This window comes from Macrosteles quadrilineatus, unplaced genomic scaffold (genome assembly GCF_028750875.1).
Source record: "Macrosteles quadrilineatus isolate MER2022 unplaced genomic scaffold, UCM_ALF_1.0 Scaffold_8__2_contigs__length_117827958, whole genome shotgun sequence".
In the NCBI taxonomy this organism is placed as follows: Eukaryota; Metazoa; Arthropoda; class Insecta; order Hemiptera; family Cicadellidae; genus Macrosteles; species Macrosteles quadrilineatus.
In genome coordinates this window covers 89,987,097-90,506,074 of record NW_026542601.1, presented here as the reverse complement: position 1 = coordinate 90,506,074, position 518,978 = coordinate 89,987,097, and the positions used below count along the sequence as shown (strand labels likewise).

Genomic DNA, 518,978 nt, shown 5'->3' with positions numbered 1-518,978 from the left:
TGTTTGTGAGTTTTGCTACTGAGAAGGATGAGTCATAATCACTCGATCAACCTTCGATTCCTGTGGAATAGTTTAGTATGTATTCTTGTAAGGATTATGGCTTTACTTTAATACTTTTCATTGAAATGGCGACCATAAAGTAGATATTTTAAGGCTGGTGCTGGATCAAAAGAGGATGTTAAAATGTGTTGTGTGCGTTATGCGTACAGTAAGGCCTTTTCATCCCCATTGTTGTTTGCAATGTGGTATTTTAGCTTAAAAAGAAGTACAGGAGGAGAGCATGATAAAAAGTACTGTACCTATATGCCCCCGTGGTAAAAATGCACTTGGGTTGTACCATTGGAGTTCAGTATACAAAAATAATTCAAAATGATGGGTCACAACACCACCTTCATATTTAAAATAATTTATCTCATTTCAAAATGGCGGATCCAAGATGGCGGCCGAAAAATACATCCCTCATAACCAAGTGAAAATAGCTTGACAATGGCTGGTGGTGTATACTTATCTTTATCTAGCACTATTTTGCGATTATGGTCTTAGTTTGTAAATGCACAATGTTAAAATGGGCTAAAAATAAAGTTATAAAAATTTCTCATAACTTTAGAATGGATTGAGATTTTTTAAACGGATTGCAGCATCGTATTCAGCGTAAAAATCTAGTTTGAAACGATGGGTCACAACCCTAACCTTACATTTGAAAAAAAAATTGTATCCAATATGGCGGATCCAAGATGGTGGCCAAAAATTTATACCCAGTCAAAATCAAAATGAAGTACTTACTACTCTACAATGATCTGACGTGGTCCGGAGTTGATATCTTAAGAAATGTAGAAAAAATTAGGGGGAGGTGACTCATTTAAAACTCACCCTGTATAAAATCCAACGTATGTTTGTTTGTCCTTTATGGACTCCGAAACCGCTTGACAGATTGTAATGAAACTTTCAAGCATTATTAAAGGATGATTTGTGTGAAGTTTGGTGCAGATCCGTCAAAAGGACTCCGCCCCAGTGGCTATGGAGTTTCCCATGTTAACCTTATGAGTACTCATATTTAAATGGAATTAGAATCTGGTTCAACACTAAACAATTTGATTCTGTGATGTTCAACAGCATTAAAAAGTTAATAGGTTTACCAACAGGGTGCAACAATATTATTTTTTTAAATTTATGACAACAGCTAATTTGCAACCAAAAGGTGAGTGAGCGTACCGAACGAACTTCAACCAGGACGTGATTGAGCCATGCGAACGAGTTCATCTTGAAAATGAACGAACATTTGACATAAAACCACATTAGGACATGACTACGTCTGTCGGGCCAGCTAGTTAATAATGTAGATAATTACAAACCTGTATTTTTTTATATATAAATTGTATTTATTATATTTTACCATCGACACCATGTTATATAAACTAGACGAGTCCAGGCTAGAGTTATAGCCCTACTATGAATTTATATAACTAAATTAAATTTGTATATTTTATTAAAATACAGTTTTAGAAAATACTGACAAATCAATAACCATAAAAATAATAACAGCTAATTATTAAAAAGAGTAAAATATATTACCATAGATATAATGCTCAGTCTATGATATTACACAACAATAAGGCGATAAAACATATAAAAGAACAAAAAATATGACAGGTATTGCAATAAACATTTTTGGTTCTCGCAGGAAAGATGTGGATTCGCGGCGCCATATATACAGGACCGCCGAGCGCTTCTCATCGGAGGACCGATGCTGCTAGGTGTCGAAAGAGATTCATTTCTCTACCTATCTTGACATTGAGAACCCAATAGGACCCATCAAATGGTGATCTGACTTGGATACTTACACCTCAGTAGCGGAATTTGTTCTCCTTTTGCATTAAACAATTTGTATCACATTAGAAACAGTTTTTTTTTTTAAATTTCTTTCTTTGATCATTATAATTACGTACACTGTACACAGATAGAGTAAGCTGTCTTTGAGGATAACGTAATCGATTGATTAAATGTGTTTACTAATAGCTTTGTTTGTGGTTGTTATTTTACTGCAGTATTAGGATAAATTTGTAAGTTAGCATTGATACACATTTTCCAAAAAGGTGAATACTGTGACAATACACATACATTATTTACTAACCTGGATGTGATTGATTGTTTGAAAATTAAATTCTTGAAGAACCGTGAATTTTATGGACTTTTTTAACACTATTTACGTGAAATGCTGGTCACATAAATACATATTGCTTCATTTTGCTTTAAAATAATGTAGAAAGGATTATCATAGAACAGATTAGATGAACATACAGTAGTTTTAAGCTGAAAAAAATATCTTTTGCTGTTGTCGTTTACCATGTAAAAATTTCACACGGAACGCTCAACAAAATAATGTACTTGACTACTTGTACTTCAAAACTCTTACATTATAATTACTCAGAGTAAGATATGTGATTTTAGAGAAATACTAGCTGATTACCCGTTCTTCGTACGGGTTAAATATAGGGACTACATAATAGGCGATCCGACATACGAACAAAACTTTTAGATATGGAATCCAGCTGATTAAGAAAGAGTGACTGTTTTTGGACAGTATGCTGGACATGATGGATTTGTGTATAGGCCTAGTTTAAATAATTTGCATCCCGATTGTGACTTCAAAGTACATCGTGCAACAACCAATTTATAGGCCTAGCTATGGTAATTGACACACGACGTGCAGTTTACTCTTCACTGATGGTGTTGAGAGTGGTCATTATCAATACTAAATCTTATATATAATAAAACACATTTGCAAAACTTATGACAGCTAGCCTGGCCATACTCCTGGACCGAATTACACGGGGGTTGTACCAAAGGAAAGGTTATCAATCCTAAATGTGCAGGTTTTATTTTTATTTTGAAAATATTTATGTTAATTGGGTCAAAAATGGATATTAAACTTTTCTTATGGAGATTTAACATAAGGTAGGGCTAATTCGTTATATTAATAGACCAGCATGTTTCTTGAAAACCTTTTTTCTCAGCTCCTGTGCATCGCAGAGAGAATCTAGTCATATATTTGTGTTGCATGATGGTCAGTAGCATATTATTACTGATTTGGAAACACAAAAATTAGCAGCATTACTTTAAAGAAGTTTGAAATTATAGGAAAATAAAAAAAATAAAAGGTATCATCAATCTGACACATATAGCAGTACTTTTTCCCATTAGCTTCTCAACAACCCCCTTATGGATTACAAGTAGGGCTTTATTAGTACTTCTTGCAAGTAGTAGTACTTTTGGGTAAGCGTTGGGAGTAACTATATGATATTTTATGGGGGAAATCACAAAAGTTACAAAAACTTAAGAACCTTAATTTTTAAAGCAATAGGGGTCGTACTGTTTTGTTAAGAGCTAAAAGGACTATAATATATTAAATTTTAATCCAATTTTTTTAAATGAGATTTTTCCGGTTATTTTATAGGCTTTTGTGGAAAATCCCCAATAAAACAGCAAAAATTACAAAAACTCCTGGAGGCACTTCAAGTTTAACCACATACCAAATTTCATGAAAGTTGGACCACAGGCGTGGTTTGTACCTTTGTACACATTAACACAAACATACATCACTTTGAAAACCAGGGTTCATGGGACTCAAAAAAAGGATACCCAAAACAGAAAATTTTGACAAAACCAATACTTTCTCCATATAAGGGGAGAAAGTAGTAACTTCAAAATCTGTTTAAGCAAATACTCCATGTAGGGAATAAGCCATTACACTGTAGTAGGTCTCATGGTAAGACCTGGACCCAGGACCGATTTATTCATTTATTTGTTTAGGTCCTCAGAGGCAAAAAACACCAGGGTAGTGGTATTCTACCCCCGAAAATTTACGCCTAATATATTCAATATATTATTCAACATGTAATTGTTTGCTTATAAAGTGACTTGCCATACCACGGAATTTTGCCCCTGGAAATCTACCCACTGAAATGTACCCCCAGTGATCAAATCAGAAATGTCCTGGCTACGCAACGTATCAGTCAAGATTCATTGTTGTAGTTAATTTTATTTAATTGGCATATGTAAATCAACAGCTCTTCTGTTTATTATTAGCTTCTGACTAGGTTAGGTCAGGTTAGCATAAAATCAACTACCTACAACAATGAACCTTGACCGATAGGTAGCTACGCCGACCAGGGGGTGTAGATTTCCGGGTGTAGAATTTTGGTGTCAGACTTGTCTAACTTTACCACGTAGGGTAGCTTTCCGGGGGTAGAATTCCGGGGTCAGACATTTCTGATTTGACCACTGGGGTAGATTTCGGGGGGTAAAATGCAGGTGTGAGGTTTATTGGAATTTTGATTAATTACAATTGTTAAGAAAAACCGTGAAAGGCGAGTTGATTGAAATAAAAAATAATTTTTCTGTCCTAAAAGTTTGCGGCCGGAAATCTACCCCCAGACCAGCGACCTCAAAATGACGTAAACATTTTTTCATCGGGATAAATTTCCTGGGGTAGAATTCCGATGACCCAAAACACCATCCTTAAATTCAATTCATCCTTCGGAGAGGAGACTCTTAGATGCAATACATCTGTTTTTTTTACTATGTTACTAGAGTCACAGTTGGCGGCCATACAACTACATAATAAATTGTGAAGTACTGTAATAATAATATTAAGTTCATTGTCAATAATCACCGGCCAAATGGATCTCTCCAATATCCGCAAATGTTCTGGTAGTGAAAAGACGGACATTGCATAAATATTAACCAACGGGATCCTGTAGCACCTACCAAAACAAACAAGAACGTCATCTCAAAGGTTTAAAGCGTATCGTCTGATCATTAGACGCAATCAGGATAGCGTCCCCCACTGTGCTGTGATCTTTTCCTACAATTCGCCGTAGACAAGTACATGATGATAGAGGTGATTGACTATAATATTTACAATCTATTTAACAGAAGCTGCAGGCTGTCATTATTTACAGGACTCAATTCCTATTCCAGTTATATAGGCTACCATATGTACACTTATAATAAGTTACCTAGTTAATTTAATTTAGTCTATCAAAATATACATTGGAATTGATAAGTTCTTCTGTGTGTTTAGAATTGGTGGTTGGCCAAATAACGTTTGCTGGGTCAGCTTGTACGGTTGTACTAATGTTAAACAAGGAAAATCAAGTAGTTTGCCTAGTTATGATATTCACAAAATTTTCACAACCCATCTCAGATTAGTGGTTGTTATAAGTGTTGAAGAAAACCGTCTTATCTATTACACCATTCGACTATTCCTCAAACTGTAAGCACAATTTCGAGCTAGCACAACTTAATTGGTAGATAACAAACATTTCTTACTAAGATTCCAAATGAATATACAAAGGGCAGCATTGGCAGGTCAAGTAAACATCGTAAAACAATCTAATATTTAATTATTTACAAAGAAAATCCTAACTATTATGAATAGAATTGTTCTTCTAAAATATACACGGCCTAAACACAGCATAAGTTAACAAAGCACTTTCATTGTAATCACTTATATAGTAGGTAAGAGATATTCCTCTTCTGCCTTCTTATTTAAATAGTCGACTCTGAACTCGTCGTCTAATGTGGGAGAGTAGGTAGTTGGGGGAACCAAAGCAGCAGCTACAAAACGCTTCTCTGCATTCAAAAAATTAAAAGTCGTCACAGCCTTTTCTGTCGGAAGCACCTCAATGTTCATCTTATCACCTTTCTTCAAGTTTCCCAATATGTTCCTGACGTTATTTCTCGTCTCCAAGAGCAGTTTTGCGTCTCTTGCATCACTAATACCAATCAATAACACATCCAATTTTGGAAAGAGACGGAGAAACAACGAAAGACTTTTCTCATTGATGTCACGATCATCTTTGATGTCCCAGCTCAAAACCGAGTGTGGGAAGATAGCTACGGGCCCGATAACGAAGCAACCGTTGTTGAGACGGAATCCTAAAATGCTGTATGAGTTTATCATCAATGGGGCATCCTCTTCATTGTTCATAACACTTACAACAGTTTTCCCGTCAGAGTCGTAAGCACTTTTGCATGTAGTGTTGACTGATAGGTTTCTTACGGTAAACGTTGTCTTTAAAGTGCTTGGATTCCTCACAGGTAACTTTAAGAATTGTCGCAACGCTGCCATTTCAGGACTTGTTAGTAAAACAATTTTCTTACTTCTCCAACCGCTTTCTGAATGTCCAAGTTGATGGTAAGCATAAAGCAAGCAGGACTGGAACAGAACATTATTTGTTTAATCAGCATTTGATATAAGACACTGTCAATGTTATGATTAGATATATAGGCCTCCGGGGTGTTTTTTAAGCGCAACCCAAATTACAAGTACTGTAAAGGTGTGTCCACACTTGACGAACAATGTTTGCTGAACAAGCGAACGTTTGGTATTCGTTAAGTGTAGACGCTTCGATAAACGTTGAGCGACCATTTTGAGAGCGAGAGTGGGGGTAGCGTGTCGCAATTTTTGTTCAGCCAAAATGTTTGCTCTAGGAGCAAACATCCAGTTCGGAGAGAGCAGCCCATTGTGTTGCAGCCCCTTGCAGTGTGTCTTTGTGTTAAACGTGTATCCACTATACGATGGCGAGTGCAATATGTGTTTACCGTCAATAGCACCTAGTCAGTGGTCGAATTGCCACTTACTACGATATTCATCGACAACCGTAACCCATTCTTGAGCAGAAGACGTCTTTACATTGCTAGATAATGCACAAACTATTGCCAGAAAAATATTTAATATGCTTTGCCTGGATATTTCAAACAAATACATTAGAGAATGATAAGAATCCCCACTCACCAAAAAACTCAAGGTAGATTAGAAATATCTTTCATACTAGGGTAATTGGTTTACAACAAAACTCATTTTTATTTATGTTACCAGAAATTAAAAATCAGAGTTCGATATCCAAGTGAAGTTGAAGAATAGGCAACCAGCTACCAAGTCCGATCTGAAGTGCTTCCCGCTACTGTACATTCATATTGTCCCCTTAAACTGCCTCTGCCATCACCGACAACGCCGTTGATAGCAGATAATGTAATATACAGCAGAAACAACAGTACAACCAAGAAAAAGCCGACGCCTACGCACAACCATTTCCACTTGAAAAACCTAAAAACAGAGTTTAGAGCAGACACCATATTTTGCCGGTGAAAAGCTTGAATAATATCCAGCGAACGTTCGGCGTACAAACGTACATGATTGTTTCAAACGTTCGCCAAGTGTGGACACACCTTTAGATAATGTTTAATGAGAAATAAGCTCATATGTTGGCATGCCTGTTTTCTTTACTTCATTGCCAATCAACTAATATGCATGGTCGCACAGTTATCTACGAGGGTTATTAACATTGGGAATTTATTGTTAATAAGACCCAACAAGAGGTTTTTGCAAGATAATATTTAAATTAAGTATTGTTGGTCTACAAGTTTTTACTACAGATCCGGTTTTCTTAAATTTTTTTAAAATCAATTTTTAAGGGTAATGAAATCACAATTGGAAACATCAAACCTTTCCTGACATGAAACCAATTTATTACTTTGAATGTATTCTTCTACGATAGCCTACAATACTTGTTGAGCTTGGGAAAACACCTTGTTGGGTCTTATTCACATAATAAAATCCCAATAACACTAAACCTCATAGATAGCTATGCAACAATACATCAGTTGATTAGAAATCGAGTAAAGAACACAGGGATACCGACACATCAGCTTGTTTTTGTATTAAAAAATGTCTTGTAACTGGTACTTGGTACTTGGTACTTGTAACTTGCGCTGCGTAACAAAAATCACACTGTATAATTAGTGACTGAGTGGTTGTGAATAGTGCAAACCTAAACTAAAATGCATTTAAAGTAATTAACATATGTATAATAGTTGTGTACCTTTTTACTTTGTTTCACCCACTAATATCTACAAAACAAATTATATTGGAGAGCCTAAGTATATCCCGAGTAATGACAAAAATTAAATCACACAAAATGAAACTTAGTCTGCACATCTTGTTAATTTTCACCCAAGCCATCTGCACATGTTTTAGGCGAGTCTCCCTCCAAGCTCTAGCATGGACTGGTGAACTCCTAATGATCTTCACGTCAGACCTGATAGATACAGGATTGAACCCAAGATCTAAGATACCCAGGCCAGGGAAACGGGTATTAGACCACTCGGCCATTTATCAGGCCACACTCAGAACAACACTCGTCAACAAATGTTCAAGCATAATATAACTGCTAAGTTTTATTTTTATTTTTTTTACTAAATGTTTTTATCTCTAAACATTTATAAAAGACTCAGGTTGCAGCTTATAGGTACCGTTTATGACTTTTATTGTTTACAGTTTATGACTTTTATTGTTTAATGTTTCTAGCATAAATCATTTCAAAATTCAAATGAATTTTTTTTTTATATATTTCAAAGATCCTTCAATCCTTCTTTGATATGTATACTTTGTTATTGATTCTCACCTTTTATAAATCCGCTCCTCTTCAAACACCTTGTGACTCACGTAGTTATTCAATGTCCACTAAACTTTTCCATAAGATGTGGTCAGTTATGAATTCTTATTTGAACTTCCATTAGACGATGAGAAAAATCTCCACCAAAACCAATACTTGGCCCTGAAAAAGATGTCAATCATTAATCATTGGACTTTTAACTATGGCTATATGGAGGAGGGGAGGTTTGCCTAACTGATCCGGCAACATTGCAATAATAAACTGAAACAAGAATTTTCAAAAGTTAATAAAAACTCCAGGTACAAAAGTTTAATAGGAACATTCATTTTCCATACAAAAGTTATGAGGAAGTTGGGTCATTTTGAAAGAATGAAATGGCCATGCTCATTACAGTTAATTCTGGAGGGTTCTTCATCCAACACAGAAAAAATTAAATTGTTATGACAAATACATTTTGACATTATTAATGGACAAATGCCAAACCACCTAGCAATTACAGGAATGAAGAAAGTATGCTTGACGTAGAACTATTTCTATTTCCCTCCAAGAATGCGGTGTTCTGACTGCCTGCATCATAAAGTCGTCATGACAATAATCCGTGACCAGGACAATGTATTGTCATTCGCCCGCAGTTGCAAAGACATAACCATCCATTTCCGTGATTTCAGTAATATACTGTACATTGACAGTGTCAAGCTGACAGGAAGACATCATAGTCTTCACCTCCTGTAATCGCGGCAATATCTTGACATACCCACTTTCTCCGTGGTCGCTAAGGCATCACCACTACCTCCTGTGATCTCGGCAGTCTTGAAATATCTAGGCGGTTGCAAAGAAAAATCCCTGTGGCACCACTGTCCCCCCTCTAGGCACCCCTGTCGGGAGTAAGTAGTTGATGTGAGCTGCCGGTAATAACTTGATAAATGTATGAATGTATTACTTAACCTGGTTAAGTAATACATGCCTCGTACATTTATCAAGCTATTTCATCGTGTAAAGTTATGATGAAAATCAAATATAGTTATGATGAAACCAGATGAAATAAGAAGTTGCTGAAGGCATTTGAGATAGAATTCAAAACATATTTAATGGAAAAGGCCTATTAGGCTACTCTATGGATGAATTCAGGAAAGATGAAGACATGACCCAGGCCTACCAAACTATCCAATCCAAACTGACGACCACGGATAAAATGCTAAAAGTGGGATATTTTTAAGTAGACCTAAGTAAGTAAATAAGTAAAATGCCTTTTTGTGCAGTGGGGGAGTACTCTTTCAGTGGGAAGTTACAGAGATGACATTCAAGAAAATACAATATTTGTCATAGGCCTAAATTAATGATTTTTTTTGGAGAAGTGCAACCCATCCACAAATACCAGCTACGGTAAGTAACTTTTAATAGGTATATCTTGTAAGAACTACCTACTGAAACTCGTGACCCACTTCCTGAAGTGTGAAATTGTGTAAACAGTGTGTAAAATTAAGTTTTGGAGGCTAATAAAATAGCGGAATTTCAGTCCTAAACAAACCAAATAGGCATATTTAAAACTTAAACCAATATTTATATAACTTAGCGTGAAAACTACAGCCTATACGTAATACATTTAATTTATCAGTCGGGTACAGTTTCTTAACTGGGCTATGCTAACTTAATATCGATTGAAACTATCGATTCAATTAGTAAACCTTCATGCGATGTTTTCACCATTCCAGCAAGTTTGGTTAGTTAGGTTAGATTATGATAGTTTAATTTTATAATAGATATATTTAAAAATATCGGATTACTAATCAATATTTTCAATTCGATAGTTTCAATCGATATTAGCATAACTTAGCCCAGCTAAGAAAATGTACCCTATCAGCCAAACTAATATTTCATCCAATAAAATATCGCAGGTTGTCCGCAGAACTGTACCCGGCTGCACTTTTATCTTTACGTCCTACACTCATTCGAATGAAAATATCGATCGATATATAGATTATTTGATAAGTTACTTATATCATTTGGTTAGTTAGGTGAGGTCAACCTAACCTAACTAACCAAACAATAGGTAGGGGCCTATATCAAATGAAACAATCGAATAATCAATATTTTAATTCAAATTAGTGTAGGACGTAAAGTAAAGTGCAGTCCTAGCCCTGTACCTTAAACTGAATGAATGAAAAGTAACAATTAATTAGGCCATGGTCTCAAAAAAATAACCTATAGGCCTAAACTAAGTTATGCCTTCTTCTATTTTAAAGAACCATGACAGTTTGAAGATAAATTTCACAAAATTGAAGAACAACAATTAACTAAAAACATAATATAGAAAATATATAACAAAATAATGTATTGATAATTATTATGCACAAGCTAATAAATGAGGGTTTATCCTATCTTGGTACCTATGTTAAGTAAATTAAGACCTTGTCATGCTCATGAACTTAGGTAAACCTTGTTCTCTGTTTTTGCAATCCTATTAGACGTACATTGTATTTTAAATAAGGTAAAACTAAATCTGAAAACTATAAATTAGATATAGGCCTACCTCCCCTATAACAACAATGGGCAGCAAAATCAAAATGTGTTAAATGTAAGACAGCGACAGCAGACAGACGATAAACAGACAGACAAACCAGCACAGCAGACGATGGCGAACGCATTTTAGGTTATGTTTGCCACAGGCAAGTTTGAGCTTTAATCATGCAACTCATCGTAAATAAAGTGTCCATTGGGCACCAAAAGCACTAAAAGGGTATAAATGAACTAAACTAACTCTGATAGTAGTTGGCTGGCATTTAGAATGTCATGTATATATGTAAATATTGTATATAGTCAAGATGAATGTAGCTAAGCCTACCTACAATGTAGCCTCAGCTTAAGGAAAAAAAGCATTCTAAGATTTGATAGATCGAACAAGGAATTGGACATCTGTAGTAAAGTAGTATCCAGTAGACCTAATAAACGCCATACCCAGGGGCGTCACCTTGGGGGGGGTAGGGGGGGGAGCCTCCCCCCCCTAGAATCTGAAAAGAGAAAAGTTGGGAATTTCCTTGCCACGAGTTGGGACAGTTGGGAAGTCAGATACAAGAAAAATATATTTTTAAACTAAACAAAATTTAAATATTTGCGAAAATCCATCAAAGATAAAAATTTCTTTGACTTGGACGAATAAACTTGACGCTTCTTTGATTTCATTTAACTTGGATTAAACAAGGCTAAACACGCATTATTTTAAGAAATCAATAATCAATTAGCGGTATAGCTTGTTGGAATTTTGTTTACGAGAAATTTTGTTCCTTATTGGACGTATGTTGGCTACCTTGATCCTGTCATGTGTTGAGGATTCCGAATGATTCGTCTGCGAGACTGCGAGTTTGAATTTTGAAAGTGCAAGCAATGTAGCTCTTCTGTTCAAATATGTTTTTTGTTAGTGTTTACAAGAAATTCAAAAATATTTTTGACGTCAGTCACATGAAATATATTTTATACCTTTTTCGTGGTATTTGGAGCAGGCTAACTGACCAGAGTACTTGCTAATAAGCAGATTAAAATAACATTAAAGATAGGTTTTGTGTATCGGTATTACCTTTAAAACTCTTATTTTTTAATAACCTAAATGGAATATTTATTCTCTGAATAAATTTAAAAATCTACACAAGTTATTTATTATTCCTAGTTAAGGATTTACAAAAATGAATCAACTAATCACTCTTAAACAGATCTACGTGGATAAAACATAACCTAAAATTGATGTTTGACTTTCACTATAAGTTTTATTTTTGTCTAAGTTCTAGTTTGATGAAGATGAAGGTTAACATTTTTATTGTATGTATAAGTTTGTTTATTATCAACCAAGTTGAACGTTTTTATTTTATACGAGTCTTATTTTAGGTTTATTCTTTTCTAGACTAGAATAATATTATTCACAACACTGACATTAAAATTAATATTTCATCATTACAAACTTGTTTAGGCCTTCCCTAGTTGTAAGTTTTATGAAAGTTAAAATGTTGATCTTAACTTCTAAAAGTATTTTAATTTCACTATTTTGTAATAAAATATTTTTTCTATACTAATTTGTACTCTGAGGCTTATTTTATATCCCTACAGTTTTACACTGCTACGTCTGCTACCACAATGGTTTGTAAAGTTTTTTGGATTTGAAACATTACTTGTTCAAGTTTTTTTTTTAGTCATAAAATTTCATTATGAAATGATAGAAGTTTTAGAAATTGAGTAGTTTTGTATATATGGAAAACTAGCTATGTTTTGTTAATGCAAGTTTATAAATACTGAATTGAATGTTACTGCAGTTTAGTGGTATAATAATTTGTAGATTTTTAAAAATAGTACAGAAATTGATTTCTAAAAAAAAAAAAAATAGTTGGGAAATCTATGTTAAGTAGTTGGGAAATTTGAGGCTTCTCCCCCCCCTGGAATTTAACTAAGCAACGCCACTGGCCATACCATGCTAGTTCTTTTACATTAAGTTTACATTTATATTTTATCTCTCTTAATCGGCAAACCCTTAATTCTAAATTACGTATTTATCATCTTAAAGGACACAAATTATTGCTGAGAAAAACATTTAAAAACTAGTAAAATGTTTTTGTTGAAAACAGTACATTTCAAGACATACTACCTGTTGAGAATAATGCTTATTCTTTCACCTCTACAATAAAAAGTCTCAATAAACTTACTTTTACAAAATATTTCGGTATGTCGACCTCTAGTGTTGACTAAAGAGCGTTGGCTCTAAAGAATATGTTACACAAATAACTATTTCTTAATTGTTCGTTTTCTAGCGCTCATTCCAAAAATGGTAGTCTTATATTATTTGCATTTATATTGATTGCAAATATATGCAATAATGCAAGAAAACCCAATTCGTCACAAAATAATAATTTTCAGTTGTGGTTTATAACATAACAAACTAAAACTACACTACCTACATACTTCTTTTGTTCTTTTATGAGGCTCAAAATTGGCAATATTGAATGAATGTCTCTGTCATGAAATACAGTTTTTTAGACTGTACAAATTTGTTAAAATAAAATGGAACGTAACATTTGTAATACAGACATATAGTCCTTGAAGATCTTTTTTTAATCTAATTTCATAACCCTAAAATTACTAATACAACTAGTTTCTAGCTTTTCATAGAATTTCTGGTTCATAAGAGCTAGCTATAGATGAGATATTGGTAATTCTGTCAACCTACAGTCAACGCTGTAAAAAATTATTTTTTTAACTGTTCGTTTTTTACCGCTAATTACAAAAATAACAGTAATTTTTGTGGAAAAGCTGAAAAACCAAAACACAATTCCCCCAAAATCCATGTTGTGGGTACTCAAAATTGTGTGGCTAACCTTATCTAACCAAAACTAACCTAACAAACATGAGTACTACACAACATGACTTTTAGCCAAAAAAGTGTTTTCCGTTTCCGCGTTACAAACTAACGGAACACGGACGGTTTAGGCGGGCTTTTGCGAGGTTACTAAATGTTTGATCGTGACGAATACACCGTTGAATTCGTCGTCAAATTCCGCAAATTTTGAGAATGGTATCAACGACACTTTTCTGCAAAAAACAGTGTTTTCCGGTTTTCCGCAAAAATTACTATTATTTTTTGAAACAGCGCTAAAAAACGAACAGTAAAAGAAAATATTTTTAGAACGTTGACTGGAGGTCGACATAATTACCAATATGTCATCTATACTCCTTTAATCTATGGTAAAAGTATCATTCTTATGAACCAAAATTTTATGAACAATTAGAAACTAGTTGTATTACCGGTTGTACAGTAGTAGGTCATCAAATTAGATTTAAAAAAATCTTCAACGACTATATGTCTGCATTACAAATAATGCTACGGTCCATTTTATTTCAACAAATTTTTACAGTCTAAAAATAGTGTTTTATGACAGAAACATATTCGTTCAATATTACACCTTTGAGCCTTTAAAATAAGTATGTAGTGTAGTTTGTAATGTTCTAAACCACAACTGAAAATGATTATTGTTACTAATTCGTTTTACTTGCAAATATAAAATAATTCTTATACATTTTGGGGCCATTTACAAAAATGGCATTGCAAATTAGTTTTATATGCATACAGTAATAACTTAAATCAAAACTTTGGACATTTTGAAAAAAAATCATTTAAAGCTCAGGTGAGTCACGAACTGACTTTAGTAATGGTTGTACATTTAATAGTTTGCTCTTGCTGCAATGTACTCAGATACACACAATAGCCTAACTCAAATAATCATCATGAACTATGTATTTAGTATTTGTTCAGTTTCAAACAGATAACTTAATTCATATAGCTGCCTTCAAATACCGGTGTGTCGTAAAACACATGACGTATTAAGGAACGCGGCAGCGTTCCGCCCCGCCAAGTCCCCCAGCGGTACACAGCTGCTGCAGTGTATATATACATGACGTGACAAAGTGGCTTTTTTACTCGTCTATAGCTCTGAAGAAACAAAAGCTATTAAAATAATTGTTCATCCACTGGATAGGGGCACTCATTCTTGGCAAAATAAAAAAAAGAATTTAAAAAAAGGTTGTGTTTGAGCCAAGAAAAACTAGTTTGAAAATTCACAAATTTTCCGTGTTCTCCTTCTTCTCCTTAAATGTTGACGGACCTACAGCCCAAACCACTGGCTCAATTTTAATGTTTTTTATGTTGTTTGAAAGCCCTTAGCGTGTAGATGTGCCTTTTGAGGGTCACAAGTCGGTGCGTTGACCCATAAACCCTTGGCAAGCCCTCAAAGTACGATTTTGGCCAATTTAAATAACATGGGATTAAAATCAAAACAAAAGAAGGATCAGCTGCGATTAAATCTCAATTAATTTAAAATGTTACAGAAATTCATAGGATCAGCTGAAAAATTATTTTAAAACTTTTATAAAGTATTTTTTTCAGGTATACCGAATGATTTGAGCTACTTACTATATAAAATTACTTAGAGCAGTGATATTCCCCGATACTTTCCATTGAAAAATGCAGTGTACCGATGGTACACTGGTACAGCAGCTCGTCATTTTTAACAGTTTAATACTACTTATCAAAACATATGAAACCTAGGAACTTGAAACTTAGTACTAGTAGTTTTAACATTGTTTCTTCATAATATTGCCAAAATTTATTTAACTAAATAAGGTTAGTTTTATGTTTTGATACACTAAAACAAATAAAACAATCGGGAAAATCCGTCTACGTATGTTAAACAAGCAAAAAAGTGAATGTAAAAAGTGATATGTAAATTTAGGATAAAAATGAGTTTTTCAATATTTGTTTTGCCTTATGCTATTTCTAACAAACCTAATCTGTTTGATTACATTTTTACTTCTCTAATAAGGGCTCAATTTACACTAGTCTTTAGATATACGGGTTTAATTATCGGAACACTTATGTAACACCAATGCATTTTATGTGTAGTTGTGCCCTGGTCTATATATAAGAGAAAAGAGGATTTTTATTTTAACTGTTAATTTTCTACAAAAATAAATACAATCTAACAAAAAACCACTAAGTGGTAACACTTCCCCCGCCAAGTCAGCAACCCAAAAAAGACAATAAATCACCACTTTTCCGCCAAGTAAAACAATGTAATGTATGTAAGTTTGGCAACTTGGCGGCAGACTTTTGCTTGATCACTTTAAAAAATACCATAAAATTAGTTTCATTGAGCAAGTATCTCTCCCAATAGTACATTGCTAGATGAGAGCTTATTTTACAAAATTTGACCTTATTTGTGTCACATTTCATAAAATCATAATAGTGATGGTTTTATATTTACTGATTACCTCGAAATTATTATACTTAGTTGGACTAATTAATTAGAGAAGTTGATTTGTGAAATTATCCACCAACGTAACTTGAATGAAAAAAACAAGCAAAAGTCTGCCGCCAAGTTGCCAAACTTACATACATTACATTGTTTTACTTGGCGGAAAAGTGGTGATTTATTGTCTTTTTTGGGTTGCTGACTTGGCGAGGGAAGTGTTACCACTTAGTGGTTTTTTGTTAGATCTGTACTATACAAAGTTTACATTGAGTTGAGATACAGACATTCAGATTCAAGTCTTCATCAGTCAGATATTATTAGACTCTCCCGCAAAGGTCAGATTGAGGCCAGCCTCTTGTTGTTTATGCAGTTTAGCTCTTTCCTCCACTTCAATAGACTCATTTTATCGAATTATACTGTAAATTTCATTATAAATAAATACTTTATTGTCTTGACATTACAGTAGTAACACGAACAAACAATAATGCAATTTGTGTTTGATAGTGTTAACCTCTCCCTTATTTGGTGGTGTCCTTTAGACGAAATGTAATCTTTATATGTAGTCCATGATGAACTGACTTTAACTTTAACAAATCCTGGTAGGGATCCCTTTAGTAAATTCATATTTATTGGATGAATTTGAAAGCGGGTTGTTGATTTCACGACTGTTAAATTTTATAAACCCGTTTTTTAATATAAGATAATGTATTTTAACATCCACATTTAAACCGTAATCGTGAAAAGTAAAAATACTTGGCCAGAGGAAAATTATTGAGAACCGACCGTATGCATGCATCTTAAGTATAGAATTCTATACTGTACTATAAAAATTATCTTTAGATACAGGCGTCTCTTATCTGTGACTCAACCAAAGCCGGTAACGGAACTGAACGGAAGAGGAACTATAGGTGATAATTATTTATGGTCAAGGTCAGGGTCAAACGGTCTGGAATGAACATAACTTAGCTCAATACAAAACAATAATTAGCCAAAACAAAACAAATGTAATAGAACCACCCCTTGTTATTACATATTTACACACAAGATTGCCATCCTTAACTACGTTACGTTGTGTAATAATCTGTAAACATGAACGAAACGTCAAAGTGAAAGTTTTACAAACGGAATGTCTACAAGGTGTGTTAAGTTATTTGTAAACAGTTATAGTTACAATACGGAGGTACTTACGCTAACAACACTACAGCTGAGCCTACGATCCGTGGGGACTTAGACTTGACGATTTTCTTTTCTTGAAGAACACTATTGTTGATAACCAACACCATTTTTAGTCTAACCTAATCTTGAACTGCGCAGTAGGAGTCTCACTTCTCACTTATCGTTCTCACTCTCTCTATTGACATTGACATCGCAAGCGCGTGCGCATAGAGGACAAAAAACTCGTGATAATTTCATGCCCACAGAGTAACATTTATAAACAGTAAACACTGTTATCTGCCAAACTTCGATGCAAATTTAGTTGTTTATTTTACTAGTAGCAGTCTGGTCCAAATCAAGCCCTGAGGGCTGTGATGACGTAGGACTGGGGAATTGCTCAAGTGATTTGAGATAATGTTTTGTATTTATAACGATTAGGAAATGTTCTTTTGAAAGAGTTTAATGACAATTCTCTAAGGTTTTAGGTGATATTGTGTTACACAGATCGAATTGTAAAGGTATAAGAATATAAAATGGGTTTTTGCTTGGACGGTATATAATATTTTACAAGTACCGTAACTTAAGTTTGGAGTAGTTTCTTTATAAATTATTAAGCAGTTTCCGAGTTATTTTACACAACTACATGCCACACAACTTCCAAAATAATTATTTTGTACAATAGTTAGGCATAAAGGAAAGTGATAAAAAAAAACTAGTGTAGGTACCTGTTGCTCTAATTCGAGCAATTGATCCGTATTACAGGCGTTATTTTAAAACGAATAACAGTCATAATTTCTGATGACTTTAAAAGATTCGACTCAAAGATTATGGAAATAATCAAGATGTACATAACAGATATCTTATAATTTTTCAAAAGCTGGTCTTGTTTTTTAGTGTTTTCTACAAATAGCTTTACTCATAGCCGCTTTAGGTTGTCCATAATAACGATTATAAATTAAAAAAAAATATATTTCTATTATTTCTTCTCTTTGGTGGTGTTCTATGACTTTCCTATGTTTCCATAGTTTGCAAATCGGCTCTTTCAATGATTACTAAGAAATGCAGCATAGTGTTAATTCAGTTTTCTTTTTAGTATTTAAAATTATCCAGGCTCTCTCGCTTTTTCCATTGTAATATTTACGCCAACCAAGGCCACACTAAAAAACCCAAATTCAAATAGTAAATATTTCTTTTCAACCAAGTCAGTAAATGCTTGTAGCAAACTGTTAAATTAGCAAACTTATTAACTGTTTACAATTATCATGTTCTTCTTCTCACTTTAAATTTCTGACAAAAGCTGGAGTTTCATAACAATTTTTCCCCCATGTTAATCTTATGGAGAAATTCGAAACTTAAAGGGCCCCAGCGCCTCACTCTCTAATAATTTCCCTAAAAAGAAAGTTTCTTGCACAACTTTACTTTACGCTCTTTCCAATGACACCAAAACATGTCAATAGGTTTAGTAGTTTAGGATGAGTAATTGTCACGAAAAACCTGCTTGCGTATTAAATAAGTAAATAGATAGATGTATACGTATCTTTGTAAAAAATACGAATGTAACGGTACGTTCTGAGTGCACGCCGATTCGGATTCAAATTTAGATTTTCGGCGGCAGGAATAGGACATACATTTTAAACGGAAGTGTCCATAGTGGCCGCCGGAAGCCGAGCCCGCGCGCAGGCGCTTGCTTGGGATTTATTCGTAACAGCTGATAATTTCTACTTGAATATTCTCTTGAATTAATAGGCATAATTATTTGTATAGATTGACTGTCTATAGCACCTTATGAAATGGCTAAATGTACTTTTTGATTTGTACAGTACAGACACAATTACAGTAATACTATGCATTCACTTTAAAATTATGTGTCTTTGTACAGACTTTTGTGTGGATTTTCTTATTTATTTTTACGTGGGCGATAATTTCCCTAAACTATACACAAAATATCAGAAAAGGTTTGTCAAATATGTTATACTGTAGTAAAAATTTAATCATGGCTTACACACTATTTGCTGTGACTTAAAGGTGTCAATGAGTTTGAACTAAATGAATTCAAAGAAGATTTTGCATAGAAATATAGGTTTAGTGATTTAATGAAACTTATAATTCTGTGTTCGCTGGTCAAGGGGGTTTCGATAGTATAAAATATCGAATCGGTACTTCCGTAGCATTTGGAAACGGGATATTGGCGGAACGGAATGACCATTTAGCTGAATCAGGTGGATTGTGGGTAAGGGACGGACGTGATATGACAATGGTATGATATAAAGTACTAGAAAAACATTACAATTTGAATTTTAAAATACTCTTAAGTTAACTAGAGTTTAATTTCATTAAATGTTATGCAAAACACGAAGTGTGTTTTCCGCTGAACGTACGTTTGAGTGCGCTGGTTATAAACGTGTCTTTCTTACAATTGTATATTTTACAACATACTTTATTCTCTAAACTTTAATAGCCTACTAGAAGAAAAGCTATATTTTACAAACAGATTAAGGTAAAATAACCTTATAGTTTACTATTGTAAACAATAAAACACTTTCTGTACCAACCAGACAGAAACAAACCCTAAAACTATCTGCAACTGATCCGAAATTATTATAAATCTAACGAAATATTAAACTGGCGACAAATGCACCATAAATCGCCCTGGCGTGTCGGGATAGTCTGGAGCGACAACATTAACACCTCCAACTATAATATTTCTTGGTCACGTGAGCCTCGTAGTTTGTTAACAGCTGCTTGCTTTTTAAACTTTTTCCGGCGGCGAGCGTGGTTGGTGACAACTGGGGGCGGACGAGGGCGGACGGCGGCGGCGAGTCAGTAGTCAGTCGTGGTGCCGCCTCCGGAACAGCACCACCGCCCCCGTCAATACATGAGGAGGTAGGCATCGTAAACTTATTTAGAATATCTCGTTGAAATTTATTTCATTTGTACATGCTGGCATTGTGTCCTTATTATTTATAAATATTGGAGGTATCGCCCACGGTCCTATTTACTTATTTACTACACTACTTACCAGATTTAAAAGTCATAACTTAAGGTCATACAAGTTGAATTTTGTTTCTAAAAGCGTTGGCGGATTTGTAACTATTATATGCAACAGATTAAAATATTAAAATGTTTCTATTTTTTGGCCTCTCCCCGTTGCAAAGCACGGGTGCAACAGCTAGTACCCAACGATATAAACAACACTGTTCTTTACATCGTTGCTAGTACCACTATAAAATTAAAATTAATCTAAAAAAAAATAAAAATAAAACTTTATGAAGGTGTCTACCAATGATGAGTTACAATGGTAAAATAATACCCAACGCATAATTATAAAAAAAACTACGAAGATATCTTTAGTTGTAGATAATCACCTGCTATATGGGCCCCCTATTTAAATTTTGAGTATGTTGTGCCAAAAATCATCATAGAGGCTTGAAATACGTTAGCTTGAATATTACTAAAGTTTACTTTATTAAAATTATTTCATACTTTTTAGAGCGTTTGAAGACGGTTTTTTTACAAAAATAAATTATATTTATTTGTAAACATTGCAGTTCAAAAAGTCTAACATTGGCCCACTTAAACCCTCTGCGGCGGAGCCCTTTTACGGATCTGCACCAAACTTTACACAAACCATCCTTGAATAAGCTTAATAATACCTGAAAGTTTCATTACAATCTGTCGACTGGTTTCGTAGTCCATAACGTACATACATAACTCCACATATTAGGCTATATACCAAAATGTTCGTCTAGGCGTGTATATTTGCAAACTGGCCTTACATTTTTGAAAAATTCCCTTAGGCTCTGCCCCAGTGGCTTTTAAAGTTCCCATGAAAAATTATAATTAAGGGGGGTTATTAATTAAGGGGATTAGAGTTATCCTTATGAAGAACAAGTTTGTTTGCATTATGATCAGCTGGGTAATTAAATTGCTGTTAATATTTTAGTTGCAATTTAAGGAAACATGTGCTACAAAAATGTACTGAAATATTTTACCATGGTGGAAGGAAAAAACATAGGTGTGCTATTCCCGTCATTTGCTGACGTCATCCAGATTGCAAACAAAAAGTCAGCTGATGTATTGCCATATAAGTATATACTTGTTTTCATTTGATTGTTATTGTTTTTATAATTTTTCTAAATGGATTTTACCATTCAGGCTTCAGAACGTAGGCCTACGCCGGTCAGTATTAAAAAAAAATAGCAAACAGGCTAAGCAAACTATAATAATCTCATGAAATAATAATACGGTATATTTTTACAGTAGGCAAACGTCAAAGGTTTTGACTATGAAATAATTTCAATTTTAAACTCAAGCCAACTAAATTTTTGTTCGGTATAACCATTGACTATATAGACAATAATGTTGATATAGTCAATGGTATGACTATGCAAGCAAATTGAAAATTGAACAATGACACCAGAGTTAAATTGTAAATTCCAACAAAATTCCAGGTGTACAAATTCGGCGTTTACATTTTCTTGATTAACTCGACTTAATAAACCCTTTGATGAATTGGATTAAAACACTTCCTTTTGCTCGTGACGAAAGCGTGTTGTCACTGGGAGGGTTGCGTAATATATAGTTGTAACTGGGGTAGAGAGAGCGTGGCAACACATCGACTCAACAAAACTTTAACCATATCCACCCCTCTGGAGTAGAAGTTTGGAGTTAGAATCGCCGGAGATATGAAATTTGTTAAAATCCATACAGTTTAACAGTCATGTGCAGTGGCTATTTATAAGCGCTTAGTGAATGACGGGATATGGATATGAACGCAGGCCTCTACACATAAGTCCAGCATTGAAGTTACTAGACTTGAATATTCACGATACATAAATAAATAAAAATACCTGTAAAGGCCCACAATTTCAACATATTAATTACATACATTTACGCTTACTGTTAGTAATCGTAAGTTAATGTAATGAATTTGTAATTATTTTGTTAATGTTATTGAACTTATTAAGACGTGAGTTCGAACAAAACAACAGACTCTAATTTGTATACTCTATCTGACAGTTACAAAAGTTTCATCAAATCAAATCCCCTAAATGTAAACAATAAAGTGCAGAAGAATTAAGCGGATATTTCGAATAATAGGAATTGTTTGTAAAAACTAATATTAAATAAGCCCATTTGTCCTTCACTGTTTATAGTAAAACTTTAATGCCGGGCAGAAATTGAAATATGACTCAGTGACAAGATAATAGATAGTGACGTGATCTGCTCTGCATGCTAAACTTTGACTCTGTCAACGCTAGTGAAAGCCGACATGCATGAATTGTTGTTATTTGGATTGTTTTTTTTTTTAGCGAATTTCCCTATAGGGAAGTAGCTATTACCGTAGGTGGCACGGTAAGACCTAGACCCGGGACCGATTTACTTTTTCATTTTGATGTCCCCAGAGGCCAAAAAAACCATTCGTTCAAAATTTTATATATGTATATCTAATATATAAAATTCTCGTGTCACAGTGTTTGTCTGCAAACTCCTCCGGAACGACTTCACCGATCGTTATGAAATTTGGTGTGTAAATTCTGTAGGTATGTGAATCGGACGTAAACTATTTCCCGTTTCGAAATTCTTAAAAGGGCTCCGCCCCAGTGGCTCCGGAGTTTCCCATGTTAACCTTATGAGAAATGGAATTAATGAATCTTAACAGCTGTTTCAATTAAACAAGTTGGTTCTGTTCTATGATGTTCAATAGCATTAAAGTTACAAGGATTACCAACAGGGTGCAGCACTATTATTTCTTCATTTATGACAACAGCTAATTTGCAACCAAAAGGTGAGTGAGCGTAGCGAACGAACTTCAACCTGGAGGCGAGTGAGCGTAGCGAACGAGCTAACCTGAAGGCAAGTGAGCGCAGCGAACGAGCTCCAACCTAAAGGGGAGTGAGCGTAGCGAACGAGCTCCAACCCAAAGGTGAGTGAGCGTAGCGAACGAACTTCAACCAGGTCGTGATTGAGCGATGCGAACGAGATCATCTTGAAAATTAAACGTAACGGTACTTTCTTTCCATCGGTCTGTCTTAGGGGAAACCTATAACTTAGGCGATACGAAGTTCGCCGGGTCAGCTAGTATATATATATGTTTTGATATATATACGTCCGTGAACGCGATAACTTGAGTAATTTTTGTCCGATTTTGATGAAATTTGGGTTAAAGGTGTAAAGCGGGATAGACTTGAATTAGTTCGCGAACCAGCATGATCGGACAATGGGAACGGGGCTTTACGGGGGGTTTTATGGGGTAAAAATTGGTTTTTCTCACTTTTGATCCTCAAAACCCAAAATTTCCCAATTTCTCTTTAGACCTTTTTAAAGAGCTTAAAAAAACAATTTAGTATATAAAAGTATTTTTGTTCGGTTATTAGTAACGGAGAAAATTAAAAAAATTGTAAATTTAAAATTTCCATGTTATTCATTTGGAGAATATTGTCAAATGTTGTAGTTTGCTTGTTTATGGATATAATTTGATGAAACTTGGCAAATTTATTTATTTTGTACTAAGCTATCAATATTTTACTAAAAAACACACTGGATTACCCTGTATGCAGCAAACCTAGGTGCTCGTTATACACCTAATGTTTTTTGAATAGATTTAATTGAAAATCAAATCAGGCAAATGGAAATTCGCTTAGTCTGCTGGTTTGCTGTGGCGGGGGTATTATATATTTTTGAATAATTCGTCATTTTCACTGTGGTTTTTTATGAAGAAGACAGTTGATCTGAAAACCCGTTTGTGCTTAGAAATTTTGTTCATTATTTATGCAAAGCTCTTATGAGAAACAAATTTCTTTGTTTTCATACATCAGCATTGGACTAGCAACCTTGTCATTTCATAAAAGGTTTTTTTAATGAAAAATAGAGAAGATTTTGACAACAGTTCATTCTTGTTATATTGTTTTATACCTCATGAACCGCTTACCTCCTGGACTACCAGAACCAATAGCCAATATCCAACGCCTATGCAATAGGAAAATTTATAACCAAACACCTATCCAACCTATTTGGATTAGGTTATAACCAATGCCTATCCAATAGTCAATGATACTATAAAAAAGCGATCAGGATGCTAAAATTCAATATCATTAATTACTATGCGTTCTATTTTAAGAAAAGAAATTGGCTACATCTGGTCAATTCAGGTGGATTGTCTACTATAACATCTAAATGCAATGCTTCTACCATCGTTGTGTTAGTGCTTGGAAATTTTGGGTTAATTCAACAAATCATTGAGTTTCTGAGTTTGATGTTTTAAAATGAAGGGGTATAAATCGTAAATACCCTATGTAGTTAGCACTTTGCTGTTAAATTAACTCAATTTTCATTCGTGCAAATCGCCTCGTTCGAACTCACTAACTACCTTAACACGCCTTTAGAACCTCTACTGCTACGTCGGTTCTAAAGGTTTTAAAAGGAGCCAGAACTCTAATGTTCAACTCAAAAACTCAAAAAGGCCTGTCTGTTATGCTTGGCCCTTCTGACACGCTTCGAAAATGTTGTCCAGGTCTTAACATGCATTAAGTGACAACGATGGATACATCTAAAAATCACGTTATCCCTGCTTCGAGATGGGGACACGACTAAGACGAATTTAAACTCAAGTGGATAGTGACTGATGGATGAGGCAGTTGTAGCCTTAAGTAAATTTTTATCGACTGATCTGCTCTTTATTTAGTCAGTACGCTATAATTCAATTAGAAGCCCAGTGATCAAGGACAGCTGGGTCTGGTTTCAAACTATCAAAAAGCCCATGACTTTTCTCATGATTGTACGGTAAAATGTGATTTAGATTGTCAAGTGAGCACTATAACCGAAATATACAGATTATAAGTTAAGTAAACGTAAAACCATAAACTAACGGTTTAGAAAGAATGATAAATATTTTGTATTATTATTATTATATTCACCCACCAGCTTAGTCTTAGCAAGTTTCTTAGACTAGCTCCAAGAGTTAGGTGAAAGCAGTTTCTCAATTTCGCTTTATCTGATTAAAACTCGCCCTCGCCTCACGCCAACAGTTTTCACTTTAGGAACACTTTTCTTCCTCTTATCTTACACAAAGTTGGTGAAATCTTGATGCTCTGTGTTTTGAAAACTATTGTGATCAGATTTAGACAAGTGTTGGAGATATAAATGGGGTATCGCATACTTAACCATTCATACAACTGTTGTCTGTTATCGACATAAATCACGAATCACTTTTGTGTGCATTGCTGAATATGAAGGGTGGTGTAGAATGACGCTGGTTGATCTGTGTAGCTTTTGTTACTAAGATCAGCTGTTTCTTTTGTTACGATTTAACGTACCATTGATCTGGGACAGTTGTGTTCAATCTTAGTGCCGAAAAAGCATCTGAGTTTTACCTTCAACAATTGATACAGTATCGAATCAACTATATTTTTTCACGGCCAACCATCTCTATCGACTCTGGAACAAAGACAGCCAGTAGAGGACTACTAAGGTGAAGACAGATGTACAAGACATACTGCTACGAGTCACGACACACGGACCGCCGACAGTACAAACCTACAAACCACATGCGCGTGACGTCACATAACCGAGCGATAAATTAGGAGAATTAATCATGGCGGTGCCTGGTTCTGGTACAGTCTTGGCGGACCCCATGATCGATCCCCGCTTGATGGGGCCCCAGCACGACCGCAGCCGCTTCTCTTTGTTTACTGATTTGGAGATCGTAAAGAACAGGAATTGTTGTCTGTCGGTTGAGGACCGTTTTGTCGTATCGACCCCGTCCTGGCTTTTGAACTGGTGTTTGCCGTTTGCAGTTTTATGCTGTGTTTTGTCTGGCTTGATCTGTGGGGCGTGGACACGTTTAGGTAGGAGTGTTTTGTGGAAATTGCTTGAATTTAAAAATGTTTTGCCATAAAGTTTGGTAGAACCTTTGATGATTGAGAGGAGTAGAGATTTTCACACTATTTTTGGTTGTAGACAATTTTGGAGTAAAATTGGACTTAGGCTAGTTGCATTGAGTCACCGACACAGTGAAAGTCTTTTAAACAAAAGATTCTTCCACAGCCAGATGAATACACTTGGTCCAAAACTTCAGTGTCCAACATTAATGGTTTTACTTAGTTTGTGAGGATTTAGCAATTATTGCTCAGCGATTTATTAGAAAGTTAGCAATTATTGCTCAGCGATTTATTAGAAAGTTTAGTAGAACGATAGACGCCGCTGATTTAATCGGTCGTTATAGATTCTCTACTCAAACTGTCGAGCTCAAGATAAGTAAGTTTCTTCAGAAACGTGTAGCCATCAGCTGTGTTGAATGTGAAGTGCAGCATAGATCGGCGTCAATATCACACAAAACACGTAACATAACACACGTATGATTAAAAACATAAATTTACATAAAACCATAACAGGCTGATACAAAAATAATGGAAACGCAGATCACAGGTTATCTCTATCTCCACATACAGTATTTTTAAAGAGGTAACGGTCAGTTTCAGGGTAGGGCATGCCATCCCAGAGAAGCAAGGATGACAGGAAGGACCACAGCAACTCGTCAGAGGCCACAAGGAAGGTTTATTGCGATGAAGCTCTTGGACATCTCAAAGGAGGCAACTACAACAAGGCGCTGGTCGCTTACAATAAGGTGAGTTGTATCTATTTACTAGAGTTCAGAGAATTTATCCCTATGCAATATAAATAAAGGTGAACTGGTGTTACAATTTGTGGCAGAATGTCTATTAAAAAATAGCTTTACATTTATTTTGGAAATTTCTTGGATCTTCAAGTAAAATTTATTTCATGCGTCTTATGGCCAAACCATCCTGTTTGGCCACAGAGCATAAACCTTAGAGGAAATTAAGAGATTAGTTGAATAGTTTCGAAGATTGTAGCGCATTAAAAGTTACAGCTTGTTAGATGTTTCACGCGAAGGAAATTGGTTCTTTTGAGCAATTTTACCAAAGTATGAAAAAAACTATTTGTGGTTAAACAACAATTGCCAAGCCACAGCGTTTTCAGTTTCAAGCATAGACAAGGGAATTTTTAATCAACACCTTTTTGAATTGTCTCCATACCGTTAGGCGTACAAAAACTCTTCAATATACTGTTACTTCTTTCTCTACAAAATGGTTTGGGAATAAATTTAGAAATTTTATGTTTAATACCTCCTCTAAGAGAGGACAACGATTGTTTCAGCGACCTGTCGCCGTCTTCTGATCTTAAAGAATATTAACGTAAGAAAATTCTTGCCAAGGATCAGACGAAGGACATATAGTCGCCGAAACGATCGTTGTACACTCTTTTAGACGAAATGTTAGGAATTACTAGACGAAATTAAGGTAAATTAACCTTATTATATGGTTAATTGATTCGTGCCTACACAAAAATGAAATTTTAAATCTATTTTAATCAAAACTATACAATAATATAGGCCTACACAACTTTTACAGTTGTTAATATTTTTTGAAATGTTGTTATTATTACGAGAAAAAAAAATGTAAACTAAACGTGGCGTACTGTTAGTTCTCTGATTTTATAATCGAAGAGCAAAGTGGATACTGTTAATTTACTCAATAAAAAGATAAAAATATGTATTCGACATCATCACAATCAAACATTACCAGACAAGAGACATTCTGGTGACTTCTCGCTCGAGTATGCTAACTTTGTATCCAAAACTTATTGTAAACTAAACCACTTTACGCCAGAGCCAGAGCCACATCAACGTGAGTCCTGAGTCGGTGGCTCAGGTGGTAGCGTCACGGACTCCGGGTCCAAGGCAGTGATGTCGTGGGTTCGAATCCTGGTCAATGCCACAAACATTTATCAGTACAGTTCATCTTTGTACTGTACCGGCTCACCCCTTGCTTTGCTGGATACGTTCCACACACAGATCTGTAGTCTATGTGGACGGGCAAATGTAAGGTTAAGAGGCCGCCAACCTCTTTTTATACAAAAAAACAAAACAAAAAACGTAAAATATAATTCTAGACTGTAAGCACACACTGTGAATGGCTCATTCAAACAAGTTCTTTGTAAAATATAAAGACTACCACTACAGCAGGTTCATGCGCTACGATACAGCTTCCAAAGTCAACGGTTGCTGCTATGAGTTATGACGTAGGTTTCGGTTTGCATGCGTGTAAGCTGCTTTATCTACTTTATTGATGAACACGCCATGTAATTAGTTAACTGCGAATCTGCTTCACCTCGGCACGCAAATCCGAGGATGGTTCTGGCTAAAAACAGCTGATATTATAGTGCATCATACAAGGCAGCATTGAATTCTAAGCTATTAAGAACAATGAGACTAATTTATCATGGAAGAGTAGGCATTTATTTTAAACCCTAAGATTCTTCGTGGAATACATTTTTTAACCACTCTCATTGCCAAGGAAAGGATTCTGAATGACCCAGAGTTCTAATTCAACACGAGAGGTAAACCCAAAGTGAAATAGCCGCGTTTATAATTTATTTTCAAATAAAAAAGAAAATATAAATATTCTGTCCCCCTCGTGACAGAAGAAGGCCTACGTTTGCTTCCAAGTTTCCTTAATTCAAAATGGTCTTTTTATCAATTGATACTTACACGATTGATGAGGTGTTTCCTAAATTGGCTTTATTTGTTTATTTATTTTAACGAGGGGGCCCTTGTTCAAATTGCGTAGTAATATAAATAATGTAGTGCAATTCCCGGTCACCTTTCAAAGATTGCTTTGTAGCTGAAAAAGATTTAACATTCAAGAACAGCTTTGTCATATCACAATAAAAATAAATTATGAATGTGCGCTTAGCTATTAGATTTACAAAACTACTGATAAAACAATATACATTTCGATTATACAGTAGATGCACATCACACCATTGAGAGTAATTTGCCTGGAACAGCTGGTGTTAGTCAGCAAAAATACTACACTAAGGCATCTCACTTCATTCTACACTGACACTCATTTTTCATTCGTATTTGGAGTAAAATACGCACCTACGTCCTCCGCATAGATCTTTATTATTAATCCTCTCCTCGTCTCAATTATTGGTAATAATTGGCAACAATAAAGTTATGGTTAAGAATCCTGACAATGTTCATTGTACTGTACATTTAACAAAGAGGTTGCTTCCAAAGAAAAACAAAGAGGTTTGAGTAAAATGGGAAGTCTGTCTAAAAATTTTGACAAGGATAAAATCGTAAGACTATTCAGTTTCAGTGGTTATGACCAGTTATCGTAATGGTATTGTATTTTACTGTCAGTAATAGAAAATGTCCGCATCAATCCTTTTACCATAATCTTAACCTTCGCCTTGTGAACTTAAATGCACAACTTCAACAGTTGCAAAACTGAAACGTAAGAACACGGTCATTAGTATAGTCGCAGAGCCGCTTGAATACAGAAGTGAACTAAAGTCAAACACGCAAACGTTTTACTGCAAAATAATGTGCAACAACTGCATACAACTAGGACACGTATTCTTCCTTGGTTGTGACACGGAAATATTGAGGTTAGAAATATTTCTGTAATATCTAAACCACAATGTGTGAGTCAAGGTAACTTAAAGACATGTCAAATTTGAAAACTAATGAATGGTCAGTAAACCATTTTTCTCAATTCCTTATAAGAATATGCCCTACGCCTACGAGGAGCTGAGGGAAGGAGACATGTACACAAATTGCAAACCACAATACCCTTTAACTATCAAAAACTATTTACAAGAAATTTAATTTTTTATGTATATCCAATATCAATACCATAGACTAACTAACACAAATAGACTTTTCAGAGAATGTCAAATCATTGACTATTGGATACTGAAGCAGTATCAATAGTGAAAGGTTTTAGGTTTTATCTATGGCAATACCATCAAGAGTGATTTACCTAATACCTACCTACTTTAATCAAGATACAATTGTTACCAAATGTAAATAGTTGATTTCTGACCTAAAAACGTGATTGACGACAGCCTCTACCTCAGGAAACTTCGTATTTCGGTGCACAACTCATTTGAAAAATTAAAAATTTAACATTGATTGCCAAGTAACTATGTTGGTTGAACAAAATAACATGGAAAAAGTAAACGACTTTAAACATGTGTTTATAACAAGCCATCTACCTACAGTATACTAGCAAAATACAATATACAGTATAGAGGGGAAAGCATCAGTTGTTACTAGTGAGCAAAGATTACACTGATGATTACTCGATATAAGGGAAACTAGTTCCGATCAAACACTGATTATTTTACTTGACTCTCTCCTACCAAAACTTAGTCCCCGAAGTACTGAGGCAATTAAGAAAATTTTGGTTTTACAGTGAAATAAATATTTTAAATAATATTTTTTCCCGTAAATAAGAATTTTAACAAAAATTTTAAATCGCATGTTTTAAATTTAAACAACCCGTCAAAACAATGTTTATGCAAGTACTGTATAGGCTCATAAACGAGTGATTCAATCAGCATCGACTGTAAAATAAATTAATGTGTTATGAATTGCCAGGTTAAAATTGCCATCATAATAAATTGAAATTCCACTGATACTTAAACAATACAAGCCAACATAAGTTATAAATAAAACGTTAGTTTTCTCTTTATTGCTTAAACAATCTAAATAAACGTATCCGAACCATGGCTTTGTCCCCTGTTTCTTTACTAGAAATGTTCTTTTCCTACAGCTACCTAACAATGTACATGTTCTCTCACTGATTAGAGAAAGCAAAGTGACCAATTCGCTCATCAGTGAGACAATGTTAACATTGTCTCACTTCAGATTTGCAACGTGAAGGCACGAAATAGTGAGCTCGTAACCATTATACATCGATGCGCGTAACATGCAGACAAGGTCGTATGCGCACGAAATACGTTGGCAGCACTGGCTGTAAATCAGCTGGCCAGCTGTTGTACTGTTGTATTATTAAATGGCATATTAAAAGTTCACTTCTGTGTAAAAATATGTTTCTTTAGAAATTTATTTGTTTTATGGTAACTGTAGGAAAAATATAATGTGCAACTCGAGTGCAAATTGCCTCACTCGAGAAACCATTCCTCACTCGCCTACGGCTCTTGAGTAAGTAATTCTCTCGAGTGAGTCAATTGCTCACTTTGCCCACTAGTTGCACAAATCTATTATATTACTTATTTAATACGCAAGCACGTTTTTTGTGACAATTACTCCTCCGAAACCACTGAACCGATTGACATGTTTTTGGTGTCATTGGAAAGAGCGTAACGTGAAGTTGTGCAGGAAACTTTCTTTTTAGGGAAATAATTAGAGAGTGAGGCCCTGGGGCCCTTTAAAGTTTCGTATTTCTCCATAAGGATAACATGGGAGATAATTTTTATTTACAGAAACATATGTTTGTTACCGTACTTGAAAATAGTCAAAGTCTACTACATAATAATTGCTGTGTATTATGACTGTTAATGTATACTACATTTCAATCAAGGATTAAGTACCTTAAAGTTTACTCATAATGGATCTTACTACTTTATTTTAATGCTGGGAATAGTAAAATTCAGTTGAGATTATAAGTTACCATTATTTAGAAAACTTTACTATAATAATTTATGTATTTAAAATCACAAATCTTTGACATTCTTTATTCATTAGAAACGAAACAGCTGATCGAGAAATCAAACAAATAATCTACTTCATGTGAATAATGTTTTTACACAAACATCGTTTTTTTTTTACCAATAACTTGATTCTCTTTTACTTGTGGGTGTATTTTGAGTTTGCAGTTTTATGAAAGCACCAAGCCAAGTAACTTTTATCTAATTTTCTTTATAAAATAACAGTATTAATGAAATTACTACATGAACTTGACAAGTTAGGTACCGTAATCAATTGTCAGTATGCCAAGGGGAAGAATAGTGGGCCCTCGAAAACGGTCGAAGGCGGAGACACCCATCTAGAAAATCGAACTGAGTTTTTAAATATAGAGGTCAGTGGATTGCCAAGACACAGATTATACTAATAAAAGGGGGCAGTGGTTTTATTGATATTAATACATCAAAAACGGCCTCATTAATGGCACAAGGCTTCATGTGGTCAGAACGGTTAACAACAATGTAAAGTAGAATTTAAAGTCCTAACTGGAACAAGCGAGTAGGGACATATTTTGATTTCGGGGATACAAAATTGCCCGTCTGAATCAAACTTACCTTTTAAATGGAAAGATGCTAATTTCTGTTATCATTGGCATTTGCAGCATAAGCACTTTAATTAAAGTGCAGCACTGTTCTTAGCCAGACCAATTTCAGCCATGAGCAACTATATATATGTTGTTTTAAGTAAGGCTACATCTTTTAATAGGATACGCATATTCATTACGGAAAATTCTGACCAGGGTAATATTCCTGAAGGTAACTTTAAGACTAAAATCGTATTATTCATGGAAATGCTTTGTGATTAAAATATTGTTTTTTAGTGTTTATTTTTAAAAGTGTTTTCTTCAAAGCAGCATTTTATGACCCTCAAAATATGCTAGCCTACATAGGCCTATTGGTTTGATATGATAAAATGTTTTGTTAAATGTGTTTTTTTATCTTAAAAAAATAACTAGGCCTACTGTACCCTATAACATACTTGAACTTGATTACTTATTAATTTACTAAATATAATATGCATACAGCTAGAACATGGCTGGACTGCTTCCCTTCTAAGGTTTTATTATTACTGTATTTAATTTTCAACGTCGAGTCAATATACAGGGTGTTCATTTGAAAACTTTCCATATCTGTTGTGTGCAAAGGTAAGGCTTTAAACACTTGTTTGTTTTCATTTCCCCCTAATTTGGACATGCCAAATCCAATAAAATTATTTTCAATTTCGAAAAATGCCCCAATAGGGCCCAATTTGGGGGGTAGGGGTGCTTTTTGAGAAATTTTCAAATGTAAACATGGGTTGTGTGATACATCAATTTAAAGGTCTAATCATCCCGACTATTTTGGTTCAATAAAAATGTAATTATCTTTAACCGTATTTACAGGGTGGGTCAAAACGTTTTAAAAAAGGACTTTGAGGTTATGTACCGTATTACCCGAACTACTGAACGTAACAGCGCCAAATTTATTTCCAAGCTTATTCTTGATCTACTCTTTAAGATAACTTGTAATAAGGGCATTTTCCATGTTATTTTCTAATTTAAAAAGAATCTAAAATTTGAAGAATAAAAGAAAGGTGAAAACTCAAAATTCTTAAATATCAAGGTATAACAAATTTCATACCACGTGAAAGGTCCTTTTTTAACAAACAGTTTATGTATTTAAGTTTTCTTTCTATCTCTTACCGTTTAAAAATTGCAGCAGAAAAACTGAATTTTCTATGGTAAAACTATAACTAGTTTTCTAACAAAACACATTGCACTTTGCTCAACGATGTATTATGATTAATTACAAATTGATCAACTACTTTTACTTGTGTCAGTACATCTTGGACCCTTCATCCTGTTCTTTTCTCATTGGTAACTGATCCAGTTTCAGAAATTTCTTAACTAAATCATTTACAGCTTTATGACTTAAGGTCTTACCTGGATTTTTTTGTTAAACACTTTGAAGTTATCCTGAAACAATTTTGTTCTGCCCAATAAGTAAAAATAAAGTCTATTTTTTTAAGTGTACACCATATTCGATTAGATACTACAGAAAATAGTACTTTTTGAAATTAGTACTACCATTGACTAGTCAATGGTACTACAGTACAGAAAGCGGCCCACATGTAGGTTGTCCTCATCAGTTATAAGACAAAGTGTTTTTCACAAATTAAAACGTAATGACTTGTTTGTCAATCAGGTTATCAATAATTATGAATTGTTTCCTTCAGTTAATGCACCATTAAATGTGTCTAGAGACGAATTTTGGCTGTTTTATTAGAAAACTAGTTACGATATTACTATGGAAAATTCAGTTTTTCTACTACAATGTTTAAACGGTAAGAGATAGAAAGAAAACTTAAATACGTAAAATGTTTGTTAAAAAAGGACCTTTCACGTGGTATGAAATTTGTTATACCTTGCTATTTAAGAATTTTGAGTTTTCAGCTTTCTTTTATTCTTAAAATTTAAGATTTTTTAAAAATTAGAAGATAACATGGAAAGTGCCCTTATTACAAGTTATCTTAAAGAGTAGATCAAGAATAAGCTTGGAAATAAATTTGGCGCTGCTCCGTTCAGTAGTTCGGGTAATACGGTACTTAACTTCAAAGTCCTTTTTTAAAACGTTTTGACCCACCCTGTAAATACGGTTAAAGATAATTACATTTTAATTGCACCAAAATAGTCGGGGTGATTAGACCTTTAAATTGATGTATCACACAACCCATGTTTACATTTGAAAATTTCTCAAAAAGCATCCCTACCCCCCAAATTGGGCCCTTTTGGGGCATTTTTCGAAATTGAAAATAATTTTATTGGATTTGGCATGTCCAAATTAGGGGGAAATGAGAACAAACAAGTGTAAAATGCCTCACCTTTACACACAACAGATATGGAAAGTTTTCAAATGAACACCCTGTATAACACGATGAATTTGTTTTCTAAATTCATATGTTTTTGCGGGGCATTGAGCCGCACAGGTTCACTAGTAACTATAGACTACGCTTATTTACATATTTGCTGCGACGTGTTATTTAAGTAATTTAATTATTTATTGTTTAAACGAACTCTACATTCTACTGTGTGTACAAAACATTCAGTTATTTACTCTATCAGTTCAAGGAATAATATATGAGTTAACCTAGCTTGCACGATAATTGAAAACAAAACAAAAAACTGTTCGGTCAATTTCCTCCTATATACATTTAATTGATGGAGATGGTTTTGACATACAAATTATATTGTTTGTATTACGAATTTACCCTAGAAGTCGTATGAATACATAGCTAAAAAGAACCTCAAAATAGGAGAACTGTATAAAATGTCCTTTTATGTTTAGCTTAAGTAGGTTTTAATAAACGTTAAGATGTCTAAAAGTGTGGTATTCACACTTTTAAAGTCTGATAAATGCATTATAGCATTATAGGCTACTTAAATAAGCTTAAATAAACACAGTATAAAAGAAAAATGTTTAAGTATCGTATCGTGATGAGAATGATTGTATTGTCAGATTATCGAATTTGCATGTGTATATTAGGGTCTCCCAACTACAAATTCCATATTCTGGGACAAGTAATATTACACAGTAAAGGAAACCTGAAATTATTTGTTGCGTTAAGACATAAGATGCATTAGTCTAACCAAGATGAGAGTATACTTCAAACATATAAAATAGAAAGTGTTTTGAAGAGTTTATTATACTTTCTCTAGTAGAAAAACACTGATATTTAATATTATTTTGGTATTTATTTTATTGGCTGGAGTTCATTACACTTATTTTGCAGTTTCAAGTAGCAAAAGCTTCCTTTAGCTATAAACCACACCACAGATGTATTAATTTACAAAATTGAATACTTTACTGTGCAGTGCAGGTAATATCGCGGCCGCTTGTGTCGGTAAAGCAGTCTGTAGTTTACTCTAAGTCCGTTAGGTGCGCCACTTGACAGTAGTACATTGTTGCATTTCGTAACAATTAAATAGCATTGTTAACCAACGATATAAACAACTCAAACGTGTATACTGTATTTAAATAAACTATAAACTGTTAAAACTATCCATATCATCAATATTGCTTTTAGATGTAGTCGTTATATTTGCTATCGTACACTGGTACACAAAAACTCGAACAGATGTTACTGTCAAATAGCTTGGTACTTTAGGCCATATTAAAAGTGTTGTTGAATTTTAATCACATTGTCAATCCTATCCTATTCTATAATATAAAACAAGCGCATGTACGGGCAAACTTTTTTTCTGTCCGAGGATTTTTTATTTTGGTTTCTTTAATATGGGGTATTTGGCGACGAGAAATCGATTCAATTGGAGTTGGTCACAAGGCTGGGAAAATCCAGTTTCCGTCCTACAGCCCTTGAAAGTGCCCATGTTATCGTCAATACCTTTTTGTAGCTGAAGTTAACAAAACAGCTGCTACAATTATTTTTACTGTCATCATTTTGATTTGCGTGTAAACAAAAATACGGTAACTGTATTCGTTAGATTGGACTAAACAAAAAGAATAGTTATATTCAGTTTGGCTTATATACATATTACTGTTATATGTTTTCAAGGTTAATTTACAAGAGTAATAATGAAACGCGGAAGACCTACGAAGCGAATACATAATCCGAAAGGGATAGAAGCTACAAACCATCGTCACTCGTCAGGAAATAAATTTCACTTCTTCGTCTACAACCCAGTTCCAACCAGCTTATACATCTCACCAAATGTCTTCGAAATAGGCCAAGACTTACATCAAAGAATAAAAGGAGAGAAATGATTAAAGATCTTAAGGCCGTGCAAAATAATTAATTAACAGCAGGCCGATTATCTTGAGCAGAGTGTCGACGAATCGCTGCTCGACGTTTGGAAGAACGTCAGCGCACTGAAATTCCTCAAACCTCTAAAGTCGCCATGTCAGCGGATTTTGGATATTCACGATTGGAACCGTTTGACGTGTCATGAATACACACGACGTGTGTCCGAACTGATCCGCGGTCAGAGGGTATTTCTTCAACATCAAAACTCCATTATATTCAAAACGTCAAAAAACTATGAGCTATCAGTTTGTTGAGGTGTGCCTAAGTCACGTTGGGTAGGATACTGCAAATAATCTAAATGCTAGGATCTATGAAACGGGTGTAATTAGACACACTGATATTATTTCATCGATTATTTTAATACGTCTCAATAATGTTCATTATCTGTTTTTTTTATCTTTACCAATGTACGATAAACACATATTTCATAGTGTTTATTTATTCTATGATTGTAGCTTTTGCGGGTTTAGCTGCCGAATACGGTGTGAAATTGTAAATGGCGAACGAGTCTTCAGGAATGGTTTAGGCACTGTGTTACAACAGCAGTAGGTTTTCAGCCCTTTGAAACTTCACAACGAATGAACGAACAGAGTTCCTTACTCAATTCCGCCGCTACAAAACGTCTATAGAATATTTATTCTGTCTACATTTAACCACCATGTGTTCAATTGATACAGAAAATGCATCCGCAAACGACACTCAGATTTGGCAGCTAGGAACCCCTGCATTGCCGCCTTTACCGGTAAATTGTAATAACGTTACTTACTCCTGAAAATAGATATTTACCGGACGAGTGTGGTTGTTCCCGTGCGAGACAAAGTCGAGTACGGGATTACCATACAAGTCCAGTAAACACATTTTGGACGAGTGACTACGATATTTTACGCCATACTACTAAATCCGTACAAATCACATCCTTATATATTATCACCGACTAAGGACTAACAATCACTAGTCATATCCTCTAAGAGAGGTTATGTTTTTGTTTATAAACTAACCACTCTCACCCATTGCCAAATACAGTTTTGGGGAACGGCAAGCAAATCAGCAATTATTCAAAGATTTCAGTCAAAGGCGCTGCGAAGAATGTTGATGCTCCGTGGTTTGTCTCGAATCAAACAATCCATGAAGATTTAAAAATACCTACAGTGATTGAAGAAATAACGAGAATTAGCAAGAAATATCAAGAAAAACTCGAAACCCACCAGAACAATTTAGCCGTTAACTTGCTGGACAATAGTGAATTTCCCAACAGACTAAAAATTGTGAAAGTTCTTGAACTCCCGTACCGATTTGCATAGTTTTAGTTACATGATATGACTATTTATTTTTCCAAGATCTTTCACTGGGGAGATTCTTGGTCAAGTCATTTACTTATATTATGCCTTTTACTAATTGTTCACAGTTGTACTGAACAGATTGTAAAATAAAATAAAGTTAAAAAAAAATTGCCAAATACAGTATAATCAGCTGGTTGGTGTCCGGTAAACTCTACAGTACAGTAGTAATGAAACTCCATTTGATTAAGCTGACGGCAAACAGCTGTTTTCTGGACTAAATCATTGTGGGGGAAGTTCGTCAAAAAAGCGTAGTGTGACGTCAAACATTTAACTAAATCTCCCCCTATTTCGCTCGCACCTAGTAAAATCAGCTGATCGATTGTATGTTTCGTGTTCCCTAATCTAGTGTGTACATCGATTTACTTTTCGTTATTTCTTTTGTGTTACGATTTCCAGCGAGTATAAGATGACTATCATATATCGTACATGCTTGGGCCGGCAAAACTTCGGAACCACAACATAGTTGCAAAGTGCAAAACAATACGACTTGTTTATGGTGTTGGTAGTTGCAAGATTGATGTTTTTCATTGGAAATCTTCTTGCAGCTATTACAGAAAAAACACATAAGAAACAAAAATATTGAAGCACAATTTATTTAATTTTAATTATGATTGCAGTTTTAAACTGAATCTGTGGCAAACTTGTGCCAATGGTATTTCCTCCTTTTTACTAAACCATTATCTTATTGTTTGGATAAACAAAATAGGTTAAATCAATACTGGTCTTCCACATTTTATCTCTCTGGGCTATTTTCGTAAGTCAACAACTAAGCCGAGATATCTCTCACCTACCTAGGCATTGATTCCATCGTTGCCTTGACAACGCCACTGCAGGCGTCAACCTATAACTCATATTCTCACCTCCAACCTACAGCCAAACTCTAGTTTTGCGAGTTGAAAATAGTTGTTGTAAGGGTGGAAAGGGAGCATATTCAGTTTTAAAAGTGTATGACAGCTACTAGAGGGTGTGTAAATCAATATTGTTGTAATTAGGGATTTATTTTACTGAAGAAAACGTCAAAGATATTGCAAGGAAAGTTGAGTGCGGAGTGAACTGGATATAAACGGGTAGTGTTCTATTTTAGATGCACACAATTATATAGTGGTTCTGCTGCACTATTAATTAATACATATAATAGCTTAATAATAGATGTGAATTGCAATAAATCTACATTTTGTTTGCCATACTATATAGCACTTTGAAACACAGAAAATCACTAACACTTAAAATTCACTAGTTCGACGATCATAAAGTTGAAATTTATAGCATAAGTTAGTTACAACTACTACTCAATCATCATTATACACCTAGGTACTTGCAATACTATCAAAGTACCTAAAATACTAATACACAAACACATAATCATAAATCTTTTTGGTGTCTTTCTCACAAAAAAATAGAAGAAAAATCAGTTAGAGTTTACACTGTAAACAAGTTTAAAATCAAACAACCATGGGAGATATGTCAGGAGATATCCAAATCTCATCTGGAGGCCACACCTCGGTGGACATCCTCAAGATCTCCGCCAACACCGAGTACCTTCACAGCTTCCTCCGGGTGGACCATGGAGAAGAGACTGGATCAGAGGCCGGTGACGCAAACAAGGGGAAGAAACCACTCAAGAAGAAACCAACCGAGGGAGAAGTCAGGACTGAGAGAAGACGAGAGAGAGATCGACCGAGAAGTCCGAGCACGCCTCCTCCAGCAGGACCCACCAGCTTCCAGCAGATCAAACGTGAGATCATCGCAAAGGCAAAGGCGGAGCGCCAAAAACTCTTGAAGGCAGGGAAGAGGTCAAAGAAAGATAGAGTGAGGATGGAGGAGATATACACCGATAAGGATAGAGCTGCAGCGGTCAACATGGGCAGTCGGGATATCAAACATTCGCTGAAGATGAAGAGACGTCAGGATAGGAGTAAGGCATTGCAGATACCTGAGGAGGCTGAGCCGAGTACACTACTTGCTCTGGGTAGTCATGAGTTGAGGTCTGGAGACGTCGACATCGCCATCGGGTTTGTCAACAAGGTGAGATAAATGTAAAGGTAGGTTAAGGTTTATCCATTAAGGTGAGTTTTAATACTTTGCAAACAAATAGAGGATTGATTTTTTGTTACTGAAGTAAACATCTTGTATTGACCAGCTGTTGAACTGTTTGAATCTGGTTGTATTGACCAGATTCATAGTATCAACAGCAGATTGTTGAAGTCAATTTTAATGATAGGCCTACAGTATTTGTAAAATACAGAAACTGTGTAACTAATCCAAACTAAAAGGAACAACTCTCATTGTTACAGTATGTTTTATGTCGCATCATCTATCATAGCGATAAGAACTGAGGAAGAAAATATAATACCGACAGAGTAAAACGCTCTGACAGCGGCTCATTCAATTACGTACTTTTTCAATAAGAACAACTACCTACAACTCTAAACTACATATGGTCCATGGATAGAAGTTATGTCTACTTGAATATCATGTATTCAGTGATAGAACATAGTTGAATGAGCCACTTGTAGAGCGTGTTACTATCAGTATTATATTTTCTCCCTTAATATTTGATTTGTAGGCTATACTATTCTGGTTCATGTGACATATATAGCAGATGCAATACCTTAATAAATTGTCCTTTCAGTTTGGCTTTGTCAAACAGTTAACAAATTCAGCTAAACTCAGTAATAGACATATCTCTGTTTATGACTCGATTCAACTACATTGATTTTTGATCTGGCTACAACCTTTTAAAACCAATTCAAACCATTTCAAAATTTAAAAATGATTTCAAACAATACCTTTCACAGAAAAATTATTATTCTATTTCCGATTATTTAAATTATAAGTAAAATGTATTTTATTTTAAGCTATGTATATTTTAGTTTTTATTTGTAGTGTTTTTTATCCCTGACAATATCACCTGTTTCACCAGCTAACGCTGGATTTGTGAAATGTTTTGTGATAATAAAGTAATATTTCATTTAATTCCACAACCATATCATGGTAATAATGGGCTGTCTACCTGTGAATCTTCAAAGGTAGTATCAAGCCAATTCTATACAAACCTGAAAAATCTGCTATCCGCCTGTTACTTTTCAGGAATCAATAGTTTATTCCAGGAAGACATTTTTTTACAATGCCAGTGGAGTCAAAGTTGGCTTGCAGAGCAGTTGTTATATCGCTATTGATATGTTTGTTCCATGTTTTGTGTGTATGTTGATATGATTTGTATGTTCTAGGCCCTTGAGCTATGTTCCACTGATAAGAATGCCCTTGTTGCCCGGAGCAAGTGCTATCTTCTCCTGGGAGAACCAAACTTGGCCCTCAAAGATGCGGAGACTGCGCTCGCCAGTGATAAGAGCTTCGTTAAGGGTTTGTAATATTTTATAAAATATTACTGTAATAATGGAAAATGGGATGGCTAATAGACAAAGGCTGTGACTTAACATGTGATAGAGTCACCTCACGTAAGCTTCCGCTTTTGCCTAACCTACCTTAGGAAAATTATTGCTTATACGCATCTCATTCAAAATTCGTTTGACAGGAATTCTTCAAAAGGCTGAAGCCCTCTACCACTTGGGTGACTTTGAGCACGCCCTCATGTACTACCACAGAGGTCTCCGTATCCGACCGGAAATGCAGGAGTTTAGACTCGGAGTGCAGAAGTCACAGGAAGCCATCGAGAACACCATTGGAAGTAAGAGCTGATAATTAGGTAGATAACAGAATGTTCAAATAGTTGTGTCCCTCTGGGAGTGAGCTGGTCTGGTGGTAGAGTGCAGGATCTGGATCAATCACTAATGGATTTTAACTACAGTAAGTAATAATGCTGCAACCCTCGAGGACTAGCCTGAAGTAATGTGCCCAACATTATTGTCTGAGCTTAAATGCATTGTTAGCTTAGTATAGTTATTGGGAATTTATTGTTAAAAAAGACTCAATGCTGTTTTCTCTGAAACACAACCCATATTTAAGATTTATTGCAATTAATTAAAAAAATCTCGTATGTATTGTATTACTCAACTTCAAATTTTTCTACTGACTTAAAAAAATTACTTTTTTATAAGTACTATTCTACAGTAGTCTTCATAATATTTACGTTTACGAAAAGACAATGTTGAGCTTATTTAAAATACATTTTCTTACAAAACTAAATCGGTGCAGACAACAATGAACAATGAATATCAGCTGATCTGAAATGGAGTTTAGGAAGCGGTGCTGCCAGCTTATGAGATTTTTTTGTCCCAAACAATTGGATTTTATAAAAAAAACTCTCTGTTAAAGTGATTCTTTACTGTTACAGATAAGGTAGGGTCTAAGTTGACTTTACCACCTTACCTGGAGCAGTCCCGTCCCAACAGCAAAGTGTCGAGCGCAGGACCAGGCGGTAGACCGAGTGTTGCGAGTTCCGAGCGTGGTAAGAGCGCCATCTGTGTTGACGAGCTTATCAAAAACACTGCCAGCAGCAAGAAAGCGGAAAAAATGCTACTGGGTGAACTCAACGTGGATAAAGAATACTTGGAGGAACTCCTTAAACACCCAGGTACAGAACTTATTTTTTTAGAATTAAATTTTTCCTGAAAATGTACTGTAATTTAAGCATAAGTTTGATGAGAAAAGAAAATACCTCTTGAGCTTACCCTTTCATTGTGAGCCGTGACTACGTTCCACCGTCGAATGTTACAACTCATTTTGTGTTTCAAGTGTTACAAATGAGATTTTGTATAGTACGTGTTTTGCCAGTATCAATGTTCTGACGTCCCTCGTCAACTGTTTGCTACACAGATCTTTTTCCTACCTGTAAATGTGCAATTTCATAGGTTCTACAGCGTCACTCCTGTCAACATCTATATCATTTGGCATCCTTTTTAGTTTTCACTATTAATGCTTTTTATGTGGGTTTTCCGTCGTCTCGTGTGCCCTAATTTTTTTTTCATGGAGTAATTAAATTCCCCGTCAGTGCCTGATGAAATGAAATGAATTTACCACCCTGGCTACTTTTGGATCTGCCTGCGTCTTCAACCACTTGGTTACCTCTTGTAGCTGTGCGTCGTCATCAAAACGCTGCATAACCGGCCACTTCTTCATTGCTGGGAATAAGTGAAAGTCACACGGTGCCAGGTCGGGACTGTACGGGGGATGGGGAAACAACTCGCACCTAAAAGATTCAAGAACTTCGCAAGTGACATTTGCCGTGTGGGGCCGGGCGTTGTCGTGAATCAACAGGATCTTTGAGCTTAAATTTCCCCTGCGCTTGTTTTGTATCGCTCTTCTAAGGTTTTGCAATACCTTTGACAGTTTATTGTAGTGCCTCTTTCCAGGAAGTCCACAAAAATTACATCTACCCTATCCCAAAAAACAGTCGCCATCACTTTCCTAGCCGACGTCGTTTGCATGCATTTCTTGGGTTGGGGGGAATTTCTGTGCCCCCACTGCATTGACTGTAATTTTGTCTCGCAGTTCACATGTTTGACCCATGTTTCGTCACCAGTAACGATGCGATCGAGTAGAGAGTCACCATCTTTATCGTAAGCGTCCAGAAACGGTAGTGCTGCAGTCATACACTGATTTTTGTGACTTTCTTAAACTTTTTCAACAAGTTCAGGAGTCACAATGCTGGGTCTTCCACTTCACTCTTCGTCGTGAACGTTTGTTCAGCCATTTTTAAGTTTTATGACCCACTGATGCACTCCACCTTCAGTAATCAGGGTTTCCCCATAAACTTCACAAAATTGCCCATAGATTTCTAACGGTTTGCAGTTTTTTGCAGTCAAAAACCTTATAACTACATGCACTTCACAGTTCGCAGCATTTTCAATTAACACAAACATTTTAAACTGTACACCAGAAACCTCTCACTAGCACGGATAGATGCCAACTGAGCTGCATAACGAACTGACACCAAGATAGCCGCACTATCCTCACCCTTTGGGGATACAGACAAAAACGTAATCTACTTTCTGGATAGCCCTCGTATTATTGTTGATAATCTATTAATTGTTTTTTTTTTATCATTGCAGCTTGTTCCTCTCAAACGCCGAATTGTTCTTGAACCTTTCCCCCACGGTTTTTCTTGCTGTTAGGTAGAGCTGCGAGCCGCTCCTTGTCCCTGCACATGGGATCACGCTTCCCAGTTCGTTTGCCTGGGTGCAGGTGCGAGGGTGTGGTTCAATTTTGATGTTTTAAATACAAGAAAATATCAATAGTGATTATAAAAAATTGTGGGTGACATTGTCAATTTCTTTTTATACTTTTATTGTTTGCAATCTTAAAAAAGGACAAAAGTAAAATTATGTTTTACATTTTTTTTCAAACATAAAATTACCTATCAGCTCTCCGTTATAGTTGTACTGCACATGTCATTGAGAAAAGAGTATCTAGAGTCAAGGCATCACACTAATTACTTTCATGTTGCCAGATATCAAATGTTTACACAAAGAGATGGCCAACAACCCAATACAGAAGTACGCTGAGGAGGGAGTAGCGTTCATCAAAAACCGCCAAGAGTTTTGGCGGCAACAACGATGCGACAACTCTGGTGGAGCAACCAAGCGAAAACGTCCTTCAAAGAAACAACCAAGCACAAACAAACAATCTTAATTCTGATGTAAACCTTGTATTGTCCATTAGTTCATAGCTAACATAGTAAGTAGCATCAATGATGATTGAATATCATTAAAATAGGAAAAAGTAGTAAGTTAAGTACTGTTCTGAAACCATTTTGGTCAAAATTCGGTTTAAGTTTAAATAATAAGTAGTTATAAAACATGTTTTGCTTGGTGTAATAATTGCTCAATTTTAATTAAAGATTATATTACACAAGTAGACTGATGTGTTTTTTTTTTTTTTAATCAACCTCTAAGAATAAATATACATCAACTATGAAGTGTGACAGTAATACAGCACAACTCTGATTTCTAAAACAGAGCACAACAAAATTTTAACATGTAAGGCCCCGTCATAGCTGGACGGCAAGAGCGACGCGACTGTTGGCCACTGCTGTCGGCGGCAAAATGTGGGTCCACATTTCCAGGATTATGATCAGATGGAGTCGAGGACATCAGCTTTGTCCATTGGTTTTTTGTTTGAATTAAAAAACATATTATCATAACACATTGTTGAATTTGGTTGTGCTTATACTGACGTGAAATTGTATTTGATATTTTACTAGTTAATTATTGTTTAATACCTTAATCAACATTAAGACTAATTTATATGTATAACAAAAATATTTCAGTATTTGGACTTAAATAGTTATTTTTGTAACTAGTGGGAAAGGCAGTTTTCACTCCCGTTACACATTATATTTTTTCCTACAGTTACTATAAAGCATATGAATGATTAGTATTTAAAACACTGTACTATACGTTTTTAGATTAGGCTAAATCCAAACATTGAATGCAACATCGGAAACACTGCACCAGCTGATCGTAGTCGTAGTATCAGTAGGTATAGTAAAGTGTTACTGACCTATTTCCAAGCGTACACGGATTACGTGCATAATAAAAGCACACTGTTTTGTGTTGTTTGGTTGCATTACTGGTGTGCGACAAAGTAAAGTAAAAAGTCCAAAATAAGTAAAAGTATCAATTAGCAGCTTTCTGTACTATATCATTGCAAGAAAGCCCACTTCATCGGGTGACTGTAGGAAAATATAGTTATCGTTGCATTGTCTGAATATGCATAATTCTTTCTTCAAACATCTGGTAAGCCTTATACATTGCTGGTGAGACAAGCAAAGCCTGCACTATCTCAATACTGTTGCAGTCACTAGCTTATCCGTTGACCAAAACGTTGGCTTACTCTCTTTAGAACACCTTGCAGACCAGTATGTATATAGAGACAAGTAACACGACTGGGGCTTTAATAAAATACCCCCGCCGCAGCAAACCTGCAGACTAAGCGAATTTCCATTTGACTGATTGGATTTACACTGAAATGTCTACTTAAAAATATAACATTTATTCTTGATTTAAATAGAATTAGTTTAACAAGTACTTAGGTTTGCTGCATCAGGGAGGGTAAAACTGTTTTTTTTGTAAAATGTGAATAGTTAGTAAGAAATAAAAACATTTTCCAAATTTGATCAAAATATGTTCACAAACAAGCAAACTACAACAGTTTACTTATTCTCCATAAGAATAACATGGGAATTTTAAATTTACAATTTTTTGGAATTTTCTCCGTAACTATTAGGCGCATAATAACGCTTCAATATACTACATTATTTGTTTTTTTAAGCTCTACAAAATGGTTTGTAAAGAAATTGCTAAATTTTATGTTTTTTGGGTCAAAAATGGGAAAAACCTATTTTTACCCCATAAAACCCCCCGTAAACCCCCGTTCCCATGGTCCGATCATGCTGGATCGCGAACTCATTCGAATAAACGTACGTTTACACGTTTGTACCGAATTTCATCAAAATCGGATCATTTTTGCTCGAGTTATCGTGCTGACGGACACACACATATATATATATACTAGCTGACCCGGCGAACTTCGTATCGCCTAAGTTATAGGTTTCCCCTAAGACAGACCGATGGAAAGAAAGTACCGTTACGTTTAATTTTCAAGATGATCTCGTTCGCATCGCTCAATCACGTCCTGGTTGAAGTTCGTTCGCTACGCTCACTCACCTTTGGGTTGGAGCTCGTTCGCTACGCTCACTCACCTTTAGGTTGGAGCTCGTTCGCTGCGCTCACTTGCCTTCAGGTTAGCTCGTTCGCTACGCTAACTCGCCTCCAGGTTGAAGTTCGTTCGCTACGCTCACTCACCTTTGGGTTGGAGCTCGTTCGCTACGCTCACTCACCTTTAAGTTGGAGCTCGTTCGCTGCGCTCACTTGCCTTCAGGTTAGCTCGTTCGCTACGCTAACTCGCCTCCAGGTTGAAGTTTGTTCGCTACGCTCACTCACCTTTTGGTTGCAAATTAGCTGTTGTCATAAATGTAAAAGAAATAATAGTGCTGCACCCTGTTGGCAATCCTTGTAACTTTAATGCTATTGAACATCGTAGAACAGAACCAACTTGTTTAATTGAAACAGCTGTTAAGATTCATTAATTCCATTTCTCATAAGGTTAACATGGGAAACTCCAGAGCCACTGGGGCGGAGCCCTTTTAAGAATTTCGAAACGGGAAATAGTTTACTTTCTATTCGCATACCTACAGAATTTACACACCAAATTTCATAACGATCGGTGAAGTCGTTCCGGAGGAGTTTGCAGACAAACACTGTGACACGAGAATTTTATATATTAGATATATATATATGAATTTGAACGGATGGTGTTTTTGGCCTCTAGGGACCTCAAAACGAAAAAAAAAAATTGGTCCCGCATCCAGGTCTTACCATGAGTACTACGGTAATAGCTTATTCCCTATATGGGAAATTCGCTAAAAAAAGAATACAGCAGTTGAATCATTCCAGATTGCAGCCAATTTGCTATAGGCATATCACTGAGATTTATAAAACAATATAAATAAACTAAGAGCAAACTAAACAGAGAAAAAAGGTAAGTAAAAGGTAAAAGGTAAGTTGATTCCAATTTGATTAAAATATATATTTCTCATGAAATATGACTTAATAGATACTGTATAGTCAATCAATTCACAACGACCTACTGTGCCTAGTGGAAAAATATACATAACATTTTCATTGAAAGAAATACCGTAAACATTATAAAAATGTATTTAATACAAATAAAGTGTTAATTACACAGATGAATTTTTAATTATATTATAAAAACATGATGACGAGTCTTCAGTTCGCACATGCACATATTTACAAATATTACAAACAACAAAAACCTTATTCTTAATTGATAACTGTAACAAAATGATCGTTCTAATAATTTATAAATACTTAATAAATAACATTGATCAAAAAACAATTTATAAAACAACGTCTGGTAAAAATGCCATGCTGAACAGAAACAGTATATTGGTTTCATGATAAAATTGCCATGCATCGATGTAAATTACAAAGTGGTATAAGCGTCTGATAAAAAAATGAACACAATATATTACAAGTTTGTACAAGGGGCAGAAGGAACTAAGTCTAGTATTGAAGGTCAATCGTCATCGGGTCGTGAATACGTTGTCCCGAACTTAGACATGTACTTCTTGATGAAGTCTCTAGCTTTGTGTTTAACATTATCATTACATTCCAACTCGTCTACGCTGCGACAGTGTTTCAGCTCTTTGAGCATCACAAAATGTGTCAGCTGAAACAAAACAAAAACCATGTAGCGCTTGGCTGGACAGTCCAGTGTGTTCAGCAAGAAAATAAAATTCAAGCACAACTACTAGTTTTCCATCAACACTTCCTGTTACAAATATAACTAACTCATGACTTCCATTAACCTTTTCAGACTTCAATGCAAAATAACCCGGTTCAATACCCAGCATCTGCATAGAAGAAGTCCTGGGAGAAAGCTGATCTAGTAGTAGAATGAAAGACTTCGGTCCCCGAGGTCCTGTGTTCAAATCCCACCAATCACCAATGAATTTTATCTAAGTGATAATGCTGTGATTCACTAGTCCTAGCCTGAACGTAAAATAGTTGCAGGCTATAATCTAGCATCCTAGGATTGGCGTTCCTGAGATTGGTAGTAAAAAAGGCTAATAAAGTAGAAAAGAATAATTGTTTTAGGAGTTGGGTGATACTTCCCTGAACATAATAAATATTTTCTAATACTTTATTCAAAGTACAACTGAACTGCAGTAACAGTAAAACTTTAGACCTTTCACTCGGACTAACCTTCCTGGCCAGGTGTTTAAAGTCCTCCGTGTTGGATATTTTACCCATCTTGCAGTCAGGCTTCCTGTATGCATTGAGATAATGCACAATCACTCCGGCCATATTCAGTCTGAATGCATCTTTGATCTTCCTCCCCGGCTCACTGGAAGTGTCCGCTTCACACTTACTAGTTCCACTTCGGTTTTTAGATTTGTTCTTTTGCTTTTGACGTAGTTTCTCTTTGGCTTTTTGACGGCGTAACTTTTCCTTAAGTTCACGGATTTTCTTCTTATCAATTTTGTCGGGGATTTCATCAGCAGTTCTTGGCTGTGAACAGAAAAATATAAATGTGATATTTTGTAAAGATTGACTCTATTTTATTGCAATTGCTGGCAGTCAACATTACTTTTTGGAGGGAAAAGAGGGCCATAGCGATATTGAAAGGAGTAAAGCTACTAGGCTATATATCTTTTTTTTACCTGTAATGAGAGAAAAAACAACTTTTACCCAAGAAAACCCCATTCCCACGGTCTGATCATGCTGGTTCTTGAACTTTTTTGAATAAACGTTAGTTTACATACATGGACCAAATTTCACTGAAATCTGATGATTTTTTAGTTATCCTGCTAACGGACACACACCAACACGCACACATATACAGGGTGACAATTAAGTCTGGAACATCTTTTTCAATTTTTAAACCACAAAAGAAAAAAATACCAAAGTTCAAACGTGCTTACTGGTGATAGCACAAACATCTGCCTAATTACCGACCGCCTGACCCCTTTGAGGGACGGTCCATACAAGGAGTCAGACAAAATTTTTAAATAGCAGCATAGGTTGATTATGGTACGGTATCAAATTAAAGGTCTCCTTTAGTAGAATACAATGACACAAATCCAACTCAAATGGACAACCAAGTAAAAAATGGCAGCCGATCAAATATTTCTTTAATCTGCCCTTTTGAATCTTTGAACGGCTGCCAATCAACGGCTGCTCATCATTTCGAATTAGTTTTTTAAGCCGAACTCAATTCCATGGTCCGTTTTTCATTTTCATATTTTTATTTGGAAATATTGACATTTTTAAAAAAAAAATTGCAATATTTCATAAATGAAACTTGATAACAAAAAATGAATTGCGGCATTGAGTTTAGCTAAAAAAAGTAGTTCGAAATGATGGGTCACAACACCCCCTTCATATTCAAAATAATTTATCACATTTCAAAATGGCGGATCCAAGATGGCCGCCGAAAAATATACATCCATCATAACCAAGTGAAAATAGGTCAACAATGACTGGTAGTGTAATACTTATCTTTATCTAGTACTATTTTGAGATCATGGTCTTAGTTTGTAAATGCACAATGTTAAAATGGGCTAAAAATAAAGTTTTAAAAAGCCCTCATAACTCTAAAATGGATCAAGATTTTTAAAAACGATTTGTGGCATTGTAATCAGGTTAAAAATCTAGTTCGAAATAATGGGTCACAACCCCACCTTTACATAAAAAAAATATATTTTGCATCCAATATGGCGGATCCAAGATGGCGGCCAGAAATGACCACCTTGTCAAAAAGAAGTTTTTACTACCCAACAATGTTTGGAAGTGGTCAGGGATTGATATTTGAAAAACTGTAGAAAAAAGTTGGGGGGGGGGGGACAATTAAATCTCACCCTGTATAGGCTACAGTGTATACACTCATGAATTTGAGCGGATGGTGTTTTTGGCCTTTGGGGACATCAAAATGAAAAAGTACATTTCCAAGCGATTATACTGAAATGTGTTTTTTATGGCCTTCAATAAAATATAAGCCTTTACTTTTCAATTGTTGCCTATAGTGTAGTTGTGTATTTATTAGGACTGGATAGTCTCTTTTCAAATCAGGTAAGACCTTACTCACAAAATAGCAACACAATTACAAGATCGACAAAAATTTGAAACTTACACTGATGATTCTTTCTTGAACTAAAACATCCTTCCGCTTCTTCTTAGGATCCTCCTCGATGTCTTCTAGTAACTCCATGGTCTCAGGTTCATACGGAGAATCGGCCAACTCTTCACAGCCGAGGTCATCGTCGTTCATAACTTCAGTTTGTTCTACCTCCTCCTCCATCTAGAAAAATATTTAAAATGGTAAACTTTACTAGAAGAAATTTTACCTATAAAGTTTAAAAAAAATTATTTTGTGCCAGAGAAGACTCTATTCAAGTGAGAAAAGCCATTTGGCTTTTCAGCATCCTCAGAATCTTTGCCTTGTGCTTATATTACATTCTCAATTCTTGGACTATACAAATGGTTATAAAATTCCTAATAGTGCATAAATGCTTAATATATTTACCCTTTTAACACTTAAAGTCCTTAGCCAATTATTTTATATTTCTCTGTGGATGAATTGTAGAGCAAGGACTGTTGTACACTATCCAGGCTCAAAGTACCAATGGATGTATTCAGAGAAAAGGCTGATAATTAATTGGTAAGAGAACAAAAGAAAATAAGGTTAATTATTAATACATACGAGAATAAAATGGAAAAAGGTAATGTGAAATAGTTCCAAGTACCAGAAAAAAGGACACAGTGAAATTATAAGAATATGTGAAGATAGGCCTAAATAAAACTAACACACTTTTATAATGGTTACCAGAGAACAAACTGTTTATATTTACCTTTTAAAAACAACATATGTTCAAGCAAGAAAAATAATTCAATTTTAACATAAACACATGTTATTAGGAAGAGTTTTAATTTAAAAAAGAGTATAAAATAAAATATTTAAGAAAACTGAACACTCAGAAAATTTTTATTTCGGTTATCTATGCCTGTTTATGTCTTTTATAATGTATTTGTTTTGACACAATAATAATATTTAACTGAAGTAACCCCGCCACAGCAAACCTGCAGACTAAGTAAATTTCTATTTGCCTGAATTGATATACAATTAAATAATTAAATCTATTTGAATAAAATTAGGTTAAACGTGTACCTAGGTTTGCTGCTACAGGAAGGTTAATAAAGTATGTTTTTAGTCAAATATATTTTATTATAAAATAAATAAGTTTGCCAAGTTTGATCAAAATATATCCATAAACAAGCAAACTGCAACATTTTACAATATTCCCCATAAGAATAACATGGGAATTTTAAATTTACAACGTTTTGAATTTTCTCCGTAACCAATAACTGCACAAAAACACTTCAATATGCTAAATTATTTGTCTTTTAAGCTCTTTAAAATTGTCTAGAGAGAAATTGGGAATTTTGTGTGTCTTTAGTTAGTCATATATAAATAAATTTTAAGGAATAGATTTTTGGCCTCTAAGGATATTAAAATGAAAAAAAGTAAATCGGTCCCGGGCTCAAGTCTTACTAAGAATCGGTAATAGCTATTTCCCTACAGGGAAATTCGATAATAAGCTAACTAACCTAAGCCTAAGTTTTAAAGTTTTAATGAACTTGGGCATCTGGTCAGCTATTTTTCTGTAGTTCATTACACTGTCTAGCTTGTATTAACAAGTTAAGATCACATTTTGACAAAAATGTCATAACCTTTTGATTCAAAATTTCATAAGTACCATTTTGAACGGAATGCACAATCCTTGATATTGCACACAACTGAGAATGTTTTTAATAGTTATCTAGTTATCTTCCATCATTAGTATTATTTACCTTATCCTCGTCTTCCTTCTCATCAGCCGACGATGAATCTTCATCTTCGCTGTCCGACGAGTCGCTCTCCGACTCAGACTCTTGAACGACCGTCTGTTGCTGGTAATCCCACAACGGAGGTTCCCACTGAGACACCCTTGTCTTGACATGATAGTAGTATGTGCGACCCTCCGCGTCCTTCGCACTCTTCCACTTAGGAGGCAATTTGACAGGAAGGTACAAAGGAACGGGAGAGGCTGCGGCAGTGGTGACCGGCACAACGGCCGTGGTGGGGAACTGCGCAGGGAGTGACGCCTGGAAAACAGGAACAGGATTAGGAGTAGGAGCTTGAGTAGGAAGAGGCGGTTGGGAGGTGAAAGGCGGGGGCTGGGAAAACTGCGGTTGAGGTACATTCTGGAATTGCTGAGGAGCACTAACCTCGTGTACAGGATAAGTGACTGGTTGGGACGGAGGCGGTTGGTTGGGTAATGGAGGTTGGAAAGGAATATTCATTGGGTGAGGTTGATTCGGAAGCGGAGGCGTCATAATCTGATTTTGTATAAATGGCTGACTCGGCAGAGGAGGATTGTTCAACATCGGTTGATTAGGGATGAGAGGTTGATTAGGGATTAGAGGTTGATTAGGCAAAGGAGGATTACTTAATAAAGATTGATGGTTGGGAGTGGGCAACAGGGGTTGTTTAGGCAGCGGAGGAGGGTGAGCGAACATGTTGTGGAAGGAGTTGTGGTTGGGATCCAAGAACGGAGGATGAGGTCCATTCTGGTTGAAGAAAGGCGGAGGTTGACCAGGGCCAAACATGGGCTGTCCCTCCATATGCTGCTGAGGTAGCATGTTCCCATCTGTACCAATACATTACACATTATAGTAAAACATGAACAAAGCTAACATTTTTAAATAATTTAGTTCTTCTATTTAGCTAAATACAAACTGTTCAGGTAATGAAAGTTTCTGGCACTGCTACCAGGTAAGTTTTTGGAGGGGAATGGCATTTAGTTTAGGACTACAGGAAGAGGGGCTGGACACAACTAACTTACCCAAGAAAAGCATCCCAGGCAAGTAATAGCACACACATACATCTCATCACAATGGATGTTTTCTCGTTTTTGTGGTAGGACCTGGGGCCCTATTTTTGAAATAGTTGACAGTTGAGTCAATCGTCAACACTCAACTCAACCAACAACAGGATTTGGTATTTTTGAAATCCAACAGTTGAGAAGTGAGTTAGGAATCACTAGTTGAGTGACTCGTTTTGGAAATGTAGGGCATACGACCGCACAAAATTCAGATGACGTCATTTTGAACCAATCACAATGCAGAGTTCTTGCGATCTTCAATTTAACCTCTTCTTACTCTAAAATCTGGATCAGCTAATCTCAATCTACCATATTTCGAGACACTGAGGTAAACTGTCAACTCTGTTCTTGAGAGATTGAGGTTATGTCTTGCTTAATCTTAGTGATTGCAAAAGTACCTTTACTTATATAAACTCAAATAAAAAAAAATTTAATATGGATGTTTGTTTTAGGGTGTAGCTAATTATAAGTTTAGGCATATCCTAAATACATTATTATTTGCTTTCTTCGTCTCTATTTCAGAACACATAACCTTATTTTAGTTTCCTTCATAGTTTATGTTATTTTTAATTGTGTTTTTATTTAGGTTAAAGCGGCTATTTGCCATTGCACTGAAAGCATATCGTAACTTAAATTAATTTGATCCCTTTATTAGGTGAATGGTATTAAAACAAACTATGATATTGTTTCTCTCTACCACAATCTTTAATATCTTAAATCATAGGTCTAATAACAATAATTATCTTATAATAAGTTCAATTAGTATGCCTAGTCTATTTCAAACATACCAAAAAGGATAAAACCCTTGATTAAATAGTCTAGTATTGACACAGTAAATAAAATTAAAATGCAATTATTCTACAGAAAACAATCGCATAAAGTATTGGGTGCTAAGACATTGACAACAAATACATAACCTCTAAATCGCAATTAATAAATTAAAGCAATAACAATAAGGTGTCGACTCAAAAAGAGCAATTTTTTACCGAAAGAGGAAGAAGAAAGTGCAGTCAACCGTCCACTCAACAGCTCGATAGGTGGTGAGTAGTTTTGGTTGGATAAGTCCACCGTCAATTGTTTGAAAAATACGAAACGATTGGAAATAGAGTGACTTAACACTCAACTCAACAGTCAACCATTTCAAAAATAGGGCCCCTGGTGAGAGTTTACATGGCTTGTGGTAGGGAAATTTTAGGGCTACAACACTTGAAATTCTAAAACCCCTATTAATAAACTATAATAGTCGAAATGTCCAGCCCAATGACTTAAAGATTATGTTGTGAATATTTTGTGTGCCATCAACTGCCAGGAACTTCATTTGTATAAGTTGTTGTGTATTTCCTTAATCCAAAATGAGTCTTTGCTACAAAATAAGACATCAAGAAAAGCAATGTAGCTTCTAAATAGGCCTACTGTGAAAAATTCATATCTTCTTAAAATAAAATAGTATACTTCATCACTAAGACATAAAAAGATTTTTTTGCCACGGTATGATGGAAAAATAATAAAATAGCTGGTTTACCACTGACTACTTCAAAACTAATGTAACCGCAGAAGCTTTAAAAAACCATAAAATTACTAGACCTTAAGAAATTTGTATTCCAAAAGAAATACTAACCACCAGGTAGAGCACAAAACATATAAAAACTTCAACAGAAATGTTAACCATTGTTTATACATACTGGTTTGATAATTGGTTAGTACACCAGTATGAGTATAGAATACATCAAGTGACATACCAGGTGCGTAAGGCATCCACTGATGCTGAGGAAAGCCTGGAGGAGCAAAGTTGTTAGCTTGTTGAGCTGCCAACTCCTGGGCCGCCAGTTGAACTTGCTCCTGTTGACAGATCAAACTGATGATAAAAGACCCAAGTCTAGTGCAGCAATGTACAACGACTGTAACCTCTAAAAGTAGGACAGTGCTAGAAACATAGTATTCATACAGTAGACTCCCTCTTATCCGGACTCCTCGGGACTGAGGCCAGTCCGGATAAAGGGTTTTCCGGTTAAACCGACGTCCCCAAAAACTCGTTGAAACGGACTGTTTATTGTGATATTCTACTTAAATTTAGGAGAGCATTGTATTTAGACACGTGATCACTGGTCTCAAATCTTTCCCTCGAGAACAGTCATTTCAATACTGCCCACTTCCTGCCGATCTAGTCCGGTTAAACCAGTGTACTGATAAAAATTGTCCGGTTTAAGAGATATCATTTCCGCCGAGTGTAGTCCGGTTAAACGGATGTCCGGTTAAAAGGTGTCCGGATAAGAGGGAGTCTACTGTACTTACTTTAAACTTTGTCAACATTTTGGCCCAATACAAAAAGAACTTTTAGGTTATTCAAAAAATGTTTTATTTCAGGCTAGCTTCGACCAGGGCATGACTGAACATTGTGCTAATTTATTCAGGTGGTAAATGTAGTCTATTTACCCATTCAGTAGCAAGGGATGATCCAATACATAGAAATAGGTTTAGTTCTTATTTGAACAAATTACACTGTCTGGATTTAGTTAAGTGTCAAAACAAATTTGAAAGTGTAACTTATAAATTACTTATTTATAAATTACTTATAAATTACTTATTCAAACTAAGGCAAACGCTCAACTTGCCTGCCACATATTCTCCTGTTGCCGTCTCAGCCTTTCTTCTTCTTCCTGAGCAGCTTTTATGGCAAACAGCTGTCTTCTCTCCAATTTGCTCAGGTGAGATTGTCTGCAATGTTAAGGACAGGCTAAGTTTATATCTATAAAACAACTGCGATAGTCTTGAAAGCTTATTGAAAATTACATTATTTACACTTGATCTAGGAGTCAGTAAATAAATGTTTTTAGACTTAATAGTGATGTTTTAAAGTTCAAGCCAAATCCCAACCCATCTAATCTCAAAACGTATTTAAGATTTATGTTTCAGTATTTTTGTTTTGAGGAGGATTCTAATAACTTACTGGGTATTAATAGTGGGAGACTTTCACTCAAATCGTCGGGCATTGCGCTTCTGCTTGTGCAGCACGACCTCTGGTCACAGTCAAACTACAGTACAGTTTGAATTGTAGCCCAACACAAATTATGTAGTTTCTTAATCAATTTTTGACACAACAAGCTGAATATATGACATGGTCAATTTAAAAAAATTATAATCTGATACGGGTTTAGTCCAATTTGTTTTAAATTAATTATTTATTATCGGATCACTAAATTGCTATGAATTCCAGATGATACATGCAAAAAAGACTGGATCTTGCTTTAGCTACTTGGAGTTTTTGGTTTCATCTTTACACTTCATAAAGTAACTCCTGATCAGGTAGCAATAAAAAAAACTCAAACCTCAATTACCTGTCGTCAGTTTTGGCAGCTTTTCTTGATTTATCAGAGTCGGGGGAATCTCCTCTTCCCCGTTTACGATCTTTGTCCTTCTCTCGCCTGTCATAATCATTTCGGCTCCAATGTCTGTAAAAATATTACGTTTTGGTTTCGGATAGTAATCTGTTAACCCTTAAACAGTTTAATATCATAATCTGTAAACAAACAAATGTACTGAACATTGGGGTCAACACTTAATATGTTCACCAAGTCAGACACTATTATAAAAGTAATTTTCTCCACGTATTTTATATATAAAAAAATTAAAATACAATTAATAGCCTAGTTTGATTTGATGGTTCAAAACAATTCTTTACAACCTAGGAACTCCATGTTGGTATGTAGGAATGTTTATTTTTTTTAAATACAAATAAAGAAAAGTAGATCAGCTTATCCGAGTTATCCAAGGACAACTTTACATATTGAAATAGCTTTCAGCTACAATATCATTAAATCTCTGAGCAAGCTGAATACTGATGTGAGATATCTTTACTCACTGGTATATCATTAATGTCACACCGTCACCCTGACGTCTTACACTTACGGGAATAGGGATGTTAATATGAACTACTGTTAACACTGTAAAACTGCTAACAACCAAACAGGCCATAGTTACTCAGGATTGAAGCTGGCTATAACTGAGGTCTGGAGGTGTCGGTTAACATGGACTCATGGGTTGGGGAAGTAACGTGACCCGATCGACCAATAGTGTTCGTTTATTCAAATATTATATTATTAACTGGTAGTGGGAAATACAAACGGTTACAGTTCAACGTGTACATTTAGAGGTTACCAACATAGCTTTGTAAATTATTATATAATAAACATGTTACATTACATATATAAATATATAACAGAATACCACGGTTACAAGTGGGCCCGGAGCCAGGGGCTTGGGAGTTTTTTGTTTTGATAGGGGCCGCAAGCAACAGACAATACAGTATTTGGAAAATATCAGAATAGAATATAGAATATAATAATAATATAAAAAGATATAAATAAAATAAAAAATAATATTGGAATTAAATTTAAAAAAAAATAAATTAATATTGGAATTAAATAAATAAATTTGCCAAGTTTGATGAAAATATTTTCATAAACAAGTAAACTACAACAATTTACAATATTCTCCATAAGAATAGCAATAACTGTAAATTTAAAATTCCCATATTATTGAATAACCCTCAAAACAAAAAATTTTCCAATTCTCCGTAACCAATAACCGTATAAAAACTCTTTAGTATACTAAATTATTTGTTTTCTTAAGTTGTTTATGATGGTCTAGAGAGAAATTGGGATATTGTGGGTTTTGAGGGTCAAAAATTTAAAAAAAAAACCATTTTTTATTCCATAATTCCCCCCAACCCGTTTCCGCAATCCGATCATGCTGGTTCGCAAACGCATTCAAGTTTATCTCAAATTACACCTTCAAAATTTTTTGTATCAAAATCAGACGAAAATTACTCAAGTTATCACGTTTACGGACACATATAAATCTATATATGTATACCGGCTGTTTAATATGTCATTTTACCAGTAGACTGATGTAAACTGACTTATGAAAAACAATGCTTTCGTAGCTTATGTTGCACAACCTGTTTTTTAGCAATGACAAAATCAGCTGTGAAGGTTATTGTGAGCATTTTTTATGTTTAGATTTGAGGTTAGATTTAGATTTGCATTTCACATTGACAATAACCATGAGCAAACTAACAACTGAGGAGCCCATTTTACATTGTAAAAAGTGGTTGGAAAACAAATAAAAATAGTGAAGAAGTTATTCAGTTATTTATAGAAATATTTTGTCTTGATCATTCATATAAATAAAGTTTTGGCCGAACTAGATGTTATGAAAGTGAGAACAGCCATCGCAAGAGAATCTGAAGCCTTAAACAACAATACAAATCTATTCATAAAGATGGTTACAAATGTAAAAAAGATGTGAAAAATGCATGATAGTGGAAGTAGTCTCTAAAATAAGTAGTTTTCACGGTCATTATAAATCATTTACGCCTAATGATTATGTTTACAGAAAGGTATCTAACCCTAAAAATGAACTGTAACGAAAATAATTAAAGCTGGGTTTTCCTAGACGCGGAGTCGGCCAGCGGAGAGCGGACAACGGAGAGCGGAATTGAAATTAACATGGCATTCCGCTCCGCTGCTAGGAAAACAGTAACATTAAATTGCCTAAGACAAGCTGAGTCCGCTCTCCGTTGTCCGCTCTCCGCTGGCCGACTCCGCGGCTAGGAAAACCCAGCTTAATGAGTTTGCAAAAAAAAATGTAGGAAAAAACCAGTCATTATAAGGTGTTGACTGTTTAGAGATTTTAATTTTTGCAATTACATCTTAAATAAAATAAAACAATTTTTTGAAATTCAAACTTTTTTACAACTAAACCCTTTAACTTCGTTAAAAACCTTGTTTCAGAGTACACAATTTTGTTTTTCTCTATATATATTTTCAAATAGAAATAGTACGCAAATATGATACAAACAAAAGTTTTAGTACGTTTTTCAAGGTTTACAAATATATTATTGGTTAGTCATCTAGGTGAAATGGTGAAGAACTGGGCGCCAGCAAAGAGAGAGTGTGAGCGCTAGTTGAACACCTCTGCGCTGCGTCGTCGCAACTAGCCCAGCCAATAAACGCACAAACTGCCTTTTTTAGTAGCTAAATAGTGGAAAGCTGTATTCGTCATCAGCGAAAGAACCACTTAAGACGTGTATTTTAGAAAAGTCCCCTAATCTCCGCCTTAAATTTTCCCCCCACCCCCTTCAAACCTGGAAATTGCGGACGTTAACTTTATTGAATATAATTAAAATTCTACACATGCTATCGTATTGAAATTTGATTTGTATTTTATAATTAGTTTGTTTTTAAGGTATTCTTCTGAAAAATTTTTTCTAAGAGATATAACATTTTAACTTTGAAAATGTTTAACTGAGATTTACCTACCTCTCATATGATTTGTCTTTACTTTCAACGGAGCTATCTCTGCATACTATTCGATCTGCAACAAAACATTGGTATTTAAATGTCAAAACAATTAAAAACCCTTTTTAAACTAATGAACAAGTTAGAGTAATGTAACTGTCTCTTAAGCCTCATTTACACGAGGCAGGTAACCTGCCTGCCTACTGACCTCTTGCAAATGTGGCTAAATTTGATAACCACACTTAAAACTTTTGTCAAACAGAACAGTTGTTGAGTGAATTACAATCGAGAACTCAAAAATTTAGTTTTGTTCGGCTAAAACTTGGATATTTGTTTCTCTAGGAGACTGTTTTATTAGGTATCAGACACAAACTAAGGAAAATTTGTGTACATTGTTATTTATTAAGGATTATGACTTCTTTTTACAATAGAATTCAAGACTTTTTCTTAACATTGGCGAATTTAAGACTAATTTATATTTGGGATTTTATACATTAAATACAGTTCTAAGAGCCTTCACACTAACTGTAAATGTGTCATAATACCTATTTAATTGTTTATTTCATAATTTATTTAATTTACTTGCGTTTAATAAAACTGTTTTTTTTTCAAACTGTTTTATGCAGGGATAAAAGAGATAAATGCCAAACAAAGGCATCTTCTTCAAATTGTTTTGTAGGAAAAATAATTTCAACTTAATAATTTTAAGAAAAAAGAACTGGCGCTATAATTTTCTTAGTCAAATATTATAGTATTTTTCATGTGTATAACAGTTTGACTCATCTGCAATTAATAGGAGTTGTTTTTAACAGTGCATTATAATTTCCAACAGTATATCCAAAACAAACTAAAAAATATTACTGACACAATTAATTTTAGATCCATTCATGTAGTGGATTATCTTACATTTTGTAAATTTCAATTTAGTTGTATTATATTGCCCTTTGAGAAGACAATAAAAATGCCCCTTCTGGTAGATATGGATATTTTTCTGCAACCATCCACGGCATCAATACATTTTTGACAAGAGGACTAAAAATAATGAGGAAAAGAAGAGTACGATGTCTAAAATGAGCAAAGCTAAACTAGCTCTTTCTTTAACACAAATGAACACGTTTTTAGCCAATTGAGACACACTTAAGATATTATTAAATTGATTTGGTTTTGCTACAGATCAACTAGACTTCTTGAACATTGTATATCAAAGCAAGCCTTTTATTGCTTATGGTAGTGTGCCAAGCAGAAAATCTAATTAAACTGGAGGTTTGTATGGTTAAAATTTGTGTCTAAATTTGTCACTTTTGTGTCTATGAGTGCATTGGTCTTAAATGCCATTGAATAATCATATGTTTAACTTGTTGGGAAGTTGTTACTTGCATCTATTAAAAATTGTACAAGAAGGCTGGTTTTTGCTCGGTATCTTAGGCTAACATACTGACAAGCCCTTTGCTTTTCAATGTTTGACTGTATACTTAATATGTTCTCTTATCAAGACTAGACAAAAATGTGCATCAAATTCAAGAGAATTCTAATAATTGTATTTTGATTAATGAGTAATGATGCATAATTCTTTTATATGGTAAGTACAAAATATTCTAAAACATTTTTAGAGTGCGACAGAAATTAGGATTTATTAAATATAAAAAAAGAGTTAACTATAAAAGCCTATTTCAGTTGTCTAGAAGAATAAATATTACAATTGCACAAGACAACATTGAGAAGAAAATATTGTATGGTACGTAATATTTTTATTTGCAAACGATATTTTAGTTTCAGATATGGTAATTCAGCTGTCCAGCTGTAGTAAGTGATTAAATTATAAACCAAGATTTTACTTCATAATTTCTCATTACCGACTAACTAAGAGACCGCTGTAGACCGTTCTAAGTTAAGATCTCCATACTCTGCCAAATCCGTTACTGTGAATTGCTCGGAATCTTCTGACAGTTTCTTCTTCTAAATTGTAACCGCCAAGACATCCTGATCTAAAGAAACCCCACAGCAAAGTAATTTCACGTGTGATCACAATTAATAAAAAAATCAATTCAATTGTATGAAGTGTTTTTATTGCTTGAGTAATTAAAAAAATAAAATACAACACCTAAAAACGTTAAAACATGTTATAGTTTTTCCTGGAATGTTAACTTTATACCACTAAAATAAGGAATAATTTTGGGCATGGGTGACATACATAGTTGGAGTGATGTGCAATCTGGAAATTTAACTTTTTACAACTTTAACCCAATAGGTGTAAAAAACTTTATTTTGAAAATAACCAGATGAAAATCCATTTTGTAACTCAACGTCTATGATTCACCAGCATAAATAAAAGACTTGTTTCCACAAAAAAATAATTTATTAACGTGTGATGTATAAGGAATATTTCAGAAGTCATTAAAAAAATTTTTTGACTGTTAAAAACTCATTAAATTAATAAACTGGTGGTAAACCCAAACTGTGAATGTTATCTTATCTTTCTGCAACTACAACTCTTTCATCAACCTCATCCAACCACAAAAGACAATTATCAATTATCAATACGACCGAGTATTTAAGATTTGTCTTGCGCAATGTTGTGCGAACCTAGAGCTGAACATTTTAATTTTAACACAAAATGGGTTAAAACTCGTAATTCCAGACTGTGTTTCATTAGAATAACCTAAAGCGCCCATATGTCCAAAAAATTCATAACTACAAATGGCTATATTTTAATTTAAACTAAACTAGTCCATTACATTTGGTTTCAACATATCCTTTGGTTTGACTTATTTAAAAAACGACACAACAAAAATAAAACACCCTATACAAAGTAAAAAGTATGCCTTATCTGATATAAAATCAAAATTAAAAATATCATACATACACTCTCATTAACTAAAAGGAAGACAATCCTCTTTGGTCCCAAGTGTTTAATGTTTTGCTACGTTTCAGCTCAGTTCACAGAAGAGTTAAGGATTCAATTTAATCCGTGTGAGCATTAAAATTGTGCATTTTTAAAAGATCGTTACTAAATAAACAAATGTTACATAAAGTGTTACAAAATAGTTTTAATAGTCTAAAAAATTAATAAAACAAAAGAAATTGTAAGTAATAATTATTGGATGGAAACCCTTATTTTCCTAGTGGCTACCTGCTATTTTCATTCGTGTATTGATTGTATTCGTGTATGGATTTTTTAATCCATAAAACATCTCTAATGTGCATTTTTTTTTCCTATAAATGCAGAAATAAGGAATGTATTATTTTAGCGGTATTAGCCTGTGTTGTCCATATGTGTGTTGTTAAAAGTGCTAAAAGCTGTTCTTTAAGAATACACAGAGTATATACTGGTATATTGTTTATATTTTGAAATATTTGATGATTTTTGATTTTTGTATTGCGGGGAAGTTAAATAAGGAAGAAAAGACTCTAGGTCAGTATTTTTTTATCATTATTTACGTTAATTTTGTAATTAACTACAAACAAAACTTTAATAGTTTTAACTGCATTTTTTTATACAAAAATTAACTAGCTAACTGATGGATTTATAGTTGACGGTTTAAAATTGTAAAGAGAAATCCAACTTCACACTCTGCTAGAAACGACATTTAGATTGCAGATGTTGGTGTTTACTTGTGTCGTACAACATTGTCTAAGCAGACGGTTGACACAAACTGATTGTGCATACAATCAATCTCACATCGTTCACCAACAATCATGCCCGTTCACTTGGCTATTTTACTGTTAGTAATGCAATCAGTAAGTTTCTTTTATTAAGTAGGTAGATTAGGTATTCATTGCAAACTGCAGGCCTATTTTAAACTGGAATTTTGAGATTATTGAGGATAATTTTACGATGAGCCGCATCTTTGATATAGCAATTTTTAATGGCAATACATTGGAGGGTTGGACAAAATTATATTTAGTTTTCTTTCATAAAAAAAATTTAAAACCCTTAGTCTTTAAGAAATTTAACTGGGAACAATTAGTTTTTTACCATATAGATTTAAGATAGTCAATTTTTCCTGTTGATATTGATATTTTAAATTATTTATGACAAAATTTGAGATCCCTAGTTTCTAACGTTTAAAAAGAGCAATGTTGGCAACCATGCCACTTTGGTTAACTTGGTAGAACAAAACTAATAATTTGACAATTAGGATGTCATGTAAAATAATGATTTAAGGTAATAAAAAATATGTGTAAATATTCAGTAGGCCTTTCGTAGATATTTTTTTCAAAATTGATTATTCATTTTGAAATTTGTCCTTGACTTTAACTCCTTTAAGTTCTATATAGGGATGGACGGGTCTTGAAGTTTTGGGAAAGTGTCGGGAAATTTAAATCTTGTTCTACGAGACAAGATTTTATCTTGATCAAGATTTTTTTGAGACGAGATAAAAAAAATTTAAAAACGCCTGCAGAAAGTCAATGCAATGGGTATTGTATTGCAGGTGCAATGCAAGAGTGCGTTATTGCGATTCCTTTGTGAAGGCGTTCTTATTCAATACATTCTTTATATGTAAATATTACTTTAATTGTTTTATCATTTTTTTGTGTTGACATCACAAATGATGAGAAGTTTTGTTAAGTGTAAGCAGCGTGAGACATGTTTTACTACTATAAACATAGCCAAAACAAGTCACTCCAAAATCATTCTAAAAATAATATGAAGCTGAAAAATTGTAATTCGATACTTAACCAGTAAGACTGATGTTTCAGACTGATAAATTTTGTATTTTTCAAAGTTGAGCTATATCATGACTGATATCACAAGGTTTCCTATGCGTAAGAGTTATTTTTAATAAGATAGGCATAATTACAAGAGACCCCTCTTATCCGGACACCGTTTAATCGGACTACACTAGGCAGATATCGGACTACCGGATCCGCCGGATCTGAGCTAGAACTGACGCCCGATCCGATCCACAAAAAATCGGATCTTGGGCTGGATCCGGTTTTAATGGATCTGAGTTTTTTTTTCTTTCTTTTATTACCAGTAACACAATCCTTTATAAAGTACAATTCATATATAAGACATAGTGTTTTGTCAGTGATGTATTTTAAAATAAAATTAATAGTGACTATCTGTGTCCATATACAGGACTATCTGTATCAATGTACAAGACTATCTGTGTCAATGTACAAGACCATCAGAGTCCATGTACAAGACTATCTGTGTCCATATTATACAAAACTATCTGTGTCCATGTACAAGACTATCTGTATCCATATACAAGACAATCTGTGTCCAAAGATAGTCCTCTTCATGGACACAGACAGTCTTGTATATGGACACAGAGAGTCTTGTATATGGACACAGACAGTCTTGTATATGGACACAGACAGTCTTGTATATGGACACAGTAAGTATTTGACATTGCCTAGCCATATGAGTTATTTAAAAAATCCATCCTGAAAACAAACAAAAGAATGTATCTGGATTCGGATCCGAAGATCCGGATCTGATTTCTTCAAGACCTGGATCCGGATCATAACACTAAGGAAAATTTGTCAGATGTAGTCAAATTTACACATAATTATAATACAAGGAATAAATATAATTTCAGATTACCACATCACAAATTGACGACTTTTAGGAACAGCCCTCAATATATGGGACTTAGATTGTACAATGAATTACCCCTGTATCTTAAAAATTTAAATGCTACTCAATTTAAAGATAAAATAAAAGATAAAATAATTGAGAAAGCCTACTATTCACTTGACGAATTTTTGGAGAACCCTATAGTGTAGATAAAAATTCTCTGATATCCTACATGAGTTTATTTTAATTATTTTAACTATTAATTTTACTATAAAATACATCACTATGACGAAACACCTGTTCTTATGTATGAAATGTACTTTGTAAAGAACGTTTTGTGTAAATAAAATATGTCTTATGTCTTATGATCTGGTACCGATATTTTTTATACTGATGTTTATTATTGTTGTTTTTAAATATATTTTTCTTAAATATTCTGGCCTATTACTATTGTTTTTGTATTCAACCAATCAGTCATAAATCAGTAGGTATTTAATGTTACAAAATCAGGTTAAAATTGTGTCGAACGTGCATTTCCCATAAGGTATGAGAAGGAAAATCTTGTCCCGAAATTTGATGAGAAATTAAAAATCCCATCTCGTCTCGTCTCAAACTAAAAATCCAATCTCATCCATCCCTAAGGAACCATAGGGTACTAAAAACTAGACGAGTGAAAGTGTCTTGAATGCTAGCACATGAATGGGCCTGAAGATGGACCTGTGCACCAAAATCACGGATGTAGCTTAAGATGTACTATTTTCACAATTCTTTTACTGTTGCAGATATTTATCAAAACTGCATTAACGATGCCACCACGAGCCCCAATACTACAATATTTCAACAAAACTCCAGCGAGGAGCGATAAAAGCCTATTGGACCGTGAAATACCGGACGATGTCATTTACGATCTGGCTGGTAGAATGAAGCTGATAACTCGCGATGGCGTCACAGACGAATACAAGGTTTACAATGTGAACAGAGATAATCGTGGAGTTCCTATCGTTAAAGACCCCGTCACTGGACATGATTACGTTGTGAAGCACAGCCGAATCACCAAAGGTGTCAAGATATACAGGAAAATATTGGACACGACTGGTGAACCGGTGGTTTATGACTGGGCGAATATGACAATGAACCAAATAAAAATAAATAACCACGGAGAAGTTGAATTGGAACCAATTGAGAGCGAAGACTTAGATTCAAAGTTTGATTATTAACAGAGATACCGTCCCTGTTTAAAGGACAATTTTAAAAACCAAGATTACCAAATTTTTTATGGTAGAGAACATGTTTATTTCGAATCTGAAAAGTTAACCGTACATAAAAAAATATTGAACCATAATATTGAAATATTGTGAATAGGCAATACGTTACATTTCTCACTGACTCTATTCATTGTACTTGTACATCTTATACATAAAAAACAAAGTCGTGTTGCCACACCACTTATAACTCAAAAACGGCTGGACCGATTTTAATAATTTTTTATTTGTTGGATTTGTCTTTGTCTCGATTAACATATAGGCATATTCAGTTTTGAATTTAACCTTAGGGATAAGCCCCACTGGCCTGTAAAGTTTGTATGTTAAGCTTATGGAGCTATTGGAAGAATGTAAATAAACAAAAATATTAATTGAAGCCAGCTGTAAATACTTTAATTTGACAGTTGAAAGAGCAGAGGTTAAGAGGTACAGGTTCTGCTCCCAAGATTCTTAAGTTGATTATGAGAATACTGCTATAGACAAAAAAGAATTAACCCTAGCGCCGGCAAACGCCGGATATACGGCGCCAATACAGGTGTTACGGTATATATAATTTTTTTTTTTTTTAAATGGCCTTAGAGCCGAAACTATAGTCAGTAAATATTTTAATAAATAATTTTTACTTGGGTACTAAGTTTATTAGTATTATATAAGGAGTACGGTTTTGTACATGACCTGGGTTGGATGATTATTTACTAGCGCGGTGGTACGATCAACATAATAATAGGGCTATCAAACAAAATACACAAAATAAGCTATATAAACTATATACCTATTTTTGGAATGAGCACAAAATTTACTACAATTTTTCAATTTACCTCATGATGATAAGTCTTACCTGCACTAAGTTACACGACGGAACATAAAAACATTTTATACAAAAATTTATAATTTAATGGTTTGAAATATTATGTTTAAGATGATTTTTATCCTCAGAGTTATCTGACCTTTCCGCTTAACCAACCTTGCTATTAAGTTCAGAAAGCTATACTGTATTCTAACTACTGATAGGTGATGTAAATCCAAACTAGACAACACAATCTAACAATTTTACAGCAAGGTAGCCATGACAGGCATTGTACAGGGAAACATAGCTCTAACAACAAACTCACCCGCTTCCCTCTCATGCTCCTTCATTTGTTCGATGCGCTCCTTCTTTGGTATCCTAAACACTTCTTTCAAGGACGCCCACTCTTGTAACAAAAAGTTTGCAAGCTCAACAATTTTCTTCCTGTTACTCTCTTTTTGCTCTTCTGTTTCTTCCAATTTGATTTGATTGGAGTCGTCAGAAATCTTTTCCGGTTCACTCCCCTTGGTTGGGTTTTCCGTATCTGCTTTGTCCGATTCATCTTCCGTTGAACTTCTATGAACAAATATATGAAGTTGGTAGTATTTTAAAAATCAACTGATAAGGTAGACTAGTCCAAATCCAACAAATATTTTATGGACATTCCAGGGATTAAAACTTTTCTTCTCCATGGATATCCAACAAGTATGATGAATTGATGATTAACCCAACTTTTCAACACAGTTCATCTTGTTGGAACCTAGTTATCACACATTATTGTTTAAAAAACTCAAAATATCTACAGTTTTATTCAAACTATTCATACAAAAAACAATATAGATTACAATATAGATGTTACAGAAAATAGTAGTATTGCCTTGGATGTAAAAAACATGTTGAAATTAAATGGGATGAGATATTTAGTAAATTTCCCGACAAGAATTACTGATACTTCAGAAAGAGTAATAGATAATGTTTTTACAAACATCGAAAAACAACTCTTTCATGTAACGGGATTAAACACTCTGCTTTCAGATCATTGTGCTCAACTAGTAGTAATATCAGCTGTAAAACATAGCAACAACACCACATATTTGGAATACTGTAGAAAATTTAATAACTACAATGTAAATAATTTTCTTTTGTCATTGGAAAATTAATTGTGGTATGATGTTTATATGGTCCCTATTTAACAAAAATTTGAAATATTCCATAGTATTCTTATGTATAATTTTAATTTACACATTCCAAAGGTCCTTTCAAGAAAACACTATAACAAAAAACATTGGCTTTCTGCCGACCTTAAAGAAACAAAAAAAGATTTTATTGAACTCAGAAATATAGCCAGAAATTCAAAAGATAATATTTAACTGTTAAAGTAGGATGCCCTATTTAAATAAATCCTCGCCAAGTACCTGTCTTTGGCTTCAGTCACAGCCTGTCCGCTGGTCGACCATTTTTCCACCACACTCAGAACCTTACTGTCTTGCAGCATCGTCTTGTTTTGTATGGGTAGTTTGGCCAGAGTTTCCAAAATCTGTATAATAATCAGACAGAATGTTTATCTCATCAAATATTGTCACTAATTTAGGAAAAAAAACAATCAACTTTCTTTTTTACTAGGTATACTAACGATTTATCATTATTGCTTACAGGTAACTAAAACTAAAGACATGATCAGTTTAAATAAACTAAATTGAATAAATAAATGTTAATATATTGATGTCAGAAGTTAATAATTTACATGAGGAGTACCCCCTTTAAAATGCTTTCTGCCGTTTAAACCAAAACCATAAAAAAATTTTAAACAATAAAAAAATAAGGATTTTTCCAATGTGGCACAGGTGGATGGTATGAGTCATTGTTGTGGCAACCAATGTGAAGAGAATGTTCAGAAAACAATTGAAATGCTGTATGAATCTGGTTTGCTTTGACTGAAATAGCCTTAAATATCACCCGAAATGTCCTTATCTGCTATATTTTGGTTTAACTATGGATTAATTTTCATTCTAAAACTGGCAACAAATTAACACGAGAATAAGTCTAACTTACCTCCCACCTTAGTGAAAGATATGCTAATTTACCAACTAACTTAAATAATAACTGAATTGATTAAATTGGAAAGTCAAAGTCACTAACGTCAATCTTGAGTCGAGAGTCGGTGGCCGGATCCATCATCCAGCTCCAGATGAGCCTCAGTCCGTGGTAGTCCAGGAACAGTCTCAGACACGCAGTCTCTCCGAGCCGCAGGATATTGAGCAGCTGAGCGCGCGGTTCGTGGTCCTCGGCTCGGACCATCAGCCGACACAGCAGCAACGTCTGGGCTCGGTTTTTCAGCACCAGCTTCTCTATCTCCTCTTCCAGCTGAGCAACATAACCACATTAGAACATTTCACTTTACAACAATAATATTTGTACTTGTACTTCACTTTTTTAAAGTTTAAGCCTATATACTGATTATTCACATTGTATTACCTACTAATTAATCAACGGTAATCACAATTTAGAATTACTACACACATGCCACAGAGCTGTGTTTGGACACATAAAATAATCACCATACACAAGTACCAGAGATAAACAGAGAATGTCTTTACAAGCAGGGGGCATTTAAATCCAACATCATAGACTCCTCAGATATTAGAGTTTGATTCTAGGAAGAAACAAGAACTTTCCACAGGTAAGGAAGTGTGTGGGGACAAGTATAAGTGGTAACAAACGCTAGTCTAGACCAGTCTGTTGCGCCATATACGTCTCTACATATTTTTTCGGCAGCTTTTCTGTGTTTTCCATGTTCTTTTATGTATTTTTGTGTTATTATTTTATAAAAAAAACAGACGTGTTCTACTAAATTATCTAAAATTGACACCTTATGACCTGATGAAGACTCCAACAATGGAAAGTGCATAGGCAACTTGTTTGTTGATCTGGTTATGATTTTTTTTTTGCTACTTGACTAACTGTGACAGACATGTTTATTTTATGATAAATACTCAAATGCAACAAAATAAATTATTTTGTTGAATTTTGCGCGAACTGAAGCCGTTGTGACAGTTCAACAAAACTGCCTTGCCCAACTTATGCATATCAGGGAGAACCCTTACTACATTTTTTTGTAACTAAAATTTTAGTAGGCCTAACTTACATCAATATCATTTAACATGTCTTTTTCTTTTCTCCTATCCTCTTTCTTCTTCCTCTCCTTTTCTTTCCGTTCTTTGCTTTTCCCGGTGATATCAGACCACTTGTTTTCTTTCTCCGGGTCTTCACCAATCCAGCCTCGACACTGAGCTGTCTGGCAGTGGCAACGTTGCGCTTCTTTACTGTAAAACAAATCAAATATATTAGGTGTTCTATAAATTTGACAAATCAAAGATTGATCTAATCAACAGTATGATGAAAAGACTGATTGTATTGAAGTACGAGGGTAGACCAATGAAGAAAACAAGCATTTTTTAAATTTGATATCTAGCACATAAGGTGTTGCTTGGAATTTGTAGGGATGGACGAGATTGGATTTTTAGTTTGAGACGAGACGAGACGAGATTTGTTATTTCTCATAAAATTTCGAGACGAGATCGAGACAGGATTTCCCTTCTCATATACAACGGGAAATGCACGTTCGGAATTTTTACCTGATTTTGTAACATTGTTAGATGACTTTTTAAATACAAAAATAATGATAATAGGCAAGAATATTTACAATCTTTTATTAAAAAACATCAGCATACAATTTTTTTATTAATCACGCCTAAATTATTAAAAATGCCTACGATTAGGAAACATAGTGATATCAGTTAGGATAGAGTTCAACTTATCCTAAAATAAAATAAATCATAAAATAAAATATTAATTTTTATAAAATAGTTACTTGTTTTGACTTTTTTTATAGTAATAAAACATTCCTCACACTGCTAACATTTAACAAAACTTCTCAAATGTTATTAAAATAATTAAAGTAATATTTACATTTGAAGAATTAATTAAATAAAAACGCCTTCGCAAAGGAAACGCAACTACAACATGCTCCTGTGTTGCGGGTATTGCATTGACTTTCTGCAGGCGTTTTTAATTTTTTTTTTTTTTTTTTTTTTTTTTATTCTCGTCTCGATAAAAATCTCGGCCAAAAAGAAATCTCGTCTCGTGTAACGAGATTTAAAATTTCCCGAAAATTTCCTGAAATTTCGAGACTTGACCATCCCTAGAATTTAGTTAGTTTCCAATCACATCTGAAAATAAAAATTAAAACAAAAAGAGCATGTTTCTTGGCCAAAGAAAATTCTCACTATATTGCAAGACTTTTGACTGAATAGAACTGGACATTCTATTCCCATATAAAGTTGTGACCAGTTTTTAAATAAAACTGAGTGGAGAGGAGTGAAGTTAAACCACCGACAAGAGTGTGCTAATTTAAATAACTGATTTCTATGGAATACATTTTTAAACTTTTTCACCACAACAAAATGAGACAACTTAATGTTAACTTTAGTATCCTATTTTTCACGTAAACTGTCACAGTAACTACAGTACAGTACAGTAAGGGATAAAACTAAAAAGTAAACTAAGGAATAAAATCAGGTTTTAGATTGCAGCATACTCTGTGAGAGACTCATTTAACTACAATCTTTTCTGATAACAATTTGCTATAATTTGTCCCAAGTCTCAGTAGCTGTCCATTAGTAAATGATGATATCGCTTATTTTCATAATACATTTCACATTTTTCTAGCATAGCTGTTGAAACCAAAAATTGTCAATTCTTAAAATTAAAAAATTTGAAACCTCACTTATTTAGGTGAACACATTTAGTATTTCATGTTAACTCGTTTTTTTATTGTTTGTTAAACTTGGCAGTATCATTAATCTTTTTAAAATAAGAAGGTTAACAGTTGTAACTTAAAGCCTTATACAGTGACTTTTCATAAAGGCATGGTCAATGTCTTGAAGACAGCAAATAATATTTTTGACAAGTTGGGGATTGATTTATAAACGTTATTTTTATAATTCCTAATTAATCTTTATGCTACACAAAATAGCAGAATTGTGTATGAGTAAATAGAAAGTAAAACTTCACGTTTCATAAAGCAGTTTACATGATTTCTTTTAATAATTCAATTCTTATAAACTTCTTTTGCATCTTAAAAATGGTCGAGGCATATAAAGATTGAGCCCCATATATCATCAATTATATCATTTGGGAAAAACTTCATAAAAACATTTTAAGCTCAAAATTATACTCCCCGAGGTACAGTGGTTTGCTTTTATTACAAAGTAAAAAAAAAACTTACCCATAGCGCTGCAACTGATAGTCAAACGTGATTTCTTCACCGGCAGAGATTTGCCTTTTACTAAAAAATCCAACTCTCAGTTCCCCATTAACGGTCCACTGCAACAAAGCACTACAATCAACCCTTTTAAAAGTCGGAAATAATAAGCACACTTATTGAATCAAATCTCATAGTAAAGGGATAACAAGTTTAACATTTTAAAATATTCCTTGAATTTTTTAGGCTAAGCAGCTTTTCCGATTCATTTAGAGAATTGTTTCAAAAGGATTCGTGGTAAGTCGAATAAGTTTTAACTTGGATCCAAAACCAGTATACAAAATTGACTTAATATAGGCCTAGGCCTACTTTCATTTGATACTACAAAGACAAGTTTTTTATTTTCACAAAAGTTGGACAATTTAATCAAATTAGGCCTGTAAATAATAATAAATAATTTAATCAAATTAGGACAATATCAATAAATAATAAAATATACATACATGAATAGTTTGTTCTCCATAATTTATTTTGGAGACAATGTTTAGGCCCTTTAAGGAAAATATCATACAAATCCACACACAAATAACTAAAAGGCAAGAAACAGCAGGATTATATGATATCAAATATATCTCTTCGTATCAGTTACTAAACTAAAGTACAGTAATTATGTAATGAATAAGTTTAACGGCAGCTAACATTGAAAAAAAAAGAAGATTAAAATACACAAATCCAATAATCTAAAACAAGCGCATTCAGATGCAAACTTTTTTTCATAATGTCATCATTATGAAAACTTTCGCGGGCATGGGCTGATGGCCGCTGCATACGCATAGTGTAGGCCTACATCTCCCTGCTATCGTTCGTTATGTAGCAGCAGCGCGTATGACATTGACATCTGCAATATGGACATAAGCTAAGAGACGCTGGTGATCATCACTTATCAGATGTTGAGGATATCTTCTTTGATGAGCTCTTGTAGGCCTACACCATACATCCTATATTGAAAGTGTCAGGGCAAGACTTGAAAAATAAGGGAAACCCAAGCTAAGAAGAGAACAAAAATGATATTTAACTCCAACTTAATGTCCAAGTAAAAAACCTAATAAAATCCCTCCGCTAAGGCTTTTGAAAGAAATTAGAGAAGATCATCAATCAGTTTGTCCAAATGTAGATGTAGCGATTATGACTTTCCTGATTGGATACAACAACATCGCATTCCATGTATGCAAAACTGAATCGCGTTTTGCATAAAAATGGGGAAACAAAAACGTATGTAAAAAGAGGGTTCAAAATTTTATTAGGTTTATTGATGCAGCATGCAATTGCCGATTACTTTTCTACAAAACAGCTGGCAGGGCATGTATTGGGGTAATGTTATTGTGGCCGGTGAGCGCACTGACGATGGTGGGGGGACGGGGCGGCTAACTTATTCCCTGCCTAGAGGCGGTAGATAGTTAAATACGTCCCTGTTTACATACATATTACTTTTAAATGTTTTCAAGGTTAATTTACAAGAATAACAATAAAATACGGAAGACCTCCGAAGCGAATATAAATGATCCAAAAAGGAGAAAAGCTACAATCAATCCTCAGGAAACAAAATTCACCTCCTTGTCTACAACCAAGCCAGTTCCAACCAGCTTATACATCTCACCAAATATCTCAAAACCTAGGTACGATATAAACAATTTAGGATCTTATGGCCGTGCAAAATAATTAACAACAGGCCAATCATCTTGAGTGGAGTGTCAACGTATTGCTGCTCGTCGTTTGGAAGAACGTCAGTGCACTGCAATTCCTCAAACCTCTAAAGTCGCCATGTCAGCGGATTTTGGATATTCACGATTGGAACCGTTTGACGTGTCATGAACGCACGCATACAACGTGTGTCGATCTGATCCGTGGTCAGAAGGTAGTTCTTTAACAACCAAACTGATCCAGAAATCTGCCAGGTAGAAAATGGGGTCGCTTGAAACCAGTTTGATCCACGAGGCGTGGGAGATGGCCCCTACTCCCTGTAGCCTACAGGTAGCCTTAAACACACTATTCAGAAAAGAGCTATACCTGACACTTGTCATTGCCCAAACATGCAGATGTATTCGGCAGCCGACTTTGGTGAAAACCCATATTTGTAAGGAATGCCTGCCTTGAAGCGTAATTTTAAACCTAATTTATTCTAACCTTCTGGGTTTCCGCATTTGGATCACAGCTGTGGTTGATGAACCGTGATATGTTCCCCTTCTGAGTAGCATCAATTATGGAGTCTGATTTTAAAGCCATAAAGTAGAAATGTTGATTTTTGTCTTTAGCGTAGTCTTTGGCCCTTCTCCGAAACTCCTTAGGATCCAGTACTTCCCCAACATATTCCAACAAAAAAGTATCTCTGGAATAAAAAGCAATGGTTACTAAACTGGAATAATGATGGAACACAGGGTAAAAAGTCTAGATTTTTAAGGATTTTTGTTGGAATACCAGGGAAGGATTTTTGTTTCTGGATGGGACAAAGATCTGGCACAAGAAATACAAAACAAAAACATTACAAGAAAAGTAGAATACTTCCTCTATAACTTGGTAATTTAACCAAGAAACCAGTGCTACTTAGTGACAACTGATAATGAAATATTCTAGATGTCTCCACTTCTGAACTTAAATTGAAAGATTACAATCTTTTTGCTTTATTTACAGTATTCTCTGTTTGAAACGCTACAATCTAGTAACGTGTTTGAGTAATGTGTTTGTAGTTTCATTTGACACAACTTGTAAGCTATAGAGGGTGTTAATAAAAGAATGCCGGGATTTTAAACGGTTCGGGGACTACAAGATAAATAAATGATTTCAACTCAAATTGAAGGGAAAAGAACACAGATTATTCTCATACTTTGATTAATAAAATTCAGATTTTCATCAATCTTATATGAACGTAAAACTGGCTAAGTCTGTAAGCTTAGGGCAATCGGCAGGTTTATGTGATGTCTTAACTGAATCTTTTTAGGCACAAAGATTCTATCTTTTACAGATAACATCATGAAGTGTTGATTTAAGTAAGTTCAGTATTGATTTAGGTAACTTGAACTCAAGACTTCTGGGGTTCAATCGATTTTTTAGGGGGGGGGGGGGCTTCTGATGCAGAATTGTAGGATTTCTTCGACTATGTCATTGCTTGTTTTTAGCCGGCAAGGTGAATGTCTATTCAAAACACTATGGTGCCACAAAACTCATTAAACCAGCGTCAAAATTTCTTTATCATAAAGTAGTTTTAAATTTAGTTGAATTCAACATATAAACTCTGTGAACCACAGATTGCACTCTGTGCATTCTGTTGCGCCGTAAACATCGTACTAGCAACTGACGTCAGGCTTGTGAGACGCAATAGCGGCCTACAACCCCGCACCTGTTTTACGCATGCCAAGGTTTCCTCCCTTGCTACACGGGAAACAAAACTTAGTTGTTTTAGCTTCAATTGGACGTATAAAACGTTTAGTTACCTTGAATACTATCCAAGCAATTACCATTTAAAATCCTGGCATTCTTTTATAAACACCCTGTACATAACAATCAACCAAACACACATTCTAATAAAATATCCAAAGCACCTACATAGGAATATCCTCTAGAGCTTTCAGCCCAAATCCTTTAAGCTCTGTTTTGAACACTTCACACTTGGCATATTCCAAATTTTGGAACCTCTTGTTGGCACATCGTTCTCCAAGCATGCATCTAGCACCACTGAAACATAAAAATTAAAAATATAGTATAGTAGTAGTGAATAGTAGAAATAATACAGAAATTATGACAGTAATGTCAGTGAGCCGAAAAAAGACCACCGATAAAAGCCATTGCTGCGGTTAAAAATATTCCTAAAACAGTAAAGGCTATTTATTACAAGATATGAGGTAAATTTCTTTGAATATCCAACCTCAGGGCCGCGCATTATCCCGACCACGACCAAAAACGCCCGACCGGTCGTTGTCGTTCACCATGCTACCAGAGCATGACCTGACCAAGGCAACGAATGTTTTACCAACTTCAGTGTCAAGATGGATGTTGAAGAAGTAGCTGCTGTGGTGCATTTGCATTGTAGGTACGTTAAGCGGAAGAAGCAGAGATACTGGGTACATCCAATGTTAACTGTCAGATCTACAATAAGGCAGTTTGCAACATTTTATGAAGAGCTACGTCAATATGAAAGCAGGGTTTTAATTACACAGCCACACAAAAAACAAGTTTTCATCGTTTGATTGATTTAGGAATATTGGGGGTTGAGTGGTGTACTGGTCTGGTCGGAGACAAGTTGGGGGTAGTGCGCGTCGTCCCATTGCATTGTGTGCTATTTTTGGCTGCTACAGCCAGCGAGTCGGGCCCGAACAAACTGCAATGACTTTGGTCGAGCGACCAGGGTTCGACTAGTTGACCGGTGGGTGCTGTTCCATTTACGCCTCTTATAAAACTGGCCGTGTCCGACCAGCCGGAGTCGTGGTCTTGGTCATGGTCAGGATAGTGCGCACTGGCCCTCAGGTGTATATCCTCAAACTCTGCCTAACGTGTGTAAACTCTTAATCAGAGTAAAAAAACCTTACACTCAATACAGGACTATTGAATGTGCAAGAACGGAGTTAAGTGTTTGAAGGTAGAAAATGTACACAAGAAGTGGAGGGTTATTGAAGGTGGTGTTAAACATTTGCATGATATTTTCCATGGTGCAACAAGCCAGCTGTTGTTTAGCAGTCTTATTTGTAGTAGTGATTAAAGTAAAGGAATTCCACATACAGATCGTGGTGTGACTGAACAAGGAAGATAAATGAACTAATAGGAGAGTATTTGTAAGACTATTAAAGGACTACGGTGAGTCCTAACACGCCAATCAGCAAGCAAAAATACCTCAAATTCAATTACTGCTACGATAGAAACTGATGAACACCCGCTACCAGCTTATTGTCCAAATATACAATGGCTTCTACAAACTTCCTAAACCACTAAATTCCCGTTTTTGAATGCTATTACGAGACTACTCGTGCCATTGGGATAAAAACTGGCTAGAATATAAGTTGATGAAGTGAGGAACACTTGACTACTATGGAAGCTTGGCGGAAACCTTAATTTACAGATAACCCTTGTATGCCCCATTCATTTTTTTAGATTTACTAAAGAAGCCTATGTTATTAATTACCAATACATGCAATTTCTCTCACCACTCGATCATTAGCAGTCGGTTGAGGCAGTCTTCGCCACATCCCATGTCTCCTCTTGCTATTTCCTCTTTGGTCAACGTGCAATCACATACCATCCTCTTGGCTTCTTTGCTCTTTAACCTAAAAACATAGTACAAACTTTTGAGAATAAGAATCTGTTGTCATTAGATGTTGAAGTGGTCTAACTTAGTTATACCGGTGGTATTAATGGCTAATACATTGCAGGGTGTCCACAAAAAATTTGTCAAATTTGTCATTTGTTTCTATGACTTTCCATGACTATCCATGACCATTTACCATTGATTTCCATGACTCACGAATTTACTAGAAAATTATATATGACATACACACACGGATAATACTGCCTAGACAAGTAATTTCACAGAAAATACAGAAATTTGTATTACTAGAGTAATCCATTTTGCAAAAATATGGTATTCAACATCAGGAAAGAAAGAAGAAATCCCAGCCTCCTTCGTAGCTGGCCAAGTTCTCTCTAGCCACTTTCTTTTTCCCTTCTGATCTTACTTTATATTATTGCATTTTATTGAGTTTAGAGTTTACTAAATTAAGCTTTTAACTTAGGAAAGACTTAACTTGAGACAACTCCAAACAATATAACAATATCCTATTTGTATTCCAATTTGAGTTGTAATAATAAAGTTGTAATATTTCAATATACACTACTGTTGCAACAATATTCTACAAATATTAAATTCAATTATAAGATTTAGTAGCGACAGATTGTATTGAACTATTACAAACTCAAAACTCATAAACCTATACGACTGTATTAAATTAAATTGTTGTGCATTTGTGAAAAACTGAAAAATCCTGAAAATTGCTACAATAGTCGGGTTACAGCTGACTAGAGCATTGAAAAGTCCCGTCAAATCTATCCGTCATTGGGGATTTCCACGACTTTCCATGACTTTTTGCCTATTTCCATGACTTTCAATGACCAGAATTTTTTTCCATGACTTTCCAGAATGTGGACACCCTGCATTGTCAAATCCATAACAAAATTCAAAAGGAGTGTAGGAGATACAAAACTTAATAATGTTCAAGCTATAAGCGTTTGTTCTGTGATGTGTCTAAGGCCTTTGATTGTTTTGATTACCAAATTTTAATAAGAAAACTAAAATATTAAAATTTATTTGATTTGGTCTTGTCTTGTAAATTTATAGAAAACAGGTACCAGAGGACAATTATAATGAAAGACAATAACATTTAAATCTGAATGGCAAAAATTAAATTGTGGGGTCCCGCAAGGATCGATTTTAGGCCCACTCTAATTCTTGGTTGATATGAATGACATACCGGTACCAAAAAACTCATCATCAAACCTCTTACTATACGCTGATGATACCACGGCTATAATCAAGGCTAAAAACAGTACCTAAAGCATCAGTAAGTGCATAAAACGACAGGCCAACAAATTACTTGATTGAGTATGAAATAAAAATAACTTATAATATTTCTAAAAGTGTAAAGTTATAACATGAATCTTACCTTTCAGTGAGGTATTCGTTGCTATCCAATTGTTGGAATTGAGCAAGGATATCTTCCACATCTTTGTCAGGTGGTGGAGTATCGGGAGGAGTTGTGGGCTGAGAAGGTCTATGAGGAGGTGTAGCGATATTCTCCGGTATGTCTGCTAGACGGAAAACGGAGTTTATCACCTCAGGTTCCTGTTGGCGTCGGTTGCTTGAGCCCATCTCCAACTCACTAGATCTCCTCCAGCGTGACTTCACCTTCACAGGTTTATCTGGCTCATACCCAGGGACTGGAGGAGTGGTAGTGCTCGTTACGACAGGCACTGAAGATACACCAGCAGGCTTTAAATGCTCATGTTTTGAAATACCGATTGAACGAATTCGGCCACTTCTCCTCCGACTCGAACTGGAGTTAGAACCACTTTCCGAACCTGTTGTGTCTGTGCTTCCACTTCGACTGCGGAACGCATTTTGTTTATCATCTTCTTCTCTTGACACAGGTTCTTCTTTGATTGAATCTTGTTTTGAATCTGATCTATCGTTAAGTGTTTGACTTACAAAAAACTCACTGGAAGAACTGGAGACATTTTCTTTTTTAGGAATTGTAGAATCTAAATTGTCCACAGGTGAATTTGCACAAGATACTATTTCAGAAGTCAGGCAATTGCTAGTAACTTTGTGTTCTTGAATGTTGCCAATAAACCTTTTGCTGTTGGCGCTAGATTCCACTTTTACGGATGACATTTCATTTTCTGAATCTAATCTTATAGAATTAGAATTTTGATTTGTACTTGATTTTGCTTTACCCCTTCCTCTTCTTGTTTCTCTAATTCTCTTAGACCTACTACTATCTGGTGGTTGGATGTCCTTACTTTTAGATTTTTTTTCCTTATCAACAGTAACAATTTGTTCATTTTTTACCTCGGAAATTGAAGGGGTGTTGATACTATTAAGGAACTTATCTTTTTCACTGTCGGATAAGGATTCTAATTTAGTCCTATTTACTATTGGGGATAAACTATTTGATAAACTTTCATCTTTGCATTCACTTGATAATTCTAATTGAACACCTTCATTACAATTAACATCATCTATTTCGATTTTGTGAGATGTTTCATCAACTTGCATTTTAGATTCAGCAATTGAATTGTCTTCATCAATTTCATACTTTTGAAAATTGCTAGATCTTTCATCAGGGCTTTTACTGGTATGCTCTTTATCGTGAACACAAGCCAATTCAACATCTGGCCTAGATATTTCTATAACTTTAATTTCTTGATCTTCAGCAAAGCCACTTCCATTATTCAAATGAATAACTTCTGATTCATGTTCTATGATTTGAATATCTTGATTTTCTAAATTTTCTTCATGGTCAGAGTTCTCGTCGTCAGACTGGTACTGTGAAAAGTTTACACAGTGTATTCCATCCACAGTACCTATAACTGCGTTGATATTATGTTCACCGCAACTCTCCTCGGCTCCGTCTACAGACTCCTGACTACTGTCGTAATCACTTTCTCTCACAACAGTAATTATTTCACAAGATCCTTCTTGTAAATCGGCTAAATTGTGGATGCTTACGATTTCCTGGCTTGTTTCGTCGGTCACCTCAAACCCTTCATCATCGGTATTATTGATCACAATTACATACTGATTTTCTTCACCGTCATCGTCATCATTCATCAAAACCAATTCTTCTTCTTCATCTTCTTCTGTGTGAATTTCATATTCTTCTAACCTAGTAGTTTCCACTTCTGCTTCCATTTCGCAAACAAATTCACCTGTATCCTCGGAAAGGTCACCAGCTTCTTCTCTACTTACAATAATTTCATCCCCACGTCCCACATTTTGAAGATCTCCTAAAATCATTTGTTGAATATCTAACGGCATTAAATTATTTTTGCTCTGATCTTTATTGGTGCTGTTTTCATTATTTTTATCTGATAAGATTTGATTATGACTTTCTTGTTTAAGCTTAGAAGAACAAGGAGATACATTGCTATTAATTGCATTTTTCTCCCCGTCTTCTATATTATTAACTTCAACTGGGGAATTCCTGGATTCCGTTTTCGGTTTTGCAGTTCCCGTACTTTTTCGCCTCCGTGCCATTGCTCCTTGTTTAGTGGTTTTGTTTTTCTGTCAATCTGATACCTAGAACAAAATATGTTAGTTAGGCTAGGCCTACAACACGCTACATAGATACAATTATGTGTAATATTATACCAATGACTACCGGTATTGGATACTGAAGTAGACATCCCATCTATGAAACAGCTCAGAATTTTTTTTTTTATTAAAAAAGAATGTGTTGGGGGGCCAGCACTGCATGCCTTTAAATCTTACCTCCTATACCGAAAACAGATAATGGCAGTAAAAGGGGCAAATTCGCAACCATTGCCAGTTAAACAAGGCGTTCCCCAGGGATCTGTGTTGGGCCCTGTGCTATTCTTGTGTAATGGTGAGCGACCTCGGGCAGTTAGGAAACGTCTTGCTTTTTGCAGACGATATGACTATCTTTGCGGATGCAAACACAAGTTCCAGAGGAAACCAGGGTCAAGGCTGAACAAAACTAAGATGTGGTCCAAAGCAAATAAGCTTCGCCTAAATTAAAGCAAAACACAACACGACCTGCAGTCTGGCACCGAATTCAATTCTCAATAACCTGCCTGAAGTAAAGTTTTAGGCCTCATAATCGACCCCAAACTCACCTGGGAAAATCATACAATGAAAATGAGCGAGGGCATTGCATCTCCTCAGTCCTCAGGAGGCTCAAACCTATGCTGACAGTGCAGTTTTTACTTACTGTTTATTTTGATTTGTTCCGCAGCCCCCCCCCCCCCATCTTAGCTATGGGTTGGAGGTTTGGGACCATAGCAGGCTGTAGGGTATACTTTTGTTAGGAATAGGCTATGTTGGCAATTCAGATATACAATCGTCTGACCCTGTATTTTAAATACTTGAGGCCTCAGATTTAGAAAACAAACTGAGAGATTGGCTACTGGCAAGGCCCTTGCACTCCCTAGGCAATTGTTAAAAAATTTGCGTCCAACCTGCTGCCAAAACTTGTAAATATGTAGGTCTATAACCTAAATCTATAGCCTAGTTATTATTATTATTATTTTTTTTATTTTTTTTTTTGCTCAGTCTATCCAGCAAGAGCTGGTTAATGACGTCTAGGGAGTGAGTAAGTAAGTAGGCCTAAGTTGATCCTAAAAGGGATGAGCATCAATAGATCAATCATCAATGTTTACGATAGATGGTAACATCGGTATCAATCATCAATATAGGCCTACATTACTAATACAGTAGAACCTCGCTAATTCGAAGTTCAGAGTAAAGACAATGTATTTTTAACCATGGGAAGTTTGGAATTATAGAGGTCAGAATGAATAAAGTTTGAACTATAGAGGTCCAAGTTTATTTTTTAAAAGCTAAGCAGAATTCTGTCCGGTAATTCAAACCCATATCTCTTGGACAAAATACTGTAAATTACCGTACAGGACATATTGAATTGATACAAAGTGACATAAAATAAAATAACATTGAAGCAAAACAAATTAATTATAAAATTTAACTAGCCTAATACTATGGTTAATGAATACAATGAATACAATGAATTTATTTGGCCAATCAACAACAACATTGTTACAGGCTATGTCAATGTACAAGCATAAAATAAAATAAATATCAAGACTTAAAAATCAAACCAAGCAAAAGATGTGCATGCACTATGCAAAAACAGCAAACAGGCTGTTCAGAGGAAAACTTAACTAAATACAGTTTCAAAAAACTCTTTGAATTTGAAAAAAGGATTTTTAATCAGCCAATCAAGTATTGCGGTTTGGAAGTTCTTTCTTTCCAGATTTCTCACATGACCAGGAAGGTGATTGAACAGTTTTATTCCTGAAACAGGGTATGACCTAGCTCTTTTATCAGTCCTGGACCGAGGAATGACAAGCTTAGAACTAAACCTAGTGTCATGATTGTGCACTGAACTGGTTACATGTAAGTCATTCATGCTGTTCTTAATACTAACAAGGCATTGGAATATATACATATTTACAACTGTCAGAATTCTTTGTCTCTTAAACAAGGGCTTACTGTGTTCTTTATAGTGAGCATGACAGAGAATCCTTACTGCCTTCTTTTGCAGTCGCAGGATCTTTTCGACATTGGGTGAGTGGCCCCACAAAATTAACCCATAGGATATGTGAGGTTGGAAAAATGCAAAGAAGGACATTCTAAGGGTACTCTGTGGCAATTGGTCACTTAGACGTCTTAAAAGATGTACTACTCTACTTAGTTTAGTACAGACTTGGCTTATGTGGTCTTTCCAATTGAGACAGGGGTCAAGGGTTATACCAAGGAGTTTGACAGGCTCTTGGAAAGGAACAATCTGGGAATCACATAGGCTAAATGTTATGTACTGTGTTTTCCCATTATTGAGCACTAATTTATTGTCAACAAACCAATTTGAGGCTGACTCAAAAATCTTCTTAACAGACAGCTCTGCTTGTTCACGGGTCGCTTTACATGATATAAGGGAAGTATCATCAGCATACAACATGCAATTACCTTCAAGTCTGGTATAGAGGTCATTGATTGTTACTAAAAATAACAGAGGTCCCATAATGGAACCTTGCGGAACCCCGTTAAATACAGCATGTGGGATTTAAACCACATCTAAAAACATTGACAACTTGCAATCAATAGAAATAACTTAGGCCTATGCAGTTGTCCATGCTCACCCGATAATCCCAGTGTTTCCATACGCGGGATTTTTATCCCGAAAACGGGATTTTAAGACTATGAGTGGTTAGAAACGAGATGCAGGATTAAACGGAATTTTCAGCTCTGATATCTGTTTGTTTTTTTTTTTTTACAATAGAACCTCTCAATCCGAACTAATTGGGACCGGGGTTAGTTCGGGCTATTGAATAGTTCAGGGGCCTTATTTTTGAAATGGTTGACAGTTGAGTCAATCGTCAACACTCAACTCAACCAACAACAGGATTTGGTATTTTTGAAATCCAACAGTTTGGAAGTGAGTTGGGAATCACTAGTTGAGTGCCTCGTTTGGGAAATGTAGGCGTACGACCGCGCGGAATTCAGATGACGCCATTTTGAACCAATCACAATGCAAAGTTCCTGCGATCTTCGATCTAACCTCTTACTCTAAAATCTGGATAATGAGCTAATCTCAATCTACCATATTTCGAGACACTGAGGTGAACTGTCAACTCCGTTCGTGAGAGATTGAGGTTATGTCTTGCTTATTCTTGGTGATTGCAAAAGTACTATGGATAAAATTTACTATGGATATGGATGCTTGTTTTAGGCTGTAGCTCATTATAGGTATACCCGAAATAAATTGTTTGCCTTTTTTGTCTCTATTTCAGAACACACATTATTATTTTAATTCCCTTCATCGTTTTTGTTTCATGTTATTTTTAATTGTGTTTGTAGGCCTATTTAGGTTAAAGCTTAAATGGATATTTGCCATTGCACTTAACGCATACAGTAACTTAAATTGATTTGATCCCTTTATTAGGCAAATTATGGTATTGAAACAATCTAGGCCTAACTATGATATTGTTTCTTTTTACCATCAATCTTTAAATCATTTAATAAAAATTGTCTTATAATAAGTTCAATTAGTAAGCCTAGTCCTAGTCTATTTCAAAGTATTGCATACATCCCAACAAGGATACAACCCGAACCCGTTATTTAGTAGTAATTAAGTATTGGGTGCTACTATGTCAATGTCAACAAATACCTAACCTCTAATTGCAATTAGTAAGTAGTAAACAAAACAATTACAAAATAGCGTCAACTCAAAAAGAGAAATTTTTGCCGAATGAGGAAGAAGAAACTACAGTCAACCGTCCACTCAACAACTTGATAGGTGGTGAGTAGTTTTGGTTAGATAAGTCAACTGTCAACCGTTTGAAAAATACGAATCGATTGGAAATTGAGTGACTCAACACTCAACTCAACAGCCAACCATTTAAAAAATAGGGCCCCAGATTACAGAACATATTTTGTTTTTACATAATGCTAGAACGTATCTAAGATGGATAGTAATTGTTACGGGAAAGGAACAATTACCGTGCGTATATCAATAAAAACAGTAAAATAAAGAACAACTCATCCCTACAATCTGAACTGAGCTTACAGCGTTTGGGCAAGTGGACGTTGGTATTAACAAGGTTCAGATTAAAGAGGTTGGTAATTATTAGGCCTAACCGTATTTACATTGGGATATGATGTAATTTTGATATGTTTACTTACAGTATTTTTAACGCTGAATCCAAAAATGCAATTAGTTTTGGTCGGAGAGATTCCTAAGTGGCCGTACAGTTAAATCATTAATATTAAGCTTCAGTTTTGTAGATTTATTAACATATTTGTGGTATGGACGAGTCCAAGTTCTAGTGGCGACTAACACTAAAAGGGGTGGAAGGTTTGTGGAGTGGAAACAGCTGTCAGTTCTTTACATTCAATACTAAACAGACAAAACCACACACGACGCCATGAGAGCAAAATCAGAGTTACAATATGCAATAACTAGATTTTTCAAAGAAAATGGACTTTGGTGCTGTTTAAAAAATACAATAAATCAACTACGATACATAAACTATTAATCACATGAACATAAAATATAAAACAAAATATAATTTATTCACGTAAAATATCAGTAATAGAAGCTAGGCCACTGCCGACATGATCATTGTCCTTATTCCAATCTTCAACCATTGGCTAATGCCTCAACGTCTGTTAATGAACGTGCCATAGTGCATAATCCCATAGTACCTACATAATCCCATTGTGTCTAAAAGTGAAAACGTGCCACAGTGCATAATTTAATGTATCAGCAACTAATAAATGATGTTACATAATCTAATCTAATCTAATCTAATCTAACCTAACCCAACCCAACCTTAATATTATGTTTAAATCGCAGTTTATGTCAGAAAAGGCATGTGAGGAAGATAGGTCGGACTTTATGCGGATTTGTGACTGTATTAAGTCCTTTGAAGTGAGGTTAGATTAGGTAAGTTAGGTTAGGTTATAATGAAACCGACTCATTAATTTATGAACCTTCCAGACTGTTTTTGCACAATTGGAATAGTGGGTGAAACACAATGAAATAACGATAGGCTATCAAAAATGCTTGCGCTATTTAATTGTGTAAAAACAGTCTGGAAGTTGCATAAATTAATGAGTCGGTTCATTATAACCTAACCTTTACCTTCCTAATCTAACCTCACTTCAAAACACTTAATACAGTCTTGAATCCGCATAAACCCCGACCTACCTTCCTCACATTCCTAAATAAGAACTGATTACTTGGTTTCAAAAATCAAAACGAATTGATTTGATTTCATTCCGCATTAGGGTGCGTTCACAAAGAAAGCTGGTTACAAGCGCTTGTTGGCAAGCGCTTACAAGCTCGAACCGGCGTGAGAAAAGTTAACATAGTATCAAGCGTGTGTGTTCACAGACAAAGCTTGTGCCGGCTAGCAAGCGCTTGTTACAAGCTCTGACAAGCACGCAAGAACGTTTCGTACTCATTTTCCGGCGCTTATTGAGCGAACCAGTCAGTTACAAACTACAGTGCAGTGTGGATGTCGATGAGTTGATAGCTCAAGTAGTTAGAGCTTTCAATTTCCAAAAAAATATATTACCCACATATTGTGGTTTTTCCCTAGAATGTTCAATAACGTAACCAATAGGACAAATATAACACAGCCTATATGTATTAAGATGATAGACAAACACATTTCATTCAATATTAATTAAGTGTTGTGTTGGATTTTTTATAGATGAAACTTGTATACTTTTACTTTATTTACCTAGAAAATTAAAACAGTTGAACATATCTCACAATATTATTTGCATCATAATTAATCAGCTACATAGGGTGTTTAAAACTCCCTTCAAGTATTTTTTAGGTTTTATTATTGGTCCAAAATTCGTTCTGGTGCATGGATAGGTTGCTTATGCCAATCCCCCCAAAACTTCACTAAAACACTTTCAATTTTCTTGAGGATGTAATTAAACGTGATTATCTTCCGCGGTTAATTGCATGAACACCTTCCTAAATTCTACACCCTTTTAATTCTACATTTTCAATAAAAAATAACTCTTCATCACTTGAGGAAGATATTGTCTCAACCAGAGCTGAGCTGAGACTACACTGAGCTTGAAATGCAAGTGTTTGTTGTGAACACACAACAGCATGGAACAAGCGCTGAAAGTAAGTTACTTGTAACCAGCTTTCTTTGTGAACGCACCCTTAGATCAAGTATAAACAGTTGTTTGCTCTTCTCACTCAGTCCTCCTCACTCCTCACTCAGTACGGACCCATCCAGTCCAGACCACGCCATATTACCATTACCTTCAATACGGCTCAATTATCCTTAGATTCGTAATCCTAACCTTCGTTTTACGGCCACAACGGCAACTTAGGAATCTCTCCGACAAAAACTGATTGCATTTTTGGATTCAACGTTAAAAATACTGTAAGTAGACATATAAAAATAACATCGTATCCCAATGTAAATACAGTAAATATTTGCCAAGAGGTTCTACTGTACTTAATTGAAGAGAAAAACTTACCCCAATCGATTAAATTCCTGTTGCAAATAATAAGATAAGCAATATTTAGAAAACCAGGCCTATAAAAACATGATGTTTACATGAAATAAACAACCGAGATTGAACTTAACCCTCCGAGTGTCCATAGTTTAGGCCTTAATGTCCACCTATTTTTGGCCCCTTTGCAAGGTTTTATTAAAACGGATCTGAGAAGCTTAAAACAATGTTAATTCTAATGTTCTATATACCATTTTGTTTGGAAAATCATGGGCTTCAATATTATATATAAAACATAAGGAACATTTAAAAAAAAAAATTTTTAGGTAAAAAAAAATATAATTTCGAAAATTTTCAAAAAAAAATAAGTTCGCGCTCAATGAAATTGTATAAATTATAGGCCTATAAATATTTGAAAATAGCCACTTTGTTCTAAATTTAATGAGGATTACAAATATATAATCATATAGCGAGGTAAGTTATCAAATAAATAAGTTATGAGCGAAAAACGGATTTCAGTACATAGCGTTTAGCTAAGAATGCATAGCCTAACCATAGCTAGGAATGTGGCTGATAATTTACATCAATATCACTACCTACTTCTTCAGGATCATCAACCAGCACTTCAAAACCACTTAAATCTTCTTATAATGCACCACGTATATCACTACTTTTGATTTTTAACACTAAAACAATGATAAACGTAATAAAACACATCAGTCATCGGTCCGGGGGAACCTAGCTGTTTACAAATACACGCACGTCAGCTGTCTGCTACAATATTTTCGGAACTAAAATGAATAGCGCTTAGAGACAGACCTCTGGAGAAAGCTTAGAATATTACGGAAAGAACGATACCTAACTCGATCCAGTTCAATCCGATTCAGTCAGTCATAGAGCCTTCGCCGTAAACGATGTTTGTGCGTCATAAAAGTGACGCGTGACCCTACACAAAGTGTGTTGTGCGTCATTTTTATGACGCGTGACACTCGGAGGGTTAAAAATCTTACGGGATAGGTGAAACGGGATTCTTCATATTTCAAAATTGGGATGAAACTGGATTTTCTTGACCCGGTAAGTTGGATTTTTTTTCATGTGGAATCACTAAGTTATTCAGGGCAGGGCTTGCCACCTTAGGTCAGGGAAAAATCGGGACATTGGCCCCCTCGCTCCTGGGTTAACATAGCGTTAAAATATGCCACATAAGCTGTAAGGCATATTTACACCTGTTAACGTAGACCTACAAGAGCTAATAAATAAGCTAAAATACCTAATAACTAAGTAGAGATTGGAATTTAGTCTTATTCACCACCTTGAACTTGCTGGAAAACCAATTTCCTTATTGCATGAAAAACTTTCTTCCACACATCCAGGTTACAGGGAAAGGGTAGCTTTTATGGGAACTAACTATTGTACAATAACAATATTTGTGGAAAGGAGACAAATATTTTCAACAATGGAATGCTTATTACTAAGAATAGAATGAAAACCCTTTTTGTGCTAGTAAAGAAAACATTTTCAACAACCTCAAAGAATGCATTGACAAAACATTATTATTAGGCTAACTTCATTAATTTCGGTGAAATAAATATTGTATTCGCTTACCTTGTAACTCATTACAACTAAAATAACGATTAAATTATAAAGTTTGGTTCATTCTCTCTTCATTTTTAGGTAGAATCAAGTGCAGTGTAATTCTGGTAGAAGCAGCCATGTTTTCATTAATCGTTTCGTTTGAAGTAAAGAATAAAGAATTGGATTGGATTGGAGACGAAGATTGAAGGGATTGGAGGAAGATGAAGATGAAGAGAGGGTCAAAGCTGGTCAAAGGCTCAAACAAATAGTGCTGAAAAATCGCATACAAGGCTACAAGGCTCGGGACCGATTTACTTTTTCATTTTGATGTCCCAAACACCATTTGTATACAGTACTAGCTGGCCCGATAGCCTGTCCTACTCCTAATGTGGTTTTATGTCAATATTGTCAATGCTCGTTTATTTTCAAGATGAGCTCGTTTGCATGGCTCAATTACGTCCTGTGGTTGAAGTTCGTTCGCTACGCTCACTCACCTTTTGGGTTGGAGCTCGTTCGCTGCGCTCACTTGCCTTCAGTTAGCTCGTTCCCTACGCTAACTCGCCTCCTGGGGCCCATTTCATAATAAACTACAAGTTACAAGTTACAAGTTACAACTTGTAGCTTGTAATTTCCATTAGATTTGCATTGGCCGATCAGCTGATTTACTAATAATATTAGTTTGTACTTTATTATGAAATGGGCCCCAGGTTGAAGTTCGTTCGCTAAAAGCCCCCACACACTACCAGACCAGACCGTCTGGTCTGGCATCTGGCACTTGTCTTATCGTGTGTGGGGCTGTCTGCAGACCAATTTTCTCGGACCAGACTGTCTGCGTGTCTGATCTGATGGTTGAACCCTCAGACCACAGACGGTCTGAGGTTCCCCTCAGGGCTACAGATATACATGTATATCTCTAGCCCTGGGTTCCCCCACCACTATTTTTGTCTGGTCTGTGAGTGTGTGGCGCTGTCTGTCAGACGGCAGACCGTCATGACAGTCATTATCCATTAGTTGGAGTTCTCACCATGGTGTTTCAATTTCGAATGTTGGAATGTCTGGTCTGGGAGTGTGTAGAGCCGTCCAAAACGGTCTGGTTGCAGCCATACGGTCTGGTCTGGTAGTGTGTGGGTTGTGGGGGGCTTATGCTCACTCACCTTTTAGTTGCAAATTTGCTGTTGTCATATAGATTTAAAAAAATAATAGTGCTGCGCCCTGTTGGTAAACTTATTAACTTTTTAATGCTATTGAACATCACAGAATCTTGTAATCAGCTGCCAAACATAGTCATATAAACAACGAAACTGCATAGCAAACACTCTGAGAACATTGTGGTCTCATGGACAAAAATACCCAGACCACTGCATCAGCGAGAATACGACAAAAAGAGTTAGGGCTGCGTGTTCAGCGTCAGCATGTTTGTTTTGTTTGGTTATGTTGTTTTGTTATTGAAGGTGTGAGTGACTTTACCTAACCTATGTGAATTTTTATTTTTGTTTTGAGTTGACCATTGTACTGTAGCTTAATTTAACCTTTTATATATTTTAAATTGTTTAGTTCCAAAATATTTTGTGAAGTCCTGGATAGTGACTGTCTTGACCCCTGGAATGAATTAATTTAAATTGATAAGTAGTAGGCTGAGTTGATCAAAGTGAAAGTAATTAACTTAGCCTACACAGGATATCGTTAAGATAACGATTAGGCCTTTATCTACCCATACCCAAGAAATCCAATGACTTATTGATCAACCATTTAGACCTATTGTGAATTAATCAGACCTTATAATAATAAATAATTATGAACTTCTTATGCTCAGACAGATGCTGCAAGTGTTGTGTTTGTAGGAACAACTATGGTCCTCACAAAATCAAATCCTTAGAAAAGCATATTTTTGAAAAACATGCCAAACAATATTTATACTGTGCTATATGTAACGTATCAGTGAAATCGCTGACATCCCTTAAAAGACATGAGCTTACGCATATGCCTGACTCACCTAAAGAAGGGTCTAATGTAGATGCAAATGTGAACCTAGGTATCATGCAAACTGGACAGACAAAACCTACCATACTGGTACATCAGAAGAAGCTTGTCTATCCTGATGTCAAGCACAGAATAAAGAGACCAAGGTCCGAGGACAAGTCCAAAGTGTGCAGTATTTGTGGAAAGATTTTTGCCAAACACAGAAATCTGAAACATCATTACCTAATACACACTGAGGAAAGGCCATATCAGTGCCAAATTTGTGATAAGACTTTTAGACATAAAACTAGCCTCCATAAACACAAGAGTGTTCATAGTAATGAAAAACTCTATCGCTGTGATTTGTGTGGAAATAGTTTTAAATCTCTTACATCGATGCGGACTCACATAAGAAAGCATAGTGGAGAGCGCCGTTATAAATGTGATATATGTGACAAAAGGTTTTTAACAAAACCACATCTAAAAGTACACTCTTATGTCCATGCTACAGAACTTCCGTTCAAGTGTACTGACTGTCCTAAACAATTTTATACCAAATTCCAATTCCAGAAGCACTCCGAAAATCACATGAAAAAGAGAAGAGTAGGTAAACTAAATTAGAGTATAACTAGCAAGTATGAAAGTAGTTTTGCTTGGTTTTACCATTTAAGGAAATCTACAGGCTAGACCTACTTTTGTGTAGGCCTAAATAAAAACTATAGGTACCGGTACCCTGTTACAGAAAGCAAAGTTGTCATAACTTGAGAGATAGACCTAAATGTTTTAACAATAAAACCTCTTGGTTTTTTTATAAACCACTAGCTGTTGTACGGCTGCACTTTACTTTAGGTCCTACACAAACAACCGAATGAAAATATCGACTATTCGATTGTTTCATTCGCTATATCGTTTGGTTAGTTAGGTTAAGTTAACCTTACCTAACTAACCAAAACAATATATCGAACAATCGATATATCGATCGATATTTTCGTTCGAATGAGTGTAGGAACTAAAGTTAAGTGCAGCCTGTTGTACCTGTGCTTCGCAACAGAGAGGAAACTGAAGCAAAACAAATTGATCTTGGATTCCGTTGTATAAAACAAGTTAGTTACACATTCCCCTTTGGTTTCAGGAGCATAACTCAACTGAAACTATTTGTTTGAAAAATTTCTTTCTTTAAGGCTAGGCTAACTTATAAGGCTACCTAGTACGAATTATATGAGGAGCTGATGATGCATTTATGGAAATAATGTACCCAAATTACTTAAACATTTATTTACCTAGTTGAACAATGAACCGGTAGGCCTACATATAAAGTGGGCCTACCGGTAAGTAAGGAAAAATACAGGTAATCGCACAACAAATATCTTACTGCATTAAAGTAAAAAAAGTTTATATTGATTTCATATACAGGCCTAGTTGATTTGTTTTACCATAGCCACTGAGCTTTTTTCAAAGTTCAGTCTTTACCTGCAGATCAGTGTGTATATATCACAGTAATAACATAGATAAAACATACTCCCTTAGTAGATTTCTCATCCTTATGGAACAGCTGAAGACAATTTTATTGTTAGTTCTGTACGGTTTATGTAGAGGTCGTGTTTTGTTTACATTTTGTTTCCCGTTATTACAGCCATTTAAAACCTCCTTTAACCAAATAATACGATCTAATCATAAACAATAACTTGTCCCCTAGTTATATAATCAAACAGTAAAGCACAAATCAAGAAATTAACCCTAAAATAATAGAAACAAAGTTTCGTCGACACTGGCGCCCATGTGTCACGTACATGAACTAGACACAAAAAACGTGCTTCAAAATTTACAATGGGATGAGAAGTCTACTTGTGTTGGTTAGTCTATGGTAATAGTAATAAGCAAAAATAAACTAGGTAATGAAAAACTTGTATTACCTTGTGTTATAAAGCCAATTAATATTATTGTTAATCGGAGCATAAATTTAATAAATCAACAACATAATACCATTGACTATATATACTCCTATATACTGTAGGTATATATAGTCAATGATAATACATAACAGTTATTATTTTAAACGCAAAGGATACGCGTCCGGTAACTGAACGTGGATTAGGCGTCCGGCAGTGACGTCACCGGATTGTGTTGGCCCGGAACACCATTAACACACCGATACGGTGGAATGCCGTCGATGTTCGTGGTGTATTGGATAGAGTAGGCTACTCGGCTGATGTTCAAGAGGTACTTATCCATCGGTGTCACTACCTTTTTGTCAAAGATTTTGCTTAGAATGCAATATCTTCTTAACTGTACATCTTTAATAGAATTTGAAGCATTTATAATTTTATTTTATGAACAGAACTTAAACTTCATTCGACTATTTTTATTACAGTAGAACCTCTTTAATCCGAACTAATTGGGACCAGGGGTAGTTCGGACTAGTGAATAGTTCGGATTACAGAACATATTGTTGTTTTTACATAACAATAGCTAAAACATGGCTAAAATTGATCTAAATTATTTTGGGAAAAGTGAATAAAATGTTTAATAAATTAAAATACAGTGTTTATTCAATACAGTAGTAAACATGGTGAATAAACGGTACTGTACATTAAATACAGTATACAATAAAGAACTGCTGTACTGTGTATAGAGTATAGCAATGAGGGGTTCGGATTAGTGGACGTTCGGATTACGGGGATTCGGATTAAAGAGGTTCTACTGTATCAGCAAGTTTGGTTGGTTAGGTTATGTTATATGACAGTAATTGCCGGACGCCTAATCCACGTCTGGTTACCGGACGTGTATCCTCTGCCTATTTTAAATCATTCCATAGTTCAAAACGTATGTATTTGCATTAATTTATATCAATATTTAAAACATTGAATAAAAAAACATTGTTAGGCTATGTTACAGATATTTAATTGATTTTAGAAACAAAAGTGAATTGCGTGCAGCTTAGTTTTGTGATATTTTACATATAGGTAGTCAGATTAAAGCAGTGTTGTAAAAACAAAACTACTAAGGAGATTTCTGTAAATGTAAAAAAAAAAGTGAATGTGAAATAGATGATAAAATATAAGCAGTACGTAGCTATGGACAGAATAAAAGTAGGTACAGTTGAAATTTAGTTTGTAAATTGAATTAAAACACTAATAAAAGTGAAAAAAATTTAGTGAGTTAAATTTTTAGAATTGTACCAGTATCTCTTAGATATAATTTAAAACCTATTAATCCTGATCCAATCATTTGTTTATAGGTTCAAATTTGTAAACAAAAAGCTACCATATATCAAAATTATTCCAACAAATTTATACATTGTAATGATCCTTCTGTTTCCATGAAAATAAGTATACTTTCATAAATATTTTAATCAAACTAATTCACTGTTCTCATAAAAACAAAAATTTAGAATCTTGGGAGCAGAACCTGTACCTCTAAAGCTGGGCTTTCCTAGGCACGGAAGCGGAGCACTGAGTGAGGAACGCGGAGAGCAGACTCCCCTTGTCTTAGGTAATTTAATGTTACTATTTTCCTAGAAGCGGAGTGGAATACCATGTTAATAACTCTCCGCCCTCCGCTCTCCGCGCTCCTCTTCCTTTTTAAAACCTATTTAAAAGAATGTAACTTATTTTTGGAACAACTCTTGTACATTAGTATAGAAGATATAGATAACCATATGTTATACACAGTAAAACCTCACTTTCACCAACTGACAATTTGTGACCAAGAAGTTGATGAGTTATCTAGAACATTTAAATTTGTAATGGGGTTTACTTTAAGTTAATAAAATAATAACGGAAATTCTTTTTTATATAAATGTAATACTATTGACTGTAGAAACACTGTACAGTATAGTGTTTATATAGTAAGCAATACTCATGTAATACTTACATGATTATTTCTACATATTGATTAAACAATCTGAAAAAATTGAATATTTAACAATTAGAACTAAATTTTCTGAAATTTTTTTTTCACACTGATGACTACAGACTGACTGTTGAGTTAGTGCTACAGGTTCACTTTAGGCTTTTGTTATTTTTTCAATTATAATCACAATGGGCTTACTTAGAGTAGCTTCAAATGATTTATCTTTGGCTCCTAAACAGTTATCAATAGTGTGGATAATTTTTTTAAAAATGTATACATATGGTTATTGAATTTTAATAAATGATTTGACTTGTATAACTTGCTTTATTCCTTCTTTTAAAAACCTTTGAAATAGAGTGCCACTGATGTTTGCTGCTAAAAATGTTATAAGTTAGGGGCGTCTGTGAGTGAAAATTTAAAAACGTACGTTTTCAGGAAAAGCACTTTGCAAATTTTTTTCTTCTTTTTTCAAAACTTTTATTATTTTTTTTATTTCATTAACATTTGAAGTTTCATAAAATGTCCATGGCAACGCAATATCTTTGGTAGTTATTTTTTTAAAGAGCATCTTTAGTGGAAAAACACAAAATCCTGTCACGACCATAACGGACGTTTAAATGAATATTAAAAATAGTTAATATTATTTTTATAACTATGTTTTGCTATAAACTAATTTACTTTTATGACCATTATACAATAAAAAGGTCACTAAGCTTTTAGTATATTTGGTCTTTCCAGAAAAAAATAAAAAAACTCAAAACATTGAAAAAAAGCCAATAAAATCTTTTTAAGTTTGTATAACTACGAAAAAACTTACCTGAGACCCGAAAAATCGTTATGTTTCTATAGAGGTGTGCTTCTTTTGTGTATAAAACATTGAAATATGACGATATTTTAATTTTTGAAATTGTTATGATAGAAATCATAAACGTGATGGTCAGGGACAAGCGGTACGGTCGTGAATTGTCTGGAATAATTTAAATCTTTCTAGGCAATCCTTCAATTATACTGTTAGTTATAATAAAAATATATGTTTCAATTGAACTAAACTGTTCAATTCACAATTATATTAAAGTTATTGTCACGACCAAACACACTATAATCCATAAGGCTGGATTGGTCGTGAAAAAACCCGCGATGGTCGTGAAACTTTGGTCGTGAAATTACGTGTTATTTGGCTCTGTTCTGGCGGTAGCCCTGCACCTCATGTTCGAGGATACAAAGTGGACTTCTAGGTTAATCTAGCAATTGAAATATCTTATAAACAAAAATTAACACCATGTCTACTTCATCGAATGACTACGTACGGTCATGGACACACCAAAATTACAAAAAACACAATCTTTCCTTTATTAATCTTGTAATTCCTCCTTTCAACTCGAAACGACCGGCACTACAATCCTGACGTACACCCCGAACTAGTCTCTCAAACCAACTGACTCCATCGACGCCAGGCTTGCCACTGTCGGGCTCCAAAGTTGAAAATTTTTCCCAAATGGTCGTGACGCCAAATCGAGGGACAGACTTATTTTGTCATGGTAGTCAGTTTGCAATGACAATAAAATTATAATATGCTCCTTTTTTGTAAGTTTAATAACCATTGATGACATAAAAATATGGCTTTATATATTTCGGCATGAATAATTAGTCTAAAAACAGCGTGAAAGTTGGAAAATGTACCCTAGGGACACGTCATGGTCGTGAATTTTGAGACTTTAAAAATACGAAAAAAATACCTAGAACCTATTTAAAACCAAATAAATGTGTGTAACATGTTGCCCCCGTCCCAAAAATTATTAAAACACATAATAATAAACTACAAATCCAGTATCTACGAAGTAAAAGGCCAGGGACATGAAAACGTACGTTTTTAAATTTTCACTCCTACACCTTTCCACATTTATTTGAAAAGTTATTAATTGAAGGGGTGAGTGGATGAAGGGGGTAAGTAACATTTTGTTACTTTTGAGATAAATTAACCTAAAGTTTGCAGGTTATAACTTTTTTATATTTTTTCATTCTTAAAACGCTATTAGGAAGGGCAGAGAAGTAAAATTTGTTGCACAATACTTAATAAAAATTTAAATGTTCCTTACTATTAAAATTTTTACTTTTCTATTACAGTAACTCTCAGTTACTCTTTAATCCGAACCCCCGAACGTCCACTAATCCGAACCCCTCATTGCTGTACTCTATACACAGTACAGCAGTTCTTTATAGTATACGGTATTTAATGTACAGTACCGTTTATTCACCATGTTTACTACTGTATTAAATAAACACTGTAGGCTATTTTAATTTATAACACATTTTTTTCACTTTTACCAAAATAATTTAGATCAATTTTAGCCATGTTTTAGCTATTGTTATGTAAAAACAACAATATGTTCTGTAATCCGAACTATTCACTAGTCCGAATTACCCCTGGTCCCAATTAGTTCGGATTAAAGAGGTTCTACTGTACTTACCTCCTTTATCCACTTAAAAAAAATTGTTTCGTAGTGGAAGAAGGGAGGAAAACAGGTCCAGGACGTAGGAAGTGGTGATGGAAGTAGTCAAGGCGAGCTGTCCGGAGTGTGGGAACTGTTTATGACGATTAGAAAAATTAAAATTCATTTTTATAGCCCCAGGATTGCGTAATATGACAAATAATGGTTAAAACATACCTCGTCAGACAATCCTTAACATGTAGGTAGTGTCGAAGTTGCAACCTAGACAAATTAGAAAAATTAGATTAAGGTATTAGCATTCCTAAAATGAAATGAAATGGGAAGGGAGGGAAACAGGTCCGTGACGTATGAAGTAGTCAAGGCGAGCTGTCCGGAGTGTGGGAACTGTTTATGACAATTAGATAAGGGTATTGGCATTCCAAAAATGCTATGGGAAGGGAAGGAAACAGATCCGCGACGTAGGAAGTAGTAAAGGAGAGTTGCCCGGAGTGTGGGATATGTTTATGACGATAAGATTAAGGTATTTGCAATGATAAAATGCTATGGGAAGGGAGGGAAACTTGTCTGTGACTTAGCAAGGAAGGAAGTAGTAAAGGCGAGCTGTCCGGAGTGTGGGAACTGTTTATGACAATTAGGGGCGGTTTGGGAGCTCGGTATTAGCGCTAGTCCGCGACTAAATCCGGATATTTCCGGTATTTTAGGCTGCCACCTCGAAAACGGGTTTGTGAGCTCGGGATCAGTAAGGCGCGCGCCTAACTTGTGCAGGGATAATCTCGCGCCTAAATATTGTTGGTTTGGGAGTCAAGTAGACTTAGGCGCCAGCCTAAGAGATAGTCTCGGTGGGTTTGGGAGACCAATTTCGGGACTAAGAGATATGTTTTCGTCATAAAAATCAGTGAGTTTAGTCCCCAACTTTAGTCCTGCCAGGGGGCAGGTCTAAGTCGACATCATGCCGGTATTAGCTCATTAGCAAGTTAATTGTTTACATATTAACTAAAAGAATGTTATATTGGAATTCGTTATTAAATTCCGAACATTTTCATTACTCTCAAAGTATATTTGATAAAACTTTTTTTTAGTTTTCTGTTGTTCAAAATAAAACAAAAATCTTGCAGAAAGCTAAATTTAACAAAAGATTATTTGGTTTGTGTTTTTACTGTTAACTGTAATACAAATATTGACCATAAATTGAATTTCTTTCAACTGAGAGTTTGGCTATAAGCACCCGTACCTTAATTGTAAATATTTTATTAGTAAGGAAATAATTAGCAGCCACATGCATACCCCCCACTCACCCCCTACGAAAGAGTGAAGAGATAGTAAACAAAACATAAAAAACTGCAAATAGCTCACAGTCATAATCGTTATCTTTTAATTGCGTTGTGATAGAGCTCAGTTCAGTGTCATTGACCAAGTGCTAGTTACATCAAAATGGAGTACCTAGATTATTTGGAGTATAAGAAAATATATACAGTATATCAATAACCCGCCACAGAAAACCTGCAGACTAAGCGAATTTCGAAATAGCTCCAAAGAGATTTCAATTAAATTTATTTAAATAACTTTAGGTTTAACAAGCACGAAACTACCTACGGTGTAGGTATGCTGCTACAGGGAGGGTAATAAAGTGTGTTTTTAACAAAATATTAACAGCTTTATAAAAAATAAATAAATTTGCCAAGTTTCATAAAAATATATCCATAAACAACCACACTAGAACAGTTAACTTATTCTCCATAAGAATCACATGGGAATTTAAAATTTACAATTTTAACAATAGTCTTTGTAGCCAATAACCGTACAAAACATTTTAAGATATTAATTTGTTTTTTATACTCTTTAAAATACTCTTTACTCTTTAAATTACTCTTTAAAATATTTTAAAGACAAAGATTTATGTTATAGGGGTTAAAATTGAGAAAAAAACTATTTTTATCCTATACAACTCCGGGTTCCCTTGGTCTGATCATGCTGGTTCGCGAACTCATTACGAAAATCGCGCCTAACACTTTCATGCAAAATTTTATCAAAATCAGACAAAAATTACTCAAGATATCACGTTTATGGACGTATATATAATACATTTATATATAGGCTATACATATATAAAATTTTGAACGAACAGTGTTTTTGGCCTCTAGGGACATCAAAATGGAAAAGTTTATCGGTCCCGGAACTAAGTGCTACCTACGGTAATAGATACTTCCCTAGGAAAATTAGATTAAAGAGTGTCGGGAAAAAAAAATTTTAATTGACAACAATGTTTTCCTACAGTTACCTAACAATGTACATGTTCTCTCCCTGTTTTGAGAAAGCAAAGTGGCCAATTCGCTCATCAGTGAGACAATGTTAACATTGTCTCACTCTAATTACTTTGTCTCACTCCAGATTTGCAACGTGAAGGCAAGAAATAGTGAGCGCGAAACATGCAGGCAACGTCGTATGCGCGCGAAATACGTTGGCAGCACTGGCTGTAAACCAGCTGGTCAGCTGTTGTACTGTTTTATTTGTCACTTCACATTAAATGTTATATTAAAAGTTCACTTCTGTGTAAAACTAGGTTATGTTTCTTCACCAATTTATTTGTTTTATGGTAACTGTAGGAAAAGTATAATGTGCAACTCGAGTGCAAAGTACAATTGCCTCACTCGAGAAACCATTCCTCACTCGCCTACGGCTCGTGAGTAAGGATTTCTCTCGAGTGAGTCAATTGCTCACATTTCTCACTAGTTGCACAAATAACTATTTCTAAGTACTGTATTAAAAGTTTTTTTTTTACATTTACCTTGGCTTCACACAATCATAACCTCCGCAATTACTTTTTATTATTTTTTTGTCAATACCCCTATATTGTACTGGGAAATTACTGTTTAATTTTGAAGCTTTTTATTGCATGAAACCGAGTTTCCGATGTTAATCCTATGTTGCTCTGTACGTATTTATAAGGTGTAGTACTTAAAAGACAACTAGTAGTACTTAAGGACAACTGATTAAATAATTATAAATCGTAAAGTGAAAATAAAGTTAGATCTTAAAAGAATTTAATATAAACAATTACGGTTCTTCAGTCATTGGGATGTACACAACAAAACTACAAAACTACATTTTTGCAATGGTACAATGCAGAAACATACACTATAGTCTACTAATTAGCCACCATTGATATACCACGATAAAATTGTATCCATCTTCAATAAGTATTCATCTTTTGTTGTTGTCAACGGTAACGGGTTCTGCAATGGCCGTTGCCAACGTCAAAACCTGAATTCCCCGCGATTCCCTGTCCATCTAGCCGCGCTGCAACTTAGGCGCGACTATACTTGATCTACGACCATTTCAACTTAGGCGCGAGCTCCCAAGCCTGGTTTCTGGTCCGGGGACTAAAGTTAGGCGCGTCCAACACTAGGCGCGTACTAGCTGGGCTCGAGCTCCCAAACCGCCCCTTAGATAAGGGTATTGGCAATCCTAAAATGCTATGGGAAGGGAAGGAAACAGATCCGCGACGTAGGAAGTAGTAAAGGAGAGTTGCCCGGAGTGTGGGATATGTTTATGACGATAAGATTAAGGTATTTGCAATGATAAAATGCTATGGGAAGGGAGGGAAACTTGTCCGTGACTTAGCAAGGAAGGAAGTAGTCAAGGCGAGTAGTCCGGAGTGTGGGAACCGTTAATGATGATTATATTAAGGTATTTCCAATCCAAAAATGCTATAGGAAGGGAGGGAAACAGGTCCGCAACGTAGGAAGTGGTGATGGAAGTAGTCAAGGCGAGCTGTCCAGAGTGTGGTAACTGTTTATGACGATTAGAAAAATTAAATTAAGGTATTAGCATTCCTAAAATGCTATGGGAAGGGAGGGAAACAGGTCTGAGACGTAGGAATTGGTGAAGGAAGTAGTAAAGGCAAGCAGTGTGGAGTTTGGGAATGGATTTATGTATCTGCAATACTAAGACTGCTTTCAGAGTAAACTAATGATTTTCCCCGAGCAAAGCTCGGTCCCCAGGTACTAGATCAATAAATAAAGGATTTTTCCTACAGTTACCTAACAATGTACATATTCCCTCACTGATTTGAGAAAGCAAAGTGGCCAATTCGCTCATCAGTGAGACAATGTTAACATTGTCTCACTCTAATTACTTTGTCTCACTCCAGATTTGCAACGTGAAGGCACGAAATAGTGAGCGCGTAACATGCAGGCAACGTCGTATGCGCGCGAAATACGTTGGCAGCACTGGCTGAAAATCAGCTGGTCAGCTGTTGTACTGTTGTAAGTTATTTGTCACTTCACATTAAATGTTATATTAAAAGTTCACTTCTGTGTAAAAATAGGTTATGTTTCTTCATCAATTTATTTGTTTTATGGTAACTGTAGGAAAAGTATAATGTGCAACTCGAGTTCAAAGTACAATTGCCTCACTCGAGAAACCATTCCTCACTCGCCTAAGGCTCACTTTTCTCACTAGTTGCACAAATAACTATTATCTATTCCAATCTTGGCAATCTTTTATTGATCAATAAAGGATCAATAATAGATTGGATTGGAGCGAAGTAAGCAAACGCTAAGCCATTCGCTAAGCAAAGAAGAAGCAGCGCTGACTGAACTTGACTGAAGGAAGAAGGAAACACTGCACTGAAGCAAGAAGCAGGAGAAGGAACACATCCGTTTCAATCGCGAATTACTCCTCTCATAATACGCATGCGCGAGTAAACTGTTCCGTGGAGCTGTGACTTATATCAGATATCATATCTATCTGTTACAACGTTTAACTTGCAATGAATTGAATCATTACTAGTGATTATGGTAAAGCTTGTGGAATAATAAAAAAGGAATGTGAGAAGTTAGGTTCCTTTGTAACACAGAGATGAAGTTGGCCTGACCTATAACAGATGGTTTCAGCCTAGCTGTTAATTTAAGAATATACGTAAGTCTCGCTGCGTCTAAGTTACCTTCTTACGTAACGGATACAAATGGCCGATGGAGTGGAATTGGATTTTTTTCAATTGCCTTACCTGTGTCATCATCTTGTATTAATATGGGTTGGTTAAGTTAAAAGTAGACATAAAAATGTATTGAAATATTACAACTAAGGAAAAGAATACCTTAAATTAATTTCAAATTACAGCAGACTAGTTCAGTTGGTAATAGTTACAACCTGTCCTGTGTGCTACCATGCTACATTCAATTCCTTGTAAACGTAAACGTTGTAACAGATAAATCTGATATATGTCACAGTTCCACAGAACGGTTTACTCGCGCATGCGCATTTGAGAGGAGTAATCCGTGATTGAAACAGATGTGAAGCAACTCAACTCGCTCGATCGAACTCGAAGCAAGGTTGAGGTTTGTTTGAGGTTAGGTCTCTGAACTCAGAAGTTGAAGTTGTTGGTTGCTGAGAGTGGAGAGCACACCTTTTCAGGTCCAGATTGCACCACACTCAAATTTAAGTCATTCATTATTCAAATCAGTGAACGAGCATCATTTTTTTGCTTAGCAGCTTCTTCTATAAGAAATTGACCCGTTTGAAACTGGAGAATTGCATTGTATTGAATCCATTAAAATGGCTACACGCGTTCAGTTTGAAAACAACAATGAAGTCGGAGTCTTTAGCAAATTGACGAATTCTTATTGTTTGGTTGCTATCGGTGGATCTGAGAACTTTTACAGGTAAGTCTATGATTCTCAATTAAAATATTAGATTGTGTTTTGGCCCGTTTTACAATACCAGCAGCTCTGTGAAGAAGTGAACCTAACCTAACGGAAAAGGCTAGGCCTAGTTGTTTGTAGGTTAGAGCATAGATTAAATGCGTAGACACAGATACTCCACGGAATGCAAATAACTGATGTGTTAACACTTTTTGGGGGTAGACTTCCATATCTGTTGGCACAAACTACCGAATGAAAATATCGATTATTTCATTCGATAGGCTATATTTTTTGCTTAGTTAGGTTACGTTAACCTTACCTAACTAACCAAACGATATATCGAGTAATCGATATATGATCGATATTTTCATTCGGTTGTTTGTGCCAACAGATACGGAAGTCTACCCCTTTATGGCCCCAAAATCGACGGCCTAGATCCTAGGCGTTGCTAGTAGCGAAACCGACAGTGCGGTTGCCATGTCGTGCAACTTACTTGGTCAACCAGCCAACTCGGCCAGCTGGGAAATATTCTCTTGCCTCGCACCCGCAATGGGATAAGTATCTAGACCTACAGTGTACTTACGAGCACTTCTGTCCAGTGTTCAGCTTCAATGAAATGAGTTACTGTAACCCTAGCAGTGGCCAACCGTCGTCTAGTGACGGTTTGACGTAGGTGCTTAGAATGGCCACCATCTTATGAATGGCCAGCATCTGGTGACGGTATGGGCCGAAATTATTTTAACGGTAAAAAAAACACTTAAGTTAGCCTTATTATCAACTCAGGTGAGAATAATATATATACCATTTGAAAGATCACATTCTGAACTTTCATTTTATTACATAAACAAACCAGCAGGTATAAAACGACGTCAATTTTAACGGCTCCATAAGCTTAACATCGTACGCTTTGTTGTTGGCTGCAACATTTCTATTTACTTGGCTCCAGACTAGTTCCATAGGATTTAATTCACAATGATAAGGAGGTAGTCTTACAATTTCGATATTATGAGTTTTCGCTATCTCATCGATGGCATAAAGGTCAAACAAATGCTTAATTTTTTGCACTTCAGCAAGCAGTACTTTCTTTAAGCTGTCCTGTGGGAAGGTGACGTTTTTGTCTAGTAACCAATTCTTAATGTCTTCTTTTTTTTTGTTTTCGTGTTGGGTACTTTTACCAATTTACGGCTGTGATAAGACGCGTTATCTATAACAACGACGGTGCAACGTTTCTTTTTACTTGGCTCCAGACTAAAGTTTCTGCATCCATTTCTGCGTGGAAATCGTGGAAACAGGATTTCCTGTAGGAAATCTCCCTTTTTCAACCCAAGACATTAATAAACTACCATTTATTTATCTGCCACAGAATTTATATTTTTAAATCATATTTCTTTGACAGAGGCTTATTATTAAAAGAAAATAGTTGTAGGCTACTTAAATTATTTGTTTGAATTGTTTTTTAATTATTTTAGTAGTATAATTATAGGCCTACCCAATAGGCTAACTTATTAATTTAGTCGGCAACTTGTTCCAATCAATTCACAGCAAATTTTCCTATTTTATAGAGTTCAAAGCTTAATTCCAATTTAAGATACTGACTGTGGTTAAACATTAACACATTCGCTGCTGAAAACCTTTAAACAGGCGCTCGCCAATTGCGGCGAGGCCCGGGCGGAGCCCCGACGCGCTAACTGAATCAGCGATCGCTATTGGTATTGAAATATCTCAGTAAGACGAATCACAAAAGAGCAGTGGTGATTGTTCTGCATTACTCCGAAAGTGGACGTAGTTCACTGAAACACCCAAAGGTAGCAGCACTGCCTGGATCATTAACCAGAGTCTTTGTAATACGGCTCGAACTGAGAAAATCCCCGAAAACGGGACAAAAGCATTGCCAGACGGGATTTAACGGGAAATCTTTGTACCAACCTACACCAGAATAAAGCTCGCATTATAAGCTACAGGCTGGTAAAGATTACAACGTTCCCCCGACAATGGCTGAACCACACTGATCCGGCAAACAATGCAATGCGCGCTCCCCCACCGGTGGACCTCAGCTCCTCAGCTGAGACGCGCGGGGTCCACCGGTGGACCCGCCGCATCGAATGTGTTAAACTTACCAGGCCATTATATTTAGTAAAACATACAGTATAGTTTTTATTAGTCTAAGTCAAATTACCAGTCTATATTGATAAATACCATAAAACACACGGAAATTAGAAAAATGAACTTGAGCGCCTTCACGAGAGTCACGAGGACTGTTGACGCATCCCGCATGACAGAAAACATGAATTTTACAGTAATGGTAGTAGCAAGGCTATCTTCCATAAGACCTGTACTGCACGGTGAACGTGGAATTGAGTATAGCTTTCAAGCAAGTTTACTTTTTAAAATTCCTTCTACAGGTGACAAGTTCTTTTTTCAAATGAATGTTATTTTAACTAAACATCTGTTTCAAAACAAACTATAATATGTCATTGTTTTTACTTTTCGTTGTTTACTTATTTATTCAGCAATTAATGTAGTGAAATTAATTGGCCTAAAGGATAGGTATGGACGACTTGTGGATTACTTGGACTGAAGAAGGTAACTAAACCTCTTGTAATAAAATGTCAAGTAATCCAGGAGGCAATTTAGAAAATTAAGCTGATTGGTTATTAACTCAATTATTGTGTATTTTATTTTTTTAGCGTTTTTGAAGCTGAGTTGAGTGAAACAATTCCTGTGATTCATGCTTCAGTTGCTGGTTGTCGAATCATTGGAAGGCTGTGTGTTGGTGAGTTAAATTTTTCCTGGCAATATGGCCTTTGCTTCAAAGGTCCCGTAAAAACTTTTACATTGGTACCACTAAAATTTAAAATTAATTTATGTAGGTAGAGTACATTCTTTTGCGGCAATAGGTACATAAGGTAATGTAGTTGTACTGTTTTTTAATTGAATAAAAATGTGGACTTAAACTCAAATTTATCTTATTAGACATTTTCTCAGGGAAGAGAAACTAAAAACTCTATTCCCCAACACCTTTGTTATCATCAGCGTCTTAGCTATCCTAGCCTTAAGTTAGAGATTCCTTTTACTCTATGTTGTATTCATAAACGTATGTATACTCAGGCAACAGACATGGTTTACTGGTGCCCAGCTCAACAACGGACACAGAGCTGCAGCACATCCGCAACTCTCTGCCTGACTCGGTCAAGCTACAGAGGGTGGAAGAAAGGTTGTCAGCGCTAGGTAATGTTATCACATGTAATGACTACGTGGCCCTCGTACATCCTGACCTTGACAGGGTGAGTTGATGGGTAGCAATCACGGATACTAGACCAGACCCTGTATGAATCATAAACATAAACAATATTACTGGCCTGAAAGTAAAAATTATTTAACATTGCTTAAATGAAACATCTAAACCATATGTTATAATGCTATTAGTATAGGATTTGGGCCAGCAACGTCATTTGTTTTATGTTTATGATCCATATCGGTTCTGTTAGAGTATTTGCATTAGCATTACTTGAAAACATATATGTAAGTAGCCAGGTAGAACGTGCTTACCTTCAAATATGAAGTTTGCTGGTTCAATGCAGAGCGGTACTGATTCTGGATGCCATTTTTCCTTAGGCTAGCAATCGATGGTACTAATGACAAATCTATGATTTTGCAACGTTATATAGTACAAGACAAGAGTGTAGACTGTTCCCTTATAAAGATAAAATACCAAGACCAGGAGTTATGACATTTCTTTGTGAAAAAAGAAAAACTAGGTGCTATTCGTATAAAAAAACAAAGACACTTACAAAAGTCTGTAGGCCTACTTTTAGCGAATTTCCCAAGCTATTACCGTAATACTCATGGTAAGACCTGGACCCGGGATATATATATATTTATATATATATTTAATTTTTATATATATATATATTTATTTATATATGTGTCCGTTAGCACGATAACTCAAGCAAAAATTTTCCGATTTTTATGAAATTTGGTACAAACGTGTAAACCTACATTTATTCGAACGAGTTCGCGAACCCGTTTTTATTGATTGAGTATCTCAATTTGGTCTGACATGTGGGTCACTGAGCAATGTGACTGTGAGTTCTGGTACTGATCAATTACTGCTCTATTTGTCATTGTCACTAAAGCTAGCTATGACAAACTGCAATCACACCTAGACTTCATTTGTTTTCAATACAAAAATTTCATTTCAAGTGAATGGTCGAGGAACAGGAATATTACTTTGTTCCAAAACATTTTGTAGCATTTGTACTTGGCTTTAGTCTAATCAACATTTGTCTGTAATTATTGTTCAGGAAACAGAAGAGATCCTAGCAGATGTTTTGAAGGTAGAAGTGTTCCGTCAGACTGTGGCCAGCAATGTGTTGGTCGGCTCGTACTGTGCTCTGTCCAACCAGGGGGGCCTCGTACATCCGCAGACCTCGGCACAGGACCAGGACGAACTATCATCTCTGCTGCAAGTACCTCTAGTGGTGAGTTAAAGTCCGTTCCTGCTACTAGTGAGGGAGAGCCACGTCTAGTTGTCATAACTGTAGAGAGTCAATTATCATACTAATATTATAAATGTGAAAGTTTGGGTGTTTGTTTGTTTGAAGTTTAATCACGCATTATCTACTGGTCGGATTGGGCTGAACGATTAACATATAAGCCTATCCTTATCTCAAAAATCCTTTCGGGCTCCACCCCAGTGGCTCTGGAATTTCCTATGTTAACCTTATGAGTATTCATATTTGAAATGAACTAAATAATTTTGACAGCTGTTTCCACTAGACAAGTTGGTTCTATGATTTTCATTAGCATTAAATAGTTATTTGTGTAACTAGTGGGCGAAGTGGAACTTTGCTGCACACGAGAGAAATGTTTATGCACGAGCCGTAGGCGAGTGTCAAAAGTTTCTCGAGTGCAGTAAAGGATGTTTGCACTCGTGTTACACATTATATTTTTCCTACAGTTTCTATAAATCATAAATAATTAGTCTTTTAAACACTTTACAACATGTTTTTAGGTTAAATCCAAACATTGAACGAAATGGGAAATGCTGCACCAGCTGATCGTAGTCGTAATATCTTTAAGTGTTGCCAACCTATTTTCAAGCGTACACGGATTGTGTGCATCATAAAAGCACGCTCTTTTGTGTTGTTTGGTTGGAATACTGGTGTGCGCCAAAGTAAAAACTGTGTGCCAAAAAAGGCCTTATGTATACTACAGTCCACTCTTGGTAATTCAAACACTTGATAATTCAAAACTTTCGATAATTCAAAATGAAAGCTCAGTCCCTAGAGAATCTCTCAATATTTCAATTTTTTACCATGCATTTTGATACACTCGGTATTTCAAAGTCCAAATAGAGGGCAGGTCAATTTGTAACACGCAGTAATTCGAAGTTTCGTCGGAAAAAACACTCTATAATTCGAAGTAACTCAGTAATTCGAAGTTTCGTCGGTTAACACTCTATAATTCGAAGTCATGCTGTAATTCGATGTTTCGTCGAAAAAACACTCTACAAATCAAAGTCACGCAGTAATTCGAAGTTTAGTCGGCAAAACACTCTATAATTCGAAGTGATCTCTTGCTGTTATAACAGGAAACTATACAGTACAGTACATCCTGTTCCCATGGTAGGCTAGTGTTGGACGTTTTGACGTTTGTTTGGTTAGAGCAGTAATCTGAGTTAGTTCGCTGACTTGTTTTTCTAAGTTGGCAATCTGATCTCTAGATTACGCGACATCCTCTGAGCACAAACGTAGTTGTCAACAGCTGATAGTTCAGCTATTGGTGAAATATATAGCGCTAAATAACAGATTTCTTTGCAACTACAGTAACTGAAAAATAAGCCGTTGATTGTTTAAAAGTGTACTAAAATACGGTATTATGTTCTATTGTAACGTGCTGTACATTTGTATGTATTAAACATTGAACTCTCTGTAATTCGAATGGTTTATTTTTCTCCCAATAAATCGAACTCTTGATAATTCAAAACTCTTGATAATTCAAATTTATATGCTTGACCCACCAATTTCGAATTATCAAGAGTCTACTGTATAATTTGCGCAAAGAAGCCCACTTTGTTGGATGACTGTAGAAAAAGTTATAAGGTTTACCAATAGGGTGCAGCATTAATAATTTTTTTCAGACTTGGGAGTAACGATTACAATAACGTAACGTTTAGGCCTACTGTAATCGTTAAATTTTTTAGTAACGTCTGTAACTCACCCGTTGCATCTTAAAAAAGTAACTTGTAATTGGTAATTGTTGCAAAACGTTAGTTACGTTTAATAGTAACGGTAAAAAGTTACTTTCGTTACATTGCTTTGATCTTTGCCTTGCTTTGATCAAAGCTTTGCTTTGATCAAACCATCCCTTTGTTAGACTTCTGTCAGTCACATCAGTCCAAAGTCCATCAACGTACCATTACCCTCCCTGTAGTAGCAAACCTAGGTAATCATTAAATCAAATTTTATTTAAATAGATTTAATTGAAAATCAAATCTTGCAAATGGAAATTCGCTTAGTCTGCAGGTTTGCTGCGGCGGGGGTATTTGTTTGTATTGCATATCAAATATATTCAATTTGATTCATTTTGCTAATGTTACCCTAAAAAATGAATCGGGAAAATGAGGAATTTACTCGGGAAATATGCGGGAATTGGGCTGAGCCCATTTGCCGGACACCCGGTATCGCATCCACAGATTATGCCTATAAATAACCACAATTTGAGACCTCCAAGTAGCTGGATTACAGTACGACACCACGGTCCCAGTCTCTCTCTTCATTATTTTTTTAATACATTGTAACCAACCTGGGACTTTTTGCCATCCTAAAAATTAGAATTAGCCTATTTTAAAATATCTTTTGAGTGAATACACTAGCAACAAAGTGTTTGCAAAAACACCACTCTTCCAAGGATACAGATACACTGGAATTTATTAGTTCAAGCAGATAGATGTTCTAAAATATTGTTGGTTGTGAGTTTGTAGTTTGCATTGCGTAGTCAACGGCACCCTGAACCCTAAAGCTCACTTTGTGCAGTCAGTTCACTATTTATTCCTTTTCTAGGATGCATTTCAGTGTTTTATTTTCTTAACCTGTTTGTTATTCCATTTAAAATTGTTAAGGCTGGAACAGGCTCTACTGCATTTCCTGAAGTAACCCATGTTTTATTTGACAGGCAGGAACAGTGAACAGAGGCTCTGAAGTGATAGCTGCTGGACTGGTGGTCAATGACTGGTGTGCGTTCTGTGGCATGGACACTACCTCTACAGAGATATCTGTTATAGAGAGTGTCTTCAAACTGAATGATGCTCAGCCCTCGGCGATCACAACGAGCATGCGGGCGTCACTCATTGACAGGTGTGTGTCTTAGTCTAGCCATTGATTAAGCAACTTTAACCCTTCTAGACTAGATTTATTAATGTCCAGCAAAAAATGCTCTTGCTACTGTAGTTTTCCCCAAAAATTGTGTCAAACTATCTTCGTTTTGTCCTTTTCCTATTCAGTAGAAGTGTTGGTGCTAGTCATGATTAAATTCTACTGGCTATCAACTGGAATTTTAAGTCCATATTCACAACAAAATTGTTCAAAAGGGTTTATAACATTTCATAGGCTAGTACTGTATCAACCTTTCATACAACGTTGTCGTCAACCAGAAATTCCAGGAAAATCAGGAACTATGGGTGAATTTTTACTGTCGTGAAAACTTGGGAAATGTGTGACTGTGTGTAAAAATCATATTTTCGGTGGTTTCTGTGAATTTTAATACATATCTTTTTTTAATTTTTAGAGGAATTTTATATTTATAACCATTTTGAACCACTGTATCCATAAATCTCTTAGCGAACGAATATTTAATATGGATTCAAGAAAGTTGTACACTTTAAGCACAGAAAACATACTACTATAACCCAGAATGCCAACTGCATGGTAAAAAGCATTAAGTGTTTTGAGGGAGCTTTGCCTGTCAATTCGTAGTCAGCGCCTAATCCTTGTATTTTTCTTCCAACTTCTAGCGGACCCTTAGGAGGTAGAGTATGCCTGTCCGAACAAAAGCCAATACTTGAGTAGGCATTGCAAATTCAAGGACTCTTTGAAAAGCTGTAATTTTTTACTCGGATTTCCATTTGATTCGGGTTTGCAGAATTGTATTTTACTAACAAAGACCTTTAATTTGATGTAGGGTACATATCAACCTATCTTTATATTTAAGATTTCCTCCTAACTCCTTGCAGGAACTCCCCATGATATGACAGAAAACGTATGCCTGTCCAAACAAAAGCCAATACTTGAGTAGGCATTGCAAATTCAATGAATCTTTGAAAAGCTGTAATTTTTTACTCAGATTTCCATTTGATTCGGGTTTGCAGCATTGTATTTTACTAACAAAGACCTTACCTATCTTTATATTTATGATTTCCTCCTGACTCCTTGCAGGAACTCCCCATGATATGACAGAAAACTTATATAGGCTAGTCCCTTAAAAAAATAAGATGTTTAGATGTCATATTGATGTACCAAATCTAATTGATTTATCTGTTATGGTTCGGAACATAGCAAACCCGTGCAGTGCAGGGCTTTACCCTGTATATTTATCAGTGCATAAATAAGAACCCTATGGTAAATTTCAAAGAACAACAAAAAATGATAATCAATAGAACTCTTAATTACCCAGGTCCATTGGGACCAAACCCATCTAGGTAATACAAATATGGATAGTGTGATTTTTCTAAAAAGGAATTGACACATTGTCCATCAATTGATATGACTCTACAAAAGACGTGCCACATAATGGCCACAATTGGCACACACTAAAATAAGCAATGTACTACTGTAAGCGGCAATAAACTTAGCTTTAATGGCTAATTTTATCTCTTTAATTTTCCTTTAGGTGATCCGGATGGTAGGAGTACTACCGTATATGTTAATTTAGCTGTGCTTTTGTTTGTTTTTGTGTATTACAATAATCCCAAAAGATAAACTGCAGATACCCGTCCAACTTAATTAATCTTTACTTTGTTTGTTCCAGCATTGCATAAACGGGGGTGCAAATAACAAGAACTACGTGTATTTTTGCTGTACAGAGCTTGGCACTGCATATTTATAAATCAGGTCAAATTACTACAATTTACTTTGTTATGATAAATGTAAAGTTATTTTTACCTGTTGACTTTTTAGCACCTCAGATATTCCCTTCTAAACTAACTTCAACTAACACTTAGCCAAGACTTAAGTAGCTCTTTTGTCCCTAAGACAGAGCATGATGGATAACATAAATCTTGTTAATAACAAGAAATTTTCTGTTAAAAACACGAGTTATTAACTTTTGTTTAGAGAAATCTTTGGGCGATTCTGTTATGTTAATAACTTTTTGTTAAAAACACGTGTTATTAACTCCGGTGTAAACGCGGCTTTATAATCAGCCGACAAGAATCAGCTTCAATCTACCTCATCTACTTTACACTTAAATAGTTGTCTGCTAATTTTGCCAAGGAAAATAGTCACGTTTTACAAAAATATTTTTGTTTCGTATGGGGTATTTAAATCGTTTCAACTAGGGTAAACTATGAAACATATGATAGTGACAAGTGGATACAGTACCAGTGAGTTGATAAAGTTAACTCCTCAGACAGTGCTCATACGCCTACTATTTCATTAAACAAGTTTATTTTTATTGTAAATTATACAACAATATATTTAGGGTTACCACCACTAATGGTTCTTCAGTAAAAATCCTTTTTTGAAGCCGTGCCTGGCCTTCAAGCTCAAGAGATTGAGCACATAGTCGGAAATCGAGCTCGAGCCGAGCTTTTTTGTGTGATCAAAAAACTTAGGCTTTTGCTGCGTTTCAGATTATGTAGATACGGGAAACGATGGTAATGTATACGCGACGGCAGGAGATGTCCAGGATTTTGCTGCGATCACAGGAGACAATGATTCACGACCATGGAACGCCAATTTATTCCTGCTATTATTGAGGGCTATGATAATGTCTTTAAGTGGTAGAGAGGACTTGCTAGTCCTAACTTCTCTCAAATAAAGACATTTTACATTGGGCATGGAAGTGGGGTTTTGCCACGGTCAGGGATTTTACAAATTTTGCCAGGATAGCAGATGATGATCTCGATAAGGCTGCATTCATGGATTAATGTCGTGACAATATTAAAATACAGTTAAATAGAAAACAGCTGATTTAAGAGATGGCGCAGGGAAAAGAATACGGACTCCAGTCCCGTTGCAGCTTCCTGGTCTCAGGGTCGTTGCATGCCAAATGGTTACAAAGAAGATTCCAAAAAAACTGTAAACTTTAAAAATCCCATGTTATTCTTTTCTTTTTTCTTTTTTAGCATCTTGTAGCAGCAAACCTAAGTACTCATCAAACCTAATTTTATTTAGAAAGGGATTAAATCTACAATGTTTAAGGACATATTTTAGTCAAAACCCTTCATACAAATGGACATTTGCTTAGTTTGCAGGTTTGCTGCAGTGTATGTGTTTTAAATAATACATGCTTAGTGACAAAATAAAGAGTAGAAACAAACTCCCGGGACAGTTAAATATTTCAAAAAGTAATTAAGCTTGAAAACTTGGTACACAGTTACTGGGCATTAAATTCATTTTAACACATTGTTCAGTGATGCGCTACCTCCTCAGGGGGCTGGCTTGCTATGAGTGAGAAGAAAATCTAAGGTACTCAAATTTGAACTCAAACGAACATTTAAATCAAAAATGGCCGTTCAAAGATGTCTAGAATCTTTTATTTTCAATCTTTGAATGGCTGCCATTTTTTATTCAGTTGTTCTTTTGAGCTCAAATTTGTGGCATTGTATTCTATTAATTAAGACCTTTAATTTGATGCTCATCTTAACTTATGCATCCGTTTATGATTTTCTTCCGACTTCTAGCGGACGCCTCCCTGAGGAGGTAACGTATAATAGCATTGCAAATGCAATGGGTCTTTGAATAGAAGTAATTTTTGACTTTGTTGATTGTTTAAGTTGCGGGGTAGCGGCATTGTATTTTACCAACAAAGACCCTTAATTTGATGTGCATATCAACCTATGCTTACATTTAAGATTTTCTTCTAACTCCTTGCTGGACGTCACCATGATATGACAGAAAACGAGAAAACTTGTAGTCCCTTCAAAAAGTAGATGTTTAGGTGTGGTATTGATGTAACAAATCTAATTGATTTATCTGTTATCGTTCAGAATGTTCCCCTTTGGAGTAGCGCATCACTGATAATGTATTAAAATTGTTGAAATGCTCAGTAACTGTGTACTAAGTCTTGAAGCTCTATCTTTATTACTTTTTGAAATATTTCAAAGGGTGGACTTTTTCCAACCTGTAGGTCTATATATTATACACTCATCCAAATTAAAAACTACACATCAAGGTAACTGAGACAAAAAAAAATGTAATCAATCGCTTCTATCAATTCTAAGTAAATGTAATGTATATGTAATTACTAAAAAACATAGCCCTATATTGTTTTTTTTTTTTTTTGTTAAAATTTTACAGTCTGTTGCCACTTTTAACACAGTTTCGGCTATTCATAATAAATTAACTATGATGTCTGTGTAAACGGGAGGAGGGGGGGAATGACAAGATTTTGCCGTGATCACGTGAGACGATAATGTCTTTGAGACTGGGTGCAAGGGTAAGATATTACCAGGATTAAGGGTATTTTAAATATACAACAGCTAAATTTCAATTCATCAAAATTATAAACTATACTATACATCAAGGCAGCTGAGATTGAAGAAAAATGAAATAATTCAAAGTAAATTTACATGTGATTACATAGGAACGTCCAATTGTTGCATTCACAAACATGTAGAGTCTAAATTAATTAAGACAGCTGAGATTGAAGAAAAATGAAATAATTCAAAGTAAATTTACATGTGATTACATAGGAAGGTCCATTTGTTGTATTCACAAGCATGTAGAGTCAAAATTAGGATCATTGGTCAAAGGCAAGCTGAGAGAAGGCACAGCCCTCCCAGGAACTGATGAACGTTTTGTCCTCTGGTGTGCATTTGACGTTGAAAAGGTAGAATCCACACATTTGTCTTTCATCCGTGTAGAAACCTCTGGAGTGATGTCTCCCTCAACAATTTCTTTCCCTGCTGAGGAACACTTTCTCAAACTACAATGTCTCTGGATGGGTTTTGCAATATCAACACCAGCAATGGGAAGATCTCTTTTGACTGTTGTAGAACTGAAAGGCACATCACAGTTTCCAGTGGTTCGCAAACATGCCGAGCTGGAACGTCGGGATTGCTCCGAGCCATTGGAACTCCTGCGTAGTCCGTCTGAGCTGCCGGAAGCTGAAGCGCGACCTCCAACTAGCCCTGGAGGTGGAGCTCTTAGTCTAGTCCGTCCTGTCAGCTCCCCTCCACTGTACAAGATGAGTGGCTCTATCTCGTAGTGGCGTACCATCTCTTCCACTGAGCGAAATGTCTGGAAATATATTCAATCAATCAAGACCTTATAATTTTCGAGTAAAGTTCGTGAGTCATTGAAATCAATGGTAAATGGTCATGGAAATAAATGACAAATTTTCTGTGGACACCCTGTTCTAATGTTTGGTTACTTTCTTAACACATTCACTACTGGCTGTCGCATGACTGATGAAACACCAGAGTGAGTCGTTTGTTGTTTTCAACATTCCCAATGGAACCAAATCATTTGACTTGCTTGGGTTCATTGATTTGTGACACTTACCATTTCCTGGTCCTTCTTGGACCCTAGGGCTAGCAGACCATCCTCCCTCTGGCGGATGAGTATGTTGTATGCCCGATGATGGAACCAGATTGTGAGAGTGAGGGACCGGGTGGAGGCAGAGGGCCGGACTACAAAACAACCGGGACCTCCTGGAGGAAGACAAACACATTACAATTGGTATATCATCAAATTAGATCAGCTGGTTCTTAGTCAGGACATGATCAAGGAAAAGACCAATGATCAAGGATAGACTACATGAAAAGCCTGTTGGAAAAAGTAAAAAAGATAGAATAATCTAGTACAGCTGGGTCTAGTTTTGAACCCCACGAAACCCAATGACTTTACTCTGATCAAACCACAAAACTTCAGGAAATGTCTTAATTTCTTTATTTTACCCTTAACTGCATAGCTCAATTGCTGGCAATTAGAAGACAAACACATTACAATTGGTATATCATCAAATTAGATCAGCTGGTTCTTAGTCAGGACATGATCAAGGATAGGCTACATGACAAGCCTGTTGGAATCTAGTACAGCTGGGTCCAGTTTGAACCCCACAAAACCCAATGACATTACTCTGATCAAACCACCAAACTTCAGATTAGACTGGTCTAAAATGGTTTAAACTTGAACCCCTGAAGAGACTTTGGCTACTTATTCAGAAATGTCTTAATTTCTTTACTCTACCCTTAACAGCCTACCTCAATTTGGACAATAACTTACATTTGTTCAGCTCAAGCCATACACTTAAATTAAACTGGTCTAATTCAACAATCTGAATATGAGCTGTCAACAAAAGCATTTCATATAAGAGAGAAAACTTAAATGAATAAACTTAATAGAGATTTATGTCCAAAAATTTTTGAGTTGGGCCAAAACTGTTATCAACCATAAAAAAATTAAGTTTTAGAAAAGGATTTGTGAGAGAATGCTTGCTTGGCTAAATAGTTCACTTTGGTATAAGAAACCCCAAAATGTTAAGGAAATGCTGGTTATACTCCTTAGTTGAAAATGCTGTCATTGCTAGTGAAATATTCTTTTTTTTTTTAAGTAGAGTAAAAAAAATACCCCCGCCGCAGCAAACCTGCAGACTAAGCAAATTTCTACTTGTCTAATTGCATTTTTACTCAAATATTTCCACAAATAAGACATATTTATTCCCAATTTAAGCAACATTAGATTTAACGAGTGCTTAGGTTTGCTGCTACGGGGAAGGTAAAAAGTGTTTTTGACCATACGTCAATAGTATAAGATGAAATAAATAAATTTGACAAATTTTAACAACATACATCCTTAAACAAGTACAGTAAAACTCCAATTATCCGAATCGCTTGCTTCAACAATTTTAAAAACGTAAAGCTACAGTAATAAGTTTCGCAAAATATCAAAGAATTGTTATTAAACACATTTAGGCAATGTGTAATTTTGGACTTTGATGGAACACTATTGACTTAATAACATGTATAGAACACTTGTACTATGAGCATTGTAAACTATAAAAATGTTCTTATTTAAATTATTATTAATTAAAAGTTCACTTAGTACCGTAAAACGGGGTAACTTGAGACAGTGTGGTAACTTGAGACAATTTGCAGGATGTTTTTTTACATTTTTTTGTTGGCATACCTGATGAGTTATTGGGAGTTTCCTTAGTGTAAACACGTCATGGAAGTTGATCCCTTAACTACTGCATATTAGGACATATTGTGATATTCAAGGTAAGATACTTTATTTATTTATTTATTTTGAGTCACAGATGTTCAAAAATTATAGGCTGTATAACTTACCTTGTAGCATCAAGTCTATTATTAGGAATTCAATGATTGTTATTACTAACCTAACCTCAAAAGCTGAGTTGTCAATAATAATCTTCTCACTAAGCTATTGCTAACCTAAAATTTATAAAAAAATAAAATACCCTGTTCTGTCCTTGGTGGGGTAACTTGAGACAACTGATTTGACGAAGAAGGTGCTACAGTCAGTGCTATGAAGCGGACTCTCAAGGCTAACTGGAAATGGCCGGAAAAAAGGATGAACTTGACTATCGTTGGGAAGACATTGTTGGTGGTATTAACCCCCCTAAAATGCTCAATAAGAGGGTTTTTTTTTCTGTGCCAGAATTGAACGAAATTTACTAAGTTATGTCTGACATTGGGGGAAAAAATTGTTTCCTCTTTTTTAAATACATTTTTTTTTAGTTTGTAAGTTCATATGTGTATTCCTTTGTTTTCCTAAATACGGTAGAGTCCCGCAAACTCGGCACTCGATAACCCGGCAGTCTGGATAACTCGGCCATCACCTGGCTCAGAAAATTAGTGATTTTTTGAGTCCGAGTTAAAAATGGACTCAAGCCAGCGCTAGACAAATCATTCGCAACTCATACCAAGGATTTGTTGTACTAAATCTGATGACTTAATACTGACTTGTAATAAAAATATTAATAAAAAAGGCGGTTAAAAAGCTTAAAAAAAATGTACTGTTCTTATTTTTAACCCTAGTTCCTGATAACCCGGCATTTCACAAACTCGGCACCCTTCCAGTCCACATTACGCCGAGTTTGCGGGACTCTACTGTATTTTATTATGTCTCAGTCAAGTTACCATTGCATTATCTAATTTGAGACAACTGTTGTTTTAACATCTGTGTCTCAAGTTACCCCATTTATATGGGTAACTTGAGACACTAATAAAAATAAATAAATAAATAAAATTTCTATATTTACACCAATTATTAAATGTAGAAACCATGTAACCAGGGTAACTAATGTTTTATTCTAGTTTTTGCAGATTTCCCCATAAAATTATTTGGTAGGGGTTTCTTTTAAGTTGAAAAATGTCTCAAGTTACCCCGTTTTACTCGGTACCAAAAATGAGGATTGTTCTTTATAATTACTGGAATTGGCCGGTAAAACTCTGATTATCCGAATGGGGTCTGGTCCCTATTGATTCGGACAATCGGAGTTCTACTGTAAACTACAACAGTGTTTTAATTTTCTCCCCGACCGTTAGGCATACAGACCGTTAGGCGCTTCAGTATACTAAATAATTTATTTTTTTAAGCTCTACAAAATGGTTTAGTAAGAAATTGAAAACTTTTTTGTTTTTAGGGTCAAAAATGGGAAAACCCCAATTTTTACGGCCCCATAAAACCCGCCATAAACCCCCGTTCCCATGGTCTGATTATGCTGGTTGGCAACTCGTTCGAATAAACATAGGTTTACACATTTGTACCAAATTTCATCAAAATCAGATCATTTCTTGAGTTATTGCGCTAACGGACACATATGAATTTGAACGAATGGCGTTTTTGGCCTTTAGGGACCTCAAAACGAAAAATTAAATCGGCCCCGGGTTCAGGTCTTACCATGAGTACTACGGTAATAGCTTATTCCGTATATGGGAAATTCGCTAATAAAACAGAATGGACTATTTCCTATTTGTTTAAGCCGTTGACTGTAAATCGTTAAGCCTGCTATCCTCACAAACCTCCCTGCTCTATGTTACTTCCTAAAGCTATACAGAAAAATTACAATACAAACCACTATGTACGAGATCCTGTGCTGCTTTGCGGTCAAGCTCACAAAACCAAGGCTTGTTCTGGACACTTTCCACTAAAAAATCAACAGATAAATCAGAAATATTGTTGCTTAGAGTGATTATTTGATTTACATAATCATTATTTGTGAGAGGAGTAAAGGGATAGCAGATTCCAGTGTATTCACTCAATAAGAAAGTGCACAAATATTTGTTTGAAATGTAATAGATTCTTTTGGATGAATCATCACAAATAAAAATTAATCATAGTGTTACAGATCAATTATTAATATTATTTGAATGAATACATTTTCTTTGTGGTCATGATGGATAAATTAAATCAAAGGTATGTTTGCATGTGGCAAATTAAAAAAAAAAAAATACATAGAAGGATATTTCTGTCTTCAACATCATTGAGACTCTGTTCCTCAGCTATACCTATAAAAAGCCTGCCGCAGAGAGCCTGCAGACTAAGGGAATGTCCATTTGCCTGATTGGATTTTTACTTAAATATTTTCTTAAACATGTCAGTATTATTCCCTATTTAAATAACATTAGGGTAAAAAAGTACTTAGGTTAGCTGCTACAGGGATGGTAATTAACTGTGTTTTTAGTAAAATGTTGTTAGCTTAGTACAAAATAAATATAAATTGGTCAAAAAATATATCAATAAATCAGCTAAATACAACCGTTAAAGCTATGGTTCCACAGACTGCGGAATCTCCGCCATGGGGTGTGATTTTTTTCTGCTGCGAAATTACAACGATACTGGTTTAATGGAGTTCCCCTGTGTGCGGTTCCACTGACGTGAGTTTCCGCGTCCCGAATTTTCGGTTCCGCATGGCGGACAAATCATACTGGTCTGAGAGCAGTGGCAGTGCGGATTCCGCCAGCGGAGAAGAGCCATCAATTAATTATTGTGACCGATCAATTTAGTTTCCTAACATTATTTCAATAACCTTATTCTTTTTGGGGCTTGTATTTTTTATTCATGTATCAGTAAAATTATAATTTAAGTTCAAATTGTTATTTTATTAATGTTTACTATCACCATCCTCATAAAAAATTAATAAGATGATTTTAAGAACTAGGTCTAACATCAGTTTACAATTAAAGCAAACACAATTAAAAATATTTAAGTCTGAATATTACCTTATATTATATTATGGTATTTATGGTATTATATTTGTGTTCCATACTCGTTGCTAGTTCGGAGAGAACTGAATTCCCGCAACGTTATTTCCGCAGCCAGTGGAAACACCCCTCCAGATTTACGCTGCGTAATTTTCCGTGTCTGTGGAACCATAGCTTTACTTATTCTCCACGATATGAATTAACATCATGGAATTTTAAATTTACAATTTTTGAGTTTTCTCTGTAACCAATATAAAAATAAAAAAATCACTTCAATTTACTAAATTATTATTTTTTTTAAGCTTTACAAAATGGGTTGGATATGAGGGAAGTTGGGAAGTTCTATGTTTTTTAGGATCAAAAATTAGAAAAACTAATTTTTATTCAAAAAAATCCTGTTGGAACTCGCATAGTTTGATCATGCTAGTTTGGTTCAGAAACTCATTTGAATGGGTTTACAAGTTTGTACCAGATTGCATTCAAATGAATGATTTTCGCTGGAGTTATTGTGTTAACAGACCCATATGAATTTGAACGGATGGTGTTTTGGCCTCTGGGAACATCAAATAGATCGCTCCAGGTCCCAGGTCTTACCATGAGACCTACTATAATGGGTTATTCCCTATGTGGGAAATTTTCCCTTCTATCCAATACAGTATCCAAACGTTTGAGGTTTGAGATCAGTAGCAGTGGTGGTTGAAGACTATTATGCATTAAGGACTGTGGGGATCATGCCGCCCTTGACGTAAGAGAAACCTTAAACCTTTATATATAAACATTTGATTTTATAATTGTTAATTTTTAACTAGTTTGACATGACTAAAAACAAATACACTTAGTTAATGACAAAAGTGACCAATTTACCAAGCAATGCCAATTGCTCTGGAAGTAGATAGAACTCCTGTACTCCGCTCGGTCCCACGTCGTCATATCTCAGCCTGAAGCTGCGCAGTTTGTAGACCAGACCCCGGCGACAGAAGACAGCGCAGTCGGCCAGGTCTTCGCCAACCCGGGCCACCAGGTTGTGGACCAGTCTGCCCACCAACCTCACGTAACTGGCCATTCCTCACATCTACAACAACTGTCATACACATCCCATCCAGATGTAGCTAATTTTTACTTTCTCCCCTTATACAGTGTATGGAGAAAGTATTGTTTTTGTACAAATTTTGAGTTTTGGGTGAATTTTGAGCCCCCCTGAACCTGAACCCAAAAAAGTGGATTTTCAAGTGATATCTGTGTGTGTGTGCTATAGACCACCTGTGGTCCAATTATGATTACATTTGGTATTTGGACACTTACCCATGGTATCTCCAGGTATTTATTCATATTTGTTAACATTTTGATTTTCAATGGTTATTTCCCCATAAGAACCCAAACATAATAGAAAATATAATTTAAAAATAAACAGTACTAACAATCATCACAACACACACTTTCTCTCACTAGCTTGTCAACAACCTTTAAAAGGTAAGCAGTCTGAGTAACCATGATATTTTATAGGAAAAATCACAAAGTTGCAATAACTTTTGAAACATAATTTTTACAGCAATGGGGGTTGCACTATTTTGTTCAGAATTATAAGGACTATAACATACTAATTGTAATCAAAACCACCTTTTCCCAAAAATGAATTTTTTTGTTATTTTATGAATTTTTTATGGGAAAGTATCATAAGTTACAATAACTTTTGAACTTGAGCCGGAATTGGTGTTATACTATTTTGTTCAGAATTTAAAGGGCCATAAAATACTAAAATATCAACATCGTTAAGTCATTTTTGTGATTTTTCTGTTATTTTATGGAAAATCAAAATAAAAAAATGTAAAAAAAAACTCCTTGAGATACCATGACATACCAAATTTCATTAAAATCGGACAACAGTTGTGGTCTGTAGCTCTGTACACATCCACACACACACTCACCACTTCGAAACCCACTTTTTTTGGGTCCAGAGGAGGAATCAAATGAATATATCCACTCAAACTCCAAAGTTTTGACGAAACATATACTTTCTCCATATACTATGTATAGGGGGAGAAAGTAAAACACGGCCTGATTTTGATTAACCTTTATTGTGTTACAATCCCAACTCTCAACTAAACTGTACAACCCCTATTGCTGTAACAATTACTGGTCAAAATTATCGTAATTAATGACTGCGATGGTCCCATAAAACACCCCCTAAATTATAGATAACAGATAAAATAACAGATTGTGCTTCTATAAAATTTGATTTTCTTCTTTATTTTGTGTGCTATAATATTTGATGTGTAAAATAATCTAGTTTGTGATAAGTTTACCTTTGTATTTAAATATTTACTTAGTTGAATATTCATTTGGGGTTTATATTCAACTATGTCAATTTCTAAAAATTAATTAATATTGAGCTAAGTTAAAACACTATCCATCGAGAGAGACTGTCCCTATATGTGAAACTATCAATTTGAAGCTTTATTGCGAACCACAACTCTAAATTTGGTCCAACAGATGCCTACAGAGCGTGATGTAGGGCCAGTGTGAGTGTGAAGACTAAGTGAAGTTATGCCGGTTAGACCATGCATCAGGTTACAACTTTGGGTCACGTACTATATTTGTTTATACAGCTAACTGTTTAGAACAGCTGATCGGTCATAGTGCTTGTCTATCTGAGAATTGTTGGCCCGATCCTGACAATAGTGGTGACTTTATGGTAGTTCCAAAATTGACCCAGCTAACCTTTAACATTGAGAAAGGCTATTTGATAACTTGTGCTGACTAAAGTCGATCGGAATGCAGTTGCAAACGCTTATCCATTCAACACAACTCAAGTCTTCTTTGGCTTAATTTACTCTGGAGAGTCCGCAATCTATAAATCAAACATAATTGAAAGGAAAGTTATATGTCTATCTAGGGTGATTCACGAAGATTGCAACCATCGAAGTAAATATGCAAGTATTACAACGACGCTGTATTATATTTACTTCGATGGACACGTTTGGAAGCACTTTCTACATACATCAATAAAGATAAAGGTTATACGTTGGTTTTGAAGTGCGTTACGAAGCACCAAGACACTCGAAATAATTCATATGTAACAACAAAGCACAAGTTTATTTTGCAAAATGGTGGTGTAGTATTTTTCATCCGATTCTACGATGGTTTAAACTCATCAGGTGCTTCATGGTCTGGCAATTAAATAGATAAACCAAGGGTCTTGGATAAACCCAACACGGTTTTAGAATTTTATTTACAGTAAAAAAATAAAACAAAGAATCGTAAAAACGAATGACGAAACCACACTGGTGTGTTTATGTTATTTAAAAATATTTAACTTAAGGTTTCAGAAAATTCACTTCAAAATACTTCAGATGTCTATGATCTCCAAAGCCACGCCGAGTTTACTACACGTGTTTTAAACAAAAGTTAAGAAAAATACAAAGAACAATAGTTTTTTTGTTTTATAAATACGTTACTGATTTTACCAGTTTGTTCAGTGTTAACAGCAAGTATTTAACTTTATCTTGAGCCTTTTTTGCTTAAAACAAAATACAAAATAATGTTAACACAGCAAGTAATATAAAATTAAAATGATTGTTTAGGTCAATACTAATTTATTTTAATTTCTTTATTGCAATTATTACTGTTGATTAACATTAACTGTATTACAGAATGATCATAAAAATGTATGGCGCTGATAAGTTAACAACATAATACAAAATTGAGTGGACAAATTTGTTTTTAAACTTGTTCTTATTTCACAATTCCTCAAAGAATATTTGTTTTCTGTGATTAAATTTAGTAACCATGCGCAATCTACACTTACAGTTGTGTATTAATTTGTTCTTTTCTGACATTATTTGTTTTAGAACGTGCTAAAATAAAACATAAGCTATTATTCATTTTAAAATTACCGTTGGGTTTGCACTACTATTTTTGCTTGTTATTTAGATCTACCATAAGTTATCCAATCAATCCAGTTTAATAACAAATTTCATTTAAAAAACTGAATTGAAATCAATTGTCGTATACTACAAGTTTAAACTAATTACTAACTATTTTAGTAGCATTTAAATTTCGAACAACTTAAACATAGTAAAGTGGTAAACTAACTTAATCTTACTAGTATGGTAAGCTAAAAGTAGGAGTTCAAAACAAAACTTGGGACAGGCTAAGTTAGCTAATCTAATTGTTCGGTAAATCGAAGACTTGGTACATCCCAATGTTTGTGAGCTATTTTTCACAAACAGATCATGAAACAATAATTATCGTGTAATTTTTATAAATAAATCGTACCTTATTATCGCACTCCATTCCACATGCTAGAATACCGTCGCACAACTGTCTCTGTACTATGCACCATAACTACTCTCACGCACACTCACACTCACACCCACCACACATGCACTCCCCTCTGTTTAATTATGTTCTGAGAGAAAAAATGCGATTTTTTGGTAGCAGACGAGCCGCAACAGCTGTTCTGTCGACGTTTTCCCAAACACGGTTGATCGTCTTTAACCCATCAGTGGCTACTTAGTTTTGATTTGTCAAACTGTATTTTTGTAATTGTGGGCTCACCATTGGTTGTTTAAGTTTTTATGTAAGATTTTTTTACACTGGTCTTTTAACTAGCTGACGTCGACCATTTGTCATATAGTATGAATTGATTGCCCAATGATAAATATCAGGGACCAGAATCGAACTCGCGTGGTATCGGACCAGCAACCTTCAGATTTGAGGCGAGCTCTATAGTCATACAATTGTAAGATTTAACATGTAGCCTATTTATTTTTAGCCGTGCTTTGGGAAATTATTTTGTGTCATTATTATTGTTTTTAACACTGTTCCTCACAAGCTCATAACAATAGACAAACATCACCATGAACAGAAATTAAACAAGTAAATTGTAGGCTAATCTGAACTTCAAAAGCCATCGTAAATACTATAACTGGAAAGATGTATGATTCAGTTTCATATCAATATTTATTAAACCCAAAGAAATATTAACCACTATAATATGTTATAATTAATCTAATATTCATATTTATGTTGGTGTTAGGAGTTTAATTTATTTTAATGTTGGTTGTTTATACAAAATTATGTTGTAAGTGACGTGTAAGTGAAATTATCAGTCACATATATTTGTTATGTCCAGGGTCAGGAGTTGATCTCTTTTAGTTTTGATTGCATACTTAACATTTTATTATTACCTGTATTTTTTGTAACCTTGACCTTTGTAACCAGCTAAGTAAAACACTAAAAAAGTTTCGCGTTTAGGTTTTGAGATTCGGGATTCGATTTTTAAAAGTTTCGGTTTCGGTTTTGAGATTCGAAATTTCTAGATTTGACCATCACTAATAGCAATGTATGATATTATGAAGAACATGTGACTTATTTTTGTTATTTCTTGTTGTGGGTTGACTCAAAACCTGCTGATCCAACAGGGCAGAAATTTTATTAAACTCTAAGAATAACGTTATGTGTGAACCAAGCGATCACGTGTCCGTTCAATTTATTGAAGTCACCTCAGCCTACGGCTCATGAATATTCCAAGTTTCGAGGACTTAGGCAAATAAAACGTTGGTTGGTGTGCAAGTTAACAGAACTCGTGTTTCTATTTACATTTACTTTTTGTTTCCGATTAAATAGGTAACTAGCTTTATTTTACCAAACAGTCGATTGAAATAAACTGAAATTGTTTATAGGAAACCCAGCTAATGCTGTACGATTAATTATTTTAATATTTTTTAATATACAGTGTGTCCCGGAACTCTCTGAAGACCTTAGTTACTCACACAGAACTCATTTTGGTACATATTTTTATACATTTTGTTTTATTCACTTTTTTTTCCTAAAAAGTGGTTAACCATACGAAATTGAAACTGCACAGAGAGCTCCGGGATACCCTGTATTTATCAGCACGAATACTAGTACTAGTACTACTTTGTTTTAAATAACCACATTATTATTATCGTATTCGTGCCCTTGCCCCTTCCCTTTGTGAAGCACGGATATAGCTTTGTGTTTGACATTGGTTCCATGGAACTGGAATTAAAGTATCGTGATCAATAGCTTCAACATCTGTTGATAAGTGAGTTTACTTGTCCTGATAACGTAACGGCGCGATGAAGCCGATCGGCTCGAGTAGGCCTATACAGACATTCTAGTGTGCGAAACCATCCTCAAAATGCAAAATATTTATTCTATAGTTCTTAAGTTCTGTTTACAACACAATCATGCTAAAAATGTAATTTCGGTATGCCAGTATTTCGTGTTATACTTTTAAACTCTTCGATTGTACATTTTGTTTTATTTTTTAGTTGTGATGTTAATTTCATTTAATTATGTGCGATTTATTAAAACTCCATTCAACTAATGCAATTATGGAATTATAATTTTTTTCAATTTTTTTATAAGATCTTTGCTTTTTGCTTGAGCAGTTTTTTTTTATTTCTTAAGTAAAAAATTGAAGTAAAAGTCAATCAAATAATGACTGACAATTTATAATTTTTGTCTCATAATCTACACAAGGTAAAAATAAGGTACAAACGGTTTTGTTATATTTCTTTTAGTTTACCCCAATCTTTCGCTGTGGTTGTCCTCTTTGGGCTCGAAAGACATTAAGGCTGCCTCAATGTGCGTTATTGATAACGCACTTTTTATTTGACTTACATTCAGTTTTTAAATATTTCGTCAGTCAACAAATTCTACGACGTAATGAAATCTACCTTAATGAAGACTTCATCATTGTTTAACGTCTCTGGAGCCTCGTTTGTAGAAACGATACAGGGAGCTGGTATAACTATTGTTCCCATGCATGACAGTAAAAAGGTCGCCAGTTCGAGCCTGAGAAACATCAATAGTTTTTTGTGATTCGCAACTGGGTCCAGCTATCCTTGATCATTGGACATTTAATTAATAGTACTGCAAAAATAGTTGATCTTCTATTGATATTTTTGATCTACATAAGAACAATAAAAATTGCCAACCCAAAATCCACAAAATTTGGCCGTACAAAACATGTAACTAAAAGAATAAGTTTGGGGTTATATACATTTGACTTCTGTAGATCCATAGAAATTACTAATTGTCCACCCCCCACAAAAAAATTGGTTCGCAAAAAACATGTACGAGAAAAGGGTAAGTTTGAGGTTATGTCTGAAGAAGCCGTCAGTCGTCAAAGGCGATAGAATGTGTTTGTTGTAATGATCTGCAGACAGTACAATAGCGACGGCTCGGGTGTCAAAGAAGTCAAGCGGCGTGACGGCGCATCTGGATGGTATTGTTCGATATAATGTCGCAGCGTCGACCTTTCAACACGCCGAAACCGACCATCAAAGCTAAAGTCGGCCTGTCAACACCGTGGATCCTTAATTTGGCGTGTGAAGTGCGAAGGATACGGGAATTTCTACGTACAAAGTATATTGTCGAGAAGTATTTTATATTGTATTTTAAAATCAAATTTCTGACAGAGTTTAGGTTGATAAATGAAATGTTATCAGCTACCTTTTAGAAAATATGATATCGTGCTAAAAAACTGAACACAGCACTCTTTCACTTTGTAGCACTCAGTTGTTCAAAGTATGTGACAACCCGGGGGAGTCTTGTGAACGTTATACTATACATTATGCTTAGTAGCCCAGGATCACTTATTGAATAAAATAGTTTATATTGCCTGTCCGTCAATGAACCTATTGTCGTCTTAGGTGACCGGTTTCGGGATTAAAATCCCATCATCGGGCGGTTAAAATGCCATATCACTCAAATTGAGGTCGTCGGTAAACACAAAAACACACACATAAAACACGAAACACGAGAACTAGGCTATATGGTTGATATACAGGGTGTTTTTTTAAAAACTTGCATCTTTATTTATGTAAAAACCGCAATAGATAGAAATATGCAGTTTGCGGGAATCATCTATTGACGTAGGGGGACCAATTGTTTTGAATTCAACGTTACATTCACATTCCCCCCCTTACCCCCCTGCCCCCAACTTAATTTTTTTAAATAGCAAGGTACCCCTTGTGACATATCAAATAAAAGAGCATGAAAAAAGAAAATGTTTGATGAAAAAAAATTGAAAATCGGTTCATAAATTTGTGAGATATCCCCCCCTTACCCCCCCGGAACTTAATTTTTTTTTAATAGCAAAGTACCCCTTGTGACATATCAAATGAAAGAGCATAAAAAAAGAAAAATTTTGGTGAAATTTATTTTTCATTTGATATGTCACAAGGGCGGGTATCTTGCTATTAAAAAACAAGTTATGGGTAGGGGAAAAGGGGGGTGATTATCTCACAAATTCATGAGCCGATTTTAAATTTTTTTTCACCAAAAATTTTCTTTTTTCATGCTCTTTCATTTGATAGGTTTGATAGGTCACAAGGGGTACTTTGCTATTAAAAAAAAAATAAATTCCGGGGTGGTGAGGGGGGGAATATCTCACAAATTTATGAACCGATTTTCAATTTTTTTTCATCAAACATTTTCTTTTTTTATGCTCTTTTATTTGATATGTCACAAGGGGTACCTTGCTATTTAAAAAAATTAAGTTGGGGGCAGGGGGGGAAAGGGGGGGAATGTGAATGTAACGTTGAATTCAAAGCAATTGGTCCCCCTACGTCAATAGATGATTCCCGCAAACTGCATATTTCTATCTATTGCGGTTTTTACATAAATAAAGATGCAAGTTTTTAAAAAAACACCCTGTATATATATATATATATATGGTTATACCCTCCTGAAATTAAATAGACGGAAACATTGTTAGAACTACAGTATTGGAAGTATTAGATTTTTAGAATAAATGCTGGAACCAGATATAGTTTTTTTTTTTTTTTTTTTTTTTTTTTTCAGAACAACAGATTTATGAGAAAATTCTACTGTAAAAATATTTTAAATTTAACAACAATTCAGTACTGATATATTGAAATAGGCTACATTTTTTATTTTCTTCACTTTTCTAGTGTCTATATATTTCACAGGATTAAATAAGAGTGGCACATTTCAAACAATGAAATATCAAACTTAACCGCGCTTAGTAGTCTAAAAGTTGCTAAGCACTGCTAGTTGAAGCTGAAATCAACTTACCACACAGCTTAGGTTAAACGCAGATCATACAAATATTAGTTCACAAAGCAAATCTAACCACCCTTCCTACCTGTGCTAGATCCTATTCAATACTCCCAAAAGTCATTCACCACCTCGAGTGGCCCTGTTCCAATCTAGTTAGCGCGGCTTCTTGGACCATAATTTAATTAACACCTGAATGGGCTTCGGTTTGCACCAGTGATACAAAGGTTCTCGGAATGGTGTAAAGGTAGATTCGTTCCGACTAGGGGCTTTGAAGTGCCGATTTCGCGGCGGAGGGCGGGTCTTGTCCGGCCAACCGGACAAACATAAAGCCCTTTAGCGGTCAAGAGTGGTGTCAGGCCGTCAGGCGGCACTTCTGAGACGATAAATAGCTCAGGACGATTACAGAGTCAAAGAACGATGGTTACATGCTGCTGTTAAGATGGAAAATCTTACTAATATTATAAATGTGAAAGTTTGTGTGTTTATTTGTTTGTTTGTTTGTTTGAAGTTCAATCACGCATAAACCACTGGACGGATTGAGCTGAAATTTGGCATGATGATAGGTCACATTCCCAATTAACATATAGGCATATTCATATCTCAAAAATCCTTTCGGGCTCCGCCCCAGTGGCTCTGCAGTTCCCCATGTTAACCTTATGAGAATTCATATTTAAAGGGAAATTAAGAATTTAGTCCTAAGCTGTTTCAACTAAAGAGGTTGATTCTATGATATGCAAAAGTATTAACAAGTTATAAGATTTACCAACAGGGTGCAGCACTATAATTTTTTTGCATTTAAGTAAACAGCTAATTTGAACTAAGCAGCAACAAAAAACTGTGATACGCAAAACGCAATGAGAACTGCTGAAGTAGGATTGTTTACAGTTATGTTAATGTTTTTAATGTCATGAATAATTTAAGATTTTTTGAGAATTTTTATTAATTTAGAACATTATGGCTATGGTAGATGTGTAATGCCATAGTATACCGTCAATTTAAAGAAGCAAATTTTATCAAACTTTGTCCTCCCCATTGCAAACGCAAAGCTTGAGTATAACTGCAATAAGCATTTTAAACTTATATGCCAATCCCGTACGAAGGACGGGTACTCTGCTAGTATAAAATATGTTTTGGGAATGAGTTTTGGATTTTACATTGAGTCTCGACTCATAATATGCGCATGTGCAATTCACCAGCATCCATAGAAAGAATAGGCCGATAAGTTTCTCTAGTTTTATATTCGTAAACTTCTGAAATTATGTTTAAAAAATGCATTGCATGCTTTACATTGTTTGAATTGATCCAACACTCAAAAATAGAATACAATTTGAATAGTATCTTATCAAATTAGGAGGATCGTTTAATTATGTTCATTATAAGAAACAAAACTTGCTACTGCTGGCTCAACAGTGGACGTCTACCTCACAATCCAAAGTCAATGTTAAGAATATCATAGGAAATTACTTTGAATATGGATAAAACTAGAACATTACCTTGTGAAAGTTGTAGCAAGTTTTAGAACAAAATAATATAATTAAATTGTGCCAACGACATAGTCATGTAATTTGCTGATATCCATCAACTGCCAAAGTAAAAACTTGTTGTATGCTTGAGAATCTTTTAGACCACATAAACTATCTCTTTTAATAAACTATAGGATAAAATCTCATTTCATGCAATAGCACACAAGTAAGGTCCATACATGTCCCTTTCGCAGTATAAGACCAATAGTTGTTAAATTGACTTCACAGTTTCCTTTTCAATGAAATACAGTTTCTTACTTTTTATTCTCCCCTTGAATCTCAGGTACCGATGAGTTAGGGGTGGGAACTGACGAGATTTTGATAGAACTCTTCCTAACTGTTCCGCCCCTTGAAATGGATTTCACACCGCTCAGTCCCGCTGAACGGCAACAATTAGTTTCGCAGTAGTAGAATTCTGTTAGTCTCCTGGCATGCCCCCCCCCCCCCCCCCCTAAATATTAGTTTTTGGACAATTTTTATTTCGAGATCATTCGACGTGTCTATGCAATTTACAGTAAAAATCCAAACTGAATTGAATAAATGCATTGTATTTATAAAATCGACCACTTTTGCAAGCGATTAATTATAGTTCGTCAGGTGCTGTAAAATTAACAAATTTATTCGTTTCAACAAACGTAACGAACGTGATACGTAAGGAACTTGGGTCCGAAGCACCACAAAACTTGATACGACGGCATTCACATCATGTTGCCAAATAGGCGAAATTGTTTTACACCCCTTGATACAAAATGCTTTTTTCAAGACACTTTCAAAAGAAATCCCTATCACATGTTTTATTTATAGCGTGAGGTGAAAATAGTCTGTACATTACATATTTTTGGTCGAGTTTTCGACTACTGGACGACCTCTAGTTTATAATTATATGTAAATTATTGGAAAGTAAGACTTCACTCTTATTACATTTTCCAGCCTTTTTTCAACGAGCTTTGGTCTTATAAATTGAATATTTTTGTAATATTAACATTACTGCATCATCTTGCTTGGTGTAATCATAACGACCCCTCCTTAATCCCAGGATAGATTAATTTATAGAGGGCCGCGCTAAGCTCAGCTGTTGAGGACTGACTTATGATCGTCCCCTCACTATTTCACACATTGCATTCGTCGCGCCACAATAACAAAGAATTGTTCGGGGTCGAGAGCTCTCGATGCTAAATGGATTTATCTTATCTAACCAACATGATGTGCTTTAGCAGTTTATTTATAAAATCAAATATCCGTTTGTAGATCCATTACGAAACCGTCCACCGAATTACCGCGATTTAAGGAATTGTTCTATTCTTGGTAAGAACTCTGTCTTAGTTTCGAGCTTAACATTCTCTCAAGTTTTGAAATATAAGTGTCAATCTTTATTAATATTACAATTATATAATGTAGGTACTTAAAACCCCATGTAGTAACTATGTGCTTAAACCTCCCCCCCCCAAAAAAAAAATAATTGTGTTATAAAGAATTAGAATATTATGTACATGTACAGTGTTTCAAAAAGGACTTAGCGTATTATACTGACTGTAGAAGTTTAATTTACAGTTACAGTTATTTACAGTTTACAGTTACAGTTACAGTTATTTAACTTACAAACACGGCTTTGGCATTGTTACAACTGGATTTAATCAAATTTATTTTCTTAATCTAACAAAAATAGTAAGAGTATGGCTTTATATATTTGTATACCAAATTTATTTCCCTTAGAAAAAATAAAAATCGACACCTAAAAGGACAACAGTTTTTGCTTTGGGTTGTCTGAAATATTCCTATGCATCATCAGAATTATTTCATAATTTCATTCAATGCACACAAATGTACGTTGGTTTTTAACCATGAAGAAGCAGAACAAGTAGTCCTTACTACCTTGAGTGACATAACATTTTGTTTGTTAGTAATTTGTATTATTATTTAAGTTAACATAATATTTTGTAGTTTAACGTGTAAATATTTGTTTATTCAACTAAATGTTCTAGTAACTTAAAAATATATTTTAACCATTGTAAACATTTTGAGAATGAAATTACGAAAGGATAGTTGTTTTTCAGCTTTACACACAGGAATATCTAATAATCTTATTCAAAATGTTTAGGTTTTCGTCACAATATTTTCTGTTTACCAAAATAAAACATAAAAGCTAACTATATAATCTTAGGGTCGTATGTTCTTCCTTTCCAGTTTTTAGAAAAATATATAATTTGACGTATCTACTTTGGGGGGTTGTAAAAAAAGTTACTGTATTTTTAAAATGTGGCACACTACACACTAACTTAAAGGGAATACTTACCTATTTAAACTAAAACTCATAAGCTTATCACTTATACTTTTTACGCAACCATGTAAAGTATAAGATCACATTTCAACTGCTCTCCTCCTGAAAAGTTCGAAAAACCAAGATACGTCAGTATGCATCTTCAGTAACGAGATACAAAGACACTAGTTATGATGTTTATGTTCAGGAATTGTTAAGAAGGTTACCTCCCGCTATCTCCGCGTCCCGCTATCTCCGCGTCCCGCCACCTCCGTGTCCCGCTACCTCCGAATTTCAGAGTGACCCCTATAATCCTCGGTTAATACCTGCGTTAAGACTTTCCGTCCTAACCTAACCTAACCTAACCCAACCTAACCTAACCTAGCCCACGGGTTAAATTTTCATGAAATCTCCCATCCACGGGGCTTCGCAACCGTGGATGCAATGACAGCTAACAACGCAGGCAGTGACGGGATTATAAGAGTCACTCAAGAATTCGGAGGTGGCGGGACAGATTTGGGTTCGGAGGTGGCGGAACGCGGAGATAGCGGGAGCACACGGTTAAGAAAACCATGAAGGGCATCTTGGGGTATAACAGAAACAAACTTATGATGAGGTTTATATCATATCACCAGTTAAAACCTTATTAAACCTGTGGTCAATTAACAGTCAAAACCTTGAAGATTTGGTTCGTGCTGGGTCCGAAATCGTGAAACTATGGCTGTAACGGTCAAACCACGGTTTATTAGATGTCTAAGTTCAATTATGTAATGAAAATTAACATACATAGTTGTTATACGTGCGTCAAGTAAAGGTTACTTCATGTTGAGTAGATTAGAGTCTATTTATTTTAAATCTATGATTTGCTTCTGATATAAGCTGTCATTGCTCGAAACGTGTACATCACAATCTACATGAAGTAACCTATACAGGGTGATTTGTACTCAGTGTGACAAAAAATTTTTGGTGTAAGTACAAAGTAAATGAAGTGTGATGATGCATATCAAATATTCCAAGTCAAAAAATTAGCTTCCCAAAAAATTATTTTATGTTTTTCAAAAATAACCATGCTTTTAAACTTAATACAGCGATTTCTCAATTACCTGTAAATGGATTTGAGTAGATAATGTCATTTTCGTGTTCTACATTAAATTTTGAATAATACAAGAAGAATAGAAAATGACGGAAGATCAGTTGTAAAAACTCCATTGTAAATAGATTCAAAAATAAAAATTAAGATGTTTGATAAAAATTTAAAAAAAAAAAACAATGGTCCATTGCTTTTTCACACCCTTTATATAAGAAAGTGTCGAAATATGTTAAAAACTGTGCCATTTTATAAGCTTTCCAACCATATGCTACACCATTGAGGTTGAGATATTTTTTTGTTTGTTTTAGTGGTTTGAATACCAGAAATCAGGGAACTTTTTTACTGTTTTTACTGTTCAAGTTGAAGCAAAAATACAACTTTTGCTTAATACATGCCGACTTTCTATGTTTTAAGTGTTAAAGACACCATGCTTTGTAGTCTTCAAACCACTAAAGCGTACATAAGCAGACATAAAGCAATTTGATATGCATCATCACACTTCATTTGCATTGTACTTACACCAAAAAATATTGTCACACTGAGTACCAATCACCCTGTATTTTGATGTCTGACAGCCTAGGAAGTAGATTTCCATTGTATGATTGAAGATTGAGAGCAATGCTGTTTTTTTCAAAATCCAAAGTAAAATTTTGAAACAACTTTTATTCAACAGTTGCAGCTGGTCTACAATAATTGCTTGGAAATTATCGAAAAACATTTGTGTACTTCTTAACACAAAATATCCGTAACTTCATCATAACCTCCAAACAAAACAACCCTTCAGCGTTTCACACGCCCCTGGGTGTGCAAGACCAGTGCAATTGAAGCTTCAGTACGCCTCTACTGCCTTCCAACCCCCAAGGGCTGCATAGCCTAATCTCATTCGGAACCAGTGAATCAGATGACGTTGACACCTCTGTCTTTTGTAACCGCGGATATAAATAGATCCTTGCCACGAGCGAATAAAATGTCCTGCTCTTGAATGGTACAATGCCATCGAAACCGCAACTCGAGCAGCTGTTATGATAATCGTGAGGTTATATTGTTTGAAGATGAAATATAGACGGCAGTGGCGCGGGGTCGCCGCTCATTGGTCGGAGGGCGGGGCTTCAGCGGGGTGGAAACGCTTTTATAATCAGCTGATCAGTAGAAATCAGCTGCCCCACTCAAAACCCGCTGTGGTGGATAAGTTGACAATCAGTGAGTTGATCATTGTATTTTTAAACAGTAATAAAAATCAACTCTTGTTTAAAAATATGATATTACGTAGTATTGAATGGATGCTAAAATTAAGTGCATTCTTACTTTCAACAAAGAGGAAGTTAATTTTAATTACATTTTATAAAATCAATTGTTCAAAATTGTTCAAAACGAAACTTACCTATACATTATGCATAAGAAGATTACATTCATCGACCATTTAAACACCCAAAACATGTTTAATCAAACTAAACATTAAATCAATAAAATGAATAAAAAATGTACAAGTTAATGGTCTACAAAACCACTTCATAGTGATCTACATTCTAAAATTCTGGAGGCAATAAAATGGATAAAAATGTAGTAGGCCTAGTCTATAAAATCCAATGTATGTATGTTTGTTTGTCCTTTATGGACTCCGAAACCGCTTGACAGATTGTAATGAAACTTTAATCAATTATTAAGCATTATTCAAGGATGGTTTGTGTGAAGTTTGGTGCAGATCCGTCAAAAGGGCTCCGTCCCTGTGGCTCTGGAGTTTCCCATCGTAACCTTATGAGTTAAATGGAATACCTCATATTTAAATGGAATTAAAGAATCTTAACTAAACAATTTGATTCTGTGATGTTCAATAGCATTAAAAAGTTAATAGTTTACCAATGCACTATTATTTTATTAAATTTATGACAACAGCTAATTTGCAGCCAAAAGGTGAGTGAGCATAGCGAACGAACTTCATCCTGGAAGCGAGGTAGCGTAGCGAACGAGCTAACCTGAAGGCAAGTGAGCGCAGCGAACGAGCTCCAACCTAAAGGTGAGTATTGGGACGTGATTGAGCCATGCGAACGAGCTCATCTTGAAAATGAACGAGCATTGACATAAAAGCACATAAGGACAGGACGACGTCTGTCGGGCCAGCTAGTTCAAAATATAATATTTGGCGTATTAAATTCGAATCACCTTTCGAAATAAAAGAGGTAGTCTAGACCAACGTTGCTAGAGCTAGAATGCTCAATAACGATGTATTAGTTTTTATTTGACCTAATGCACCTGTGGAGGGAGGATTCTCTTAAATTTGAAATCCGTCTTCTCGTCACATTAATGAACTTTGTTAATCACTTTATTAGATATCGACGCACTTCATCCATGTATTAAAGCCGATTATGGGTGATCAACGTACTCAAAATTAAACATGAAACACGCATCTGAACAAGCATTGGATTGAACAATAGGACGAGAGGCCCCCGTTCATGGTTCTAATTTAAAGGTTCAACGTCAAGCTTTAAGCTGTATTAAAGACTGTTTTGAAACACCCTGTGCATGCTGTTGAATCAATAGTTAATCTGGAGTGTTTATATTACATCAAGCCCATCACTCATTGCGCTTTTGTCTCGATCACTTTTTGATGACGACATGTGTCCGATCTCACGGTTTTTGAGTTTTTCTCCCAAAACCGTTGCTCCGGAAGCGGCTCCGATGAGAGTTGCAAATTGCGCCATTCACCGCTGCCCATCCATCATCCAAATTCCGAATTTCGGGAACGCCCGCTGATTGAGAGGCACGGGGGCAGATGTGAGGGGCTCCTCGGGGATGTGTAATCGAATTGGTTTTCTTCGGATTCAACATTAAATTCGAGATAGAAGTAGATTAATCTTAATTTAATTTATTGGTTCAGGATTTTTAGTTAATATTGGTTTACGTACCTCAACGTTAACATTGATTATTGTGGTTTCAAAGGAGAACTTTTTTTTACATATTTTTAATATAAAGAATATCGCATACTGTACATATACTTTTAAAAACCACCTTCGATATACCATATACGTGTGTTTACATTCTCTAATAGTCTTTGCCAAACAGTTTATAATTAGTAACACTGCTTAGTGATGTAAACAATCCAGTAAGTTGACTAATGGCAATTTCCTTCCGCGCAGACTTCCTATATCGCAGTAGCGGAAATCAACCCCATTACCCTTTGGTCACCAGAGAGGGTGCGAATGCGTCATGTTCAACAATTAGGCCTAATGTGTAACCAAACAGGCGATTCTCGGAATATGCATGACAATCCGGTAGTGACTCCAGTGCCAAACGAGGGCGAAGTCCAGGGACGACGGCGACACCCTGTAGATAGAGTTCCTGGAATCGCAATCAGAGAGAAAACATGTACACATGACAAAATTGTGTCACCCAACAGAACACTGTGTCTTGTATCGAGCGAGTAAATAGTAATTTAAGTTTAGTGTACCTGCTGCTCGAATTCGAGCAATTGCTAAGTGTAACAGGCGTTATTTTAAAACGAATAAAAGTCATAATACCTGATGATTTTAACAGATTCGACTCAAAGATTATGGAAATACTCAAGATGTACATAACAGATCGACATAATCAACATTTCTTGTAAATATTTAATCATTTTTCATAAGCGGATCTTGTTTTTTAGTGTTTTCTACAAATAGTCTTACTCATAACGGCATTAGGTTGTCCATAATAACGATTCTAAATTCTAAAAAAAATTATTTCTATTTCTTCTCCTTGGTGGTGTTCCATGACTTTCCTATGTTTCCATAGTTTGCAAATAGGTTCTTTCAATAATTACTAAGAAATGCAGCACAGTGTTAATTCAGTTTTCTTTTTAGTATATTAAATTATCCAGGATCTCTCGATTTTTTTCCATTGTAATATTTACGCCAACCCAAATTCAAATAGTAAATATTTCATTCTAACCAAGTCAGTAAATGTTTGTAGCTAACTGTTTATTTAGCAATCTTATTGACTGTTTACAATTAACATTATGTTCTTCTCGCATTTAATTTCTGACAACAGCTTGAGTTTTATAACAATGTTTGTTTCCCATGCTATAATCTTATGGAGAAATGCGAAACTTTTAAGGGTCCCAGGGCATCACTCTCTATTCTCTAAAAAGAAAGTTTCCTGCACAACTTTACGCTCTTTCCAATGACACCAAAAACATGTCAATCGGTTCAGTAGTTTCGGAGGAGTAATTGTCACAAAAAACCTGCTTGCGTATTAAATAAGTACGAGAGTACTGCTTTAAAGTTATTGAATTCCCTATATGGGAAATTTGCTAAAAGCTATAATGTTTGATTATCTTTTGTTTTGTTTTTATCTGTATGATGAAGTTTACTTTCTACATTACATAAATATTTGACTACATATTCTTTATTTCATCCTTGTGTCATTATTTTTATCTTGTATTTCGTTTGGACAGGTTAAGTGTAAGAAGGGGCGTGTGGTCATAGCTTTGCCTAAAGGAGTAAAGTAATTTCCGTTTTATATTATTTAATGAATGGTCGTTTATAGAGGGAATATCATCGGTACTCTGGTCTCCGGTTGGCCATACATCGGTATTAATCTATCTATCAATATATTAATAGGCAAGCATGTTTCTTTAAAGCCTTTTTTCTCAGCTCGTGTTCATCGTAGGGAAAATCTACGCAAACCGTTAGAATTCTATTTTCATGTAGGTGTGCAGAATCCCTTTATAAATTTAAATAGGCTCAAAGATAAGCACAAAAAATGAGTTTAAAAATTTGAAAATATTAACATGGATCTTACGCGTTGCCATGCTGGTAACGAAATAACAACGAAATATAAACAGAAAACCAAAACAAATGGAAGAAACTCAAATCACATGTTTTATTTACAGTGTGGGGTGAAAATAGATAAGTGAGTACATTACGTATTTTTGGTCGAGTTTCGACCACTGGACGACCTCTCGTACTTATTTAATACGCAAGCAGGTTTTTTGTGACAATTACTCCTCCGAAACTACTGAACCAATTAACATGTTTTTGGTGTCATTGGAAAGAGCGTAACGTGAAGTTGTGCAGGGAACTTTCTTTTTAAGGAAATAATTAGAGAGTGAGGCCCTGGGGCCCTTTAAAGTTTCGTATTTATCCATAAGATTAACATGGAAAACAAAATTTGTTATGGAACTCCAGCTGTTGTCAGAAATTAAGAGTGAAATATTTATTGATGGTATCCATGGTAACAAAGAACAAACCCACAAAATTTAAAAATGTAAACAAGCAGAACTAACTGTCTTTTTTTTTTTTTTTTTTTTTTTTAACTTAATTTTATTTTACAATCTGTTCAATACTTTGAACAATTAGTAAAAGGGATAATATAAATAAGTGTCTTGACCAAGAATCTTCCCTGTGAAAGACCTTGCAAAATTAAATAGTCATGTCATAACTAAAACTATACAAATCGGTATGGGAGTTCTAGAACTTTCACAATTTTCAGTCTGTTGGGAAAATCACTATTGTCCAGCAAATTAACGGCTATATTGTTCGGGTGGGTTTCGAGTTTTTCTTGATAGTTCTTGCTAATTCTTGTTATTTCTTCAATTACTGTAGGTATTCTGAAATCTTCATGGATTGTTCGATTCGAAACAAACCACGGAGCATCAACTATTCTTCGTAGCGCCTTTGACTGAAATCTTTGAATAATTGCTAAGTTGGATTTACTTGCCGTTCCCCAAAGCTGTATCCCGTACGTCCAAATAGGTTTGATCATAACTTTGTAAAGTGTGAGTTTATTGGTCAACGAAAGCTTAGATTTTTTGCCTAGAAGCCAGTTGAGTTTACGAACCTTCAAGTCCATTTGTTGTCTTTTACACCAAATATGTGTTTTCCAAGTTAATCGTTTATCCATATGGAATCCTAAATACTTAACGCTGTCCACTTCTGTCAACGCTATATTGTTCAAAGTAACTGGAGGGCAGTTTTCTTGTCTCAGCGTGAATGTTATATGTAAAGATTTTGTTTCATTAACTTTAGTTCTCCATTTTTTTAGCCACAGTTCGAAATCATTCAATGTAACTTGCAATTGATTTGAAGCATCTTGAGGATTTTCGTGAATGGAGAGAAATGCAGTATCATCCGCAAACGTAGCAACCGTAATATTTTGGCCCACGGGGATGTCGGAGGTATATAGTAGATATAAAACAGGTCCAAGAACACTGCCTTGAGGTACTCCAGATTGAATAGGCTTCAAGTCGGTTAAAATTTCTTGAAATTTAATCTGGAAGAATCGTTCATTTAAGTAAGATTTTAACAAACTGTAAAAAGAATGGGGGAGCAAGGATTTAAGTTTATACAGAAGTCCAGTGTGCCACACTTTATCGAATGCCTGTTGTACATCCAGAAATGCAGCAGAACAGTACTTTTTTGTTTCAAATGAATTTTTAATGATGTCTACTAGTCTGTGGGTTTGTTCAACTGTAGAGTGTCCTTTCCGGAAGCCAAACTGATGCTCAGGAATCAAATTTAAGTCTTCTATAATTGGGTTCAATCTTCTTAAGATTAGTTTTTCAAATAATTTGGATACAACAGGAAGCAAACTTATGGGTCTGTAGGACGAGACCTCATTTGGTGGTTTGCCTGGTTTTGGAATTACCACAAGTTGAGCTATCTTCAATTGAACTGGAAAATATTCTAGCCGTAATATTGCGTTAAATATGAAGGTCAGCAATAATATTCCTTTTCGTGGCAATTCTTTCAGAATCCTGCCAGTGATTAAATCGTATCCGGGACTTTTCTTTGGGTTTATTTCCTTTTGTATTACTTTTAGAACTTCGGACGGTGTACAGGGTGATATAGGCAAAGATAATTGATTAGGTGAATCCAAATATTCAAAAATATCACTCTCGTCGTTTGGTGGATTGGGAAGTAAGGGCTTGAATACTTCTGAAAAGTAATTTGAGAATATACTTGCTTTCTCCATGTTAGTTTTGGCCCAATTTCCATCATTTTTCCTGATAGGTGGAACATGTTGTACTGGGCGCTTTACGTACCTCGTGGATTTCCATAAGGAGTAATCTGTGGCTTCAGTTGGAGATAAATTGTTGGTAAAGTCGGAAAACCATTCATTCTTTAGATTTACTAAACATCGTTTTAAAGTTTGAGCTGCATGATTAAACCTATTTTTATCAGCTGGGTTTCGAGTATTCTGCCAAATCCGTCTTAGCTTGCGTTTCTCAGCAATTCGTTTTTTTATAAACAAAGGATAGTTTATCGATTTCGTCACCGAGGTTTTTGCTTTAGGAGTGGCTTCCCAACCTGCTTTTTGTATAGTGGTATTGAAGTAATTAATTGATTCCTCCAAATCTGTTGGGGTTTTTAACGGAATTTTCAGGTCAATATTACTGTTTATTAAGTCTCTAAAGTGATCCCAATCAGTGAATTTATTGCAAAGGAACGGTGGTTGTTCTTTAAGAGAAATGATCTTACTGTATGTTATGATAACAGGAGAGTGATCAGAAGAAAGATCAAGGGATGATTCTACATCAATATAGTTCAATGAAATGCCCTTTAGTACGCAAAAATCTAATAAATCTGGCACTTTGTTTTGGTCCGTTGGCCAATAAGTAGGTTGGCCTGTCGAAGCACAATCAAATCCATTTTCTGTTATGGCGCTATAAAGCGTTCTTCCTCTAGGAGTTATTAGTCTTGATCCCCAGTGGGTGTGTTTTGCGTTATAGTCTCCACCTGCAATGAATTTTGAGCCAAGAGATGAGAAAAATTCTTTAAACTGGTCTTTATTGATAACATGAGGTGGGGGACAATAAACAGCCGACAGTGTCAGAGAGCTATCATGCCCGTCCTCTAAAACTACGCTGGTAGCTTGTAGAAAATTATTTTGTGTTTTAGGTAGTTCAAATTGTTTAAGTTTTTTGTGAACTAGCACCGCTGTTCCGCCATGGGCCCTATTATCAGGGTGATTAGTACTATAAACATTGAAATCTGAAATATTAAAAAAACTCTTGTCAGTAAAGTGGGTTTCTGAAATCAAACATATATCTATTTTTTGTTGAGTAATAAAAAGCTTGAGTTCTTGACAATGATTTGCCAAGCCGTTGGCGTTCCAGAGTGCAATCCTAAGGAAATGATTCATTTAATTTAGTTTACTTATGACGGTGGTTAATAGATTCATAAGAGAACCTATTTGCTGAGTTTGTTGGAGCAGTAGCTTTTCAAATTTGTCTATAAAACTTTCAATGGTTTTTTCTAAGCTATCCATCCTACAGGTTTCAGTCATTTGTGGCATTTTTTTAGAAGCAGCAGCTTGGGCGTATGATTGAGGTCGATCATCTAAAATTTGGTATCAACTAAAGGAAGACTGGGCGGAATTTCGGCAGAGGCTTTCTCGTTATTTGATTTGGCGTTGTTCAGAGATCTCTTTCTCAAAGGAGGGTGCAGATTGTTTTTGATCTCTCTGTATACGGAACAGCCTTTATAATTTGAAGGATGATTTCCTTCACATAAGGCACATTTTGGTGGTTCAGAAATAGGTTTTTTACATGTTAGCGTATCGTGATTTTGACCGCATTTTACACATCGATATGGGTGCCAGCAATAAGTTTTAGTGTGGCCATAGTTTTGGCACCTTTTACACTGAACAATATCAGGCTTCTTTAGGGGAGGCTCGAAAGTGATTTTAGCATTTAGAAGGTAGCCTATTCAATATTAAATATGTTCTTATTGCCTGAATTAGGCTCAAGATCGACAAAAAACAATGATAGAGGCGTTTTTGTTTTTTGTTGCCGGATGTTGACTACATTACGGACTTGAAACCCGTAAGCCTCAATAGCGTTTTTTATGTCCAAAACGTCTGTGGAAAAGTGCATGTTTTTTAAAACCACGCGATAAGCTTTGTCTTGCTTAAGCTGGTAAGTATGAAATTTTGCATCAATTTCTTTAAGTTTGTGAACTAGTTTTCGGTATGCTTCCGAAGACTCTGTATTGATTTTAATTTTGTTTTGGCTCAGACATTTATACGTGTAAGAGCTACTGGGTATTACAGACTCAATCATGGTGACCATACATTTAACATCTAATACGTCAGGAACAAAAATCGGAGGAGGCTTGACTTCAGGAGCCTGAGATGACGCCGCCGCGTCACTCTCTTCCATTACATCAGTCTCACTGATGGCATCAAATCGGTTTGAGGTCTTAACCGTAAAGTTAGACGAGCTTTGGCGGGATTTTTTTGATGTTTCAGAGGTGTTTAGACCAGTATTACTGATAGATCTTTTACTTGAAGATGCGGCTATCTGCCATTCATTTTTGTCATCTTGTTTATTTTCGCTATTGCGTTGCGGGATAAAATTATTTACATGATGTGTTATGCTTGATTTACTGTAACTATGGTCGTGCATAGGATTCCCGTTATTATAAGGGGCTTTGTCATTGGTATTAGCAGTCTCAGGTTGCATATTTAACAAACAATGAATGAAATACAAATGTCAACAAAAACAAAACAAAGTCAAATTGGGGTTAGGTCAGATCAAAACCGTTATAACATCACATTATGGGAAATATTCGTCAACACTACAAATTAATTAACTAGAAACAAATAGTTCTCGACCTTTTTACCAACACTTCAAATATTTCTTGATGAAATATCAGATATTTGTCAAATATCGGCGCACTAAAAACAAATACATTTTCACTGCACTATTAACAACAATTAACTAACTAACTGTCAAATTAATTTTAATTTCACAATTCCACACAGCTGGTTCAAACATATTAAATACTGCATGATTATTAGAACAGGAACGGTAGGGATCATAAACATTAATAAAATATGTCACTCGCCCGAATCATTTTTGTCTATGCCCGAATGTAAACATTTAACATTGATTAAATGGAACTGTCAAACTATATGTTAATGTCATTAGTATGGAATTCTTTCAGTTACATCATTTGTTGATCGAGTTAGTTTCAATATTTTTGAACTGCTGTAATAATATTTTACAGGAAATAATTGTTAGATAAATTCGTGGATATAAGTAATAATTCAGATTCTTCAATCTTTGCTGTTATTAATATTGTGTATCTGCAGCAAACCTTCAGACTAAGCGAATTTCCATTTACCTGGCTTAATTAATACAAAGATTAATTATTCCCTTAAAATGGTCATTTTTCCTATTTAAATAACATTAAGTTAATTTTAATATGAGTACTTAGGTTTGCTGCTACAGGGAAGATAGGTGTGTTTTTGTAGAAATGTTAATAGCTAAGTATGATTGTTATTGGTTTGTCAATCCTGTAATAGGCTACTTTACAATTGCTCGAATTCGAGCAACATGTACACTAGTTAGTTTAATTATGCTAGCCAGTATATTAACTTCACTTCATGTACTATATCATGTAAAAGCTAACAAAGCAATATAAGAGACAGCTAATCACTAATATAAAGTAATAGAAAAAAAGCTAAAACACACAATAAAACTTCTTAAAAAATATAATGTCTTTCTTCCGAATCAATCTAACTGATAGAATGCAAACAAATACGGAAGAAGGGAGATCGTTCCAAAACAGTCAACAGTTACAGAAACCTTGTTTTATAACGGTTTTATACTGAACGCGTGAGCTTCTTAAATTCATTCAGCTATTAAACTAAAATCTCTTTTAAATATTCTGGTAATATATTTTGTAACAAAAATTCCAATAACGTAATCTTAAGTCACCTTTGTTAGATAGTTTGTTATAAAATAATTTCAATTTTCAAATAATAATAGATATCCAGGTATTGTTAATAATTCAATGTAAAAAAGAACTAATATGCTCTATCTTATACTATCTAACTAATATACTATCTTAAATTTAAAAAAAAATTTGCAAAACCTATGACAGCTAGCCTGACTTTACTACTTGACCGAATTACACGTGTATTGTACCAAAAGAAAGGTTATCGGTCTTATATGTGCTGGTTTTATTTGTATTTTGAAAAATATTTATGTTAATTTTGTGACAAAAATGGAAATTCAACTTTTCTTATGGAGATTTGAGGAGATTTGTTATGGAGACATGGGGCTAATTCTATATATTGATAAACGAGCATGTTTATTCAAAACCTTTTTTCTCAGCTACTGTGCATCGCGGGGAAAATCTACGGAAAATCTACTAATATACTTTTAAAAAGACATTTGCCTGTATATGTACACAATCCCTTTATAAATTAAAATAGGTTAAAAAATAAGTACAAAAATGAATTTAAATTAAAAAAAAATATTATGGGTTGACAACAAGGTTTATGACAGGGTTGGTGACGAAATAACAACAAAATATAAACAGAATATCAAAACAAATGGAAGAAATTCCAATCATATGTTTGATTTACAGGGTGGGGTGAAAATAGAGTTTGCACAATACACACTTTTGGTCAAGTTTTCGACCACGGGGCGAGCTCTAGTAATCGTAACTATAAATCTCAAGCAACAATTCTGTGAGCTTACAGTAACACCTGCAAGATTTACACATAATTGATAACAGTGTTGCAGTGAGCGAAGTGGGTGAATATAGGAGAATTAACAATGTAAAGCTTTTATCGGGTTTATTATAATTTTGGTACACTTATTGATTGAAACCCCTTTTAGGAATATCTTTCACGGGACTAGGTAAATGTGTTGATTGCCAGTCTTAAGTTGTATTGTTGGTCCCAAACCGAATGTAGGCCAAACGTTTGGTTACGTCAAGCCTATGGCCAGATGACACTAGGCCTAAGGCCAGATGACACTAGGTCTAAGGCCTTTGCGATGATCCATCAAAATCTCTCCTCAGATCTCCAGCCTCATCCATCGTCCGAGACATTCGCACAAAGCATGTTTACTTCTTGGCGCAACGCCGAGGCGTATAGGGCTGCTAGTAATTATTGTGCTACGGATAAATAGAGGCTTTTTCTTTATCTTTAGTGATTGGAAAATAAAATACAAAAAGCCTCAGTAAGGGACTTTGTAATATGCCTGTCAACTATTTGAATACAAGGAATGAAGATTCTCTATCCATATTAATCCCAAATTACCCATGAACCTTTGAGAAAACTACAAGTCACACCCCCATATATATACTTAGAATGTTCGTCATGACGAGAAACCTTGCGCAAAACTATCCATTATTTCATAAATTGCCCTAAGGTCGTAATTCCTTTCCAAAAGGAACTTTCCATATACCTAATGTTAGAAATACCCCAGCTGTACTTATTTGTTTGTTGTTCTTTCAATTTGTTACCTTATTAAAATCAGGTGTGATTATTTGTTTGTAATACTGTATTCTGTTTTGTTTATTTCAGCGTAACTTAACCAAATCAATAGTTTTATTAGTAGGCCTACTTACGTAATTACGTCAAACGGAGTGAACCCTGTGGGTAACAGCTAGTTTTTTTTTAAATTTACAATTTGTGAATTCTTGTATTTAATTTCTCAATAAAAGTATTGTACGTGACCTTAATTTAGCCTTGAAATTTAGGCATACGTCGTGTGGTGTAGTTGGAATTCTTGATCTCTGCCTAAAAAAATCAGTATTATATTAATGCAAACTAGGCAGTTTATTTTTATTTATTTATTAAATATCAGGGTAAAATAGATTTTAAGACATATTTTCTGTACATAAATTATGATTTAGATAAAGGTTAACATAGCAGAACTAGAATTAAAAGCTTTTAACTTAATTATTTTTTAACTTAAATTTTTTGTCTCCTACTGTATACTGACTTTATGCCGTATACCGTATTGTAGATGGGTAGGTCATTACCCGCGAATCATTTAATCAATCTTTTCGAAACTTTGTGATGTGAGACAATGTTACCTTTAAGAAGTACAATATATTTTCTTATCATAGCAGTTTACATCATAATTTATAAAATACAGTACCAACTTCCTATATTCCTATGCTTTGTTCTTAAGTTATGTGCTTCTTTTTTATATCCCCATGACGCATGACGCATGACGTCTTTCCTACGTGTTTATACTTTATTCATATGATAACTTTCTATGATTGTTATTACTTCAAAATATCCAACAAATGAACAATCACTAGCCTTTGATTGGATGCGTTGTAATAAGAACAAATACAACAAGTTTGAATTAGTTGCCAGCTTTTAAATACACATTTTACAAAACGGAACATCTATTCATTTTGGGAATTTCTGTGATGGGTAAAAGTTATAGTTGATCAGTGAAAAATGTTGTTTTTTTAATAGCTGCACATAACCATTAACATACACATTCTTTGGTCCTATGCTCTAGTCAAGAATATTTGGAATCTTTCCTATTTGCCTATGATTTGTGTGGCGCGTTTCATGCGTTTTAGCCTGAATCCTATAACTCCCACTTAAAACAACACTTCGCGCGTTTTGCCATTTACAGTTTCTTACGACAAACAATAAATCCTAGTTACCGAGGCTCACCACAACATAATTCTCCCCATCAACATGAGTGTATTAGACCCAACAATGGCCGGGGGGTGAATCATACCAAAATGGCTCCTCCCCTCCCCGCCCCTCAAACTCGGGGCGGCTTTTGGGCATTTCGAGGGCACTTCAGTCGGGGCTCGCCCTCCAACACTACAGGTGCCTTTCAAGTGCTCTCGGGTAGTTTAGAGTTATGCTATTTTAATTTTGGAGTCTAGTAACTTTTTTGAGTTTACGATGACTTCTGGCGGAGTGAAGCTGTTTAGGCCGTGGGATACGGAGGATTCTAGTTGTTCTGCGACGTCGGAATCACCACCTCCAGACGTTCGCCCGCCGTCATATGAGCCGCCCCCGGGGCTGTCTTGGGTCGCCGCCCCCAACGACAACTACTGGGCTTCCCTCGCCGCCTCGTACGACGCCGCCGCCGCCGCTCAGTCCAAGGGACGTCCCAAGAAGTACCGTTGTCCCCACTGCCATGTAGGGTTTTCCAACAACGGACAACTCAAAGGACACGTCAGAATACATACTGGTGAGTTTTTAAATTTTAAATAATGAGTAATCCTTTAAATTGCATTAAGTAGCTTGTCGATGTGCAAGAATATAAATTACAGGGTGTTTTTATAACGCAGCCAAAATAATTACAACCACTGTGAGACACTTTTTAACAACAAAGCCAGCTCATATGATGGTATCCCAGTTTTCTTTACTTCATTGCCGATCAGCTAATATGCATAGTTCCAGTTATCTATGAGGTTTAGTGTTGTTGCTATTTTATTGTAAATAAGACACGATATGTGATTTTGCATGCTCAAATAGAGCTTACGAAAACGCCGAGCTCAGACTTATACTCAACTAGCTGTTACCCACGGGCTTCAACCCGTTTGACTTCATGAGTATTAATAAAACTATTGATTGGTTAAGTTAAGCTGAATAAACAAACATAATACAGTAATACAAACTAATAATCACACCTGACTGTAATAAGGTAATAAATTGAAAGAATAACAAACAAATAAGTACAGCTGAGGAATTTTTAACATTAGGTATTAAAGGGCAATTTATGAAATGATGGATAGTTTTGCACAAGGTTTCTCGACATGACAAACATTTTATATGGTTTATGGGGGTGTGACTTGTAGTTTTCTCAAAAGTTCATGGGTACTTTTGAAAATAAATATTCCCAATAACACTAAAACTCATAGATAACTATACAACAATGCATATCAGCTGATTGACAATGAAATGAAGAACAAGGATATCAAATTTCAGCTTGTTTTGTTGTTTAACAGTGTGACGGTACTTGTAATTTGGCCAGCGTAAAAAAAACCCTGTATAATATAACTTTTGTAATAAGATTATGTTTCAATGTTAACGGATCTTGTTTCCGTTTCTTTTAAGTCTGTTTGTGTTCAACCAAGTACCGTCTCGTTTCGTATTTTAAAACTGGCGGTGTTCATCAGAAGATAGCAAGAGTACACGTTTGTGTTGCCTTAAGTATTCATGATATAATGCGGCGCCGGTACCGAAACTAGTTACTTTAAAATAACGCTATATAACTAGGTGTCAACAATTTTCAATATTGATGATCCAGAGGCTATAATACTATGATAAAAAAAGTTGAATTAAAATAAAAGTTTACAGCATGAACAGTTGGAAAAGGATTTGTAGGTACAATCGAAATTTATCAGGATTCACCGGAATTGTTACTTACTTTTTACATACTTTTACATACATTGTATTACTTTTCAATTATAAAAAATGTAGCAGAATACTGGGGAATTTTCCTAAATGTGCCTAAGTTACCTTTTTAGTTTATTTTTTTAATACTATTTAAACTTTTTTACTCACGTGTAGGCGTTTTCATGATGCAGTGTAGTTTTATTCAAACAAAATAATTCCTTGTATGTTTTTTTTTTATAAAATGTTTCTTTTATAGTCTTAATGTATGTCTCGGAGAGTTTTATAATAAAGTTAATATCCCCTATTAGTGTTGTGCAATTTTCTCCAAATGCTCGTCTAAACAATTGTTGACTCTTGATATATTTTTATTTATACATATTCTGTAAAATCACTTGGCTGTTTGTTAAATTGCATAATGATCGCAGAGAATAATTTATGTTAACCAACTAAGTTTTACGATCTCAAAACATAACCAACATACGTCAAATTGGTTCTTGACCGTTATAAGGTAAAATAATATTTAAAGAATAAGCTTATTTATTTATTTGTTGCTCTTGAAAATTTTTACATTGTGTACCTTATTCTAATATTAACATTGAAATTGGTTACATGGACTTTTTTTTATAAAATTACACTTGAAATAAAAGTTAACTTTTAACAAGTTAAGCTTAAACTAGTATTACATAGAGGTCGTTCTTCTAAACAACTGGAATCAGCGTTTGTTAGTTATGAGATGACGAAAGTTGTAAGAGAAAAACAGTTTTGTAAAATGACTTAACGCTTGAACCAATAAAGACAATTTTATTTATTTATTTGCCATATAAATCAAATATACGATAACCTACTTCGCTACGATAGTTATAAGGTCTGAGACAAGTGTAATACTCAGTAAGCATAGTCTTGGTTTAACATATTATTAGTTAAATTACTAAATCTATTAACTAACCAAACTAATATTTTCAAAGAATATAAAACTTCATTTTTTTTAATTTGGTCGCTTATATAGTGGTTTTGTAAACCTACTGTACTTCAAAAGCGATTCCGTTTTCATGTTCAGTTGTTTGTTATTTTCGTATTAATTGTGTTAAAATTACAATGTACAGTTCGAAAAAATATAATTTCGATTATATTTTGTACCAGAATTTAGAATAATTAAACACCATTCCAGTTTTGATGACAGAAACTGGATTTATTTGGATAAAAAATTCCAGCATATTGTATACACTAATGGTAGACACGGTAGCCAACATTGACCAAAATTATATCAATAAAAAAAATTATATCAATAATATATACAAAAACAAAGACTACAACATCATAACAACAACCTACAAAATAAAATACTATAATTATGTTACCTAATAACATTCTGAATTATTGCACTAGTGTGGCCTACCAGTATCAATTAATTAAAACTGTACATTAAAAACATTTGATTAGTTAAACAAAATTCTAGAAATATAATTGGTCGCATATATTTTGATAAATTAATACCACAGTTGAAAAACATCATGCAAACATGCCTCGACAGATAAATGAATTCATAAGAGAGAGACGAACTATAACAATAACTGAGAAACCCACCGAGCATGGGTTTTATATTAAGTTTTGTTTCTGATAAATTTTCTACCTCAGACTTTGCAAAGGGGAAGTAATTAATGTAAACAATGATATGAAGATTTACTCTAAGATAGATTTTAACACATTAAGGCGTGATTATTCCAAGCACAGATAGTAAACACAACATTTATGAACTAATTATCAACCAATACCAATCTATCCCTATTACTTCCAAAAATAAATTGACTTTTAAAAACCCAGTTTATTTATTTTGATTATATTGCACTCGTTTGATTTATGCCAAACTTACATCAAATTACAAATTTTTGTTGTAATAAGAACAGATTTTAAATTAATAAAATCATTGTTATAATTAGTATATTTCATCACTAGGGCGGAAAGTTATTCTTTTCGACCCAAGCTTCGCAACCGAAGAGAAGCCGAGGTTGAAAAGACACTTTTTGCCCGTGTGATGAACTATATTTTTCATCTTAATGCAACATTAATTAACCAGCTAAGTTAGAAAACGGAAATTATGTTCATGTTAAGACAATCTGATTCCAACTTGACTTCAATGTTGCTAATGCAAATAAGCAGCTTTTTAGTAAGTGATTCGATCATTCTGTCAATAACGATTGTGGTACTGTACTATAACTATCGATATGTCAAACTATTGACAAGAATGCATCATAAGCTACAACCGATGGCATCAATCGATAAATTATTTCGATCATGCGATTGCTTACTATGAAAGTTTACAACTGTTTACAACAACTTATATTTAGGGAGTAAAAGAGCTACTTTGGACCCGCAACGCGTGTAGGACGGCTGTTTTTTGCTGTGGTATGAAGAAAAACTGTTTTGAACTTACTCGAGTTTGAATTACTCGTACAATAGTACGTTAATTACACGCTATATAAACATGCAAAAGCAATACTGTTTGATACTGAAAATCCAATTTCAGCACATTACCACATTTTTACGTGGAACTACAGACAGTGACAAGAAAACAATTAACTTGGCTAAATATTGATAAAAGAGTTATTACTTCTACTTAGATAGTATTTATTTGTGTTCTAATGTTACAGGTGAACGACCGTTCAAATGTGACGCCGAAGGCTGCGGCAAAAGCTTCACAAGGAACGAGGAACTGACGAGACATAAGAGGATCCACACAGGTCTTCGCCCCTTTGGCTGTCAAACATGCGGAAAGAGGTTTGGAAGGAAAGATCATCTCAAGAAACACACTAGAACACATATACCTGTAGTGCCACACCCAGCGTATATTCTATACCCGTATCTTTACCCGTATTGATGTAGGGGACTTCGCCCCTTTGGCTGCCACGCAAGAGGTTGGAACAAAAAAGATCATCCGAAGACTTACCCATTGGTGTACATATCTGGCGTAGGGTTTCCCGTGATAAAGAAAACAAAAATTACCTCCTATGTCTGTATGTTAATCATGATAGGGGACTTCGCCCATTTTTAACTAGGTTCTTCTAGTTGAAGATCCTCAGGAAATTACTGACAATAAAAAAGATCTTCTGGACGGGTTCTCACACATAAAGTTTATGAATAATCCTAAGTGCCAAAAGTAATATGGCCTTTTCTTGTATAATGTCGCGTATTCCGCTTCATAAATAGATACAATATTAAGAATCATTTTGATAATTATTGTTATCTTACTGTGCCTACGGTAATATTTTAATACTAAATTTCTACCCCAAATAATGTCTTTCAAATGCCCCCACACAAGGCGTAATTTCAGTCAGAATATTAATATAGCTGTTTATTTTTTTATAACCATTGCAGTACAACTAAAACCATAACAAATACAAATAAATATCTTTTAAAGTAATTTACCAGCCAAAACTGTAAAAGATCACCAAATGAAAGAAAATATATATTTATTGTGATAATAGAATAAGAGTTATATAATGTAGATAGTGATTATATTGTTAATTTTTATTTGTAAATATGTTGTTGTTAAGATTTCATAGATATAACATATTGAATACGTATTTTTGCTACTAAGAGCCATACTTTTAATATACATTGTAAATTCAGTGACAATTGAAAACAAAAATCATATAAATTAACTGACTTGTGTTTGTGAAAGCATATTTTTCAACAGATTTGTGAATCCAATACTAAAGGTTTTTCTGAGTGTCTTGTAAGTTTTATATGTTAGCCGTTAATTTATGAACACTTTTTGTTTTTGTGTTTTTACTTTTTAATTTTTGAAATATAGGCTAGATCATGAAAAAGTTGCAAAAAGCATTAGATGACTTAAGTTTTAAAATTTTTAAATACTTTTTATCAGTTAATGTTACAGCTTATTGCATTTTTATCATAGATACTTTACAGTGCTAGTCACACCATTCTCATGTATACTATGTACCATTTTATCGTAATTGAATCATACAGTAAGTGGTTAAAAGGTTTGTGAATTATATAAAAAATAGTTATTAACCTACCGTTTAATTTATGTAGATTACATAAGTTAAACTACGTATAAACACTGGATTCAAACACTGGCTACAATTTTGGCATGGGAAAGGTATTACTACTTCTATAAAAAATCTAGGGGTCAAAAGTAGCTCCGAATAGTCCATATCAGATTTTGAACATAAGTTTGTGAAATTTTATGTATAAGGTTTTTGAATAGCATTTATATTGTAAATAAACTTGTCTTATTATACATTGTGGTTTATATTCACCCTTCCCAGTCCTGTTGCGATGCAAAATGGCGCCTCCCCTTTTGTTTTGGGCCCCTCCCCATAATGGCTCCCTCGCCCCTATCCTCTAATCAGATGAAACATGGATTTGACCGCAGCCCCAATTTTTGGTCCCCCATTTTTTGATCATGACATCAATTTATGGTTATTGGGTCTAGTTCTTTATGACTCCCCAGTTGCGGTGCCCCATAATAGTCTCTATGGTGGTAGGATTACTGTTATGGGGTTGTTGTGAGGAGATACATAGTTAGTTGAAACAAGACGATTTATTTAATCAGTGTTTACTGTATACAATAAACCTAGATTTGTATGAATATATTGTAGAAAAACTATATTTAATGAGTAAAACCATTTTAAGTGCAAAAAGCACTGAATGTGGATATAAATTATGTGTTTTGTATTATAAGTTATTATAAACATCGTGAAAAACTGAAATAAAAAAATTACAAAGTGAACTAATCACATAAACTATGTACTAAACAAACATCTTTAATAAAGTTTTACTCCTTAAGTATTTTTTATCTTCTACAGTTCTAAGATAAGAAAATTAATTATTGTAAAAGTTATAACACTTAAACGCTCGTTAGGACTTTCCTCGTTGGTTGGTTTTATGTTTTTTTCTACCAATATACATTATACATTTTAACTCTATGACAATGAATCTACATGTTTGGGGACAAAGAGCTGCTTATATAATTTTTTATACAATACAAACTCGAATACAGCTTTGGCGTGTTTCATAAGTATTTTCCTGTTTTCACCGTGTTTCTCAGACAAATAATAAGTGTCGTTTCAATGAGCTATACAATATAATTGGTGTTTCCATGAGTTACGAGTATACTCTACTGAGGGCGTTCCAGGACTTTATTACTCTTCTTTATTTCATCGTGAGCTCACAGTTCACTTTACTTGACCAGTAGTTATTCCATTATCAATGAATGCGTCATTAGCTAAATACTCCAAAAGGCCCCCAATATCTCAACGACTTCCAGACAATAAATTAGCCTAACAGTCGCACCTCCCAGCGAGTGGGGATGACCCGTGAGATCAGATTATGCAGTTTTAGGGAAAGTTTGTAGCGATGACAGTCGGGGGGCTTTGTCAAGGGTCATCAATAACTGGGGTAAAGACCCCCCGGGGGCACCGGCCACTGCGTAACACACTGGTAACGGCAGCAGTCGCAGTGAGGAGATGGACAATGTTGTGACTTTAAACTAACTGCTTCCTATCAAATCCAAGGTTACCGTAATGTGGTGTCAGTTGTGGCATGCCTTACGTTATTGTAACTGTTCAGGGTTTCCAGAGAGGATGGAAACTGATCTAGCAATCAGAATGTTGTACAGTATATGGATTGAGCCATATTTAACGGTTGCAAACAAAGCAGCCGACTATTATATGTATATGTGCTTATTTAATAGCATATTACCTTCTGTATCCAATAGTCAATGATATTACCTTTGACATATTACTTAGCTATTGAGTTAGTTTAGTTAGTCAGTTTAGCTAAGTTAGTAAGTTACTAGTCCGGAAAATAGGTGTTTACCTGACGAGTGTGGTCGTTCCACACGAGACGAAGTCGAGTGCGGGATTATCATACGAGTACGGGAAACACATTTTGGACAAGCGACGTACGATATTTGTCGAAATACTGCTCTAAATTAATAATAAATACCTCCACCGCAGCAAACCTGCAGACTAAGCGAATTTCAACTTGTCTGATTACATTTTTACTAAAATATTTCCATAAATAAGACATATTTATTCCCAATTTAAATAACACTTCATTTAACGAGTCCTTAGGTTTGCTGCTACGAGGAAGGTAAAAAGTGTTTTTTGACCATACGTCAATAGTATAGGATGAAATAAATGAATTTGCCAAATTATATCGACATATATCCATAAACAAGTAAACTACAACATTTTCTCCATAAGAATAACATGGGAACTTTAAATTACACTTTTTTAAATTTTATCTGTGACCGTTAGGCATACAACAGTGCTTCAATAAACTAAATTATTTCTTTTTTTAAGCTCTACAAAATGGTTAAGAAAGAAATTCAATTTTTTTCGTTTTAGGGTCCAAAATGGGGAAACCCCCATTTTTACTCCATAAAACCCCCCATAACCCGTTCCCATGGTCCGATCATGCTGGTTTGGGAACTCGTTCGAATAAACGTAGGATTACACGTTTGTACTAAATTTCATCGAAATCGGATAATATTTGCTCGAGTTATCGCTAACTGACATATATTAAATTATAGTAGTAAATAAAGTACAACTGAGCACCCTGAATATTAAATTTTTAGTAGAATGGTAGAAGTTACATATTTCGGACATAAAGTACATTTTCAAACTTCAAATAACATTAAATACTTAACTTTTGTTTACATTGTTTGTTTGCATATAAATAAATATAATTTAGACGAGCTGTTGGCCCGTCCTACGTACGGAAATCGAGTAGTCAATTAAAACAGAATAGTTCAGAACATCTAGTTTACACGCACAGTGACAAATTCTGGCAGTTTTAATGGGGACCAACTGCCCCCAAAACAACCTAATCAACAATTAATTGTTATTTTTTAGTTGTTGACCTTATTAACAAATGTCACGTGACTACCTATTTCTTCCATCCGATTTTAGACCTAAAATATAGCGATATGCATTTTAAATTCGATAATTTTACCATAAAATAGCAGTGGCGTCGATCTGAAAAGACTTGAAGATAGATTGGAGACCGATTCACACACACTGGTATTGAGTAGAGTTGCTACAATTGCATATACCACTTATATATGTACTTACCGCACCTTTACCTCCGTGACCACAGACTGACACCTTATGAGGATTCTGGCCACCCATTTCTCTTCCATCCCCTGTCTCTTCTAATTTAGATCCCGGTCTGAGGATGTATTTCATAACTTGGTCTTTCCAGTTAATTCTTGGTCTTTTTGAAGTGGTCTTTTATCTTGTGGTACTATGGAATATACTTTTAAAAGTTGATTTATCTCCTATCCACCACGCATAGCCTGCCCATCCAAGCCTTTTTTACTTCTGGAAAACGCCCCTATATCTGGGTGTTTACACATTTCTCTTAGCTCTCTGTTTGTTTTTATCTCGACCTCCGTTATCTTGAACTGGTCTGTATATTTTGTCTGCACTTTTCAATACTACGGGGAGAGTTATGGTATGGTATGAGTCGACTTTGGTTTCTACTGCACCTTGCAGCTCATTGGACAGTTTTATATAGACCTACTACACCAATTGACGCTTTCATTACTAACCAAAATTATGACTCACATACGTTCGGACATACAGAAAAAGAAGTATCAACACGTAAACCACTTATATCTTAAACGATTAAGCAATAAATTTCTGAAAAAAAAAAGATTTCCCAAATAAGAGATGAAATTTCCATGGCATAAACTAAATAACTTACTTACACAGTTTCCATTTACGACAAAACTTGATTAAACAGTTTGAGATGTATAGATAAAAATAACACATTTCCTGATAAAGCAGATCCTTCACGGTAGAAAAAAAACTAAATTTTAAAGTGAAATAGTATGCAGGCCAACACCGAAGAACAATAGTTTTGTAAACAACTTGTAACATAAATATTTCAATGACAGTTTATAACCAGCTGTTAGTTTAACCAGCACTGAAAATACTTTGAATTGCTAGCGTCGGCTGCTAGACTTTTTTAAAATTGAAACTTAATTTCTAAAAAACTGAAACCCTAAATTAAAATTATGGCTTCAACATTCCCTAGTTCTCAAAATTATCTTTCTTTCAACACAAAAATCATGAAAATCGGTCAAGTGGTTGATTCAGAAACGTGAAATAAAAAAACCCTGTTTCGTTTTAATATTATTGATTATACATATGATTTATAGAATTAGACAGGATTTTGAAAACTTTTTGTTACTGATTATTTAATTCTAAAATTTGGTCAAAGATTGGGTTTCTTGTAGGAATTTGGCTATTTAAAATATTATTTGGATTTGTTATATTTTCTTTGTATTTCAAGTTTAAAACTTTTAGAATTGTCATATTGTTTTAGCGAATTTCCTATATAGGGAATAAGCTATTACCGTAGGTCTCATGGTAAGACCTAGACCCGGGACCGATTTACTTTTTCGTTTTGAGGTCCCCAGAGGCCAAAAACACCATCCGTCAAATTCATATATATATATATTTATATATGTGTCCGTTAGCGCGATAACTCGAGCAAAATTGATCCGATTTTGATGAAATTTGGTACATACGTGTAAACCTACATTTATTCAAACGAGTTCGCGAACCAGCAAAATCGGACCATGGGATCAGGGGTTTATGGGGGGTTTTATGGGGTAAAAATGGGTTTTTCTCATTTTTGACCCTAAAAACTTTAAATTTCTAAATTTCTCTCTAGACCATTTTGAAGAGCTTAAAAAACAAATAATTTAGTATATTGAAGTGTTTTTAATTGACTACGAAGAAAATTTAAAAAATTGTAAATTTAAAATGTCCATGTTATTCTTAGGGAGAATAAATAAACTGTTCTAGTTTGCTTGTTTATGGATATATTTTTATCAAATTTGGCAATTTGGTTTATTTCATACTAAGCTATCAATATTTCAATTGAAAAAACACACCTCAACATCTTCCCCATAGCAGCAAACCTAACTACTCACTAAAATTAATCTTATATATTAAAAAAATTTGGTTTTTCTTTTCCGAGTTCGTTTGGCTCTTCTACCCGACCGATTTTCATGATTGAGGTCTCAAATTGAAGGTATGCACGCTCAGATTTGCCATCAAGCGTCAGCATATATTTATCTATAATCCTACTCGGCTTATACGTAAAAGAAATTTGCTCCCCATGTTATTCTTATGGGAGTTAAATTTGGTTTATCTTTGCCGAGTTCGATTGGCTCTTCTACCCGACCGATTTTCATGATTGAGGTCTCAAATTGAAGGTATGCACGCACAGATTTGCCATCAAGCATCGGAATATAGTTATCTATAATCCTACTCGGCTTATACGTAAAAGAAATTTGCTCCCCATGTTATTCTTATGGGAGTTAAATTTGGTTTATCTTTGCCGAGTTCGATTGGCTCTTCTACCCGACCGATTTTCATGATTGAGGTCTCAAATTGAAGGTATGCACGCACAGATTTGCCATCAAGCATTGGGATATATTTATCTATAATCCTACTCGGCTTATAAGTAAAAGAAATTTGCTCCCCATGTTATTCTTATGGGAGTTAAATTTGGTTTATCTTTGCCGAGTTCGATTGGCTCTTCTACCCGACCGATTTTCATGATTGAGGTCTCGAATTGAAGGTATGCACGTACAGATTTGCCATCAAGCATCGGCATCAATGTACCTATAATTCCACGCGATTTCTACGTAAACGAAATTTGCTCCCCATGTATTTCTTATGGGAGTTAAATTTTGTTTCTCTTTGCCGAGTTCGTTTGGCTCATCTACCCGACCGATTTTCATGATTGAGGTCTCAAATTGAAGGTATGCACGCACAGATTTGCCATCAAGCATCGGAATATAGTTATCTATAATCCTACTCGGCTTATACGTAAAAGAAATTTTCTCCCCATGTTATTCTTATGGGAGTTAAATTTGGTTTATCTTTGCCGAGTTCGATTGGCTCTTCTACCCGACCGATTTTCATGATTGAGGTCTCAAATTGAAGGTATGCACGCACAGATTTGCCATCAAGCATTGGGATATATTTATCTATAATCCTACTCGGCTTATAAGTAAAAGAAATTTGCTCCCCATGTTATTCTTATGGGAGTTAAATTTGGTTTATCTTTGCCGAGTTCGATTGGCTCTTCTACCCGACCGATTTTCATGATTGAGGTCTCGAATTGAAGGTATGCACGTACAGATTTGCCATCAAGCATCGGCATCAATGTACCTATAATTCCACGCGATTTCTACGTAAACGAAATTTGCTCCCCATGTATTTCTTATGGGAGTTAAATTTTGTTTCTCTTTGCCGAGTTCGTTTGGCTCATCTACCCGACCGATTTTCATGATTGAGGTCTCGAATTGAAGGTATGCACGCACAGATTTTCCATCAAGCATCGGCAAATATTTATCTATAATCCTACTCGGCTTATACGTAAAAGAAATTTGCTCCCCATGTTATTCTTATGGGAGTTAAATTTGGTTTATCTTTGCCGAGTTCGATTGGCTCTTCTACCCGACCGATTTTCATGATTGAGGTCTCAAATTGAAGGTATGCACGCACAGATTTGCCATCAAGCATCGGAATATAGTTATCTATAATCCTACTCGGCTTATACGTAAAAGAAATTTGCTCCCCATGTTATTCTTATGGGAGTTAAATTTGGTTTATCTTTGCCGAGTTCGATTGGCTCTTCTACCCGACCGATTTTCATGATTGAGGTCTCAAATTGAAGGTATGCACGCACAGATTTGCCATCAAGCATTGGGATATATTTATCTATAATCCTACTCGGCTTATAAGTAAAAGAAATTTGCTCCCCATGTTATTCTTATGGGAGTTAAATTTGGTTTATCTTTGCCGAGTTCGATTGGCTCTTCTACCCGACCGATTTTCATGATTGAGGTCTCGAATTGAAGGTATGCACGTACAGATTTGCCATCAAGCATCGGCATCAATGTACCTATAATTCCACGCGATTTCTACGTAAACGAAATTTGCTCCCCATGTATTTCTTATGGGAGTTAAATTTTGTTTCTCTTTGCCGAGTTCGTTTGGCTCATCTACCCGACCGATTTTCATGATTGAGGTCTCGAATTGAAGGTATGCACGCACAGATTTGCCATCAAGCATCGGAATATAGTTATCTATAATCCTACTCGGCTTATACGTAAAAGAAATTTGCTCCCCATGTTATTCTTATGGGAGTTAAATTTGGTTTATCTTTGCCGAGTTCGATTGGCTCTTCTACCCGACCGATTTTCATGATTGAGGTCTCAAATTGAAGGTATGCACGCACAGATTTGCCATCAAGCATTGGGATATATTTATCTATAATCCTACTCGGCTTATAAGTAAAAGAAATTTGCTCCCCATGTTATTCTTATGGGAGTTAAATTTGGTTTATCTTTGCCGAGTTCGATTGGCTCTTCTACCCGACCGATTTTCATGATTGAGGTCTCGAATTGAAGGTATGCACGTACAGATTTGCCATCAAGCATCGGCATCAATGTACCTATAATTCCACGCGATTTCTACGTAAACGAAATTTGCTCCCCATGTATTTCTTATGGGAGTTAAATTTTGTTTCTCTTTGCCGAGTTCGTTTGGCTCATCTACCCGACCGATTTTCATGATTGAGGTCTCGAATTGAAGGTATGCACGCACAGATTTTCCATCAAGCATCGGCAAATATTTATCTATAACCCCACTTGGTTTATACGTAAAAAAAATTTCCTCTCCATGTATTTCTTATAGAAGTTAAATTTTGTTTCTCTTTTCCAAGTTCGTTTGGCTCTTCTACACGACCGATTTACATGATTGAGGTCTCAAATTAAAGGTATGCACACAAAGATTTGCCAACAAGCATCGGCATATATTTACCTACTTTATTTCTCGACCAAAAAACATAATTTGATTCATTTTTGAATCTTACTTTAATTTAAGATGTATTTCACCAGTTATATAGTTATATAATACTATATATTTTGGTCTAAGAACCTCCAGTGAAATACCAGCTTTCATTTGAGCCATGTCACAAACAAATTCGTCTTATGGAGGTTTTTAACTTAATTACTACGTTGTATAGAGGTGTTTTTAGCATTGACCTATATGAAAGTGTCAAGGGGATTTAAAAAAATTCGTCTTATCGAGGAATTCGTTTTAACGAGGTTCGTACAAACGAGGTTCAACTGTATTAGTTTTTCAAATTCAAGGACGGGTTTCAAGCAAATGCAAGGTGAACAACAAACATTAAAATTATTTTTCATAAGGTATTTCTATGATTAAAAATCAATAGCTACAGTATTGTTAAGGTTTTTTACTTATACGTTTTAGACTCAAAATAATCAGTAAATTATAGGCTTTAATTTAAGCTATTGATCGTTTGAATCAATTAAGCTCAAGATACTGTTTTACTCAATGAAAAATCATGAATTTGATTATATCTCGGATATTTTATTTTATGGCTGCGGAGCAGCATGGGTCCTCTAGTTATCATATTAATAGTTTGGGTAAATCTTTATACCAGTTAAATTTCATATTGTAATTTTGTACTTAACTTCAATTTATATCGTTAGGATATCAGCTGTCTGTCACGTAAAACAGTTACAATTTGTTCTTGCTTAAATATTTGGGTTTGAAATCATTTCAAAAATACATAAAGAGATCTCTGAGAGTAATTGATTGGGTACAAATTCAGGTTTCAATCAGAGCATTGTCCCGGTTGAAGGTTAGGTTTCAATAAAGGCTATAAAGGTAGGCTTCCATTAACGCCATAAAAAGTCACATTATTAAATTAAATTAAACAAACGACTCAGTAGTCGTTTTGGTCCAGTTTGCCACTGAGCAACAAAGTGTGCTGTACACTGAACTACGAATAGCCCCTTTGCATATAAGATCAACTGGCCAGTTGTAGACAATACATTAATTTGGGAAGCCTAATAGCCTAAATCAGATTAAATAAATTAAATCTAGGTTCCCGAGGCTCTGCTGTCAAATCTCAGGAAAGAAAGTCAAAAAGGCCACAATCAATACTCTCTCATGTTAAATTGAAGTGTAATTAGCAGGAACTTGAATATTATTAATTAGCCTATAGCAGAAACTTGAATATAATATTGATTATTTGTAATATTTGTAATATTTGAAGTGACAATACACATAGCTTATTCTTTCAACAATTTTGTTAATTCTCCTGTGTTAATCTTGTCAAGGTAATCGGCTTAACCGAACAATTACAATAAAGTATAATATCAGTAAATAGTCAATCAATACATAATTTATTACATATTAGTTCAATCAGTGTTTGACATTATCGTTTCAGTAATACAGAGTCATAGCCCTGGTTTAACAGAATTTCAACAAAAGTGTATTTTGCATTCAGAGTGATTGGTATTTTTTTATTACATCTTAAGAAGTGTTATATTTAAGATCATTGAAGTTACTTTCAGGAGGACATATCAGACCTCTCACGGTCCATAAATCGGACTTCTGGGATATTTAATTACAGGGCCCACACTTGACATCTTTATTTCCACTGCGCAGCTCTGTGATTGTAACGTTCTCAGTAGTCTGACTAAATAAATTAAATTTCATTTTCAAACCCCACCAGGGGGCAACTTTTTATAATACTCACACCTGTATGGAATAGCCAAATTGTATTACATAAAGGTGTGAGGTGATTTTGGTTGATGGAATGATCAGTTAAAAAGAAGATATATTTTTAATATAGTAAAGAACATTTATTTTTCTTTACAATGGCTGGTGCATATAATGAACTCAGGAAAAAAAGACGAAAACTACCTAGATGGTGGATTAGGAGTTTTTTGGCTAAAAGACCATCGGAAGGGGCCTATAACTCATTAATGAGAGATTTGCGCGCACAAAGTGGATTTGAAAATTTCCTCCGGATGACTTTTGCAGATTTTGAATTGCTGTTGGATCTGATCGTACCAGAAATCGAAAAAAACAGCAATTGTCGGAAACCCATTCCTCCTGGGGAAATGTTAGCTACCACTCTACGATTTTTAGCAACGGGTGATAGCTACAGCTCACTGATGTACCTTCACAGGATATCAAAATCTACAATATCAAGATTTATTCCTGTAGTGTGCAAAGCCATTGTTGTAGCTTTGAAGAGCTACATTCAGGTAAGAATCTATCCATTATCTATATGACCTTGATAAATCTATCGATTTACCCATCAAGCTATATTACTGTTGTTAAAGAATGTTGTTCATTTTGTATTAAATATATCGACCCATAAATATTTTTAGATAGATGTTGAGTCATATCAAATTAAAGCTCTTATCATACAGATGAACCTTTTTGTGGGTTTGGAGATATCTCGGAAAATGTCTTCATTCTTGAGGCTTTTGAAATTTTGAGTTTAAGGCAATAGTAGAAGATAATAGTGGCAAGAACAGGACAATAGTGTATGTGAAGTAATGTGTTGCATATACTTGAAATGCGTTTATAACCAAGGTACAACTTTTTAAGTCACGAAGTGATGCAGGTTGCCCTATAGGTCTACTAGTGTTATTTAAATAGGAAATAAATCTGAAAATTTATAGGGAATATTTTAGTAGAAACCAAGCCGGGTAAATGGAAATTCGCTTAGTATGCAGGTTTCCTGCGACGGGGGTATTTTTTTAAATTCGTGTAATTGTGGTTAGTCGATAAAGGTGTTCAGCAAAGTTTGATTTCATGGATGTTCTGTTGTTACTCTTAAGAGCTTGAATGTGCTCTTTGAATCTAGATTTAAAAGAGCGTCCTGTCCGACCAATGTAGTCCATGTGTTTACAATCAGTGCAGTTAATTTTGTATATGCCAGATTTGTCATAGACGTCTTAATGTTCTTTATGTGTAGTAATGTTATTTGTTATCATATTGAAAACGTATTTTTTTGTTTTAAAGCCAATTATGTAGTCAGAATTTTGAAAAGTTTTTCTTCTTGTAGTCCTGTTAATAGTTGTATTGAATGGGATACTGATGAATTTTTCTATCTTTCGATGTTTCTAATTATATTGTAGGTGATGTTGTGCTTATACCCATTCCTTGATGCTAAGTATTTAATTTTTTTTAATTCTATTTTGTAATTTTCCTTTGTCATTGAAATTTTCAAAAGACGATTAAGCATGGATCTGAGAGCAGAGATACTGTAGTTCGTATTTCCAAGGATGGTTAGAATTTGATGGTATCATTAGGTCTGATTGAGTTGGTTTTCTGTAAATTTTGAAATCATGTTGGTCTATGCTTTTTTTTAATAGTTAGGTCGAGATAGTTTATTTCGTTAACGTTAATTTCTTGGGTAAATTTTATTTTCTTGGACAATTTGTTCAAATAGTTTAAAAACTCTTTACTTTTCTCTTCATTTCCTTCAAAAAGGCAAATGAAATCATCAACATATCTGTACCAACGTTTTATTTTTGAGTGAAATGGTTTTACATCATTGTTAATTTGGTTTTCTTCTAAATTATGTATGGTAAATATCAGCTATCAAACCAGATACAGGTGACCCCATTGCCAAACCTTCACTTTGTTGGAAAAAGTTTTGATCAAATGTAAATAATATTGTTTTAGGCATGTTACTGTCAGTTTTGTGTTTTTTTAATTTTTTGTTCGGAAAGGAAGATACCTATTTTCGTATGGTTGCCATTTCAAAGTAAAGTATTAAAGGATTAATAACACCGTCGACTTTTGATTCTGAAGATTACATCCCATCAATGTAGACCAACTGTAGCAAAGATTTTAGTAAAATAGAACACAGTTGAATGGGTTACCCACCGGGTGTGCTACTTTCACAACTAAATTCTCTTCTTTAGTTTGTTGATTGTTGGTACTGTATTAAGACAATTTGTTGCAACATAAAAGACACCATAGTTTTCCCTATACAGTTAGTATTTACCCTTTAAATTCTCTTGGTTATCAAGTTTGCGTCCTCAATAAAAATTAGTAATTGACATCAGCCCATACTATAGTTGGCTCAATTCAACCACGTTCAATTAAATGGTTAACACACTCACTCCCACGTGGTAAGAGACGTTATATACAGAGGAGTGCGCCGGCTGGGACTGAACCTGTTAAACCGGTTACATACATTACATACATGGTTACAAATGTAACCGGCAACTGTAATGTCTTCTTCAAATATAGTCTGATTGAATCTCCACTGCTTTATTACTAAGAATATCACAACAATGCCAAATTACAAAATAATCAGCTACTTATCTTGAACTAGAAAACAGCGCTATCAACTTAAATATTCGCCTTTGACTGAATGGCTCTTCAATAAACCACAATAAAGACACTTTTATTCCAAGTGTTCACGGTTTGACCTCCCCCCTTGTCCAACTTAGTGTGGGAAGCTTCTAGAGTTTATCAATGAGATAGTAACAGAAGGCCAATTTGACCGCTCTGGGAGTCCCTAGCTGTCATTCCCTGATTTACACCCGCGCTACAAAAGCGAACGTTTCGCCAACATTACCTGCGGAATCTGGATCCACCGCCCCAATAAAATTCTGAACGCCTTTTCTCCAGAGGCTATAATTTTTCGCCGGTTGGCTGGACATATCTAGTGGCCACTGATGATAGAATGGAGTTGTCCAGGGTCGATTATGTCCAGGTGTTCATGAATCGGTCTGATTAACTCCCTCGAGCTGGGTGGTCTAGTAAAACCTCATAGGCATGTAGGAGAGTTCATGTCTATAGCATGGACTGCGTTCTGATGTGCTGGATGCAGTTATTTCTTCGAGAGGTTTAGTTTTGAAGATAACCAGTGCCACTCACACGGGAAAATTACCACATGTAATGATGACAATATTGACAATGTCCCGCAATCACAGGAACGTCGTTATCGTCACCCGTGATCGCGACTAACGTGAACATTTCCCGCTACCATAACGACATCGTTATCATCACCCGCGACCGCTGCAAAGTTGTGATCATCCCTCGCAATCACGGGTACATCTTCATAGTCACCTGCTATCACGGTAAAATCATGAGCAACTCCGCTGTCACGAGGACATCATCATCAGCGCAGCATCCTAGCCTCTTTTTCCTAACCTCCTAACATCCTAACCTCTCGTTAAGCGCAGCACCCGACAGAACGATTTGTTGCACGTGCCTAAAGTCAGCCATGAGGTGGGTCGGAGAGCCTTTGCTTATTTCGGACCTAAATTGTACAACTCTGTCCCTTCAAAAATAAGAGAAAAAGGTTTAACAGGCTTCAAAACGAATATAAAAATGTGCTCATTTCATGTATAGCTTTTAGTCTTATGTACTTATTTTGGTTTTTAATTGTTTGTTAGATATTAGATGACGAAAGTTGTAAGAGAAAAACAGTTTTGTAAAATTGACTTAACGCTTGAACCAATAAAGACAATTTTATTTTATTTATTTATTTATTTATCAGCTGCGATCGTGGCAAATTATTAATTTTTGAGAATATTATTTTTTTTTTGTTTTTTAATGAAAGTGGTTTTCGTACAAAACGCTGCGGATCCCTTTTGCTTCCTGCACTGAAGATATCACAGGAATAAGTCCATCTCTTTACAACGCAGAGTTTTCAGAACATCGATCATTCAATTTATGTTCTATAATCATAATCAATTATTACTAGATAAATCAAAACTCTTTAAAAAAGAAGGTGCTGCAATATAATTGCTTCATTTAATCTTCGACGTCTTTGATATTGGGTAAATTTTGCTGCAACCCTGCTACACCTGCTTGGGAAACGATCTCAATTGTTTGCAAATCCTCGCACTAACCAGCAATGATTCTGGAGTGCAGGCTGGGCTCTGTATGCAGCGATTGTAAGTGTTTACGGCTCTTTTATAGTAAATTACAGCTTGTTTTTCTTTATGGTGCGTCATAAAGTATTGTTCCATTAAGAATGAATAATTTCAATAAAGAAGGGATGGTCTCACTATTATGAATACTTTGTGTTATATCTCATTAATGAAACGATATTTTCTTTGTATCGCGTATACGATAGAAATCTGTTGTTTACATCGGAATAATGAGACGATGAACCAATTCAACTATAGGCCTAATACGTTCACTTATACTAGCAACGTATCCGGACTGAATTGTCTATCCCAATCCATAATATTTAAAATGAACTTACAATGGTTGGTTTGCAATAAGCTCCGTAGTAGTTATAAATATTAAACAGACCCATTGTAATACTATTTTTCGAAGTTCAGTCAATCCCTGGAACTTTGGCAAAGATCACTTCCAGCTATGGGTTCGCCCACTTAAGCCGGAAACGTACAACATATTTTGCTTTATTGATTTCCTGAACTCTATGCGCTGTTTCCAGCGATTTCCACTCGTAGTAGACATAGTTGATTCCGTCGTTCAGACATCCGGTTGCATAGAAACCGTATAACATAAATATCCAACATAAACCATGTTGAAACAATGTCTGGCGTTTCCGCAGGTCGAATGGTAAATCACGGGGCAAGGATTAAGACAACTTACGTAGAATTTACAATATAAATCCTAACCTGTCATGTTAAGTACAAGTATTCATGACTTCAAAGCTATAAAATCTTACAAACCATACCTCATACCATAGAATAAAGTAGTAGTCTGTCTACTCCTATAATCTATGCTCATACCTGTCAAACAAACGACTGTGTTTCATAAATCTGAAAAGTAAATATAAAAATGTGAATTGTCACTTAAGTGATAAATCTGTTATGTTAATAATCGCAATTAAATCATTCAACCTTAGAGCGGTACTACAGTATTTAGTAATAAAAATTCAGTTTTGTACTAAGTGATGTATATGGAAAACATTGCAGTTGGTCTACATTAAAAATCGACCGATTAACATGGAACAAACACAAATTTTAGTCAGCGGTTCAGAAAATATCGATGGGTGTTGAGTTTTATTTGTACATTTTACTGCTAACTCTTTCATTTGACAAGTTAAGAGGCATTTTAGCGAATTTCCCTATAGGAAATAAGCTACAGCTGTGAAGGTCCCATGACCGAGAGTCGGGACCGATTTACGTTTTCGTTTTCATATCTGTTCAAATTCATTTGTGTCCGTTGGCACGATAAATCGAGTAAACATTATCCTATTTCGAATAAATTTGTTACAAACTCGTAAACCTACGTTTATTTGAACGAGTTCGCGAACCAACTTGATCGGACTCGAACTATATAAACGGGATAAACACATTTGTATCCCAAAAACTTAAAATTTTGCAGAGAATTTTACTTCAATTTTTTTTTAACTACTCCGCTATGCTTAAGCCAAATAATCTAGTACGTTTAAGATATGCTGCACGCTTAATGGTTACGAAATATTAACAAAATATAAACTGTGTTATTATTTTGGAGGATAAATAAACTGTTATAGTTTCCTTGTAGGGGTATATTTTGATCGAATTTGTTAAATTTATTTATTTCACTAGCAGAGCACCCGTCCTTCGTACGGGGTTGCCGTATAAGTATAAAATGCTTATTGCAGTTATACTCAAAGCTTTGCGTTTGCAATGGGAGAGGACACAGTTTGATAAAATTTGGTTCTCTAAATTTACGGTACGGTATGCTAATAGTATAATACATCTACCATAGCCATAATGTTCTACCATTGCACCTAAACAATAGAAAAAATAAATTATCAAACATTCGCAAAACATCACAAATTATTCATTACATTAAAAAAATAAACATAACTGTAAACAATCCTACTTTAACAGTTCTCATTGTGTTTTATAGCTTTTTGTTGCTGCTTAGTTAAAATTAGCTGTTGCCATATATACAAAAACAAAATAATAATAGTGCTGCACCCTGATGGGAAACCTTATAACTTTTTAATGCTATTGCATATTATAGAACCAACTTGTAAAGTTGAAACAGCTGACTAAATTCTTTAAATAAGAATACTCATAAGGTTAACATGGGAACTACAGAGCCACTGGGGCGGAGCCCGAAAGGATGAGATAAGAATACGCCTAAATGTTAATCGGGAATGTGAGATATCATCATGCCAAATTTCAGCCCAATCCGTCCAGTAGTTTATGCGTGATTGAGGAACACACACACAAACGCACACACTCACAAACTTTCAGATTTATAAGATTAGTAAGATCATATATCATAACACTCTTTTCCACCTTCCCTGTAGCAGAAAGCCTAACTACTCATTAAAATTAATGTTATTTAAATGGAAAATTGGTCTGACAATTTTTAGGAGTTTTATTTAGTGAACCTCTAACTAGCTAAATAGAAATTCTGTTAGTCTGCAGGTTGCTGCGGTGGGGATATTTTTATTACTTATTAACTGGTATTGTTTGAACAACAACATATTGATCCATTTATCAATCACTATATTTAAATACATATTTTTTTTAACTACAGTAGTTAAAACATAATTATTTATAGATTGTAAACAACCAAACGAGGTCTATAGAGGTACAGAAAACTAACATAAAATTGTGTTCTCCTGTATCCATAGAGTGATAAGTCTGTTTAATCCATAATTCAACTTACATACCTAATTATACAGTATAATATAATGTAATTTACAGTAAAGTTTAATTTCAAAAATATAAAGACCAAGCAAAATAAATAGATTACTACGTTATCTACCGTTGTCAATCCTTATTGTTTTCCGATTCTTGTACGTATTAACAATGGTAAAAGGTAACATATCATATTTACTTTGTATCAATTTTCATTCCAGAAGGGGAAAAATAAAAAAATAAAGATTGCGCTCAACCTACCTTCCGAATATATTTGAATTTATATGAGCGATATGTGCATAGTTTTGTTCAAATTAACGGGAAAAGATTGGATTACTTGGGGATTTTACTAGTGAAGAATATTTCACTGTTTGGACGTCTCTAGACGTTTCAGATCTCTCTATTGTAACAATTTATCACAATCACTCTGACCGGGGTTGTTTAGCCCCCCTTCCACCCAACCACCACGGGGGTCAGACCGTCTGTCTGTCTGTCTGTCTGCACAATCGCAAGTTACCCCAATAAATCAACGCATTGCGGTTTTGTCAATTCATATTTCAATCCCAGGGTGGTCCATGATACGGAGTATAAATTTGCAAGTCTGTCTCATATAAAGACTGTGGTTTGGGCAAATACATAAATATGACTAAATAATGTAAAGATTATATGAATTTTGGATACTGAAGCAGATTATATGGACTAGCAGTGGCTGATTTTTTTTCTCTCATAACGCCCACAAAATCCATAAAATAGAATAAGCCACTCACAAATGCTGCTGTCAAAGTGTAAATAATCAACACAGCTTTACATAGGTTGGCGGTAAAAAACAAATTACTTTTCATATATATAATCTCTCGAAGTCCAACTTGTTTCCAATTTCGCTAATGCAAAGAAGCAGCTGTTTAAAAGTGATTCTATCATTTAGTTTATTATGATTATGGATGTGTTAACAATTGACAATAATGCAACAATAAGCTACAACCAATTAAATCCATCAATAAAATATATAATATAATACTGGTTTATAATACTGGTTGGAATAAATACTGGTTTATTAAGGTAGCTTTGGTCTTGTGGTTAATGGTGATAAAAAAGCACGATTTTTGTGACAATTACTCCTCCGAAACTACTGAACCGATTGACATGTTTTTGGTGTCATTGGAATGAGCGTAACGCGAAGCTGTGCAGGAAACTTTCATTTCAGGAAAAGAATTTGAGGCCCTGGGGCCCTTTAAAGTTTCGTATTTCTCCATAAGATTAACATTGGTTGTTATTAAACTCCAGCTGTTGTCAGAAATTAAAAGTGAGATGAAGAACTGTTAATTCATTGTAAACCGTCAATAACTTTGCTAATTTAACAGTTTGCTATAAACATTTACTGACTTGGTTGAAATGAAATATTTACTATTTGAATTTGTGTTGGAGTAAATATTGCAATGGAAAAAGATAGAGAGCCTGGATAAATTGATATACTAAAAAAGAAAACTAAATTAACACTGTGTTGCATTTCTTAGTGTATCGGGTGGGCGGCTGCAGAGGCGCTGATACAGTCAGTTTACACAGTATAATTATTTTCCATTAACTGGAAATAGTTATTTGTGTAACTAGTGGTGAAAGTGGCACTTTGCTGCACACGAGAGCAATGTTTACGAACGGAATGATCTCGAGTGCAGCAAAGGCCTTTTTCACTCGTGTTACACATTATATTTTTCCTACAGTCCCTATAAAGCATATAAATAATTAGTCTTTCAAACACTATAAAACACGTTTTTAGGTTCAGCTGGCAACACAAATGGTGCCCTAGGAAAAGTAGTACCTGCGGTCCGTATCACTCCGCTATTTTTCCTCGGCAAGAAATGTGCTCCGCGTTTTGAGAATATAGTTCCGTATGTTTTTGTAATTTGAAGTGGTTTCCGTGCCAAAAAAAATGCTTTAAAGGTATTTTCTTGTTTATTAAGATCGTAGGAATGTTTTAAAAACGTTTAAAAGAAAAGTCCAGAAAGTTCAGAAATACCGAAACTATAAACACGAAATGACAGGTTAAATCGTAGTTATAATAGTCAATCAGCTGCTCATAGTATTATTATCTTTAAGTGTTGCCAACCTATTTCCAAGCGTACAGGGATTACGTGCATAATAGAACCACGCTGTTTGGTGTTGTTTCGTTGGAATCCTGATGTGCGGCAAAGTATAAACCGTACGGCAAAGTATAAACCGTACGGCAAAGTATAAATATGCAGCAATTAGCAGCTTTCTGTACTATAAACAGTACAAGGAAGCCAACTTTGTCGGGTGACTGTAGGAAAAGATGTTTACCTACGACCGTTTTTTAAAGTAGCCATTTCAGTCCAGTTCTTAGAATTGAAAAGTTTCACTTTACAGCTGTTTACTTTCATATCCGCATAGTTTCATTTCATATCCGCATAGTTTTCTCATATCCACACAGGTAACGGACCAATGAGGTTCAAGTATTGAGAGAAAAGAATTAAAATTGTAATGCTTCGAACGTCAACTAATCAGCTGATCAGCTGATCAGTTGACCAATTTATTTGTTGATCCGACTTGTTCATGTTGATACTCGCGTATTCTTAATTAAGTTGGTGGAAGTCCAAAAATAAATGAAATATTTGCCGAATTGTACCTGATACAATATTATTTATGGTAAGAATGTTGCTAGCAATGTAATATTTAACGAAGTTTAACAAACACGTAATTACAGGAAATCAGCTGATTATACAACAAGTCGTTGCATCACTTTCAGTGGCAATGACAATACACGAAAACATAACCTCTCTAAAAAGTTATCAGTAGTTATTGTTAGTAATTAAATCCAGATTGATAGTAATTAAAAAACGATCGTAGGTAAAGTACTGGGTGGCCCATAAGTCAGTTGACGCTTGCAATTTTTTTTTTAATTTTAGCAGTTGGTACCATACACAGCTGTAATACCACAGCTGTTGGGAGTTGTGTTTAGTAATTGTTGTTGTTTAGTTTGAGGTTATGTATGATAGTTATTCATGATAGTGTGTTCATTGTTATTCGATAAACAATGAATAGAAAGTTAACAACAGAACAGTGTGTATTTGTTTTGCAAACATGGTGGAAACATGGCCACAGTTATAGTGATGTGTGCAATTTGTTTGTAGAACGTTTTCCGAATGTTCAACCTCCATCTACAGTAAATGTTGTTTTTGAGTTATGAATTAATAATAGACATGTATTCCATTTTGTTGTGTATCATTTCATTAAATGCAAATTTGTCAACTGACTTATGGGCCACCCAGTAGTGTACGCAACTCGCGTTAATAGTCTTTACGACACTCGTAGAAGTTTTTAAGGCACTCGCCAAGGCTCGTGCCTTAAATTTTCTACTCGTGTCGTAAAGACTCACTTAACGCAATCGTTGCGTAAACTACTATTTCGCCACGGTTGATGCAGAATTCAACCATGTTTTTTGTTACCGTTTTCAGTAACTTCTAGTTTAGTAGGATCCATTTTATTATTTTTTTGAATGTATTACAATAGACTCTCGTATTTGTTTAAATCTAATTAGCGGTTTCCTTTCTAATATTCAATTTATAAAGGTGTTTGTCTTTTTTAATTTCTTGTAGATGTAGGTAATAGCATAGAACAAATTTTAAATACTTTGTATATTGCCTAACAATGGTTTACAAGAACTCTTCCCCCGATCACAGATCAACAGTCTATCCGGGGGAATAATTCCATGTAATATATTGTTCTATTATTGTACTGTTTAATTTTTGGAATAAAAGTATTTTGATATGATTTGATTTGATTGAAAGAGCCGATTTGCAAACTATGGAAACATATGAAAGTCATAGAAAACCACCAAAGAGAAGAAATAGAAATAATGTTTCTTTTTTAGAATTTATAATCGTCATTATGGACAACCTAAATCTCCATAATAAACGTTTATTTTTATATTGGTTCCTAGAGGTCGCCCCGTTATCGAAAACTCTACCAAAAATATGTAATGTAGGCCTACTGACATCTCTATTTTCACCCCACACTGTAATTATAAAACATGTGATTGGATTGTCTTCCATTTGTTTTGATTTTCTGTTTACATTTTGTTGTTATTTCGTCATCACCATAGAAACCCATAAGACCCATGTTAATATTTTCAAAATTTCAAATTAATTTTTCGTGCTTATTTGTGAGCCTGTTTTAGTTTATAAAGGGACTCTGCATACAGATAAATATCTTTCATTTAGTACCAACCGCGTGTAATTCGGTCCAGTAGTAAGGTCAGGCTAGCTGTCATAAGTTTTGCAAAAAATGTTTGGTATTCAAGATAGATTTAACTATACATATTAAAATAACAAGTATTATTGAAATCCTGCTCTTAAAAAGATCGTAAAATAAAAGCAATATTAATTTGTGTAAAATACTTACTTGTTTTGGCTATGTTTACAGTAGTAAAACATGTCTCACACTGCTTACACGTAACAAAACTTCTCATAATTTGTGATGTCAGAACAAAAAAATTATAAAACAATTAAAGTTATATTTATATGTAATGAATTAATTAAATAAGAACGCCTTCGCAAAGGAAACGCAACTACAACGCGCTCCAGTATTGCGGGTACTGCATTTACTTTCTGCAGGCGTTTTCATTTTTTTTATCTCGTCTGGAAAAAATCTCGATCAAAATAAAATCTCGTCACGTAGGACGAGATTTAAAATTTTCCGAAATTTCGAGACTTGTGTGTGTGTGTGTGTGTGTGTGTGTGTGTGTGTGTATATAGTGTATATACAAGTAATTGTATATGTGTGCGTAGAAACTGTGAAATTTGTAAACGAGAGTTCAATGAACTTTTGCGAGTTGAATAGTCTATAGCCACGCTATAAAAAGGGGAAGAAGTGTATCATTGCTAACTGAAATATTATAGCTTATTTAGTTTTTTTAAATAGTTAAGTGTCAGTAGATTAGCCATAAAAAGTGGCAAATTATGTCGTTTAGTATATGCATTTCTGTCTATGTACTTAACACCACAACAAATTAACAAATTCACTTCCCTCTGCCATAAATCGTGATAAAAATGTGGTATTGTGGTAGAGCGGCAGAGGGGCGCTGTTAGAGGTGGAAATGACTCATTGCACCACAATCAATACACCCCTCTCCACCAGTGCTGCCAACAGGGGTGAAAATCCCGCCACGCTCGAAAAATCCCTCACTATCCCCGTTCAAGAGCGGGAACAATAATATGATTGTAGGTCTGTGCAAAGTGTGCATAGCTTTTATGTGCAAAGTGTGCATTGCTTTTATATGCAAAACTTCAAGTAAATGTTCCACAAAGAGTACAAAGAGAGAGATGTTCCATCTTTATGCACTGATTCTTTCAGTTTTTATGTACGACTTTAAAGTTATATCGCATTTTTCTTTTGTGATAAAACTACTGAGCTTTGATTACTTATTCATATAAATGAAGTAACATACACTATGTATATGTACCAAAGTAGTGGCGAACTACCGGTTTAAAGTCACTTGGGGCACGTTTTCCCATAAGAAATAACATGGGATCATTTTTTGGCCACTAAAACCAAAAATCCTGATCTTTGTTTAAATATCCCTATATAATTGTCAAACCTTATTTCTTACTTATTCCCCATAAATATATTTGATATTAAGCTAAAAAAGCTATTTCTTACATTTATTGACCTTTACAAGTGTAAATGTAGAGTAGTGGCGAACCCAGAAAGAGCCATCACTTTAGGCACGTTTTCCCCATAAGAATAACATGGTGAGCTTTTTTTGACCACTTTTTTAAAAATCCAGCTCTCGACCAATACAAGCCTATATAAATGATCAATACCATTGTATAACTTCATTACTATTTCAAATCCACATCCATTCACAGGTATATTCTCAAAATCATCAACTTGACAGTGCGAGGTTTGTACGCGAACTCGTGCGCGCTCCGGCTCATGGCGTGCTCCCAGTCGTGCTCCCGACTTATGGTCAGGCTTCTCGCTTCCGACTCATGGTCGGTTTTCTCGTCTCTAGTGGTAGCTCTTGATTAAGCCTTGGGTGGGTGACCTCCCGTTAAAATAATTTCTAGTTAAATTGTTTAAAAGTTTTTAATTTCTAGCTAAAAATTTTGAAAATTTCACAATTTCTGGTTAAAAATTTTTGAAATTTTCGAAAAGTCTATAAATAGAAGTGACATTCGGGTGATATTTCATTCTGGACCATGAGGCCCACCTGTCAACACTGCTCCGTGTCGCTCTCCACCAAAAGTAACCTGATTCGCCACTACAAGGTAATTCATCAAATGAAGGTGAAACTGTGCAAGGTTTGCAATTTAATCTGTGATAATAATGTGGCTCTAAAGTCGCATATATTACAAAGACACAAGAGTTGTAATTTTTGTAAAAGAAATGTTGTTGGACATTTTAAAAGACACGCCAATTCTTGCATAAAATGTCCATACACAATGATAAAATTTGTTGGTGAATCGATTAGAGCTGACCTTGAAAGTACTCTGAAGTCTTGTCCTCTGCCAATAAAATGGACTTTAGTTAGGAGAATCAAATTTATAAAATATTCAATGGATCAAAATGGAAAATTAGTTAATGAAAAAGAATGTATTGCAGATTTTAGAAGCCTTACTACCTTAACTATTGAGAAGAGAGATTTAAAGTCTCAAATTGAAAATGCACTTTTAAAGATTGATGCTTCTATACACAAATACCAAGCCCAAGGTAGTGGATGGATATATGACTATACTAAGTATTGGCAGTTGCACGTTTACAAGTACAAGCCCTTAACTCCAAAGTCATATATTCCCACACCAAAAACTATTCAATCGAAACATGCAGTTTTAAATATAAAAAATGCTGATAATAAATGCTTCCTTTGGTCAATTTTAGCAGCTTTACATCCAAGGAATTGTATCAATGAAAATGCTGAAAGGGTCTCTAATTATCTACAACATGAAAGTCAGTTAAATATGACAAACATAAAGTATCCCGTAAAAATATCTGATATAGATCAATTTGAAAGACAAAATAATATAAGTGTTAATGTATTTGGGGTTGAAGACCAGAAATTCATATATCCATTAAGAACAACCAAACTAAATAGTGATACTCATGTAGATATATTGTTATTACAAGAAGGTCGTAAATCACATTACTGTTTAATTCGTGATTTTGATAAGTTAATGTTCCACTCTACAAAAGATGACCATAAGAAGCATTTTTGTAAGTTGTGTTTACAACATTTTTACACTAATGATATATTAGAACGTCACATAACATATTGTAAAAATTTTGATGCTCAACGAGTGGAAATGTCTAAACAAGATACATTACAATTTAAAAATTATAAATATCAACTTAAAGCTCCATTTGTGATTTATGCAGATTTTGAATGCTTTATAAACTCTAACAAGCATACTCCATCTGGATTTGCATTTGTTGTTGTGAGAGATTCTAAGATTATTTCTGAAGAGTTATATAGTGGTGCAAATGTTATGGATGTGTTTTTCAAAAGGTTGTTTGAGACTTATGACTTCATTAAACGTCAAATGTCAATATACATTCCCCTAGTAATGACTCCTGAGCAAGAGGTATCTTTTAAAAACTCAACGCATTGTCATATTTGTGAAAAGCCCCTATATTTTGATAGGGTGAGAGATCATTGCCATTCCTCTGGGCAATACCGTGGAGCTGCCCACAATGATTGTAATTTAAACTATAAAGTAACAAAGAAAATACCAGTATTCTTCCATAACTTGAAAAATTATGATGGACATTTAATAATGCAACACTTGGGAAAGTTTAATCGTAAATTAAATTGCATAGCTAAAGATATGGAAAAGTATATTTCATTCTCAGTTGATGATTTAGTATTTTTAGATTCATACAACTTTCTGTCCCTTCCATTATATAAATTGGCTTCCAATTTAAACACATTTAGATTCATACAAAATCCACTACTACAACGTAAAGGTGTATATCCCTATGAATATATGACGGGACCAGATAAGTTTGCAGAGTCTCTACCTCCAATTGAGAGATTTTATAGTACTCTAACTAAAGAACATATCTCTCCCATTGAATATGAACATGCAAAACATATCTGGACACATTTTAATATAAATAATTTACAAGAATATCATGATTTATATCTTAAAACAGATGTATTGCTACTGGCTGATGTCTTTGAGACTTTTAGAGACCTGTGCTTAAAAGATTACAAACTTGACCCCGTACATATGTATTCACTTCCTGGACTTACATGGGAGGCCTGTCTTAGAATGACTGGTATAAAATTACAATTATTTCAAGATATTGACATGCATTTGTTCATAGAAAGTGCGATTAGAGGAGGAGTCAGTATGATTTCTACACGTTACGCTAAAGCAAATAATAGATATATGGGTGAACACTATGATCCCAATCAAGAGAGTGTCTATTTAATATATTTAGACTGTAACTCACTATACTCTACAGCAATGTGCGAGCCACTGCCTGTGGATGGATTCCGTTGGACTAATGAGATAGACTACAAATACAATCAAAATGATGAGTTTGGATACATTTTAGAAGTTGATTTAAAATATGATAAAAGCTTACATGATTTACATAATGACTATCCATTAGCACCTGAGAAAATGAATGGCAAATTAATACCAAATTTAAATGACAAAACTAAATATATTTTACATTATAAAGCATTACAAAAATATGAGGAATTGGGGTTGGTTGTTACAAAATACCATAGAATTTTAAAATTTAGACAGTCTAAATGGCTTGCGCCCTATATTAATTTTAATATTGAAAAACGCAAATGTGCTAAAACTGATTTCGAAAAAGACTTTTACAAATTGTTAAATAATAGTCTCTTTGGTCGAACAATTATGAATCAACGAAAGTTTCGTGATATATATCTCAAGGATGAGTCACTATTAACAAAATATGTCACTAATCCAAGGTTTGACTGTAGCAAAAAGTTTGATAACAATTTACATGCTATACATTTAAATAAATTAGTTGTAAAGTTAAATAAACCAATATATTTGGGAATGACCATTTTGGATATTAGTAAAGTAATAATGTATGATTTCCATTATAATTATATGTCAAAATTTAAGAACAAAAGATTTCTTATGACAGATACAGATTCTTTAATGTATTCTATAGTTACAGAGGACTTTTATAAGGAAATAGAATGTGACTTGCACTATTTTGATACCTCTGGATATAGTAAAGACCATTTCTTATACTCTGATAAAAATAAAAAAGTCACTGGCAAGTTTAAAGACGAATTAGATGGTCATATTATGTATGAATATTGTGGTTTAAGACCAAAGTTATATTCTTACATTCCTCTAAAATGGTTATATGAAGAAGACAAGCAAGCTTTAGAGGTGAAGAAAGCTAAAGGAGCTGATGGTGCCACTGTTAAACATCTCCTTAGACATCAACATTATTTGAACTGCCTTGCAACTGGGCAAGATTACTATGAGAATGTGACAAGAATTAAATCTACAAATCATCATCTTCAAACCTTGACCATGAATAAGAAAGTACTATCCTTTGACGATGACAAGAGGTTTATTCTGGAAGATGGTATCAATACTCTTGCGCTTGGTCATTATAAAATTGATCAAACATAAATCTATATTTGCCATTATTCTTTGACCTTTCTTTGTCTATCACGAAAAAGCCATATTTAGTTTTATCCCAACATTGATGACAGAGATTTTTAAATTGGTTAAATGAAAAGTCATTACCAACATGATTGTTATATACATGTTTTAAATTTAAATCATCTTGTTTGAATAATATTAGGAAATTTACATTATCACGTAAATGTTTGTGTACTTTGCTGTAAGATTGACACAAGTAAAAACAGTTAATATTTTTATGTCGACCCATTGAGAAAAATTGTGTAATATTTGGATTATTTATGTCATCAAATACAACAACTGACTGTGATTTTACATCATTTGGTGTGATTTCACAGTCAGTAAACGTGTGTAATTTCACTTCATCACACAAACTAAATATTTCAATTATTTTTTTATATTTTTCTTGTTCTAATGATTTAGATATTAAATATAAGTTTGTAAATTTTAATCCTTCCTTTCTTACAATTAAGTTATAAATTACAACCGTCTTCCCACTTCCACTTGGACCGCAAATAACACATCTAATATTGGTAGGAAATAGACCCAACTTCTTTGGTATATTTTCCTTAGTATGTACTATTTTAAATTTGTGTTTTTGTTGAATAAAAGACATTTTTTATATAATAAAAATGGTAAAAAATGTTAATAAGAAAACATGTAAAAAGGGGAAAGGTTTATTCCTAAAGCCTTACAGGGGTCGAGGGTTATTGAATACTCTTATAAATAACCTTCCATTCCCACTTCACATACCATCATATCGGTACTGTGGACCTGGGACGAATGTACGTGAGAATTTAGCTAAAAATGTACCTCCAAAAAATAAACTAGACTCTTATTGTAAAGAGCATGACATATTCTACATGAATAATCCTGATACCGCTGCTCGGAACAAAGCAGACATGAGATTAGCAGACTTAGCTTGGACTAGAGTAACGGCCAAGGACGCAAGTCTTGCCGAAAGAGCTGCTGCTTATGCCGTGACAAATTTGATGAAGGCAAAAGCAAAGATGGGAATGGGATTAAAATTTAATAAAAAAGATGGACAACTACCAGCTGTTAGAGGCCGCAAAAGACGTGCCTCACTTCAGGGGGGTGTACCTAAAAAACGAGCTAAAAAATCTAACACCAAGAGTAAAAGAGTGCGGAATAGTTAATTTAGACAGTTCATCTGGCACACATTGGACAGCTTATCGTAAAAATAAAGATATTGTAATTTATTTTGACCCATTTGGAATCCAACCTCCAAAAGAAGTAATTAAATATTTTGAGGGATATAAAATCTACTATACAACTGATCAAATACAAGATTTAAATAGTTCTATTTGTGGAATTTTATGTTTATCATTCATAAAAAATATTTCTTTATAAAAATGGATTCATTTACTATAACATTTTCGGGTACAGAGCCAGAGCTAAAGTCAGTATTCTTTCCTCCCATAGAATTAAATGATGATTATGTAATTGGATTGGTAGATTTTCAAAGTTATAATTCCATATTTAATGTTAAAAAACCCCTAAATACTTTAACATATTACAAAGTAGAGAAAATTACATTACCAAAAGGAGAGATCTCAGTTGATGATTTAAACCAGTTATTAAATGGAAAACTTAAAGTTATAGTAGATAAAAATTCAGAAGCATTAATTAATACTAAATCCAAACTTTTATTCAAAGGGCTTATTCCAAAATTAAATCAACTTAAAGGCAACAAATTAACCATTAGAGAAGGTGATGATGTTTTCTATTATGACCACAATGCTCCAGTTACAATAGAAATTTCTGAAGGAACATATGAGGTGGTTGAGCTTGCAAAGGAAATTCAAAAGCAAATCCCAGACTTTTTCCTTACAGCTAATAATAAAACTATGAAAGCGACATTACTTTCTAGCCACGTGTTTGATTTTACAAAACCATGTTTAGGGTCTATTTTATTAGGATTTAAAGGTGTTTCTACTCCTGGTGTTCAGTTTGAATCTACAAATAAAATAAACATCAATAATGTAAATGTGATTAGAGTAAAATGTAATATTGCAAACGGGTCCTATTTAAATGGAAACAAATCACACACCATACATAGCTTTTATCCAGAAGCTCCTCCTGGCTACAAAATTATTGAAGTTCCAAGAAATATTATATATTTTCCTGTAAATAAGAGAAGTTTAGATGTTGTCAGTATTACATTTGCCGATCAACACGACAAGGCAATTGACTTTAACGGAGAAGAAACTACAATTACTTGTCATATAAAAAAGATATGAGAATTTATAAGAATTTATCTATAAGTGTACAAAATGCTAGGTTCCTAAAGTCAATAGGACTAAAGTTAAAATTTTCTATTAATAAAAATGGAAGATTTTCTAGACGTTACAGGGAAATCCCAATTCGATGATAGTGTGGTTAAAATTACAAATCACTCCTATGTTCCCCACAACACTTTAGCAATAAATAATTCTGATGAAATTCGAATATGTATTAATAATCAAGATTTGCTAACTCTCCCATGTAGAAGTTATCTGTATATTAAGGGAGAAATTGAAAATCATGATAAAGGTCATTTTATAAATAATGCATTTGCATTCTTATTTGATGAAATTAGATACGAAGTCGCAGGCTCTCGATGAAATATTGAGCTCTTACAATAAAACTACTAAATTGTCAAATGTAGCATTTGATTCTGACACAAATTTAAAAGAGTTCCATAAAGGTGGCAAGTTTAGTACATGTTTACCATTAGAGTTGTTAATGGGTGTGTTTGAGGATTTTAATAAGGTATTAGTAAATGTCAAACAAGAATTGGTATTGAAAAGATCCAAAAATGATTTGAATTGTATATTAACAACCACTAGTGCTCCAGCCAGTGGCACTGCTGATTTGATTCCTAAAATTACACTTAACTCAATTCAATGGGTGATGCCACATGTAATACCATCAGATGGAGAGAAGTTACAATTACAAAAGATGTTATTGCAAAATAAAAATTTGCAAATTGCATTTAGAAGCTTAGAGCTGCATGAACTTCCATCATATCCCAATACCACAAGACATACATGGTCAGTAAAGACATCTTCAAGTTTGGAGAAGCCTAGATATATTATATTTGGTTTCCAAACAGCTAGGGATAATAGTGCACGAAAAAGAACTGATGAATTTGATCACTGTAAATTAAAAAATCTCAAAGTATTTTTAAACTCTGAATATTATCCTTATAGTGATTTAAATCTCGACTTTGAAAATGGAGATGTCTCTAAAGCTTATGAGATGTTTATGAGGTTTAGAGAGACTTACTATAATACTATCCCAGATCCTATGATTAGTAGGGCTGAGTTTATGAAGAAATATCCACTAATTGTAATAGACTGTTCTAGACAGAACGAAACCGTGAAGGAAGGAATTGTTGATATTAAATTAGAGATTGAAACTGCAGAAAATGTGCCAGCAAATACATCTGCATATTGTTTGATAATACATGATAAAGTGTTTGAGTACAATCCTTTGTCAAATGAGATAAATAAAATGTAAATAAAAGATGAAAAACATTCAACAAGAATTGGTTGACTCTGCAAATCAAATACGAGAGAAATATAGAGCTTTAAAACGTGGCAAGTTTCTAGAGGCTGAAGAGAGGTTCCAAACATTCCAACCTTTAATAGAGCCATTACAAGAATTAAAAAAAATCACATCAGAGAGTCCTCGAATGGAGATACTCCCAATGACTCCATCTAGAATATCAATGATACCAAGATTACAACCATTACAACCATTACAGCAATCCACTCCACAGAAATTAGATTTTGGTCTTTTAGCATCAGACTATTTAGGAAATTACCTCAGTAAAAGTAGTATGACAGACACTACATATGGTATTAGACGAGAAGCAAATAAATTTTTTATTGGAAATAAGGAAGTTGATATTGCCAATGATGATGTTACAGTTGCAAATAAAACCTACAAGGGGACAAAAGGTTTGTGGCAGTTGTTAACTTTAAAAGAACCTGAGGATTATACTCAGGCTGATTTGCAAAATTATAAAGAGATTTTGGAAACTACAAATGGACATTTAAAGAGTTACAAAGATGGTGCACCAATTTCAAGTAATAGACATACTAAATATCTTAATATAATTAAACCTCTTTTTAAATCTGTTAGTGAAGGTTTGAGACAAGTGACTGGTAATAAAATAGACTATATTTATTGGGATGATCCTAATGAGCTTGTAGATAGGTTAAGACTTCTTTGGCTAAGTCGCCAAGCCGGTAACTCAGGAGTGGATAATGAAATAGATTCCATTATTGAGGAATTAAGAGAAAGTGGAATTATTTATTAAATAAAAATATGTTTATAGATAAATTTTATCGTTTATATAATCCATATAATAAGCCTACAGAACCCAGGGCTAGTCATGAACCTACTTTAAATTTAAAAGACGATAGTTGGAATTGTTTAAACCGTAAAATTGGTAATGTTAAAGATGGGGAGTTTGTAGATGATGTATCAACTTTGGGTCAGACATTAACTAGAAAAGGTGATGTATTTTTACAAGGTAAAACTAAATATGAGTTTTTAGAATCTAAGAATAAAAATTGGAATGCTAAAAAACAGAAAATTACTAATGTGGAAAAGGGTGAAAGTTTAGATGATGTGCCCACTTTACAACAGACTTTAATACGTAAAGACGGTGGTACATTTGTACAAGACAATAATAATTTTGAATTTTTAGAATCAGAAAATGGTGTTTGGAATGCTAAAAAACGGAAAATTACTAATGTGGAAAAGGGTGAAAGTTTAGATGATGTGCCCACTTTACAACAGACTTTAATACGAAAAGAAGATGGTAAATTTATACAAGATGATAATAATTATGAATTTTTAGAATCAGAGAATGGTGTTTGGAATGCTAAGAAACAGAAACTTAGCAATTTGATAGAAGGTACAGATAGTAAGGATGCTGTGAATGTTTCACAAGTTCCAAAAATGGAAGCAGGCTATTGGGATTTTAATAATAAAAGGTTAGTACGTGTAAAACCCGCCGTTGATGACACTGACTGTGTTACAAAAGAACAGACTATAACTTATGATAAAAAAGAAAAATGTTGGGATGCCAAAAAACAATTTATAAGGAATCTGCCAAAGGGGGAATATTTAGATGATATTTGTTTAATGTCACAAGCTATGTATTATGATGGATCAAAATTTGTATATGCAGGAAGAAAATTTAATTTGATGGAATACAATCCTGATTTATTAGTTGCCGACCCCACATCTTTGAGTGGATTTAAGTATATAGATAATAGACCATATATACCAGAAAACTATGTATTTAAAAGAATGGAAGATAATCTATTGATTGGGGCTAATGGTAATATATTTACAGTACAAGGAAAGAGTGATGTTATAAAAAATGAATGAAATTGCATACGAACTTCATAAGCCTGCAAGAAAGAATTTCATTAGAAGGTCTTTTAAAGTATTAGGTATAAACGAAACTGTACAAATAGATTTAATTGATATGCAAAACTATGCTAGAGAGAATTCTGGCAATAAATATATTTTAACTTTAATAGATACATTTTCTAAAAAAGCTTATGCTGCTCCACTAAAGAATAAGACAGGGTTGGTGGTTACAGAAGCCATTAAAACCATTCTACCAAAGGGGGTTAAAAACATTCAATCTGACAATGGAAAAGAATTTTTTAATCAATATTTTAGCAAACTAATGAAAAAATTAAATATTAATCACTATCACACGTTTTCTACAACTAAGGCTGCAATTGTGGAGAGGTTTCAGAGAACTTTAAAAAATTGGTTATATAGGGAATTTAGTGCTCAGGGAAGTTATAAATGGTTGGATTTACTTCCAAAGTTAATTCGAAAATATAATAATAAGGTGCATAGATCCATAGGTATGAAGCCTAACCAAGTGAATATTAAGAATAGTAAATATGTGCATGAGAGGTTGACTTCTAAAGTAGTGCAAGTTAAAAAGCCAAGATATAAGGTGGGTGATAGTGTGAGGATTTCCAAGTATAAACATGTTTTTAGTAAAGGATATACTCCAAATTGGACAGGTGAGCTATTTACAATAGCAGAAGTAAAGAATACAAAGCCTGTGACTTATATCTTGAAAGATGAAAATGGTAATATAATCAGGGGAGGCTTCTATACAGAGGAATTGTTAAAGACCAAATATAAAGACATGTATTTGATAGAAAAGGTTATTAGGAGAAAAGGTGATTTATTATATGTCAAATGGCTTGGGTTCCCAAGTAGCCAGAATTCATGGATTTCCACTAAGGATGTCCAAGGGAGCGCGCCATGAGCCGGGAGCGCGCACGAGTTCGCGTACAAACCTCGCACTGTCAAGTTGATGATTTTGAGAATATACATGTGAATGCATATGGATTTGAAATAGTAATAGTGTTATACAATGGTATTGAACATTTATATAGGCTTGTATTGGTCGAGAGCTGGATTTTTAAAAAAGTGGTCAAAAAAAGCTCACCATGTTATTCTTATGGGGAAAACGTGCCTAAAGTGATGGCTCTTTCTGGGTTCGCCACTACTCTACATTTACACTTGTAAGGGTCAATAAATGTAAGAAATAGCTTTTTTAGCTTAATATCAAATATATTTATGGGGAATAAGTAAGAAATAAGGTTTGACAATTATATAGGGATATTTAAACAAAGATCAGGATTTTTGGTTTTAGTGGCCAAAAAATGATCCCATGTTATTTCTTATGGGAAAACGTGCCCCAAGTGACTTTAAACCGGTAGTTCGCCACTACTTACCAACTTAGACATTTCTCAAAAATTGTCATTACAATCATACTTACTGACATGTAAATTACGAAAGAACCTCTTTTGAAAACAGTACTGTAACTCGCTATCCCAGTACGTACGTATTATGATACTTTTAATACTTTTCAAGTGATGTTTTATCTAAGACATTACAGTAATACGTCCATGCCGTTTTACGTGTTTTACGGGTACAATATATGATTATGATTACCATCAGTTATAGCAGTTAGCAGTTAACTTATAAAAGGCTGTAGATTGTAAATCCTGACAAAATCAGCGAGATTATCTTTTTGATATTTTAGAAACTGGACCCGACTACGACTATTGTCCTTGCTGACGAAAACAGCTGATATTAGTTAAAAAGAAACACTACTCATACTCCATTATACTATTTTATACACAGTGATAAACGCTTTGAATCTTAGTACAAATTGTGACAGATAAAAATCCCACACATTTCACGATTATCCCTCGTTGTCCCGTTTTATCCCGGTTCCCCTCCCCTCCTATCGACCGGTCTGTCGTCTGTCGGCATGGTACATACATGGTGAGTGCTTCCTTATAAGTATTTACAACTTAAATAAAATAAGTTAGGTACGTTAAGTATTACTAGTTATGGTACACGCTAATTGTACCATCTTCCCCTGTATATCGGTCTCTCAAGATAAAACTTAAATTTTATTGTTTGTAAAGTATCGTAATGACGTTTCTACATAGGGAAAGGATTGATTAAAATATTTTACAATCAGCAAAAACTAAAAGTTTATATTTAGAAATGAATGTACCTTATTGCCTATTAAATACTACTACAAGCATGAGAATTAATTACTAAAAGTAAGAGATGATAATACTGCATAAAGCTAGCAACATAATTGTTTAAATTGAAACCTTAAAAGGTAATAGCAAAATTATGGTACAATGATTTTATGAATGTAAAAACTTAAGTTACAGAAAAATTTACTTTTTACATCATGTAGGCACCCTGAGGTTACAAGGGCGGTAATTAAATTAATAAAATTAACCATAACCTTTACTGTAACCTAATAAGTTCAACATTTTTAATAAGATTATCTTATAGTTATAAGATTTATGTTGTAGTATTACTATGTGTTTTTTATTGACTAAAAGTCAATGGCCACATGAAGAAATAATTGAATTTTGTTTGGAGAAATGTATAAACATACTGTAAGAATGTTTCAGCTCTGATTATCACTATTTACATAATGCTACACTAGTTTAATTTGTTTATCAAGAAAATTAAGTTTATCTTTTTATTGACACAAAAAAGTTATTAAACTTTAAGTTTTGCGCAAAAATGTCTTGTTCAGAAAAAATATGTTATTTTCTCCATGTATGATTATAGTAATCCGAATTCTTTATGGAATGTGTACTTATGTCGATTATGTTAGGTACCGGTATTAAAAAAAAATATTTATGATATCAGATAGAAACATCCCTAACCAAAGTGAAACCCTAAAAAAGAGCATTTAAATAGGCTACTGTATTTGATTTATATCTTGTATAAAACATAATTTTTATGGGTAGGTAGTAAAAAATTTCCCATTTTAAAGAATGTGTGTAACTATAAAGTTTATATGATTTTAACTTTAAAATTAGAAGTGAGTGCTACAATTTTTTTTCATAAGCGACACATCAGTGATTATGAGAAATTATAAAGCAGGCTATACATAATTGAATCTGTCCCTATGTATGTTTCTGTCTTCTTCATGAAAGTAGGCCCTATATACGTCAAATAACACTTGTAATAATATATTTACACTTAAACATACAACATACTGTTTTATTTACTCACAAGGTATGGTAAATATGTAATTACCGTCTTGTGAGTAAACAATAAGTGTAAATATATTTTTAAAAGGGTTATTTTTGACATATATTTGTACTTTCAGGTAATTTAATAACACGTACGATGATGATCAAGAAGTTGTTTAATTCTCCATCTAAATATCGCTTAGGGTTCCGCTCCAGAATTTCAGAATCATTTTATTGGTCGGTTACTATGGCAGAAAAAAATAAAAGAATAATCTACAATCCTTGGACATTTTAATCTCAAAGGGATATTCAAAGTTGAAATTAATAAGAAAAGATCTTAAGAACCTTTATATATATACACAAGTAGATATGTTATGTATACATATATATAAATCCTATTATAAAAGATTACCTGTGCTAAGACACTATTTCTTTTTTGTAAGTATAGTTTTAAACAAATAATTATTGGCAAAGCATTTTATAATTTGAGGTTTTACTGATGGGAAAGAATATTTCACTGTTTAGACATCTTAAAAAGTCTAAAGTTTTACCATTCTACAACATTATTTACAATTTATAAATTATTATTCAACCAATTTTAAAAACTGTTTTTAAAACCAAATATTTATTTGTAAGTAATACATCTCTGCTTGTCTATTTGTACTGTATAACCACAGACAATGGAAAGTATTATATTGTCTGTGGTATAACCAAAGAGTAGAGCCATAGACTATGGTAGAGCACAAATTGTAAATCCACGCCATCTAAGAGACAAATATTTGGTCATAATCAGCACACTAGCACAATCAAAAGTTGCCAACGAAAACACACTAGAAAACATTATTCAGATTTCAAAATAATATAATGAGAGGTATACTTTTACTGTACTAGGAAATGTGTACAATTACAAAAGTATACTAAACTGTCAGATGGAAACATTGGAAACAGCTGTGATATCTGTAATTGTGAAGGTACTTTTGCTTATCAGCTAGTGTTGTTATGTTTGCATTTGATCAGTAAATGTCAAAAAGCTGTTGATAAAATGGAGGATATAACCTCTTTTTTGTTTTTAAAGATGGACAATGACCAGAACAAAGAAGAAAATGAAGAAGTAGAACCAGAACTGAAAACATGGATAGACTACACTAAAAGTTGTGGTAAGTTTTGTTTTAATACTACTTTTCTTATTTCGGTTTCCATTTGATCTTTGATGGAGTATTTTTTTGTTCAACAAATTATGTTCCAAGTTTTAATAGATCATTTTTACCAACTATGAACCCATTGGGGCTAAACAGTAATGTGATTAACAATATTGTGGGCAAACAAAATATGTCTTGTTATAATAGTAAAGTAAAGGTTAGACAAGCTCAAAAGTCTACATATGCTATGCGATTGTTTATTTATACTAAAGCATACATATTTTTTTGTTAGTGTCTTGGCCAGTGGCATTTTGAAAGTAGATAATACAAACATGCATGGAGAAGCGGTTTTGTCGATTTACTGGGAATAAAACCTGTCTTTCCCATAATAAAGCCTGACACTCTAACCTCTAGGTAACACCACAGAGAAGTACAAAGCAAAGGATACACTCTGTGGTACACTTGAGTGGTGTCTAGCATTAGTGCGGGTGTCTAGGACTCCAACGCCCACCCCCTTGCCTTCATGTACTACTACGCTAACGGTGAAAGTAAGAGCCTGTGCCCTGTGCGATAGGAATTTCTAATCAGTGCTCGCAGTTCAGGTCTTGCTCGTCACAAGTATATTTCTGGCACAACATACCAGAACTGAAAGCATACTGTTGTCCCATAAGCATGGTTTCCTCCGTACCTTACTTTTCTGTGGCAGCTCACTCCCTTTAAATACGGTATGTAAAGTGTATAAATTCAATTCCCTTGCTAAAGCTGAGGCCTGTTATAGAGTAGAAAAGAGATTTATTTAATAAATTAAGCCTCTGGCATATGTTGCCGTATATACTTTTCTATGTAATCTTTTAAATCCCAACATCTAAAAGAAGAACAGATTGAAAACTACAGCATCTTTACATCTCCATCAATCAACGTTGTGAAAAACTAAAAGATAAAATAGAACTTAAAGGTGGCTCACTTTGTATGAGGCCCATTCAATTGTATACTTTGTGAATACAAGATTGTAAACTGGCACAACTGCTCTATAGGTAGAAAGCTTACTTTAATATCCAATAAATAATAGGATTTTTTCAGATAGTCCTGCATTTAGAATTGATGAAAGACTGCATTATCTTCAGTATAGTGTTTCATTCATTTCAGTAGCTTGAACAACATCAGGGTTGTGTTAAGATTCAGTGGAGCCCTGGGCAAACCCAAAAGCAGCGCCCCCTTTTTACCTAGTGCAGGCGGGCGGTGGTTGGGGGCACCCAGCAGGCGCCCCCAAACCACTAGCGCCCCTGGGCGTATGCCCAGTCTGCCTGTTTATAGAAGCGGGCCTGAACAACATACAGACTAATTAAACTGTTATGTTGGAATGATGTTTTATTTTAATGTCTAGGAACTTTTGCAGGGAGAGATAGGGACAATGAGCCGTTAAAATATGGATGTGAAGATCACTGGACTTGGAATAGACACGATCGCAGCCATGAGGTAAATATGTGACATATAATTCCTTATTATCGTTAATCATTACTTTAAGACAGTGTCATATACGCGTGCGTGATTTAGGGTAAATATGAACGCATGTAGAGATGTAGAATGGAATCAGATAAATTGTGTAGCTTTTTTGTTACTGGCTAAGATAATTCGTTTCTTAAGTCAGGGCCATTTACTAAACTAAGCCCAATGATAAGTGACGGTTTTCAGGATGTAATATAAATTGAGATTTAAATGTGGAGAGTAATTTAATTTATTCACAAATTTGAAGATCAGATCATTGAGATCAACAGATTCGCCCGTTTTTGTGTTTTCAAAGCCCATAAGGTATTTTTGAGTGCTAGCTAACATAGCTGTGACATCACGATACGCTACAGTTATGGTGAATTTATCTGATGTATCCACTATATTCTACTGTGAGAATATCCTGATTTTAAACCAACCTCGTTAAACTACCATTTGTGTACTACTTTGTAAACTCCCTCTGTTCCTCAGGTCAGACTGTACGGGTCAGGCTTGCGGGTGGCTCACTTCCACCCGAACTGGAGCAGTGGCACTGCAGGTGTCCGGGGCACCCGAGTAATTAACAATGGCCGCTACTTCTGGGAGGTTCAGGTAATATATCTAAGAGCAAGGGTTAAAAAGAGCTTCACATTCAGTGGTAATTAATTTCTGCAACTGAATATTTGGAAACTAAGTACAGTAAAGTATAAACCTATATTTATTTACAAAATTACATCACTGTTCAAGGTGTTAAGTTGTTTTTAATGAATTCACTGACCATTTCTCTCGAAACACCAAGGGTGTACAGACATACATTAGATTTTATATTTTCTCAGGTGTCTCAAAGGATATTCGGGACGAGTATGATGTTTGGGATCGGCACCAAGAAGGCTCGGCTGCACCGCAACCAGTTCACCAACATGATTGGAGAGGATAAGCACAGCTGGGGTCTTAGTCACAAGGGTCTTATCTGGCACGGTGGGGTGTGGTCGCAATACACGGCTCCTTTCCGAGAGAACCAGGCTACCACTGTGGGCGTTCTGTTTGACGGGGTCGAGGGAACATTGACGTTCTACAAGGACAGTAAGTGTCTGGGCGTGGCGTTCCGAGACCTGCAGCAAGTACGGGAGCCATTGTACCCAATGGTGTGCTCGACAGCCTGCAAGACAGAGATGACCCTGACATACATGCGACGCGACTTTGTCAACCTTCAAGATCGGTGTCGTGCAGTCATTCTCGAAGCGATCAAAAACAAACGTGACCTAGAGAAACTGGAAGTGCCGACATTGATCAGGAACTATCTAGCCGAGGCAGTCTCCACGCAATTTGCTCCGATCAATTATTATGTTCTGAACGTTTGAAACTGAGTGAAGTTACAGTTTCATTAGTAATGTTTAAGAAGGCTCTAGGCCTGGATTGTGATTTTTTAAGAGGAATAGCAGCTAGATTACCCTGGAAAAAGTCTAGGTAAGCCATAGCAAAAACAGAAAACACATGATATTCCGTATCTATTTCGTCCAATTGTACTTGTTCACACTTGACAATATCTCCCATGAGATGAAATATTTTAATTGTTTTCTATACGTTTTGTCTTCTGTGTGTACTAATGGCATTCCGGTACTTTTTGAAAGGTAAGCTAGCTGCTATGCCTTTATTTTTAAAATCACAATTTTATTAGTGAGTTAAGAATTTCGCACAATGTTATCCAGCCAGTGCAATGGCTTGTTTAATAGTAAGTAGTAAAAATAATTAATATTTTCATACAGTAGGCCCACTGCGTTTTTATTTTAAATTAATGTTGTTGCGTAAAAGATCTAGTCCAAAACTAGTCTAAGTTTTGTCAATGTAAGTGTGATTTCATGTGATTTTAGAAGATTATTTACTTGTTACTAATTTAGATGTTTTGTTTTTATTTGTTTTTGTTATATTTTTAGGTAATTTGTGTTTGTTGCTTTATGGGTTATTATATTATTGAATAATTCTCGTAATTAGGCTTTTGTTGGTGGTGTTAAGCTTTCGGTGTACCTATGAGGTGATATTCAATTTTTAAATAGTAAATATGTAGCTATAGTGTAACAGAGTTATAAAATTAAAATGGTGGTTTTACAAAATTGTAGGAGAACATTATAAAGCAGGAGGTAGAATTGTAAGTTTTTTTGTATGTTTGGTTATAATATAGTAGAAGAGGACAACTATTTTGTAGACTATTGCTCTCCAACATTCCAGTAATGAGACTAATCAAAACTTTTAATTTATCTTGAACGTTTGGTAAATATATTTTAAAATCTTAGAAACTTTATACATAGTTGGCTGTTTTTTTAAACAGTTCACTTATTTACTGCTTTTCAAACAAAACAAAATTCTAGCCAAAGCAAAAAACTTGTTAGAAATTTAACAAACAAATTACAAATAAAGGGACATACTGGAAGTGAAAACCTGATTGTGGCGATAACATTAGCAATATATTCTGTATATTTAATTTTAAGGCTACCCACACATTTTATCAACTTTGTGTCTAACATTGTTTGCGCAAGCAATAAAAAATGTAAGTTACATTAACTATGAATTACTGATAAAAGCAAATTATTACTAGCGTATGATTATTAAAGCTTCATTGTGATCTACAGATATATTTTTGGTAGATAATGAAAAGAATAGTCAATGAGTAAACTATAGGTTAAATAGCTGTATAGGTGATGTATATTTGTAATTTACCTTGATATTTTGCTTTCAACTATAAGAAAATACTCATTTTTAAAATTAGGACAACATGAAGTTACATTATACAAGATCGCTTTTCAAAAACAGTTAATTTTATTTTGTTCAAGGTAAGTTTCATTTATATTTGAATTCATATCTAGACTGAGTTTGAGTAATAAAAACTCCTCGTATATTCACACTTTCACAGAGCAACTTTTGTTGTACGCGGACAGTTTTTTTAGTAAGGGCCGTTTTTACGTATAAATCCGTGTTTCACTAGTACTCCGCAACGAGGTTTCTTCTCGCCACTTACTGGCATCATTTGTGAACATAATTACACCATTTGCAGCTCTGTGGCATTTCGGGAGGAATTGTGTTTTGGTGGGTACTTCTCACAAACGACCACAAAGGAAAAGGGATTTCATGGCCATTTTTACTCTCTCTAACCCATTACCGCACTTTATCCTCACTCATTGCATTAGGGCCATAGCCTTCAGTCATTTAGCAATGAATGTCGGTATCGGATATGTTTCTTGTAATAAAAAAAAAACTTATCACTGACCTTATCTATCTTATCACGCACCTGGCAAGAGATTCGATAGTTAGAAAAATTTAAAAATCACATTGAAGCATATCAGGTACAGAGCTGCAAATTTTGTGTCATGCCCACAAATGGTGCCAATAAGTGGCGAGGAGCTTCATTGTACAAGCAAAGTACTTATTTATACGCAAAAACGGTACTTACTAAAAAAATCGCCCTCACATTTAGCTAATTCTTTATAAATCTTTTTTAAAGTTATTTAATGTATTCTTGTAAAAAGTTGTTCATCCGTGGATTTCTCAGTTGTGCCATATTGTGCAATACTGTATTTCTCTAGGAATTGTTGTGTTTTGCTACCCAATCTGTATATAACATATTGTACAGAAGGTGATATTTTATAAAGAGATGTCACATAAACAAATAGTTTGATTAGTATATCCTGTCAACCCATTCAATCAGTTTAAGCCATCACCAGTTCAGAATAATTTTGGCACACAGTGTATTGATTGGACTTGAAGTACACTCTTCATCTTCTTCGATCACTGGATTTTAGGAGGCATAAGTTTCCGGTCTTTGCTGCCACATCCATCGCGCAACACTCTACCCCACTAAGACTGCCTGTGGTCCTACTGTGGCTAAACTCCGTCACGGATGCTGCGACTTTTAGTTCAGACCTAACGTTATCTATAGTTCTACCGTTCTACCCACCAACAAAATTTTTGGCTGAGTGATAGTTATTAAGCTTATGAGAGTTCAGAATGCATTTTAATTCAATCAGGTCGGCAGTGGGATTTGAATAATTTAGCCGAATATTTTCATCAGGACTTTTAGGACTCACTAGAACCATCTGTGTGAGTTAGAATAGAATGGTGCAATTACTACCCCCAACTACCCCCAACATTCAAAGGGAGAGCTAACTTTTGTCTACAAAAGGTTTAAAATGGCAAAATGGAAGATTTTTATAGCTTAAAAAATCTCGGGACCGAATAATCTTAATTGTTTGTCTACATAGTTTCAGTAAATAAGAATACTTCAAGCAGAAAACACAGGCAAAAAAACAAACATAGATTTACACACACTGTATTTTGTAAGAATAAGTTATTTGACTTAATATAACTCTTATGTAAATAACATTTCTATACATCCTAGCCATTCATTCATATACAGACATACAGTACAAACAGGCATTCCAAATTATTGCATTTAACTCCTACAAAAGTGATCAATCAAAAAATAAATTTTGCTTCACTCCGGTTACGAAAAGAGTAAAATTCATTTGATAATCGTTGTCACTAAAGTAAATTGACTAAAGTTATCTATGTACACAACTGAACACTTTGTTACATTAGTTATATTCTATAAATGTCACTTATAGGACCTATGGCTTTCAACATATCAATAAACAATTAAAAGTATTGAGTAACAAAATAAAAGGAATTAACTTATTGTTATTTACAAAATAACGGTACAAATAACTAACTAGTTACGTCTGACGTTTTACAAAAAGCAGTAGCGAACTTATATTTAAAACACAATCACAATATTCTATTATTAAAATTAAATACATACACAATAGTTAAAGTTTATCATACAAAATATGGCAGTGGAAGAAGATACCTATACAAGACTTGGTAGCACCTGGAACTTGTGGCTCTTAGCCTGTGGTTAACAATTCTACCTGGAAACAAAGTGTAGTAATTAGATAGTCATTCAAGACTTGGTAGCACCTGGAACTTGTGGCTCTTAGCCTGTGGTTAACAATTCTACCTGGAAACAAAGTGTAGTAATTAAATAGTCATTCAAGACTTGGTAGCACCTGGAACTTGTGGCTCTTAGCCTGTGGTTAACAATTCTACCTGGAAACAAAGTGTAGTAATTAAATAGTCATTCAAGACTTGCTAGAACCTGGAACTTGTGGCTTAGCCTGTGGTTAACAATTCCACCTGGAAACAAAGTGTAGTAATTAGATAGTCATTCAAGACTTGGTAGCACTTGGAACTTGTGGCTCTTAGCCTGTGGTTAACAATTCTACCTGGAAACAAAGTGTTAGTAATTAGATAGTCATTCAAGACTTGGTAGGACGTGTAAGTTATGGCTCTTAGCCAGTGGTTATCTTACCTCAGCCCTTGGAACTTGGAGTTTTTTCCGTGATTTTTTTTCACATCCAACTATGTCAACATTCTTGTAAACTACTCCTAATGACCCTATACTCACCGGACTAGGTGGTTTTGATGCACACTTGGCACCTACTGACTCTTTGCAGCAAGTTGCCCTTCTTGAGCGTTTGTTTGCGCGGCGTCACAAACTGGTCTGTCTCTTCGATCGTCGCCAGCCAGAAGCTCAGTTTGTTGGCAAAGTAATGGCAGCTACCTCTTGCGCCGTTGCACTCTATAAACGGTGTCGCACGGAAGTCTTCCAAACACGAGCCTGGACTAGCGAGTGATTGACCTCCTCCCTCTGCGCCAGCCGCCGTGTGCTGCAGAGAACAAATACAACAGTTAGCTGGCATTACAACAAGCAATGATAATGTGTAGTATGCATTTTCTGTGTTTAAATTTGTGTGTGCTCTAAAATGATACAATTTTTAAGAGTTATTTGAAATTCTGTATTATTAGGCTTTTAAACTAAATCTTTACAACCACAAGTAGAGACATATTCTGAAGTAGGTACCACACTGTCTAGAAGCAATTCTGTGGATTTCAGTATAGAGAAAGCTATCCAGCTTTTACCAATATTTGAATAAATAAATATTATAAAACATCGTAAACATGCATTAACACGTTCAATTCGGCACCAAAATTGGCTACATCACTCGTACGGCTAAAATATGAGAAGTCAAATTAACTTTCCAAATATCGTTTTAGATGATGAGTTGTTATTTTGTCATAATTTTCAAATTTTGACACGAGATATATGGCGTCATCATTAGTGACAGGAATATTTGTCATGCGCCGCACCCGTCCGGCTGCCATGTAGAACCGACACACGTGACACCAAAAGTAATCCTTAGTTTGTGTTGTAAACGGTTGGTGTCTGTATCTCCTAGTTCATCTTCAGTGAGAAAGTCATCAATCCGTGAAGAATTAGCCATAACCATTCACTATTGCACAACACTTACATCATATTACAAACTAAAACACAAAAACATAAACACAAATAACAAAAACCGTGCGCGACAGGAACGACGCCGTACGAGGAGACACAAAGGACTACTTCATACAGTGCAACGAAAAACAACATCCTCCGTCGACGGCTCAGCACATCGGTTGGCAGTGCCAGCGATAACGAGATGACTGAGCACCCCGCATTGAACGTGTTAAAAGCATTGAGAAATATTAATAAACTGGTCATTTTTACAAGTAATTTGACTAGTTATAAACAGAGTTAGTCAAATAAAATAAATAACTTATTGATAAGCATTGTACGTGTTATAAAATTACCTGGAAGTACAACAATATGTCAAATAGCACTAGTAGTTATTATATTTACACGTCAAAAGACGGTAAATACATATAAAAGATGGTAAGGGGTGATCGATTTTGTTTGGGCACTCCACCAGACCCAAAAGGCAAGTTTGCCTGGGTCTGATGATGTAAGATGAAGATGTAAGAAGCCGACAAAGATCCAAACTGGAATTCACTAGTGCAGTTCCATTCAAAAAGTTAAAAAATGGTTCAGCATTAAATGTTGGCTGTGCTCTCAGCTAAAGATAATTTCAAAAAAAATTTTACTGGTCATGCATGGTAATATGCATAAAATACACAACACATTTGAAAGCTCACCATAACAAAGCTGTATCCGATCCACAATCCATCCCATCCCGCGGGACAGTCTGGTACGTTGACGGACTGACTGTGCACTGCTATCACATTCGAAGGCGCCTCACACACCACACATCTGTGGGGAAACAGTAACATTAAACAGTGTTAATTAAAACAATACATGCGCAAATCTTTTTCTGTTTCTGTTGTATACTAAGCTGTTATTCTTAGAATCCATAGATATTTTATGTGTCAACCAGATTGTGCTGTCAGACATTTCGATTTTGAAGATGCCTCAGTTGACGACACAACTGCGTTGACACCGATAACCTCTAAGAACCTCTAAAAAAAATCTTTTATCGACACTGGTTGCAAGAGACAGCAAATTAAAGTCAACTTAGCCTCTCTGTCCACCTTCCTCTTCATCTACCATCTGCCGTCTCACTCATCCTTCACCTCATCCATCTGCCTTTTTATAGATATTCTTCTCTACCTTCTCACAATCAACTCCGATTTTCCTAGGAATTCTCTCTTCTCAAATTCTTCTATCATGTCCAAACCAACCTAGTGTAACCATTTGTTAAAGGTAAGTTAAGATTGAGGGAAAACAGAGGTAGACATGATAAAAATAATATACTAATGTTAGGAAGACTACTCTGTTTCACTGTATTGTACTTGAAATTTAAAATGTTTACCGTAACTGGTTAAGTTGTATTTAAGATTTAATAATTTTCAGGAAACAAAAAGATTTATTTGTGAATGATATAAGCAGCATGTCATGTAACCATAGCTTACCTGGAGATGTATTCTCGGATCTGAGATTCTTCTACAGGCATCATGGGTATTGGTGAGTTCGTGCTGAGCCAGTAAGACTTGTCATTTCTGCTGGCGTAGTTGCAGACGTTGTTGAAATCACAGAATAAGAACGGCATTGTTGAGAACTTCCGTATACAAGAGCCAGCAAAACCTGATAAACACAAACAATGTGATTATCAAACAAAGGAGAAAATTATTAAGGATGTAACATAAAGCATGAGGGTCTAAGTCATAAGGGGGGGGGATAGCAGGCTTACCTGAATGGGAAAGAGTCCAATAAACTTTCACAAGAACCACAAAACTTTACTTTAATAATTGTGTCTATAGTGTAAAGTTTTTGTGTTTCCTTTGCTATCCTCACGAAAAATCCTATGGAAAACTATCAAACGTTCCACAAGTTTAAAGATTAACCCATTTCCGCCAACTCATGTATGTAGCCCGTCACCACTATTTGCTCCGAGATACAGTAGCCGTACTAGTGTAACCCACTAGTACCTAAGTAGTTCGTCAGCGAGTACTCAAGTTCATGTGTGCTTCTGCTTATAGTGCAATCAACCTGTTCGACTGACATTGGCATGCTCAGAGTTGGCTAAGTCATTGCACTGACGAGTGCAGCGTTTAGGTCTTTCTACATAAGCGGGTTCAAATTCCGTACATGTGCAATCCATATTAGACATGCCAATGTATGACTCAGCTGGTATAGAAGGCCCACCTTAAACAAACGGTGTCCGGCTTGGGTGGAAGTTGACAACATTAGTAATTAAACCTAGGGGGGGACCTAGAAAAATAATTTAATTGAGAAATAAAAAATATTCTGGCAAAAATGGGTTATCACAGTGTGTTAATAAATTTATATACTCTGTCACAGTCATATTTTATGATAACTGACTTTGTGTTAGGGGAAAAAATGTGATGTTTTTCAAAACCATTATCTGTTTTGAATGATGTTTGAATTTACTGTTTGTCGGTTCTTTAAAAACAAATGACACTCTTGTTATTAAAAATTGGTTTAACGTGTTACATAGGATAGTAACAATCAACTATTTATTATGCATGACTATTGAATCTACCTAAGTCCTGGTTGTGAGCCTTCTCATTTCCTTCTATGTACAACAAACTGTATCCGTCCCATAGCTTGTGGTGTCCGGGGTAACATTCTGGAACCATGTCGTTCTGCGAGTGTTTCACCAGGAGTATTCCGGTCATGTAGTCCCCTTCATCCAGACATGGTGCTCCTGGAACTCCAGGAAGTCCAGGTTGTCCCGGAGTACCCTATGTTGAAGGTTTGGTTTGTAAGTTATTGGTTTGAGAACAAATTAGTAAATATTTAAAATTATTTAAAGTGGGATAGAGCTCAGCCATACTTGAGGAATTATCAGTAGTCTAAATCCACCTGTCACTGTCAGTATAGACAAATTATACTGACCTTTTATCAGACAAAAATCTAAATAAACTTTTATTAATAATAAAATAGCTTTTAACCAAAAAATAAAATAGTCAGACCTATATCTACAATAGTTTCATGCAAGAGAGCATTTGTTATCGAAAACAAATGAGTTTGACGAAAATTGTAAAAAGCTATGTAGACATTAGAAAACAAGTGGGAACGGGGCTGGTCTAGCGCTAGAGGTGAGGACTTTGGCCCCTGAGGACCCGGGTTCAAATACCTCTAACTACCAATGGCATTATGTGATAATGCTGTGACTCTCTAGGCCTAGCCTAAATTAATTTGTAAAATTGTTTTGGTCTAAAGCATATTGTGCTAGGATTTTAAGGAAGATATTTAAAATAAATTTAGTATTGCTATTAAACTGAAACTAACCGCAAGACCAGGTTGTCCATCAAAGCCTCTGTCTCCCCTAACTCCAGTCGGTCCTTCGGGTCCAGGAGGTCCGGGTTGCCCAGGGAATCCTCTCTCTCCCTTCATTCCTTCTATTCCTGGAAGTCCGTCTCTGCCTTGAGGACCAGGCAAACCTGGGGTTCCTGTTTAGCATAAAAAATATTAGATTAGTCTTACTGAAGTGATGTTTGAAGCCCCAATTACAGGAAATAAAGTAGAGTGACTGGATAGTTTTAAGATGGGTTGGTAACAGAAGCACTGCTGCCGGTCTACATTCATTATATTTGTCTATGGCAATACTACAGGTTATCTTTGGAAAATAAAAGTGAAATACTTTATTCATTATGTCTCAGATATGAATTTGGAATCCTATAAAAATGTTCAATTTGCACACTGGCCCCCACGTATCCATTTATTTCGTTTAAATAAAACTGTTACTTGCTGGAAGAAATTGTTTAATCTATTGAAACGTTCAAACCTGGCATTCCAGGAAGTCCTTTGTCTCCCTTTGGTCCAGGAGGAGGCCGGAATCCTGGCTCTCCCTTGTCACCCTTCATTCCGTCAAAGCCTGGTTTTCCCGGTGCTCCTTCTCTTCCTATAAGTCCAGGTTCTCCCGGTTTTCCTGGTGCTCCAGCGTATCCAGGCAGTCCATCCTGTCCTTTGTCACCCTTAGGTCCTTGATATCCTTGTAGACCCTTGGGACCTACAAGTAAAATGTTTGTTAATAAAATGTCTCATCAGCTGACCTTGAATTTTTAGGTCAACAGACAAATAAAACAAGAATGAAATTATACGCTAACCCAACAAAAAATATTACGCCAAGTTACCAGGATAGCCAACATTTTTAACATAACATCCATGCTTATTAGCACGTTCGCTGCGGCACGTCAAATAGCGGGCGTATCCCCAGTGCGGCGCAGCCCTCAGCGTCGAGTAAACCCGATTGCCGCGTGTGATTGGCCTTTTCAATTTTGGTCTGACGAATAGCAAATAACGTGAGGGGATGTCCTGCTTTACAACGAGAGTCGATGTAGTTCGCTAAACACTCACAGATAGCAGCACTGCTTGGAACGTAGCCGGTCCCATTGGAATCGTATTGCCAAATGGAGGGAAAATGACGGGACAAAAAGAAGACTTTTGAGATTGCCAGACGGGGATTTTACGGGGAAATTTACTACCAACCTACACCACAACAAAATGAAAGTCACATACTACACGCTAACGTCGTATAGGTCCGCTTTCGGCCGACGCTAGAGCAAAAACGAAGATATACAAAAAGCATTACCGAGCGTTCCCGATGGGGTACGGACGCACCGTACGGGGGCCAAGCGCCGTACCCGATCGGGAACGGCCGCACTCTACGTGTTAATGATGGTCGAAACCAGACATTTTGAATCTCAAAACTGAAACCGAACTTAAAAAATCAAATCCCGAATCTGGAGTCTAAAAACTGAAAGGTGAAACTTTTTTATTTGCCAAGTGAAAGCTCCAAAAAAATAAAGGTAATAATAAAATATTTAATATGCAATCAAAACTGAAAGAAATTGGACCCAGACCCTGACATAATAATTATCCTGAATATATGGCTAATAAACTAAACCTAAATAACATATATTTTTAATACATCACAAACACTAAAATAAATTAAACTCCTTACACTTACATAAATATTAAATCAATTAAAAAAACATTATTTATTTGGTTTAGTAAAATACAGTACCGATATGAAACTGTATGGTACGTTGATCCAGTATTAGTATTTTTTATACCTTTTGCAGTTCACACACTGTTACATCAGTGACTCGATGATTTGTTTGCTCCATTGCTGCCAGCTTGAGTGTAAACGGTGTTAAGAGCAAAAATAATTATGCCAAAAAATGTCAGCTATTTCAAAACCAGAACTTACAAAATCCTTAATTATTTCAAAACTTTACAATCACGAAACTCGCCGATCGAATCTCGAAACCGAAACTTTTCCAAAGCTTAGATAGATGGTTTTGAGACTTGAGACTCAGTTTTGACCCTGCACTAATGCTTATTATAAGTCAATGAGTTAATTATTTGCTTTAATATAAGTAAAATACTGGATCAGCCGTTTTGTGAGCGATGGCACTACACAAACAACCCCTATCGGCCATAAAATGACCGATCGCCAGTTCCAGAGTTAAAACCTCAAATAGCTTTGGGGTTAAACAAACATTAATTTATGATTTTTACATGTCCAACAATGGTTTTCGTTATTTTCCTCTTATTCCAACTTTGCAACAGATGGTTTTGTATGACCTGTATGACAATCCAAACTTTACTGTATAAGTACAAAATAGTACTTTAGCTTTGGTCCTCCTGGCCCAAGGAGCTTTATATGAGTTCTACATCTTTAGTGATAGAGCCTGCAGAGATGTTTGGTCAAGTTTCTCACCTGGCAATCCCTGATTTCCCTTCTCTCCAGGAGCTCCCAATGCAGCTGGTCTGCCTGGCTCTCCCTTAGCTCCTGGATATCCGGGTTGTCCTTCCTTTCCTGGGAATCCTGGTGGTCCATTGGCTCCTGGAGGTCCTGGCACTCCCGGGAATCCTCTGTCTCCCTTCTCTCCCACGGGACCTAGGGATCCTGCTGGGCCGACTGGACCTTGTTTTCCTGGAAGACCAGGGAAACCTGGTTCTCCTATAGGAAAATATTTGTAAGATTACTTCCTACATTAGGAAACCAAGCAAACTATTATATAGATTCATCAACACTAATGTTTGTAACTTATGTATTTATGAAATTTAGTTGTAACAATACACATTCCTTGCCATGCGACTCACTAGTGTGTACTGTATAAGTCATGTGAAAGCCAAAAGTCAATGTGTGTTACGTGATGTTAAATGAACTTAAAATGAATTAAGATAATCTTAGAATAACTGACAATCATTTGGGTAGAATATTGATAATTTAAGAGAAGGTTTGACTATACCTCTTTTATTTGGTTTAAAATTCTATGAAATATTTTTTTACTTTCTATTAATATATTAAATGCAACTGGGTTTTTTATAATTACTCGTACATTCCTAAAACTGGAGGTTTTCAATGAAATGACTTATGAGGAAATTTGAAAGGATAGAGTTCAGCTAAGATCCTTCTACTCTCTCAAAAAGTCCTCTAGAACAAAATAATATTGGTTTTTTGCGAGATTGCTTGCAGGGAACTTTCAAAGATTAGTTAGAAGAACTTGTAACCTATCTAAAGAAAAAAAAAAACTCTAAAACTGACTTCTTAGGATCAAATAAATTAAGTAAAAATCCTCTGTTATAACATTGTATATAAATATTGTATATTAGAAGAGGCTTTTAAAATTTCAATTAGTAGCAAAAATTTTTACTAAAAGATTTTGTAATTTACCCTTTTGTCCTGGTGTTCCCGGGATTCCAGCTCTTCCTGGCTTGCAGATCAGACCAGGAAGTCCTTTTTCTCCCTTCTGGATCAATCCTTGAGGTCCTGGGGGTCCGGGAGGTCCTCCCACTCCTGTCAAACAGCTGACAGTTTAAAAAAAATGTTTACACTGATGAAGAGCTTAAAATCTGCTTGCCTTACATAACTTATTTTCCACCACCAATTACGGCTTTGATTGACCACATGTACCTTGCAATATGAAAATTGATATTACCTCTGAAGCATACAATTTACTCCATCTATGTTCCCATTTATGCTCTTATCAGATTATCATGATAAAAACTCTGTGAAATAGTCTCAGAGCAGGTCCAGCCAGATCAGCTCTCTTTAACGACCTAGGCCAAACTCAAGGGGACATGTGATTGATGAGAAATTATGGTAGCTTCCAATCTAAGTAGAATTTTGCTTGATTATGATTTTAAACAGGAATTTCAACAATAAATACTAAAAATTACAACAATGAGAAAAGACGTGATGAAAATTGTTAGAAAATTTAAAAATTACAGAGCTTATATGTTATACAGTTGTACTGTTTCTACTTAAGTTTTTTAGGGTTTAGCTACATGATGCAGCTCTTTGTTCAAGTTCTTGCTTTAAGCAATCGCAGTATATAATAAAGGTAGTACCTGGGGACCGAGCTTTGCTCGGGGAAAATCATTAGTTTACTCTGAAAGCAAAAAATTATCATAATGTTGCTGCCACCACTCAGCTCACCAGACAATCTTTACATTGAGCTATTTTACCTTTGGGTCCATCATTGCCAGGACTTCCCTGAATGCCTGGTGGACCAGGGAATCCTCGGTCGCCCTTCAGTCCTTTTTCTCCTGGTAGTCCGTCCAATCCGCGATCTCCCTTCAATCCGCTGTATCCCTGCAATCCTGGAACTCCGGGTTCTCCTTTGTCTCCCTTCACCTCCACCACGGGTCCTGGAGGTCCTTGGTCACCCTTATCTCCTCTCTGTCCTGGGTAACCAATCACTCCTGGCCCTCCTGCAAATAACATTATATGTTAGTATTGTTAGTGGGATTTCCAGTACATAGTCTACAATGTCCTCCCTAAGAGCACTAGGGAAATGGCCGCTTGGTGTAAAATAAATGAAAATAGTTTACAAATTACTGATGTTAATCAATATCTATTATAACTCCTCAGCGCTTAGTCACTGACTGGGATACCATGATTTAGAGATAATGCTTGGTTTGACAAACGTTTAACTTGTTTTATAAGAACTAAGAATGTTCAATTCGCCCAAAATACGGACAATGTTGGGTAGTGTTGGGGTGTGTGTAGGTTTAATTGCTGCTTACTGGGCAGGTATAATGCAGTCCACATGATACAAATTGGGAAGCTTGTACACATTAAGCTAGGTCAATTTAATTTTGTGTGTCTCAAAAAAGCTTTAAAGTCTCTCATTTAAGCACGTGATTTTCTAATTCCATACTGCCTAAGCCACCTGGTGACACCCCCCAGAATATAGGTCTAGTACCCCGTTGGAGTTATCATGATAACGGTCACACACACACATACATATTCGCTAAAAGGAAAATAAATTAAGTGACTAAAGGACCTTGATTTAATAATAAGTTCTTTTTGCCTGGACTTTTTGTACCCCTCTGAAATTTTACCCCACCCAGATTAGTGAGGTTCTTACGATGACGTCTCATTTTCTCGACAATATCGACGTGAAAAGCACATTTTCGTTTACTTTCTCATGAAAAAATCTCCAGAGCCTTACAAAACTGTAAGCTCAGTTATGGTAAAACATAAATCAACAACTATTAGTTTAGTTGCTAAAATTTAAGTGTTATTACGTATAGTGGAACGTTACTAAAGTGAGAGATTTTAGTAATGTCAAACTTAAAACTGTAGAGTTTAGTAAAAATACCTAGAGCACTTACAAAAGAGATAAAAAATGAGGTCTTTCTAGTTTATACTTATATTTAATTTATGAGTGGCAAACACACCAGAAGTTCAATGAAGAAGAGTGTTAAACAGTGTATATAGCTTACAACTAAAGCATCAAAATTAATTTGGGATACCAAGGTTTAGATGGCCAAAATATTATGTTATTACCTATTAACCCTTTGTCTCCCTTTGGTCCGTTGAATCCTGGCACTCCTGGTAATCCCTTGTCTCCCTTCGATCCGGGATATCCTGCTGGACCTGGGGGTCCTACTTCTCCTTGAGCTCCGGGTATTCCGTCCATTCCAGGTGTTCCAAGTGATCCGGGTGATCCAGAAAGTCCCTAAAAGAAAAGTGTGACTTAGGAGTTAGTGATTTGAAACTAATAAACTTTCTAGGCAGAAAAAAGGAGGAATTAATAAAATTACTGTTTTTTTTAATTTATCACCAGAAAATTCGTGTTGAAATATCAGACATATTAACTGAATGCTATAACCATATCATAGATAAACATACTACCTTAGTAGATTTCTCATCCTTATGGATCATCTGAAGACAATTTTATTGTTAGTTCTGTACAGTGCTCTGTAGAGGTTGTGTTTTGTTTACAATTTGTTTCTTCTTTTGTTATTACAGTAATTTAAAAGTTTAGCCAAATAAAACAATATAATCATAAAAAACCCCGTATCCTATTTGTATAACCAAACAGTAAATCAAAAATCAAATCATTAAATTAATCCTAAAATAATAGAAACAAAATTTTGTCGACACTACAGTATCACAGGACATAATTTGATCATTATGATACTGAATTGATTTACTGTACAACACAAGGCACTCTAATATATGTTTAAATAGACAATCGTTTGTGCATCATAACATAAAACATAAAGAGGTAGAGAACTGTATTTCACAAATGAAAGCACAATTGCCACACTACTTCAAAATGTATCACCAACAAAATATTGGACTGTAAACTGAAATTTTACACAAAATTATCTCTCCCTAGCAGTGTCGTAGGCATATTGCTGTGTTCACATTTTGACTTTGCCCATGACCTTTCAAAATCTGAGGTGAGGCTTTGGGAAGTCCAAATTTACCAGACTTTGTGGCAAAAAAAAAAAAATAATAATAATAATAACCACAATGTTTAGCCTACATTTTCTTTGACAACAACATTTAGATTTTTTTTTTCAGAAAAAAAGTAGATTAAAATCAAGCAACAATGGATTGTTATAAAACAGCGGCATTTAAGGTTCTAGTACTCAAGATGTGTGTAGGTTGCATCTTGGAATCAATGGTGGTTAAATCGGTTAAATCTGTCAACTGGTAGCTCTTATATTGCCTGTCACTCCCCATTTTGACCTTAATTAGTTACCCTTTTCTGAACTAACATATAGATAACAATAAACATACTCTGTCTCCCTTATCACCGGGATACCCTGGTAAGCCAGGCTCTCCCTTGAATCCTGGATTTCCGTCTCTTCCGGGCAACCCGGCTAATCCTATCTCTCCCTTTTCTCCTTGCTGTCCTGGCCTGCCAAATCCTGGAAGTCCAGCCTCTCCCTTGCCTCCTGGAATTCCGTCTTTGCCTTGAGGTCCAGTGGGACCCCTCAATCCCGGCATTCCTGGATCTCCTTTCTGTCCCTTCTCTGATGCCTGTCCAGGTGTACCCTTGGGACCCTGCAATAATAATAATTCATCATTATTCAGAATCATTCGTTGCAGATCACAAAATATATTACTGTACCAGTCCGATTAATAGGTAAATCATAGTTGTTGTCAAGTAGGATAGGATTGTATATTTTTCCTATTAGCGATGGTCACAGCTGTCTATTAGCTTTGATGAATCATGCAATAAGTGGCTGGTGCAACTACGGTAACATGATGGAACGTGGTTTGGTAGGTGGTAAAATGAGATTGGAGGAGATTGTTTGGAGTTCAATAGTGGGGAAATCTTAGCCAAATGCGCCCAAATGATTTACAGAGCTCTTTTTAATGTACTTACTCTTGATAAAACTGTTGGTAGACTTAATTTTGAAATTGAATTACACATTTGAAATATATTCAAACCATATTGAGTTAGAATTCTTTAGCTTACTCTGGTAGATTGTTTAAGTAGATGATTATCAACAAAACTTCAAATTTGTTTTATCACCAATTCCTACCCACTTTATACCTTGATGAAATAACTTCAAATTTTTAGCTTGAAAAAGAAGTTGAGAACAATTCTGATTAAGTTTAGTTTATTTTTGGATTGTAAAAAAAAATTGCCTCACCATGAGTCCGGGAGGTCCAGTATTTCCCTTGATACCCAGAGGTCCTATAGGTCCAGGAGGTCCCGGAGGTCCTGGGAATCCCCTGTCTCCCTTCTCCCCCACAGGACCTGGCGGTCCCAGAGGTCCATCCGGACCTGGAGGTCCTGTGAATCCCATCACTCCTGGACTTCCTTTGTCTCCTTTTTCCCCTGGTATTCCATCCATTCCTGGTATTCCAGGTTCACCTTTTGGAGCAAAAGAAATTTTATAAACAACTAGTTAATGATCTGATATAAAATTTAGTTGACTAAACTGTATTACTATTTAAAAAAAGGGTTGTTTGGTATTTTGTTTGTCCATAACAAAGTAAAAGCTATATGGGAAAGTTTGAGTTAGGTATTTCATTTGAAATGAAAAGGAAATTACAATTTTAGAATTTTTATATCAGCAACATTGGTAATTATCACTACTAATCGCAGCAACATCCGTCATCATCTTTTATGATCGCGCCAAACAACTTTGATGATTTATGATTTTTTTTAGCATAGCGGGGACATTGTACTCATGTTCTTTGATCGGAATTCTTTACTTAACACGGTGACACAAAAAGAGGACAAACTGCGCTTACTGGCAGATTTTATTAATGATTTTTCAAAATCTAAAATTGTGTGGTTCTAAAGACAATTTTTTGGCATTCTTCCCAAAGCGCAGAGCCGACATATTCCTTTAGACACAGCTGTTAATTAATAGCCTATACAGCTAATGGTGACTAAGGGACCTACATTTTGTAGTGGAATCCGAACCACATTGCCTTGGTATTAACGAATTTGTCTATTATCAGGATAGTACTGCGTTACTCACTAGTGCATGAATGATTGAATACTGCTACTAACCTGATAGTCCTCTAGGTCCTTGGAATCCCTTTTGCCCGTCTGCTCCTGGGATGCCTCTTTCTCCTTTTGGTCCTGGGTAACCAAGAAGTCCAGGTCGTCCTGCCTCTCCAACCAATCCCGGAATACCTAAGGAAATATAAATTGAAATATTACAGAAAGTTATAGAGTGTTGTCTTATCTATGTATCGATGGGTAATTTACAAAAGAATTGTTACCTGGTAGGCTACTGTATTATTTCTGAGGAATTCCCCTAAAAAAACCTGAAAACTTATAAATTAATATTCATTATTTGCTTTTCGATGGTTCTTTATCACAATAAGATGTGAATGTGGGAAAAAATTACATATTACATGATTAGAATCATACGGATGAAAAAGAACCTTGGAATATCGAGTTGAAAATATGGAGAAAAAAGGCTTAAGGTTCTCAAAATATATATTAGTTGATTACAGTTACATGTAGTAATGTTGATGCCGATAGCAGTGTTAGTAATGATACTGATTTATATGCAAATCTAAAATCTAAATAAAGTAGCATATCTAAAGACATAAGTATTGTACTGACTAAAGAACCGCTATACCTTGATCTCCTTTACTTCCTGGCATTCCATCAAATCCTGGAGGACCCGTAGGTCCTACAGGACCAGAATCACCCTTTAGTCCAACTGCTCCTGGAAGTCCGTTTAGTCCAGGTTCTCCCATATCTCCTTTTTCACCTGGGAATCCTGGTCTTCCTGTGGGGATAAACATGGTTAAGTTAATTTTATAATTTGATTTGGTTTAGTCTCTAAGAATTAATAAATAGTTCCATATTAATAAAAAGTAAAAGTAACAGCTTTCATTACAATAAATCCTATTTTATCAGTGTGATGAAGTTCTAAAACAAAAACACTATTATAGTTTTACCTGGTTCTCCTGGACTACCATATTTCCCAGCTGGTCCGGGAAGTCCCTTTTCTCCCGTATATCCCGGTGCTCCTGGAGGTCCTCTGGGACCAACTCCTGGTATTCCTGACTCTCCTTTGTCGCCTAAAGTAGACAGGATTTAAATTAATTATGTTTTGTTAACTAACCCCGCTAAATATCAATACATGATTTGGACGGAGTTTGCTAAAACAGGAAAATAAGTTTAACATAACACTCAAAGGTGTACAGCTTAATATATGCCTATTTTGAAGTTACAAAACGTCAATAATTTTTTGTTCAATAAGTCTTTTAGGATAGTGTAGATTCTTGTAATTAAGATATTCTTTGTTTTGACACTGGCTGTAGTCTAACACCCAGTGGTGGATATATTTATCCAGATACAATGTAATGCTGTGCCACTGTGCTACAAACACTTTTCACAACATGAGTGCATTCATACAATATAAAATGTTACGTATCCTTAGAAATTTCTTTGTTTAAATAACTGTTTTCAGTTTTACCTAATTTTCTCTATCCTCTATAAACCGCTGTCTTAGTCTCATAATTGAAAAGTTACAATGTAACTTTGTTTGACATTATAAGGATTAGACAATGTTACCATGTTAGAACAAGATAATGAGTACCGTAGAGTGAAAATTTCCTCTACTGGCATGTATTGTATTTTTATCGAAACATTGACAAATAAAAAAAACGTTTTGATTAACATTTATTTTGAAAACAAACACAGTACCTATGTAGTTGAGATTAAGTAAGAAAATCAAAATTGACTGTTATTTGTTTTAAAATAACGCCTGTAATACTTAGCAATTGCTCAAATTCAAGCAACAGGGACACTAGTTGTGTTTAAATATGAAATTGTGTTCAATGGTGAGTGTGTTAACATATTGCTGTTTTCTACTGTAGTTGTAAAGTAGGTATCAGATTATTTTCTTCTGTGCCCTCAGTCTGTTGAGAAGCAGAGGTAAAACTCACTCACTCCCATGGCCATTTATGCCTAAGGTGGGAGTTGGCCGCACCAACAATTGCTCTCCATCATACTCTCTATCTTCTGCCTCTTCCACTGCTGCCCCCACTTCTCTAACGTTCTTGGAGACACTATCCCACCATTAGTTTTACCACCATAGGGGTGAAACTAGAGCTATTTATAAAGTTCCAAATGTGATTGAATTCCAATAAATAACTAGGCTGATTTAGTTTACAGATCTATAAAGTAATAGCCACTGTATTGTTGTCGGCAATACACTCACCCTTCCTGCCAAAGTCTCCAGGTGGTCCTCTTGGTCCGGGTTGTCCTGGTTCCCCTACAAAGCCCATTGGTCCCATTTCACCCTTAAGACCTCTAGGACCAGCCAAACCTCTGGCTCCTACATTTCCTGGAGGTCCTGGCGGTCCTGGTAACCCGTTCAAACCCTAGATAAAAAGTTTCATGTATTTAAATCAATGGTGCAAATTGATACTTTTAACATAGACAAAGAGAATAAATATAGACCGACAGCAGTGCTGCTGTTAGCATTATGTTCCAGCATCCACCGCTAGGAGTGCCATGTAGTTACGGCGCACAACGCTGCAGCGTCTGCTGGTAGCATACGGTTCCTCGCCTGCAGCAGTGGGCGCCGTAACTACACGGCACTCCTAGCACGGCACATTGCGGAACCTTCCTTTGACAGTCTATATTTATTCTATTTGTCCATGCTTTTACTTAACAATATTTACTGACAAGAAAATTGTGATTTTGATAAATAAGGCAAGATGTGAATATTTTTAGCAATACTTAAATAGAAAATTTTATGACCATGATACAAAAAGAACAGTGTTAGTTTGATACACTAGGTCTTTACCGCAGGTCCTGTGTTGCCCTTGTCTCCAGTAAGGCCATCATATCCTGGGGGTCCAGGTTCACCTTTGGGTCCCGGGGGTCCTCGTTCTCCCTTCAATCCTTTAGATAAATCCAACGGGGCGCAATGTCCTGAAAAATACTTTTGCATTACTGGTACTGTACTTACAGTATTTTTTAGTTCAATTTCCCTTTTTGGAATAATTTTACCATCTTGCTTGATTTGGTCGAAAGTTTGAATAGTTACCTTTGACTTTTGGATACAGAACAGAAGTAGGCAGCATCCCATTTATACAAAGTAGATATAGTCAATTGTTGTATAAATAGAACATAGTTGAAAGCCAGCACTCACGAGATTTGCTACTGCCTGATTCCTTTCTCTCTCTTGATTTACCGGATATCTTATGTGACAAAACAGATGCTGTAGTTTACAAGTTTGTTAAATAGTCTCGGTTAAGGATATTCAGTAATTGACATCAGCACACTCTGTCGGAGGCTCAAATCACTCTATGGTTGGCTGCGTCTTTCATGAGATCGTCATGTCCACATCTATCAATGGTCAAAGGGTTTGTTATGTTGGTCTTTGAAGCGACTATACTTTAATAATTAAAATCTGGGCATTTTAAAACTGTGTTTGAAAACTAAAGCAGGGACCAAATTTAAATTTATTGAGTTTACAACTAAGTAAACAATACTAGAAAACATACCTGGAATTCCCTTGTCTCCAACTAATCCGGGTTCTCCCTTGGTACCAGGTCTTCCCGGGGTTCCAGGGTTTCCTCTTTCTCCTTTTACACTTACTCCCTTCTCTCCAGGTAGTCCTGGAGTTCCATCTCTTCCTGGGACTCCAGCAATTCCCGCGTATCCCTTATCTCCCTGGAATATGATTCATAATGAAAATTGATTATAATTAATTGTAGTTCTAGTAGAAGTCACTCATTTTACAATTCAATACAGTACTATTTTAGGTTAATTTAAGTTTGCATAATTTTTATATCAAATACCTTGTCTCCTCTCTCTCCTGAGAAGCCCGGAAGACCAGGATTTCCTGGGGGTCCTTGAACTCCTTTATCACCCTTAATTCCTGGAAGTCCTGCGTCTCCTCTAGGTCCTTGATCTCCCTTCATTGTGATCCTAAAAGAATCTGGAACAAAAGCGTCTCGTCCCCTCTCTCCTTGGGGACCTGGTTGTCCAGGGATTCCATCATCACCCTGTAAATACCAGTAAGTTGTATTGAAAGAAAAAATATAATAATATTCTCATGCTTTACTTAGTAATTATGGGAAGTAATAAAGTAATAATGGGTGTAATGATAATAACTGGTTTAACAGATATAAACTTCATACACATAATAATTATTGTGACAAGGGTTTGTAAGCTTCAAATAAACAGGGTGAAAAAAAGTCCCGGGCTAGTTTAATATTCACAAAAATAATAAAGATAGAGCTACACAACTTGACACAAATTTACTGGGTATTAAAACAATTTTAACACATTAATCACAATATTTACATTCATATTATTCAGTGATACGCTACCACCTCAAGGGGACAGCCCGCTAGGAGTCAGAATAAAATCTTAAATATAAGCATAGGTTGACATGCACGTCAAATTAAAGGTCTTTTAGAAAAATACAATGCCGCAAAGCCAAACTCAAACGGACAACCAAGGCAAAAATGACAGCCGTTCATAGATTCCTTGAATTTGCAATCATTTGACTCGGTTGTCTGTTTGAGTTCAAATTTGCGGCATTGTATTCTAAAAGTAAAAACTTATATTGCCCTATGCTTACATTTAAGATTTACTTCTGACTCCTAGATGCCGTCCCCCTGAGGGAGTAGGTAGAATATAACTGATTAATGTGTTTAAATTATTGTAATGCCCAATAACATTTCACCAATTTATGTAGATCTAGATAGATGATGTAGATACATTATTTGTTGAAATATGCAACTGTCTCTGGACTCTCCACATGCGTGGAACGTATCAAACAAAACAAGGAGTAAGCCGGTACAGACAATAAACTGTACTGATAAATTACAACATCAGATGTGTAACCGGGCGCTTAAGATTGAGCCACTAACCAACTCACAATCTATCAGAACTTAATATAAATGCTATCAAAGCAAATGAATTCCTCTCAATTTTAAAGTTCTAAAAACCAGAACAGTACTGTAGATGGTTTTAGATATTATCATTGACTTACAGGTTCTCCTGGGGAACCAGGTGGTCCAGGAAGTCCGCTATCTCCTTGCAGTCCGGGATATCCTCTCTCTCCTGGAGGACCTTGGAGTCCCTCTCTTCCAGCAGTCCCGTCTCTTCCTGGTAGCCCCTTCTCCCCCTTCCTTCCCTGGGCACAGTCAATGCACCTTCCTCCAATATCTCCCTTCTCCCCATCACTACCTGTGGTCATGTCGGGTTAAGATGGTGGATTTTATTGAGTAAAATAAAATAAAATTATTGAGCTCTACAGTAATAAACAAACCCTTATTATTTAAACCTACAAAAAAGTGAGAATCTTTGATCATTTAAATATATAAATTTTAATAAATACACTAAATTTTATAAACTTATTTTGAGAAGAACACTGGAAGACAGCTCAAAGAATACTGTAACATGTAGAGGAGAACAATTAAACTAGACACAGAAACTAAGTACATGATGAAAAGTTATTTCCCCTCCCTTCGCCTTGGTCTTTTTCTTTTGTAAGGTTATTAAAGTGAAGCGTCCAATGTTTTTCATTTCAGTTTTTAATTTTTTTGAAGCCATTGGGCGTACAACAATGCTTCAATGTACTCAATTATGATTTTTTTTTAACTATACAAAATAATTTAGAAAGTGATTAAAAATTGTATGTTTTGGGGTCAAAAATGGGAAAACCCACTTTTGCCCCATAAAACCCTGTTGCCATAGTCTGATAATGCTGGCTCACAAACTTATTTAAATAATTATTGTAGGTTTACACGTTTGTACCAAATGTAATAAAAACCGGATAATTTTTTTTTCGAGTCATGGTGCTAACATAGGCCCTAATATGGATAGGAATTTGAACGGATTGTGTTTTTGGCCTCAGGGGACCTGAAAACCAAAAAGTTAATTGATCCTGGATCTAAGACTTACCAAGAGAGCTACAATAATAGCCTATTCTCTATATGGGAAATTCGCTAAAATAACAACATGATAATCATTGCACACAGGGATTTACCTGGAATTCCTGGCTGTCCGGGTGTTCCATCAAATCCTCTCTCTCCCTTTTCTCCCCTAGGACCTTGAGCTCCGGGAATGCCGTTTAGGGAGTCTCCCGGAGCACCTCGGGCTCCCGGATATCCTGGCTCTCCTTTCTGCCCCTTATCTCCATCCCTGCCAGGAAGACCATCTGCTCCTTTTGGCCCCTATGAATAAGATAGATCTTATTACTCTCTCAACTAAATTTTCACATTAAGAAGTTGAACTTATTATGTATTACAAATTAAATTTTTAAAATGAATAAAATAATTTACAATTTTTTTTTAATGATTCTTGTCAAAGTTATTCTTTATAGAACTTAAAAAATTACCTTAAGTGGGCTGAAATAAGAATATATATTACATACAAAATTTAGGATTTGTGTTTGAATTTTATTATGATGAGGTATACACCTACCACTATTGAAAGCCCCTTTTCTCCAGGGAATCCCCTCTCCCCTTCAGGACCTGGAGGTCCTTGAAATCCAATATTGCCTGGGGTACCAGGGAATCCTGCAAAAACCAACCCATTCTATTTAACTTTTTACAATAAAGAAAGCTCAAGAATATTGTCTTGACATAAATCCAGTACATGACATAAATGTGGCAAGTAAACAGTTATTTGCAATAGGTACTTCTTTTTGCTTTGCGGTGCTGTTAGGTAGGTACAGAGGCCTCTCCCCCTCTCTCTGCAATAGTAATTGAGATCTCTAATTTAAATTACTTAGATTATAGTTTTAAACGATTAGGTCATATTTTCAGTTATAAGGACGTTTATGTTAATTATGTTGCTAAGCTCAAATTATAAATTATCTATGTAGGCTATTAATTGACTGAAATGGTGTAAGAGTGATGCTTTGGGCCAAACTAGGCCAGGAAAAATAAAGAAATTGTCAAACTGAGAACAGAATATATTAACCTGGTAGACCAGCTTCTCCTTTCTGTCCTTTTGGTCCAGGGAAGCCTTCAGGTCCGGGTGTTCCGGGTATTCCTGGACCTCCGGGTTGTCCTGGAGGACCTCTCTCACCCGGAGGACCATTGTATCCATCAAGTCCCTTAGGTCCTGGGAGTCCAGGGTACCCTCTAGGTCCAGTATCACCCCTGGGTCCAGGTTGTCCTTTACCACCCTAGAATTTGAGTGGTTTAGAATTCATACTGTTCACCTATGTAAAAAAGTTATTGCAGCTTTTGAAAGGTAGGCCTATACGGTACTATTTACATTACATTTTCTATTGTTTTACGGTTTTGACAAAAAACCGGGTAGGCAAAACTCAATGCCAACACAGTGCTAGTAGAATAAAATAGTGAAATTTTGAGCAAATGTTAGTGAAAAAACAGCCAAATGTTCAAGAAGGAATAATAAGAAAGTGTATGGAGATTTATAGCAAACTGGGGGTATCCAATTTAATATCTGACTATATTTTACTTTTAAGAATAACCGTTTCAACACCTAATGTAATATAAATTCATTGTAGGTGTTAGCTTCCGGATTGCCAAATAATATTAGAAAGGGTTTAAATACCTGCTATTAAGCAATCCAATGTTGTTGTTAGCACAACTAGTTTCGTTATCTGTGTGACACCATCATCAGGGTATACAAGGACAGTTTTCTTTCTTCATACGAAGAGCGTCATATTATTTACATGAAAATAATAACTCCGCTGGGTTAGCGTCGTCTGTTTTCTTAACTGATCAGTTACCGTACCATAAATGTCTCGTATTCGTGTTTGTGTCGTGTTTAAATGTTTATTTATTATTTTCGTGTAAATTATATGACGCTCTTCGTATGAAGAAAGAAAACTGTCCTTGTACAGCTGATGATGGTGTCACACAGACACCGAAACTAGTTGTGCTAACAACAACACTGGATTGCTTGATAGCAGGCATTTAAACTTTTTCCAATAATATAAATGTGTGCTTATTAAATGGTGATAAATATTTTAAATAGTTGGGTTATCACAAAAATTGTCAATTTTACTCAATTCTATTAGTAAAAAAAAAATAAAAAAAAAATAAAAATGGGGCCTTATGTAATAATTAATGCATACTGTAATGGTAATTGTAGTAACGACAACCAATATATTTTTAGTACTGTAGGACAAACATTTATGCTAAATTTATTTAATGATCCTTTTATAAATCCTTGAGTAATGCATCTTTAAAGGAATTGGTCATAAGGCAAGGATTCGATTTTCTAGAAGAAAACCCATATTGACTAACCCCAGGAGGTCCTTGAGGACCCCTCAGTCCAGGAGGTCCTGGAGCCCCGTCTCTTCCGGGTTCTCCCTTCAACCCGTCTTTCCCAGGAAGCCCTGAAAGGCCTTCTTGTCCCAAATCTCCTTTCTGCCCAACAGGACCTGGTCCTCCTTGATATCCATCTCTGCCCTGGAAATCAGCAAATATGATTGACAACAAAATAAAATAAACTGTTCAAATATCAAATTGGGATAAAGCATTAGAGTAATTTTTGGTGCAGAACAGCAACAGTTCCTGTTACAGAAAATAAATTTTGAATTTTCACTCAAGGATGAATTTAAAAAATGCATATTTTATGAGAGTTTATCTATGAACTTTAATTCTTTTTGTCTGAAAACTTGAACTGGAGTTCTAACACAAATTGATAACATTGATGAACAAGTTTTGAAATAAATAAAAATTGTAATAAAAAGTTTCCTTTAAAATGGAAAATTTAATGTGAAATTCAATTAAAAACAATTAAGAGATTTAACGGCAAGAGGGTGAAAATTTTAAAGACAATAGGCAGCTATACAAACTTACTGTTTTAAGCTGCAGTTCTATGAAGAGGCATGCAGCTTCAGGTAGATTGAACTGTAGCAAGAGTTTCCAATATTTTTGTTTGCAGCAAAAGGTTCAGTGTATATTTTTATTGCAAACTTGTTATTGCAAACTTTTTATTGCAAAATTTTTTGTTGCGATTTTGTAAAACTTGTTGATCTGGGTTGTATATCCAAACAAAACTTACTCTAGGTCCAGGTGGTCCAGGAAGTCCTTTCTCTCCCTTCATTCCCAACACTCCTGGAAGTCCAGGATCTCCCATTGGTCCGGGCTCTCCTTTAGGACCAGCAGGTCCTGTGTCACCCTAGAATAAAATAAAACAATGTAACACCACAAACTAACAAAAACATACACCACCCCGAATAAGCAAAATCTTTGGATATTTTTCCTTAAAAAGAAAGTTAATTTTTTTAAATTTTTTTTAAATTTTTAAATTTTTTTAAAATTGGCTTTTTATGTTTTGTTTTTTTATTTTAGTGAGGGAACGATCCCAATCATGATATTGTTACTATCTAACATAAACCTTTTGTTAGATACATCATAAATTGATGACATACATTGTATCTAGGTCCAGAATCTACTTTTGGAATCAAACTAACAACCGTCAGATAATACTCAATGTATAAATGTTAATTAAAGCAACTTACCTTATCTCCCATGATCCCAGGGTCTCCGATGGGTCCCACAGTTTTGTCGTCAGTTTGTCGGAAGTCCGCAGGTGCCGGCCGGCCTGGTGGTCCCACCAAACCTTTCTCCCCCTTGGAGCCCTTCTCACACTCAAACGCAACTCCCATACTTCCCTTCTGCCCCTTTTGTCCTGGAAAACCTGGTTGACCCTTTAACATCACATAGGTCAGAACATTTGTGTAAAGTCTCAAGGTTGGTTTCAGTTAGTTTACTATTTATTCATTTTATTAGCATTACTTCATATTGAATAGTTAACAGGTTAGTTGACAGGTGAAGATATGCTCTCATCCAGAATAATGAGCTCAGAAAAACCAGACCAGTTTCAAGTGCTGAGATTGCCGGAAACCTGATTGAAATTAGTTTCAAATATTGTTTTGAGAGAGAAATTGCAGATATTTGAAAGTGGACAACTCTTTTGAGTGCCTTTTGGAGAGGGACAGGAGAATACCAATTGAGAGAGAAAATCATAGATATTTGAAAGTGGACTTTGGAGTGCTTTGGATTTGGAGAAAGACATGAGAATACCTAATTGGCCTAATGGGAATACCTAATATATTAATTGGCCTATAATCTTGAGGAAGTTTAGGGAATGAGATCTTATTCAAAGGACGGACTAAAGCAGACTTGTCAGCAGCAAATTGTCATGGAATCAGATGAATATTAAAGCCTTTTTCCTAAAAGCTTTCAAAACATCAGCTTGAAAAATTGGTTAAAAAATAAAATAGGGTAAAAATGCATTGTAAATTTAATTCATTAAAACTGTTCTGAATAACTGTGCTATTTGAATTAGTGGAGGTTGATAAAAAGTAATCGTTCAAAGCATTTAACAAGACAGATGCCATATACAATTTTGGACTTTTCTTGTTTTCCATGACGAATGTATTTTTAAACTAGACCTAGTACAGAAGAAGCCTGTTTGCTGTCTGATAACAGTATATGGAAGTAATGAAGGTGCATAATTGTAGCTTAGCTTGGTTTCTGAGCTGACAATTGGGCCATTAGCCCAACGTCTCTAGTTCTTCTGGCTCTGTGAAAGATTTAGAGTCCCACTGAGCCATTAACCTGAGGATCCCATTTGTAATCCAAGGTACGGGATGCTTCTTTTTAACCCTTTGGGTCATGGTTGGGACGTGTATATCATCTAATTGCAAAGTCATTACATATCCTTTCCTTTTAACGCTCTATTATGCAACACACCTTCTGTCCGGTGTCTCCTTTGTATCCTGCAGGACCTACGAGTCCGGGTTCTCCTGTAATTCCTCTTGGACCTTCAACTCCTTGGAACCCTGGCTCTCCCTTCTGCCCCTTGGGATAAACTCCTCCGTAGGCTGGCAGTCCCCTGTCTCCTTTGGCACCGTCAATCCCTGGGTATCCCCGTGGTCCTGGAGCACCAGGCTGGCCTGGTTGTCCTGGAAGTCCCTGGAAAAGTAGATAAGGAGATAGTAGATAAGAATTAGGCCCATTCAGAGAGGCATAAACTAACAAATGTTCCATAATATAATACCCTTCTTATGATGAACTAAAATGTAACTACTCACTCACATGAAGCATTACAACTTGCAGCATCCACAAGCATGAGATAATTCTTAGCCACTAATGGCATACAAGATTCCATTCCAATGAATCCACAATCATAGGATTTACATATTTGATTTTTTAAACCCTGTAGCTAAAACCTGTAGGCCTATTTAAAAATAAAACATTGGAAGATGTAACTAGTAGTCACACCAATCTTCAATTTGAAAGTTAGTACTGACAGCTACCCCGAAAACATATTAAAATTTAAATTTTATCTGAGAATTTGAACCCATGACAGAAATCATTACAGTAAAAAGTTAATAATTCTGTTACTTTAATTGTTGGATTAAAAATTAGTTATTTAATGTCTATGTTCTATGTCTGGTTTTCTACTGTACGGTATCACTTAATAATCAAAATTAGTTACTTTATACTTACATCAGTTCCATTACAGCCATCCAAACCCGGAATTCCAGGAAATCCAGGTGGACCCAACTGTCCCGGAATGCCGTTAATTCCAGGAAATCCAGGAGCTCCTATTTTTCCCTAAAAAAATTTATTGTTACAATAAATTCAAATTAATTTTACGATAGCCTACACGTTAAACGGAGATAGTTCTCTTAGTTAAGGAGAGCCTCCACTAAATGTTATATATTATTTAAAAAAGAAATTATGATGCAGAAAATAAAATGAAGTAATCATGCATGATTATGATTCATTAGAATAATGGAGCAAAACTAACAGTTACCGGTACACATTTTTTCAACTACATCATGTAAAAGTCAATGTCAAATAGTTTATTTCCAGAATTTAAAAAAAAAGAAATATATTTTTCCGCATAGGCATAAGCTTGTATGCGGAAAAAGAGTTCTAAATCTGCTATAAACAATATCTGTTACATTGTGGATAAACAATACCTATATCCTTATACTTAATAATTATATACTTAAAAGATATTAAGTAGTAAATCAAAATAGTCTACTTGGATGAAATTCAACTGTTTTTTTCTTCTTTTTTCTAAGAGTCAATCTTCAAATTCAACATACCCGGTCTCCCTTAGGTCCCCGAGGTCCTGGAAATCCTGTGTCCCCTTTTGCTCCTGCAGGACCTGGAAGACCTTCCATTCCTGGAAATCCCTGTTGTCCCTGGGGTCCCGGAAGCCCTGGTGATCCAGGAGATCCCTGAAACAATATCATTGAGATTTAGTATAATTAAATTATGAAACAATATAAATAGGTACCACTTAAACTTATTGCCTACTTTTTGCAGTTATCTCGTATATCTTGTAATATCTGGCTAGCCTACGATTTATAGTTTATAACAATCATTTATCAAAGAAACTAACTTATTTATTGAATACTTACAGAATTTCTTTCACTTCATAAGGCTGCTTGAAACAAATATTTAAGTGTACAAATTGAAGTTTAAAAAAAAACATACATTTTGGATGCTGGTAGTGTATATACTATAAATACTTAGCTTAATGAATAGAGGTTTATATAATGTAATATAGATGTTTCTATCATACAATATTATTATAAATCGTATAGCTCACCTAATTATTAGATGAAACATTAGGACAATAGCAGAGGGTTTAGTAAAAAACAATTTGCTGCTTGGAAAAAAATCAATAATGTACCTAACATGTTGGAAATATGATTGAAACATAAAAGGTGTTCATTTTATTAAATAAATGTGTGGTATATCTATAAAGCACAAACAATTATAATTGCAAATAAAAATATCATTGAACCAGATCTTGTAATATAGAAGTAATATTATAAAATATCTTTTTCGATCAGCAGGCTACCTGGTAACACTTTCATTACCTACTAAACATGTCCAACACACATTAAAAAAGCTTATCTAATGTTAAAACCGAAAATTATGAAAAAAGTCCATATATTTAATTTCTTAATTTCCTTAATGTTTCAGTAAGGTAATGGCGTTTCTAAACCATTATTTACAAACTTTTTGTAACAACCGTTTAACTGTTCCTCAATTAATGACTCACCCTGTTTCCCTTCTCAGCGAAACATTTTGGTATACAGTTTGCTTTATCTCCTCGCTGGTCGAACTTGGCAAAGTTTCCGGGGTCGTAACTCGTGTAGCTTGGGCCAGGAGGGGCTTGTACAGACCCGTAAGTCTCCGCTTCCTCAAAAGGATCCTGTTTCTTCTCATAAGGCTGCCTGTTGTTGTCGTAAGGTTGCCTGTTGTCGTAAGGTTGCCTGTTGTCGTAAGGTTGCCTGTTGTCGTAAGGTTGCCTGTTGTTCTCGTAAGGTTGCCTGTTGTAAAGGCCGACACCCTTTGGTGGAGGAAAGCCCCGTTGATCCTGGCCATATAACCTGTCGTATTGCTGCAACAGAAAATCAAAATAAATGTTATGTTCACTAACCACTTAACCTTTTGGAATTTCAGATAGGACAAGGAAAGAGTATTGTAGTAAAAAGTAAGATGACCTGTAAAATCGTATAAATACATGTATAAATAACCTTTAACTTTTGTATACACTGTATTGAAATCCCATTTATATGGACAGCTGTAAACAAAATCCTATATATTAACAGGCAAGCATGTTTCTTGAAACCCTTTTTTCGCAGGGAAAATCAACTCCCCCTCTTTACTGTTTGCTTTTTCATTGTTTGCTTTGTTTTTTTTTGTTTTTTTTTTGTGTTTCTTTACTACTGGAAAGATATTTACCTGTAGGTGCGCAGAATCTCTTTATAAAATAGGCTCAAAATAAGCACAATAAATGAGTTTAATATTTGTTTTTAATTAACATGGGGCTCATGGGTTAATATGCTGGTGACCGAAATATAAACAGAAAATCAAAACAAATGGAAGACATTCCAACCACATGTTTTATTTACAGCGTGGGGGGAATATTCATTAATCAGTACAGTACAATTAATTAAGATTTGCTTCCTATAATCAATGAGGGGTGTATTTCAAAAGTGTTTACAGAAGACAGAACCACGTTATTATTCACTGCATTCTCACCCCGTTGCAAATCACAGGCAAAATAAAATAACTTACAAGACTACAAGATCGCGCCACTCATCCTACACTCATCTCCATTCATACTTGGCTTAAAATACCTACTTTGTATGGCCACCATTTCATCGAAAAGTATTAAAGTATAAAGTATTAAAACAAACAAACTAATCATTAGTTATATTAAAACGGGACAGGGGTTTTTTTATTTCATGATTCTGAATCACTTTTTAAACTTTTTACTTCAACTTCACTTTTTACTTTTAAAAAAAACATTTGTGAAGAATCTTTATTGCATTAATAAATTCAAGATTACAATATGAGCTAATTTGTTGGGGTGGAACATTTAAAACTTTTATAAATAGATTAAGAACCACTCAGAATCATTTTTTGCGCATAATTTTAGGAAAACGGCAAAGAGAAAGTTCTTTTCCTCTTTATCAACAGATGAAAATAATGCCAATTCAAAATCTTTATAATTTTAAGGTTTTAAAATCTTTTTTCGTGCAAAGTGGGAATAATGGAACTGAAGACCTTTACTACAACACGAGAAGAATAGATAAAATGATTGTTAGAACACCAAAGGTCAACAAAGAGATTTTTAAACATTCGTTTTTATTTCTAGGTCCTTTCATCTACAATCAATTACCAATTGAAATAAAAACATGCAATTCTATTAACCTATTTTCAAATAAAGTAAAAGATTGGTTATTTTATTGAGGATACTTGGCGTCTCAGGAGTATTTTGCAATAGGCTATTTGAATTTTCTCATTGTGTATTGTATAGAAGTATGTTATTTTAAGTAATATTATTAGCGATATTCTATTTTTGTTAAAAAGATACTTTTATTTTTGTTACATAACAAGTTAAAGTTAAGTTTTAATTTTTAAGAAAATGAAATCGTCACAGGCAGCGGCGACCTTGTAATCAGTTAAGTGGAAGACTGGACTCACTGATAAGATACTGATAAGTTTCTTTGTACACTGGCCACATGTACTGGATAAAGTGGCCAGTTAATTTCCAAGCCAATTTTGTATCCATTGTGTGTTTTTATTGGAGGAAATAAATTCATTATTTCATTATTTCATCAACCACTTGACAGATTTTCATGGTTTGTTAAAGATAGTTTTGAGAACTAGAGAATGTAGAAGCCATAATTTTAGTTTAGAGTTTAAGTTTTTTAGCAATTTAGTTTTAATTTTTAAAAAGTCTAGCAGCCAACGCTAACATTCTAGACAAGCTTTTGGTATATTACCATTGTCCAACTATCAGCTGTAAACATTCAGCGTTTGTGACACAAATTCAGCATTTGGATAAAAATGAAATTACATACAAGGTTGGTTTAATTATACTATGTGTAATGCTATAGTAATTAATACATTCATTTATTTGGTAAGGGGGTGGCAGATTATTTAAATATACATTGTAAAATACTTGATAATCTAATTTACTTTAAAGAGCATTCTTTAAAATTTTGGGTTTTTTAGTACAATATAATTTGATTTAACTAACAGCTAGATGGATATAAAAATATTCTATACAAGGTGTCCCGGAATTCTCTACCAATATTTTAGGGCATTGCTCCTGGGTAAGAAACATACCTAAATATCATATTTAAATTGTCCTGAAGTCCTTAGTTACTCACACAGCCGCCATTTTGTTTTTTTTTAGTTATTAATTTTTTTCTAAAGAACGGTTAAACATACGAAATGGAAACTTTGCACAAACATTTTTGATAAGTAGACAAAGCTACAAAAAAATTATGACGAATTTTCAAATTCATAAAACAAAACGGCGGCCATATAAAATTTTTGTAAAATCGACGGTTTTTAAGTTATTTAAGAAACAAAATTTTAAATGGCCGCCATTTTGTTTTATGAATTTGAAAAATTGTCATAATTTTTTATAGTTTTGTCTAGTTGTCATAAATGTTTGTGCAAAGTTTCCATTTCGTATGTTTAACTAATCTTTAGAAAACAATTAATAACTAAAAAAAAAACAAAATGGCGGCTGTGTGAGTAACTAAGGACTTCCTGACAATTTAAATATGATATTTAGGTATGTTTCTTACCCAGGAGCAATGCCCTAAAATGATGGTAGAGAGTTCCGGGACACCCTGTATATAGATGAGAGTATTTCATTCAGTCATTATTATAGAAAATTAAGTAAGATTTGTAGAGATAAGTAGACAATACAAATAAGTAATATCATTGCCGTATAAAAATCAGTCTCTGCCCACGAGTCTTCAAAGAAAAGCATATGCAAATTATTTTAAGGGTTTTATTCAGAGATAACAATAATATTCAACAATCATTCAAGGAAAGACAGCCGATGTTGGTAAAGAATAATTTACCGGTACCGTAAACATATTAATAAACCGAATAGCAATAGATAATCAATATAAAATATATATTATAATTTTTCTAGAGTGCTTTTTTTGTCGGTAGACCCTAACTAATTCTTCACCAATTTTCATGCATTTAATGAGGTGTAATTTTTAAGATTCTTTCCCACTACGCTAAAAAATTTACAAATCAATTATTTTTTGTAGTTTTTCGTAAAAACAATCTCTTAAATCATTCTGCAAGTAATTTAAACTTGAAATGTTTATTTAAGTTATTCGATCAGCTGGAACATGTGAATTAAATTAATCAAAACAAACGAATATTTATTTCTCAAATGCAAGTGTTTTGTTTTTACCTCATCCATGACGACCAACATACTTAGTCTGTGCTCTATATGATAAATGAGTACCCCCGGAGATAAAATCAAGTTATTCACTTTAAAGAAGTCAAAATAAGAAGAACTTACAAATAAGCCTTCATTTTGATATACCTACCAACCATTTTATGTATGTTTAAGAATTCCATCTTCAAACATCACCTCTTATCTCTTACTTCTTTACTTCAGGTTTCAAATGAATAGTTATCATGTGTCAAATTTCTTACTGACAGGAAACGGTTCTCATCAGTTTTGAATCGGTTCTTTACAAAGGGACGTAGAACGTTCTGTTGAATCCATTCGTTTTTTTGTTTTTTTTTTTTAACTGGGGCCACCTCTGACTTTCTCAAGGGTGTGTTTTTCAGTGAAAACTATGTCTGTGTAAAAACAAAGCCATCAAAACAAAAATCGTATATGGCCATATTATTACTTCAAATATAGTGTTCAAATAGGTCCTGTAAACATGTAAAAACGTAAATAACTTAACATTAGGCTATATTTTGAAAAGGTTAATTATCTAAAATGCGAACCCACATCAATTCCTGAAGTAGGGTACACTATTCATTATTTATACACTATACATTATTCACCCATACATTAATCAACGATGCACTTAGCAGAATTTGTGTAGGCAACCTCAATAAGTGGACAACTTTTTCTAGTGGGGCCTTGGATTAGAGAAGGGCTCAGCACGAATGCTACACACTAGAACGGCTAGTTTGTATATTATTCCCAGTTTCAAGAACTAAATAATCATCTGATGTACTTTGTATCATCAACAACAAGCGTTAAGTATTTAGGATTCCACATGGATAAAAGATTAACCTGGAAAACACATATTTGGTGTAAAAGACAACAAATGGACTTGAAGGTTCGTAAACTCAACTGGCTTCTAGGCAAAAAATCAAAGCTTTCGTTGACCAATAAACTCACACTTTACAAAGTTATGATCAAACCTATTTGGACGTACGGGATACAGTTTGGGGAACGGCAAGTAAATCCAACTTAGCATTTATTCAAAGATTCCAGTCAAAGGCGCTGCGAAGAATATTGATGCTCCGTGGTTTGTCTCGAATCAAACAATCCATGAAGATTTAAAAATACCTACAGTGATTGAAGAAATAACAAGAATTAGCAAGAACTATCAAGAAAAACTCGAAACCCACCCGAACAATATAGCCGTTAATTTGCTGGACAATAGTGATTTTCCCAACAGACTGAAAATTGTGAAAGTTCTTGAACTCCCATACCGATTTGCATAGTTTTAGTTATGACATGACTATTTAATTTTACAAGATCTTTCACAGGGGAGATTCTTGGTCAAGACACTTATTTATATTATCCCTTTTACTAATTGTTCAAAGTACTGAACAGATTGTAAAATAAAATGAAGTTAAAAAAAATTACAACTAGAATAAAACAACAACTCTATTTTCGCTCTGGTATCATAACAAAAGTGGAAAGCACATATGGTTATATATCTATATCTATAAAAGAGGATGTTTGTATATATATTTGTTTGTTTGTTTGTTTGGGGGTGATAAACTCGGACACCGCTGAACCGATTGCCACGAAACTTGGTACATACGTGTAGAATGTCATGGAATAGGTTTATACACCATCAATTTCGTGATCCGTCCAATAGGCTCCGCCCCAGTGGCTCTGGAGTTTCCCATGTTAACCTTATGAGAAATGGAATTAATGAATCTTAACAGCTGTTTCAATTAAACAAGTTGGTTCTGTTCTATGATGTTCAATAGCATTAAAGTTACAAGGATTACCAACAGGGTGCAGCACTATTATTTCTTTTACATTTATGACAACAGCTAATTTGCAACCAAAAAGGTGAGTGAGCGTAGCGAACGAGCTAACCTGAAGGCAAGTGAGCGCAGCGAACGAGCTCCAAACTAAAGGTGAGTGAGCGTAGCGAACGAGCTCCAACCTAAAGGTGAGTGAGCGTAGCGAACGAACTTCAACCAGGACGTGATTGAGCCATGCGAACGAGATCATCTTGAAAATTAAGAAGTTAAACGGGGCAAAGCCCGCGGGTTACAGCTAGTATTCGTATAAAATAAGAGAGAAAATAAAAGCACAGTTGCCATCAACGCATGCATTCAAATATAAAACTGATTTCACATTATAATAAGATAACAAAGCTACACAAGGCGGCTCATTTCATTCTATACTCATCTCTCACTTAAATTTAAGTTAAAATACTACTAATCTGATAAAAACTGATCCGATGAAATTATCTGAACTCTGCTAAGGCACACCTCCGCTTTTGAGTCCAGTTCTGATATCTCACATTATGTTTATGGAGCCTTATCACCAGCTGATAAGATGTTAGTGCTGGAGCGTTTTGCAGCCTACTTATTGCTATCAACAATAGCTTTCCGACTGAAATGGTGCAAAAACAGCAGGAATAAAGATAAGACACAGTGTCTCAAGTGCTATTCATTGAGAAAACCTTGTAGAAAGATGGATATTTGTTGCTCACATATGTTACCAGGAGTTGATTCTTTGGTTAGGATTATCTTATAAAATTAGTGATTCTTGTAAGGACCTATAATGATTTGAATAACCTGACATTAAGGAATTCCATTTAAGTGCTAGACTAAGTGGCTTGCTGGGTCAAAAGATTCTAAAAATTATATTTAAAAAAATGCATCTATGCAAATAACTCTATAGTAAAAACTCTCTGTGGTAAAAAATATGTCTATGTGCTGGAATTTCGCCTTTGGTTGAATTAAAGACACAGACGATGGTTGGTTTGTTGAATTTACGAAAATCCATACTTTTATGATATTTACGAATATAAATTTCAACTGATCATTTCCTTAAAACTGGACAACCATTATTCTTTCCTTGTGGCGAAGCATGGGCAGAACTAACAGCTAGTTGTATTAAGCATGTAGTATGATAGATTTTAGTCAAAATACAAACTGGAGTTTTCAGGTTTGCTGCAGTGGGGGCATTTTTTAATAAGAGCAGTCTAAACCCTGGTCTTATAACTATATAACGTCAATATGTTTAGATCCTCCACTCCTATTTCAAAAATCCAAACATGCATGAGATCTATTCTTCAGATGATTTAGAAATATTAACAAAACATAAAACAAATTTGGCCGGGAAGGAATTAGTTTCAATTTTGACTAAGCAAGAAGTGTAAAAGTTCATAGCCCATACACACTTCTTGTAAATTGCTGGTTTACAAAAATTTAGCTGCTTATCATTCATTGCTACAATTTACTTAAACTACAAAATAATGTAAACTGTGTCAGCAATCTGTCCTGTACTTTCTCCCATTAGCTTGTCAATAACCTTTATAATGGTAGCCTTAATTCTAAATGGCTTATCCTTAGAAAATGGCCATGGAGAAAAATTTGATTATACTTTGATTTTAGTTTAAACAAACAAAATCAATTTTTTTCTGAATATATAAATTATTGACAATGATTTTTTTTCAATTAGGCAGGCCATCTGAGTTATATTTTGAATACAGCTACCATTATTAATCACCATAATTAAATATTTGAAAACTAATTGATCTGTCAGCTGAAGAGCGTTATTTTAAAAGTTATCGTTTAAAAGTTTAGTGTGTACTATTTAATTCTTTTTGTATATGGTACAAACAAGTTGTATGATACAATTAGCTAACAAACTAGCAGTGATGTAGAAGAATTGATAATCGATATTTAATAAATGAAAGTGGGAACACATGAGAACAATTGTCATAATTTTTCCACGGTAAGAATGTAACGGCGCAAGATAGTCAATCTGCATACTGCATGCGGGTGGCCTAGCCTAGGATAGCACGGCGCTCGCCATTCCATTGATGATTCGATGTTTCTACTTCAACCAACGCTGCGCTGTTCTACTCATTTTACAGATTATTTTAAAGTAACGTTTATTTGTTTATGGAAACGCTTCAAATAAAATATATCACCCGCAAGCAGACGCTTATCGGGCTGTGTTTTATCTAGGCCTAATTGTGGCTATGTTGCATTAATGCTTGAAACAGTGATAGTTATTATGATCTTTTAATCGTTGCCACTCAAAATATACTAAACTTAGTAAAAGATTATTTAGTAACATTTATTTGGTTTAAGTTGTTCTTGTTTTTAGAAACGATTTGTCTTGTCACTAAACTTACCTCAAACTAAATGTTTAAAAGAATTATATATTAAAATTCCGATGACTTAATGTTGTTGTTGTTGTTGTTGTTGTTGGATCAAACTTGTTACTTTTGAAGACGATCATTCAATCGAATTTTCCACAAAGTGATGGCAAAGAAGTATTTTTTAATCGTTTGTTTCGTCTACGTAATAAATTTTAGGTGAAGTAATTTCTTGATTACAGTTGTAATTTCTATTCCACACAGTGATTACTTACGATTAAGATTTTTTACCAAAGAGTATAAGAACGTGGATTCCTATAAACTGGACTCCTACAATCTTACTTTCTTCTGGTGAGAAATTCTAGAGCTTAAAAAATCGGGAGCATATTATAGTTTTAAATATAAAATTAGTTTACTTTTTACAAAAAAACAAAAAAAAACATTGATTAAATACAACTAAACTCGAGGTATCTTAGGTAACTTGGTGAGCATTTGAGTTATCAAAAACACTACAATAATAATATTGTTCATAAACCATTTGGGGACTATAGAAACATCGGTTAAGTTTGAGTGGGTTAGTTAGAATCCAAACAAAAATCTTTTGGGAATTTGAGCATTTGCAATGTTTATCATAACCATTATCATCATTGGATTCGCAATCGCAGCTTACTTTAAAACACGTAAGTATGCAAAATGTGTTTTAGCAACTTGTTGTGGAAGGAATAGCCTCATGAATTGGAAAAAAAGATTGCATGCTTCACATATTCAATGAAAAATGTTCAGGTGGATAAATGGACGTGATTCAGTATATAGCCTACTCTTAAAGAAAATTACTTATAATTGAATGTGACGATAAGAAAGTGTGGCATGACAATTATAAATATCAATCAAAACGGAGGTATAAAAAGATGTTTTAAGCATTTTATTTAAGTATCTTGCCTGCTATCTACAAACTTAATGCGAACTCCAAGCTGTTGCTCGTGTTATTAATACGTAACCTTTTATGCACCCCCTTCTGGATCCTACTTTTGGATGCAGCACATGGCCCTTGAAATATATATATTGTGCCAGCAACCGACCTAAGCCAAGTACTCAATGATTTTTCCATCCATATAGCCTACACACACTAACAAGGGTTGTAGAAACCGAGGAAAGCGGGAAAGAACTGGAAAATGAAATTTTCAATAAAGGTAGAAAAGAAACAAGAAAGTGAATAGTTGGAATGCAAGTTTATGGGGAGAGTATCTGAGACGTTAACGGAAGATGATGCAGAAGATAATGTGGGAATGGCGATGTTAGATGTAGATGGTGAAAAATGGAGGGAGGTCTAGAGAATGTTGAAGTGCCAAAGGGAGGTCTAGAGAATGTTGAAGTGCCAAAGGGAGGGCTAGAGAATGTTGAAGTGCCAAAGGGAGGGCTAGAGAATGTTGAAGTGCCAAAGGGAGGGCTAGAGAATGTTGAAGTGCCAAAGGGAGGGCTAGAGAATGTTGAAGTGCCAAAGGGAGGGCTAGAGAATGTTGAAGTGCCAAAGGGAGGGCTAGAGAATGTTGAAGTGCCAAAGGGAGGGCTAGAGAATGTTGAAGTGCCAAAGGGAGGTCTAGAGAATGTTGAAGTGCCAAACATCACAAGTCTTCGTAGACTTTCCGAGCTTGAGAAGTATAGAGGTCTTCTCGAGCATTGAACCACAAACTCCTGTAGGAGTGCGGTGATCTTGGCAAGAAAAATCTACGTTCACTATTAGAAGCCAATATTTTAAACAGAGATTTGGATTCATGATAAGTATTTGGAAAAATTATAAGTATTATTGGTGATTAACAAAGTTAACTTTTTAAGTTCATTTAACAACTAGGGACTATTCTGGATTTGTTTACTGACCGATGAGTAGGCCTAATCACAAAATTATAAATATCCAAAAGTTAAGTTTGCATGTGATGTTTATGTTATGGTGTTAATGCTGTTAAATATAACTTCAAGAGGGCCGCGGTTGAATTTTGTATTCTTTGTGGTTAAGAATTTGTCAAAAAGGGAATTAAAACAGATTTTCAGCATAGTTAAATGTTTTTTTTATCTTAAACAAAAACAAGATGAATAATTTTTTTCAATATAGTTATAGATATGGGATACTTAACTGTTCTTTAAAACACAAAGAACAGTAAAAAAAGGTACAAACTAACCGTAAATATATTATCTCCTTAATGTTTTTAGTGATTTCCTCAGTTTAATTTTCTACTAATCCATTTTCTTTTAATTTGCATAAAGTCCTTTAGTTTTTCCACAATAAATTGAGTTCACAAAATAATCTCAACAATCTTATAGACAGACCACCCCTAGTGGTTCGGTCGTGCGCAGGTACTTCACCGTTTAGATCTTTTTCCGCCGTTTAGTCCCGTTTAAAGAAATAGGATACTTAAGTGAAAGTAAAAGGGAATCTGAGGAAGGTCCTCCCTTGAATGGTAGGGTGGGGGGAATGGACCAGAGAGGAGGGGCGGCATTCCTCTCTACAGCTGTTACTGACAAAACACAAACATCACTGCCTCCTTGATTGACTCTTCCAGTACCGCCACGGCTTCCGTGATTTATAAACTGTCCGATCTCCTGTCACGGCCTGCTTGATATCTTCGTCTAATACCCTGTTTACTGGATATCACTCTGGTGTGTGATGCGCTTTGTGGATTAGATGAAGACATTTTGAAGGTTAATGCCTGTTTTATGTCAAGGACTTTTACTGTTTGAACAAATAAAATCATATAAAATTAATTGTTATGAAATTTCCTAATGGACTTTGACCAAAGAGTCGAGCCTAAATCGTTAATACTACCCTTAATGAAGAGAAAACTAACTCTTCAACAATAACACAATTAAACGTCATCAACAGTAATAACGATAGAAGTTTACTTGTATAGTCTAAATTCAATGATAGTACGTAGAAATTGATGAAGTTATAAATAATATTACGTGTATATTATTAGGTATCTCTTGCCTGGCAAAGACAAAAATAGCATCGTTATTTACTCGTTAGTCTATGGACGGTATTATTTTAATGTTACAGTATTTAAATATATTTGGGTTGAAAGTATATGTAACTGTAATAGGGCGATACTTTAGAAAATACAAATATGCTTTTCATAATTTATATTGTTGTTTAAGTATTTCTATAGGATAACAATAGCTGGTTTGTGCTGAGTTTGCATAAGCCTACTGTAAATAATATATTACAATGTAATGATCTATTAATATACTATTAAATATATCAAGTGAGGTATTTATAGTTGATATGTATAATGTTTTTGATTACCCCTGAAGTACTGTACATGTTGACAAAATAATATTTTGAATATTTTGACCGTGTGCTAATGCTAGATTGTTTTTACGTTAAATTACTGAAGCAATGTCCTACGTCTTAAAGTTGGAACGAAGTAGGTAGTGAATTGTTATAAAACTACAAGTGTAGACAAAACTGTACAATGTAATTTTGTATAACTATCATCACATGAAGACATGTCTAGCGCTGCATATTTAAATTGAATATTAATGAATAGTAGTAGTCAGCGTCACTTCGTGACTTCAAAATCCGAAATATATTTGATAAGGGTGAAAACGATTATTTCTCATCATATCCCTATTATTTTCATTGCGTGCACGAAGTATTCGAGGCATCTTAGAAAAATTATAAATACTAATGTACACTATTAAAACACAAAATCCTATCACAACACAAAATCTAAATCACAAAAAACACACTTTCTAAAGTCACACAAAATCGTAAGTAACATTCTTATTTACATTTTATACAAATAACATTAGGGTCTAAAATATTTTTCTTGAATTCACTAAAACATCACCAGCTGTAAGATAACCCCATTTCGTATGGATGTAAATAAAGTTGTTCAAGCCATAATAATAATAATAATAATAAGTTGTAAAGTTGTGTCATGGCCATCTTTTTTTATGTAAACTTGAAACATTTCTGATGGTTGACAACAGAATTCAGCACAAACTCTGAAATTTTATAAGCCTATTGGACAGGCTTACGGGATATAATCCAAACCAGCAAAATCACATCTGGATAGCTTTAAATTGATACCCAATATAAAAATAAATATGTGGCCGATTTGCTGCACACAAAAAAAACTTCTTTTAATAATATAGATAGATAGTGGACTGCGTAGAATGAAGGGAATGTCTTTTGTACCTCTGTTACTGACTAGATCAGCCAGCTGTTTCTTTAACCAGCTGTTTCTTTAATTGCAATCCCATTCGATCAAGGGCAGCTGAGTTTATAAAATAAAATAAAAACATTAAACATTTATTACCGTTTCTCAGGTTTGAACTACAAATCTATAATCACTGAACAACCTTTATAAACGAAACTAGCTGTACCCGCGGGCTTTGCCCCGTTTGACTTCATAAGTGAGCTCGTTCGCATGGCTCAACCACGTCCTGGTTGAAGTTCGTTCGCTACGCTCACTCACCTTTAGGTTGGAGCTCGTTCGCTGCGCTCACTTGCCTTCGGGTTAGCTCGTTCGCTACGCTAACTCACCTCCAGGTTAAAGTTCGTTCGCTACGCTCACTCACCTTTTGGTTGCAAATTAAGCTGTTGTCATAAATTTAAAAAAAATAATAGTGCTGCACCCTGTTGGTAATCCTTGTAACTTTAATGATATTGCACATCATAGAACAGAACCAACTTGTTTAATTGAAACAGCTGTTAAGATTCATTAATTCCATTTAAATATGAGTACTCATAAGGTTAACATGGGAAACTCCAGAGCCACTGGGGCGGAGCCCGAGAGTCCGATCAGAATAAAAACAACTTAGTTTTCCTATTTAATGCCTAAAGAATCAGTGTACCAAATTTCAGCCTCCTAGGTAAATGGGAAGTGGGAGAATTAGTGATGAGTGAGTGAGTGAGTGAGTCAGTCAGTGAGGGCTTTGCCTTTTATATATAGATGTAATAATGTAATAATAATCAATTATTTTTCTTAGAGCATTCAATAATGAGCTCACGTAACAGTAAGATAAAACAATACATTGTATCTTGTAAACAAATTGATAACGACTACCCTTTCGGTTTTTAGACCACTCTTTCCTCACAAGGACCATATCAGCCGATTGTTGTTTCGGCACAAAAACACAAATTGATAACCTGACCGAATGACCGTGCCACCGTGCTGATTTGAATGAAGTTGTGATGTTTTGAATGAACTCTTATCTGGAGGCCGTAGGCCGCGCGGTGGCGGTCTGCGGCCGGCCGGTGTGGGAGGGGAGCCTCGTGCGGCCGCCGCTAGGTGTCACCACTGGGCTTATCATCCACTATCGCCGGATATTATTTGTTTCCTTTGGCGATTTTCAGATTTGGATTTAATTTTTAATTTAGGTGTTTTTTTTCAATTTGTTCCTGCACTGAAAAGGATTATGCAGACAATTCGCAAATAAATATTTAACGAATTATTTTCTTCCGAGAGAATTTAAACAATTTGAAAAATGTTCAAGGAAAATATGGACGAAAAAATAAACAAGGATAAAGGACTTTTTTGGTGCCAAAAAAATGAATTATCTACAATAGAAAAGGAGCTGATAAGTTTAAGCGATATTGAAAATGATGTTTTTGTGTGATACTAATTTATTTCACTATGCGAAATAAATTATCGTTCAGTTGTGCAGCAATTTTATAAATTTGTGTACTAACAATTTAAACAGCGCACATAGTAAGAAAGCCATAAACTGATAACTTAAGTTACTTGGTAATAATACTTGTTTAAGCAATCATTTTTAACTATACTTTATTAACTACTTTGTTGACTTTTATGAACTTTATTTGTTATCTATTTGTATGTATTATATGATTTATACTAGTTTTATTGGTGATTTTTAGTGAAGGATACTAGTTGTTTTATTAAATATATTCAACAAACTGTACCCAAGAGACATCAATCTTTATCCTACAGAAATTTTTTATCAACCTAGTTAAACATCAGCTATTACAGAATGCTGATCGACCTAAACGTGTTTCGTATATAGCAAAACATTGAAACCAATAATGAACTACTGTCAAGTGCAAGCTCTAACTTAAAAACCGTTTTCGTGATGTTTTATTGGGTGCCGCATCTACTGGGTGTTTTTTTGGACTTTGTCATCTTTATACTCTAAAAGACTGGTATTCTACTCAACACATTATCATATACTGCTTACTTTACAGTAACGAAACCACCGAGTTAGGCTCACAAATACAAGTACTTGTGGATGGCTCAAGACCTACTAGTAGCCCATGAAAAATCTATCGTTCAGCTACTGGTAGCCCTTGTGAAATCTAACATCATACACTGCGGAGTGGACGTCTCTAGACCCACTAGTATCCCTAGTAAAATCTATCATACAGATTTACTTTATCAAACTCACTGCTGCTCCTAGACCTACTGGTAGCCCTTATAAAACCTAACACTACGCACTTTGGCCGCCTCTACAAGTAGACCTTATAAAATCTATAATTCACAAATACAATCAACTCACTGCGGACGTCTCTACTAGTAGCACGCTGGCCAGCAGCAGGTAGAGTCCCATCTTCGCGCTAGGCGAGCCGGGCAGTTAACTCACGATCACTCAAACACTCGCTGGGGTTCCGAGCATGACGGTACGACGTCCAGTGCCGCCGCCCGACGGAGCACCACTGGGTCCTCGCCCCGCTGGTCCACAGGGCCGGGGGGGTGAGGGGGGTGCGGGGCTCTCACATCTTCGGGTCAGACGGGCCTGCCATGTGGCGTGGCGTGGTTGTATGGTGCCTCGCTGCCGCGCTCGTCCGGCTAGCAGATTCAGCGGTGAGTGTTTAAATCTTTATATTACCTAGTTTTAATATTTTTAGAGGTATGGATAGATAGGTGTAAAGGGAGATGGATAGAGGAACTTGTTAGGGTTGAGGTAGGTTTAGGGGTTGTTTACCTAGGGATCAGCTGAGGAAGTTTCGTGACAGATAAAGGATCAACCGGTGTTCTTAAGTAGGCTTATACAAGGTTCCCTATGGACTAGTTTTAGAAACTTGATGGACACAGGTTGTGCTGAGGTGCGCAGGAGATTCGTAAAGAAACTAACTTACTTTTGTTGTGGTATGATACGGGAGGGTTTGTACGGCCAGATTATTGGGATTATTTGGAAGTTTCATTGACGGATAAGCTGGTAAACTACTCTATTACAGTATTACATAGCGAAGATTCCATAAAGATTTGGGATGTTGATGTTTAGTTGCGATGGAAGACTAGTATTTTGTTTGTCGCGTGGTGAGATTTTTAATATAAGTTATTTACAGATTTGTAATATTTTTAGACACGTACAGGGCGATTTGTAAATTTGTTTGGTTGGAGGGAGGTTTCAGAGGGTTGTTTACATAAGACGTCAAGTATGGGAGTTTTGTTGATAGGCGCAAAATTAACCGGCGTGTTCTTAAGTATGTTTATAGCAAAGATTCCCTAGACTTAGGTTGACAGAGACATTGGCGTATAGATACAGGTAGACCTAAGGTGTACTGCGAGATTCGCAGGGGAACATACAAGGTACTGTTAGTGGGATTTTTGAGAAACAATTTATATTGATGATGCACAGACCTTTTATTCGGTGATGGTTTATTTGCGGCGGATTCGATGTTCCACTTCAATGTAACATATCCATAGGAAATTCTTCTATTAGGACGATAAAATATGGTTTATCATGCTCTTCCAGCTTACAAATGATTTCCTACATCGCTATGTTACCGATTTTAAACGAGTTTAGAGTTATAGGTAAACCTAAGGTGTACAGAGAGTCCAAGAAAATAAGTTATTAGGATTGAAGGGAGATTGCGAAGTTTTGTTTATTTAGGGACGTTAAAGTGAGGAAGTTTAAGGACAATATGTCATACTCTTAGCAAAACTAGTTTGCGTAGGGGTCTCTATCAACTATTGCAGTTTTAGGATTTGGAGACACGTAAGTAGACCCAAGTTGTGCAGGTAGGTTCGTAGTCGAACTTGGCAGGGTTGGTATGATGCTTCGTAGGGTTTTGCTCGATTATAAGTTTCATTAACAGATACACTGGGGGACTATTGCAGGATTTCATATCAAGGTTCCCTACACACTTGTTCTTGAGTGGGTGGATGTTTAATTTAGGTGCATTTACTGTACTCTGAGGTGAATGAAAGTTTTGTTTACACCTTTGTCCCTTACTGGCAGCGAGTTTAAGCAGTGAGGTTTTTTTTTAAATTTTGTACAACGGATTTTTAAATTTCATTGTTGATGTTGGATTTTTAAATTTTTAGAACTATAGGAGAACGTACAAGGTTATTCGTCCGGTAGTTTCATACAGAGGGTTGTTATGGTGGGGTGAGGTTTCGCATGATTTTTTACCTAGAACTCATGTGGGGAAGTTCTATTAACATTTGAGAACTCTAGAGAAGGAATTTATAATGCTGAGACTTCCAAACCATCTTGGGGGTGATTTATTTGCAATGATCTCGTCGATTCACTTACTTTGCAATCTATTTGATAAACTACAAAGGTTGAAAATGAAGTTTATTGTGATCTCTAGAGTTTAGAAGTAGTCAAATTCTAAGGGAATGTTATAATTGGTGGGAATATATGATAAATAAGCTATTTCGTAGGACAACACTTACATAAATCGCACACACATGCTTCTTGTGGTATTGCACTTGTGTTAGTTTGAGAAAAATCTTCTTGAGAGTATTGTAACTCTTCAAATTTCAGTTTGTTCATATGTAAGTATGTTACATGAAACGACATTCAGTTTAGTTCATTAGTTAACATCGCGTTTAGTGATGTTTTGTTCCAAAAAAGTTAAATTTACTAAAATAATGGATTGAATGCAAAACTATTTGGAACTAATGATTAGTTCTATGTTTTAAAAACTTTATTAAAATAATAGTTTTAGATTGCGAAATACTTCTCCAGCGTGTGATTCGATGCGATTGTTGTTTTCTGTGTAATCGGTTAGTCATATCGTTCAGTCGGATGAGCTTTATCAGTTTTTAAGGAAGTTTTGGGGGGGAGGGAGGCATTTTGAGAACCCCCCTCTCATGTGATATTACCACCAGACTTTGCTATTGAATAGTGTTGAATAGTGTTTCTAGTAACATGACTTTAATTTCAATTTTTTCATCCCTTAATTCAGGAGTTGCCCTCTTTTACATTGCACTACAGGACGTGTTATTAACGCAACAAAAATTAGGCCAGTATTACACTAAAAAGTTCTTTTACAAAATTGTTAGATAGTAGGCCATATTTTACAACATTCCGGTATTTCTATTATAACATTTCTTTTATCAAATTTAACAGTTGGCATTATCTTTTATAAAAGTTTAGGGGCTGAATCTGAGGTTATGTTTATAGAAGTTGGCTACAACCATAGACAAAATATGCTACAACGTACACACTTGGTCTGTGGAAATAACAAAACTGTTAATTTCTTAATATAAATGCTATGAAAATTGGTACACCCCAAAACATACAGATTATAAAAATAGAAACAAAAGACAAAAGTTGTATCAAAACATTCTATGAGCTTGTGAAAACACCAAGCTGGACCTTATTTAAAATGAATTACCTCTAACACTAAACCGTATAGTAAACAATGCAACAATGTAAATCAGCTGATCGGGAATACAGTACAGGGCTACCAAGTTATCAGCTGGTTTTGTCCTTTAACCGTGTCTCTTTGTACTAAATTGGGATTTGGGCTGCGTAAAAACATCCTGTATATTTTCTACATCTTGAAATTAGGTAATACTGTGAACAAGCTCTAACTATAGAATATCTAGCTTTGTTATTAAAATGTAAAAATCCAGAAATATATTAAAATATCTTTTTTATACATGGGAAATTCGCTAAAACAATCATTAACAAACAAATTTAATAATTAATGCAGATTGAATTATTATTAAATAAAACCTCTCGATAAAATTTTTCCACACAGTTCTGCATGGTTCTCAAAACGATTAACCCTCCAGCTTGGAAGAAGTTTCTAACAGTAGTCAGCGAAATATAGGATTTGACCTTAAACAAATTGCAAGAAAACGTTTTATGTTTTTATTTTGTAGTGTTGGGTTTGCAGAATGACATACTAAAAGTTGCCAAAAATCGGTGCACGAGAAAAATCACTAAAATCACAATTTAAAATGGCGGCTTTTCCCAACATTTGAAAGATTTTGAAAAAAAGTTACCACGTGCATTTTGTATGAGAATTTTTCGAGAAATTGACTTGGGACCACCACCAATATTTATTGGGTCGTTAGTACTTCATTTTGAAAGGGAACGCGTTTTTGGCCGCCATCTTGGATCTGCCATATTAGACATAGATAAATTTGTTATGTAATGATAGGGTCGTGACGCATCATTACAAACTAATTTTTTACACTGATTTCAATGCCGAAATCCGTTTTTAAATATCTTTTTTCATTTAGAAGATATCTTCAAAAACGCGTTCCCTATCAAAATGAAGTACTAACGACCCAATAAATATCAGCTGTGGTCCCAAGTCTATTTCTCGAAAAAATGTTCATACAAAATGTATGTGGTATCTTTTTTCAAAAATTGTCCAATGTTGGGAAAAGCGACCATTTTAAACTGTGATTTTAGTGGTTTTCTTGTGCATCGATTTTTGTTTTCTTGCAATTTTTTAACGATCCCTGTGTCAGTTTCTTTAGTTTTCTTGGATTCTGCAGCAGCGAAATTCATTACATAGTTAAAAGGGAACATTGGTTTCAATAGCTGAGAAATACTGATAGCTTGAGTAGACGATTTGCAGCCCTCCTAAGATAACAACTAAACAGCAAAGTTTAGCAAAGATCAAAGAATCTGGCTCTTCATTTACGACGAACTAATTATCAACCGCTTACAATGTAAACAGTGGAAAACACACTGAGTGATTCGTTTAGAATGTTTCAAAAGTATGTACATGTTCATCACTAAAGTACTACACTGAAGCAACATTATTTTTCAAAATTACTAAAACGTTTTAAACATTATATGAATTTTAGGGGAGTAGCATACACAAGTTTATAGGCAATTAAACAACTATGTAGTATAGCTAATCAATATATTGTAACGGACAATTAAATGTATGTACCTATAATGTCTAAAGTAATAACCCATTTCTAAAGCGGTGTACGGCAATTTTATCAGCCATTTATACGCTAGTAAAAGACAAAAATATTGGCACGGTGTAATAGCTTTGATATGGGAGTGTGGTGTAGCAAAATAAAGTAGCCCATAGCACTACCATGATGTGGTTAGTGCACGGTGTGGTAATCATCAATTTTAGAAATAAATATACATAAAATAAAAGAAATTTAGTGTCATTATGACTTAAAATAAAAAAATAAACTATTTGCAACAATGCAAAAGTCATCATATTGACATAGTTTTAACAATACAGTACACATGTGATAAATAATTATTTATATTTATATTTTTATACTTTTAATTACTCTACTAAAATTCATTAAATAAAATTAAACCTATATTTAAATTTTATATATGTATATTTAATAGGTACTCGTCATTAAACCAATTACTAATACTTAATACAGTAATACTTAACATCACCAATGCCCATTATGAAGATAGCTAAAGGGGATATGGCAGTGAAATAATGATTTTTTTCTAAAAAAAGTGATTTTTTGAATTTGGCTATTATTTATTATTTATAATGCTAAAAATAAGATAAAATGATCAAAATTAAAAAAAAATATGTTTTTAATGCTTAGGCTATATTATGAAAAATACGGAAAAAAGTTTTGAAAAATCTTGTCATTGACTTATTTCAGTTATAATCATAACAATATAATAATTAAGTAATAATTACATAATAATATAATAAATAAGTATAAATAGCTTGCATAAACAAAAAAAATTATCCATAACTCAACAATAAGTATCACCATGGTTACACTACCAAGTGTAACTTTTAGCATGCGATTCCCGCTAATCAGTTTTTTAATATTTTAAACTACTAAATTTTATATATCTTTAAAACGGTTTATGCTATATGATTCAAATTTTTACCAAGTGTTTAGAATGTTATTATCTTAATAATTAGGTAGAACTGTAAATGTATGTCTATTTTAAAGTGAATTTTTTTTTATATCCACAGAAAACCAATTTATTTTTTAAGATTACAAAATGACCCATAAAAAAGTAATTAATCAAGTTACAGTTATAATTCTACCTAAATATTTAGAGGGCTATATTCCCTGCAAACTAATGGTTTAATGGTTAAAATCCAATACTGTAATTACAACTGAATTTATATAAAATTAGGTTATATACCTAAAAAAAAAAACAAAAAAAAGATTACGGATGTACTTAACGAAAAAATTTACTTTTAACTATGTTTATACCTATTCTTATCATAAAACACATGGTATAAGTTTGAAAGACCTGTGATAATATTAAGGAAGTTAGTATTTTCACTGTCATATCCCCTTAAATGAATATGGGATGTTGATTGGCATAAGAAACACAACAAAAAGTTCATTTGCACATACTCCAGTCACTGACCAGAATAGAAATGATGTCAACAAAGCACAGATGACATAACTGACATAAGTTGCTATGTCACTGCGGCAAAAACGTGCGACACTTAACATCTGCGGCTTGGTGACATTGTATGGATGTGCGGATGGATTTTATGTCAATGCGATTGTTAAATCACGTCACGTGTGCATCATGTGCTTGTAAGTACAGTATGTTACTCGCAACTATTTTTTGTTCACAATATTACTGTACTTTGGGCTCCATTCAACTACAATATGTTTATTTAAAAACTGGCTACCACTTTAATTGGACATCCTCGTCAATCCACAATTTCTATTCTTTGCTCTCTGATCCACAATTAATTAACGAACATGTTAAGTACTGTATAGCGAAGGTGTTAAGGTTCTAGAGTTTTTTTTTTAATTTATTCACATTATTAGCCTCCTGGTTTTGAAAAACTGTTTTAAATCCTTATATATAATACGTGAAGGCGATTTCTGCGAAACACTACCCCTCCGTTAATAATGGACGGATTTTTACAAACGATGTGTCAAAATTAAGTATTTTTTGTGTAGACGCCCCCTTTCACCAATTCCTGTAATAAAAGTCCTCGGGCTTTGCCCCCAAGGCCATCAAAATTCCAATGTATTTCTTATTAAGAACAGGTTTTGTAAACACAGACAAATAATCTCTATTAATTACAGCTGTTCATAGTACACATGATACACACAAGAGCGTTCGTTTTCAGTTTCGATGACTGGAGTGGAGTGATTGATTACACTATCTATGAGTTGACTCTTTTAAGTCATCGGACATTATGACTGTTATTAGTTTTGATATAACGCCTGTAATACTATACAATTACTCGAATTCGAGCAGCAGGTGCACTAGTAAATATACAAAACGTGTGTTAATAGTTCCATGCAAGTAATATATTTTCTATGAATGTGGTTATTTAATTTATGACGAAGACAAGAATTTGTTCAACTCAGAATATTACGAGATATTTTACGAGGCTTTCAAGGCCTTGAAACGTATAGTGGATACCTTTTATGATTATCGTCAGAATATGCAATGCAGCTTATTGAGTCCTGTATAAAATCAACGCCGTGTATGATGCACATTTGTTTTGTGTACTCTATGTGTCTGGCACTCCTACCCGCCTACCTATCTCTATCTCACTCTAGTTATTTGACTCATTACGTCACCAAGTCATTCATTCAATACAAACTGTTCTTTGTACACCTGCAATTCCATCTCCATACAATGTTTATATCTACGAGTATACTTCAATACTTTAATATTTTAATACTTTTTTATGAAATGGTGATCGTACATAGTAGGTATTTTAGGCCAAGTATGAATGGAGATGAGTGTAGGATGAGTGCCGCGAGCTTGTAGTCTTGTAAGTGACTAAGGCCGACATTCCTTAGACACAGCTGTTAATTAATAACCCATACAGCTAATGGCAACTAAGGGACCTACAGTGTATAGTGGAATCCGAACGACATTTTTCTGCCTTGGTATATATACGAATTGGTCTAATTATCAGGATAGCACTGCGGGTAGTCGTAGTACTCACTCGTGTGGACGTTAATCCACACCATGTTATTAAATAACACCTGCAAACGTATTTAGCAAGAAGTATAAAATACGCGAACACTCATGATTTCGTCATACCCCTGAGAAAGCTGTGTTTTAATGTACATGGGATACAGGGCTAAACTAGATTTTTTCCTAGAGAGAAAAAACTAGAGAAAAGAGTTAACTGTACTTGAGAACGAGCATGACTTTTTGTCCCTTGAGAAGAATAACTGTATCGGTAAACGTCTTGGAATAGTGCTCCCTTCCATAATATTAAAGTTAAGTTTGATCCGGACTTTTAATATTCCAAACCACCAATCAATATGATGAATGAAGGATGATTTCAAAATTAAACAATTGAGGCAAAATTATCATTCTTATTCAACAGCAAACGTAGTTTTGTTTTCATCATCTGACTCTATTGCTGTTTGACTAATTATAGAATTAGACCAATTAGAGAAGTAGCTGGCTACTTGACCCGGTCAAAGGTTGCACTTATCTCAAATGTTTTCTCAGATTTCAGGCGTGCTACTTTTTGGGACCCTTTCATAACGTGGGTCCAAATAGTGAAAAAATAACTCAACCCTGATCCCTAGCGGATGACCGATATCACGGACGTAAGCAAGGCTTCGGCAGATTTTGACTGCCAAAAAAGAGAACAGTGATTTGGGTGGTGATTTTGGATTCAAAGTCTATTTTTATTGATATACAATACAAGGTCTTTTACAGATAATAATTTTTAGATATATTTCCCTTACATTTCCGGTGGAATATTTTGGCTGATATCCATCCAATAAAACCATAGGCAAAAAGAATTAAACATAAACCGTCATTATATTTTTCCTACAGTCACTATAAAGCATAAAAATAATAATTATTAGTATTTCAACCACTATACAACATGTTTTTAGGTTCAGCTGGCAACACAAATAGGTGCCCTAGAGAAAGTAGTACCCGGTCCGTATCACTCCGCTATTTTTCCTCGGCAAGAAATGTGCTCCGCGTTTTGAGAATATAGTTCCGTATGTTTTTGTAATTTGAAGTGGTTTCCGCGCCTAAAAAAATGCTTAAATAGTTATTTGTGTAACTAGTGGTGAAAGTGGCACTTTGCTGCACACGAGAGCAATGTTTACGCACGAGCCGCAGGCGAGTGCGGAATGATCTCGAGTGCAGCAAAGGCCTTTTTCACTCGTGTTACACATTATATTTTTCCTACAGTCACTATAAAACATATAAATAATTAGTCTTTCAAACACTATACAACACGTTTTTAGGTTCAGCTGGCAAGACAAATGGTGCCCTAGAAAAAGTAGTACCCACGGTCCGTATCACTCCGCTATTTTTCCTCGGCAAGAAATGTGCTCCGCGTTTTGAGAATATAGTTCCAAATGTTTTTGTAATTTGAAGTGGTTTCCGCGCCTAAAAAAATGCTTCAAAGGTATTTTCTTGTTTATTAAGATCGTAGGAATGTTTTAAAAACGTTTAAAAGAAAAGTCCAGAAAGTTCAGAAATACCGAAACTATAAACACGAAATGACAGGTTAAATCGTAGTTATAATAGTCAATCAGCTGCTCATAGTATTATTATCTTTAAGTGTTTGCCAACCTATTTCCAAGCGTACACGGATTACGTGCATAATAGAACCACGCTGTTTTGTGTTGTTTCGTTGGAATCCTGATGTGCGGCAAAGTATAAACCGTACGGCAAAGTATGAACCGTACGGCAAAGTATAAATATACAGCAATTAGCAGCTTTCTGTACTATAAACAGTACAAGGATGCCAACTTTGTAGGGTGACTGTAGGAAAAGGTATTTTCTTGTTTATTAAGATCGTAGGAATGTTTTAAAAACGTTTAAAAGAAAGATAAACACGAAATGACAGGTTAAATCGTAGTTATAATAGTCAATCAGCTGCTCATAGTATTATTATCTTTAAGTGTTGCCAACCTATTTCCAAGCGTACACGGATTACGTGCATAATAGAATCACGCTGTTTTGTGTTGTTTCGTTGGAATCCTGATGTGGGGCAAAGTATAAACCGTACGGCAAAGTATAAATATGCAGCAATTATAAGCTTTCTGTACTATAAACAGTACAAGGAAGCCAACTTTGTCGGGTGACTGTAGGAAAAATAACAAAAATATTAATTTAATCATTTCACTAAGACAGAGAATTTTTACATACAAAGTGCGTAGATGATCTAGGTAGCATTGTTATTTACTTGGACAGCTGTTTCTTCATTAGTTAAAAGCCCAATGATCATGGCTATCTGGGTCCAACCATTGAGTTTTGGATACTTGAGGAGTAGATATCCTATATATATAAACCAACTACCCTTATATAGTATAGTTTCAGCAACAATGAGCCACTGCTATAAGAGTTCGATTCGTTTAGTTAATTGTATTTTATTTAAAGCATAAGATGTGATGGTTAACTATTATTTAATCAAAAGCTTCTGCATTCGACAGATATCAGTTATAGACATCAGCGCACCCTGTTGGCTAAATTCATGTCCATTTTATTCCAAACTTGCTGCAACATTAGCAAGGGAATAGAATATTGACTTATATTCATAGTCAAGGCTAAAAATAACAAAAAAATCCATGTTGGAGACGTTTAACCTAATTTACCCAGTGAAGTGTTTTCCCCTTCAAAACTGTTGACGAACGGTCTACACAACTCCACTACTAACTGTGATCATTGCTCATGATTCGCCACATGGACGTGATGTCTCGGTTTCATTCCCCGAAGTATACTAGGGAAGGGTCAGAGGTCGTTGGGTCTCTTCCTGGATGTACAGATGGTGAACTACTCAACAAACACAAGTTTGCGGTCAAAGAAGAAGTAGTATATTCAACTCCACTAAACTATACAAAAGTAATTGTCTCTGTAGTTTTGAATTTCGAAGCCCGCGTGAGGTCACTAATAATAATAGTTGTGTCTTTCAAAAGGAGTTTTCCGAAACAAAGGGAGTTCTGACACCTGATAAACTCATTTTCTTCTAGATAAATGAAAAAATTACCAACACAGGACAAGGTGGCCCCAAACCAACGGGCTGCAACTTATGACATAGCTCAAACCCATTGGTGATATAAACTAAATTGAAGGTGCACTGTGTGGTATATTCCCCTCTCTTCGACGTCTCCACCATTCAACCAAGGAGGATGACTCAGAAATTAATACTGTAGTCGTCATGTTATCGATGATGTGTATCAAAAATGTTATTCCTTGTTTCTAGAAACTTGTGTTTTCAGATCGTAGCTTTTTTAATCAAATGATGTTTTACTGCTAATGTCTTAGCATTACCAATTTAGCGAGTTCTAACTCATGTTTAAACATTTATTAGACGTTATTCGTCGTGTTATAAAACTATTAAGACACTTTTACCTCGAGTGTCACTTTTAACATTGATTTTTCACCTTGGTATTGTCTTTTTTAAATTGATGTAGGTTAATGATGTGTAATATAAGGCGAATCTGAGCGTTGAGTTCTGTTACTGACTGTAATCAGCGCACAACTTAAATTAGACTCATAAACTAAAATCCTAATGTAGTACAGGCAAAACTCACCTAAGAAAACATAAAAATTAGTCCATTCATGAAACTTGCAGGAAACGTAGTATTTACCATTAGGTATTGGAATCTGAAGAGTCCCTAGTGATTGTGGGGGTGGAAGTACCATTTTATGGGGTTTTAAGTTTATGGGGGTAGTGATTTTGAGAAAATTTTTATTTATGGGATCCAAGCAAGTGGGGTGTCGTTTTATATGTTTCTTAGGATGCAGAATCGAAAAAGAACATAATAAAAGTAATAAAACCGACAGTTTATCAGAAAAAGACTAATTTATTAATGAAAAACTAAATATGACAAATTAATTAAGGTAAAATAATCCAGTTCATTAATATCAATCACCTATTGCAAAATTGATCATGAGTCTGTGTCATATGTTAAAGTTGTGAGGAAAATTAACCAAGAAACTGGTAGTTACGTATCTTTAACCACCACGTGTCATATTGTTCATCAGCTACTGATGCATCATCAGTCATCACCTTCCATGGAATCGTCAGGGTCTCTAACTCGTTCTTCTCCATCATCGTTTTGACTTAACACTGACAGCTTAGTAGTGGGGATGGGTAGCAGAAATATATTTCAGTTCTGGCAATGATCCTGCAACTTAGGGTGAAGATAATATATAAGACCAAGTATGTTTAAAACCGCCCAGAACCGAATGTTTAAGGACTTTGGTCGCCCGTAATGACGTCATCAATATGGAGCTCGTAAGAGGATGCTGGGTCGCTATGAATTGGTTATTATACCAAAATGCTTGAACCGATTTTAATGAAATTTGGCATACAAGTGCTTGAATACTATATCTAATTTCATGGAATAGGCAAAATACCCCCACCGCAGCAAACCTGCAGATTAAGTGAGTTTCCATTTGCCTGATTTGATTTTCAATTAAATCTATTTCAATAACATTAAGTTTAATTAGTTCCTAGGTTTGCTGCTACGGAGAGGATAATAAAGTGGGTTTTTTTTTTTAATTAAAACACTATAGCTTAGGTCAAAATGAATAAATTTGCCAAGTTTTATCAAAATATATCCATAAACGAGTAAACTACAATAGTTTACTTATTCTCCATAAGATTAAAATGTGAATGATAAATTTACAATTTTTGAATTTTCTCGGTAGGTAACCAATATCCGTACAAAAACACTTCAATAAACAAAATTATTTGGTTTTTATGGTGTTCAAATTTATCATGGTATCCAAAATGGTTTAGAGAGAAATTGGAAAATGTTATAGGGGGTTAAACATGACAAAACCTAATTTTGACCCCATAAATCCCCCCAAAAACCCCGTTCCCATGGTCTGATCATGCTGGATTTGCGAACTCGTTAGAATCAATCCAAAGATTTGTTGTACTTTTCTATATGATATAACATCAAACTTTAACAGTGTTAATGACTGTAGACGTGTACTTTTTAAAAAAGGTTAGCACAACTCAAGTAATAACTCAAGCAAAAATTACCCAATGTTGACGAAATTTGATAAAAACGTGTAAATCTACGTTTACTCGAACGAGGTCGCAAACCAGCATGATCGGACCATGAGAACGGGGTGTTCTGGGGGATTTATGGGGTTATAATTGGGTTTTCTCATGTTTGTCCCTCTAAACGTAAAATTTTCGAATTTCTCTCTAAACTATTTTGAATACCCTGATTAGTTATTTTGCTAGTTTATGGTTATATTTTGATAAAACTTGGCGAATTTGTTTAACCTATTCATATTTTAATAAAAAAAAAAAATAAAAAAAACACTTTATTACCCTCCCCGTAACAGCAAACCTAGTTAACACTAAACTTAATGTTATTGAAATTGATTTAATTGAAAATCAAATCAGGCAAATTGAAACTCAATTAATCTGCAGGTTTGCTGCGGTGGGGGTATTTTGCCTATTCCATGAAATGCAGAGATGGCATCACAACCTGTGATTGCAAGGAAAATGAAAGATCGCTGCAGATTTCTGAGAGAGTTGAAAAAAAAAACAAATAATTTTCAATTATTTGAATTATTAACGGCCGCCATTTTGAAATGACCTAACCAAACTCGACCATTGACAAACTGGGATTAGATATAGTATTCAAGCACTTGTATGCCAAATTTCATTAAAATCGGTTTAAGCATTTTGGTATAATAACCAATTCATAGCGACCCAGCATCCTCTTACGAGTGCCATATTGATGACGTCATTACGGGCGACCAAGGTCCTTAAACATTCGGTTCTGGGCGGTTTTACATACTTGGTCTTATATATTATCTTCACCCTAAGTTGCAGGATCATTGCCAGAACTGAAATATGTTTCTGCTACCCATCCCCACTACTAAGCTGTCAGTGTTAAGTCAAAACGATGATGGAGAAGAACGAGTTAGAGACCCTGACGATTCCATGGAAGGTGATGACTGATGATGCATCAGTAGCTGATGAACAATATGACACGTGGTGGTTAAAGATACGTAACTACCAGTTTCTTGGTTAATTTTCCTCACAACTTTAACATGTGACACAGACTCATGATCAATTTTGCAATAGGTGATTGATATTAATTAACTGGATTATTTTACCTTAATTAATTTGTCATATTTAGTTTTTCATTAATAAATTAGTCTTTTTCTGCTAAACTGTCGGTTTTATTGCTTTTATTATGTTCTTTTTCGATTCTGCATCCTAAGAAACATAGAAAACGACACCCCACTTGCATGGATCCCATAAATAAAAATTTTCTCAAAATCACTACCCCATAAACTTAAAACCCCATAAAATGGTACTTCCACCCCCACAATCACTAGGGACTCTTCAGATTCCAATACCTAATGGTAATTACTACGTTTCCTGAAAGTTTCATGAATGGACTAATTTTTATGTTTTCTACTGGTTTTTTAGTATAATTTTACCTGTACTAATGATCAAGAATCGCTAGGAGTAGTTTTCAACTCTCGAAAAGCTATTGAGTTTCTCAGGATAGAACCCTCGACCACAGACAATATAATACTTTACTCCACTGTGCCTCGACCTTCTAAATTGACAACCACTGCAATCGTTATAATACCTAGCCCCAGCTATATAGTTTTGCAAGTCTATCGGGAAAGGTATGCCTCCGTAGCTAGTATCGAACCTGCGACCCCAAGGTCCAGTTGATCGTTTCAGCACCTCAGTTCTCAGAAGAGCTAAGTAGCAAGATGAGACACTTCCTGTCGGCTGCTGATCTATCTGTATTCGATACTTCCGTCAGCATCTACCTGCCACGACGCCGCCGTCGAACCTAACACTCTGGGAAGTTACCGGGCGTCTCGTCAAATTGAAATGATTTAGTAATTGATCAGGCAAGCATTAAATGTTTCAAGTATAAAATTAATGCAGTGTTTATTTAACTGCAAGACCTATTGAACTATAGTTATAGATAGCAATTCCATGAAAGCCCGTGATATTGCCATTCAAGTTGTAAAATCTATTTAATGTATTAAATCTGTAAATTTAATCAGTAAAACGAGGTAATCCCCCTTGCAAACAGTTTTTCCACCCTTCTCTCGAAGAAACGCTATACAAATTGAGTAGTAAAATAATTTATCGTAAAATTATACTCATTACAGAAATAACTTTTTTTTCAATATATTATTAGAGCGGTTTATGTTCTAGCTGTAGACTTGGACGGTGCAAAAACATCTTTACACATATTACTCCTTGGACACTATGATATGTTGATGGGAGATTTTCAGTTGATATCCCTTGTAGTTTGATGTGAGTGTTAAGAAGTTATAAAGGAAATACCGCGGTATTTTGCAGGAGGACATAATGTCAGTGGTTCAATTAAACTAATTACCTCACTGGTTAAAAAATTTGCAAGGGAATTGAATTGTCTACATAACGGTTACATATCCACTCGTATTTTCAAACATACTAAATGAACTTCGTACTGGTTCTTAAGTTTTGCATGCCATAACACCAAAATTTCTGGAACTTAACAATATAATCGCGGATTTACAGAAACTTTTCATCCATTGATATCTATCCATTGATGAACACTTTCATTATGTTTGGTGGATCATTTTTACTCAAGATCACGTGCAATATTTTATATTGATAGTCTTGTTCCAAAATACCAGTGTTGTCAGAAGTTGTTTTAGGCCTTTTGATGTCCTTCAGTTTTTTCACGTCTTTACAGCATCTTTTTACAGCTCATGTGGGGCAAATTCTCTTCTTTATGACTCAGTAATTACACAGCGGTGGACTCAAGATGGCCGCGATACCCGCCCAAGATGCGGGCTTGTACTGTTCAATTTGGAAATGTCGAGTTGAAACTACAGTGAAAAATTCATCTGGGGTACGTGTTTAGTTAGATTTTCATTTTCATTTCTTCCAAAGACGGTATCAAAGTGCGTATTTTGATCTGCTTATGAATGTAAGTCGAGATGTAAAGTTAAGTGAGATGATAAGCTACCGTACATAAATTGTCTAGGCTTCTATTTCTATACCTCTATTTGTAGTCCAAATTTTCGTCAGCAATACGTCACTTAAGGGCGTTTATAAATGAATCATCAGGTTTTAATGGCATGTACCTCACTCAATTCCTGTCCCACATTAATATTTGAAACATGGGCTTAAAAAGCAAGATTCCAAATTTTATAATCAGCTATTCATTAATCAGTCTTGGGTTTTTCTTGGACGTGTTTGCATCATTTACAAATTATTACGATTCAAGAAAAAACTTTTTGACGATAATGAATCGACCCTTTTCAAATGGCCCCTTAGATCTCCTGATCTCACAGTGTGTGGTTTTTTCTATGGGACTATGTAAAAGACAAACTTTATGTACCGAAAATGCCTCAAACGCTTCAAGGGCTCCGTGGACGAATTCCCAATGCTGCAGAATCAATCAACCTTGCGGTGCTAGCCGGTGTAAGGGACAATGTACAACATAAGATTGGAAACTTGCTCCACGGCTAATGGACGGCACATTGAGCACTTGCAGGGGTATCTATGAAAAATTTAAGAGTTCTACTCTCTGTTGATATATTTTATATCCGTATTTGTTTAACATTAACGTCAATAAAATGTTTTAAAACCTGACGATTCTTTTATAAACGCCCTGTAGTTTCGTTACAAATCCAACTTCAAAAGCTCGAAACACGTCAAAACCTCCGATACACCTAAGTACATAACTTTACTGTAGAGATACGACAGAGAGAATTGAATGAGATGACACATATGTTACTAAGATCAGCTGTTTCATAAACCGGGAGTATTTTAAAGTCCAATGATCAATGATATATCGATCCATTAATGAATAACCAGCAATATTATGGACGTGAATTAGAATTACCTGAGTCTTTATGGGTTTATGAGTTACACATTGCACTTAGAACTACACACCACAGCACCACATTATGAGGGAGTCGGTGGTGGTGCGATGGCCTCTTTAGATAGACTCATCTGTGGTCTGTAGCTATGCTGTGCATCCCATTAACTTTCTTATCACTTATCTGACATTCCTCCTCCCAGCTGTCATGTCGCCGCCTTCCTCAAATCTAGGCTCCTGTCATCGTTCATGATGCATTTTCGAAATTTACAGTCCTTTGCTTCTCACTCTACTGCACAGTCTTAAGCTGTGAGAAAGATTTGTTCATTTTCACTTCCACACCTAGTGAGCATGTCAAATTGTTGGCTTAAGTATTCCGAATTCGCGGCAATATCTGGATGAACGATATTGATGGAGTGTCCTAAAGGTTTATTGGATAGTACAATAATATACTTCTCATCGCATTGTGAACTTTGAAGCTTTTTGTATTTTGTGGTTAGTGTTTGTGTTGTTTGAAAGCAGGTTGTAACTAAAAGTTCTTCTTCTCTCTATTTTAGGGTATATTTTATGTCTTTGGTTTTACTTATTAATTATAATACCGCAAGACAAGCAATGGCATGGGAATATATAGTTTTATTAGCTTACATTAGTTTTAAAATTGGTTTAATAGAAAAAATAACAATTAAACGTCCTTAATATGAGCAGGACGGAACCAACGATAAAACTGTCTTCATGCATAATATACATCTGTAATAAATGTATTTAATCTATACCTAAGGTAATTTGTCTAATCATGAACACACGTACAAGCAAAATAAAAATAACTGAAGCAGTCTGGCTTTTACATTTGAGATGTTTTTAACAAGCTACCAATCTGTTTGCTGATCCGATCGTTTTACTTCCTCCATGACATTCAGCATTTAATTTACGAACACAGCAGAGTTAAAAATTCGCCACTAAAAATCGGTTGACACAACTGCCAATTAATTTTTCTTGTACGTAGACACATCTGTATACCTGACAACCACATGATCATTTTGCTGTTATTTCATACTATGTGTTCCAGCACCAATGGAAATTCTACGTTTCCAAATTCTTATATTGTAACATTATGAAAATCTAACGTCGACATTCCGTTTAAGATTGGTTTATGTGTCTTCACTTCTGGATCTGCGTCCTGATGATAGAAAACTGTAACGTCTCTGAAACGTCATTCAACTATAGTTTTAGAATACGGTCCAACAAATAAAACTAGTATACCTTATGAGAACGATCGTGAAAGACTGTATTCTCCATTACTAATGTTAGAAAAAATATTTTATAATTACAAACAAGGAAAAGGGACAAATCAGATCGAACACTGATGAGTCGCTGTTATTTTATACTCTAACATCCTTTCACACATTGCCTAGACCAGATTGTCTCTGAAAGTTATTTCTTTCAAGTGTTTGTTTACATAGTTGAAGGCGGCAAAGAGCGAAGGAGAGGTTGAGGTTATTGCCCGCCTCTCAGCTGATCATTCTAATTAAATCTGGCGGGTTTAATTGATCAGCTGTTTAATCGGCCTGTGACACAACAGAACTGGCCTTGTCTCTTGTCGGCTGCCGACAGACACCTGTGAGTGTTATATAGTTTCTCAACCACCAAATAAAACGTCATACATTTATTTTTGAGCTTTGAATATCTGGTATATATTTTCTATTTGCATTCCTCAACAATCATATGTTATTATTATTAAAACGTTTTTATTAGGTCGCTTTCTTGTCCGCTACACATTTTACAACCGATTTTATACTAACTTCCCGATGAGCTAGGGACTTGAAACTTGAAACATATCTCACAAATGGAAGACAATGCAATATTATACAATCTAATTTTCATATTTCCCTTGGGCTACGCCCCATGGGCTTGTTTTTATTAAATCGATTTCTAGCAAATTTTGATACTTCCCGATGAGCTAGAGACTTGAAATTTGAAACGTAGCTCACAAATGGATGACATTGCAATATTATATCATTTAATTTTCATATTTCCGTTCGGGCTTCGCCCCATGGGCTTGTTTTTATTAGCTCGCTTTCCTACAAATTTTGATATCAATTTTACACGATGTTCCCGATAAGCTAGAGACTTGAAATTTGAAACATAGCTCACAAATGCATGACAATGCAATATTAAATCATTTAATTTTCATATTTCTTTCAAATTTTTCATGTTTACATTTTAAAAGGATGTAAATATATCAACTAATTTAAGTCAGCTGTAAATACTTAAATTTGACAGTTCGAAGAGCAGAGGTTAAGAGGTACAGGTTATGCTCCCAAGAGATTCTTTATACAAACAAACATTTCAAAATAAAGATAAACAATCTGATTGCAGGTATCAAGGTGTTTGTAAATAATGTTAATTTTTGTTTATTTAGTATTCTATAAAGTAAACAATAAATATTTCGAGTGAATGCATTGCAGAGAAATTCCATAACAAACTATAGTTAAATTATTATATATTGTGAGTTTTCGGATTAACGAACTGTAAACATGTAATAATATCAATTATTTGTGAATATTGCATGATAACTCATATTATGGTCAAGGAGACAGTCACCCAACGCAAGCGACGCCTAGAGAAGGAAAAGAAAAAAAGACTAGTTAAGCTTCAACAGGAATCGGAGGTTTGTAAATCGGCAAGACTACTGTCAGCGTCAGGCCTATGCTCAACGGGAAGTTGATTTCCATCTAACCAAAAACACTTTTTGTGACAAGTGTTATGATATCTGGAAGATTTAACATGCACACACATTAAAACTAAAAAGTATAAAATAATTTATAAATAAAAAACTTTTTTAAACAAAACGTTTTTAAACGCCCTAAAAAGTAGAAAATAATTTACAAATAATTTATAAATATGTTGAGAGAGTATAAATACTTGTACAATTTAAAACGAAAAACGTGGGATGCATGCAATAGATAGTTTACCTTCACCTACTGAACTAATGTATTATTATCAATTAATTGCATGCACCCAACGTTTTTCGTTTTAAATCGTACAAGTATTTATACTCTCTCAACATATTTATAAATTATTTGTAAATTATTTTCTACTTTTTAGGGCGTTTAAAAACGTTTTGTTTAAAAAAGTTTTTTATTTATAAATTATTTTAAATATGTAATCCTGATGTTTTTACTATTGTGATTATAAAAACATTGTTCTCAATACAGACTCATTTACAACACCATCTTGAAATAACTTATTCTATACTAATTATCTAATATTCCTTCAAGTATTTTAGATTAAAGTAAAATTCCATTGCCACGCTGTAACCAGATTTAGCATAAAAATTAAATAATTTGAATTGAATCCCCGACATAGTGCTGGTATAGGCGTAATCTAATATTATCTGTTAAATATCGCAACTTGTTAACAAGATAAATAAAAGAATAATATAGGCCTATTGCAATTTATAGTATCTTTCATGTCACATCAAATAACAAAGTGACAGTGAGTTCAGGAGAAAATCACCAAATCGAGTTTTTATAGGAGCGCATTTTGTGAGTGGGGCATTTAACTATTGGTTAAATTTTGATTAACACCTTGGTTACAGCTGGTTCATTTATCTATAGGACCTCTAATTTTCGCTAAGTAAAATGTAAAACCAGCTGTTTAGGGTTTCTTTAATGGTTCGTCCGTACATTAAAATTCAACAAATTAATTTTTTTGAAATAGTTGAATTAGTCAATCAGTAACTTAAGGTCCGCTTAGTGAAATTTAACATATAACCACGGAGATAAAACATTATAAATTTCATTTCTAAGTATGGCGGTAGGAAAAGCTGCAAATGATTGTAATTGTTACCACTTTAAAAGTTGAAACAAGAGTTCTTGTGATTTAGCCACCCCAATAGATTAAGCTACATACAAAGTCTACATACATAAGTGCATACTAGGGCGATGTTTCAGTTGGAGAGGTGTGTAGAATGAACAGTATGATAGCTTTGCTCCTGACTATAAGATCAGCTGGGTTAAAAAACTGACTTTACGAGTGATTGAACCGGCGCGATGGCAACCTTCTGTTAAATCGGCGAACACCATGTCCACGCAGCTACGAAGCTATTATGTTGTAAGCGTGTGTGTTCAAAGTTCCCAAAATTAAATAATTGTTTACTACCGTTATAACTCCAAAATTTATATCCGACAGACATTGCGCGCAAGAGTAAATGTTTACTAAACTAAACTGTATTCCCCTGAAACCCCCCATGACACTTAGACCTTTGGAAATGATGTGCGGCTGAGAATGATTTGTTTACATGATGAATGAGGAGTCAAAAAGAAGATAGTGAGGATGACTGATGTGGGGAGTGAACAAGGCGATTAACCCGGGGTTTTTGTACGGGTAAATTCCCCCTTCCAAAAAACGACCTCCCATACCCTTAAATACTTTATGGAAATAATCCGATGATTTTTGAGTTGGCACTGTAATCTCCGCTTAACCTTTTGATAGAGTGCACCTTTGTCATCTTAAGTTTAATCTATGTTCTATTTTTATATTAATTTGGGAATGTGTAGGGCTACTTAATTTTCCAATAGGAAAAACACTTTGTGCCTGTTCATTTGTCTTTAAAATGAGTATTGTTATTTTTATATAACTTAATGGGAATAATGCATTAATTAAACATAATTAACAACATATTTGTATCAATGTGATATAATAAGCTAGGAAACGACAGGGTTTGGAGCAGATTGTAGAAATGTATTCTATAAAAACCTATCAATTTATCTTTTAAATCAATTTATTTTTTTCAATTTTTGAGAAAACCATAAGCCGCACACCTATTAAATGCATACTTGAATAAAAGGTCTTGATGTGAAACTTCCCTGAAATATATTAGTTCATCGAGAAACTCTCTTGAGCAGGAACCTCAAAGGGCTGTATTTAATCGCATTTAAAATATTAAAGATACATCAGCTGTTAGATTTGTTTTGGTTTTAGTTTGTTTGTTTACTTTACCTTAAGTTAACTTCTTGGTCTAGGTTTAAATATTATTTTTGATTATTCCACACAGTTTACTGCAAATACATAACAGATCTCCATAAGTAAGTAAAATTGAGCTTTTCCCCTATGATTCCTAAACAAATGTGTAACTGTTTCTTATAGTAAGTTTTAAGAAATCGCATTATTCTCTTGTTTAATCTTACCCCGTAGCGAAGTACAGGCAGTTCAACTAGTCTATATAAATGGAAATGTTGTTAATAATGGTGTTACTAGTGTCATTATGGGGGTAGTGCGTTGCCCGTGCACTATTTAGATTTATATGATGCCTGTTTTCATGTTTTACGACATACGAAAGTTAAAACGAGATTATTTTTCATTGCTGTTTGTGATTCTGTTAGTATCTCTTAGGCAATAGAATAAAACACAATTTCGGTCGTACAACACTTTAATGTTCATATAATACGTCATACGTGAATACCAACAAAAAGTTGTCCAGTGTCTATTGAAGTTAATATGTCGGTCAATGCTCCGATACCCTTATTTTTCACGTTTCAAGGAAATATGAGAATCCCGTTGTAGGTGATTGAACTATATTTTTGTATCCTCTCCATATGTGTAAAAAGTATTTGGCTGCGAAGAATATACCATAGTTCTTAAAATTAAAGACATTCTTTGATGTGATTTTCAAATTATTTTGTTCACAATTCTAAAAAAAAAAGCTGAGGCCGATAATATCTCAAAAGGATATAATGGTAGGTTGCTAAGTTGTATTTATGTATGGGGAAGCTTTAGAATAATGAGATTTTTAAAAACCATCCCAGAGCTTCCCCCAATGAATTTAAGACTTTCCGTTGTATCCTTATTTGTATTTATTCCCCCAATTGATGTATAAGATAATTCTGTATATTCATTATTTAAAAAATGTTTTTTAGTATCATAAAGTTTCTAATGTTTTTTATTAGTTCATGATGGTTATAATTTTTTCACTCAGCCCCCTTTACAGATGGATTGTGAAGGCTCTAGTGTAAATACTCTATCTTTAACGTTCGGTTTTTTGTTTTTGTGAGATCACTGAGCTATTTCGTTCAATGAACTTCTGATATCTCATAGGTCGACCTATACAATCTATCTTTTGTAACGGAAAGAGAAAATATAAGATTTCTTGTTCCCAAAAATTAATTTGGACAAAGTTTAGATTGCGTAAACGAAATTTTACATTTTGGCTGTTTTAAGATGTTTTAACTTCAAAAGAATATGTTCTTTTGGTAACAGTTTCTAGTTAACCTGAGGTACATCTTCATGTTATATAGAAGCTTTTACTCTTTCAAAACCGCGAACTGTAACACATATATTTGTCTACAGACGGTAGCCCAAAAAGGCTGTCAAATCTAGTCTTTGGGCGACTGATTTGGCTCGTTGAATTTTAAAGTATTTGCTGACGTGTACTTTTCAGCAATCAATCTAAAGGGCAAGCTACAATTTAAGTGAATTTGACCTCAATGTTCAAGGAATCGTCGACCAGAATTATCGCAAAGTTAACAACGCGGCCATATCCTAATACCAAGATTCAACATTCTATTTCAAACCATGATCATTTTGCAGTTAGCAGACCGTGTTTACATAAAGTAGACTAACATCCACTAATGATTACATTTAAGTATCTCAATACCTAACTTCTTAGACTATTAATATCAATTATAGGGATACAAAGAGCCATACATCTTGAGAAGTGAATAGTCTAGTTTATTCTAGCTGAAGCACCCGGTTTATAATTAGAGTGTTTATCGAATGGTCGGTCGTACTAACAGTCCATCCGTCATCCCGCAAGGCTCTGGTTTAGGTCCTCTCTTCTTTCTTTCTTCTCTCTCCCTCGCACTCTCACTCTCTCTCTCACTCACTTCAAGTGTTTGTTTTGTAAACATCTCTCATACGAAGGCGGGTCTCTAAGCGACCACTTCCTGAAGTCCCTTACCCACGTTAGTCCTCCAGTATTTGTTGAGGTTTCATTGAAGTTTCTATTGAAAAGACATTTTGTAGATTTCGGTCCTTAAAGTAAATATTGTGTGTTGTTTTTGACTACGTTGTGTAAAACAAGAATTTTGTCGGATTAGAGCTGTTTAGTTGCTTCACGAATCAATTTGTATAATTGCTAAATAATATCCATCTCTTAATTTTGACATTTGGATGAAACATACTTCTAGCTCTAGCCTTGATTGTAATACCTTAAGCTAAATCCTTAATACCTTAATAAGGTAAATCTTTAGGATTTACCACCTTAAAGAAGACAAATACCACCTGAGACAGCGGTGTTGCCTTTGATGACAGGCAAACTAGAAATGGTATATACTCGTAAATGGTTGTTTCAGCCTGAGATTTACCTATATACATATCGAAAAGGAGGGTGTAGGTGTAGACAAAAGGAAATAATTGTACTCTGATGGGAGGCCACGTCACTACCGTAGTTCCGAAGCATGGTGTTTGGCCGATTCAGTTAAAAACTGACCCAGTTGTCTTCGATCATTATTTTAATAGTCAAGGCTCAAGGAACAACTTTTCTTTGTCTTCAAGCTTAAAAAAGGCATTACACTCACCTTTCACTCATACTCAAATTAAAATACGTATAATTGTGTAGCTATCCCAATGGATAATAATTAAATTATCCCAATAATTAAGTGATGGTTATAAACTCCATATTTCAATGAGCAGCCTTTCCTGATCTCCACAGCTCTGTTACGACTTCTACAATCCAAGTGCACAATCGTGGAATCGGGTTGTCTAAATATTATATTTTGCATCAAACCAACTATTTTCAGACTGTTTTTGATCTGGCTACCGATAATTGTTACGTGGGTCATATCTTCTACAGCCCCAGAATGCTCCATCCTCACAATGCCCAGATGTAGGCCGACGTAGTGACCTTGGTTCGGCCGGTGAACCCAACAAATCTGTTTTGTCTGGCGGAATCCTGGAATGTAAAACCACCTTTGCACCATATGAAAGGTCTGCTCTGAATTGTTCGTTCTGATTTTCAGCTCTCAAGATACTGTACTTCTTGAATTACGGTGAACAATTCATTGTGGTGTTTTGGCTGGTGACGTCGACTTGTCCCGTTTTCAGTGTTTAATTCAAGAGCAACTATAAGATTGCCCAACCAACTACTTGATCTAATATAACTCCTACCTACTTTTGGTATTAGGGGGCTGACCGCGTCGTTCAACTGGCAAAAACACTGTCTGACGTTTCCGACGAGTTGCAGCATTTCATCTTTGGGCCATGGTAATATTGATTCAGTTTCAATTGATTGATTTGTCGGCAGTTAATCCATTCAGCTGCTATTCATTCATCAAAATTGTAGCTAACTCCGAAGATGAATTGCTGCAAGCACGAACAATGAACCATAATGGTCTATATAGTATGTACTTGCAAGTAATCCAAAACGCTAGACAGTAGTCCTATGTTCACAAGTTCATTGACGTGGTTATCTCCCTGACCAAGATTCCACTTCCTACTATTATTTAAATGTCTATGGTGTACAAAAACGTGTGATAAAAAGAGTAAGCCCTGTGAGAGGGATACATTAATTAAATAAGAATCGTTAAAAGCTAAACAATTTTCTATTAGTAATAGTTAAACGGTCTATTCATGGGTCCGCAAAATGAACTAAGTCAGCTGCTATTATGATTTTAAAGCAACAAACCTTCATTTTAATAATGTCGGATACCAGATTATTTTAATTCCGATTCCACCAAAATAAAACTCGACTTTTATCCATATTGGTGTAACCCTCCATCTGTGGTAAACACTTGATACGCATTACCGGACACTTCTTTAGTAAGATGAGGCTATAATTAGGATGCTCTCACGGTGGAGTAAAAAGTCGCCAATTTTTTGTCCGATGCTCGCTGAAGGGGATGCGCTTGGGTTGAGGGAAGCCCTGGAGGAAGCATCAGGTTACGAGAGCGGTCTGCAACACACCCTTGGCTGACCAGAGGGACAAAGCACAGATCCGACCACTTGGGATGAACGTATCTTGCAGTTAACATAAATTGTAGGTATTTCATACTTTAATAAAGCATGGGCGCTGGGGTAGCTGAGTAAGCAATGGTACTCACCTAGTAACCAGAAGGTCTAAGTTTCATGTTTAAAACTGGAGCATTGGTCCATGTAAACTGGACCACTATCCATTATCATTGTCATTTTGGTAAAGAACCTTTTAGCTCGGTCATTTCCTGGATAAAGAACCAGGTCTTTGTAGTTAAGACTACACATATCATCCCACCCCACTCAACACTGGTTTGCGTTGATTTGGGAGGTGATCATTTTAAGTATTCATTACTACCTCTTATTCGCTACTGAATGATACATACTAGCTTTAAAACTAAAGGAATTGTAAAAAAATGCATACAAGATTTCTTTGTCCATCTTGAGCGTCAAATAACTTATTACATACTAGTTTTTACATATAACATAGGTACTAATAAATTTCAATCTTTGCATTGGTAGGCATGATTTTGTCATACTTTTCCTACCGTGGTTTTTTTCTAGTACATACTGTAAAATATTTTCGAAGAAAGTCAATTGGTCTGATCACATTGTAAGAAACCTTCTTGGTCAGCCATTTGCCGTTGAAGTTCGTAATATTTTCTGCATACCACCCTCTCAACTTGGCTAGTGGTTGATCCTATATAGTGAGTTGGTGCTAGGTGAATGGAGATGTGTGTTAAGGGAATATAGAAGAGTTATGAGGGAGGTTAGGAAAGAAATTATGTTACAAAAAAGAACCGATAAGTAGAAGATTCTACAGGATAACGGTCTGAGGAGGTACCTCGGGATTCGTTCAACCACCTCGCTCTACCCGGTTGGAAACTGTCCAGTTTGATTATAGAGAATAGTTGACCATACATCACCATCTATATAAATAAAATTAGAGTTTTGTCTGTACATTGCTTAGAATAATGAACTTTTTGGTTATTTTTACATTTCATAGGTCAGAGAAACCGAATCAAACCTTATCTCAATTTCTGTCTGTCTGTCTGTCTGTCTGTCTGTCTGTCTATCTGTCATTCTCTTGGTAACGCTAAAATACGCACTTTATTACAACTACTCCTCAATAACTATAGCACTGTCCCGCCTGAAACTTATTTTCCAAATACTATACATATATGAGATGGTTTTAGACGTATTTCATCGAATATGAGACAGTTAGATATTTAACAGTAAACCCTTGAAAATCAAGTTTTTGTCGATTTTTGACGTGGAATTTCTGGAAGCCCATGTTAACCTTATGAGAAATGAAATTATTGAATCTTAACAGCTGTTTCAATTAAACAAGTTGGTTCTGTTCTGTGATGTTCAATAGCATTAAAGTTACAAGGATTACCAACAGGGTGCAGCACTAGCACTATTATTTCTTTTACATTTATGACAACAGCTAATTTGCAACCTGGAGGCGAGTGAGCGTAGCGAACGAGCTAACCTGAAGGCAAGTGAGCGTAGCGAACGAGCTAACCTGAAGGAAAGTGAGCGCAGCGAACGAGCTCCAACATACAGGTGAGTGAGCGTAGCGAACGAACTTCAACCAGGACGTGATTGAGCCATGCAAACGAGATCAGATAGTAAAAATAAAAGTAAGCCTACCGTTATAGGATCGACCGGCAGACACAGAGGTAATTTAACCTTTTATTGATTGTCATACCGATCCGGAACAACAAAAAACAACATAAAATGAAGCTATGTATAATAGTTTGGCCAGCATATCTTAAAATATGCAAACCAACTGCTGTTCGTTATATAAGAAGGTTTCAACTGAATATTATAAGATCCCCGTGCGTAGAACGGGTACACAGCTAGTTCTCTAAATAAATAAAGAGTCTTTTCTACTTTTTGCCTAGCCCTTTGACCGCATATATCTCCAAACCACTGTGTGCTTGCGGCGGTCCAGTGTTCGGCGACTCAGACTCATGTCGCATTTCGTTACTCATAAGAAGAGAAGAGAGGCACTTTTTTGAACCCTTCCTTGGATTAGGAAACTTGTTCTTTACGTACACTTTATACATACCCAAATGTGTGTGCGTGTGTTCGCGCGTGCGGTGGTCCAGTGTTGGATGACTCAGGCTCAGTTCGTCTCGTTTCTCCCGGTTCACCTTGGACGCCGTCTCATTGAGGCTAGTTTTGACCCTTATTGTGCTTCATGTTGGAGAAAGTCGACGGGTGGTCTGGTCAATGTTATCTCATCGATGTACCTACGCGATCTCATCAAACATAGGGTCCGCCACGCGCCGCCTTGGGTGCTGGCATCTTGGACGATATCTTCGCCCAGATAGGGTCTGAACTGTTGACTACCAAGTAGTGTTGAATTTGGATAATGCTCTAGTATATTTCTTATCGGCAACTACTGAAGCTTGTTTTAAAGAGTGTTTAAAGTCCGGCTACATTTTGAGTGGCTAAAGTCAATTAATTGTATTAGTTTTTAGATTGCATTTAACCAAAAAACAAATCGACAAACGTGCAAAAAGTGTAAATTGTCAAACATAACGGTAGGTCGGAACAGCTTGATCCATTTGTTTTAGTTTACGTTTAGAATTTGGAGCTAAACTCAACATTCAAAATTGGGGGAGTAGTTGGTTGAAAATGTCTCGAGAGTTTTGTTTATGGACACGTAAAACATTTCTCTGTCTAGTAGGCGGAGTACGCGTAGTAGATTCTTTTCTAGTTTGTTTCTAAAAATTTACGTAATTCTTCCACAATATTTACAAGAAAAGAATACATTTTTTAATTCCTATCATTCACCAAGTATTGGACGAGTGTATGACTATTAACATACCCAACACTTTCCCTGTTGTCTACCCTCTCATTATGTTTGACAAATCGTCCCCCAGCTATCTGAAAGTGGCTGTTAAATATCAAAACTGTCTGTCTTGACGCTTATGATTGTTTCTGATAACGATAATTCGTCAGTTCGTTCTCTTTTGTCCTAATAAAACAACTGATCGTGAATTTGGTACAAATAGTTTTTAGTGATTATTTTTTATCATGTAATGTAATTTATTTAATTGCTAGTAGCTATACCCCTGAGGAGCGAGCTGGTCTAGTGGTTAGAGTGCGGGACTTCGGTCGCTGAGGTCCCGGGTTCAAATCCCACCAAGTCACCAATGGAAATGTTAATGCCGCAACCCCAAGCTACCACAGAATATATACTACTATAACCATAATAGAAGTATATTTTCTGTGAAGCTACTTAGCTAGGTCTAGCCTGAAGTAATGTGAAAAAACAATTACGGGCTCGTGCCTAGCGTCCTAAGACAAAAAAGTAGTTGTACCTGACCATCACAAGGGTTGTGGGAAAAAATTACAGTACATCATGTAAACTAGAAACACTTTCAGAGTGATATGTGGATGTATCAACGAACGTAAGGTAGTTCATTTAGTTAAGGGTCGCATCATCATACACTAAAAATAGTTTTATTTTAGTTCAGGTGTATTTAATTAATTCTAAGCTAATAGCGTTAGCTACAATAACATACAAATCGATGTAATAATTTTAGTTTTAATGCATCAAAACCAGCAATATGTGTATTACCAAAGTTCTATATCTGATTTTAAGAGGTTTTGGATGAAGTCTCAAAAGTAAGAATATCCAAATAGGAATAACAATCGCTTTCATTCTCTAAAATGACATTATAATCCAAGGTACGTACCTTAAGAACATTCTTTGAAACCCTTGGCTAATTTGGTGCAGTAAGTTTTGCTTGATTGAAATTGAAACCAGCTGTACTCGATCAATGGCATTTAAATAATTGATCCTGGCTAAAGAAACAGCTGATCTTAGCCAGTGAAAAAGCTACACAGATCTTCATACACCCTTCGTTAATAATTTAGCTTACGTACTCTATTTACTAGTAATGTTATGAAGTGGAAAGATAGGTAGATGGTTGAAAGACACTTCACTTTAATACCCGTAGTCTTTTACTATGGTTTTGATAGTATTGTTGTGCACATGTGCGATGGTGTATCTGTTGCATTTTCGTCACCGTATAGTCGTCGGCGACTCACAAGGAGGTCTGGGAATGAATGAGTCCTTTTACAAGCCTACTGATATGATATCTACCATTAGAGTGGGTAGGGTTAGTAAACCACAACACGGAAACCCAACTAGAGTAATCTTCGTCCTGTAGGTTCACTAAGCTAGATAAACTTCGATATCTTCATAATGTATTATGCTACCAAATTCTGTTTGAATATTTCAAGGAAAGATACAACACCAAAATACGAATTGGATACCAGATTTTTTTTTAAAGATCCCCGTCAACCAAAGGCAGCATCTGGCTACTTCGGGCCTTTTCTTACATCCATTCTCTAAAACCCCTAATCATATTTTGAACTTAAAAGATTGTGAAAATTATTTATTTTTTGAGATTGGGCTCTTGAAGATCACTCAAAGGATTCTAATATTGTTTGCTTTCATCTTTTCTCCATGGTTGATCTCTCCTTTATCCATTTTGTTCCTGGTTTCTTCAGTCCTTTCTTTGTTTGACATTCCACCTTTTTCCAAAAATTATTGATGGCGTTTCTTAATGTGTTTGGCCAAGCCGTTGTTGAGTTGACTTTCCTTCTAAACAATGCTTCTTATTTTTATTCTATAAAGTAAGAACTCTATTGATTGATTCTCGTTGATAGACGCCTTGTTATTTGAATCTGAACACTATTTCAATGCTATAAATTTGAAATAAAAACTTCACCAATATTTTCTGAATTTTTAATTTCATGGGGCCTTCATCAGACTCATCACAAAACTGAACGTTATGGTTATGTTCAGTTTTGTGATGTGTCTGATGATGCCAGCATAGAATATAGCAAAAGGCCTCATGAAATTAAAAATTCAGGAAATATTGGTGACATTTTTATTTTAAATTTATATTACCAGTTCTTCTTGAAGATATTTCAATGCTAATTAATATTATTTTTTGATATGATTTGTAAACTATGAAATGAAACCTTTTTGGATATGTTACGATTTCCCACATCTCTGTGCTCGTTATTATTAGACCTATAGCTTTATTTAACACTTTGTACAGTGTGTGTTATATTTTATGTATTTTCTTTTGTTTCAGGTAAGTTAACACCAAATTTGGAAGATAAGAAATTTCAAGGTCAAATTGTCAGGTAACCTGCATTAAATTCAGTATTTTTAATAATTACTGTTATTTGTTTAAAGTTACGTCTACGTCTGCTTCAGTTTGGATGACAATTTAAAACAGTTGAATTTGCAGGTGACTTTGAACTTTAGGTTTATATGTTTCACATTTTCAGAGTTAAGATATTAATGGTTCTACGATGTTGTTTTATGCAAATTTTAACCCTCTTAGTTCCTTGTTTTTCCAATTTTTTGGGAAAATAATGTTCATCAGATGTAATACTTAACTTAGTACACAATTCCCTCTGTGTACACAGTCAGATATTCATGTTAGCCAGTGTGAAGAACGTAGCGTATCAGTTTAAGCGGTGGAAATATGATGGATAATCCCATAGTTGACAATGATTTGGCACATGATGCGTACTCACTAATCTGGTCAGTAAATCTTAATTTGATTTAATGCATATTTTATTTTCATTATAACTCCACCCCGCCCAGGCCAGGTTTCAAGATTGGCCACCCGCCGCGCCACCTGCTTTATTTGCAATTTGATAGCCTCCCCGGTATCTCGATGAACGGATTGACACTACGGTTTATGTGCTTGTTAGGTAGAAAGTGTAATTTACATGGTTTATAAGCAATCGACGAGACTCTAACAACGTTTCACAACTGATTTTATTCAATACTAGCTGGCCCGACAGACGTCGTCCTGTCCTAATGTGTTTTTATATCAAATGCTCGTTCATTTTCAAGATGAGCTCGTTCGCACGGCTCAATCACGTCCTGGTTGAAGTTCGTTTGCTACGCTTACTCACCTTTAGGTTGGAGCTCGTTCGCTGCGCTCACTTGCCTTCAGGTTAACTCGTTCGCTACGCTAACTCGCCTCCAGGTTGAAGTTCGTTCGCTACGCTCACTCACCTTTTGGTTGCAAATTAGCTGTTCTCATAAATTAAAAATAAATATAGTGTTGCACCCTGTTGGTAAACCTATTAACTTTTTAATGCTATTGAACATCACAGAATCGAATTGTTTAGTTGAACCAGCTGTTAAGATTCTGTATTTCCATTTAAATATGAGTACTCGTAAGGTTAACATGGGAAACCCCAGATCCACTGGGGCGGAGCCCTTTTGACGGATCTGCACCAAACTTCACACAAACCATCCTTGAATACAATCCTGTATGCTTAATAAGGCCTGAAAGTTTCATTACAATATGTCAAGCAATTTCGGAGTCCATGAAGGACAAACAAACATACATTGGATTTTATATATATAGAAGAAAATCGATTAGTACCTAGAATTTCTACTAAAGTGTTATTTGTTTGGCAATTCGCATCGCATTTTACTCATTTAATAATCAGTACATTAAACATATTTGATGTAACCATTGACTCTGTATAGTGATTGGCTCGTTTGTGTTCGCTATAGTGAAACTACTCTTAAATGTTGGCTACTTTTGAAAGGATGGAACTTCTCCGATCATTTGGATTAAAAAAGGTCGCGTCAAAAGAACAGAGAGTATGAAATCGTTCCGAACGCCGCATTAGTTTCCATCAATAAGTGGGATGATCTCATTTTTCCATAACTAACAAACAATTCAGGTCAGTTTCACTACCTGTATTGATGTTTCAGTAGGTAGGCTGATAAGCTTAGGAGCGATGACGCGTTGTGTTAGTTACGAATAGTATGTATTACGACAAGGGTAGGTTATGGGTTGTATTGGGTGTATTCAGCGAAGGTGGTTGCTGTTATTTTTGCCGGATATTCGCAAGAGCCAACCAGCCCCAACTGTCTTTTTAAAACGGACATTTGCTTCGCACCAATACGAAACCTCAGACCACATACTGTGGGAAGAGTGGAGGAATGTTTGCTCGATGCTGACGCCGGCTCTCTGCCTCAGCACTCAGCCCTCAGCTCCTGTTACATTGACCTTTCATAGAAACATCGGGTGACTGCCCTTCGTGCAATGGCTTCCTTATAAAATTGTACTAGCTTAGCCGTGTTTCGTCACGGGATAAGGAAGAAGAATATGCTAATTATGTTTAAAGATGGTTAAAGTTACTTTAGAAGCAACGTTCACCCATTCGCCCTTCTTTATAAAAAAACATAAATCAACCGAAGAGCTTAGTTACATACAAACTTTCTTAAGCTTTAACATTCAGTTTTGGATACTATGGTAAACTTCCCATCGATATTAAAACATTTCCAATCTAATAAAACGTAATTGAATTAGGCACCCACAGAGTAGCAAAAACAGGCCAACTTTTTAGGCTAAATGGTAGACAGAGTAAAAAAAAAATAAACAGCTGGTATTCTTTATTCCAGCTTGTTTTTTTTAAGGTTTCCTACAGTCACCTGAAAAAGTGGGCTTCCTTGACTGATTATAATACAGAAAGTTGCTAATTACTGCATTTACTTACTTTTCCCACAAGTTTTTTTTTTTGCCGCACACCAGTACTACCAAACAACACAAAACAGCGTGATTTTATTATGCAAGTAATCCGTGTGTGCCCGAAATAGGTTGGGAGGTACTACGACTACGATCAGCTGGTGCTGTTGTTTCCCGTTCAAAGCTTGGATTTAAGGATTTAACCTAACCTAAAACGTGTCGTTTAACCGTTTGAAAGACAAATTATTTCTATGCTTTCCTAGTAACTGTAGGAAAAATATAATATGTAAACGAGTGCAAAGTGCCACTTCGCGCAATAGTTACACATTTTAGCTCCACAACACATGTGTTGAATGAATACTACCGATTCTGCAGACGAAAACTACAATTTGTACGAATCCATTTAAAGGAAATCTGTGATAAGAGAAGGGATATCTCTTGCAGATGCCACGAGTCAGTAGTTGGGTTTCGCGTCCGGATCCCCTTATCATGTTATCACTGGAGGAAACGCCTCCGCTACTTCCGTCAACTCTCTTCCTCCACCACCGTTGACACGATGACCTATCAAGTATAATTAGTCATTGAGGAATAACATGGTAATGATGTTCACAAAGAATAATACTAATGGGTGGTGGAGTGAATAATAGTTATCGCCTAGACCTAGGGGTAGCCGATTCGATCCTGAGAATAAGTCCGCTGTTATTGATAATATTGTTGAATAATCGTCCTGGCTATGGGTCGTCTTAGGTCAGTAACAAAGTTGTCATTTCACTCACTGAACACTCATCGTTCTCTCATCTTTGTCTCGAAAATACATGCCCTGATTTGTTGACGTTGTAATATTCTAATCAAATACATATCTAGCTTAGAGCTGTACATGAGAATTTTAAGTTCCGACCTGTGAATAAATTGTTACTACTGTAATGAATGAATAATGTATACACTATATGTAAGTTAGTTCTTCAATTAGTGATACTATACAGTTATTTCATTATTTTAGATAAGCTGTAAAATAATTTATATCATTATTATTTTACAATTTATGGCAACAGGTTTGTTTCTGGTGGTAACTGTCCTTTTTCAATGATCGTGGCTAAAGAAACGGCAAATCTTAGTGATAAAGCTACACAAATCCTCTCACTCTAGTTTACACACTTTTCATTCATATTCAACATAAAGTTCTCACAAAATCACGTCGCTGCCTATGTGTATCCAGCACACCTAAGAGCGTTTGAGAAACAAAATCAAATGTACCCCTATTCATTGTTATTTTAATTTCGTCGTGTGGAACGGTGTGGACCCGATCAATAACTATTTCCCAAGGTGTTACTTTGGATATTTGGAGATCTTACGTAAAGCTCGAAGTCAAAAAATTAAAATACGAACAGCAGTCCTCTAGGTTAAAGAAAGTATTAGGCCTTGGTTGTGCACAATAAGCTGTTCCAGCCTTGGTGGAAGTAAGGCAGCTGCGATGAAATCCATAGTAACTTGTAAGCCTGGCCCTCTGTTTAAAAGGCCTTTAGGTTAGTAAGTCTTTTAGGTGGTGTTTCTATTGCATTATCGTCACCGATTCTCAAAAATTATTTGAGATAAAAAAACGATTGAAGCTTCTTATGGCAAAAATCAGATACACATAAAATTAATTTGAATTACCGTAAAAATGTGGTATTGAAGAAGTTTCCAAAGATAAATCTTAATAAGTATTACGACTGTTAGCCAAAATACTTCACTGTTACAGTAATTGATTGTTATCCAAACAAACAATAAAATACTTATGCTTATGTTTGCACAACGGTATTAACATTTAATTTGCGTATACTGAATGTGTACTGTGTGACGATTAGATAAATATTCATTTATGAATTATAGCTTCCCCACGTTTCAGCGCCATCTGGCCCATTGAAGCCTCCGCGATTCTCTACCCATTGATATTCAGCAATCATCTCGCCTCTTGGCTACCTCGTAAATCAATTATTAATGAGGATTACTCACTGTTAAATCGCGAGGTGGTATTCTTTGGAGTGCAAATGCATTTCATGAGGTTTACAGTGCGTTATTTCATTTAAAAACGAGTGTAGTGTTGTAGAGTTTCAAGAGATTGAAATGTCTTTACCACAAAGATATTGAATTTGCCATCAATAAAGTAAAACTAAAATGTAAGTAAAATATGTTTTATACATGTGAAGCAATATTTGTATTTATAATGCCAAAAACATTCAGTTCTACTGTACTATACTTAAATACTTTTTCTATGAAATGGCGACCATACAAAGTAGGTATTTTAAGCCAAGTATGAATGGAGATGAGTGTAGGATGAGTGGTGCGTTCTTGTAGTCTTGTTAGTGACTAAGGCCGACTTATTCTTTAGACACAGCTGTTAACAGCCCAAACAGCTAATGGCAACTAAGGGACCTACAGTTTATAGTGGAATGCGAACCACATTTTTGCCGTATATACGAATTGGTCTAATGTTCAGAATAGTAATGCGGATAGTCGCAGTACTCACCCCCTTTTACATAGTTAGCCGTTTTCAAACTTTCATGTTACCTGACCTTTGAAGGCCCGGGACGGTAAACGTCAGAGTCAGTTAGGGAAGGTGTTCTGTTGGATTCGAAATTTTTAAGGAGGTTAAATTTAAATTACCAACACATGTTTGGAAACAGATAATAGTGGGAGAGGGGCGTCTTCTTGTATCCATAGTCAAAGTTGTAACTCGTCGGAAGTATAAAGAGGTTTGCAATGAGCGCGTGTGCCAATTCCGCTGCCACCAAGGAAGCTGATAACGACTGATAACAGACCTGAGTGGGAGTGTATTCCATCGCGTGTTATTTTTATCACATCTTTAACTTCCGGTTGATTCGCGAATAACCTTGCGCCAGCTATACCACTCTTTTTAACTTTGGTTCCGATCCTTGCTAAAACTTTCAGTTGTTCTTTCAAAAATGTTTGGGCTCACTATGGGTGTTTCATTAATGCTGGAAACATACATTTTTGAACAGGGGGACATATTGTGCGGGAATATTGCTCCTTCCCTGGTGTTTTATAAGTTATGCAAGCGAGGTCGATTCTAGAGCTAGATGCCATTTTTATCACTGGGCTACCAATCACAATCATTATCATGTTTTTTTTTGTTTTTTTTTTTAACAAAACACATTTCATTAACTACTACTGCTAAAAAGAGAAAACATTTAGACGTTTGGGCCGTTCTCTTACAAAAAAAAAACGTAAAAATATATTTACGTAGGAATAACATTGGGTCTTAAAAATCATGGGCATTTAAATATAGAGCACATTTTCGAGGAGGTATTCAACTAAATATAGAACTTTTCGCAGTAATCGCGGACGTCACAGTAATCATGCGTAGCTTTGTATCAAATATCAACTTGCATAAACTAAACAACGAAATAACTCAAAACAAACCGAATAAAGTTGACTTGACAGTGGACAACAGATTTGGAGCCACGATGCGTGTACACCTCCGCCTCCGCTGGTAAGAGTTATGTATCAGCTGTGCAGCTAGCGTGTAGTGGAGGTATATTGAGGACGTCCTTATACGGCGTGACTGTGAACACTGAAGACAGGCCCTAGACACGTGTATATAGATAACACACGAACATTGATAACTAACTTAGAGGCTTGCTTGTGCTGGGGAAGTGTTTTAAGATTTTGAAAATCTGTAAATCCATTAGAAAATAAACTAGCCTCGTTAAAAGTGTAACTAATGACTTATGACTACTTGAACTTGGCAATTCACGAGATGAGATTGGCCTACCAATTCTTTGATTTTACTTATCATTACTTTAGGATAGCGAAACTCCTATATTGGTAGTGTCGTGAACTCTAAATTTCGTGGTGGTCCATTGCTGTGGATTTGTTTGTTGCAAAAGCAAAATGTAATTTAGGTCCAGGAAGGTTTTTAGGATAATTGCATCAACCTCTTAAAAAACTACTTAAACGCCACTCAAGCAGGTTTCGTTCAGTCCTAGTCGGGTATGATTTTGTCAATTTGTTAATTATCAATATGACAATTCTCTCATTGGGATCGCCAATTAGTATCTCAGTTCAGTTACGATTCCTAAGTGTTTTTCTCTCTAGTTACAAGACTAGATACTAAAAGGAGGGGGTTGTGAATTTCATACGGCTCTGGTAGCCAACCGGCATCACAGAATACCAGCGGTAATAGAGAAAACTCATGAAACCACATAAAATGTTAATACATTAATCAAATAAATACATTTGCAGTTGTCAAACCTTTCTTCAGAGGGCTAAATCTAAGGCGCTAAGCGTTTGAAGCCCTACCTTACAAGCGCGATGCAGACAAGCTACTGTTATCTCCATAAATAGCTAGTATAAGTCACCACTCTTCGAATATTAACTCCTTAGGTCGATACTATGCTTAAACTTACAAAACTGTTCATCTGTGTGTTCCCATTGAAACTTCCAATAATTACATCTATCTCTCTACTCCGAAAACGACTCAGTGAAGTCCATTGCTTCAGAAGACTAAAGTTCCTCCTTAATGTTGGATCGGATATTAAGAAACCCCACCATGACATCCAACAGAATCAGACGTCGGCTCCAAGGAAAAGTTTTAATTATTTTTAGAAAATTTTCACTAAAAGCAATACGATTACTGTATCAATCCAGAAGGGCGATTGTACGGATCAGTTCAGACTCACTAACATCTGTTGACATCATTCAGCCAGAGGGTGATGTCAGCGAGCCAACTTCCATTCACAAAAACACGCGCTAAGTCCATTCCCATCTTTTACGATGTTTTTAATGTACCACACATTACACAATAAAGATAATGACGTTTAACAAACATCTTTCCATGGACGATCCGTAACCTACGTAACATCTATAGCCAGTATTGAAATTTGTCTGAATTTGATGTTTGGTGTGCTGATGTTGATTATATATTCCTCTCTTGTTTGGGAAAGTATTTCACAATTTTGGTGATTTTAGTATGTAATTTAAGTTTGAGATAGCTTACAATATTTTACAGGAAGAGTTTATTTGTGATACAAAATTAAAACCTGGATACAACCAGAAGTATAATCAGAATACCCGCGGTATCAATCCGCACAGACAAAGCGGTGAGGTTGGACCAAAGGGCTACGACCAAATTCACCAACATTTTTGGGGTCGTTTCTAATGTCCAAATTCACCAACTTTCTACCTGGAGCAGGTACGATATTTCTCCCGGCGGGCGGCGAAGGAATTTCGAATAGTTTGCCCTCGCCTGCTCCGTATCGTCTCGGCGAGAGTGTACTGCTTAGTAGATAGTACTGTTTAAGCTGTGATTGTTTCAGGCAGCTTTAGGTTAGGTTAGGTTAGGTTAGGTTAGGTTTGGTTAGGTTTGGTTAGGTTAGGTTAGGTTAGGTTAAGTTAGGTTAGGTTAGGTTACAGTACACTCTCGCCGAGACGAGACGGAGCAGGCGATGGCAAACTATTCGGAGGGAATTCCTTCCCCGCCCGCCGGGAGAAATATCGTACCTGCTAAAGGTAGAAAGTTGGTGAATTTGGACATTAGAAACGACCCCAAAAATGTTGGTGAATTTGGACCTGGCCGGATCAAAGGAGGAGGAAACACATCTGCAGCGTAAAGTAGGCCTATCTACAAAATCGCAATATTAAACTTTATCCACGGTCCATAATTTAATTCATGAATATCATCTTTAAATCGTATGACTTAAATCGTAGATTGTTAAATACGTACAATTTAACTTTTCCTTGACGTCCACATGATGGATTGAATAGATGAATGAACACAATAAATGACTATAATGCCAAAACAACATTAAATAATCAAACTAAATCTACAGGTATACAAACCTCACCAGTCCACTGCGCCTAGTCTTGAACAATTTCAGCAGCCTCCTCCGGTCCTAATGGACCTAAGATTAGACTTTTAAATCCGATTCCATCCATGGGGATCAGAGGGAATTAGGCGGCGGCGCGTGAGGTTACTGATGGCACCGCCAGGGGCGCTGGTGTGTAGACACAGGTGTCTACAATAATAAAATAACACTACAACTACAACACTACTAGTTTTGCCATTTGACATTTATATACATTCTATTCGTATTTTTCTTTTTTGGCCATCAGGTTAGTTTTTTTATTGTAGGTACTTCAGTTAACCATCAAAGCATTATCGCATATGTACAGAAAAATGGTAGATAATGTATTAATTTTTTCGTACAGTCTTCCTACTTGTTTATTCCTTTATCACTTGAATAGTGTAAGCTTCTCATCCAAAATACGAAGCTTTTTTTATTTAAATATCATGATTATAACACTGGCATTGAGTCCCCTAAATGTATTTTACCTTTTCTTTAGTTAGATCGCATGACCTGTGTTAAAATAAGGCAAATGTTTAAAAACAAATAGTAATACTCATTAGTTCAAAACAGCTGTGCTACCTGCAACAATTTTTTCTCAGCTTCTGTGCATCGGAGGGAAAATCTATGCATACTGTCAGAAAGATATTTGCCTGTAGATGTGCAGAATCCCTTTGTAAATAAAAATAGCCTCAAAGTAAGCACAAAAAATTAATTGAAAAATTTAGAAAAATTAACCTGGGCCTTTTGGGTTGCCATGTCGGTGACCAAATAACAAAAAATATAAAGAGAAAATCAAAACAAATGGAAGAAATTCCAATCACATATTTGATTTACAGCGTGAGGTGAAACTAGAGAAGTTTTCTGAATACATACTTTAGGTCGAGTTTTCGACCACGGGGTGAGCTCTAGTTGTAACTTTTAAAAAACAGTGGCATTTCATAATGATGGATTAAAAGCAGAACATTATCCTTAAAATCTTGGTGGGTGAGTCGCTCAATGCTTTAATGTTTTGTCTAGAGTACCAGAGTAAAGGTCTTCGAGGGATTTTTTTTTAACTGAGGTACGTTAATTCAACATAAACTAAAAACTTGTTAGCTAGGTAGGTACTTGATAAGCTTATGTATTAGATGGGTAATTCTGTCTAAAAGTAATAATGATACTACTATCTCTCACAATTCCTGAGGAAATCAATTAGGTAGCTAACTTTTAACTAATTTAATTAACGTCCTTCATAACTCCTGGCCATTTATTTGTGCCCAGTTTAATTTCTACCTTCCGTAGTTATAACCTCAGTCTATTGTAGAGTTTTTGTATTGACAATTAATATTTCACTTATGCAGAGCAGAGCGTGCGAAATAAGATAGTATGGAGAGGAAGCGCAAATGTGGGCTAAAGAGATACTCTCCCACCACGTCCTGCTCTCTACTGTGGATAACGAAATGCCATTATCAATGAACATTACTAGCTGGCGTTTATGTAGTACGATTTTGCAACAGAAATTAAATTGCAGATCTTTGTTTTGTAAAAAAAATATATATTTGTTTATTTATTGCGTACGTACAATCACGAAAATTTGTGTTTGAACGTTTCGCAGGCTTATAAAGCCCAAGCTAGTCGTCTCTAGATTTCTATCCATCCGTTTGTCTTTCGGAGACGCACGAGATGGCAATTTACACCACATACTCTAAGAAAGCTAGAACACTAATAATTAAGATTCAACTCTTTTTCCAAATTTTGAGAAGTCGAAATTCATATAATAAGATGTTGTTGGGAAGATATTACCCATAATCCCATGGCATAATTTTTCCTAAATTACTTTTTTTCTGTTGCCTTTCAACTGAAGAACCATTATTAAGCGAAGTCTCTTAGAATACGTAGTGTTTCATGTAGTATTTAGGATGGGAGGGTTACCACCTCTTTTAGTGGTGAAAGCCATGCAAGCAGCTGAGTTATATTATTAGGCCATACTTTTTTTAATTAGAAAAAACCTTGGACATCCAAATTTGTGTTTTATCCTTGCATTTATTAAAAACTGCGTTACAAATGCTAGCCTCTCAAACATAACATAACATCCTGGAATACTGAAAGTCCTATACCAAAATAGTTCTACCACCCGGTTCAAAACTAGTTTATTCCAAACTGTACTCAATCCTGTTTGTAAGGCTTCCCACTCTTTGAATTTCCTTTTCGTACATTGCTTCTCTTTTCATTTATCATAAATTAAATTAAGGTAGCAATACAAATCAGTTACCATCTAGTAAAACTGTTTAATTTTCAACTCTTTGACCACACAACCAGTTGTTGTATTTCTCCTGTGACCTCTATTGACCTTTACCCCCCGTTATCACCACTCTTATCAATAGTCCTCTACGTAGGATTGAATACGAGGCTGAGAACATGGCAGTTTGCCAACATCCAGGTTTATGATCATGTTTATAGTCTTGCTTCTTGTAAAGATGTGGGAGTTAGAACTTGCTGAATTAGACCCGCTGTACTTTGTATAGTTTTTTTAAACATGATATTAAACTTAACGTTTGTGTTTTCTGTGCAAAATATATCAATAGGTTATAATTTATGTTGAGAGCTAAGTATCTCGGTCAACGTAGTGTATACGGTCGCCGGTGGAACCCGGGAAAGTCAATTGCTTTTGGTGGTTTGAAACTCGATCCAACCCCTGCTTTATGGCTTATTTTTATAATTTGCAAATGCTTGTTAAAAACCCGTATGAACTTACTTTATCATAAAATGCCACTTGTGTAGAAAAAATCTAGACCCAAAGTATTTCTTTATTTGTTTATTATTAGTTCAATATTATGAACGGAGGTCACCCAAAAAGTCCATTTTCTTTACTGTTCAAAGAATGGTGTAAAACTTGGATCTTCACTGCAATTCTCATGCAAATATTTCAGCAAGTAAAACTATTCAAAATTATATAGCAAATAAATACCACACTAATTACCGTAATCAGGGATTTATTTTTAATTAACCCTCCATTCAATAGTAGTGTAATAACTTTTCCTGATTATTTTATATCTGAATTCTCATTTATCTTCATTTGTTTACTTAATCTATATTTAATTAATTATTTTAATTATTTGACACTCTTATTTTAGGCTTACAAATTTAATCTCTACTCCAAAGATTTTATTGTGAAGGGATATTAAAACAACGGAATACGAAACTCACTTTCTAAAACGTAATCACTTCACTAAGACAGCAACGACGATAAAATCTGTTCGTATTTTAAGCTAAATACGAATACAGATTGAGTAAAATTGAGTGAAAAGTCTTGTGTAGCTTATCCATGACAAAAACGAGCTGTTTCTTAAACCAGCATTATCTTCGTACTAAAAGCCTCATCACCAAGAACAGCTGATTCAGTATCGAACGATCAAAAAGTGGCTGACTTTTATTAGGATCGTACCGCAACCCTGTCACCAACTAGGCTAGCACTACAATAATCACTCAGCCTGTCTATTTAATATCTTAACTCAAAGATTATCCTCTACGTGGCATCTTAAGATTACACTTGTTGAACAAATCATACCAAGATATCCTCCAAAACTACACAGTGCTGTACAGACCCTGCTATACCGTACATCAGTGTCCATGTATCTTTTCACTATTAGTCTCAGACCCTCTCATTTTGCCTATTCCTCACTCATCATCCATTGTCACTATGTCACACTGTTCATTACCTTCCAACCGAGAGAAGCGTCCAGACTCTTAATCAGATAAACCGAAATTGTTACCACTGACAATGAAGGGTCAAAAGCTACATATGATTGAACATTTTTAAGAACTCTTATTTTGTGTTCCGAATCATCATAGATAAAACATACTCAGTCTAGGGTATCATGGCATTGTTTTATAGTACTGTAGTAGGCCTACTTTACTGTGTGGTTATTGTAAGATGCATTAGAGCGTACTAACATAAATAGTCCAAGTATACTTTTCACCTTTGTAAAATCTGGATTTGATGTGTTTTCATGTTGATTATGTTTGAAAGCGTTGATGTCTAGTAAATTACTAAATAATACTCTCGAATGCAATACAATACAATACAATACAAAATAGTGCTCCCTTATCACTACAACTTCCCACATTAGTATTGGTCATATACAGCAGCAAAATCTGTACGTTGACAGCCCAAATCAAGTTAATTTTACTCTAAAACTGGCTACAACTTTATCATAGGAGTGGAAATCCATCTATAGTCAAAGATACTAAGATGTACCCAAGGCATACGACAAGTTTTACATTACCAAGGAGTCTAATAACACATGATCTACTATACGCATGTGCGCAGAGATGCAGTGCATGAATCATGCATGCAGCCTGGTGCATGAGCATGCGCATGACTTGTGTGGCAGCAAGCCGCTAATAGGCTGGCGTTATCGCTCTGCCGCCATTGCTGCACCTGGTTAACACGTAAGTAACAACATCGCCAGAGAAAGGAAATGGTATCATGCTGTGACTGGGCCGTTTACAGTTTACAACAAGGTTTGACAGTGACTTTCGAACGAGCGAGTAAGATGTTCAATTATCAATTATTTAAGATGGGGACGCCACTATGTGCGTATTTTCACCCAAATATGAGTGAAGGATGAGTGGCGCGATCTTGTAGTCTTGTTAGTGACTAAGGCCGACTTGTTCCTTAGACACAGCTGTTAATTAATAGCCCATACAGCTAATGGCAACTAAGGGACCTACAGTTTATAGTGGATTTCGAACCACATTTTTTCCTTGTAATTTACGAATTGGTCTAATTATCAGGATAGTACTGCGGATAGTCGTAGTACTCACTAGTGCGGACGTTAATCCACACCAGGGAGCATTGCATCCACAGTGCATCCCTATATATATCCACAATTCGTGACCTCCTAGTAGTTGGATTACAGGACGACGCCACCGTCCCAGTCATTTTCGTCCTAATGCAGAATCTGATTTCTATTTTGATGTGTTTTTCATGCGCTAAATAACATGCTCACGTAACATCAAGACCTTTGAAGTCTCATCCTATTGTAGTATCTGAATCCTCTTTTGGTGTTTGTTTCATGTAGATTACGTTTGAGTGCGCTAATACACGCTTTTCTCTCATTTTTGAGAACTTTGTCAATTTTACTATTCATGCTTATCTGTTTCATGTTCACTAACTTTATTTTAGTCTGACCACATTGTTATTGCGTCATCACCTCGTTATCAAGCAAGGATAAGTAAACTGTACTACAAAATAATAGTTATTCACACCCTTAGTCCAATATTTCAATTTTTGCAACTGTCAAGACCATGGTGTCGGTGCGTTAAAAAAAATGTAAAAGATTCGTGAAATTTACAGTTATGTATTGTATTGACAAGCCAATCAACGGGTGTGTTCCGATTTAATGGAGTGGTGTAAATGATGAAACCTCTGTGAAGTGCCCAGCCCACTGACGGGCAGGCTGGCCCAGTGCCCAAAATGGGCAAGGGATCGGCCGTGAAATTCACCAAGTGGTACAACTTATTGATTGTTCACAAAATTGCAAGTTAAACTTCCCTTCATATTAACGATTTTCCAAAAAACGTTTTGTACACTACAAATTAAAATAGTAAGTAATCATACTATGTTTCACACACAAATCGTACATCAGAACTTTATTATATGTCCACAGACAGAAGTGTGTTCTTTAAAGCGGATTTCGATAGGGTTAAATTGAAGTAGGATTACTACTAGGTTATAGAGCATATCGTAGTTTCAATAATCAACGACATTTCTAAAAATATTTACTAAACCTCCTTGGTTTTATAAATACAAATGTAATTTTATTATATTGAATCAGATCTTTGACTAAAAATGTTTGCTTAAAAAAGACCCGACTATGAGCTTTGAAGGTTTGAGTCGAAGCTCTGAGTAATAAGATCCAAACCGCATATGCTCTTCAATGCTTTTTCGTTATATCAAAGTTATTCTTATTGATAGAGAAGATTTTGCAATGAAGAAAAACATACTGACATGTTATTTAGTTTTTCCTCTGCTACTCTACGGCGAAAAAAGTTAGTTGTATAAAAATACAATAGACAAATTGAATCACTGAATCACCACGACTAAAACGAAAACAAAAACTGAGTTAACTCTAATATCTACAAGAATTGCAAAACTCCGTTCACAAAATATTAATACGTTTATTACGGAAGGTATATTCTGAATGGTTAATTGCTATGGTAAACAATTCAATATTTATTTCCAAAAGCGCCGCCTCGAAACTTTGACGTTCTGGGGCTTTTAAGTTACTACGGGTTTATTTTACTGTCATTTTAAACACAGTAGCTATATTCGTGCCAAATATAGACAAATCGTACGCATTTCCTGATATTGGATTTGCCCATGTTTATATTGTGAATATCTTTTCTCGATGTTGGAAACAACAAATCAACAAAAGAGGAATAGCTAGTTAAAGACACTTGGTTCAAAGACACTTTGCGTACGAAACGTTGCATTACCCTACACGCTGATCTTCAAAATATTGTTCAGTTGTATCTTTCACATGTACAGTGCGTTTGATGCAGTCCCTTCTCTGACATAACCGCAGCACTATGACAGGACAGGTGCGGCTAACTACCACTATAACCACACCAGGCACTACACTGCGGTCGCTACGCTTGATTGTGATGGACTATTCGTCTAGTAATCAAGAAATAATTGCATCATAGCAAAACTACCAAACTACTCAACTTTCAACGGTACCTCTGACCTATACGGGAATACAGGAGAGAATGGAAGAGAAAAGAGGTTTTGGAACTAAACGATTTTAAAACTAAATAAAATAAGAAATTCTTTACTCTTTTTCGATTGTTTAAACGTTGTTGGTCTGGTTGTACTGCAATATTAGGAGTTGTCAGGATTTTATATTTAAAAGTGGTGAGGTAGAACATAGGTAGAACCACACACTATAGAATTACTTGTATTACTTGTTAGCGCTGCTATACAAACGTAATACAGCCTACAATGGCTAGTTGTACAGACGATATTTGGCTGGTCTGCGGGGCACGCCAATGTCAAGGACCGACCATTTCAATCCACTGAAGAAGATACGAGATAATCCAACCAAACAATTACGGAGTCGAAATGTGTGATGTATGTGTCATTATGTTGATCAAAATGGCACTTTCTTCATTATCGGAACTGTAAAGTATCCGTTGTTACACTACATGTATAGACATAAGTGACAACCGCTCTGCGATTTTCCAAATCTTCCGATTCCGTACGTTCTACCTCTCTTGACCGCTTCCCTGTCATTGTGTCGCGTGCCGGTGGTTTCCAGGCCGTTATCGCCTCCGGTCAAGCCGCCCATTGCACGTTAGACACACTGTACTGGACACTGCCTCCTAGACTACCCAATACTCCAGTACTCCAGTCACACTGTACTGACACTGCCTCCTAGACTATCCATTACTCCAGTACACTGTACTGACACTGCCTCCTAGACTATCCATTACTCCAGTCACACTGTACTGGACACTGCCTCCTAGACTACCCAATACTCCAGTACTCCAGTCACACTGTACTGACACTGCCTCCTAGACTATCCAATACTCCAGTACACTGTACTGACACTGCCTCCTAGACTATCCATTACTCCAGTCACACAGTACTGACACTGCCTCCTAGACTATCCATTACTCCAGTCACACTGTACTGGACACTGCCTCCTAGACTACCCAATACTCCAGTACTCCAGTCACACTGTACTGACACTGCCTCCTAGACTATCCAATACTCCAGTACACTGTACTGACACTGCCTCCTAGACTCTCCATTACTCCAGTCACACAGTACTGACACTGCCTCCTAGACTCTCCATTACTCCAGTCACACTGTACTGGACACTGCCTCCTAGACTACCCAATACTCCAGTACTCCAGTCACACTGTACTGACACTGCCTCCTAGACTATCCAATACTCCAGTCACACTGTACTGACACTGCCTCCTAGACTCTCCATTACTCCAGTCACACTGTACTGACACTGCCTCCTAGACTCTCCATTACTCCAGTCACACTGTACTGACACTGCCTCCTAGACTCTCCATTACTCCAGTCACACTGTACTGACACTGCCTCCTGGACTCTCCATTACTCCAGTCACACTGTACTGACACTGCCTCCTGGACTCTCCATTACTCCAGTCACACTGTACTGACACTGCCTCCTGGACTCTCCATTACTCCAGTCACACTGTACTGACACTGCCTCCTGGACTCTCCATTACTCCAGTCACACTGTACTGACACTGCCTCCTGGACTCTCCATTACTCCAGTCACACTGTACTGACACTGCCTCCTGGACTCTCCATTACTCCAGTCACACTGTACTGACACTGCCTCCTGGACTCTCCATTACTCCAGTCACACTGTACTGACACTGCCTCCTAGACTCTCCATTACTCCAGTCACACTGTACTGACACTGCCTCCTAGACTCTCCATTACTCCAGTCACACTGTACTGACACTGCCTCCTAGACTCTCCATTACTCCAGTCACACTGTACTGACACTGCCTCCTGGACTCTCCATTACTCCAGTCACACTGTACTGACACTGCCTCCTAGACTCTCCATTACTCCAGTCACACTGTACTGACACTGCCTCCTAGACTCTCCATTACTCCAGTCACACTGTACTGACACTGCCTCCTAGACTCTCCATTACTCCAGTCACACTGTACTGACACTGCCTCCTAGACTCTCCATTACTCCAGTCACACTGTACTGACACTGCCTCCTGGACTCTCCATTACTCCAGTCACACTGTACTGACACTGCCTCCTGGACTCTCCATTACTCCAGTCACACTGTACTGACACTGCCTCCTAGACTCTCCATTACTCCAGTCACACTGTACTGACACTGCCTCCTGGACTCTCCATTACTCCAGTCACACTGTACTGACACTGCCTCCTAGACTCTCCATTACTCCAGTCACACTGTACTGACACTGCCTCCTAGACTCTCCATTACTCCAGTCACACTGTACTGACACTGCCTCCTAGACTCTCCATTACTCCAGTCACACTGTACTGACACTGCCTCCTAGACTCTCCATTACTCCAGTCACACTGTACTGACACTGCCTCCTAGACTCTCCATTACTCCAGTCACACTGTACTGACACTGCCTCCTAGACTCTCCATTACTCCAGTCACACTGTACTGACACTGCCTCCTAGACTCTCCATTACTCCAGTCACACTATACTGACACTGCCTCCTAGACTCTCCATTACTCCAGTCACACTGTACTGACACTGCCTCCTGGACTCTCCATTACTCCAGTCACACTGTACTGACACTGCCTCCTAGACTCTCCATTACTCCAGTCACACTGTACTGACACTGCCTCCTGGACTCTCCATTACTCCAGTCACACTGTACTGACACTGCCTCCTAGACTCTCCATTACTCCAGTCACACTGTACTGACACTGCCTCCTAGACTCTCCATTACTCCAGTCACACTGTACTGACACTGCCTCCTAGACTCTCCATTACTCCAGTCACACTGTACTGACACTGCCTCCTAGACTCTCCATTACTCCAGTCACACTGTACTGACACTGCCTCCTAGACTCTCCATTACTCCAGTCACACTGTACTGACACTGCCTCCTGGACTCTCCATTACTCCAGTCACACTGTACTGACACTGCCTCCTAGACTCTCCATTACTCAAGTCACACTGTACTGACACTGCCTCCTAGACTCTCCATTACTCCAGTCACACTGTACTGACACTGCCTCCTGGACTACCCATTACTCCAGTCACACTGTACTGACACTGCTTCCTGGACTACCCATTACTCCAGTCACACTGTACTGACACTGCCTCCTAGACTCTCCATTACTCCAGTCACACTGTACTGACACTGCCTCCTGGACTACCCATTACTCCAGTCACACTGTACTGACACTGCTTCCTGGACTAACCATTACTCCAGTCACACTGTACTGACACTGCCTCCTAGATTCTCCATTACTCCAGTCACACTGTACTGACTCTGCCTCCTAGATTCTCTATTACTCCAGTACACTGTACTGACACTGCCTCCTAGATTCTCCATTACTCCAGTACACTGTACTGACACTGCCTCCTAGATTCTCCATTACTCCAGTCACACTGTACTGACACTGCCTCCTAGACTCTCCATTCCTCCAGTCACACTGTACTGACACTGCCTCCTAGACTCTCCATTACTCCAGTCACACTGTACTGACACTGCCTCCTAGACTCTCCATTACTCCAGTCACACTGTACTGACACTTTCTCCTAGACTCTCCATTACTCCAGTCACACTGTACTGATACTGCCTCCTAGACTCTCCATTACTCCAGTACACTGTACTGACTTTGCCTCCTAGACTCTCCATTAGTCCAGGTTACACTGTACTGCTACTGCTTTCTGTGCCCTCCATTACCCTAGTTTCCCACTGCCACTGCATCCTAGACTGTCCACTACATTTGCCTACTGTCACTGTCCTCTCTCCATTATTCCAGTAATCTTTCTACATAATCGTTAGTCCTCTGCAGCTCATTCTTTCTTGCCCGCCGCTGTCTTTTGACACTCTTTCAAGTCACGTTCGACCGCTTAATTTACGGAGGTCGTTAGATGTCCTTTCAAAAGAAACTTCACATATCGATTTCTCCCACGTTTTCTTTAGCTATTTACCCATATCGATTTGTCCTCTTTGCCTGTTTTTTAGAATATACTCAAAAACTCTGGAAATTATAGAGCTAATTTGTTATTAAAAATTTTACATAGACCATAATCACATGCAACGAGATATGAATTTAAAGTTAATGACACTTTTTTGTCCTCGCAGGATGACTATTCACATTAGTTGTTATTGACTCTATTACCTGTTGGAATATAGCATTAACATTGAATAGTGAACATCCTTTTTTGGTAAAATCTGAAGCTTGTTTTGTACGCTGGCAATGTTTAGAGTGCACTGATGCCTACTATGTTTTTCTCTTAATGGGGTGTTCATTTTATTACGTATGCTTTACGGGTCTGTCTATACTGTAGCAGGAAAGGTATGTTATAGAATAAGCAGTATATATGTATTTGTAATGTGTCTTTGAATTGTTTTATTTCGTTAAATACCAATCAATTACTTAAGATGGGGATTTCCCCATCCTTTTGTGTAAAAGAACACAACAAAACGCCTTCCACGACAATCAGGCCGAACTAACCTTATAAGTATGCCTGCAGCTGATACATAGGATAATAGGAGTAGCCAGTGTTTTTCACCAAAGTTACGACCACGCCCGCCGATCCAGCCGCACCAAACCGTCTACAGTTTCGTCGCCAGCTGCAACCTTCCCACAAAGAATGTCCAGTTCAGCTTTGCAGGTCTGCGTGAATGAAGTCTTTTCAACAGTCCAGGGGTCACTGTCTCCTTCTCGCTCACTCACATTGATGCGATTTTGCCCTCTCTATCCTTCTCTTTCTGCCATTGTAGTTTACTCCTAGTCATTTGTCGAGATCTCGTCAGACAAAATGTAGAGGTTTTGTTGCAGCGCCCTCTGACATGTAGTAGGAGGTTGTTTAGAATAGAAAGGCGTTTTCTATTTAGTTCGCAACTCTCAAAAGTTAAAACATATTTTGATAGGATACGTAAATATGTATGTATTAAGCTGAACTCGCCTCTACAGTGGCATTCCGAACACTAACATGTCTCATAATTCATTCTATGGCAAACAATAACAGTAGTTTGGCGTATCTCACCCAACTATCACAGATCTCACCGAATATCACGCGTGGATGTGCCGAGTCAATGTTGAAACAGGGATGAATGGAATTTCCATACTATACGTTGGCAGAGTCAACTTCGGAGTGTGTTCTTTGAGTTCTCACCTTTCAGATAGCAGCAAACTGTATAAACGCCAGTGACACATGAAAAAAGCTTCAAATTTTACGGGAAGATGTAAGGTCTACGTGCACTATCAAAAGTCAATGACATTCTGCAGTTGTGGTCGATTTCGCGCATAGGTGTACATTGTATAGTAAGTTGCATACTCTGTGTAGCAAGTCCTGTGGGAGGATCGTCGCCGTGATCTAGAGGGCAATGACCTCGGATGGCGAGATACTGGAAACAGGAGATAACAGTTCATTGATAACATCATGGACCAGTAGGACCCGTTAAGGAATAGATGTTATTGCTCTTTTATTAGAAAATTTGAGGTATTCTTGCGGTTATTTTCTAAAGTCAGATCAGATCTTGTAAAAAAACAATACTGTAAATGCAAACTACGTTCATGATCTGCTATATAGCTAGAAATTTCCAGAATACGTACTAAGAATAATTTTAAGAACCATTCATAAGAAGTTTCTGGATAAATGGAGGATATTTTTCAGAAAATGTCTTTATAATTTTCTAATTATAAAAAAATACATTTCAGAATAAATCCTAACTACTTTTAAGAATAATTCAAACCCCAGAACAACTTGAATAATTCAGAATGGTTGAGCAAACTCTTAGAATAGAATTATGGTAGTTTACGATCATTTTCAGAATATAATATAGTATGTTTATTACCCCCTCATACAAGGACCAAAGATCGTCTTCAAGCACTACAGACAGCAGGCCACAGAGTATACGTGGGTAGCCTCAGCTTCTACCTACACAAGCTTAAACTTAGCTATGACTCGACACCTGCAGGTTGCCATTAAATCAAACTCTCTTTATTGCTATGAAACTTCCGGACTCAATACAGTTTACAGGCCTTCATCATGAACGAACACTGAGGTATACCGGAGAACCAAAAATAAGAGAAATACTTTTCCATTATTTGAACCGGCTTTCGTGGAGGGAAAATAAAGAGACAGTGCTAATTTTTAAAATATGTATAATATTTATACTTGGGTGCACCTAGAACTTAAAATAAGTGTCAAATAGTAGATGTTAATACTTGAATCGTCCCAACTTAACGATACAATATTGTTTAACCCGTGACTAAATACCAAAATTTGCAACAGAGGGTTGTTAGAGTTGCTGCGGGTTGTTTAACACTGAGGGTTTCTTAAATGATCGTGAAATTGTCTCCCTATACTCAATCCTAGACAAATATTGGATTTGATATGCATTTAAATTTTGTTCGCAAATTATGCTACGGATTTTATTGTTGTAATTTATGAGAGTAAAAGTTGTTTTAGTGTATTATATACAGCTTCTGAAAATTCATTAATTCATTGCTTTAAAATATTAGATTACATGTAAAGTTAAAATCAAAACGTTTCCGTTGATAAATAGTGGGTATTCATAGTAAACATGTAAATCTTTCAAATGTGCCATGTGTTAGGTTATGTTCGATTCATAAAAGTTTAGCTCAGTAACCAACAAAAACCGTTAGTACGTAACGGTTTTTGTTGGTCATGTAAAACATTTCCTGAGAAATATTTTTAATCCTTATGAGGGTTTAAAATTGAACACAACTGTCATTGTTCATCGTTCAATAATGAACATGATACATCAATCAGCTGGTTTCAATGATATGGTACCATAATTAATTACACAGTCAGTACTATCAGTAATAACAAGTGCAAAATGCGTGTAACACCCCCATTTTCCGCAACCTTGGAGTTTTAAAATGTATTTAGAAAAACTTAAAGCTACGTGTTTCTCTTTTAAAACAATTGTAGAAACTAGACCAAAACCATAAAATAATAAATGTCGCGCCGATCTCAGATATATGATATAGATCTGTCTACGATCGCAAAAGCTTTAAACCGGTTCAGTCCAAAACTGAATCCAGACGGTTGTTATGTCCCGAAACGGACATAATTTTGAGCTCGAGTTTCAAACTTGGCGTTTCTCAGTTTCCCAAACAGCTTTACGGCCATAAACGTTCCTTTTGGATGTTTATACCTCCTCTCGAGGTTTAGGTTTGAACCCTACACTTTGCGAAATGGATTTTACTTTAATGGTAACTAAACACGTATATAATTAAACTATAATAATAAAGTAAACCCGGTTTAGTTTGGGGATTTCAAATCGATCTGGTAGGATAACAATACTGTAATGATTTCTCTTCAATGAGAAATTGAAGGTTTTTTCAGCCGATGGTTATTTTTTGTTCAGACATAGACACCCGCAGAAATTTCTTTCAGGATGGCAAACCGATATCTTATTCAAGGAGTAAGAGGTAAGGCCCTCCCTCGCAAACATTCTTATGTAAACCACTTTAAAACTTTGCTTCGGATGACTAAAAATCCAAAATCATCTCGAAACACATTACCGTATATTAATGTTCTTTTTACTCTTTTTAAAGATTTTTAACCAATCAAAACTAAGTAAAATTTTAACTGGGTTATAAAACAAAAGTAACACGTTATAAGTACTAAATAACTCAGGTGCAATAATATGTTCTCCATTTAAAACAATATGATTGATATAAAAACTGGATAACCGCCACTTAAACATTGCAAATGCAACCATTTTCTCTAAAAGTTGTTTGTAGCAATATAGTGCTAAATGTATTAGTTCGACTCTATTGCACAACCAATCTTTCTATCAGAATTAATTAATGTTCACGTTTGTTTATTTTGACTCTTTTCTTGACTACGCCACACATTTCATAACCATTGATTTAACAAATATTACACACAAAATTTTTCCCTTACTATGTGAAGCCTAGTTAATTTGTTAATGTTGATTTTCCTCATAGTGGGCCTATCTACCCTGGCTCCCAGCGAGCACCCACCGGTATATATGTGGTTTGAGGTACGATATAAGCCATAAAACTGTAGGTGGCGCTGAGGTAGAGCAGGCGGTGCCTTTGCAATCTGATATCACCACCCTTGCCTGCGCGTGCCTCTGTCTGCCATCTGATATCAGCATATCTCGGCCGCTGTTCTTATCATTGCCTCTAGATCAGCCTCAGATCGAGGGCTCCTGTCAGACTCTCGGGAATCTGAGCTTCTGCATAGGACTCTCAGACACTATACATTGTTGACTTGCGGTTGAACAGTGATTGGCATCCCATTCTTTGATGCGACAAGGGTGATTTTTGAGCTCCAACATATCCATAAAGTTTTGAGGGGGTTGGGTCGTATCCCGTCCTCGTACGAGGAACGTATGGTACTTTCCTGTTAAAGGGAACATTCGTTATTATCGATGATTTTTTCTCGATATATCGATATTAACAAATTGAAACATATCAAATGACAACTACGATAAATATTGTTCAGTGTCAACAAACAACAATGAAATGAAACTGTTCTAAAAAAATAACCTAACATAACTAACCAAACTTGCTGTGTAACATTCCATGTTTAACTTGCCTTTTCTGTTATCAAAAGGATTTTTTAAATAGTACAGCAAGTTTGGTTGGTTATGTTAGGTTAGCTTAGAACAGTTTCATTTCTGAATCCATATAGACTATTTTTTTAGCCTAAACAATATCAGTTGTCAATATGTAATGGATCGGTAAACAAAAATATCGATGTATCGAGAACAAAATTATCGATAATAATGAATGTTCCCTTTAACACAGGAAAACACCGAACGTATCAAGCATCCCTAGCAGTGAACCGGCACCGGACATAGGGAACCCAAGACATCGTTATCGTTCACAGTCCGTTGAACATTTATAGGGAACCATAGATAAAAGAAATACTTTTGGCCCTGTGTACGCTTCTATTTAATGATCGTCGTAACATGAGTTGTAGTTTCCATTGAAATTATACAGAATTGGTTCTGAAACATATATTACATAGATTTTCTAGCCATCTCCCTTATCATTTGAGCATTACAAAAATTATAGGCTACCGATGACTATTATATAGATTTAAAATATATCAAAGACGACATATCAGGGTGTTTATTTTCACGTGAATATGAGTGAGGTAGTGTTGAATGAATAGGATAACAGCAACAGTTTGGATATCAGGTGTGTCTTGAACCAGTGCATTTGTCCAAAGTCCAATGATGGGGGACAGCTTTTGGAAATGGTGTGACAAGTGAAATGAAAGGTTGCATGATAACTTCTCACTCTTGCCTGCGAGTACTATATCGTGGAACTACGTCTCCGTCCTGATGTAGTAGCACCACTCCCACAATGCTCCTGGCTCGTGCTATCCCAGGTGTAGTACAGTCACGTACGTTGAACATAAAACTTGCCTCAACTGCTCTGACACTGACATAGTGGCCTCCTGCCTCCTAGCTACGTCTGGGTCTAACGTCTACGTCTACATTGTTGGCCGAAGGGGATTATCTGATGGTTACGTTTAATTACTTAATTTCTATAACTAGAACCAAGTTAAGAAAACTGTATACTCTTGGTGTTGAAGAGATAACCGCGTCACCTAGATGAAAATATGAACGCTTGACGTCTCCGTTGTATGTCTACACTGTAATCCATAGGGGAGTATCTGATAATTACGTTGCAAATGTTTGATTCCTCAGTTAGGCTACTATGGTTCAAGTAGATTGTCAAATCTTGATCTTTGAGATGATTACGGTTCAATTGCCCGACGTTGAATTTAACCTTGTCCCGAAGATGGTTTGTTCCAACCCATTCGATTTCCGAAAAATATATTGACTAAACTAACTTTAAACGCTTTCTATTCTGTTTAAGAAAATATTTTATTCCTTATCTGTCACATATTTTACCTTCTATGAGGTTTATAGCTTTAATTTGTTGATGTCAGAGAAGACCATGGTTTTCTCAAGTTAAAATGCTCACCAGACAATGAGAAGGTCGATGGTTCGATCCTGAGAAATTTCAGTTGCATTTTGTCTGTTCACAACTGGACACAGCTGGATTTGGTTAGTGGAATTTTAATAGGTAAACAGATTGCCTCGTTCATTATGCACTGCCATGCAATCACATTCATCACATATACGTATCACAGAACGTCTCTGAGAACTGCTTGGTGAACCATAACTTAAGTTATAACTTGATAGGTAAGATTTTGATTTTAAAAATGTAGCAAAACTGCTATAATACATCATTTTACAATAGTTTATCATGTACCATTGTGTTATTGTCTTCCACATAACTGTTGACATAGCAGCCATATTTTTTTACAAAATTCTGAGGGATGTTCAAGATACAATAGCCGCAGTTTCGACTCAGGACGGTCCGCCGCTGCTGTGAGAGGAGCCGCCGTGGTTCCCGCCGTTTTTACTGCTTTTACGCGGGTGATTTATGCACTGCGCGGAATGTGGGAAGGTCCGTGCTCGCCCCTGGCTTCAATATTACAAACTACCATCAGGTCGATCTGGGTCACTCGGGGTTTAAATCGGAGAAACAATTTAGAAAGAGGCGGGAGTTCAAAGACACTTTTCAATACTGTTTACTTTTTGGCATGACTGAATGTGTGTTAACTTTGTGTTAAAAAGGAATCTAATAATAAACAAACTTGTTAATGCAGTGAATCCATTGGTTTGTAACAGAGTCTTAGACGAGAAGTACCGGGAAACTGTAAAAAATCGTCGATAATACCCTAGAAGTGTCAGAAAACAATTTAGCTCAAACTAATACGACTGTCTTTCCAACTAGTTTTATCCGTGCTCCGCGATAGGGCATGAACTTATTCTGCGTTAGATAGTAACAAAACCATGATTTTGAACGTTCATTTAGAAATATTACATTGGCATAGAAAATGCTATTGGTTAAACCCGTTCACTTTAAGATATCATCCTTATAGGTGAAGTGGAGAACAATGAATCTTTAGTCAAAGTTTGGTCAAAACTCCATCTCAGCATTCCTAGACCCCTGGAGCAATAATGTATATCAATACTGAATTGGGTATAGGGGCTATCTTTTGTATTGCATTTCATCTGCATTGATCTAACGGTTTTTGCGTGCGAAAGACAAACACATAATGTTTAATATAATATTGTACATGGAAATCTCCCTTTTCAAAATTAACCCTTATGAACAAACTACATACAGCTAAATATTATCTCAGGAACCTACGTCTAGTCTCGTCCTGTACATGCTGACACACTGAGGATCCTATGACATTCCTGAAGATGCTGCATCCCAGTCTGCTGACGTCAGCGTCTCTTCAGCATTGTCTATTACGTTTCATCTGTTTTAAATCGTCGCGGTGCATGCAAACTTTCTTTTATTCCTTATGGCATCCGTGGAACGTACGTTTTGACATTATTATTTGCAACGACCCAAGCCATGAACTTGTGGTGAACCACCCAGAGAGCACAGAATAGAAACGCACAGAATATTTCTATTCTGTGCTCTCTGGAACCACCAAATCCTTGAACGATAACATAAATCAACGGCTCAATGAAACGGTGTACTTTTTGTAAAAAGGTTTTACTTAATGACTTGCTAAGTTGGTGCTTTAGTAATGTTAAGGTTCTTAAAGTTTTTGAGAATTAATTAGCATTAGGAGAGCTATAACGACTTTAAATAGTGCAAGCAGACTTTTCAATCTAATATAAAATATGAACCTGTTTCCTGCGTTTCATGTTGGTCACGTTTTATGGCGCATAATTTCGATTAAATATTATTTATGGTAGCTCAGACGATTTTTATGTTACTCTTTGGTATGATGTTGGAGTAAAAGCTTTTTTGAAATTAGGTCGGTCAAACTTGTTTGTGTTGATCCACCAAAAAGTTGTAATGATATTTTTATTTAAACATCAAAACTCCCTCTACAGTAACTGGTCAGAACTAACTGTAGAACTTTCTTTAGCTAAAAGTATGATATTTCTAGGGGACAATATGTGTAATCTAGGGTTTAAGGTATTTGGCATTTTCCTTTCTTGCATAGAAAAACAAATAAAATGTGCAAAAGTCTTCCTATTTAGAAACATTGAACTGACCCTCAATCTCACAAACGAATACTATGAAATATGCATTTACCTTTGTTTTCTTTCTTGCAAAACCTCAAACAATAAGCCCATTTACAGCTGCACTATGTTTATCGATTCAATATGTTGAACCCTTTTATCCCCGCAAATATTTTCGTTCAGAGAGCTCGGAACCGGAGTGTCGGAGACGCTTTTCCACATTGTAAAAATTACAACCATAATAATCGTTTCAACAAAATTTAAGGCTTGTTCCACTGGAGCTGAATGTCATAAATTACACCAACGATGAGTTTCTTACCAGTATACGGCATCTGCTATTAAACATACTTGTCCATTATACAGCATGACTCATCTGGCTTGCCTAGAGGTTTAATGAACTACCAATCAAAACTTAATTGGCTTCTTGCAGTGCTACGTTGACCCCTTACCGGGTGACTAGAATTTAATCACATGATTTTTTTGCAAAATTGGTATCAATAAAAATTTTGACGAGGAGGCTACCTTAAATTAAAATACCTTCTACCTACATACTATTTTCTTATGTTTTTAGCACTCTTGAACTTCTACTGTACATGTGGTTCATTTCACGTTTGATACATGCGAACTTTTCTCATCGTTAACTTTAGCCTACAAACTGTTTCAATTTTGTCGTTCCTTCCAACACGGACCAGTCCCAGGGACGACGGAACTACAGACCAGCCCACGGATCTTCAGTTCTGGACCAGTCTACCTACCTAGCAATGTTTATGGTCCATTCATCCTCTACTCGGGGATTCAAGAGATTATATTATTAACCTCACATTTGAACCTGTCAGTTTCGTATATCAGTAGAGTGCTGGTGTTTTCATTATATCCGGCTACTGTACAAATTTCGACAAAAAGTTTATTTGAGGTCTTAAAAATCTCTATTTATTTTGTGCTATCACACCATTTAGTTTATAATGGAATGGTGAAAAAATATTGTGTATGAAAGAACTCAACATATATTGACACATCTATGTTTACACTTAGCATTCCTAACAACACTTACTGTCTTTGTTAATTCTCATTGAGATAGGAACTTCAAGTGATTGCTAACAGTGAAGCTGTCAAGTGCTATGTCAAATTCAAGCGGTTTTACAAGTGCACTGATCAAGTGACTATAATCACGTCATAGCTAATGTATCAAGACTCACTGTCAATTTCGTTCCTAAAGTTAAGATTGTAGTTTTAATTTCCTTCTCAGTTTACTTACAAACTTAGGGTGAATCTATAAGGCGTTGAAGGGTATTAATATATGACATAACAACGGTTGGTGTGCTCCTGCACTATAGAGAGTACAGTTGAACCTCTATAAGACGAATTTCAAGGGGTACGGGAGAATTTCTTACTATAGAGGTATTCTTAATAAAGAGGGTCGTTTTATCGAGGTTTAATGCTGAGAGGTTTCTCCTCGCTCCAAGGTTTTTCCAAACAATGACTGAGGAAAGAGGAGGGATGGGTGGGGGTTTCATGTTGAGACAAACTTCTATTTGTTTTGAAAACTACGTACTATGAAGGTTAAGATTATGATAAATTCGTCTATAGAGGTCACGTTCGTCTTGTAGAGGTTTTGTGCTAAGAATATTCGTTGTATAGAGGTTAATCAGTCCTAGCCAATGTCACAAACAAATTCGTCTTATGGAGGTTTTTAACTTAATTACTACGTTGTATAGAGGCGTTTTTAGCATTGACCTATATGAAAGCGTCAAGGGCATTTAAAAAAATCGTCTTATCGAGGAATTCGTTTTATCGAGGTTCGTACAAACGAGGTTCAACTGTACTATAGAGGGTCCTGTGTTCTTTAATTTTTTTCTGTCATTTCAAACGTAAATAAGTTACGTTATTCTCAAAAAGTAAAAAACAAATCGTAAAATCTCTCCCTGAAAAAATAAATAAACATTTAGTCTCAGCGCTTGCGTCACAAACACTTTTCGTGTACACTTAAAAAGATACTGAGCTTACAATGGTTTCAGAAGTCTTCTGCTTCTCACACATACAAATCTAATGATTTTACGATTCTTACGACAAATCATCGTCTAGATTTACGATAGCGGTGTCTTCTATCGTATGATAGAATAGTAAGGTGTAGGGAGTAGAATGAAAGGCGGAGCTGCCATTCAATGCTGATTGTTAAGTTAGACTCGCTTTTATTGGCCATTGTTAATGAGTCAGTTGAAGCCGCTAATCTGTTCTCGTAAATAGTGCGGTTTGGCGACGTCACTCGTTAAGGAGTGTTTTGGAGATCTTTGAGTTGAATATTACTATATCACTAGTACAAGATTGGGACGCAACTATGATGTATGCACAAATAATGTGAATGGAAATGAGTGTGGGAAAAGTTAAATTTCGTTAGTAGTTTTGCTGATTCAGATTTATTACTCTGAACCCATTTAAAGTTTAATGTGTGAAAACAGCTAGGTGCAGTTGTAAACCAGCTTTGTCTCTGTCTTCAAACGCGTGTGCTCCCACTATCTCCACGTTCCGCCACCTCCGAACCCAAATCTGTCCCGCCACCTCCGAATTCTTGAGTGACCCTTATAATCCCGTCACTGCCTGCGTTGGTAGCTGTAATTGCATCCACGGCCCCGTGGATGGAAGATTTAATGAAAATTTAACCCGTGGGTTAGGTTAGGTTAGGTCAGACTAGGTTAGGTTAGGTTAGGTTAAGTTAGGTTAGGTTAGGTTTGGACGGAAAGTCTTAACGCAGGAAGTAACCGAGGATTATAGGGGTCACTCTGAAATTCGGAGGTAGCGGTATACGGAGGTGGCGGGACGCGGAGATAGCGGGAGGTAACCTTCAAACGACCAAACTACTAGTAACCATTTTATGCTAGGTGAGTGCTATAACTACTCAGCTTTTCAGCTACAAGTGTACCTAACCTCCAACTATACACATATTGCTAGAGATTTTGTACAACGACAATCCGGCAATGAAAAATCGATAACTTTCTCAAAACCGAGGTTTAATTTTTATCACACGATTCCTAAAATATAAGTGCGTTCCGTTCAAAAATACGTGGTTAACATCCTCATTTATTTGTCTCAGCTACAATGTCGCCTTGCTAAGGACATAACAGTGCCAATTCCCAACTAGTGGCGACATTTGAATACAATGTTCCTCAGGTGGGTCATGTTCGTGTCGTGAGCTCCATGTGCTCCACGGCATTCCTAGCATGTGTCTCTAGCACTAGTTAATTCCTCTGGGATCTCATTTACAAATTCATACGACTTGGTAAAATATACCCAAGAAATTGGCAAAGTTCTTTATTTTGTACTAAGCTATATTTTACTAAAACACACTCTATTACCCTACCTATAGCAGCAAACCTATACTCGTTAAACAAAAATCAGGCAAATAGAAATTCACTTAGTCTGTATGTTTGCTGCGGTGGAGTTATTTTGTACTTTTAGGACAGCATGTGTTTCGTATAGATAGATTATACGTTAATGATTCAATGTTAATGTTAATGTTAATGATTTTTTTGACTCAAAATATTGCAAGTACATTCTTGTCGTAAATTCTGAGGCCTGTTTTGATATATGTTTACTGTAGGTAAAGTATAATGAATAATAATGTGTAGGTAAGTGTAATGTGTGTGTGTAGGGTAAGTATAAGTTATAGGTGTGCGGTGATATCGACTAAATGTCTCTTTATTTTAGGTTGGATTTTCCAATGTTCCATTCCCACAGGACATGCAATTTTTTATATTGTGATAAGAATGATTAGGAAGCACAGCTTAAAGAGAAAAATCAAGTAGGCGCACTCAAACGTAAATGATTAAGATTAAGCGCACCCAAACTTAAACACACATAATATGTAACATTCTCCCAATTTAAATTAAAAATACAATGTAAGGTCTACTTGTTGTATTCAATGTCAATCTAAGTAGGTTGTAATTTGAAATACGATTGTTCACTAAATAAATCTTGAACAATATGCTATATACTGAAGCACTGGGACTGTGTTATGCGGAGACTGTGCATCAAAACCATGTGACCTTTTACTGCATCTACATCAAAACTTGGTGATGTTTATATGGGGAGAGTTTGAGGCGGTTGGGTAACAAGTAAGGATCGTCTCAATAAACATGCACCACAGTCTTGTGCCTGTCCGTTTGTACGAAAATGTCGTTCTTTAATTTTGTTATCAATTAATTAATATTTACGTGTTTTACTTTTATTTACACATTTTTATTTTATTAACACCTTATTTGCGATTTTGAAAAAAGTAACCTTCCTTTTTAAGTTCATATAGTGATTCATTATATTATGAAGAAGTGGTGTTTCTGTAAATCTGAATGTGTGTTTATTCCTGGTAAACATTTAAAAACAACTTCAACTTACTGTTAATTTATTGGGAGAAACTCAAAGCAAACATGTTTGTTTTATTATTCAAAATGGAACTGTCAATAAACGTCAAAACAAGATGTTAAGGCTATTAGTATACGATTCAGGCTAGCGTCGTCATTTGATTATATTATTTATGATACATAGACCTACCGTTTCTGTTATAATATCTGTGGAATAATGCTATCAGCTATTGCTTGATCTACTTCATTCAAAAGTCAAGGATTACATTGAAAATGTGAGGGCCCGTGGGGCAGATTCCTGGGAGTATGTTAACGCCGTATAGATTCCTGGGAGTTGGCACTCATTGATATGGTCTTTATCACCATGCAAAAATTGAAAACGATTGCTTCAGCCGTCTAGGAAGAGTTTGCGTATTACGAAATGCATAACAGTCGATGTATAAGAGCTCCGCTCGATTATTTATTACACTCATTCCAATGTCCCCCTGAATTAAACTTGTTTGAATCAAATTCCAATATTTAAAAGAAAAAACTCCTTTTCATCACCAATCATGAAGCAGTAGTTTAGATCTTTCTGAGATGTTGATAATGGAGTCAATTTATCACTTTTGATCTTCCTCAAATTCTTGACTTAGGTCAACGCTTTGTCGCTTTGATCAATCGAATGATCAATAGAATGTTCTTGATCAATGACATCTAAGTCAGGGGTCAAACTGGACATCATAATTCATAACCATGCCACCCTCTACTGTGTGCCTCTAGTTTAGAAGACGTAAAAGTAACAAAAAAATCTATTTCATGGTGGATTAGCAGAACGATCATAGTTTTACCTGTATGCTGCCTAATATTACCTGTACTATGTCAAAAGGATCCATAGTAGCATAATTCAACCATGGATGTTTTTTTTTTTTTTACTGGTTAAATATCTTTCTTGATGATTCCGTTGGTCGTTTTAAATAGGGGCATTTCAAGAAGCAAGCAAATATTCTTTGTAAGTGTTCATAATGCCTGAAACTAATTTAAAGAGTTTTTTAAATTTCTAAGTAGCAGTCAATATCGTCTACAGCCAAAATTGTTTATAACGTCTAGACTTTTAGCTTGCTTCATAATGTCCAAGTAGCAATCGTAAACTTTTTCTAAATAAAAAAAGTTATAAAACTTGTTCAGACGGCACTAAAAACGTTATGCGGGGGTCCAAACAAGAGACCGCGTACAAGATTTTCTCTGACACTCTATATCTGAACCACGACACAACTCTTGATCTTATCTCGTTGATCTTAATCTTACCTTTACCCCGCAGACGGATGATCACTGACCAGGACCCAGTTTACTGTCTTACCCGACTGCATATCTCTACTTGCACACTGCAACTCAGGCTGTCTACTGCCAGCATGATCTATGGTTTGCTGATACAATTTATTCTGTTGACAAATGAACCACTGTGCACAACATACTTTTCCTTTTGCCACGATTTCATCCAGGCTAGAGTTACTTGTAGTGAGAGAACTGCTTCAATATAAAGACGTGAGGTAATAATTCTAATACCTTAATCGGTTCTTAGTCATAAAAACGGTTGATTATGTAGCATAATGCTTGTAAAAGAATCGACTGAACTGCAGAAAAACCTTGCAGGAGAAATTCAGATAATTTTGCTAATCGTTCAAACTTGTGTTATGTTCAGTGGTTTTAGAAGTAGATAGATTACTCTCGTCCAATCCGGGTTTGGTGTTAATACTTGACAGATAAACTAATCATACCAAAGTAATCCTTATTAAATTCAGCAAGAACGAGGTTCGAATCAAGAAAATTTCCTTTGTCTTTTTCTTGATCTTTCTTTACTAAAATCTGTGTCGACTCACTGCAATTTAATTTAGTTCCGCTTTTTGAATGTAACTTTAGTGAGGAGTTGATCATCATAATTTTGCATAACTTATTGCTTTCTTTAACCTGCTACGAACACATTTCTACTATTCGTTCTCAAACCTTAAAAAGAACGGGATTTCTTTGCAGACGAGGGAAATCTAATAATTCCGTTTCCACTCTTTTCGAAGATTACAATGAAATAAAAACATCATTATTGATTGCTCAGAAAATCTAGACTTATTTATGCTAAAATAGTGGAAATTTCAACATTTAGTTTTCCATGTTCACCCATCGTCATTAACCATCTCATTTAATGGCCCCACACTTGCAAGGAGTCTATGGAACGTTCAAGGTACAAGGATGTTGGGTATTCCAATGCTGTTAATGGGACAGACATGATGTCGGATATCTCTACACTAGGCTGGAGGAATCTGACCCAACAGACGTCTCCGTGTAGAGTAAGGTGTTGTCCACACGTGTGTGTGTGTGTGTGCGTGCTCACACGCCGCGTGTTGTGTCGTGTTCGTGTCGCGATCCCTGAGGCTGATCAAGGCCTTCGCTCCTCACTTTGCAAAACGGACCACTCCTAATGTTGCTGCCAATGCCCTTCTGTTTGAACTTCTCATATTCTAGTGATTGAATTTCCAAATTTGTCTCATGATGGCGTGTATGTGCTGAGTGTGCAGATTTTCTTTTTTTTTTGTCCAAGTCATGCTATTGTTATTAACTGATCACCAACTAATCAAAATGTCCAGATCTCTTAAGCGAACAGTCCGTGAGCTACTAAAAATGTCCGACGGACTAATTGTGGAATGTTCGTCCGTTTTTTAAGTTCGCGAAAAGTGTTCAGCGGACATGTTCGGTTGGGGCTTTTGAAGTACCTTTATGCAAAATCAACAGCCATTAGTTTCTATTTTGCCTAAATAAAAATCTCAGATTTTGTTCCCATTGAACGTGTTAATATCATTCATATTTTTCAATCCAGTAATAGCAATCATTTGCTTCAATATCACCCACTCAGAACACCCACAGCTTGGTGAAGTGAGAACTGAGAACTGGCGGCAATCTGGCTGTAGTGTTTAGTGTTTTTGTGCCATGAGCCATCAGTGACGTCACGATCAGCTGGGAACTCGCACAGCTGGTCACCAGCCCCGGCCTCCTTGATTTATCATCACCGCTCCGTCTGTTATATGCATTATTGTGCAACATCATCGTACACTACGGGTCATTGTGATTGTTCTTTGAAATAAAAGGGTAAAGTTTTCAGCAACATCCCAAAAACAAGGATAAATAAGTATTGTATGCATGAGTATTTTATACTGATGATATTTTTAAGTGCAACTATTTCGTGGATTGATTATTATAAAGTTGAGTGCAGTGAGTGAGCGTGTACAATAATTGTAGTGTTGGAAATTGATCTTTCTTACAGCCCCACCCTAAGGTCTTGTCTTCGGACCGATCCCTCCGTAGTATTAATAATATATTGCGTAATAGTCTCCTCCGGCGATGACAAGTTTGGTGGTTGACGCATCATCACAGGTTACAGTATAGTTATCGATCTATGATGCAATCTTCAGTTTTAGATTGAAGAGGTGGTTTCTCGTTTCTGTATGTGAACGCAACAGAACAACCGACCGCGCTAAGGTTTTAATTTTAAACGAAAGTACATCATTAACCCAGCTAAACATAGGTCTGTTCCTACCCTAAAAACCCCCTAACAGGGCTATGCCCCGCGGGTGAGCTTTTGGATGTCTCCATTGCTTGTTACTTTGTTAACATTTTAATAAAGTTATTAATTGTTTTCTACCACACGGCTAAATGAGTTGACCACTTAGTTAGTTTTAATTTATTTGTATAATACGAAGTTAACCTCATTATTCTTTCTGCTACGGACATTTGTAAAAATCCCAGATTCCTCGAACATAGGTGCTCGCAATGTTTTGTTTTGAATTTGTTATAACTTTTGAAATAGTTTGGCCTAAATAATAGCCTAAATTATTGTGGCCTTCATACACAGCAAACTAACCGACTGAGAAAAAATGTATCAATGTAAAGAAAGTCAAATCAATATTGTTCGAAATATTAAATACACAATTATTTGTATAGTTTTGTTAGTTAATTTTATTGATTAATCTAGCCCCCCCCCCCACCAATGATAACCACGGAGCTTTCCTCCGGGTGTGTTTGTTTAGTACATAAAAAATATGTGATCTCACCGTCCGGCAGCTTTATGGGGAACAGTATTTCACGTGCATCTTTATAGGAACCAATTGAACATTATTTTGATCTCACACCTCCCCCGCAAAACCCTTTGAATTAATATATAAAAAACATTGTTTGTCTAATTTTCTAAAGTTTCAACATCCGAACCGATCAAAGAGTCAAAAAGTCCGTGTTTTAAAGTGAAAGACACCGATGAAGGGCTAGTGGCAAACAAAGGCTACACACAGTTTGTCAGTGCCGGGCCGGGCGGCTGCTAGAGCTGGACGTACAGCAAATGACAAAGCAATGCAGGCCCCAGCAAATAAAAGAAATCGTTTTGTAGGCGTCCATTAAAATTGCCATTAGGATTAGTCTCAGTGGGTGATGGCAGTGTTGCCAACCAACCATGGTGACAAAGCAGGCGTACCAACCTACCAATGATGGGCTAGGTTTCGTCCTACAACATTACACTGTAAAGTTAGCATTAACGTTGATTCTTAAGAAACGCTCAAGTGCCTTGGAATAACTTTTACTATACGGATCGGAGAAGGACTCTGATTGACAGCTGACATTCGAATACTGAAGTAAACATTCTATCTGTATGAACCAGCTGATGCCAATTTTTATTCAATCGCAATAGAACAAAATAGTTTTAATTAGTTACTCAAAAAGTGCGCTACAGTAAACATTCGATTTCCTTCTTTGGGCTTTAGTAACGGGACTATGACATTTGACTTGACATAAATATGCTGTGGCTTGTAAAGCTGTAAAGGATAGTTAGTAGTAGTAGTATATAAAGCACATCCTTTATATTTTATTTTGTAAAAAAATTGGCGATTTTGGCAGAAACCAATTGACATCTTCGCACTCTGTAGGTTGTTCATCTCAACATCTTTTTGTTCCAAAGTGTTATGGGCTAATTACCGGATCGCCAATATAATCACATAAGAAACGTTTCACACCTTTCCTACTGTAATAAAATTAACTCATCATACTTTTACAACACACATCAGAATGTAAAAGAGCTCAAATCAGAACATTTTTAGGAAAACACGTCCAGCACTGAGAAGCTATTTATCATGTACTCCAGGTTCCATTTGCATTTCGCGGTGTCGAAAGTGGCGGGAGCCGCTCCCAGCAGCTGATATCTGCGGTCATCGTCCTCCATACTCTATGTAAACACACTCTGCCGTCTTACTCTATGCACAATGCTCTCTGTATATCTGCCATTTTATGAGGAGAGGCTTTTCACGCGAATCTGTAACATGGCGGTTGCTTTATAGGCTATTGTTCTCAATGAGGACTTAAACTGTAGGTTTGATGATTAGATTGCGTTTTCTTCAGTGTTTGTTACCATGTAATACGAGGAAAGTTTATGGATAGTTTTATTGTTGAGATTAACAAGAATCGGTAAAAAACTCGAGAGGGTGAAAACATTATTTTAGTTCGGTGATAGGATTGAAAGTATTGGAACATTTTCATTATGATCACAGTTACAGTTTGATTTCTGTTCGCAACGTATCTTGTAACAATTTGCTACTATTGTACCGGTGGTCACGACGAACCAAATGGGTTATTATGATAAGGATCTATAAATCCTGGGAATTTCGAAAACTGTGCATAGTTGCTTTATAAGTAAATCGTAAATCTGTTATTCGTAAGCGTTTAGTAGATGTTTCAACAACAAGAAGCACGTCAATTATACCATGCCAATGTTTATGACTAAAATTTCAAGATTGCTCCGCCCAACTCCAATTTGAATAACAATGTATTACTTCGACACTATATTCATAATCACATAAAGCGGGCGTATTGTTTCCTGCAACTGGAAGTTAGCTTTCTTTGGCATCACGCCAGCCAGAATGGAATCGCTTGCAACAGAGAAGAGCCGACAATCGCAATTGGCTGCATGAGCGACATTAATGGGCCAATTATGTGACCAAGTGGTGACTCATAGCTTTGATACTTTTCAATTCCTTACACTAGAGCAAGGTCCATCATATGCTGATTGATTTACCTCAGGTGTAATGCTATTTAATCTGCAATAATTTGAGGGGTTGTTGCAAACGATTTTTGTTACGTATTATCTTTATTTTTATATTTATTTTTGTTAAATTATTTATTATATTTTATTATCTTGAAGATGTGTATATCTACTTACAATATGGTGTAGCTTATTGTTGAATCCTCTCTTGGGTTCAGACATCGAATACAGACACATCTCTCCTCGACTGGGAGACCTGATATCTTATTGAAAGCAGACAGATGGAACTACCATACAGCACCGGGTCGCGAAGTTGTATACATTGTCATTAAGAATGTAAATCCAGGCTTCAATACTTGAAGCAGGATTCTAACCGTCTAAGAGACCAGCCGCACACTCCCTATATCCACTTAACGTAGTTTTAAGTAGTCATTTATATCCTGAATACTCGAAGTGAAAAGCCTTTTGCTAGGAAAAGGCAAGAACTCGTAATTTCTTATCAGAGTTCGAATGTCTCTTATAATTATTGTTGATTTATGGATGTTCGCAGAAAGTCATTATTGAAATGAGAACAGTTGATCGCGTTGTATAACAATCGTGGCTACGAGGTCAACGCTCCCGCAACCCAAATAAAACTCTGAAGATAACCCGCAGATGCGATATCGAGGGTCGTTCCGCCGCTGCTGCTGCCTCTACTTCCGCCGCTGAGACGCTGATGATGCCTCTACTTCCGCCGCTGAGACGCTGATGATGCCTCTACTTCCGCCGCTGAGACGCTGATGATGCCTCTACTTCCGCCGCTGAGACGCTGATGATGCCTCTACTTCCGCCGCTGAGACGCTGCTGCTGCCTCTACTTCCGCCACTGAGACGCTGCTGATGCTTCCATGTCTGCAGCACTGCAGCTGCTTTGTGCGTCTACTTCCGCCTCTGCTGATGACTACTTCCGCCGCTGATGATGCCTCCATTTCCGCCGCTGCTGATGCTTCCACGTCTGGAGCTGCTTTATGCGTCTATACTTCCGCCGCTTATGAATGATGCCTCTGCAAGGCAACACTAAATAAAATTTCTGCAGCTGCTTATGCCTCTACTTCCCCTACTACCCCTGCTGATGACTACTTCCGCCGCTGATGATGCCTCCATTTCCGCCGCTGTTTATGCCTCTACTTTCGCCACTGCTGCTACCTATAATGCCGCCGCTGCTGTCTAATCCCTATTTCTGTTGTTGCCCTGTCAGAATATTCATTGCTCCTGCTGCATTTACTTCAATTTTAGCTACTGGGCTTTTTAAAGGTTTTATTAATGGGAATGATATTAACTCCCTTTAACAACAACTTGACTTCTTTTACAAAATAATATAAAACCTTGAAACTCCATCCATTGATATTTTCCAAAGACAAAAAGACGACAATTGGTGTATCCAAAATCGTTCCCCACCTTGATCAAACAATATATATTTAACAAATTATATTTTAAACAAGTTAGAATTAGTTTTGATAGGTTATTTTCAAAAGAAAACTATTTTATTTTTGTAACATACAGTAGTTTGTTCAAATAATGGTGCAATATGACAAAAATATAGTTCATCACAAGGGCAAAAAGTGTCTTTTAACCCTCGCTGATTTTGGCACCTTTGATCTTGTGTCGAAAAGAGTCACTTTAGGCCTTATCGATGAAATATACTATAGATGATACATTTTTTTTTAATTTCACATAATATCTTGAGCTTCGCAAATTTTTGAATTATCAAATGTTAAACTTTAAAAAAATTTCAGTTAGATCCTACTGTTAACAGATACATCATCCATGCAAACCATTCCATTCCTTATTTTTTTAGATAAATAAGAGAGAGAGTAATCAAATGTAGGGAAAGAAAACCCTAAAGAAGTGCAAAGAAATGATTAACTTTAATTTATTTGTCTTTGTAATAAATCCTCTATAAGTAATTAATTGTTTCTCATCTTTGTTCACAGGCATGTAAAGGATGTTCCAACCCATTCACATGCGACTGCTCTGGCATCAAGGGAGAGCAAGGGATGCTGGGGATCCACGGACTCCCTGGCGTGGAGGGTCCCCCAGGAGAGATAGGATTGGATGGACCGCCAGGACCTAAGGGAGAGAAGGGACGTATGGGAGAGGGCGGGGAAACAGGAGAGAAGGGATACAGAGTGAGTAACATGTTTGTTAACTCTACATAAGTTGTCATTGTTACAAAGGTTTTCAAAATTTGTTGAAGTTAGATTACTTTGAACCATTCTTGATTTGACTTTGTGTCAGTCAACTTTCATAGTTTCAGGGAGCATTGCTCTTTGTACCATTTGAAGTCTGGGTTGCAGCATTTATTTTAACACAGGACTTTAAAAACTATTCACAACTCGACATAATCTTACATTTTCTTTTCCCTACTTGTGGGGTCTAACAGTGATAATCCAATGGGCGATTGTACGAATATCTCCTTAAAAATGTCTTATTTATTCCCTATTTAAATAGGATTAGTTTAACGAGTAAGTACTTACAGTGGCGGATCCAATTGGGGGGAAGAGGAGATTGCCCCTCCCCCGAGACTTTGGAAAATAAATCTAGTTAAAATACTATAGTTTTAAATAGCAAAAAATGATAATGTTTATGTCTTTGGATTTCCTAAAAAACAAGAGTTTTCAGTTCAAATTTTCCAAAATTTCCCGGGGGTGGGCCTTCGACCCTCCCTTTACTCCCAAAATTTTACCCTTAAAATCCAACCCCAATTTTTGCTAGAGTGTATAGTGCTGTCACCTCTAGGGTCCTCGAAACGAAAAAGTAAATCGGTCCCAAGTCCAGGTCTTACCATGAGACCGTTTTGATTTACTTTTAGTAAGATCTTTAAAATTTATCTGGAGGACTCTTATGATTTAATCTACTAATAATTTAAATTTTAAATTTTAATTTTATATAAATTTTACTAAGTTTCCACTTAGCCCGAATTTGTTATAGGTCAATTTTCCTAATATTCTTACACTATAAATTAATTTCTTTACCATGGAAAGCAACCTATCATGTACACAGAATAGATTTCCCATGTAATGTAAACATTTGAAACCAAAAACCATGGTGCAATCTGTTGAGATGGTCCAACTAAATTACCAACTAATGACAATATTCTGTGTCAGGTGATAAAACAATCAGCTGTTTTCTATGATACTGTAGTCAATGATACTACATTTAAAAGATCGATGGACTTCCCATGTGATATAAAAATTTGAAGCCAAGAAAATAGATGAATGTGATATTTTGTTGAATACGAATGAATTTTGGATGAATACGGTATTTTGTTAATTTACCAATTGATTACTGATAATTCTATGTTCTCTAGGGAGACGTGGGGTTTCAAGGAACTCAAGGATCACCGGGAATACCTGTAAGTTTTATACCACTACTTAATTTTTGTTCTACAATCTAACAATAATTTCCCTTCAATCCACTCTTTATTAGTTCTATGTTTTGTTACCATGTGCATCTATTACCTCTCGGACTTTAATATTCGAAGGTAAGCTATTTAAACTCTATCCCTTTTAATAATTTCAAATCAACGACTTGGATTTTCTGTTAATTTATTTAATGAAAACATGTTTCATCCCTATGAACAATACTATGTTTATACCCCTATGTTTATAATAATTCACAAATTTTTCAGGGATATCCCGGATCTGCTGGTCCCAGGGGACCCGCGGGTCTGGAAGGGTGCAATGGGACAGATGGACTCCCCGGAGTGTATGGAGGTCCGGGTGCTCCGGGTCTGAGAGGAGATCCGGGAAACCCTGGCAGGAAAGGTCCTCCTGGAGAAGCTGGAGAAGGAGGCACCAACAGTCCTGGAGCGAAGGGAGATAGGGGCGATTCTGGACTACCGGGACCTCAGGTGAGAATAATATTCTAACTATGTTTAAAATGCTAACAATTTTATGTAAATTTTAAGAAATCATCATTTTGATGAGATTTGATTTGAGTCATCAGCAGCTATATACTTTGAATTACAATGGCATCATCAATATGAGGCTCCACAGACACTAACACTACAATTTAGGTATTCTGTGTCCGATGATGATCAGACAGGAACTCATCTCAAGCACTTAGCAATACGTTTCTGTTTGTGTGACATGATCGTACCCAGAAGACTTAGTTTAGAGTAATATAATATATTACTATATAATATACTATATAATATATTATAAACTATATTATAGTTTTAGCAATATTTAAGGAACTATAAGTTAGATTAATTTTGACTCCACCAGTTATATATTATAAATATTATTACTGGTACCTTCCATCATTAGCAGTCAAATACATATACAGTCTATTTTAATATTTTACCCATCCAATATTATTAGGGACATTATAATAAACTGCATAATACATTCGTGTTAGTATTTAAAAACAATATAGTCAATAAATTTTATTTAAGCAGCCATAAATTGGAATCATTAGGTACCAAGCCATCATCATTAGTCAAGACTTAATAAAGCATATTTTTAATTTCTTAACAGCAAAATATTTTGAATATAGATAGCCTCATTTCCACTTCCTTTTATATTCCCTAACATTATCAATGAGTAACTATTCAGTAGATATAATGTAGTTAGGGTATTTTCCCAGAGTTCTCTTGTGAAAAGATAAAACTTGTACAAGTAGACATCATCCTTGATTACAACAATATTATTTGGCTCAGGTTTTCTTGAGGATTCTGGATTATGTGACTTAACCTAATGAATTTTAGGGTTTCCAGAAACAGCAAAAGTCTTCGATTTCTGAAATCTTTTGTTCTGTTCCAGGGACCGCCGGGATACAGAGGACAGGAAGGATCCATTGGACCTACAGGACCCACTGGCGATATGGTAAATTACCATGCTTTTATTTAACCGTTCCAATGTAATTAATAATTTCTTATGTCTGACTTTATTCCTTGTGATTCTCAAATATTTTATTTCTTTTCCCTTGCAGTTTAGTTATCTATATATTAATTACGTAAGGCGATTCTTTGTGTCAAAAATGTGGGCGACTGGGATGTCGTAGAACGATGGGAGAGGGCTCAAATTAAAGGTCTCTATCCCGAGACGGCAGGAAAAATAGTAGAATTCCTAAAATTTTTACAGAAATTTAGATATAACGTAAAATGTTCTTCATAAGAATAGCATTGGATGCCATACACAGCTGATATTTTTTTACTTCAATATAGTTGGTCACGCTATATTTCCAAGCCAGTATTCAATACACACGCAGTTGGTTTATTTCTTAGCCAGTTAACTCTGCAATGCACTGTACTCAGGCCCACTTTTATAAACGGGCAGACTGGGCATATGCCCAGGGGCGCTGGTGGTTTGGGCGCGCCCACTGGGAGCCCCCAAACCACCACCTGCCAGCACTAGGAAAAAAGGGGGGCGCTGCTCTTGGGTTTGCCCAGGGCTCCACTGACCCTTAACGCAGCCCTGACTGTACTCTATATTAAAACAAGAGATAAAGTTATTTAATTGAGACGTTTTGAAAACCAAAAACCAAACCAAAGATATTCATGTCAACTGTCAATATTGGCTTTGACAACTGGGAGATGGAACCTTAAAACCATAAAATATTACTCAATGTGGCTAATAATACTGTTCATTTTGTATAGTACTTATTTACTTATCTCATCACGATCAGTCGAACGCATAAAGGAAAAACATTGGATTTCATATGTAGATAACAACAACCAAAGCAAACAGAGCGTTATTTAGACAAATATATGGTGTACAGGCGTATCCATCTTGACAAATAAATAATTTGATTCTTAGTTTGTTTGAATATTAAAATAAGTTATTTTACAATTTTGAGCTTTTTAGGGAGTTATGTCCCTACATGACCTTGGTAACTTTTATTATTGTACTACTATACTTTTTTTTTTTTATAGTTTACTTTAATATTTGCGTTTTTGAGCCAGCTGTACTTGATCATAAGGCTTTTTAATGTTCCTTTACATTTAACAAAAGATTGTGCAAAGTATGGTACACAAAAATAGTTACAATAACTGTAGGAAACTCAACGTTATATCCTTTCCTTTAAACATATATTTATTTATAAACTACAAACTATCATCCCAGGGTCCGCAAGGAGACCCAGGCTGGGGAGGTGAAAAAGGAGATGACGGAGATACAAAACCCGGTCAGAAGGGACAACCGGGTGATCCGGGTGAACAAGGGGACCCAGGACCTCCAGCGATCAGCAATGGGGACCATCCAGAGGCAGGAACAGGGACTGACTCCAGCGCCTTCAAGGGACCCAAGGGACCTAGAGGTCCTAAGGGCTTCCGTGGAGACTGGGGACCGAAGGGAGAAATGGGAGCGAAAGGTCCACTGGTAAGTTTACCTGGTTTTTAAAACATGTAAATTGTTGAGTTAATTTACAACACAGTGTTGTTCCCTTCCAAAGGTAAGCTTTTACCTTAAAGGAAAAATGCAAGAACTTTTATGTTGATATTGAATTTTTAAGTTGTGTTCTTAGTTTCCTCAATCATTATTAGAGGTAGTTTTACAAAATTAAAAAAAATGTTTTAATTTGTAAACAGGACTTTTTATAGCATCCAAATGTACCTATACCATTTAAATTTCCAAACCAAAATTAACTTTGTTTAAGTTATGTTGCAAGGTAGGGTATTTTGGAGGATAGTTTAACCATATATTATACCTTATCAAAATTTTTTAATTGCAGAGCATTTTTTACCTGTCCTTTACTCCCACTTTACTCACAATAGATCAACAGTTTTCTTTCAATTCATTCAACACATATATACAAATTTTGAATTTTTATTTTAAACACATTATTAGTATTAGTTAGTTAATTATTCGTGCACATGTTTACAACCTTTCTACTCTACTTTTTAGTACATTTATTGTTAATGTTTTCTTTTAAATGTTTAATATTTTAGCTGCCAATCTTAAATAAAATTTTCTCTCAGCACATTCACTGATCAGCAGTGAATGTGCTGAGAGAAAATTTGATTTTATAACCAAGCAATAAAGGTTGGAATATGGCTAAGCTTTAATATCTATTGCTGAGGTAGCAGTGATTCTAAAGACCATTATCACTAATATTTTATAATAACAGTTCTCCACAACCAATTACAGACCCAACTATGCTCCAATCAATGCTAACTGTAAAACATACAACTTGAAAACAAAGGTCCAGCATAATATATCTACCATTCTAGCTTCCAATAGCCGTCATGGATAAACTACCCCATCAGCAAACAAGTCAAGAAAAGTAATAAATGATAATTGAATTCCTTCTAATATACTTTAACCACTGTGCAATGACAGGGATTTTCAGGGTTGGCGGGTCAGAAAGGCTACAAAGGTGAGCAAGGTGCCGATGGACCCAGAGGCAAGCAGGGAAAAACTGGACCCGATGGACCTCCCGGGCTCAAAGGACAGAAAGGAGCTCCCGGGTTAACTGGACTGGACGGGCTCGACGGAGCTAAGGTTGGTAATATACGTATGAAACATTTAGTTTTGCAAGAAATTTATAAGCTTTTATACTGACCCTCCTATACTCAAGTTGGTACTATACCTCACCAACCTAGCCTCTCTCGTGGGTTTGGTTCACAGCATCCTCTCAATTTCCTTATATCCTTCTAGACCTGGACCCGCCCACCATCTTGCTATGGGTCTTCCTGTTGGTCTTCTACCTTCAGAGAGATTTATAACTATACTCACCGTCAAAAAGTATTTTGAGATTTTTTCACATGTGTCTTAGCTCTGGACAGGATGGACCTATCCACTGCTTTAGTGACCACTGTAAAAATAATGATGTTAGTAAGATTTGGGAGTTTTTGTTTATTCCCAATATAAAATCAATCCAATTGGTTTGAATGTCTAAAAAAGTTTTCTCGTAAAAATATTTTGTCATGAACACATCATTCTTAGAATAGCCAACCATAGAAAAAAATATCTCTGCAAAAATTTGGAATTTTATTGGATAGGAGTGTATTAAAAAGAAAACACACTCTATTTCTATTTCTTCCCCTTGGTGATGTTCTATGATTTTCCTATGTTTCCATAGTTTGCAAATCGTCTCTTTCAATGATTACTAAGAAATGCAGCACAGTGTTAATTTAAAGGGCCTCAGGGTCTCACCCTCTAATTATTTCCCTAAAAAGAAAGTTTCCTGCACAATTTCACGTTACGCTCTTTCCAATGACACCAAGAACATATAAATCGGTTCAGTAGTTTCGGAGGAGTAATTGTCACAAAAAACCTGCTTGCGTATTAAATAGGTAAGTATAGTTTACGAAATTCTTGTATTTAATAAACATCTAATGGATTTGTTCCTTCAGGGTCAACCAGGAGAAGAGGGAAGAATGGGAAGACCTGGAGACCAAGGTCCTGAGGGAATTCCTGGAAGATATGAACCCAACCTGGACTTAATAGTCAAAGGACCAGAGGGCAGTCAGGGACCTGTAGGTAAGTGCTGCAATAAAAAATTGAAAATATACTTCTACTATGAAAAAAGCAAGAAATGTAAAACACTAAATAACGCGGGGCGCATGCAATAGATTATTTACAATTATTATCTTTACTTATTGAACTATTATTATCTATTGCATGTGCCCTCGTTTTTCATTTAAAACTTACAAGTATTTATTCTCTCCACATATTTATAAATTATTTTATATTTTAAAATTATTTATATTTTCTTATTTCGTTTAAAACATGGTATTTTTTAAAGTTTTTTTTATTTATAAATTATTCTTTTGTCTGGTAGCTATTATCCAACACTTATAACATACATCAAAACATACAGGGTAAAAAAATAGTCCCGGCACAAGTAATTTTTTTTTTTTAAATAATAAAAGTTGAGCTTCAAAACTTAGTACAAAGTTGTTAGGCATTAAAATCAATATAGCACATTATTCAGTGATACGCTAATTCCTCAGGGGGACGGCCCGATAGGAGTTAGAAGAAAATCTTAAATGTAAGCACATCAAAGGTCTATATTTAGTAGAATACAATGCCGTAAACTCTAATTAAAAAACTGACAACTGAGTAAAAAATTACAGCTGTTCAAAGATTCTTTGAATTTGCAATGCTTTTATTAGCTACCTCCTCAGGAGGCGCCTGCTAGAAGTCGGAAGAAAATCATAAAGGTAAGCATAGGTTGATATGCACATCAAATTAAAGGACTTCATTATGAGTCCTAGTGGGCTGTCCCCCTGAGGGGGTAGTTTGTCATTGAATAATGTGTTAAAATGGGGTTAATGCTCAGTAACTTTGTACCAAGTTTTGTGGCTCTATCTAGATTATGTTTTGAAATATACAACTGTCCTTGGACCTTTTTTCCACCCTGTATACAAAATAACAGTACAACACGGACAGTATTAAAACGGGAAGGGGGTTTGTTGCTCAAAGATCCTGAATCAACTGCCTGACGGATATTTATGATTCTTTTTTTTTAAGGAAGTATAATTTTGAGAGGAAGGGAGGAAGATATAATATCAAAGAATAACAAAAGTTGTTGTAAAGTCGTCGGATAAAAAATATATATATATATATATATATAATGAATGAAAAATATGTAGCCACGTGAAATTCGTTTACAGAGAGTATTTTCACAATAAAACCGTTAGAATTGGCATTTGGCTTAATGTACTTAATATGTGCATGTAGATGTTGATATCCACAGTTCTATAGTTTCATCAACCAGCTGTTCTAAACAGTTTTAACTGACTACCCTGTACTTAGGATGAGACCACAGCTAGCATTGTGTTATTGTGTGTGTGTGTTAAATGTTTTATCCCATTGTAAATTTTAAGCTCGTTTTTTGTGTCTAGTTCATGTCCAGTGACACTGATTGCTAGTGTCGACAAAATTTTTTCTATTATTTTTGAGTTAACGTAATGCTTTACTGTTTGGTTATGTAACTGTAGGACGAGTAATTGTATATGATTAGATCATTTGATTTGGTTAAACAAGGTTTTATATGACTAAAATAACAAGAAACAAATTGTAAACAAAACACGACATCTGCAGTGCACCGGACAGTACTAACAATAAAATTGGCTTCAGCTGTTCCATAAGTATGAGAAATCTACTAAGGGAGTATGTTTTATCTATGATTAAACCTCCAAGTGAATGAAGCTAAAAAAATTCAAATTTTTTAACCGAGCTGCAGGTGACAATTCATCAGGATGCATAATTTTGGGTGTCCTTTTTTAGGTTTTCCTGGAGATCAAGGCCCTTCAGGAATCCCAGGAAGACCAGGAAGTGTCGGGATCATCGGAGCCCCAGGTCCTCCCGGAGCCCCTGGAGCACCCGGTGGAAGAGGTCCCATTGGACTTTCACTTAAAGGAGAAGCAGGAACAGACGGTGAGTTAACAAGCATATTCTTCATAGTTTGTCTAAATGTCTTTGTAAATTTTATAAACATATACAGTCATAATAAAATATATCCATGAGCAAGGAAACTGCTAGAACAGCTAGTTTACCTATTCTCTATCAGGATAACATGGCAATTTTAAATTAGTAATTTTTAGAATTTTCTCTTTAACCAATAACTGTACAAAAACACTTTTTGTTTTTGAAGCTCTTTAATCTCATTTGGAGAGAAATGGGGAAAATTTATGTTTTGAGGGTCAAAAATGATAATACCAAATTTTTACCCATAAAACCCATTCCCATGGTCCGATCACGCTCGATAGCAAACTCGTTTAATTAACGTATGTACCAAACTTCATCGAAATAGGATCATTTTTGCTCGAATTGTCGTACTAAAAGACACACACATATAAATATATAAATATATATTTATTTATTTATATATATGTATGAATTTGAACGGATTCCTTTGGCCTCTGGAGACATCAAAATGTAAAAGTAAATCGGTGATGGGTCCAGGTCTTACCATGCGACCTACGATAGTAGCTTATTTTCTATATGGGACATTCCCTGAAATTGGATTAAAAGCTGAATCGTTTCTTGCTCAATAAAGATATTTTTATTGTTTTATGTACTGAAAACAAACGTATGTTTTAGGAGCGCCTGGAACTCCTGGATTACAAGGAGCCCCCGGACCTTCTGGACCAAGAGGAGTAATTGGAAAGAAAGGATATCCAGGGCAGACTGTGATAGGATCACAGGGTCCCGCTGGGTATCCCGGCAGAAGTGGCATTCCCGGACAACCAGGAGACCGAGGAGAACTGGGACGTAGAGGTATGTAAACAAATTTTGGTTTAGGACACTGACTAATTCATTTCAGCGTGACCTGGTTGGTCTGGGGGCGCATCCGGTGGGCAGTCCTCGGTAATCGGCCCGCACTCAAGGTGTATATCCCCTTCTCTTCTCAAATTTTAGTGTATATACCGGGGTTAAACCTTTCCTCTTGCACAGACGTTTAAAAAGCCAGCCACAAGGTTAGAAACACATCTTCCTAGGGGGGTGTGGTGATATATTGTCTGGATGCAATTTTGGTTTTTGCATACAATAATTTAAAAACTTAGTTCCGTTTGGACCGTTTGGTCAGTCAATATGCTACTGTATGGATTTTAAACTTAATTGTCTTGTCTTCATTACTTTTTATAAAATAAATGGTCACCATTTTAAAAGTACTCAAGCGAGATCAATAACTGATTTAGGGGAAGGTACGTGATAACAAGTATTTTTTAAGGGAAAGAATAAGGAGTGATAGACATAGTTTTATCAGTTTAATTTAACTTTTTTAAATTTAAATACTTTTCATCTGCCCAATCACAACAGTTCATGTTTACCTGCAGTATTAAGTTTTGTTTTTTATTTTAATGTGTGGTTTCCAATGTTTGTGTACGTTTGGCCAGTTTATTTCTCATTGCTCTTGAAGAAATAAAACATCCAGTACTAAGCCGGAAGATGACTACATGGGAAAGTCAAAACTAGTTGCCTTTATTCCTTAAAGGAACATTGTGGATTGCATAAAAATACAGGCATTTACACTAATTTTCAGTAATTTCAAACTATTTTTTTCAGGAATGAAAGGTTACCCAGGAACAGGAGTGCCAATTGTAGGACCACCGGGAGAGAAGGGAATACCCGGACCTCAGGGAGATTCTGGATGGCCTGGAGGAGAAGGGTTTCCTGGACTTCCAGGAAAGAAGGGACCTAAAGGAGATGACTGTGGTATCTGCCCACCAGGTACTGTAATAGAATTGCAATGGAAATGGAGATTTTGTAATTCTCCGTTGTCATACACTTTTCTAACCTTTTTGGCTATTTAGAACGATGAAATCCCTTTCAAAATGAGCCCACTTAAATCTTTGCTCATAAACATGTAAGACATGTTTGTAAATTTAGGTCCAGGAAAACACAAAACTAGGTAGTGTAAATGTGTCTTTCCAGATAAAAAATGTGTCATACATTTTTTTTAAATCAAATTGGCATTGAGAACAGAAAAATAACATGCCATAATATGATGAATATGTATAATAATTTATGTTATGACTTTATTTGAACTCGACTAAAAATATGTCAGAGACTCACTAATATACATCATCACTCAGTCATTTAACCTATCATGCAACATAATGATAGGAAAATGACACCAAAGGTATGATCCATATAATCTTAATAAACTTAAGCAAATAACTACTAAGATAATCTTGATGCCTGTACTAACCAATTTCCATATTCCTTAACATAAAATCATAACATTAAAAAATTTAGTGAATTTTGTAATTTAAGTACTGTATATGCATATTTAAAAACAATCTTTGATGGAAGTTTTCATTTTCAATGGTATCTTGTCTCATAGGTTTGCCGGGTCTGAATGGAGAGCCAGGGGAAGGTGGAAGACCGGGTCAGGCAGGTCCTCCGGGTCGGGCAGGTCTGGTGGGTCCAAGAGGACCAAAGGGGGGCCAAGGTTTTAATGGGGTCAAGGGGGATAAAGGACCTAAGGGGCGGTCTGGCCAACCTGGTAAGATTGTGTATATTAATATTAAGTTTTTATTTTCAATTCAAAATCATCTAATTTTAGAAATCCTAAGCATCCTATGGTTGTGGCCTAGGAGAGTTGTTGTCTTATAGCTCGGTTAGTGTGGGGTCTTTTAAAATTTATTTATTTATTTATTTTATTTTTTGTTTAGTTGTATTTCTAGAGTGTTAAATCCTGCAATTGTCAACATATTGTTGTTTGCTCTATAATGTACCTAGCATTTGCTTTGTAATGTATGCCTGTCATCTTGTTGATTGCAAAAATGCTTGTACCGTACTAAATCAAGTCATCATATTGTAAACTAGTTTATGCCATAAATATGAATAGAATTGAATATACTCTTAAGTGCATAAAAACAAAAATATTACATAAAAAAGTTTGCAAATGTGACAGTGAAAATCTGGCAGTTTAGTGTTTAGTGAATCAGTTGACTTTATCAGTAGTAGAGTGGCTAGGATATTAATTTCATAATAACATTTTCAGAAAATCTAAGAAAATTTTTTTATATTAAAACTGAACAAATGTGCATAATGTATGTGAACAATGATGTGATTAAAGGTATATGTGATTTAAAAACCACATGGACTCATACCAGTTACTTGTGCAAGAATACTTCAATATTGGGAATTACCTGGTAAATCTTCCACAATGTAAAGAACAGATATGAATATCTGTGTACCTTGAAAAGATATTATTCTAATACAAAATATCATCCAACCCAAGGTTTGGCCGGAGCTCAAGGACCCAAGGGAGAAGAGGGGAAGGTCCGCTTCCCTCCAGACGCTATACTAGATTTTGGAGATAAGGGACTTCCCGGATACATCGGCAGTCCAGGTTTCCGAGGTGAACCAGGAGAGAAAGGACTTTCTGGATACAACGGACTCAAAGGCCTTAGGGGAATGAAGGTACGAATGACTGCTTTTTCCAAAGGCTCTGTTATTGTTATGTTGCTTGATTTCATTTTTATCTACACCATTGCCATTTTTATGTTTTTATTAAATGCAATTCTGGTCTTTATAATCTAAATTCGACCTTTTTGTTAAAGTGTGTGATTAATTATCATCATTATAGCTAAGTGATTTTAGTGCTTTCCTGACTATCAGAAAGTTGGCTGAGAAAATTTTAAATAGTCTTAATGGTTTGAACCTAGAATTTTGGAACTAGACCGAGCTGTCCTTGATAATTAGGCTTCTGATGATGGTCCTGGCTAAATTACCAGTTGATGTTAGTCAGAGACAGAATTAGTTGTCATCTAATTTATTCAGCATTCACCCTTTTTTTCAATCAATTCAATCTAAAGTAAACTAAAAAATTATTGTCAAAGTATATGAATAGTTAGTTTTCATTAAAAACTAGAATTAGTTTTTATCCTGATACGAAACCAAGGATTTATAACAGTAAAAATTATCTTTTTTCCTAGGGAATGACAGGAGACTCAGGTATTCCTGGTCAGGATGGCTGGAATGGTAATCCAGGTCTGCCAGGTTTCAAGGGAGAGAACGCAGAGTTTCTGGGGCGAGAGTATCTTCTGAGAGGTGACCCGGGATATGACGGATACCCAGGCGAACCCGGACAACCCGGAGACAAGGTTAGTGCCTGGATGTTTCAAACATTCTTATATGATTGACATATTGATTGGAATTTCATCCAACTAACTAAAAATGTGTAGCCTATACTTTCATTTGAAAACCATCCAAGAGTTTTACGATGACAAAAAAGTTCAGAAACTATATTAACTTTGTTTGCCCACAGGGAGCGAGAGGTTTACCTGGAGACATGGCTGAAAACTCAGTAGACATCCAGGGAGAGCCTGGGCCACCTGGACCTAGGGGAGACAGGGGTGAGTGAGCCCACAAAATATGTAATAAAACTGCCGTTTTTGCTGCAGTATGACAAAGTGTACTAGTAAAATACAATCGAGCACGTTCTGGGAACACTGGCCAGTGCACCTGCACAGGACCGGTGCAGAAAATGCATCTTCTGGGAGACCGGTGAGTTTACCTAGCAGACAGCTATACACTAGCGGCTTCTGCTTGGTAAGTTTCTTGGACACTAGTCTGCAGCTACGGTATGATAGCGGATCCATCGAATAAATGTTCAATTGTTCATAAGTTTGCTGGATTATTACACAATAAGTGAATAATATATCAATAATTTATTGTGTGGGGGAAGGTTGGTTTGATTTTAATATTATAAAGTAAATAGTAGGTGATGTGTAAATTACAATCCTATGTGCACCGTAAACCGGTGACTTACCGTTCTGGGATCCTAAAACTCTTGCCTTTGGGCGGCACAGGTGAGTAAGTCACTGGATCATCTGCACCGGTGCACCAATACATGTTCCCAGAGCGTGACCAATCACTTTTTGATACTGAAGTAAACGTCCATCTATGGACAGCTGTCACCAGTTTTTTACTTGGAGAGAACAAGTTGGATGAGCCACTCACAGAGTGTGCTACTGTCTAAATTATATTTTATCCTTTAGCTTTCACTATTGATAAAAGTAGACATACCATTCCCAAGCCGAAGTGGTTTGCTAGTTTAGATTTAAAATAATCGTAGTTGAACTTAGCCACTGATCTTGTGCACTGTTGGCAATTGCTGATTCTTGTTGAATACACCAACTATTTAGCCAAGTCAGACTGAAATTTTAGCTTGTTGTAAACTATAGCTTCTTTAATGTCACATCAAAAATAAGAAAATAAAATTTTCACAGAAGTGCACTATGCAAGTTTTTGTTTATTCAACTATTTTCTACTTGAACAAAAATTGGCTACAGCTGTTCCATATAGATGAAATTTATACTTCATATCTAAAACCGGAGAGCACTTGTGCATGTTTAGATTGAGAGCAATACTTTTAACGATCTACAACTTTGTAATTTAAATTTATTCCATCTTCACTCTTTCACTCCCAAATTCAGGCTTTAACTTAAAATTTTACCCGGACAGTTTATTACATGTAATATTTTTTTTACATATTGAATTGGACTGAATTGAATAACGACAGCTCAATGTATGGTACCTATACCTATTTAAAATAAAATCACACTGTAAGATTATTTATTGTTTGATGTGTTTAAGGGGAGCATGCCGTGAGATGGGTAAAAAAAATCGATTTTTTGAAAATGCTTTAAATTTATTGCCCGTTTTATGCTGTTTAAGAAAATATATAACACTATATACATAACTTGTATATTTTCAGCTAAATAAAACAATTAAATAATGTTTACACATGTTTGGCGCTAGGCCTACTAGCGTGCTCTCCTGAGATGCTCATTGTTTTCACACAAATAGTAACCATCTAACTATCTAAGTAAATTTGATATATAGTATAACAAGTAAACACTAAGGAGTATTTCATTTGTGCTGTTGGTAGCACTGAATATTTACAGATTATCAGCTGGCCTTCTGCTTTGTTTGTTTACACCTAATGTTTACATCTGTCGTCTGTCCCAGTGTTTGTTGATTGTTGTTGTTAGCATTTTATTCATTTCCATTTGGTGTTTAGTTTTGTTTTGTCGTTACTTTCAAGTAAATTAGGCCTAGTTTTTCATCAAAATGCCTAGGATTAGAAAGTTTGGGAAACACAAGTTTAGAGGAGTACTTGCCAGGAGGTTTCTAGTGCACTAGTGACAGTAGGCCTATTCGTGTTCGTGTTTAAGTTCAATTTCCCGAAACTTCTGTTTTTTAGTGTTTAGGTACCGTTTCTATGGAAACCATTATGAGTAGAGACTTGAAATTTTCACCAGTTGTTCCTGGTAGTTTGGTGAGTAGAATGATGCAACTATGTAATATTATCTTCATTATAAATGGTATAAATATTTTTATTTTCATAAAAAAATAATGAAAAAATGTATATACAATTTTTTTAATAATATATTTTTTTTACTATTTGCCATAAATTAATTATTTTGCATGGTTTTACTTGTTTATATGTATAGAAGCACCAAAAAAAATTTCAGATCAATATCTCATATATTTTCTGAGATAATGGTACCGATATAGAAGCTTGTTACCCCATATAATTAGCATTGTGGCCTAACTCACAGCGTGCTCCCCTATTGTTTGATGTGTTTAAAGTTTAACAAACCCAAATGTTTAGGTTACGATGGCAGGAAGGGGTACCAAGGACCAACAGGAGATGCTGGAGTTGCTGGACTTCCTGGGGATCAAGGACCATCAGGAATAGAGATCCAGGGTCCACCTGGACAACAGGGATTCCCAGGGGAGTTTGGAGACCCAGGATTCCGAGGACGACCAGGACCTCTCGGAGTGTATGGACCTAAAGGAGTTGCAGTATGTATCCAAAAATTGAATTCAATAAAATATGTTTATATAAAATTTGTACAAATGATTCTTTTTTTCAGTTTAATGTCTAAATATTTATATCTTTTCAATAGGTAGTAATAGCTTCAAATGATAAGTGAAACTGTTTAACTGAATTAAATGGTTTACTCTTTTTCACCATCTCTAATTCCACTATCAAAATATAATATTTATATTTTTTCTGAAAAAATCACATAATTGTACTTAAGTGTATAAATAATCGCTGCAAAAGCCAGGAAAATATTGGCTTATCTGCAGTTCTTTCATAGTGAAAACTGGTTGCTTTATAACAATCTACTTTGACCTCGTCAGTCCTTAACACAACTTTTCTTTTCCCCGTTTTCTGGTCAAGGTCTACTTTCACTGTTCTTTCCCATTCTACTCTATACCCTTCAAACACTATTATAAGCTAAAATATAAGCCTAAACTAATTAACTACTGATTGATTATGCATCCAACTACCGTCCGAATCATAGTTTACTAAAGCCTTCATCTCCATATTACATAATTTAATGTAAAACTATTTCATAGAGAAAAATTCTGACATATGTGGATTTTTCAGGGTAGAGACGGAGAAAAGGGTTCAAGAGGAGATCCCGGAGCCAGTATCCTGCAGGGAGAGATGGGAGAGCCCGGACCATACGGGGATAAGGGACAACCAGGAGACGAAGGTCCTCAGGGACTGAAGGGATCGAGGGGATACGACGGGTTCAAGGGAATCAAGGGAGAAAAGGGGGCACCTGGACTTCAAGGCATTCCTGGCAGAGAGGTAACTTAATGTTATGAAAAACAGCGGCTCAATACTTGCGTTGTGAGGATAAAGTAGTTCTTCTCATCACTAGGGTAAAAAATGTAATCAACAAGCAATGGAAAAGAACTTCTCATGAAAAAAGATCAGTTTTATGTGTGAAGAATTGGAGATTGGGAGAACTACCTATGGATGGTCATGGTTGTAAGCTAAGAAGGATAAGGATATTATAAGTAAATACATAATGTTTAGAAATACAAGTTGTCTTGTCAGCTTTTTAGGAATGAAAAACCATCTCTACATGGATAGCTTCTCTAAGAAATAATTCCTTGGCAACAAACCCTGGACATAAGAATGAAATTATTGAGAGCAGCATAAATTGAGCACATTATTCATCCTTCTCCAAAGAAAGCCTTGGATACATGTTTATTGCACTGATGTATCTAAAAATTTTTTTTCATAAATAATTTTTTTTATCCTTGATTGTAGGGACCTCATGGACCTCCTGGAGACACAATTCCAGGACTTCCAGGAATTCCGGGACAGCCAGGAATGGATGGTTTGCCTGGAGACCCTGGATATCCTGGACAGAAAGGTATTTTAACCGGGAAATAGTGACATTGGTGTTTCCCAAATCTGAATCTCAATTCAACTTACTCAATCCAAACACAAATAGAGCCTGTACTGTACAAGGGAAGAAGGTACTAAGCTTCTTATAATTTATTGTCGGGACCACATAAGTTTGCAGTTGAGGGAGGAGCCGATTTACCATATGGTTTTCAATGAACCAATGAGAACGGTGTGGTGTTGCCAAATCTAACAATACCAGCTGATTTGAAAATATAGCTTTGTATATTTTTAGTGTTGTCAATGGGTGATGTGGCAACGTCGCACTAGCCTCGTCTTGTGATTGGCTGCCACCAACGGCAAACTTACATGGTCCCGACAATAAACATTTTATTTGTGTAAATACTAATTGGTACCGGTACTGGTTTGTCTGGGAAATAAGTACTATTCTGACTATGGTTTGTTAAGTACATAAATGCCATAAAAAATTATGTTTTCTTTTAGGACACTTTTTCAGGTTTCCTATTTACAATTCCTATCAACATTGGGTTAAAATTGTTTAAAAAAAAAAGATTTAGGTACTGTTTCAACATAACCATTTAATTTCAATTTTGAATACGTAGCCAAGTGGTTATACAGTGATCATCTTCAAAGGCTGCTTGTTTGTTCCCAAGAAAAATCCTTCCTGGACCAAAAAGCCATCTGCCATTGGGCTCTCAATTAATGGCATCATCCAACAAAATGTTTATGTTAGATAGTAAAAAGACCAGAGTTTGGACGGTTCTAAAAAAACATAAAATATGCTACAGACATAAAACGTACAAAACAAAAATCAAATTCGCTCCTAAAATTACCTAAACTATTTTTATTTAGTTTTAAAATACTATCTATTTTTCATATCTAACAAAGATTGTTCAAAATATTAATGAAAGAGTTTTTAAGTTGCAATAAAATTTCAATTTCTCTCTCTAGGACAGGATGGACCAATCGGAGAGATGGGATTGAAAGGATTGAAAGGGGACTTTGGTTTTCCCGGTCGGAGAGGTATCGACGGAGAGCCAGGACTACCAGGATATCCCGGACGTCCGGGACGCAAAGGTCTCAATGGGATAAGAGGAATAGAAGGAGACACCGGAGACATGGGGCTTACAGGTACAGTGCTTAGATAGTTCTTCATACCACTTTACTCTTTGAGCTGCAAAGAAATACCTGTATTAGCCATCACTAGTAGGATCATAAACAAACTTCTATTTATAGTATATACAGATAAAACCCAACAAAATCAGCTGAAAGTCTCTGACATGTGCTATAACCTCAGTCAAGCTTGAACTATGTACAGCTTTTGTCTGGCTCTGGGTTGATCAGTGGTGTTAGTCTAGTAGAGTCAAGGAACCCTCGGTTATATCTCCCTGGATAGATGATTGCATTGTAGGTTGAGAGTTTGTATCCAGTCTTGGGCAAGTGTGGTAAGAAACTCTTAAGCTACTATTGTAATGAAATTGCAGATAAGCTGAACTCAATCCCTAATAAGACAGGACACAATTAAACTGTAAGATAGTTAAATGTGTTATTTCTACTATACCAACTAATAATTTCAGAATGTCAAACCTGTAATTCTTTACACAACTTTAACTAGACATAGAAGTTGGACATTTCTTTTAGTCAAAAAATTATTAAATTTTCTATTATGTTAGTGCAAATAAAAGTGTACATTTATTTATTTGTGAGATCTGAGATGACCTTAACTTGCAGGCCTCCCTGGACCAAGAGGTCAGGTGGGACCCCAGGGATATCAAGGGTTCAAAGGTGAAAGAGGGGAAAGGGGATGGCAAGGTCCGGTGGGACCTATGGGGCTCCAAGGATTCCAGGTAACACTAAAAGTGTTTAATTTTAGCGAATTTCCCATATAGGGAATAAGCTATTACCGTAGAACTCATGGTAAGACCTGGACGCGGGACCGATTTTTTTTTTTCGTTTTGAGGTCCCTAGAGGCTAAAAACACCATCCGTTCAAATTCATATATATATATATATTTATATATTTATATATTTATATTTATATATATATATATATGTGTCCGTCAGCACGATAACTCGAGCAAAAATGATCCGATTTTGATGAAATTTGGTACAAACGTGTAAACGTACGTTTATTCGAACGTTTTTTCAGTTTTTCCCTCCCTGATGCAGCAAACCTAAGTACTTGTTAAACTAATTCTATTTAAATCAAGAATAAATGTTATAATTTTAAGTAGACATTTCAGTGTAGATCCAATCAGTCAAATGGAAATTCGCTTAGTCTGCAGGTTTGCTGCGGCGGGGGTATTTTTTAAATATGACTGTAAAATGCCATTGGCACTCAGAAAAAATCCACAGTTGCGTGGTGAAAGGGCGGCAAAGTCAGGACTTGCCTCCCCCAAGAAAAGTGTGTAGCTGTGGCCCTGTTTACAGTACACCATCGCTTAACTAACTCTCATGAGAACTGAGCCTAGGTCAGATAACATAAAAGGACGATTGGAACAGGAAAATAAGTAAATATTAACAAAAATGATCCGATTTCGATTAAATTTGGTACAAACCTGTAAACAAACATTTATCAAGTGCCTGAACCATAGCTTGATCGGACTGTGGGCACGGGGGTTTATGGGGTAAAAATTGTTTTTCCCCATTTTGAGCCTAAAAACATAAAATTTCCTAATATCTTTCTAAACCAATTTGTAGAGCTTTAAAACAGAAATAATTTTGTTTGAAGCATTGTTGTATGCCTAACGGTTACAGAGATATAACTTAAAAAATTGTAAATTTAAAGTATTCTCATATTATTTTTATGAAGAATAAATAAACATGTTTTCTAGTTCCTTTCCTGTAGCAGCAAACCCAAGTGCTCATTAAATAGTTATTTGTGTAACTAGTGGTGAAAGTGGCACTTTGCTGCACACGAGAGCAATGTTTACGCACGAGCCGCAGGCGAGTGCGGAATGATCTCGAGTGCAGCAAAGGCCTTTTTCACTCGTGTTACACATTATATTTTTCCTACAGTCACTATAAAACATAAATAATTAGTCTTTCAAACACTATACAACACGTTTTTAGGTTCAGCTAGCAACACAATTACACAAATGGTGCCCTGGAGAAAGTAGTACCCGTGGTCCGTATCACTCCGCTATTTTTCCTCGGCAAGAAATGTGCTCCGTCTTTTGAGAATATAGTTCCGTATGTTTTTGTAATTTGAAGTGGTTTCCGCGCCTAAAAAAAATGCTTTAAAGGTATTTTCTTGTTTATTAAGACCGTAGGAATGTTTTAAAAACGTTTATAAAAGAAAAGTCCAGAAAGTTCAGAAATACCAAAACTATAAACACGAAATGACAGGTTAAATCGTAGTTATAATAGTCAATCAGCTGTTCATAGTATTATTATCTTTAAGTATTGCCAACCTATTTCCAAGCGTACACGGATTACGTGCATAATAAAACCACGCTGTTTTGTGTTGTTTGGTTGGAATCCTGATGTGCGGCAAAGTATAAACCGTGCGGCAAAGTATAAACCGTACGGCAAAGTATAAATATGCAGCAATTAGCAGCTTTCTGTACTATAAACAGTACAGGGAAGCCAACTTTGTCGGGTGACTGTAGGAAAAATAATGTTATTTAAATAGAAAATAAATCTGCAAATTTTAAAGGAATATTTTTGTATAAATCCAGCCACAGTGGAAATTCACTTAGTCTGTAGGTTTGCTGCGGTGGGGGTATTTTCTATATTACATAAAGAAAAACTATATTTATCTAAACAGTCTGCCAATTAAGGCAATTTTTCCTTAAGGCTCTTGGATAAAAAATTTTTTTCATCTATTTTGAAATCATGCTAATCAGTGCCATCAAACCTGAAAAGTGATGTTCATACTCAATTGTATGAGAGTTGTAAACACGACAGACTTTAGGACTGCAAGCAGATGATTTATCAGAACAGTTCGTTCTTGGATTGTACCAGCTCATCTTTTCTTTGCTCGATATGTTCTACGCACAGGCCTCTGAAAGTCATGTAGACAGGTCAATGAGGTTGCAAACGTCCTATAAAGAAAATTATTGGAATCACCATATTTTTATAGATTTAAGAATAATGTTAGATAATTATTACCAGACATTTTAAATAGAAGCTGATAATTATACCTATTTGAGAAAGGTAAACATTTAACCAGCTCTCTTGATTTATTTCTCAGAATTTTTATTCACTCAATTGTGTCTGTCCTGTAGGGAGACTCAGGAGATGTAGGTTATCCTGGATTGCCTGGACCTCCTGGGGACTCAGCTTTCAGTGGGCTTCAAGGAGACGTTGGCGAACCTGGTGAGTAAATACAAATGTCAATTATCATTATCATTATTAGATGGGGACACCACCTAGGTGTGTATTTAAACCCAAATATGAGTGAAGGACGAGTGTGGAATGCTGTGAGGTGATCTGTGTAACTTTGTTACTGACTAAGATCAGCTGTTTCATCAGTCAGGATCATTTGTTTAAAGCCCATTGCTCAGGGACAGCTGGGTCCATTTTTAAACCTCATGTTCAACCTTAGCAAGCTATCAGAGCTATCTTAAAACCAAACAACTTAACTTTGAAAAATCACATTTTAGGTGAGTGCATAGCGCTCGTCCAACAATCAGAAGGCCGTCTGTTCGATTCTGATAAAAGTCAGTAGAAGTTAGCTACAGTAGTTGACCATTTGGCTTTTGGGAAATGGTCCTGGGTAAAGATCCATGTGATATTATTCAGTTAGGTACAAAGCTGTCATCGCAACCATTCTACACTAACCTTTGCCCTAAAATATGCACCCTTGTGTGTTTATTTATTGATTTTATTTTACTCGGCAAAGTAGACAATAGTTTAAATCTAAGTTGTTCCATTTTTGCTCAGGTTACCCCGGACCAATAGGCTACCCAGGACAACCCGGAATGGATGGAATGCCAGGACTACCGGGAGATGATGGAGTTATCTATGCAGGAGCTACGGGAGTTAAAGGAATGAAGGGTGAACCCGGATACTACGGACTACCAGGACAGGATGGACTAAATGTAAAGCTGTAAAATATACATTACATGTTATCACTTATTGTGTACGTACTCTCTTGGTAATTTGTAAAACTTAGAGTGTCAGTGTAAAATGAGTTTTTATAGAAGTTATTCAACAGATCAACTGGTTGATGATTTCATTTCAATGAGGCATTGACTTTGTAAAAAGTTGTTATGCTAAGTAGGCCTAGCAATGATTGCAGTTTAGGACAAATATTTCTTAACCATATTACGTGAATGGATTTGATTTTAATCACGATTAATGAGCTAATGTAACTGATTATAACCTGTGACTTTAGGGAACTCGAGGAGATTTTGGACCCAAAGGACCTAAAGGGATCCCAGGAGATGACGGCTATGCTGGATTCCCCGGACAAAAAGGAAGAGCAGGACTACCAGGATTTAAGGGACTTCCAGGAGGAATAGGAAAACCAGGATTTAATGGATCGAAAGGGGGGCAAGGCATGGAAGGTGATCCAGGCGAAATGGGTTTTCCAGGTAACTTATTTTTTTACCCTAGGAATTTAATGACAAAACACTTTCTTCAGTAAATAAACTACAAATCAATAAAATATCTATCCATCTATCCGTCTTCTCCCTAAACATCCTTTTTATTGCCCATCCTACTTAACCAAACGCCCCCCCCCCCCCTCCTAAAGTTTGGTTTATTTCTAGAGTTCACTTTCAATGATCCAGTGGTGCTGACCAACTTTCTTAACGGTTTTAAATGTGAATTGTAATTTAATAACAGCTTATCTTTTAGTTTAATGTTTAACCACAGTCAGATACTGTAAGTAAACAAATATACCGTTATATACTGTATTATTTTAAAAGATGAGACTGAGTGCAAAAGGTGAATTAACTGTCTGTAAAGTAAATGGTGTTTTGCCCTTCAGGTCTGCCTGGAGATGTGGGCGACAGAGGTCCTCCGGGACTCACAGGTCCCAAGGGTCCCAAAGGATATGTTGGGGACCCTGGAGGTCCGAGATATTCAACAGCACCCAAGGGAGACTTAGGAGAACCAGGACTCAACGGACTTCAGGGGAAAAAAGGACCTCAGGGAGACTATGGCAATCAAGGATACATCGGGTTTAAGGTGATTGGTAGAATAGATAAAGATATCAACCAGTGCAACCGGCCTATGATCAATTTGCAAATAAATTTGAAGTGTAGGCTAATATGCGTTTTTTTAGAGGAAGAAACAGAAAAGGAATCAGTTAATTATAATTAAATAATTAAGAATACATAAGAGTATACACATTTGATCTTTAATGTTTCCCAACCTTTCATGATGAAAACTTCACACCCTTTGAAAGCAGCAAAATTTTTAAATGAACAACATGTGATCATATGATTATTTCAAACTTGTTCATTACTTGCTTCGTGGCAAAGTAATTCAATAACAAAACAGACACCTATTTTTGAAATGGTTGAGAGTTGATTCAATCGTCAACACTCAAGTTAACCAACAAAAGGATAAATAGTAAACAATAGTAAACAAAGACAATCACAATATGGCGTTGACTCAAATAGATCACTTTTAGCCGAGAGAGGAAGAAGAAAGTGCAGTCAACCGTAGTTTTGGTTGGATGACTAAACTGTCAATCGTTTGAAAACTATGAAACGATTTGAAAAAGAGTGACTCAACGATCAACTAATTCAAAAATAGGGCCCCTGTAAACAATTTCAACCCTAAACTTTTTTAAATCATTCACTATCATATTCACAATGTCAAGAACTTATTTTTTAAGTGGCACGTGGATTCTATTTCTTCAATCCAATTTAGTACTCCACCAAATTAAAATTGTGTTAGCCTAATATAGAATAGAATTTTCATAACATACACATTTCTAGAATGTTGTTGTAATGTTGTAATGATGATTATTGAGGACATTTCCAATTACGATTAATAAAAAACAACTTTTTACGACTAAGAAACAAAAACCCTAAAGCAATCATAATGAAAACGTTTGCATAAGGGGGACTGAGGTTGTGTCCGTCCAGCAAATAGGAAAAGCAATCATGACGGGGAATGGGAATGGCGTCCACTGGAAGACCTGATCAATCAACATGTAGGAGTGATGTACAAAGCCACATACAAAGTTTTTACTAAAATAGTTATCTGAGTATATTTTCTTCAATGAATTTCCAGGGAGTGTTTATATTACTTTACCACCTGAGGATGAGATTATAGGTTCCAGATCCCAAAACGTTCTACAAACTTGCTTTTTACTAATTGTCATAGTGAAAATGTCCATATAAACTTATCATAAAAAAAGTACTTCAAAATAAGGATTTCTAGTATTTATTTAAGAAACTAGATTGTTTTGTAAACTTCCGTCTGATATTCTAGGGTGACCGAGGTGACTTTGGGGAGCCTGGGCTTCCTGGCCCAAAAGGTTTCCCAGGTCGTGAGGGAGCTCCGGGAGATCAAGGACCTCCGGGAGGTAAGGAAACTTAATGTAGATGAGTAACACAAAATTATCTTAAACACATCTGACATAATACATACCAATTAGCTCAATCAGCTAATAAAGGGTGACATTTCAGGGATATTAAAATCCAGTACCGATACTTTGAAAATAGGTACAACTTACATCCACCATTTCAAAAGCCAATTCTGTTCTTGTCAAAGAATAAACTAACAAATATATTCTTTGCAGGTTTTTTTGTGAATATTTTGAAATATTGTTGTAAATACATGTTGTACAATGGGATATCTCAGTCAGAAAATGACATTTTCCGGGGCTCACTCAATATTTTAATTTGAAGCGAAGCCCAGGTCATTTAAGTTTTGCCTTGCATGGGAAAAAAGGAGCAAGCACCGTATCAGAAAAGCACTTTTTCACTACACTACAGTGAAATGACATGTTATCATTACATGTTAATCACTTGCAAAAATTCATCATTACATTGTTTACCATTACCACTTAAAAGAATGTTTACAATGCAAAAGTAATGTTTACTTTTTTTATTTTGCCAATGTAAACAAATATACGTTATTGTTTCATCAACTGTCAATTTGCAACAACCAAAACTGTACAATCAATGTACATTATAACCTTAAAATGAAGACTTAACCTGAAAATGCCCTCAGTTTTGTAATGCTCCTAACCGTGATAAAGAAATATATTCAATGTCTGTTTAATTAAGAAAATAATTAATCATTGTAGTCTAGTGAAAAGTATCGATCATAACACGGGTGGAAGTGGATCATTACATATTATCAACCATATTTAAATAGGTTGATAAATCTCACACTTCAAACATGGTATCAAATATTTCATTAGGTAGTGACTTTCTACTCTTGTTATGAATTATACTAATTGGACCAGGTTGTGAACAAATCATTTTATCAATTTTAAATTAGGTTATTTTTAAATTAGGCTGGCCGGTATGACGGTTCCACACACAAACGTTGCCAGTGCTCGATTTGTAAAAAATGGGTGCTGAAACTGTTACCTAATTAAGGTGATTAGTACCTATTTATGCTGACCTAGTTATATACTTCACAGTTCTACTATATAATTTGTCCATTACTTAAACTGTCCTTCATGTAATATAACCAAACACACTTTTCCAATGGGGCTTGCTTACCATAATTTTTTCTTGGTAAAAATCAGCAAGTGTTATGACACTTAAGTAATTGAGTAAAAGACTCTAAGAGAGACAAATGAAATTTTGTTTCAGCTTACCCCCCTCCGTCCGGAATTATTTTACGAGGAGAGCCTGGAGAGCCAGGGATAGACGGGATACCAGGGCGTCCCGGATGGTCGGGACAGAAAGGGGCTCCTGGGGAGTATGGCAGGGATGGACCAGATGGAATACCAGGACCTAAGGGATACAGTCCTAGAGGACCAAAGGGTTTCAGAGGAGAACCAGGTGAAGTACATCTTGATAATTGATTATAGTAAGTCTTCAAACTCTGTGCAAGAGAGCCTGTTGTGTTATGCTGAGTTATAGCATGAATAAAATAATTAAATATAGACTGACAGCAGTGCTGCGGTTAGCATATATTCTGGGGTTCACAGCTCCGTCAAGTAGTTTTGGCGCACACCACTACAGCGTTAAGCAGTAGCGAGCATTGCCATAACAACTTGGTAGTCGGAGCCAGTGTTGCCAACTTCTCGGGAATTCCCTGGGATCCGGGGAGTTGAAGTTTGTTTTGTTATTTTTCGAGTTTATAAAATTCAGAGATTAAAAAAAATGTCTTTTTTGTTAAAATTACGTGATTGAAGAAATTTTGTGCTTTACCCATATTGAACAGTGTATCTGATACGTTGGTAGCAGTTCGTTTGCAAGGGTGGTAATGCTGCTAGCAGATGGCGAGTCGACGGCGGCAGCGAATCGACTAACACTGAGCACACTATAACGGCACATTGGGGAACCTTCCTTTGTCAGTCTATTTTTAACTCTTTTGACTATGGTTATAGGTACATAGATAGAAACAAATCGACTTTTAAAAATACAGTGTACCTGTTGGAAATGTTTAACTTAGTCTCCTATGGATTATTTTTGAACAACACTTTGGGAAAACCATGTTATTAGTTTTCAATTTACATATGTCTGAATAATGATATAATTGTGTTTTTATTAGAAATATAATAAACAAAATGTAACTTTTAAAACTGGTTTAATTAATTTTACAAGAAATCTTTTTAATTTCAGAGTTTGGTTACAGTACCATTAGAATTAAAAATACGGACAAAGTTGACCTGTTTATGTAAAAAAGGGACCCATGGTAAATTTAAACCACCTCTAACTGAAAAAGTTATAGTACATGAAGAGATATTTTTTGACTGAATTTGTTGTGCAGGATACACAATCCCAGGAACTCCAGGATTGATGGGTGCTCCGGGGCTGGATGGACTTCCAGGATTACCCGGAAATAAGGGGTTACAGGGAGAACCAGGATACTCACTGACAAGGTAATTCAATTTATACTCTAATTTTTCTGGTAGATTGAAATGTAGGTTCATTGTGGATAGTAGCCTCCGGATTGCCAAATAATATTAAAAAGGTTTAAATACCTGCTATAAAGCAATCCATTTAATTGCAGTTGCAAAAAACTTTAAGTAAGTAAATCAGCAAGTAAATCAATCCAGCAAGAAAAGCAAGGTTCGAATATAATCTTCATGCGTAAAAAATCTATAAATCTTATGACAAAAACAATATTACAGTCACCTTCAGAATAGAAAACAAACTTGGCTCATTGTTAAAGGAGCGCAGTCCTTCATTGACGCAACCTTTGGACAGATCTGGCGTATATAAGATCAATTGTACCGAGTGTACTAAATTTTACATCGGCCAGACAATGTACAACACATTGTCACGCATATTGTCACATCGGCACGCTCCTTTACAAAACGTTTCAAGGAACATCTCCCAAAAGTGTCAACAGTACACCAGACATCATCTTTTGCAGAACATTTAATTTCCCAAGGCCACAATTATACCAGCATTAGTAACAACATGAATATTTTACATTTCTCTAGAGACAGATTTAAATTAAACACCTTAGAAGAGTTTGAGATATATAAGGCAGTAACATCCGACCACGAAAATGTGCTAAATGACCAACTAACGTTTTCGTCCAATTTTATATATGACACTGCCATAAGGATACTGGAGAGTGGAGGTGTGTTAGACAGGACTAGGACGTAACCTGAGGTGATAAGATAACGGACGTACACTACTGCAATGTCCACCCGCAGTCTGGACTTAAACTCCGCCGGGTTAGCGTCGTCTGTTGTCGTAACTGATCAGTAAATGTTTTGTGTCTTGTGTAAACGTTTATTTATTTTTACGTGTTAAATATGACGCTCTTCATGTGAAGAAAGAAGAAGTCCTTGTGCCGCCTGAAGGTGACTCCACATAGGAGTCGAAACTAGTTGCAACTGAAATTAAATGGATTGCTTGATAGCAGGTATTTAAACCTTTTTAATGAAATGTAGGGGTTGGTTAAAGGCGGGTCTCAGTTAAATGCATTTTGGTACCTTGCTTTAGGAGTAGCTCAACCATGTTCTATTTCTCTAAAAGAATTGCTACAGCTGGTCTATATGGATAGGACACCTGCCTTGGTATTTGAAGATCAATGCTAAAAGTTTCTATTTCATAATAGTTTTAGTTGGTATTTTCAACTCTTTATTTTTTTTTAATAGATCTATGAATATTATGATAGCGATCTTTCAATGGATGACAGTATCGATATTGATTTTACTTCATTATAAACTAAACCATTCCAATATTCATCACTGTATAGATCCGTGCCACTCTCACCTGATCAAATATTAGCTCACCCTGTCTGCTGCAACATCCAGGGTGGGGGAAGTGTGCACATTTTTTTATTCAGTCTATAGGTTACTTTACTGACTTCAACTAAACTTTCGTTTGGACCATTCAAATAAAATCTTCCTTCAAAACAGAAACTATTACTTGTGGTAGTCAGGAACTACAAAATGTCTCAGCACCTTTAGCTGCATGCGTACTAGTTTTGACCATTGATACAACCAGACATTCCATCCCCATGTTAAAGTTGTTAATGTTAAACCATCCCCTGTTTTTATAACAAAATTAACACATTTTAAAAATCAAAACTAAAACAAGAAATTAAAGTGAAAAATATTAATCATAATATGTTTCAGTCCAAAGGGTATTCCTGGAGATGAAGGCCTGACAGGATTAATCGGAGATTATGGACCGAAGGGAGACAAGGGTGACGCTGGATTACCCGGACGCCCAGGTTCTCCGGGAGTAGACGGATTCCGAGGACCTCCGGGTCTGGATGGAAACCCGGGTACACCTGGATTCCCAGGCCTCAAGGTCATTAACTATCCTGGTTTCACCAAAACCATCTCAATTATATATTGAATCCTCAATTAATCTATAAGAAAGCTAATTAAGCATCGCAAACATTTAAGAAAACTGTAAGCCTCACACCTATCAACCGGTTGAATGAAAGGTCTCAATGTGAAACTTCCCCGAAAAATATCAGTTTTTTGATAAACTCTCTCTCCAAGGGCACGAAACCGAACCTCGATTAAAGGGCTTTATATATTCACATTTTAAATATTGAAGATGCATCAGCTGTTAGATTTGTTCTTATTTATAGTTTTTGTTTGTTTACTTTTTTCTTGGGTTATGGATGTTTGCATTACGATAAAGTTATTAGTTTTGATTCTGACAAACAGGTTAATGCAAATTGCAAATACATGGTTTTTCATTAAATAAGCTTAATATTAATATTGATTGAGCTCTGTCTGTATGATCCTTGGTAAGTGTGTAAGCCTAAATCTACTGTTTTTTTACAGTATATTTAGAGACCACATTATTCTCTAAAGTATTCATACTTGCCCCGTTGCGAAGCACTAGCAGAACAACTAATAAACTATTACAAGTAATTTATTGTTAAATTACTTTATTAATTTAATTTATTGATAAATAATGTAATTTATTGAGTTTAACCCTTTGAGCTCCAACTTCTAATAGTAATAAACCTAGTATGCAAGACTAACATAACCAAACTTCTACTTACAACTATCCATTAAAGTGTAACTCAACAAAAATGGCTTGGATCTATATAGGCGAATGACATGTGCCACAAAGTTAGAATCAAGTTTAAAACTAATACACTTGGATTTCATTAGTGATGTTGAATTTAGTAGACCAATTAGTAGGTGTAATAAATGACTAATTGGTATTATATTACCTGTCATTGGTACCAAATTGCAACATTCAACATGCTACACGTTTGGCAAGCTGCCAATTTCAACCACTATACAGTCCAGGAATAAACGTGACATCCGCTTGGATAGCTATGTTGATGCTACACGACACATACATTTAACACGCAACATATAAATAAATACTTTTTGTTAGATAGGTCTATGACGGGTACGCAACATTGCTGTTACACAATCGGGAACAGACATTTGCACAGACAAGAGAAGATTGCATTGAAGAGAATACATGAGTTATCTACCTAGTTTTTCAAAAAGTTACTCTGTTTAAAAATATATGTAGGCTAGGTAAAAGATGCCACATCAGTACTTAATTTTATATTCAGAAGTTAAAGAGTAATTGATGTGTTATTTTTACAACAGGGCCATAAAGGAGACCAAGGCGAGACTCCGTACTATTTTGAGGACGCATTGAGAGGATATCCTGGAGACAAAGGAGATGATGGAATACCAGGTAATTGAATAATACCAGCTCCTTGGTGTGATTCGTGGTCTGTTAGGGCAAAACACACCTGTTCAGGCCGGCTTTTAAAAACGGGGAGACTGGGCATATGCCCACTGCCCAGGACCACCAGCGGTTTGGGGGCGACCGCTGGGTGTCCCCCAACCACCGCCCGCCCGCACTAGGGAAAAAGGGAGCGCTGCTTTTGGGTTTGCCCAGGGCTCCACTGACTTTTAACGTGGCCCTGCACCTTTTTACATGCCCCAGTATATTAGTAAAATCTGATTTGCATTATTTGCATAAACTACAATTGATTACAAACCAAAAAGTCATACAAGCGATTGGAATGAGGTTGGACGATTGATCAAAATGTTTACAACCATCAGATTGAAAGGCTGCATGACTGGTGTGTATATGTATAGGTATGTACAGCTGCTGACACATAGCCTAAATCAGTGTTGTCACTCAACAGTTTACTGTATTCTGCAGTACATGACCGATTCTTACACATTTTAAAACAAACTCATAGTCATGTCCCGGAGTTTGATTTTTTTGGGGCAAATAAAAAAAACTACTCTGATCACAATAAAAATGATCTTGCTATACAACTGAAGTGGAAATGTTTTTAAAGTAAAAAGAGAAGTAAGTCTAAAAGCAAATCCTTTGGTAATTTATTCTTGCTAACAGAGAATAAAATATGATAATAGTACTTCCTTCAATGACCATAACAGGTACTGGCATTTGCAATTGCTAGGAAGGTTTCAGGGAAAATATTGTAGTGCAAAACATTGTTTAAAACTTCTCAATATAGTGTCTAGTATTACGGAATATTTAATTAAAATTTCAAATTACATTTAAATAAATAAAAGACAGCTTTCATTTATTACTATATTGTTTGAAGAAGCAAAAAATATGTAATTAATTTGAAAACCTCTAATGCCCAAATCAAATAATTTACCAGGATACCCAGGACCTCCTGGACAACAAGGACTGCCAGGTCTGAACGGACTTAAAGGAGTTCGAGGGGACATAGGATTCCCAGGACCTCAGGGCTTCTCGGGTTTCCCAGGAAAGAAGGGAGAGAGAGGTTTCCCAGGAAATCCTGGGCTTAGCGGTTTACCTGGAGAGTTGGGTAAATAATTTTTCTAGCTAAGGTTTAATATAAGTTAAATTGTTGTGTGTTGTAAATGGGCATTTTAAAATCATATCAGCATTAACATATTTCATCTCCATAGCAAAGGCTCTCTCAGGAAATGAGCGGGTATTATTTCAAATGTAACTTATCAACTTATTGGTTGTAATCGGTGAGTCATCGGTGGTCGGTGAAGTAAACCCTATAAAATCTATAATCTGCCGGTGAAATTATGGGTCTGTTCATACTAAACATCTTGGTTGTAACTGTATAACATGTATTTAGCTTGCTTACTATATTTTTTTGTTTAAGGGTAATCTACAGCTTGGTTAATCCACTCGTAGATATTCGGAAGTCTACTGGAATTTTACTTTAGGAGCATGCCGTGTTGTTTCTTATCTAGCAAACTACATTAAATACAATAACTACTCTATTTATTATGGCAATTATTATAGTTTACTTAATCAATTAATAGTCTATTGTTTGAAAATGGAACAAACAACTGTTGATTACCAATCCACGTTAACAACATTAATGTTGTAAATAAAAATTCAAATGAAATAAGTAGTGTGTACTAAATGGTACAGCAATATATTCCAGTTGGTACCAGCAATTTATTTATTGATACAGCAGACAACTCTTAATTCAATTTATGATAATCTATTGGTTACATTCCGCAGGTAGGGCAGGAGAGCCGGGTATTCCAGCAAAACAACGCAAGGAACCTCCTAATAGAGGCTTCTTCTTCACCTTCCACTCTCAGTCCGATCTTATCCCGGAGTGTCCTACGGGAACCAAGATGATGTGGGGAGGTTACTCCTTGCTGCACTTCATGGGCAATGCTCACGCCCACGGACAAGACCTAGGTAAACTCACTGTTTCACTAGTCACAAGTTTTCAAGAGTTTTGTTTTTATAATTGAGAAGTATTCAGAAAGTCACCTGAGTGTTGAAAGTTCATTCTGAGAGAGTTCAGTATCCTTTGAATGGTTCAAAACTCCTGTCCTTGGCCGTTGGGCTCTCCATAAATGGTCCTGACTAAACAAAAATCAGTCTGGTCTTTTTCTTTTAAATAAAAAAGCTACAAAAGACATTTCACTTCATCCTACAATAATCTTTCAATCCATTCTGATTACAAAACATTGTGCTACCATCTCAACAATATGATATAAGAATTTTTACTGGGATAACAGGATTATCTATGAGATAAGAGTCCATTCACCAGAGACACAAAACAATTGCATACTAAAAAGTTGGATATTTCACGATAACTGACAGAATGTTCAACTATCATTAACCATACAAATGTAAGATAATTTCTTGCTCCAAAGATGGATTGCTGCAAACTTTCATCAGTTTGAGAAAATATGCATAATTTATTAATTATTGTTTTGATTCAACATTTTGCTAATTCATTGTCATGCATCGGTTTTCTCATAACCTTCCCTTTTTACCTTGCAAGTGTCCGACTAGTAACATGACCTCTTGCTCTCAGGTGCTCCGGGCAGTTGTCTGCTAAAGTTCTCTACAATGCCATTCCTGTTCTGTAACCTTAACGAGGTATGTGACTACGCGAGTCGCAGCGACTACAGCTACTGGCTCTCCACTGAGGAGCCTATGCCTATGATGATGATGCCAATACCTTCTGCTGAGATGACTAGATATATCTCTAGGTTAGTGCAACCGTATACACCAGTTAAAAGACTTATTATTACTTTTTATAACAAATACCAATTTTTAAGAGCCACAAAAAATAGACAGAATTAGTAAAGCACAACTGTTATATGCTAGCACTCTTATTTGACTTATCCCTTTTTGTAAACAACAACTTCCTGGTCTACAATGTGTAACGGGTCAAATTTGTAATGGGGGGAGGGGGGGTAAAATCAGACCGTACTGTAACCAGGTTAAACTATTAAAGACCTCAGTTTACCTGGTGTTGGCAGAGAGAAGTATTTATTTTATTAGTTGATAAAATATTGTTAGACACAGAACATCCTTTATTAAATTAACAGCTAGACATCGGCTGCTGGCTGGTATATGACAACTAGAACTAACTAGTCTTGTTCCTTAGAACTTCGTCAAGTCATTGTATGCAACCACATCATCAATGTATTAATACATCGTGGTATGTCAAAATATCCTTTAAAATACTGCCAAAACCAAAATAGTCAAAACTAGTCATTTAAATGATTAAAATGGAAAAGTTTTACCAAAAAGTTTCAAGCTTGATGTTAAAGAAGAATTCACAAAGTATACAAAGTTAAAAAACTCGACCCATTAAACATTTTAAATGATGAGACTTCTTTTCAGTCAAATATTATAATTGATAGATATATTGACAAGCTACAAATCATAGAAGTATAAAATAGAAGAACAAAACAAACTGAAATACAGGTGGCACTGGTGAGAAGAAGACACCTAATGATTCAGTCAGTTTTATTTAGCCAGTGACAGTGATAAGACAGTGCTGGCCAGCCTTTACAGTTTTAACCAGTTTTATCACTTTTTATGCCATTTTAATCATTTAATCAACATGACTAGTTGAACTATGGTGGTTTTGACAGTATTTTAAAGAATCTTTTGACATACCACAATGTTGTTCATGTTGTTCAAAGGTTTATTGCAGACATTTTCCATCACGATTGTAAAAAACAATACACAACGTCGGGATCTGGAATCTGATCTCATCCTCAGGTTAAAAAACTTAACGAACACATTACAACTAACAATACACAAACGCTCAACCTAAGTTGGAATACACTACAGAAGGTAGCAGTCAAAAATATGCACTGTATAGCAGTCAAGTCATGATACAACATGCAAATAATAACCAATCACGAAACACTATAATCTATAAAAGGTGTAACGTAAAAAGCTCACACAATGGAACACTAATAGCACCGTTCGCAATGACTCCACCAATGAGACTGATGCAATATGGCCGACCAATCGGAAACACGGAGACAACAGAAATGGCTTCCGGTCCCTGGAAAAGTAAAACCAACAAAATGGCGGAGTGATGTACGATGTCGCAAGTTGGGTGTTAATTCTGTTTATTCCTATCACGAGTTTTACTACGAGTTAAGATAACGTGCAAATTTTGAGGAGAACTCGTTATTTCCCTATTTATTGAACAATTAAGTTCCCTATCCTTTAGTTCCTTGTTCAAAATGGGTAGCCAAAGTGGCCTGATTTCAACCGATGACTGACTGATTGGTTGAGTACCACAATGTATTAATACATTGATGATGTGGTTCCATACAATGACCTGACGAAACTAGTAATATACCAGCAACTGTGGTTGGATAAGGTAAAGGTAATCCTTTTATTTTATCAAAATCATGGTTTTCCAAGTTTAGAGCAAAAGTGTGTAGAAAATTGTAATTACAATTGTAAGCCCGTTTCAGATGTGCCGTGTGTGAGGCTCCTACCAGGGTGATTGCGGTCCACAGTCAGTCCATGTCCATTCCCCCTTGTCCTGCCGGATGGGAGGAATTGTGGATTGGATACAGCTTCATTATGGTAAGCATCTATGGATCAACAAACTGGTTTGAAATTTCTATAGCGTTTTATATTAAACATACAAACATTTTTGTAAAGATGTGTGGCAATATTTTTATTCGAAAACTGGTTCATATAAGTAAAATTAAAAATAGAAAAATAATTTTATTTTATTTGTTCTATTAATGGTATTGAAAATACAACGTTCAAAAATACAAACACATTCTTGTGTCAGGAGGGACTTTTTTCTGTTTAGGTTTGTTGTCATCTAAAAGTAAGCCTTTAAAATCTAGGTTCTTGTGTTCTTTGTGAAATCATTAACCTGTTATATACTACATTATAACCTATGTTTTGCAGCACACAGACGCAGGCGCTGAAGGCGGAGGACAGTCTCTTGTCAGCCCTGGCTCATGTCTAAAGGACTTCCGACCAACACCGTTCATCGAATGTCACGGCACCGGCCGATGCAACTACTTCACCACAGCCTACTCTTACTGGCTAGCAACCATAGAGGAGAGGTGAGACCGAATAGAATCTCTAGTGGTTACAACAATTCATATTTAGTCTGTTCAGTTATTTTTTTTATTATGTTTTAACACATGAAGCTAAAAAACCAAAGATCATGAACATTAAAATTTGGTTTCTTTGATCTGTTTGTATTGTATGAGACTTTTTCAGCCGACAACAAAATTTGAACTAATGTAAAAATGAATAAAAGAAAAGTAAAAGTAAAATATGAATGATTGGTAATACAAAAGGACGATAAATAACTCAACCGCGACTGGATTTATTCCAAATTAAATTAAATAAACATGCTCAAGTGTATGAAAGAAACAGTCAGGTAAACATCTGAACCTGTTAGTTTAATCACTTCACTCAGAAAGTGACATACTTTGTGTATATATTTTAAACAGAACATAAATGCATAATAGTATAGGATGGAGTGGATGCACTGTGTGGTTTCATTACTAAGATCAACTGTTTCATTAGCCAGGATCATTTATTATAAGCACAATGATCAAGGACAGCTGGGTCCAGTTTCAAACCATCAAGATTGACTTTTCTAAGGATAAAGCTTGCGATCTTATTGTTAGATCTTCTCGTTGTTCTTGGTCAATAATAAAATACCTTTCACGTTAAAACTAACACTCCCACCGCAGCTAAATTGTGAAAAACCTATTTTTACCCCATAAAGACCCCCATACAACCCCGTTCCCATGGTCCAGACATGCTGGATTGCAAACTCGTTTGAATAAACGTAGGTTAACAGTGTTAACATGTTTGTACCAAAATTCATTAAATTCGCATAGCTTTTACTCGAGTTGTTGCGCTAACGGACACACACACCATATATATGAATTTGAACAGATGGTGTTTTTGACCTCTGAGGACATTGAACGAAAAAGTAAATTAGTCCTAGATCTTACCATGAGAGCTACAGTAACAGCTTATTCCCTACATGGGAAATTTGCTAAAAGACAGTGATTCATGATTTAACTTGTTTCAGGGATATGTTCCGCAAGCCCCGACAACAGACGTTGAAGGGTAACACGCTGCAGTCTCGTATCAGCAGATGTTCTGTATGTCTACGCCAGAGACAGAGTAAGAAAGCTCCAAGTAGACTACAGAGTTGGAACACCAGAACCAACACCAAATACTGGCCTCGGCCTCGGCCCAACTACTAGTCATTGTACCAACCCGACAAACGCTAAACTGTGTGATAGCTGAGTGAAACCTCCTCGTGACAGTCGTGAAAGCTCAAGCACCCTGGGACGGTTCATATTTTGACTGTCATCACTAACAATTTGATTTAGCTTACAATCATATTTTTACATTGTTCTGAGTTATTTGGTTTGAAATTTGTAACTAAACGTAGAGAGATCAAATGTCTATAATGTATGGAAATTTTTTTAGTTCCCACCAAGTCAAATTTCCCTCATATGTAGAATTATTTTGGTATGTAAATCAATGTAACTAGATTTGATTTTCATGTAGTAATTATAAAGTTATAACGTCTTAGGGCTTGTTTGAATAAATTTTGAATATTTTGTAATGATTAACTATAAGACATTTAAATGTAATTTTGTTAGCTGATTTAGTGTTTTTATTGCTTGGAGGAGTCTTTACTAGGTCTATATTTATAATAATTGTTATTGAGTGTTAGTGTTTTACGAGTAATATTAACAGTGTATAAAGTGTCATATTTATAAGTTAATTACCATATAAAGTTACTGAGAATGTCTATTGTATTGTAAATAAAATGTATTAAAACAAATTAAAATTGTAACTTAAGCTTAGTGGTCGTAGACAGTCTAAGAGAAACACTGCCACTGTAATATAGGATAAAGGACCAATGTTTTATAAATAAACGTAGAAAGACTTTGTCATAGTAAAGTATATAACCTTTATTCATAACATATATGACTTAATAACACATACATATATGACACTTAAATTACAATAAAATATCTCATCTAAAAAAGTAAATTTGTAAATTCGATCTACAAAGTGATCTTAAAATAATAAATAATAAAACAGTTCTGAATAACTAAAATCAATAAGATGATGATGATGACGATGATCATTTATCGGTTGTCTTCTATGTAGTGATTATACAAGGGTAACGACATATTCTGTACATCTACTTTACAAAAGGCAGGACATATGAGCATGGAGTGGTTGAGTCCATTGCACTAGATGTATATCACAAATTCATTAGTAGCGTGGTCCGAGATGGTTTCATTTTGCAAACCCTGGTTTAAGTTCGATTGTGTCATCAAACTGCATGTGGTTGTCAATGATCTGGAATAGCTCTGGGGGTTGGGGGATTCTACCGGTCTCTAGTTTTGACCACACTGGCATGTCTGCAACATACAACATGTATATTGTATAAACTGTATATCAGATTCACTTAACTCAAAATGAAAGCCAATGGTGCTAGGTCGGTAAGTTAGATTAGACATGCAGATTGTTGGAAAGAATATGATAAAGTCGTTGAATGTGTTTTCCATTAAAACCACCATTTCTATTTTGAAACCATCATCGAAAATAAAATTGAAAACCTTACAATATAAAAACACCACTACAAAATGTCCATTCAGCCATAGTTGTCTGTTCGTACTGTGACTAAGACATGAGGAATAGCAGAGAATAATTTTAGTGGTGCAATTTTTAGTAGTAGTACCGGTAAAAGTCATGTAGAATCTAATATGAAAATCTCGCTGTTGTTTAATTTTTGGTCAATTCAAAACTTAAAATTGATTTCTAAAATTGTTTACACCAAAGTTGCAGAAAATTTATGATCATCTCTCACAATCTCAGCAAATTTGAAGTCATCTCCTTAGATCAAGAGGTTCTCCTTCCTAAATCACTAATTTATTTGAATCAGGTGTGAAAAACAAAAATAATGGTTCCTAAATGTTCACAATTTTACTAGGGCAGGTAAAAAAGCTCCCTTAACTAAATTTCTATTATAGATTGACTCCCAAATTTTGAATCTTGAGTCTAGCTTGTTCGATCAACATCACTTAAGTGAATGGGTTTGCTAACCAATGATTACTTACCGTTTAGCGAGATTTCAAAAGCTCCGGTGGACACCAAGTGACCCTCTAGTGCATTGGAGAGGAAGAAGATCATGAGACAAGCGTAGAGTTTGTTCTCCACACACCACACCCACCACGAGGGAGGGGCCTCTTGGCCAAAGTATCGGAACAAGTTTATGCCCGACAGGATACAAACTATCACCAGTAACTTGCCCAGGCCCTGCACAGTGCACAGGAAGAATCAACAAACTTCCATAGATATGTAAAATGAGAAATTATTTATTAAGTCATTAAACACAACAATTAATAAGCCTAGTTAACGAAAAAAAATGTAAATGGTTGAACTCTTTTATAAATGAAGAAACAATAATAAAGGGAGAAAAAATTGCTGAACTATACAACCTCATAAAAACCCACCACTCTAAAGAAGGTAGGAACATTACAGAAAACGGCTTAGACAAAAACATACCCACCAACTCAATATTAAATGACAAGGCAAAGCAAAACCACCCAAACAGTGGGCCTACTAAAAACGAATCAGAAGTACTGATACTAGGAGACTCCATTGTTCGAAACATTAAACATTACACGGAACACACACCAGATATTCAAACACACTGTATGCCGGGAGCCAGGATACAAACACTGAGCAAGCACCTATCATCACTCCAAACCCTACCACATACAGTAGTAGTTCATATAGGCACAAACAATCTCATCCACTCAAAAACTCCAAATGATGTCATGAGACCATTATGGTACACCTTAGAATCAGCAAAAAAAAAAATTCAAAGATACAATATGGATAATAAATGGAATTCTCCACAGAAGAGATATATCGACACAATATGTGAGAGAAGTAAACGAGGCACTAAGATTCATGTGCGACAACCTACACCTAGTTTTTAGAGACCCTAACGAAGAAGTGACAACCCGAGGAATCGATAAAGACGGACTACACCTAAACCCTCTAGGCGACTTCCAACTGGCAAATTTCATCCTAAAGGACCTTGGCCACACAGCACCCAAAACACTACATGTGGATCATAACAATCCCCCACCAAAGGAAGAAATCGACATAAACATGCAAACTCCTAGAACATCGAACGACTCTTTATCTCCTTCAAAAAACCTCCAAAAAAACTCACTAGGCCCAATGCAAACCCAGGAAGAAAAAGCATAACCTACAACCATAACAAAAACAAGAATACCGGAAAATTCACTGAACAAAAACTCAAAATTTTTCACCTCAACATACAACGCGGCCTACAGAATAAAATTGACCAATTGAAATTACATCTTGAAGAAATAAATCCACACATACTTATGATAACTGAACATGGCCACAACAAGGAAACTTTGGAACAGATCTACATGGCAGGATACAAACTACAAGCACACTTTTCAAGAGAATCCCACAAATGGGGAGGAGCCTCAATCTACACTCGAGAAAATCTAGATTCGAAAATACTTACCATCAATACAGCAGACTACACAGAAGAACTAGTATGCGAATTAGCGGCAATTGAACTCAAAATTGCCTCTAAAAAAATCATAACCATCTGCGCGCATCGACCAACATCAGGGAAACCACAAGAATTCCTAAACCATCTAGACAACTTTTTACACTCCATCTCAACAAAAAATAAACAAATCATACTACTAGGAGACCTAAACATCAACACACTTGAGAACTCTGAGGCGCTAAAAAATCTCAAAAGCATACTACACCAACACAACTTAAAACTGGAAGATCTACCCCCAACAAGAAAAGCAATAAACATAGAAACGAGTATTGACTGTTGTATAACAAACTATCTAGGACCTCAAACAAAAGTAATAGATAATATAATATCAGACCACCACGGAATAGAATGCATCATTAAAACGAAAATTAAAACCCAACGCCCGAAAAAAACAACCTCTAGAAATCTATCAACTGAAAATATGGACCTAATAAAACTACAATTAAAAAAAGAAAGCTGGCATGAAATATACACTGAAACAAACATTGAAGAAAAACTAAACAAATTTATCGGAATACTTCAATACCATCTGGACGTTATAAGCCCACTACAAACTAAAACTATCGTCCAAAAAAATACACAGCCCTTCCTCATGACAAAAGAACTACAGGAACTAAAAAAAAACACACTAAAGGCTAAAAACAACTTTCTAGCCACTGGAGGCCTCAAAGATAAAAATGACTACACGATACTGAAGAAAAAATATGATCAACAAGTACGTGACGCAAAAAAAAAACAAAATACAGAAACAAATAACAGAAGCAACCAATCCTACAAAGGAAATATGGAAGATTATAAACGAAGAAAGAAGAAAAAAGGTCCCAGAAGACACCAATATAACATTGAACATCAACGGGAAACAGGAAAATAAACCCCAAATCATAGCTGAAGCTTTCAACACCTATTTTTTATCAATAGGCCAACAAGATGAAGGAACTCAGATACCCATACAACATCATCTACCAACTCAAGACAACAGCATCAAACTAACTAAATTTGAAACAATTTCTGAAAAAACCCTTTTACAAATAATAAAAACCACAAAACACAACAACACAGCAGGAGCGGATGGAATACCAGGCAAACTTCTTCTGCACTGTAAGGACCAACTCCTGAAACCCCTTCTAAACATCATTAACACATCAATACTAACAGATACAGTACCAACAAAGCTGAAAACATCTCTAGTCTACCCTAAATTCAAAAAATCCAATAAACAGAACATCGAAAACTACCGACCAATTGCGATACTGCCAACCATATCAAAGTACCTTGAGAAGGCAATACATGGACAAATTATGGATTACTTAACTTTACACAACAAACTCCACATACACCAACATGGATTCAGAAACAACAGATCAATAAATTCAGCCATAGCAGACCTACTAAACATAATCACTGAAAATTGGGAAAAAAAACAACAAGTCTCAGCTGTATTTCTAGATCTACGGAAGGCGTTTGATTGCCTAAACTGGGACACCCTTCTAAACAAACTTCAAGAAATAGGAATTACAAATAAAGCACAAAAATGGATGAAAAGCTACCTATCGGAAAGAAACCAAATCGTTGAAATCAAATCAAATCAACAAAATAACGACAGAAAATTTAGATCAAAACAAAAACACATGAAGAATGGGGTGCCGCAAGGGTCAGTCCTTGGCCCTCTACTTTTCTTGATATATATCAATACAATACCAACAAAATTGCCAGCATACTCCGAATGCATTATGTTTGCAGACGACACCACCCTGATAATACCAGGACAAAACCGCAATGAAGTTGAAGAAAGAATAAAATCAACCATGAAAACAATAGAAGAAGAACTTAATACCATCAGCTTAAAAGTCAACCACTCAAAAACATTTCAAATCAATTTCACAGCCAAAACCACTCAACCCCAAGAACCGCAGGAAGGAAACATTATTGCAACAGTTAACCATACTAAATTTTTAGGACTCCAACTAGATAGCACACTAACTTTCAATAAGCACTCAGAATTCTTAATCAACAAACTATCCTCAGCCTTCTATGCAATAAAACGAATAAAAACCATAGCAGGGAAAAATCCAGCACTAATAGCATACCACTCACTCATGGCATCCCACATCAAATTCGGCCTAATAGCCTGGGGAAGTGCACCCCAAACATACATTGAACCAATCTTAATACTACAAAAAAAAGCTTTAAGAATAATAAATGATCTTCCATACAACACACCCTGCCGACAGCACTTCAGAGAAGACAAAATATTAACAGTTCTATCCATGTACATCTGTGACACCATTCAATATTCCATACAAGAGAACAATAAGACAAGAGCAGAAATTCATCAACACAACACAAGGAAGAAAGAAGATATAGACCTCCCTTACAAAAGACTAAAGAAGGCACAGGACCAACCCTTGTATACTGGCACAAAATTCTATAACCACCTTCCCCAAAACATCAAATCCCTAAAACCTAACAAAACCAAATTCAAGCAAACCCTAACAAATCATCTCACACAAAATCCATGCTACACCAAACAAGAATTTTACACCATCAACAAAAACAGATAGACTCACACATACACCAAAACAAGAACCCAGGTCAAACTTTGACCAACAATAAACTTCCTAGGGCCTTGCCCAAAGAAGAAGACGTACCCCCTGTCTTAAGGAGAGTGGCGGTGAAGAAGAAGGTAAAGGTAAAGGTAAAGGTAATGCAAAATTACCACAAGACCGATAAAGTTTTAAATTGTCTGTTTATAAATCACTCAAGTAGGGGTTTAAGGGGGTCAGTTAATGAACATATAACAAGGATGAGAGCCTGTTTTATCCTTGCATTAGTTTTGTGTTAACTTAATGGGAGGTTGCACTGTTTTGATAAGAATTATAAGTACCATAAGATACTAATTTTAATCAAAACCAGTTTTTTTCAAAGTCCTATTTTTTATATTTTAAATACAAAGTACCAAAGTAGTGTAGTAGGGGTAGAATGGGAAAATAACATTAGTTAATATAACTTTTAAACCGTAATTTATATACCAATGTGAGTTACACAATTTTGTTCCAAATTAGTACCTACATACCAAATTTAATCCAAATCAGACAATACGTATTAAAAAAATTCTAGGGATACTATTAAAATAGGTACCTTTTTAGTCTTTTACAAAAAAGAAAAAAAAACATTAGTGACAATGTACTTTGATAAACCGTTACTCAACAGCAACTAACTGTTGTAATCCCCTTGTTTAGGTAGGCCTATAGACTGAATAGCTTAGATTATAATGTATTTGAACAGGTGGGAAACACACTCAGAACTTGAATAAGGATACAAAATATTTGTAGGTAGGCCTACACAATACAAATTGAGAAAATTATTCATGTGACAACCATAATTCTTTGAAGCTGCAAGTATTGTTATAAAAGATGACGAAAAACTTTCAAATAGAAGTCGTAAGCAATGAATTTGAGCTGAGATATTATAATTTTATTGCTTACTGTACATAGGTTACTTTATTTACTAAGTGAATGGATTCTTTCATGCAAGAAGACATTTCAATCTTATTTTGTGCAAAAGTGCAAAGGTATAGTTTAAATTATATTCAATTAAGAAGGGTCACATTATTTCACACTGACTGTACTGCAGGAAGAAAACTTATCTCAAAAAGCCCTCTTCAAGTATTTCTTTAAGAAGATTATTTAGCTATTACTTAACAAGATGGGGAGGGATCAAAACCTTGAAAGGAAATGCTAAGCAAATACTACAGCCATTGATCAATACAATCTTCTTAAATCTTCACTAGAGTTAAAGAACCCAGGCTACATATCGAGATGAAAACTACTTTCGATCCTTTAAGCAGGAAATATTCATCCTGGCTAAATTGCATTTAAATAAAACTATAGCCTAATATTTAACATACCACAAATTTTGCAACGAACATGCTGTACCCAGGAGGTTCATAATTGCCTCCTTCGATGCTGATTTCTGGATATTTCTTGTGTAGGATAGCAGAATACTCATCAAATGCTTTCCTGTACCCACAGGAGTAGCTGTAACAAAAAAACTAGGATTAGCAAAATACAAGCTAGTCCATACCATGGGGGTTGGTACAATGTTCAAAATTCACGTAGTGATTCCTTGGGTCAAAATAAAGAGAAAATCAAGAGTAGGCCTAAAACTTTTCCAAAATCGTTTCGTTAACCAGATCTAGGCTATCCATCTTTTTTTATTATAAAACATTTTCATCTTTTGATTGTTCCGACCGATCTTTATGAAGCTGGGAATGTTGATTATCCAAAATACAAGCTAGTCTATACAATGGGGGTTGATTATCCAAGAGCCAGTCATCAGAAAATTAGTTCCAAACCTTTGATTTTTTTTATTTTACTCGATAACGTAAACTACTTAGTGCCTATTTTGTACCATGAGAGCAGTAAAGGATAACGATGTTCCTCTAGTAACCAAAGAATAGATCAAATTCTATTCCTCTAGCAATAGAAGCAGATCACATAACGTCAGACTACCCTCTACACTTTTTTTAAAATGTTCAAAACACAACAATTTGGCACTTTTCAAGACAATGTTAATGTTACTCCTCTCTTTATGGGTGCTATTTAAACAACTTAAATTATTTTCTGGATAGGCCTGGTTATTAATTGATTTCAGAAGACATCTACAAAGGTTGCGTAGAAATTGCTGATCGAGAATCAAGAATCAAGATTTTATTCCATTAGACATGTACATGCATTAGGATACGTTAATAAAGTTGAATATATGCTGCAAAAACACAAGTCAAAGATAAATTACAGTACATAACAAATAAGGCATAGACAAAAAAATCAAATAGATACAAAGGTCATTTAGATGTCACAGTCAAGACTACGGTATACTTACAGAAAAAATAGATAACAAGATATAATTTAGTGAAAAAAAAGAAATACTTAGAACAAGGCAGTGACTAGATTAGACTAGACTAGACAGTGTACAGTCAGCCACAGAAGAATGCTTCTGTAGCTTCGATAGCTTCACAATCATGGGAGATAAGCACAACTGACTTTAAAGTTAGGTAGCCTAGTTTTTATTTTATTTCATACAGGTTGTTCAAAAAGAGTAGGGACAAAATGCATGTAGTGATTACTTGGGTCAAAATAAAGAGAAAATCAACAGTAAAACATTTCCAAAATCGCTTCGTTAACCAGCCTATCCACCTTTTTTTATTACAAAACATTTTCATCTTTTGATTGTTCTGACCGATCTTTATGAAGCTTGGTATGTATGTTAAGGGGAGACTGAACCTTTTATGTCTTAAAAAATAAATTTTTGTTTTTCGTCTAAAATTAATCTCCATTTCTTCCTGATTAAGAAAATATATAATACTTAGAATATTAGAAAGCTTCTTGTGATAACAATAAATAAACAAAGCTAACTCTACCGAGGTTTCGGCCACACTATTCTTATGGCTTTGAGTGTGTGCTGCAAAGCTTTAAGTGTGTTTTTCCGAAAGTTAGTTTTTTTATCTTTAGGTACACATAGTTCAAAATCTGTAATACATAGAGACTTAAAATTTGCATGCATTAGTCTGGGTACTTGTTGAGTATTAAACCAATCATATATTGATTAGTTATAAATTTTCATTTAAAAAATAATTTATTTTTATTTTTAGAATAGCCTATCGCATAAAAATTTGTATTTTTTAAATTATTGAAAATAATTTTTATATTGATAGGCTATATTTCTTTAAAAAGTGGTTTAACGTAATGATATGGATGTGATAATTAAGTGTGCAAAAAATCTGTATGATAGGTTTAGTAGTTTACGTGCTATATGTACTTGAACTTGTAGAGAATATCCATTTAAAAAGCACTGAACCAGAAAAGGTACAGTCTCCCCTTGGTAGAAGTGACCCATGTGAAATAAAAGAAACTATCTTGGTCCAATTAAAAATTTCGAAATGGCGGCCATTTAAAATTTTTAAACTTAAATTATAAAAAAATGGCTGATTTTATGAAAAAAAAGTAAAGTAAGTTAGGTAGGTATCCGGTACCGGTACACATTTATTTAGCATTTTTGATTCCCTATAAAATGGCACCAAGTTCAAAAAGGTTGAATAAAAAATAACTTAACTCAAATATCATGATTATTAGTTGTAAAACATGGATATCTATGTGGTTAACGAAACGATTTACTTGACTAGCAGCTTAGTTATAGGCTACACGTGCTTCGCGAAGGGAATAAGTTCCCGTAACAATCAGTTTCATATAATCAAAGGCATAGATTTAGAATAAATAATAATCTATGATAGTTTTAGATTAAATACCTACAAAAATTAATCCTAACTTACTACGTAGCTGTATAAAATATATTTAATTTTTTTTATCAAATCTGTCTGAAATTGTGAAATAAGTTTAAGCATTATGGCATTTCACATTGGAATGTCAATGCAAAGGTTAACATTATGAATTTTATTGTGATTCCATGGAGACAAATTAATGTTTACTTTTGAAAACCTCCCCTCAAAACTTAGGACATCCAAGGGGCGTGGCCCGAGAAGAACTCAGAGATGTGAATAGGCCTTGACATTCCTAGATATGTGGACCATCTCGGTGCTTAATTTCGGCTGTATTGGTTTAGTATTTTAGTTGTGACAGCTGCCCAGACAGACACCACCTCAATTTTACTACTTAGGCCTACTATAATCAGACTAAGTTACTACTTTTGATAATCTTAAGCTTATAATCAAATGTTTTCATTAAGTAGACTAAGTAAGTTAACTTATAAGTCAATTAAGTACCGGTAGGTAAGTTAAGTTATACATAAAAAAATGAAAACCTCAGTTAAGTTAAGTAACTTAAACCAAAGTAACCAAACCATATGATTGACTGGTAATAATAGGCTACTTAAAATACTACATCCAATCAATAACACGTGCTTATTAGATCAATTAAGTAGGCTTGATATGAAAAATTCCACGATAACGATCTTAAATCTCAGCAGTGGAGTTGTAAGTTCGAGTAGACTTCCGTTGTTGTCAAAAACAACCAAATGAAAATATCGATGGATATATCGATTATTCGATTGTTTCATTCAATATATTGCTTGGTTAGTTAGGTTAACCTAAACCTAAAAAACTAACCAAATGATGGGTATATCAAAATAAATAATCAATATATCGATCGATATTTTCATTCAGTTGTTTTTGACAACAGATATGGAAGTGTACCGGTACTCGTAAGTTCTGCCAGTCGTCTAACAACTTATTACACCCCAATTGGGCTGCCACTTTACTTTAGGCCCTACACTTATTCGAATGAAACAGTCGATTAATCGATATATCAATCGATATTTTCATTTGATTGAGTGTAGGACCTACGGTTAAGTGCAGCCCCCAATTGTAAAAACTGGTTAGCCTACTGTACGTTTACACAAAATGGGAACTCCTGACCTATGTTACAATCATTCCCTACACGTCTGATTTTTAAAACATTGACTTCCTGACTGCCTAGGCCTAAGTATCTAACCAAACTTAAATAGGCCTATTTTAGTTGATTTTTCTTGATAGGTATATCATTTAAGAATGGAAACTAATATTGTAAGAAACTGGATGATATAGGGTAAGGAGACTCAATTTTAGTTAGGCTAAAATATGACAAATTAAAAATAATATCCTTGGTTGGTTACAAATAATGTGATAAAAGATAGCAAGGAAATTACTGTACATCAACGTAAACAGTCTTACCAGTAATAAAATTTCAGCGTGGGTCCTATTTTAGAAGATAACCCGACTTTGGTAACAGGAATTTCTTTTTCAGCACTAGTTTCTACAAAAATTTCTTTTATAGAATAAATCAAAAATATTGAGAAAATAATGCCACAGAACATTCTTCCACTATCCATTTTGAAGACTGAATAACTGACTTATAAGAAGTTATAACATAACACAATGACAGACAATACAAACACAAAACTCACTGAACGAATTCGTCTGTCTGTCAGTCTGTCACCCAATCCGATCCTATCTAAAACAGAGTGAGAGTAGTGTCTTTGACAAGCGTCGGAGTGGAGTGACGTCTGACGTCGACGTCAACGACGTCTGCGGTCTGCTTCATCATCATAGCAAACAGAAGACATAATATAATATAACCTAAATATTTTAAAGAATTGACTAAAACCACGTGAAATAAATGGGTAGGTACCAAACTTATAAATTTTATATTTATTTAGGCTAAAATTCAATAGTTTTGTTATTGCCTTTGCCCATAATAAGTTAATGACTAGGGAACTTAACATGGTCATCTTCGTGACTTCTTTTTAGATGGGCAGCTAAGTTGTTCTTGTAATAAATAAATAAATAAATTCACACAGGGGTACACTTTCATATCTGTTGGCACAAACAACCGAATGAGTAATATTGATTATTCTATTGTTTAATTCGATATATCGGTTGGTTAGTTAGGTTAGGTTAACCTTACCTAACTAACCAAGCGATATATCGATCGATATTTTCATTCGGTTGTGCCAACGGTAATATAGGCCTACTGAACTTATACTACTTTACCTAACTAACCAAGCGATATATCGATCGATATTTTCATTCGGTTGTGCCAACGGTAATATAGGCCTACTGAACTTATACTACTTTATGTTATATTGCATTTTTTTCCTTATCTACCTAAATTAGACTATTTTAAGGGCTGCACTTTACTGTAGGTCCTACACTCGGTAATACTGAACTTATACCAGGCCTACTTATGTTATATTGCACTTTTTACGTTAGGGCCTATCTACCAAAACTAGGATATTTTTAAGCACTTTTTACCTTTGGCACTTTTGGGGTAAACGACTTAACTTATGTACTCCTTGTCTGATGTTATTTCTAGGAGGACCTTTTATTTAATGGTATATTTCATCACCATTATAATATTGGGACATATAGGATACATGGTGAAAACCTAAGCTAAGCCACTTGGTCAAGTCATGAGGGATAACAATGTGATAAAATAAATAAATATACATAAACATGTTACAGAAGAAAAGTGAGTGATTAAAGGGTAAACATCTGGATGGGTGGGTGTGTGAATTGAGAGGTGATGGTGGGGCAATGGCGTAGGTGGGTGAGCGAATTGAGAGGTGATGGTGGGGCAATGGCGTAGGTGGGTGAGCGAATTGAGAGGTGATGGTGGGGCAATGGTGTGGGTGTGTGAGTGTGAAACAAAATGATAATAAGTGGTAAGAGAATGAGTTATGTGCGTGATAGGGTGGGAGGAAGTAAGGAAAACAACATCTATGTATTGCCATATATTACTTTTACATCAGGAAAACAGAAACTAGGTAAAGTTGTAATACAAAATAAATACTACAGTATGCTGGTTTATGTGTGGACGATCTTATGAAGATAATTATGACCATAATATCAGTTGAAACAAACGGGTACAACCATGATATATTTCAATTTTAAAAATATATAAACAAATATACATATTTTATGAACAACAAAACATTTTTAGCTATAATTATAGTTTACAAAAAATACCTAGAGTAATAATATTTTGAGTTAACTGATTATATGAATTCAAATAACATTGTTACTAGAGGTTAAAATACCTTAATCTGTCAGTGTCATCACCACCAATGATAAGCGGCGACCGGTTTTAACCCAGCAATGGGGTCATCCTCAGGAGAAGAAAGACATTCAAATCACTCCGAAGAAGACGTCAGAAAGTCCAAAAATACATAATGAAGAACACTACATGTTTTACAAAAACGTGTGGCCACAACATATGCAGAGGACGGTACGCGTACGTTGAATTCTTCGTCTTGAACTTTGCCTGAGGATGACCCCATGCTCGGTTGTAACCGGTCACGGCTCATCTGTGAAGTTAATACCATTGACGTATTAAGGTATTTTAACCTCTAGTAATAATTTAAATTGTGATCAAGTGGCCAAAAATAACAAATTTAAATGAAGTAACATTTAGTTAAATAACAACACTGATTTCGTTGGTGTGTGATTTGTAATATTTTATGGGTACTTTGTCATAAGATTTTACAGCATGTACAGAAGAGAAAAAGAATCAAATCCAAATGTTTCATTTTGTAATAAATTATTACCTACATTAGAAGAAAGGATAAAGTCAATACATAATACCTGTAATTTTAATATTCTCAATAAGGATTACCGATTATGAACATCTTCATCCCACTCTTCATATTTAACACTTTGTCATAAAAACGGTTCTAAAGCATCTTCAATTGTTAATATTTGTGAGACATATTATATCAATCAATGAAAAATTACAATCCAGTAGATTTGACCAACATAAAATCTATTGGTATTTATATATAAACACCTCAAATTGGTATTCTTAAGTTAGTTTGGTCCAGGGCCGTATTAAGAATCTATGAGGCCAATTTGGCAATCCGGCGGCTCTCACCAGAGAGGCCCCTCTATATTCTGATTCTACGAAGGATGGAATTTTACGAAGCATAGAAATACACATGGTATTGCTTTAACTCGATGAATCGAACCTTTGTTTCCAAAATCCGATTGGCAAAAAGACGTAGGAGACTAGCTAATAAATGAGTCTATTATTTTTTTAAATAATAATATTAGGGGTCTTTTTTTATTTTTTAAGTCGGGGCCAGACATTTTTTATTTTTTTGGGAATGAGTAAAAACATGTTGACCTTTGGCAAAGGATCCAAATGGGTTAGTTTTTTAAAATAATTAATTTTATATATATTAATTGATACACTATAATCTAATATATAAAATTCTCGTGTCACAGTGTTTGTCTGCAAACTCCTCCGGAACGACTTCACCGATCGTTATGAAATTTGGTGTGTAAATTCTGTAGGTATGCGAATCGGACGTAAACTTTTTTTTTTACTATTTCCCGTTTCGAAATTCTTAAAAGGGCTCCGCCCCAGTGGCTCTGGAGTTTCCCATGTTAACCTTATGAGAAATGGAATTAATGAATCTTAACAGCTGTTTCAATTAAACAAGTTGGTTCTGTTCTATGATGTTCAATAGCATTAAAGTTACAAGGATTACCAACAGGGTGCAGCACTATTATTTCTTTTACATTTATGACAACAGCTAATTTGCAACCAAAAGGTGAGTGAGCGTAGCGAACGAACTTCAACCTGGAGGCGATAGCGTAGCGAACTAGCTAACCTGAAGGCAAGTGAGCGCAGCGAACGAGCTCCAACCTAAAGGTGAGTGAGCGTAGCGAACGAGCTCCAACCCAAAGGTGAGTGAGCGTAGCGAACAAACTTCAACCAGGACGTGATTGAGCGATGCGAACGAGATCATCTTGAAAATTAAACGTAACGGTACTTTCTTTCCATCGGTCTGTCTTAGGGGAAACCTATAACTTAGGCGATACGAAGTTCGCCGGGTCAGCTAGTCTTTTAATATAATTATTGATGCTCCATATCCATTATCCAGCCTAGAAGATATTATTGAACTATGTAAAACTATAGTTTGACTTAAATTAATGGATAAATGAATGTGACTAATAAATTATTATCTTTTTTCAGAAATGACAATCCATGAGACCAAGTATAAGAAAAAAGAATGTCAGTTTATAGCAAGGAAACTAATAGAATTCATCTCTGACATAGTTGTTTGAACAACAGCTAAAAATGATACTTATTAGCCTATACTAATCTTCAAAGAACAAGAAGTAATTAATTAACTAGAATGTAAAACTAGAATTTAAATTATTATCATTGTAAAAAATATGAAGAAAAACTTTAAGAATTAATATGCTATTATGTATCCTAAAATACTAGAGAAGACAGAAAAATCCCTCAAATATGTTGTAAAATCTCTGATATGCATAACAGTTTTATGAGCAAGAGACAATTTAAAGTTTATCTTGAATGCTACATGTATAACCGCTAAACATTTAGCTAATCCAAACTAGGAAGATATTTCAATTGACATACACGGTTTTCTAACTAGTTGGGCCCTCCGAATATGATAAGCAAGAAAGGACCAAGTTACAAAAATACCAAAACACATTAAAATGCATACTATCAAGTGTCTATTTTGCGGAAAAATCTGTTCAAAACAATTGTCAAAAGCTCATATATTACTACATACTGGCGAGCATCCCTTTAAATGTTTGGTATGCGAAAAGACCTTTGTCCAAATACATCAAATAAAGAGTCACTTGTTGAAACACTCTGGGAAGTGTACTTACAAATGTACTACATGTGGAAAATCCTTTGCATCCAAAGGCTATATGAAGAGACACTCATTGGTCCATTCAGGAGCGAGACCTTTTAAGTGTGATACATGTGGAAAATCCTTTACAACCATAAGTGATATGACGATTCACACAAGGGTCCATACTGGAGAGAGGCCTTATAAGTGCAAAACATGTGGAAAATCCTTTGCATCCAAAAGCTATATGAAGAGGCACTCATTGGTCCATTCAGGAGCGAGAGCGAGACCTCATAAGTGCAATACATGTGGAAAATCGTTTGCATTTAAAAGCTATATGAAGACACACTCATTGGTTCATTCAGGAGAGAAACATCATAAGTGTTCTACATGTGAAAAATATTTTGTGACAAAATACGTTTTGAAGAAACATCACAAAATGGTTCATGCTAAAGAGAGACCTTATAAGTGTTCTACATGTGAAAAATCTTTTGCAAGGAAAGACATTTTAAGGGGTCACCACAAAAGGGTTCATACTAGAGAGAGACCTTATAAGTGTTCTAAATGTGAAAAGTCTTTTGCAACAAAAAGTGATTTGACAAGTCACACATTGATATATCACAAAAGGGTTCTTACTGGAGAGATGAGACCTTATAAGTGTTCTATTTGTGGAAAGAATTTTGCAAGGAAAGACGTTTTGAAGAGTCATCTCACAAGGGTTCATAATAGAGAGACACCTTATAATTGTTCTACATGTAATAAATCTTTTGTAATGAAAGGTGATTTGACATGTCACATAAGGTTTCATACTGGAGAGAGACCTTACAAGTGCTCTACATGTGAAAAATCTTTTAAAACAAAAATAGCTATGAAGGAACATCACACAAGGATTCATACTGGAGAGAGACCATATAAGTGCTCTACATGTGAAAAATCTTTTGCTACAAAATATGGTATGAGGTCTCACATAAGGGTTCATACTGAAGGGAAGAGACCTTATAAGTGTTCTATATGTGAAAAGAATTTTACATTGAAATATGTTTTGAAGATTCATCACACCACGGTTCATACAGGGGAGAAACCTTACTAGTGTTCTATATGTGAAATATCTTTTGCAGAAAGACAAGCTTTGAAGGAACATCACACTTAAGGGTGCACACCAGGGTTGCCACTCATCCCGATTCTGCCAGGACAGTCCCGATTTCGGTTCCTTATGCCCGTATTTAAGCCTATGATAATCCGGGGAGAGGGGGACCATGTCCCGATAAGACACACGTCCACATTCTTTTCATTTGTTGCAATGAAATACTTAACAACAGTAGTTTATTTGTTTTGTTGTTAAGTTTTGGGTACTTTAAAAATTTTTTGTCTTTAGCCTGACTTATTTGTTCATTGGTGGGACCCATTACTCAAGATGAAATGCTAGGTCAATGTCATGACATGTTTTTACAAATAGCAGTGTTTTATCTTGAACTGTTTATTTCTTTAGTTGTATTCTAGAGGTTTTAGCAAATTTCCATGATAGTTTTAGATGTTGGTAGATGGCAAGGTAACAGTGAGACCTGGGTCAGATTAACTTTTTGTTTTGTTGACCCCAGAGAGAACAAAATTGTAATGTTAAATTGTCACGTTTTTGTATATATAGATGTATAGATGAGATTCATAGCCTAAAAATAAACAACCAGATAATCAATATAAATTTTCTGTTTGTCAAAAAAGTGGTTGAACCCAAATTAACACATTGTTTTTTTTAACAATACGCTAAAATTGTCATATTTTTTGTCAGATTATGCTGAGACAAAATTAAAACAAATTTGTTTAACAAGTTTAATTTTTTTCTTTCATACCTATAGAGCACCTAGGCTCTTTGTTAATACATAGGTTTGGTAACACACCACATTGTAACTATCATATCATACACTAACGAGTTTATGTTTATGTTGTTAATTTAAATGTTTTTTTTTATTATAAATGTTTTTTAATTTAATTTAAATGTTAATTTATGTTGTTAATTTGCCGATGCTTGATGGCAAATCTGTGCATGCATACCTTCAATTTGAGACCTATTTCATGAAAATTGGTCGAATAGAAGAGCCAAACGAACTCGGAAAAGAGAAACAAAATTTAACTCCCATAAGAAATACATGGGGAGCAAATTTTGTTTACGTATAAGCCGAGTGGGATTATAGATAAACATATGCCGATGCTTGATCACAAATTTGCGTGCATACCTTCAATTTGAGACCTCAACATCAATCATGAAAATCGGTCGGGTAGTAGAGCCAAACTGACTCAGAAAGGAAAAGAAAAACAAAATTATTTTACAATACGTGGTAGGTTTATTTAATCTAAAACATTATCATATATTATTAACTAGCTGGCCCGACAGACGTCGTCCTGTCCTATTGTGGTTTTATGTCACATGCTCGTTCATTTTTAAGATGAGCTCGTTCGCATGGCTCAATCACGTCCTGGTTGAAGTTCGTTCGCTACGCTCACTCACCTTTAGGTTGGAGCTCGTTCGCTGCGCTCACTTGCCTTCAGGTTAGCTCGTTCGCTACGCTAACTCGCCTCCAGGTTGAAGTTCGTTCGCTACGCTCACTCACCTTTTGGTTGCAAATTAACTGTTCTCATAAATTAAAAATAAATATAGTGCTGCACCCTGTTGGTAAACCTATTAACTTTTTAATGCTATTGAACATCACAGAATCAAATTTGTTTAGTTGCACCAGCTGTTAAGATTCTTTAATTCCATTTAAATATGAGTACTCATAAGGTTAAAATGGGAAACTCCAGAGCCACTGGGGCGGAGCCCTATTGACGGATCTGCACCAAACTTCACACAAACCATCCTTGAATAATGCTTAATAATGCCTGAAAGTTTCATTACAATCTGTCGAGCGGTTTTGGAGTCCATAAAGGACAAACATACAAATATACAAACATACATTGGATTTTATATATATAGACTACTCAATTCTACTTATTTATTCTATCAACCCAGGCTCTGCTTTAGATTTTTTAGTGTCTAGAAATTAATGTTATTACTAGATTTTCATGGAAACAGTATGACAATTACAATGTATATTTGTTTAAAGCCTTTTTTTACTGTCAATTTTTGGCTAGTCCTATGCTCTTTCATTTCATATTGTATCTGTTTTCTTTCTTCTAAAGCATCTTCAATTGTGAATATTTGTGAGACATATTATATCAATCAATGAAAAATTACAATCCAGTAGATTTGACCAACATAACATCTAGTGGTATTTATATATAAACACCTCAAATTGGTATTCTTAAGTTAGTTTGGTCCAGGGCCGTATTAAGAATCTATGAGGCCAATTTGGCAATCCGGCGGCTCTCACCAGAGAGGCCCCTCTATATTCTGATTCTACGAAGGTTGGAATTTTACGAAGCATAGAAATACACATGGTATTGCTTTAACTCGATGAATCGAACCTTTGTTTCCAAAATCCGATTGGCAAAAAGACGTAGGAGACTAGCTAATAAATGAGTCTATTATTTTTTTAAATAATAATATTAGGGGTCTTTTTTATTTTTTAAGTCGGGGCCAGACATTTTTTATTTTTTTGGGAATGAGTAAAAAAATTTTGACCTTTGGGCAAAGGATCCAAATCCAAATGGGTTAGTTTTTTAAAATAATTAATTTTAACCTATATATATTAATTGATACACTATAATCTGTTAATATAATTATACAGGGTGTCCCGGAACTCTCTACCAATATTTTAGGGCATTGATCCTGGGTAAGAAACGTACCTAAATATCATATTTAAATTGTCCGGAAGTCCTTAGTTACTCACACAGCCGCCATTTTGTTTTTTTTCAGTTATTATATTTTTTTCTAAAGAATGGTTAAACATACGAAATGGAAACTTTGCACAAACATTTATGACAACTAGACAAAGCTGCAAAAAAATATGAAGATTTTTCAAATCCATAAAACAAAATGGCAGCCATTTAAAATTTTCTTTCTTAAATAACTTAAAAACCATTGATTTTACAAAAATTTTAAATGGCCGCCATTTTGTTTTATGAATTTGAAAAATCGTGATAATTTTTTGGTAGCTTTGTCTAGTTGTCATAAATGTTTGTGCAAAGTTTCCATTTTGTATGTTTAACCATTCTTTAGAAAAAATTAATAACTGAAAAAAATAAAATGGCGGCTGTGTGAGTAACTAAGGACTTCCGGACAGTTTAAATATGATATTTAGTTATGTTTCTTACCCAGGAGCAATGCCCTAAAATATTGGTAGAGAGTTCCGGGACACCCTGTAGATGCTCTATATCCATTATCCAGCCTAGAAGATATTATTGAACTATGTAAAACTATAGTTTGACTTAAATTAATGGATAAATGAATGTGACTAATAAATTATTGTCTTTTTTCAGAAATGACAATCCATGAGCCCAAGTATAAGAAAAAAGAAAGTCAGTTTATAGTAAGGAAACTAATAGAATTGATCTCTGACATAATTGTTTGAACAACAGCTCAAAATGATACTTATTAGCCTATACTAAACTTCAAAGAACAAATGAAGTAATTATTAACTAGAATGTAAAACTAGAATTTAAATCATAATCATTGTAAAAAATATGAAGAAAAACTTATTTAATTTAAGAATTATTATGCTATTATCTATCTTAAAATACTAGAGAAGACAGAAAAATTCCTCAAATATGTTGTAAAATCTCTGATATGCATAACAGTTTTATGAACAAGAGACAATTTAAAGTTTATCTAGAATGCTACATGTATAACCGCTAAACTTTTAGCTAATCCAAACTAGGAAGATATTTCAATTGACATACACGGTTTTCTAACTAGTTGGGCCCTCCGAATAGTTACTAGCTTATCTGATAAGCAAGAAAATACCAAGTTACAAAAATACCAAAACACATTAAAATGCATACTATCAAGTGTCTATTTTGCGGAAAAATCTGTTCAAAACAATTGTCAAAAGCTCATATATTATTACATACTGGCGAGCATCCCTTTAAATGTTTGGTATGTGAAAAGACTTTTGTCCAAATACATCAAATAAAGAGTCACTTGTTGGAACACTCTGGGAAGTGTACTTACAAATGTACTACATGTGGAAAATCCTTTGCATCCAAAGGCTATATGAAGAGACACTCATTGGTCCATTCAGGAGCGAGACCTTTTAAGTGTGATACATGTGGAAAATCCTTTCCACTCATAAGTGATATGACGATTCACACAAGGGTTCATACTGGAGAGAGGCCTTATAAGTGCAAAACATGTGGAAAATCCTTTGCATCCAAAACCTATATGAAGAGGCACTCATTGGTCCATTCAGGAGCGAGAGCGAGACCTCATAAGTGCAATACATGTGGAAAATCGTTTGCATTTAAAAGCTATATGAAGACACACTCATTGGTTCATTCAGGAGAGAAACGTTATAAGTGTTCTACATGTGAAAAATATTTTGTGACAAATTCCGTTTTGAAGAAGCATCACAAAATGGTTCATGCTAAAGAGAGACCTTATAAGTGTTCTACATGTGAAAAATCTTTTGCAAGGAAAGACATTTTAAGGGGTCACCACAAAAGAGTTCATACTAGAGAGAGACCTTATAAGTGTTCTAAATGTGAAAAGTCTTTTGCAACAAAAAGTGATTTGACGAGTCACACATTGATTTATCACAAAAGGGTTCTTACTGGAGAGATGAGACCTTATAAGTGTTCTATTTGTGAAAAGAATTTTGCAAGGAAAGACGTTTTGAAGAGTCATCTCACAAGGGTTCATAATAGAGAGACACCTTATAATTGTTCTACATGTAATAAATCTTTTGTAATGAAAGGTGATTTGACACGTCACATAAGGTTTCATACTGGAGAGAGACCTTACAAGTGCTCTACATGTGAAAAATCTTTTACAACAAAAATAGCTATGGAGGAACATCACACAAGGATTCATACTGGAGAGAGACCATATAAGTGCTCTACATGTGAAAAATCTTTTGCTACGAAATATGATATGAGGTCTCACATAAGGGTTCATACTGAAGGGAAGAGACCTTATAAGTGTTCTATATGTGAAAAGAATTTTACATTGAAATATGTTTTGAAGATTCATCACACCACTGTTCATTCGGGGGAGAAACCTTACTAGTGTTCTATATGTGAAATATCTTTTGCAGAAAAACAAGCTTTGAAGGAACATCACACAAGGGTGCATACCAGGGTTGCCACTCATCCCGATTCTGCCAGGACAGTCCCTATTTCGGTTCCTTATGCCCGTAAGCCTATGATAATCCCGGGAGAGGGAGATCATGTCCCGATTTTTCCTTAACCTAAGGTGGCAACCCTGGTGCATACTGGAGAGCTTTATAAGACCTTATAAGACACACGTCCACATTCTTGATTCTTTTCATTTGTTGCAATGAAATACTTAACAACAGTAGTTTATTTGTTTTGTTAGTAAAATGTTGTTAAGTTTTGGGTACTTTAAAAAAATTTTAGTCTTTAGCCTGACTTATTAGTTCATTGGTGGGACCCATTACTCAAGATGAAATGCTAGGTCAATGTCATGACATGTTTTTACAAATAGCAGTGTTTTATCTTGATCTGTTTATTTCTTTAGTTGTATTCTAGAGGTTTTAGCAAATTTCCATGATAGTTTTAAATGTTGGTAGATGGCAAGGTAACAGTGAGACCTGGGTCAGATTAACTTTTTGTTTTGTTGACCCCAGAGAGAACAAAATTGTAATGTTAAATTGTCACGTTTTTGTATATATAGATGTATAGATGAGATTCATAGCCTAAAAATAAACAACCAGATAATCAATATAAAATTTCTGTTTGTCAAAAAAGTGGTTGAACCCAAATTAACACATTGTTTTTTTTACAATACGCTAAAATTGTCATATTTTTTTCAGATTATGCTGAGACAAAATTAAAACAAATTTGTTTAACAAGTTTAATTTTTTTCTTTCATACCTATAGAGCACCTAGGCTTTTTGTTAATACATAGGTTTGGTAACACACCACATTACAATACAACTATCATATCATATACACTAACGAGTTTATGTTTATGTTGTTAATTTAAATGTTTTTTTCATTTTAAATGTTTGTTAATTTAATTTAAATGTTAATTTATGTTGTTAATTTGCCGATGCTTGATGCTTAAAAAAAGCATGCTTTAGCATCTTCTCTAAAATCTAAAATCTAAATCTGTGCGTGCATACCTTCAATTTGAGACCTATTTCATGAAAATTGGTCGAATAGAAGAGCCAAACAAACTCGGAAAAGAGAAACAAAATTTAACTCCCATAAGAAATACATGGGGAGCAAATTTTGTTTATGTATAAGCCGAGTGGGATTATAGATAAACATATGCCGATGCTTTATCACAAATTTGCGTGCATACCTTCAATTTGAGACCTCATTCTATCAACCCAGGCTCTGCTTTAGATTTTTTAGTGTCTAGAAAATAATGTTATTACTAGATTTTCATGGAAACAGTATGACAATTACAATGTATATTTGTTTAAAGCCTTTTTTACTCTCAATTTTTGGCTAGTCCTATTCTCTTTCATTTCATATTGTATCTGTTTTCTTTCTTTATTTTATTAGTTAAGTCTTAGATTAAATATTACTTTAGAAATACATTAGTTTGATAAGTTACAATCATCGATCTCTATTACTATACTGCTGTTGTAGTAAGAGATCGATGGTTACAATATGATATTTATTAGAGGAATTACAAATAGAATTGATTGAATTTAATGGAACCAACAATAGGTTTTACATTACGTAGGTTTTACAATATGGCGGGGTTTCCTCAATTTGATGATAAGGTTCTAGTTCTAAGTTACATATACTTTGAGTTCTCTTATTACAGAATATAAATCCAACTGGTTAACGGCCAGGGTCCATGGTGGTGAGTTGTCCTCTCTCCAGCCTTTAACTCCAGGCCTGGTAGAATTGGCAACGTCGCAAGTAGGTTTTTTAGTGTCACACGTCCCATAAGATAACATGGCAAACAGGTGAACTCAGCTCATTAATTCACACTTTGTTGATTTAATTTAAGTTTATGAACATAAATTTATTAAAATGAGCCATTGGCCCGTCCTACGTACGGGACTCGAGTAGTCCATTAAAACTGTATATAGTTTTATCAATATGTCTAATCATTGACTATACACAGAAGTCCCTAATTCAAGGGATTGTTGTAATAAAAAAACTGCCAAGATGAATTAAAACGTGTGATCATTGTTAATTTTCCCAACCTTTCTTCAAAAAGTCGAGTAGAAAAATAATTTCCATAAGTTTTCTTTTGAAGACTCGTGAACTTCGAATCGTTTACAGCAATGGTTATAGAATCTTACTTATTTCCTATAATCAATGACAAAATCACAGAGTAAATAAACTAATCTCATAGTTCTATAGAATATTTTTATATTCAACCAGCTGTTAGTTATAACAAATTATATTGCATTGTATTTGTTATGTACATTTTGTAAAGAACAAATACCCCCACCGCAGCAAACCTGCAGACTAAGCGAATTTCCATTTGCCTGATTGGATTAACACTAAAATGTCTCCTTAAAAATATCACATTTATTCCCTATTTAAATCAAATCAGTTTAACACATACTTAGGTTTGCTGCAACAGGGAGCGTTAAAGTGTTTTTTAATGTAAAATGTTAATAGTTAGTAAGAAATAAAAACATTTTCTAAATTTGGGCAAAATATGTTAATAAATAAGCAAACTACAACAGTTTACTTATCCTCCATAAGAACAACATGGGAATTTTAAATTTACAATTTTTTTGAATTTTCTCCGCAACCATTAGGCGCATTATAACGCTTCAATATACTAAATTATTTGTTTTTTTAAGCTCTACAAAATAGTTTGGAAAGAAATTGCAAAAAATTAAGTTTTTTGGGTCAAAAATGGGAAAAACCCATTTTTACCCCATAAAAGCCCCCATAAACCCCTGTTCCCATGGTCCGATCATGCTGGTTCGCGAACTCGTTCGAATAAACGTAGGTTTACACGTTTGTACCGTACCAATTTTCATCAAAATTGGATTATTTTTGCTCGAGTTATCGCGCTAACGGACACATATATATATATATATATATATATGAATTTGAACGGATGCTATTTTTGGCCTCTAGGGACCTCAAAACAAAAAAAAATCGGTCCCGGGTCCAGGTCTTACCATGAGTACTACGGTAATAGCTTATTCCCTATATGGGAAATTCGCTAAAAGAAAAATACTCTCTGACTTATATATTTAAATATACATTACTCTCCTTGCAATATTCTGAAATGATTTTCAACTGATTGGTTCTTTACAAATCTTGGTTGCCCCTGGGTTGGAAGAACAAAGTGAATAAAAATAAACAACAGAGCGTTGGCAGTGGAAGCTTGATGTTAAATAAAAATTGAGTGGGCCCTGTAGAATAAAATTATTCCCAGAAGTCCTTAGGGGACGTCCCTGGTACTGTTTATAGTTCTTCCAGTGCTGAAAACAATCTTAAATCTACACTGACTCTACTTTACACACTACCTACCACACTAATTTTAGTGTTGCACTTCAAAGGTGTATCCTTTGTAGTGGCTTCTTACTTGCTATAATTACCAAAACTCTATTGAATGAATTTGTATTGTACCAGAAATGAAATACCAAGGTTATTAAGAATTTGATAAATATATAACAATTCGATTTATTAAACAATAGGTACCTAATTATCTAAGTATCAACATAGCAACAATTTGTTTTATAATTTAATCTCTATGCTGAATATAACTCGAACAGTAATTAAAATAGTGAACACGCATACTGCTGCACCTTCATAAAACCTGTTTCATCGTTATTTCCATAAACGACATATTCAAACAAGTCCCCCCAAATCAAACCTCAAGACCATCATAAAAATCATCAAATCAAGCAATAGAGACATTCTAATTTCAAGCCTCCCCCCGCCCTCAACAAATATCCACACTATCAAACTCAAATCAGAAACATCAATGTATTCATCCAATAGTTTCATAACCCGCCCAGAATAAAAGTTCTTCAATTTCATAAATTTTTCCAACCGTTAACTGCAATAAAGCTGAAATATTTCAAACACAAATATTGTAATGGCAGAATAGATATCGTCCATCTATCACGAGAAGGCTACCGTATGCTTATCGCATCACTATCACCGCTTATCAAAACGGAACCAACTGTTGCGCCACCCCACCCTGCCCAGTCACTACACTGCTCAGCCAAATAGACAACAACAATGGATCAGCTGTCCTACCCCTTCACGCACTCACTTAATGTCGTTAGACGAAACATTTCGCTGTTGCTAATAGTTTTTCAGTGTTTGCAACGGAAATTTTGTTTCCACCTGAAGTCGGTAAAGATCAAAGGGAGTTGCAAACTTTTGTTTGCAACACTAGTTTCGGTCACTATGTGCCGTTGAAATACGAAACAGAAACATTTTCTCGCCATCCCCTATACGCTGCCACCTCCACTCTCACTCACGTGATCACTCGCACCACCATGTGTCTCGACTCAACTCAAGTGTCATTTACCCTGACTGGACTACTACTAGTTACCTCCTGCTTGTTGTGAGTGATCAGTGGTGAGTGACAATGGAAAATTTACTGAGTGAGATGGAGTGGGGAGATGACAAAATTCTAAAGTTAATTAGCTTGTACAGTAAGCAGCCAGTCCTGTGGAACCAAACTATTTCCGATTAAAAAAATAAAAACATGAAAAACTACACATGGAATGACATTTCATTCACGGAAGGACTGATCCCAGGAACCAGAACATAGGCGAGTCATAATCAACGTCGTAAGGGTTTCAAACTTTTTGTTTGAAACTTCGATGTAAACGCGGCTTTACAATTAAAAGCACAACTTAAACAAACTGTCCATTTTTTTGTAATTATTATCATAAAATAATTTTCCTATAAAATAATGTAAAAATGTTTACTTTCAGAAAAATGGTGCTAACTAACTATATTATGATTATGAAATTTATATTATAGACCTAGTCCTTTTAATTGTAAACAAATTTTAGCAGTTTAGCCAATGTTAAAATTGTCAAGCTCAAAAGTTAATATAATTTTTGTGATTTTCCCTATAGAAACCCCACAGGGAAAAAATCAGTGTTTGTTTGCTAATACAGTTTATTTTATTAAGAGTAACCTAGAGGAGGGGGAAAGTGGCCCCTCTGCATGTGGCCATCTATATATTTAATACGCGACATGAATCTTTGTGAACAATAAGGCTTTTTTGTATTAAGATTTAACCCTACATATTATATACCAAAATATTCGTCTAGGTGTGTAGATGTGCAAACTGGCTTTAGATTTTCGAAATATATCTTTTTAAGGGCGTAGGCTGCCCTCAAAGTTTCTTCCATAAGGATAACATTGTGACTGATTTGAATGTTATTCTATTCTGAACAGATGTCAATACGTTAGTCAAAAAATTAAATCCCAGCTGTTTTGTTTGGTTTTGAAGTGTAAACAGTTTTCATGTTTAGAAACCCGGCAAAGAAATGTTACCCATAATAGGAAACGAAGGAATAAAAGTTTTACATTATATTTTTGTTTAAACATGCCAAGGACCCGACGACATAAGAAATATTGCCGGTCGGACACGGCGAGTCAACTATATACTTCGATGGTCAACATACGGCAAGCAATGCAAAACGTAAGGAGCCCAGACGAGGAGCAGGAACAGTTAGTGGCAACGTGTACTTACACTGACAAATACAAGAACTCAGCAGCATTCACTTGGCGACATGGCATTAAAATGTCAGAAATGTGGTGCACTACATTTTAAGAACAAAGAGGGCTAGGCGAAGGATTTTCATCCTGCTGCCATAAAGGAAAAGTGAATCTACCACCATACCGATAAATCTATTATATCCAGAGCCTACTAAATGGAGCAAATCATTTGAGCAGAAAATACAAACAGAATATTTAGATCGTAGAACTCTGTGCTCGCAATGGTCAGCACTCGAGCTAAAATTGAAGAACATAACGGTGGAGGGCCTTTCATGTAAAAGGTGCACGACACAATTTATCACTCAATTGGCTCCTTTCAACCGTAAGAAGGGGAGCATCCCACACATGTCCAAATTTATATCTACGAACGTCGAAACCGCTGTTCAAGTAAAAAATACCCCCGCCGCAGCAAACCTGCCGATTAAGCGAATTTCCATTTGTCTGAATTGATTTTCAGTTAAATATATTTTAATAACATTAGGTTTAATGAGTACCTAGGTTTGCTGCTACAAGGAAACTAATAAAGTGTGTTTTTGAGTAAAATATTGATCACTTAGTACAAAATAAATAAATTTGTCAGGTTTGATCAAAATATATCCATAAACAAGCAAACTACAACATTTGACAATATTCTCCATAAGAATAACATAGGAATTTTAAATTTACAATTTTTTTAATTTTCTCCGTTACTAATCACCGAACAAAAATACTTTTATATACTAAATTATTTGTTTTTTTTAAGCTCTTTAAAAAGATCTAAAGAGAAATTGGGAAATTTTGTGTTTTGAGGGTCAAAAGTGAGAAAAACCAATTTTTACCCCATAAAACCCCCTGTAAAGCCCCGTTCCCATGGTCCGATCATGCTGGTTCGCGAACTCATTCAAGTTTATCCCGCTTTACACATTTAAACCAAATTTCATCAAAATCGGACCAAAATTACTCAAGTTATCGCGTTCACGGACGTATATATATATATATATATGTATAAAAATTTGAACGAATGGTGTTTTGGGCCTCTGGGGACATCAAAATGAAAAAGTAAATCGGTCCCGGGTCTAGGTCTTACCGTGCCACCTACGGTAATAGCTACTTCCCTATAGGGAAATTCGCTAAAATGCTAAACAAAGATCAGGGCTCTTGCAGTACTGAACTCAGGCACATTTTGACTCAACATTTTGTTGATATTATTAATCCATACGCGCAAGTTTTCAGCATGATGAGCTCCGTCCTGCAAAAATACTCCTACTGAACAGCAAAAAAAACTTAGAATGCATATAGCCAACGATCGAGCTCAAGACCAACGTCGATACAACGACGCAACTTCTAACGACGTTGCTATAATATCCTAATTTATTATTCGTGCGAATTCGCACGGGTTCACCTAGTCCTGACTATTACTGTAACAAAGTTAAGTTTAGAGATTCTTTGCAATTAAAGGAAAAAACAAAAATAGTAAATAGGACTCATATTTTTAAAATATTTATTTTAGTTACAAATAAATTGCTTTGCATATCAGTTCAACATTCTTATAACTATTTGGTATATAGTAAACACACCGTCAACAAATCACACAAATACAACTCAATGGAAAATAAATAAATTAACCTAAAACTACTTGAAATAAATTCAGTTACTGTATTTACAAAAATAAATTAATGAGTAATAAATTAAGACTTCAAACATTTAACTTGTAAACTTAAAGCAAAGACTAATAGGTAATTAATTATTTTATTCACACAGTAAAGGCACTGACATATCAAGAATTATTATTTGTTTCAAGGAATGCATTACTTGTATAAAAAATAACCTTGACATACTCAATACACACTCAAAACACAAACATGGGAAAACGTTTGTATCACAGCTATCAATTCAGTAAACCAACTGTTACGTAGCTACCTTATTGGTCATCCTTGTTTCAAACTACATCTACTGACTATTAAACAATAACACTTTATTGAATCATCCTCAAGATATTCATTTAAGTTTTGAACATGAGCTAAACTCAGGTCCCTTTAATAATTTAACATAAATGTGTAACTGAAAATGAAAACACAAAATGAGAAGGCTTAGGTATCACATTGTTAAGTGGTATAACTAGTCCGTATCTCTACACCTTTTCCACATTTATTTGAGAAGTTAGTAATTGTATTTGATTATCATTACTTGTATTTGAGAAAATATCAAATGTAAATTTCATTAGTCAGTTGAATTCCATAAACGACAAATGTATTTGAGAATAGTCAATTGTATTTGAGAAAGTATTATACGGAGTTGAGAAATTAATTGTTAATTTCATTTCAGAATGAGGGCTTTTAAGTTTTAACTGGAGAAGTTGGCTATACATAAATATAATTTACTGCTCTTAAATTAATTTGATGCCTTCTCAAATACAGCTGAATGTTCTCAACTTCATTTATTTGATGTTTTCCAAAATATGTTTACTAATCTAAAAAAAAATTGATATGTTCTGAAATAAACACAACTGTTTCTCAAATAAAATTGGAAAATGTGTAGTTAGTAGTAACATACTTTTAGTTATAGAAATGCCTTTGACTATTAATAGACTCTAGACATTTTTTTGATCCTCAGCTTTTAGTAATGTCCCTCAACTTAATTTTTATTGTGACTCCCTTTCATTTTAACTTCTAAATTATTAACTAACCGAAAACATAAAATATTTTTATCACATTTTAATTCCTTTTGATCGGCTTTTCCTGGATTTAAAAAGCTGGAAAAAATAGGGAATATAATAAGTTTGATTTACTTAATCCTATTTTAATGTTATTTTAAGCCTAGATTGAGTACTCGCTAAGTCAGATAATAATTGAGCTCAGCTGTGATAGTATTTATGCTATACAATATTGGCACGATCACAGAGAATTGTAGCTTGAAATAAAACTATTCCTCCACAGTGTTTCCACTTAAGGAAAACAAAAACCTCTTACCGAGCTGAGGAAATCCTTTTTTATCCTTCTTTTATCTTTATGTACTGAAAAATCCTGTTTTATCCTGCATGAATTTTATAAAAAATGCAGCTTTATCCTGAGTGATCTTTATGACGTATCATGTCAATTAAAAAAACTGTTAATCCTTGCTATCATGCTATGAATAATATGCTGTAATAATATGAATCACTCACAAATAGACTTTTCATCCAATTATAAATTCTGAAGCTTGATTTATGTTGATGAAGTTGAACACTAGTCTTCACAAAATGTTTTTCTCTTATTTTAGAGTCAACTTCATGATTTTTTTTTATTGTTTGGGCATAAGTCCAGAGGATGAGATATTGTTTATAATTAGATCGGATTCGGTTAAACCAGTTTTAAAATAAATAAAATGACAAGAAACAAATAATAGCAAACAAAAACACTATCTCCACATGAACCAGACAGAACTAACATAGTAAGTGTCTTCAGCTGATTCATAAAGATGACCTCCAAGAGAGTACAGTATGTTTAATCTATACCTCTAATATCAATTAAACCTTCAGACTATTCTGATCTTTGAGGCGACATTCAATAAAAAGCGTAAAGACAAAAATTCAACATTCTGGAACTCTTTTAGAATTTTTGCTACATTTAGAAGACGTCTTGAGCATTTGAAGAGCAATTTTTAACACGTTTCTAGAGGTATAGCTCCAATAAAACCTTTGATAGTCTCTTCTAATCATTCTGTGTCAAGTTGTTGAACTGGCGCAGCACGCCGATATCTGTGGGAATGTACAAGTGTTCACCGTCCTTGCGCCACTTCACCATCTGATGGTCCAGAAACTCTGTCAACATTGTCCGAAGTGCCAGGTCACTAGTCACCAACATCTCCTCCCGGCACCGGCCGTACAGCTCACTGAATGCCATACCTACAACACACCACTTTACACTTCATTTCTGTTCAAAGAAATGAACAGAACTCGTTATTTACGAGAGAGAGAGAGAGAGAGAGAGAGAGAGAGAGAGAGCCACTCAAACTTTTATGGGTATGTCATAGATTGAACCTCCTGCACTGAAGTCTGAGCTGCTAACCAACAGGATAACAACACTCCCAAATTGAAATCATCACAATTGTTTGGATCGGTGATGTGTCAAAACTTTAAATAAGATCCGGTTTTGATTTAAAAGTTTAGAAAATGAAGATTTTGGCAGTTTTGGCTTAGAAATTGCTGATATTTTTAGACATTATTATTGTTTATAAATATCAACGTTCATTTATCAATTCATACTTACTGAAATTGAAAAAAAAAAAATACTTCAATACTTTATTTATACATAAACAAAGTATAAATAAACACTACAACACCAAACATAAGTTTATTAATCATCCTATTTTATGGTTGTAAAATGGGTTAACAAATAAAAAAATAATAAACATTCCCCATTCATGGTTAGTTCAGGAAGGGATTTTTCTTAAGCATTGAAAACTTTAGTTTATTTTAAAAAAGTAGGTAAAAACAGCCAAAGCTATGCAAATGTGGACATCTAATGTAATCACGGTAAATTTGTGAACATCTGCGATTAAAAGACAAAATACCATCGTTACTTGTGATTGCGGATAAATTGCTGACAGTTGGTGGAACAAATTTCATCTTAAGACTGGAAATAGATATTCCCCCAAATTTGGGATTGGTCCATTCCTAATGATTATTTCCAAGTTACCAAATGGTATACAAAATATTTTCTTCAGGTGAAGCGGTATGCCAGAAAAAAATGTTGGGAAACACTGGTGTAAACCTTCTATAGGTCTCGCCTTCGCCAACCTAAGTTGATGCAGCCTAATCTGACCATCATTGGAAGGTCCTTTGCGACCCTTATACAATCCTATTAGCCAAGCTGAGATCTCTAGTTCAGTAACCAAATTATGATCTGATATACTGATTCACCACTTTATATTAATAACATCCATTTAACAAACATTTTGGTTTTCGTCCCTTTTGAAACAGACAGTTTTCATGGTTAATACACTAAACTAAACTAAAAACTATTAGACTTCATATTTATTTTGTTTATGGTGTAGAAAACTGTAAAAAAGGTCTGTTTACAAGAATAAGAATAAGAAACGTTGAATTGATGTTATTAATATAAACTGATTAATCTTTATAGGCCCTACTACTTATGTACAATACTACATCACATACTCGTAATTTGATTTATGTTAAGATTGAACAAGGGCGATCATGAAAGCATTGCTAATAGGATTAAAAAACGGTTGTGAAGGTTTGTTTGCTATTGAGCCTATTGAAGGTCCAATTACGCTGAATCTACATAGGTTGTCAAGACCTATTAGTTCTAGTTGTTTTCATCCTTATTTTCACAGTATCTATCTTACAACAGAATGGTATGAACTAGCCCAATTTGTAAATGTCTTAAAAGTTAAAAGTATACAGTAATTTAGTCAATTTTGATATATGCATCAGCAATATTTTATTCATATCAGCAACTTAATGTTGACATAACATTCCATACCATTATATTTAGCGTTGTTCTCGTCCAGATGTTTCTGAAGTATGATGCGGAACACACCACGAGAGTTGTGAGTGAGCGAGCGATATACATTCAGTAGAGAGGAGAGAGCGAGAGAGCCGGAGTTGTGAACCATCAGAGACGTCTCGTAAGAAGTCTCCTCCTGGTAAGGAAGGAACGACGTTGTATCCTCCCACACAAAGTTGAAAGCGCTCAACTTCGCTTGGTCCCATACTGAAACAATAATCATAATAAGAGCAATCCATGGTAAGTAGTGGTAATTGTAATAGGCCTAGAGTAAAAGTTCTTATTGTACAAAAATGTCAAGATGGAATAACCATCAGAAATAATTACAAAAAAAATGAATGTAAGCTTGGGTCGAAAAGACTTACTTTAGGCCCTAGTGACGGATTATATTTTTTTGTCATATTGCACCATTATAAGCAAAATAAGTTCAAAACGATTTAAATTTGAGCATGCAACAAGTAGCTGTTAAGTAATAGATTCAATCATTTTTTCTATTATGATTGTGTTAGTGTACATTATACTATTGATTTGTCAAGCTATTAAGAAGAATGCAAAAATAGGCTACATCCGATCAAAACAATTGATTCATACTTTTGATACATGCAATTGCTTGCAATCAGAGTTAACTACAGATGACTCCCTAAGAACTAAAAAAGCCTTTTACTCCCTTAGGAGAAAAAGAGATACTTTATACCAACAACGCTTGTACTAAAAACGGCTGCTTTGCTGCAGTAGGATGAATATACTTTTATAAAGTATCATGTGTGAAAAAAACATTTGAGCAGCATTATTACCCTAAACAATAAATGCATAGAGCAAACATCTGTACATACCAAGAGAGTGCAATATGAATAGATAGTGGGTATTATTTTACTTAACTATTTTTTATTCAAGTACGAAATTAATTTTTACAAATTATAGTTTCCAATAATCTACTGAAGCCTCACAAGACTTGTTCTGCAGCTGCATGTTAATAATAATCATGTTCATTTTAAAGTTTAAAAATGCATCAGTCAGCATCATTACACTTCACTCTTCATCCAACAAGCTACATGAATTGTAGCCATAAGTATGAATATAAAGTTAAGATAAAGAAAAAATAAACATTATAGCACTGTATTATGATAAAATTCCTTACTACACTTGTACGAATAATATCTTGAGACATAGTCACTACCAAAGTGTGAAGAACAATTTGTCTTTTGTTCGTTTATGTTTAGTTTATAAATTAACTACTCCAAGTAAAATATGCAATTTATGACCAAAAAAAATCAAACTGGTCATCCAACAACAAATACAATGAAGGAATACTTAAGCTAATACTGTTTTGTAAAGCAACAAGCGTCAAATGAAAAAAGGTAGTTATTATGAACTATCAACGCCGTACTCTAATAATTCTATTAGATAGGGATACTATCTACTAGTTATGTAACTCACACAGTGGACAGTTGATGTGGTCGATGCTGGCTATGAGATGCACCCTGGGTAAACTAGCAAGGTGAGCGAGCAGTTGTTGTGTCTTGTCACAACGTAGCGGCTCAGCGTCAATGTTGTGGATGACTAGAAACACTCGCGGGGTCCAGTGACGGCTCTCGATCCACTCAATCACAGCGTGAGGCGACGGCAGCGAGTGTTTCAGCCCCAGCAGATCAGTGGCTATGGTGTCCACAATCTGCACAGAAATTGGCTGTAGTGGATTGAGCTGTCTTGTATTTTACAATAGTAAAATTAAATTTGTATTGTTCCATCCTAATTTAATCACTTGAAGTCACTGTGTTTTCTTAATCTGATGGGTGTCTTTGGGTATTTTGGTGAACGCAGTAGGATTAAATCACTATTCATCAAATGGTCATTTTTGTTTTCACTTGGTCCATGTGTCAGTCCAAATCACATCACCAACTATGAAATTTACCAACCCAAAATGCTTATTGATTTTAGATGTGGCATATTAAAAGATACATTTTTAGCAGTTTGATAACGACAGGTGGTGTCTTTGACCAATAAGACAAAGTAGCAGGAAAAATATTCTGAATTTAGATCAAATTAATAACCTCGGTTGCCATATTAAAGGCAAATTGAACTGAGAACTAAAACAATGGAAATTTACCGTTTTTGAGATTAAAAACGTATGTCAGGTGTCAACCTGTGAAGATCTGAGATTCATCAAGGATGAATTTTAAATTTCCCTAATATTTCGCATTGGGTAGTAGCAGTGTATTATCAGGAATTAACTTTCGTCAATAATAAATAAATTAAGTATTCAAATCTTAGCTCAGGCTTCCTTTATTGAATTTTGTTTCCCTCCACAGTGGTTGTTACACCACTGTTTTCAAAGCAGTAGGCCTATTATTATTGGTTCAAACATTGTGTGTGTGGAACCCTTACTGGCTTGAACACAGTACTCTTTTACCAAAAACTTTCAAATTGATAGGCGAGATTCATAACCATTAAGCTACCCAGCCATAAAAATAGCTAAATAAACAGCTAAATCTTGGTCAACTTTAAACACCCAGGTTTATTTAACTTACAGTTTATTTTAATGTTGAAATCTGATAGTACTTTAGATAATGTAACTTACCTCTTTAATGCTAAGACTTGGAAAGAACCCGTTGACGACTAGAACATGACTGTCAGGCAGCATTTTGCAGTGAAACTTCTGAAGAATCTTGTATTTTGAGCCTAGACCGTAAGCGAGTATGCTAAAACCTTGGCTGAAAGTAAAAAGGCAATAAAGCCAGTTAGTATTTATTAGGTAAAAAAAATACAAATGCCATGAACGTTTATTTTTGGTAAATCGCCAAATCATCTGTTACCTATGGAAACGGGATTCAAAACATCAATCTACGGTGCTTTCTCCATGCCAGAGAGAATACCTTAGACCGCTTGACGGTTGATCACAGGTCAACCAAGGCCCAAGCGTGGTTCTCAACTTGACTCCTGGTTTGCAGCAAGTGACAAGTTGGCAAACAGCTCAAAAAGATTGTCAAGTGGAAATTTGAATTCGTTACTTTTGATGGTCGAGCTAGAGGTAGAGCTCAAGGTTTTCAGGGTAAGTCACAAGTCATTTATTTGGCCACATTTACATCAATGCATTGGCTAAGACAAGATACATTGAATTTAAAAATAAAGTTTGTCTAAAAAAACTATAACTATTATTTTAAACAATATTTACTTTCGATTAATCAATTCGTGAACAATAAAGCACAGCATATGCCCATGACTACCAGTCAGCAATAAAATCACGGACACGGTAGTACGTGTTCCTGTATTCATTTGTATAACTCATTATAAATGGATGAATGTTAAAAAAATTTACCGAACGAGTATTCTTGGTAAAGAGCTCTAGGTCGAAATAGGTTCGCTTTTGATAGGAAGAGCCTGTACAGTGGGAAAAAATTATAAATACATCATGAAATATTAAAATGTTGTGTGTATATATAAATGTGTTTCATACCGAGAAACTCATCCACTTTTCAGGTAAGCCTGCTCTCCCTATCAATATCGAAATAACAGTTTTTTCGGAACAGTTTTCATATCTTAAAACATTTCTCTGCCTCACCTAAGAGCGATCATCCACCTCTCATACATGGCCATGTCGTCCTCCCGGCGCCGCGCGAGGACAGAGCAGTGCGCCGGAGTCATAGAACTGTCCTTGAGCAACCGAAGCATTTCAGATGCATCCAGCCGTGGAGTGCGCAGCTTGCTGAGCACATGGTCTGACGTCTTACTTTTGGTCGACTTAGACTCAAAGTATTCATCAGCCGTGAATATCTACAGCATTAAAACATGAGGGTTCGATTTGTCAATTTCTTCATATCATCAAGCCTAACAGGTCATCTGACTTGGTTATTATGTATAGATTATTAGATTGAATCGAAAACTGATATTGTGCAGCATTAAATTAATTAAAAGACAACAGACTCTTTAAAAGATAGCAGTATTGGTTGTATGTTGGCTAAAAGACTGAATATATCATGAATCTTAGATTCCACTCACATAGTTGATGTCCTTCCCTCGCCTTTTGGCTGTTGGAGTGGCAGACGGCTGAAAGCGTAGAGAGCGTCGACACGATTGGCTCGGACCTTCGCTACCTTTGCCTGAGTCACTGTCAGACTCATCAACAGCTTCCTCCGACTCACTAGACTCACTTCCACTGCCTTCAAAATCACTGTCCTCATCTTCACCTGCATCACTGTCATCACACTCCATCTGTCTTGTGTGCACCTTGATTGCTGTGTACCAGAAAATGGTTAAGTATGCTTTAAAAGGAAACAGTCAAGTAAAGAACACATGAAGGGTGCCAGATTGTAAAAAATTTATTACCAAACATAATGATAAAATTAATTTATAGGAAATAAGTTGTCAACCATACTCCAACCATCCGAAGTCCAACTGACCAAACATCAATCATTCGAATCGCCAATTATCTTGATTACCTCAAGGAGAAAAAATGAACTAAATTCAGCCGGAAAAATTAAGTTATTGCAGCTTGTTACTGTTTACAATAAGCTGTTGCCTAATCTAATATAAGACATTCAGAAGTTAAAGTTGGTAATACTTAATTTTTAATAAAAAAAAAATCAAGTAGCAAAGAAGAAGAGGGTAACAAAGAGTTTTAAAATCTCTCATCTACCACTTTTAAAGATCTTTCATTTAGAAGTTTCATATATCAGTACAGTTAAGTAAAATGTAAAGTTTTGCCCAATTAACGAATAATTAGATGGTAAAACACCTACTTAATACATAACTCACCCTTTATAGTTTTTGCTCGAGTGTTATACGGTGTTTTTGGAATAGAAATGCAGCTCTGAACAACATTCCTACTTGGGGTAGCATTTTGTTTTTTTGGAGTCTGTTTTGAAGGAGTCTGAATAACTTTAGAAGAGTTTCGAGGCCGGCCTCGTTTTGGAGTTGCGACTTTAATTGGAGTTTTCTTTGCTGTGGGAGTTCCAGAACTGTCCTTGCTGACTGATTCCTTCGCCTTTTGTAACATTGCTTTCCTCTTTCTTGGCGTTCGGAAAGAGCACATTTCACCTCCTTCGATATCATCTTCATAACAAATATCTAAATGACAAGAAACAAAAACAAATTAGCTATAGAATTGTATAAAAGTTTTATTTTATAAAGTAAACATGTATTTAACAAAACAACAAGCTTTAAATCTAGTTGGTAAAAGATTTCTGATTGATTTACTAAGACAACAAAACAAGAGTGAGGCTATAGTTCGGCCGCTTAGAAAGCGACCTGCGCGCTAATGCTAAACCATTGCTAGAGGAGGTCGCTTTCTAAGCGGCCGAACTATAGTATGTAAATACCCAGCCGCAATAAACATATGGAATAAGCAAATTGCTATTTGTCAATAAGTAAAATCTTCCCATTTACAAGTCATATTTATTCTCCATTTAAATATCATTAGATTTAAAGAGTACCTATTTAGATTTGTTAGCCTACTACTATTTATTTTCCAGATCCCTTACATAGTTCTAGGCCCTTTAGATATAAAAAAGTCCTATGGTCACTTTTATTTTTTTGGGACATGATTTACTGAGAAAAGTAATCATTAACAATTAATTTTATAATTAATTAGTCTTAATTAAATGGGGGAATTAATTTAAATAAAAATGAGAACAGTGTACAAGTTGCATGAAGGACTATGATTTAAATTACTACAACGAACAAGTTCGTTCTATTCATAGTACTGTAAATCTAAATCCAAAGGAACTCGAGAAACCTGCCGACTCGACTCACAAAACTGCATTGGTATTAGCTGATGGCAAGTCCAGCTCACGAAACACTCCAGCTATTGGCCGAAAGTGAGTCAATTGACAATTAGAGATAGGTATTACTCAATTTGAAACTCATTTGAAACCAGAAATTCAGAAGCAGCCGTGATCAGTCAGAATCGAGTCTGACTTCACTTGTAACTCGTCGTCACATCACTTATAAATAACTCAACTAAAACAATGCAATTTTAAAAATCCAATAGGTCTACATAAGAAGATTTTGATCCAAACAACTGATAGTGGGAGATATGAAAAACAATAAAAAAACTAACCTCTTGGTTTTTCACATTTCTCGTCTGTACCAATCACAAAATCTTCGGAATTTGATTCTTCTTCAATTGTGTTTATATTTATAGCAGTAAGTCTTCTCTTTATGGGTTTTCTATTTGATTTCGGGGTGTTAAGGCCAGATTCCAGAGGCTGTGCAGCCCCTAAAATACAAATTGAAACTTGTATAACATACACATCCTTAGGTCAAAATTAATTTATGCCTATAATACTTAACCTTAGTTAAAAAAAAATTGAACAGTAATTAATAGCACCTAACAGTCGCGGGCTAACCTATTACATTCCCGTATCTCCTAGTAAACATTGTGTAATTTGTATATTTGGACACCGTTTGCTGAGTACTAGTGCCTAAAATGCTTTCCTAACAATCAGACCGTTGACGGTTAAACCTAGGAAAAGTCAATAAAATAATGATTCAAAACTGGATCCTGCTATGCTCGATCACTGAATCAAGTTAACACTTTAAGCCTTAAGCCTAGTTTTTATTTACAGTATAAATTATTTCTCTGTTCATTAATTTTTTATGTTTTATCCTTTTATGTTTTTTTATCATATAGGCCCTAGGCCTACATTTGTTCAACTTGATTATGTAAAAAAACTTAAAAGCAAAAAAGAAATTCTGTTTCCTCCTCCTCTATAGGCTACTAATGTAAAAAGAAACAAAACTGGTGTTGTGTGCAATCCCAATAAAAGTTAATGCGGTAAACTTTCACCAAAGCCGGTCATTGTTTATTTAAAGTGTTCAAACCACACCAGCTCTGAGGCCACACATTATCAAGCCAAATATGAATTGCACGTGTACAGGATTTGAACCAGCGCAAATAGAAAGATGTTAACGCTACCCTCCTCAGTGCGACTGAGCTACCATGCCACAGTCGACCGAACATGACAAATTAAAATTCCTAATTCACTCACAAACACTTAAAAAGTACAAGATAGGAGTGTCGTCATGTTAATAAGTAAACTAATTAATATATACACACAACTAAAAATAATTATTACAGCTGACATCAAGTAAAAGTTACCATTAACTTAAAAAAACAACATATAAGATAGGCTAATAATAATGCTAAAGTTAATAATGTCATCTGGTATGTATTCAACAGAATTTGGTTTGTAAAATAATTCTTGTCCGTTAAAAAAACATCAGAATAAAAATCTTCTAATTTTATTATTGATCATCATTTTGACAAGTGTCGCTAGGCCTACAAGCACACTAAGTAAGCACTCGTATGTGAGCTTCAACAACTAAAACACTGAGCTATACCTGCGCTTAGGTTTGTACAGTAATAATAATTGATGAACCTGGCTAAAGAAACAGGTTATCTCAGTAACAAGGATCATAACACTCCATTCTGAACTACAATTCACTTTTATTGTTTTATAATACTACACCTATTTGCGTAACCATCTTAAATTTTTAATGGAGTGATTTTCCCGCACCTGATGTACGCAGTGCTGGTTTAAGAATTGAAACTATTTGAAACTAACCTAACATAACTAACCAAACTTGCTGTAGGGTACGTTACCGTTTCAAAATTCTGTTTGATAACAGAAAAGGCATATGGGGAATAGGCTATCAAAACGGAATTTTGAAATGTTACAGCAAGTTTGGTTGGTTAGGTTAGTTTAGAACAGTTTCATTTCAATATAATATTTTTTTTATTGTTTGTTGATACTGAACAATATTTATTTATCGTAGCTGTCAGCTGATAAGTTTCAATTTTTTAATATCAATATCGAATAAAAAAATAAAATATCGATATAGCCTACCTAAAAGACATCATTGATAATAATGAATGTTCCCTTTAACAGGAAAGAACCTAATTCTCATCTTAAATTGCCAGCTCACTCAACAACATTTTTCAAGAGACACTTCCGTTACAATGGCATTAAACATTTTGATCTCCACCCTCCCGCCCTTCAGCTGGGGTCGGACTTGAACAGCTTTAAAAAGGAAATCAAAAAAATACTCTAGGCCAAGGGTTACTACAGTGTTCAAGATTGTGTCGCTGATGGATTTAGTTGGTTAGTTTTTTTAAAGGAGTATAATTGACATAGTTTTATTGAAGCACCATTGTTGTAAATTTTTAATTTTAGGCTAGTTCTAAGATATTAATTGACATGACCAATGCAAATTTTGTATTTGTTATTTTGGTTCAATAAATGAGTTATTGAGTTAATAAGTTAATAATAATACTAATACTGGCCTAAAGCAATGTTTACACGAGCACAGCAGTAGAGCAGGCAGGTTACTTGCCTGTATTTTACCTGAGGCAAGTAACCAAACTGGCTTTGAATCTGCTAATTAATTGTGTAATAATGTGATAAAAATTAATCTTAAATCTTCGATGTCTTCACCACAATCCGTAACTGTGGCCTTACCTGATCTGATGTCTTCTATGTGGATAATCTGCTTAACATTATCATCGCTTATAAATTTTACATTAAGTTGGCAGGAGTCTTTTTCAGGCGAATTTCTTGACTTCAAGCTTAAACTTATCCTTGATGATCTCCTCGTCGACATCGTTACTAAATTTTCTTCCTGAAATATTTGTTTTTCTACGTAATATAGGCCTAGGTCAACTAATTCAATGCATATAAAAAAATATTTATGAGGGTTTAAGCTCACATTTTAACTACATCATATAAACTCTGACTAGGCCAAGCTTTTGATTTATGATCTTAAATTCAGCATTCTATAGTTCACCAGAGAAGGTGAGAAGGTTAGACCCTAAAAGTTTTGTGACTTTTTAAACATACTGTGTCACAAGTTGTGCAATTTAATAAGCATTTAAAACCATAGGTGTTTGAAGATGACACCATCGGCAAGTGAGGTTGTATAAAGTTACTTTCATAATAGGGTTATGTAGGCTACGCCCAATGACTGCTACCTTTGTGGTGATTTAAAACCATTAATGATAGTAAATAGCATTATGAGATATTTACACTAAGACTTCATGAACTTAAACCTTAAGCTAACATACAGCCTAGCATAGACTAAACAACACAAGGCAGTAGGCTAAGCCTATAACTTAACGTACCGGTACCGGTATGCAAAAATATAAGGAAACAAAATAACTGCCTTGTACAGTAAGTAAATAACTTAAGATTTTACTGGGTTTACAGTTTCTTAACTGGGCTACACTAATATCGATTGAAAATATTGATTCGATTAGTAAACCTTCATTCGACTTTTTTCACTATCAGCAAGTTTGGTTGGTTAGATTAGGTTATAACTGTTTCATTTTATAATTGACATAGGCCTAGGCTAGTTTAAAAAATCGAAGGTCTACTAATCAAATCGATATTTTCAATAGATATTAGCGTAGCCCAGTTAAAAAAGTGTACCCCAGCATTCTTTGAACTATTTGCAGGAGTGGTTTGCAAGAAACCGGCTAAAACTCAATGATGAGAAAACCCAAGCCATCACCTGCACTCTGAAGAAAGGTAATGACGATGAGGCACTGAGGCAGTCAAACTTCTTGGCTTTTGGATTGACTCAAAGATCAATTGGAGTCAGCATATTGAGAAGGTATGCGTTAGATTGAGCAGAATTCTATTCCTTGTACGAAAACTAAAGTACCAGATCACTCGTCCCTATCTGCTAATGGTCTACCACTCTCTCTTCCATAGCCACATAAACTATGGACTGGCTGTGTGGGGACATAGCCCCGCTACCCAAAGTCTGCTGCTACTTCAAAAGAAGGCCGTACGTATAATAACATCGTCAAGTTCAACTGACCATTGTCGGCCTATTTTCAAGGAGCTTGGCATCCTGACCATTCACAGCCAATACGTGCTTAACATCCTAGCCCTCCTGAAAGAAAATGAACCATCCTTCATAACTAGAAGCGTACAGCATGATTATGGGACGCGCAGAGCATGTGATCTTGACCTGCCCCGCTGCCGACTCAGTCACACTCTTAACTCCTACCCATCACTTGCTATTCGGCTTTTCAATACACTGCCGATAGGAGTTCGTGCTCTTGACAAAAAGAGATTCAAGTTGACGCTACGCCAGAGTTTGCTTAGTAGACCGCTTTACTCCTGGCAAGAAATCTTTGACGAGCCTCTGGTTTTTGTAAATAATACCGCCATACCCGCCATTGTTGCTTAGTTGTATATATATGTTTTGTGTTTAAATGTTTTTAATGTAAATAAGACGCAATCTACCCAACTTTGTTGGTCAAAGATGAAGTAACCAAGTATCAAGTAACCAAGTATCAAGTAAGTAAGTATTTTCCATCTCCATCCATCCGGTTTTGAGAAACTTAACCTTGTTAACTAACTACACATGCACGTCATACATTCCTAATATTGCCTACCTAGCCTACATCAATATAAATAAAGCTGAGCAAACATTAAAATTATTATTTGAAAACAAATTATAAATTACCGGAAACAATTATTGTTGTTACAACTGTATTTAAATTAAATTACGAACAAAATTCAATCAGTTGAAAAGATAAAGTTATATAGTACTAGTAGGCGAAAAAGTGTTTAGTATAGTATTTTGTGTGTGACATATGTGTTGTGTTTGTTTGTTTTGTTTACTCAGCAAAGTACCAAAAACATTTTCCCGCGTAAATCCTCTGTATGGAGCAAAGAGTATAAAAAAGCAAGAAATTAAGAAGGTGGCTATGGGACACGGCCACCTTTAACTCCACTCCGCTTTAAATGTACAGACAGATTATTTTCTATTCATTATTGTCTTAGTTTTCAGTTCTGTATGTTTTATTTTCAATATTTTAATAAATTTATGTTCATAAATTTAAATCAATAAAATGCTAATTAATTAGCTGTCTCCCATGTTATCTTATGGGCCGTCTGACATTAAACAACCCTTTACTAGATATGGGACTAAGGCTAACATATCTTGTAGTGTCAGCGTTCGACGCTAGAACTGCTAAGTTGAAAAAATAATTATTTTTTTTAGTTATAAAATTAACTTTTTAATTATAAAACATTGTTTTACAATTATAAAATAAATTTTTAATTTTTAAAATTAAACTGTCATAACATAACCTAACCAACCAGACTTGCTGATAATATAAAAACTATAAGATAAAAATCTAATTAATGATTACTTATAATTTTTAATTAATTATAAAATTAATTTTAAAATTTTGTATTATAAAATTAAACTGTCATAACCTAACCTAACCAACCAAACTTGCTGATATGAAAAATTTGTTGACAAAAAGTTAGTGCTGCCAGCGATATTTGAACCCGGGACCTCCTGAATACCAATTCGATACGCTACCATCTATGCCACGAACGCCGCTAAAATCACATCGTTTCGTTACGGTAATCGTGTCGCCTCAAGAGAAGACATTAGCCACTAGAGATATGACGTCACTAAAACTTTAGCCTTAGTCCCTCCCGTGTGCCCATTCCCTACTCGCGACGTTGCCAATTCTACGAGGCCACGGCCTGGAGCACGGCCACCTTTAACTCCAGGCCGCGGCCTTCAAAGTGGCAATGTCGCAACTGGTGTTGTAACAGCTGTTTTATTTGGAAGCAGCTACAGTAATGGTATTTGTGTATTTACGAAAGATTGGTTACTGGACTATGACAATATTGACTCCACTTAATATGTACAGATATGGATTTTTAATTCATATTGTTTCAGTTTTCAATTTTGTATGTTTTATTTTCAAAATTTTAATAAATGTAGGCTACGTTCATTAATTTAAATTTAAACCAATAAAGTGCGAATAAATGAGCTGGTGTCACCTGTCTGCCATGTTATCTTATGGGACGTCTGTCACTAAACACTACTTGCAGTTTTAGTCGTGGACCCCGTATTTAAGGAGATATAATAATACAGTGTATTGCATTTTATTGATTTCTAAAACTTTTAACTGCCATAGGTAAATTTGTTCAGAACAATAAGTTTAGTTTAATTATGTAATTTTAAAATTTTCGTATTAATGCAATAGTATTATATTTTTCACTGAATATTTTTTTGTATCTGTTCAATTAATATTGAAAGCACACATACGGTAAGTGTAAACAACCTGTAACATATTTTGAGTGTTACATTTCATTATAGGTGAAAAAATTAATGGAAAACTTGTTTTCTAGCACTATATTATTAGACTCGGGTTAATTTACAGAGTGCGCGGATTGTGCACGTATTTTAAGGTATTGTGCGCGGATTAGAGAGGAAAAAGCGGGATTTTCGGTACGATGTCATAGCTTATAATGTCATAGCTTATAATTGCGAATTTGTTGCATAGCTTATAATCTTGAAAATGTGGCATAGCTTATAATGGAAAATTTAAATTGTTCCATAGCTTATAATCGTAGAAATGAGGCATAGCTTATAACGGTTTTCTTAAAATGTGGCATTACTTATAATGGCATAGCTCAAATGTGCTGCAGCTTATAAAATCTCGTTTGTTCTATAGCTTATAATTTTAAAAATGTGGCATAGCTTATAACGCGCGGAAATTACGTCATAGCGGATGGGACAGCTGATCGATCCTGAGTAGACAAACAAAATGTCGTGCAAAGGTCCTCAAATTATCGTATCGACTAGCAGCCGCTACTCGGCAATAAGAAGTCGCGTTAAGTGCAGCCAACGTAGCAAAACCAAAAGTATTTCAAGTTTTTTTTACTCCTGGACGACATATGTAATAGATGTATATATTAAATGGTGTTTGTTGAATAATAGAATAATTTGTTGTATCTGCTGTTTTACTTTAATTATGTAAGCTGAAATATATTATCATAAGTTTGATATTGCTCGTGTTGCTTATTTATACTATGCATGATAACTATTGTATAGGTAATATTTATTTTGTAATATTGTGTAATACCGGTGTAAAAATACTTTTTCATAGATAAACCCGTAGACTATGCAACATAAGTAGACTTCTCTTCCCATTGTTGATTTTGAAGCTTGTTTTTCGTGTCTATTTCAAGTACGTCGACACTGATCGCTAGTGTAAACGAAATCTTGTTTCTATTATATTAGGGTAATTTTATGATTTGTGCTTTACTGTTTGGTTATATAACTAGGAGACCAGTTATTTTTATGATTAGATAGTTTTATTTGGTTAAATTAGGTTTTAAATAACTGAAACAACAATATTAAGAAACATATTGTAAAAAAACACAACCTCTACAGTTGGCATAGAATAGCAATAAAATTGGCTTCAGCTTTTCAACAAGAATGACAAATCTTCTAAGGGACTTAATGTTTGATCTATGATCAAAACATGTTTAGTAGATTTGTCATACTTATGGAGCAGCTTAAGCCCAAATTTTAGTTTTATTTCTGTACGGTGCAATGTAGATTATAGAGTTCATGTTTTGTTTACAATTTGTTTCTTATTATTTCACTGTTTACGCCTTCATTTAGCCAAATAAAACGATCTTGTCATGTAGCGGTCAGTGTCACAGGACAAGAACTACAAAACAGTGCAACCCCCATTTCTGTAAACATTATGTTTCAAAAGTTAATGCAACTTTTCTGTTAAAAAGTAACCCAAGCATGATTTTTTATTGCAAGAAAAATTAAAATATTCTTCCCAAAGATCGGAAACATACGTTAGACAATAGTTTTGTCCATTGATGTAATTTCTGTAATATCAAAAATGATATATCCAAGTAATTATAAACAGTACTAAAATTCTAAAATCCATACTGAACTCGACTACGTCATTAGCAAAACTTGACACAAGAAGGCACTTAGTTACCAAAATAGTCATAATGTAGTAATGTAATAAGTTCATTTAAGATTTTATTTGTATTGATTAAATGATTCAGTACTAAGTAAAAGTGTAAAGAAAAAACGGATTTCTAACAAGATATTTAATATATAAATATTCAAATATATTTTTACTCGTAAATACTCTCAAATGCCTCTCGACAGTCTCGAATGACTGGTTCTTTACAAATTGGTTGCCCCTGGGTTGGAAGAACTAAGTGAACAAAAATATTACAACAGAGTGTTGGCAGTGGAAGCTTGATGTTAAATAAAAATTTAGTGGGCCCTGTGGAATAAAATTACCCCCAGAAGTCCTTAGGGGACGTTCTTGGTAGTGTTTAGTTCTTCCAAGGCTGAAAACAATCTTAAGACTACATTGACTCTACCTTGCACACTACCACACTAAACAAACTTAGTGTTGCACCCAAGGTGTATCTTTTGTAGTGGATTCTTATTGGTTATAATTACGACTCTTTGAAAGAACTATATTTATGCTAGGATTGAAATACCAAAGGTTAATGGTAATCAGTAAATAAATCACAATTCTATATTTTTAAAAACAACTTCAGTGGAGAATATAATTATAATATAACGATGACACAAGGTGATGTGTTACGAAATGTATGGCTTTTTACCCTAATATATTTGCCATTATTGTTATCACTACTATATGAGTGAAAATTTAAAAACGTACGTTTTCAGGAAAAGCACTTTGCAAATTTTTTCCCCCTTTTTTCAAAACTTTTATTATTATTTTTATTTCATTAACATTTTAAGTTTCATAAAATGTCCATGGTAACGCAATATCTTTGGTAGTTTTTTTTAAAAGAGCATCTTTAGTGGAAAAACACAAAATCCTGTCACGACCATAACATGAATAAATATTAAAAATAGTTAATATTATTTTTAGAACTATGTTTTGCTATAAACTAATTTAATTTTATGACCATTATACAATAAAAAGGTCACTGAGCTTTTGGTATATTTGGTCTTTCTAGAAAAAAATGAAAACTCAAAAAATTGAAAAAAAACATTAACATCTTTTTAAGTTTGTATAAATCCGAAAAAACTTACCTGAGACCCGAAAAATCTTTATGTTTGTATAGAGGTGTGCTTCTTTTTTGTATAAAACATAAAAATATGACGATATTTTAATTTTTTAAATTAATTTATGATAGAAATCATAAACGTGATGGTCAGGGACAAGCGGTACGGTCGTGAATTTTCTGAAATAATCTAAATCTTTCTAAACAATCCTTCAATAATTATACTGTTAGTTATAATAAAAATATGTGTTTCAATTGAACTAAACTGTTCAATTTACAATTATATTACAGTTATTGTCACGACCAAACACACTATAATCCATAAGGCTAGATTGGTCGTGAAAAAACCCGCGATGGTCGTGAAACTTTGGTCGTGGAATTACGTATTATTTGGCTCTGTTCTGGCGGTTGCCCTGCACCTCATGTTCGAGGATACAAAGTAGACTTCTAGATTAATCTAGCAATTGAAATATCTCATAAACAAAAATTAACACCATGTCTACTTCATCGAATGACTATGTACGGTCATGGACACACTAAAATTACAAAAAACACAATCTTTCCTTTATTAATCTTGTAATTCCTCCTTTCAACTCGAAACGACCGGCACTACAATCCTGACGTACACCCCGAACTAGTCTCTAAAACCAACTGACTCCATCGACGCCAGGCTTGCCACTGTCGTGCTTCAAAGTAGAAAATTTTTCCCAAATGGTCGTGACGCCAAATCGAGGGACAGACTTATTTTGTCATGGTAGTCAGTTTGCAATGACAATAAAATTATAATGTGCTCCTTTTTTGTAAGTTGAATAACCATTGATGACATAAAAATATGGCTTTATATATTTCGGCATGAATAATTAGCCTAATAACAGCGTGAAAGTTGGAAAATGTACCCTAGGGACACGGCATGGTCGTGAATTTCGAGACTTTAACCCTTTGAGTGCCAACGTCCGGGGAACCGGACGTTTTTAAAACGAGCCAAAAGTGCCAACGTCCGGCCGACCGGACGTTTTTAGAACGAGCCAAAAGTGCCAACGTCCGGCTGACCGGACGTTTCGTAATGATCGAACAGCTGTCTTAACAACCGAATAAATACTCGGATTCTTTTAACCCATATATTAACATTGAGTCGAAAGTTGCTAGATGCAATACATCGATTTTCGTTGGTCGAAATATCGAAAATTCGATTTTTACGAAATTTTAACCTAAAAATCGCCAGATTGCGCTCGGCATTTTTAGCGCGACCTTCGGGAAAAATCATCGGCATTTTTTGAGCGTTACTTTTATTTCTCGCCTGGCACTCTAAGGGTTAAAAATACGAAAAAATACCTAGAGCCTATTTAAAACCAAATAAATGTGTGTAACATATTGCCCCCGTCCCAAAAATATTAAAACACATAATAATAAACTACAAATCCAGTATCTACGAAGTAAAAGGCCAGGGACATGAAAACGTACGTTTTTAAATTTTCACTCATATATCGAACCTCTCGGTAGAGGAATGAAGTGATTGGCGCGGTTACAATATAGCCGCGACAGTGACATTAAGGTTTGAAATTTTAATGTTTGAGACGTTCCAACACTCACAAAATCCAAAGACAAATGCTAGTTTTTTTTGTCTAGTGAAATCACATTGAAAAATTCCCTGACTTTTCCCTGGCGATTCCATGATTCCCACAATGTGTCCCTAGGGTTGGCAGCGCCCGGAGCAAACGTGGTTGTGGCGCTCCCTCCCCACCAGTAATAATAGTCGCATTCACATATTTTAATCAATTTTATGTATAGATAATGAGAAAAAAGTTATAAATGAACATAATATTTGTATTAGCAAGCCTATTCTTTAAATATAATAATCTTAAAAATTTGGTTGTCCGGATGCAGATTAACTCCTAGGGAGGAATTTGGAAATCCATTATGTCTTACTGGGATAATTATGAAGTACTTTTATTTAAGGACTGGTCTTGGTTGTGTTACTTACTTTTTTTTTAAGTAGAAAATCAATATGATTAGGCTCAATAATGGAGTGTATTTTAATGTTTCATCAAGAATAATAGGCGAACAACATTAAACATTTTGTTTTATAAAATATTTTTTAGATAAGGGTAAGGACCTTAATAAAACACAACAATGAATCATATTAGGTAGTCTATAAATTGGAGAAAGTTTTACTGTTTAAAAAATACTTCTTACAACACAATTGAAATAAATAAAGATTATAAGGCGAAGTTAATAGCTGAGCAACCCTTCTGCATTCTTCTGTCATGATATCCTGAAACAAATAAACAATAACTCAAAATTGTTATCAAAACTAAATAGAGAAAGGGGTGTCTTGTTAGCTTGGTGGTTAATTTGTCCTGGACTTTGCTGCAAGAGAAATTGAGATTGACTTAAAGGATCCTTGCACAAGGTGAGAGGATTCAACATAATTTTTCCATGGATATTGCACACACTTGCCCAGCACAGCACAAACCTGCTAACAGCATGCTACTATTAAAATTAAAGTAAAGTAAAGTACTGTAGAACCAAATCAGATTACGCTCTTGTGTCCACCTGAGCACTATAGAACACCATAGAGCACTAAACGGTTTTCATAGTCTTTTATCAATTAAGTATTAAATGTATCCATTCAAATACATACAAATTATAACCCAGTGAATGATTGAAATACATGTCATGATGAAACCATACAGCGGTAGCCCAAGTACGGCTTCATAAAACCATGTGCTAGTTGGTCTGACCATACTGGGCAGGAGTAGAGTGGCCAGCTGTGCTGCGGTTAGCGTATATTCCGGCGCCGACCGCCAGGGGTAATGTGTAGTTACGGCGCACGCTGCTGCAGCATCAAGTGCTAGCGACCGTTTCCATAACAACTTGGTAGTTGGGAGTTAGTGTTGACAACTTTGGAGGAATCCCCCGGAATTGGAGTTTACTGACTTATTTAATATTAAGCAGTAAATTAATTTAAATGCCATCTTTTATTGTATTTTTTTTAAACATATATTTGTTATACTTTTGTAGTTTCATTACAATGATTCAAAGTTTTTCTTTATTAATCCATAATTTTAGGAAGTGCTTTATTGGAAGGTTTTGTTTTATATTTGCAAGGTCAAAATAAAATTTAACCAGGATGTCTAGTAGTCAGGGAAAACGGGAAAGTCAGGTATTAGTATTGAATTTCAAAATGGTCTTGAAAAGTTGGGATTTAGTCTTTATTTTGATATCAAAGTCGGTAAATTTCATGATTTTACCTCAATCGCGCTAGACAACGATCAAGTTTCCGTGACGGCACAAGACGATGGATGATGTGTCCATACGACCGCGGGAGATGTGCTTAAACCGCGACTGTGCTAGACGACGTTTTCGTGACCACGGACCACGGGAAAAATGATCACGTCTTTTCTGCGATCGCGCAAGACGATTGTATATACGGCCGCTGAAGATGTTCACAATTTTGCCGCAATTGTGGATGAAAATGACGTTTCGTGACCACGGCATTCAATGATGATGTCTACACAGCCGCGGAAGATGTTCATGATTTTGACGCGATTGCAGAAGATGACAATAGCGAATAGTAATCATTTCGTTTGCAAGAGTGGTAGTGCTGGTAACAGCTGGCAAGTAGTCGACGACGACACTGAATCGAATACTGATAACTGATATCAAACGGCAAAAACGCTCTAGCGGCAGATTGCAAAACCTTTCTTTGACTGTCTATATTTACTCTATTGTCTATGAATATAGTATTACACATCTACCATAGCCATAATGTTCTACCACCTCACCCAAACAAAAGAAAAAAATTAATTATTAAAGATTCACAAAATATCACAAATTATTCGTGAAATTAACAAACATAAACATAACTGTAAACAGACAGTTCTCATTGTGTATCACAGTTTTTTGTTGCTGCTTAGTTCAAATTAGCTGTTTTCATAAATGAAAAAAAAAATAATAGTGCTGCATCCTGTTGGTAAATCTTATAACTTTAAATGCCTTTGCATATCATAGAACCAACGTTTTTAGTTGAAACAGCTGACTAAATTCTTTAATTCCATTTAAATATGAGAACTCATAAGGTTAACATGGGAAACTCTAGAGCCACTGGGGCGGAGCCCGAAAGGATTTTTGAGATGAAAATATGCCTCTATGTTAATCGTGAATGTGAGCTATCATCATACCAAATTTAAGCCCAATCCATCCAGTAATCAACACGTGATTGAACTTCAAACACACAAACAAACGCACAAACTTTCACATTTATAATACTAATAAGATAGTAGCCTTTCTCATTTCACATGATCTGACAAGCACGGTGTCTCATCAAACTAGTATAATTGTTTTTGTTCAAGCTCCTATGTATGAGCAATCGATGTACCTATCTAATTTCATTGTTGATGTTAGCCTCCGGATTACGTTGAAAATATGTATCTAAGGTTCTATTGATATGAAGGTATCTATTGATGTATCTAAGGTTTAATGGGTATTGGGGAAAAATAACTAATTTAATTCTGTGCTGGTATTAAAATTTTTTTACCACAAAAAGATGTGAAACTACTTTATTGTTACCAGTTGTGTGGGGGCAATAAACTATAAACAAATAACTTGGTCTTTCCACATATTTAGACTGGTGTAGTTGTACAGCGTAAGTCTCCAGTTCCGAAGATAACGGATTCACATCCTGGAAATCACCATGACAATTTGACAGATGGCCACCCTGTGCGTTGCTCCTCATGAACGTTGGTGCAGCCATCTTTAAATGCCCTTACCACCTGCGTAGGTACCATTCCGCCACTCATAATTTTCTCCCCATACACTTCACTAATCTGTCAATGAATTTAAATGGCTTTCACACCTTTAGCACTTAACAATCTAATTACCGGTACAGCGCAAACTTCACAGGCGACGGCAGTCTCAATTGGCGGCACCGTTTTGAATGCTCTAAACCGGATGTAAACACAGCCGATTTTTGCCGAATTTCCAGCGCAGGATTGCCAATACATGCACATACACAGCACAAATGTCCAAAATGCCAATCGCAGCACTGAAACGGAGAAATTTAAAAACAGTACTTACTTAAATAACATGCCTTGTATTATTCTGTCACCATAGGTAACTCTGAAACTTGAACAGTGCTGTAAGTTGATTAAAGTGTCTTTTTTCCCAAATATAAAAACTTAACCGCCACAGCACATCATAAGTTAATGTTAAACAAGGACTGAAAACGCTTCTTAGTCATATTGATAGCTTAGCCAAACTTACTTACCGGTATCTTTATTGCTTCCGATTCTTTTCCAAGAAAATTTCCCTCCTTCTTATTTGGCCCCAAATAAGCAGACAATTCATCAATATTGTTTACATGTGAAGTACTCTCATACATTAACACCAAACATTTGTAATGCTCCAAGCCTTAAACTAGAAAATTTACCTGGAACAAAAATAGGCAGTGTACATTATTCCAGCCTTCTTCTTGTTAAAAGTAATTTAAAAACAGAATATAGAAACAATGACTCAAGGTAGGGCATATTTTCTTTCCACATATATTTGGATTGGTAAATAAAAACTTAAAAACTCGAAGGCCACTGGTTCTCTCGGACCCAAGTGTCATTACCCAAGTGGAACTAATAAAGTGTGTTTTTTATTAAAACATTAATAGCTTAGTATAAAATAAAGCTATCAAGTTTGATTTATAAAAATAAATATATCCTATATATTTATATAGAGTAAAATATAAATTAAGCTTTTTGTTGGTTGCAAAACATAAACAAATAAAAAGTAGAAGAATGTAATTCTTAAGGGACAAATTTAAAAATGTATTTTTAGGGTTTTATAATTACTACTGAACGGAATTGTCTAAATTTTACAGTGTCTTTCCATTGGTGTCATAATTAAGATTTGTGCAATTTTTAAACACTATAGATGCAACGGTTAGCTTTGAGTTTTTTATGCGAACACTTACACACACACACAGTCAAGCGGACAACTAATCCACGACTCCGCTAAGTTATACACAACACGATACATAGATGACATATTATTTTTTTTATTTCTTTAGAAAGGTCTAGAGAATAATTGATAAATTTTGTGTTTTAAGGGTAACAAATTAGAAAACACCATTTTTTGGCCTAAGCCCCTTCTCTGCATAAAACTCATTAAAACCCGGACCCATGGCCCGATCATGCTGGTTCGCGAACTCATTTAGATTTATCCCGCCTTACACCTTCAAACCAAATTTTCATTTGATTTTACGTTATGAAACAAACATAATTCAAGGATATGCCTTTGCCAATTACAATCAATTGTAAGTATGGTGGGCTAATATGTTCTCAGGTACTTAAGTTATGTGTCACAATTTCATTTTCTCAGGTACGTGTTTTTTTGCCATAAGTTAACTGCATGGTTTGCTGCGTTGTTTACTGTGTGAAATTAACCTAACTTAAGTTTTGTGACGTTGCCTATTGTAAGTTATTTTAAGCCTATTGTAAGCCTAGGCTACTAAATTTCCATTCATACTTGGCTTCCTACCTAATATGTATGGTCGCCATTTCATTGAACAGTATTAACAGTATTAATGGTAGAATAAGTTAAAGGGTACAGTTTCTTAACTGGGCTACGCTAATTTTATTGAAACTATCGATTCGATTAGTAAACCTACATGCAATTTTTTCACCATCCAAATAGTTTGGTTGGTTTACTTAGGTTATGATAGTTTAATTTTATAATAAACTTAGATATATTTTAAAATATCAATTATTAATCACTATTTTTAATTCGATAGTTCAATAAACAATATTAACTTAAGTTAGCGTAGCCCAGTTAAGAAACTGTAGGCCTACCCAAGTTAAATCTCTTGGCTCAGTATTATCACGCTTACCATTTCTAAGGTTACACTTCCATAAGTTATCTGTTAAGTTATCTGGCACAAACAAGCGAATGAAAATATCGATCGATATACGGTATCGATTATTCGAAATATCGTTTGGTATCATTATTACTCATTCGGTTGTTTGTGCCAACAGATATGGAAGTGTACTCATTTCGAACATAGCCTATGCTTACTATCAGTAAATTCAAGCATCCATAGGCCTAGTAACCATTTTTTATATAGGCTACTAAGTTAGGCCTAACCTAACAGTAACTTAAGTTAGTTAGCCTATATTTCTTATTTTTAAGCACGCTGCTTCAAAAACAGACAATTCCTAAGTTAATACACCTACATCTTGTTTAAGAATGTAGGCCTAAGTCATTAGTTGAATAGGCTGCACTTTAGTTTACGTCCTACACTCATTCTAATGAAAAATATCAGTTAGATTATTCGATATTTCAATTAGGCTATTTCATTAATAACCAAACTTGATAGCCTGGGAATATAGGCCTACTCGAACACTTGATACTCATTCAATCGTTGAATACATTCACTGATATTTTTTTTAAGTTAATTGTTTATGCCTGTCACAGGAAATCTGCAACTTAAGTCACAGCAAACTTAAGCTTAAGTAGGCTAGACAACTGTACCTACTAACTTAACCTAATAACACTCAAGCAAATAATAGCAATAGCTAGTGGTGGGAATCACCGAATGAAAATAACCAAATCAATCGGTTATTGATGCTGAATAGACTAATTCGGTTATTTTATCCTGGTTCGGTTAAATTAGTCTTACCGTGAGATTCGGTGATTTAGTTATTTAGTTGATTTAGTTTGTCACATCATCAGCTAACTAAAATTTATTCGGCGATTCGTTCGACTAAAAATCACCGATTGACGCTGAAAGACTAAATGCCATTCAGTTTCCCATAGGATAAAAATTAGTTGTGGTTTGTGATAGTGAATAATGACTAAAATTGATTCGGTGATTCATTCAACTAAAAATAACCGATTGACGCAAAAAATAACTGATTGATTATTCGGTCATGGAAACCATTCGGTTATCCCATCACTAGCAATAGCCTACTGCATTTTGTTAATTTTGTTACTTTGAATAACAAGGCCTAGCCTAGGAACAGGATGAGATTAAAACACAACTTACTGGATTTCAACATAGTTCCACATTAGTTTTGGAATTTTTTGATGTTCACAATAATTTATTAATAATATTATTGTTCCTCTTCTCTATCTTCTGTCAACACCAGCCGGACCATTGACAAGATTCATTAATTTTTAATGCCGTTATCCTTCACTTCACTTCATTTTTATATCTTTTAACTTCTCACTATAAATATTTCTTGCATTTTCATTGTCCTATAGCATGTAATTGTTGCCATTTCTCGTATAAAAATCGTGTATAACATTTAAATAAATAAATGTTTAGGTTATAAAATACCATATCGCAGTTGTCAGTACGGTCAATTACAATAATTATCGTATCCTACCATAAAATATCGTATATATGGTAGACCTGACTGAAGCGAGCAGCTGATGCCATTCCCACAATGCAACATTCTCCTCAATTATAAGCTATGCCCCAAAATCAGAATTATAAGGTATGACTCAAAATCAGGATTATAAGCTATAGAACAGATTTGGAATTATAAGCTGTGCCACTATTTGACCATTATAAGTTGTGAAACTGAAAATGTTTCATACCTTATAACGTTTTAGAGAAATTGTGGCATAGCTTATAATTTTTCGTGAAAGTGTGGCATAGCTTATAACTGATTATAAGCTATGCCACATTTTCAGCATTATAAGCTATGGAACAAATTCACGATTATAAGCTATGACATTATAAGCTATGACACCCCACGGGATTTTCATGCTTATGAGGACGGTTTTTTCCGGAGCTGTGTGGCTGTGGCAACACTGGTGCCGACTGCCGAGCCGAGCCGAAGCGCCCGACCCCGAAGCCGAGCCGATATCGAGGTTAAGTTTTACATGACACATCACGAAAATAACAGCAGTATATCAGCTTAAAGTACATTCTCTTATTCAATTACTAATTGAAATTACTAATTAAAATTATTAATAGTTTAATTTATTTTTATGGCACTCGCCAGTATGTGATCGTGATGCCTACACTGACAGCAACAAGTGTGCTTTAATTAAGTCACTGTCACTGAACTGCTTCATTTTAGGTTATGAATAAACCAATGTAATTTACTCTATTAGCAACAGAATAGAATAGACTAGTCAGGTCTTAATATTAAATATGAGTATTGCAATGGATAAAAATAAACTAAAGAAGGACTCACCTGGGAAGTCACCAAGTGCCAAAATAGAAAAAATCGTTAACGGGAAGAAAAATTTGGAAAAGAAAACTGTTGAACAGAGTCCTAAGAAATATGAACTAATCACAACAGAATCTATAACAACAATAGGAGAATCTATTGGATTGTCAGAAATCTCTGAAGATGCTCGCACTGTTTTGGCGGAAGATATCTCATACAAGCTTAGAGAGATGGTTAATGTAAGTTTTTAAAATTATTTCCAATGTGTTACGGTATAGGCCTAAGTTATTAAATAGGCTAATGTTAAATTAATCGTAACAGAATAAAATAACTTTCCTAGCCTATTCTTAGCTGGAGGTCTCCTCAACAGTTGTAACTTAATTTCTTCCATATAAGTTAATAACCTTGCTAAGTATCTGATTTTAATTTAAACAAACCTGACCTGACTCAACCTATCTGTCTTTGGTAGACCAACACTTCTAACTTACGTGGAAACTGATTCGGCAAACGTCTCAACAAACAAATCCAACATGCATTCCCTTTTCTGTAGCCTGCCTAAAGTGGTGGCCCACTCGCACAATTTTTATTTCAGCTGCAGTTTTTAACACGGACAAAATGAGAGTAAAAAAATGAGAAATTAGTAGGCTTAGGGCCTACAAAAAAAAAATTTGTTATAAAACTAAGAAAAAAATAAAATTTTTTTTAATTAAGTTAGGCCTATACCGTAGCCTAATGTTGGCTAAGAATATTATTTTGGCCCAAACATAAAATGTTGACACTTGGATTGAACTAAACTATGACTGATTATTAATTGAAGTGTAGTTCACTGGTTTTCTATTATAAGGCGTAGACTGAGGCATATATATATAAATATACCAAACATTGTGAGGGTGTAACTTACTGTCCAGGCAGTTAGTTGCCAAGTTTAGGTCCAATATTTCAGAGTAAAATTCTATTTCATCCTTAACCAGCCAATGCTCAGAATGGCAAAGTATAGGTCGTAACTTATTAGTGAGCAGCAAGCCACAGAGTTAAAAGTAGCCTTCAATAATTTCTTAGGTACACCCTTCAATAATTAGTGTGTTGGTTCCTGCTTTGCAGCCCAATGCAGTGGAGTTTACTTGTTTAGTAAGTTAGCTCATGGTGTCTACCGGTCACTGAAAAGTCACTGATTTCATCAGGGAATCACAAAAGTCATTGAAAAATGAAAAGTAACAAATTTTCATTTAAAGTCCCAAAACTCCCTACTGAAAAAATCAGGCCTCACCATAGTAAAGTTTCCCAGATCTGTCTTGTGTTGTATCTTGCTGTAGAGGCAATAACTAAATTTGGTAATGCAGAATCAGTGAGAGAAAAAAACATATTTTGGGAGCATGCAACCAGCTCAAATTGTTACGGCACAAAAAATATTGCGTGTCCCTACTATAGTTCAAATCACTGAAAAGTATTGTTTTATTGGTACCAAAGTTCGTAAGTTTTGATAGTTTGCGTTTTAGTCCCTCCCATAAGTTACTGAAATTCAATTTGATCCAACTGGTAGACAACCTATTGGATACTCACTCCATCTTCTTATTATTTCTAGTAATGATTTTTTACACTAATCCTTCATCTGCCTTCAATACTTATTTGGTTAAGCCTAATTTGTTACATTTGTTCCAGAACTGTGCAATACTACTACACAACAACAAAAGGAGAAAACTCCTCACAGAGGACGTCAACAGAGTTCTAGAAGCCTCCGATTGTCCCATGGTGTATGGACATTCAGCGCCTCATGCGTTGGACTTTATACATGTTCCGAAAGCTGAAGTGTTTGTGGAAAATGATGCAGAAATGGACATTGTAGCATTGTCTAGTCTGGCAACAGGATTTACAAAGTTGGGCGATGAATATGTTAAAGGTGAGGTTGAAAATATCAATATAATATAATTGTCTGTGAGTGGCCGAATGGTCATAGTGCTTGCCTCCTATGGTGCTGGCTTGTTCCGAAGCAAGATATATTCCGAACCAAGATTCTATTTGTCATATGGCCATAAAAAATGATAATATCTGTTGTTGCTAGGCTTGTGGCTGCTGCCTGACCCGGTAGACAAGACCGAGCCCCCGAGTGTCAAGGATGAGCCGAGCTCTAGCACAGCCACTCCACCCAGACCACCCCAGCGCCCAGACGACCAACCCACCCAGGCCAAGCCTCCTCCTCACTTTATCAACTACTACCTGCAAGTCGCCCGTGTCGTCATCGGAGGCTCCGAGCCCCATCTCAGGGTGAGTGACTCGGATAGTTAATGGTCTTGGCTAAAGAAAACAGCTGATCTTAGCCAGCAACAAAGCTAAATAATACACTCAATGACTACATTGGGATTTTAATAAATTAGCTAATCAACAGCTGATCGTGTTCAGTAGCTACAAACTACATCCACTCCATTGTGCTTTAAATGGTCCTGGCTGGAGAAACAGCTGATCTTAGCCAGTAACACAGCTACATATATAATCCGTACCATTGGGCTTAAATCGATGGTCCTGGCCAAGGCTAATGAAAGAGGTTGCCTCAGACTCGCGTGCTGTGTATGACGTCAACCGCCGACAGGGACGGTGCTGCTTTTAATTCACACAGCTGACACCTGGTATGTTGTTATTTGTTTATTTTTGTGTAAGTTTTTTTTTGTGTAACCAATAAGTGGGCCCAGTTATTGGTACTTTTAATTCTTGGAAACATAAGATTGTTTTGAATTGTTGTAGGTAGCTCTAGCTGACCTAAGGACCAATTCCAAGATAGGTTCGTTGGTGCCTTACTTCTTAAACTTGGTTGCATTGTCTGTCAATAAACTGCAACGCAACGGCCGACTAACAGACGCTCTATTGCGGACCGTGGAGGCGTTAGTGGACAACCCTTACGTTGATCCAAGCTCACAACTTGCTGTAAGTGAAGTGTTTTTTGTTTTTTTTTAAGTAAAGGCCCTATGATAGGATTGTAATTTGTAGAGTAAAGGAGTATCATCTAGCTTATCTTAAAAAAAAGTCCAAGTACCCCGAAGAAGACACAGGAAACCCAAAATATTTTGTCCCCAGGGGCACTTGGTGCGGTGTAAAACAAGAGCTCTTTTTCCACCTGATCTGAACTGTATTGCGCTTTAAGGTCTTCATCCCGGTTTTTCTACATTCAAGAGACAAAGTATCAAATTATTGTGTGTTATCTGTGTATTCTGTACTTACTATGGCCTACGTGGACTTTTTTAAAGGTAAGGATCCAAAGTTTTCGATACAGTATACTTAGTTTAATTGATATTGTTTCTTCATGGTAAAAGTGACATATAAAATAAATCTTTACAGTAGAATTCTAATCAGATAATCTCCAACCATCCAAACTTTAAGCTTGACCACAACTCTCAACTTGTAGAAATTAAAAATGGCATACCATAGGGATCAATACTCTCATATTTATTTTTAAACCTTTACCTGGCAGACATACCAACACCCACTGGCATATTTAAACTGGAGGGTAAATTTTGTAAAAATTCATGTTGTTGTCGTGTACTTGTTGACACTGTTCAACGTACTTGTAAATTAAACTCAATGAGTAAAGATTTTGTTGAAATGAAAATTGAATCGCTAATTATCAGAATCGAAAGATGTTTAAAAACCTAAAACTACAGTGTAATAAGAATCGCTTTTTAAGAAGGCAGAAGCTCTAATCCGCCAAATCCTTATCATCTCCCGTGGTCAGAAAAACATTATTTTCTTTCATGATTGTGTCAAAATCTTGAATATTTCTTGTGGTTGTGTGGACCCCATCATTGTTTATCACGTTTACGGAAACATCGTTTTCCATAATAAAAATCTTGAACCTTTTTCTCGGTCTTGTAGTTGTAGAATCATCATCGTCTCACACCGATTGTCCTCCGAAATGGTGGCAAAAGCTTGAAATTTCAATCTAGAAATCTTCACAGAGAATCTCAGCTTGACTCGGTGTATTTTCTATAAAATACCCTAAATTTTCTGTATAAATCCAATCATCCGAATGTGGTATGACCCAATTGATTTGATTGGTTGGAGTTCTACCGTGTACTCCAAATGCACTCTTTCTGGATGTTTCAGCTTTGTAAACTCATGAACCAATAAACCTCCAATAAGCATCTTGTCTGTGAACTGTGTTCTGATGAAGTTTCTTAGATTTGCAAATGTGTGTTGGATGTGTGTGTGTGAAGTGATGTATGCTTATTATGTATATGACTAGGAACATTTTATTCTGCAGTTACTAGGTTATTTATCTTTAGTTCTCAATTTCTTATTTCATTTGGTTATTTCAGGTAAACAGAGCAGTGAATGCTCTACTGGTGGTCGCTATTGAGCCTAAAGCTGCAAAGAACTGTGATGATTTACTTCTCCGTAAAAGAGCTGCTATACTGCTTGCTAAGGTACAGGATTAGATAGCTTAGTGTAAAATAAATATATTTGCCAAGTTTGATAAAAATATTTCCATAAACAAGCAAACTAAAACATGTTACAATGTTCTCCATAAGAATAACAAAGGAGTTTTAAATTTACAATTTTGGAATTTTTTCCACAACCAATAACCGTAAAAAAACACATTGATACACTAGAGCCTAAATTGTTTGTTTTTTAAGCTCTTTAAATGGTCTAGAGAGAGAAAATGGGAAATTTTGTGTTTTGAGGGTCAAACATGAGAAAAACCAATTTATCAGAATCTTTAACCCCCCTCCCCAGTCCTCCCTGAAAGTTGCGTTGTTTTTCTACTTTAGCGATAAGATAATTCTATATTATATTAATAAAATAGCGGCTGTTTTCAGAATTATTATTTTTTGGGATAAATGCAAAATAACTTATTCTTTGTCACATCCTTCTGGAGATAAATGTATGGTTGCCATCGCCGAGCTTGGGCGTGGAAATGCCGAGATCCTAAAAAGCAGCAACTAAACCGAACCGTTCTCAAAGCAAGGTCGGTTAAAACAAACTGTAATATTTTACAATCGAGGGCAAATAATCCGATTATCAGTTAATGCGAGGTCAGTTAAGAGGGGCTCTTCTGTATTAGTTAAATTGAATGGAACGAAAATGTTTCTTTATTGTGGCTAACAAATACCTATAGTCAGGACCACGAAAGTTTGCAGTTGAGGGAGGAGCCTATTTACCACGTGACTTCAGAGGAGCCAATTAGGACAGTACGGTGTTGCTAAATCTAATAATACCAGCTGATTTGAAAATATTGTTTAGTATTTTAATTAGTGTCGTCAACGAGCGACATGGCAACGTCGCACTAGTCTTGTCTTGTGATTAGCTGCTGCCAACTGCAAACTTTCGTGGTCCCGACTATAATGGTCACTAAGCGCTTACAGTTAGCCTATAAACAAATAAATTTAACTTAAGTTGTACGTTTATTAAGTAAATTAGCAAATATTAAAATAACAGAGTATTTTTTTTCATTTTCATAAAATTTACTCACACTCATATACACTCTCCGCTGCAACCAAGAACAGAGCCTAACCCATGTTACGGCCATCCGGTTAAGGTAAATGTTTTGGTATGTTGCTTGTCATTAGTGTATTAAACTTAATAAACTTTATAGTGTGAGAGTAATACACTGATCCCTGGCATTTCCACTGAAATTTGAGAGGTTTAGACCAAATTCTCTTAAAAACTGGGACGGGTGGCGTCATCCGGTAATCCAGCTACTAGGAGGTCACGAATTGTGGATAATTATAGGGATGCACTGTGGATGCGATGCTACCTGGTGTGGATTAACGTCCGCACTAGTGAGTACTATGACTATCCGCTGTACTATCGTAATAATTAGACCAATTCGTTAATTACGAGGATAAAATGTGGTTCGGATTCCACAATAAACTGTAGGTCCCTTAGTTGCCATTAGCTGTATGGGCTATTAATTAACAGCTGTGTCTAAGGAACATGTCGGCCTTAGTCATTAACAAGACTACAAGATCGCACCACTCATCCTACACTCATATTTGGGTTAAAATACGCACATAGTGGCGTCCCCATCTTAAATAATTGATAATTGATAATAAACGTTTGCAATTCTCTCTTACAAAGTTTCCCTGGCGTGGTCACCAAAAGAAGTCATTTTCTTCCAGGTGCTGGTGTGCTGGAGTATTGAGTTAAAGCAGCAGATGGACACAGTGCGTCAGTTGCTGCAGCTGCTACTAGATAGCAGCCTTAGTCTCAAATCACACTATGGAGCTGTCGTCTGTCTCACGGCCCTGGGTCAGCGTACGCTGGACTCATACTTCTGGCCGATACTTGAACGCTACATCTCAGTGTTGGAGGATCACAAGACATCGCCAGCCGACGCGCAGGATGTGCAGTGTGTCAAAGGGGCAATCATGGTAGGACTAAATGGAAAACAGTAATAACTACTGCATGGTTGTTATTTAAAACCTAAATGAACATACAATAGAACCTCGCTAATCTGTCGCCTACGGGACCGGGAGCATGGTCAGAACAAAATGCAAAATGCATGGATTATCAGAGGGTTCATTGAACATCCAAACACTGAAACCTTGCCTAGAATGGTACCGGTACCTATCTTTGACAAATTATTTGCAGTGGCCTATATTACGGACCGTGGCCCACTAGGTTGGTAACGTTAAAGTTGTTTTTTTTTTTAAAGGGGTTGGCGGCCTCTTTTAACCTTGCATTTGCCTGTCCACATAGACTACAGATCTGTGCGTGGAACGTATCCAGCAAAGCAAGGGGTATAGTACAAAGGTGAACTGTACTGATAAAAGTTTGTAGCAGTGACCAGGATCCGAACCCACGACACTACTGCCTTGGGCCCGAAGTCCGCGACGCTACCAACTGAGCCACCATAAATATCATGACATTTTGGCTGTAAAAATGACACAAAGAGAAGAATTAATACTATTTAAGTAACTACTGTCATGACAGAAAGGCCATATTCCTTTTAAACTAGATCACATCACCCTTTATAAGATACGTTAATTAACAATGCATTTAAACGTCAATATTTACCTAACAGCCAATTTACAGTATTCTTTGCTTTTTGGAAATGCCACTTTGCTATGTCATTTGCATCATTTGTTGCCAATGAAGTCGCACGCCCATATAAACGAAGAGGCCCCTAACCGTCGATTTCGACGGGTTTCTCCTAGTTAATTATTATTTAATTAAGTTACCACTCACCACTCTACAATAACATCAGCTTTTTTTATAGCACTTGAGCTTGAGACATTTTATCACTTATCCGCAGGTGGCTGTTGAGAGAATGTACAGAAGAGGCAGAAATCATCTGAAAGGTGAAGATGTCAACAGAAGGCAGAAAGTAGAACAGAGACTTAGCGAGTTTTTGGGAGACGCTCTCATTCCAAGGTATGTTGTACTAAGACTTAGCGAGTTTTTTGGAGACGCTCTCATTCCTAGGTATGTTGTACTAAGACTTAGCGAGTTTTTAGGAGACGCTCTCATTCCTAGGTATGTTGTACTAAGACTTAGCGAGTTTTAAGGAGACGCTCTCATTCCTTGGTATGTTGTACTAAGACTTAGCGAGTTTTTGGGAGACGCTCTCATTCCTAGGTATGTTGTACTAAGACTTAGCGAGTTTTTGGGAGACGCTCTCATTCCTAGGTATGTTGTACTAAGACTTAGCGAGTTTTTAGGAGACGCTCTCATTCCTAGGTATGTTGTACTAAGACTTAGCGAGTTTTTAGGAGACGCTCTCATTCCTAGGTATGTTGTACTAAGACTTAGCGAGTTTTAAGGAGACGCTCTCATTCCTTGGTATGTTGTAGCAAGACTTAGTGAGTTTTTGGGTGGTGCTCTCATTTCTCAGTGTATTGTAGTGTAGATTACTCCTTACAGATTTATCACCTTTATAGATTAGCTTAAGACAATCTTAAAGTATGTTACTCAATAGTTGATGTTTAGGGCGTTAGTTGTTTACTCTTAGGTTTTTAATTGCAAATTTTAAAATGATTCTAAACAAATATAATAATCTATTTGTAAATTGTTGGTAGTTCTCTGGTATCATTAACCAGAGAGTTGGTCATTGTAAATCCGTCCTAAAATAAGACACATTTAATAGACATCAGCGAATTAAAACCTGCATCAAGTTTGTCCAATTACTACTACTCTTTCTTTACGGAAAGTAGATAAAAATATATCTAATAACTCTTGAAACAGATTTACACTTTTATACTTTTTATTTATACTTTTTACTCACAATGTGGTAAATACATATAAAGATGGTATGGTAGAACTCCAATCATCCGAATCAATTGGGGCCGGACCCCATTGGGATAGTAAAAAATTTGGATAATTGGATTTTTACAGAAATTCTGGGTATTTTAATTAAAATAGGCTGAGGCAGACGCTTTCATCGGAAAATTTATGCTTACAATTGCAGCATCTGATTTTGTTTTTCTGTGACCAAAGGAGACGATGATGATGTCTACAAGACCTCGGGATATATTTAAAACTTTACCGCGATAAGGAAGATTATGACAATGTTTCTGTGACCACTTGAGACAATGATGATGTCTGCACAACCGTGGGATGTATTAAACATTTTGCCGCGATCACGGAAAACGATGGCGATATTTCCGTGACCGTGGGAGGTAATTATGATGTCAACACAAAGTGAGAAAGGTTTTGGATTTTGACAAGGTCACTGCCTTCTTAAATGACGATTCTTATTACTGTGTTTTGAAGTAAAAAAACAAATATTTCTGTAAGCAATTTGGATAATCAGCGATTCAAATAGTTGGAACTCAGATAATTGGAATTCTACTGTAATTGGTGATCCATTTCTATTGGACACTTTAATCATCATCGGACTTAATAGGCGAATGACAAGGAATCTGAAAAGCATCCCTACTAATAAATTATCTTGGCTACTGGAAGTTTTGGGCAATAAGTTTAAGCAACTAAAACTAATACTCGCTTATCATTAGTTTTAATATTTATATTTTTTAAATTTTTTACAAATACCTTTTTCTTACCATTCATCACATTTCCTTTCTTTTTAGAATTCCTTAAAATACAAATATTTGCCTCCATTTTCCCTAGTGAGTGGCCAGTTTTTAACAAGTGTTGGGGGACATTTTATCTTTCCGGTTAGTATTTTCTCCTTGCAGACTTGAGGTTTTCGAATCATTTAACAAAGTTCACAGTTCATCCAATATAAAAGCTACAACAACTGTTAGCTACAATTTATTCTGTAGTTCCCCAAAGCGTTGAGTTAGTTACAATTTCTATTTGTGGATGCAGTATTTTCTCCTCTCTTTTACAGGTACAATTTAAAACCTCCTGGCTCAGCATTCCCCGGAACTCAAGTTGTGCTGAGTGACTCAGACAGCAAGGAGCAGCATCCGTTTGCTGATGTGGATCTCAGCATTCGCGAGTCGTTGTTGAAGACCTCCAACCAGTCGCTGTTCCCGTACCAGCCAGACACTCGAGGCATGATGCCCAAGCTACACATGTACTCTGTCTTCTCTCTGTCACCTTGCGCCTTTAGACAACCCAAAGAAATCCTCTTCAACTTCATCGGCTCCAATCAGAAGCACCCCTCTATGTTGAAGCGGCGGAAAATCGGCGAGCTGCTACAGAAAGACTTTAAAAGCAATCATTACCGATTTGCTCAAAAGTGGCGACAACAGAATATTCTGAAAAAGACTCGAAGCACCAAATATTGTTCTCCGTCATACAAAAAGTCGAGTGTGGGAGATTTGTTTGGTTTTTTATAACGTTTGATTTTGTCGATAGCCTGTCTGTGATAAAGATTAGATCTTAAGTTAGTTTGTAGTCAGAAAACATTTTACCTCATGATTGGCAGGTGTTGCTAGTAAAAGTTTGGAACCCTCCAATGGTAGTAGTTCTGATTTAAGAATGAAAATTAAAATAATATATTTTTCTATGTAGCCTATACCATACTTGATGTTGCTCTACAGGCATTTTATAAATATCATCCAACAGATAGAGGTATTCATAATAATCTGAAAGTTGAAATAATTCTTATACCACTCAATTGAAACTCAGTTCTTGAGACTTGAGCCTACTGTTTCTTGATTTAGATATATTGTGCCAAATAGTTTTTACTGTATTGTTTATTTGACAAGTGACTCCTTGCCTTTTTGATGCCCTGAACCATCACTTGAATGCTGAAAACAAGTACAATGTCGATCAATATAAATATTTTATTTTAATACAATGTAGTTTTTGTACTTTATATCATTCTCAGTATCTGTACTAAGTATTATTAGCAAAGATAAAATAGTTTGTATACAAATTCATGTTATAACTTATTTAAAGCTTTATATACTAACTGTGGAAAAATGTATTTAAGTCAGTTATGTTACTTGTACAAGTGTAGTAGTTATTAGACTTATTTTAAAATTGATGTAATTTGAATTACCTGTAAATAAAATCCTTGTTGCAAACCATAATGTTGAATTTATTTTTTTAACGTTGGTTCCCTGTTGAATAAGGAATTTAATTTTGACACATCTTTCTTGTTATAGTATTTTAACAATTGTTTTAATCAAAGGTACACCATCTCTGCATTTTAAAATTACTAGTTTTTCGCTTCCATAGCTTCTGTTATCCTCGATGAAACCAGCTCAGTCAGCCAGTCACTTTACCAAGATCATTGAATTCCACCTAGTCGTTTGTTGTGAGATCAAATGTCTTCCTAACACCTGATTCCTGATTGAGTTTGTAGGAATGAAGCAATGAAGCTTCAGTAAAGTCCGATTCACTGTAACTATTTGAAGTAGGCGCCAAGGACAAAACACGCATGCGCGCCGACTCCCGGCATGCCTTGCCCGTCAAGCGGCGCCATTAGCCTTGTTATTCTTGCTGAGTGCTGTTTATAGTGCCAGTTCAAAATGTTTAAGACAATTGATTGACCCGCCGATTTTGAAGTAAGGGCAGTGATATGGCTGCAAGAAACGTTTCAGTGGCAGAAATTCATCGACAGATTACTGAAGTATACGGTCCTAACATAATGAGTGACAGTTAAGTGTGCAAGTGGGTGCAAGCTTTTAATGAACAACGGGAAAATGTGCATGATGAATCACGGTCTGGCCGACCATCAGTTCATCAGAAGATTTGGTCAATACGATTGACCAAAAAATTCGTGAAGATCAACTATTTCAGACCTCTACTTGTTTTCCACCTTTTGATTTCCTCTTGTTCTGGTACGAAGGAGTTAGTTAGTTGGCGGCAAGCGCTTCGTCACGGATGATGAAGCAAAAGAAGCAGTTAAAAACTGGTTATCTTAGCAGGCGGCCGATTTCTACGACTTAGGCATTCAAAAGCTTGTTGAGATTTGAAAAATGTTTAAATAAGCATGGAGATTATATAGAAAAATAGACAAATATGCAAGCAATGTAGATTAAACAATTGTTTTTGAAAAATTTTTATTTTTAATTTGCTTTTCTTAACCGGACCTTACTTTTAGAATAACCCTCGTAACTATTAGGAGATTAAAATAGTCTTAAAGGGCATGACGGGTAGTCTGTTAAGTAGCTGTTTGGCAAAAGTTTTAGACTGTAAACATGAACATAAACAGTGACACTTAAATCACAGTTAGAACTTAGCCAATTTAATAAAAAATAATTTTCCATCAAGTTTTCTGTGGAATATACAACAAAATATATTATTTATTTGACAATTGGTTATAGATGACTGTAGTAGTTTTCATGGACGACCATGGATTTTGTGATGGCTTCTATTGAAGAACAACCTGAAACAAATTAATTTTTATCAACCTACGCTTGTTATCATGGGAAGATAGTTCTTGAAAGACCTCAGGATTGGTACGGTCAGGGAAAACCTGGAAAAGTCAGAGAATTTTGTTGGTCAGGAAAAGTCAGGAAATTATGAAAAGATTCTGGAATTTCTTCCGAAAGACAACCATTTGACAGATATGCTACATTTGAGTCTAAACATGTTTTTGTCAGGGTGATGACTAATGGCAAAAATAACGACATAAGCACTTATGCATATTTTTATATCGATAATTAGTAATCGGTATGGGTAGGAATCAATATGTATAGGCCTATAGTTTGAAAATAGTTTTGTGTTTGGGAGTGATTAAATGAGTTGAATATTTACATTTTTTTCTAATATTTCTTGATTTTGATTGGTCGATATCAACTTACGGTATACCTGGAAAAAGTATAATGTCAGTCTGGAAAACCTGGAAAAGTCAGGGAATTTTACATTTTAAATTTAGTACCAACCCTGAAAAGAGGTTAATTAATTTGGAATGTTAAAGTATCTCTGTTGAAGCATCAGATAAGTACTTGAAAAGGTGATGCAAATTTCTAGCCAAGTTTGAGTGACAGATAAGTGGTTTTTGTTGTCTTCGGAACTTTAGTAATGTTTGTTGTCTAATTCAGCTCTGTTGTCTTGTCAATACTGTGTCAACGAGTCTTTAGTTTAACCCAATCATCAGCACTCACCTTCACCACTTAATTAATATAAAAACAGGGGGGAATATCATCATCGAGCCATACTCTATTTATTTGCTACAAAGGGTCAAAACTTAATACTTTTAAAGGTCGTAGAGAGAGCAGTGGCGGCGCTTCAATTAGGGCCAAGTAGGCCGGGCCCACCCAAAATAGTAAAGTATATTCTTAAATACTTTATAGGTTATTTGGTTGATATTATTCAATAAATTTCAATATAAACTAATAACTAACTTTCCACGGGTCATAACTTTTGTTGAAATACAATGCAATCATATCGTAACGCATTGGAGGGCCATGGATTTAAGGCCCTTCTAGCCATTTTTTTTTTTTCGTTTTGTCATGAGAGCAAGAAACTCCCTGACTGCTAACCCGGTACCTATAATTAAACATACCCGGGCCCCATGATGTAGGCCGAAGCTTTCGCACCGACCTTTGGTACACCATGGGAGGATGACTTAAGGTCATCAAGCTCACCGGCTGCCGAAGCAACCCTTCGGAAAGAGGGTTGCCCCTCAATCCTAACCAGGGATACCGGCTACTTGTTTAAGCGTCACTTCACCTGGGTTCCCCCAGGTACGGAACCCAGAAGGACCATAGTGAAATGCCCTGACGCATTTAGTGCAAGCAACACTCGGGACCTATCCAATCCCTGACAGGCAAAACCCGCCATCAAAGCCAGGAAGAAGGGGACCAACCACCCATTTACACCACTACCCGATCGAGGCCTTACCCAGTTGCTGGGAAACCAGAGGTGACCAAGGCGATAGACCCCTGAACACCCCCAGCGGGCTTGAACCCAGCACCCGATCTACTTCATTTGCCCATCAAGCCCAACATCACTGCCAGGCCGTCAGGGTTTCCCAAAAGGAGGCAGGAATAGAAGTGGGTCCCACCCGGATGAACCTATCCACCAAAGGTGGCGACACCCTTTGCTCAATTGAGGTTCCAGGGAGAACCCCCCACACTCTAGATAACCATACTTTCCGGTCTCAGAGACAGGGATTGGCTGATGGAGTGCGCCCAGCCGTTGCCCTCACACTGCGGAAAGTTACGTTCCCCTAGAGTGTCCCCGTGAACTGACGGGTACTTGCCCGATTTCACCTCCAGGAAGGCTACTTCCAAAGTCGAGGATTTGCCACACTGAATGCCGGTCGCACATCAACAAGCGGGCCGGAGCCCTTCTAGCCACCATAAGAACGTAATGTACAAGGCAACGCCAGCCGGCGGCGCTTGACTATCAGCGAACAATACATTGGCATAAGGAACAGGGTGGGCCGATTTGAGCTGGCCCACTGGACATTGATTCTCAATATTCTCGCTGGGAGTGCTGAGCGCTAGTGTAGCTTTTTTTACACCCCCTTTACCTTTTTACATCCCGCAGTTTATATTGTACACCAACCGGCAAACGGGTTGTAGTTGTAATATTTTATGAAATAATAAGTTAACAGTTTTAGTTAGTTTTGTAATATTGTTTTTAGAGATTTATTAGAGTAGCCATATTACGGTTTTAGTGATCATAAAGTTAAAGGGGTGATGGTGATAAATTTAGAAAATAACATACCATTTTTTAACCAACCCAACTTCTAATCAGGTGCCTCAAATGATAAAAACCCATCTAATTTATGTCAAAAATTTTAAACAATTTCCGGGGGAGGACCTTCCCCCCTCCCACTACACCCCACAATGTCCCGGCCCACCCTACCGTTCAGGTAAGTAAAGCGCCGCCACTGGAGAGAAGATAATTTAGGGAGGTAGCGGAGAGAGCTCCCATTCTTTGTTGGGTTCAGTTACATTAACATTTAGATTATGACCTTGAATCAGTATCTACTTGTAGGCACTGTAGTAAACTGATTTTTACCCGTAACAACTTTCACATATTAAACACCGAGTGTTATGTTTTACGCTACAGCTGGCCCTTGCCCACACAGACGTACCTGCCAAAGCCATTGTTGTGTGAAGTTCTTTCTTGAGAATGTTGAGTATTCTCTCCACCCCCTGCTGTCCGCTGTGTGTCAACCCCCACAGTGCTGGCCGGCCCACAAATACCTTCACAAACCACACTTTGATTAGCTTATTAATTTGAAGAAGCAAAATCTATGTTGGAAGTATGTAGTATTGTTAATTTATTGTGATATTGCTTTAGCCTTATGAAGGGGAGATAATTGATTTACTTAGGACTCTTTAATGAGACAAATTAACACAAGTAAATTGCACTGAAGGTTTTTTTTTTTCAATTTGACTTAACTCTATAGCTGACTGAATAAGCCATATGATGTAGGTACTGTATAAATACCAAGAACTAAATTCCTATTTGGATTACATCTTGTCTCACATGTGGACAGACTAATTCAAGGTTAAGAAATGCCACCAATCCACCTGTATATTATTTGATTTCCAAGTTTTATCTAGTTCTTCACATTCTTACATGCTTATATACCTACTAAAAAAAGGTCATCATCTCAATCAACATTACAGTACATAACTGCTTAACGCTATCCATTGCTTGGCTTACCATTCTTGCTCCCAGAGCAAGTGCCTTGAACACATCTGTACCAGTTCGGACTCCTCCATCAAAGTATATTTCACATCTATCTCCAACTGCTCTTACAATTTCAGGGAGCGCTTCTATCTGTAATACGAATATTCAGTACAACAAAATAAAGAAATGATTTCAAAAATATTAAATTAGATTCCTGTAACCACTACCAAATTAGGTAAGTTAATTTTTTTTCTCTGATTTTCCTGTTAAGATAATAATACAGATTAAAGTACAGTAATTCACTACCAACTCCTTTGGTGTTACTGTATGTATATTTACCATCTCATGTTGCAGAACAGTTTTGTGTGGCTTAAGTATAAAAAGGTTGTCCGTAAATCAAATTAGTGTTCAATCAACCACAAACCTTACAATAAACAATTCATACTTGGTGGGGCCTTAAATTTCCCCCTCATTATTATCGCTACTATTATTTCTCTGAAATTGATAGTTGCATAGAGATAGGGACACTGTGTAAAACACAGTGCTGGTGTTTACAGAAAAACCTCTACTTCAAATCTCCACTATGCACCAATTTCATTTAGATTCTCTTAGTAAAAAAAAAAACTTTTTATGATGATGGGATAGGTGTAATGTTTTCTATAATCAGTTACCGTAGCTGGGACAGTGTCAAGTTGTCTTCCACCGTGGTTGGACACTTGTATGCCAGCCACTCCAAGGTTGGCAGCAATGATAGCGTCGTCTGCTGTCAGGATCCCCTTTAGTACGATCGGAAGCTTGGTGATACTGTCAATTAAGAGTGTTATTAAGTTTTTTTTTAAGATTATGGATAATATATACCTACCTTATATATGTATCTCTCAATCTATTGTATTGTTATGGAAGCAAGGTGGTTTTTGCATGTCCGTCTATTTGTCCCGGATGAATGTTAAGACTACTAAACCATCTCAATGAACCTTGACACAAATAAATGTAGAACATATACCTGGCCAACAAATAAGCCTATCTATGTCCTTCAAATCCCCTTGGACTAAACCTGGTATACATCCAAAGTTTCTTGGTAGAAATCTTGCAAGTAAATATTATTTTAATCTCCATGGCATAAAAACTATAATGTCTACATTTTACCAGGTAATTTACATTTAATTTGTTTACATTTTTATTTGATCATAAATAAACTAATTTAATTTCATAATAATTGTTTACTTTAATTCTATTTCCAACTGAAATAAAAATAAACTAAAGAGAATTTTGTAATGGAATTTAGTTTCTGTCGCCAGTGTAACTGTTTCCATCGTAGATTCAAGAACTACCTACCTGTACATTTATACTTTGCTACATCCTTGTCCTATTGTAAAACACTAAATTCCAAGGGTTTTATAATTTTTAAGAGCTATTAATTAAAAAGGCTATGTATAATTCTACCTTTTCAGCCACTTCACATCATCCCAGGTAACTCCTTGATCAAACAGCGAAGCAACATACGCACCCAGACTTGACTGATTGTCCTTCACTTCATTGATTTGAGTTGCTTTTTCATCTACAAAGTTTGCAAGCCTGTAAGCAAAATTTAATTAGAAGATTATTTTACATCACTACCATCAGATGTAGGGTAGCTGTGTTGTCGGGAAGTTGTACATAGTTAAGTGGTTGAATTGTTATTCTAATAATCAGTAACCTTGGTTCAATGCTGAGGTAAGCCAGTTTATTTTATGGTTGAAACTGGATCCGGCTGTCAATCCTTGATCATTGTACACACTTAAAACATTATCTCAGATAAAACAACCTATCAAAGTCGGTAACAAAGCTACCCAGCATCTTACTCCATTCTACTCTCATTCTTCACTAAAGATTTTACTATGACAATGACGTTCCTATGCTAAAATTGTATTTTTAGCTAAAAATAGGTGAATGTAGAACCGAATGAGATAATCTGTGTTGCGTTAAGCATTGTTACTAACAAAGCCTACCAGCTGATTCTGTATAAAGGTGGGAGTGACGAATGAGAGAGATGACAGCTTTGTTACTGTACTGGTTTAGATCAGCTGATTTTGCTAGGACCATTTAGGACAGTTGGGTTTATTAATGAGTATTTAGGTTTTCTGCAACAGGAAAGTTATAATAATGTGTGATTATTTAGTGAAATGTTAATAACTTATACTGTAGTTTGAAATAAAAATACATTAGCCAATGCTCATCAAAATAAACAAGCAAACTAAAACACTTTTCCTACAGTTACCTAACAATGTACATGTTCTCTCACTGATTTGAGAAAGCAAAGTGGCCAATTCGCTCATCAGTAAGAAAATGTTAACATTGTCTCACTCTAATTACTTTGTCTCACTCCAGATTTGCAACGTGAAGGCACGAAATAGTGAGCGCGTAACATGCAGGCAACGTCGTATGCGCGCGAAATACGTTGGCAGCACTGGCTGTAAATCAGCTGGTCAGCTGTTGTACTGTTGTATTTGTCACTTCACATTAAATGTTATATTAAAAGTTCACTTCTGTGTAAAAAAAGGTTATGTTTCTTCACCAATTTATTTGTTTTATGGTAACTGTAGGAAAAGTATAATGTGCAACTCGAGTTCAAAGTACAATTACCTCACTCGAGAAACCATTCCTCACTCCCCTACGGCTCGTGAGTAAGGATTTCTCTCGAGTGAGTCAATTGCTCATTTTCTCACTAGTTGCACAAATAACTATTGTCTTGTCTCCATTAGAATAACACGAGAATATTAAATTCGCAATTCTTTGGATTAAAAGATTTTCTGCTCATTAAGCGCACAACAAAGCTCCAATATACTAAATTATTGGTTTTTAAAAATCTACCACAAACATGTCAGTAGTAGCCTATATACCAATTGTGTGTGTTTTTTTAGCATTTAAAAAAATATATCAATTTGAATCTAAATGAAAAAGTGGATTGGTCTTTGGTCTAGGTCTTATATTGAGACCTACAATATAATACCGGTAGCTTATTCTAAATAGAGGAAATTCGCTAAGAAGCTACCGGTAAAATAATGGTTAGTTACGTCCTCATCTTAGTTGGGGATATGAAGATACACGATTGTTACTTTAACCACCTATTGTGCAATGGTAGTAAAAGAGGATATTTTATGTAATGAATCTCCCAAACAAAATTTGAAATTTATACTTCATTTATACAGTTACTACATGTAGGCCTATTATATTTCTATAATACCTGAGATGTGGTGGTAAACAGAACTGGTTTCTCACATCAGGGTATCGGATGCCAAAGATAGGTGCGTCTACAGTCAAAACCAATGCTTTGAATCCATTATTTTCTGCACGCTGGACTAGTCTCTTTGTCACTTCCCTATCAACAAAAAAAAAAAAAACACGAAAAATTGCCAAATGATTATTTTGTGCTAGGATAGGGATCAGCCAGCTTACCTGGTAGATCCATTTACCAATAAAAATTGGTAAATATTTTGGAGGATGTGATGTGATAACAGCAAAATTGCTCACTGAGAATTACAGTGTGAATACTTGCAGTTTGAAATTAAAGTTTAAAAAAAATAGCTGCTGCTATCACCTGTATTTGTGTTCTTTTGGGTTGTAGGATGACTGTATTTATGTCCATGGCTTAAGCAGTGTAGGGCTTAAACAGGGTTACTTGCCACCCACAAAAAAATGAAACCATTAGTAATGACCCCTGGGAAGAACTACTGATAAAATCATGTTTTTCTCTCGGAGTGTTTTTTTGGAACAACTGGTTTCTCAAAACTATGAGTCAAGACACCCTTCTCTATGTTTCGTACAAAGTATGATTACTTATTTTCGGAATCAAGCATAAACTGTACTATATCCTCTGAAAATAAGTTTCCAACGAATTCCAGCGCCTGTCTAATTGCCACAAACTGATCAAAGACAAAGATATGAAAGACGATGATCTTGTGTTTCCCTATTTTGTGCAGATAGATCATAAAATATCATCACCTGTCTTTGTAGATATACAGCTGGAACCATTTGATAGTCCGAGGAGCGTCAGTGGCTAGTTCCTCTAGGCTGCTAGTGGCTATCGTTGACAATGTAAATATTGTTCCCAACGCTCCAGCCGCTGAAACATCAGCAATATTAAAAACTTGAACATGACACAAGCAATGCTATCACGGTCATTAAACTCTGACACTACAAACTAGGTTTTCTGGGTATATATTCGTGCCATAGAAAAAAACTTCATTAAAATTTGATGTTTTGGCCTTGTTGCACACATCAGCCTCCAGTCGTCAGAGAAGTTTACTGGAATACATGTCAGGCACTACTTACATATTTAAATCTTTCATCCATCTAAATTCAATGTATATGTTCGGTGGTTTTCGTAGTGAGGACCTCTCAAACTTTGGATACTGGTTTTAATAATTTTGGGTTTTTCAGTCAGGTCGATAGAGCTCACCACTGTTTTTTCCTAAATTTAGAAAGACTGCAATTTGGAAAGAAAATTTTGAGTGCCTATATTTCAGTATTTTTAGTGGGACATTGTATTTTTCCTACAGTCACCCGACAAAGTGGGCTTCCTTGCACAGATTATAGTACAGAAAGCCTTACTTTGGCGCACACCAGTATTCCAACCAACCAACATAAAACAGCGTGCTTTTACTATGCACGTAATCCGTGTACGCTTGGAAATAAGTTGGCATTACTTAAAGATATTACGACTATGATCAGCTGGTGAAGCGTTTCCCATTTTATTCAATGTTTGGATTTAACCTAACCGAAAACGTGTTGTAAAGTGTTTGAAAGACTAATTATTTATATGATTTATAGTACGGTAACTGTAGGAAAAATATAATGGTTAACACAAGTGCAAACTGCCTTTGCTGCACTTGAGAAACTTTCCACACTCGCCTATGGCTCGTGCGTAAACATTTCACTTGTGTACAGAAAAGTGCCAGCCCAATAGTTACACAAAAGACTACTAGCACAAAAAATCCATCCAGGTGTATAATACATAGATTAAAGGAGTAGAAACTTTTTTAATATCTATGATAATATTTTAGACGTTGGACTCACTTTTAGCAGTGAATACAAAACATATGGAGAGGCATTGTTAGTTCAAAAATCTGCTGAGGTTTGAATGCGCAAGTTCCAGGTATTACTTATATTAATTAATGGTAAGGTAGGTAATATAGGACTGTTAAACAGGGTTTAGTTGGATACCTTTGGCATTGGCACACTCTCCGAGTGGATGAGCCATTTTCTGCATGGCTGTTGGAGCAATGCCAATGGGTAGCGAGACCCTCTCCCCCAGTACTGTAGTGGACATTGTCAACCCCGTCATGTCTATCAGCATCCTTGGGCGAATACGCAGCCTACATCGTACAATAATGTTGGATTACATTAATACATCATCAACACACCAGGGTGATTATTCTTCATTTTGTGTTTCTACTCCATTGGCATTTTTATGTTTTTTGTCAGAAAACGGTTGAAACCCTGATTTTTTTACTATTTAAGATAAAAATCAAACTTTTACATTACATGTATTGATAGCCGAATGGCATGCGTTATCTGGTCCCAAAAATGCTCTGCTTGGAATTAAACCAGCAACCTTCAGATTTGAAGGCAAGCACAATTGAATGGCTCCCTGGAAAAACGTTCCATGCGCCGTTTTGTAAACTTTACAGAAACTAAAAAAACGTTAAAAGAGTAATTTTTAAAGATTATTTTTGGATTTTTTTTAGATTCTACTTGATAGGTCTAGTCAAAACAATGTTGTAAGGATTTTTTTCAAGTAAAAATCCAAATTATTAAGCTTTTGACATTTTAAGTGTAAATGTAGTGGAAAAACGTTGCTTGGGCGTAGTTGATATTCACAAGCAACGTTTTTCTACTGAAACATAGCATTCTACAATACTGGCGTTTGGAACGTTTTGTAAAGAATAATGTTTTAATAGCTGCAATAATTCATTATTTTTATTGCTTAGGTACAGAAATTCTCAAACTGCAAGTGAAAGATTTTTTTTACAATATTGAATCTTATTTTACTAAAAGAATACACAATATCTTGTTAATGAAACGTACATAACCCCTAGCATTTGCTGTATTAAGCTGATATTGTTTGTGTGCTTGGGACTTACAATATTGCACTTCATTTAACTAAAAGAACACACCAAATCTTGTAAAAAAACGTATTATCTTGGTACAGTATAAGTCAGTCACAAAAGGTAAAGTCTTGCAGCCGTTGTGTGTGCAGGAACATGAGAAATCCTTAAATAAATCAGCCCATTCACTTAACAAAAATAACATATAAGACAGTAAACAGTAAATTAACAACAGCTAGGTTGTAATTTACTAATAATAAGTATTTAGAAATGGAAATTAAATTCCTATGTCCTGGTAAATATTCTGGATCACAAACGTTTTAGTGTTCAACTGTAGTGTGCATTGTAGCACAAGTAACGTTTTTCCAAATACTTCAGAAATAGGTACTTTTTCAGGCACTACTTCATTTTTCTAGTTTTTTTTACTCTTTCCCGCTATTTCTATGACTCTTCTCAACTTTCTTCTTCCAAAAATCTATGTTTAACTTTAGTTTTTTGCCTCTATTTAATTGTTTAATAAGGCTTGACACTGGTGAAGACATGGTCTTGTCTGCCCAATACGCTGCACAAGGAACGTTCTTCCAGGGAGTGCCAAATTCCCCTACCCATAATTCAATGTTTTAGTTATAAAATCGGCCAAAAGATGTCACCACTTGATAGACAAAAGCACAAGGAACGTTTTTCTATCAAAAACCTGCAAACTCTAATTCTGGCGCTTGGAACGTTTTTCCGGGGAGCCATTCAATTACTGTTAGATTTTACATGTTAACAGATCAGAGGTAAATATCAGCAAAGTGTACAAAACGCTTCTTCAACCTTGTTTATCAAAAAGTGGTAGACTCCCACCATTGTTTGCATTGTTATAACCTTAGTATTATTGGAACGCAGCGGAGCGGAAGTCTGGTACCGTAACTCTCTTTCGGAAAGATAAAAATATTGGCATAAATCTATTCATACAGTATTTACGTACAAATCACATTAGTTCAGGCACCTAATTTTTTACAAATCGAGCACTGACTGGATACGCATTATCCAAGGCATTCTTTCTCTAGGGGACTTGTAAGAATAAACTTTTAAATTCATGAGAAACAAATATATTAACGAAAGGAATCCACACTTATTTAGATCACACAAACATAAACACAACAAAATATATAAAGTATTAAACATATGATCTTGAGACAAATGTACATTCAAACAGTTCAGGGGCAAAATTGTCAATGTTCCAATAAGTATTGTACCCTGGTCAAACTAATACAGTCAATATTATTATTTATAAGAAATAAATGAATAAGTTTCGTTTAACTTAACAGTCATTATGAGTGCAAAAAAAGTGAACCAAGTAAACGATTCAGTTGCAAACATTTACCTCAATCCCATATTCACCTAACCGGTACAACAGCATAGTATCAAACGTCAAACCATATGACCATAGACTAATAGAATAAATATAGACTGTCAAAGGAAGCTTCCGGCACCCACCGCTAGGAGTGCCGTATAGTTACGGCGCACACCGCTGCAGGCAAGGAGTGCAGGAGCCTACCTGCAGCAGTGTGCGCCGTAACTACACGACACTCCTAGTGGTGGGCGCCGGAACATATGATAACCGCAGCACTGCTGCCGGTCTGTATTCATTCCATTTGTCTATGATATGACATATCAGTTTGGTCAGTTCCCCCACTGAAGAGAATACACGGGGTATCCCACTCCACACTATACTTTCTACAGTAAGAAATTCAAACTTGCATTACATGCAGTAAATTAAAAAGTAGGCTAGAATGCTTCTAATTTTCCAAGTCATTTTACTATTACTTATATAATATTACCCACAAGTAAAATAGGTGTTTACCTTCGAAAGGCCTCTCTATTGAGACCCAAAGTGTGGCCATGTTCAGCTCCACTGCTGTAGTAGTCAGCTGCAGGTTTTGGCAATGTTGATAACGCAAAGGTTTCAAAGTCATCAACACAGCAAAACTTGTCGCCTGACATATTCTGACAAAAGAATTACTCCTGTACAAGGGCGGTCCCTGGGGGGTGGGAGAAAGAAGAGAAAGAACTCGGTTTTGATTGAAATTAGCATGATGGTCCTAATAATTCTTAACAAAATAGTTCAACAAGTAAAATAGCAAAATAGTTGAGCTGTAAATAGTTCATTGCTGTAAAAATTATGGTTCACAAGTGAATGCAACTTTTGTGATTTTACCTACAAGCTGGTTTGTAAAGAAGAGTGTGATACTTGATTTGAAAACTTATCGATTAAACATTTTTGAAATTTATCTCATACTGATATCTATTACAATAATATGCAGGTATCTGAAACTAAAGTAGTCCTGAGAGCTAGTAGGGTACAGCAGACATGAAAATTATACCAAAAGGTATATTCAGTTTGGAAATTGTTTTGTCGATCAGCTTGTTAAAATCAGCTGTTTCATTCAGTTGACTGCTATAAATCAGCTATGAACAAGAGATTACAAGAAGCTAGTTGGCAGCTTGATAGTGCAAGTTAATTTTCCTCTTATTCTACATTTGTTTATTTAGCTGAATGCCTAGATAAGATAACAATACATTGTAATGAGATACTTCACTCCTAATATTTTTTTCCAAATATTTAAATTTTTAATTTTTAATTACCAAATAATACAGCAGAATACTTTGTAAAAATCTATACATTTATTTATATTTTATCATAGCATTTATCATTACTAGCATTTTTTTCGTTCATTTGTGCCACCAAAGTTTGCATTACTGTAGAAAATGGATATCTATCAAACATCAACTATAATATAAATTCAGATTTCAGTTAGTTGTCTAGTTTGTATATTTTTCTAAATGTAAAATGATTACATAATTTCTAGACATTTTGCTTAGTATATTTAACTTTAAATATACTAAGCATTACTTTTAAATGTTACTTAAAAATCAAAATTTTATATGCTCATACAACAAATTACACTAAATCAAGAAAAATAAGTTAAATAAAGCTAAAAAAGGGGTGTAAATACACACAGTGAATGATAAAACACACCCACCTTCAAATAGGTATACTGACTGCTACTGCAAATGTCTTGTGAAAATCAGCTGATACAGAGATGATGTTGGAACTTGTCCCCTTACAATCAGCCTTCTTATCAGACAGGGCCACTTTTGCAATTAAACTGTGACCAAAATGCTGCTTTAAGTAGTACAAATGTTCAAATCACAAAACTAATCACCCGTTTTCAAACTAAATTAAATACATTATTTTAACATTATTATTTCAGTATTGTTAACAATTAATTTGTAACATCTTGTAAGATAAAATAGATAAAATAAAAAGTTGGTCTTATCTGTGTGCAGCAGGTTTCAAAAACCCCTGTGTACATATTGGCCCTAAATATAACACTTAAAACCCTTAAAAGTAAACACCTTCTGTAAAGGTACTTATTATCAAACTGATTCGTTATCATGGTTGTCTATATACATACAAATTCCCGAGAACGTCCCGTAGTAGAATGAGTGCACTCTTTTTCATCACCTTCACCTAAAAACCAGTATGTACTCTTCTATTATTTTCTTTCTTATTATATTATTCTTTATTATTTTTTAAAAGCACGACCTGCCGGCCAAAAATTAAAAGAAAACTAAGGCGTATTAACATATCATACCAACATATTCCCTTTGAAGTGAATTTCTTTACGTTTATAACCATTAAGAGAATGATATCTAAATGCTAATACAGCATAATATTTGTTAATTTATAGTGCATGCCATACCAGAGATTAACATACCTTCTTTAGATTTGTTATCCTTATGGATCAGGTCCGGTGCTTCTAGGATCGGTAAGTTCTTGCACTTCACTCCTAACAACTTCATCCAAATAAGATTTATTTAAATTACGAAATAATACAGAAGAAAACTTTGTAAAAATCTATACCTACATTAATTCTATTTGTCTTGTAGCATTTATTTGTTCATTTTTTTCACCAAAGTTTGCTTGCATACTGTAGGAAATGGATCAAACATACTAAACTTTTGTAAATTCAGATTTCAGTTAGGAACTTGAAACAAAATCCCACAGTGAATGATAAAACACACCTACCTTCAAATTAGGTACTTATAAAAAAACTACTTATAAATTATTAGGTAGGCCTACTTATAAATTATACTTGTAAATGGTCCCTGTGAAAATCAGCTGACACTATGGATGACCTTGAGACTTGTCCCCTCTTTTACAATCAGCCTTCTTATCAGACAGGGCCACTTTTGACAAATAATGGAAACTGCTTGGTCAGACAATCCTTTGACATGCAGTATATATGTGCTATATGTATCAGTTATTTAATCAGTTGCTTAATGGCCAAATAAATCATTGAATCATTGAATCAAATATCTCTCCCCATCGTCAGGCTAACAAAAGCATCCACTTGATGAGTCACCAGAACAAATAAATAAAACACATTTTACACAAAACATAAAACCTATAATAATATGTAAATCAATTGCACCATTGCTGGACATGACAGGAAGCAGACAGTCTGCTAATGAATGAATGAGAGTATCAAAATTAATTTTAAGGGTCACTTTTCCCATCAAACTGTGGCCGAAAAGCATTGCTTGAAGAAGTTCAAGTTGTAAACCTTTTCTAATGAAACTCGAAACTGTTTTATATAACTAGCAGAGTATACCCGTCCTTCGTCCGGGGTTGACGTATGTTTAAATAAATGGTGCTTTTTGAAATCTGAAATGAAAAACAGTGTAAAATAAGATTCAATTCCAATAAATGTACCTATCAATAACTTATCAAAACACATTTTCAAACTATAAAACAAATAAAAAAAAACTCCAAGCTTTTACTTACTTTTAAATGATAAAATCAAACATAGATAAACAATCATTTACAACATCTGATTAATATTACAGTTTGAATGAAAAGAAACATGTGATCTTGGTTCTAAAAAGCATTGCTCACTTAGCATTGATTAAACAAAATAACTCATTATATATACTATTCGAACAAACAAAAACATTAACACTCAGTCCTACTATTTATAGCTCATACTATTCATGCACCAAAGGAAGGTGCATATACAACTTAAATTAATTTAATACGATAGTTTAATTTAAATTTATACACAGGTTTTAACGTGCAATAACTTAAATAAGTTTTTGATATAAGTCCTTGAAATAACGGATAACCCCAAATAGGCCTGAATAGTATGGTTAGGTTAGAATGAATTGGAATTTGACAGCATCCCACCAACCGATCACACGGCCAACCTAACAACACGAAACACCGAAAACAAACCACCAAAAACAGTGGCACGTTTTCTCAAATGCTTAACCAGAGAGTAGTTATTCCAGTTATTATCTATCTCAATGGTCGCTAATAGCGAACTACAACTAGCGGCTCGCCAAAAACGGCACACGGAAGATTTCTCAGGTGCTGCGTTTGACGTCACTAACTGCTGACGTCACTTTGAGGAAACACCATTACCGCAACGATACGATTTTGAGCCACCGGCCTGGGACGGGTGCCGTCGTCCTGTAATCCAGCTACTAGGAGGTCACGAATTGTGGATATTTATAGGCATGCACTGTGGATGCGATACTACGATAGTACTACGACTATCCGCAGTACTATCCTGATAATTAGACCAATTCGTATATACCAAAGAAAAATGTGGTAGCTGTATGGGCTATTAATTAACAGCTGTGTCTAAGGAATGTCGGCCTTAGTCACTAACAAGACTACAAGATCGCGCCACTCATCCTACACTCATCTCCATTCATACTTGGCTTAAAATACCTACTATGTATGGTCGCCATTTCATTGAATAGTATTCAACAGTATTGACCAGTGGTGTGATGGATAGCGTGTTGGGCTGATAATCCGTATGTACCGGGTTCAAATCCCGCTGGTAGCACTAACTTTTTGTCAAAAATTTTTTTCATATCAGCAAGTTTGGTTGGTTTGGTTAGGTTATGACGGTTTAATTTTATAATTAAAAAATTATGAAATTTAATTTCAGGCATTTATAATTTTATTTTATGAACAAAACTATTTTTTAGGTTAGTAAACCTTCATTCGACTTTTCCATTATCAGCACGTTTGGTTAGGTTATGACAGTTTAATTTAATAATAGAAAAAAATAGAAAATTGTCTGTTTCTTCAGACGCAGCAGTTAGTGACGTCAACCGGCACCAGAAGAAATCTTCCGTGTGCCCCACCGGCGACTCGCTAGGATATAAATTTCGTCCTTGTGAGCTCTCTACCTCACGTTCACGTTGGTAATATTAGTCTTGGAGTTTGCTACTGTAGTGTAGTTTGAACCCTGCATCAGATTAGGCACTGTTCTCAGTTCGAGCATAGATAAAACATGTTCGAGGCAGTGCATAAAAGATTCTTGACACCAATATTGGATGTTATTCTTGACACCCATATACCAATTATATATGATATATGGGTTTGATTCTTGACACCCATATACCAATATGGGATGTGGACTTGAGTGAAATAAATGTATACCGTCTGAACCTTCCACCTTTGTCTGCATGAAGAATACTCTTCTCGAGTATTTTTAAGTTGTAAATTAATAATTAATTAATATGCAAATTTTTAATAATCAACTTACACTGTGTACAGTAGCTGGACATTGTTTCTGCTGCCACCAGATTTGTAGTATTAATTGGTGTATCATGGTGTATCACCGTTCGTAAATAAATAAGATAAAATTACAATCTGACAATTACAAATTAACCTTAATTATTTATTCTAAACCCCCCCCTCCCGTATAATTTTTGTCGTATAGGTAAAATAGTTAAAATGGATTGGACAGCCACTGCAAAATATTATAGCACGCAAGCACGGCCACCTTTTGTTTTAACTCATTATAGTGATCGTTTCAGTTTTAACTTATTGGCCGCACTAAATCTGACAACATGGTGAACATATCGGCAATCCTGCATCTACACCTGTAGCCAATCACAGAATTGCGCTCAATTTGGCGTTTACTTGTGTACTAAAGCGCATCTTCTATTCGTCAAAGGAATAACGTACTAGTTCGTCAGACCAGATGCAGAAAGGATGGCCGTGTTGTTGTTCTGCAAGGAAGCTCACTGTTGCAAAAGCCAGAGCTGGTTCTCCAATGGTGTTTTTAGTTGTAAAATATCACGGGACTTTATGTGACATTGTTTAAAGTGAACACTTTAAAAGACTAAGGCGTTTTATGGCCTAGTGAATGAGTAATTCTTTATTTTCGTAAATTGTATGTCAGCAAGCTCACCTAGGGTTGGCTTATGGTGGCGTCTGGTGCGGATTTTATTATAAGACTTTGAATGTAAATGTCAAATGGGTGATCAGACAATTGAAAGAATACCGATGGATCTAGCACCTACGCCAGTTTTGAAGGTTGAGCCTCCAAGAAACTCTCCAGGGGTAAGACACATTATCAGCCCTTTTGTTCTAGTTTCACCTCATTTATAACTGTAATTCTTCTTTAAATCATAATTCATGTAATATCCAAGTATCTCCATTGATTGCACAAAATTTTGCCTTTGTTCAAACATTTACGGTCTAGGCTTAGGTACAGATCAAGGCTAGGTTTAGACCAATGGATAGGCCTAGGCCTAAGTTACTTACATCATTAGATAATTTTTTGTAGTGTTCATCCTTGAACTCTTTGTAGGATCAGTGTAGGCTAGTAACCAATGTAGTTTAACTTAGTCAGTTATAGATAAGTCTAGGCCCTACAAAATGCCCCTATTCAAGTAGTATGGCTCAAGCCAAACATTTAAAAATGTGTGTAGGCTAAGTTAGCTCAATCACTCCTCAAGATAGGCTGGACTGGGAAGTCACGAGCTAGGGGACGGTTATGATTAATGCTCATGGTGCCTAACAGACATCTTAGTCTTAGAATTAAGTTTAATTGTTGAATTTATTTCAAAGCCAACTCTTAAAACTGCAGGGAGACCCCTTTTTCCAGTCCAAAACCATTAACTTAAGGATTATGAAACTTAGGCCTAACTTAGATGTGCTGGAAATTGAACCCGTCTCACCCACACCGAAGTCAGAGATGCTATCTTTTACTAGGCTAGCAACACACACGATGCCTAGAGAAAGGGCGAAAGAGGAGGCCATATGGTTAACTAACAACACTTTGCATTAAGCTACTTATTCATGTTGGGCCTAAATGGAAAATAACTAGGTGTGAACAGGTTAATAATAGATCACAATATAATGACATTAATCTCACTTAAAGTTATATCTGCGAAACCATAATCCTTACCATCCAATCCAATCGCAACACAACCACAACACCAGAAGTAGGGTACACTTCCATATCTGTTGGCACCAACAACCGAATGAGTAATATTGATTATTCGATTGTTTAATTTGATACCGGTACCTATATCGTTTGGTTGGTTAGATTAGGTTAACCTTCCCTAACTAACCAAACGATATATCGAATAATCGATAGATCGATCAATATTACTCTTTTAGTTGTTTGTGCCAACAGATATAGAAGTGTACCCCAGAAGTAAAATAAACATAGACATACCACAACACAGACTTAAAAAACAAACAACACAATCACATACTCTTGGAATCAATGTTCTATAATCAATTACCCCAACATCTAAAATCAAACACAGACTCAATTTTGGAAAAAAATTAAAATTGTACCTAACTGCAAGGCCATACGACACAATAAAATATTTCATAGAGGAGCACACACACACAAAACATAAATAACGAAACCTGAAACACAGAAAACCTCAAAAAAGGATAATAGTTGACGACTCCCCGATCAGACAATTGTGGCGAGGACACCGTAAGTAAGAGAGTAAGTAAGGTCGAAAGGGCCGTTTGCCCTGCTGTATCCAACATTAATTAAATTAATCAATTTTTGTTTTAAAATATGCAAGCATAAAAAATTAATTTACAGTAAGTTAGGCTAAGTTACTGTAGTGGAAGGATTTTTTAAGAACCAATAGGTAGTCAAATAGGCACTTTATGAAATGTGTTACAACACCAAGTTGTTAAGTGGCAACTAGTAGGCATGTAGGCAATGAGGTTAGGCCTAGTTTTATGTGGTTACAGTAAGTTAGTAATACAAAGGACACTAACTTAATTAAACTTGTAACTGCTGGTTAATTTTCAAAAACGCCACAGTTTGCATGTCTAATTAAGTTTTTAATTTAAAAATATTATTCATAAGGAAGTTGTAGGCCTACCTACTAAGTTATTGTTTTTTTTTTTTTGCAGAAGGAGACACATAATATTAAGCTTAAATTAGTTCTAAGCTTGCATTATTTGTGTAATGTACCTACAATCTAGAACCGCAATTTAAACTTAGCCTATTACCTTTTTATAATGTGTTTATTATTAATTTTAGTTTAAATGACTTGTATATTTTTATAAAAATTGTTACGGGCAATAGCCATAAAACAAAACAATAAATGATAGGTTGTTTAATATAGGCCTAAGTTTAATTACGGTACTACGGTAGGCAGGCCTACTTTAGGGAATCTTATTTACTTTTTGGAAATAAATACCGGTATTGTTTTGTCCTACATTTAGGCCTTCCATAAAATTTAATTTTGTTTGGCTGTGGGAATTTTCAAGTCAACAGACAAAGAAAATAACTCTTCAACTGTGCCAACCATACCCTCCTCAAATACAGGATGGCTATTGCCTTGGTAATAACAGCAATAATGCTTAAACATAAACAACAGCTGGTCAAGTATGGCAAAAATGTGGTGTTGTCACTTTTGTTTCGCCATGGCCATATTCTAGAGGATGCTATGTCCCGACCCAAAAAATATTTTGGAAAACTTAACAGGATAGCCAACATCTTTGTCAAACATCCATGCCTAAAATTAATAATAAATCAATCTGTTGATTATGAGCTTTAAAACCATCTAAAATAATGGACCAGTCATTTTGTGACCGATGGCACTACCTACAGAACAGCCGTAATCAGCCATAAAATGACCGATTAGCAGTACTAGGGTTAAACTCCCAATAAAAAAATGATGTTAAAAGATCGTATGGATAAAATACCATCAGTTGTGCTGCCATTAGAATTAATAATTTTTGAAGGCAGCTGCAGCCTATTACAGTCTGTATTTGCCTTGATTATTTTTAAATCTATTTTCAATTTAGATTCAATGTATATAACACTTTCTATGTTACAGAAAGTCATAAAACAAACAGATTTGGACAGAAAATTAATAATTAGGCCCAATTTAAAATAAACTTCTTAAATATTCATTATTGGGCAAATTTGAACAAATGAGCTAATCTAACAGCTGATTTATGTAGTGTGGAATGCAGAGTGAAGGCCCTGGGGGATTCAAAAGTGAAAGTAAGCCTGTGTGTAAGATAGGCCTACTATTAATATATCTACAGTATCTAAAACTTGAATCTCAATTGGCTCTTAAGTTTGGTGTAGTCAGGAAACAAACACACAAATAGACCCTCTACTGTACTAGATTTTATCAGATAATTTAAATTAACGTATAACCTACCACAGGAAGATAAAACTACCTATACTGAATAATGACCAGAGACAAAGTTTCAACAGTAATAACTTTGTTTTGTTTGTGTCCTTCAAAACAGTGAGTTGCGGATTCATTTTATGTTAATGGTTCAAGTTCAAGACAGTGATGCATATTTTGTCATTTATCAGTTTTTAAATTAATAGTCAATGATTAAAATTAAAATGCCTATATTTTGGGGTTTAAGTTTGAATCTTGTCTGAGATAGTTCTGTAAAAAATAATGTGAGATTGTGTGGTTGAGTTAATAGTAAATCCTCATTGATTAAAACTAATAGGCTAAGCGTCTCAAGTTGTTTGGATTAACTTGTAATTAATTTTTGTATTATGTGAAAAATATCCTAATAAAAAATACAAAATCAGGTTTTTTTGGTAAGGTACCCTGTAGCTAATTAAACACAAAGGTAGGCTGCATATTTAGAAAAGGGCTTTAACCCTTTCCTTACAGAGTTATTTATTTAAGTATCATGCAGTTAGAACTGAGTAAAAAAGGACCAATAAACAATGTTTTAGTAAAAAAAGTCGCTAAAATGTAATTTATGAAATAAATGCCTAACTTGTGTTTAAATCGATATACATACAATTTATTTTCATATGACACTAATTTTAAATGTAAAATATTTTATAGCAATTTTCAATACATATGCATTTTTTTATATGCATAACTTATAAAAAATATTTTTTGAAAGCAAGCCTTGAATTTTTTTATATCAGGCCTAAGTAACTGGAGCTCCAGCTCCATTGATTGAGAGCGTGAAGTCACTTGGAAGTCCAAAACCAATGGTGGGATTCCGGCACAAAATTGCTAAGAGGTTAAGGACCTAAAATTAACAATACAAGAGCTGGCTGGACACAAAATATAAATTTATTCAACAAAATATAACATTATTTAAATATATAACAAGCTGGGATGGGCACCGCCCGTCTTTAGGCGGCAATGGGTTAAAAGATAATTAAAATGAAAACAGTGTATTCATCTACTAAACTGTAAAACAGTAACTACACTCAATATGGATTTCAAACTTAACCTTTAAATGCCTATGCCCAACTTTTTAGTTAAACTTAAAATAGGTATTATACCTTCTGCAAAGATTCGTGGCAGCTGAGGTATTAGGACGGTCGGGTGGTGTCCCAGCCCCTAAATTAGCCCTCGCTCGACTGCTCAGGGTTTTGACCATGAGTCACCCACTAGGCTCAATGCATAGTTGGAAGAATTTTATTATATCACCATAAAGTGTATTAAATAACGCCAGTTTTGTAACCTGCGTCAAATAACAAGAACATTTAGCCCAAACAGGAAATAATTGCAACGATATTGAGTATACATTTGGTTTTAAAATAATAGACAGTTTTCGTGTCATGGTATGCTTAATATCATCGCAATTATTTCGTGTTTGGCCTCAATGTTCTTGTTATTTAATGCAGGTTACAAAAATTACGTTATTTAATACACATTACAGTGATATACAATCATTTTACCAACTATGCATTGAGCCCAGTGGCTGACTCATTGTCAAACCCCAGAGCAGCCGAGTGAGGGCTAATTTAGGGGCTGGGGCACCACCCGACCGTCCTAATCCTTCAGCCGCCACAAATCTTTGCGGAAGGTATAGTATTAATTAAAACAAAATACTGTTAACAAACACAAACACCGTTGTAGATTGTAGTAATATTTGTCCAGTCATACAAGAGCTTTCAACACATTACATCAAACACTCATTAATCTAGACCCCTTATAGACTTTGCTTAGTTCGGACAGCCCTGTGAGAATTTTTATACAAATTTTATTCATTTCAGTTAAGAATGTGCTATTTCAGTAGCACATTCTTAACTTAAAATTTGTATATTGCACATTACTACAATCTGCAACAAAGTTTGACAACAGTTAATAGTACAACAGTTAACAGTGTTTACAACAGTGTGATTGATTGATTAGGTAAAGTCATTCTTTTTACAGTTTTTTTTATCTGTTAAAACCTAAAATATTTCAGTCTACAAGGTAGCAAAAATCTATAAATAACTCAGAAAAATGAACATAAATATAAATACACATGCAGAATAGTTTATTTCAGTTTAAGGAAATAGTGTTTATATCAGTGTCTAATCTTAGATCTACACACCGTTGTAATACATAGGCTATGTTTAGTATATGATGGGTTAACTGAAAATTTTGTATCCGAAATGGCACTCCCCCCTTTATTTTGGTTAATTCGGGTTCCACTATATTTTATTTTTAACTATATGCACTATGCCCACATGAAAATAGAAGGATAAAAGGCACTTAGCCTAAATGAATCTCTTAGAAAAACCAAACATCCACAGGCATATTGATTTCATCCTTTTTTTACAGCATAATTTGTGCTTTTACAAGTTGTAACTGAAAAAATATGAAGTTTTAGCGAATTTCCCTATAGGGAAGTAGCTTTTACCGTAGGTCTCATGGTAAGACCTAAGCCCGGGACCGATTTACTTTTTCATTTTGATGTCCCCAGAGGCCAAAAACACCATTCGTTCAAATTTTTATATATCTATATATATATCTATATATCAATGTATGCAGAACACATATTAGAAAATAATCACAATTATGGCAAATTAGAAGAATGTGTCAAAATTCTAAATTATGAAAAAAAGGGTGAAAAAATTGACATAAAAGAAGAGATACAAATATACCTTCACTCAAAAGAATACGGCGACCACATTCTCAATGTAATGCAAAAACAAAAGCAAAATCCAATACATGAAAAAATCAGACAAATCAGGGAAGAATCTTGCACATTTACATGTTAAAAAATACACCTAACCATTTAATCAAAATTTAATATGAATTCAAAACATATGTTATTAACTATTTATTTATTTTATTTGTTTACATACTTTTATATAGCTCATACTATGATCATGGCCTTAGTGCCGAAATACGTATCAGTTTAAATAAAAATGAATTTCAGGGTACTCTGGTTTTTATTATTTCGCTTATTAATTGAAAAAGTAGCCCTAAAAAGTGAACAGAACTATCAAAATATATATATATATATATGTGTGTCCATCCGCACGAAAACTTGAGTAATTTTTGTCCGATTTTGATAAAATTTGGTTTGAAGGTGTAAGGCGGGATAAACTTGAATGAGTTCGCGAACCAGCATGATCGGACTATGGGAACGGGGGTTTATGGGGGGTTTTATGGGGTAAAAATAGGTTTTTCCCATTTTTGACCCTAAAAACACAAAATTTCACAATTTATTCCTAAACCATTTTGTAGAGCTTAAAAAAACAAATAATTTAGTGAAGCGTTATTATGCGCCTAATTGTAACGGAGAAAAATCAAAAAAATTGTAATTTTAAAATTCCCATGTAATTCTTATGGAGAATAAGTCAACTGTTGTAGTTTGCTTGTTTATGAACATATTTTGATCAAATTTGGAAAATATATTAATTTCTTACTAAACCACAGTACCTTTTAATATTTTACATTAAAAAAAACTTGTTTACCCTCCCTGTTGCAGCAAACCTAAGTACTCATTAAACTAATTCTGTTAAAATAGGGAATAAATGTGATATTTTTAAGGAGACATTTTAGTTTAAATCCAATCAAGCAGATGGAAATTCGCTAAGTCTGCAGGTTTGCTGCGGCGGGGGTATTTAAGATATATTTAACATTCAGCTTCAAAAGCATAAACACATCCCAGTGATACTGTAGATCCAAACCAAGACAAGGTCTCTTCTGCAGGGTCACACAATTACTGGTACTAGTTGCTCTGCCTGTGCTTCACATCAGGGCGAGAAGTTAGAGAATAATGTGGTTCTTGAAATCCTCTGTAAAAACCGTTATAGGTACCGGTAACCTATTAGTGATTACAAACTCAATTGTAGGCCCACTGCTTAACAATGACTAGCGGTACTGGTATCTCTTTCTCTTTGGTTTATGTAGCCTATTTGAAATCAACACCGTGGCAAAATCAAAACTAATAACTTTATAGAAATGGGAACATAGAACAACTATTTCAAGAATAATTTAAAGGTTAAATCAGAAAAGATGTAATCAAAATAGTAGCCTAAACAAAATAAAATGCAACTGTTGATGCCTATGTAATATTTTAAATTTTAATAAAAAGCCCTTTAGTTAAGAGAGGGTTTAAAAACTAAAATTATTCTAGAAAATTTCTCAGCAATACCTTTCATTCAAGTAGGCACTTTGCAGTTGATAGGTTTGAGAAACCCCTTGAGGTTTTCACAAAGGTTCAAGTTCCTCATTAACTTTATTATTTTAATTAGCTTATAGTTAAATCCTTAATTTAACATTATTAGTTAAAATCCTGTATTTACGTTATGTAACACTGTAGCTACTGAATTTAAAATCTTGTACTTACAGCATACATATCACCCTTATATAGTCCAACGATATTGTCGTACAGGATGTAAAAAATGTTATCAGTACCGGTAGATAGGTGTTGTTTAAACAGAGTGGGTTATCATATGGTTGTTGTCTAGCAGCTGTAAATTGATTTTATCTATGATCAGCTGATATGCTCTGTGGTGATCATGTTACAGGCGGCTCTGTTGAGAACAGTCCCGTTACCTCAGCAGCAGAGATATTTGACAACGAATATTCAGTCTTCGACATCTTCAGTTTCTACTCCAAGTCCTGCTTTGGTGAAACAAGGTATGTGCTTTGGTTCTGTTTTAAGTAGTTTGTGTTGTAATTGTAAGGCTGTAGCATGGTTTTATTTTGGAATCTATTGTTTTATAATTAGAAAAAATGTTTTGTCTTTCACTAGAATGTGGACATAGAAAATCTAGTTTTGGTTAATGGCCGCTATGCGTCACACATTATACCCAATTTCTTGTTTACCAAGCAGTAAACTAAATAAAGGAGATCTAGTTTTGCTTAAGATTACTGGCAATATCATGTTTGTCGTAAATCTAGGTTGCGTCAACTATCCTCACAACCTGTGGCGTTTAAGCTACGATATTGGCGATTGTTGTCGATTGATTGTTATGACAAAATCGTTGGTGTAGGAAACGACAACTGAACACCTTAACTTAACCATAGGAGACAATTTACTGAAAATCACAGGCCCAAAGTCCCAGCTTTGATGATTATTAATATTAATTTAAACATTTTAACTACAGAAATAGTATAGTCTATCGCTTCAAAAATCTCAAAATTTTATTAGTTTATGGCCAATATGTTTTTGATTGTATATTATATTTTAAAACAAGCTGAAAATCATAAATCGAATCTACACACCACTATAACACATGGAGGAAATTTGGAACAAAGTTAGAGAATCACAGATTAGAATTTTATAAGAAAAAAACCACCTACATGGGGAACAAATTTCTTAAAGCACTACCAGATGAACTAAGATTAGAAAACAATGCAAACAAACTTAAGGCAAAACTGAAAACGATCTTAATAGAAAAAAAATATACTATCTTCAGGACTTCTTTACTTGTATGTGAGTTTGCATTGAGAGCAGTGTAGGTTTGTCTGGGGTTGGTGATCCTACAAACTATGTTGATGGTACAGTATATTAGGTATATATATATATACCGCTGGAGGTTAGATGTAGTGCATGCCGAGGCATGCGGCCTAAGTCTGCCACAACAATGCAACTGTCTACGTCCGCTTTGCAAGTTATTTTTAAACGATTTTAGATTATTTCAAACAATAATAAAATATTACATAACCCCAAAAGTGTCTTTTTTTCAATTATCAATCATTAGGATGGCTTAAAAATTGCACACCTATTTACTGTTTTTAAAATTCACACCAAACACCCTAATTTTTTAAATGCACTACATCTAACCTCCAGCGGTCACGTATTACTAAAGCTGCCATATCTCAGTTAATATTCATCCGATCTTAAAGATTAAGGTTTCAATCGATTTGTATTTAGATTATCTTAAAAAAGTTATTCGTGTAAATTTTTTGTAAACTCAACGGTTTTTGAGTAATTTAAGAAACAAAATGTTAAATGGCCGCCATTTTGTTTTTGAATTTTAAAAATGTTCATAATTTTTTTGTAGCTTTGTCTAGTTGTCGTAAATGTTTTTGCAAAGTTTCAATTTCGTATCTCTTACCATTTTTTAGAAAACAATTAATAAGCGAAAAAAACAAAATGGTGGATGTGTGAGTAGCTAAGGACTTCCGGTCAATTTAAATATGATATTTGGATTTGTTTCTTACCCAGGAACAATACCCTAAAATATCCGACACAAATTCTGAAACACCCTGTATATATATTTAGGTGACATTTTTATTTGACAAGATCAATCCAGACATCTAGTCAACGATCAAGTTGGTAATGGTAATGGTATTATGTACATGTGACGCCATTTCTTGTATTTATGTACAAAGACAAATAAAGATGATTGATTGATATATGCAATAATTACTAATCAGACAACTGGACACAACGTGCACTAAGGAATTTAAGGGTTGAGCAAAATATTGATATTAAAAGATGACACTTGAAATTACATTAGGCCTAAAGTAGTTGATAGGTGATATCTGAAACGGATTATTTACTGAAATATATTAGTCTAACACCATACCTCGCATGGGGCCTTACCCCCATGCTCGTGGATGTGGCAAGACAACCCGGGAGCTGCTCGCTTCTCCTGATGTGGCCGTGCGCATGCGCGAGCACTTTGTCTTCTGTTTGACAATGGCTTGATCTACTCTACACGTTTGCCTTCTTGGCGGGACATTTAAACCGTTGTGGAGGTTAAGCTCCACAAACCCTTTTGCAGGTGGCAAAGTTAATTTGACATTTCTGTAATTTTTGTATATGTTGTGGAAGATGATTTGGGTATATTAGGATATATCGGGTTTCTTAATGATTTGTACTTTGACTTGGACAGTGAAAATAAGTATGGTAGTATGTTTACTTTTATCTTAGATGTTGTTACATCTAAGATAAAAGTTACAAAAGCAAAATACAACATGGGGGAGCTAACATGGATAGTGGTAGAGCGCAGGACTTCGGTTTCTGAGGTCCCGGGTTCAAATCCCGCCAAATCACTTATGGATTTTATCTTCCGGTATGTGATAATGCCGCAACCCCTAGGTCAAGCCTGAAGTAATGTGAAATACAATTCCTGGCTCGTGCCTAGATTTCAGGGCAGGAAAAAAAGCCAAATAACAAAATAAATTTGTTTTAATGGGAAAATAAGATCGTATCACCTTTGAGTAAAAACGAGGATACAATTTTTTCACTCCCCATGTGATGTCAGTACAAAGTAAAAGTAAGCATTGCTCAAAATGTTTTTCTTGAATTTACATTTTGGTGTATGAATTTTAATATTTTAGCTGGGACCTACTTTGGAAATGAGTAGGACACTATTTTGTTTTGTGCTCTGTGCAATGTATAGTTAGTTAGAACTGCGTGTTGTGTACAGGTGTGTCAGGGTCCACTATGGGGCCAGCAGTCATCAATAGACTGACCACGATGCCTGTGTCGGCCGGTACTACCTCTACCTACCACGTACCTCGAGGTCAGTACCCTACAATATAAGATAATCTTAGTCCTAAAATAATTTACTATACAATAACATCTTCATCAAACAGCTTCAGACTAACAGATTGTGACTTGTATGTTTACGTTGCTTAAGAAATTATGTCCACCTTTATTTAGTAATCGTGATATAAATCGAGCAATTATCTCTTAATAACATAACTCACCATCACCAAAGATTAACTTCAAACAAAGAATTGTATGTTTACTCTGCTATGGAGTGTGTATGAGTCATATACAGGTGGTTATGGGATTATGGAACCATCAAAAGTCCAAACGAATCAAAGCTGAACTAGAGGAAGTAAATTGTGTAAACATTTCTACTGTTGAAAATTTGCTCGGGTTATAGCTTGCTAACCTCATTTTTTTAAAGTACCATCAAATTATAACTGTTAACGTATATTTGTGTTGTTATACCAGTTTTTTGTTGATAGGAGCCGCAGCAGTGGCTAACATTGCTGTCCCAAGGTCTACGCTAGCAACTCCAATAATCAGAGGGTCCTCTACATTACAAACCATCGGAGTCGCCACCTCGTCCAGCCAACAAGGGTAAATTGTGTATTTTTGTTACACTGGCTTTAACTACAGTAGAACCTCTTTAATCCTGTAGTCCGAACTTCCACTAATCCGAACGCCTCATTGCTGTTCTCTATACAGTAGTTCATTATTGAATACTGTATTTTTTATATACACACCATAATTGTTTCTATTGTAATGTACAGTACTGTTTATTCACTATGTTTACTACTGTATTAAATAAACACTGTATTTTACTTTGTAAAGCATTTTTCACTCTTCTCGAAACAATTACGATCCATTTTAGCTGTTGTTATGTAAAAACAACAATATGTTCTGTAATCCAAACTATTCACTAGTCCGAACAACCCCCGGTCCCAATTAGTTTGGATTAAAGAGGTTCTACTGTACCTTTGTTTTTGAAAGGAAAGAGGTTCAGCTAGCTCAACTGAGAGAGTCCAGGGGCTAAGTAGTAGATAAACAAAATTAAAGGATAAACATAACACATATTTGGCCGCACCATCAAAACCCCTCCACCTCCCTCGATCTTCTGTGTCATCCTGACTTTCCATCCTTTATTAGGACAAAGTGTCACAGCTCCAAGGCTCTGATTTTTCAGGTAAGCTAGCTGGACTCTATCCCTTTTTAACAACTTCTTAGGCAGTAACTGGAAATAAAATTGATTTTTTTTATAGATGGTATCTACTTTACTTTAATACCAATGAAATGGCGACCATACAAAGTAGGTATTTTAAGCCAAGTATGAATGGAGATGAGCGTAGGATGAGTGGCGCGATCTTGTAGTCTTGTTAGTGACTAAGGCCGACATATTCCTTAAACACATCTGTTAACTACTACCCCATACAGCTAATGGCAACTAAGGGACCTACAGTTTATAGTGGAATTCGAAACAAATTTTTGCCTTGGTATTAAACAATTGGTCTAATTATCAGGATAGTACTGCGGATGTTAATCCACACCAGGGAGTATCGTTTCCACAGTGCATTCCTCTAAATATCCACAATTCGTGACCTCCTAGTAGCTGGATTACAGGACGTCGCCACCATCCCAGTCCATAATAAACGTCCATAAAATACTATGTCAGTATTTGTGTGAATGATAACATAAACTAGATCTGAAAAATTAAATGATTGAGATATACAAAGTGTGGTTTAACGTAAGCTTTGTAAGTTTTTAGTGTTGGTGTTGGTCTAAAGAACAAGTTTGGAACAAAATTGTTTGATTTTGGTTGCATAACTTTTTACCAACAAAACATGGTCCAATGCCACAACAAAGTGCACAGTAAAATCTTCCAAAGACGAAGTTGTGTGATGAACAGTTGATAGTTACTTCATTGATGCTGTTTGTCTGCTAGGTTCATGAGAGCCGTGAGCCCGGCTGGTAGAGGAACTACCTCCTGGGTGGGAGTCACCACTCACGCCACTGTCAGGCCTACCAACAACAACAATATCACTCAGAACCGCATGGCGGGTAAGACTAGTTATACAACAGTTTAGGTAATCATTTATAGGCTTAAAATTTTTTTTAAAGCTTACAATTTTTTTATCCAAGCTGAAGACAGTTTTACATTTTTGTCTGGTATTTATGGTTCTTGTTTGCACCTAATATTTTTTCTTATAGCGGGTAAAACTAGTTTTTCGATAGGTTAAATATGCTCCTTTGGATTGGTTTTGAAAGGCACTAGACTATCATTGTTATTTGTAGAAAATAAACTTAATTTATTATTTTTAGATAGAAGAAAGAGATAGCTGCTATATTTTCTTAGAAAAAGTCTAGGTAGGCCATAATACTGACTCACAGAAAACACACACTAATACATTCCCTGATAGTATTTGTCAAGTGTAGATGTTACTGTATTTGCTGTTGCCACATTTGTGGTGTTGCCACCAGCATCACAGCTAAATTGTGAATTTCCAATTGCTAAAGGATATCATACACAATTAAAATCCTGCAAAAAATAGTACTATATAACAATGTTCTTAAATTTTTTGGGTTTCCCTAAAACATTATCTGACCTATCAGTATTACAAAATTTATACAAATATAATAGTATAAAACAGGAATTTAATTTTAACAAGTAAAAAGCATTTTTTTAGTGGCATTCTGTATGAAAATAGGCCTAAATAAAGTGTTTTAAGGGAAAGCAGTTCAACTCCTCAAACATTTCGTGGATATGTCATGAATCGAACCCGTCCCTCTCGTACTGAAATTCAAGACGCTTGAGGAGCATCACACCATGCCCTACAAATTTACTATTAATTTCTAGATGACCTTGGTGTGATAATATTTTGTCCAGTCCAAATTATTTAATAACCCTGAGTGTACTTCATGATAGAATTGAAGAGTTTATATCTGTAGGATTTCAGTGATATATGAGTGTTATGTATTGTAGTAACTACAAGGATAGGCCCTGGTACAACTGTCAGTACGAGACCTGTCTTACTACAAGCTGCTCCTCCTCACAAACAACTGTCCATCACTCAGACCCCCAACCAGGTAACTGACTCACCTTAGTTGAGACCTAATACTTGTTTGCTAGAGTATGTGTAACATCTGTGATTGCTTCACTGTCTGTGGGCACTTACGATCACATAGGATATAACTATTGACCATTGGCTACTGAAGTAGACATCCCATCTATATGAACCAGCTGTCACCAATATTTAACTAAAAAAGAACAACTAACTGTGTGAGCCAATCACAGAATACGCTAGAGTCTAAAATTCAACTTTCTGTCTTGTTTTAGCGAATTTCCCATATAGGGAATAAGCTATTACCGTAGTACTCATGGTAAGACCTGGACGCGGGACCGATTTTTTTTTTTCGTTTTGAGGTCCCTAGAGGCCAAAAACACCATCCGTTCAAATTCATATATATATATATATATTTATATGTTTATATATTTATATATTTATATATATATATATATATTTTGTTATTGTATACATCAATGAGGGCTACTTTAAATGTTACTAAGCAAATCAAAATACCACAGTACCCTAAAAAAACCATTTTATTTTATATTACTTACATGTTTCGGACATTAATGCCATGATCACAGTATAGTATATAACCTATTAGTTTCTTTTATTTACAAACAATATTAGATATTTCTTATTAAAGAACAGGTGATAATTTTTATGTTAAGGGAAGGAGGTGTTTTCTTTAAGATGTATAATTTCATTGAATATTACGTTTTGATTTTGAATTTGTGTCAAGTTTAGTAAATTGTCTTTGTCATTAATATGGTGAGTATAAATATAAAAGTCTTCCTTTGTATTCATTTTTTCTCCTTTATTTTCAATATCCAGAATGTGCATGTTTTTATTCATTTCTGAGTATGTATGGTCGGTCTGAAGTATATGTTCGGCGTATGAGGATTTTTGTGTTGTCATATTGTTTGATCTGATTGCCTGTATATGCTCTTTGTATAAAAAATACTATAAAAAATGAATACAAAGGAAGACTTTTATATTTATACTCACCATATTAATGACAAAGACAATTTACTAAACTTGACACAAATTCAAAATCAAAACGTAATATTCAATGAAATTATACATCTTAAAGAAAACACCTCCTTCCCTTAACATAAAAATTATCACCTGTTCTTTAATAAGAAATATCTAATATTGTTTGTAAATAAAAGAAACTAATAGGTTATATACTATACTGTGATCATGGCATTAATGTCCGAAACATGTAAGTAATATAAAATAAAATGGTTTTTTTAGGGTACTGTGGTATTTTGATTTGCTTAGTAATATATATATATATATATATATATATGTGTCCGTTAGCACGATAACTCGAACAAAAATGATCCGATTTTGATGAAATTTGGTACAAACGTGTAAACCTACGTTTATTCGAACGAGTTCGCGATCCAGCTTGATCGGACCATGGGAACGGGGGTTTACGGGGGGTTTTATGGGGTAAAAATAGGTTTTTCCCATTTTTGACCCAAAAAACATAAAATTTAGCAATTTCTTTCCAAACCATTTTGTAGAGCTTAAAAAAACAAATAATTTAGTATAATGAAGCGTTATTATGCGCCTAATGGTTACGGAGAAAGTTCCAAAAAATTGTAAATTTAAAATTCCCATGTTATTCTTATGGAGAATAAGTAAACTGTTGTAGTTTGCTTGTTTATGAACATATTTTGATCAAATTTGGAAAATGTTTTTATTTCTTACTAACTATTAACATTTACAAAAAAAACAAAAACAGTTTTACCCTAACTGATGCAGCAAACCTAAGTACTTGTTAAACTAATTCTATTTAAATAGTGAAAAAATGTTATATTTTTAAGTAGACATTTCAGTGTAAATCCAATCAGTCAAATGGAAATTCGCTTAGTCTGCAGGTTTGCTGCGGCGGGGGTATTTTTTTTTGTTGATGACTAAGTAAATGGGTCTTGTGTTCAACAGAAATTTGTAATTTAGATCAGCACAATCTTTTGATGGCTCACCTCAACTACAACGATTTTGATCAAACAACTGGTGACAACTTTAACATGGGGATGGAATGTCTAGTTGTATCAATAGTAAAAGATAAAACTAAATTTCATGATGGATAGCCTCTGGATCATTAAAATTAGCAGAATATGGTTTACTTTACCTTGCCTAAAATGATCCTGTGTAGTAGTCAAACACGACAGCCTTTTGCACGACCAACAATTTGCCAATGGTTACAACACCTCGTTAATTGACAAATTGATAAGGAAGCACAACAACAAAACCAGACAAAGCAATGCAACAGATAACAAACAATATGTCAGCGCTGAATTTGGCACAGTCCTAAATAACACCCTAAATAAACAGATGGCCCGAAATAATATTACGATAGCCTACAAAACTTCGAATAAACTTTCCAACATCCTACAACAGACCAAGAACAACCCCCGTAGTAAAGAAAATAGTACAGGAATTTATAAAATCAAATGTGACAACTGCCCACGTTTTTACATCGGACAAACTGCTCGTTCATTCAAAACCAGAAAAAAAGAACATTTACCGAAAAGAAACAGCAAATCCGCTTTCGCCGACCATCTCATCAACCACAACCATAACTACACTGATATAGAAACAAATCTGGAAGTCATGCATTTTTGCAACAACAGGAGGCGCATGGATACAATAGAAGAATTTGAAATCTATAGAGCAGCTAGAGAACATCCAGACCATATCTTGAACGAGCAGCTGTCATTCAAATCAAATATTAATATTATTTATAACACCGCCATCCGCATCATGAACTCGACCAATCAGCGTAAGGGTCCTGATAAACAACAGGTGATGGGGAGGGAATTGAACGTCTCCGATACCACCGTGACCACGCGCCAGTCATGACCTACACATTACCGGCGCCGCGTCGCGTGTTCGCGGTACTTGGCCAAGTGTTTTAATATGTTGTGTTTGTGTGAACTTCATGTACTTTATGTGTTTTTGACGTGCTCAACCGCGGGCGAAATGTGTTGATTTTGTATTTCTTCACTTTGAAGATGTGCTCATTGTAGCACGAAACAGCTGTCGTGTTTGACGACTACACAGGATCATTTTAGGCAAGGTAAAGTAAACCATATTCTGATAAAACTAAACCCTTTCATTAGGATATAATTCAAGTAAATTCACTAATAATGAACTACAAAAATCAACCTCTTGTGGATGGAGTTATTACACATTGTTTTATATTGTAGAGTAGAGATAAACATATATATTTTTAAATTATTTGTCCTGGAAAATAAAAAGCTACGGGAGGCAACAGTATTACTATATATTTATTATCTAACTACATGATAGTTACCGTGGTGTATGTTCAGGTACAGATAACAGAGAAGAAGATGGTCAGTAAGGGCCCCGGTGTGGGGAGAGGTGTGAGACTAGGTGGGGCTACAGGAGGCCCCCGCATTACACCTCCACTCCGCCCTGTAGTCAGTCTACACCCTACGGCTGTGTTGGTGTCAAGCCCGACACCCCCTCCACCCACGCGTCCTGGCACTGGTGAGTTGTAGCTATTCTCTTTCAGATTAGGATTCTTTTGAAAAGGATACAGTTGTGCTTGCTTTTCTAGGAACATTAAACCAGGGTCTAATAGATACACAAAATAAGGCCACAAAACAAAACTATAATATTTTGTACTGTTGGACTTATTAAAGGAAAAAAATCTCTTCTAACTTGCTATCCGAACACGTCCTATGTAACAATAAAACATCAGTGTATTAGATACAGTGTATTCAAATTTTGGCAGGTGAGCTAGCTGAAATAAATTTTTGTAAAATCTTATCAGTCACTTGGCTTTCCTTTTAAAATATCTCTCTCAGATAAGTGATCATTTTGTTGCTGGCTTGAACCTTGACAATCTGCCAGGGACACAGGTGGGTGTCAGCAAGCTTGCAATACGGTTGGATTACACAAATGTTACCGTATTTACCCTTTATATAAGCTATCTTGTATCTGAGAATGAATAATTGTCAAGTATAACATAATACTGAATTAATTTAGGCCTACCTAAATTTTATATAAACACGCTAAAAGGCAGGTACTTAAGTTTAGTTAACAAATAGGCTAATAAAACAAAACGTAGTAATGTTATTATTCCACCCAATAATCACTACTTTCCCTGTTAAATTGCAGAAACAGAAAAGACTTGTCAAAACACACGTTAAATTCCATTTTTGTACAAGTATCAGTCAATGACTCACTGCATCATCAGATTACAGAGTTTGGCGGAATATAGAGAGCCAAACACATATTTGTTGTCTGATTTGTTGCTTTGCTATTGCTTACTAATGTTTTGATGTAGTATCAGTGCTGACGAGTGCAGTAAGAGTCACGTCGGCACCACCAGGCTCGGGTGTCCAAGGGTCAAAAGTCTACTGCCAACCTTCCGAAGGCTCCGTGTACATCCAGGCGACACACAAGCCTGCACAAAGTACGCCATTTTTATCTATCTACACCAATTTTAGGATTTCAATGCAAACTGATGGAGCTTACACAAATTAATATTGAGAGAGACTGGCTTTTTTAATGAACTTTTGTTGTTATCGCTGTATATCTCTATTAAAATTAATAAAAGTTGAACAGCTGTTTGTATAATGAGCACAGTTTAACAAGAATATCAATTTACAGTAGCAGAATAATAATTGTGATTTAAACATATATTATGAGCTGTTGCAAGATATGTTTTGAGTAAAACAATAATCTTTAGGATACTGGAGTGGACATCCCATATATTTGTACCAGCTTCAGCCAACATTGTCTGAGTAGTTGAATAAGCCACCCTCAGAGTGTTTTGCAGTCTAAATCTCTACTTTCTCCAATTGGCTTTTGTTGCTGTTATTGTTAATGTTATCGTAAGATATTTTTCAGTTAGTTTTAATGGTAAACAAGTGTTCCATTAATTTTTGCTTGGTCAATAATTAAAAAGTTTGATTTTTTGACAAATGTCGGTAGTTGACATTATCAGTGAGCTAATTAAACAAAATTTTGATTAATTTTAAAACTGCTTAGAAATCTAACATGGAAATGTGATATCGACTTCTATCAATTTATTAGTCAAAGGTGAAATGTTCTACTGAATGACTGAAAAATTTAGATTTTCATGAAAGATAATTGATTGTGTCTGTCTTAACCTCATTGGACACACAAAATCTAAACATTTCAATTTCTTTCAGTTTTGCGTTTTCTGATTCTAGGAAGTGGCCTAATTGTATTTTTTAAATTATATTCAAAACCTGCAATTGATTCAGGTGCCAACGTGGTGAGTATACCAAAGTCACTGTACAGTTTACCAGCCAACAGTTTCTACGATACTTCCACTAACTTCAGAACATTCACGACGGCGCCTGTGTCCACTACTCCTGCCATACAACAAACTAGGCCGACGTTGACACAAGTACAAGGTATTAATAGAATAGGTCTGTAGATGCATGGATTATGTTAGAAATCTAAAACTTTGTAATTTTCAAAACATTTAATTTACCATTCATCGACTTGCGCTTACATCGAGAAGTCAGACTGATGGTAAGTATGTATCTATTTTGATTTTTACATCGATGATAACTTCTATTTAGGGCTGTGCGGGTCTCAAGTGTTGGGTGTGTACCACAACTGAAAGTACACGCGATTTTGCTGCCATTGAATTAGCAAATTCCTAATTTCAGCAATTATAGTCCTGTTTCAATGCTGGGAGTAAAAACAATTGTTTTAGATACACTTAACACCATAAAGTGTGTTGAGTTGGTTTAAAGTAGACATAGAATATTACAAAACTTCATTTTATTTCTAAAAAGGTTAAAGTTTGTTGTATATGTTTAGTATTATTGCACTATCAACTAAATAAATTGAGAAATTATATATTTAATAATAAATGTTCATAGCGGTTTTTAACTTCTGAAAGAGCTTATAATAGCTATGATGGTAAAAATTTACCTCTTACTTCCTGCTGTTATAACAAATATATTACCAGGAATATGCAGCCAACTGCTTGTTTTCATATCCATGTTCATGGAGTGTGATTTTTTCAGCAAGTATAAATGGTGAAATAAACGAAGTAGAAATTTGAATAGAAAATTATACCGTAGTGATACGTTTCTGATTCAGATTAGGGGGTTATAATTGTTAGGTAGAAGTGGTGGTACACTCTTATTAAAATTTACTGTCAACAATAAAGCATTAGCAATAGAATTAGAATCCAAGAGTGTTACTTATTAAATGGAGTACCATTCATGGGAACGGTTATCACAGGCAATCTCTTGTGAGGAAATGACTCGAGGTGGCAATAAACAATGGTTTAGGAAATGTTTTAGGTAATTGAAAGAGGAAATAACTAACCTCTTGCGCTCGGTTGGTCGTTGATAAAACAGTGTGGAATTGTTTAACATTCCCGCCTAAAGACGGGCGGCGCCCGTCCTAGCGCGTCAGGTTACGAAAGACGCCCGTCCTCAAGCATTAATGCATTATTATGCGTTGTTATTAAACCTATTATGGACTTACCTAATTTTCCCCATTTTTTTATTAGTTGCAAAAGTAATATAATCATGCTTAGAATATTATTTTCAATTTATTTCAATAATCACAACACCAAAAGTTGGTAAGGCCATTAGGCCTAGGCCTATTTTGTCGTTTTGCAGAGTTTTACAAAAACAGTTATAAAATGAAGGATTTTATACATAAACAAACCAAATAAAGTTCTTTGTGTAAGGAATTGAATACTATTCACAAATTTGACCAAAAAATAGATTTAAAAAACAATTTAAAAAAAAATTTTTGAAGTCGGCTTAAAAAAAGTAAAAAAAATTTCTATAGGCATATATAAAAAATGCCACCACTGCCTCGATTATGTCACTTATACTGTAACTAACTGTTCTTTACTGTCTTTAGATTACCACTGACTAGCAGGTTCATCAAATCAATCCAGACATAAAATTTGGAAAACAAATGTGAAAGCTTTTTGAGCTTCTGTGCAAAAGACTGTGGCCATTATAGTTGGCTACCCGATCAATTAAGACAACCTAAAATATGATTTCTGATCGCAGTGGGTCAAATAGCATATAGGGCACTGTGCTGGAAGGACTTTTATTACGACTGAAGAACGAATGATCAATGGTACTCCGTCTAATATGTAAGGAGTTAACAATGTCTGAAATTTCAGATGTGTCGGGTTTGGGTTCTACTGTGCCTATCCTTGCTTGATCCCTGCTTTTATTAAATCCTATTTTTGGCTCGCAGGGAGGGAGCTGGGGACCCAGTCGCCCCCGGGCCTCTATCTCTCTACGGCCAAGGTAAAGGTACGTAAGGCTAGTACCTGGGTACCTCAACAGTAATTGGTACGCAATTGAAGTTAAATATGTTGATGTTGAGTGGTTATTTGTGTGCGGCGATATTATTTCTTGAAACTCCATTGAAATTACTCCATTGGTTAGTACAGGTAAGATTTTATGAAAAGTTTAGACATTTATATATACGTTGTGGTGCAGTTAAAAGGTAAATTTGGTGTCAAGGTCAATCGGAGAACCCGCACAGCTCTATCAAAATTATTTTTTCTGGTTTTTATACTGTTTATTGGCTATACCTAAATTGAATTTTATGTGATCAAAATTGTTTCTAGCATATTATCTGCTTTATAATGATATAGGATGTGTGAATTTTATATTAAATGTTTAGGCAGTTCAAATAATTGTTGTTTACAGGTGGGATATGATTTAAAATACAGGACGTTTTTAAAAGAATGCCGGGATTTTAAATGGTAATTGTTTGGGTACTATTCAAGGTAACTAAACGTTTTATACGTCAAATTGAAGCTAAAATAACTAAGTTTTGTTTCCCGAGTAGCAAGGGAGAAAACTTTGACACTGGCATGCGCAAAACAGGTGTGCGGTGGAAGGCCGCTGTTGTGACTCATACGCCTGATGTACGACGTTTACGGCGCAACAGGAGGTACAGATTGTAATCTTTAATTCGCAAAGTTTGTATTCATTGCCAAATTTAACCAAATTTAAATCTACTTTATGATAAAAAAACTTGAAGCTGGTTTAATGAGTTTTGTGACACCGAAGTGTTTTGAAAAGACATTCACCTGGCCGGCTAAAAACAAGTGATGACATAGTCGAAAAGATCCGACAATTCAAAGCCCGAAAAAATCGTAAGTCTTCAGTTGAACGAACCTAAATTGGCCACTTTATGATGTTATCTATAAAAGAATATATAGAGGCTTTGTGCTGAAAAATATCCAGTTAAGACATCAGATAAACCCGCCGATCGCCCTAAGCGTACAGACTTTGCCAGTTTTACGCTCATAAAGGATTGATGAAAATATGAATTTTATTAAATCATTCCAAATTGTATCAAAGAATGAGAAAAAACTTTATTACCTTTCAATTTGACATTTAAATCGTTTAATTATATTGAATAGTCCCCAAGCAACAACCGTTTGAAATCCCGGCATTTTTTTTAAAAACACCTTGTGTAATGAAAGATGATATGATTAGGGGTCTGCGGATCAGGAGTTTTTACTTTAGGTTAAAAATTGTAATAACTTCCCTGGTCACTGAATCACAGGTACACAATCGTTGTCTCCCACAATTGCGACTGAACCCTCCACATCACTCGCAATCATGGCACAATCGTAAATTTTCTATTTTCTAAAATTTGTTTTTGGGTTGTGGAATTGCCCCTGGACTGGTTAGGATCTAATATAATGGTTTAAATACCTTCAGACTCCAGTTTCAAAATAAGTCGGTTACTGCGACCTTGGTTTCAGCACGACAAGCTATCATCAGGCGTTCCAGTCAGAAATGTCCAGTCCATTGGACTTTTTTTGGTCAAAACTAAATACAGTTCACATGCAAAAAATACACATTTACAGATCGCTAGTTACTAAGGAAGAACGAATACATTTTGTAGAATGCCAGCCGCGATGAGTGACATCCAAGCCACAACCGATCCGTAAATGTGTATTTGTTTGAGTTTGTGTCTTGTGAACTGTATATAGTTTTGTCCAAACGACGTCCAATGGACTGAACATTTCTGACTGGAACACCTGATGATAGGACAACGTCGTGCTGAAACCTAGACCGCAGTAACGGACTTATTTGAGACGTAGGAATTGGCTAACTCAGGAACTCGCTAACTCGGTCGTGTGGCGGAACTGGCTAACTCTGGAACTGGCTAACCGTCTCAGTCAGGAATTGGCTAACTCCGGAACCCGCTAACACGATTTTGTCTCGCGGCGGAATTCGCTAACTCTGGAAGTCGCTAACCCGGCCGCGCCCACTGCTCGGAGCGTTGCCAACCTTGTACGACAAAATAATCGTACACTGCCGTATTTCAAAATGTCAGTGTCTATAAAGATACAGTAAATGTTATTTTTTTGTTATCAATTCCACTTTTAACAGATAACTAGCCCAAAGTAATTAAAAGACAATTAAAAAATCATGAAAAAGTGTTTTTTATTAAACTGTACAATGGCCAATTAAATGTTTATGATTTCGATCATAAATATAAATGCCATCAGTAGAAAAGAAAATAATAGAATAGGAAAAATATTCAAAATTTAGTTTAATTGGTAATAAATAATTAAACCTCTACGAAAATAAGCTAAAATACACGCAAGTTCTTAAACACGGAAAACAGATTTAATTGTAATGTCGTAATAAACCAAAACCATTAATTAATACAGTCATCAACCATCGTAACTTTCATAATTAATTCATAGATTTTAAATTAAATGTTCGTCATTGAACCGTCCAACTTACGTGTACAAATATGATGACATAGACTAAGTTTTTATCTAGGCCTAATAGTTTGAACCAAAGCATTGTAGGCCTACTAGTAAATAGTTGCCTTATTCTAAAATGTGTTGAATTTTTTAGCAATAATGTTACATGTTTTTAAACAGTTTTTTGATTGTACACCTAAGCACCACTAGTAAAAAATAGGAGAAGATATAATATTCATATAATAAAACGTGACAGGGTTATTTTAATTCACGATTTTTAATAAACTAATTGACGGATTTTCCTGATTTGAGTGTTGGGTTTCCTTTATATTGCTTTCACAAACGATATACTCGTAAACTATACCAAGCCATTGCTCGGTTCACCGTTCCCCAGTACTGAGCTACACAATAGACAGTAGCTTTGTTTTTGGATAAGATAGAATCAGCCTGGAAAAAAACTCCAGACTTTTAAAAAGTAAGCCTACTGAAAGACGTAAAATTAATATTAATTCAACAAAATTAAGATGATGACTCAAAAGATTCAAAAGATTCAAAAGCTTTATTTGCCGTTCAATACAAAATGTACAATAGGCATTGTCTCATACATTAAATAACTTAACTGCTAAAATAAATAAATAAAATCAATTCCAAATAATAAATTACAAAATGCAAACTCACACAGCAAACCATGCATAAAAAACAAAACAGCAAGCCAAGCAAAACAAAATAGCAAACTTACATACCAGTTACAGGCAAAACCATCCAGGTGAAATGGGCTTAGCCCTTATAGCCTCAAAGAAATCCTCAGTTTTGTAAAGAGGATTTAATACTAACCATTTTCTTGTGACCATACAAAATTTAGAGGTACACAAAGACCGTACTTCAATAGGCAGGCTGTTAAAAAATTTTATGCCTGAAACAGGAAAACATTTCTGAGTCAAAGTTAGCCTATGACTAGTCAAATGTATGCTATTGGAACTTCTTGTATCATGTGAGTGTACCTCCTTGTTTAAAACAAAGCTAGACTCCTCAGACTTGATGGCAATTAAACATTGATAAATATATACATTAATAACTGTCATAATCTGCAACTGTACAAACAATGGCTTGCAATGTGCAAGATAGTGTGCCCCACATATAACTCGCACTGCCTTTTTCTGCCATATCAGGATTCTCCGAACATGAGGGGAGTGACCCCAGAGCCTTGTCCCATACAAAATGTGGGACTGGAAAAAGGAGAAAAAAGCGAGTCTCACAAAATTAAGGGGAACTTCACACATGAGCCTCCTAAGCAGATGAGTGACTCTACTAAGTTTAACGCAAAGGGCATCGATGTGATCACTCCACCCAAGTTCAGAGTCCAAAGTGAAACCCAACAACTTTACTGTGTTACCCTCAAGTACTTTCTTGCTTAGGCTAAACAATATGCCTTGTGTTTTTCCCTCATTAAGTGCCAGCTTATTACCAGAAAACCAATCTGAGGCTGCATTAAACAACACATCAACATTATTACATGCAATATAAGGATCAGTATGGTTCATAAACAAAGTAGTGTCATCCGCGTACAACAACATGTCATGAGAAACACAATGATACAGATCATTCATGGCAACAATGAAAAGGAAGGGCCCTAACACTGAGCCCTGCGGGACTCCACATCTGACCTCAATGGCACTCGAGTTGCTACCATTCCAACTTACAATCTGAGACCTATTGTCTAGATAAGACTGCACCACCTTGAGGGCACTCCCCCCAATGCCATACTTCTTAAATTTCTCAATTAAGTTGTCATGAGGAACAGAGTCAAACGCACGAGATAAATCGCACAAAAGAACAGCAGTTGACGACTTGCTCTCAAAAGCTTCCAAAATTACTTGAAGGAGAGAATCTACAGCCGTAACTGTAGACCTTCCCCTCCGAAAACCATGTTGAATAGGGGCAAGGAGGTTATTCCCCTCAAAGTGGTCGCAGAGCTGATTCAACATGATCACCTCAAATACTTTACCAAACACCGGTATTAAAGACACCGGTCTAAAACTCTCCATTACATCCCAAGGGCCCTTCTTGTATACTGGCACTGTTCTAGATACTTTCAGTACATCAGGAAAAACACCCTGCAGAAGGCAGGAGCTAAACAGATGGGCCAAGATTGGAGCAATCAAAATGACAATCCTTTTCATAAAATTAGCCGACATATCATAAATATCCTTACTATTAGAGGATTTAAAGCTATTTACAGTATTTACAATATCTAAGGCATTCACCATTCTCCACTGGAAATTTACATGGGCCAATGGAATGCTATCTATGTAATTATACTCATTTACAGGAATCCCGCTCACAATATCAGCCACTGAGTCTACAAAAAAGTGGTTGAATTCCTCAGCAGAAGCAAACTTGCCATCAACACCCAAGGAACCAGCTCCATGTTTATTGATCAGGTCCCAAGCAGCCTTACACGGGTTCGCAGCCCTGGATATTTTATCAGCCGCTGCAGCCAGCTTCGCCTCTCGTAGCTTTAGACGATAGTTTCTTCGCAATTCACGAAGATAAGGAGTAACACCGGGTCTACTTTTGGTCATATCATGAACAAGAAGTATGTGCCTTTTTAAGTCAGCAAGTTCATCAGTGTACCAATTACTAACATGACACTTTGCAGGCCCGTCCTTACAAACACCGTTACGTGAAGCTACTGTCTTGCGTTTTACAGGAAAATAGAAATCAAATTTACCCTTAAAATTTTGAAAGAAACTGTTAAATGCATCATTTGCTGGGAGTCCACAAGTCTCATTAAACCACACTGCTACTTGACTCGCAATGTCGTCACAAAATACATTCAAACTAGTCTCGTTAAATAATCTGAATGATACAGATTTTGTCAGATTGCTTGACCGATCCTCCCGAGCTATAGGCCTAGTACATTTAAGCTGAAGGAAAATGTGCCTATGGTCAGCAATTATGTCATCACTGACAACAACAACATAGTTCCAACTGTCAATATTTGTTAAAAAAGAATCAATGGATGATTTATCCCTAGTAGGCACAAAAACACTACTGTAAAAACCAAAACTACGGAGGGTATTTAAAAAGTCCATTGAATCCCTTCCTGTCTTAAGTAGGTCTATATTATGGTCTGTACCTATAACCACCGACAGGCCAAATGTAGTCAAGAAAGCTAAACAGAGTTCAAGCAGTTCAAAAAAACGATCAATCGAACCATTAGGTGACCGATACATGGCAACTATAATAAGATTCAAATCATGTAGTAATACAGCAGCAAACTCACCCTCGAAATCCTCACAAAAATTGCTTACATCCAAGCAGGTGAAATTCAGCCCAGATTTCAAAAATAGGGCAACACCACCAGAATAGGAATTTGTCCTACAGTAATGGGAGGCAAGCTTGAGGTTCCCAATACCACTATAAAATTGAACTTCATCAGGTTGAAGCCAATGCTCCATTACACAAAGCACATCCAGGTTATTATGTGCACACAGAAGTTCCAGTTCTAATATTTTATTTCTGATACACTGGATGTTTATCGAGCAGAGATTTAGATTCACTACCGGTACCCTGGATTCATTTGAGGTCTCGGTAAAAAAGTCTTAGACTTAATAGGTCTAGAAGACTTTACGACAAACTCCCTCACAAGGGTCCCAACAGGCCAAAAACCACAGTCAGCAATTTTAGAATAGTCTTCAGTCTTCACGCCTAACTTAAAGGACTTATAGGAATCATGTTTAGGCTTTAGTTCAACACAGTCAACATCAATGTCAGTTAAATAGCTCTTTACATAATCCACGATGTCATCCTTATAAACTTCAACCGATAACCTCGAAACAAACAGCCAATTCTTCCGCTCAGCAGCACGCACCTTCGTCGTTATTGCTAAGTCAGTCCTTGTACCGATTTTTGGTTCATTTAGCTTCCTTTTCTCAGTACTACCACGACCTCGATTTCGCCGATTTGGGACTCTTTTCCAATCCGAATTGTCTCTAATCCCATCCTTATTCACTTGATGAATTGGTGGAAATTGCTCATCATAACTTTCGTTTTCGTTGTCAATGTCAAATGGATTCGGTGCTACAAGTGAAATGGATTCAGATTCAGTCTGATCACCCTTCGGCACAAGTCCTGAATCCAATTCAGATTCAAAAGTCTCAGTCTGATTCACTCCTGAGCCGGATCTGACGTCCACTGCTGAAGTCAATAACGAGCTGGAGTTGCTACCCCCAATTATACTCTTGACTACCGTAGTCTCAGGTCCATCAGCAAGATATTTACATAACCTCTTATTAGAGTCAGATAATACTTTAATCGACCTATTTATATTTTTATTGTCAGAAACTAAGTCATTTACAGAGTTTACTAATCTATCAACACATCCACGTAAGTTTAGGATTTCGTCAATTAAAGTAGCGTTGGCAATCGCCTTGTCCACCTTACCCGAGCACGACTTGCAGTACCACTTCACTTGTTCCGATAATTCACTTATTTTATCATAAATGTCTTCGTTAACATCAACACAAACTGGGTGATGCCATCCTGCACAAAAGCCTTCACAGTATATACCCGGACAGCCGCGTTTAATTAGTTTATTACAACTTTTACACGGAGCCGGCGAATCGTCAGTACTATTGTTCACCATGTTCAAACTCGCAACCCGGGTTCTATAACCTGGGTTGTGTTCGTAGACCCGGGTTCTACACTAATAGCCTACGATAAAAGAAATTTACAAGTTGTATTTATGCATAGACTAACTTTTAATGCAATCCATGAATACATTAGGCCTACCACTTTATAATGTATTGATAAATATTTATTTAAATTCAATAGCTCTATTTAAAAATACATAACCACTACAATGTAATTCTGTAATGACGTTTAACGTGTAAATTTTATTATGATTTATGATTTAAGGTTACTACAAGCCCAGTATATAAAATACGAACTCAAAAATTTTATTTGCAGAAGTTCACAAAATGGTATTTATTCGAATAAAAGAAACAAATGGCGGACTACGAAAATAGATATTTCATAACATGTAATAGATCTAAATTAAATGTGCATTTTTATCTTTTTCATACCAATAAACTACTATTATGTAAGAAACCCACATATAAAACATACTCCCTTATATTAGTACATTTCTCATCCTTATGGATGATCTGAAGACAGTTGTATTGTTAGTTCTGTCCGGTGTGCTGTCTTTAGAGGTCGTGTTTGGTTTACAATTGTTTCTTGTTTTCAGTAATTTAAAACCTCGTTTAACCAAATAAAACGTTCTAATCACAACTAATAACACTTCCCCTAGTTATATAACCAAACAGTAAGGAACAAATCATGAAGTTAACTATAAAATAATAGAAACACAATTTTGTCAACACTAGCGATCAGTGTCACCGGACATGAACTAGACACGAAAAACGAGCTTCAAAGTTTACAATGGGATGTAAAGTTTACTTGTGTTGGTTAGTCTATGGTAAGACTATAATGCATTTTCCACCCTAATAATCATAAGAACTTCTCTGTGGTTAAACATACTTCAAAATATATTTATTTTATCGACTACGTTGCTCTTACTCCTAATTAAGCGTAGGATACGACATTATGGTGCCGATACGATATAGGTACTACACTTTCGGCAACACTGGCCAAAAATATTCGTGCTTGGCTCCCATTGGACGGCCCGCGAGGCTTCTGATTGGGAGTTAGCGAGTTCCGCCGAGGGACCGAGTTAGCGACTTCCGTACGAGGACGGAATTCGCTAACCCGGCTCTAGAGCGGGTTAGCGGGTTCCGGAGTTAGCCAATTCCGAAACCGAACAAGTTAGCGAGTTCCTCTCATCGACCAAATTTGAAGATAGGGCATTTAACATGGGGTTAGCGAGTTCCAGAGTTAGCCAATTCCGCGGACCCACTTATTTTGAACTGGAGACTAAAGGTTTTTTAAACCGTTATAATAGTAAATTTTCTATCTTGCATCTTTGCACACGATTTCTGCGATCACGGAAATAATCTCAGCTCAGCCCAATCCCTCACAAAGTTATCAGGGACCTGCAGATTCCCTAAATTTTTGTACCTGTGGAGAGGGGTTGGAATTGAGAAATGCCATAGCTGAATCCACGATAAAAAACAAAATTAGTAATATTCAGAAACTAAACTAGATTTAATTGCTGAATGGTTTTCTAAATTCTAGGGGACAAATAGTCCAAAACTGTAAGTAAAGTTGGTAAATACATTGTCTTAAAAATACGTAACATTGGACAGTATAAAAAATACAAAAATTTAACATTATTGTTAAAAATTAATTCCGATAACATTGTTTCAGCAAACGGCAATTTTCAATATCAATCTGAAATTATCATTTGGCGATTTAGGCTCGAAATGTACTCATCATGAATCAATTATGATTTTCGGTATTGTAGTTCAGTATATTGAATCTGTATTTACAAAATAACTGACGTACAGTCCTGCTCACATTGTGTGTCCGGCTAGTTTCTACAAATCTTGTTCAAGAGATGGTAGCAGCTTAGATTGTATGTTTCAGGTCTGGTTTCCACTGTTCCTGTCAGACTGTTCAACCCTAGAATGGCAGTTGATTCTACTGTTCACCCTTATGTGCCTAGCGAAAGTGAGTACCCGATGGATCTTACAATTTTCTAAAGTGTAATTTTTATTGTGTAATGAATACATACATGTTGTTGTGTTTATACACAAACGGCTATGCTGTCTACTTGACGGGTGCTATTTTACATACACGCCATTCATTATTACATTATATTGTGATTAATACTAGGGGTGTGCGATGCATCGAAAATGCATCGAAATTTCGATTCGATTCGATTCGATGCATCGAATCGCGATTCGATTCAGTGGTGGTCAAAAAACGATTCGATTCACGAGGGAGTCAGTATCCATATACGAAAAACGCCTGCAGAAAGTCAATGCAATACCCGCAATACAGGAGCGCGTTGCTGTTGCGTTTCCTTTACGAAGGCGTTCTTATTTAATACATTCTTTGCATTAAATATAGCTTTAATTGTTTTATATTTTTTTGTTTTGACATTGCAAATGATTAGAGGTTTGTTTTTTGTCTTGATGTAAGCAGTGTGTGAAATATTTTACTACTGTGAACCTAGCCAAAACAAGGTAGGTTACTCCAAAATCATTTTAAAAATAAGTCTGAAAAATTGTTACTTAATACTTAACTAGTAAGATTAATGTTATAGACTGATTCATTTGGTATTTTTGTTAGGTGTCTGCCGGTCCCCGTCCCCGAATTTTTGTTGGGGCAAAAGAAAAAAAAAGAATAATTTATTTCCAAAGAAACACTCTTATATTATTATATCTATTATTACAGAGGAATTAAAATGTTCAAATGAGAATTAAAAATTAAGTTGGCTCACGACCTTTAAGAATAAAGACACAACAGAGCAATTGCCGCACTGCCACTAGCCAGAGCCAGGTCTAGTCGTCTACTGATAAGAGTAACAAGACAAAAGCCGTGACGCAACACTAACAGTGCAAAGAAAACAAAGTCAAAAGAATAGAAAGACTATTTATCCAGACATACTAGTATAATCATTTATTGTTTATTCAATACCTAATTAAAAATATATTTTATTATTTTACATAATAAATTATAAACAAAAGAAATATCTGATATAGTGAACAGATCTGTATCTTGGTTAGATGGGGTTAAAAAAATATATTTCTAAGATCCAATACAATATTTACAACTCACAAATTACATTGAATTAATTTCTTTGAAAATAATCTCTAACAGTTTTGTGTTTTTGAATAAAGAAATATATTTCTTTGTCTCTACTCCCTTGTTTCATCACTTGCATTTTGTCAGCAATTGAAGCAACTGGGTAGCAACCGGGTGGTGTAAGAGGGGAGGGGGAGGGTCTATGACCTTGAATTCACACATCGTTGCCCGGGCCTGGCTGGTGAGACTGATTCATTGTTTTTGTTGACATACTACTACCCTTCCTTAAGAGAAAAAGGCCCTGCTGTTCCAAAAACATTGAGGGTAGTTTAAAAACATTGACCTGTGTTGCCAAGGGCACTAGGCTAGAAGATAGCATTTAACTTTCTTGTCTCTTGATTTAATATTATTTTAATCTTCTATATATTATTTAAGAGTTACTTTTCGGGTACCTAATTAGTTGTGATATTGTTTGGCTTTATTTTATGGATTTTTAATTCTTTTCATTCATTAGCTATCAAAATCAGTTGTTTTAGGATTTTAATCTCTTGCAGTAGGTCTATACTACTGTATGACATGATATGCATTTTTTAGTCCTTATTAATTAAACCATAAACAATGTTTGTATGTTATTTACTGTTTTTGAGTTTTATAGGAAATTAGTTTACACAATATCTTTTCTTCAATGAGTTCTCCACTTGACATGTTGCTTCTAGCCTATTACTATTTTAGGCCCTATAAAAATAATGCCTAGGTAAAGCTGTAGGCCTACTGATGCCAATAATAATTCTTTATTTATGATGATGTAACAAATAATGTAAGTGTGAGGTTATTATACTAAGGAGGTTAGGAGGCAGGGAATGAATGATACATATTGCATGGTGGAAACATATTATTTTTATTTTCTTCTTGCTTGCAGTCCTGAAGCGGTCCACAGGCCCTAAACTTGTGATATGTAAATTTATTTCTTAATGGTCTTTTTATATTAAGTTCCATTCAAATTTGTTGTAATTTAGCTACCGGCACCTATTTAGTTATTTAAACAGTTATTAAAATGAGAATGAATGTCTTGATAAAAAAAATATTTTCTTCTTTCTTGCAGTTGAGCCAATTCAAGTAAAAATTATGAAATAGGCAAGTAAAGCAGCTCACTGGTATTTCCAGCAGTTATTCTAATACATATGATTGAAAATAAATATTTTTTCACCTAAAATTCATATGTTAAGTATGAAATAGGCCTAATACCACATCAACAAAAATTTGTATTACACAAATGTGATACATTTTAATTATTGTTAATCCACTCAATTGACAATTATGAATAGAAAAATACCGTATTGCTTCGAATCGAGTTGCATCGAATCGAATCGAAAATCTTTTGAATCGAATCGTTGCTTCGAATCGAAAATTTTTTGCTGCTTCGCACACCCCTAATTAATACTATTATGTTGTGTCGTTGTGTTTGTTAAAAAATGTAAAATAACTTTGCTTAAAGGTGTTAGTTTTGTTTACAGTATCAAATAGGCTAAACATTATTCAAACTTTAATTTATTTATGCTAGTAGGGATTGCTAAATAAACTTTCATTGATGGGACAGCAGTTTATAAATAGTCTACCTTTGTGGGTAGGAACTGACCAATAGAATGCAAGCATTCATCAGGTACCTGAACATTTGAATGTAACAACTCACTTGTGTGCGCAATATTTGACAAATCCAGATAAAGTGCTTTGAAGCTACATAAAACATTTTTAGCTTCTAGATAAGACATGATAAATGGTCCTTGCTTGACACAACTTTGTGGTGTGCAGCGATTTGTCGACACACATCTACTTGCATTTTAACCTAACCTGTATTTTCCTCAACATTTTTTAAACCCATAAAGCTTTTATTATTGGTTACTTGCAGAAACACAAACATTAAAGCTGGAAGGTTTTATAAACTAAGCATCAAATAAGGTTACAACATGCCATTTACTTACATGTCCTTTAAGCCTAAACCATGCATTCTGTCATTGGACTCTGATTAGCTATTTTGTTGTAACTATTAGTAATTTACATCTATGTTTCTTCAGGTGCTCAAACAATTCAGTCATCGGAGAATTGCAACAACGCTTCAAATCTGCAACCTCAACCCCAGCAGACGGTCCACAAACAGAACGCCTCACCCAGACCTAGTATACTGAGAAAACGGGATCCTGAGGGGTGAGATACCAAATCTTAATACTGGTCTCATCCTACATGAGAATAGCAACAGCGCAGAATTGCTACAAAGATTTAAAATTTCTCTCTGCTGCTCAGCTGGCCAATACTATGGCTGTCTTACTTCGTATAGCTCAGCAGACATCGTTCTGTACTCTTTGCAACCCTATCAGAATTGTTTTGATTTAAATGTCACTCACCAAGTATCACACTACCAAGCAGACATCCAAACCACATTTTGTGAAAAAGTTGTGATATTTGGCCCATGCTGCTTTACTTTCAAGAGTTTTTTTGTTGAACAATAATCGAGGCCAAGATATGTAAAATTCTTTCCATAGCTAACTTGGAAATCGTAAAGGCAGCTGCATTAAGAGGGTTCCATCCGCCGGCTGGTTACCACGTAAACATGGTCCTTCAAAAAAGAACCTCGCGGCATTCAAATGTTTCCAGTTGAAATAAACTGTAAAATATTCACAAAGATCCAAACTATGCCCTGGATGAACTGAAACTTTGTAATCGTTTCTTTATGTATTTATTAAATCATTTTGAAAATCCGTAAATTAGTCTTTTTCAAATGTGTTTTTAGCTTCTAAATGATAGTTAAAAATTAATTGATCCTTATCCATTGCAAACTAAGATGTGTTAAGAGCACTAAAAGCACACAATCATTGGAAACAAATTAGTTTTAGAGTGTTTAGAACTTGTTCCGCAGAGGCATGTTTAGAAACATTAGCATGTTTAGCCGCCATCTTGAATTGACCGGGTAGAACCCTCTTAATATGGCCTTAAAGATTGATGCTTGTTGTTAGGTTAGGTTACTGCAATACAGAATACATATTTTTGTCCCATCCCTAGAGACATGAATTATGTAAATTGACCTTTCAGAAGGACTGGAAGAAAATAATTCTGGTTAACAATAAATTAAAATAAGGTTTTCAATTTTTATAAACTTTTTGTAATTAACTTTACCCAAAAGACTTATATTATAATAACTTGCATTCTTCATGTTTAAAATATTTTCAGATTTTCCCCCTACATCACTAAGTGGCCCAATCATGTTTCAGAACACCAGGCAAGGCTGCCAAGAACCTGAATCCCCTGTTCAGCACACTAAGTGTGTCGACGCCCAGTTCTCCACCTCGCCCAGAGTCGCGGGGGGCAGGTGGGCCTCAGAGCTCCGGGGGCTCCACCACCATTTCCGCCACCTCATCCCCCGGGCTGGGGACTGACTCTCCCCCACTCAAACCTGACAACACCGAGGACGACCGGCCTCTGGAGATGAGTCCTAGGAAAAAACCAAGGAAACAACAACTGTAAGTTCATTACTCTAATACAATCTGCAGAAGCAGAGTGTCCACCGACCAGGAAAACCAGGAATTATGCGTGAATTTTGTATTTTACCGGGAAATTTCAATTTTCCGCAATCGCGGAAAATGATGATGTGTCCGTGACCGCGGGAGACAATTTAGATATCCAAACGTCCGCAGGATATGTTAGTGAACTTTCTGCGATCCCGCATGCCAACGATTACGCTTCCGTGACCGCAGGAGACGACGATGACATTTCCGTGACCGTGGGAGACGATGATGATGATGTCTAAACCCCAAACGGCCGGGGGATTTTTTAATGATTTTGCCGTGAATGAAAAATTTCAAAATGGCACTCTTCTAGAAAGTTTTATTTTTATATTTTTTGTAATATCTTAATTTACCTTTAACGTGTTAGATATTTAATGTGTTTGGAAGGGTTTAAAACTTAAATTGGCTATGTGAATTATTTGTAATTTCTGCAATTATTATTTCTGTAGGCCACTTGAATACCAACCCATAACTCCAAAATTACATGCTATATAACTTACTTAAAGATAGTAGTAATCCTTACAGAAAATTGGGTAACATTAAAATTATCAGTATTAAGTATCTATTTTTAAGGTGTCGGTACGGAGATATGATAATTTTTTTAGATGTTATTGATAAATTGCAGGTTTAAGGATTAGTTTTTAATTTTCTGATTATTTAATCAGTATTATATAAAAATTGCATACTTGTGTCAGGCAATATTACAGTAATCATAAATATGGTTTCTTTAACTGAGAATGCTTTTTCCGATAACTAACTAAAATAGCAAACTGTGTTAGGGCTAAAACGGCATTGCGGGATTTGCGCAAAAACGCGTTAGAAAGTTTAGTATGAAATGTATAACCTGAACTACCTGTAATAACTCATGATTTTTTTCTGGTTGGCCTGGTGGACACCCTGAGAAGGTGAATTTGACTCTGTGAAGGATAGTTAAAAAACTTTTGTTATCTTGTGTTTATCTACGCCTCATTAAGTTAAAGGAACATTAATTTAAAGCTCAAAGTTTAACCTGAAGTAAGAATGTTAATGTGACTTAATTAATATGAATATTAATTTTATTCTGTTTTTTACTGTAGTTTTTTTTTTTAAAGTAGTATGTATTATATATAGATGACTAGGCTGATAATCATATTAATTTTGTTTCAGAACTGGAAATCAAATACAAGAACCAAAGTACAGTGAAGAAGAAATGGAGTTTATACCTTCTGAAAAAATTAAAAAGACGTCAAAAGAAGGTTAGTATGGACATTCTAAAAACTTATTATTAATCCTAACATTATTATTCTTGTATACAGTGAATTCTTTTAATCAACTAATTAATAAATTATTTTTATGTCAAATACAAAATCTCACATTCATGATGACTATCCACCTTGCTTAATAATCCAAGAGATTTTCTTACACAGGAATCACACTTGAAGCAATGGTGAAGCCTGCTGCCAAGCGACCTGTCATGTCAATGCTGCGGACGTATCGGCCGACGTGGAAGACGAAACACAACCACTTTCTGAGGTATTCTGACGTCAAACCTAGCAAAGAGAAGAGGCTGACCGTGTCAGACATTGCGTCACAGAAAAACGTTATGCAGAAGTGCAACGGCTGGAAAATATACCATCTGGCGGCGCAGATGACGGAAATCGTAAGTTTCATTTTACATAGCCTATAGCATATTTGTAACTCAGGATTCAGTATATTCCCACTAACCCCTAAAATGTGGACCAGTAAAGTGCAAGTTTGAGGAATGGTGGGTTATTCAATAAAGGTCAAAAATTAAAGTGAGGCATATTTTTAGTTAAGGCCAAGCTTGAAAGAATTTTGTGTGGATATGATGAACACTGAACAGCAGGCTTGTCTTGCTGAAAAAATTCAGTTAAAAGTACATATAAACACTGGAGATATAGAGTTTCTGGATCTACTACTATTATTTCTCGGCTGTAGAGCATTTTTTTTAGTTGTTAATCTACAGCTAATCAAAACGTTATCCTATATTAACACTTTTTGCGATTAACTCTTCATACAACTATTCAAAAAAAAATATACCAACCCTCTCTTTAGACGAGCTTGTATCTTCCCCATTTCATATTATGTACATGTATCGTAATATTTATTTATAATTTTGGTTTTTGTTTCAGTCTGACCTGGAGATGGATGTTTTTGATCAATTGACCGCAGTTCTGAAGGCATCAGAGAAGAAGGCCGGGAAAGATGGTGACATTAACAGGGTCAATGAATTGATAAAGGTAAAACAAGTAAACTATAATTTTTTACTGTTAATATGCTAGGAATCTATTTTCTCTTTGTACACTCATATTAGGATTAAAATGTGCTTAGTTGAACCCCCATCTCAATGAAACTTAAAAAAATATTTTATTGAACTACGAGGCCTGCTTGGCCATCTTATTGCTCGTTGTCCCTCAATATATTTAAGTTTATATTAGCTTACTTTTAAAGTTTGGGACCAACATCATAGTTCTCAATAAAGTTTTCTGAAATTTTGTTTTTGTCAGCATAAGAGTGGAAATCTTGTTAATCCAGCATTTTCCTAATAAATTAAAATCTTATATATTTAAAAAACTTTTGCAAAACTTATGACAGCTAGCCTGACCATACTACTAGATCGATTTACACACGTGTTGTACCAAAAGAAAGGTTATCGGTCCTATATATGCAGGTGTTATTTGTATTTTGAGAATATATATGTTAATTGGGTTAAAAATGGAAATTAGGTTATTCAAATCTGTTGTGAGGTCTAAAACGTGCAAGATTAGTATCCACTTTATACAGTAGACCCTCTCTTAACCGACCTCGTATTAACCGATAATCGGATTATCCGCCTTCGATCGTAAAATAATACAGTTTGTTTTAACCGACCTTGCTTTGAGAGCAGCTCGTTTTAACCGCCGCTTTCTAGGAATCTCGGCATTTCCGCTCCCACGCTGGGCGATGAGAACCGAACCATAGGCTTATCTCCACAGGATATGACTAAGAATAAGTTATTTTGTGTTGATCACAAAAAATATAGCACAGCCTATCGTCAGTTTGTCATCATCATTCGTAGCTCGAGCGCATCTGATCTGTTTGTTATCTGTGCGGCAATTTTATAACATCATAAAGTGTGTTACGATTTTGAGAACTGATTATCTTATCGCTGGAGTAAACAAACAACGCAACTTGTAGGGAGGGCAGGGAAGGGGGGTTAACAACTCCAAGGTCAAGATAGTTTTTGTGCCTCGAGCCTCCAGTGAGAGGCTATAAATAAACGTCCTGTCTTGTAACAAAATAGTTGCTTGTATCTTTAATTTTGACAAAAGGTTCTGTACCTCATTACGATGGATTTGTAAAGCATCAATTAATAAATTACAGTAGTAAAGTTATTAAAATAGGAATTTTATTGACTCTTGCCTAGTATTATAATATATTCCACTGAAAGTAGGCCTATTTGACTTAACCGTGTTTTGTGTTTATTTGTGACTTTTCTATCAATAGGAAAAAGGAGATAAGAGTAGTTTATTTGATAAATAATGCAATTAATTATGATTCCAAAATAATGATTATATAATTCCAAATGAATATCACTTCATTATGTTATGATTTTAGGGATTGTCCGTTTTAACCGACCTTTTGAGTTATCCGACCTAGGTCCGGTCCCATTAGGGTCGGTTAAGAGGGGGTCTACTGTAAACATAAGTTATTTAGACACAAAAACTGTAAAGCTGAAGAATGAAACAATCAAAATTAGAAGAACCCAATTCAATCGTATCAAGCAACTTAATGATACCACTTACTTTGTCATTCATACCACGCAAACTGCTTGATCGTTAAATGTTGTCCATGGTTCAAGCAAATGTGTGTCTATTGTACTTGTATGACTTAGTCAAGGCATCACTAAATAAACAGGCCGTAATGCTCCTCTGGCATGACGTCATCGAAGGCAACGGCAATGGCGTAATTTTTGCCTCTTGTGATCAGCTGCTTGTTTTAATATTTTCTGGGAAAACAAAAATATAACTAAAAAATAACATTACACCATTGCCGCTTCGCCTATGATGACAACATGCCTGAGGAGCATTATGGCATATTTATTTAGTGTTGCCTAGCTTTAATCTATGACCAGCATGATTTTAAAACTTGGCCGAAAGTAAGTTGTACTGACCTCATCTATAAATACTTATCAGCTATTTGGAGAATGATTCTGTACACTTGTCACTGAAATGTGAAAATTTATAGCCTCCTCTAATACGAGGCTGCGGCATTGGTGTGTGGCATGCCTATTGCCATGGTAATAACAGAAATAACAACTGTTTTGGTTTGTCGGGACAGCGGTGTTGCCACTTTTTGACTCGCCACGCCCTTGTATTAGAGGAGGCTAAGGCTATGGAAGATTACTAGTTATTAACACATTTATTTTACTAGCAAATGAATGATTGATAACAAGTAATAGGGTTTTGTTGAAAGAAGTATTTATCATGGTGGTACTGTGACATTTGTTGTATAGTAGTCATAAATAACTACACTAGTCTTGTGTTTTTCTCTTCTCAGTGCTCACCTGTTGTGAAGAAGTAAAGGACAACCAGTATGTAATATAAATTGTTGTTTCAGGGTAACATTCAAAGAAGTAAGGTGATCACAGACCAGCTCGCGGAGGCAAAGTGTCAAGTGATGAAATTGTTTGATCACAAGTGCCAAGTGACGGAAATGTTAAATCGTTTTTCCAGTAGACGTTCTGGTAAAAAGAGAGAACGGGTATGAGAACCGGAGGATGAAAGTGAATTAATCTCGCCTTTAGTGATCTAAGCACAGCTATTTTAATCTGTATATATTTTTAATGTATATTTTTTGCATGTATGATAATGTTGTAAATAAGGTGCAAATGCAAATCAAATTTTATATTTCTCATGATTATTTAATAATGGATTGTAAATGTGCAGAGATGAACATATGTACATATCATAATTTTTAATTAGTAATTTAAATTTCAGTACAGATTAATAAAAATTAGGTATTTTTAATGTTTTGTTTTAATCAACCCATACCGTAAAATCTTGGACAACCCCACCAAGTAGTTGTTTAATCTATGGTTGCACTTACAGCATACTTACCTTGTTATTAGCGAAGTGAGCTGGTCTAATGGTAGTTCGTGGGACCAACTTCGGGCTGGAGCTGTAACTGCATAGCTTAGGTCTATGTCCTAGAATGTAGAGGAGGGACAGTAAAAACACATACTTTCCTTTGTAAGTATTGGACAAGAACAGACAAATATGATATTTAGGAGACACTAATCTTAGCTAGGGCCTATAGCAGCTAAATTCTCAACATTTGCCACCATTCGTGGGCATGGGTACATTGTCATCTTCTCCCACCAGTGGTGAAATTGTGGTCATCTCCCTTCTGTGAAAAACATCTTTTTTGATCTTGGAAACATCATTGTCTCCTGTAATGGCCATACATATTTTTATTACACGTCAAGTAGACAAAAAACATACTATTTCGTACATTATTGTACGATTAAAGGTACGATGAAAATTCCAATAAAACTACATTAAAATTACCATGTTATTCTTCTTATAGAGAAACACTTAACTGTTTTAGCTTGCTTGTTTATTATACAGGGTGAGTTTTAAATGTCCCCCCCCCAACTTTTTTCAAATATCAATCCCAGACCACTTCCAAACATTGTTGGGTAGTAAGTACTTCATTTTGACAAGGTGGTCATTTCCGGCCGCCATCTTGGATCCGCCATATTGGATGCAAAATTTTTTTTCAAATGTAAAGGTGGGGTTGTGACCCATTATTTCGAACTAGATTTTTACCCTGATGACAATGCTGCAAACTGTTTTTAAAAATCTCGATTCATTCTAAATTTATGAGGGCTTTTTAAAACTTTATTTTTAGCCCATTTCAACATTGCACATTTACAAACTAAGACCATAATCTCAAAATAGTGTCAGATAAAGATAAGTATACACTACCAGTAATTGTCAACCTATTTTCACTCGGTTATGACTGATGTATTTTTTTCGGCCGCCATCTTGGATCCGCCATTTTGAAATGTGATAAATTATTTTAAATATGAAGGGGGTGTTGTGACCCATTATATCGAACTACTTTTTTAAGCTTAACTCAATGCTGCAATCCGTTTTTTGTTATCAAGTTTTATTTATGAAATATTGAATTTTTTTTGTAAAAAATGTCAAAATTTAAAAATCAAAAAATGAAAATGAAAATGAATTTTTTATATTTGAAAAAAAAAATTTGGTATCCAATATGGCGGATCCAAGATGGCGGCCGGAAATGACCACCTTGTCAAAATGAAGTACTTACTACCCAACAATGTTTGGAAGTGGTCTGGGATTGATATTTGAAAAAATGTTGAAAAAAGTTGGGGGGGGGGGGCAATTAAAACTCACCCTGTATATTTTGATCAAATTTCGTGCCATACTATTATAACATTGATTAAAAAAAATTGCCTGAATTGATTTTCAATTAATCTATTTAAATAACATTAGGTTTAACGAGTACCTAGGTTTGCTGCTACAAGGAAACTAATAAAGGGATGTTTTTAAGTAAAATAATCATAGCTTAGAATAAAATCCATAAATTTGCCAAGTTTAATCAAAATATATGCATAAACAAGCAAACTACAACATTATACATTCTCCATAAAAATAACCTGGACATTTTAAATTAAAAATTTTTTTAGTTTTCTCCGTAACCAATATCCGTACAAAAACACTTTGATATAATGAATTAATTGGGAAATTTTATGTTTTGAGGGTCAAAAATAAGAATTTTTACCCTATAAAACCCCGTCCTCTGGTCCAATTATGCTGGTTCGCGAACTCATTCAAGTTTATCCCGCCTTATACCTTCAAACCAAATTTCATCAAAATGGGAGGAAAATTACTCAAGTTATCGTGTTCACGGACACACACACACATATATATATAACAATTTGAACGAATGGTGTATTTGGCCTCCAGGAGCATCAAAATGAAAAAGTAAATCGGTCCCGGGGCCTAGGTCTTACTGTGCCACCCACGGTTAGTTCCCTATAGGGAAATTCGCCAAAAACATATTTTTCCTTTCCTGTTGCAGCATACCTAAGTAATTTAAAATAAAAACACTCCAAAATGGAAAATTTTAAATAAAAGTACACTCTACACTACATGTTTTAAATATGTATAAAGCTGGCATCTGGCATTCTGGCCTTGAATTACTTCAAAACTACATCCACAAATTATTTTATTGCTAGACTAGGTTGGTGTTTTTTGTCCGGTCACAGAGTGGGTTTGTCAGTGCCCCAAATAGGGCAACTAGGGTTCACCTCCACTTCTGCCCAATGGATTTAACTCCGGTGAATTAAATTACAGTATTTCAGTACCGATTTCTTTTAAAACACAAAGTTCATAACGGAGTCAAATCGACCTATTCTTACGTTAACAATTTTCTTCCGATTCCTAGGGCTGTGCCCCCTGAGAAAGCGTATAATAGCAATGTAAATTAAATGAATCTTTGAACAACTGTCATTTTGCGCAGGATCAACCTTTTAAAGTGCAGTTTGCGGCATTGTATTCTACTAAAAAGACCTTTAATTTGATGTGCATATTGACCTATGCTTCCATTTAAGATTTTCTTCTGACTCCTTGTGGGAGGTCCCCCTGAAGAATTATGGAATCACTGAATATGTGTTAAAATAGAGTTTTATGCCCTGTAACTTTGTACCAAGTATTTTAGCTCTATCTGCATTATTTTTTAAAATATTTAACCGTTCCAGGACTTTTCTACCACACTAAGGTTTATTCTGAGGTCTCTTGTATGTAGTTCGTAATATTATTTAACAACCAATAACTTGATGGTTTAACTTAATGCACAAAGGTGTAACACATTGTTACACTTTCAGATTTCTGTGAACTGAAAAAGGTAGGTGTTAAAGGTAAATAATGTACCCATAAAAAAACCTACGCTCACACGATAGTATATAGACATAGTTAAAAAGACTAATATAATATCAAGGACAAGCATTCAAGGTTTAATGGCTAGTCTCCAAAATAAGAACTTAATAATATTTAAATGCAGCAGTTAGCAAATATTGTCAAATAAACAACATAACCCTCCGAGTGTCATGCGTCGCTGCAGCGACGCGTAACGCACTTTGTATAGTGTCGTGCGTCGCTGCAGCGACTCGCGAACACTGTTTACGGCGAAGGCTCTATGACTAACTGAATCGGACTGTACTGGATTGAGTTAGGTATCGTTCTGTCCGTAATATTCTAAGCTTTCTGCAGAGGTCTGTCTCTAAGCACTATTCATTTTAGTTCCGAAAATATTGTAGCAGACAGCTGACTGAGTTGACGTGCGTGTATTTGTAAACAGCTAGGTTACCCTCGGACCGATGACTGATGTGTTTTATTACGTTTATCATTGTTTTAGTGTTAAAAATCAAAAGTAGTGATATACGTGGTGCATTATAAGAAGATTTAAGTGGTTTTGAAGTGCTGGTTGATGATCCTGAAGAAGTAGGTAGTGATATTGATGTAAATTATCAGCCAGATTCCTAGCTATGGTTGGGCTATGCATTCTTAGCTAAACGCTATGTACTGAAATCTGTTTTTTGCCCATAACTTTTTTATTTGCAAATCTACTTCCTTATATTATTATAGATTTGTAATCCTCATAAAATTTAGAACAAAGTGGCTATTTTCAAATATTTATAGGCCTATAATTTATACAATTTCATTGAGCGCAAACTTATTTTTTTTTTGAAAATTTTCGAAATTATACATTTTTTTACCTAAAAAAATTTTTTTTTTTAATCTTCCTTATGTTTTATATATAATATTGAAGCCCAAGATTTTCCAAACAAAATGGTATATAGAACAGTATAATTAACATTGTTTTTAAGCTTCTCAGATCAGTTTTAATAAAACCTTGCAAATGAGCAAAAAATAGGCTGACATTAAGGCCAAAACACGTGACACTCGGAGGGTTAAAGCCTTATAAAAATAGATATTTCATAAGCCGTAAAAGATCCAAAAATGCACTATCTATTTAAACACGCATAAACTGATATTCAAATAAGCATATGGTATTCCAAGCAAATTATAATACTAATCATGACAATAATAGCAATAAACGTACATCTAAATCTACATTTAATGTATTTTTTAAATATATATATTGCTCATACTGCTATAATAATTTTATGTTACGACATTGTAGTACGAATAAGAATGTAAGTGCAATACTCTCGGCAATAATAGTCAATATTTATCGTGCTTGGCTCCCATTGGATGGCATGGGCTATCTGTAGTTCGCCAGTTCTGTACTCGGGTGGATTTCACTAATCCGGCTCTCGAGCGGGTTTTGGAGTTGGCCAATTTCGCGTACCCATCTGATACCAATAAATTATGCTTGCATAAATAGTTAGTAAAGGTTTTGTTATGTTACTAATGATAGCCGTTATATCTCCATAAACCTAAGAAGGGTTAAGAAATTATTTTAATCATTTCCCATTATTATTAAACATGCTTTTTCCAGTTACCTAATATATTTTATTTCCCAATAATTCATTTTATGTCAAGATCAGTAGTTAATTAAGGTAGTTAACGCAATGATATTTTGTCATAGCTTAAGTAAAGAATTTAACTTACAATTGAAGAGAAGCTGCTGAAAGAGAAGTCCAAGAAGTCAAGCTGAAAGTTATTAAGGAAGGATATAAACAGGTGAAGGCACACACATGATGAATCCGCAATTCTTTTTACCCTCAGTATAACTGGTATATTCAGGTATATTTACAATTATCATATTTTTAAGTCCAAATACATCTTTAAAAGTAATTATTATCTTCACAAAATCAACTTACAACTGTATTGATCATACAAACTTCCATGCAAATACATTTTTTATACAAACATTCAATCAACAAATAATGTTCTTATAGTACACATAACTTTTTAAGACCTAGGTCTAAATACATCAAACTAAAATAATTTGCTTAACAGATTCAAAATTGAATAAGAAGCCAGTTCAAATTACTAGGATCAGGTTAAAACTAAAGTTAAAAGACTAACAAATTTAAAATTCAAATATTAAAAAATCAATACTGTTTATTTATTTTTTAATTTGTTTATGTTGAGATAAGATAAAAATCCCATGTACAAATTTAAGATAGAAATTTTTGACACAGTTCTACTGTAAATTATTAATTTATATTCTATAAAAGGCGAATATCATAATAAAATGAAGGTACTTGACACAATTGCTGCAATATAGTGTTATTGCAACAAAAAATACAGTAGGCTTACTACCAAAATTTTAAAAAATGGGACTTGGGACACCCCCAATTAAAGTGTTAATGCTCGAAAAGTCTCCAAGACCTTGTTATGTAAATGTTAACTTACTTAAGAAATAACATTTTTGTGATAGGTATTTGAACTTCCCTTGCAACCTCAGGAATATTTTATTAAAAATTAGACTAACTTGCAGTAATTCTAGCTTACTGAAAAATTAGCAATGTTTATTAATTAATAGACCATTTCAAAATACAAAACATTGGGGATGGATTGATTCTCCATACCACAGAATTAAATCAATATTAAGAATCAGTAATAGATTGACATAATAAATTGCATTATAATAATTTGCGAAAAAAAAACTATTTTAAAGGTACAGAATGGGGATACAATTAAAGAATTATCCTAATCCATTGACAGACACATGAGCTTTTTATAATTTCTTCATCACAAAATGGGAAGACAATGTACATTCTTAACACTTTCATAAAGGGTTAAAATGCTTTGCTTTTTTGTGGTTGGTCCAAGGTTTTACATGTTATTTTGAAATTAAAAATAGTGTCAAAGTATGCTTAAACATCAATGGTATCAATAATCATCAACAAATAAAGATGTTGTAAAGTGAAATATTGATGATATTTTAATTTGACGGAAAATTAACCTTTTAAAACAGAACGTTAACAGCTAAAAAATTCTATTAATGTTTTGCACATTTAATTATTTTTTAGTACGTTATAACAAAAATAGTAATCAACTGGGCGATAAAAAAGTTAAATTAGCACAAAATTAATCCTGAACATTAGCACCAATAATATTTAGATTTTTACGTTTAAAATTTCAAATTTCATAAACATTTGAGGATGTATTTGTATAAACCTACATCTTTGCCAAATAAATATTAAACACATTTGAGACCTTTTGATCTTTCAGGTTCGGTCTACAAAACTTATGATCAATCAACAATGATTAAGGATCAACAAACAATGATTTAGGAATTGCCATTTAGGCTGAGAATTAAAATAATTCAAAACAAAAATAATGCATTCTCAACCACTTCATTTCTTTGAATCCCCATGATTATACTGCCATAAAAAGTAGCCATGATAAAAAAACTGATACTTGCAATGGTAATCACTTTAGATAATCTAATTAAGAAAAAAATCACAACAAAATACCACAAAAGGAATGCAGGCTTAATACTAGCGGAGAAAATATTTACAAAAGGTGTATGGAACACTTTAAAACCACAGTTTATAGTATCAACCGTTATTACCATTCACACTTTTCCTACGTTATTATCTCCGAGGCCCTCGTCCTCTGGGACGGAACCCTCTTGAGCTTGAGCCTCCCCCTCCCCTGCCCCTTCCCCTCATCCTCCGCCCTCTGTCAAAGCCACCCCTACCTCGCGGACTACCTCTGTTCCCTCCTCGAGGTCCACGAGGGAATTTCTTCTGGTAAGGTTGGTACTGCCTCCTCTCTCCCCCCCGGTACTCCTCTTCCCCTTCTTCCCCTTCCTCCATCCCCTCCTCATTCCACTCGTAGCTCCTGTTGTTGTATTGTTCTTCAGGAGCCCACTCCCCTTCCTCTTCCTCTTCGTATCCACCGTTTCCTTCGTACCCTCCATTTCCGTACCCCCTCATATCCTCATCCTCCTGGTTGAAATTCCTCCTAGAGTCCTCTTGGTCGTTCCCGAACCCCTGGTTTCTCCCACGAAACTGAGGAGGTGGATTTTGCATGTTAAAGTCCATATGGAAATTATCATTGCGGTTTCTGCCCCCGTCGTTGAACTGTCCATCGCTTGGACCCCTGAACATGTCTTGTGGAGGCCGGCTGAAGTCCCTAGGTGGTCCTGGTGGTCGCATGAACTGGTTCTGCATGTGTCCTCCCATGTCTGGGGGGAAGTTGGGCCGGAAGTTGTCTGGCCCCGGGTGACGGAACATATCTGGGGGGCCAGATGGAGGTGGCGGGGGCATCCTCTGGTTCTCCATCCCCATGAAGTTGGGCGGAGGCTGCATCACCAGCTGCCTCATGTCTTGGTCTTGGTTACCTGCAAGGAATGTACTTAAAAAGGCTATATTAAAATACGAAATGTTGCTTAATTACATGGTTGCTTTCACTCCAGTTGGGTATAGATTATTTATCTCCCAACAAAGATTTTTTAAACATTAAAAATATCTTTTTTACCTGGAGATAACAAAGCTCTTTTATTTGTTTCAAACCATGGGGTACAAAGTCAAAAAAAGTTTCTAATTTCTATCAAATAGTCTTGCTTGAGTTTAATTATGATTCAACAGCAAGATTGCTAAATTAGTAAAACACTTACCTAGGTTACCATGAGAATTCTGAGAGTCATCATTTTGGCTGTCGTCGTCATCCTTGTCTGCCTGTAACCAGTGAAATATAATTTATAGGCTTAGTCAAATATTTAGTTGTGAATGAAGGAAGATTTTGCTGATATCAGAACTGCATGGATTCATGCTTCTCCACACATGTCACATTAATATTGTAAATAAAAATTAAGAACTCTGGGAGGAAGATTACAAAGTTCTCAATGATCCTAGAATTCTTCCAAAGACTATTCAATATCAAAAGCTCAAAAATAAAGATTCCTATCAGAATTTAATCATTGTCTTAGTTGATCTGTAAAAAAGTGAACAACTTCAATCACGTTGCAGTGAAATAATGCTTATATCAAATCAAATCAAATCAAATCATATCATTTATTTGTCTTTCGGATTTTTACAAATCATTGACAAAGTCAACACATCAGCCTATGAATAGGCCTACGTCATATACATACATACTACACATCTAAGTATCTAGAGGATGTAAAAATTAAAATGATAAATTAACTTAACTTTTTTCCTTTTACGCTATCTATTAATAAAACATAAAAACATTTGAGAGCTTAGTAAATTTCTTAAAATGTAGGAAAAAAAAAAATAATGAAATAATATTAATTAGGAATAGTTAAATTCCAACAACAGTAATTAAATACAAACAAAAGTTTTTTTCAAGTTTTTTTTTTTTTTGTCAAGCAATCAAAGAAGTTAGACAAATTTGTGTAAATCATTTAAGAAACTAAATTTTAAATACCTCTAAAAATCTCATGTAAAATACAATATAATAATATTAGAAGATAATAGTAATAACATAAATAATAATAATAATAAAATAAAATAAGTGCAAAGATTACATTATGTTAAAATTTGATTTCACCAATTTTTAAAAAGTCATCTAATGTATAAAATGGGTTATCTAGTAACCAATTATAGAGTTTGTTTTTAAATTGATTTATTGAATATTTTCTAATCATAGGCTCAAAGATATTGTAAATTTTTAAAGATATCACCACATGGCTATCCAACGATTTAGTTAAGCGACAATATTGAATCACTGCTTTAGTTTTGTTTCGGGTATTATAATTATGAATTTTGTCTTTGAATTTTAATAGATGAGAGTTTTTTAATATATAAACTGCAATTTCAAAAATATATAAGTCTATGACGGTTAAAATCTGAAGCTGCCTAAAAAGTGGTTTGCAATGTTCCCTAAAATGTACTCCAGCCATAATTCTAATCACCTTCTTTTGGAGCAGTAAAATGTCCTGAATTCCTGAGCAGTTTCCCCACAGTATTAAACCGTATCGAATGATAGATTCAAAAAAGGAAAAGTACGCACTTCTGATGTAATTTTTAGGAATAATGTTTATAAGGCGTCTCATAAGATATATTACTCTTGATAGTCTCGTACTAATGTAATCTATATGTGAGCTCCAAGTTAAATGATTGTCTAAATAAATACCTAGAAATTTAGCATTTGTGACTAAATCAAGATTAAAATTATTTGGGTTGTTTTTTAAACTAAAAAGCAAATTTTGTGTTTTATCTGTATTGAGCAGAAGTCCATTGCATTGAAACCAATCAGAAGCCTGAGACATTGTTTTTGTGACTAATTTATTTAGATCATTAATATTGTTATTAGAATTAAAGAAGGTTGTATCATCTGCATAAAGTGTAATATTAGAATCTACCGCAAATGGTAAGTCATTTACATAAATTAGAAAAAGGAGAGGCCCTAGGACTGAACCCTGTGGAACGCCCCATCTTACTGTAACCTCATTAGACCATTGTCCATTAACCAGCACAGTTTGCTTCCGATTACTAAGATATGATTTGAAGAAATCTAGTGTTACCCCTCGGAATCCATAATAATTTAATTTTGTATTTAATTTATCTTGATCCACGCAATCAAATGCTTTGCTAAGGTCGCATAATGTGACCTGAGCTAAATCTTTATTTTCAAATGCCGATATTATTTTTCTTATTAAGCTATCTAGAGCATCAACCGTGGATTTATTCCTTCTAAAACCAAACTGATGGTTACTCAATATATTGTTGTTTTCTAGAAAAGTATAAATTTGATCATAAATTAATATTTCTATTAGTTTTCCAATAACAGGTATGACCGATACTGGTCGATAACTGTTTGGTTGGTCTTTTGGACCTCTTTTGTAGATGGGACGGACTCTAGAAATTTTAAGAATATTTGGAAAAATCCCTTTATTTAACAGGCAGTTTATACAGTAGGCAAGAGGCTCTGCCAAACTATGTACTATGTTTTTCAATAAATTGTTTGATAAATTATAAATGTCACGACTATCTGATCTATTCATCTTTTTAGCTGCATTTAAGACATCTCTAGGTGTGATTTTCTGCCAAGAGAAGGTGATGAGACTGTCAATTTTTCTTCTGTTTAGAAACTTAGAGCTTGATTGACTATTTATATTAGGGCTATTCCCAATTTCCTTTTTAATTTCATCAATACAGTTGATAAAATAACTATTAAAGGTTTCAGACTCAATTTGAGTCACAGAAGTGTTTTTGGGCTCTGTATACTAAATACTAATGCATGGGATAGAAAAAAAAATCTAACATGATCTTTAAAAGTACATTTCTAAAAAGATTTTCAGTTGTACCATGTTGGAGTCCTGATCCTCAGGGTCCACCTCAGTTTTAGGCACCTCGTCGTCGAGGTCAATGTAAGGTCGGACCTCGTTGAGTTCCTCCACAGCCCCAGAGTTGATGTATCTAGCCAATGCCTCGGATCCCTTCTTGATAGCGTTTGTCAGATCCTCATCCGCTAGAAAACATACATGATTTTCATAAAATATTAATAAGATTTTAATGGTCTGCAAAAACATTAAAGTCAAACAGCTATTGCTAATATCTTAGAATGCAGAGGATAGTTATTTGAAACATATTTTTTTAAACAGCTGTGTTGGTTGCAACAACTACTTAATTGGTGACCTTTTAAAAAAGCTTCAGGCTGTTTCCTCTTAAAATAATGTTTTTGGCTCAATGAGAAATGAGTCATATTTAAAAAAATATCAGAATAAGAATCATTTATAGTCTAGTCGTTAACACCAAAATGCAATATAATTCATTTTGATAGCCCCAGGATTGCTTTTAGCGAATTTCCCATATAGGGAATTAGCTATTACCATAGTACTCATGGTAAAACCTGAACCCGGGACTGATTTACTTTTTTGTTTTGAGGTCCTTAGAGGCCAAAAACACTATCCGTTCAAATTCATATACCGGTACATATATATATATATATATAAATATCCAATTTTGATGAAATTTGGTATAAACATGTAAACCTACATTTATTCGAACGAGTTCACAAACCAGCATGATCGGACTATGGAAACGGGGGTTTATGGGGGGTTTTATGGGGTAAAAATAGGTTTTTCCCATTTTTGATCCCAAAAACACAAAATTTCACAATTTCTTTCCAACCCATTTTGTAGAGCTTAAAAAAACAAATCATTTAGTATATTGAAGCGTTAGGAAATATACATGTAGGAAATTCGCTTAGTCTTCAGGTTTGCTGCGGCGGGGGTATTAATGACTGATAATGGTAAAAACGTACCTTGTCAGACAATCCTTAACATGTACTGTAGTGCCTTTCTGTAATTGTTTTGTGTTAAATGTTTGTTATGTATTCTGACGATACCTGCAGAAGTGGATCCTTTTGTAACCCTGACAATAGTGGGGTTAAAGAATTGCCGAAACATATGTAGCAAGTAAAATTTGACGCTACAGTACATGTTAAGGATTGTCTGACAATGTACGTTTTCACCTTGATTAGTCAAAATGCAAAAGACATGGTCAGCATTAAAGCTAGGTTTATTAAATATATATTTAAAAACTTAAAAATTATAATTACGACAAAAGATTTACAATTCAGTCAAGTATTCAACATTAAGGTTAACGAGGACATGCAAAACCAATCATAAACCAACTATTAAACGATGTTTACTATTAGTTTGTGGGGTAAAAATTAAACATATAGCTAGCGTGCATCTGGCAAAGATTGTAGAAGAAACAAGACAACAACTACCACCAACATGCAGACATGAAGCTTCAATAACCATGAAGTCTTGTACTTACGTTTCAGAGAAATTCCCCGTGTGTAGTAAGGTTCAAAACCTTGTTTACACTGTGAACCGTATTTTTGTTAAGGTACTCATTCTCTGGGACAGAACCTGCTTAAGCTTAAACCTACCCTACCCCTTCCCATCATCCTCCTATCTTTGTCAAAGCCACAAGTCTACCATTGCCTCTTCTTGATTCAAAAGGGAATTTTCCGTAAGATTGGTACTGTCTCCTCTCTTCTTCGCAGTATATTCTCCCATTCTCTACCTCCTCATTTCCTCTTCATTCTACTAGAAGCTCCTGTTGTATTCAATTATTGACAAAAAAGCAATCCTTCACCAGATTAGCTGCATAGACATTGTGATAGTACTTTTATACTGTTTACTGATTCAAGCACAAAATATCGCATATGCAGGCCTACAGTATTTGTATTCTTCAAAAGTCAGGGCCTGACTCTCTTGCACCCAGGTGGATGATAAACTAAACGGAAGTCTGTTGAACATTACATGCCAAAAACGTATCCCCTTGTATCCTTATCCTCATAATTAAAGTTTCTCTTAGAGTCCTTTGGTTTATTCCCAAACTCCAAATTACTCCTTGGAAACTGGGGAGGAGGGGTTTGAAGGTTATTCAAGTAATTCTACTTCCCAACAACAATTTTTCCAATCTAAACTCTAAAGGATAATTAATTAAGCCAGAGAGGAACAAAATATCACCTAACTATTAATTTTGTTTGTGTGGTGAATAATATAACACATACCGTGCACCTAGCAAAGTGGAAGAAAAAGGTAAGACGACTACCACCAACATGCAGACATAAGACTTCCAATGACACTGAAAATCGCTCAGGAAGTACTTACGTTTCAATGGAATTTCCTGTCCATAAATAATCAACTTTTCTGGCTCAATATCAGCAAGAGGAATTACTCCAGGCTGGTTGACTATCAGCTGATTAATCAATTCAATAGGGTCGAATCCGTCTTTGTCATCTGTGAAAACCTTTGTACTCAGTCCAAGGCATTGAATTATTGCTGTTAGGAAGACAGATAGGGAAAAGGAGAATATTGGGAGCGAATTGGATAAATAAAACAAAACGAGAATAAGACATTTGAACATGAAACTATGAATTCACATTTTTGGGAAAGGTACATGGATAGTTATTAACATCAGCAGGAAAGAGAAATCAGGAGAGAAAAGAAACCATACATGGAAAATCAAACTAAGGGTGGGTGGTAAACCTAATACTCAAAATTATAGAATAATCCAAAGAAACAAAAGGGATATAGATAAAATTGACAAATACAAGGAGAATCTAAACCAATAATAAGAGGATGGTGATTAAAATGAAACAAACAAAACAATAGGAGCCAATGAGTAACACGATAAATCGATTCCACAAACAGTTTGTCTAATTGAATAAACATCAGTAGCTATACTGAGTTTTATAACAGGAGTTGTAAAATCTTGTAATTTAAAGTAACAAAAAAAAACTATATAAAACAGTTGACAAAATATTGCAATACACAAGTGTTTTGAGGGGGAGAAAATTTGACCTTAAGAAGGCAGTCAGTGATAGTTATAAGGAGATCTCATATGTGGGAATAAGAATTGGAACAGAAGGAAAAAATATGAGCAAAAGGACTAGACCTAATGAAAAAAAAAAAAATTACCACACTAAGTGGTAAAATAATGTTTTGTTTCAATAATAAAGAATGTGCAACTATATCATACAGTAGATTCATAGAACAGCATTATTCTTTTATGAGTTTTCTTCCCCTTGCAATGCATGGACATAGCAGCTAGTAAACATTAAAATCACAGTATTATTGAGCTGAATAACCGTTAAAACTGTAAAAACCAAATTTTAGGATCCATAAAAATTTTAAAAACAAGAACTTAAAAAAACTAGTTTTTGCTAAGGATTGAACTGGATTCATAAGAGTTTCTCGTAAATTGAAATCCTCAAGTGCAAGAAACAGTAGTTACTACTATGTATGGCCCAAAGTGGCGACTTCTCTTAACAAATTGATCACTTTTATGGGTCTTATTTTAGTAATCCTTTAGAAAACTACAAAAAATGTCACCACACCATCTCCAACTGTAGCATTGGTCCAGTGAGCTTGGAAGTTCTTGGGAATCGGCTTAGAATATGGAACCTGAAACAAGACAACATTATTTAAGATATTTGTTCTTCGAGCATTGGTTTGGTAAAATTCCTAAAGGCAGGTCTGTACTTGCCTAAACACAAAAGCATGAAAGGGTGTTTGTCTACTTGTAATTTAGCAATTGCCAACAATTGCCGTTTCTCTCTCTGCGTTGAAATCACATTGTACAAATATTTTACATTCTCATAAAACAGATTGCTCGGAAAATGACAAATGTGTGATCTTGGATATCAGCAAATATTAACTCAAGAAGTTTGCACTTGTAAAATATTCAGCACTTGGCAAATTAAGCATGTGCGGACCTGCCTTAAATAAAATCTACTATTCTGTATGAATAGGTTTATCTTCTTCACTAACATATAAGAGGATTTTTTTTAAATCAGTTACAGATATAAAAAAATTGTTGAGTTTTTTTAGTTTCTACACTAGTGCCAATTTTAATTTAATACAATTGCTTTAGAAAGGGAGCAGTCCAAACCCTCGAACTTTTTTGATTTTAAATATATCGAGGGATGAATCTATCCCTTTTACACCGGAGCCTAGCCTGACTAGGCTAGCAATACACCCAAATGTATTCACTTCACATCCAAATTTATTCACACCTAAGTAATGATATTATTGATTGTTGTATGAGTACCTTTTTAAGGATGACCTTAGACTTCTCGTCGGTGGAGTCAATGTCCAGTCCGGGTATCTTGCCTTCCTGATCTACAGCAGTGCTCAACAATTCTACTTTGTCTTCCGGACCCATGCCTGGGATTACACTCAGGTCATCTGTCAACATAACCATGGCCATGATACTAAACAGTTATAACATCAGGTGTTTTAATAACGTATTTCAAGTTATAATTAACATTTGGACTTGACGCTTGCTAATTCAAAACGATTACTGAGTCAAGTCTGAAAATAGCCGATTTAGTGGATAAAGGGAATACCATTAAAAAAAGAGTCAAACTAGGTCATCAAAATTCACGTACAATTCCCCGTTTTCCCTGTTACCAGGTCGGCTGGACACCGTCTTCTGTAATCGCGAAAAATCTTGAATATCACCTGTCCTTGTAGACATCATCATCATCTGCAGTCACGGAAACACACATCAATGTATCCTGCGGTCACAAAAATGTCATCATCGTCTTCCACAAAGTGTATCAAATATCAGTACACCAAATTTTGGTAAAACCCCCAACTATCTTAGTTTTTTTACTATCCGAATGTGGTACGGTCCCAATTGATACGGATGTAGTTTTTAACCAATTTAGACTGAAAAGTGTCAGTTAAGTCAGCTCCCTCACCCAGTTCGCCGTCGTCCAGCCCACTCATGTTGGCAGGTAAAGTGTTGAGGTTGTACTTGTCTCTCATTGCGTCCCCGGGCCTGTTGCGGGTCCAGAACTTGCTGGAGTGATCGTTGCTGCCACTACAAAGTATGTGGCCCAGCGGGTGCCAGGCCAGTGTCCACACAATGCTGTCGTGAGCCTGTTCTATGGCACCTACCTCCTTGTCAGCCCTACACAGCAATATTAAAGTTACCACATATACAGGATTGGCTTTTAATTTTTACTCCCTTATACAATGAAGTCTAGATTACCATTGCAAATGACAATAAAAATGCCAAAAAAGTAAAATTGCCATTATTGCAACAATAAATACAAGATCATGCCATTCTCATCTATTCAGCAACATGTCTACGTTTACGCCAAAATAAAGAGTTTAGTTTATTGTTGCCACTGCTGAGCGTAGGAGCAGAAATGTCGAGATAAGCGGCTGCTAAACCAAACTGCTCTCAAAACACAGTCGGTAAAAAAAACAGTAATATTTTACGAGCGAGGACGGATAATCTGATTATCGATTAATGCAAGGTTGGTTAAGAGGGCCCTAACCCCTACTATACTTGCATTCAAAACAAAACACACAATATAAAATACAAATACAGACCCGACATGCCAGAATAGTATAGCTCCATCAGAGCCTCCACTACAAAACAGTCCCTCATGGTAGGGATGCCACGCTACAGAACTGCTCTCCTTTTTGTGACCTCTGAATGTCTGCACCTGAACATAAAAAATTCATTGGTCAAGTTACAAAGTATTCTGGAAATAATAAAGGAAATCAGGTAGGTACATTAGGAATTGGTTGGGGAATACTTTCCTTTATTAAAGGCAGTCCATAAGAGTTAACACATTTCTCTCTATGACCATTACCAATACTAACCATGATAAGAACACAACTGGGACACACAATGTGGTGATTTAGTGTGCTAATGTCGACTAAATGATTCCCTCTATTTAGGATGGATTTTACAATCCATGATTTATTCTTTAGTTACCCACAAAATTTTACAAATAAATTGTTAAATTCAGTTCAAATGTGTTTTAAAATTGGTTGAATAAAAAGGAAGGAAGAATAAATGACACACCTTTGCATGGGCCTGACTGAACTAAAATTAAAACTGTCTGCAGCTGGCATGTAGTATTTTAATCTATGGTGAAACCTGTGTAATATAACTAAAATCGTACCTCCATGGACAGGTTGCGCACATCAAACAACTTGAGCAGGTGGTCCCGAGACGCAGTGATTAGCCAGTTACCATTGTTGTTCCACTTGACGTCCATCACAGTGGACTTGTGTGCGTGTCTGTGAGATGAGAAAACATTTCACTTAGACATAAACTTCTTCAACAGAAACTGTTAATTTTAATTTCAAACCAGTTTTCAAGACACAGGAGTGACATGAAATTCCCATGAATGGAGATTATGTTGCACAACTATGATTTGATTAAAGGCTATAGAGATACAGTAGAACCTTTGTTTTTGCCTTAGCTTTTCTGATCCCTTGTTGGAACTCAAAAATAAAATGTATTTCTTATGGCACACAATGGAAAGACTATAGCACATCTCACAAGCCAGTTTCTGACGTAGCATACAAAATCAATTTACAAACCATCCAAATTTATTTTATGTTAAACTAAAAACACTACTGCTCTGGTTGAGTTGTCTAGCGTTTAGACAAGCTTAAATTACCTTGGTAGTATCTTAAGACTTGAATTACATGGGTTATTTAAAAAATAAGCTAAAATAAGATTTTAACCTCTTTTAAAAGAAATAAACAAATTACACAAGGTTAAATGGAGTTAAATTGCTTTTTTTGATGTCACTTGGTCAATCTGGTTTAGGATCGAATCTGATGTAGCTTAAAATGAGGATTTCTACCGTAAAAGCAATAAGGGCTATGGTAGTTTTGTAATGTTAAAAAAGTTCCAAATTTCAGCTACATAAGAAATACCAAACTCAATCAGTATCCCAATGTAAATCAAATCCTATTAAAATTTCTGTGGACACTAGACTGCTTGACCTTGATAGGACAAAAACTTTAAACATAAGTAGGTAAACACGCTTAATGTTATTAGCCTTTTAAAAATGTTGGACCTTCCTTAATAGTTTTGCCACAAGCAGGTTAACCTCACACTAAACAACAATGGTCAACCAAAAGCATGTAGTAGTTGTACACTTTTTCAGAACTCACAACGTAGCCAATGATTGCCCGGTCTTGGGGTCCCACAGTTTGACAGGTTGTTGGTTGTCTTTGCTGCCAGAAACAATCAGTCCCTTCTGAGGATGCCAGTGGACACACTTGACATCTGCTCCGTGACCTACAAACATGTTCATTCTAATATGCGTACATAATACAACCTATTCTTTTTGCAAGAACGTATCAGACCAAAGCCTATGATGAAATAAAGTCTTCACACCATTCTCTAGCAGTGGCGGTTCTAGGACCTTGTCTTGGGTCTATTGGGGAAATGAATACAAACCCTTTAAGAAGCGCCTTTATAAAAAATTCAGTCTGGAAATATTTGAATTTCGGATAGTTCACGTAGCGGTAGACTATTGCGAGCGCGTGGCCAAGTGAGCTGACTGAGTGAGAGAGAGAGAATGAGACAAAGAATCAGCTTGGAGAGAGAGAGAGAGAGAGAGTAGCGTCGCCGCTGCGCGAGCGATCGTAGTGGCGGCCTCACAAGTCACACCCCCAAGAAGCAAATTTGGTATTTTAAAAGCAATTTGGTGGCTTTCTAAAGCCATTTTTAACGTCTAGAACTGTGACGAAAAAACTCCAATACATTTAGAGGACAAAATGAATTTATTTTTCCAGGGTCCAAGGGAGGGGCTTTAGCCCCTATACCTCTGGATCCGTTATGGTTCTTAAGTCAATAGAAATCAAATCAATTGGTACATGTATTGGCAAATTGGTAGACAGAAACTTTGACTATTAAGTATACAACTAGACATTCCATCCCCATATTAAAGTTGTCGCCAGTTTTTAAAATCAAAATTGTGTAGTTGATGTGCGCCACTGACAGATTGTGCTGATCTAAATTACTAATTTCTGTCGGATACACAAACTTGTTTACCAAGTTAAACTAATGGAATGACTAGTTGTGAGCTATAGCAAAGCAACTGTTATGACCCATCAACTTGGTCGGCAACAAACAATAAGGTAGAGAATTGAACTTTCAAAACTAGCACATTCTGTGACTTGCTCATACAACTAAATTCTTTTTTAATAAGAAATTGGCGCCAGCTGTCTTAAAGATGGGATGTCTACTTCAGTATCCAATAGTCAATGACAGAGGTAAGATCCAGTGTTTTAAAGGTTGCTGGAGAGTTTATTCAACATGTTGGATTTGTTCACTCATACTTGGATTAACTTGGGTTTTCCAATAGAATGAACGAATTTTATTTTACACTCAATAGGGTTTGAAAAGACCCCTGACAATTTTTAGAGGTATTTTGCAAGACTTTGTAAGATCCAAAAAGGTTCTTGCTATGTTACTACAGTATCTAGTATTGAGCTGTCATTAGAAAACATAACTTGTCTGGGTTACCCGGTCATCTGTTTTAAAATTCTCACTTCACTGTACTTCCTGATTGTTTACTCACAGTTGGTCAACTCCACATCAACTCACTCTCTCTGCTTCAACAAAAGTGTTCGTCACAGTGCTAATGGAGACCTGTTGCTGAGTTGTACCAGTATTGTTTTATCTTATATTTTACTGTACATACAATAGTGGTGATTTTTTTTATTTTTGTAAATTACTTGCTATATATTGGTTTATAAACATTAGAAAGCCGATGGTTTGGTATAAGAATAGCTTAAAACCTTGAATAGAGTTGACCACAGAGAAACTTTATGTTATCTGACCCTTCTGTGGCTGGTTTAGGTCGAGTAACCACAACTCTACTGTAATAGCCCAATGACAAAGTGGCTGCTGAGTCCAGGATCAATTACAGGAATCAAGCCATCAACCTTGTTGGCAGGCACATACTGTCTAAGTAGTGATTAAAAAGTTTTATGAAAAGCAAATTTTTGATACATCTCAAATGTAAAATTTGTAATTTAAATCAATCTTCATACTTAATACCAATTTTAAATAGTTTACTCCACAATTATTTTAATTCGCGGTAACAATATGGGTTAACACCATAAAAAATTCACCGAAATGATCAAAAAAGTTTATGTGTATTTGTAGAAGGAGCAAAAACAATAAAACAACCTCAGCCAAATCAACAGATATTAGATACTCTTCGTCTGCCGCTCCACTTAAATTGTTTGACTGTAAATAAATGCTTTCCATAGCAACATGTTGTGTACAGTAAACTTTGACATATTCTTCTGAATTAATTTTTGAGCTAGGGAGTCCCAAATCTTGAAGCGCTTATCAGTATATTTTTAAGGCACCAATGCTGCAACTCAAACTATATAGCAAAAACCTCCAGAATACGAAGCACTAAAATAAATACACTTGGTAAATTGATGGTGGAAGAGGAGCCACTAAGGTTGGTGGTGTAGTTTATGTAAGGTAATGAAACCATTGGGTGGGATATTACAACTAGAGTAGGGGGAAAAAGCGGAATCCACCATTGAGATGTGGAGGTGGGACATGCTCAGGGATAGGAGAAGATGGATAGGCATAGTTGGCCCCCAAACCCCGAGATAACCAGAAGGAAAGAGGTTAAGTGTGTACCCTTGATAGATGGAGACAGATATATTACGACAAGACACAACAGGGTGCGTAGTTCAAGGCTAAGATGAGATTTTAATGAATGATGTTCAGAACTAAATCATCAGGCTTTATTCAGAATCATTAATTACAAGCCTGACAAATGCAGAAAGTGAGCTCCATTCTCAATTATTGGTCAAAGCCATCAAACAGAGCTTCAAACCTTTCTTATAAATAAACCTGTGGCCTTCATATTCAAAAAATCACTTTTTTACCATCAAATTTCCACTGCAAAGTAATCTGGTTAATGATGTTATGCAACCAATCGTTAATTAATAACTTGCCTCTTAGTATTCTTTCCTCGGCACATCGCTGGAAGTCCCATATCCTGATAGTTCCATCATCAGAGCACGTCGCAAACTTGCTGTCATTTGGGCTGAAACTGAACATCAATGTGTTGTTTACATACAAAATATTAAACAAAAACTTATATGATGTCATTGTGCCCATATTATTGAAGCCAATATGCTTTGCAACAAACTTTAATGATCTGCCAACCAGTGCCACCATAGAACTATTGCTGCTGTACATTAATTTGTAGAGGTAAGAAGCGGCCCAGGATGACTTGCTGAATAATATGGTTTAATTTACTTGTCTGTCGGTTATGGAACGTCATTTAAATGGGGACTGGTTTAAAGATAATCAGACTACAATTTTCAAATGTCACATACTTGAAAAGAGATCTTTGGTAAACAAGCTATCACAAACATAAAACACGAAAGAATGGAAGAACATTATATACAATTGGCCACTACGATGAGGCGGAGATGCGTGGTCTTGGCCTTTCGTAGTTTATAACATCCTTCCGATCTTTTGTCTTTTATGTATATTGTGACCCTTTGTGTATTTACCGAAAATCTTAACATGAGTAATCTGACTTTTGAATTGTAGCCTGGTAAAATTTTTATCTTGAAAACGGTCGCCATTTAGACATCAGTTGGATGACGAACAGTCAGGTAAATTAAAGCATATTAATTTGAAAGTCCGAAAATTTTATCTCAGTCACAAAGTATTTCATTCCAAAGCATCTAAATAATTGTAATATGTAAATAGGAATAGTAAATAGGAACACAAAGCAAAAAACTAAGGATATAGTAAAAAAGAGACGAATGTCGGATGGTTCGGAATGAAGAGATCAGGAGAGTTTTTAGGGCAGCTGAAGAGGAATAGTAGGATGATTTGGACATGTGAAAAGATATATTTTAAGGAAAGTGGAGTAAATGGAAAGAAGGCCAAAGAGAGGAAGACCTAGAAAAGGGGTGATAAGTGAGGTGAAGGACCCATACAAAACTTTAATGGGTTTGGACCGCTTTCCCTTAAAAGTGTTTGACTTGATACTTCATTACAAAAATGCCACTGGCGTAGATACGAGAAAAAAAAAAAAAAAAGGGGAATGTGGAGAAGCAAGAAGTGAGTTGACATATTGTAAAGGGAAAGTAAATGTTAGAGAGACTGAAACCCAGGAATAGCCAAAACAGAAGACTATACCAAGTATGTACATGTAACCTCAAACAAAATCTCATGATACCACAAAAATAATTTTTTTAGTTTTTCTTTATCATGGGAACTAGTTGTAATTATTATTATTGGTGATAATTTTTGTATACGGCTAATGATGTATAGTTAACATGGCCAAAGATCAGGGCCCATAAGACTTTGTCCACACCACGTGGCTGTTGGAGCAAATTGTTTTACCCAAACTAAATAGCTATTTAAAGCTCATGAAATTTTATCTTTACCGTCTTTTATTACTGACTAATTTAGTTGAACACGCACCTATTCCAGAACCATTGGTTTTAACTACATATAATAATGGTGACTGTTACAAAACATGGCTTCGCAGCCATGACATCAAATATTTTTACTCAATGTACTGTTACATTTTGCTTATTCGGTTAAAAATGCTTAAAAGGAGTTTGAACACTCTTCAATGTGTATGGATGAAAAAACTGACATTTTTACCTTGGTGTAAAACATACTAATTCATTAAAATATGCTTGTCAAGTGGCTTCTGCGGTGAATATACAACATTTTGTTGGTACTTCATACAGGATATTGATTTCTAACAAAATGTTTATACTAATGTTATTGGAGTGAGTTTTGAGGTGTGATAATTGCTTTCATGTAGTCTTGTAAGACACCTATTAAAGCACTAACAACATAGTAGCTTGTCAATTAAGAAGGTTAACAGTGTAACTATATTAATTATTTATGAAGCTCTTTGGTTTTAATAATATTCATTTGGTTTTAAGCCAATAGTTTATTCAATTATTATTTATAAATACAGTAGTAATTTTTTCACCAATCATTTACGAGTTAAGTTCAAAGTAAACTGCAAGAATGTTGATGCCTTGCTCTTGAGGAAGCAACATTTAAATTGTAGTTGTGTCACTGATCTCCCCCTCCCCCTTCCCACTCACCAACATGCTCTCGATAAATCACGGCCAACAAGGTCCCGTTGTGGCCAAGCGAGCTGGTTCAAATCTTACAACAGCCTTGTATTCTTTACTTCACCCTCTACTATTCTAAACTGTGAAGACACCATACACAGAAGCCAAAAACTAAGTGAGGGAAAATCAATGGGAGCGTTCATTTTCCCTCACATTGTTATTGGCCACTTGTGTGACCACAAAATTAATCGTTTGTTGCATACTTCGTATACCCAGCAAGAATAGAAGAGGATAATTTGAAGGAAGATTTGAGCTTGCTTGCTTGGCTGCGGTGTGAGCTCGTTGGTGGTCTTGATTTGAGGATAACCCTCCTCGTACAAACCGGTATTTGTAGATGGCCCAGCTATCTAGCACAATACATTGAAAACTGGATTTTCACGATAACTTATTGCTTCTTTTATGAGCAATACTCTGAAAAATTTATATTCTTAATTTACTGAAGCTAAAAGAAATTTTGAAATTTGGCCTTATCTACAATTACGAAAAGGGTTGCTAGCCTAGTGGTTAACGTCTCAGACGTTACTCGACCTCCAAATGCCTCAAAATTTGAGAGCTTTAACCACTTTTCCGAAACGGGTTTTGTGATTCCTACATTTAAAATGACACTCGCATGGACACAAAAAGAGGATGTAATGCTAGTGGTAGGGGTAGGGTCTATTACCTGAATTATTATTATCTATTATCTGAATGACGACCATAGTATTTCATGAGCCGGGAGATAGTGCAAGGGCCAAAAGAGCACTGTAATTTTCCTACAGAATTTTTTTTTTCAGGAATATAAGATATTGTTAAACTGTCTAACAACAGTTTTGACATCTTAGTGAAGCGCAAGATTGACTCAATATTTCATAAGGTGACTGAATTTCGGGCAACAGGGTCTGTAACCAGTGGTAAATCTACTGGGTGTCAACATTCAGGGGTTATTTAGAAAATTCTTAAATGAGTTTTTTGCCCTTTTTATAGGAAAGTGGTGCTTAAGTCATTGCCATTTGGCAACACAACATAATGCTAACATCCTATGTAGACTTTTTGGTATTGAAACTTTTAGATGTGGGAGTTATGTGATAGGAATAATAAGATAATTATGTTGTTTCAACAGGACTGGGCTGCGGAAAACACAGCCAATGATTCAAAGGGTGGTTTAAGATGGATGTTCCCTCATCATTTAATCTTGCGTTTAGTGGGCACTCCCAGGCTTGATATCTCAGCATGTGCTTGTTCTTTTGAGTACTCAAATACCTATGTACACAAGCTTCAAAACTAAATAATCTGAATGGTAATTAAAGCAGTGGCGGATTTACTATAAGGCACACAAGGCACGTGGCCGCGGCATGTGGCGGGCAGCACGGCGGCAGGCACATGGTGGTTAGGCTGCGGCCACACGAGTGTTTTTCCACGCACAATACAGCTTAAAATTAAAGTACTATAGCATTGAAACGAATAGGCGCCCGCTACTGTGGAAAAACCCACTGCGTTTGTGCGTGAAAAAACCGTATGGGTCTTATGTGATCGTTGCCTAGCGGTGAAGATGACTCACGTTCATGTCGTGACGTACAGAGGCAGACATAGGACTGCGAGTAGCGAGTACTGTCAGTGTGTCATTTCCAGTGCCTGTGTTGTATTTCTAGTTTGGCAGTTATATTAAGTAAAATTATTGTTAGCAGTTTTTATTGTTAAATTTAAAATCTTTCAAGCCTAAGTTATTTTAGAGTATAGTGAATTTTGTTGTTAACTGCATGCGAAAATAGTTAAGTCATTGTTTAAAATTTTGTCCATTTTATTAATTCTTGATTAAAGTATGCTACTCATAACTGATTGGCAATAAAAAATAGGCCTATTTATTACTTTTTTGTAATGATACAGGGGACGTGTTAACCCTTCCCCGACGTGCGAAATTGTGACATAGAACGGGAAAAAATGATAGAAAAAAAAATTAATTTTCCTTATTTGTGTTTTGTTTTACAAGTATACATAAAATAAACACAATGGAACACTTCATACTGTCAAAATAATTTTTTACTTGTTTTTAACTATGCGGATATATCCTCTACCCGTCCGCGGATGAGTAAAAAAGCAGCAGATATATCCGCAACTTGTCTTTGAAGATATAAACATGACAACGTTAGGCAATAAATAAAGAACAATATGTAAACAATAAATAAAGACAACATAGTGTTGAGCACGAAACGTTTAGGGGCGAGCGTAGGAGAGGTGGGTGGTGCGCTGGAGGGGGGGTGATGTGGGAGAGGGGTACTCCTGAGGAGACTGCTCAAGCACCTGCCAGTCTGCCTAAAGAGAAGGCGGATATATCCGCTTCCGGTCCGGAATATCAAAAACCATAAGCCGATAAATCCGTCACCCGTCCAGGAAGGGTTAAAAGCAGTCATAATTTTTTTTTGCAGAACAATATATTATGTTTATTTAATCTAAAATTTAAAATGTATTAATAACAGGCCCTACTTATTTTATTTATATGAAAACACTACCTTTTTTGGAACCGCTTTTGATTGTTTAACTTTTTCAGTCATTTTAAATTCGTAAATATGCATGAAGAAAATAATAATAATGAGTGAAAAACAAAAAAAGTTAAGTGTTGCAGCATTCCGCAAACTGTCAAAGGAAAAGCCTGAGAGAGAGAGACTCTTTCCTTTTTCGCAAAAAACAAAGGGGCGGCCGGCAAAACGGGCCTAGGGGCAGCGCCGTAGGTACGTCCGCCACTGAATCAAAGGAAACTGTAGGGAATGTAATGGATAATTTTGATGAAAGACTCGGAGTGCATCTACAGGGAAGGAGAGTTACTTTGTGTATGTGAAGTTATTTATAATTTACTATTACTTATATGTGGTATTTAGGAGCATTCGGTAACATTTAAGTGAACAGTGCAATGTTGATTTTTGTTTTGTTTTGTGGCCTTAGTTTTTATGCTAACTAGTATTATTAAATGTTGGAGTAGGTTGAGTTGAGCTCTGTCACATAATATCGGTGAGGTGATGCTGATGAGGGAAGTGGAAAACTTCCTCACAGTTGCCTGCAAAGCAGTTCCATTTCTTATCCTCAATCACCTTTGTATTTATAAAGTAGAATGACTAGTAGATGATTTACTTTCAGTGCCGTTTAATACACAAGAAATGGTGAGTATGATTTGGCTGTATAATTGAAATAATAAATGAATAGGCAGCTCAATATTCCTCTGAAAAATATCATGAGATCATCTTGCATTACCCTTAATTGGTGCAACATTATCACTTGTATGACCATGATAACGATTATTCAGGTTACCTATTTGTTTATATTATTTAACTAGACTAAATTACTTACCTTTTGATAGTTACTTAATTTATAGCAACGTAATACCAGGCCTGCAATAAACTGAAAGTAATAATAACCAATTTTCTATTCTTTTAACACAATTATGTGGAAATAATAAAAAAAATGTTGAATCCAAAATATTTATTACACAGCTGTTAAATAATTAATTTTTAGAATATACAGAACACAACTACCAACTAAAAAAAAAAATACTTTGGGATTTTTAGCTCTTGAGAAAAGTATTGGATTAGACACTGTAATAAAAGTATCTTGTAACCTACCGGTATATTAAAAAAAAATTATGACAGCTAGCCTCAACATACTACTGGACCGAATTACACGCAGGTTGCACCAAAAGAAAGGTTATCGGTTCTAAAGCCTATGTGCAGGTTTTATTTGTATTTTGAGAATATTTACGCTAATTGGGTCAAAAATGGAAATTCAACTTTTCTTATGGAGATTTAACATGGGGCTAATTCTATTTATTAATAGACAAGCATGTTTATTGAAAATATTTTTTCTCAGCTCCTGTGCATCACAGGGAAAATCTACCCATACTGTTAGAAATATATTTGCCTGAAGATGTGCAGAATCCCTTTATAAATAAAAATAAGCTCAAAAATAAGCACCAAATATGATTTTAAAATTTAAAAAAATAACATGGGCCTTATGGGTAACAAATAACAACAAAATATAAATAGAAAATCAAAACAAATGGAAGAAATTCCAATCACATGTTTATTTACAGCGTGGGGTGGAAATAGAGAATTTTGCACAATACATACTTTTGGTTGAGTTTTCAACTACGGGGAGGGCGAGCTCTAGTAATATTTTAAAATGTATTTTACTCAGTTATTTGTTCAATATGTATTTCATGCAAAGGAAAAACATGGATGGAGATGGGACTTTTTATTACTGGAGCACCTTAAAGTATAGTAGCCTACGACTAAGCAAAAGCCTACAATCAGAACATAATAGTTCCATAATTAATCCAACTGTTCTTTTGACAGAATAATGATTATTAAAAAAAGTCACACATTCATTCATGAATGATGTCTTGGCGAATTTTGTTCTGGTTAAATGTAACTTAGTAATATTATCCCCTATCTTACAGAACACTACAGACAGGCCTACTCTCAAAACATGCTCACTGACAAATTATACAAAGGAAAGTACGACTATTGATTAAAACAAGGATAATGTGAGAATGTATAAATAATGTACCATGTAATTTATTTTTGACTAAGTTTACAACTAACTTATAAAAAAAAACTAGATAAGTTTTCCACAATTGCTTCTAATTTTGTGGATTAAGAAATAAAATATACTTAACTAATTTTTATTTGACAGCATAATAAAAATCTATTAATTAGAATGCCTTCAAACTAAAATCATCAGTTACTTTTCAACAACTTCAGTGGTAGGCACTAGAAATTATATGGAAATTAATTTTTGCCTCAAGTCTTTCTTGTGGAAAACATTACCAAAATTTAAGTTTTATTTTTCTATTTCAATGTCACACTTCTGAATGGATTTGGTTTTCCACATTAAGATATTCTTATTTAAAATCCAAAGACCTAACTGTCTTTTTTGGTTAGAACAAAATTAGCATTACAGCAACATTAATTTTCAAAAACTCCTAAAAACTTTCAATAAAATATAACCATCTTGTGGTCTTCAAAATTTTATACTTATTATTTTTGCTCCAACTCTAAATTATAAGAAGCCATGATTATTCTTGTCGAAAATGGTACCTAAATGTAAGTTTTATTTTTATATTTTAATGATGCACTTCTGAACGGATTTGGTTTTCCACATTCCCACTTCAGTCCCAAAGGTCTTTTTGTTGGATACAAAAAGAATTAAAATACCTACCTACTAGTTAGTATGAGTATTACGGCAAAAGATTTAATTTCAATAAAACCTCCTCGTGATCCTTAAAATATTATACTTAATAATTGATGCTCTGACTCCAGTAAATGAGATAGCAAATTTAACGGTTTGATAAAATGAAATGTATCAAACAGAATATTGGATCAAAACAAAATTGCCAAATGTTGTTTGCTAATGTTTATGAAATATTTCTATGGCCTAATGTGATGTCCAATAACAAATCGTGGCCAGTAAATACTGTGTATTAAACACTTTAACTATGGTTTTGCATTTGGTTCAAAAGAGGGACGACAACAATTTAGTCACCCAGGCAATTCAAAATTATCGGGGTGATTAAACATTTTTTCATAAAAGGATGTTTTCCAACTTGAACAAAAAACAAAGTTTTTAAACATAACGAATAAAAGTTCCTATTATCAATTGTAAAAACCGAAACAAGTTACTTACTAATCAACACAAGTAGACTTCTCATCCCATTGTAAATTTTAAAGCTTTTTTTCTTGTCTAGTTCAAGTACGGACACTGGTCACTATTGACGACAAAATTATATTTGCTTGTTTCTATTATTTTGGGGTTAATTTCATGATTTGTGCTTTACTGTTGTTTGGTTATATAACTAGAGAGTGAGTTATTTTTTATGATTAGATCATTTTATTTGGTTAAACGAGGTTTCAATTGGAAATGACTAAGATAACAAGAAACAAATTGTAAACAAAACCTTACCTCTACAGTCCACCGGACGGAACTAACATTAAAATTGGCTTCAACTGTTTGATAAGAATGAGAAATCTACTAAGGGAGTCTATTTATCCATGCTTCAATTGACATTAAGTCTAACTAAAAACACAAAGAATGTGTGAATCATATTTAACTTGGGTAAAGAGTAACAAATGTTACTTATGTTGGCTTTTCAAATCAAAGTAGTAAAAAATAATTAATTGTTTAAAAGATTAGGCCTATACATGGACGTTTAGTAAGTAAATAGTATTTTTATTTTCAAACACAACATTGGCGAAATTTGTTAATTTATTATCTTCAATCAAATGAATACATTTCCAAAATTGTACTGGACACCCAGTTAATTTGATAGCCAAAATTTAATCTCAGAAATAATTTTACGTAAAAGTCTCTTTTTATGTGATTAGATAAGGGGTGTGCAGTTTAAAAATATTCAAACGCATATTTAAAACAATTTTATTGTCCAGAAAAGTTGACAAGACAGAAAGTTAAATATATAAATATATATTAAAATACTGGACAAAACATCACAGAAATATCACAGATAAGAATTGTCTCGCTGGGGTTTTGTTACGACTTTATTGTTACGCGAGCGAGACCAACCTGTCGTGGAAGGGAGGATCTCTTTATTGAGGAAGGAGACAGGTTCAGACATGTATACATGTGTACTATACTAGACTATATCATATGACTAGGGAGAGTAGAAGGATATTTATTTATTCCTATACAAAAACTATAGACCACGAGAGTAAAACAAGTGTAATTTTATCAGCTACTACAATCGAGCACCCTCAAATTGTTTGTAGGTTGTTCAGTTCGAGACTTAAGTGAAAATGTGTAAACTTAAAAATAATAAATGCAGTTAAAATTGTTAAAAAGACCCGAGATCGTATGACTAGGGAAAGGAGAAGGATGATTTATTTATTCCAAGATACAAAAATAGTAGGCCTAGACCACGAGAATAAAATATTTTCTAAGTTGCTAGACAATAAATCACCTGCAGTTTGTTCAGACTACTTAAATTAAAACGTTTCAACTTCTTGAATAATTCTATTGAAATTGCTTAAAAGATTGGATGTAAACCAAGAAAATTAATATTTATTTAAGATTAGGATGAAACATTTTGCAACTATTCGAACCGGAATTCGATAAAACAATTATTGAAATCAAAATCACTACATTGGAAATGCGGTACCGCATTTTGAAAGGTATAGAGCTGGCTTACCTAAGAGAATTAGTCCAGAGGCTGATTAGCCTACAATAAAATGATACAAAGCATAACAATAACAATGATAATCATCCTCAAATAGGATTTCTTCAGAGACTAGATCCAAGATATTTAAAATGTTCTTAATATACTCTCTGAACAAGTCCTATATTAGGACGAAATATCAGTGTGATGTTCATGTTTTGTAGCCTTTTATTGAGCAACCATCAAGCAGACTCTAAATTTTCTCTCGTAAGCAAGGTTAACTCTTATTCAAAATTCCTAATCAGCAACTTGGCTTTTCTAAAAAAAAAAAAAAGTCTTAATAGATACCAAGAGAGAACAACCGAAGCATGTTACCTCCCACCAAGATGAAACTTCAAACATAAATGCCCAAATGTGATACTATTGAAATGTTGAGGGCAAAAACAATACAACTTAATAATCAATATACAATAACACCTGTCCTGCTTTAGCGGAGCTCCTAGCGACATAAGGATGGAAATAAAATCTTTATTCATACAAAAATATACAGTAACAAATGGAGTTAAGAAGAAGAGGAGTCTACCTGATGCCTCGTATAGCCTCCTTGTGCGCAAGAAACATTTTGACGTTGTTCATGTTGGACTGCCAATACTTGACGTAGCCTGCGTGGTCGGCCGTCACCATCCACACGTCGTTGTGAGACCACACCATCGTCCTTACTGGACTGTCATGCGCCTGGAACAAATAATAAACATGCACTTGAGTTACCAAAGTCTACGTCTACTAACATCTTTGAATTGTTGTACACAATTGTTCCGCAATAAGCTGAAGCTTATTGAATCCTGTGGTAAAATAATTATTCATGATTCATAAAAATACTTTTTGGCTACAGTTGGATGTTTCTAAAATTTCCTAAAAATATATGTCTCCAGTTCTTAATTTAGCCTGGATACACACCGGTTGGTTGGTTGGTGCGACATGTCGTATGACACAAGGCCTGGTGCATATACGCACTGGCACTGATCCCCCGAGCAACGATGTTATTCAGCCATCTACAAAGCATGTTTTCAGTGGTTATACTTCGTTCATAAAATTTAGGCGGTTTGAGATGAAGTGATTCCATCCCCTCTACCCTCTACCTAACTCTAACTTTAAAACAACAGCCGACAGCTGATATTTAGATTAAGCAAAAAAAGGGTGGGGACCAAGGGAAGCTTCCCCTATTGATAATAATGTTAAGTTGATCGTGAAATATTTTTGAAAAGTATGTGATTATTGGACATTTATTTATTTAGTTAAGATTGTAAAGTTGTTGTGTATCAAACTGGCTTGATTACTCCACGTTTGTATCGGTCAAGCATATTTAAAACCCTGCACCGTCAGCTATTGACAACAATTTCTTGTCTTTTGAACACATTTTGTAGTCTATTCGATTGACCCAGTATAATGTCTCAAAAAAGTAAAAAAGAAACAATCACAAAAAAAATGCATGTCTCTTTCAATTTCTGCGAGACCAGCGTGTAACCCACATTATGGTAATAAGCTAGTTATTATAAAACATCTAATTTCAGAAACTTTGAGATTTATATTTTATTATAGCGTAGGGGAGTTGATACAAGAAAAAGTACCACTGAAGTTGTTGGAACAAACAGAAAAATGTCTTTCAATCAGCCAAAAAGCAATGACTCCTATGATAAAACCTTAAAAAGATCAAAAAGCTATGTCTAAGGTTTTAGATAAAGCAATACTTATAAAATAAATCTGTGTGGTTTACATAGACGTAGGTATGTTCATAAATTAAATATGTAACTAACTTTTAAAAATGCAAGAGGGCTTTTCTCCTGAATCCTTGAAATTTTGTCTTCCCAAATAACTACCTACAGGCGCCCTTGTTAGGTAGGACTCCCACTAGTTTGGCATTGTTATTTTGACAAGAAACAACTTCTTCCTTTAAACTCTAGTTGTAATGTAAACAAATATAAGAAATCTATCTCAGTTTAGTTGACTATTGTTCTCTATAGTCAAATAATGGGTGGCTATGGATTTCAATCTGAACAGAAAATAACATTCTACCACACTCTAGGGAAGTGTTTCAAAGCTTTCAAAGGTACCTGTAAAATCGTTTCAAAATTGAACGTAAGTCCGTTCCAGAGAGTAAACTCCCCAGACGAGGCCCCAGTGACCAGTCTACGCCCCTCCGGAGTCCACGCCATACAGAAGATCGGACATCTCATCTTATTGGTGGCGGCCTTCACAAACTTGGTGGTGACAGCGTTGATAGCGTTGTCCTCGTAGGCAGGGGGAGGTTGCATGTCTGGTAGATACAGGACATCAGGCTGCAGCGCTCTCCTGTCTCTAAAGTCCCTTTGCCAAACACGGGCCTTGAAACAAAAATCATGACTATGAATTAAGACGTTAAGACATACGCCTAAGATTATAAACTAGGACTGCTTCCAGAGCAGAGAAAAGTAGTTGAGCGGAGAATGGTGTTTTATTGTTTACTACTTCTTTTTTTCATTTCCCTCACTTTAAACTTAAAAAATACTGAACTTCTATTAACACAAGTAGATTTCTCTAATTGGCTAGGATAGAATACTCGTCTGTCCTACATCTGTCGATCTAAAAGTTCTAAAAAAACACTTAAACGGAGGTGAAGATGATATAGCTTAATCAGTCAAAACCGTTGAACAACTTCGTATCAACCCCTGGATTCCGAAGTAGAATCCGAAACGGTAATTAAGGGTTGATATCTAGGTTATAACTAGCTAGAACTGTACCTCCCTGTTTTAGATTAAGCAGATGACTAACCCTGAGGGTTAAAAATTAAAATGTAAATAAATGCAGGTCTCCGAAAATGCCTGAAATTATATCCCTGTGTTTTTTAAGTAGGCCTACTCCACTTTATTACGAAACAACGTGTAGCTAATCGAATTACACCAATATTTATCTTTACACAAATGTTCTCTTCACGTAAAAATAATTATGAAGCTCGATGGTGAAGGTTAATAACAATATATGGAACTGTGTTTTGCTGATGAATCCGCTCAATTTTGTGGATGCCTCTGCGAACGCTACCTAGTAATATCCACAATTGAGACTTAATATAGCTTTACTTACTTCTAACATTTTAATGATTGCAGAATTGTAATCTACAGTTTTCCTCATAGCCGATTTCCTCAAGCGTTTCCCATCAAATTCGGGGTCAAGCGCAGCCACTCCCCGCACATAAGGTCTGAATGGCTGAAAGAACGTGTGTCTAGGTCCAAACCGCTGCCCTTGGTGGGGTGGAGGGTAGCGATGACCCATGGGAGGGGGGACAGCCATGTTGCCTACAGCCGGGGGCGGCACAGTGAAGGCCTGACTGTTCGGTGTTATGGTTATCATTCTGAAACTAATGAAAACACTAGTTATATATGGTTTTTTTTTCTGAGCCAAGTATTTTGCTGAACACCAGACATAACAAATCTACATAGCCTTATGGGCATTGGCACGATAAAGTTTTAGCATCACACTTCTATGTTACAGTTTTGGCCTATTTTCAATTAAGACTAATATGCCTGGCTAAAGCCAATACAAATCATGAGACCTAAATCAAACAAAAAATTAAATGAATTAACGCTAAGCTTAATTTAAATTATGAACTTAAGTTACTCATGCAATTTTTTGTTTATTGGCTAAATTAGGCAATTTTAATTAATTTTTCGGCAAACACCGTTTTCACCCTGAAATTTACATTTAAGGTTGCCCTATTAAGGCATGTGAGGGTGGTAAGTTGGGCTTTAGGCAAATTCGGTGCTGTACTTAATAGTGTTTTGAAGTTAGGTTAGTAAGGATTAAGTTAAGCTACAGTAAGTCATTTATCTTAGAACTGAATTGTTATAATTATGGGTAATTATTTAGATGAGGGTGACCAAGCGTTCTATAGTAAGTTATATATCATTAGAAACTAGATTTTTACCTGAAAATAATGGTGCAAAAATTTTTCTGCTGCCACAAAAACTGAATTTACTACGATTTTTTGAAGTTTATTTTAATGTTTTATATTAGGAACATTGAATCTGCACTACAATGTTTACACTGTATAATTGAAGTTAATAGCACAATTCACATTTTTATTGATTGATTATATGCCATTTTAATATAAATATTACCCTCACAACCCACACTTAGAAAGGTAATTATGTTAATTTAAGTAGGCTATAACTTATGTATTATTTGATTAAAATTAATTAACATTAATAAACACCTCTAGTTCGGACATATTTAATCTGGATCTGGGGACTGGATTATGAACATTGAAGAAGGAATTCATTTAGTTCTTCTCTTCACTTAATTAACCGAATGGCTTAGCTTAGGTTTTGACCATTAACCGTTATGTCCCATCAGTATTTAGTGTAGTGGAAGTTTTAATAAAATGAATAAACAACAAATTGACACTATTCTAACCTAACCTAACCTAACCAAACTTCTCGTACAGTTTAAAATTTGTTTATAAGTTGAAAAAGACATGTGAGGTTGGTAGGTTGGATGTTATGTGGACTCGTGACTGTATTAAGTCCTTTGAAGGTAGGTTAGATTAGGGAAGTTAAAGTTTAGGTTATAATGAATCGAGTTGTTGATTTATATTATCTCCAGACTGTTTATGCACTTTGTAAAAAGTACTACAAACACAATAAATAATAATTTCAAAAATGCTGCGCATTTTTGAAATTATTATTTATTCTGTAAGTAGTACTTTTAACAAAGTGCATAAACAGTCTGGAGATAATATAAATCAACAACTCGATTCATTATAACCTAAACTTTACCTTCCTAATCTAACCTAACTTCAAAACACTTAATACAGTCACGAGTCCACAGAACACCCAACCTACCCACCTCACATGTCTAAATAAGAACTGAAGTAGTTCATAATCAACGCTCAGTTGAATTTATAAATGCCTCTACCTCCTTGTCCTCTTTGGCAATTCACAGTAAAGTTATGGCGACAGAGACCAGCCGACAAGATGCATTACAGTAATAAACTTTAAAAAATCGTAGTAAATTCAGTTTTTGTGGCAGCAGAAAAATTTTTGCACCATTATTTTCAGGTAAAAATCTAGTTTCCAATGATATATAACTTACTATAGAACGCTTGGTCACCCCCATCTAAACAATTTCCTAATTATGTTGACTACAGACTGTTTTTGTACAATTTAAACACTGGGGAAAACATTGCAAAATACCTTACAATTTAAAAATGCTTGCAGAAAAAAACAGTGTCCTATATAACCCAGTCTTGTATTTCAACAGCCTAGCCTACTGGACAGTTTTGATATTACAATTAACGGGATACTAATTACTTCCAAGAATGTTAAGGATAAAGGTTTAAGACTATAGTGATTTATTTGAAATGATTCATCGTATAAGTTAAATGTCTCTTGTAATGTTAGTCTGTAGACTAACTTATTTGTTTTGCTTGTTCATGTAAGTCATGTATTATTTTGTAATGAGTCGGATCAATCAATACAATATGTAATCTTATCTATCTTAAGTATTTTTGTATGTTATATTAGGCCATGTATTACTGTTCTTGTATTCATACTTGTGTAAGTAAGTTAAACCATCTTGCTTTGATGCATATATTGTATACCTAATGGCTGTTTGGTAGAAAATAAATAAAAAAGGTTAGGAACATAAATCCCGCAAGAAAGAAATAATTAAGTCTATAGTAGGCCTAGGCCAATCATAGGTCAGAGGCATCAAGATGAAATTATACTAAATAGGCTAGCCTAACGAATTTCTCCCTTTCAGTTATCAACTAACTAACTAAACAAATAAGGCTAGCAAATTTAATTTAAATCAAATTCAAAGCAGGGTAGTAGGTCATACCTACGGCGTGGTCAAATGATCTCTTGGTAAACTAAACTCAGTAAAATGTACTTGCGGTGATCTAGACCATACTAGTACATAAAGGTTAACATTATGGAAGTTGTGTTACAATAATGGCTAACTTAAATCAATACATTTAATTCCATGATTTATTAACAAAATAATGATATAAAGCGAGACGGTTTTATTCTGGTTTAGACGAAGACAGGGACAAGACAAACTAAACTAACTAACCGTCAACCGAACTGCAACTGATTGACATTTTACAAAAACGATCAACGACAGGGCCGACAGGGGACAGACAACGAAAACGAAAACGATGATTCGGCACGGCAACGGCAATGGAACGGAGTCGGGATGGAATGGAATGGCCCAATGGCAGGTCCGGTGGAATCGAAAAGAAGAAGACAAAAAACTTGTGGTGACGTAATAGAAAATTCAATCGTTAATCTAGTCCTTTGGTTATAATCAAACCAGCGAAGTAGCCTTTCATCGGTACGATGTCATAGCTTTAAGCTTATGATGCCATAGCTTATAATTGCGAATTTGTTCTATAGCTTATAATCATAGAAATGTGGCATAGCTTATAACGGGTTTCTAAAATGTGGCATATAATGGTATAGCTCAAATGTGCTGCAGTTTATAAAATCTTGTTTGTTCTATAGCTTATAATTCTCAAAACGTGTCATAGCTTATAACACACGGGAATGGCGTCATAGTGGATGGAACCACTGATCGATCCTCTGTAAACAACACAGATTATCGTGCAGTGTAGTGGTCAGTGGTCCTCAAATTATCGTACGGACTAAAAGATGGTTGCGTTAAGTGCAGCCAACGTAGCAAAAACCAAAAGTATTTGATACTCGAAGCACGGCCGCCTAAGTGAAGACAAAGAAAGGTCATATGCACTGTATACATTACAAAGTGTTTTTAGCGAATTTCCCAGATAGGGAATAAGCTATTACCGTAGGTCTCATGGTAAGACCTAGACCCGGGACCGATTTACTTTTTCCTTTTGAGGTCCCCAGAGACCAAAAACACCATCAGTTCAAATTCATAAATATATATATATATAATATATATTTCCGTTAGCGCGATAACTAGAGCAAAAGTAAGTGATCCGATTTTGATGAAATTTGGTACAAACGTGTAAACCTACGTTTATTCGAACGAGTTCGCGAACGAGCATGATCGGACTACGGGAACGGGGGTTTATGGGGTAAAAATTGGTTTTCCCCATTTTTTACCCTAAAAACACAAAATTTCACAATTTATCCAAACCATATTGTGAGCTTAAAAAATAAATAATTTAGTATATTGGATTGTTGTTGTATGCCTAACCGTTACGGGGATAATTAAAAAAAATGTAAATTTAAAATTTGTATTTTATTCTTATGGAGAATAAATAAACTGTTGTAGTTTGCTTGTTTATGGATAAATTTTAATAAAATTTCCCATTTTATTAATTTCATATTAAGCTATCAATATTTCAATAAAAACACACCTCAATACATTTCCCTGTAGCAGCAAACCTAAGTACTCATTAAAATTAATGTTATTTAAATCTATATACTATTATATAAAAATCTAATGGTGTCTGTCTGTATGTGTATTACTAATAGGTGCAAAAACTACTGAACCAACTGGGCTAAAATTTTACCAAAAATATAGTTACCATACAAAGGACCATTATAGGACTATTCACATTTGGATAATGACCGTAGGCTTTGCCCCTTTGGCTTTAAAAGTTCTGAGGTAAAGATTTTAAAAGTAAATATTGATTGGTCTCCATGGCTTTGATGAGAACACTAAAAATGTTTGTTTACATTTGGTTTGACATTTAAATGTAAACAAGAAGAACTGCTAAACTGCATAACTTTAGACAGCTGATACAAAGAAATTAAATATAATATTTTCCATAACTATGAGGTAGGTTTATTTTAATCTAACCTTTTATCATGGATTATTTATTCTAAAACTATGCCAATGATTATATAAAAAAAGATTCTATAACCGTTGCTGTATTAACTCCCAGTATCAACTCCGGCTCTGCTTTGGATTTTTTTAAAGCGTCTAAGTTATGAAAATAATATTATTGATATGATTTCATGGAAACAGTATGAAAATTACAATGTATAGATGTTTTATATGAATTTGGAGGCTACTTCAAATAAATTCTAACTGCTTCACATGTGTTAGATTAACTTAACATAACTTGCACATCACATTGTTTTTTTTTATGTATATTTAGGTAAATTAAGTTATTGTGTTTTGCTAAACCTATGCTTAAATTAAACTAAAGAATATCATCAATAACTAAATTGTACGTCTTTGAGTTTTGTTTTTTAAAATCTGTTGTATATGTGTAACTATAATTAATTATCAAATGGTAATACAAAATACTCGTATTTTATCTTAACTTAGCTTTCAGTTCACATTTACTGTATTTGTATTTGATAAATTTAATGTTTTGCCACACCACTGATTAAATTAAACCAAAGAAAATATCATAAAACTAAGCAGTACACAGTGTTTTAAACTGTGTGTTAAAAGTTTTTAAAAGTTTTGTAAGTGTGCAAAATGTAAAGACAATGGACGATGGAACTGATTAAAAGAAATGGTTTGTATATTAAGTTGTTTGTTGATATTTTTGTAGAGTAGAATCAGAGATGCAGTGAAACATATACTGTATTTGCTATTACATTTTTTAGTCCTTGATGTTTTGATAATCATATTAGTTTTGTCTACTGTCTTTAATGCTAAATTATTTGTTTAAAATTTTTTATAGTACCTATAGATATTCAAAAGACTGTATTGGTAAGGCACAGCAATATTTCTTAAGTTTATAACAGCTGACTTAGTTTTGCTAATGATTTATTGTGAGTGAAAAAACTGAAGATGGAAGGATTTGTGATTTAATATAAAGAAGAGTGAAATTTTAAAATAATGTTCATTTAAATTTAATAATTAGTAATAACTTCAAAAATTTAAATTTAAAATGTCATTAATAAATAAAAAGATATGTAATTAAGGGAAATGAAATGGTGGTACCCACTACTTACCAGATTTAAAGTCATAACTTAAACGTTTCTATTACGGCCATAAAAGTTGAATTTCGTTTCTAAAAGCGTTGGCGGATGTGTAACTATTATATGCAACAAATGTAAAGATTAAAATGATTCTATTTAGTGTCCTCTTCCGTTGCAAAGCACGGGTACAACAGCTAGTAGGAAATAAATCTGACAATTTTAAGGGAATATTTGAGTAGAAATGCAGCCAGGTAAATGGAAATTTGCTTAGTCTGCAGGTTTGCTGCAGCGGGGGTATTGTTGAATAGTAGAATAATTTTTGGTATTTATTGTTTTTCTTTAATTATGTAAACTGAAACATATTATCATAAGTTTGATACTGCTCGTGTTGCTTATTTATGCACTGAGCTCAATGTATTTATGCTATGCATGATAACTAGTTCTTATTGTATAATATTTATTTTGTAATATTGTGTAATGCCGGTATAAAAATACTTTTTCATAGATAAAACCGTAGACTATGCAACATAAGTAGACTTCTCATCCCATTGTTAATTTTGAAGTTTGTTTTTCGTGTCTAGTTCATGTACGTCAACACTGATCGTTAGTGTAGACAAAATCCGCAGAACACCTGATGATGGGGGTATTGAGCCCCCGACACCCCCGCATGGGCGTGTTGAGTCCGCGGGACACCTTATGGGTGGGTTTAGCCAAGGGTACCGTTGGACGGGTGTGTTGAGTCCCCGACACCCCCGCATGGGCATGTTGAGCCCGTGGGACACCTGATGGGTGTGTTGAGCTACGGGTACCGTTGGACGGGTGTGTTGAGCCACCAGCACCCCCATATGGGCATGTTGAGCCTACGGGACACCTAATGGGCGTGCTGAGCCCCGGGTACCACCAGACGGCACCGTCAGACGGGCATGTTGAGCCCTCCCGCATGGGCGTGTTAAGACCAATAAACAGTAGTTAATGTATGATTAAACTTCAAACAAACAAACACCCAAAACTTTCACATTTATATCAGTGTGATTAGCTTGTAATACTACTGTCATTTGTATTAAACGAAATATAGACATTTGTAACTGGTTTACACATTGTTATGTTGTAATATTATTGAGTGAAAATTTTGAAACAAGGAAAAGCACACTTTTAAAATTTTTTGTTCCGTTTTTTGAAACTTTTATTTTTTTATTTAATTAACATTTGAAGTTTCATAAAATTTCCATGGTAACGCATTTATCTTTGGTGATTTTTTATTAATATAGCATCGATCTTTGATGGAAAACACGAAATTTTGTCACGACCATGACGGACATAAAACTGAATATTAAAAATAGTTAATATTATTTTCATAACTATGATTTAATATAAATTAATTTACTTTTAGGGCCATTATACAATAAACAGCTCACTAAGCTTTTTGGTATATTTGGTCTTTCTAGAAAAAAATATAAATCTAAAAAAAAAATCTCTAAAAAATTAAAAAAAGCCAATAAAATCTTTTTTAAGTTTGTATAACTCCGAAAAAACTTACCTGAGACCCGAAAAATCGTTATGTTTTTATAGAGGTGTGATTCTTTTGTGTATAAAACATTAAAATATGATGATATTTAACCCTTTGAGTGCCAACGTCCGGGGAACCGGACGTTTTTAAAACGAGCCAAAAGTGCCGACGTCCGGCCGACCGGACGTTTTTAGAACGAGCCAAAAGTGCCAACGTCCGGCTGACCGGACGTTTCGTAATGATCGAACAGCTGTCATAACAACCGAATGGATACTCGGATTCTTTTAACCCATATATTAACATTGAGTCGAAAGTTACTAGATGCGATACATCGATTTTCGTTGGTCGAAATATCGAAAATTCGATTTTTACGAAATTTTAACCTAAAAATCGCCAGATCGCGCTCGGCATTTTTAGCGCGACCTTCGGGAAAAATCATCGGCATTTTTTGAGCGTTACTTTTATTTCTTGCCTGGCACTCTAAGGGTTAATTTTTTATAAAAAAATAAAAAAAACATAAATTCTGGTCCATATGTTTGGTTTAAAATAAAGTGAGTTTAATCATAGATAAAACATACTCCCTTGTTTAATCCAATGACGGATAGCGCCACTAGTCCGAAAACGTTGCCCTTATAACTGTACTTAAGTGATGCCCTTTCTTAATATTCTGAGACGTATTTGCACGTCTACGTAAACTAAAAATGAAATACATTAAACAAACTAATCATAAACAATATAACTAGTCTAGTACCGTAGTCACACAGAGCACAAATTATGAAATTAACTCTAAAATAATATAAACAAAATTTGACACTAGAGATCAGTGTCACTAACATGAACTAGACTCAAAAAATTAGCTTCAAAATTAATAATGGGATGAGAAGTCGAGAAGTCTACTTGTGTTGGTTATTCTATGAACTAATGGGGAATAAAATGTGTAAAAGGTAGAAAATTAACAACAAGTTTATTAGCTGAAACAGTTTTATATAACTACAATTCAACAATCAAACACTTATAAACAACTGGCAAACATACACATCATATCTGGATGTACGATTAAGATACATCACGAGATTCCATTCCATTTAGTAAAATATAAGCTCAAAAATATAAAGGCAAACCTTGTATATATATTAATATATACATGAAGCAAGTGCTGGGATTTACTTCATCTGGATGCATATCTTTACAAAAAAGCTCAAGGTAGAATTAGTTTAAGTAAGATAGGTATCTTTACGGCACCCGTTCATTCATTTTTTCAATATTTTACATTTCACTTATAATGTAAAAAAATAGTAGCATAAAACTACAAATAAAGAAACTATTCCAGTAGACATGCTTAAATCCTTACTAATTTTGTGCCCGTTGCGGCAGTTACAAAAACTTGTATGTACATCTTTCACTTATTACTAAAATAGAAAATAAAACTATGAAATACTATTAGTTGTTGGTATAAATAAATGCAATATTGAGTATATCCATGTACTCTGTAACAAATGGTGTTTAAAAAGAAAGCTTAAAATTATATAGCAAAACCTTGGTAAAATTTGGTATAAATGTGTAAACCTAAGTTTACTTGAACGAGTGCATAATTGGACTATGGGAACGAGGGTTTATGGGGGGTTTTATCGGGTAGAAGTTGATTTTTCCCATTTTGACCCTAAAAACACGACATTTCATAATTTCTCTCCAAACCATTTTGTAGAGCTTAAAAAATGAAATAATTTTGTTTGAAGCATTGTTGTATGCCCAATGGTTACGGAGATAATTAAAAAAATTATAAATTTAAAATTCCCTTGTTATTATTATGGAGAGTAAATAAACTGTTGTAGTTTGCTTGTTCAAGGATATATATTTTAACTGAATTTGGAAATTTTGTTTATTTAATACTAAGCTATCAACAATGCAATAAAAAACACACCTCAATATCTTCCCTGTAGCAGCAAACCTAAGTACTCACTAAATTGATGTTATTTATATAGGAAATAAATCCGACAATTTTTACGGAATATTTTAGTAGAAATCCAGCCAGGAAATGGAAATTCGCTTAGTCTGCAGGTTAGCTGCGGCGGGGGTATTTATAGGTTAAATTTGAAATAAAATAAGGCATTGACAACTCAAGCAATTTATATTGTGGAAATCATATCCTGATATTATAATATTAAGATTTGAGAAAATTTTAAATGTTTATATAACTTTAAAGAGGCCAGTTTTCTGTTAAAAAGAAAAAAAATGTATTGGTAGGGGTTTTTGTTCTTTCCTATTTGTATTAGTTTGAGACTTTACTGTTTAATACTAAGTTTTTTAGCTAAAAAATGTCATCAAGATATTAAGATCCATACATTAATCTTTCAGTGTCAATTGTTGGTTAAGAAGTGTGGTAAATCAAACAGAATTACTTAGAGAAAAATTAAAGATGCAAATATAATGATATTGGATTAAAAAATTATATAACTTTATATAAATTATACACTTAATACCTTTGTTTATAGGATTTACTCAATTGTTTTATTTATTAAGTACCATGAGTACATGTTCGGCCCAGCTTTAATTACATTTCACATGGGAATGACCACAGTTGTTCCAAAATACAATCATTATGCCTGCATAAGTTTGAAAATTGGAGTTAAGGCTTTGACCTTGGAGATCAGAAGTCCCAATTGCCAGTCAAAGCTGTAGCAAATTTTATTGTTTAAATGTGTCAATAACTGATTAATATTGTATAGATATACTTTTTAATAAAGACAAACCAAAAGGATAACTTTTAGCAAACTATATTATCATATGACACATATAAAGTAACAAAAACTATGAGAGAAAATAGAATTTTGACAGCAGCAGCTCATTCAACTGTCTTGAATTTGAATGAAAATACTTCAGCAAGATCAATGGGATTTATATTTTAGTATCAAAATTCAATGGTAAAAGCATGAACTGAAAACCCAAACACAACCCAAGATTAATTGAATTCAATAATACATTAAAATTAAAATTATGGAGGGTAGGAATACAAATTAAAATGCTATGTACAACTCTTATTTCTAAACATCATGAATTATCAATGGGTGGATAAAGATATATTCAAATCAAGTTAGCCTATTTAATCTATGAGCAGTTGCATTACATATGGTAAATAACATTTTAGAAGCGTCCCATATATAAGTTTGGAAAGCAAGCGTGATTGTCTTATAAAAGCTAATTATCATTTAAGAGGAATATCTTTGATATTCTACATTTGATATTCAGGATGAGCTACAGAGAATAACTTATCTTAAATTCTATTCTACATTGTAAAACATGTTTGGTGCATCTTACAAATAATTTATGGGAGTAATGTGTTACTGAATTTTTCACGTTAATATAGAGTAATTATATATTTACTAGTGGCTTGTAGGGGCAATAGCCCCTATATGTATATTTTAGTAACTATTTTGTACAAATTACATGTGGGTTACCTTGAATTATCGTTTAACATTTGTGTATGTTAACACTGGTTTTTTTCAAATAAATGCCAACTTTTGTGAAGGTTTGGCCTTGCACTTTATTTATAATAATAGTGAAAGCTATTTCCAATGGGCATTGAATCCTTGTAAACTTAAACGGCATAATGAAGATCTGTAGATATTAGTTTAATTTTTGGCATGAAAAATATGTCCCCTTTGCCTACTCCAGTAATTACTTCTATCTTTACACTTATTTCAGACATACCTACACAACCAATCGTACTTCATTAACTCCAGACCCTTAAATTTGGGAAAAAGTTTATATCAGCTTTATAAATAGTACGAGAGGTCGTCCAGTGGTCGAAACTCGACCAAAAATATGTAATGTACTCACTTATCTATTTTCACCCCACACTGTAAATAAAACATGTGATTGGAGTTTCCTCCATTTGTTTTGATTTTCTGTTTATATTTCGTTGTTATTTCGTAACCAGCATAGCAACGCATAAGATCCATGTTAATTTTTTCAAATTTTTAAACTCATTTTTTGTGCTTATCTTTGAGCCTATTTAAATTTATAAAGGGATTCTGCACACCTACAGGAAAATAGCTTTCCAACGGTATGCGTAGATTTTCCCTACGATTCACACGAGCTGAGAAAAAAGGTTTTAAAGAAACATGCTTGCCTATTAATATATAGATCCTACACATATTAAAGTAATGACATTACATACCATATGCTTTAAATAAAGTTAAACCACATGTTTAAAAGTAAACAAAGCAGACATGACCTAGATTCCCATGCTATTTCAATGTGAATTATTTTATTCCGTAGCAACTTTTTGGTGCAAGATTATGAAAAATGAATAATTTTCCCCAAAATTTCATGCCCAGACCTTTAAAATGAGACCTCTCCCAGCTTTCTACGGCCTCCCGTTAGCTCACAATTTCATTGTAAAATTTTGGGCTTACAGAATTAGATATATAGATTATGAATATAATAAAAAATGTTCATGTTGATTTCTTAAATGATCAAAATTCTATATCATATAACTTAAGTAATCAGTGGTTTGTGGAACCATAGACAAAAAGAATTGAACATAGATCGACATCAGTGCTGCGGTTAGCATATATTCTGGCGTCCACTGCTAGGATTGCCATTTAGACACGGCGCACACCGCTGCAGTGCAAGTGTGGTACTGCTGGTAGACGGTGAGGAGCCGGACGCCAAGCACGCTCTAGTGGCACTTCGCAGAACCTTCTCAGTATATCATTGACTATATACACAGAATGTGTATAGCCAATGATTATATTAATTCTATTTGTCTATGGTGGAACCCAAAACAGTGGTTTTGTACATGTGATTTCTGTGTCTCTGGAATTGTATAGAGCTATAGTGGTCTGATTTTGATGAAATTTGGTATGTTATAACTTAGTCCTATCCTTTTTTTTACCATTAACAAAATGGCATAACTCCCAAGCTGTACAAATTACAGTCAAAAATTAATTACATTTTTTTATTTTCACTATAACATTTACTAAGTAGGTACCGGTACTGTACCTATATGATGTTCAATTTTAAAGTCAAGCTAATGGAGGCGGTTTGTGTCAGTTTGCTAATACCGTTTACTTAATGTATTGTTGTGGGCCTAATCTATTCATCAGTAAGTGATTTTAGGCAATTATTTTTTTAATAGATGCAAATGATGGTCTTTGTGGAAGTAATAATATTAAAACTTACAAACAAATAATTGACAAACAAACATATTAAATAAGTTTTTGTTAAGCCTACATAAAAATCCAAAAAAAATATTCCTGCAAGTATAATCTAATTATTCTCAGAGATAAAGAAAGTTTAAAAACACCATCATCAAATTAGGTAATATGATTTATAGTAACGGTAGGAAACATTCAATGTATAATTTGTAGCAAAGTTCCTAGTAACACAAATAACTTTATCTAATGTATAAAAAAATCTGTTCATTCTATAATTCATGTGCAAAACCCTGGATAGTAACAAATAAAATAGTTTTTAACTGCTCAAACTTTAAACAACAATTCTGTTTTTGTTACAGATTTTGGAGTAAGAAATATAAATACATACTCTGGGTATACATGGCAAAATATGGGTATGTACTAGCAGAGATAAAAGGAGTAGACATAACTGTCTATTACATGTCTACTCTCTATATGGATCTAGTTAACTTTTTCTGAACTATCAACACAATGAAAAACATACTCTCTGTCCAATTTCTTGTATCTAATGAAAAGTGTATTTGTACAGAATATGATTGAATGGTTTGTTTGTTACACTGAGAAAAAGTAAATTATTGGCTACCTGATAAAACATGCCGATTTGCTGCTTTTAAAAACAGATACTATACTTAATTCAGTAAATAATTTATTGTATGAGTAAAGCAATGGTTTTTAGGTAGAAATATTTACTTTTGATTGTCTGTGATCGCCTTAAGCAAAAATAGTACCGGTAGGTAATGTACACACAAGTCGGATCAATGATTCCATATCAATGTTTCTGTTTCGATTAAATAAAAAAAAAAACAAAGAAAAAATTTGAGTTATATGAACTACACAGTAATTTAAAAAAATCTAGCATAAGATGAAATAATAGTATAACATATACACAAAACACATTACAATTTGATATAAATTAAATAGAAACATGTTTGAATCTATGAACACGCATTGTTGAAATAATTTAATCACGTAATTAAGCCTACTAAACACAACAACCCTCTAAAAGTCTTTTCTTAAACATGACCCTGCAATCCGTTTCACTCAATAGAGAATCACTAGCAGAAAAAAAATTGTTCTGTAGTAAACATCAAAACAACTGTTGTGTGTTTTTTGTATATGTAATGGAAACAATATTGATGCAAAACTCCATTTCCTAACTGTAATCACATTTGATTACTTTAACACTTTATTAACACATCTAAAACACAGTTGAAACGACAAAACATGCACCGGTTTACATGTTTCCCTATTAGACAGAAAAATAACAATACAAAATTTGGATTACTCACACACAAGAAAACATTAACTTTTAACATCTCATATAAAAACCTAAACTATGGAATTTAATATTAACTAGCGTAAGCAATACACTTTGGTGTTTTTTGTAATATAAAAACAACTATGAGGTAGGATATCGCAATTTTTAACAATAATGTAGGGTTATTATGATTTTTAAAGTATTTAGTCATAGTGGAAAAATTCATAACTATTTAATTTTTAATTTCATGATGGTTGGCCACTGGATCGTTAAAATTAGCACTAATAAGGTTTATGTTACCTGGCTTCTGAAGCCAGCCAGGTAACATAAACCTTATTAGTGTTAATTTTTAACACGTTTGCGCCGATAATTTTTTTGCTGATTTGTTAAGTCTTTGAAAACTCTGACGTGTACCACTGATGGTACAAGCAGAGTAATCCCCAAAAGAAAACTCCGACGTGCGCCACCGGTGGACACCGCTACTATGGTGATTGTATGCAACAAAATGGCATTTCGGAGTCTTTTTTGGGGTTATTACTATGTAGGCCTATTATTCGTGTTTGTAGAAGCCACATGATACATGTCAACGGGTGGTACATGAACAAAATTCAGTTTACATTAAAAATAAAACACCAAGTGTCAAAAAATGTTTTTATTTATTAAAAAAAAAATGTTTGATATAAAAGATTTAACTAAAAAGTATTTTTTTACTGCTTAAAGTTTGTTTTTAAGGTCATGGAAAGTACTTGTTTTCAACATGATGATAGATGATATGATTATAGGTCAATGTGTACCATGGGTGTATGGTTTAATTAGCATATTATTATCTTATTTTGTTACTGAAACTTTAGAAGTAGTGTACAGTTGATAAATAAAAATTTATATATATATAATTATTCCTATAAACACACTTTTTTTAGTCTATGGTAATTTGTATACAAATTTACTTTTGACTGAAATTTCATTCGTGCACCACCGTTGGCCACGTTGGAGCAAATGTGTTAAATATCAGGAGTATTCCTTATGTAAAGTGAATAATCTTAAAGGAAAATCCTTGACTGTTAGTCAAAGGTAAAATATAATAACTATAAATTTCAAAGTTAGTTGATTTGGTACCTCCTTTACAAGTCATAAATAATGTTAGTAAAAATTACAGAAATTAGAAGAGCTTCAAGCCGAAATGGACAACAATTTTATTTTTATAGATGTGTATTAAGATACAAAACAGTTGCCTATACCATAAATATAGGCTACTTCTAGAAAATTGGAGTTTATATTCCTATTTTATGCAGTTATCGTTTCATTTTCAAGTATTATTTATCTAAAAAATTTGATATTTCACCAGTAGGAAAAGACATTTTTTTTTCAGAAATAAATTTACTTCAATTTTGATTATAACACATGTATTTTGGCTATTTCTTTGATGAAAACAATAATTTTAATTGTTTATTTAAATACAGCACTTGACTAAGAGATGGTATATTTTAATAATTCATATAGATTTCTGCAAACTAATGTTTTTGGCGAGTTAGAGTGAATAATGTTCATTCAAAAATGCTGATGTTGGGGTTTTTTATTTAAAAGTATTTGAAATCTCTTAGATACATTTTAAGATTATTAACAGGTCGTATTCACCTTCATTACACTATTGAGGACACTTTGTTTTAATAGTTTTGCAAAATAAAACAATAAAGTTTAAAAAATTTTGCTATCATCTTAGTGCTTTGCAGCCTTACATAATTGTTCAAAGCCAGCTTATTTTTCAAACATATAACTTAAAATTCATAAATAAATTATTAAATTTTAGTATATAAAATGCTCTTTAAAGAGGTGAGGTGTCGTTAAAACAACTCAGCCTCTTCTAATACAAGGCTGTGGCAGGTAAAAGTTAACAATGCCACACTCCTGGCCTACTGAAACAGCTGTAGCACTAATTCATATGTGACTGTACTCTGTTTACACGTTCGTTCCTATATTGTTATTACCATAGCAGGCCGGTGAGTTTTCCGCGGCTTTGTGTTAGAGAAGACTTAGTTAAAATCATATTTGCAAATATAATTTATACACTCATAACAAATACTGTAATGATTATTATATTAAAATACAAATAGCAAGCGTGTATAAAATCTATTGTTAACAATAAGAAAGTTCAATTTTAAGAGCTGAATCAAGGGTTAGTTTTATTGAGATCACTAATAAAATATAGAACAGTTTTCTGCTAACAGTATCTATCCTATGTAGTGTTTTGCTGTATCTATTCAGGTACATTTATTGAAAAGTGATTTAGTTATATAAGGCTTTTGTGAAATTATGCATGTTTTTCTCCCCATTTCCAAGTACATTTTTTGCTTTTTGGTTTTGTTATAACATTTACAAATATTTGAAAAAACCCCAACACAATATTTATTTTCATATCACTTTGAAATATTTAACATTGAATGAGTAAAGTTATAACATCTAATTAGATATTTCAAGCCTTTGGCTGTCTCAATTTTATTAGCAATATCAGAAAAACTCACATTCACCTGATTCAAACTTTCAATTTCTAAAATCTTCAGGATTTTTTAGTAAACAAGTTCTGAACATCCACAACGCTTATATACTTTTATAAAAAAGTGAACAGTCGCAGAGGCAGAAGTCTCACTGCAATGTAGAGGGAAACTATAACAGCTGTTTCTCATCAGAATCTAGTGTAAGGCACTCCCTCAGGTAATCCTCCATGGAACTGTATGCATGAGGTAACACACCAACCAAGTCGTGTCCCTGGTCTGCGTAGCTCTGAAAGACATCAATATATCATGAGGTAACACACCAACCAAGTCGTGTCCCTGGTCTGCGTAGCTCTGAAATACATCAATATATCATGAGGTAACACACCAACCAAGTAGTGTCCCTGGTCTGCGTAGTTCTGAAATACATCAATATATCATGAGGTAACACACCAACCAAGTAGTGTCCCTGGTCTGCGTAGCTCTGAAAGACATCAATATATCATGAGGTAACACACCAACCAAGTCGTGTCCCTGGTCTGCGTAGCTCTGAAAGACATCAATATATCATGAGGTAACACACCAACCAAGTCGTGTCCTTGGTCTGCGTAGCTCTGAAAGACATCAATATATCATGAGGTAACACACCAACCAAGTCGTGTCCCTGGTCTGCATAGCTCTGAAATACATCAATACATCATTAGGTAACAAACCAACCAAGTCGTGACCATGGTCTGCGTAGCTCCGAAAGACATCAATACATCATTAGGTAACACGCCAACCAAGTCGTGTCCCTGGTCTGCATAACTCTGAAATACATCAATACATCATTAGGTAACACGCCAACCAAGTCGTGTCCCTGGTCTGCGTAGCTCTGAAATACATCAATACATCATTAGGTAACACACCAACCAAGTCGTGTCCCTGGTCTGCATAGCTCTGAAAGACATCAATATATCATGAGGTAACAAACCAACCAAGTCGTGACCATGGTCTGCGTAGCTCTGAAAGACATCAATACATCATTAGGTAACATACCAACCAAGTCATGGCCCTGGTCTGCATAGCTCTGAAATACAAATAAATTTTTACAACTACACCACTGCTCTAGGCATTTTATTTTTTGTACGCAAATTTAGATTTTTAATGCTGACTTTCCCATCAAACCCCAAACATAACAGAAAAAATGGGTTTTTTCATCATAAAAACGGCTTGAAAAATTTTGATTAATGTAGTATGTTATGCCCTTTAAACTCTAAATGAAAAGGAACTTCAATGCTGTAAAAATTATAGTTTAAAATTTATTGCAACTTTTGTGATTTTACCTATAAAATATCATAGTTACTCTCACCCTCCATGATTAGGGTTGTTGACCAGCTAATATGAGAAAGTATGGGTCAGATTGTTCATACCATTTATTTTTAGTATTGTTAGGTTTTGGTGTATCATTATTTCAGTTTAATTAATATTAGTTTAAAGTACATGTATTTAGAGATTAATAGAGTAAATGACTTTTCAATATCTCAGGGGCAAAAATTATCACCATCCTGAGAATAAACTAAGAACATGAGTCAGAAAACACTGATTTCAAAATATTATAATATATTGACAACTCGTTTAATTCATTCAGGAAGAATAACGCAACTTACTTAAGAAAAGAGTGCCAGAAGACACACAACAGTTTTACAAGATTCGTTTGAATTTATCCCCACAAAGATATACTTCTCCAGAAGAAAGCCAATGAAATCTAAAGAAGCATCAGGGGGGGGGGGTTGTGACCACTCACCTGATATCTGTACATGATATCCTCCTTGGCTAGGGAGTGAGCCAGTGAGACACTGTGCTGATAAGGCACGGTCATGTCCGCAAGACCATGGATCAGGAAGATGCTGTGGCTGGGGATGTGTTTGGATCTCTGTGTCGCATCTGCCTCTACGTACATCTTCACATTTTCATTCGGGTAACCCATAATTCTTTCCGTGAAAGCAGAATCTGTAATAAATTGTAGAGTTGCAGATGGAAGCATAAAATAAAAGAAATTGAATAAAGATCCTCCCCTTTCCTCCCCCCGGTTCTATCATGAAAAAGTCAGTGGGTTTTAATGTTTTGAGGCTGTTTCCCATTTGTCTTTGATCTTTGGGCTTTTTAATCGTAGGACTAAGAGGCCGGTGTCATAACTTAATTCTCGGTCTTCCAGCGAGAGCAACGTCAAGTTAGTATTACACTATGTATTTATACTATGAAAAATACACCATCAGTATAAATGCCAACTTGATGCTGCTCTCACCGGAAGACT

General features: G+C 35.1%; 19 protein-coding genes across 31 annotated transcripts in view; 10 read left to right on the top strand and 9 right to left on the bottom strand.

Annotated features, from left to right (window-relative positions):
- Positions 1–5,378: 5,378 nt before the first annotated feature.
- LOC129001035 (NADH dehydrogenase [ubiquinone] 1 alpha subcomplex assembly factor 3-like) lies at positions 5,379–17,557 on the bottom strand. Of its 2 annotated transcripts, none has more exons than XM_054428177.1 (3): positions 17,432–17,557; positions 8,469–8,621; positions 5,379–6,220 (listed from the first exon to the last, which is right to left on the bottom strand). In XM_054428177.1, exon 3 carries the CDS (start codon positions 6,131–6,133, stop codon positions 5,510–5,512), a length of 624 nt encoding a protein of 207 aa, XP_054284152.1. In that variant the 5' UTR covers positions 6,134–6,220; positions 8,469–8,621; positions 17,432–17,557; the 3' UTR covers positions 5,379–5,509. The 2 variants fall into 2 exon arrangements, with proteins under 2 accessions (XP_054284152.1, XP_054284153.1); XM_054428178.1 differs by lacking the exon at positions 17,432–17,557 and adding an exon at positions 10,990–11,094.
- Positions 17,558–39,408: 21,851 nt separating this feature from the next.
- On the top strand, positions 39,409–44,935 carry LOC129000965 (outer dynein arm-docking complex subunit 4-like). Its single transcript, XM_054428070.1, has 5 exons — positions 39,409–40,144; positions 41,350–41,482; positions 41,655–41,807; positions 42,414–42,653; positions 44,529–44,935. Exons 1-5 carry the CDS (start codon positions 39,572–39,574, stop codon positions 44,708–44,710), a joined length of 1,281 nt encoding a protein of 426 aa, XP_054284045.1. The 5' UTR covers positions 39,409–39,571; the 3' UTR covers positions 44,711–44,935.
- A 2,718-nt stretch (positions 44,936–47,653) lies between these two features.
- LOC128999776 (histone-lysine N-methyltransferase SETD2-like) lies at positions 47,654–89,721 on the bottom strand. The gene is made up of 18 exons (XM_054426449.1): positions 89,615–89,721; positions 79,428–81,562; positions 77,916–78,035; positions 76,324–76,452; positions 74,908–75,109; positions 72,748–72,845; positions 70,606–70,783; positions 69,600–69,824; positions 68,876–68,997; positions 67,786–68,036; positions 59,906–59,960; positions 56,921–57,034; positions 56,198–56,300; positions 55,325–55,424; positions 52,513–53,351; positions 50,795–50,962; positions 48,868–49,173; positions 47,654–48,331 (listed from the first exon to the last, which is right to left on the bottom strand). Exons 2-18 carry the CDS (start codon positions 81,518–81,520, stop codon positions 48,179–48,181), a joined length of 5,256 nt encoding a protein of 1,751 aa, XP_054282424.1. The 5' UTR covers positions 81,521–81,562; positions 89,615–89,721; the 3' UTR covers positions 47,654–48,178.
- LOC128999777 (uncharacterized) lies at positions 63,558–67,015 on the top strand. Its single transcript, XM_054426450.1, has 2 exons — positions 63,558–63,622; positions 66,194–67,015. Exons 1-2 carry the CDS (start codon positions 63,581–63,583, stop codon positions 66,626–66,628), a joined length of 477 nt encoding a protein of 158 aa, XP_054282425.1. The 5' UTR covers positions 63,558–63,580; the 3' UTR covers positions 66,629–67,015.
- A 1,327-nt stretch (positions 89,722–91,048) lies between the features above and the next one.
- LOC129000868 (gastrula zinc finger protein XlCGF49.1-like) lies at positions 91,049–94,479 on the top strand. The gene is made up of 2 exons (XM_054427923.1): positions 91,049–92,146; positions 94,457–94,479. Exons 1-2 carry the CDS (start codon positions 91,379–91,381, stop codon positions 94,466–94,468), a joined length of 780 nt encoding a protein of 259 aa, XP_054283898.1. The 5' UTR covers positions 91,049–91,378; the 3' UTR covers positions 94,469–94,479.
- Positions 94,480–103,241: 8,762 nt separating this feature from the next.
- LOC128999976 (eukaryotic translation initiation factor 6) lies at positions 103,242–112,647 on the top strand. The gene is made up of 6 exons (XM_054426801.1): positions 103,242–103,508; positions 106,175–106,260; positions 106,596–106,771; positions 107,792–107,968; positions 110,664–110,845; positions 112,515–112,647. Exons 1-6 carry the CDS (start codon positions 103,402–103,404, stop codon positions 112,522–112,524), a joined length of 738 nt encoding a protein of 245 aa, XP_054282776.1. The 5' UTR covers positions 103,242–103,401; the 3' UTR covers positions 112,525–112,647.
- A 2,729-nt stretch (positions 112,648–115,376) lies between these two features.
- On the bottom strand, positions 115,377–125,218 carry LOC129001747 (uncharacterized). Its single transcript, XM_054429170.1, has 5 exons — positions 125,155–125,218; positions 121,744–121,951; positions 119,751–119,822; positions 116,213–116,361; positions 115,377–115,948 (listed from the first exon to the last, which is right to left on the bottom strand). The coding sequence occupies exons 2-5, from the start codon at positions 121,940–121,942 to the stop codon at positions 115,421–115,423; spliced, it is 948 nt and encodes a 315-aa protein (XP_054285145.1). The 5' UTR covers positions 121,943–121,951; positions 125,155–125,218; the 3' UTR covers positions 115,377–115,420.
- Positions 125,219–148,295: 23,077 nt separating this feature from the next.
- Positions 148,296–152,780, top strand: LOC128999250 (Krueppel-like factor 16). Its single transcript, XM_054425649.1, has 2 exons — positions 148,296–148,754; positions 152,554–152,780. The coding sequence occupies exons 1-2, from the start codon at positions 148,463–148,465 to the stop codon at positions 152,778–152,780; spliced, it is 519 nt and encodes a 172-aa protein (XP_054281624.1). The 5' UTR covers positions 148,296–148,462.
- A 34,571-nt stretch (positions 152,781–187,351) lies between these two features.
- On the top strand, positions 187,352–194,893 carry LOC129001684 (SPRY domain-containing SOCS box protein 3). Its single transcript, XM_054429076.1, has 5 exons — positions 187,352–187,381; positions 189,683–189,764; positions 191,143–191,222; positions 191,724–191,843; positions 192,068–194,893. The coding sequence occupies exons 1-5, from the start codon at positions 187,379–187,381 to the stop codon at positions 192,590–192,592; spliced, it is 810 nt and encodes a 269-aa protein (XP_054285051.1). The 5' UTR covers positions 187,352–187,378; the 3' UTR covers positions 192,593–194,893.
- A 643-nt stretch (positions 194,894–195,536) lies between these two features.
- Positions 195,537–236,844, bottom strand: LOC128999831 (collagen alpha-1(IV) chain-like). Of its 4 annotated transcripts, none has more exons than XM_054426530.1 (32): positions 236,698–236,844; positions 222,369–222,710; positions 221,401–221,535; positions 220,793–220,900; positions 220,034–220,255; positions 218,797–218,985; positions 218,337–218,453; positions 217,574–217,738; positions 216,273–216,480; positions 215,772–215,866; positions 215,335–215,521; positions 214,336–214,532; positions 213,134–213,340; positions 212,837–213,005; positions 212,134–212,261; positions 211,543–211,705; positions 210,275–210,397; positions 209,950–210,102; positions 209,370–209,495; positions 208,498–208,721; positions 207,635–207,901; positions 206,390–206,561; positions 205,063–205,308; positions 204,269–204,391; positions 203,309–203,551; positions 201,368–201,592; positions 200,872–201,032; positions 200,120–200,321; positions 199,029–199,200; positions 198,255–198,369; positions 196,687–196,948; positions 195,537–196,150 (listed from the first exon to the last, which is right to left on the bottom strand). In XM_054426530.1, the coding sequence occupies exons 1-31, from the start codon at positions 236,746–236,748 to the stop codon at positions 196,691–196,693; spliced, it is 5,493 nt and encodes a 1,830-aa protein (XP_054282505.1). In that variant the 5' UTR covers positions 236,749–236,844; the 3' UTR covers positions 195,537–196,150; positions 196,687–196,690. The 4 variants fall into 4 exon arrangements, with proteins under 4 accessions (XP_054282505.1, XP_054282508.1, XP_054282507.1 ...); XM_054426533.1 differs by having other exon boundaries at positions 195,537–196,146; XM_054426532.1 differs by lacking the exon at positions 195,537–196,150 and adding an exon at positions 196,254–196,328.
- Positions 236,845–236,897: 53 nt separating this feature from the next.
- LOC128999832 (collagen alpha-1(IV) chain-like) lies at positions 236,898–343,552 on the top strand. The gene is made up of 35 exons (XM_054426534.1): positions 236,898–237,002; positions 306,663–306,857; positions 308,039–308,083; positions 308,360–308,581; positions 309,495–309,557; positions 310,797–311,051; positions 312,012–312,173; positions 313,028–313,154; positions 314,907–315,056; positions 315,723–315,899; positions 316,689–316,853; positions 317,470–317,631; positions 318,373–318,554; positions 319,070–319,237; positions 319,402–319,489; positions 321,754–321,947; positions 322,540–322,746; positions 323,215–323,320; positions 324,265–324,444; positions 325,045–325,160; positions 327,542–327,632; positions 328,200–328,357; positions 328,654–328,852; positions 329,251–329,450; positions 330,708–330,801; positions 332,045–332,236; positions 333,171–333,282; positions 334,999–335,176; positions 336,457–336,547; positions 337,497–337,667; positions 338,348–338,533; positions 339,162–339,339; positions 341,077–341,191; positions 341,528–341,688; positions 342,678–343,552. The coding sequence occupies exons 1-35, from the start codon at positions 236,940–236,942 to the stop codon at positions 342,853–342,855; spliced, it is 5,331 nt and encodes a 1,776-aa protein (XP_054282509.1). The 5' UTR covers positions 236,898–236,939; the 3' UTR covers positions 342,856–343,552.
- LOC128999833 (thioredoxin reductase-like selenoprotein T homolog CG3887) lies at positions 343,551–354,156 on the bottom strand. Its single transcript, XM_054426535.1, has 4 exons — positions 353,962–354,156; positions 350,146–350,275; positions 344,734–344,932; positions 343,551–344,034 (listed from the first exon to the last, which is right to left on the bottom strand). The coding sequence occupies exons 1-4, from the start codon at positions 354,117–354,119 to the stop codon at positions 343,910–343,912; spliced, it is 612 nt and encodes a 203-aa protein (XP_054282510.1). The 5' UTR covers positions 354,120–354,156; the 3' UTR covers positions 343,551–343,909.
- Positions 354,157–354,298: 142 nt separating this feature from the next.
- On the top strand, positions 354,299–365,356 carry LOC129001020 (zinc finger protein 888-like). Of its 3 annotated transcripts, none has more exons than XM_054428150.1 (2): positions 354,299–354,410; positions 362,808–365,356. In XM_054428150.1, exon 2 carries the CDS (start codon positions 363,322–363,324, stop codon positions 364,549–364,551), a length of 1,230 nt encoding a protein of 409 aa, XP_054284125.1. In that variant the 5' UTR covers positions 354,299–354,410; positions 362,808–363,321; the 3' UTR covers positions 364,552–365,356. The 3 variants fall into 3 exon arrangements, with proteins under 3 accessions (XP_054284125.1, XP_054284127.1, XP_054284128.1); XM_054428152.1 differs by lacking the exon at positions 362,808–365,356 and adding an exon at positions 357,764–359,523 and having other exon boundaries at positions 354,315–354,410; XM_054428153.1 differs by lacking the exon at positions 354,299–354,410 and adding an exon at positions 355,214–355,258.
- A 6,297-nt stretch (positions 365,357–371,653) lies between these two features.
- On the bottom strand, positions 371,654–399,794 carry LOC128999862 (origin recognition complex subunit 2). Of its 3 annotated transcripts, none has more exons than XM_054426587.1 (10): positions 399,702–399,794; positions 384,130–384,289; positions 381,729–381,887; positions 380,426–380,737; positions 379,670–379,905; positions 379,233–379,444; positions 378,252–378,384; positions 377,111–377,345; positions 375,650–375,880; positions 371,654–374,049 (listed from the first exon to the last, which is right to left on the bottom strand). In XM_054426587.1, exons 2-10 carry the CDS (start codon positions 384,269–384,271, stop codon positions 373,856–373,858), a joined length of 1,854 nt encoding a protein of 617 aa, XP_054282562.1. In that variant the 5' UTR covers positions 384,272–384,289; positions 399,702–399,794; the 3' UTR covers positions 371,654–373,855. The 3 variants fall into 3 exon arrangements, with proteins under 3 accessions (XP_054282562.1, XP_054282561.1, XP_054282563.1); XM_054426586.1 differs by lacking the exon at positions 399,702–399,794 and adding an exon at positions 386,144–386,228; XM_054426588.1 differs by lacking the exon at positions 399,702–399,794 and adding an exon at positions 386,082–386,138.
- LOC128999864 (TAF6-like RNA polymerase II p300/CBP-associated factor-associated factor 65 kDa subunit 6L) lies at positions 399,578–409,926 on the top strand. Its single transcript, XM_054426589.1, has 8 exons — positions 399,578–399,916; positions 401,337–401,574; positions 401,737–401,939; positions 402,414–402,593; positions 403,982–404,089; positions 405,785–406,036; positions 406,921–407,039; positions 408,958–409,926. Exons 1-8 carry the CDS (start codon positions 399,659–399,661, stop codon positions 409,409–409,411), a joined length of 1,812 nt encoding a protein of 603 aa, XP_054282564.1. The 5' UTR covers positions 399,578–399,658; the 3' UTR covers positions 409,412–409,926.
- Positions 409,927–411,183: 1,257 nt separating this feature from the next.
- Positions 411,184–423,969, bottom strand: LOC128999963 (uncharacterized). Of its 2 annotated transcripts, none has more exons than XM_054426765.1 (10): positions 423,736–423,969; positions 422,556–422,733; positions 419,823–419,974; positions 418,602–418,722; positions 417,844–417,978; positions 416,064–416,195; positions 415,292–415,424; positions 414,654–414,770; positions 414,076–414,187; positions 411,184–411,411 (listed from the first exon to the last, which is right to left on the bottom strand). In XM_054426765.1, exons 2-10 carry the CDS (start codon positions 422,693–422,695, stop codon positions 411,344–411,346), a joined length of 1,110 nt encoding a protein of 369 aa, XP_054282740.1. In that variant the 5' UTR covers positions 422,696–422,733; positions 423,736–423,969; the 3' UTR covers positions 411,184–411,343. The 2 variants fall into 2 exon arrangements, with proteins under 2 accessions (XP_054282740.1, XP_054282741.1); XM_054426766.1 differs by having other exon boundaries at positions 422,556–422,698.
- Positions 423,970–427,743: 3,774 nt separating this feature from the next.
- On the top strand, positions 427,744–467,796 carry LOC128999993 (histone deacetylase complex subunit SAP130). The gene is made up of 16 exons (XM_054426824.1): positions 427,744–428,120; positions 435,796–435,907; positions 438,652–438,747; positions 439,202–439,316; positions 440,659–440,774; positions 441,697–441,800; positions 445,126–445,306; positions 446,109–446,237; positions 447,055–447,207; positions 458,073–458,156; positions 461,309–461,438; positions 462,500–462,748; positions 463,940–464,028; positions 464,200–464,432; positions 464,926–465,033; positions 467,393–467,796. Exons 1-16 carry the CDS (start codon positions 428,034–428,036, stop codon positions 467,540–467,542), a joined length of 2,136 nt encoding a protein of 711 aa, XP_054282799.1. The 5' UTR covers positions 427,744–428,033; the 3' UTR covers positions 467,543–467,796.
- Positions 467,797–474,380: 6,584 nt separating this feature from the next.
- On the bottom strand, positions 474,381–503,431 carry LOC129000549 (pre-mRNA 3' end processing protein WDR33). The gene is made up of 15 exons (XM_054427511.1): positions 503,202–503,431; positions 500,448–500,721; positions 499,442–499,711; positions 497,914–498,065; positions 488,033–488,130; positions 485,213–485,339; positions 484,207–484,324; positions 483,626–483,741; positions 482,986–483,197; positions 482,331–482,467; positions 481,618–481,684; positions 480,389–480,517; positions 478,064–478,227; positions 475,409–475,469; positions 474,381–475,132 (listed from the first exon to the last, which is right to left on the bottom strand). Exons 2-15 carry the CDS (start codon positions 500,712–500,714, stop codon positions 474,381–474,383), a joined length of 2,670 nt encoding a protein of 889 aa, XP_054283486.1. The 5' UTR covers positions 500,715–500,721; positions 503,202–503,431.
- Positions 503,432–514,639: 11,208 nt separating this feature from the next.
- Positions 514,640–518,978, bottom strand: part of LOC129001759 (inactive dipeptidyl peptidase 10) — a 120,665-nt gene continuing 116,326 nt past the window's right edge. For all 4 annotated transcript variants that reach the window (XM_054429195.1, XM_054429197.1, XM_054429198.1 and 1 more), the window contains 2 exons: positions 518,469–518,674; positions 514,640–516,971 (listed from right to left, as the gene is read on the bottom strand). In XM_054429195.1, coding sequence (XP_054285170.1) covers positions 516,855–516,971; positions 518,469–518,674 — 323 coding nt within the window. In that variant the 3' untranslated portion in view covers positions 514,640–516,854. The remainder of the gene's footprint in view (positions 516,972–518,468; positions 518,675–518,978) is intronic.

Coding starts and splice junctions, on each gene's coding strand:
- LOC128999993 (XM_054426824.1), top strand. CDS start 428,034: ATGGGTGATCAGACAATTGAAAGAATACCGATGGATCTAGCACCTACG. Junction 446,238..447,054: donor GACACACAAGCCTGCACAAA/GTACGCCATTTT, acceptor CAATTGATTCAG/GTGCCAACGTGGTGAGTATA. Junction 462,749..463,939: donor AAACCAAGGAAACAACAACT/GTAAGTTCATTA, acceptor ATTTTGTTTCAG/AACTGGAAATCAAATACAAG.
- LOC129001020 (XM_054428150.1), top strand. CDS start 363,322: ATGCATACTATCAAGTGTCTATTTTGCGGAAAAATCTGTTCAAAACAA.
- LOC128999777 (XM_054426450.1), top strand. CDS start 63,581: ATGCCCGTTCACTTGGCTATTTTACTGTTAGTAATGCAATCA. Junction 63,623..66,193: donor TACTGTTAGTAATGCAATCA/GTAAGTTTCTTT, acceptor TTACTGTTGCAG/ATATTTATCAAAACTGCATT.
- LOC129001035 (XM_054428177.1), bottom strand. CDS start 6,133: ATGGCAGCGTTGCGACAATTCTTAAAGTTACCTGTGAGGAATCCAAGC.
- LOC128999832 (XM_054426534.1), top strand. CDS start 236,940: ATGTGGCGTGGCGTGGTTGTATGGTGCCTCGCTGCCGCGCTCGTCCGG. Junction 309,558..310,796: donor CAGGACCCACTGGCGATATG/GTAAATTACCAT, acceptor CTATCATCCCAG/GGTCCGCAAGGAGACCCAGG. Junction 337,668..338,347: donor CGGTTTACCTGGAGAGTTGG/GTAAATAATTTT, acceptor TACATTCCGCAG/GTAGGGCAGGAGAGCCGGGT.
- LOC128999976 (XM_054426801.1), top strand. CDS start 103,402: ATGGCTACACGCGTTCAGTTTGAAAACAACAATGAAGTCGGAGTCTTT. Junction 103,509..106,174: donor GGATCTGAGAACTTTTACAG/GTAAGTCTATGA, acceptor TTATTTTTTTAG/CGTTTTTGAAGCTGAGTTGA. Junction 106,261..106,595: donor CATTGGAAGGCTGTGTGTTG/GTGAGTTAAATT, acceptor ATGTATACTCAG/GCAACAGACATGGTTTACTG.
- LOC128999862 (XM_054426587.1), bottom strand. CDS start 384,271: ATGTCGACGAGGAGATCATCAAGGATAAGTTTAAGCTTGAAGTCAAGA. Junction 380,738..381,728: donor GAAATGTGAAAAACCAAGAG/GTTAGTTTTTTT, acceptor CTTGTCATTTAG/ATATTTGTTATGAAGATGAT. Junction 378,385..379,232: donor AGGTGGATGATCGCTCTTAG/GTGAGGCAGAGA, acceptor TTTTACTTTCAG/CCAAGGTTTTAGCATACTCG.
- LOC129000868 (XM_054427923.1), top strand. CDS start 91,379: ATGAACTTCTTATGCTCAGACAGATGCTGCAAGTGTTGTGTTTGTAGG.
- LOC129001747 (XM_054429170.1), bottom strand. CDS start 121,942: ATGGCCAGTTACGTGAGGTTGGTGGGCAGACTGGTCCACAACCTGGTG. Junction 119,823..121,743: donor AGAGCAATTGGCATTGCTTG/GTAAATTGGTCA, acceptor TTGATTTTTTAG/TGGAAAGTGTCCAGAACAAG. Junction 116,362..119,750: donor ACAGGATCTCGTACATAGTG/GTTTGTATTGTA, acceptor GTCTTCCTCCAG/GAGGTCCCGGTTGTTTTGTA.
- LOC128999250 (XM_054425649.1), top strand. CDS start 148,463: ATGACTTCTGGCGGAGTGAAGCTGTTTAGGCCGTGGGATACGGAGGAT. Junction 148,755..152,553: donor ACACGTCAGAATACATACTG/GTGAGTTTTTAA, acceptor CTAATGTTACAG/GTGAACGACCGTTCAAATGT.
- LOC129000549 (XM_054427511.1), bottom strand. CDS start 500,714: ATGATAACCATAACACCGAACAGTCAGGCCTTCACTGTGCCGCCCCCG. Junction 482,468..482,985: donor GCTGGACGACGGCGAACTGG/GTGAGGGAGCTG, acceptor TTATGTTGACAG/ATGACCTGAGTGTAATCCCA. Junction 481,685..482,330: donor CTAAGGTCATCCTTAAAAAG/GTACTCATACAA, acceptor GTCTTGTTTCAG/GTTCCATATTCTAAGCCGAT.
- LOC128999963 (XM_054426765.1), bottom strand. CDS start 422,695: ATGTCAGGCGACAAGTTTTGCTGTGTTGATGACTTTGAAACCTTTGCG. Junction 418,723..419,822: donor AGAGTGTGCCAATGCCAAAG/GTATCCAACTAA, acceptor CTGATGTTTCAG/CGGCTGGAGCGTTGGGAACA. Junction 411,412..414,075: donor CACAACAATGGCTTTGGCAG/GTACGTCTGTGT, acceptor AATTTGTTTCAG/GTTGTTCTTCAATAGAAGCC.
- LOC128999831 (XM_054426530.1), bottom strand. CDS start 236,748: ATGGGACTCTACCTGCTGCTGGCCAGCGTGCTACTAGTAGAGACGTCC. Junction 205,309..206,389: donor GGGAGACAAAGGGTTAATAG/GTAATAACATAA, acceptor TGTTATTTGCAG/GAGGGCCAGGAGTGATTGGT. Junction 201,033..201,367: donor AGGACTTCCTGGAATGCCAG/GTTTGAACGTTT, acceptor TATGCTAAACAG/GAACCCCAGGTTTGCCTGGT.
- LOC128999776 (XM_054426449.1), bottom strand. CDS start 81,520: ATGGCACGGAGGCGAAAAAGTACGGGAACTGCAAAACCGAAAACGGAA. Junction 59,961..67,785: donor GGAGCATGAGAGGGAAGCGG/GTGAGTTTGTTG, acceptor GTTTTGTTGCAG/ATCGAATAGTATGCAGAGAT. Junction 48,332..48,867: donor TTAAACACCTGGCCAGGAAG/GTTAGTCCGAGT, acceptor GTTTTGTTTCAG/CTGACACATTTTGTGATGCT.
- LOC128999833 (XM_054426535.1), bottom strand. CDS start 354,119: ATGGATAGTGGAAGAATGTTCTGTGGCATTATTTTCTCAATATTTTTG. Junction 350,276..353,961: donor ACGCTGAAATTTTATTACTG/GTAAGACTGTTT, acceptor TTTTTGTTACAG/CTACTCCTGTGGGTACAGGA. Junction 344,933..350,145: donor TGTTCGTTGCAAAATTTGTG/GTATGTTAAATA, acceptor TGCACTGTGCAG/GGCCTGGGCAAGTTACTGGT.
- LOC129000965 (XM_054428070.1), top strand. CDS start 39,572: ATGGGAGATATGTCAGGAGATATCCAAATCTCATCTGGAGGCCACACC. Junction 40,145..41,349: donor CCATCGGGTTTGTCAACAAG/GTGAGATAAATG, acceptor TGTATGTTCTAG/GCCCTTGAGCTATGTTCCAC. Junction 41,808..42,413: donor CATCGAGAACACCATTGGAA/GTAAGAGCTGAT, acceptor TTACTGTTACAG/ATAAGGTAGGGTCTAAGTTG.
- LOC129001684 (XM_054429076.1), top strand. Junction 189,765..191,142: donor AGACTACACTAAAAGTTGTG/GTAAGTTTTGTT, acceptor GAACTTTTGCAG/GGAGAGATAGGGACAATGAG. Junction 191,223..191,723: donor GACACGATCGCAGCCATGAG/GTAAATATGTGA, acceptor TCTGTTCCTCAG/GTCAGACTGTACGGGTCAGG.
- LOC128999864 (XM_054426589.1), top strand. CDS start 399,659: ATGAGTATTGCAATGGATAAAAATAAACTAAAGAAGGACTCACCTGGG. Junction 401,940..402,413: donor GCTCCGAGCCCCATCTCAGG/GTGAGTGACTCG, acceptor GAATTGTTGTAG/GTAGCTCTAGCTGACCTAAG. Junction 404,090..405,784: donor CTGCTATACTGCTTGCTAAG/GTACAGGATTAG, acceptor ATTTTCTTCCAG/GTGCTGGTGTGCTGGAGTAT.